The sequence below is a fragment of the Sinohyriopsis cumingii genome, chromosome 12 (genome assembly GCF_028554795.1).
Source record: "Sinohyriopsis cumingii isolate HCF-2022 chromosome 12, ASM2855479v2, whole genome shotgun sequence".
Lineage (NCBI taxonomy): Eukaryota > Metazoa > Mollusca > Bivalvia > Unionida > Unionidae > Sinohyriopsis > Sinohyriopsis cumingii.
The window spans coordinates 2396948-2973663 of record NC_142972.1 but is presented as its reverse complement, the minus strand read 5'-3'; the positions used below and the strand labels follow the sequence as shown (position 1 = coordinate 2973663).

Here is a 576716-nt window from a genome sequence, read left to right as displayed (position 1 = left end):
GAGAAGCAGAACTCATGTTACAGCAAGCTGGCCTATCCAAAAACATTCCCTGTTGCATTCCAGAAATGCAAAAATTGCAAGACAGCTTGGCTCCACGCTACACCTTCAAAGTTCACCCTCAAGAAGCACAAGGACCTCTGTTGTTTCAAGAAGAAAAAAATTCATATACAGAAAATACATTAGCGTCTTTCATGACGATGAACATTTCGATGTCATTACCAGTATCACTGTATTCCTGGGATATAGTTGCTTGTGTGAGAAATGTGACTATGGGTATAACAATCGAGAGCAACACAAGCATTGTGAATCAATATGTGCGGGATGTTTGGCCTCTAAACCCTGTCTTGACGAAAGCCAAACCGAGTACATTGCCCAACTTGTCAGCGAACGTTTGTCAGCCCAGCCTGTTAACAACAACATCTGAAGATACAAGAGTCACAGCAGAAATGTGCTTGTCAACTCCTGAGATTATGTCCAACATGTGGACAAGCTATACGTAGCAATAATGCCAAGGCACACAAGTAGTGTAGTGTGCCACCCTAGAGACAATGGGACTTACCATGCCAAAACGGTCCATGCACACTGGCGACAATGGGAATTTAACATGGGGAATTTTAACATGGATGGGACTGTATAGCGTCTTGGGGAATTGAACATGGATGGGCTTGTCTAGCGACAATCGGAATTGAACATGGATGGGCTTGTCGGTAGTGAAGTGGGCCACCCTAGCCTCAAGGGAAATTAGCATTACAGAACCCCTTGGGCCACTCTAGCCTCAATGGAAATTTAACATGGGAAAAAATCATGGGCCACTCTAGCCTCAAGGGGAATTTAACATGGGAAAAAGTCTTGGGCCACTCTAGCCTCAAGGGGAATTTACCATGGGGGAAAAGTCTTGGGCCACTCTAGCCTCAAGGGGAATTTAACATGGAAAAAAAAATTCTTGGGACTGTTGAGCGACAAGGGAAAATGGAACAGGGTCGGGACCCTATTTTAATACGGTCCCGACCTGATGGGTCTATGGAAAGGGAACATACGAAAATTGAAACAGGGAGGGGTCTCTACATCTTTTTTTTAAAAAAAAAAAAACAAATAAAAATAAAAAATGGGGTAGACAATTGAAAGTCTATCTCTTTTCGAGAGATTGGAGTGGCCCTGAAAAGGGCCTTTGGTTTTCTTCTTCTTCCTCTAACACCTTAACTTCTTTATCCATCCCCTTATTTTTTCCAAAATTCCCTTCTTCTTTCTCTTTTCATTTTCCGGTATCCAGTCCGGGTGACCCATGGCTCGGAATTTCTGTTGGATCTTCATCCAGTTGTTATTCAATCTTTCAAACTCTAATTTCTTCTTCTTATTCTCTTCTTCCTTTCTCTCTTTGCTCCATTTTTCTTTTATCTTCATCACTTCTACTTTCATTACCTCTCTAATTAGTTCTTCTGCTTTTATCAACTGGTTACAACCCCACTTTACGTACCACCAGTCAGTCCAATGAAAGCTATTTTCTAGGAAGCTCCTAACTTCTATGACATGATCCAAGGCTTTCTTTAAAGTACCTACTCTCACGTAAGGTGGGTCAATGAATCCTCTGATTCTTTCTACTTCTTCCTCAATCATTCCCCCATTTGATCTTTTGCTACTCCAAGACTCTTCACATTGTTCAGGCTACCTTCAAATCTTCCTTCCTTATTCAATCTTTCTACTGCATAAGTCCCATCCATGATTCAAAAATAGCTGTCTCTCAAATTGTTGAATAATTTTGTCACCTCCATCTTCTTTGTTTATTCTTTAGAATGGTGCGAACGACGAACTTTGTGGGTACTTATAGTTAAAGTGCGGACGTGAAGGAAAACATTCCCCTAAAACAAAATTTATATTACCTAGAAGATCACTTAAAAAGCGCGGACGTGAAGGAAAACATCCCCTACTTTTCTCATTTCATATTATCTACTATCCACATACGTGAAGCAGCAATATACAAACTCCAAATCTACTATCCACACACGCAAAGCATTATAATTAAGCCCAAATCTACTATCCACACTAACCAACTTAAGCTGTTACAAAACCCAATAATCTACTATCCACACAAACCTAAGTAGTATAAGGGGTGAGATTAGCGACAATGGGAATTAGCATTAAAAACACCCCCTGGGTAAGATTAGCGACAATGGAAATTTAACATTTACCACCCTGGGTAAGATTAGCGACAATGGAAATTTAACATGGGCAAAAAACCCTGGGTAAGATTAGCGACAATGGAATTTAACATTGGAGAAAGGAAAAAATAGGAAATATTGAGATTAGCGATAAAAGCATTCGAATAATGGAAAAAAAATATCGATTCTAGGGACAAAGGCAATTGAACATGGGGAATAGAGTTTGGGTCTGTCTAGGGACAAGGGGAATTGAACATGGGAATAGAGTTTGGGTTTGTCTAGGGACAAAGGGGAATTGAACATGTTAGAAAAAAAAAACTACTTTAGGGACAAGGGGAATTGAACATGGGATTGTTTTTTTTTTTTTTAAATTTTTTTTATAAAGGGGTAGGCAATTGAAAAGTCATTCTCTTTTCGAGAAATGTGGGTGGCCCTGAAAAGGGCCTTTGGTTTTATGTTAATATTAATATTAACATAGACGGCATCTGTCACATCTTCTTCTTCTTAAACTCCTTCTAACTGCAGGTCCATACACAAGTACCCTCTTGAGGCATCCTTGTCTTTCTATGTAAACTCTTCTCATCCATAGACTAGTATCTGTCCTATCAACAACAGTCCACTTGGACCGGACATACATGAGCATGTCCGTCCTAAACATCATGGAAGACACAAGGGTGGATGATTCAACTGTGGTCCACATCGTGAGGCGACGAGAACAGGTGAATCAATGCAGTGAACTGCGCTTATTTATAGGTAGAGGAAGGATTGAAACGGATTGAGTTCATTCACCAATCCGAACACGCGTTACAAAATTCAGTCAGTCCGCATCCAATCCGAAGAGAGCAGTCTGTGACGTCATGTGGTCTATATAGATTCGCTAGCGCCTGTGTGCTGTCAATCTATGCGACAGTGATTCAACATGACGGAAACTCAGAAAACGATCCATTAGGGTGCACCAGCAGCGGAGACCGCCCAAGGGAACCCGGACTTACTTTCAGAAGAGGTACATTGGGATTTTGTGGATTTTCTTACCTCGCAAGAATTTGTTCCCGAACCTTCGTCTCATTCTTCATTACCGCAAGTGGAGAATTTTAGACAGAGACAGAAAGAAGAATTGGAGAAATTTATGCAACGACAAAAGGAAGCGGAACAAGTTTTTCTCCTACAGCAACAGCAACAGCAACAGCAACAAGAACAAGAAGAAGTAGCAGCAGCAAAGAAACAAGAGGGTGAAAATCAAACGGCTACGGTACTGTTGGACATTTTAGCGGAGTTAAGAAGTCTGAAACAAATGTATCAGACTTCTTTATCACGACCGAAGAGAATACGACCTTCCCGAGCTAAACACGCCAACCCTGTGACTAAGCCTATCGTACCACCCTTAGTGATTTCAACCCAATCATCATCATCAGAAGTAGGCCTCGGCCGTGGCAAAGGCTTAAGACAGATAAAGTTGATTGCTTAAACTCACCCTTACACCAAAAAGGCTCTTTTCAGGGCCACCCACTTCTCTCGAAAAGAGAATGCCTTTCAATTTGCCAATGACTCAAAAATCAACAAAAAAAAAAAACATTTTACCCTTATAGTACACGTCTGTGTATGAGTGCATGAGTGTAGCTTCTTATTTTAAAATCAAAACTCAAAGACACTTACCTTATATAATTAATGTATTCTTTTCTCCATAGTTACAATCCAATTCACAATTCACAACAGAACACTTTATAAATTACATTTACTTCTTCTGTTTCTTTTTTTGCTCTCTCTTTATTTTCAATTTCTTCACCGTCACAGTCTTTTCTTCTTCTTCCTCCTCACTTTCTTCCCTTCTTCTTTTCTTCACCTGGCTGCTTTCTTCCTCTGAAGAATCTCTCTCTTCTTCTGAAGAATCCCTCTTTTCTTCCGACTCCTCTTGTTTCTTTTTTGGGCAATCTGGAGACCAATGTCCTTTTTCTTTACAATAATAACAGGTATCTTGACTTTTGTCTTTTCTAGCCCCTGTTTTTGTTCTTTTTTGACGGTCTGGACACTCTGAAGACCAATGACCTTTCTTCTGACAGATATAGCAAGTATCTTGACTTTTATCTCGAAAGTAAGGAGAGTAGTCCGTCGGCTGGTCTGAAGAGAATTTTCTAATGACCCCTCGCAAAGCCCTGATGAAACGTTCCATCTGGGTAGTCTCTTCCATCGTTGTGCTCGGTTTGAGAGTGAAATGAATAGTGAAAGGACAAGACACACACCCTTTTTATATACGCTGGTTTGCCATGACTATAAATTAGTCTCTGGTGTTTAAACTTGAGTCATTTGACCTTTTTCACTCAAGATGAAACGATCCTATTCATTCGAGAAGAAAGAAGAAGAAGAAGAAAGTAAGAGGCAGAAACGTGATCTATCGCCTCGTACCAGAGCTGAAGTCTTGGCACAAATTCATGCCAGTGATTTTGAACAGGACATGAGTGAACCAGAATAACAACCCTCTAAACCAAGTTCACCACTCTTAGTCAACCCTGAAAAGTACTATTCCATTCGAGAGACGGAAAAGCGCTCCTCTAGAAAATTTAGAACCACGGCTTATACCTACACAGTGAAGTTTAAAGATTTCAAGTCCGACGTACCATTGGAGAAAGCAGAAGGGTTAATCACCGAGATGTGGGATTCTTTGCTCACCGCACTCAAGCGACAATGTCAACCCAAAGAAGACGATCGCTTGACACTATCCATAGATCACGACAGCTTGAAATCCCCTGTTTGGATCGAGTTTAGCAGACCCGCAGAACTAACCCCTTCCAAAGTCATGGACAAGATTCAACACGTACAACAATCTAATGACCAGTTTGACATCACCGATGGTAAAGCCACACTGAAAATGGCCCACGTCTCTCCTCCTCAAGGGACCCGACAACGCAATAAGGTGCTATTGGTGAACGCCCTTCGCAACACCAAAAAGAGTCTCGTCCAAATTCACAATTCTCAAGACCAGATGTGTTTAGCCCGAGCCATCGTGGTGGGACGAACCTATGCCAACAAGAACGACACGGTAGAATGGAAAAGAGCCTGGAAAACTATTCAACGATCCGACCGAGCCAAACAACGAAACGAAGCAGAACTCCTGTTACAACAAGCCGGACTGTCCAAAGACACACCATGTGGCATTCCTGAGATGCAGAAATTGCAAGATGTCCTAGCTCCACTCTACACCTTGAAAGTGCACCCTCAAGAAATGCGCGGACCTCTGTTGTTTCGAGGGAAAGACTTTAAGGACGGAAAATACGTTCATGTCTATTATCACGATGACCATTTCGATACCATTACCACTATCACCGGATTCCTGGGATACAGTTATTACTGTGAGAAATGTGACTATGGCTATAACAATCGAGAGCAACACAAACATTGCGGATGGAAATGCCCAGGATGTTTGGCCTCTCCACCCTGTCTGAGCGAAGGACAAGAAAGAGTACAATGTCCTGCTTGTCTGCGCACGTTTGTCAGCCCTGCATGTTACCAACAACATCTGAAGACGCAAGGTTCACAGCAGAAATGTGCTTGTCAACTCCTGAGATTGTGCCCTACGTGTCTAAAAGGCCTACGTACCAATAATACCAAGGCACACGTATGTTCAGGAAAGAAAAAATGTCACATTTGTCACCACATCGTGGACCTTCAACACCAATGCTACGTGCAAAAATGCCAACCCCCACCAGAGAAAGAGGACGGTCACAAGAAGAAAGGTTATTTCATCTTTTTCGGTTTCGAATGCATGCAAGAGACCGGCATTCACATTCCTAATTTCTGCGTGGCTCATCGAGCGTGCGAGAAGTGCATTCAAGAACCTATCTTCAGTCATTGCCCTCACTGCAGCAAGATTCCCGGAGGGCGTGAAAAAATCTTTCGAGGACCGAACACGTTAGCCGATTTTGCACAATGGGTCTTAGATCCCATCGACAAGACGTGGAGCTAAGAGGACATCGAACGTTACGGAGATTGTCATCGTCATGCCACGGTGATGGCTCACAATTTCTCCGGATACGATGGACAGTTTCTTTTGAGGTACTATACGGAACATGGCACCGAACGTCCTAAAGTCACTTTGAACGGAGCCAAAATCATTTTCATGCAAGTGGGACAAGTGCAGTTTAAACATTCGATGAGTTACTTGGCCATGCCTTTGAGTCGCATGCCTAAAACGTTTGGAATGACAGAAATGGCTAAAGGTTTTTTTCCTCACTTTTTCAATAAGGAAGCCAATTGTATGACGCTCACTATTACGACCCCGACAACATGCGTACCGAACAATGAGAAGCTTTCAACGCTTGGTACCAGGCTCACGCCTCCGACCCTTTCGACTTTCAGGAAGAAATGCTAAAGTATTGTCGTTCCGACGTGGACATTTTACGGCGTTGCTGTGGAAAATTTCGAGAACTGTTCATGGAACACGGAGGGGTCGATCCTTTGAAAGAAGCTTGCACCATTGCCATAGCGTGTTCCTTGTTGTATCAACAACGATTCATGCCTGAAAACACCGTGGCTGTCATCAGTCCTCAAACGACCAACTATGTCAAACGTCAAAACTCGGTCAAAGCCCTACGTTGGTTACATTACTTGTGCGACAAGGAAGACAAATGGATTCAGCATGCCCGCAACGGAGGAGGCGAAAAGACCATCGGAACGTATTCGGTCGATGGCTGGGACTTAGAAAACCCCAAGATCGTGTACGAGTTTAACGGTTGCTTATTTCACGGATGTCCCGTCTGTTACCCTGATCGTAGCACTAAAAATCAGTTTTTACAACGAACCATGGAAGACTTGTACCAGGACACTTGTCAGCGACGCCTAAAGTTAGAACAGGAAGGATACCAAGTGGTGGAAATGTGGGAACACGAGTACGATCACCGTATGAAAACCGATCCCGAGTTTAAACGTGCCGTGGAAGGTTACAAGCTGATGGACCCCCTAAACCCGAGGGATAGTTTGTACGGAGGAAGGACCAATGCCACCTGTTTGCTGTACCAAGCCGACGAAGAGAAAGGAGAAGAAATGAAATACTTGGACGTGTGTTCGCTGTATCCTTACGTGTGCAAATATTGTCCCTTTCCTGCAGGGCACCCACAATTGTTCACGGAACACATCGACCTGAAAAACATTCGACAATACGAAGGCTTGATCAAGTGTAAAGTTTTGCCTCCCACGAAAATATACCATCCCGTCTTACCTCACCATTGTCAAGGCAAACTGATGTTTCCATTGCGCCGTACTTGTGCCGAAACGTGCAACCAAGACCAACCTTGTCAGCACACCCAGGAAGAACGTGCCTTGACGGGAACCTGGATCAGCGTAGAATTGTTCAAAGCTCTGGACATGGGATACCAACTGTTAGAAGTGTACGAAATTTGCCACTTTCCCAAGACACAACAATACCACAAGGGTGACCCCAGTCAGAAAGGCATTTTCGCAGACTACGTGGATGCCTTTTTGAAACTGAAGCAAGAAGCCAGCGGCTATCCTTCCTGGTGTCACTCTTCCGAAGACGAAAAGACATTCAAAGAGAAATACTATGAACAAGAAGGCATCTCTTTAGACCATATCGAGAAAAACGAAGGCAGGCGGTCGTTTGCCAAAGTGATGTTAAATTGCTTGTGGGGCAAAATGGCACAACGACCGTGTTTACCCAAGACGGAATATTTGACAGAACCTTCCCGCTACTTTCACATGATTCACGACAAAACCAAATACATGAAGCACGTGGACGTCGTTCGCGAGGATTTGATCTTGGTCAATTACGAAGAAGATCTGGACTTTGTACAAGACGACCCCTTTGGAAATGTCATCATTGCGGCTTACGTGACAGCTCATGCTCGCTTAAAATTGTACGAAGCTTTAGAACTGTTAGGGGAACGTGTCCTGTCCTTTGACACGGACAGTTGCATTTACATCCATCACCCGAGTCAACAGCACCCTGACATCGAAGGAGACCGTTTAGGAGCCTGGACAGACGAACATCCCGACGACAAGATTCTAAGTTTCGTCAGTGGCGGTCCCAAAAATTACGGCTACGAATACCGGGACCGACAAGGAGAATTGCACACGACGTGTAAAGTGAAAGGATTGACTCTGAATTATCGTACCAGTCGTGTGGTGAACTTTGGGGTATTGAAAGAAGCCTTGCAATCGGGAGAGGATGCAAACTTTAAAGTGACCACCTATCAACCGAACAAAATTGTACGTTTACCCACTCACCACATCGTCAGTCGACCCTTGGAAAAAGTCTATCAAATCGTGTACCAGAAGCGAGTGCGACTTCCCAATCATTTCACCTTACCGTATGGACACGTCGGTATTGGTCTGTATATAAAAAGGAACCCTAGGCAAGATCGATAGTTCATTGTGACTACCAAGACCAAGCGAACAAGATGAATACTTTCAGAGAAACACAAAACAAGTTTAGACAGGCACAATTCAAGTGTGGGGCTTCTGAAGTGGAATGCGATTGTGAGCCTTGTGACTTTTCAACCTGTGTTAGCGACGGTGCCAGAAGAACCCGTCACCCAGGACGGGACTGTCGTGGACAGGCCTGAAAGACCCCTTCGGGAGGACACTTGTGTGACCTTACCCCCTACTATAGAACTGGTTAGAACATTACCCAAAACATGTTGTACAGACACTTGTGTTTATTCCACATTAATGGTTATCATGTGCATTTCATCCTTATACTTAAGCCTTTGGCTTTTATGTATTTTTGTATTTCGTATTCATGTTTGAAACATTCAATAAACGTGTTCTGAAAAAAAGTATATAAACTCTTGTCTTGTTTGTTTTCGTGTCACAAGTGACATTTCTCACACTATGGCTACCTCTGCTGTCTCTGCTCCCTCTTCCTCTACTGTCAAAGTCATCGACGAACACTTAGATCGTGCCAGTTGGGAGGTTTTGTATCTTCGCCATCCCTTTAACATGCTCATTGCTGGACCTAGCGGTTCAGGCAAAACCGAATTCGTCAAACGTTTGATCGAACATAAACATCATTTGATCGATCGGCCACCTCAACGGATCGTGTGGTGTTACAAAGAGTGGCAATCGGCGTACAGCCTCTTGCGAGAAAGTCAAGGCGATTCCATCGTGTTTGTGGAAGGCACTCCTAAAGAAGACGACGGCATCGTCTCTGACTCCCGTCAAACCCATTTGGTCATTTTTGACGACATGTTAGGAGAAGACGAAGAAGAAATTAAACTGTGGTTCACGCGCAAAGGGCATCACCGTAATGCCAGTGTCGTTTACATCACCCAAAATTTGTTTCAACAAAGTAAAGCCCATCGCACCATCAGTCTCAATGCGCATTACGTGGTCTTGTTTAAAAGCCCTCGAGATAAATCGCAAGTGCAAGTCTTAGCCAAACAGTTAGGAACGCCTTGGCTGACTCAGGCGTACGACGATGCCACTCAAACTCCACACGCCTATTTACTCGTCGATTTGAAACCTACGACCCCCGATGATTTGCGATTTCGTACCCAATTGTTTCACCACTGGTGCCAAGACGGAGGGCCTGTCCTGTACACGTCTCCGTCCTCGACTTAATTTCACTCCACAAAAAAAATCTATAAAAACCTCAGACCCTTTTCGTCTGTCTCACACAGCATCAACATGACGTCCCTTCAGTCGCATCTTCCCGTCAAATTGATTCGTGCCTTGTATGGCATCAGTCGAGAAAAAAATCCACAAATACGAGCTCGTGTCTTAGAAGCTAGTCTCAAAGAAGTCTTACGGTGGTTCACGGTGACGGCACGTCAATTACTCCAAGGAATCATTCAGATTCCTCATCAAACCAAACTCTTTTTCGATCGAAACAAAGTCGCTTTGGTCCAACTGGCCGATCCCCGCATTGACACTCAAACCAAAAAACAAATCATTTTGAAACCTGGAGGGAGCGGTACTCTAGGAGGGGTCATCATTCGCTCTCTCTTAAGATGGGATCCTAATGCCCCCAAACTTCTCCCCAAGAAAAAAGTCCAACGAAGCCCCAAGAAGAAGAAAAAGACCAGGTCCCCAAGAAGAACTTCTCCAGTGGCGGGACCCTCCTCTGACCAGACACCACCCCAGAAAAAGAAAAGAAGCCCCCAGAAAAAGAAACAAAGAAAAAGTCCCCAGAAAAAGAAAAGTCCACAGAAGAAAACTAGTCGCAAGAGAGGCACTTCGGCCAGGACGCAACTTTACACTCGCAAACCACGACCTGCCACGGCGGTGACCGCATCTCCGGCAGCCTCACGTTCATCCACTTCTCCGTTGATGACACCAAGAACTGAAGAGTACTTGGAGACGTTGATCACACCAAGAACTTCTCCGTTGATGACCCCAAAAATTACTTCCCCAGTGGCAGGACCCTCCAATTTAGTGGCAGTGGCTGCTGCTCACAAGGTACCTTCTCCCAAAATCAAAGTTCAAGAAAGATCGGGCATGTTACAAAGTTTACTGGATTTGTCCAAGCATGCCTGTCCTCAAATTGATACGACGTAAAGACAATCAGTGGCGACGCGTTCCAGTATAAAAAAGGTGTGTGACTAAGTAGGGTATCAGTGTTTTTTGGTGCTCCTGAAGACTCAAAGATGTCACCCTCCAGAAAACCCCAAGGAAAGAAAAGAAAAGGACTACCACCACGTTTAGTCAAACATGGGGACATGTTATCTGTCCTGTCCAAAGCTTCTCCACCTCTACGAAAAAAACTCATTCAATCGGCCTCCAAAGAGGTCATCGATACCGTGTGCGAATGTTGTTTGAACGTCTTGAAAGGCACGATCCCTTTGTCCAAACACCAGAAACAATGCTTAAGCAAACATCGTCACGTTCTTCGCCAAATAGTTCAAAAGAAAATTCCGATTCGTCAAAAAAAGAAGATGTTGGTCCAACGTGGAGGCATTTTACCTCTCTTGTTAGGCCCCTTACTGAAAGGAGTCTTGGGAACCATGTTGGGAGGACTGGTGGGAGCAAGATAAAAAGATAAAAAGGCCCTCGGAAGTCCCAAGATCTCAGAATCCACCTCTGACAACCCCATGGAAGGACGAAAACTAGCTTTAGTGCCTTACCAACGATGGATGGAATACCATCGGTGGCAAGAACAACGCACCCCGCATTTACCTCCCAATCCCAATTTGAGCGAGATGGATCGCCAAGATTTGTCCGAAACAGAAAAATCGCAAAAGTACGGTCAACTCTTGGAACGACTGCAACTCTTTCACCAGAAAGCTTTAGACGAAACAGCTCTACCCACTCTGAAAGATTTTAAGACCTTGATGAAAAGTCCAGCACCATCACCAGTACCGGTACCAGTACCAGTACCACCACTACCAGTAACCAAGACAGAAAAAGGAGAAGAAGAAGAAGAAGGGTTTCAAACTCCACCAGAAAAAGTACGCAAGTTAACAACACCACCTACCTCCAGAATTGGATGGATTAAAAAGATGATGGCCACCCCTTCTTCATCACAAGAGAAAAATAAAGTGAAGACAGAAGTGAAGACAGAAGTGAAACAAGAACCGATATCCCCCTCTCAGACATCCTCCTCTTCAACACCTATTGCTGTTCGCACACGCAAAGCATTGCAATCCAAGAAAATACCCCAAGAGAAAAAGAGTAGCATCCTCCAAGAGTGGGTGTCTTATTAACACACCAACCAACACAAAAAATGGAAAAAGTCTTAGCCAGCATTTACTACGATCCCTCGCATCCTGCAGGTTACGCAGGAGTTCAAAAATTGTATCGTGCTGCCAAAACGCGACTGAAAAGTTTCCGTTTACCTCAAGTGCAACGATGGTTACAAGAACAAGCTACCTATACTTTACACAAACCCATTCGACGCAAGTTTGCCAGAAGTCGCACCCGAGTGGAAGGCATCGATCATCAATGGCAAGCCGATTTAGCCGATGTCTCTCATTTGGCCAGCTACAATCGTGGCTACAAATATTTGTTTTGTGTCATCGACGTCTTTTCCAAATTTGCCTGGGTCGTGCCCTTGACTTCCAAATCGAGCAGCGAGTTAGTGCGAGCCCTGCAACGAGTGTTGAAACAAAGTGGCCGTCACCCTCTTCGATGGCAAACGGACAAAGGCACCGAATTTCTGAACCAAGCTTTCCAAAAAGAATTAAAGAAACGTGACATTCATTTTTTTACCATCGAGAATCCCGAAACCAAAGCCAGCATCGTGGAACGTTTTCAACGCACTTTGAAAGAACGCATGTGGAAATATTTTACGCATCACCACACTCTGAAGTACATCGACATCTTACCGCACCTGGTGCAAGCGTACAACCAATCTTACCATGGAAGCATCGGACGTGCCCCGCAAGAAGTGACTCCCGAGAACGAAGTGTTGGTGTTTGAGCGCCTGTTTGGTACTTCCCCGACGAGGGCTGTCCCCAAGAAAAGTGGAGAGTTGGCCGTAGGAGATTGGGTGCGCATTGGCAAAACCAAACGCACTTTCGACAAAGGTTACTTACCTAACTGGACGACCGAATTGTTTCGTGTCACTGGACGAGTGCATGGCCGTCATCCTGCCGTCTATAAATTGGAAGACATGAACGGAGAAATGCTCAAAGGAACGTTTTATTTGACCGAGTTACAACGTGTCACCAAAAAAGAAGACGACGTGTACGACATCGAAAGCATTCTCGAACGCAGAACGCGTAAAGTGGGCAAACGACGTGTCAAAGAAGTCAAAGTACGTTGGAAAGGATATCCACCCAGTTTTGATTCTTGGATCGACGCTTCGCAAGTCATCGACTATAAAAAGAAGTGACCATCATGCCTTTTCACACAGACGCAGCTACGTCGAGCACTCCTTCACCTAGTTCTTCTGTGCAAGATTTACAAAATCAACCCTTGTGGGTGTGGTGTGGAGAACGTGTGCCTAAAACGCAAATCGTCTTTTTCTGCCAAATCTTCGTGGTGTATTGTGTCATCGGGGCAGCCATTGCCAATTTGAGTTTGCAACAAGGAGACAAACAATTGTGGACCATTTTATTGAGCAGTTGCATCGGTTACCTGCTTCCCAATCCCTCCCTGAAATTCTCTTCCAACGGGAACCACGGGAACCTTGTGTCCAGTACCAGTGCCAGTCACCACTCCAACCACAACCAGAACCCCATTTTGAGCGGAGACACGCCTCTGACGTCCAGTAACCCCTTGGACAGCCACAGAACTCTGGAATTATGAGTCACCAAAACCAATTTTACTTAACCTTACCCAGTGACAGTTCCATGGAGGTGTTTCCCCACAACACGTTGTGCTGTTACACGGCCAAATTACCTCAGGCCATCCCCTTAGATCACGAAGCCCATTGGGAAGTGGCTTTGATAGAAATGATTCACCCAACACAAATCAAAAACATCACTGAAACTCAAAACACTTTTGACGTCGAAATTCTGGACCCAACAGTGCAGCAAACCATGTCGACCACTTCTCAACATAAATCACTTCCCAAGACCCCAATACTCAATAGTGACACTTCTGCTCCTTTTTACGTGTATCACTTTAAAATTAACTCAGGCCATTATTTTAGTGGTCAACATCTGGTGGAGGCCATCGCTGACAAATTCTATGCAGCCTTTGACAAAGTTCTGACCAAACTAAATAAACGTGTCACCATGGAGTACCACAAACAGTCTCACCGTCTACTCATCAGATTTGAAAGTGAGGATAGAAGTATACGTATTAAATTTTGCCCTGGATTGTATGACATTTTGGGTGGAGACCTCAATATGGTCACGGATAAGCAGACCAAAAAGATTCACATCGCAGACATTGACAACAACGGGCATTTTGCAAGGTATTTTCGTTACCCGGTAGAACTGAACCAAGGACTGAATTTGATGTTCGTGTACTCCGATGTGGTGGAGTACAACGTGGTGGGACACACCTCCGTGCCGTTACTGCGTGTCATTCCTTTCAAAGTAAATTCTGCCACGGCCACTGACGAGGAAGGTGGAAACACTTATCACGTCCACCGCGAATTTGTCCATCCTCATTATTTGCCTGTCAGCAAGTCGTATTTGGACACGGTCAACATTGCTATAAAAGGAGATCTGGGACAAAATATTCCATTCACCAAAGGAAAAGTCACGGTGAAACTCCATTTTCGAAAACGGTTCTCTCACGATTCGTAAGTCATGTATCCAGTGTACCGAGGGGTTGCTCGACAGCGAGGACACGGTTTAGGAGATATGTTAAAATCCGCCTTTCGTTCGGTGGCCCCCGTGTTGAAACCGATGGTGACACGCGGATTGCACGCCTTGAAAGATGCGGCACTGACGCAAGGCAAAGAATTTCTCCAAAATGTCATCATCGACAAACAAAACCCTAAAGAAGCTTTCATGAGGGCAGGCAAAAATGTCTTGCTGCAAACGGGTAAAGACCTTTTGGGCCAACGAGACACACCTATAAATGCCCTGCACGCTACCGAGTCAGGCATTCAGCAAGGACAAGGCAGAAAGAGACGACGAAGAAAACACCCTTTCACCAGACTTCACACGTCTAGAGAAGAAAGGCCAAGAAAAGAAGAACAGTTCGAGACTTAGACGTTTTCGATTATTGAGACACAGAGAAAAAATGATGCACCGAGAATCTTGCGCCTGTTCCAAAACGGAACTGGACCTGTTTGCCATGCCCCCCACGATGATGACCATGCAAGAATCCCAATGGGTGGAATTTCATCCCGTCTCCTCATTGGCAGATTCCGCTCCCATCGAGTTTGAAATCATGGGACAACCCGAAGATTGCATCGATCTGAATAGCAGTTACTTGTACTTGAAAGTCAAAGTTCTAGATAAGGATAATGGTGCAGTAGGAGACACTGAGAATATAGCTCCCGTCAACAATTTCATGCATTCCTTGTTCAGCTCAGTGGACTTGTACTTGAACAACAAACTGGTCAGCATCAGCATCGATACTTACCCTTACCGTGCCTACCTGGAAAATCTCTTGACGTACGGAATAGATGCCAAGAATACTCATCTCAATGCTTGTGTGCTATGGGAACCTGACGAAGCGAAGGAGTTTGACACATTATAAAAAGACGATGACGGCTTTGTGGAAAGAGGAAGCAAAATCCTAGATGGAAAGAGTTTAGAACTGATGGATCGTTTGCATTTGGACATGTGGTTGCAAGAGAAATATTTGCTGAACGGGGTCAATGTTCGCTTGAGACTGAATCGTAGCAGTGCCGCTTTCCATTTGTTGGCTGATACTGATGCTGGCAATCCTAAAAGCAAAATCGAGGAGGCCAAACTCTACGTACGACGCGTGGAAGTGTTACCCAAAGTGGGAAACGACATCAGTCAAACGTTGAGCAGAACGACCGCCAAGTATCCCATACGAAGGGTGGAAGTGAAAACGTTCACCATTCCCGCTAGCCATCATTCCATGATCGAAGATCATCTGTTCCAAGGACAGTTACCCAAGCGTTTAATCCTTGGTATTGTCGAGAATGAAGCCTTCAACGGAGCCTTCAAAACAAATCCTTTCAACTTTCAACACTTGAAGGTGAAGAAAATCGAAGTCAGTCGCGATGGCAAGACCTTGTGTACCCGACCTTTCGAACCTGACTTTAGTGACACGAAGATGAATTACTTGAGATCGTACTTGTCCTTGTACGAAGCCACCGGCCAGTTAGGAACCAACACCAGTCACGGCATTACGTACGAAGATTACGCAGGAGGCTATGCTTTGTGGGCTTTCGATTTCACTCCAGACCAAGGCAGCGACGAGGGACATTTTCACCCTATAAAATCCGGCCAGATTCGTGTGGAACTTCAGTTTGCAGAACCACTGGACAAGACAGTGAACGTCATCCTGTATGCAGAATTTGATAATACGATAGAAATCAACAGTTTGAGAGAAGTCATTCTAGATTATTAGAAGCCATGAAAGACTGTTCTCCCTCTTTACCTAGTGGAGAAACTTTGAAGATGGAATGTGAGGAGACCGTGGAAGGAGAATCCCAACACAGAGACGAAAAGGACATCGTGATCAAGTCGAGATGTCCAGAACAAGAACAGCAATTGGTCTCCTACTGTGCTACATACCTGGCAGACACACTTACGATATGGATGAAGCATGATTACTATGAATGTCAAAACATCAGTCAAGAAGAAGAATTCAACGAAAATCTGGACGAAGCTTGGAGTCTGTTTAAAAAAGACGTGTTACGTTGGTGGTATAAAGACTTGCGTGAACATTTCTGTCCTCCATTAAGGACTCGAGACATCCATTACATCAAAGCCCTCTTTGACAAATTCGAAGAGAAAGTCGAGATCGAAATTGATCACTTATTATCAGCAAAAGAACATTTAGTGACTTATTTTGATCGTAATTTTTCTAGAAACGATGAGAAAGTAAATCGTTGATTTTGTGACTAGTATGCTTATTTTGTTGTCTTCAGCTAGGAAACGTAGTGTCCATCCATGACTCAATGACTTGCAACAGTGGAAATCACAATTTCATTCACAACTTTGCCAACCCTGTTTAAAGTAGAGTGTAAATTGAAAAAAATGTTTGATGTTATATTCTTGGATTATTGTTAAAAAATGTTAGAGTTGTTGGTTCATGTTAAGTGATTTTGAATAAAAAATGTTGTGTTTTGAAAAAAATGCCTTTGTGGATTGTTTGGCTATAAGAATGTTGATTTATGCTCTTTGGCTTCTTACTATCCCTCTCATGACACTCATTAAACGTTGCGGCTCGAAAACCGTAGAGGGATGTTTTCCTTCACGTCCGCGCTTTGACTTTAAGAACCGGGTTGTTTCCAGTCTAACCATCCATTGTCGACTCATCCTCCTACGAAGATGTGCTCCAAACTAGCTAAGTTAAACGAAGCCTACGTGAATTTGCATAGGGTCAGACACAGTCTGATACCGAAGCCAGAAGAGATAGACAATGTGAGAATGTTAAAAGTTACTGAAGACCTGATAGAAGAGCTCTTCAGAGAAGAAGTGAACAGGGAGAAAGAAGAATGGACAGAGAAGTACAGACTTCAGAGACAGCAGCAGCAACAGCAACAACAACAGCAACAGCATCAGCAGCAACCTGAAGCTGACAGAGGCTTTGTCGATTGTCGTATCGACACCAAAGAGTTCTTCTTCTCTTTCCGAAGAAGCAGACCTATCGCCAGAAAGTCTATCCTAAGAGGACATCGCATTCTTAGAAACTAAAAGATTGCCATAGCAAACAAAAAAACCCCAAAAAACCAGCCCCTTTCAGGGCTACCCAATACTCTAGAAAAGAAATAACCATCCATTTGCCAATGTGTGTAGGTAGAGTAGTGTGAATATAAACACTAACTCTTTTTTTAATAGTGCGAGTGTATGTGTTTGTGTGTTTGTGTTTGTAACATCTCACGTACGTTGGTGTGGATAGTAGATTAAGATCATGGTTTTTTTTGGCTGTTTGAGGTGGGGGAGAGTAGATTTTGGGGGTTGGATTGGATTGCTTTGCGTATGTGGATAGTCTATTGAAGTGATTAATGACATTTTTTTAGAATAGTAATGGGTAGTATAAAAAAGTGAGTGAGTGTTTTTTTTAGGTCCGCGCGTTGTTTGGTCATGATCTAGGTAAGATCAATTTTATGTTTCTAGGGGGATGTTTTCCTTCACGTCCGCAGTTTTAGTATAAATTGAAACTCGTTCGGCAGTCCAGCTACCCTTGTTGATTGATCAACACCAGAATGAACACGAGACTGGCGAAACTGTTGGAACTTCATGTGCACCTGGAATATGCAAGGCGCCTGTTGAACGAACTGGCCGCGGAGGCCATTGTGGAAGAAGGAAGGATGAGAGAGGAGGAGGAAAGAAGAAACAAAGAAGAGGAGGAGAGAAGATACAAAGAAGAGGAGGAAAGAAGATACAAAGAAGAGGAGAGAAGATACAAAGAAGAGGAGGAAAAGGAGAGAAGAAGAAATTTCAGAATCCCAGAAACCGAAAATTGGGATTCTGAAGCCACATATCCTGCCTCTGCTCTCTCCCCAAAAAAGTAAAAAGCAACTGGGGAACAAAATGTGTATGTGGCGCCAGGCCTGGAAGGTGCCACCATTAACCAGGTGTCCATGAAGTTCAAAAAAAAACAGCCCTTTTCAGGGCTACCCAGTACTCAAGAAAAGAAATAACCATCAATTTGCCAATGTGTGTGTGTGTAGGTAGAGTAGTGTGAATATAAACACTAACTCTTTTTCATAGTGCGAGTGTATGTGTTTGTGTGTTAGTGATTGTGTTTGTAACCGTTCACGTAAGTTTGTGTGAATAGTAGATTATGGGTTTCTTGATTGTTTCTTAGCGTATGTGGAGAGTATAGATTGGGTTTTGTAACGGCTGACGTACGATTGTATGGATAGTAGATTATAGATTTAGTTTTAATGATTTGGGTGTGTAAATAGTAGATTTGGGTTTGTTTAGATCATATGAAATGAGAAAAGTGGGGGGGGGATGTTTTCCTTCACGTTTGCGTTTTCTTTGGTCATGATCTAGGTAAGATCAATTTTATGTTTTTAGGGGGATGTTTTCCATCACGTCCGCGCTTTCACTATAAGAACCCACAAAGTTTGATGTTGGAACCATTCTAAGGAATAACTGTGACAAAATGACTCAAGTATCAGTTCTATTTAATCTATTGAGAGACATCTATTTTTGCATAATGGATGTAGAATATATTGTAGGAAGAATAGAAGAGGAATGGAGGCATAGAGATATGAAAGACTTTGTAACCAGTCAAGTTCAAGGCCTAAAGACAGCAAGAGATATTATAGCAGGGATGATTGAAGAAGAAGTCAGTAAGTCAAGAGGCTTTATTAACCCACCTTACTTCAGACTGGGAAGTTTGAAGGAAGCACTGGATCATGTCATCCAAGTCCGGTGCTTCCTAGAAAAAATATTGTACTGGACAGAGTGGAGAACTGTAAAATGGGGGTTGGACAAGGTGAAGAAAGGGGAAGCTCTGATGAGAAAAGTAATGGAGGAAGAAGTAGAGAAGATTAAAGAGAAATGGAGGGAAGAAAGAAAAGATGTGGAAAACAAAAAGAAACAGGCAGAGTTTGAGAGGCTAAATAACAATTGGATAAAGATACAGACGAAGTTTAGAGAGTTGGGCCATCCTGACTGGTCACCAGAGGAGGAGGAAGAGGAAGAAGAATGGAATAATGGGAAAAGTGAGAACTTGGTGGAAGAAGTGGAGGAAATAGAAGAAGAAGAAGAAACCCAAAGGCCCTTTTCAGGGCCACCCACATTTCTCGAAAAGAGATAGCCTTTCGATTACCTACCCCTTTATAAAAAAAATTTTTTTAAAAAAAAAAAATCCCATGTTCAATTCCCCTTGTCCCTAAAGTAGTTTTTTTTTTCTAACATGTTCAATTCCCCTTTGTCCCTAGACAAACCCAAACTCTATTCCCATGTTCAATTCCCCTTGTCCCTAGACAGACCCAAACTCTATTCCCCATGTTCAATTGCCTTTGTCCCTAGAATCGATATTTTTTTTCCATTGTTCGAATGCCTTTGTCGCTAATCTCAATATTTCCTATTTTTTCCTTTCTCCAATGTTAAATTCCATTGTCGCTAATCTTACCCAGGGTTTTTTGCCCATGTTAAATTTCCATTGTCGCTAATCTTACCCAGGGTGGTTAATGTTAAATTTCCATTGTCGCTAATCTTACCCAGGGGGTGTTTTTAATGCTAATTCCCATTGTTGCTAATCTCACCCCGTATACTACTAACCTACGTGAGCGCTTACAAACACACACATACACACACACACACACACACACACACACACACACGGAAAAAAAGAGTCAGTGTTTATATTCACACTACTCTACTTACACACACTGGCAAATCGATTACTATTTCTTTTCTAAATGTTTGGGTAGCCCTGAAAAGGGCTGTTTGTTTTTAACTCCAGGGCACCTGGTTAATGATGGCACCTTCCAGGCCTGGCACCACACACATCTTCTTCCCCAGTCTCCTTATACTTTTTTTCTTGGAAGTGCAGAGGCGGGATAAGTGGCTTCGGAATCCCAATCCTCTGTCTCTGGTATCTTGTAAGCCATCCTCTCTCCTATTTTGTTTTCCTCCTCTTCTTTTTTTCTTCTTTCCTCCTCTTTCATCCTTCCCTCTTCGACGATGGCCTCCGCGGCCAGTTCATTTAGTATGCGCCTGGCATATTCCAGGTGCATCTGGAGTTCTAGAAGTTTAGCTAGTCTGGTGTTCATTCTGGTGGTGTTGATCAATCAATAAGGGTAGCTAGACTGCCGAGCGATTTTCAATTTATACTAAAAGTGCGGACGTGAAGGAAAACATCCCCCTAAAACAAAATTTATATTACCTAGATCATGACCAAACAACGCGCGGACTTAAAAGAAACACTCACTGACGTTTTTATACTACCCATCACTATTCTAAAAAATTTCATTAAACAAATAATTTACTATCTACAAACGCAAAGCAGTCAAATCAAACCCAAAATCTACTATCCACCCACGTCAAACACCAAAAAAACATGATCATAATCTACTATCCACACGAACCTACTTTGGCGCTTACAAACACAAACACGTACACTCACACTGGAAAAAAAAAAGAGTCAATGTTTATATTCACACTACTCTACATACACACATTGGCAAATCGATTGTTATTTCTTTTCTAGAGATTTGGGGTAGCCCTGAAAAGAGCTGGGTTTTTTTTGCTTGCGTGAAGTTGAAGCTAGGGCAATCTTTTAGTTTCTAAGAATGCGACGTCCTCTGACGATAGACTTTCTGACGATAGGTCTGCTTCTTCGGAAAGAGAAGAAGAACTCTTTGGTATCGATACGACAATCGACAAAGCCTCTGTCAGGTTCAGGTTGCTGCTGCTGTTGTTGCTGCTGCTGTTGTTGTTGTTGTTGTTGCTGCTGTCTCTGAAGTCTGTGCTTCTCTGTCCATTCTTCTATCTCCCTGGTAATTTCTTCTCTGAAGAGCTCTTCTATTAGGTCTTCACTGACTTTTAACATTCTCACATTCTCTATCTCTTCAGGCTTCGGTATCAGACTGTGTCTGCCCCTATGCAAATTCACGTTGGCTTCGTTTAACTTAGCTAGTCTGGAGCACATGTTCGTAGGAGGATGAGTCGACAATGAATGTTTAGACTGGAAACTACCCCGGTTCTTAAAGTCAAAGCGCGGACGTGAAGGAAAACATCCCTACACTGTTTTCGAGCCGGAACGTTCAATGAGTGTCATGAGAGAGATAGTAAGAAGTCAAAGAGCATGAATCAAAATTCCTATAGCCAAACAAAAGACAAAGGCATTTTTTTTCAAAACACAACATTTTTTATTCAAAATTACTTAACACTAACAAACAACTCTAACATTTTTAACAATAATCCAACAATATAACATCAAACATTTTTTTCAAATACCAAACATGTTTTTTCAACTCACACATTATTTTGCACAGGACTGACAACATTGTGAATGAAATTGCGATTTCCACCGCTGGAAGTCATTAGGCCATTGATGGACACTACGTTTCCTAGCTTAAGACAAAAGACCAGTATAATGGTCACAAAACCATCGATCTACTTTCACATCGTTTCTAGAAGAAGAACGAGGATCAAACTGATTCACTAAATGTTCAAAGGAATAGCCCTGACTGCGATGATGCAGAAAATACAAGCAATATTGTCCACACACCAAGGAATCTGTGCCTTGTAATTTCACATTATTGAATCGGGTGGTCTGAGCATTTCTTCTCATAAAGTTAATGATATCGTCTTCCAAAGGAGGCAATCCATACGAATCGAAATATTCCACACATCCGTCTTGAGGAAAGTAGACGGCTACCCAGTGGGTTCCTGGGAGGTGACTGTCGTCCGTGTTGATCACATAAGCTTGATGGTCTTGAGGTTTGCGATGAGGGAGTTCATCTTTAGCACAGACGACAGGATTCCAAGAAGCAGTGTACGAACTGTAGTTCAGAAGGTAATAAAGTTCCCAGGTATCCATGTTTTGTGTGATTTTTTCTTCTTCTTCTTCACAGGTAATAATAAGTGATCAATTCGATCCTGACTTTTTGCTTGAAAATGTCTGACAAATAACCGTTTCTTCGCTTTGTCTCCTCACTCTGATTCAGGAGAGCTTCGATGCGATGGATCTCTTGAGTGGTTAATGGTGGACAAGAATGTTCACGCAAGTCTTTATACCACTGCTGCAACACGACTTCGTCCGAGATGAGACTCCAAGCTTCGTCCAGATACTCATCCAATTTTTCTTCTTGACTCAGCATCAGGCATTTGTCGTGTTGAATTTGACTGGGATGATCGTTTTGACATCCATAGCAATCTTTCTTGATCAATTCCGTCATTTTTTCGACCAAGTGTTTGGCAAAACAGGAGACTAAATGGGCTTCTTGTTCTGGTCATCTCGACTTCATCATGACAACTTCTTCGTCTTTGTCTTGGGATTCCTCTTCCACGGTCTCCTCACATTTCATGTCCAAAGTTTCTCCACTAGGTAAAGAGGGATAACAGTCTTCCATGGCTTCTAATAAGCTAGAATGACTTCTCTTAAACTGTTGATTTCTATGGTATTATCGAATTCGGCATACGGGATGACGTTCACTGTGTTATCTGGGGGTAGTGGACCCGCAAACTGAAGTTCCACACGAATCTGGCCGGATTTTATAGGGTGGAAATGTCCCTGGTCGCTGCCTTGGTCTGGAGTAAAATCAAACGCCCACAAAGTATAGCCTTCTGCGTAATCGTCGTACGAAATGCCGTGACTGGTGTTGGTTTCTAACTGTCCCGTGGCTTCGTACAGGGACAAGTATGATCTCAAATAATTCTTCTGGGTAAAGTTAGGCTCAAAGGGTCGGGTACATAAGGTCTTGCCGTCGCGACTGACTTCGATTTTGGACACTTTGTAGTTTTGAAACTGGAAAGGATTTTCGTTGTAGGCTCCGTTAAAGGCTGAATTCTTGACGATACCAACGATCAAACATTTGGGTAACTGTCCTTGAAAGAGATGATCTTCGATCATGGATCGCTGTCCAGCAGGAATGGTGAAGGTTTGCACTTCCACTCGTCGGATCGGATACTTGGTGGTCGTTCTGCTCAACGTCTGACTGATGTCGTTTCCCACTTTAGGCAACACTTCCACACGACGCACGTAGAGTCTGGCTTCTTGAATGATAGTTTTGTAAGTGGCATCAGCAGCAGCCATCAGATGGAAAGCGGCACTGCTACGGTTCAGTTTCAGGCTGATATCCACTCCGTTCAGCAAATACTTTTCTTGCAACTTAGTCGGTCTGTCAGGTTTCCATACCACGCAAGCATCCAGATGATTGTTCTTAGCTTCTTTTCCGTATGTCAAGAGATTTTCCAAGTACGCTCGGTAAGGGTAAGTATCCATGCTGCTGCTGACCAGTTTGTTATTCAAGTACAAATCCACTTCACTAAACAAGGAATGCATGAAATTATTGACGGGAGCTACTGCCTCATCAACGACTAGGTTAGCGTTGGGTGGTTCGATCACTTTCACTTTCAAGTACAGGTAACTGCTATTCAGATCGATGTAATCTTCGGGTTGTCCTTTGATTTCAAACTCGATGGGAGCGGAATCCGTCAAAGAGGAGACGGGATGAAATTCCACCCACTGGGATTCTTGCATCGTCATCATGGTGGGTGGCATGGCAAACAGATCTAGTTCCGACTTGGAACAAGCGCAAGACTCTCGGTGCATCATTTTCGTCTCTTTCTCAATAATCGAAAACGTCTAAGTCTCGAACGGTTCTTCTTTTCTTTGCCTTTCTAGCTTTAGAAGTGTGAAGTCTGGTAAAAGGGTGTTTTCTTCGTCGTCTCTTTCTGCCTTGTCCTTGCTGAATGCCTGACTCAGTAGCGTGCAGGGCATTTATAGGCGTTTCTCGTCGACCCAAAAGGTCTTTACCCGTTTGTAGCAAGACATTTTTGCCTGCCCTCAAGAACGCTTCTTTGGGGTTTTGTTTGTCGATGATGACATTTCGGAGAAATTCTTTACCGTGTGTCAATGCCGCATCTTTCAAGGCGTACAATCCACGTGTCACCATCGGCTTCAACACGGGGGCCACCGAACGAAAGGCCGATTTTAACATATCTCCTAAACCGTGTCCTCGCTGTCGAGCAACCCCTCGGTACACTGGATACATGACTTACGAGTCGTGAGAGAACCGTTTTCGAAAATGGAGTTTCACCGTGACTTTCCCTTTGGTGAATGGAATATTTTGTCCCAGATCTCCTTTCATAGCAATGTTGACCGTGTCCAAATACGACTTCCTGACGGGCAAATAGTGAGGGTGTACAAATTCGCGGTGGACGTGATAGGTGTTTCCACCTTCCTCGTCAGCGGCCGTGACAGAATCCACTTTTAAAGGAATGACACGCAGTAACGGTACGGAGGTGTGTCCCACCACGTTATACTCCACGACATCGGAGTACACAAACATCAAATTCAGTCCTTGGTTCAGTTCTACCGGGGTACGAAAATACTTGGCAAAAGTTTCGTTGTCGTAAATGACTGCTGATTGTTTTAGTTCTTGTTCTACGTGCTTCCTCAGTTCCATGTCCCCACCCAACATGACAAACAATTCGGGACAAAATAAGAAACCCATGATTTTACCCCCGTCAGATTTCATCAGGAGGCGACGAGCTACTTTGTGGTACTCCACGGTGACAGTTTTTTTGGTAATCTTCATAGCTTTCCCAAACACGACATTAAACCTGGAAGCGATGGTGCTGACCAAATGTTGACCACTAAAATAATATGGACAAGACATAGGTGGTATACTTTACATCTTTTAGGCGATGGGCTTTTTTATGTTATATTTAAGTTGGGTATCCAAGTACTGTTGAATTTGTTCGTCATGAACTTCCACCTCAAAAACATTTTGATTGGGAAGGACATTGAGAACTTGGGTCGGGTGAATGATTTCTACTAAAGCCACTTCACAATGGGCTTCGTGATCTAATAGGATGGCTTGAGGTAATTTGGCCGTGTAACAGCACAACGTGTTGTTGGGAAACACCTCCATAGAACTGTCACTAGGTAAGGTTAAGTAAAATTGGTTGTTATTGTTCATAATTCCAGAGTTCTGTGGCTGTCCGAGGGGTTGCTAGACGTCAGAGGCGTGTCTCCGCCCAAAATAGGGTTGTTGTTGTTGTTGTTGTTGTTGTTGGAGTGGTGACTGGAGCAGCAGAGGGGGCGAATCCGACATTTTGTCCAATCGTTATTTTGCTTAATTATTACTTTCTGCACTCAACGATCTAGTGTCGTCAGCGCCTGGTAAAAAAAAAACGACGACGTCGTTGGGGGATCGTCCAATCGTCATTTGGTTTAATTAACACCTTCTGCGCGCCGATCCCAGCGTCGTCAGCGTCCGGTAAGCACATCGACGACCGCGTCGATGTCATCGCCCCCTCTGCTGCTAAGTGGTTATTTACAATGAAAATTATTTACAACTAACCGAATATTTGGTCAAGTCCGATACGATATCGTGTCCGAGGATCATGTAAATTTATCGTTATGAATCCATGTGGGGTCGACTGAGCATGACTAAAAAAGTTTCGAAAAACATTAAAGTCCATGTCACCGCCGCACCATGTCTGCCAAATATTTCGTAGCGTGTGTGTATCAACGCCGTTGAATAGAGCAAGAATATTGCAGTTATCTCTGATTACTTTTGGAATCTGAGTGTATCGTTGAGTGACATATATCACGTCAGTGTTTTTATGCCTGCCTCTGGAAAATATCCTAGCTGGGTTCTTTTGATTGTCTAACATAACATCATCGTACACGACTAGATTGTTAACGTCGCCATCAATATCATCAATACCCGGTGCATCATTGATATCCGTAATAAACTCAATAACATTCTTTTTAGCGATCGCTGATGCATTCTCGTTGAAATCTTTCAACACCTCGTAGCATCGTTGATCATCTACGCTAGGAGCAACCAAATACAACTTATCCCACTTCATCCATCTCATTATTAAATTGAGTAACAATTGCGTCTTGCCGGATCCAGATGGTCCGATGATAATCATCCGGATCGAGTTTGGTAACGCTGCAACATGCTTAACTGGTTCTCTTGTTTTAGTCGCCGAAAAATCAATTATATTCATATCTCTATACATAAATTATGGATCTATATTGTGTGAAGTGTAGAGTACGTACTGGCACAAATGATATGACAACCGTTACGACAAGAAATAACAGATCGGCGCTTACTGGCAAGTGTGTACAATGCGGTACAAAGAAATTTAGATTTATTTCTATTAGACCCGGAGATGTTTTAAAAAAAAGCGAGGAGGTGACATCGCAGCCAAATTGGCAAAACTCCCCGGAACACCGTGGGCAAAGTATCCAGGAGAAAAACACCTCCCAGGATATAACTACTGTGGCCCCGGAACACGATTAGATATTAGACTCGATGATCAAAATCAGCCCAAACCCGGTGAGTATCCAATAAACGCTATCGATAAGGCGTGTCATGCTCATGATGTTGCTTACAAAAGTAGCGATCTTCAACAGCGTCATATCGCGGATGTAAAATTAATTCACGCGCTAAATGCTATTCCTAATAAATCCGTCAAAGAAAAATTGGCCTCATGGTTGGTAAAATCGGCTATGAAAGGTAAATTAATGATTGGAAGCGGAGCTTCTGGCGCTGGTAATTGAAAACGATAGCGTTTATAATAACAACATGGAATCCATCTATTATTCTCCGAGAGGATACTGGAAGGGGAAGGCCGCAATTGGTAAGCTTGCAAGCGCTGCAAAGGTAACAAAGACCACTGCGGCTAATTGGTTATCCAAACAGGCTATATGGCAAATCTATCTACCACCGCCTAAACAAATCAACTTCTCGCGCTTTGATGTCAGCGTACCTAATGAAGTTCATCAGGCTGATATACTATTTTTGCCGCATGACAACGGTTACAAATACGCGCTAACCGTAGTTGATGTTGCGAGTCGATACAAACAAGCGGAGCCGTTAAAAACAAAGTCGGCAACTGAAGTAGCCGCTGCGTTTGAAAGAATTTATCGAAGAGGCCCTCTGCGCTGGCCAAATCTATTACAAGTTGATCCTGGTAGTGAATTTCGCGGCGCTGTTTTATCAACGCTAAAACATCATAGCGTCGCGATACGACGAGGTCATACTGCGCTACATCGTGATCAGGCAATTGTTGAACGATTCAATCGGACTCTCGCTGAACGGTTATTTGGATATCAATACGCGAAGGAATTCATTCAAGAAAAACGATCTCGTGAATGGGTCAAAAGGTTGCCAGGTGTAATTGCAGCGTTAAATAACGAGATTACCCGAGTAATCAACATGAAGCCCAGCGACGCGATTAAATACGAGTATATACCCGGAAAATTAAAAATAAATAGCGTTTCTAAGCCGATTCTTGGCGATGTCACTGTTAGATATCTATATGAACCAGGAGAGCTTGAAGGCGGTAAAAAAAGGGCTACCGATCCTATTTGGAGTGTTACCACACATAACATATCAACGATAACACGATCAACTGGTAGACCACCGATCTATAGACTGGATTCAACTGCTCCTCAGCGCGGATTTACACGCGAGCAACTACAAGTGATACCTAACGATACTCAATTACCCCCACGTGGTCTTAACTAGCGCCGTTGCGTCTATTGCACTCAAGACAGGTCAACCTCACATTGTTTTTGACATGACCGAGACTGTTATCGATCCTATCCACGGTAAATTGGCGAGTGTCTTTATCCGAATAACGCCAACTCATTATACAATTGCAACTCGCGCAGTGATTATTCTGTTGTTGTCGTAGCGAGATTATTAATTCGGCATCAATATCAAAACGCCGCTGTTTTTTTTTATCCTGTTGGCGGTAACCCGAGAGTTTTCTATCAATGACGCTTGCATCGATGGTGACTTTGTCGCCGGCTTCGTCGGTGGCTTCGTCAATAACAATTCTTCGAAGCTGATTTATCCTTCGTACTCTGGACACTGCAAGATAGACTAGATTTGACCATTCGATGCGATTATCAACTATCCAAACAATTGTGTCCGTGATGGTTAGTCCCTGCGAGGAATGTATTGTTGTTGCGTATCCTAGCGTCCACGGGGATTTATCAGCACGTAGCGCGTCCTCGACGACGCTGATATCAACGAGCACGATATCATTCAGCACGAGAATTTGTTTTTCTGTCCGGCCTGGAATTTCAACTTCAATGTTCTGCCGCCGTGTGTCCGCGGGTCTATAACATAACGGCACTGGACGCGTTGGAAACTTTTCCTTATGCAACGTAAACAACTTCCGCTGAAGTGTGTCTCTGACTATCTTTCTACTCGCTACAATCAAATCGTTTGGTCTCCATGTTTCCCAGAATTCATTCAACGGCGTTTCCGGAATTACCTCGCGGATTATTTCACACTGAACTCTATCCGGCTGTAATCTGATTAGTTTTTTAACCTCGCGCAGTTGTTCATCAAGTGCTCGGTAATCAGTATCGGTTTCTTCATAATAGTCCACAAAACCCCTTAACCAATCATGTGGACCCTCGCCGACAAATGGTGGTGGTTGGCCATGATCCCCACACATGATTACCGCTGTATTCGCGCGCAGCAACCACTCAAGAAACATTTGTAAAGTATCTAACGAAACAGTACATATCTCATCCCAGATGATAATGTCGGGAATAAATTTTTCACCCATTCGATCAGGAGTCCACTCACCGCCGCTGTATCGAAAAAAGCTGTGATAAGTAACGGCGTCAACATTTCGTTGTTTTATCTCTCGCGCTAGTCTATGGGTCGGTGTAAGCACGATTATACTTGCCCGCGTTCGAAATAATTCAATTGCCCGAGTCGTCTTTCCTGACCCGCCACAGCCGCTTAAATAAACTGTTTTATGTCTACAAATTGGATCAGAACACGGTGGTGCATTAGACCATTCTGATAATTTATCACCGCGTAAGTAGTCGTTCTCAACGGTGACATCTGCTGACGGGGAATAATCGCGTCGTATTTCATTTTTAATTCTCCATGTACCCCAACTCTCGTCCGGACTAGTAAACTCGGCTACGTTTCCCTTATACGCTACGTCAATATAAAATGAATCAACGGCTACTCTAACCGCGGTGTCAGGAAATCTATTTATCATCGAGAATAAATTAATAGCGGCATAACCCAGCATAGACGCCCTCAAATGCGGGTATGCCGGGCTGTCTCCATCGCTGTAGGTAACAACTGTACCCAACCTTGTTCCATTGGACAAGAAAGCTGTTTTGCAGTTCACGTATCTATTTTTCGCCACTGCGTCCTTGATTACGAAATCATATTCTGCGTCATCTATAATCAGCCGTGAGCAATATCGTTTGTAATCGCAGTTTTTTCCACCTTGTGTAAACTTACCAATTATTCTTCTACCGAGATCTTTTGCCTCGTGGTTTCGTTGGTTGAATATCCTCCTGGACCATTCGATGATATATTCCTCGTCGGCATCAATGTTTTTTCTGGACTCGTCAATTATACTGTCTAGACGCTCCGGTTCTGGTAACCAGACTTCAGTCTGCGCCCGGTATGATATAATCGCGTCACTGACAATCAACGAAACTAGCATGCTACAATCAATCATATACCGTAGCAGCACTATTGGCAACCACTTCTTTTCAGCCATGTGTCTACCGATCCAAATATAGCAACAGCGATGAAGTCCTGCCGCGAACTCAAATGATACTATGTGAGCGAATCCGGTTAAATCAAAATCAGGCAGTGGTCCATTAATAGCAACACGAGTCATTTCATGTCTGGGGTGTCCAAATCGTTTGAAATACTCAGCGGCGGATCCATACCCGAGAAAACTCGCTGGATAACAGGCAACCATATCAACCGAAATCATAGCGTCGCGGTTGTATTCAGTGTTCCATAGTCCACCGTGATAGTATTCCAAACAACTGGATTGTACATCCGGTAGAAATTCCTTGCGCGTTGGTCTCCACGCATTTTTCCTTGCTGCAACATGAGCTACAACCGATGGAATCGTAAAACAATTTGTTAGCAGTTGTTCATCATGCTCTTCAAATTCCATGGCGGTTTTTTTCATCCTGTTGTGAAATGCTTCAGTGCGATATAATTCGCCGTTTGGTCTTACAAACTGATCAAAGGTATCCATGTCGTTTTCAGCGCTGCGAAGTAACCACACTGATACAGGGTCATTTTTACACAAGCAAGCAATAGCATCAAATAGTTTCCTCTCCGCGAGAAAACCGTCCTCTCCTAAAAATTCCCCCGGGATATACTTTACTGTTCTATCCCGTGGAAATATTGTGATCGCGGGCGTCCATGCGTGTTCGTTATGATCAATAATTTTGATTGGGGCCCCATTTGATTTGTACTTTGATTCGTATAATACTTCACCGGTTATCGTTGTAACGGTTATTGGAAATCTCAACGACGTTTCTAATCTCGCTATGTCGCTGATGGTTGCTCCACGCTCTTTTACGGTTAGTTCCCACTGGTTGATTTTGCTACGTCGTAAATCAGTCAATTTGTTTCCTCGACATGCATTTGTAAAATGCTCTATTATTCGTTCTGCTACACAATTTATCCCAGTTGACTGTTTCATCGGTTTCAGTTTTCCGATATCAGGTTTCTTATTTAACGGGTATATTCCATAAACAACTGCTGTTTCAGGATACGCTCGTTCATAGTATGGTTTGTCAATTCCGGTTAACAACCCCGGCTTGGAGTCGCGGCTGACAGTGACTGTTTTCTTGTCGCTGAGAACTGGTTCAAATTTATCACGCATGATCCAATCGCCTGATTCCACCCGGACAATGAATTTTACTCTGAAGAAATACCTTTTACCGTCAAGTTGTGATATTATCATTGCTGCGCGGTTGTCGTTCATGGTAGCATCAACAATGCCATCAATTCGAAATGTTGACCAACTGTGAGATGCGCCATCACGCTTGAATTCATTGATACAATCGCGTATTTTACTCAACAGGGTTTTATCGTTTATTAACGCTTTTGGTGTGTCCTTGAGGACTCTATCGAGATTAAACCTAATATTTTTCCGGGGCTTAATTGCTGCCAATCTCTCGAACTCATCCATATAATTAAAACAAGTATTTAAATGAAAGAATATAGTATAATGAATCACTGCAAATGGTTGATGATTGGGTCGACAACCCCGTGCAATAAATCATGTAGAGGTGAATTCTGCGGGTATCATTTACAAAGCGTTCGTAATGGTTCTCTTGGCCCCCTCCCGTGCTTGGTTTGCCACGTCGGTGTAAGAGGAAAATCACAGTTGTGTATCAATTGTGGCGAAAAGCGATACAGGGAACTAAAACGCTATTATGACAAGCGAATTAAAAACGCCGTCATTGACCCCACCGCCGACTTCGTCATCAAAACCCCCCAAGACTACGTTGAAAGATTCATAATTAAACCAAATAATAAATTAGACAAGTAGTATTATTATACAAATGGACCAAGAATTTCAGCCGCACCCCCTGCTCGTCAATTACGAGGCATCTCGCGACGGTATTGTTAGAAATCGTAGACTGAAGAAGCCGGTTGGATGGAAAAACAATCACGGATATTTGATGTTTACTGCTGGAGGGAAAAAATATCTCTGTCACAGAATCATCTATGAATGTTTCCACGGATTGATCAAAGATAGTCTCGTTATTGATCACATTGATTCTAATTATCAAAATAATAGACTGTGTAATCTGCAAGCCATCTCTCAGAGTGAAAATAGTAAAAAAGGCCAAACTGGTAAATACTCAAAGAAAGCAAAACCCGTAAAGTCATTTGATACAACAACTCACGAGGAAAAAATATTTCAGTCGATGAATGAGGCAGGAAAATATTTTGACATTTGTATCGCCTCAATACAATTTGTTGCAGAACGAATATATCAAACAGCGATCTCAAAAAAGACGGGTCATAGAATTCGATTTTCATATATAACATCAAAGGGAGATAACTCGTTTTGTGATAGCGTCGCATGACAAGAGTTACGTCCCTTGAAGTCTAATTAATGTTGCGTCCCTTGAAGTCCAATTAATGTTGCGATTAATTAATCATTTTACGATGAAAACTAATGAAATACACGCTATTATCTAACAGCTGTATTCTTTTTTTTAATGTTTTATTCAAGTATTTGGTTTCATTTAAATGCCGTGAAACACCATTAATAAGTATTTAAGGATTCAAACGATTCAAGGGAATTCAAATTAACACACACCTTGTGACTGACGCCGCTGTATTAGTCACTTTATATATAAGATGACTCGTTATAAGCCTGGGGCTTTCGAAAGCCAATTCAACTAATCAAAACTACCCCACGCTCTTGACCCGGGCGTGTGGTTGTCTTTTGTTCACAATCATGCAACCGGGTTAATTTAATTGGGTTGCTTTTGATTGGTTGAATTGGCCGTAGAGTTCCGCCCCGCCGTTTTATGTTTGTGCTGTCTTGTGCCGTCCCATCATCCATCAATCATTTCATTGTAAATATATTCATCCATGTAGTGATGTCCCCCAAGCATATCTTCTGGGCGGTCTACGATGACGTTTGTCACCCTAGGCCTCCCTCCCGGAGATGTATGCTTTGGGGTTCCAAGATGTGAATGTCCTTAATTAAGTATATGTATATGCCTGTAATCTGCCACAACACTCGAGTGGAGATCTACGGCATTGTACTGTCCATGTATGCCTGCAATCTGCCACAACACTCGAGTGGAGATCTACGGCATTGTACTGTCCATGTATGCCTGCAATCTGCCACAACACTCGAGTGGAGATCTACGGCATTGTACTGTCCATACAAAAAACGGGGTCAAAAATGGCCCCAATAATTTTATTAAAATTTTTGATATTAGAAATAAGATGTTTTATAAGAATAATGAATATCGAAGACATCAATAATATATTAACTGAGATTTCAAAATTAAAAAATCAAGGAATTGAATTATCTGATGGTCTCGACAGTGAAAAAATATTATCCGATTATGAGATTATTAACGAACAGTCGAAACGGGGGCGTTTTACCCTGGCCCGCGAGTATTTTTTTATAAAACGATTACAACATACGATTAATGAGAACCTGTACCACAATGACGCAAATGCATTCATTGGACTATTCACTGCCGTTGAAATAATACGAAAAAAACTCGGACGTGTTTATGAACGACGCCGGGAGATTTCTAGTAAGATCAAAAACATTAGAAGGATTATAGACGAAAACTCCGTGGAGCCCCCGATGGTACACTCGGCGGAAAATTAGAAATTTGCGGAGTAATTTGCAATAATGGTAGGTGAATCACTTACTACTCGGCTAGCCAGAGAGCGGCTAGCAGCGCTTAGAAAGTTTATACCGTTACGAGACAGAGTGAGAGAGAAACTTCAAACGCGACAACAAATGCAAACTGATTTTGCTGTTGGAAGTGAACAGTTATTTGCCCCGGTAACTAAAGCGACTAAGGATGTTACGGCGGCAACTGTACCCGTTCTTGGTGCGCTTGAAAAGATAGCGGCAGAGACAAAACAAACAAAAAGGTCTTTAGAAACACTCCCTGCAAAAATAGCGGCTGCTACAACACGGAGGCCACCACCACTCGCTATAACCGAACCACAAGAACCTTATGTTACAATGGCCGACGAGGAAGAACTAGGCGCTACTGCGAAAGAACCAGAAGAAGAAATACCAGAAGAAGAAATACCAGAAGAAGAAATACCGGAAGAAAAAGAGGGGAATATACCCCGTATTGTACTCAAGAAGAGCACAATAGATGAAATTAGAGGCTTCAGCAACAGGGAAGAATTAATTAATTTTACTGCCAACAATTTTGCTAAGAACATACGAGATAAGAAGCATATCAATAGCGGTTACGAGAAAAATATAAAGTCGTTAAAGGACTGGGCAAGAATAGTGTATTTAGCGAGTAAACATAAAGATGCATTACCACATCGTAGTAAATCCGATTACGACGCATTCCACAAGGAAGTTAAGAGTATAACACCAAAAAAAGGAAAAGGATACTCTGTTGGTAAAGAATCCTACGGCGTTACCTGTCCTAATAGTGTTCTCAGTGATATATCACGGCTGGAAGTACTAATCGGAGGAAAACGAGCCGGAAATAACTCTACGGAAATAATCAATGAGGCCGCTGATATTTGCAAGCGGTTATTTGCAGGCGGTATTATGGACATTAATGTATATCGAACGCTCATAGACGAACTCGTGGATGATTAATTGGAAAACTGGTGTTTTTAATAAGGATGATCATACACTACAACCATGATAAACCAGTACTCGTCTACGTGGTAAACTCGCGATTGCCTGTTTACCGCGCGTACTATGGAGATGGTCTCGGTAGCACCATTGCGGGGTTATTTACAAGAATGGCTCCAAAAGTAGCGCCGTTAGCCAAACAATTAGGAATGAAGGCTATTGATGTTATTCGTGATAAGGGTATTAGTGCCATTGGAGATGTTGCCGGAAGGGCGTTTTCAGCCGCGCGGGACAAACTAATGTCATTGGTGAAATTCAGGAGAAAAAAACAGAAACCACCGGTAATGCCATCAACGACAGTGATGCCTGCAAATGTCAGTAAAGTAATAAATAACGCCGTGGAAGAAAAATTAGAGTCGTTGGCGACGACTTCGCCATCCGCCGATGCGGCAACCAACGCGCTCATGAACGCGATAGCGGGGAGTGGTTTAAATTCAAAGAATTTACGACGAAAAAATCGCAATTGAAAACATCAACATGATAAATAATAGAATGTTTGCGCGTACCGCTGACCCCGCGTTTGATATGGACGCCCCAGTGCGCAGGGATGATTCTGTCCGTGATTATCAATATTATTCTTATTATGCAGCGCAACCTGACCTACGATCGCGAATTGAACTTCAGGTCCAAGATACCAGTAAATACTTTCTGCCGTGTGAAGCGTTTATCGAAATTGAGGGAGAACTCGTGACAAATGCCGCCGATAATGCACCATACGCAGATGACCATCGTGTTCGAGTTGGCTTCGTCAACAACGGTATCATGGCGTTATTTGAGAGCGCCAGATATCTTATTGACGGGCGAGAAATTGAATCAATAGAACGCGAGGTTGATGTTGCAACGACGATAATTGGGTTGGCGAGATACTCGGATGATTATACAAGATCGGCGGGCCCATCTATAATGTTCGCAAAAGACTCCACCGATAACGCTGATCATATTCAGTACATTAACGTGCTGGTGGAAAGAGATACTTCAGTTCCTAATCAAGCTGAAGCAGCCAACCCAGACCGCAGAACAAGACCGGGTGCTGAGTTCAATATCATAAAAAGTACTAACGATAATTTTAATCTAGGGTTTGCAACACGAATAGGAATGTTGCAAGGACCACGCCGAAAGTTTTCATGCGCGATTCCACTCCATCACATATTTGGATTCTGCAGAAATGTTAGAAAAGTTGTCTATGGGGCTAAGCATACAATCGCGCTGACGCGAAGGGGCGATGATAACAATGCAATATGGCATGCTGCTGGCGTCGCTGCCGGTAAAGTCATTTTAACTAAAATGGCATTGTGGATGCCGGTGCTGACTCCGTCAGTTACCACGGAAGCACGATTGTTAGCATTTATGGAACAGGGAGGGAAATCGTTGTTGAGTTGGCTAGCGGTAACAACTGATGCTAAAGAGGATAACGTCGCCGATACGTTTACATGGCACCTAGCATCAAAACAGGGTGTTTCAGCCCCGCGTCATATATTCATAGCGCTACAGAATAGGGAACGATTGGGTAATCAAGAACGCAGCCATATGATATTTGATCGATTAGGAGTCATGGAGGTTTCGCTGAGAATAAACGGACAACAGGAACCATCCGAGGATATACAGCTTAATTACGGTGACAACCATGTCGCACGTGTGTATCATCGATTGCTGTCATATATGGGTCGTGATCAGAACGTCGACACTGGTTTGCAAATATCACAACTTGATTTTAAAAACCTGTATCCGATTTATTACTTTTCGTTGGAACATCTTGATTTAACGAGACAATCCGTCGTTGATATACACTTCCGAGCTCGTATAGCCCCAGCTGGTGTTAATTACAGAGCGGTCGCTGTCATTCTCAGCGATAAATCAATGCTGCTAGAAGGTGTTGGTGGACGAATGAGAATCGTTGATGCGCCAGTGGAAAACATGTAATTGAAAGCACAAAACGCGTTTACAATAAAATGTCGTATAGTGTCGTCAATGTAGAGTTGACTGATGGTCAAGTCAAGAAATTACGATCAAAGTCGGCTAAACAATGCGGGATCACAATAACGCTGAAGCCGTCACAGATGGCGGGTGGTAATCATAAGATATCGTTGACGGCGCGTCAAATAAAACATTTCAATGATGCGATGAAGAATAAAAAGGGTGTTCAAATAGATTTTTCAGCCGCAGCAATTAAAAACATGGAAAAGACCGGTGGGATATTTCCGCTGTTAGCTGCGATTCCGGCATTGATTGCCGCGGCCGCACCAGCAGTGGCTAAGGCGGCGGCGTTAGGAGCCGTTGGTACCGCGGCGGGGATGGCATTGAAGAAGGCAACCGGGAAAGGCTACAAAAAAAAACGACCCGTGGCCGGAAAGGGTCTAAGACTACCGGGAACCCCGTATTCATGGTACTCGGGAAAGGGTCTAAGACTACCGGGAACCGTTTAATGACTCCCATGTCTAATTTTGATTTAATAGACGCCGCAAACGCGCTAGCGATAAAAAACTTCAGAGGTGTTTTTATGAGGGATCAATTACCGGCGGCACCAAGGAATATTGAAACCGGCATAATTAACCTCGATGGGTCCTCCGGAGCGGGAACTCATTGGGTTGCATACGCGATTGATCCGCGTGCGATCGTCTATTTTGATTCATACGGGTTAGCTCCGCCGAAAGAGTTTATGCGGTATATCCGGGCGTGTTCAGCCCGGGTTTTTTATTCCACGCTGCCAACACAGCAATTAAGTGACCCACCGATATGTGGCCGCGAGGTATTAAACGTACTTGCGGCGATTTCATCATCGCGAAAACCACCTCATGTGGTTGTAAACGAATACACTAGTGGAGTCGTAGAAGCTCAACGGATTTTAGAGAATAACATTTACAATAATAATGATTGATATTTGGGGACGACCGGTTTCGGCGCTGAAAAAGCCCACGGAAACGCCCGCCACCGATGACATAAAAAAACTAATTGAGGATGAAATCGCTGATACGTTGAATTTAACCAGTGTTGACCCAGATGAAATAGTTGTATTTCAAGACCGCCAGGGTAAATTGAAATCCAGTAATGTGTCACTGGATGATGTTTTAATACGACAGCGCGATGCCGCCGAGGACACTATCGCGCTGTATACCAGCGACGGACGAATCAAACCGGGTGAATCCATCTTGACGATAAATGGAAAAATAAGTACACTTGGCGACAATTATATAACCATGTCAAATTCGTTAAAGGGTTTACGTAGTGAAATTAAATTATATGAAGAACGGATCGTGTTGACGCTAACGCATTTCGACGATGTGCAACACATTGTCGAAAGATTTTTTCGGGGATCCACGACGGCAGACGAACCAAATCTTGTAAAAATAAAAAATGCTATTTCGGATCTTATGGAGATGTCGGCCAATTTACCCCCGTTGCGAAAAAATGTTAACAGGATCGATGACAACTTTGATAAATTCTTTGGTAAAAAAAATACCAAGCCGGATGAGATTACAATAACTATAAATGATATCACTGCGTATGGACAGGAAATAAAAACAATCAAAACTGATGTTGCAACAAACAAAAGGAGTGTAGACGCGCATGAACGGGAAATAGAAATAATCGGCGCTAATGTTGCAACGATCATAAATAATGTAGACTCGCATGGACGGAAAATAGAAACAATCAAAACTGATGTTACAACGATCATAAATAATATGGACGCACATACACAGGAAATAGGAACAATCAAAACTGATATTGAAGCGAACAAAAAGAGTGTGGACGCGCATACACAGGAAATAGGAACAATCAAACTTGATGTTGCAGCGAACAAAAAAAGTATGACCGAGAATACACGGGAAATAGAAACAATCAAAACTAATGTTGTAACGATCATAAATAATGTAGACGCGCATGGACAGAGAATAGAAACAATTAACACTAATGCTATAGCGAGCAAAAAAAGTATAGACGTGCATGAAGGGGAAATAGAAGTACTCAAAATTAATGTTATAGCGAACAAAAAAAGTATAGACACGCATATACAGGAAATAAATACACTCATTACTAGGGTTGCAGCGAACAAAAAAGATGTGGACACGCATATACAGGAAATAGGAACGATTAAAACTGATGTTGAAGCGATTAAAGACGGACTACCGAGAGTAGCAGAGCAATTCGAAAAAATAAAAATCCCTCATGAGAACATCATCAACACAGTATACACAATTCGGCATGGATCATTCGATTGGACTCCTACACAGAATACAGTAAATATTACCGCAACTGTTAAGGGTATTTATCGATTGACACTGGTTTCAATGATGCAGTTTAATATATTATCGTCGAGTTCATCCGGGTTTAACAATACAATATCAACAATTATAGACAGGAACGCAACTGAACAGTTTACAATTTATGCCGTTGATAGAAATCTAGCCCGGGCAAACATTACATGGTATGTGGAATTTGCAGCGAATCTAAGTAATTAAAAACACTAGCTCTTTTAAAATAAAAATGACCACCAAGGAAATTGAATCAGAGGTATCACCGACGTCACATCAATATCGATTCGATACCGCAAAAGAATTTTCCGCGAACTTGAAAACGCTTTCCGAACAATACCGTGCAAAAATAAAAAAATACCGCAGAAAAATAACCACCATCGACGCGGTCGTGTACTCGGTATCGGGTATAGTAGCTGGCGCCGGTGTTATTTTATCCACGGTGACCACGATAGCCCCGATCGCTGTTCCAATCGCTGTCTGCGCAATGACAACAGTTGCTGGAGTTGCCAACGCAATCACTAGGAAGATATCATCGTGTTTTCAGAAAAAACTCAACGAGTATACAGTAAAACATCAAATAGTATCCGACGCATACTCGAAATTATCCGGGTTGATCTCGTTATCGATTGATAATTTGTTCGTATCCGATGTTGAATTCTCCACGATGGTCCAGTTATATAGCTCCGCGATGTCAAAAATCGAGGATTTTCAACTGGAAGCCGAAACCACCTGGTTGTTAAAATTAGACACTAAAAACAACGAATAATAATAATGTCGCTGAACCCCGAAGGGTCTCAATTACTTCAGCGGATCGCGGAGAATACCACTCCGGTACAAACAAATATGATATCGATAACATCAACGAAACCCGAATTCAGTGTAAACTTTCCATCACCGGTTCCAGTAAAGGAAATAGCGCTGGCAAAATTGCGAGTATATCACAGTTGGCCTAATATCCGAGCGGACGCATTTAACGGACAACAACCTAATAACTCGCTGGTTTTTGCACGGAAAAATAAACCCGATGGGACCCCAGACTGGGAGGAGGTTACAATACCAACTGGGTCATACCAAATAGAGCAAATCAATAAAGAATTTCAACGCAGAATAAAATCGATCACAGGAAAGGAATCAAAAATCGCTATTACGGTTCATGAACCGACGTTATCGTCGACGATTGAAATAAGCACACCGGGGTATATGGTTGATATTTATAACAGTTCAATAAGAACCATACTAGGATGGCCTAAGAATCCACCCGCGGATTTGCACACAAATGTGCAATCGTATCATGAGATTAATCCCAGTTATCTGAATGATTTGTCTATTATAAGAAACACGTTATTACCCAGCGAGTTTATATTTCAAGACAGGAATACCATGCAATGGTTTTTTCCGTATAAGAAAACTCCTGAATTGTCAGCCAAGGTCACAGTTCGTTTAGATGATATCACTGGTGCGTTTGCCGAGATTAATCGTAATTACCAATCACAACTAGAACAGCTACGGAAAACAAAAGCACGAAAACACGTTGAGGTGTTAAATCAACTTATATCAGACATGGAATATATTAATGAGCGAATCGTTAAGACAATATCCGATAGCAGCGATGATAATAAACAAAAATTCCTAACCGGGTATAATATCACAGAAGCCGATTTACCCGATTTCAAGTTTCCAGGATACAACGCGCCAGAACTAAGAAAGTCTCTTAATGATTTTCTCAGTCCATCAACTTATATCCTCAGACACGATAACGGGGATGATGGTATGCATATTGCTCCATACAACGTAAATATCGCATCGGTGATAGCAATCAATCTAGTGTGTGATGTTATCGAAGGGAGTTACCAGGTAGATACCAATCAATCAAATCAAGCTCAACAGGGATATATCCTTTATTCATTTTCACCAACAGCCCCTCCGGGATTTTTAATCGTTGAGAATCCGATTAATCCGGTCTATATGCGATGCCATGATCGGTTTTTAACGAGAATTAATTTTAAACTCACCGATCAGTCAAATAACCTAATTGATCTACAGGAGGAGGAGTTAGTGATCACTCTGTTTGTAAGATCATTGTAAATAACTTCTTAGCAGCAGAGGGGGCGATGACATCGACGCGGTCGTCGATGTGCTTACCGGACGCTGACGACGCTGGGGATCGACGCGCAGAAGGTGTTAATTAAACCAAATGACGATTGGACGATCCCCCAACGACGTCGTCGTTTTTTTTTTACCAGGCGCTGACGACACTAGATCGTTGAGTGCAGAAAGTAATAATTAAGCAAAATAACGATTGGACAAAATGTCGGATTCGCCCCCTCTGCTGCTACTGGCACTGGCACTGGACACAAGGTTCCCGTTGTTCCCGTTCGAGGAGAATTTCAGGGAGGGATTGGGAAGCAGGTAACCGATGCAACTGCTCAATAAAATGGTCCACAATTGTTTGTCTCCTTGTTGCAAACTTAAATTGGCAATGGCTGCCCCGATGACACAATACACCACGAAGATTTGGCAGAAAAGGACGATGTGCGTTTTAGGCACACGTTCTTCACACCACACCCACAAGGGTTGTTTCTGTAAATCTTGCAGAGAAGAACTGGGTGAAGGAGTGGTCGACGTAGCTGCGTCTGTGTGAAAGGGCATGATGGTCACTTCTTTTCACAGCCGATGACTTGCGAAGCGTCGATCCAAGAATCAAAATCCTTTCCAACATACTTTGACTTCTGTGACACGTCGTTTGCCCACTTTACGCGTTCTGCGTTCGAGAATGCTTTCGATGTCGCACACGTCGTCTTCTTTTTTGTTGACACGTTGTAACTCGGGCAAATTAAACGTTCCTTTGAGTACTTCTCCGTTCATGTCTTCCAATTTATGGACGTTAGGATCACGACCATGCACTCTTCCAGTGACACGAAACAATTCGGTGGTCCAGTTAGGTAAGTAACCTTTGTCGAAAGTGCGTTTGGTTTTGCCAATGCGCACCCAATCTCCTACGGTCAACACTCCACTTTTCTTGGGGACAGCTCTCGTCGGGGACGTACCAAACAGGCGTTCAAACACTAGCACTTCGTTCTCGGGAGTCACCTCTTGCGGGGCACGTCCAATGCTTCGATGGTAAGATTGGTTGTACGCTTGCACCAGGTGCGGTAAGATGTCGATGTACTTTAGAGTGTGGTGATGCGTAAAATATTTCCACATGCGTTCTTTCAAAGCACGTTAAAAACGTTCCATGATGCTGGCTTTGGTTTCGGATTCTCGATGGCAAAAAAATGAATGTCACGTTTCTTTAATTCTTTTTGGAAAGCTTGGTTCAGTAATTCTGTACCTTTGTCCGTTTGCCATCGAAGAGGGTGACGACCGCTTTGTTTCCACACCCGTTGCAGGGCTCGCACTAACTCGCTGCTCGATTTGGAAGTCAAGGGCACGACCCAGGCAAATTTGGAAAAGACGTCGATGACACAAAACAAATATTTGTAGCCACGATTGTAGCTGGCCAAATGAGAGACATCGGCTAAGTCGGCTTGCCATTGATGATCGATGCCTTCCGCTTGGGTGCGACTTCTGGAAAACTTGCGTCGAATGGGTTTGTGTAACGTGTACAGGTAACTTGTTCTTGTAACCATCGTTGCACTTGAGGTAAACGGAGACTTTTCAGTCGCGTTTTGGCAGCACGATACAATTTTTGAACTCCTGCGTAACCTGCAGGATGGGACGGATCGTAATAAATGCTGGCCTACATCGTCTCCATTTGTGTGTGTGTGTGTGTGTGTGTGTGTGTGTGTGTGTTAATAAGTCACCTACTCTTCGGTGATGCTACTTTGGGTGGGACGAAAGGTTTGGAAACGGATTTACGTGTCCGATGGGCTACGGGAGTAGAAGTCGAAGGTAGTGGTGGAGGTGGCAATGGAATGGCTTTGGTCTTCTTTTCTTTTTTCACTTCTGGTTTCCCTTCTTTCTTTTTCACTTCTGTCGAAGGAGGAGTGGACATCATCTTTTTAACCCAAGCTTTCATTTCTTCTCGTTGGGGTGTGGGGGACGGGGTCAGCAAGGATGCTGGAATCTTACTAGACATGGGAGCTGCTGACGGTGTTTGAAACAGTTCTCGCATCTCTTCTTCCTCAGGCCTTCGTGGGATAGCATCTCTGGTGACCCCTGAGGATGGTAGTAGTGGTGGTGGTAGTGGTGATGATGTGGGGGATGGACTTTTCATCAAGGTCTTAAAATCTTTCAGAGTGGGAAGAGGTGTTTCGTCTAAAGCTTTTTGGTGAAAGAGTTTCAGTCGTTGCAAGAGTTGGCCGTACTTTTGCGATTTTTCTGTTTCGGACAAATCTTGGAGATCCATCAAGGACTGCAATTCGTGTTGTAACTGGGATATCTCGCTCAAATTGGGATTGGGAGGTAAATGCGGGGTGCGTTGTTCTTGCCAACGATGGTATTGTATCCATCGTTTGTAAGGCACTAAAGCTAGTTTTCGTCCTTCCATGGGATGTCAGGGGTCGATTCTGAGATCTTGGGACTCCAGAGGTCCTTTTTATCTTGCTCCCATCAGTCCTCCCAACACGGTTCCCAAGACTCCTTTCAGTAATGGGCCTAGCAAGAGGGGTAAAATTCCTCCACGTTGGACCAACATCTTTTTCTTTTGTCCGATGGGGATATTTTTTTGAACCATTTGGCGCAGAACGTGACGATGTTTGCCTAAGCATTGTTTCTGGTGTTTGGACAAAGAGATCGTGCCTTTCAACACGTTCAAATAACATTCGCACACGGTATCGATGACCTCTTTGGAGGCCGTTTGAATGAGTTTTTTTCGTAGGGGTGGAGAAGCTTTGGGCAGGACAGATAACATGTCCCCATGTTTGACTAAACGTGGAGGCAGTCCTTTCCTTTTCTTTCCTTGGGGTTTAGAAGAGCAATGTTTTCTGGAGGGGGACATCTTTGCTTGTGCGTTCCGGGACATTCAGCAAACAGACACTAACATCGATGACTTAAGACACGCCCTTTTATCTTTTTTGGGGGACTATCGCTTAGTCATAAAGGTGACAACGTTTTTTCCAAAATCGCCAAGGAATCCTCCCCTTTGTTGGCGCCTCATTTTCTTGGAACGGACTGTGTCTTTTCTTAGGGTAACGTCGATGCTTGGCTAAGCGCTTTCTCGGATGACGAGTCTGCCTTTGTCTCTTTCTTTTTTGACTTCTTGACTTCTTGGAGGTGATATCTTTTGGAAGTTCACTGATACCCCTACTTTGTCGGAGGCCATTTTTTATACTGGAACGCGTCGCCACTGATTGTCTTTACGTCGTATCAACTTGAGGACAGGCATGACACGTCGTGTAGGGGTACGCAACGGACTAAATCGAGTCAGTTCTTGCTTGGACAAATCCAGTAAACTTTGTAACATGCCCGATCTCTCTTGGACTTTGATTTTGGGAGCAGGTACTTTGTGAGCCGCGGCCACTGCTGCCAAACTGGAGGGTCCTGCCACTGGGGAAGTTCTTGGGGTCATCAACGGAGAAGTTCTTGGTGTGATCAACGTCTCCAAATACTTCTCAGTTCTTGGTGTCATCAACGGAGAAGTGACTGAACCTGAGGATACCGGCTACCGCCGTGGCAGGTCGTGGTTTGCGAGTGTAAGGTTGCGTCCTGGCTGAAGTGCCTCTCTTGCGACTAGTTTTCTTCTGTGGGCTTTTCTTTTTCTGGGGACTTTTTCTCTGTTTCTTTTTCTGGGGGCTTTTCTTTTTCCGGGGTGGTGTCTGGTAAGAGGAGGGCCCCGCCACTGGAGAAGTTCTTGGAGACACGGGTCTCTTTGGGGGCCTGGTCTTTTTCTTCTTCTTGGAGCTTCGGTTGACTTCTTTTTTCTTGGGGAGAACTTTGGGAGCATTAGGATCCCATCTTAAGAGAGAGCGAATGATGACCCCTCCTAGAGTACCGCTCCCTCCAGGTTTCAAATCGACGAGTAAATAGGCGTGTGGAGTGTGAGTGGCATCGTCAGCCAAGGCGTCCCTAACTGTTTGGCTAAGACTTGCACTTGCGATTTATCTCGAGGGCTTTCAAACAAGACCACGTAATGCGCATTGAGACTGATGGTGCGATGGGCTTTACTTTGTTGAAACAAATTTTGAGTGATGTAAACGACACTGGCATTACGGTGATGCCATTTGCGCGTGAACCACAGTTTAATTTCTTCTTCGTCTTCTCCTAACATGTCGTCGAAAATGACCAAATGGGTTTGACGGGAGTCAGAGACGATGCCGTCGTCTTCTTTAGGAATGCCTTCCACAAACACGATGGAATCGCCTTGACTTTCTCGCAAGAGGCTGTAGGCCGATTGCCACTCTTTGTAACACCACACGATGCGTTGAGGTGGACGATCGATCAAATGATGTTTATGTTCGATCAAACGTTTGACGAATTCGGTTTTGTCTAACCGCTAGGTCCAGCAATGAGCATGTTAAAAGGATGGCGAAGATACAAAGCCTCCCAACTGGCACGATCTAAGTGTTCGTCGATGACTTTGACAGTAGAGGAAGAGGGAGCGGGGACAGCAGAAGTAGACATAGTGTTAGGAATGTCACTTGTGACACGTAAATAGACAAGACAAGAGTTTATATACTTTTTCAGGACACGTTTATTGAATGTTTTAAACATGAACACGAAAGACAAAAATACATAAAAGCCAAAGGGGGCTTAAGTACAACGATAAAAGGCACATCGAAATTATCAACGTGGAATAGAAACAAGTGTCTGTACAACATGTTTTGGGTAATGTTCTGACCAGTTCTATAGGGGGTAAGGTCACACAAGTGTACTTCCGAAAGGGTCTTTCAGGAATGTTCACGACAGTCCTCTCCTGGTTGACGATTTCTTCTTCTGGCACTGTCACTAACACAGGTTGAAAAGTGACTTTTTTCCTTGAACAACTCTCGTGCATACTGGGCCACCTCTTGGGTCCAAGCCTCAAAATCCCATTCTTTCCAGGCACGGACATCTGTCCAATGGGGGTGTAAGTCACAAGCTACACACACATCGTCATACACGTCTTGGGTAGCTAAAAGTTGACGAATCTTTTTTTCCCGTAGAGGTCGAGAAGTATCCAGATGAAAACGCAAGGCTTTGAGCAAAAGGAGTCTTTCGTGACCATTTAAGGCCATTGGGGTGGTAAGTATTGATCGTAAAGAGTCCACAAGGAATCGGCTGGTAAACGAAATCCTAGAAAACAAGTCACTAAGACACACACCACTTGTCGACCCAAATTGAATGGATACAGTTCTTGTAATAATTGATGGTAATGATCCACGGTTTGAATATGGTCATTGAGTTCCTTCTACGGAATCTGTTCAATCACATGTGACATAAGCCGTGGCATGGATTTATGATTTTATAGTCTCTTTATTTCGGAAGCAATAAAGGTACTTTCTAACTACACATCTTCGTTCTTCAAATCTTGCATACTGTAACCTACACTTCAGAGTTTGTTTAGATGTTTCCTCTTCCGCTAAGCAGATTCCACGTAAAATATGTTGGTAATCCTTTAACGTGTCTTCCTCAATACGTTGCTCTAGGTGAATCTCGAAGTAACCAAAATGATGAACATTTCGTTCATTCACTAACTCAAAGTGTTGGACAAGGTCTGACCACTGAAACAATTTGTGACGAATCAGTTCTTTTATACCATTCAGGTACCAGTGGTTAAAGACCTGGTGACGTAACGGATGCAACTGTTCTTTACGTTTCACTTGTATTTTAACCAGCTCTCGGTAAATGCGTTCTCTCAACTCCACAGGCAAAGCACGAATGTTCTCTTGTAAAGTATCCATAAACAGGTTAGTCAGTACAATTCACAATCTTCTCCTAGAGCGAAAGTAATTCACATAGTGAGTAATTTCTGGCCACTGCCATTCATTGAACTCTTTTGATGTAAACGGTTTAGAGTGATATAATAAGATGAATGCACACTTGACCCAGAGAAATCTAACACATTGATTAATTTTTTTCACTTTCCTCTTGTGAATTTCTCGGCACAAAGTTCTACAGTTACCAATTGAAATTTCACTCTGGCAAGTCCCTGCCAAACTTCCTTGTAAATCTTCTCTTGCAGTTCTTTAGGTAATGATTCAATATCGTTTTTGAAATGACGTTTAAATACTGGTCTCGGTGACGTCCAACATTTGATTCCTAACCAGTCTGGTTTCTTCTTCAACGACATGGTAAGTTACTTCAATGTCTCGGTCCCACTAAGGGTAAGTAATGACAATTCGGTGACCATCGAGCATGTTCTACGTAGGCCGAATCTTGTGGTTCCCAGTGATGAAGTGACACACCTCAACTGAAGCACTTGACTATATCCCCTTCGCCCAAGTAGTAAAATTGGGCTCTGGCTCCCAGATACTTAGGCCATTTTCCTTTGAACGATTGAAGACGATTTTCAAAGTCGCAGTATTCCAACAAACGCACAAGAAACAAATATTCGTCTTTCACAGGTTCGTTTCGACGAGGGTTGGGTGCCATGGATAGGAGTTTCCTCAGGGCTGGATGACGTCAGTAGGGGGGTAAACGTGAAGGTGAACATCCACCTTTAAAATGAAACCCAGTAAAGTGTCCAAGAGAACGAGCGGCATAACTTTCGCATCCCTCAGGTTTGACACGCACAGCATCACTTTCCATGATAGGGGTAGTGAGAGCAAAGTTCCCATGATGCTTTACGGCATCGCTAAGGTCACAGCGTACAGCATCGTTCCCATCGCAAGGCTCACAATCGCATTCTACTTTAGAGTCCCCAAACTTGAATTGTACCTGTCTGAACTTGTTTTGTGTTTCTCTCAAAGTATTAATCTTGTTCGCTTGGTCTTGGTAGTCACAATGAACTATCGATCTTGACCATAACCCCTTTTTATACTAGTCGCAATGCAGTCTCAAGCTTGTACATCGTTCCTTTTTTATGTCTTGTTTTGGAAGGTACCGTCTCTAAGGTACCGTCATCATTGTACCGTAGTGTCATGGGCGGAAAGGCCATAGAAAGGTAAGGGCAGTGCGGAGACCATCGAGTATGTTCCAGAATAGCTGAATCTTTATAGATACATAGATCCATTCGTAATATCAGGCCACAACTGAAACACTGTACTTCGTATCACAATCCAGTCTTAGGTCCCAAGTAGACAAATCCTGTTCTAGCTAAAACATTCGAAGTAGTAATCCTTTCCTATCCGTAGGCCATTTTTGAAACGTTTCCAATCGACGGACACAATCACAATAGTCAGGCAAGAAGACAGCAAAATGGTGCGGTTTGAAATTGGAGTTCTTCTCGGGTTTCTCACTCGATTCTTGCTGTGGCGAAGTCATTCTTCTGGTGAGTGGCTATCCTCTTACAACCAATGTTTTATACCAACGTGTCCATACGGCAAGGTAAAGTGATTGGGAAGTCGCACTCGCTTCTGGTACACGATTTGATAGACTTTTTCCAAGGGTCGACTGACGATGTCGTGAGTGGGTAAACGTACAATCTTGTTGGGTTGATAGGTGGTCACTTTAAAGTGTTCATCTTCTCTAGACTGCAAAGCTTCTTTCAATACCCCAAAGTTGACCACACGACTGGTACGATAATTCAGAGTCAGTCCTTTCACTTTACACGTTGTGTGCACTTCTCCTTGTTTGTCCCGGTATTCGTAGCCGTAATTTTTGGGGCCGCCACTGACGAAACTTAGAATCTTGTCGTCGGGGTGCTCGTCTGTCCAGGCTCCTAAACGGTCTCCTTCGATGTCAGGGTGCTGTTGACTCGGGTGATGGCTGTAAATGCAACTGTCCGTGTCAAAGTACAGGACACGTTCCCCTAACAGTTCTAAAGCTTCGTACAATTTTAAGCGAGCATGAGCTGTCACGTAAGCCGCAATGATGACATTTCCAAAGGGGTCGTCTTGTACAAAGGCCAGATCTTCTTCGAATTTGACCAAGATCAAATTCTCGTGAACGACGTCCACGTGTTTCGTGAATTTGGTTTTGTCGTGAATCATCTGAAATAGCAGGAAGGTTGGGTCAAATATTCCGTCTTGGGTAAACACGGTCGTTGTGCCATTTTGCCCCACAAACAATTTAACATCACTTTGGCAAACGATCGCCTGCCTTCGTTTTTCTCGATGTGATCTGAAGTGATGCCTTCTTGTGCCCAGTATTTCTCTTTGAATGTCTTTTGGTCTTCGAGAGTGTGACACCAGGAAGGATAGCCGCTGGCTTCTTGTTTCAGTTTCAAAAAGGCATCCACGTAGTCTGCAAAAATGCCTTCCTGCGTGGGGTCACCCTTGTGGTATTGTTGTGTCTTGGGAAAAAGACAAATTTCGTACACTTCTAACAGTTGGTATCCCATGTCCAGAGCTTTGAACAATTCTACGCTGACCCAGCTTCCCGTCAAGGCCCGTTCTTCCTGGGTGTGCTGACAAGTCTGGTCTTGGTTGCACGTTTCTGCACAAGTACGGCACAAAGGAAACATCAGTTTGCCTTGGCAATGGTGAGGTAAGACGGGATGGTACAAGTCCGTGGGAGGCAAAACTTTACACTTGATCAGACCTTCGTATTGTCGAATGTTTTTCAGGTCGATGTGTTCGTCAACAATTGTGGGAGCCCTGCAGGAAAGCGACAATATTTGCACACGTAGGGATACAGCGAACACACGTCCAAGTATTTCATTTCTTCTCCTTTCTCTTCGTCGGCTTGGTACAGCAAACAGGTGGCATTGGTCCTTCCTCCGTACAAACTATCCCTCGGGTTCAGCGGGTCCATGAACTGGTAACTTTCCACGAGACGTTTAAACTAGGGATCGGTTTTCAAACGGTGATCGTGCTCGTGTTCCCACAGTTCCACCACTTGGTATCCTTCCTGTTCTAACTTTAGACGTCGCTGACAAGTGGCCTGGTACAAGTCTTCCATGGTTCGTTGTAACAACTGATTTTTAGTGCTGCGGTCAGGGTAACAGACGTGGCATCCGTGAAATAAGCAACCGTTAAACTCGTACACGATCTTGGGGTTTTCTAAGTCCCAGCCATCGACCGAATGCGTTCCGATTCTTTTCGCCCCCTCCGTTGCGGGCATGCTGAATCCATTTGTCTTCCTTGTCGCACAAGTAATGTAACCAGCGTAATGCTTTGACCGAGTATTGACGTTTGACATAGTTGGTCGTTTGAGGACTGATGACAGCCACGGTGCTTTCAGGCATGAATCTTTGCCGGTAGACTAAGGAACACGCTTTGGCAATGGTGCAAGCTTCTTTCAAAGGATCGACCCCTCCGTGTTCCATGAACAGTTCTCGAAATTTTCCACAGCAACGCCGTAAAATGTCCACGTCGGAACGACAATACTTTAGCATTTCTTCCTGAAAGTTGAAAGGGTCCGAGGCGTGAGCCTGGTACCAAGCGTAGAAAGCTTCTCGTTGTTCGGTACGCATGTTGTCGGGGTCGTAGTCTTTATCCTCAGGCAAATGGGGTAGAACGGCATGTTGATTGGCTTCCGTATCGAAAAAGTGAGGAAAATAACCTTTAGCCATTTTTGTCATTCCAAACGTTTTAGACATTCGACTCAAAGGCATGGCCAAGTAACTCATCGAATCTTTAAACTGTACTTGTCCCACTTGCATGAAAATTATTTTGGCTCCGTTCAAAGTGACTTTAGGACGTTCGGTTCCTTGTTCCGTATAGTATCTGAGAAGAAACTGTCCATTGTATCCGGAGAAATTGTGAGCCATCACTGTGGCATGACGATGACAATCTCCGTAACGTTCGATGTCCTCTTAGCTCCACGTCTTGTCGATGGGGTCTAAGACCCATCGGGCGAAATCGGCTAGCGTGTTCGGTCCCCGAAAGATTTTTTCACGTCCTCCAGGAATCTTGCTGCAGTGAGGGCAATGACTGAAAATAGGTTCTTGAATGCACTTCTCGCACGCTCGATGAGTCACGCAGAAATTAGGAATGTGAATGCCAGTCTCTTGCATGCATTCGAAATCGAAAAAGATGAAATTGCCTTTTTTATTCTTGTGACCGTCCTCTTGCTCTGGTTGGAATTGGTATTTTTGCACGTACATTGGTGTTCCAAGTCCACAAAGTGGTGACAAATGTGACATTTTTTCTTTCCTGAACATACGTGTGCCTTGGCATTATTGGTACGTATGCCTTATCCACACGTAGGGCACAATCTCATCAGTTGACAAGTACATTTCTGCTGTGAACCTTGCGTTTTCAGATGTTGTTGGTAACAGGCAGGGCTGACAAACGTGCGCAGACAAGTTGAACAATGCACTGGTTCTTGCCCTTCGCTCAGACAGGGTGGAGAGGCCAAACATCCTGAGCATTTCGATCAGCAATGCTTGTATTGCTCTCGATTGTTATAGCCATAGTCACATTTCTCACAGTAATATCTGTATCCTAGGAATCCGGTGATGGCAGTAATGGTATCGAAATGTTCATCGTGATGATAGAGGTGAATGTATTTTCCATCCTTCAAGTCTTTCCCTCGAAACAACAGTGGTCCGCGCAGTTCTTGAGGGTGTACTTTCAAGGTGTAGCGTGGAGCTAGGACATCTTGCAATTTTTGCATTTCGGGTATGCCACAGGGTGTCTCTTTGGACATGCCGGCTTGTTGTAACAGGAGTTCTGCTTCGTAGTTTGGCTCGGTCCGATTGTCGAATAGTTTTCCAGGCTCTTTTCCATTCTCCCGTGTCGTTCTTGTTGACATAGGTTCGTCCCACCACGATAGCCCTGGCTAAACACATCTGGTCTTGAGGGTTGTCAATTCGGACGAGACTTGTTTTGGTGCTGCGAAGCTCCTCCACCAATAACATCTTTTTGCGTCCAGTCCCTTGAGGAGGAGAGACGTGGGTCATGTCCAGTGTGGCTTTTCCATCGGTGATGTCAAACTGGTCATTTGATTGTTGCACGTGTTGAATCTTGTCCATGACTTTGGAAGCGGTCAATTCTGCAGGGCTGCTAAATTCGATCCAAACAGGGGATTTCAAGCCGTCGTGTTCTTTGGAAAGTCTCAAGCGATCGTCTTCTTTGGGTTGACATTGTCGCTTGAGTGTGGTGAGTAAAGAATCCCACACCCCGGTGATGAACCCTTCTGCTTTCTCCAACGGTACTTCGGACTTGAAATCTTTAATCTTCACCGTGTATTTGTAAGCCGTGCTTCTAAATTTTCTAGAGGAGCGCTTTTCTGTCTCTCGAATGGAATAGTATTTTTCAGGGTTAACTAAGGGTGGTGAACTTTGTTTAGAGGGCTTGGATTCTGGTTCACTCATGTCCTCTTCAAAATCACTGGCATGAATTTGTGCCAAGACTTTAGCCCTGGTACGAGGCGACAGATCACGTTTCTGCTTCTTACTTTCTTCTTCTTTCTTCTTATATGAATTGGATCGTTTCATCTTGATAGCAGAAAGTCAAATGACTGAAGTTTAAACACCATGGGCTACTTTATAGTCATGGCAGACCAGCGTATATAAAGGGTATGTGTCTTGTCCTTTCACTATTCATTTCAGTCTCAAAGCTAGCACAACGATGGAAGAGACTACCCAGATCGAACGTTTCATCAAAGCTTTGCGATGGGTTATTAGAATTTTTTTTCAGACCAGCCGACGGACTACTCTCCTTCTTTTCGAGATAAAAGTGAAGGTACTTGCTATATCTGTCAAAAGAAAGGGCATTGGTCTTCAGAGTGTCCAGACCGTCAAAAAAGAAAAAAAAAAGGGGTTAGAAAAGACAAAAGTCAAGATACCTGTTATCATTGTCAAGAAAAAGGACACTGGTTTCCAGATTGCCCAAAAAAGAAACAAGAGGAGTCAGAAGAAGAGAGGGATTCTTCAGAGAAAGAAGACGAAATGGAAGAAGAGGAGGAAGAAAGCAGACAGGTAAAGAAAAAAAAAACAGGAGAAGAAAAGAAGAAGGGAAGAAAGTGAGGAGGAAGAAGAGGAAAAGACTGTGACTGTGAAGAAATTCAAAAAACAGAGAGAGTAAATAATGAGACAGAAGAAGTCTATGAACTTTTTTTAGATTGTTTTGTTGTGAATTGTGAATTGTATTGTAAATATTTATAAAAGAATAAATTAATTATAAAAGGTAAGTGTCTTTGGGTTTTTGATTTTAAAATAAGAACCTACACTCACGCACTCATACACAGACACGTACTATAGGGGTAAAATGATTTATTTTTGGGGTTTTTTTTTGAGTTATTGGCAATTGAAAGTCTATCTCTTTTCGAGAGACGTGGGTGGCTCTGAAAAGGGCCTTTTTTTTTTGGTGCAGGGGTGAGTTTAAGCAATCAACTTTAACTGCCTTAAACCTTTGCCAAGACCGAGGCCTACTTCTGATGATGATGATGATTTGGTTGAAATCACTAAGGGTGGTACGGTAGGCTTAGTCACAGGGCTGGAGTGTTTAGCTCGGGAAGGTCGTATTCTCTTCGGTCGTGATAAAGAAGTCTGATACATTTGTTTCAGACTTCTTAACTCCGCTAAAATGTCTAACAGTACCGTGACCGTTTGACTTTCACATCCTTGTTTCTTTGCTGCTTCTTCTTCTTCTTGTTTTTTTTCTTACCTCTTCTTCTTGTTGCTGTTGCTGTAGAAGAAAAGCTTGTTCTGCTTCCTTTTGCTGCTGTATAAATTTCTCCAGTTCTTCTTTCTGTCTCTGTCTAAAATACTCCACGTGTGGTAATGAGGGCGACGAAGGTTCTGGAACAAATTCTTGCGAGGTAAGAAAATCCACAAAATCCCATTTCGCCTCTTCTGAAAGTATGTCCGGGTTCCCTTGTGTAGTCTCCACCGTCGGTGCACCCCAATTGATCATTTTCTGAGTTTCCGTCATGTTGAAAAACTGTCGCATGGATTGACTGTGCACAGGCGCTAGCGAATCTATATAGACTACGTGACGTCACAGACTGCTCTCTTCGGATTGGATGTGGGCTGACTGAATTTTGTAACGCGTGTTTGGATTGGTCAATGAACTCAATCCGTTTCAATCCTTTCTCTCCCTATAAATAAGTGCAGTTCACCGCATTCATTTACCTGTTACTATGCGCCTCAAGATGTGGACCGATGTGCAATCTTCTACGCTTGTGTCAACGATGAAGTTCAGGACGGACATACCCATGTATGTCCGATCCAAGTGGACAGTTGTCCATAGGACCGCCACAAGTCTATGGATACGTAGGATTTACGTGGAGAGGCAAGGATGCCTGAAAAGAGTTTTAGTCTATGGATCTACCATTAGACGAAGCCTAAGACGAAGAAGATGTTGCAGATGCCCTTTATGTTAAGGGCATATTAACATAAACCCAAAGGCCCTTTTCAGGGCCACTTCAATCTCTCGAAAAGAGATAGACGTTCAATTGCCTACCCCATTTTTTATTTTATTATGAGGAATAGAGTTTGGGCTTGTCTAGGGACAAGGGGAATGGAACAGGGGACTATAGTGTGGGTCTGTCTAGGGACAATGGGAATTTAACATGGGGAATAGATCGTGGGACTGTCTAGGGACAATGGGAAAGTTAACATGGGGAATAGATCGTGGGATTGTCTAGGGACAATGGGAAATTTAACATTACGGAAACCCCTGGAGGATATAGCCTCAAGGGAATTTAACATATGGAAATTGAACATGGTGGATCTGTATAGCGTCAAGGGGAATTGAACATGGTGGGACTATCTAGGGACAATGATGGTAGAGGGTCAAACACAACAGAGACAGAAACATACATACACTAGTACAAGCGTGGGATTTATATATAAAGCATTACCAAGACCTGAAATCTTGCTGGGGTGTTCAAAACTTTGCATAATTGTAATGATGCTATAAACAGCTATAATCAAGGAAATGCTCAACGACAAAATGGATGTGACTAAAAGTAACGCTAAAATGACGAAATTGTCCCAGAATTTAAAGGAAAATAAACATATCCCCGAAAATTAAGTTACAATGGTTTAGACTAAAATGGATAAAATTAGTAACTACTTACAATATCAACTTCTGTGACGATCGTGAATAAATACCTATGTATCTATAATCAGCTGAAATTCCTATGAAATCCCACTATCTATTTATAGCTCCAACTTGTGGGTTTTTCCTTTGGAAAATCCCACTATCTTTTTATAGCCTCAGCTTGAGTGACGTTCCTGTTTATGAATTCTAGTATATATGTATAGCTACAAAATGTGGAAATCCCCAAGTCGATATTTATAGTCTCAAAATTTCCAGCGTCAGTGACGTCACTGTACTGAACACTAGGGGATAAATGTCAACAGTGTTGCAAGTGGCTGACCTGAATACACGCTACTGCAGGTAGGTAGGTAGAGTGTATCTGATAGGGATAAAGTGAGTTTTTATAGGGACAAACAGAGACCAATACACACACACACACACACACACAACGTACGCGCGCAGACATACGCACGCACACACACACACACACACACACACACACACACACACAGAGGGAAGAGGAAAAAACAAACCCCAAATATACTATCAATACAGAAGGGAGATAACACAAACCCCAAATAAACTATCAACACAAACGTACGCCAACGCATACAAACCCCAAATATACTATTCACACAACGTCGCTAACGCATACAAACCCCAAATATGCTATCCACACTCGGGAGGAAGAAGAAAAAACAACCAAATATACGATCTACACAACGTACGCGAACACACACACACACATACACACACACACACACACACACACACACACACACACACACTCTCACACACAGAGGGAAGAGGAAAAAACAAGCCCCAAATATACTATCAACACAGAAGGGAGATAATACAAACCCCAAATAAACTATCCACACAAACGTACGCGAACGCATACAAACCACAAATATACTATCAACACAGAAGGGAGATAATACAAACCCCAAATAAACTATCCACACAAACGTACGCGAACGCATACAAACCCCAAATATGCTATCAACACAGAAGGTAGATAATACAAACCCCAAATAAACTATCCACACAAACGTACGCGAACGCATACAAACCCCAAATATGCTATCCACACTCGGGAGGAAGAAGAAAAAAACAACCAAATATACGATCTACACAACGTACGCGAACAAACACACACACACATACACACACACACACACAGAGGGAAGAGTCAAAAACAAACCCCAAATATACTATCAACACAGAAGGGAGATAATACAAACCCCAAATAAACTATCAACACAAACGTACGCGAACGCATACAAACCCCAAATATACTATTCACACAACGTCGCTAACGCATACAAACCCCAAATATGCTATCCACACTCGGGAGGAAGAAGAAAAAAAACAACCAAATATACGATCTACACAACGTACGCGAACAAACACACACACACACATACACACACACAGAGGGAAGAGGCAAAAACAAACCCCAAATATACTATCAACACAGAAGGGAGATAATACAAACCCCAAATAAACTATCCACACAAACGTACGCGAACGCATACAAACCCCAAATATACTATCAACATAGAGTGAAGAAGAAAAAGTTTTTTGAAAGCACCTAAGCCCTCACCTGCAATGACCAACTCTGTCAAACACCTACACCCCACCCCCACTCCCAACACTACAAAACCCATTTAACCCGTTATTTTATGGCATCAGTGTGTGATTTAGGAAACATCAAGACACAAAATGATGGATGAATAGACTGACTATTGTTTACCGACTTGCATGCCTAAAGAGCGTGCGTGAAGGAAAACATCCTTCCATTTCAATTCTAACTAAAACATGATCCAGAGGGATAGAGAGAGGTGAAAGAGCACAATTTCATAAAGTGTGAGTAAAAACAAAACACGCCATCCTTATTATACAATGTCAAGACCAAGAGACACTTACGTTTTCTTTCTGGTCTATTCTCTTTTAGAAGGTAGTATGAAATTTCACATCAGGGCCAACGCATCGGCTCACATTGTCAATTTTTCTTTACTGGCACAAGTTCTTCATCATCTTCAATTTCTTCTTCTTCTGAATCCCTCTTCTCTGTTTCGTCTTGTTTTTGTTTCTTCTCTTTTCTCGTAGGGCACTCTGAATTCCAGTGTCCTTTCTCCTGACAACGATATTAGGTATCTTGACTTTTGTCTCTCTTTCTTAGACGAAGCAGGTATTCTGGAGACAAATACCCATTTACCTTTGCAGATATAGCAAACTTCATTAGCACTTACACACTTTCGTATGACTCTCATCAAATCAACGATCAAAAGAGTAAGTTTTGTTGCCACTTTCGCATGTGAATTATGCTTTCGTATGACTTTTAGCAAATATTTGACCAGCAGGTCGATCTGTGCTGACTCTTCCATCTTCTTGATCGTTTGAGAGCGGAATGAATACTCTGACGCTAAGATACTCTCCTTATATACAGAGACATGCTGCGTATGAAACCTAGTCAAATGTAATTTTGCAATAAGATGAAACGATTTCATTGAGGAAGTAAAAAGCAACGATGTACCGTATCGCCTCACACAAAACCTGAAGTGTTAGTTCAAATCCGTGTCAGCGATTTCGAAGACGACATAACTGAGCTTTAATCAATGCTCTCCAAATATGCCACAAAACCACGAGTCCTGATTCACGCCAAAAGAAATTTCGTTCGGTCCATAAAAAATAGTATCATATCTGAGAAACGCAAAAAGGAACTTCCAGAAAACTGAGAAAGATGGCTTACACCTACAACGTAAATGTATGAGTTCAAGTAGTGCGTAAAACTTAGTCAAATTAAATTTTTATAGTCAAGACGAAACGATCTCTTTTCGAACAAGAAAGCAGACACCAAGCGACAATGGCGATCCGTGTCACACAACACTTTTCAAAATGTATATTATCAGAGGTTTGTTCTAGCGATCTGCATGGTTAAATTAAATGTTGATGTATTTTGCAATAAGACGGACACAATTTCCATGGGATCGCCCATGGTACGAATGTTCGTGCATTAGTTTAATTTTTAAAAATATTTTTTTTTATATAAATCGCCTATAGGATAGACCCAGTAAAGCATGGCCATTCTCGTCACTGTCTGAATAGCTACTCAAGTCAATTCGAAGCGAACGCGGTAAGAAAATAAGTATAGCCAATGAAATGGCTTACAACGGGTGATGCATTGTTTTGTTCTAGGACTGTGTGGCATAATAATCCCTATGTTCTTGCGTTGTTACCATTACAGTGCAGACAGACTGAAATGTGAACTTACAAGCCCTCTTTGTGTGTGTTGTACCATTTCCTCTTACCACATCAAAATACTGAGCGTCACAGTATTGGTTCGCGTTTTCAAACTGACCATTTTTTTTATATCTCACTTAAACATTTCGACATAAACACTCACACTCACATCGGTAGAGTCAGAACAGACGTGTTACAGTATTGAGGGGCATGTTATCTTTTCGTTTTCAAACTAATACATTTGGGGCTTGTATGAAGTAAAGAACCGAAAGTACAGTGAAACTCAAGGATGATGACCCAATCTGTCTGTCTATTGATGCGTGTATTTACTTAAGAAGAAATATGACCTCTAAAACACAAAGAGATACGGCAAGCATGATTAGATCAAACACAACGATGTTTTCCTTCACGCCCGTGTAATTTAGAGTTTCAATCGTCTTTGAAGACAAACTTGGTCTCCTTTTATAGGGCTTGAAATAATAAAAGAAACTGAAAAATCTTAAGCACTTTGCTATAGATAATTTCATCAACAGACTAAACAACATAAATACCGTTACAACAATAGAAAGCCTTAAATCTTCTATCAAAAAGAAATGCATGAAAAAAATTAAAGATTAACGATAACTAACCAATGAAACCGAATTTAACAAAGGCAATGACATGTGAAGAAATGCCTCTCACTTTGGAAAGGTAGGCGAATGTACTCTGTCATGCACCATCAACTTGAAAAAAATTATAAACAGAGAGAAACCTGAATTCAAAATTCAGTTGTTTCTTTTTCTTCAAAATTGTTTCGTTTCTTTTTTCTTTTTTTTTGGAACAAATCTAAGCACTAATATAGAGTGGAAAAGGGAAAATGCACATACAAGCTTTGATATTTCTGAAAAAATGAGGGGATATTCCTAACGTTCATAACCACCTATATATGCTTGGACTTGTCTGTGACTTATCCACAAAACAAGATGTACATATTTCTGGTCAAGCTGCAAGTGTGTGCGTGTTTTTGAAAATGGTAAAAATGGGATATACAATTTTCTCGTGACACTTATAAAGTGAAGAGTCTGTGCAAGTGTCAAAAGCCAAAGTCATATAAGTTTTGTATTTTGTACGGCTTGTAAAGATTTCCACTTTAGAAAATGTGAAGTATCACAAGTTATTATCACAAACAGAAGTGGAACATAGGGGCTTGCAAGAAAGAAAATAACCCAGACAGTTGGTGTCATCGAGTGCTAGACACGGTACCCGAACTTGCTTGCTTGCTTACTTGAATTAAAGTGATTTTCGCTCTAATGGAGCATGTATCACTGGTTTAATAACGCACCGCGTGATTTTTAATTACTCCTGGGAAGGAAAGAGAGCCTCATCCCCCCAGGCTTTTATGTACTCACAGACTACTTTTAAATTTAGCCAATCAGGTGTAGGACTAACTAGTCCTTAACAACCTGACTGAAAGGCTTTAAACATGAGTGGGAATTGTCTCACCACACACTCATTTTTCTGTCCGAGCGTGGTAAAGGAGGAAAAAGGTGCTCAGCAAGACAGCCATGGATGTTAAGTACTCACCAAAACGCTAGCCCGTACTTATTTCAAATCAAGTCGTGTCACCAAAAAAGACGACGCGTACGACATCAAAGGCATTGTCAAACGCAGAATGCTTCAGTGCTAACTGGCTAGGTCTGCATTTCTTGCTCCCGCTGCTGTTGCGTATATTTCTTCCCTCCACACCGAGTTCTGGGCCTAATTCTTTAAATTTCGTTGTACCCGAACTTACATTATCCATATTATCACCAACAAAAAAAAAAACCAAAAAAAAAAAAACCGCACAGACCTAAAAGAAACACTCACTCACTTTTTACAGAACATTACTATTTTTAAAATTTTGATAAGCGACGGAAACGAACAACTTAGAGTCCCACTTTCTAACCAAGATAAAGAAATCATGTGCTGATAGACTCACTTCTGTATTTTTTCTTCTAACTGACTAACATATCATAGGCAATGGAATGTTATTTCTTTTCGAGAGTATGGGGTAGCCCTGAAATTTTTGGGGGGAACTTGAAGCGATCGCCATAGCTTCAAGTTCCCCAAATTGTTTTTAAAATTCCCCCAAAAAATGTGACTCTAAGTTGTTCGTTTGGAGGCTCTCTGTCCTTCCCAGGAGTAATTAAAAATCACTCAGTGCGTTATTAAACCAGTGATACATGCTCCATTAGAGCGAAAATCACTTTAATTCAAGTAAGCAAGCAAGCAAGTTCGGGTACCGTGTCTAGCACTCGATGACACCAACTGTCTGGGTTATTTTCTTTCTTGCAAGCCCCTATGTTCCATTTCTGTTTGTGATAATAACTTGTGATACTTCACATTTTCTAAAGTGGAAATCTTTACAAGCCGTACAAAATACAAAACTTATATGACTTTGGCTTTTGACACTTGCACAGACTCTTCACTTTATAAGTGTCACGAGAAAATTGTATATCCCATTTTTACCATTTTCAAAAACACGCACACACTTGCAGCTTGACCAGAAATATGTACATCTTGTTTTGTGGATAAGTCACAGACAAGTCCAAGCATATATAGGTGGTTATGAACGTTAGGAATATCCCCTCATTTTTTCAGAAATATCAAAGCTTGTATGTGCATTTTCCCTTTTCCACTCTATATTAGTGCTTAGATTTGTTCCAAAAAAAAGAAAAAAGAAACGAAACAATTTTGAAGAAAAAGAAACAACTGAATTTTGAATTCAGGTTTCTCTCTGTTTATAATTTTTTTCAAGTTGATGGTGCATGACAGAGTACATTCGCCTACCTTTCCAAAGTGAGAGGCATTTCTTCACATGTCATTGCCTTTGTTAAATTCGGTTTCATTGGTTAGTTATCGTTAATCTTTAATTTTTTTCATGCATTTCTTTTTGATAGAAGATTTAAGGCTTTCTATTGTTGTAACGGTATTTATGTTGTTTAGTCTGTTGATGAAATTATCTATAGCAAAGTGCTTAAGATTTTTCAGTTTCTTTTATTATTTCAAGCCCTATAAAAGGAGACCAAGTTTGTCTTCAAAGACGATTGAAACTCTAAATTACACGGGCGTGAAGGAAAACATCGTTGTGTTTGATCTAATCATGCTTGCCGTATCTCTTTGTGTTTTAGAGGTCATATTTCTTCTTAAGTAAATACACGCATCAATAGACAGACAGATTGGGTCATCATCCTTGAGTTTCACTGTACTTTCGGTTCTTTACTTCATACAAGCCCCAAATGTATTAGTTTGAAAACGAAAAGATAACATGCCCCTCAATACTGTAACACGTCTGTTCTGACTCTACCGATGTGAGTGTGAGTGTTTATGTCGAAATGTTTAAGTGAGATATAAAAAAAATGGTCAGTTTGAAAACGCGAACCAATACTGTGACGCTCAGTATTTTGATGTGGTAAGAGGAAATGGTACAACACACACAAAGAGGGCTTGTAAGTTCACATTTCAGTCTGTCTGCACTGTAATGGTAACAACGCAAGAACATAGGGATTATTATGCCACACAGTCCTAGAACAAAACAATGCATCACCCGTTGTAAGCCATTTCATTGGCTATACTTATTTTCTTACCGCGTTCGCTTCGAATTGACTTGAGTAGCTATTCAGACAGTGACGAGAATGGCCATGCTTTACTGGGTCTATCCTATAGGCGATTTATATAAAAAAAATATTTTTAAAAATTAAACTAATGCACGAACATTCGTACCATGGGCGATCCCATGGAAATTGTGTCCGTCTTATTGCAAAATACATCAACATTTAATTTAACCGTGCAGATCGCTAGAACAAACCTCTGATAATATACATTTTGAAAAGTGTTGTGTGACACGGCTCGCCATTGTCGCTTGGTGTCTGCTTTCTTGTTCGAAAAGAGATCGTTTCGTCTTGACTATAAAAATTTAATTTGACTAAGTTTTACGCACTACTTGAACTCATACATTTACGTTGTAGGTGTAAGCCGTCTTTCTCAGTTTTCTGGAAGTTCCTTTTTGCGTTTCTCAGATATGATACTATATTTTATGGACCGAACGAAATTTCTTTTGGCGTGAATCAGGACTCGTGGTTTTGTGGCATATTTGGAGAGCATTGATTAAAGCTCAGTTATGTCGTCTTCGAAATCGCTGACACGGATTTGAACTAACACTTCAGGTTTTGTGTGAGGCGATACGGTACATCGTTGCCTTTTACTTCCTCAATGAAATCGTTTCATCTTATTGCAAAATTACATTTGACTAGGTTTCATACGCAGCATGTCTCTGTATATAAGGAGAGTGTCTTAGCGTCAGAGTATTCATTCCGCTCTCAAACGATCAAGAAGATGGAAGAGTCAGCACAGATCGACCTGCTGGTCAAATATTTGCTAAAAGTCATACGAAAGCATAATTCACATGCGAAAGTGGCAACAAAACTTACTCTTTTGATCGTTGATTTGATGAGAGTCATACGAAAGTGTGTAAGTGCTAATGAAGTTTGCTATATCTGCAAAGGTAAATGGGTATTTGTCTCCAGAATACCTGCTTCGTCTAAGAAAGAGAGACAAAAGTCAAGATACCTAATATCGTTGTCAGGAGAAAGGACACTGGAATTCAGAGTGCCCTACGAGAAAAGAGAAGAAACAAAAACAAGACGAAACAGAGAAGAGGGATTCAGAAGAAGAAGAAATTGAAGATGATGAAGAACTTGTGCCAGTAAAGAAAAATTGACAATGTGAGCCGATGCGTTGGCCCTGATGTGAAATTTCATACTACCTTCTAAAAGAGAATAGACCAGAAAGAAAACGTAAGTGTCTCTTGGTCTTGACATTGTATAATAAGGATGGCGTGTTTTGTTTTTACTCACACTTTATGAAATTGTGCTCTTTCACCTCTCTCTATCCCTCTGGATCATGTTTTAGTTAGAATTGAAATGGAAGGATGTTTTCCTTCACGCACGCTCTTTAGGCATGCAAGTCGGTAAACAATAGTCAGTCTATTCATCCATCATTTTGTGTCTTGATGTTTCCTAAATCACACACTGATGCCATAAAATAACGGGTTAAATGGGTTTTGTAGTGTTGGGAGTGGGGGTGGGGTGTAGGTGTTTGACAGAGTTGGTCATTGCAGGTGAGGGCTTAGGTGCTTTCAAAAAACTTTTTCTTCTTCACTCTATGTTGATAGTATATTTGGGGTTTGTATGCGTTCGCGTACGTTTGTGTGGATAGTTTATTTGGGGTTTGTATTATCTCCCTTCTGTGTTGATAGTATATTTGGGGTTTGTTTTTGCCTCTTCCCTCTGTGTGTGTGTGTGTGTGTGTGTGTGTGTGTGTGTGTTTGTTCGCGTACGTTGTGTAGATCGTATATTTGGTTGTTTTTTTTTCTTCTTCCTCCCGAGTGTGGATAGCATATTTGGGGTTTGTATGCGTTAGCGACGTTGTGTGAATAGTATATTTGGGGTTTGTATGCGTTCGCGTACGTTTGTGTTGATAGTTTATTTGGGGTTTGTATTATCTCCCTTCTGTGTTGATAGTATATTTGGGGTTTGTTTTTGACTCTTCCCTCTGTGTGTGTGTGTGAGTATGTGTGTGTGTGTTTGTTCGCGTACGTTGTGTAGATCGTATATTTGGTTGTTTTTTTCTTCTTCCTCCCGAGTGTGGATAGCATATTTGGGGTTTGTATGCGTTCGCGTACGTTTGTGTGGATAGTTTATTTGGGGTTTGTATTATCTCCCTTCTGTGTTGATAGTATATTTGGGGTTTGTATGCGTTCGCGTACGTTTGTGTGGATAGTTTATTTGGGGTTTGTATTATCTCCCTTCTGTGTTGATAGTATATTTGGGGTTTGTTTTTGCCTCTTCCCTCTGTGTGTGTGTATGTGTGTGTGTGTGTTTGTTCGCGTACGTTGTGTAGATCGTATATTTGGTTGTTTTTTTTCTTCTTCCTCCCGAGTGTGGATAGCATATTTGGGGTTTGTATGCGTTAGCGACGTTGTGTGAATAGTATATTTGGGGTTTGTATGCGTTCGCGTACGTTTGTGTTGATAGTTTATTTGGGGTTTGTATTATCTCCCTTCTGTGTTGATAGTATATTTGGGGTTTGTTTTTGACTCTTCCCTCTGTGTGTGTGTGTGTGTGTATGTGTGTGTGTGTTTGTTCGCGTACGTTGTGTAGATCGTATATTTGGTTGTTTTTTTCTTCTTCCTCCCGAGTGTGGATAGCATATTTGGGGTTTGTATGCGTTCGCGTACGTTTGTGTGGATAGTTTATTTGGGGTTTGTATTATCTCCCTTCTGTGTTGATAGTATATTTGGGGTTTGTATGCGTTCGCGTACGTTTGTGTGGATAGTTTATTTGGGGTTTGTATTATCTCCCTTCTGTGTTGATAGTATATTTGTGGTTTGTATGCGTTCGCGTACGTTTGTGTGGATAGTTTATTTGGGGTTTGTATTATCTCCCTTCTGTGTTGATAGTATATTTGGGGTTTGTTTTTTCCTCTTCCCTCTGTGTGTGAGTGTGTGTGTGTGTGTGTGTGTGTGTGTGTGTGTGTGTGTGTGTGTGTATGTGTGTGTGTGTTCGCGTACGTTGTGTATATCGTATATTTGGTTGTTTTTTCTTCTTCCTCCCGAGTGTGGATAGCATATTTGGGGTTTGTATGCGTTAGCGACGTTGTGTGAATAGTATATTTGGGGTTTGTATGCGTTGGCGTACGTTTGTGTTGATAGTTTATTTGGGGTTTGTGTTATCTCCCTTCTGTATTGATAGTATATTTGGGGTTTGTTTTTTCCTCTTCCCTCTGTGTGTGTGTGTGTGTGTGTGTGTGTGTGTGTGTGTGTGTGTGTGTGTGTGCGCGTATGTCTGCGCGCGTACGTTGTGTGTGTGTGTGTGTATGTGTGTATTGGTCTCTGTTTGTCCCTATAAAAACTCACTTTATCCCTATCAGATACACTCTACCTACCTACCTGCAGTAGCGTGTATTCAGGTCAGCCACTTGCAACACTGTTGACATTTATCCCCTAGTGTTCAGTACAGTGACGTCACTGACGCTGGAAATTTTGAGACTATAAATATCGACTTGGGGATTTCCACATTTTGTAGCTATACATATATACTAGAATTCATAAACAGGAACGTCACTCAAGCTGAGGCTATAAAAAGATAGTGGGATTTTCCAAAGGAAAAACCCACAAGTTGGAGCTATAAATAGATAGTGGGATTTCATAGGAATTTCAGCTGATTATAGATACATAGGTATTTATTCACGATCGTCACAGAAGTTGATATTGTAAGTAGTTACTAATTTTATCCATTTTAGTCTAAACCATTGTAACTTAATTTTCGGGGATATGTTTATTTTCCTTTAAATTCTGGGACAATTTCGTCATTTTAGCGTTACTTTTAGTCACATCCATTTTGTCGTTGAGCATTTCCTTGATTATAGCTATTTATAGCATCATTACAATTATGCAAATTTTTGAACACCCCAGCAAGATTTCAGGTCTTGGTAATGCTTTATATATAAATCCCACGCTTGTACTAGTGTATGTATGTTTCTGTCTCTGTTGTGTTTGACCCTCTACCATCATTGTCCCTAGATAGTCCCACCATGTTCAATTCCCCTTGACGCTATACAGATCCACCATGTTCAATTTCCATATGTTAAATTCCCTTGAGGCTATATCCCCCAGGGGTTTCCGTAATGTTAAATTTCCCATTGTCCCTAGACAGTCCCACGATCTATTCCCCATGTTAAATTTCCCATTGTCCCTAGACAGTCCCACGATCTATTCCCCATGTTAAATTCCCATTGTCCCTAGACAGACCCACACTATAGTCCCCTGTTCCATTCCCCTTGTCCCTAGACAAGCCCAAACTCTATTCCTCATGTTAATTTCCCTTGTCCCTAGACAAGCCCAAACTCTATGTTAAATTCCCATTGTCCCTAGAGTGGCCCAGCGTTTTTCTCCATGTTAAATTTCCATTGTCCCTAGAGTTGCCCAGGGGTGTTTTTAATGCTAAGTCCCATTGTCCCTATGGTGGCCCACTTAACTACTCTTATAATGACTGTTTTAGATATTTGGTTGTCTTTGATCCATTGTAGTTATCCAAGTATAGCCCAGAATTCAGTGGTGTAAATGGAGCAATAGTCAGGTAATCTGGATCCCGTTTGTATATTGAATTCAGGGATGACTGTTGCTGCTGCTGTTCTTGGTGAGTTGTTTGTTTTTGATCTATCGGTATATATTTTAAAATAGTCGGGGTATTTTTGGTTGATTTCGTTTACCAGTACAGGTTTTAGTAAGTTTTCTTGTCATTCTTTATTGCCTAATTTGGTAGCTTCAATGTTAATCCTTGGTGGATTTTGTAACCATGGTGATTTGTTCTGGTCTGTATTGTTTGTTACCTGTTTCTTTTTAGTAGAGGTATCTTTTCTCTTAGTTCAAGGATTACTTTGCCACTTGGTGTGGTGGGTATGATTTTGTGTTGAAAGACAACTTTACACTTATTTATAGCTATTTTGGAGGGACGGTTGTGTGGGTGGGTATCTAATCGAATGGAGTATCGGATGAGCAGTTCTTGTCTACGTAATTTTAAGGGTAGTTCTCCTGTTAGTGTTTGTAGTTCTTCTAATGATGTTGAGTGGAATGTTCCTGTGCATAATAGTAAGGCTTTTCTCTGGATAGTGTCAAGTTTTTGTAGTACAGGTTGCTTAGCCGAGTTATATGCTTGGCAACCGTAATCCAGTTTTGATCTAATTAGTGTTTTATATATCGTGTGGAGGGTTTCCTGGTTGGATCCCCAGTCAGTCCTGTGATGTTCCTGAGTAAATTGAGACCTTTGTTACAATTCTGGGTGAGTTGTTCAATGTGCTGTTTCCATGTGAGGTGGTTGTCAAAGAACATTCCTAGGAATTTTACTACTTTTACGTATTTGATTAATTGATTTTGTATATAGAAGTTTGGATAGACTAGGTTGTTATTTCGTTTGGGGGTGATCATGATTGCCACAGTTTTTTCATTATATATTTTGGAACTCTATTTGTCCTCCCATCTCCAGATGTTGTCTAGGCTCTGCTGGATTTCTTTAACTACTGTGTTATTGGCAGGGTTTCCATTCCTCCATATGCCACTATCATCTGCAAACTGTGACAAGTTTATTTTTGCGGAGGCTGCATTGAGGTCAAGGTCGTTTACCATTAGGTTAAATAGTAAGGGACTTATTACACTGCCTTGCCGTGTTCCATTTTCAAGTGAAAATTCTTCCAAATGGGTGTTGCCTATTCTTGTGGTAATTTTCCTGCCTGTGAGAAAATCGCCAATCCAGTTAAACAAGCGTCCAGTTATTCCAAATTGGTTTAACTTGGCCATTAGTCCATTGGTCCATACTAGGTCGAACGCTTTTTCTAGGTCTACAAAAACGGCTATGAGGTTGCGATTCGTTTTCCTATGTGCGTTAAAAGCGAGTTTGATGTCTGTTTCCATTCTGAGAAGCTGGTCAGTAGTGGACCGTTTGTTCCGAAAGCCACATCGATTTATGGAGAGTATGTTATTGGTTTCTAGGTGGTGTTTTAACCTATTTGCGATTATTATCTCCATTATTTTGCAAATATTGTTTGTAAGGGAGATGGGTCGGTACGAATTTATGTTGTTGGAATCTTTACCTAGCTTCGGGATTGGTATTACTACGGCCTGTTTCCATTTGGTGAGTAGTTGGCCTTTATCCCATATCCTATTAAAGAGTTTGATTATGGCAATGACAAGTTGTCATTGACAGAACGTCACCTTAAACATCTTAATAAAGCCAAACAATCCAAAACTGGAATACGACTTGAACTTTCCGCCGTTGCCATCAAATATACTGCTAAGACAGGCGTTATATTTCCACTTCTGGCAGAAATATCAGCGTTGATAGCCGCTGCAGCCCCAACCGTCTCTTGTCTCTTGTCTGTGATATATTCATCTCCCATGTTCATTTTCCCTTGACGCTATACAGGCCCATCCACGTTCAATTCCCATTGTCACTAGACAAGCCCATCCATGTTAAATTCCCATTGTCGCTAGACAAGTCCATCCATGTTGAATTCCCACTGTCGCTAGACAAGCCCATCCATATTCAATTCCCATTGTCGCTAGACAAGAGTAGTGAAGTGGGCCACCCTAGCCTCAAGGGAAATTAGCATTACAGAACCCCTTGGGCCACTCTAGCCTCAATGGAAATTTAACATGGGGAAAAATCATGGGCCACTCTAACCTCAAGGGGAATTTAACATGGGAAAAAGTCTTGGGCCACTCTAGCCTCAAGGGGAATTTAACATGGGGAAAAAGTCTTGGGCCACTCTAGCCTCAAGGGGAATTTAGCATGAAAAAAACAATCTTGGGACTGTTGAGCGACAAGGGAAAGTGGAACAGGGTCGGGACCCTATTTTAATACGGTCCCGACCTGATGGGTCTATGGAAATGGAACATACAAAAAGTGAAACAGCGAGGGGTCTCTATTTTTTTAAAAAAAATAAAAAATAAAAAATAAAAAATGGGGTAGGCAATTGAACGTCTATCTCTTTTCGAGAGATTGGAGTGGCCCTGAAAAGGGCCTTTGGGTTTATGTTAATATGCCCTTAACATAAAGGGCATCTGCAACATCTTCTTCGTCTTAGGCTTCGTCTAATGGTAGATCCATAGACTAAAACTCTTTTCAGGCATCCTTGCCTCTCCACGTAAATCCTACGTATCCATAGACTTGTGGCGGTCCTATGGACAACTGTCCACTTGGATCGGACATACATGGGTATGTCCGTCCTGAACTTCATCGTTGACACAAGCGTAGAAGATTGCACATCGGTCCACATCTTGAGGCGCATAGTAACAGGTAAATGAATGCGGTGAACTGCACTTATTTATAGGGAGAGAAAGGATTGAAACGGATTGAGTTCATTGACCAATCCAAACACGCGTTACAAAATTCAGTCAGCCCACATCCAATCCGAAGAGAGCAGTCTGTGACGTCACGTAGTCTATATAGATTCGCTAGCGCCTGTGCACAGTCAATCCATGCGACAGTTTTTCAACATGACGGAAACTCAGAAAATGATCAATTGGGGTGCACCGACGGTGGAGACTACACAAGGGAACCCGGACATACTTTCAGAAGAGGCGAAATGGGATTTTGTGGATTTTCTTACCTCGCAAGAATTTGTTCCAGAACCTTCGTCGCCCTCATTACCACACGTGGAGTATTTTAGACAGAGACAGAAAGAAGAACTGGAGAAATTTATACAGCAGCAAAAGGAAGCAGAACAAGCTTTTCTTCTACAGCAACAGCAACAAGAAGAAGAGGTAAGAAAAAAAACAAGAAGAAGAAGAAGCAGCAAAGAAACAAGGATGTGAAAGTCAAACGGTCACGGTACTGTTAGACATTTTAGCGGAGTTAAGAAGTCTGAAACAAATGTATCAGACTTCTTTATCACGACCGAAGAGAATACGACCTTCCCGAGCTAAACACTCCAGCCCTGTGACTAAGCCTACCGTACCACCCTTAGTGATTTCAACCAAATCATCATCATCATCAGAAGTAGGCCTCGGTCTTGGCAAAGGTTTAAGGCAGTTAAAGTTGATTGCTTAAACTCACCCCTGCACCAAAAAAAAAAAGGCCCTTTTCAGAGCCACCCACGTCTCTCGAAAAGAGATAGACTTTCAATTGCCAATAACTCAAAAAAAACCCCCAAAAATAAATCATTTTACCCCTATAGTACGTGTCTGTGTATGAGTGCGTGAGTGTAGGTTCTTATTTTAAAATCAAAAACCCAAAGACACTTACCTTTTATAATTAATTTATTCTTTTATAAATATTTACAATACAATTCACAATTCACAACAAAACAATCTAAAAAAAGTTCATAGACTTCTTCTGTCTCATTATTTACTCTCTCTGTTTTTTGAATTTCTTCACAGTCACAGTCTTTTCCTCTTCTTCCTCCTCACTTTCTTCCCTTCTTCTTTTCTTCTCCTGTTTTTTTTTTCTTTACCTGTCTGCTTTCTTCCTCCTCTTCTTCCATTTCGTCTTCTTTCTCTGAAGAATCCCTCTCTTCTTCTGACTCCTCTTGTTTCTTTTTTGGGCAATCTGGAAACCAGTGTCCTTTTTCTTGACAATGATAACAGGTATCTTGACTTTTGTCTTTTCTAACCCCTTTTTTTTTTCTTTTTTGACGGTCTGGACACTCTGAAGACCAATGCCCTTTCTTTTGACAGATATAGCAAGTACCTTCACTTTTATCTCGAAAAGAAGGAGAGTAGTCCGTCGGCTGGTCTGAAAAAAAATTCTAATAACCCATCGCAAAGCTTTGATGAAACGTTCGATCTGGGTAGTCTCTTCCATCGTTGTGCTAGCTTTGAGACTGAAATGAATAGTGAAAGGACAAGACACATACCCTTTATATACGCTGGTCTGCCATGACTATAAAGTAGCCCATGGTGTTTAAACTTCAGTCATTTGACTTTTTGCTATCAAGATGAAACGATCCAATTCATATAAGAAGAAAGAAGAAGAAAGTAAGAAGCAGAAACGTGATCTGTCGCCTCGTACCAGGGCTAAAGTCTTGGCACAAATTCATGCCAGTGATTTTGAAGAGGACATGAGTGAACCAGAATCCAAGCCCTCTAAACAAAGTTCACCACCCTTAGTTAACCCTGAAAAATACTATTCCATTCGAGAGACAGAAAAGCGCTCCTCTAGAAAATTTAGAAGCACGGCTTACAAATACACGGTGAAGATTAAAGATTTCAAGTCCGAAGTACCGTTGGAGAAAGCAGAAGGGTTCATCACCGGGGTGTGGGATTCTTTACTCACCACACTCAAGCGACAATGTCAACCCAAAGAAGACGATCGCTTGAGACTTTCCAAAGAACACGACGGCTTGAAATCCCCTGTTTGGATCGAATTTAGCAGCCCTGCAGAATTGACCGCTTCCAAAGTCATGGACAAGATTCAACACGTGCAACAATCAAATGACCAGTTTGACATCACCGATGGAAAAGCCACACTGGACATGACCCACGTCTCTCCTCCTCAAGGGACTGGACGCAAAAAGATGTTATTGGTGGAGGAGCTTCGCAGCACCAAAACAAGTCTCGTCCGAATTGACAACCCTCAAGACCAGATGTGTTTAGCCAGGGCTATCGTGGTGGGACGAACCTATGTCAACAAGAACGACACGGGAGAATGGAAAAGAGCCTGGAAAACTATTCGACAATCGGACCGAGCCAAACTACGAAGCAGAACTCCTGTTACAACAAGCCGGCATGTCCAAAGAGACACCCTGTGGCATACCCGAAATGCAAAAATTGCAAGATGTCCTAGCTCCACGCTACACCTTGAAAGTACACCCTCAAGAACTGCGCGGACCACTGTTGTTTCGAGGGAAAGACTTGAAGGATGGAAAATACATTCACCTCTATCATCACGATGAACATTTCGATACCATTACTGCCATCACCGGATTCCTGGGATACAGATATTACTGTGAGAAATGTGACTATGGCTATAACAATCGAGAGCAATACAAGCATTGCTGATCGAAATGCTCAGGATGTTTGGCCTCTCCACCCTGTCTGAGCGAAGGGCAAGAACCAGTGCATTGTTCAACTTGTCTGCGCACGTTTGTCAGCCCTGCCTGTTACCAACAACATCTGAAAACGCAAGGTTCACAGCAGAAATGTACTTGTCAACTGATGAGATTGTGCCCTACGTGTGGATAAGGCATACGTACCAATAATGCCAAGGCACACGTATGTTCAGGAAAGAAAAAATGTCACATTTGTCACCACTTTGTGGACTTGGAACACCAATGCTACGTGCAAAAATACCAATTCCAACCAGAGCAAGAGGACGGTCACAAGAATAAAAAAGGCAATTTCATCTTTTTCGATTTCGAATGCATGCAAGAGACTGGCATTCACATTCCTAATTTCTGCGTGACTCATCGAGCGTGCGAGAAGTGCATTCAAGAACCTATTTTCAGTCATTGCCCTCACTGCAGCAAGATTCCTGGAGGACGTGAAAAAATCTTTCGGGGACCGAACACGCTAGCCGATTTCGCCCGATGGGTCTTAGACCCCATCGACAAGACGTGGAGCTAAGAGGACATCGAACGTTACGGAGATTGTCATCGTCATGCCACAGTGATGGCTCACAATTTCTCCGGATACAATGGACAGTTTCTTCTCAGATACTATACGGAACAAGGAACCGAACGTCCTAAAGTCACTTTGAACGGAGCCAAAATAATTTTCATGCAAGTGGGACAAGTACAGTTTAAAAATTCGATGAGTTACTTGGCCATGCCTTTGAGTCGAATGTCTAAAACGTTTGGAATGACAAAAATGGCTAAAGGTTATTTTCCTCACTTTTTCGATACGGAAGCCAATCAACATGCCGTTCTACCCCATTTGCCTGAGGATAAAGACTACGACCCCGACAACATGCGTACCGAACAACGAGAAGCTTTCTACGCTTGGTACCAGGCTCACGCCTCGGACCCTTTCAACTTTCAGGAAGAAATGTTAAAGTATTGTCGTTCCGACGTGGACATTTTACGGCGTTGCTGTGGAAAATTTCGAGAACTGTTCATGGAACACGGAGGGGTCGATCCTTTGAAAGAAGCTTGCACCATTGCCAAAGCGTGTTCCTTAGTCTACCGGCAAAGATTCATGCCTGAAAGCACCGTGGCTGTCATCAGTCCTCAAACGACCAACTATGTCAAACGTCAATACTCGGTCAAAGCATTACGCTGGTTACATTACTTGTGCGACAAGGAAGACAAATGGATTCAGCATGCCCGCAACGGAGGGGGCGAAAAGAATCGGAACGCATTCGGTCGATGGCTGGGACTTAGAAAACCCCAAGATCGTGTACGAGTTTAACGGTTGCTTATTTCACGGATGCCACGTCTGTTACCCTGACCGCAGCACTAAAAATCAGTTGTTACAACGAACCATGGAAGACTTGTACCAGGCCACTTGTCAGCGACGTCTAAAGTTAGAACAGGAAGGATACCAAGTGGTGGAACTGTGGGAACACGAGCACGATCACCGTTTGAAAACCGATCCCTAGTTTAAACGTCTCGTGGAAAGTTACCAGTTCATGGACCCGCTGAACCCGAGGGATAGTTTGTACGGAGGAAGGACCAATGCCACCTGTTTGCTGTACCAAGCCGACGAAGAGAAAGGAGAAGAAATGAAATACTTGGACGTGTGTTCGCTGTATCCCTACGTGTGCAAATATTGTCGCTTTCCTGCAGGGCTCCCACAATTGTTGACGAACACATCGACCTGAAAAACATTCGACAATACGAAGGTCTGATCAAGTGTAAAGTTTTGCCTCCCACGGACTTGTACCATCCCGTCTTACCTCACCATTGCCAAGGCAAACTGATGTTTCCTTTGTGCCGTACTTGTGCAGAAACGTGCAACCAAGACCAGACTTGTCAGCACACCCAGGAAGAACGGGCCTTGACGGGAAGCTGGGTCAGCGTAGAATTGTTCAAAGCTCTGGACATGGGATACCAACTGTTAGAAGTGTACGAAATTTGTCTTTTTCCCAAGACACAACAATACCACAAGGGTGACCCCACGCAGGAAGGCATTTTCGCAGACTACGTGGATGCCTTTTTGAAACTGAAACAAGAAGCCAGCGGCTATCCTTCCTGGTGTCACACTCTCGAAGACCAAAAGACATTCAAAGAGAAATACTGGGCACAAGAAGGCATCACTTCAGATCACATCGAGAAAAACGAAGGCAGGCGATCGTTTGCCAAAGTGATGTTAAATTGTTTGTGGGGCAAAATGGCACAACGACCGTGTTTACCCAAGACGGAATATTTGACCCAACCTTCCTGCTATTTCAGATGATTCACGACAAAACCAAATTCACGAAACACGTGGACGTCGTTCACGAGAATTTGATCTTGGTCAAATTCGAAGAAGATCTGGCCTTTGTACAAGACGACCCCTTTGGAAATGTCATCATTGCGGCTTACGTGACAGCTCATGCTCGCTTAAAATTGTACGAAGCTTTAGAACTGTTAGGGGAACGTGTCCTGTACTTTGACACGGACAGTTGCATTTACAGCCATCACCCGAGTCAACAGCACCCTGACATCGAAGGAGACCGTTTAGGAGCCTGGACAGACGAGCACCCCGACGACAAGATTCTAAGTTTCGTCAGTGGCGGCCCCAAAAATTACGGCTACGAATACCGGGACAAACAAGGAGAAGTGCACACAACGTGTAAAGTGAAAGGACTGACTCTGAATTATCGTACCAGTCGTGTGGTCAACTTTGGGGTATTGAAAGAAGCTTTGCAGTCTAGAGAAGATGAACACTTTAAAGTGACCACCTATCAACCCAACAAGATTGTACGTTTACCCACTCACGACATCGTCAGTCGACCCTTGGAAAAAGTCTATCAAATCGTGTACCAGAAGCGAGTGCGACTTCCCAATCACTTTACCTTGCCGTATGGACACGTTGGTATAAAACATTGGTTGTAAGAGGATAGCCACTCACCAGAAGAATGACTTCGCCACAGCAAGAATCGAGTGAGAAACCCGAGAAGAACTCCAATTTCAAACCGCACCATTTTGCTGTCTTCTTGCCTGACTATTGTGATTGTGTCCGTCGATTGGAAACGTTTCAAAAATGGCCTACGGATAGGAAAGGATTACTACTTCGAATGTTTTAGCTAGAACAGGATTTGTCTACTTGGGACCTAAGACTGGATTGTGATACGAAGTACAGTGTTTCAGTTGTGGCCTGATATTACGAATGGATCTATGTATCTATAAAGATTCAGCTATTCTGGAACATACTCGATGGTCTCCGCACTGCCCTTACCTTTCTATGGCCTTTCCGCCCATGACACTACGGTACAATGATGACGGTACCTTAGAGACGGTACCTTCCAAAACAAGACATAAAAAAGGAACGATGTACAAGCTTGAGACTGCATTGCGATTAGTATAAAAAGGGGTTATGGTCAAGATCGATAGTTCATTGTGACTACCAAGACCAAGCGAACAAGATTAATACTTTGAGAGAAACACAAAACAAGTTCAGACAGGTACAATTCAAGTTTGGGGACTCTAAAGTAGAATACGATTGTGAGCCTTGCGATGGGAACGATGCTGTACGCTGTGACCTTAGCGATGCCGTAAAGCATCATGGGAACTTTGCTCTCACTACCCCTATCATGGAAAGTGATGCTGTGCGTGTCAAACCTGAGGGATGCGAAAGTTATGCCGCTCGTTCTCTTGGACACTTTACTGGGTTTCATTTTAAAGGTGGATGTTCACCTTCACGTTTACCCCCCTACTGACGTCATCCAGCCCTGAGGAAACTCCTATCCATGGCACCCAACCCTCGTCGAAACGAACCTGTGAAAGACGAATATTTGTTTCTTGTGCGTTTGTTGGAATACTGCGACTTTGAAAATCGTCTTCAATCGTTCAAAGGAAAATGGCCTAAGTATCTGGGAGCCAGAGCCCAATTTTACTACTTGGGCGAAGGGGATATAGTCAAGTGCTTCAGTTGAGGTGTGTCACTTCATCACTGGGAACCACAAGATTCGGCCTACGTAGAACATGCTCGATGGTCACCGAATTGTCATTACTTACCCTTAGTGGGACCGAGACATTGAAGTAACTTACCATGTCGTTGAAGAAGAAACCAGACTGGTTAGGAATCAAATGTTGGACGTCACCGAGACCAGTATTTAAACGTCATTTCAAAAACGATATTGAATCATTACCTAAAGAACTGCAAGAGAAGATTTACAAGGAAGTTTGGCAGGGACTTGCCAGAGTGAAATTTCAATTGGTAACTGTAGAACTTTGTGCCGAGAAATTCACAAGAGGAAAGTGAAAAAAATTAATCAATGTGTTAGATTTCTCTGGGTCAAGTGTGCATTCATCTTATTATATCACTCTAAACCGTTTACATCAAAAGAGTTCAATGAATGGCAGTGGCCAGAAATTACTCACTATGTGAATTACTTTCGCTCTAGGAGAAGATTGTGAATTGTACTGACTAACCTGTTTATGGATACTTTACAAGAGAACATTCGTGCTTTGCCTGTGGAGTTGAGAGAACGCATTTACCGAGAGCTGGTTAAAATACAAGTGAAACGTAAAGAACAGTTGCATCCGTTACGTCACCAGGTCTTTAACCACTGGTACCTGAATGGTATAAAAGAACTGATTCGTCACAAATTGTTTCAGTGGTCAGACCTTGTCCAACACTTTGAGTTAGTGAATGAACGAAATGTTCATCATTTTGGTTACTTCGAGATTCACCTAGAGCAACGTATTGAGGAAGACACGTTAAAGGATTACCAACATATTTTACGTGGAATCTGCTTAGCGGAAGAGGAAACATCTAAACAAACTCTGAAGTGTAGGTTACAGTATGCAAGATTTGAAGAACGAAGATGTGTAGTTAGAAAGTACCTTTATTGCTTCCGAAATAAAGAGACTATAAAATCATAAATCCATGCCACGGCTTATGTCACATGTGATTGAACAGATTCCGTAGAAGGAACTCAATGACCATATTCAAACCGTGGATCATTACCATCAATTATTGCAGGAACTGTATCCATTCAATTTGGGTCGACAAGTGGTGTGTGTCTTAGTGACTTGTTTTCTAGGATTTCGTTTACCAGCCGATTCCTTGTGGACTCTTTACGATCAATACTTACCACCCCAATGGCCTTAAATGGTCACGAAAGACTCCTTTTGCTCAAAGCCTTGCGTTTTCATCTGGATACTTCTCGACCTCTACGGGAAAAAAAGATTCGTCAACTTTTAACTACCCAAGACGTGTATGACGATGTGTGTGTAGCTTGTGACTTACACCCCCATTGGACAGATGTCCGTGCCTGGAAAGAATGGGATTTTGAGGCTTGGACCCAAGAGGTGGCCCAGTATGCACGAGAGTTGTTCAAGGAAAAAAGTCACTTTTCAACCTGTGTTAGTGACAGTGCCAGAAGAAGAAATCGTCAACCAGGAGAGGACTGTCGTGAACATTCCTGAAAGACCCTTTCGGAAGTACACTTGTGTGACCTTACCCCCTATAGAACTGGTCAGAACATTACCCAAAACATGTTGTACAGACACTTGTTTCTATTCCACGTTGATAATTTCGATGTGCCTTTTATCGTTGTACTTAAGCCCCCTTTGGCTTTTATGTATTTTTGTCTTTCGTGTTCATGTTTAAAACATTCAATAAACGTGTCCTGAAAAAGTATATAAACTCTTGTCTTGTCTATTTACGTGTCACAAGTGACATTCCTAACACTATGTCTACTTCTGCTGTCCCCGCTCCCTCTTCCTCTGCTGTCAAAGTCATCGACGAACACTTAGATCGTGCCAGTTGGGAGGCTTTGTATCTTCGCCATCCTTTTAACATGCTCATTGCTGGACCTAGCGGTTAGACAAAACCGAATTCGTCAAACGTTTGATCGAACATAAACATCATTTGATCGATCGTCCACCTCAACGCATCGTGTGGTGTTACAAAGAGTGGCAATCGGCCTACAACCTCTTGCGAGAAAGTCAAGGCGATTCCATCGTGTTTGTGGAAGGCATTCCTAAAGAAGACGACGGCATCGTCTCTGACTCCCGTCAAACCCATTTGGTCATTTTCGACGACATGTTAGGAGAAGACGAAGAAGAAATTAAACTGTGGTTCACGCGCAAATGGCATCACCGTAATGCCAGTGTCGTTTACATCACTCAAAATTTGTTTCAACAAAGTAAAGCCCATCGCACCATCAGTCTCAATGCGCATTACGTGGTCTTGTTTGAAAGCCCTCGAGATAAATCGCAAGTGCAAGTCTTAGCCAAACAGTTAGGGACGCCTTGGCTGACGATGCCACTCACACTCCACACGCCTATTTACTCGTCGATTTGAAACCTGGAGGGAGCGGTACTCTAGGAGGGGTCATCATTCGCTCTCTCTTAAGATGGGATCCTAATGCTCCCAAAGTTCTCCCCAAGAAAAAAGAAGTCAACCGAAGCTCCAAGAAGAAGAAAAAGACCAGGCCCCCAAAGAGACCCGTGTCTCCAAGAACTTCTCCAGTGGCGGGGCCCTCCTCTTACCAGACACCACCCCGGAAAAAGAAAAGCCCCCAGAAAAAGAAACAGAGAAAAAGTCCCCAGAAAAAGAAAAGCCCACAGAAGAAAACTAGTCGCAAGAGAGGCACTTCAGCCAGGACGCAACCTTACACTCGCAAACCACGACCTGCCACGGCGGTAGCCGGTATCCTCAGGTTCAGTCACTTCTCCGTTGATGACACCAAGAACTGAGAAGTATTTGGAGACGTTGATCACACCAAGAACTTCTCCGTTGATGACCCCAAGAACTTCCCCAGTGGCAGGACCCTCCAGTTTAGCAGCAGTGGCCGCGGCTCACAAAGTACCTGCTCCCAAAATCAAAGTCCAAGAGAGATCGGGCATGTTACAAAGTTTACTGGATTTGTCCAAGCAAGAACTGACTCGATTTAGTCCGTTGCGTACCCCTACACGACGTGTCATGCCTGTCCTCAAGTTGATACGACGTAAAGACAATCAGTGGCGACGCGTTCCAGTATAAAAAATGGCCTCCGACAAAGTAGGGGTATCAGTGAACTTCCAAAAGATATCACCTCCAAGAAGTCAAGAAGTCAAAAAAGAAAGAGACAAAGGCAGACTCGTCATCCGAGAAAGCACTTAGCCAAGCATCGACGTTACCCTAAGAAAAGACACAGTCGTTCCAAGAAAATGAGGCGCCAACAAAGGGGAGGATTCCTTGGCGATTTTGGAAAAAACGTTGTCACCTTTATGACTAAGCGATAGTCCCCCAAAAAAGATAAAAGGGCGTGTCTTAAGTCATCGATGTTAGTGTCTGTTTGCTGAATGTCCCGGAACGCACAAGCAAAGATGTCCCCCTCCAGAAAACATTGCTCTTCTAAACCCCAAGGAAAGAAAAGGAAAGGACTGCCTCCACGTTTAGTCAAACATGGGGACATGTTATCTGTCCTGCCCAAAGCTTCTCCACCCCTACGAAAAAAACTCATTCAAACGGCCTCCAAAGAGGTCATCGATACCGTGTGCGAATGTTATTTGAACGTGTTGAAAGGCACGATCTCTTTGTCCAAACACCAGAAACAATGCTTAGGCAAACATCGTCACGTTCTGCGCCAAATGGTTCAAAAAAATATCCCCATCGGACAAAAGAAGAAGATGTTGGTCCAACGTGGAGGAATTTTACCCCTCTTGCTAGGCACATTACTGAAAGGAGTCTTGGGAACCGTGTTGGGAGGACTGATGGGAGCAAGATAAAAAGGACCTCTGGAGTCCCAAGATCTCAGAATCGACCCCTGACATCCCATGGAAGGACGAAAACTAGCTTTAGTGCCTTACAAACGATGGATACAATACCATCGTTGGCAAGAACAACGCACCCCGCATTTACCTCCCAATCCCAATTTGAGCGAGATATCCCAGTTACAACACGAATTGCAGTCCTTGATGGATCTCCAAGATTTGTCCGAAACAGAAAAATCGCAAAAGTACGGCCAACTCTTGCAACGACTGAAACTCTTTCACCAAAAAGCTTTAGACGAAACACCTCTTCCCACTCTGAAAGATTTTAAGACCTTGATGAAAAGTCCATCCCCCACATCATCACCACTACCACCACCACTACTACCATCCCCAGGGGTCACCAGAGATGCTATCCCACGAAGGCCTGAGGAAGAAGAGATGCGAGAACTGTTTCAAACACCGTCAGCAGCTCCCATGTCTAGTAAGATTCCAGCATCCTTGCTGACCCCGTCCCCCACACCCCAACGAGAAGAAATGAAAGCTTGGGTTAAAAAGATGATGTCCACTCCTCCTTCGACAGAAGTGAAAAAGAAAGAAGGGAAACCAGAAGTGAAAAAAGAAAAGAAGACCAAAGCCATTCCATTGCCACCTCCACCACTACCTTCGACTTCTACTCCCGTAGCCCATCGGACACGTAAATCCGTTTCCAAACCTTTCGTCCCACCCAAAGTAGCATCACCGAAGAGTAGGTGACTTATTAACACACACACACACACACACACACACACACACACACACACACACACACACACACACAAATGGAGACGGTGTAGGCCAGCATTTATTACGATCCGTCCCATCCTGCAGGTTACGCAGGAGTTCAAAAATTGTATCGTGCTGCCAAAACGCGACTGAAAAGTCTCCGTTTACCTCAAGTGCAACGATGGTTACAAGAACAAGTTACCTGTACACTTTACACAAACCCATTCGACGCAAGTTTTCCAGAAGTCGCACCCAAGCGGAAGGCATCGATCATCAATGGCAAGCCGACTTAGCCGATGTCTCTCATTTGGCCAGCTACAATTGTGGCTACAAATATTTGTTTTGTGTCATCGACGTCTTTTCCAAATTTGCCTGGGTCGTGCCCTTGACTTCCAAATCGAGCAGCGAGTTAGTGCGAGCCCTGCAACGGGTGTGGAAACAAAGCGGTCGTCACCCTCTTCGATGGCAAACGGACAAAGGTACAGAATTACTGAACCAAGCTTTCCAAAAAGAATTAAAGAAACGTGACATTCATTTTTTTGCCATCGAGAATCCGAAACCAAAGCCAGCATCATGGAACGTTTTTAACGTGCTTTGAAAGAACGCATGTGGAAATATTTTACGCATCACCACACTCTAAAGTACATCGACATCTTACCGCACCTGGTGCAAGCGTACAACCAATCTTACCATCGAAGCATTGGACGTGCCCCGCAAGAGGTGACTCCCGAGAACGAAGTGCTAGTGTTTGAACGCCTGTTTGGTACGTCCCCGACGAGAGCTGTCCCCAAGAAAAGTGGAGTGTTGACCGTAGGAGATTGGGTGCGCATTGGCAAAACCAAACGCACTTTCGACAAAGGTTACTTACCTAACTGGACCACCGAATTGTTTCGTGTCACTGGAAGAGTGCATGGTCGTGATCCTAACGTCCATAAATTGGAAGACATGAACGGAGAAGTACTCAAAGGAACGTTTAATTTGCCCGAGTTACAACGTGTCAACAAAAAAGAAGACGACGTGTGCGACATCGAAAGCATTCTCGAACGCAGAACGCGTAAAGTGGGCAAACGACGTGTCACAGAAGTCAAAGTATGTTGGAAAGGATTTTGATTCTTGGATCGACGCTTCGCAAGTCATCGGCTGTGAAAAGAAGTGACCATCATGCCCTTTCACACAGACGCAGCTACGTCGACCACTCCTTCACCCAGTTCTTCTCTGCAAGATTTACAGAAACAACCCTTGTGGGTGTGGTGTGAAGAACGTGTGCCTAAAACGCACATCGTCCTTTTCTGCCAAATCTTCGTGGTGTATTGTGTCATCGGGGCAGCCATTGCCAATTTAAGTTTGCAACAAGGAGACAAACAATTGTGGACCATTTTATTGAGCAGTTGCATCGGTTACCTGCTTCCCAATCCCTCCCTGAAATTCTCCTCGAACGGGAACAACGGGAACCTTGTGTCCAGTGCCAGTGCCAGTCACCACTCCAACAACAACAACAACAACAACAACAACCCTATTTTGGGCGGAGACACGCCTCTGACGTCTAGCAACCCCTCGGACAGCCACAGAACTCTGGAATTATGAACAATAACAACCAATTTTACTTAACCTTACCTAGTGACAGTTCTATGGAGGTGTTTCCCAACAACACGTTGTGCTGTTACACGGCCAAATTACCTCAAGCCATCCTATTAGATCACGAAGCCCATTGTGAAGTGGCTTTAGTAGAAATCATTCACCCGACCCAAGTTCTCAATGTCCTTCCCAATCAAAATGTTTTTGAGGTGGAAGTTCATGACGAACAAATTCAACAGTACTTGGATACCCAACTTAAATATAACATAAAAAAGCCCATCGCCTAAAAGATGTAAAGTATACCACCTATGTCTTGTCCATATTATTTTAGTGGTCAACATTTGGTCAGCACCATCGCTTCCAGGTTTAATGTCGTGTTTGGGAAAGCTATGAAGATTACCAAAAAAACTGTCACCGTGGAGTACCACAAAGTAGCTCGTCGCCTCCTGATGAAATCTGACGGGGGTAAAATCATGGGTTTCTTATTTTGTCCCGAATTGTTTGTCATGTTGGGTGGGGACATAGAACTGAGGAAGCACGTAGAACAAGAACTAAAACAATCAGCAGTCATTTACGACAACGAAACTTTTGCCAAGTATTTTCGTACCCCGGTAGAACTGAACCAAGGACTGAATTTGATGTTTGTGTACTCCGATGTCGTGGAGTATAACGTGGTGGGACACACCTCCGTACCGTTACTGCGTGTCATTCCTTTAAAAGTGGATTCTGTCACGGCCGCTGACGAGGAAGGTGGAAACACCTATCACGTCCACCGCGAATTTGTACACCCTCACTATTTGCCCGTCAGGAAGTCGTATTTGGACACGGTCAACATTGCTATGAAAGGAGATCTGGGACAAAATATTCCATTCACCAAAGGGAAAGTCACGGTGAAACTCCATTTTCGAAAACGGTTCTCTCACGACTCGTAAGTCATGTATCCAGTGTACCGAGGGGTTGCTCGACAGCGAGGACACGGTTTAGGAGATATGTTAAAATCGGCCTTTCGTTCGGTGGCCCCCGTGTTGAAGCCGATGGTGACACGTGGATTGTACGCCTTGAAAGATGCGGCATTGACACACGGTAAAGAATTTCTCCGAAATGTCATCATCGACAAACAAAACCCCAAAGAAGCGTTCTTGAGGGCAGGCAAAAATGTCTTGCTACAAACGGGTAAAGACCTTTTGGGTCGACGAGAAACGCCTATAAATGCCCTGCACGCTACTGAGTCAGGCATTCAGCAAGGACAAGGCAGAAAGAGACGACGAAGAAAACACCCTTTTACCAGACTTCACACGTCTAAAGCTAGAAAGGCAAAGAAAAGAAGAACCGTTCGAGACTTAGACGTTTTCGATTATTGAGAAAGAGACGAAAATGATGCACCGAGAGTCTTGCGCTTGTTCCAAGTCGGAACTAGATCTGTTTGCCATGCCACCCACCATGATGACGATGCAAGAATCCCAGTGGGTGGAATTTCATCCCGTCTCCTCTTTGACGGATTCCGCTCCCATCGAGTTTGAAATCAAAGGACAACCCGAAGATTACATCGATCTGAATAGCAGTTACCTGTACTTGAAAGTGAAAGTGATCGAACCACCCAACGCTAACCTAGTCGTTGATGAGGCAGTAGCTCCCGTCAATAATTTCATGCATTCCTTGTTTAGTGAAGTGGATTTGTACTTGAATAACAAACTGGTCAGCAGCAGCATGGATACTTACCCTTACCGAGCGTACTTGGAAAATCTCTTGACATACGGAAAAGAAGCTAAGAACAATCATCTGGATGCTTGCGTGGTATGGAAACCTGACAGACCGACTAAGTTGCAAGAAAAGTATTTGCTGAACGGAGTGGATATCAGCCTGAAACTGAACCGTAGCAGTGCCGCTTTCCATCTGATGGCTGCTGCTGATGCCACTTACAAAACTATCATTCAAGAAGCCAGACTCTACGTGCGTCGTGTGGAAGTGTTGCCTAAAGTGGGAAACGACATCAGTCAGACGTTGAGCAGAACGACCACCAAGTATCCGATCCGACGAGTGGAAGTGAAAACCTTCACCATTCCTGCTGGACAGCGATCCATGATCGAAGATCATCTCTTTCAAGGACAGTTACCCAAATGTTTGATCGTTGGTATCGTCAAGAATTCAGCCTTTAACGGAGCCTACAACGAAAATCCTTTCCAGTTTCAAAACTACAAAGTGTCCAAAATCGAAGTCAGTCGCGACGGCAAGACCTTATGTACCCGACCCTTTGAGCCTAACTTTACCCAGAAGAATTATTTGAGATCATACTTGTCCGTGTACGAAGCCACGGGACAGTTAGAAACCAACACCAGTCACGGCATTTCGTACGACGATTACGCAGAAGGCTATACTTTGTGGGCGTTTGATTTTACTCCAGACCAAGGCAGCGACCAGGGACATTTCCACCCTATAAAATCCGGCCAGATTCGTGTGGAACTTCAGTTTGCGGGTCCACTACCCCCAGATAACACAGTGAACGTCATCCCGTATGCCGAATTCGATAATACCATAGAAATCAACAGTTTAAGAGAAGTCATTCTAGCTTATTAGAAGCCATGGAAGACTGTTATCCCTCTTTACCTAGTGGAGAAACTTTGGACATGAAATGTGAGGAGACCGTGGAAGAGGAATCCCAAGACAAAGACGAAGAAGTTGTCATGATGAAGTCGAGATGACCAGAACAAGAAGCCCATTTAGTCTCCTGTTTTGCCAAACACTTGGTCGAAAAAATGACGGAATTGATCAAGAAAGATTGCTATGGATGTCAAAACGATCATCCCAGTCAAATTCAACACGACAAATGCCTGATGCTGAGTCAAGAAGAAAAATTGGATGAGTATCTGGACGAAGCTTGGAGTCTCATCTCGGACGAAGTCGTGTTGCAGCAGTGGTATAAAGACTTGCGTGAACGTTCTTGTCCACCATTAACCACTCAAGAGATCCATCGCATCGAAGCTCTCCTGAATCAGAGTGAGGAGACAAAGCGAAGAAACGGTTATTTGTCAGACATTTTCAAGCAAAAAGTCAGGATCGAATTGATCACTTATTACACTGGTCAACAGTGAAATCATTACTGACTTGAAAAGGCCCTAATCTGTAGTATTTTGGTGTGCCGAACACGAATATAACCGTGAAAAATTTGTATTGGCTCTCGTTTTGAAGATATTCATATACCTCATTTTCTATGTTTCACTGTGTAAATTTCTCCAGTAGGACTGCAGCAACATCCGGAATAATGATGTAACATTGCATAATACCATCATGCTCACATCATCCACAGTTGATTGCATCATTTTCTGATGTAATGCAATACTAATGCCATGCGGCTGCTGAAGTAAGTTGACGTCAGCAGTGTACTATACATGTGTAGGCCTATTATACTAATGCCAGGCGGCTGCTGAAGCTGACGTAAGCAGTGTACTATATAAAGCCCAATCAGATAGGTTCAGCATTTAAAATATTTTAGACGTTGTGCGAGACAGTTCAAGCTACTGTTACATAAAACTTATTATTTTATCCATTTACGTACAATAAAGAACAGTAATGCCTCGAAAGTGTATTAATACCGCGGACAATTTTTGCTATATTTGTGGGGAAGTGACATTTGCCAACCAGAAGAAAAGTATCAATTCTCAAGTGAAGAAGGCATATCATCTTTACTTCGGATGCAAGGTTGGTGACCAAGACAAGCCTTGGGCTCCGCATATATGCTGTGCTACATGTACAACACAGCTTTCACAGTGGTTGAATTGCAAAAGGTCATCAATGCCGTTTGCAGTCCCAATGGTGTGGAGAGAGCCAAGCAACCACCTAAATGACTGTTACTTCTGCTTGGTTCCTCCTCTTTCCGGCGGAATAACGAAGCGAAAGAAGTCGAGAATAGTCTACCCAAACATTCCGTCTGCATTGAGACCAGTTCCACATGGTGAGGGACTTCCTATTCCAGAACCTCCAGCAGAATATTCTCTTGATTCATCTGACGAAGACAAAGGTGAGTCGACCTGTTCTTCTCCTGGTCCATCAGCATGCAGTGATCCAGATTTTCACTGTGGTGCATCATCAACCCCACACAGAATAACACAGGAAGAACTAAATGACCTGATTCGTGATTTGGACTTATCAAAGAACAAGGCAGAATTGCTAGGATCAAGACTCCAACAATGGAATCTTCTAGAAGAAGATGTCACAATTACTGCATATCGAAAGCGCCACCAGCAATTGGAGCCTTTCTTCAGAAAGGAAAGTAATCTGATATTCTGTTCCGATATTGAGGGCCTCATGAATGCTTTAAAAATCACTCATGACCCACAAGAATGGAGACTATTTGTGGACTCTTCGAAACTGAGTCTCAAGGCTGTGCTTTTGCACAATGGAAACATTCTTCCATCTATTCCAGTAGCGTATGCTGTCCACATGAAAGAGACATACGATAACTTAAGGCAGCTACTGAATTCCATTGAGTATAACAAGTACAGCTGGCACCTCTGTGGTGATTTGAAGGTAGTTGCCCTTTTAATGGGACTGCAGCAAGGATATACACAATACATGTGTTTCTTATGCGAGTGGGATAGCCGAGCAAGGGAAATGCACTACATGAGGAAGGAATGGACTCACAGGCAGAATGTAGCCATTGGAGAGAAGAATATCCAACACCCAGCTCTGGTTGAGGCTCAGAAAATCTTGCTACCACCCCTTCACATCAAACTAGGTTTGATGAAGAACTTCGTGAAAGCCATTGACCGGACTTTGCCAGCATTCCGATACCTGCATGAAAAATTCCCTCGACTCAGCGAAGCAAAGATTAAAGAGGGAGTTTTTGTGGGTCCTCAGATTCGAGAGCTTTTCAAAGATGACCGGTTCAACAACTTGCTGGAAGGTGACGCGAAACAAGCATGGAATGCTTTTCGCCTAGTTTCTACAAACTTCCTCGGAAATGTTAGGGCAGAAAACTATAAGGAACTAGTAGAAGACATGTTGATGAAGTATAAGAAACTTGGCTGCAATATGTCTCTAAAGATTCACTTCCTTCATTCCCATTTGGATTTCTTTCCTAGCAACTGTGGTATTGTTAGTGATGAACACGGCGAACGTTTTCATCAAGATATCGCAACAATGGAACAAAGATACCAGGGAAAATGGTCCACTACAATGCTGGCTGACTACTGCTGGACACTCCTCAGAGATGCTCCCGAACAGCTGTACAAGAGACAGGCGAAGAAATCTAAGATGTAGTCAATGACTTGATTTTTTATAGGTAGGCTATTACAGTTGACCTTTTACTATTGGAATGCATTTCGTTATGTAAACATTAATTTCTTGCAGATTACAAAAAAACTAGAGCCAATTTTGCAATTTGACTGTCATATTCGTGTTCAGCACATAAAAATTGATAAGAATTGACTAATTTTATTTCAGTAACATGACTTTTGTAAAAATTTGTTGTCCAGTGTTATTACCTGTGAAGAAGAAGAAGAAAAAATCACACAAAACATGGATACCTGGGAACTTTATTACCTTCTGAACTACAGTTCGTACACTGCTTCTTGGAATCCTGTCGTCTGTGCTAAAGATGAACTCCCTCATCGCAAACCTCAAGACCATCAAGCTTATGTGATCAACACGGACGACAGTCACCTCCCAGGAACCCACTGGGTAGCCGTCTACTTTCCTCAAGACGGATGTGTGGAATATTTCGATTCGTATGGATTGCCTCCTTTGGAAGACGATATCATTAACTTTATGAGAAGAAATGCTCAGACCACCCGATTCAATAATGTGAAATTACAAGGCACAGATTCCTTGGTGTGTGGACAATATTGCTTGTATTTTCTGCATCATCGCAGTCAGGGCTATTCCTTTGAACATTTAGTGAATCAGTTTGATCCTCGTTCTTCTTCTAGAAACGATGTGAAAGTAGATCGATGGTTTTGTGACCATTATACTGGTCTTTTGTCTTAAGCTAGGAAACGTAGTGTCCATCAATGGCCTAATGACTTCCAGCGGTGGAAATCGCAATTTCATTCACAATGTTGTCAGTCCTGTGCAAAATAATGTGTGAGTTGAAAAAACATGTTTGGTATTTGAAAAAAATGTTTGATGTTATATTGTTGGATTATTGTTAAAAATGTTAGAGTTGTTTGTTAGTGTTAAGTAATTTTGAATAAAAAATGTTGTGTTTTGAAAAAAAATGCCTTTGTCTTTTGTTTGGCTATAGGAATTTTGATTCATGCTCTTTGACTTCTTACTATCTCTCTCATGACACTCATTGAACGTTCCGGCTCGAAAACAGTGTAGGGATGTTTTCCTTCACGTCCGCGCTTTGACTTTAAGAACCGGGGTAGTTTCCAGTCTAAACATTCATTGTCGACTCATCCTCCTACGAACATGTGCTCCAGACTAGCTAAGTTAAACGAAGCCAACGTGAATTTGCATAGGGGCAGACACAGTCTGATACCGAAGCCTGAAGAGATAGAGAATGTGAGAATGTTAAAAGTCAGTGAAGACCTAATAGAAGAGCTCTTCAGAGAAGAAATTACCAGGGAGATAGAAGAATGGACAGAGAAGCACAGACTTCAGAGACAGCAGCAACAACAACAACAACAACAGCAGCAGCAACAACAGCAGCAGCAACCTGAACCTGACAGAGGCTTTGTCGATTGTCGTATCGATACCAAAGAGTTCTTCTTCTCTTTCCGAAGAAGCAGACCTATCGTCAGAAAGTCTATCGTCAGAGGACGTCGCATTCTTAGAAACTAAAAGATTGCCCTAGCTTCAACTTCACGCAAGCAAAAAAAAACCAGCTCTTTTCAGGGCTACCCCAAATCTCTAGAAAAGAAATAACAATCGATTTGCCAATGTGTGTATGTAGAGTAGTGTGAATATAAACATTGACTCTTTTTTTTTTCCAGTGTGAGTGTACGTGTTTGTGTTTGTAAGCGCCAAAGTAGGTTCGTGTGGATAGTAGATTATGATCATGTTTTTTTGGTGTTTGACGTGGGTGGATAGTAGATTTTGGGTTTGATTTGACTGCTTTGCGTTTGTAGATAGTAAATTATTTGTTTAATGAAATTTTTTAGAATAGTGATGGGTAGTATAAAAACGTCAGTGAGTGTTTCTTTTAAGTCCGCGCGTTGTTTGGTCATGATCTAGGTAATATAAATTTTGTTTTAGGGGGATGTTTTCCTTCACGTCCGCACTTTTAGTATAAATTGAAAATCGCTCGGCAGTCTAGCTACCCTTATTGATTGATCAACACCACCAGAATGAACACCAGACTAGCTAAACTTCTAGAACTCCAGATGCACCTGGAATATGCCAGGCGCATACTAAATGAACTGGCCGCGGAGGCCATCGTCGAAGAGGGAAGGATGAAAGAGGAGGAAAGAAGAAAAAAAGAAGAGGAGGAAAACAAAATAGGAGAGAGGATGGCTTACAAGATACCAGAGACAGAGGATTGGGATTCCGAAGCCACTTATCCCGCCTCTGCACTTCCAAGAAAAAAAGTATAAGGAGACTGGGGAAGAAGATGTGTGTGGTGCCAGGCCTGGAAGGTGCCATCATTAACCAGGTGCCCTGGAGTTAAAAACAAACAGCCCTTTTCAGGGCTACCCAAACATTTAGAAAAGAAATAGTAATCGATTTGCCAATGTGTGTAAGTAGAGTAGTGTGAATATAAACACTGACTCTTTTTTTCCGTGTGTGTGTGTGTGTGTGTGTGTGTATGTGTGTGTTTGTAAGCGCTCACGTAGGTTAGTAGTATAAGGGGTGAGATTAGCAACAATGGGAATTAGCATTAAAAACACCCCCTGGGTAAGATTAGCGACAATGGAAATTTAACATTAACCACCCTGGGTAAGATTAGCGACAATGGAAATTTAACATGGGCAAAAAACCCTGGGTAAGATTAGCGACAATGGAATTTAACATTGGAGAAAGGAAAAAAAAGGAAATATCCATTTTAGCGACAAAGGCATTCGAACAATGGAAAAAAAATATCGATTCTAGGGACAAAGGCAATTGAACATGGGGAATAGAGTTTGGGTTTGTCTAGGGACAAAGGGGAATTGAACATGTTAGAAAAAAAAACTACTTTAGGGACAAGGGGAATTGAACATGGGATTTTTTTTTTTAAATTTTTTTTATAAAGGTGTAGGCAATCGAAAGGCTATCTCTTTTCGAGAAATGTGGGTGGCCCTGAAAAGGGCCTTTGGGGTTCTTCTTCTTCTAATTTCTTCTATTTCTCCACCAACTTCTTATTTTCTCTCCTACACTCTTTCTCTTCTTTTCTTTCTTTTCTTCCTTCTTTTTCTCTTCTTTCTGCTTCTCCTCCTCTTCTTTCTTCCTCTTCTCATTTTCTTCTTCCTTTTCAATTTTCTTGTTCCATACTCTCATCCTTATCCTTTCCTCTTCATCCTCCTTCTCCTCCTTTATTTCTTTCATCACAGCACGTATCATTTCCTTTACTTTTCTTAAGTTGTTAATCTCCATCTTCACTCTATGTGGGCTATAAGAATAGTGATCCTCGTTTAACCTCACTAACATTAGCTCCATCATACCTAAATTGTCCAGGACGTCTTGCAATGTTTTCATTTTATCGAGCTGGTTCGAAGCCATCTTCTTTTTTTATTCTTTGTAGAATGGTTTGAACCACGAATACTGTGGGTTCTTATAGTGAAAGCGCGGACGTGAAGGAAAACATCGCCCTACTTTCTCATTTCATATAATATATTATTCACATAAGTGAATCAGCAATAAACTAACCCCAAATTTACTATCCACACAGTCGTACGTGATCGGTTACAAAACCCTAACTATACTCTCCACATACGCTAAGAAACAATAAACAAACCCCAAATCTACTATTTACACACGCAAATCATTAAAACAAAATCCATAATCTACTATCAACACAATCGTACGTGAGCGGTTACAAAACCCAAACTATACTCTCCACATACGCTAAGAAACAATAAACAAACCCAAATCTACTATCCACACAAACATACGTGAGTGCTTACAAACAAACACACACACACACACACATACACACACACACACACACAAGAAAAAAAGAGTCAGTGTTTATATTCACACTACTCTACCTACACACATTGGCAAATCGATTGTTATATCTTTTCTAGAGATTGGGGTAGCCCTGAAAAGGGCTGTTTTTTAACTCCAGATGCACCTATCTAATGCTGGCACCTTCCTGGTCTGGCACCGCACACACATCTTCGACTCCAGTCTCCTTGCCAATTCAACCTTGTTGCTGTAAGCGCAGAGGCGGGTTGAGTGGCTTCACTATTCCAATCTTCTGTCTCTAGAATAGTGAATACTTCCCTTTCTCTTCTTCTATTTCTTATTCGAGGATGAATTGGCATCCTTACCTCCTGTTGTAAATGTGGTGTAGCTACAGGTGGGGAGATGTTCTTGCCTTAGGTGTCACCTTGCACACAGGGTTCATCATAGGGTGACACCTGATCTCTCTCTTTCCTTCCTCCTCTTCTTTCATTTTTCTCTCTTCCTCCTCTTGTTCTATCCTGGTTTCTTCCACAAGGGCCTCCGCAGCCAGCTCGTTCAGGAGGCATCTGGCATATTCCAGGTGCATCTGGAGTTCAAAAAGTTTTTCAAGTCTGCTACTCATTTTTATTGTTGATCAATCAACAAGGGTAGCTAGACTGTCCAGCGAGTTTCAATTTATAGTGAAAGCGTGGACGTGAAGGAAAACATCCCCCTAAAAACATAAAATTGATCTTAACTAGATCATGACCAAACAACGCGCGGACCTAAAAGAAACACTCACTCACTTTTTTATACTACCCATTCCTATTCTAAATTTTTTTTCATTAATCACTTCAATATACTATTCACATACGCAAAGCAATCCAATCAAACCCCCCAAATCTACTCTCCCCACACCTCAAACAGCCAAAAAAATGATCTTAATCTACCTTCCACACCAACGTACGTGAGATGTTACAAACACAAACACACAAACACATTCACTCGCACTATTAAAAAAGAGTTAGTGTTTATATTCACACTACTCTACCTACACACGTTGGCAAATTGATGGTCATTTCTTTTCTAGAGTATTGGGTAGCCCTGAAAAGGGCTGGGTTTTTTTTGTCTTTTTTTTGTTTGCAATGGCAATCTTTTAGTTTCTAAGAATGCGATGTCCTCTGAGGATAGACTTTCTGGCAATAGGTCTGCTTCTTCGGAAAGAGAAGAAGAACTCTTTGGTGTCGATACGACAATCGACAAAGCCTCTGTCAGCTTCAGGTTGCTGCTGCTGCTGCTGTTGCTGTTGTTGTTGCTGTTGCTGCTGCTGTCTCTGAAGTCTGTACTTCTCTGTCCATTCTTCTTTCTCCCTGTTCACTTCTTCTCTGAAGAGCTCTTCTATCAGGTCTTCAGTAACTTTTAACATTCTCACATTCTCTATCTCTTCTGGCTTCGGTATCAGACTGTGTCTGACCCTATGCAAATTCACGTAGGCTTCGTTTAACTTAGCTAGTTTGGAGCACATCTTCGTAGGAGGATGAGTCGACAATGGATGGTTAGACTGGAAACAACCCGGTTCTTAAAGTCAAAGCGCGGACGTGAAGGAAAACATCCCTCCACGGTTTTCGAGCCGCAACGTTCAATGAGTGTCATGAGAGGGATAGTAAGAAGTCAAAGAGCATAAATCAACATTCTTATAGCCAAACAAACCACAAAGGCATTTTTTTCAAAACACAACATTTTTTATTCAAAATCACTTAACATTAACCAACAACTCTAACATTTTTTAACAATAATCCAACAATATAACATCAAACATTTTTTTCAAATGACAAACATTTTTTTTCAATTTACACTCTACTTTAAACAGGGTTGGCAACGTTGTGAATGAAATTGTGATTTCCACTGTTGCAAGTCATTGAGTCATGGATGGACACTACGTTTCCTAGCTGAAGACAACAAAATAAGCATACTAGTCACAAAATCAACGATTTACTTTCTCATCGTTTCTAGAAAAATCACGATCAAAATAAGTCACTAAATGTTCTTTTGCTGATAATAAGTGATCAATTTCGATCACGACTTTCTCTTTGAATTTGTCAAAGAGGGCATTGATGTAATGGATGTCTCGAGTCGTTAATGGAGGACAGAAATGTTCACGCAAGTCTTTATACCACCAACGTAACACGTCTTTTTTAAACAGACTCCAAGCTTCGTCCAGATATTCGTTGAATTTTTCTTCTTGACTGATGTTTTGACATCCATAGTAATCATGCTTCATCCATATCCTAATTGTGTCTGCCAGGTATGTAGCACAGTAGGAGACCAATTGCTGTTCTTGTTCTGGACATCTCGACTTGATCACGATGTCCTTTTCGTCTTTGTGTTGGGATTCTCCTTCCACGGTCTCCTCACATTCCATCTTCAAAGCTTCTCCACTAGGTAAAGAGGGAGAACAGTCTTCCATAGCTTCTAATAGTCTAGAATCACTTCTCTCAAACTGTTGATTTCTATGGTATTATCGAATTCTGCATACAGGATGACGTTCACTGTCTCTTTCAGTGGTTCCGTAAACTGAAGTTCCACACGAATCTGGCCGGATTTTATAGGGTGGAAATGTCCCTCGTCGCTGCCCTGGTCTGGAGTGAAATCGAAAGCCCACAAAGCATAGCCTTCTGCGTGATCTTCGTACGTAATGCCGTGACTGGTGTTGGTTACTAACTGTCCGGTGGCTTCGTACAAGGACAAGTACGATCTCAAGTAATTCTTCTTCTCAAAGTTGGGTTCGAAAGGTCGGGTACACAAGGTCTTGCCATCGCGACTGACTTCGATCTTGGACACGTTGAAGTATTTAAAGTTGAAAGGATTTTTATTGAAGTCTCCGTTGAAGGCTTCATTCTCGACCATACCAAGGATTAAACGTTTGGGTAGCTGTCCTTGGAACAGATGATCTTCGATCATGGATCGTTGCCCATTGGGAATAGTGAAAGTTTTCACTTCCACGCGTCGTATGGGATACTTGGCGGTCGTTCTGCTCAACGTCTGACTGATGTCGTTTCCCACTTTGGGTAACACTTCCACGCGTCGTACGTAGAGTTTGGCCTCCTCTATTTTGCTTTTAGGAGTGCCAGTCTTAGTAGCATCATCATCAGCCAACAAATGGAAAGTGGCACTGCTGCGATTCACTCTCAAGCGGACATTTACCCCGTTCAGCAAATATTTCTCTTGCAACAACATGTCCAAATGCAAACGATCCATCAGTTCTAAACTCTGCCCACCTGTGATTTTGCTTCGTCTTTCCTCAAAGCCGTCATTGTCAAATGTTTCAAACTTCTTCGCTTCGTCAGGTTCCCACAGCACACAAGCATTGAGATGAGTATTCTTGGCATCTATTTCGTACGTCAAGAGATTTTCCAGGTAGGCACGGTAAGGGTAAGTATCCACGCTGCTGCTGACCAGTTTGTTATTCAAGTACAAGTCCACTGAGCTGAACAAGGAATGCATGAAATTGTTGACGGGAGCTATATTCTCAGTATTTTTCCCTGCACCATTATCCTTATCTAGAACTTTGACTTTTAAGTACAAGTAACTGCTATTCAGATCGATGTAATCTTCGGGCTGTCCCTTGATTTCAAACTCGATGGGAGCGGAATCGGTCAATGAGGAGACGGGGTGAAATTCCACCCATTGGGATTCGTGCATCTTCATCATCGTGGGGGGCATGGCAAACAGGTCCAGTTCCGTCTTGGAACAAGCGCAAGATTCTCGGTGCATCATTTTTTCTCTGTGTCTCAATAATCGAAAACGTCTAAGTCTCGAACGGTTCTTCTTTTCTTGATATTTCTCGCTTTAGACGTGTGAAGTCTGGTGAAAGGGTGTGTTCTTCGTCGTCTCTTTCTGCCTTGTCCTTGCTGAATGCCTGACTCGGTAGCGTGCAGGGCATTTATAGGTGTGTCTCGTTGGCCCAAAATGTCTTTGCCTGTTTGCAGCAAGACATTTTTGCCAGCCCTCATGAAGGCTTCTTTAGGGTTTTGTTTGTCGATGATGACATTTTGGAGAAATTCTTTGCCTTGCGTCAGTGCCGCATCTTTCAAGGCGTGCAATCCGCGTGTCACCATCGGTTTCAACACCGGGGCCACCGAACGAAAGGCCGATTTTAACATATCTCCTAAACCGTGTCCTCGCTGTCGAGCAACCCCTCGGTACACTGGATACATGACTTACGAGTCGTGAGAGAACCGTTTTCGAAAATGGAGTTTCACCGTGACTTTTCCTTTGGTGAATGGAATATTTTGTCCCAGATCTCCTTTTATAGCAATGTTGACCGTGTCCAAATAAGACTTGCTGACAGGCAAATAATGAGGATGGACAAATTCCCGGTGGACGTGGTAAGTGTTTCCACCTTCCTCGTCACTGGTCGCGGTACTATCCACTTTGAAAGGAATGACACGCAGTAACGGCACGGAGGTGTGTCCCACCACGTTGTACTCCACCACATCGGAGTACACGAACATCAAATTCAGTCCTTGGTTCAGTTCTACAGGGAATCGAAAAAACTTGTAAAATTCCATATTGCTGTTGATCTTCGGTTTAAAATTTGGAGCCATTTTTGTGTCTCCACCTAAAATATCAAACAAGTCACGATTAAAACTGATGGACAACGTTTGGGTGTCCTGAAATTTCATCAGTAAGCGACGAGCCACTTTATGGTACTCCAGGGTGACACTTTTTTTGATTTTTTTCAGGGCTTTGCCAAAGGCTAACTCGAACCTGGAAGCAATGGTATCCACCAAATGTTGGCCACTAAAATAAAACCCTACCGGAATTTTCAAGGTGTAGATACTGAAGGCTGGATTGTTGGCTGGTCTTGTGTCCCCTGAAAACCCGATGTCATTCATGGCTTCTTGTAATTGTTGCTTCAGGATTTCGACCTCAAAAGTGTTTTGCTTTTCGGTGATGTTTTGGATTTGTGTAGGGTGAATCATTTCTACCAAAGCCACTTCCCAATGGGCTTCGTGATCTAACTGGATGGCTTGAGGTAATTTGGCCGTGTAACAGCACAACGTGTTGTGGGGAAACACCTCCATGGAACTGTCACTGGGTAAGGTTAAGTAAAATTGGTCTTGGTGACTCATAATTCCAGAGTTCTGTGGCTGTCCGAGGGGTTACTGGACGTCAGAGGCGTGTCTCCGCCCAAAATGGGGTTCTGGTTGTGGTTGTTATTGGAGTGGTGACTGGCACTGGCACTGGACACAAGGTTCCCATGGTTCCCGTTGGAAGAGAATTTCAGGGAGGGATTGGGAAGCAGGTAACCGATGCAACTGCTCAATAAAATGGTCCACAATTGTTTGTCTCCTTGTTGCAAACTCAAATTGGCAATGGCTGCCCCGATGACACAATACACCACGAAGATTTGGCAGAAAAAGACGATTTGCGTTTTAGGCACACGGTCTCCACACCACACCCACAAAGGTTGTTTTTGCAAATCTTGCACAGAAGAACTAGGTGAAGGAGGAGTGGTCGACGTAGCTGCGTCTGTGTGAAAGGGCATGATGGTCACTTCTTTTTATAGTCGATGACTTGCGAAGCGTCGATCCAAGAATCAAAACTGGGTGGATATCCTTTCCAACGTACTTTGACTTCTGTGACACGTCGTTTGCCCACTTTACGGGTTCTGCGTTCGAGAATGCTTTCGATGTCGTACACGTCGTCTTCTTTTTTGGTGACACGTTGTAACTCGGGCAAATAAAACGTTCCTTTGAGCACTTCTCCGTTCATGTCTTCCAGTTTATAGACGGTAGGATGACGGCCATGCACTCGTCCAGTGACGCGAAACAGTTCGGTCGTCCAGTTATTTAAGTAACCTTTGTCGAAAGTGCGTTTGGTTTTGCCAATGCGCACCCAATCTCCTACGGCCAACTCTCCACTTTTCTTGGGGACAGCCCTCGTCGGGGACGTACCAAACAGGCGCTCAAACACCAGCACTTCGTTGTCGGGAGTCACGTCTTGCGGGGCACGTCCGATGCTTCGATGGTAAGATTGGTTGTACGCTTGTACCAGGTGCGGTAAGATGTCGATGTACTTCAGAGTGTGGTGATGCGTAAAATATTTCCACATGCGTTCTTTCAAAGCACGTTGAAAACGTTCCACGATGCTGGCTTTGGTTTCGGGATTCTCGGTGGTAAAAAAAATGAATGTCACGTTTCTTTAATTCTTTTTGGAAAGTTTGGTTCAGAAATTCGGTGCCTTTGTCCGTTTGCCATCGAAGAGGGTGACGACCGCTTTGTTTCAACACCCGTTGCAGGGCTCGCACTAACTCGCTGCTGAATTTGGAAGTCAAGGGCACGACCCAGGCAAATTTGGAAAAGACGTTGATGACACAAAACAAATATTTGTAGCCACGATTGTAGCTGGCCAAATGAGAGACATCGGCTAAATCGGCTTGCCATTGATGATCGATGCCTTCCACTCGGGTGCGACTTCTGGCAAACTTGCGTCGAATGGGTCTGTGTAAAATGTAGGTAGCTTGTTCTTGTAACCATCGTTGCACTTGAGGTAAACGGAGACTTTTCAGTCGAGTTTTGGCAGCACGATACAATTTTTGAACTCCTGCGTAACCTGCAGGATGCGAGGGATCGTAGTAAATGCTGGCTAAGACTTTTTCCATTTTTTGTGTTGGTTGGTGTGTTAATAAGACACCCACTCTTGGAGGATGCTACTCTTTTTCTCTTGGGGTATTTTCTTGGATTGCAATGCTTTGCGTGTGCGACCGGCAATAGGTGTTGAAGAGGAGGATGTCTGAGCAGGGGATATCGGTTCTTGTTTCACTTCTGTCTTCACTTCTGTCTTCACTTTCTTTTTCTCTTGTGATGAAGAAGGGGTGGCCATCATCTTTTTAATCCATCCAATTCTGGAGGTAGGTGGTGTTGTTAACTTGCGTACTTTTTCTGGTGGAGTTTGAAACCCTTCTTCTTCTTCTTCTTCTCCTTTTTCTGTCTTGGTCACTGGTAGTGGTGGTACTGGTACTGGTACTGGTACTGGTGATGGTGCTGGACTTTTCATCAAGGTCTTAAAATCTTTCAGAGTGTTTAGAGCTGTTTCGTCTAAAGCTTTCTGGTGAAAGAGTTGCAGTCGTTGCAAGAGTTGACCGTACTTTTGCGATTTTTCTGTTTCGGACAAATCTTGGCGATCCATCAAGGACTGCAATTCGTGTTGTAACTGGGACATCTCGCTCAAATGGGGATTGGGAGGTAAATGTGGGGTGCGTTGTTCTTGCCACCGATGGTATTCCATCCATCGTTTGTAAGGTACTAAAGCTAGTTTTCGTCCTTCCATGGGGTTGTCAGGGGTCGATTCTGAAATCTTGGGACTTCCGAGGGCCTTTTTATCTTGCTCCCACCAGTCCTCCCAACATGGTTCCCAAGACTCCTTTCAGTATGGGGCCTAACAAGAGAGGTAAAATGCCTCCACGTTGGACCAACATCTTCTTTTTTTGACGAATCGGAATTTTCTTTTGAACCACTTGGCGAAGAACGTGACAATGTTTGCTTAAGCATTGTTTCTGGTGTTTGGACAAAGGGATCGTGCCTTTCAAGACGTTCAAACAACATTCGCACACGGTATCGATGACCTCTTTGGAGGCCGATTGAATGAGTTTTTTTCGTAGAGGTGGAGAAGCTTTGGACAGGAGAGATAACATGTCCCCATGTTTGACTAAACGTGGTGGTAGTCCTTTCCTTTTCTTTCCTTGGGGTTTTCTGGAGGATGACATCTTTGAGTCTTCAGGAGCACCAAAAAAACACTGATACCCTACTTGGTCACAGGCCTTTTTTATACTGGAACGCGTCGCCACTGATTGTCTTTACGTCGTATCAATTTGAGGACAGGCATGACACGTCGTGCAGGGGTACGTAGCGGACTAAATCGAGCCAGTTCTTGCTTGGACAAATCCAGTAAACTTTGTAATATGCCCGATCTTTCTTGAACTTTGATTTTGGGAGAAGGTACTTTGTGAGCAGCAGCCACTGCCACTAAATTGGAGGGTCCTGCCACTGGGGAAGTAATTTTTGGGGTCATCAACGGAGAAGTTCTTGGTGTGATCAACGTCTCCAAGTACTCTTCAGTTCTTGGTGTCATCAACGGAGAAGTGGATGAACGTGAGGCTGCCGGAGATGCGGTCATCGCCGTGGCAGGTCGTGGTTTGCGAGTGTAAAGTTGCGTCCTGGCCGAAGTGCCTCTCCTGCGACTAGTTTTCTTCTGTGGACTTTTCTTTTTCTGGGGACTTTTTCTCTGTTTCTTTTCCTGGGGGCTTCTTTTCTTTTTCTGGGGTGGTGTCTGGTAAGAGGAGGGTCCCGCCACTGGAGAAGTTCTTCTTTGGGACCTGGTCTTTTTCTTCTTCTTGGGGCTTCGTTGGACTTTTTTCTTGGGGAGAAGTTTGGGGGCATTAGGATCCCATCTTAAGAGAGAGCGAATGATGACCCCTCCTAGAGTACCGCTCCCTCCAGGTTTCAAAATGATTTGTTGTTTTTTTTGAGTGTCGATGCGGGGATCGGCCAGTTGGACCAAAGCGACTTTGTTTCGATCGAAAAAGCGTTTGGTTTGATGAGGAATCTGAATGATTCCTTGGAGTAATTGACGTGCCGTCACCGTGAACCATCGTAAGACTTCTCTGAGACTAGCTTCTAAGACACGAGCTCGTATTTGTGGATTTTTTTCTCGACTGATGCCGTACAAGGCACGAATCAATTTGACGGGAAGATGCGACTGAAGGGACGTCATGTTGACGCTGTGTGAAACAGACGAAAAGTGTCTGAGGTTTTTATAGATTTTTTTGTGGAGTGAAATTAAGTCGAGGACGGAGACGTGTACAGGACAGGCCCTCCGTCTTGGCACCAGTGGTGAAACAATTGCAAATCCTCGGGGGTCGTAGGTTTCAAATCGACAGTAAATAGGCGTGTGGAGTTTGAGTGGCATCGTCGTACCCCTGAGTCAGCCAAGGCGTTCCTAACTGTTTGGCTAAGACTTGCACTTGCGATTTATCTCGAGGGCTTTTAAACAAGACCACGTAATGCGCATTGAGACTGATGGTGCGATGGGCTTTACTTTGTTGAAACAAATTTTGGGTGATGTAAACGACACTGGCATTACGGTGATGCCCTTTGCGCGTGAACCACAGTTTAATTTCTTCTTCGTCTTCTCCTAACATGTCGTCGAAAATGACCAAATGGGTTTGACGGGAGTCAGAGACGATGCCGTCGTCTTCTTTAGGAATGCCTTCCACAAACACGATGGAATCGCCTTGACTTTCTTGCAAGAGGCTGTACGCCGATTGCCACTCTTTGTAACACCACACGATCCGTTGAGGTGGCCGATCGATCAAATGATGTTTATGTTCGATCAAACGTTTGACGAATTCGGTTTTGCCTGAACCGCTAGGTCCAGCAATGAGCATGTTAAAGGGATGGCGAAGATACAAAGCCTCCCAACTGGCACGATCTAAGTGTTCGTCGATGACTTTGACAGTAGAGGAAGAGGGAGCAGAGACAGCAGAGGTGGCCATAGTGTGAGAAATGTCACTTGTGACACGAAAACAAACAAGACAAGAATTTATATACTTTTTTTCAGAACACGTTTATTGAATGTTTCAAACATGAATACGAAAGACAAAAATACATAAAAGCCAAAGGCTTAAGTATAAGGATAAAAGGCACATGATAACCATTAACGTGGAATAAACACAAGTGTCTGTACAACATGTTTTGGGTAATGTTCTAACCAGTTCTATAGTAGGGGGTAAGGTCACACAAGTGTCCTCCCGAAAGGGTCTTTCAGGCCTGTCCACGACAGTCCCGTCCTGGGTGACGGGTTCTTCTGGCACCGTCACTAACACAGGTTGAAAAGTCACAAGTCTCACAATCGCATTCCACTTTAGAAGCCCCACACTTGAATTGTGCCTGTCTAAACTTGTTTTGTGTTTCTCTGAAAGTATTCATCTTGTTCGCTTGGTCTTGGTAGTCACAATGAACTATCGATCTTGCCTAGGGTTCCTTTTTATATACAGACCAATACCGACGTGTCCATACGGTAAGGTGAAATGATTGGGAAGTCGCACTCGCTTCTGGTACACGATTTGATAGACTTTTTCCAAGGGTCGACTGACGATGTCGTGAGTGGGTAAACGTACAATTTTGTTCGGTTGATAGGTGGTCACTTTAAAGTTTGCATCCTCTCCCGATTGCAAGGCTTCTTTCAATACCCCAAAGTTCACCACACGACTGGTACGATAATTCAGAGTCAATCCTTTCACTTTACACGTCGTGTGCAATTCTCCTTGTGGGTCCCGGTATTCGTAGCCGTAATTTTTGGGACCGCCACTGACGAAACTTAGAATCTTGTCGTCGGGATGTTCGTCTGTCCAGGCTCCTAAACGGTCTCCTTCGATGTCAGGGTGCTGTTGACTCGGGTGATGGATGTAAATGCAACTGTACGTGTCAAAGTACAGGACACCTTCCCCTAACAGTTCTAAAGCTTCGTACAATTTTAAGCGAGCATGAGCTGTCACGTAAGCCGCAATGATGACATTTCCAAAGGGGTCGTCTTGTACAAAGGCCAGATCTTCTTCGTAATTGACCAAGATCAAATCCTCGCGAACGACGTCCACGTGTTTCATGTATTTGGTTTTGTCGTGAATCATCTGAAAGTAGCGGGAAGGTTCTGTCAAATATTCCGTCTTGGGTAAACACGGTCGTTGTGCCATTTTACCCCACAAGCAATTTAACATCACTTTGGCAAACGATCGCCTGCCTTCGTTTTTCTCGATGTTGTCTAAAGAGATGCCTTCTTGTTCATAGTATTTCTCTTTGAATGTCTTTTCGTCTTCGGAAGTGTGACACCAGGAAGGATAGCCGCTGGCTTCTTGCTTCAGTTTCAAAAAGGCATCCACGTAGTCGGCGAAAATGCCTTTCTGACTGGGGTCACCCTTGTGGTATTGTTGTGTCTTGGGAAAGTGGCAAATTTCGTACACTTCTAACAGTTGGTATCCCATGTCCAGAGCTTTGAACAATTCTACGCTGACCCAGGTTCCCGTCAAGGCCCGTTCTTCCTGGGTGTGCTGACAAGGTTGGTCTTGGTTGCACGTTTCTGCACAAGTACGGCACAAAGGAAACATCAGTTTGCCTTGACAATGGTGAGGTAAGACGGGATGGTATAGGTTCGTGGGAGGCAAAACTTTACACTTGATCAAGCCTTCGTATTGTCGAATGTTTTTCAGGTCGATGTGTTCCGTGAACAATTGTGGGTGCCCTGCAGGAAAGGGACAATATTTGCACACGTAAGGATACAGAGAACACACGTCCAAGTATTTGATTTCTTCTCCTTTCTCTTCGTCGGCTTGGTACAGCAAACAGGTGGCATTGGTCCTTCCTCCGTACAAACTATCCCTCGGGTTTAGTGGGTCCATCAGCTTGTAACTTTCCACGGCACGTTTAAACTCGGGATCGGTTTTCATACGGTGATCATACTCGTTTTCCCACATTTCCACCACTTGGTATCCTTGCTGTTCTAACTTTAGGCGTCGCTGACAAGTGTCCTGGTACAAGTCTTCCATGGTTCGTTGTAAAAACTGATTTTTAGTGCTACGATCAGGGTAACAGACGGGACATCCGTGAAATAAGCAGCCGTTAAACTCGTACACGATCTTGGGGTTTTCTAAGTCCCAGCCATCGACCGAATACGTTCCGATGGTCTTTTCGCCTCCTCCGTTGCGGGCATGCTGAATCCATTTGTCTTCCTTGTCGCACAAGTAATGTAACCAGCGTGGGGCTTTGACCGAGTATTGACGTTTGACATAGTTGGTCGTTTGAGGACTGATGACAGCCACGGTGTTTTCAGGCATGAATCGTTGTCTGTACACTAAAGAACACGCTTTGGCAATGGTGCAAGCTTCTTTCAAAGGATCGACCCCTCCGTGTTCCATGAACAGTTCTCGAAATTTTCCACAGCAACGCCGTAAAATGTCCACGTCAGAACGACAATACTTTAGCATTTCTTCCTGAAAGTCGAAAGGGTCGGAGGCGTGAGTCTGGTACCAAGCGTAGAAAGCTTCTCGTTGTTCGGTACGCATGTTGTCGGGGTCGTAATAGTGAGCCTCAGGCAAATGGGGTAGAATGGCGTGTTGATTGGCTTCCGTATTGAAAAAGTGTGGAAAGTACCCTTTAGCCATTTCTGTCATTCCAAACGTTTTAGGCATTCGACTTAAAGGCATGGCCAAATAGCTCATCGAATCTTTAAACTGCACTTGTCCCACTTGCATGAAAATGATTTTGGCTCCGTTCAAAGTCACTTTAGGACGTTCGGTGCCTTGTTCCGTATAGTATCTGAGAAGAAACTGTCCATCGTATCCGGAGAAATTGTGAGCCATCACTGTGGCATGACGATGACAATCTCCGTAACGTTCGATGTCCTCTTGGCTCCACGTCTTGTCGATGGGATCTAAGACCCATTGGGCAAAATCGGCTGACGTGTTCGGTCCTCGAAAGATTTTTTCACGCCCTCCGGGAATCTTGCTGCAGTGAGGGCAATGACTGAAGATAGGTTCTTGAATGCACTTCTCGCACGCTCGATGAGCCACGCAGAAATTAGGAATGTGAATGCCAGTCTCTTGCATGCATTCTAAATCGAAAAAGATGAAATTGCCTTTCTTCTTGTGACCGTCCTCTTTCTCTGGTGGGGGTTGGTATTTTTGCACGTAGCATTCGTGTTCCAAGTCCACGATGTGGTGACAAATGTGACATTTTTTCTTTCCTGAACATACGTGTGCCTTGGTGTTATTGGTACGTAGGCCTTGTCGACACGTAGGGCACAATCTCATCAGTTGACAAGCACATTTCTGCTGTGAACCTTGCGTCTTCAGATGTTGTTGGTAACAGGCAGGGCTGACATACGTGCGCAGACAAGCAGGACAATGTACTCTTTCTTGTCCTTCGCTCAGACAGGGTGGAGAGGCCAAACATCCTGAGCATTTCCATCCGCAATGTTTGTGTTGCTCTCGATTGTTATAGCCATAGTCACATTTCTCACAGTAATAACTGTATCCCAGGAATCCAGTGATACTGGTAATGGTATCGAAATGGTCATCGTGATAATAGACATGAACGTATTTTCCGTCCTTAAAGTCTTTCCCTCGAAACAACAGAGGTCCGCGCATTTCTTGAGGGTGCACTTTCAAGGTGTAGAGTGGAGCTAGGACATCTTGCAATTTCTGCATCTCAAGAATGCCACAGGGTGTGTCTTTGGACAGTCCGGCTTGTTGTAACAGGAGTTCTGCTTCGTTTTGTTGTTTGGCTCGGTCGGATCGTTGAATAGTTTTCCAGGCTCTTTTCCATTCTACCATGTCGTTCTTGTTGGCATAGGTTCGTCCCACAACGATGGCTCGGGCTAAACACATCTGGTCTTGAGAATTGTGAATTTGGACGAGACTCTTTTTGGTGTTGCGAAGGTCGTTCACCAATAACACCTTATTGCGTTGTCCGGTCCCTTGAGGAGGAGAGACGTGGGCCATTTTCAATGTGGCTTTACCATCGGTGATATGAAACTGGTCATTAGATTGTTGTACGTGTTGAATCTTGTCCATGAGTTTGGAAGGGGTTAGTTCTGCAGTCTGCTAAACTCGATCCAAACAGGGGATTTCAAGCTGTCGTGATCTATGGATAGTGTCAAGCGATCGTCTTCTTTGGGTTGACATTGTCGCTTGAGTGCGGTGAGCAAAGAATCCCACATCTCGGTGATAAACCCTTCTGCTTTCTCCAATGGTACGTCGGACTTGAAATCTTTAAACTTCACTGTGTAGGTGTAAGCCGTGGTTCTAAATTTTCTAGAGGAGCGCTTTTCCGTCTCTCGAATGGAATAGTACTTCTCAGGGTTGACTAAGGGTGGTGAACTTTGTTTAGAGGCTTCGGATTCTGGTTCACTCATGTCCTCTTCAAAATCACTGGCATGAATTTGTGCCAAGACTTCGGCTCTGGTACGAGGCGATAGATCACGTTTCTGCCTCTTACTTTCTTCTTCTTCTTTCTTCTCGAATGAATAGGATCGTTTCATCTTGAGTGCAAAACGTCAAATGACTCAAGTTTAAACACCATAGACTAATTTATAGTCATGGCAAACCAGCGTATATAAAAAGGGTGTGTGTCTTGTCCTTTCACTATTCATTTCACTCTGAAACCGAGCACAACGATGGAAGAGACTACCCAGATGGAACGTTTCATCAAAGCTTTGCGAGGGGTCATTAGAAAATTCTCTTCAGACCAGCCGACGGACTACTCTCCTTCCTTTCGAGATAAAAGTCAAGATACTTGCTATATCTGTCAGAAGAAAGGGCATTGGTCTTCAGAGTGTCCAGACCGTCAAAAAAGAACAAAAACAGGGGCTAGAAAAGACAAAAGTCAAGATACCTGTTATTATTGTCAAGAAAAAGGACATTGGTCTCCAGATTGCCCAAAAAAGAAACAAGAGGAGCCGGAAGAAAAGAGGGATTCTTCAGAAGAAGAGAGAGATTCTTCAGAGGATGAAAGCAGCCAGGTGAAGAAAAAGAAACAGGAGAAGAAAAGAAGAAGGGAAGAAAGTGAGGAGGAAGAGGAGGAAAAGACCGTGACGGTGAAGAAATTGAAAAAAAGAGAGAGTAAAAAAAGAAACAGAAGAAGTGAATGTAATTTATAAAGTGTTCTGTTGTGAATTGGATTGTAACTATGGAGAAAAGAATACATTAATTATATAAGGTAAGTGTCTTTGAGTTTTGATTTTAAAATAAGAAGCTACACTCACGCACTCATACACAGACATGTACTATAAGGGTAAAATGAGTTTTTTTGTTGTTGATTTTTGAGTTATTGGCAAATTGAAAGGCTATCTCTTTTCGAGAGAAGTGGGTGGCCCTGAAAAGGGCCTTTTTTGGTGTAGGGGTGAGTTTAAGCAACCAACTTTAACTGCCTGAAGCCTTTGCCACGGCCGAGGCCTACTTCTGATGATGATGATTGGGTTGAAATCACTAAGGGTGGTACGATAGGCTTAGTCACAGGGTTGGCGTGTTTAGCTCGGGAAGGTCGTATTCTCTTCGGTCGTGATAAAGAAGTCTGATACATTTGTTTCAGACTTCTTAACTCCGCTAAAATGTCCAACAGTACCGTAGCCGTTTGATTTTCACCCTCTTGTTTCTTTGCTGCTACTTCTTTTTCTTGTTGTTTTTTTCTTACCTCTTCTTGTTGCTGTTGCTGTTGCTGTAGGAGAAAAGCTTGTTCCGCTTCCTTTTGTCGTTGCATAAATTTCTCCAATTCTTCTTTCTGTCTCTGTCTAAAATTCTCCACTTGCGGTAATGAAGAATGAGACGAAGGTTCGGGAACAAATTCTTGCGAGGTAAGACAATCCACAAAATCCCAATGTACCTCTTCTGAAAGTAAGTCCGGGTTCCCTTGGGCGGTCTCCACTGCTGGTGCACCCCAATGGATCGTTTTCTGAGTTTCCGTCATGTTGAATCACTGTCGCATAGATTGACAGCACACAGGCGCTAGCGAATCTATATAGACCACATGATGTCACAGACTGCTCTCTTCGGATTGGATGCGGACTGACTGAATTTTGTAACGCGTGTTCGGATTGGTGAATGAACTCAATCCGTTTCAATCCTTCCTCTACCTACAAATAAGCGCAGTTCACTGCATTGATTCACCTGTTCTCGTCGCCTCACGATGTGGACCACAGTTGAATCATCCACCCTTGTGTCTTCAATGATGTTTAGGACGGACGTGCTCATGTATGTCCGGTCCAAGTAGACTGTTGTTGATAGGACAGATACTAGTCTATGGATGAGAAGAGTTTACATAGAAAGACAAGGATGCCTCAAGAGGGTACTTGTGTATGGACCTGCAGTTAGAAGGAGTTTAAGAAGAAGAAGATGTGACAGATGCCGTCTATGTTAATATTAATATTAACATAAACCCAAAGGCCCTTTTCAGGGCCACCCACATTTCTCGAAAAGAGATAGCCTTTCGATTGCCTACCCCTTTATAAAAAAAATTTAAAAAAAAAAAAAAAATCCCATGTTCAATTCCCCTTGTCCCTAAAGTAGTTTTTTTTTTCTAACATGTTCAATTCCCCTTTGTCCCTAGACAAACCCAAACTCTATTCCCCATGTTCAATTGCCTTTGTCCCTAGAATCGATATTTTTTTTCCATTGTTCGAATGCCTTTGTCGCTAAAATGGATATTTCCTTTTTTTTTCCTTTCTCCAATGTTAAATTCCATTGTCGCAGAATAGCAAGCATACATTTACTCCAAGCACTCCTGGAACATAGCCTTGACAGAGTTGTCTTTCCTGCAACTCTAAAATATGTTTGTATCTGTTACAACCCGTCTTAACAATATTTATCAATTTATTTTAGTACCCTTTATAGTTATATTTTTCTTTTCTTTTCTTTTCTTTTTTTTTGAGGTTGTTTTTTTGGGGTGGGTGGGTGGAGGGGTTAATTAATACTTTACTATGTTCTTGGTGCCCAATCTCTCGCTCTTAGTGTCGCAGTGTTGAATTGGCATGTAGAAGTTAAGTCCCTTGAAATCAATGGGTTGTATACTTTCAGTTTCTACATTCCTGGAACTCAGACGTCGAAGGAAAACAACCATGAGAAGTGGCAACACAAATTATACCAAACATTCTCATATTTATCGTTTTAATATGTGTTTAATTGATATTTTATAGTACTTTTCGCATGTCAAAAGAAGGTAAGATTGAACAAAACAGGATGGCAAACGAGATACTAGTGTTCGGATATAATTGTACCCCACAAACGACAGGAGTCTGACATTTTATCAATAAAGTACGATGAAATCTCTGACAACACGAAATCACCTTATCGATAATATAAATGATTTAAAACACCAATAAGGTGATTTCGTGCTGTCAGAGATTTCTTCCACAGGAGTCTAACGTTTATCAGTAAAGTACAGCGAAATCTCTGACAACATGAAATCACCTTAGTACAACAATGCAAGACATAGCACATGTTGGTTTTGTTTTAGTGCTGCCCAAAACATAAATATCGGCGTCAGGGTCTTACATGTAGGACTAGAAATCACCTTATCGGTAATATAAATGAACACAAGGAGTGTTCTTTTATATTACCGATAAGGTGATTTCATGTTGTCAGAAATTTCGCCGTATTTTATTGATAAAACGTCAGTCTCCTGTGATTTCATCGTACTTTATTGCTAAAACGTCAGACTCCTGTGCACAAACCGATATTAAAACCGAAGTGAATCAATGATGTAATTTTTTAAAAAATGGACAAAACAGTAATTTCTTTCATTGATTTATAATTTCTAATCTGATTGTCGCCAATGGGACCCTAACACTGTTGAATTATTGCATTTCAAACATTAACTGACAATAAATATTAACAAGATCTGCATAAATCTATCAAAGGCAGTGAGATACCTAGACTGCCTAGACTGGTATATGTAGAAGAAAACAAACAAATGATGTAACAAAAACCATAACATACACCAATATCACCCTGTCGATCAATTCTGTGCGTCTGGTAATTCTGCGCAATGATACGTTATTTCTGTAAGCATTGGATCATGTGCTATTTTGGGAAAAAAATCAGTTTTGTAAAAGAATGGTCACACTTTAATATTACATCCTATTCATTGTTGTTTCTCTTCCACATAATAGCTTTTTTTTATTGGCATTGTTACGTTGAATTTAGTAAAACTAGCTATAAACCTGACCTAATTACTTGACTGAAATGCTGACAGAAACAGTCCAAAGTAATGTATTTCATTTCTGCAGCCCGATGGATAAACATTACATCTTTTAAAAGCCATGCGCAAAATAGGCTGACATATATTTGTAAGTCATGAAATCACGGGGTTGTGTGTATCCTGTGTGTCTAAAAGTAATATTATTTTGAACAGAATATTCAGGTGACAGTAGCCTCTTTTCAAATGGTAAGCATTGCAGTATTTTATTTTCATTAATCGGTCAAATTCGGTATGTGTTTTGCTTCGATATTGTAGACAGAAACCTTAGGTGCACATAAATGCCAGACAGCATCGTATATATATATATATATATATATATATATATATATATATATATATATACACAGCATTATTGAGCCTGTGTGTGTGAAAATGAAATCCACCGACACTTATGATTAGTACTTTTAGTGGCAAGGATATAAAACAGGGAGAAACTGAACATGAGCTGGTTTATTTTTTGTCATATACTACCGTATTTGCAAATAAAATGGATTCTAATCTGACCTGAACAATGTTGACGGTAGTTCCTAAAAATGTCTGTCTTGGCCATAAGCAGCATTTTATGATGACAATAACACAGTTCTCTATGTATTTCGGTAATACAAATAATGACACAGTTCTCTATGTATTTCGGTAATACAAATAATGACACAGTTCTCTATGCATTTTGGTAATACAAATAATGACAGTTTTTAGTCCTAAAAATTATGATGATCCCCGAATTGAACCAATTCTGGATTATTTTCATCTTCTCTGCTCACACGTCTTTTGTACTGCCTAATACATTTGTCTATAAATTCTACCACAATTGGTAATCAAGCTTTTTATACTTTGTTATTGTATGAATCAGGAGTTTAATTCTCTCAACACTTTCTTGGTATCCTAGTAATGGGTTCAAGGCAGAATGTACAAAATGTTAGACATTGGTCTAATATTTCCTCTTTATGTGGACCACCAGCCACATGAGCTTCTGCTTTGTATCATGCTTTCTACAGCACCACATGGTTATACTGTACAATATTTAAAAACTAATTTTCCCAGTGTTCAGATGCCATACACAACACCATATAATTTATATTTTTCACAAATACAGAAAAATATCACTAAATTACCGATTTCTAGCTTTTTTAATTTTTCATAATTTTTGGCAGTATAGTAATATAGTGCTTCTTTTTTACACATCTTCAAATATATTTCATATGATGCACATATTTAGGTCATTCAGCAGGTACATCAAAGTGGAAATTTTACCAAAGCTGTAAAGAAACTGATATAAAATAAGATTATTTTCAGATCTTTCTGATACAATGTATGAAAAGATTGAGACCAATTCTTATTTTTAAATCAATTTATGAAATTACTTGTACCTTATATTTCTTGAAATCATGTAAGTATTTGCATAAATCATGTTTGTGATTATCAGGATGTTATGTTACCATGGAAACCATTATGACCAATCTGATTAAAGTCAGATCTCCACTATCCTATGGGAAGATCTGACAGCAACCACATAGGGATCTTGTTCTGATGACCTATGTTATTACCATTATCATTAATTTTATCAGCCAATCAGATGAAGTCTTATATCTTTGTGTTTGGAAGACTGAGCAGTATGGCTGAAAAGCATTAATGTGTGCCAAACGATTTTGATTCACTTTCATATTTCTGAAAGCTGCATTTCCGTTGGCTAATTCAAAGTTCACCATTTGTTGTTGTTGTAGGGTTTAACGCCATTTTTAAAGCATATGATAGGTTATACATGGTGGCCAGTATTAATGGTGGAGGAAGAACCCGGGATATCCCCGGAAAGAACCTGCAACCCTCGAGAAGCTACTGGCAGGCTTTCTCACATACCCACATTGGCTGAATCCGAGGCTCGAACCTACACAGACAGAGGTGAGATGGCGGTGATCCATAACGGAGAGCGCTTTAGACCACTTGGCCACTTGGGGCCCCAAAATTCACTAGAACATGACCTCTAAGCAGTTGTGCTCAGATCTCCATATAGGACAGTGGAGATCTGATTTTAATAAGATTGTCATTCTGATATGAAAATCAACACAAGTTAATGTGACAAATTTTTTAGTGGTGATTTGATTTAAAGGTATCACGTTGAAACAATTCTCAAAGTTGTGTACACAAAGACATCCTTCCAAACATAAATACCTGTATTAAGTAGAAAAACTTAAATTGCCAGCATTGGTGTCATAAATTGAACAAAAGCAGACTATGACAGGGAAGTAAAAAATGTGAAATAAGTGTAGAATATGATGGGAAAGTGAAGAAATTCAAAAGCATGAAATGAGGACAGCTACCATGGTGTGTCCTTGGGCAAGGCACTTTATACTCCAATTGCCTATGCACTAAGTAACCTATTTGTTTTGTTGTGCTGTAAAACACCAAACCAAGCCAGTGTGGATGATCGACAAGTACATTAGCCAGAAACAATGTCATGTTATATCATAGCTATATTACACATTAGAGATTTATTGATAAAAGATCATATTACTTAGGACATCATGAATATTTTAAATAAAAGAAAAATGTATAGCATAATTGATTTCACAGGATGTATGTACAAGTTGTGTGGAATAGGTTACTGCATATGATCAAAAACAGACGTGATTAAAAAAATTGAAGCTAGGACGATTGAGCAATGATAAAACTTTTGTATATTAATTAAATAAGCTAAAAATCAACCCTCAGAATTTTGTTTAATTGTTTCATAAAGTCCATTTCTTCCTAGGATCTGTAGCAAGGCAACAGATGTGAAGAATCTGAAAAGAAGATGAAGTAAAGTGAATAGTTGCTGTTTATAGGTATGTAAAATCAAATTTTATAAAAAGACACACATTACTGAAACAATCGGTGTTTACATGACCTGTATGAAGTTACTATAATGTATGGCTATGTGAGATGGGTAGTAATTGACTGCATTCTGTATGTATCTGTACATATATCTTTGAGGGCCCCAGAGTCAAGTTTAGTTCTGTTATGTAACTAATTGAATTATTAAATATAGTCTTTATTATTATTATTATTAGTAGTAGTAATAGTAGTAGTATTGCTGAAATTAGCATTGATTCTTTAAGTGTGCAGTTGAAAACCTGTTTTAGATGCATGTATGTCAAATAAATGCCATGGGACATATGGCTTTTTTCACACACAAACTTGCATCAACGATGGGTCTATACTGATAAATATGGGTTTGATCACCAGTATTCAGAAATGAAAAGTTATTGATTTTTATATTTTACATCAGCAATTACATGGCTGTTGACATTGTAATAGCTATTGTTTCAGATGGAAAATACCCTGAATGAATGAAGAGAATGTGTACTTCCATTAGGGTGAACCTCTAGCTTCCATAATATTAGGTCGCCTCTCGTCCACCCTCTAGATACCTTGCCTAAGTGCATTGTCCTTCATTCAGTTTTGGTCGCATGGCTGTAATTTCACCTATGTTTTCAGGACTGAAAAATTTTCTTCACTTCATGGGTTAACATAACAATTTTACTGTATTGGTTATGTGCATTGTCTTTGTTGTTTGGAATTTCTCCTAAGAATTTTCTAAGTTTAAATTAAGCTATTTTTAGAGTTATTAGCTGAGTTCTGCTACATGTTGTTTACTACTTTGCATTGTATTTTTCACACTTCACAAACTTTGTTGTGAATTATTAATAGCTGTAGTAGGTATTTTGTTGAAATGTTCCTCAGTTTGCCTAATTTGGTCTGCAGACTCATTTTCATTAATTTTATTTTTCATTATGACATTATGATATGTCATAACTCATATTTGTTGTGAATTGTGTGCTATTTTTATATGTGGAAAAGCAGGTCACTAACACTTTTTCCCTTGATATTGTGTGTTTATTGAAAATCAGATTGTCTTCCTTGATATTATCCTTTTTTATTAGAATTATCTTATCAACTAGTTTTTGGCTAATTTAGTCATCCCTAGGTTTTGATTAAGTTTGGATAACTTCATGTTGCCAGTGTTATGTTGGACATAAATGTTATATCTGTTGTATGTGTTATCTTGCCATTATATGTTTACAGTGTACAGCCTGTGGGACTGTGCATTACTATGTGTAGTATAATACGTTTAGTAGATGTCATCCCATATAGCACATATATGTATATTTAAGTAGGTAGATCAGAGGAGTGAGTGAAAGAATGAAAATGTTCACCCTAATATTACTTGCAGTGCAAGCTGATATATATATATATATATATATATATATATATATATATATATATATATATATATATATATATTTCTTTGACAAGAAATATAAGGCATATATGCCCAGAGCATCATTCCTGCAGGGTGGGGGGTGGGTGGAGAAGCTCTGCTGACAAGGCCATGGATAATACAGGTATGTATATGGCCAGTCAGGTCACATACTTCATCCAGCCAAAGGACAACCATCTATTAACCATCTATTTTCTCTCTCAGTATGTGTTCCATAAGGTTTTGATGTGACCACACCTACCCACACACTGATCAGATATTGCTGTAAAAGAATACTGACAAGGAGATTTATTCAAGCACTTTGCAAGTATATATTTAAAAAAAATGAAATAACTAAGTCTGCGTTAAGTATGATAACGGCAAGATGTTACCTATCTAGGCCTGTATGTTTTAAGGGGTTAACACCATTTTTTAGCATATGATAGGTTGTGTATCATGGCCATTATATTTGGTGGTGCAAGAACCCAGGAAGAACCACCCACAGAAAGTTACTATCATGCATTCTCACAATACCCATGTTGACTGAGCTGAGACTTGAACACACGTGGATAGAGGTGATATGTGTGTGATAGGTAAAATTGAGTGCCTTAGTTGTACCTCTTCTGTGGATGATAGAGGTGATATGTGTGTGATAGGTAAAATTGAGTGCCTTAGTTGTACCTCTTCTGTGGATGATAGAGGTGATATGTGTGTGATAGGTAAAATTGAGTGCCTTAGTTTTATCTGTACTGTGGATGATAGAGGTGAGATGTGTGTGATAGGTAAAATTGAGTGCCTTAGTTGTATCTGTTCTATGAATGATAGAGGTGATATGTGTGTGATAGGTAAAATTGAGTGCCTTAGTTGTATCTGTTCTGTGGATGATAGAGGTGAGATGTGTGTGATAGGTACAATTGAGTGCCTTAGTTGTATCTGTTCTGTGGATGATAGAGGTGAGATGTGTGTGATAGGTAAAATTGAGTGCCTTAGTTGTATCTGTTCTGTGGATGATAGAGGTGATATGTGTGTGATAGGTAAAATTGAGTGCCTTAGTTGTACCTCTTCTGTGGATGATAGAGGTGATATGTGTGTGATAGGTAAAATTGAGTGCCTTAGTTTTATCTGTACTGTGGATGATAGAGGTGAGATGTGTGTGATAGGTAAAATTGAGTGCCTTAGTTGTATCTGTTCTGTGGATGATAGAGGTGATATGTGTGTGATAGGTAAAATTGAGTGCCTTAGTTGTACCTCTTCTGTGGATGATAGAGGTGATATGTGTGTGATAGGTAAAATTGAGTGCCTTAGTTTTATCTGTACTGTGGATGATAGAGGTGAGATGTGTGTGATAGGTAAAATTGAGTGCCTTAGTTTTATCTGTTCTATGAATGATAGAGGTGATATGTGTGTGATAGGTAAAATTGAGTGCCTTAGTTGTATCTGTTCTGTGGATGATAGAGGTGAGATGTGTGTGATAGGTACAATTGAGTGCCTTAGTTGTATCTGTTCTGTGGATGATAGAGGTGAGATGTGTGTGATAGGTAAAATTGAGTGCCTTAGTTGTATCTGTTCTGTGGATGATAGAGGTGATATGTGTGTGATAGGTAAAATTGAGTGCCTTAGTTGTATCTGTTCTGTGGATGATAGAGGTGAGATGTGTGTGATAGGTAAAATTGAGTGCCTTAGTTGTATCTGTTCTGTGGATGATAGAGGTGATATGTGTGTGATATGTAAAATTGAGTGCCTTAGTTGTATCTGTTCTGTGGATGATAGAAGGTGATATGTGTGTGATAGGTAACATTGAGTGCCTTAGTTGTATCTGTTCTGTGGATGATAGAGGTGAGATGTGTGTGATAGGTAAAATTGAGTGCCTTAGTTGTATCTGTTCTGTGGATGATAGAGGTGAGATGTGTGTGATAGGTAAAATTGAGTGCCTTAGTTGTATCTGTTCTGTGGATGATAGAGGTGAGATGTGTGTGATAGGTAAAATTGAGTGCCTTAGTTGTATCTGTTCTGTGGATGATCAGGATAGACCTTTTTGTCCAGCTTGGGCTTTATATTTTTATCAAGCAGCCTCTAAAGAGAGAAGAAATGGTAGAAAGTATCTTTTACTTTCCATTAAAGGTTCAACTAATGATTCAGCTTCCACTATTTCAAGGTGGATTGCAATAACTATCAAGAGAGCTTACCAGTCCCTTCCTGATAGGTACCTTTCATTCATGAACAGTAATGCCCATGAGGTTTGAGTGATTAATGCTTCCTCTTGATCCTGTCTAATTCATTTGTCAAAACCGCTCCGGTGGCCTAGTGGTTAGAGCGTCCTCCTCGGATGCAGGAGGTCGTGGGTTCAATCCCCGGCCAAGTCATACCAAAGACTTACAAAAACGGTACTAACAGCTGCCTCACTTGGCGCTCAGCATTAAGAGGTTAGTATTAGGACTGGTCGGCCCGGTGTCAGGATAATGTGACTGGGTGGGACATCATGCTACATGTCTGCGGCATGATGCCCCAGTGCTAGACATCACTATAAACTGCCACATTGCAGACATCATAGCGATATGACTGAAAAATTGTTAAAGTTACGTTAAAAATCAAATCACATCACATCATTTGTCTATGTAGGATGTGATGAAAGCCACAGTTGGCATTCTCACATTACCTTCTCCTCCATTTACATTTATTTGTTAACTCACCAGAGTGAAGGCATTTTCTCCTTGGGACTGATTATCATTGCTGACAAAATGACCTTTTCAGATACCATCCAGAAGTAGACTTCCACTCTTCACTTAATAGAGCTGTGAAAGGGTACCCAATTATTTAGGTACCCACCCATTGATAATAACCTGGATAATAACATGAGTTATTAGGTAGCCATTTACCATATGCAATTTTCTACCGGTGCCCAATAAGCCCTTGGCTTCAGTAAAAGTGGCACTAATTTTGGTTTTAAGTTGGCAATCCTTTTGATCAAGCCTCGCTTATAATATGTACTTGTTTAGTGCCTTGAGTTCTACCTCTTCCTAAAATGTTTGACCTTAATATCTTTGCTTCTTATGATAACCCTTTGTTTGAGCCATGAGTGATACTTGTTCTGTGGTAAGTAACAGAAGGTGTGTATTTGATCTTGCCACACAGTTGGCATGTGTTCAGTGGTAACCTTGAATAGGTTTCATAAACTGTGCAATCAAAGTTTTACTTATGAAAACCAAACTCAGTCTCTACATAAGTAAATATATATGAGGCCAAGGAAAGGGAGTCAGTGGTATTTATGATGACTAGACTACAAAAGTTTACTAGATGACGATGGAGGATTTCAAAACTTTATCAGACTATGAGGAGGAATTCTTGGACTTTGTACAGGAGACATTATTTAGGGACAGTTATATAGAATAATCGGAATTTAAAAAAATGTGGACTTAGCTTTCATTGCTTTTTTTTGGTAAGATGTGTGGAATTAATTGTGAATCAGATCATACTGATCTATTTTTATACCACTCTGTGACCTATGATTGAATTCATGGAGTTATCATATAAATGGTTTCCAAATGTCAGGTATTCTGGATTTAATTAGAACAAATTGTAAGTTGTCAATTTATTTGCACCATATTCCTCTCAGTAATACAAGTATATTTTTTCAGTTATACTGTTAATTTTCCTATCTTCCTATCTATCAATCTATCTGTCAATCTATTAATCTAGTTGGGCTTATTTATTTTTCCAAAATGCAATTCTGACTCACCGATGACAAGTCACCTCTTCATCTGGACATTAGCCAATCAGCCACTGTGGCCCCTGTCTATATTAGTCACCTCTTATGACATGTGGGATGGTGTATCTTGGCTTATTCTGTAACCCAAAGGGGCAGGGGACATCTGATATAGTTATTTTATACTTTACATATTCTTTCTTGTTTTTTTTCAGTGAATGCAGACTATACTTCAGAGTACTGTTGTATAACAGTACTTAGTAGAGGATACTGAAATTTATGAGTGGACATTACCTAACACCTTTTAAATATGACATTTTTATAAGTGAAAGATGCGCTGTGATCAGTGTGGTGCAGAATATGTGACAGGGGAAGACATTTCCTTCTGCTCCCAATGTAGACATAAATTTAAGGTCAAGGAAAACATCATTCTTTGTCAAGGAAAATTGAAAGATGGAAGTCCCTGCAGGGCAGAAAATCAAAATGATTTCAAGTTATGTAAGAAATGTGACATCAAAGTGGATCTGCAGTGGGTTACTTGCTGTAGCAAGAGAACAGATGGATCTCTATGTGGCAGCACACTTGACAAGGAGTACACTGTATGTGGAACTCCAAAGCCTACTGGAGAAACAGGTTATCTATCTCTCTAAAACAATTTTTCTATCCACCTGTATAATATGTATGCACCTTTCTCGCAAAGTGGCTCCCTACTCCTCCAGGTCTGCTTGCCTCTGTCTCAAAACTCTTCCCTCTCCAGCCCATCAAGTGACAAACTCTGTTCTTTTGTCTTTCTGTGTTTCCATGAATAGAAAATCAGGGTTTGATTTTAAGATTCTCCACTTGACATTTGTGATTTTGTTTATTGACAAGCATAATAGTTAATCCAAGGTGCATGTATCTTGGCAAGTGGCTTTTAAAACTTGAATACTGGCCATGTCAAAGTGTATCGTATACAAAACATGATCAGACTCCCAAAGCATGGAATAGGATTGATGCCATTCAGGATTCAAGCATGTTTGAAACTTTCAACTGTGGTTGAATTGTTATGGTTCAGAAAGTCATATTCAAAGATGCTTGACCAAATTAATTATCAGGCAGTACAACTATCTTTGGGAGTGTTTAGGACATCCCCATGTGAAATCTTTTTGGCTGAAGCAAACGAGCCACTCTATCACATCTGAAAGAAAAATTATCTTGTCAGTATGCCTTAAATTATAGATCCAACCCTTTAAACCCTGCTTCTGTGTCTTTTTTTTGAACCCATATACAAAACATTTTACCAAAATAAACGAAATGTTTGTCCTATGTTTCGCATTAGAACATCTTCCTGCCTGGACAAAAAAAATCATTAAAAAGTCCAAAACTTCTTTGTTTCAGTAAAACCTTCTTGGCTTTTAAAGCAACCCAAATCTGTCCATTTTTTGTACCTCTTATAAGGAATGTCTCTCCAAATTTAAGAACTACATAAGAATTTTACCAAATGGTTTAAAGGATGGTGAAAAGGTTGCTGCAGCCTTCATTAGTGGAAATCACACTACAAAACTTTGTTTGACAAATGTTGCATCTGTATTTTTACAAAATTAATGTCAATACTGACCTTGCCTTGAAATACCAAAAATGTTTTAAACTCTATCATCCTCTCTGATTCACTATCAATACATCAGTCACTCCACAAAAGTTAGTTAGTTTGAAAACCCAGTATTGACCTGCCTTACTATTAAACATACCAGGCAGTATACCTATCACATTATAGTATACTCCTGGTTACACATCCATATTGGTATTAAAGGTAATGAAAAAGCAGACCAAGCTGCCAAAACAGCATTATGTCTGCAACATCTAATTTTAAAATGCTTATACTTGTTAGTTAAGTGGCAGGCATCATGGAATGTGAAGACAGAGATGATAAATTTGCATCTGGAGTTAAGAGAAAGTAGTCAAAGAAACAGTAATGATGTTGAAATGGAAGATGTAATTGAAAGGATGCATAATTTGCATATATTCTCGTCTTTTGCAGACAAGAAAGTGCAAGATGCTAAGAATGATGATGATGATCTCAGTAGAAAGTCCCATGAATCAAATTTGAAAGAAAGACCTGTTCTAAAATATAAACTATCAGTTCAAGACCTAGGAGAGAAAATAGATGATCAAAATGGAGAAGCGTTTATTTCAGAAATTACAGCAGAAGCATGGAATGAACTAGATACATCAATCAAAGGAGGGCCTGTGAAGACTGAGGAATCAAGTGGAAGAACAGGATCAATTAAAAGAGGGCCTATAAAGATTGAGAAATTAGGTGGAAGAACAGAATCAATTAAAGGAGGGCCTTTGAAGACTGAGGAATTAGGTGGAAATACAGAATCAATTAAAGGAGGACCTATAAAGACTGAGGAATCAGGTGGAAGTACAGAATCAATTAAAAGAGGGCCTGCGAAGACTGAGGAATCAGGTGTAAGTACTGAATCAATTAAAGAAGGGCCTATGAAGACTGAGAAATTAGGTGAAAGAACAGAATCAATTAAAGGAGGGCCTATAAAGACTGATGAATCAGGTGGAAGTACAGAATCAATTAAAGGAGAGCCTGTGAAGACTGAGAAATTAGGTGGAAGAACAGAATCAATTAAAGGAGGGCCTATGAAGACTGATAAATTAGGTGGAAGTACAGAATCAATTAAAGGAGGGCTTATTAAGACTGAGATATTAGGTGGAAGTACAGAATCAATTAAAGAAGGGTCTATGAAGACTGAGAAATTAGGTGGAAGTACAGAATCAATTAAAGGAGGGCCTATGAAGACTGAGGAATCAGGTGGAAGTACAGAATCAATTAAAGGAGGGCCTATGAAGACTGAGAAATTAGGTGGAAGTACAGAATCAGTTAAAGAAGGGCTTATTAAGACTGAGAAATTAGGTGGAAGTACAGAATCAATTAAAGAAGGGCCTATGAAGACTGAGAAATTAGGTGGAAGTACAGAATCAATTAAAGGAGGGCCTATGAAGACTGAGAAATTAGGTGGAAGGACAGAATCAGTTAAAGAAGGGCCTATTAAGACTGAGACATTAGGTGGAAGTACAGAATCAATTAAAGGAGGGCCTATGAAGACTGAGAAATTAGGTGGAAGAACAGAATCAATTAAAGGAGGGCCTTTGAAGACTGATAAATTAGGTGGAAGAACAGAATCAATTAAAGGAGGGCCAAGGAAAATTGAAGGATCAGGTGGAAGAACAAAGTCAATTAAAGGAATGCCTATAAAGACTGAGGAATCAGGTGGAAGTACAGAATTGATTAAAAGAGGGCCTATGAAGACTGATGAATCAGGTGTAAGTACTAAATCAATTAAAGGAGGGCCTGTGAAGACTGAGAAATTAGGTGGAAGTACAGAATCAGTTAAAGGAGGGCCTATAAAGACTGATGAATCAGGTGGAAGTACAGAATCAATTAAAAGAGGGCATGTGAAGACTGAGGAATCAGGTGGAAGTACAGAATCAATTAAAAGAGGGCCTGTGAAGACTGTGGAATCAGATCAAAGAATAGAATCGATTAGACAAGGGCCTATGAAGACTGAGAAATCAGGTGGAAGTACAGAATCAGTTAAAGGAGGGCCTATGAAGACAGAGGAATCAGGTGGAAGTACAGAATCAGTTAAAGGAGGGCCTATGAAGACTGAGAAATCAGGTGGAAGTACAGAATCAGTTAAAGGAGGGCCTATGAAGACTGAGGAATCAGGTGGAAGTACAGAATCAGTTAAAGGAGGGCCTATGAAGACTGAGAAATCAGTTGGAAGTACTGAATCAGTTAAAGGAGGGCCTATGAAGACTGAGGAATTAGGTGGAAGTACAAAATCACCAGTGAGTGATGACCCATTTTTTCATACTTTTGTTTTTGTCCACCAATTGTATGAGAAACCATTAGTTTCAAGTTTATCTCCTGACTTTCTGCATGTTGATAAACAGATTGTAAATTTTAATTTTTTCAAGTTATGGTCCATTATTGTTGGATACCCAACCCTTCCTCAAATTTTCTCTGTTTAAGACTCACTGCTAATGGCTCTAGTTTGGCATTATGTTACATTTCAAAATAAATTATGATTTTACCAAGTTTAGTTAGGGAAACATATGTTTTTAATAATTAGTTAGCTTAAGAGGGGATAAACTTCACTGTATCTCATCATTTTAATTTACCTCAGGTACTTTAAAATTCTATATGTTCATTCAGAATTATAGATATTTTGTTTTGCTTAGCTTATGGTTTGCTTTTGATAATCAGAAAGATGTAGATACTTTAAGTATTGTTGATTTATAATATTCAATTTTAAATTTTTTATTTGAACTTTTTGAATTCTAGGAATCAAATCTATTTTCCTGTTGTGATAACTTAAATGTTATTTTTCTAGGAGAAAGACAAAAACTGTGAAATAGCAGGCACTACCAGAATAGAAACTCCTGACATTGGGTTTGTAAAACATTTAATAAGCTTATGATATGTTTAGTATGAAAAGGACAATTCATTTTCTTGCAAGAAGTCAATATAGTGTGACCCAGCTGTAGCATGGTAGTTGGGGTCCATAGAATCCCCCAGTGTTATAGACCAAACCATGTTATAACCAACCGAGTCAGTCAGCTGATGAAAATGATGCATTTACCTAAAATATGGCGGGCAGGGGAATGGGGGTAATAAAAGTGGGTGCAAAATATGTGTATTTGATTAAATGAAGACAAAAAACTAGTCTGAAAAACACTTGTATATAGACAACGTACATTTGTGTAGTACAATCCATAATCCATTAAGTACTGTACATGCATATAATAAATCCATGAATTTGAGTATAGATTACATGTTGTAAACTTTATATATGACTCAAATCCATAAAAATAACATGTATGTATAAAAAAAATGGTTGTCCTCATTTTGATCTATGTCATATAACAATTCACTAAATTTGTCACAAGAAGCACATGGCTGTAGCTGTTGACATGTACATGTTCTTAATTGGCCTAGATTGTGGCCAGCTGGAGACTGCAACCTCTTGCCAAGGCTACCCAGGGGATGAGGTGATTGATGGGGAAATGAAAACCTGAACAAATTAAAAAAGTTTAACAAATATCTTTGTGAGATAGCGCATCTTCAGCTAAATTGACAGCCATATGTATATGATTTCAAAAGATGAGAAATTTAATTGCATTTTATACCACCATTGATAGCTACCATAATCATTTTTTTTCCTGCAAAAGTGAAACTTTCATGGTACAACAAATGTCTTCCAGTCACTTTGGAAAATGCAACATTCTATCAAATTCCATTGTTTTTATTTAACTTTGGTGCTGACTTCCTTTGATGAAAGGTTAATTATTTTATTGAAGATTGTAGTCAGCTTTCTTTGATTAATTGTGCACGTGTTATTGAAGTTACCAGTAAAGGATAGCTTTGGAGGACTAGATATATCTGTTCCTTGTTGCGGCAGCAACATGAAGTAACAGGGGGCCCCGAGTGGCCGAGTGGTCTAAAGCACTCACTGTTACGGATCACTGCCATCTCAGCTCTGTCTGTTTGGGTTCGAGTCTCAGGTTCGGCCTATGTGGGTATGTGAGAAAGCTTGCCAGTAGCTTCTCGTGGGTCGGTGGTTCTTTCCGGGGTTGTCCCAGGTTCTTCCTCCACCATTAATACTAGCCGCCATGTATAGCCTATCTTGTGCTGAAAAATGGCGTTAAACCCCACAACAACAACAACAACAACAACATGAAATAATTCTAGAACATTGACTGAGGCTGATATTTTTTCATTTGCTTACTATTTATACAGAAGGACCTGTATTTTAAAGTTGATTGGTTTTCTTTGAAGTTTCATCAAAACTATTTATTCTGGGTTCATTTAAAAAACAAAAGGAATGAACTGTCATTTGGTTGATTGTAGCAGGTTTTCTTTCCTGTTTTCAAAAGTTGGTTGATTGTGGCTAGTCCTGGTAGTATAGACAGATGAACAAGTAGATCTTGGGCTTGTTTTTTTTGCTTTGTGTTGTGTTTGTTTGTTTTTTGGTGACATTTCTGGTGTTTGAATGATGTTGCCTTCAACGCATTCATCAGAAATTTTTTAAAAGAGGCCAACAGACGATGAATACACGTGTTCTTTTCTGACAGGGATTACTACAGAAAAAATATGTGTTAGGATTTAATTCCATCAGTAAAAAGAAGAGGAATTTACTTACTATCCATATAAAGAGGTCAGTCAAAATAAATATATTAATTACTAGCGAGCGCCAATAGTTCGATAATATTTCATCTGAAAGATGCAAAACAAGATAATGCCTCATCCAGTTGATCTCCGCTATTAGAAAAGAAAAAAAATGCCGAGATCTTACAGCATACAGTTCTCAGCCCAGATTATGATATAACAATGCACTGCTGAAGTGGTTAGTCAATATGAACAATAAATTTGTTTATCTAACAGTATATATATTCCAGTGCATTTTATATCAAGTTTGCAGCTTCCTTTCCTGGTGCCTCTGGGGGTGGGGGTGGGAATCAACAGATGGTATATTTTGTTGCCAGTAAGGAAAATAAAAAATCACAATTTGCAACATGGCAAAGCCCAGTATGATCCCAGAATAAACTTTTTACATGTTATTTTTTTGTACTTTAAGAAATTTTGTTTTTCATCTACAAGATAAAAACATGTATATTAAATTCCAGGAGCCATGCCATGATCATCTTACATTAGAATCCTCTCTTAGCCAAAAATGATAATACACTTTTTACATGCTACTTTTATACTTATGAAAAATAAAATTCATGTATGAGAAAAGTATGTGCATATAAAATTTCAGGAGCTATGCCAAAACCATCTTATATCCGAATTTGTGTTATAATGAAACGTGCTAAAGCGGTATCACACTGTATATACATTTTCATTTCCTTCGAGAATTATTCACCAGAGGCTGTAAAGATTAAATGTAGAAAATAATTTTTTTAAAATAATATAAATATTTCTATTTTGACTCCTTTATTTTATCTGTTGTCACATTGAAACTCATAACTTGCCAAGGAGGAGTTTTGTATTATAGAACTTTCATAATTTGAAAGTGTATCTGTCATTTCATCATTTGTGTTGAAAATGTGGGGTCACAAGTGTTGGTAGTGATACTGCCTATCTACTGACACGTGTTTAACGAATGCCACGTGCATTTGTTTGTACAATAAATCACTCCCTAAACCTGTATTTTGCTGGCATATTGGGGGGCTGATTTATTTGACTTGTGTATGATGTAATTCAGTAGCTTGTTTGAAAATGTACATTGGTTGTAGAATATTTTTTAAAATTCTTTTTTCCTTAGTCCTTTGATCTAGGACCAGGTTTGGATATGTGCAAATGGGGATAAGATGTGGATTGGGGATATACACAATCATGTAGAGAAGAATAAAGTATTGATATTATTTAAAAATAACTCCAGTAGGTGATCTATCCTAATTATTAATTACAAGACATCAGAAAAGTTGTGCTGGGGAGATGGGACAGCCCAGAGAGTATTTTTCTCATAGAACTTTGACCTTAGTGATGGCGTAACAAGAACCAACTGCTACTGTTTATCAGTTCTAATCCAGTGTGGACTGTCTGATTACTTTTGTTGCCAAGAACAATTTAGTGATATTTAAAGCTAATTAGATTAAGGCTAACACTGCATATTTCTGGTTTAAATTCCTCAAAATTGAATTCAGGTATCATATACATTCCCAAAATATGTTTTAATAAGTTTCTGGTTGTCCATAATTAATCTTTATTTTGAAGAAGCCAGAGAAAAGTTAAATCAGCTTGAAATATTTGTGATACATTTTATTAATTTCAGACTGTATACAGCAATGCTACACTCAAAAAATGTGAAGATAGTTTGATTGATACTAAAAATAATTTTAATTTGTGCCTTTGTTTGATTTTCTTTGTTACCAGTAGAAGGAATTTAATGTGCCCAAAAGTTTTGGTTAATAAAGAAGTGCTCCCACCTTGATGTAACATGTATTTGATTTTAATTTAGTTGGTGAAACCTTTTTTCTCTTTGATGCCAATTCTTTATTTTATTGCTCTTTTTTATTGTGTACCATGTATACAAGTCTATATGTAGATTTACAGGATACAGTGTACATTGGCTTTTAGGGAAGGAAAATATAATTTGTTTCTTTTTTTTTCTTGCAGGGATAAAAATGACATTACTGTTTATTTTCATGTTCTGGTTTCACCTGCTTTTAATTTGGATCCCAAAAAGGACAAAGTACGTATCAAGATAAAACTTCAAGAGTTTGGAGACTTTGACGAAAATGACAATCATATGGTGCATGTTAGGTAATTCAGCTAATATCCTATTGTATTTTATCATGTTTTATGTCAATCATCAGTGTGTGTGTGTATATGTGTGTGTCTGTCTGTCTGTCTCTCTCTCATACATATATCATATACCCTGTGATACTTATTATGTGTAACAGTTTAAGATCGAACGCATAACGAAATCATTCACAACAGAACTACAAAAGTGAAACTGCAGTTTAAGTCACACCACACTTTCTATTGTCTTTGCCCCTATCTGCACAAAAGCACTCAGGGTAGACAAATGAAATTTGGTTAGCATATCCGAAAGCAGGTGGTCTCTGAAGGACTCCAGTTCTTGGGTTAGATGTTAATAAAAGTGTGTTTTCTTAACCCTGAAAAATGTATAGATTGTGGATATAGGTCACCAAATGCCATTGTGTTCCAGAGTTAGACAAAAATCATGTGACTAAAAGTGCAAAGAAAGTATACATGAATGATGATACAGTAATCTTGTGTAGAACTTATTTTATTATTGTTATTTTTTTTTGGTGCTAAATAGCTATGCTAAATACATGTATCTTGATTGCATAATACTGCTGCTGCTAATAATAATAATAATAATGATACTACTACTAATAATAATAGTGTTAATGCCATTCAATGCATTTGCCATGAACCAAATTTGAACCTGCCTTCAGAGGTCACCTGTCTACAAACTTCACTTCTGCCTTTTCCCATGGATGCTACTGTAGACAGGCTTGACTGTATATTTACACTTGTGCATTGGTCCCTTACAATAACAAATGAGTTGAGATGATACAAATTGTTATAACAAGGAGTTCATTCATTCATTATAATGAAGTATTTACCTTGTGTATAAGCATGCTCTGTGGTCCAGTGTGGGTGTTTGTTCTATAAAGTAAGTTGTAATTGTTAGGTTCATTATAGTGAGGGGTTTGTTGTATTAATATTCACAATATTCTCAGAAAACTTGTGAAGATTTATTATATTCTGATTTAGATAACAAGTCACAAAGGTTTTGCTCTACTGGTCATAGACCAGAAGAAGTTATGGGATAGTCTGTGATCTGTTGTCTGTCATCCAGCACATATTTTCTTTCTGTTTTTTAGCATAGGTTTGTTATCACTGCTTCTCCTAAACTACTTAGAGGATTGCCATGAAACTGTACATAAACATTCATCCCATGGTCTAGTTGGTCCTAACTGAAAATGGTGCAGCTTAGACATACATTCTGGCCACCACAGAGGCCATCTTGAAACTCTTGTTAACGCTACTACTCTTGAATGGAAAGATATATTGACATGGAGTTTTCACTAGAAGACATCTTATGACGTTTTCTTACCTCTAAATGAAAATGTTGCCAATCTAATTCCAATACAGTCATCATATCTTGAAAATCTTATTACTATTACTTACTGAAAGGCTATTTATGATGCTGATCTTCTGACCAGTATAGCCACCTTGGCAGCCATTTTGAAAATCTTGTTATTGCTAATCATTCTGAATGGAAACTCATAGTGACAAAGGGTCTTCACTCAAAGACTTCTTATGATGTCCTAAATGAAAATGGTTCTGTTTGTATATCCAGTATGGCTAACCCACTGACCATCTTTACAATCTTGTTATTACTACTTATTCTGAAGATAATGTTATATCAGCATGGGTTTTCACTGAAAGACTTCATTTGATTTGTTGATCCTCAAAAAAAATGGTGCTGATCTGACATCCAATATGGTCACCATGGCAGCCATCTTGAAAATCTTTATTTTGTTGCTACTTCTTCTTAATGGAAAGTCATATCGACACAGGGTTTCCACCAGAACACTTCTTATGATATCTGTTTAGTTCTGAAAGATTATGGTGCCAGTCTCATATCCACTGGGGCTGCCATGGTGGCCATTTTGAAAATCTTGTTTACATTACTATTATATGGATGATCATACCAATATGGGCATTTCACCAAGGGATTTATTATTATATTTAGTGTTCCTAAATAAAAATGGTGCTGATGTGATATCCTATGTGGTTGCTATGGTAGCCATTGTGAAAATTTTGTTATTGCTTCTCCTTCTGAATGGATGGTGAAATTCACATGGGGTTTCACCAGAAGACTTCTGTTGATTTCTATTTTATCTTAACCATTTACCTCATGCAAGCACCTTTGGATGCCTCTACTCCATTCACATAGAAGTGCCTTTGGATGTCTCCACTCGATTCGCATACAAGCGCCCTTTGACACCTCTACACCATTCTCATGGAAGCACATTTTGATGCCTGCTGTAAACATCAGCCATTTTGAGCAGGTTTTCATAATGCCACCTCGGGGGAAAACCCCCTTTTAGATACTACAGTCATTTCTGTGAATGACCTTACGTCAGATCATGTGGTTACTGTTTATGATCTGGTTGAAATCTGCTATTTAAAGTAACTGGGTTGTATTCTCCACTCTCCAGAATGGAAGTCGCAGATTTCGTTCAGTACTTACTTGCTTTTCAAAATTAGAATCACGACTATGAAAGTTTCAATAACTTAGGTAAAGGTTCTGATATTGATGTAGGCAGCAATTAGTTTTTATAAATTATCAAATTCAGATGATTTAGTGATGTAGATGGCTTCACTGACTTGATGGTGAATGAATTCTCTCAAGATTTAAAAGCACATAAAAATTCTTCCGTGAAAAATAACAATAATGGCTATAACAATCAGACTTTACTGTTAGTTTTTCCATACATAATAGATATGTACCAAAAATGTAAAGTGGTTAAAATTGCAGTTAAATGTAACATACACTACACTGCATAACAGTTAACAGGCAGGCCTATGTGTATGGAGTCAAATAGGTAACAGGTGTTCTATTTATCGTGCACTGCACTGGGTAACTTTGCTACATGTGTATTGAGAGGCTAAAAGCCATACACTCTATGAGGTAAAGAGTTAAATGAAAATAGTGCAGATCTTGAATTCAACATGATTGCCAGAGTGGTTAATTTGAAACTCTTATTTTTGATAGAGTAAAATCAGATAATTTCAACAGTCATCATTTCAAAGAAGAAATAGTCTTATCTTGAATTTCTAGAAATTCTTTTCAGCCAGTAGAGCACCAGGGAAATGTTCTTATTGTCTCATCCTAACTTAAACTACAAAGAGATTTTTAACAAAAGTCATTATACTGATTATGGTATTTACTACTACAATGGATACTGAAGAATGATGAGTTAATGTTTATTCTCAGACATGTGAAGGAGTTTGATGAAATGCAGATCTGTCTAAAATTGAGCAGGGAAATAACTATAGCAAAAGGAGTTTACTACAGATATGCTGTCCTTAAGGAAGAGAAAGATAAAAGTAAGATGACAATTGAAGAATACTACTACAAATCAGGCTGGATGTCATCGACTCATTACAGACATTTTCATCTCCAAGAAAAATGGATGAACAAAAGTAAGTTGAACATAGTTTTAACAAAGATCGTACTTTTATTTAGCAAACTTGTTCAGATGATCATTCCCATGATTTTCACTTCTTGTTCAAATCCTAGTTGTTACACAGTTGTTTCTAAAAAAAAAAATAGATGCCCTGGCACACAAATCTGACACCATGCATGAAATCTGTTCAGGGCAGATTGTTTCCTAACCTGATTCAATTTCAAAATGAAATGGCTCATGTCAGCACCTCAGGTATATTACAGATATTTTGTCCCGTGACTTGCATGGTTAGGTTTGACAGTTAAAGTACATGTAAAATAATTACTTTATGTATTTATTAGACATAATGACCTAGGAATTTTCTGTTGTTATTTCAAAAGCTAACATTATCAAAATTATTTGTGCAAGTACTTAATAAACCTGGATGAAAAATTGAAAGAAACAATTCACAATGGCTCACCCCTTTTAATTTGGGGTCAGGGGCACAGTTATAGAAAAGTTTTATGAAGGATCTGGTTGCTTTTTCTTTGTTTGCTTCCATTTCCTAAAAATGTTGATGGGTTTATTAATACTTGAAATTAATCATTATGAAGCTACAACAATTCATTCTGTGACATGATTGATCCTAATGATTGGTTACCTGGTTACCCAGTTAAATGGAAATTATATTAAATGTGAACCTGAACTGCTTTGTTGTAGAGCTCGTACATGCCAACCCCCAAGAGAGGTATAAGTGTAATTATTACTAATGTAAGTGGCAAAAGGGCATAATCTGAGCATAAAAGAGCATTCTGGTTATTACATGCCATGATTACAGAAAAATGTATGAAAAACGTACATTTATGTTTGCTACTTACCAGAATCTGCAGTTAAAATTCTTGTCACAAATCGGTTAAATCCATGTGGATTAGTAATTAGTACAAGAGTCTAGACACAAAAAAAATTGATAAATTATTTATGCATAAAACTCAGTATAAGTAGGCAAACTTTCATGAATGGTCATTAAGTCCACAAATGCCTGCTATATTACATCACTATCAAATTCTTATTTCAGAATTGGTAAAGCGCTATTGATTTGTCCTTTTCCAGATGCAACTGTTTTTAAGTTTAACAAAATCCCACTCCTCTAACATTTTTCAGTCATATAACATCCAAAAGTCCCATCGATAAAGTCTGTTTGTCTTAACACATTAACCCCTGGAGCTTTTTGTCATTTTCACCTTAAAATCGAGTAGGAAACACATTTTGAAAGCTATTTCTCAGTATACTCGAAAACACCAAATCCCCAGTGATCTTTCAATAACAAACTGCCTAGTTGTGTTAGAAACATCATTTTTCATTGGCTATTTGACTCGCACATGAGCAGAAAGGTAAAAGTTGGATTTTTGTTATTTTTTATTTTTTTTATAGTTAAACTGAGCCATTATTTTTGTATGGAGACCACTCTTTATTCCAAATGCCCATCTTATCCTAGTTTTTGCAAAGGCTCATCTGTCTGTTTGCAGTTCATACCAGTTTGCCTTAGATCTGAGACCAAAAAGTCTAAAATCCAATTACAAAATCGGATTTCGACCATGGGTGAATTTTGGGTAGAAAAAAGTCAGGTCCAAAAAACGAGATTTTTTAAATCTGTATTTTGTAGTGCCACTAGATATTCCAGATTTTGTGGTATTCTTGTAGAGCTACATCTGTCTACCTGTCTATAATACCACCCACTTTAGTGTACTTGCATGACCATGATGCTACAGAACTCGGCAGTAGGCTATTACCTACTGCCCTCTTAAGTCGTCGCTAGGCGTTAATGTGTTAGTATCTGGTGCCATTTATTTTCAGTTGAGACTGGTCCTCTGTGTTTGTAGGTATCAAAATAGAATAAGTCTGTGACAGGTTTGTTTCATATTGAAGTAACTCATCTGTTTTCTTGGAACTGTTTCATGTACAGTTACTATAAATAGAAAATAAGGAAATTAGATGGAGTTCTAACAATGAACACAGGGGCTTATATCGTTGGTTACAATTTAATGATCAGTCACATATGTACTGTATAATAATACAAGGGAGAACACTTCTCTCCTTTCTTGCTTGACCCATTATGGAATCAACATAAATATTTCAAGCTAGATTATGCATAGTGTAATAAATTTGGAACCAATGTTCAGCTCAGGCATTTGACTTTGTATGCTTGTCCCAAGTTTGACTTACTATCATAACTTTAAGGAATGCCAGACCATTTTCCCATGCTATTGCTTCACTTGGCCATGATCATGCATGCTTAATATGAAAGTGCAGTGCTATAAGAAAGATGATTTACCATGAGTACTTATCCCAACAACAAATTTTCTAGGCAGTATTGTGGCTTTTTTCAGATTCTGAAAATAACAATGGAGAACTTAGGCACTAACAGATAAAACTCGAGTATGGTGAATATAAGCAAGATATGGCATGTGTATGCATCAGTTTATCTGGGAAAACAAAAGCCTCATTTACACAACTGGTATGCTCAAGTTACTGCTTAGAGCAGTAAGAAATCACTGGTTAAAAACACCTTGCTGTTGACTACAAAGTAGGTGATCAATTAATACATGACTTTTGTAGAGGACATTTTTTCATGGGGGGAAATGGAAATGGACTTTGAGAACAAGTGACAGCTATATAAAAGTGGCCACTATATATAGGTGACTGGTAGTGTAGGTTTGACAGAAGCTGAAGAATACCTTGAATGATGTGTGTTCAAAATTTTTTTTATTTTTTAATATTAATTATGGATTAAATCAAACTTAGCATGTGGGTATTTTTCTTGACAGTATATGGGCAAGTTATATCAGGCTCAGGTTCAAAGGTCATGACAAAGATTTTGCACTGCACTTATCTGTGAACATGTTAATTTTAACATAAAGAAAAGTTTCTTTTGAAATTTAGTATATTTCAGGTTTTGAGTTTCTGAATAATGAGATGGTTTTCAGGAGTTAAAAGATCAAAAGAACCATATTTCAAGTGAATTTCTGAAATTCTTTTTGGTCAGTTGTTCCATTGAAGGACTCTTTCTTTTTGGGGTGCTGATGATCGTACACATGAATTACCTTAGTACATTTCTGCTGTTATTTACAATTCTGGACATTTGGAAATCCTTTATTCCCGCTTTACTATATTTCACACAGCCTTTGAGAAGCTTTTACCAAAAGTACCAGTTGACCATGATTCAAGTGATTTTGACATGTAAATTAGAAAAAGCTCAAGCATATTAAGTCCTTATGAAATTAGCCTGGGGTCTGTGCTTTTTTGCATTTTAATTTTCACTGAGACTTCCCAGAATATTTGACAATTTATATTTGTAAAAAAGTTCAAATTATCCTTGTTTTGAATATAAGCAGTAAAAGTCAGATCAGATTCTTGTTTATACTTGTCTGACTTGTTTCTTGCAGAAGAATTCCACAGATTTGATGGTATCATGAATCCAGATATAAGCATGATTGATCGGTTCATGAACAGATTCCAAGGAAGTGATAAAAAGAGGCTGGCAAAAGATGCTGAAATGTCAGTGGAAATATTTGTTCCAGAAGAAGTACAGTTCACTGGAAACATGACAGCAGAAAAACTGGAGATGTTGGACATATTGTTGTCTGGTCTAAAGAAAACATACATGACTGATGCACATTGTTGGTCATCAGATGAAGAATTTAGAAAAAAGGTACATTTTCAGAATATTATACAAATAATTAAAATTTTGTTCTGTTTGCTCATTACCATGATTGGTGCATATTTAAAATAACAGAGTAAGCAGTATGCCTGCACATATGTCTGACATTACAAATACCTCAAAATCAGAGGTACAGAAGTAAAAGGTTGTTTTAAAATTTTATTTTATGATGTTTGCACAATGAAGTCTAACAACTGTAGGTCTGTGACTACAGTTTTTCTTGTGTCCTGGATGGTCAAGTCACTGGTCTAGAAGCAGACCTTAGTGGAACACCACCTTGCTCTCAAACATGAACCAACAGACCCAAGGCTGTCTTGACAATCACTAGAGTTCTTCTAAAGTCCAGTTGGTACAGTGCTTTTAATGACTAGATAAGCAATGAAAGAGTCTCATTGCTAATTTGCAAAAAGTTACTTAGTAAGTACTTGATTATGGCAGTTGATCAAGAAGTAAGGTGTATGCTTATTGTGCTGATGCAGTTTGGTGTGTAGCATTTTTTTTGGTGTGGAGTAATTATCATCTCACAATTTCTGTCAGATAGATTTCATCTGGAAAGAAAACACCATTCCATTGTATAGTCCTGTGCACCTTTAGACACATTGCTTTTGTTAATTAATAAAATGTTTGTTTAGATCATGTGACAGTATCTGTCTTATGAAATGTGGAGGCCATGATCTGTGGAATTTTGTTGATATCTCAACTGTATATGTCATCAAATTATCCTGTGCTCTTTGATTACTTTAGATCTGACTTTACTAATGGACAAAATATTATCTTATTGCCAGATAGCTCTGATTTTGGCATGACATGTTAACTTGAATGCCCCATCCAACATTTCTCTTGACCTTTCTTATTGCAGATGGTATGTTTAATCTTCTGTTACTTCTATATATTTTTAGATGTTTGATGTCCTGCTGTCTCCAGTATTGAAGTTACTAGAGTCAGAGATACCAATGACTGGTTACAGTGGGACCCAAGGAGGAGCAGAGAGACGGATGCAGACTGCTCTTATGATCTTGAATTTGATTGGACACTTCAGATTTCAGCTGTCTCCACACAACTTCTCTGTTCTGGCCAGATCATTATGGCTTCAACCTCACCATGAGACAGGGACTCTGCATGACCTGGCAGTTGTGGATGGCTACTGTTCCAATGACAAAGAGTAATTTTATTCATTTTGTTGTAATGTTGCCATTTTCTCCCCATCCCCATCCCCCTACCCCACCCATCTGTGGGGAAAAAAAAACTAGAAGAAAGGTTGAAATATGCATTTTTGTGTAGATGAATGTACAACAACATCATGCATTGATAAAGTTTTTCCAGATAGAAACAGAATCTTTAGCTGTGATAGGAATATGTTACTGCTATAAGTTATCTAGTCCATGGAGTTAATATCAGATTCAGATGATAGTGGTTTTGGTGGATCATGATGATGATGATGGTATTGATGATGTTGAAGGAAAGAATTTTTAAAAAAAGATAAAAAGATGTAAAACATGCCAGGTTATGTTTGATATTTGGTTTGTAACAAAACAAAGACTTGATACTGATACTGTATCTTAGAAACACAAAAATCTATTGTTACTGATCCTATACATCTGGATTGTATTTTAAGACACAATTAGCTACCTTTGAGTCCTATGTAACTGGAGTGAAAGCACACCCAGCTTGAGATTAACTTTGATGTTAACTTTTTGCTGTGCTTACCACTGTGAAATGATCATGAACAATTCATGTTGACTTTTTGCTGTGCTTACCACTGAAATGATCATGAACAATTCCTTTTTGCTGTGCTTACCCCTATGAAATGATCATGAACAATTCCTTTTTGCTGTGCTTACCTCTGTGAAATGATCATGAAAAATTCCTTTTGCTGTGCTTACCACTGTGAAATGATCATGAACAATTCCTTTTTGCTGTGCTTACCACTGTGAAATGATCATGAACAGTTTATGAACTGGGTTCCTGAACCATTCTTGAAAGTTCATTAAAAGGTTCATGAACTGTTCATGAATATGCATGAACTGAAAATGGTAAGTTCATGAAATATTGAATTCATGAACTGTTCATGGATGAACACTTTACAAACTGTTCATGAACAGTTCATGAACGTTCACAAATTGGGTCATCATCATTCATGAACAAGTGCATGAACATATTTATGAACTATGATGAACAAAGTTTCTCATGAACGATTCATGACTTCATGAACAGTTCCTATGAAAAGATTTGATTATAGGACAAACTCACAAATACCTATAGTAACATTTCATCCTGAATCATAAAATAACATTAGAATGTTCAGTTCATGACCTTATACTGGTGGCCTATAATGTTGGAATTCAGCATCCATAACTGACAAAAGGCAAATTATTTTTTATCTTATCTATTATAGATAGAATTTGAAGGTTATTTTTCATCTTATCTATTATAAATAGAATTTGAAGGTTAACTATTTTGTACTTATGCTTACACATTATTTTACAGGAAGTTGAAAATGGCTCTGATAGAATTCTGCAACAATGTTCAAGTGTTGGACAAAGATCCATCATGGCTGTTCTGCATTCCCCTTCTTCATATTATCTCGGGGGATGTGAGACCATACCAGGTTCCATCTGATAAGGACAACCATGATGCTGATGATGCAAGTTGGTGGGGAATACAACCAATCAAAAAACCAGTGGAGAAATTCAAAAACCATACAGATGATTGGCTTATGTAAGGCTTAATGCTAGTAGAGTGCCAGGCTACATATGTAAATCACATTGTTTTGTGTTTGTCTTGTAAAATTGTTCAAAATCAGTATTCCATTTAAATAATGAAATGTGACCTATGATGTGAAACATGTTTTGAAATGAAGCCCTGCTGGTTTTGAGTTGCCACCTTTTGTTGCACTGTTGTACCTCTGAATCAAACATTGTAGATGACTTTTGTTTTGGATAACTGGGTCAAAGTTCAAGGTCACTGTCATATTTCCTTAAAGGGGAATTTTTTTTCTTTTAAGGAACTTTAATTTCACCCCACATAATGGCACCAAACTTTTATGATAGCAAATGCTGTTATTGGAAGGAAATGGGATACAAATAAATATTAAGGTCACAGTGATCCAAATACAGACAACTGGTTTCTTAATGATGTCCAGGTGTCAGCCATACCTTGCTAGTGTCTACATACAGAACTATAAAACACAGGTGGATGTATGATGTTTGTTTCATCGTAATCCTTTTGACGATGCATTTTGTTATACTCCTGACTCTTTAGAGGTGTGGTTATATAGAAATCCATGTGTCTATCAATCCATCCTTTTATTCTGCACACACTCTTGTTAGTGCACATTAGTCCCCTACTTTTTGATTGTCATGAAGCTTGGTAAGTTTTATGGTCATCACTTGAAGATGTTCACATCGGATCAGTTTACTCTGCAATTTTATATAGAGTTACTGCCCTTTTGTCTTGTGACTGACTGCATTGATTGACACAAGATTGTTAGCACGGTCTTGCAGTTTTTGATGGACTGCCATGAAAGTTAGTCAGAATTATGGGCATGAATTGAATATGTTCATATCAGTAAATCACTTCATTCTCCTATTTCTTTTACAAGTTGTTGCCCTTATTTATCTTGAAGCAGTGTAGGACACAAGATTGTTAATGCCACTGGTTCTACAGATTTTAATGAATTGCAAGAAAACCTGATGTGTATTGCCTTCCAGACAAACCAGTTTAAAATGAAATACATGAAGCATTTATTACAAACAAAAAATAGTTGGTTACTTGACATTGTCAAGCATCACAGATGCACACAGACACAGATGCACACACACACACAAAAACAAAAACACAAACACACACACTCTAAATTTCTTTCTTTAAAACTAATTGGATTACATGCAGGCTTTCCTATTGGTTGTCAATAATTCAGTGTATGATTTATTAGTATTCAGATTTGCATGCCTTATAGACTGGATCAAACTTTCCCAAGATCATGTTAAAGACCTATAATTATTTATTGGGTTGCTTTATTGAACAAGAGGCTTAGTATATATATATATATATATATATATATATATATATATATATATATATATATATATATATATCCAGTACATTATTAAAAAATTGTAACTTTTGTTAGAATTAATCATCTGAAGCATAAATTGTCAATATTATAAATATGCTATTTACATTTATCTATATGGATGTCAATATTTTCTCGTTATGTCTGGGATTGAGTTCTGCACTCATGCATTAGCTGGATGCAGTCATGTTACTGTGTTGATGGATGGTTATACACCAGAATGGTTAAAGTCAGTATGGCACATACAGGATGTGTGAAGAATAAAATGTTCCTCTTGCAGCTGTGCACAGATGACTCTGACTTTAGCATCACTTGTCTGTTTACACTTAGTAGCATATATATATTTTGTATTATGACTTGTCCTTCAAACGTCAAAACCTTATAATTCATAACCATGGCTACTAGAAATGGATGAAGAGTAAAAAATTCCTAACAATGAAAATTGACTAGCATAAAAAGGAAGAATACAGTATTAAAAGTTCAATACATAGTCATACTTATGTAAAGGAAGGCCAGCATTTACAACAAACAAGTGAAATTTAATTTAACAATTAGAAATTTGACAAATTTAGTGTGGTGAACTGTTATTGTGATCTTGCATCAGCTATCATGGTGACATGTTTTTGTTTGTCAGCTGATGAAGTTATCAAGTTTATTGCTATTATGAAGCTTATTTGGATGCAAATTTAGGTGTCAGAAATATTTTCCTGAAATAAAGTTCTAGTATATATTCTGTGAGTATTTATCAATGTGCAAGATCAAACTTGATGACAGTGCAGTTGCTACCACATGACTGGCAATCACATTTGACCCATTGCAGATTTCAGGCTAAGTAACAATCATTACATTCATTTCTAATTTGGGCCCTGGTGGTCTAAAGTACTTGCCTTTACCAATCATTGTCATCTCACCTCTATCCATCTGGGTTCGAGTCTCAAACTCAGCCAATGTGGGTATGTGAGAATGCTGCCAGTAGCTTCTCATGTGTCATTGGTTCTTCCTCCACCAGTCATACTAGCTGCCATGTATAGCCTGTCTTGTGCTGAGTAATGTTGTTAAACCCAAGGACAACAACAACAACATTTCCAATCACATTATAATCTTCAAATTCACTCTTTCAGCATACATGGACAACATATTTAGTTTACAACATGAGAAAAATCACCATCCCTACCCATCATATCATAGCTTTAGGTCTATTGCATTATAAACAAATCACTGTAATCATGTGAGTGTTATTAGAGTTATTGCCATTTTTCTCATAGAGTCTTATGTACTGTGTGCCAGCATCTTGTGAACACAGCTAATCACACTGGTTTTTGTGTATCACTGTGAAACTTGGTCCTTGTTATGGTCATCATTGTAGGATGTGCATTTTCACTTTAGCTTTCTTTTGTTTTGTTAGAGTTATTGGCCTTTAGGTCCTGCATGTGAATGTGGTGTAAGACAGAATCTTGTAAACGTTTGGCAGTTTGTTATGCAGTGTGGGAAGCTTGGTAATAAGCTCCCTTGATTATCATAAGACTTATTTGCCCCTTTACAGCTGGATGTAGATTGTGACAGATAGTCCTGAATGAAACTCTTTTAGCTTTTTAGTTTTTAGTGGATTGTTGAAGACAGTCATTTAACTATTTTCAGAAGAGTTATGTGCTTACTTTACCTTAGAATTATCTCCATCAATGAGCATGTTGGAGAAGCAGGGGTATTTTTTGTGAAAAATTGCTCACCATTCCTCAGATGTGCTAACAAGTGAACACATTTAACACATTAACCCCTTGAGGTTTTTGTCGTTTTCGCCTGAAATTCAAGTAGAAAACACATTTTGAAAGCTATTTCTGAATACATCCTAATACATCAGCTTCCAAGTGATTTTTCAATAACCTAGTGCCTAGTTGTGTTAGAAACATCGTTTTTCATTGGCTATTTGGCTCGCGCATGAGCAGAAGGGTAAAAGTTAGTTTTTTTTGTGCTTAACGGACCCATTATTTTTGTATTGAGACCACTCTTTATTCCAGATGCCCATCTTATCCTGCTTTTTGCAAAGGTTCATCCATCTGTTTGCAGTTTGTACTGGTCTGCCTTGGATCTGAGACCAATAGGTCTAAAATTCGGACACAAAATCGGATTCCGACCACGGATGAATTCGGGGTGGAAAAAATTGGGATCCAAAATATGGGTTTTTTCTATCTGTATTTTGTAGTGCAACTAGATATTCCAGATTTTGTGGTATTCTTGTAGCGCTACATCTGTCTACCTTTCTATGATACCACCCACTTTAGTGACTATCATGCATAACCATGACGCTACAGAACTCGGCAGTAGGCTACCACCTCCTGCCCCGTACACTCGTTGCCAGGGGTTAATGAGTTAACAGAAATCATCATAAGAACCTAACAGAAGATTATGTGTTGTTTATGTTCATTCAGTCTGTTGGCTTTTGCATAGGATGATAGAACAAACACGTGATTTTGCTGGTTCTGAAAAGGACATTTTAGGTAAAAATCCTAGTCATTTCATATATAAATGCAACTACCAGAAAATGCAACATAACCTATACAGAATTTTAGCTCTGCTGGTTAAAGACCAGAAGAGGCTATGGAATGACCTGTTGACTGGCCTGTTGTCTACATATCTGTTAATGCAGGTTTGCTATCTCTACTTCTAAACTGGATGGAAAATTACTATGAAACTTTATACATGTCACATCTATCCCAAAGTTTAGTTGATTCTAAATGAAATTGGTGCTGAGTGAACATCCAGTGTGGTCATCACAGTGATAATCTTGTTATTTTCCCTCTAAATATCAGCATGATGGTTTCACTGAAAAATTTCTTATTATGCCTAGTTTGTCCTGAATGAAAATGGTGCTTACTCAACATCCAATATGGCCACCATAGGAGTCAAACTGAAAATCTTGTTATTGCTACTCCATAGTTAAAAGTCATATTGACACTGAGTCTCCACCGGAAAATTTTGTAAGGTGTCTAATTAGTTCTCAGTGAAAATAAAGCTAATCTGACTTCTAATTTGGCCACCATGGTGGTCATCTTGAAAATGTTTCCGCTATATCTTATGAACGGATGTCCATATTTGACATAGAGTTTTCACCAAAGGTTGCATTTTTTAAGCCTGTTTTTACTAAATATTGACTGATCTTTCTGTTCCAATCTGTATGAAATTCTCAAGAGACACACCATTCTTCTCAGTGATGTGCCTTATTTTCCCCCAGGACATGCCCTATTTTCATATTCTGGTAACTGTGACAAAACTGCACAATAGCTTAAGATTAGTCTTAAGTATACAAGCAAGAAAGCCAGTATGACTAATTAACAGTTAATTCTTATCATTGCAGTTGTCATGTGAAAAGGACTGGCCCTCTGGCATACTTCAAAGAAAACATGTTTTACTGTGTGTTATGTAAACACCAGCAAATGATTGGCAAATAAATGATGCCCAATTTTGTTGTTGTAACTAACAGTGCCTAAATATGCCATCTCAAGCATACTCATGTGGCCACTATTTTATCCACATTTTATATCCCACCTTATTTCTTCATTGTCAACTCGTAGGGCATTTAACATTGTTTACTAAATAACATATTTACTGGTATTTTGAAGTAGTTTAAGGTGCATATTCTTCATGGTTTGTTTTTCTTATTCTTTCTTTTAATTTAATGATGGTAATTAACATTTTTATATATTATACAGTAATGCCATGTAAATTAATCATGTAAGTTTCCTTTGTGGGAATGGAGATGCTACAACATTCACAGTGATCATTCTTGGGATTGAAACTAATTGCTCACAATTTTATTGATGTGGTCTTTTTTGTTGCAGTTTATTTGAATAATTTTCAAACTTGACATTCTATTTATTGAAGAAAAAATTCTTTCTAGTATAATAGTTATTTTGTCACAACAATATTTACAGGTGATAAAATAGAACATGGCCTTTGTGGATTGCATATGATATATCTATTTACTTAGAATTATTTTTAGGAGAAATGAAAATCAACAGACATAATGTAATAATTGGAAGTTCTCAGCAAACATCAGGAGATATTATGAAAATCGGAGGCAGGCAAGGAAGGATCCCATAAATTGGGAGTTTTTTCTTCCAGGCATGAGAGTTGATAGGTATGGGTTATAGAGTATACACCTTGGCCTTACTTCAGATGTGCACCTTTAAAGGACTACTAGCTTTGCTAGGTCATTTTCACTTCCTGAACTTCAGAGGTAACTTGTAATATAAGAGCTCATAACTTATTTTTTAGATTTTATATATTTTGTAACTCATTGCACTTTCAGAAGCTGGTATTGTCTAGTCTGGTAAACATTCATTTTCCCTATTTTAATAACTGTTAAAGATAGTGTACTTTAGACTAATTCAGACTGATTTTTTTAGCACAAGGAAGCAGACATTTTAGTTAGCTGTGTGCTTAAATCATGTACAGTGTCCACAAGTACAATATCTAAAGAAATTTCAGCCACAGTACATGAAAGTAACATAGAGGTATACCAACAGTCTCTCCATTCTGCATGCTGCAGAAATAAACAACTTCACCTTACACCTACCACTCTCTCAGAAGTTCACAATATATGTAGAGTGTGCCTGAAAGACTTCCTATGATGTCTATTTGTTCTTAAATGAAAATGGTGCCAGTCTAACTTCCAACATGGCCACAGTTACTAATAGCCATCATAAAATTATGTTATCACTAATTTTATTTCTACTTCTTTAAAGTCTTCTGATGGTATCTAGTTGTTTCTACATGAAAATGGTGCTGGTCTGATATAAAATGTATCCACCACAGTGTCCAATTTGAAAATTCTTTTGTCATTGAAGTATATCGGAGATGGTTTCAGTGCTTGTGGTCAAGAAGAAGAAATATTTTGGATTTGAGGCAATTGTTTTTGGACGTTAGAGCATTAGTCCCTTTGAGGGACTCTTGTTTTAGTTATTACTTTAGTAAAATAGTTTTAAAACATATGAACTTATAACTAATGCACAGTATTTATTAAAAATGTTGACAAATGAAGGATACGTAAAAGGATTGGTTAAATATTTCAGTGACACCTTGTTGTTACCACTCTGAAAAATTTATTTCTGATCCAGTTTTGATGAAACTTGGAAGATGGGTTTATATCATCTCAAGCAAGTTTGATAATTAGCAGGATGAACACATGTTATTAAGGTGATCTTTCATCTAATGACTGATCTTATTGCCACTGTGGAAACCATATTTCTGATCTGATTTTGAACAAACTTGGAATGTTGGCTTAAATGATCAAGATCTTACATAATGTTGAGATTGAGTGAGGTCCACACATATTAATGAGGTGATCTTCCATTTGCATGGCTCAGCTTTTTACCACTCCAGAGACTATGTCTTGTTCAGTTCTGAATAATTGCAATAACATTAGTTGGTAAAGGTAACTAAAATTTCCACTGGTCTGAATGTTACCACATGATCAGGAGGAGCTGCACTTATTTCTGTATAAATTGAGAGAACTACTTTTCTAAACATACCCACTTCTATAAATAGTCAACCACTTATATAAATAGAGTCACCTGTAAAACAAGATGTAAACACTGCCCACGAAGGAGGCATGAAATATGCTTCAAAGCAAAAGAAACGTCTTACAATTTAAAAAAAAAATGAAATAAATTGAATTTGAAGACAAAAGCAGCAAATATTTCTGATCGTTTCTGAAAAAAATAATTCTTTGTCAAAATTCATGAAAAAAGAAACTTGTAACTGCACTTTGTCTCTAATATTTAGTGTACATGTAAAACAGTCTTTGGCATAACATGGGTTACATGACATCCCAGAACACTACAGAACACTACACTGGCCAATTTCTGAATGTTTAAATAATGAATACATCATGAAGAGAGACTTTGGAATATATGGGGTTGTCAGGAATGTCCGATACCAGTATGTGGAGCACAAGGGACTGTTATGAAGTATATATGAACACTGACAACCAAAACTCAGAAGTCTGATTACAATGAATAACTAGGGAGATAGTTGAGGGAGTTTGTGGGGTTGTCAGGAGTGTCTGATGCTGGTATGCGGCTCAGATACGAGATATATATTTACACTGATAGCTGAAAGTAGAAAAGTCTGATCCTGAGGATTGCTTTTATTGAAATAAAAGCTGATACTCAAAATATTCACAGTAAGTTATAGGTATGAAGTATGTGGGAATAATACATTTAAGTAGTGTTCATGACCAAACAGTGGCATAAAACTCAGTGAAGGGAGCACTGTGACTGCCATAATAATAATAATGACCTTATTTAAAGAGGGTAACACAATTAGCTAAAAACTAATCTACCTTGAGGCCCTCATACAAAGGAATTCATTTATTTAAGCTGCATCTCTGAAGCCACTGGATATATTGGGTTTGGAAGAAGGAAATAGAGTGGGCATTTCTAATCTCAACTGGAATGCTATTCCAGAGCAGAGTTCCAGAGTATTGGAAACTTTTTTAAATAACTGCCATGGAAAATTGGAACTATAATGTCCAAGTTTCCCCAGATTTAAAAAGGGTAACTATGTATGATAATAAAGATGGAGACTGCATGTTTGATGAAGTAGATTTGTTCATAACGTATCAGTTTTCTTTGATGCAGAGGATGCTACAGACCAAGAATTTAAACACCTGACATACACTGTCTTTGCTATAAATACTATTTTTGTAATCGGCATATACCAGAAAACTGCAAAACCATTAGAAATGATTGGCATAACAACAAAAAAATAAATGTATTCACTTTACAGTAATTTAAGGCACTTTAGTACAAGACTGCTATAGTTGTGGTATGTAATTAATATGCATGCATATGGTTTAATGGCACATCAGCACAATCCAGTCTATTTGTGTGTGCATGTGTGTGTATGTGCATGAAAATATTATTTGCTGGTATCTTATATGTACCTAATAGAGGGCCTTAAGGTAGATTAGTTTCTCAATTGTAACTAACTGAGTCACCCTCTGAAAATAAAGTCTGTATTATTGTTATTATTATCATACAGTGTTGAGTAAGTTTATGTGTTCCAAAACAATACAAAAGAAAGATAAAGTCAACAATCCTTCTGTGAAACCATACTCCTTTAAGAGGATCAAAACCTCTGCTGGAACATCCTTGCAGGACATGTCTCAAGGCAAAAAGGTTACTATGATTAGTTGTCTTTATGACATGCTAGAAGGCTGATTGGACCTTGTCTACATTCCTGAGCATCTAGGGGGAAGGGCATGGCCATGGATTTCATTTCATTATTTAATAGTAATACACAATATAAAATACCTCAGTATAAGGTGACCGCACTGATAAGGTGGTCCTTCTTTATAACTCACATGAACAGCATTAAAGTCCGGAAGTACACTATATAACATTAGCTTTCCATATTATTATGTAAATTGATACAATCCTTGCAGATTTTCTGCCAGCTGAAATCTGGTTCAAGGGTTGAAATTTTTAAATGATATAAATTTGGAAATGACTGTACCAATCATGATGGCCAACTATTTGGTTCATTTTTAGGTTTACATTTTAAATATGTGATATCAACTATTTGATTGTAATTATCAAAATATTCACTTTATCAGTTGAGCTTTTCCATGTGTTAGGCATCTTCTTGCTTAATTTGTGATATTAGCTGTTATGCTGTTGAAAGCCATATTTTGTTTTGACATTGCATATTTCTGTGTTATTGTGAATCTTGAAGTTACCTCAATGTGCTTACTTCTTTTGTGATATGAGTTAATCTATCAATCAGTCAGGTTAAGATTTTGTTATTTGTTCTGTTGCAGGTCCCTTCAAGACATGGTCAGATTTCTCTTTCCGTTATTTGAGTTGGACTACTTTCTGCCACGCACTCTGATGGCTGCTCTGAGGCTTCCTGAGGTTGAGGCTGTGATAAAGCTCCATATCATGCCACCAGAAATTTGTGTAGCTGCATGCATATACTATATCAAGAACACAAAACCAACATCCAGATATGGAGCATCCTCTATAAGTGATGAAAATAAGGTAACAATTTATTGGCATCACTTATAGATAATGCTGAAAATTATTGCAGAATTATGACAAGTCATAAATGAGCAATAGTCTAGTTAGGATTAAAGGAATTAAATGCAGTTTGCTGTGTTCAAATATATGATGGAACACAGAGAAAGAATTTGAATGGTGGGAGCTAAGTTTGAGGGGTCTTTATAATTAGATGATCCAATAATGTTTACTCTTGGCTAACTGTTTACAGTATTCTTATCTGATAATCATTACATCCTTAAATTATATAAAACCTATCTACAAACGAGGAGGTTTGTTTTACATCGAAGGAAAAATCCTTGCATACTCAAGCAGGAGGAAGAATCCCTGCATACTCAAGCAGGAGGAAAATCGTTGTATACTCAAGCAGGAGGAAAAATCCTTGCATACTCAAGCAGGAGGTTGAGTCCTTGCATACCCAAGCAGCACATGCATTTCTGATGTTTAAGTGTGACTGATTGCAGTAAAACCATGCAATTCAAGAATAGGCTACAACAAGTCTTATCATGTTGGAGTGATAGATTTAATATTGTGGTGCTCCATTTATCATACTGACATCTGTAGAATTTGCTGCTGCACTAAAGAAATTGAATATTTTGTTGAAAAATTCGAAATTAGAATACTCAAGTGGAAATCAGATAAACTTTGCTAATCAGCCTCATATCAATACATCAAGGTTTACATTACTAGATGGCCTGAAGATGACTATAAAGATTACTCATTGGATTACTTACCTTTGCATTAGGCTGGTCTATATGCCTGAATGGGTAATACTGTAATGGACAGATTATACAAGTGATACATCAGCTGCTGAAATTTGCCTGTTTTTAAGATAATCTTTATAAATTTATCATAACTACTTAACTAGGTTCTAATTAATCACCATTTTGCATATCTAGATGAAAATTATCTAAAACATTTAAATTGAGAGATGCCAATTACATAAGTCTGTTTTTCATCAAAGACATTATTAGATCATATCTATGTTAGGAACTTAATCTCCACTACTTACCAAGTCTCATCCTCCCAGAAAATTATAGTTATATAGATTAGGAAAGTAGTCTTTATAGGAAAAAAACTCTTCAGAGATACCATTAATATTATTTCCATTATCTCCACCATGTGGCTACCAATTTACTAGGGGATATTCATTAGTTTAAACTTTGGTTCTGTACAGGTCACATAATCTCTGTAAGCTCTCAAATTCTGTTGGGATTTCTCAGAAAATTTAAGTCATCTGCATACAAAATCAGTATTTTGTCATTTTTTATTTATCTATCCCTGCTCTAAGTATTTTTGGCTTAATTTTTATATTTTCATTCTAAATTGTATTATATTTTGTATGGCTGTATGGTTTCAACTGTGCCACGTTTTTGCTGTCTTTACCAAAGGCTTAATTAACTTATAGTTTTAGTTGCCTGTCATAAATCTTACATCATTTTTTGTCTGTAATCCATCCAGCAACATTTGCTGATGCTAGAGGCTTTATTTTTTAAAATCAAATTTTAGTCAAATTTGTTTTATAAGCTTATATCTTTAGGACCTCAGGTGAGTTTGATTATGAGCAACATTCGTCTAAAATACTTAACGCTTGTGAACACTCCAGTGGCCATATTTCTGATCAGATTTTGATCAGATTTTTTATATAAGCTTATTTCACCATCATCTAACATGTCAGCAGTTCATGTGAGTGACAAGAGACCAACCAGGGCCTTTTGTTCATTTTGATGTATGCATAATCTTTAAATGTTTTAATGTTGCTATTACTACTTAAACTTTGTTTTACACAAACACTCATTCCAAGGTTCATTTGATTCTGAATAAAAATGGCACCACCCAGACATCCATTATGGTCACCACAGTAACACTCTTGAAAATAGTGTTATCGCTACACCACCTGACTGGATGGTCACAAGAACATAGGGTTCACACTAAATTTTCTTATGATGTCTAGTTGGTCTTAAATGAAAATGGTTTTTACCTGATAATTATTATGGCCACCAGGGCAGCCATCTTGAAAACCTTAATATAGCTGCTCCTCCTGAATGAAAAGTCATATTGACATGGAGTGTTACTAGAAAACTTGTTATGATGCCTAATTGACCCTGAATGACATTGGTGCTGATATGACCTTCTGTATTGCCACCATAATGGCCATTTTGATACCAACACAACCTGGTCACAGGCATTGGTGTAAAGCTTTATATAACTTTGGCTGGAAATTTTTCTATGTTAAGAATATTTTACGTTTCTGTATGTTTCTTGGTAAAGCATCAGACAATTATCAGTTGCTTGTTATTTTTTAGTTATACCTCAATTATCCTGCCTCTTTTGTTAGTGAGACAGGTTTACTCATCATATGATTATTAACACATTTGGTGAGCACAATTTTGAAGCAAGTCAGAGTATGCAGTTATCCTCAAAAATAGTGAAGAGCATACCTAACCATGAGGCCAAGTGAGCTTATGGATTAACCGTGCATCTGGCATGCCTCATCTGCTGTCTGTCCATCAGCATTGCTATCTTTAGCTTTTCAAAAACTGTTGGACCAATTTCAGTCATTTTTGGTAGGAATGTTCCTGAGGACATGCTCTTCCAAAAGTATTTCTTTATTAGTGTGTGGTTTGGCTTCCATAGTAAATACAGCAGAAAACCCAGATTTGACTTCTTCAGAATGACTGAGCCAGTTTTTATTCAACTTTGTATGAATGTTACATAGAAATGCTCTGGGAAAAATGTATCGAGGTTCAATACCTGGCAACAGTTGACCTTTTTGGGAGTAGATTGATAGACCCATTTTTGACATTTCAAGAATGGCTGATCCAGTTTTAGTCAGATTTGAAAGAAGCGTTTCTTAGAATATGTTCTATCAGAATTGTTATGGTTTTGCTTCACTAGCAGCAGTATGGCTTCTTTAGCCACAAATGCTAGAGAATAACAGTTGCCCATCTGCCCAAGGTTAGTAAAACTAATGAGTTTATCCAACTGGGTACAAGATTTTCAGCTGTTAATAAAAAGAATGGAGGAAATGGTTTGTAGAAATGTCAGCTCATGCTGGAAAGTAACTTATATTCTATACCACTTTGCCCTAGCATAATAATTACAAGATCCTATGCTGAATATATCAGATTAGTGTGAAAACAGTTTTATTATTATCTGTCTGCAACTATAAATAACCTTATATTTTATGACCTTATGTATTTTGATGTATGACTTTTAATTTGTAATCTGAAACTTTTCAAGAAAATGTCAGATTAAAAAAAGGCCATTTATATAATTAAAACATAGTCTTTTTCAAGGATATACTGAGGCAGTCAACCTGAGCTGGCCTAGTCAGGTATCAAACCAGTGACCCTAGAATTACAACTCTAATGCTGTACTGGTTAAGCTTCTGGTGAACCACACACACTATGGAAATCTATGTATTGACATACACATTGTCGAAAGAGCTTGTTTTGCAAGTAGCTCAAGATTGGCTCACAACAATGTAATTATTTAATCATATTCTGTTACATTTTAATGTTTATTTTTATCAGTCAAAAGTATTGTGTCATACAAAAATCATTACTTATTATTTATTTTTTATTCATTTGGTATCCATGGTAGATTGTTGGACTTGCAGCCAAAGATCACAGGTTCTATACATACCCAGGTCAGCTGCCTGACTGTTTCCTTGGGAAGGCACTTTAAGCTCCCAATTCCTTGATTTGATAAAGCCAGTGTGTTTAAAGTTTTATTACAAACCAACCAAAACAACCTTTATTTTACCAAAATAGTTACAAATGAACAAATTTTGTTACTTTTAGAAAAATTTGTAATCATATACAGTTTTATTTCTGCTTTGAAGTCTATGTTGATTTAAATCCACTTTTCTCCTGCTAAGTATATCATCTTAATGCATACTAGTTCACATTATATTTCAAGAAATGTGACTTGTTTATTCAGTCAAGTATCAAAAGTTTTGCTTTTTCCTGTGCACTTTGACCCAGATTAAATTTTTGGCAAGTAATAAATTAGTCTTGGTAAGTTACAAGGTTCTGTAAAATATCAATGATGCTCTGAGAAAGTAGGTCTAAAATCTGTTTTCAAACTTCTTCTCCAGAATGATTGAGCCAGTTGTGATTAAACAATTATTAGGACATGCTTTAAGAAAATTTGTTTGGTGATAGCTCCCCACCCAACCCCTCCATTAAATGGTGTGGTTTCCATAGAAAACAGATGTTAGAAACCTGCTTTCAACATCTTTGAGTCAACTGTGAGACTCAAGTATGGCTCAGTCAACTTTAATCAAGCCTGGAATATGTCTTAGAATATACTATGTCAGAATTTTATTTGGGGTGACTTCCCAAGCAGTGGTGTAACTTCCATAGCAACCAAGTTGAAAACCTATAAATGATACTCATCTCCTATTAAGTATGGCTGTTATTATTAATTTTTTGTTGTTGCTACAATCATAGAACAACTTTCAGACCAAAACTTCCTCCATATCACGCCAGATTTTTTAGACTCCTAAGCAACATCCTTCACATTCATACAAACGGTGCCAAATGGCCCATCAATTGTCATTAAGGTAAATATCCAGACATGAAAACACAATTATTTTTCTTGCTGTACAGATACTTTTTATGTGACTTCAGCTTTATTGTTTGTTATTGTAGCGATATAAATTTTATTATGACAGTTCTACACAATCTGCTTGCCTTAGCATTACATTTCCTGTTTTGACCATTACTTTAGGCAGATTCCTTCAGAAGCAAGATTAAATCAAGGAAAAACTTCCATTGATGTTATAGAAGATTTCATTTTGTGGTAGCAGAGGTATTATCCAAGCTTAAGGTGATGTGAAGGATACGATACTGCAAGGAATATGGTTGTGAAGGAGAAATCTGTCGTTAAGTAAATGAAACAATTAGAATTTGTGAAATGCATGTGTTGCCTGTGTTGGCTGATTTGTTTTTATGGAACTGTGTGAAGCATGTCGACTGTTTTCATTGTTGCCCATTGACGCATCTTAAGTTAATCTATAAGATAATTAGAGTACTCAGAGCGGTTGTCTTTTCAGTCACTGCTTTGTAATACCTTTTGGGTAAAATATTCCTTAGTTTATGTTCCAGTTGTAATACCTTATGGGTAAAGTATTCCTTAGTTTATGTTCCAGTTGTAATACCTGATGGGTAAAATATTCCTTAGTTTATGTTCCAGTTGTAATACCTTTTGGGTAAAATATTCCTTAGTTTATGTTCCAGTTGTAATACCTTTTGGGTAAAATATTCCTTAGTTTATGTTCCAGTTGTAATACCTGATGGGTAAAGTATTCCTTAGTTTATGTTCCAGTTGTAATACCTGATGGGTAAATTATTCCTTAGTTTATGTTCCAGTTGTAATACCTTTTGGGTAAAATATTCCTTAGTTTATGTTCCAGTTGTAATACCTTTTGGGTAAAATAGTCCTTAGTTTATGTTCCAGTTGTAATACCTTTTAGTTAAAATATTCCTTAGTTTATGTTCCAGTTGTAATACCTTTTAGGTAAAATATTGCTTAGTTTATGTTCCAGTTGTAATACATTTTGGGTAAAGTATTTCTTAGTTTATGTTCCAGTTGTAATACATTTTGGGTAAAATATTGCTTAGTTTATGTTCCAGTTGTAATACCTTTTGGGTAAAATATTGCTTAGTTTATGTTCCAGTTGTAATACCTTTTGGGTAAAATATTCCTTAGTTTATGTTCCAGTTGTAATACCTTTTAGGTAAAATATTGCTTAGTTTATGTTCCAGTTGTAATACATTTTGGGTAAAGTATTCCTTAGTTTATGTTCCAGTTGTAATACATTTTGGGTAAAATATTGCTTAGTTTATGTTCCAGTTGTAATACCTTTTGGGTAAAATATTGCTTAGTTTATGTTCCAGTTGTAATACCTTTTGGGTAAAATATTGCTTAGTTTATGTTCCAGTTGTAATACCTTTTGGGTAAAGTATTTCTTAGTTTATGTTCCAGTTGTAATACCTTTTAGGTAAAATATTCCTTAGTTTATGTTCCTGTTGAATTTTTTCTTTTCTTTGCCTTAAAAAAGCAGACTTGACATCTGGAAATTTTATTTATTATTGAAAATTATTACAAATTGTGAAATATTTTAAGAACAGAACTCTCATTATTCATCAGGCTTGCTCAGAACTAGGGGCTGTTTAATCTTCATGGGTTAATGTGTTTAAGATTATTTTTGTTATTGACAATATGCTGTCTCACTTGGGTAAATTAGCAATAAAATGTGTTTATGCAAAAATGTGCCAGATGCTATTGCTTTGACACCATTGTGCCTTTGCTAATGCTGATGTTGGCTGATTTAATTGTGTGTTGAGGCTTGGAATTTATGGAATGAAACCTTTCAGATCTTTTACTGAAGATATGCAGATGTACAGAATGAGAGAGATGACATGTGAGTTATACATTTACTTAAAATAGTGTTTAGTCACTGAAAAGTGTCATGATGGGGTGAGGCTGGGTATCATGGAGCAATTCATCTATCCTCTTGACAAGAGTTTTTATTTACTCCTCTATGCCCAGGAGATGATGTTTTCCCAGAGCAAGACTACAAGCATGCATATCGCTGAGTAGGTTTGGTGACTGCTGATGTGGTGGTAGCTATAAATGGTGAGGTAACACGACTCACAGGAAAGAGGGCTATTGATACCATTTATGCTACATCATCATTGTCAGCAACCAATGCACAGCTGATGGCTGCAGCATCTGTGATATGATTGGTTGGTTTGGTAGAGCAATAAGATATATTTGTGTGGTATTTAACTGCACTAGGAAGGCTGGAAATCAAGCAGAGCCACACCACTGATCCTGCATGGTCACTGAAAGTGCTCACTCTGGCCAGTAGGTTTGACATCCTAGGCTTGCAATCTATATCAGTTCTCCACAATAGAGGTTTTTTTGGTAAGAAACTACAGACTGTGCCAGCTAATGGCATCTTTATCGGATCTTGAGCTGATTGAGGTACTTCTCTGCCCAGGCATGCTGCTTTATTTTGTGCACTAATGGCCATATGCCTGTGTTGTGATACTGTCTGGAGGAATCCACCTTATGGTGGACAGAGGTTTATCTTATTTATTTCAACTTGCCAATGACCATTTGGTTTTCTGTGCAAGAGCAGTAGAGTGGATGCTGTTTATGGTAGTTGCTCTTATTGTAGAGCATCTTCAGCCATGTCTTGACAGACATAAACTGTCTTGATGCTAAGCAGCAGACTGTAAGTGCCCTTGTATAAAAGGTGGGCCTTGTCACCTCAGTGAGCATCAACCTGATTGTAACAAATAGAAGTGCTTGCTAAAGTAGAGGACTGCCTGTCCGATTTTGATGGGATATTTGTGCATCAGGCTGACCACAAAAGATCTTTGGCAGCTGGAACATGGGATCAGAAGTCAGGTGCCACAGCTTGTTCTTCTTGCCTTCAGGGTGCTCAAGATCACGTGAATCTGCTTAGATTTTTCATGGTCTTCATGAAGACAGAGTTTTTCATTAGATTGAAGAAGCTTTTCAGAACTCTAACTTCACACAATGTATGGTGCCAACAACGTGCTTTGATTGAACTTCATCATACAGTGAATTTCAGTGCAGTCTTTGTCTAATGTAGAACTGGAGGTTTTGGTACTGGACCACGTAGTGCTCTTTTGGTAGGCTTTGGGCTAGCTTCATGTTCTTAGTGAATGTGCCCCCACAATTCGCTCATTAAAACAGATAGTCACAGAGCTCATCATTGAGAGTCAGTGGATAGTTGCTGTGATGAAGCTGCTCTGATGCTCTGTGTCAGCTTTTACAATGTAACTCATGTGTGTGCCTCCTGCCATTATTTTGTTATGACTGCAATTGGGTCAATCAGCTTAAAGCTGCCAATGTCACTCTGCAAAGGTTTTTGGACTCAGGTATTGATGTACAGCTAGAGGTCTTTTATATCTTGCTAACTGAATTGCTAATGCATACCAGGTAGCTGCCACAATTTTCTTTTCAGCAGAGGTTTAATTTATTTTCTCTCAACATAGTTAATTCTTTGGACACAAAATTAATGGATATAATATGGTGATATTTTAATGTAAATCAGAGCAAGATTTTTCTAGCTATATGAGAGTTGGAAATTTGAAGAAAAAATCCCCAGGGCTATAAATCAGAAAATGAAAATTTTGGTACCTAATATGATTGTTGTATACTGTGGTACATATAACTGTATGTTAAAAAGTACTGTGATACAAAAATGTGCATGATACCCAACATTAATCCATAGTGTGTAGGTGTTTAATTAATACAGCATTTGTATCCTATGTATGATAGCATCAAGAAATACAGAAGCATTAGCTTTTGGCTTCCTTTTTGGCATAGTGGCATGAGTCTTTTAGTTCTGTCTTGCCACTGAGTTGGTCTTTCTAGCTTTAAAAAGGCTAGCTATATTCTTTGAAACTTGGCTGCACTTTTCTTTTCCCATTATTCCTTTGCTGCTGGCTGAACCTTTGTAAGATGCATATCAAAGTATTCATTGGGCATGACATCGTCCTACCATGCATTCTGCAAAGTTGGTACTGGAGGAACTGGAACTGGTATTGGGGTTGGAACTGGTTGCTGCTGGACACTATTTGCTGTATTCACTCAGAGTTTTTTGCTTTCAGCAACTCACTGAAGCATGTGATAGCAAGCATGTTGCAATAAGCATACCTACACTGGGTTATCCCTCTTTCTAATAGAGTTTTGGTTTGCTTGTAGTTCACAAATAACTGCATTAAGATTTCTCCTTGCCATGTGTTCATTTCACTTCTTATGCCATTTGGTTAACACCACAGCTAACAGACATCCTGCAACTGGACCATGTTCTGGTATTCTGGTATTGTACTTACAGTGATGGATGACTGTACATCTAAACTGGTATTGTACTTACAGTGATGGATGACTGTACATCTAAACTGTGCTGCATGTGACTTACAATACTCATCCATGCAGTTTTTCCTGCATAGCTTTTTGGTGCCTTGTTTAAGCCAAGCACACTTGTAACATAGCAAATTACACACATTTATTTAAATGGGATATTTTTCCATACTGTTTGATCCAGCATCTTGGGGGATGGGGTTTTGGTTGGTCCAGCAAACCAGCTCAAGAGCAAGTCAGGATGACAGCATGCAGGATGGGCAAGCCAGTTGGTAAGCTGGTTGAGGTAAACAGGTGAGGCAGAATGTAGTAGCGTGGGAATGTAGGGAGTGCTCATGCAGAACCACAATTTCATACTACTGTCAATGATAAGAAATATTTGTATATCATTTTATTGAATTCCATGTTTTGGTCTTTAAATTAACAGTAGCATGAATTTTTTTATGAACTTGTTACATTTAAACTATATTTTCATAAATTTGTTACATTTAAATTATTTCTTAAGATTCTTATAATATATTTTTTGAGCAATTGAGTAAGCAACTATATGTGAATGAGATTTAATAAGACCTTTATTTTGACAGTAACAGTAAGATTTTAATTTTTCAAAAATTAATAATCATAGACATAACTTGATTACATGCACTTTTTTATTTAAAAAAGGAAAGAAAGGTTCTCTTAATTGTGTAAATTTGAGTCTTTTGATTGTATAACTCAAATTGAGGTATTCCATTTCTAAGCATTTTTTTTAAATAGCACAGAATTGTACTTTTAAATTATCTATTAAAATAAGTTTAAACAGGAACAATCAACATGAACATGTAGACTCATTTATTTATAAAGCAGACTCGTCTTATAATGGATTCATTTTTACCTCAGACGGGAAAAAGAACGTGTGAGGCTATGGTATGTCCCTGCATCCATCATGTGTCATGAATCAGCATCCATCATGTGTCATGCATCAGCATCCATCATGTGTCATGCATCAATCAACATATGCTATTTCAGCTTCTAAAAGAAAAAACCTACTAGATCAGTTTCAACAGTCTTGGCAGAGAGCATTCTGGCATAAAGGGCTGTCATTTTCTTACACATGATACTGATCCATCAAAAAATATGGTCACCATTACTAAAACAGAAAAACCTTATTAGACTCTCTCCTGAATAAGACCAAATTTGACAGAAAGCATCCACACAAAGAAGGTTTTCAGATTTTTACAATTTATGATAATCTGCCATCAAAATGGCTTCTGTTACTTTAAATAGAAAAATCTTTCAATAATTTCTTACAAACCACTCTCCAGAATATAACCAAATTTTGCAGAAAGCATTTAAACTTAAAAGAAGTCTTTCAGTTTTGTGTAAATGATGCCAATCTACCACCAGAAATGGAGTGCTACCAAAAATAATAATATAAATTTGACATCAGATATTTAAAACTTTTAGATGATGTTTCTTCAAATACCACTGTTTAGAATTTGAAAAATATATGGAACAACATACTAACTTGAATGACTTTCAAAATTGTACAAATGGTGCCAATTCATGATCAGATATGGTCCAAATAGCTGAAAATAAAAAATCCTTTAGGTACATATTCTTTAAACTAATAAAACTGAGTTTGATCAAATATCGCAGAAAGCTTCCAGGCATAAAGGGCTTTCAAGTTCCTTCAAATGATGGAATTCTGTCATCAAATATGGCTCCTGTTACTAAAAATAGACAAAACCTGTTAACAGAATTTGACCAAAATTGGCAGAAAGTGTCCTTGCTTGGAGGCCTTTCAGATTAATGCCAATGATGCAGATCTACTATGGCCAATATGGTCACCATTAATAGAAGTAGAAAAATATTGAAACAACTTTATCTTTAAAATATCCAGTAACAGAATTTGACCATCCTTGACAAAAAATTGCCAGGTATAAAGGCCTTTCAGTATTGGTCTTATAATAAGACTATCATGGACAAAGATACAAAAAAATAGAGGTAACTTGAAAAACCCATTTTCATAACCTATACAGTCATCAATGAACAAAAATGTGCACAGAATGCATCTGGTAAATTTGCATAGACTGTAATGGTAATGTTTGTCTGTGTTACTATGCTTTTGTAGTTATACTGGCAAACCACTCTTGCAGCCTGTGAATGATGTATGCAAAAAGAAACTTTTAAAGTGATGAAAATGATATGCTGTATAGCTTGTTTTTGATAAAATATTCCTATATAAGTGCCCATTATACCTAGTAGTACCAGTGCAGTGACAGTGGTAAAATAAAAATGTTTTCAGTTTAAGCCTACAAATGTGTACTCTTTACCCATATCTTCTGAATAATTATTTAAACATTTTCCAATAATTATTTTCAGTCAGTTAGCAGCCTTCATTCATTAAAAAATGGTATTTAGCATACCATCATATGTAGGGTGGTTCTGTGGCTTATAAAATAATAACTTGCCTGAAACCATATATTCAAAAAATTTATTTTGAAAAGTGAAATAACATTTGTATTCTTGACAAGAACTTCTGGATATAAGGGTTGATAATACTTAGGTTATTGTGGCATGTACATAAAATCATAAAGTAAGTAAATATTATTAATTTGACTTGATATATTATGTCACATTTGAATGCGTGATTTTGGTAATATATTTGAAAAGGAATGTGAAAAGATCAGTGTTTTTGAAACAGATTAAAATAACCTCCAATATTCAGTTGATATAATTTGTATGTGAATGTCATTTTGATGAATTGGCTGTCAAACAGTTGTCACATTATTGATTTGATGACTGTTTTACAGTCATCAGTAATATTGTAGCTGTTTTTACTGATGTCTTGTTGGATATAGTATGAAACTTCTAAAATGTTATTCAGGAACATTTATTATTGGTTATTCCATACTATAAAATAACATTTTAATGACATTTGATTGTATTGTATATTGAATAATTTGGAATTAAAGTTTTTTGGACAAATTATAGATAAGATACAGCTTGATGGTACACATTTACCAATTAGTCATGTGTTTCTTTCATTTCATAGCAATTACTCACACATTTACCAATTAGTCATGTATTTCTTTTATTTCATAGCAATTACTCACACATTTACCCATTAGTCATGTGTTTCTTTCATTTCATAGCAATTACTCACACATTTACCAATTAGTCATGTATTTCTTTTATTTCATAGCAATTACTTACACATTTACCCATTAGTCAGGTATTTCTTTTATTTTATAGCAATTACTCACACATTTACCCATTAGTCAGGTATTTATTTTATTTCATAGCAGTTGCTCACACATTTACCCATTGGTCATGTATTTCTTTTATTTCATAGCAGTTAATAAGATGCCTTGTGGAATTACGAAAATATCTGGAAAATTTTAAAAAGCCAGAAAGATGGTAAGTTTTTATTAGTAGTAATTAGACATCAGCATAAATTTTACTTGTTTGACAGAAATTCTTGTTGAGTTGAATATTACCAGAACATATGCATTATTAATTTCCCCTTTAAAATTAGTGGCTGTGTTTGCGTTTTATATGATGAACATTAGAAAATTTAATATGACCTTACAGGTCTCCATGCTTGCAGCTGAATGTGCGTGTAAAATTGCCTTACAGTAACAAATACAAAGAATATAGACATTACCTCATATGCAGGAACTCCAGGTGTATAGGATTGTCTGACCTGAGGAACAAAAATAAGTTTTTGTTTGTCAAGTAAAAAATTTGAACTGCCTTTTGGCTAATCAAATTATATTCTGCCTTAAAAGCAGACAATAATATTGCAGCAGTTAGACAAATTCCATCATGTAAGCATGATTTTGATAGGCTATTCAGTACCAGGGTTCATTTTAGGCTGCGATTGACCTTTTTTTTCATCTGTGGAACATGGAAGTCTCCTGTGTGGCACCCAAAGGGTACATAAAAAGACCCCAGAAAATCAAGATAGAAGATTATTACAGGAGATTTTAAAGTAACTAAGTTGAATACATTCCCATCTTTGCTAGTCAAGGTTCTGATATGATATACCTATCTACACCTTGGTGGGTTGAACAGATATATTGGTACTTTGTCCTAGTGATAGCTATTGGATTTAAATGGTTGCCTCCCTTAGTATGTAAATTTGCCAACTAACCAATAGATTTGTGCATTGTACATTGGCCAAAAATGGTGTGGGCAATGACCTATAAAGGAAACTTTGTAAGTTTAGCATCAAAAGAATGACTATGTACCAGAGAGTAGACATTAGTGTATTGAGTGAAAGGTATTTGCACAAACATGTTCCTGCACTGGAACATTGCTTATTTATCAGTCCTTTCAGCTTGTGTGATCCTCTTGTCTTGATCATGTAGGAACATGTTCAAATTTGAACAACTTAATTTTGATTGGATGTTTATAGCTTGCTGCTGCATCCAGTGAAATTTACAGACCCAAAGCGCATAAATTTCTGCTCGATATGCCAAGGTGTAGATAGGGTTATCACATCGGAACCTTGGCTAGTGAAGCTGGTAATTTCCATGCTCATTGAATAGAGTATGCTCATTCCAAGCTTCTGTCAGAAATGTTTTATTGGTCTTGATTAGCTTGGGCACCAGTCTACAACATGTGGTGGATGATTGATGAAAAAGAAAGAGAAGACAAGATGAAATCTTGAGCAAATCATTGCTGCATTTATTTCCATTTTAGCATAAAGTAATTACAATATATTGACTCAAATGTCCAGAATAAATTCTAGAGCGGGTAGGTTACCTAAACATGGGGAATTCAAATCCAAGTCTGGAAGATTTGTAAGAGGGGAGGCTGATACTGATTATAGGCACTAATGGGTCTTGAATTTATTGTTTTTGACCGCTCCAGTGCCTAGTGGTTAGAGCATTCGCCTTGGATGCGGGAGGTCGTGGGTTCGATCCCCGGCCGAGTCATACCAAAGACTTACAAAAACGGTACTAACAGTTGCCTCGCTTGGCGCTCAGCATTAAGAGGTTAGTGTTAGGACTGGTCGGCCCGGTGTCAGGATAATGTGACTGGGTGGGACATCATGCTACATGTCTACGGCATGATGCCCCAGTGTTAGACATCACTATAAACTGCCACATTGCAGACATTGTAGCGATATGACTGAAAAATTGTTAAAGCGACGTTAAAAATCCAAATCACATCACAACACAATTTATTGTTTCAAAAATATTCACTTTCCCAGTATGATATAAATTGCATCAGTTGTTGATGATTAAGACAATGCATAGCTTACTACAATTTCCATGTCCACTAAAAAAAGCCTGAACAGTGGAATTTTTTTTTGAAAACAGTGTTATCTTCTGACTGTTTGTTTACATCTTATTCAAAGTATATAATGCTTGAAAAGTGATGTGATGTTTTGTTGCAGAAATAAATAAATGCATGACAGTTCATGTGATGGTGATATTCTATGAATTTCCTAAATAAGCAGGAAACATGTAAGGATATTAATGACCCCAGCTTTTGTTTCTAAATGACACCACCTTTAGGCCTGTTAGGAGCCATTGAAACATGTAAGGATATTTATGACCCCAGCTTTTGTTTCTAAATGACACCATTTTTAGACCTGTTAGGAGCCATTGAAATATGTAAGGATATTTATGACCCCAGCTTTTGTTTCTAAATGACACCACTTTTAGACCTGTTAGGAACCATTGAAACATGTAAGGATATTTATGACAACAGCTTTTGTTTCTAAATGACACCATTTTTAGACCTGTTTGGAGCCATTGAAACATGTAAGGATATTTATGACCCCAGCTTTTGTTTCTAAATGACACCATTTTTAGACCTGTTAGGAGCCATTGAAATATGTAAGGATATTTATGACCCCAGCTTTTGTTTCTAAATGACACCACTTTTAGACCTGTTAGGAGCCATTGAAACATGTAAGGATATTTATGACAACAGCTTTTGTTTCTAAATGACACCATTTTTAGACCTGTTAGGAGCCATTGAAATATGTAAGGATATTTATGACAACAGCTTTTGTTTCTAAATGACACCATTTTTAGACCTGTTAGGAGCCATTGAAACATGTAAGGATATTTATGACCCCAGCTTTTGTTTCTAAATGACACCACTTTTAGACCTGTTTGGAGCCACTGAGCTCCACATTTCTCTATTGAGCACTGCAGTATGCAGGTGTAAATGTTTCACTGGATTGGAGAAGAAAGAATTTGCATATCATTAATGTATTAACTAAGCAGAAATTGAAAATTAAAAATACAAAAGTAAAGGAAGTAATGGAAGGTAATGACTTGGATGGTGTTATAATCATACAAAATATACAGGTTCTGCCAGTTGAATGTTTCAGAATTCATTGTTATGTTAGAATGCATCTGTCACTCTTGGTCATGGTTGCATATTTCTAAGCATATTGAGTGTAGATTAACTTTAGTGCTGTTCCATTAGAACATACATGGGACCCAGGGAAGGCACTTTTAAAGTGGAGTACACACCCATAGATGCAATTTAGACTTTTATTATCATTTTAATATAAACTCTCTGAAATCAAAGTACCCTGGCATATATTTTTTTAAAAACTGCCTTCCCTGGGTACCATGTGTGTTTAAATGGAACAGCCCTTATTGGATAGGGTAATAACTTCAGTTGATTTTCTGGTTACTTTAAACGGCAGATTTTAAGCCCAGATGAACAGTGATTCAGCTAAAGTCTATGAAGAGGACTGAGCCCACCCGCTTCCACCTTCTCATCATATGCATGTCCACAAATATAAGTACTAAATATAAGTACTAACAAGAATTTCATTCAATATTTGAAGGAAGAAAAACCCCTGAAAATCCATTAAATCAAAATATTTTCCAAATAATTATAATTCTTGTGAATTATAGGTCAGATGAATGTTTTTGTCAACATGCTCAGTTGACTTACAAGATTGCTGCTCACATGATGAGTGTGACACTCAGAGATCTGCTGATGGTTGAACTACGTGGCATTGTAGAAGCAGTGGTTCAGGTGTTCTTCCATGCCTTATCACTTTATGACAGCATCCAAGAAAATCGGGGAACCTCAAAGTCATCAGCTCACCTTGATGTGCTTATGCAGATGAACAAGAGAGTGAGAAGTGAATGGCTTAATCAAAAGTTCAGCCCTTCTGTTTCCATTAACCTTAAAAGAACCATTTTTGTAAGTACTACTTTGTGTTGGTGTTGGTATTATCTTTTGTAAGATTCATTGCAATACTTTGATTTGTTTTTGAAAAGTTGGTCATCTAAATGATGCAAGTAAATATAATAACCATCTATAGTCTGTCTTCAGTCTATTGTGAATCATGCCATACCTCCTGTCTTCAACTGATGTATGAAGACAAAAGAAGCAACTATAATAAGTTTCCAGTCTGTTAAAAATCATACCACACCTGCTGTTTTTGATTGATGCATAAAGACAAAAGAAGCAAATATAATAAGTTTCCAGTCTGTTAAAAATCATACCACACCTGCTGTTTTTGATTGATGCATAAAAACAAAAGAAGCAACTTTAATAAGTTTCCAGTCCATTAAAAATCATACCACACCTGCTGTTTTTGATTGATGCATAAAGACAAAAGAAGCAACTTTAGTGTCTCCAGTCTATTATGAATCATACCGCACATCTTGTCTTTGAATTATTTACCTGACACAGTTACAGTCTAGTATAGGATTATTTAATCCAAATTTCAAACCAGACCTTTTTCCATAAGTGCAGACTTTTGTTAATTTGGAAAAATAAAGTTATCAGCGACAAGTGCAGTGTTAAAAAAATGCTTTTTCTAAATAGATGAATCAGCCTAATATACATCATAAAGTGCATGATTGTGAGGTAAAAAGGGATTAAATAATTCTCATCTCACTTGTAACTGTGTCTGGTAAATACATTCAAAGGCAGGAGTATGGGTTTGGTTCATATTGAACTTGAGGCAGACTATACAACATACAGTAAACTTACTAGATACTTTGAATTTGCCAATTTTCATGTGGTATCAGTATTCATCTTGAGGCAGACTATACAACATACAGTAAACTTACTAGATAATTTGAATTTGCCAATTTTCATGTGGTATCAGTATGTATCTTGGGGCAGACTATACAACATAAGTAAACTTACTAGATACTTTGAATTTGCCAATTTTCATGTGGTATCAGTATTCATGACATGTGAATTCTATGAACCACAAATTTGAAAACCCAAGGAACTCAGTGAACAATAGGAACCCTTTCTCAATCCATAAAATTTAAATACAAATGAAAATTTTATTTTTGCACAAAACCATGAGAATGTATGCCTGCAATAATAGATGAATTCATATTAACATCTGAACATCACTTACTTGAATGAGTCTCTCAGTCTCATTGTAAAGTATTCTCATCTCTCAAGCCTTGAAAAAACTCTGAACCAAAACTTAACCTACAATTGGGACCTGCAGGGATATTAAGTTTTATACATTCACCATCAGAAAGAGTGTATTATGAATTCTGTCCATTTGTAATAATTTTGTTTTTCCACACAATAACACGTTGTCCACCATCTTCAGTTACCAAACTTTGAGAGTAGGTTGCACTTGCATGTACTAAAGAAGGAAAGCAAAGGAAAGGTCATGGATTTGGGAGTCAAAAGGTCAATGGTCGTGATCACTATAGCTCTAAGAAGAAAATAGTTGACTCACATTTCAGGTAAGGAAGAGCCTATTGATTTTGGGATCAAAAGGTCAAATGTCAAGGTGACTAATATTTATAATCAGGAATTTATAAATGATAGAAGAGAATCAGGCACAATTTATGATGTTAGTCTGGTTCTGAATACAGTTATTAAAGATGTTTGTGAAGAAATTATTGAACATTTCTGTAATGTCTTGAACAGATATTGTTATATCATCATTTTGCTTAAGTCAAAGGGGAAAGCAACTGTTCTTGGGTGGGTTAGCTCTTTTGAATGCCTCCACAATATGGGGAAATTGTACTATCCAGGTAGTTCCCAGCTAGACTTTATTCACAAGCTTCAAAAATGAGAAGCTCAGTTGATTCTTGATGTCCCCACTGATGCATCATCATCAGTCTTGTTCACAGAATTAAAATACATAAGAATTGATGAGAGAATAGATTTTCTGAAAGCAGTTCTGGTTTATTAAGTGTATCAAAGGAAACATTTGACTTAATCATTCTTCACAAGATCATCTCTATATAATAAGATGAATTCAAACAACAATTTAGAATTACAAAAATCTCGCATTGAAGAATTCAGAAGTCACAGTATTCAGGTATTCAGAGGTTAAAATATGGAACTCACTTCCATCTCACATTAGATCTGCTGATTTAGTTAAATCCTTTAAAAAAATGTGCATGCAATATTTCAAACTTGTATATGACAAAATACATCAAGAAAAATATAATTTCAAGATTGAGTACTGGGATTACTCATTAGATTTATCAGTTGCTTTTTTTATCTTTATATTAGCATATTGTAAAAAGTATGCATAAAATATATAACTCAGTGTATGAACATTGCTCAACTTTTATACCTAACGTTTTATGACAAAGTGTAACACTGATATCAACTCTTCTACATGCCACATTATTTGCACAATAGCCTCAAGTTATGTCTATGTAAAAGTGATAATTAAAGACTTTGAAAATGAATTTTAATATTAAAATATGTAAAACCTGACTTTATAAACTGTTTTATAAAGTAAACTCTATTATCATTTTCAAAACAAATTTTTTTTTTAGGAATTGGTATTGATTAATACGTTTTTGTCCTTATTTTGTGTCAGTAAATCATAAGGAATAATAATTGTGAAAAGAATCAAATAAGATAATGAGAACATAACAATAACAATAATGACTTAATTTACAGAGGGTGACACAATTACAGTGTGATCCCACTACAGCACACTGTTATAACACCCTTTCAGATATAACACAATTGTGGCATGGCTCTCATACACTAAATCTTTTTCTTTCTTAAACGTATGAAAAGTAACATGTAAAAAGTTTATTACCAATGTTGGGAAGAGATCATATATGAATTACATGTATAATATTAATTAAACTTTTTACTTTGTTCACTCTTTTCAATTCTCTAAATAAAGCCTTATCCCTTGGGTAGCCTTGGCAATATGATAGCTGTCTCCAGCTGACCAAAATCTAAGCTAGTTTAAGTACATGTACATGTAGCATGTAAACAGTTATAACCACGTGCTACTGGTGACAATTGTAGTGAATTGTTTAGTGATAATTGGATATAGATCAAACTAGGACTATCAATTTTGTTTATGTGTTCTTTGTGTTTTCTAATGGATGTGAGTACAGTAATACATGAAGTTTATTACATGAAATCTATAGTCGAATTCTTGGATTTATTATATGCATGTACAGTACTTAAAAGATTATGGATTGTGTGACACAAATGTAGGTTGTCAGTATACAAGTGTTTTTCAGACTGGTTTGTCTTCATTTAACCAAAAGCATGTATTTATGCTGTCACTTTTGGGAGCACTCACCAGTGGTTATGTACTTTTCAGAGAGTGAGGTATGTAAGATGAAATTGTTTGCACTTAAAACATGCACTTTGAAGAGAATGTCGGCATACCTCTATGCTGCTTTGATGTAATGTGGCTGACATTTGTTTGGATATTAGACTTTTAGAAATTGTACATGGTCTAAGCACAATGCTAACTAAAATGACTGCTTTCTTGTGCTCAAAAAATCAGCCTGAATTTGTCTAAAGTACACTATCATTTGCAGCTATCAAAATAGGGAAAATGAATTTTTTCAGACTAGACAATACCAGCTTTTGAAAGTGCAATGAATGAATTACCAAATACATAAAATGTTAAAAATGTTATTGGCTCTTTTTTTGACAATTTGCCTCAGGAGTTCAGAAACTGAAAATGACTAAGTGGAGCTAGCACTTTTTGAAAGGTGTACATCTGGAGTAAGGCTAAGCTGTATACTCTATAACCCATATTACACCCATTAATCATACATCAAAATAAGGGAAATTAAAGGTTCTTTGAATTATACCTAAGATATACAAGGTCCTTTTTAAATTGCCAGTATAACCAGTGAGGAAATCCTGGGAAATTCTTTTTATTTAAAATTCTAACCCTATGCAAAATATGAAACAGTAGAGTACCACCTTTCCACCCACCCACCACAGCCATATTTTAGGTAAATGCATCAATTTCTTCACCTGACTGACTTGGTTAATTACGCTATGGTTTGGTCTATAACATGGCCAGGATCAAAGGACCCCAGCCATCAAGTTAAAGCTGGGTCACAATGTAGTTGCATGGAACTAATCCTCCATGTGGCCATCCATTATATGCATATTTACATTCAAAGCACACACACACACACACACACACACACACATGCTCACACACACACACACACACACACACACACACACACACACACACACACACACACATGCTCACTCACACACACATGCTCACACACACACACACACACACACACATAGCATTGATAATAAACTATATTTATATATAGACATAACAAACAGAAAATTTAAATCACCTTCTCCAACTAAGTGCATGTACATTGTGTATAATATACAGTACAAAAGTAGCGAGACAAGGTTAGTGAATTTATACTTTAAGTTGAAATTTATTTGTCAAATATTAAACAGGTTCCACTTTTCATCCATTGAATTAGATTATAATTAAATGCAGTTATTTTTTTATTTTCTCTAATTTACTTTGGGATTCTGTTCCATATTAGTGATCCTGAATATTGAAACTTTCTCTTAGAGATTTTTATTTGGTTTTGGGATGGAAATGTGATTAGCTGAAATTGATCTTAAATTGGGAGTGTTGCCTTGTTTTCTAGCATGAAACAGTTCACTGAAATATAATAGGGCCATATTGTTTTAAACTTTGTGCATAAGCCTAGCCTTTCTCAAAAATATTCATTCACTTACTGTTGATATAGCATGACAAATATGAGGACATACATGGCATAATATAAAAAGATCATTTATGATATATCTGATCACTGTCAATAAATTTAAATAAGAAAGCTTGAATCCTGAGAGAAACAAATACATAAACAAATGCATAAACAAACATGTTGCTATAATGTAAAATATTATGATATCATATGAGGGTTGGAGATGATAATATGGAAAAATATACTTGAACATGAACACTGTGTCTAATCACACCAGAACATTGGTATTGTTTTAATTAATTGATTATAAATAAATAAATAAACAATTTAACTTCTTTTTTAAGATTGTAACTAGTTCAGTCTTTCAGACACAATATAACCTAATCTTGTTATGGTAGAAAACATTCCACATTGATTGCCAATAAATAGCATATTTAGAATAAATCTGTCTCATTAAGTAACAAAAATGTTTTGCCAGAAATATTTTCACATTGGAATGGCACACCTTTCATTTCCAAGGATGACTTTTAAAGAGCTCAAACCAATTAGGGCATAAACCTCTTGGAGCCAAACTTGAAAAGTGGCAAAACCGATGATAACCACTAGGAATATCCAGGGGGCAACATTCACTGGAACGATAAATATTTGAAAAATTGAAATGACTTGTTTCTTAGTCTGTATTTTCATCTTACAGCCTTGGAACAGCATGTTATTCCCATATAGCCAGAGATCACCCAAAGTAGCCCATATGTGGAATGATGGAATAGTACAGGATTTCAAGCTTGTTATGGAACAAAAGGTGGGTTTAATTATCATATTGTCAGCATTATTATGAAGATATGATTGTATTTTTTGTTTCATTTCCTTCTTTCATTGAAAAGTGCTAGACATAGCAATATTTTCTTCTTTGTCAAGGTTATGAATCAGTATTATTGAGCACTGCGACCATGTTGGCAACATGTAGTGATCATTTTGGTGCCTTTGTTTGTGTGTGTGAATGTGTTCATTTATCCATTCACACACGAGATTACCCTCAGTGTTAGAGTTTTAATTATTTATATTTCAATACAATGCTAGAATGTACAATTGCAGGATTCAGTGTAATTTATCATTATGCTAACACATCAGCTGAGCTAGGTGCACCTTTATTTGTTGGTTAAAGTCCCCCTATTTTAGAAAATTCCTCCCCTTTTATTATAGCTCTACTGGTCATAGACCAGACATTTTTGGGACAGCCAGTTTATTGTCAGCTGTTTGTCATCCTTCTGTTAGTACAAGATTTCTATTGTGACTCTTGCTAGTACTTGGAGGATTGCCACAAAACATTACACATAGATTCATCCCAAGGTCTTTATAAGTTGATCTAAACAATAATGGTACCACTTGGGCATCCAATAGTAGCAATCGTGAATAGATGATGATATTTTGACATAGGATTTTCACTTAAAACCTTCTTATATTTTTAGTTGGGCCTAAATAAATGGTGCCAGGATGGTATCTAACAGCTTGAAAATCTTGTTATCTATACTCTTAAATGGATTATCATATATCAACATGGGATTTTCACTTGAAGACTTCTTGTGATGTCTAGCTAGTTCTAAATGAGAAGGCATCTTAGTCCTAACTAAAAATGGTGCTACTCATTAGCGGTCATCCTGAAAATCTTATCACCACTTCTCTTGCAGAGATGTTTGTGTCAACAAAGAGTTCTCAATACTTCTCACTCTGTCTCACTCTGTCAACAAAGAGTTCTCAGTACTTCTCACTCTGTCTCACTCTGTCAACAAAGAGTTCTCAATACTTCTCACTCTGTCTCACTCTGTCAACAAAGAGTTCTCAGTACTTCTCACTCTGTCTCACTCTGTCAACAAAGAGTTCTCAATACTTCTCACTCTGTCTCACTCTGTCAACAAAGAGTTCTCAGTGAAAACACTTTTCACTCTATCTCATGGGTGATATATAAAAATCATGCCAAGGTCAATGTGACTTGTCAAAATTTTAAACATGTTTTACTGTGCAACAGACAATACGTACCTTTAAAAGAAAGAAAAAATACAGCATGTAGTTATACAATGCTGATCTAGCCTCCAAGATTTCTGTCTGCAGCTGGTTATTCTAAAAATTTTATATGCAACTTCTTCTGAACTTATTTTATTGATATCAGGTTTCCAATAAAACACTATTATAGCAGTTTGCGAAGTTGATTCTAAATGAAAATGGTGTTCTTGTGACTTCTAACGTAACACTATGGTGACCATCTTGAAAATCTTGCATATTTGTACTCTTATAGCCTGAATGATTGCATTTACATTGGTTTTCATGAAAAATGCTTCTTGCAGTACGGTTCTGGCTTAAAAAATGGTGCAGAGTTGAGCACCAAATTGTCCGTACATTTGTGAAGGAGATTTGAAAACCAGGCTAATTGACCTTGGAGTCAAATCAAAGGATGTTGCTCACATTTTGATACTTTATTGATCTAGTATGAAAATGGTGAATTGTACAGATACTAATGAATTTTGACTTGGACTTTGTATTTAGTTGCATTCCATGGAATAATTTGATTGTCAGCACTCTGACATTGATTTTCAGGTCAAATGTCTAGACTCAAGTTTTTTTTGCTGTAATGGCTTGTAATCATGAAATCACAAAGAACTGTAATTGTATTTTTTAGCATGTGGAGCCTGTGGATATAATAATAATAATAATAATAATAATAATAACATTATTTAAATTTAAAGAACAAACTGATTTGGTCAAATGACAAATCTTCCTTGAGCCCCTCTTCAATTATATATGTATATATATATATATATATATACCTGTAGACTCATGGGATAACACTTTCTGTTCTGTTCTGGTGTATGTATGTTGATAAAGCGTTATATAATATAATGTCATCTGTTTTTGTGTATTGATTGATTCTCTTTAATGGACCATCTCATTTAAATACTTTAGAACAGTTTTTTATAAAAGTGTTAATGGCCGTTCCATTTAAACATACATGGAACCCAGGGAAGGCAGATTTTTAATACTATATGCCAGGGTGGTTGGATTACTCAGAAGAGTTCATTTGAGAATACTGCAAAATATTCTAAATTTCAGATATGGGTGACTACATTAAAATTGCCTTACCTTCATTTCAAGTACATGTATACTAGCATTGTCTTTTGCTTTTTTTAAACAAAATACTTTACCCTAACAGTAAGTGTCCTCAAATTACTAATTGAATATTTAGTAGTTGTCAATGACTTTGAATTAAAAAAACTGAGAAATGTGAGAAATTATGTTTTTCTAAAAAAACAGTAAGAAGAATAAAAAGCTTTTTGTTTATTTGTTGCAACATAAAATTCTGTATAGAAATTGATTGGTAACAAGAAATACCATCCTGCTGATTAAGATTTCATGGTCAGCTGCTCTTGCATTTGGTTATTCAGCAGACATTATCCAAGTAAGCTATCTCAGGGCCACAGGGCCTGTCACGTTTCTTTTTTTACCTAGTGGATAAAAGTACTATGATGATACTTAGATTTTTATCGAATGTGAAAGAATTTTTTTTTTAACAAATTGAAATTACAAAATGTTTGCCAAAATTCATTCTGTCTATGTTGGATATACAATGAAATGTGTTTATGAAGCTCTGTAGGGAAACTTCTTGACTCACTGGGTCTTGAGAGGGGCCAAATTAGATTTTTATGCCATGCCGTATGTCTGTCTACCCTGTCCCATCAACTATATCCCATCAGTTGTGAATTTGGTTTCTGCACAGTATAACTTTAGAAGGACTTCATGGATTGGAACTTAATTGGCTGTGAGACTTAAATTTTAAAATAAAGACTAAGAGTAAGGTTGATTTTCACCACTCTTCAGTGGCCCCTGTTTGAATTAGGGCCTTATCTATCAATAGCATTTTAATTTCTTTCTCTGTCCAGGAACATTTGAAAGACTGTGGATTCAAACCAAATTTGGTATGTGGCTCAACATCAAGGAAACTAAGGTTAAGATTAATTTTGACCATTTTTTCATCAAAATTTAACTTGTTTATGGCCCAGTTTCATAACCTTTCCCCTTCATTTGCATCAGATTTTTGTTTTCTCTCAATAAATTTTGAAAGAATTACTGGATTTAAATGAAAAAGACCTGGATCAGGATTAATTTTTTCCACCAAAATGTATTGGAGTTAAGGCTCCTGTTGCTTATTTGTCTTACAGTTGCATCATAGGGGGTATCTTTCATTGACTCATTTTAGATTTTGCAGCAGTAATAATAATAATAATAATGACTTTATGTAAAGATGGTAATACAAATAGCTGAAGAACGAATCTACCTTGAGGCCCTCATAGCCATCTATAAGGATTTATTGTTAAAATAATTAAATGTTTAAAATCTCTTCAAGAAAGTTTCCTTGTTGAGCTGGTCTTTAAATAATAAGGAAAATAAACTTTAAGCACATTTTTAAATGTATTTTTCAGATTCGTTCGTCTCCTTCTTACACTGTCAGTCTTGTAGAGTTTTATTGCACAGAGGTTGATGTCTTGAACCAGACATTGCAGACATGTTTAAGTGACCTGGCCTTCGTGGTAGGTATATGCTGGTCTATAATCAGCTTGTTTTTTTAAGGTTGATCTGTTTTTTGGGATACTGTAAAATCATCTATTTATTTCAATAATAGTTTAGCTTTTTGGAGCAAATGGATGATTTTGTGGGGATAAAAGAAACTAGTAATTGCGGAGGACTCTATTTTTGTGATTAAAATCATTATGTATTAAAACAACAAAATTAAATCCAGCATAACTATTTCTGATTATTTAGTATATTATTGTCATGATGTGAAGCATAGGTAAATTATAGGTACATATAGTGCTTTTCTAATTGTGTGGAAATTGTTGGCACATGCATCAGTTTAATTTGTGCACATAGCTAATTTTCTCTGACAATGTTGTATACACTGTCATGATACTTGAATGCTTTATACATTGTGCAATGTATTCCTTATCTCAAGACCTGCTTTTGGTTCATCATTGATTAGGTTAGGTTTTACATTTCACTTAGTACTTAGTACTTGGTACTAGCAGCTGCCTCGCTTGGCACTCAGCATTAAGAGGTTAGTGTTAGGACTGGTCGGCCCGGTGTCAGGATAATGTGACTGGGTGGGACATCATGCTACATGTCTGCGGCATGATGCCCCAGTGCTAGACATCACTGTAAACTGCCACATTGCAGACATCGTAGCGATATGACTGAAAAATTGTTAAAGCTACTTTAAAAATCCAAATCACAACATACATCACATCACTTAGTTTCTATGAAAATCATGTGTTCTCTCTTGAAACTTGATGGGTGATCATTTTGGAAAGTACTGTGCATCACAGGCAAAGAAGGCCCCAGTTATCTACTTTTAAAAACCATCAACTTTTGGTAGATATTTGGAATATGTCTTTGCAAAATAGGTGATTTGTAGAATTCTGCAGAATAGTTGAATGCATATGTATCTTGTGTTCTTTTTCAGCTTGCTTGAATTATCATCATCAGTTCTGTAACCTTTTCATCTGCTCATTATGAATTTATCCTTTTGAACTGTGACAACTCTATGGTCTTAAATATATAACAGAAAGAAGCAAAGCCAACACATTTAGTACAATCAATGAATAATTTATTTCCCTAGAATACAAAGTGAAAATTAAAAAAAAAAGGGAACTTACAGTATTGCACATTAAATCCCAAATAATCCTAGAATTACAGATGCAAGTCCTAATAACTAAAGTTCTGAATAAACTTTAGTTAAAATACAAATTAAATCTAATGCTGAAGGTTGTGGTGTGCCTCTGGTGCCCATATAATGCTGATGTGCCAACAGTATTTTGTTGGATCACAATAATACAATCCAAGAATTAAATCCTTAGTTGAAATTTGACTAGAAATCTCTATTTCCAAGAATGTTACTTTTGCAGAGCATTTTGTATTTCCAGAGGAGAATGACTTGAATTAAATAATTTGTAGAAATAGATTTCAGCTCAAATGAATTTCTGGAAACAACAATAATACAACTGATTCTGCTAAGATCTTAAAGTGCAAATGACTAATTTTCAAATAAACGAGATTTATATTTTAAACTAAGATGTAAAAAGAGACCCCTGATGAGGGTCAAAAGTACATTGTTGTTGAAGGATCTTAGAAAGTCCCTCACCAAAATCACAATAAAACATATAACCATCGTCACTTAGTCTAGCTATAACAAAATACAATGTCCTTGACTCAAGATAATGATCCTCACTCAGATAAAAAAAAAGTTACTGGATGACTTAGACTTGTGATAATAAAAGAAATGTTTTGAGATTTGGGGGTCCAAGGTCAGAGGTCATGGTCATAGAAAGTTGGATAAGAAATAATAGATTCTTCACAATTCCTTACAGTACACATGCAGTCAGAATTGAACTATTTCATAGTTGTATACAGATATATTCAGCCTTGTGACCAGGCTATTAGGCCTTGTTACCTTGTGATATTCAGCCTTGTGACCAGGCTATTAAGCCTTGTGACCTTGTGATATTCAGCCTTATGACCAGGCTATTAGGCCTTGTTACCTTGTGATATTCAGCCTTGTGACCAGGCTATTAGGCCTTGTTACCTTGTGACCTTGTGATATTCAGCCTTGTGACCAGGCTATTAAGCCTTGTTACCTTGTGACCTTGTGATATTCAGCCTTGTGACCAGGCTATTAAGCCTTGTTACCTTGTGACCTTGTGATATTCAGCCTTGTGACCAGGCTATTAAGCCTTGTTACCTTGTGACCTTGTGATATTCAGCCTTGTGACCAGGCTATTAAGCCTTGTTACCTTGTGACCTTGTGATATTCAGCCTTGTGACCAGGCTATTAAGCCTTGTTACCTTGTGACCTTGTGATATTCAGCCTTGTGACCAGGCTATTAGAGCTTAAGAACTAAGCACATTGTTCACCTTTCAGTGTAAATTCATTTTTGTTTGTTTTTTAATTGCCCATAAATGATTACTCTAAAATGTTCAAATGTTCTGGATAAGCTCAACAAGGTGGGACTGCCTTTAAATTGTTGCATGAGTTTAATCAGATTGTTTTAAATAAAGCATAAACTTATTGCAACAAATCAGATCAACCTTTTCTAAAGATACTGAATATGCAAGACTTTAGTATTATTTTTAATGTCCAAATACATGATTGAAATAAAGATCAATGATTCTTGAAATGATATCTGATTGTTAATCACTCTTGATGTCTCAGTCTTTCCATGGGTGGTCTTCATTCATTTGCTGTTCAAATGTCAATCAGTAATGTTGACCAGCATCTTCAAGCTATCCTTCTGAGGCATGTTGATGATTTATAGATATATCAATAACTCCATTGGGGATTGAAAGTGGAGGGGGTTGAGTCTCCCATCATGAAGCAAGTAGTTTAAAAAATAATCATGTGAGCTGTACTGTAGATGACATAATTTTATTTCTTCATGCCATTGTAATGATTTCATTTTGTTCTATGATTGAAAATTATAATTATAATTCAAATTTAATGATTGGTCCCTGGACTTCTCTGATTAGTCTTTGATTATTTGATTTGTCACACTGTTATTTGTTATGAATATTTATGTAGCTGACCTGAAAATGTTTGTGTGCTGTTTAAATGATTTTTCCCATAATTGGCAGATTTTATGACTTTATGAACTTTGACTTTTTTGACTGAGGTTTTATGGATGCACATCTAGTTAAGTCTCATGTTTTCTTTTCTTCAGGCAATTGATAGTGGTTACAAGGTCACTTACAAAGACTTTGATAGGAAGCAGAGGAATCGTTTCGGAGACCTCCTGTCACGTCTGTTTGAAGGCTACTGGAAAAAGAATGTGGCAGGGCATGTCCATGAAGACCAAAAGATGCTTGAATTCTTGCTGACCTGGCCACCATTTTCCCACTTTTTGGCACTGACCAGTTAGTATTAGTCTAAATACTGTGACTTAAATTCTTAATGTTAGAAAGTAAACAGCTAAATGATTGTAGCAACTTAATAGTAAATTTCAGTTCATAACCAACAACAGAACCATTGTCAGATGAAGAAAAGCATTTGTCTTATTTAACTCTTTTATAAAATGATAGATTTGCCAAGGATACTGAATTACAATCTGTTTTATATATAAATGTGTATATATGTGTGTGTGTGTGTATATATATATATATATATATACACACACACACACACAAACACACATACAAAACATTGTACTGCTGAGGCCTTTCTAACTTTGTACGAATAATGAATCCACTATCATATATGGCAACCATGACTAGACCTTAAAACCATCAAATTATTTCTCTAAAACTAATGTTTAACTGGTATCAGGATACTAAAATTAGTATTAGAGATGTTTTTCTGTCATTAAATGTGCCTCCAGTTGCTGAATGTGAGAAAACCTTTGTATTGACTTCCTTTCTTAATCTACTCAACATGATTCTTCCAAGTTAGGCAAAAAGCATCTTGGCATCAAGGGCTTGAAAATCTTTACAAATAATTATGTTCTTAAATTTAATATGCCTGCTATTCTGGAAGTATGAAAACCCTTTACATTTTCCTCAGAAACTGCTAAACAGAATTTGGACTTAGTTGACAGCAACCTGCATCAAGGCTTTTAAAATGTGTTCAGCTGATGTCAAAATATTTGCTGAATTAACAAAAATAGAACAGAAATTTAAGTGACTTCTATTATGGCTCTTTAGTCATAAAAAGAGTAACAGAAAAGAGCAAAAACCAACAGGTTTTGTAAAATTCAACAAATAATTTTTTTCTCAAGAATACAAAGTGTAAATTTGAAAAGACTTATGGTATTGTGAAGTCAATCCTATACAAATTTTAGAATTTCTGACAAATTCTAATGAGTAAACTTCTAAATAAATTTTAATGGTAGTTCAAGTAAGTTCCAATGATGAAGGTGTTGATGTGCCTGTAGTGGCCTGAAGTGTGATGATGTGCTAAAATTCTTTTAATGAATCACAGTAATATAATCCGAGATTTCCTTGTTTGCATTCACTGTAATTCCAAGTTATTTTCTCTTTCCAAGAATATTATAGAGCACTTTGTAGTTATAGAAAAGAAGAATTTGAATTATGATTTCACCCAAATCAAATCTGAACACAACAATTAAGAATCATTCTGCTGTAACATGTTATGGCCAGAACAGGTAATTCATCAAGAAAACAAGATTGTATGCTCCTCTACTTGACCTATGTTCCAATTTGCATTTTCTACAGAAAACTAATACCTAATGGAAACTTCTATTCTAGAAGATTCTGAAGTTAGAATCAAAGACTGTAAACAAGACAAGATATGTACTAATGTTATAATAAAGAAAGTGACAAACAGCAGGTAGATCCTTAATTTAATGGGGAATTTCCTGTTCTGTACTCAGATTTTTATATCCATGTTGTTCATAAAAAATATCAATGATTCTGGTCACATAGGCAGTAAACAAATAAACAATGATTTTAGACAAGGTCAACCACATAATGTATTTAAACATAGTATATAATGAATAAAAACAAAACCTACCACCCTATGTAAATTAAATATGCATGACACTTCTCATTTATTACCAAATACAATTTGACAGCAAGCATTTGGGCAGCTTTGTCCTGGAAGTTTCAACCAGTGATATAAATGAGCTATCAAATACAGCAACTGTTATTTATAATATAAAACATTTAAACCACTTTGTAAAAACCTTTCAGCTTACTTAGAATGAATTCAGCATAGAGCCTAAAGTTATAAAATGCAAATTATGTCAAATCACCATAAAATGTTTCTGCCAGCACCCATGAACAATGTCTTAAAATGGTTTGACAGTATGTTTCTGTTCATTTTCATGGAGGGGAGATGTATTGTTTTTATTCTGTCCATCTGTCCATTGGTTTGTCTGTTGCATTTGTATTTTAAAAACATTGTCCCAGAAATTAAACCAGAGACCAAACCAGACCAAATTTAATATTGAGATACTGTGAATGGGTTCCAAGACCTGATTTGATTCTAGTGAATGTGACCTTATAGTAATCACCATCTATCCTTCTGCCAGTCCATTCACACATCTTATAATCAGCATAGCTCTGAAACACTTTCACATAATTAGAATGCCTTTTGGTGGTTGGATTGCATATTACATGGAAATGTACCTTTTAAAGGTTTCATCTTTACAGGTCCTATTTTGATGGAGTTATTGCCCTTATTCCATTAAAATTTAAATCATTACTTCAGATTCTTGTAACCAGCATAGCTCATAGACATATTGATCATGTTCTGATGGAATTTGCTGTGAACATTGTCTTATAAACCTAGTTGTACCTGTTGTGGGTTTTGTCTCATCAGTGCTATTTTTGATAGAGTTATAGCCCTTGACTATTAGAGTAAATCTTGACATTTGATGTTGCTGTCACCAGCATAGCTCTGTTACCCTTGTACATAATTAACTGGATGCCATTTGATAGGTGGATTGCAAGTTACATATAGATGTGACTTTAAAAGGTTTTGTCTTTCCTGTTCCAGTTTTAATGGAGTGATTGCCTTTTTTCCACCTCTGCAGATCTATGCAACCAGGATCTATCTTAGGAAACATTTAGCATATTCTGATGCAGTTTTGTGTTTACATTGTCTCATAGCCCTAGATGTGTCATTTGTGGGTTTTGTCATGTAAACTCCATTTTGGAGAGAGTTATGGCTCTTGACAATTACCATCATATATTCACTTCAGATGTTATTTTTAGCCAACAAAGCTGTGCAATATTTGGACATAACTGGATGCCATGTGGTAGGTTAAGTCATATTACATGTAATGGATTGCCTATCATATCTCATACTTTTAAAAATTCCCACTTTCAGGTCCAATTATGATACAGATGTTGTCCTTTTCCTGTCTGTATTAAATTTTCACTACAGTAGATCCTAGTAAACAGCATACAGTATTTCATGTTATTTTTCGTACCCTTTAATTTTTCGTACACCATTAAGCCATAAAATAATTAAATCTATCATATTTTTTTGTACACAAAACGTCATACTTTTTTTGTCATCCTTTAATTTTTTGTACATTAAACAGTGTATTATGAAGATTTACTTTTGCCAAAGTGATAAAAATGTACTGCCCTTTAAATTTGACAGCTAAGAATGAAAGATAAAAATCATTGTTTTGTTGCATTTTTATTTGTCTATTATTTTTATTTCATTTTGTTAAAATTGAAGACAGGTTCCCATTTCAAATGCTTCAAAAATATACATCAGTTTGATTTACATCAAATGACCAGGGTATTGTTTTGCTAAGCAAGTTATCAATAGTGATTAACTTTGGGCACATTCTTAACTGAGGCATTGAATAGTTTATAATCATGCATGTAGGTCATTGATTTCTTTTATTATTGTATTTCACTACATATTTTTATGTTTTTTATTTGCATCATGTTTCAGACGGCATAAGAAAAATACTGATGTATCACTTAATATGCAAAATGACTAGTTTATTCTTTGCCGAGTATATTTGTATATGAGAAATATCAATACTTGTTTCCTCAATGAAACACAAACCGGAATTATCTGTTATCTTCACATAAATATGTAACTGAGGTGTCTAATAATGAAAAAAAAGAAGAAGAAAAAAAACTGAAGAAATATTCACCAATTATAAGTGTAGAAAGCCCTTTGCTCAGCTTACTTGGAAAGGGCAACTGTTTTGTTAACCGAGAATATATTCACATTCATCACATTGCCTTTCTTTTGTCTTTTGTGTCGGCGAGAAAATATAATGATTGATGTTTTTGTTCTGTTGTTGTCATTACAATATATACCACTATACATTAACAGCTGGACAACATTGTTGATGAGTACTCTTTATTACATCAGTCAGTGTAACAAAGAAACGCATGCATTTGAAAATGAGTTCGGAAGCGATTTGAGTTTATTTATCCAGACCACTGGGCAGTTAATCTTATTGTCTCGATATAGTAATGCAGTAAAAACTATAAAAACCCAGTTAGTTTTGATCATAAATGCAAAAGCCATTGACTAGAGGTAGCATAATTCAGCTTTCAAAATTTATTTTTTGAAGTGAATGTTACTAGTATAGGTAACACATCATTGGCTATGTGACTGATAGAAATAATGTTTGATTTATTTATTTGGTAAAGATAACATTTTTGTCAGAAACAAGCATTATAGAGAATTTGTGTTTATTTGCTCATGTTAGTGTTTGCATTTTCCATATCATATAGTTCTCGTTAATCATTTTTACAACAGAAAACTGCACAGATCATGAAATGAGGACAGCAACAACAATATTTATTATTTCTAAAGACTGAGAACAATGCTTCTTTCAACCCATTTTGAACTGACCTCTTGGATTTTAGGAGAATACTCTACTGGCTACTTAGCAAACCTATTTCTTTAAAATCAGTATTGAGGATAGGGTGGCTTTATGCTAAAAAAACCCACCATAAATATGAAATGCTTAATTCCCATATAAATAATGGGCTAAATCAAACATTTCTGCTTGCAATGATAAACATATTATATGGACAGCATTGAAATTGTGTGATGACACTATTGAAAACTACTATGAATCAGTGAATATTTTTTTCCCAAATGGCAAAATAATTTATGAATATCTGAAAAACATTATTGTTAACTTTCAGTTGCCAAAGTCCAGTAGTAATTGACTTTTAATTATAAGTGTTGTAATTGAAATTAGTGTACCAGAAGTGTGAGAGAACTGGGGGCTTCAGGCCCAGCAGCTTGATTGAGAGTTTGATTGCCTTATAATTGGATTCCAGCTGAGTGACTCTGAAGTAGCTAATGGCCATTTGGCAATAGCTCTGAGATCATGAAATTAGCTCAATGTTGGATTAACAATTAACATAGATCAGCTACCAACTGATTACATCTATTTCTCACTTTAAGCCGGAATTCAGATCCAATTTTGATCAGACTCGGAATGCATATTTTTAAGGTGATTTTGCATCACATTGGCTGAGCTTGTTGCCATTCTGGATGCTGGGCTGATATGATCAGTATCTGCCACAAACTTAATAGCTCATGTTATCAGTGCCTATTAACTCATTAACCCTTGAGCCAAACAGCTAGGCATTCCCCAGCAGCATACGTGCTGAGATCGCCCAGAGCAGTGTTGGCCTTACCAGTGCCTGTATCCCTGAGACTTGCTGAGAGTACTTGGCTTGCATCTTTTTACAGAAGGAAACTACTTGCAATAAATGTTATTTTCTTATTTATGTTCGTTTTAATTAAGCTAAACTTTGGCACAGCAGTTCTCAATAAAATTACTTACATAATGTTATAAATTTCATGCTACATGCAGAAATAAAACTCATCCATAAAGATGAAATAAATGGTTTTCTTACCAATTTGTTTCTCTTGCCATGAATAATCCATAAAATCCATTATGAATTCACACTGAATAATTAACACTATCAACACATGAAATTCATTCCATTTTATGTACACAGAAATTCTACTTGTCTTCTCTCTTGCAAAGTTAACCTTGTGTGAATACTCTGCCAGTCTGTCAAGTAAAAGTCTACGCCCAGTGGCTGATTCTCGTGATTTTAATAATTTTCTAATCTAAAATATTTCCACTATTTTTGCCGCTATCCAAGTAAAAGAATAAATTGTCCCTTTGTTCAACAATGTTTATCTATGTAAGCTAAAATTTTATTGGTTACAATGACTGCATAATTAGAAAATGGCTTGAAATCAACCAGTGGTTTGTGCCGATTTAACTCGTTGTGCGGGATACAGGCCTAGACTAATACTGCTACTCAGACTCAGCACTTGGGAAACAAAGCTAGGTAAACTGTGCCATGTTATTGTGGCACATGGGAGATGAGGTACTCTAGTGTGACGAGTTATAGAGGTGGCAGGGGTTATGAGTTAATGAGGTGATCATGCATGCATCTGGCTGAGCATGTTATCATTCTAAAGAATGTATTTCTTGTCACAAACTTGGTAAATAGGCTTGACATGCATGCATCTGGCTGCGCATGTTATCATTCTAAAGAATGTATTTCTTGTCACAAACTTGGTAAATAGGCTTGACATGCATGCATTTGGCTGAGCATGTTATCATTCTAAAGAATGTATTTCTTGTCACAAGCTTGGTAAATAGGCTTGACATGCATGCATTTGGCTGAGCATGTTATCATTCTAAAGAATGTATTTCTTGTCACAAACTTGGTAAATAGGCTTGACATGCATGTATTTGGCTGAGCATGTTATCATTCTAAAGATTGTATTACTTGTCACAAACTTGGTAAATAGGCTTGACATGCATGCATCTGGCTGAGCATGTTATCATTCTAAAGAATGTATTTCTTGTCACAAACTTGGTAAACAGGCTTGACATGCATGCATTTGGCTGAGCATGTTATCATTCTAAAGAATGTATTTCTTGTCACAAACTTGGTAAATAGGCTTGACATGCATGTATTTGGCTGAGCATGTTATCATTCTAAAGATTGTATTACTTGTCACAAACTTGGTAAATAGGCTTGACATGCATGCATCTGGCTGAGCATGTTATCATTCTAAAGAATGTATTACTTGTCACAAACTTGGTAAATAGGCTTGAATCATCAAGATCTTTGACTTGAACAATTACGAGCAAGATTCAAACATAATAATGAGGTGATTTTGCATCTGGTTGGTGAAGTTGCCAAGACAATAATGACTATATTCATCATACTTGTTAAATAGGTTTATGTCATTAAAATATACAATTTTTTTATCATGAGCAAGATCTGTGCAACCTAAGGTGAGTGTATTATGTTGTGATGCAGGTTTATATGTTTCCTAATTTGTTTCTGCACAACAATTCACTTTTTCCACCATCTGTGCTTATCAAACTTCGTAAATTGCCAGCACTTGCTCTGCTGAAGAAGCCTTTTGATTTCTGGACCAAAAGGTAAAGTTCAATGTGACATTAAGAAGAGAGATGGTTTCTGGCCATTGACATAAATTCTTCATCACAATCATGGGAGTTAAAAGGTTATGGGTCAAATTTTCACTGTGACAGAAGAAACACTGTATCTGCATGATAATATTAGTTGTATATCATGGCCATAAATCATGTACATGAATCAAACTTGTAGATGGCCTGGATTTGATGTGAGGAAAAACCCTTTGGATTTGGGGGTCAGAGAATAAGCTCACAGACAAAAAGAAGAAAATTGAGTATTGTACAACAACTTTAGTTCTAGATCACTGACCTGGTCTAAACTTTGTAAATGGTTTCTGTAAAAAAAATTGTTATTCTCAGTCATGTACATTTACCAAAGTTTGTGGATAACTTAACTTGGTGTAAAAGAGAAACCTAATAATTTTGGGATCAAAAGTCAAGGTCACTAACTTTAAGAAGAATTTTTTTTTGTTGGCATAATAACTTTAGCTTTAGATGATATACCTTGACCAAAGTTTGTGAGAGCATGCATTTTAGGAAAGGAATAGGCCTGTAGATATTTTAATCTTAAGATTAAAGGTCAAGGTCATAGTAAGTTTAATAAGAATACCAGTTTCTGCACCACAATAAGTTCAGTTAAAAAGAGCATACTTTGACCAAGGCCATGCTCAACTATTGCCTACCTAAATGTCTAATGTTGATTGGATGGGTGTATTTTATAATGTTCATGGTACTCTTGTAGAGACATTTTTAGATTGTTTTTTTTATTACTTTTGGAATGTGTAAGAAAAGTTTTATTACACTTGCATCATGTGCAAAATATGTAAAAAAAATTATTGAGTTGAAATAGACCAAATTTTATATACCTTGAGTGAAGTCTAAAAGATAACATGTTTGAGTCCATTCTTTTTTTTGAAACTTCAGTATGAACTGAAATGCCCATAAAGGACAAATTTGTAAGTGGTATCTTGTATGTCCTTTGTAGACAGGTTTCACTGTAACTATCATCATGTCCCTTTGCAGTGTTATATATCATCATGTCCCTTTGCAGTGTTGTCTGTCATCATGTCCCTTTGCAGTGTTATTTGTCATCATGTCCCTTTGCAGTGTTATATATCATTTCCCTTTGCAGTGTTATCTATCATCATGTCCCTTTGCAGTGTTATCTATCATCATGTCCCTTTGCAGTGTTATCTATCATCATGTCCCTTTGCAGTGTTATATATCATGTCCATTTGCAGTGTTATATATCATGTCCCTTTGCAGTGTTATCTATCATGTCCTTTTTGTAGTGTTATCTATCATGTCCCTTTGCAGTGTTGTCTATCATCATGTCCCTTTGCAGTTTATATATCATTTCCTTTTGCAGTGTTATCTATCATCATGTCCCTTTGCAGTGTTATCTATCATCATGTTCCTTTGTAGTGTTATCTATCATCATGTCCCTTTGCAGTGTTATCTATCATCATGTCCCTTTGCAGTGTTATCTGTCACCATGTCCCTTTGCAGTGTTGTCTATCATCATGTCCCTTTGTAGTGTTATGTATCATCATGTCCCTTTGCAGTGTTATATATCATGTCCCTTTGCAGTGTTGTCTATCATCATGTCCCTTTGCAGTGTTATCTATCATCATGTCCCTTTGCAGTGTTATCTATCATCATGTCCCTTTGCAGTGTTGTCTATCATCATATCCCTTTGCAGTGTTATCAGCATAAAAAGAATTGTTTTGAGTATTATCACAAATCATTTCCATTATATTATGTATTGGTGAATACATAGTCTTTTGTACAAAATTTTGAATAGTGACTATGTAAATTGTTTAAAGAACCCAGATTATTATTTCATTGCATTTCTGGAGTTTTCATTTCCTTTTCTCAAGCACCAATGTCAGAGAATGACATTAAATATCATACTACGGAGATGGGGTAATTGTTTGGTTTAATGCAAGAATCCTTTTTAGTTAAAAAAGTTTATATGTGGCTTATGTTTGCTGGAGATCGTTCAACTCAGATAACCATTTGCTCAGGCACACATGGACCTCTTACGTTATACAAATGTTACATTTTTCAGCGGGTGACAAAATAATCTGTAGATTCTTGACGGATGACTGTGCCACTCATCTCATGCAATGCACCACTTTGTTGTGTACCCTGATGCATGCCTTACAGGATGGCACTATTACTCTACAAGACTTGGAACTCATTTCATCTGCAAAAGAGATGTTTGTTGAATTTACCAAACACTTGAAAAGTGTTGAAGAGGAGTCACACTTGAAATTTGATGTTGCAAAAGCAATTGCAATTCGGCAGAAAGAAGTTGATTGTTACAAACATCAGACTGAGCAGATAAAGATCCTTTTGAATCTTTGCCAGCACATTCCTTCAGGTAAAATTTTATAAATTATATTTCATTATAGCAAAATCAGATGAGTTATAAATGTTTTAAGACAAACGTTTGAGTAGTGATTATAAAAAATTTCAGAGAATTACTTGTTCATTTTCTAAATGATGAAATAGGTTTTATGTGTATGTGTGTGTGATTTGTATTTTTTAACATAGCTTTAACAATTTTTCAGTTATATTGCTATGATGTTTGCAGTGTTGTAGCTTATAGTGATGTCTAGCACTGGGGCATCATGCTGCAGACATGTAGTATGATGTCCCACCCAGTCACATTATGCTGACACCAGGATGATCAGTCCTAACACTGACCTCTTAATGCTGACCGCCAAGGAAGGCAGATGCTAGTACCATTTTTATAAGTCTTTGGTATGACTCGGCTGGGGTTAGAATCTGTGGCCTCACACATTCAAGGCAGATTCACTAACACCAGAGTGGTGAAATATGTTTTGTAAAACATGATTGGGAAATATGTTTTGTAAAACAGGATTGGGAAATGTGTTTTGTAAAACAGGATTGGGAAATGTGTTTTGTAAAACAGGACTGGGATTGCTTGATGCATAATAGTCTTATTGAAATGAATTCTGGAACAGACCAATGTCATTTTGGATTAAAGGAATTAAGACTTTCAATGTCATTTTGGATTAAAGGAATTAAGACTTTCAATGTCATTTTGGATTAAAGGAATTAAGACTTTCAAATATGAGCATTTCTATCGGACTGTGTACGTCCTTGGAGGGTAAATCTGAATGTTGTTGGGCTTAATGGTACTTTTAACATATTACTGGCCATATCATATTGTGGAAATGTAAACTAAATGCCTTTCCCCAAGGATACACTGAAGTAGCTGGCACAGATTTTCCTGGGTGAGTGTTAAATCCATGACCTTTGGAGTCCAATGCTGTATGAACTGAGCTACCATGGCTTCCTGCTAAAAAAGATATTTTTATTTTAGTTTTAGGTGTCACACACAAATTGGGATTTTACTGCATGGAAAATCAAACAAACCATTGGGCACATTAGTTATTTTTAAAGGCATATTCCACCATTACATCCTTGGTGTTAAGTTTTTTCCATTGTTTTAAGCATTTGTGTTTTTTTGTACCCTGTTTATGTACACCAAGTTAAGTTATTTCATATGCTTGCAGAGAGCAAAATGAAAAAATGTTTTGCCATCTGAAAACATTCAGAAAATACAGTAATATTAAAATGTTGTACTTGACATCATCATTTAATTCATTTTGTCATGACCCTCTGATGACATTTATTTCTAAATAGCACAGTTGATGGTATGAGAGTAGTAGAGTGGTAGAATCAATGGATAAATATAAAACCGTTATAGCCTCACCTGGTAAGACTTTGGTAACACTTAGTGTTGTTACTTTTTCAAATAAGATTCTGTATTAAGTTAATGTTTTCACATGTGAGATACAAGTGGGATGTATAGGATGCAGGTGAGACTACATTCCAATGAACACTTGTTGGAAAAACAAAAGTATTCACTGAGAGATGGAAACTTGGATGTTGTGGTGTAGAATCAGATCTTATCCTCAATAAAATTATGCTATAAAGTATAATAATATTCTCTTTAATTACAGTGGACACTTCAGGTGTGCAGCAAATGTTACAACATCTGTCAGCCTCCCGGTTACGTGTTGTTGACATTTGTGAATTTGCTCATGTGGATTCATTAGAAGACACACAGGCATACAAGCCGCAAATAAAGTCTTTTTTGGTGCCAACAGAAGTATTGATGATACTTGATGCATTAGAATTACGAAATGAAAGCAGAGTTTTCCTCCAGCTGTGGGAAGAAACTTGTAAGAAGACTAAAGTGATTAACCTTGAAGGGTTGATTGCCCACGTTTGGCAACCAGTGAACGAAGAATGGTTTATCATATGTGATGAAATAGATTCTGGGCATATCACATTCAAAAAGTTTGAAAAAAGGCTTGGGAAATTGTCTGAAAATGGTAACTGTGGACCAATTGATGAGGAAATGTTGTTGCTAAACGTTGGTATAAAAACAAGAGCAAGAAGAATAGAGCAGTTGAAACAATACAGACAACTGAGACATTATATTCAGGGTGCTAAAATTATACTGAAGTTTGCAACAGCTTTAGAACTAAAGGGAGATTTTGAAGATGTCAGTTGGATTGCATCTAAGGTGAGACAGATGTACATATACCTTGAATTTTATCTATTCAGCTACATCTTGTAATACACAATATTCGGAACCCATCAAGAGCTTTTCCTGTCTTTTTCAGCATTTGTACACATTATGTTGATGTATGAGTCCTGTGATTGACTTTAAAAATCTAATTTGAAAGCTGAGTTTAAATAGTCATATATTCATTTGACTGTATTTTGTTGTATTTTGATGCATCGTCCATAAGTAAGCAATTTATCCCAGTAATTTCAGTTTACGGAAATGAATAGATGTACATTTTGCTACCCAAATTTTGCATTCAGAACCATCCATCCTTATTGCCTTTTCTGTGTTTTAGTTTAATGAAATGGACCCAATCTCATTAGTTCAACTGGTCCCACATTTTATTATTGATTGCCATGAAACTTTGTAAATATTATGGCTATCAGCTGAAGATTCAGTGATAAATCCAGAATTTTGTGTGTGCTTTATAACTTACAGGTGAATGCAGTGATTGACAGAATCTTGTGAACCCAACTATTCTCACAAATTAAAACTGATTGCCATGAAACTTGGGAAATGTTATGATCATTATGTGCATGTTTATAAATAACTGTATTTTTTAGCTATGGTTATTTCCCTTTTTCAGTAGGAACCTAATATAGCGTATGACAGAATATCACAATTTTTAAAAGAGTGTCATTCAAGCTTTCTATGTTTCGATTGTCATTTGAAGATGTGCAGATCAACAAATTACAGTTCTTCTGTAATTTTTATTATAGTTATTACACTTTTACTCTTGTAGCTGTATGCAGTGTATTACAGAATCTTGCAAATGTAATTAATCCCATCGTTTTGATATCAGTAATACCATGCCTGTAATTAATCCCATCGTTTTGATATCATTAATACCATACCTGTAATTAATCCTATTGTTTTGATATCATTAATACCTGTGGCTATTGTTTAACTGGTACTTTTCAAAATGGAAAAATACTCTGTCTGATTGACAAGATTTCATCTTCCCATTAGGGTGACCCATTGCCCCGGGGACACCTGAATTTTTGTTGTACATGCATAATCCTTCATTCTTTTCTGACTTGCTTGGCTATAGTGTATGCGTTGTAGATGTCCAAGAAGATTTTCTGCGGATTAGTGTCGGAAATTTTCCATGTTTGTTGTGTATGTTCTTCATAGACATTTGGATTTCATCCCTGATTGAGTTTTTGTTCAGTTTAATTAAGATATCTTTGAGAGTTACTTGCATTTGTAACATCTGTAGACATCATGTATGGCTTTGCATTTTATCCGGTTTTTTTCCCTTTACAGGGCATTAGTGATTAGTGATTAGAGAAAAACTAGTTTATTTGTGCATTTTTCTAGCTGGGATAAGTATTTGTGTGAAATTATCCCTATATGTGCATAATTGAAGTCCACAAGTTCTCATTATTTCGTATTATTGTTCATTTTGAGTCATTGTTACTCCTTACTCTCGACTCAAGTCAAAACTGAACACATTACTCAAATTAATTGCCAGTAAATAACTTTTTTATATAAAAATGATAGAAAATCATCATTTTATATGATAGCCTACTTGTTATTTTCTGACCTTGCAAATTACATTTTTCCACTTACAAATTGCAAGCTTGTGAGTGAGGTTTTTGAGGGTTGCCCACTTGTGTATGATCAGGAATTCCAGTTTAGGACAATGATCTGGAATATATTGTTTGACTGTTATCTTACATCACATAACTTTCTACCATAAACACAATGTACACAAAATGACAAAACCTGTGGATTCCTTTAATCATTTGGTCATGATTTCATATCAATTAAGTAAACAATAAGTGCAATACATTTACATAATAATAATAAAAGTTAAACCCAGTTAGTTTAAAAATGAATCTCCCTTGAGGCCATTATTTATATACAAATATTTTGAAGTAAATAATGCTGGAACAAATGTGCAAAGTGAACAGCAGAGTGAAGAAAGTAAAGAGTGAAGTGGAATTTCTGATAGAATGGAGGATGATAATTCTAAAATGGTGCCAGATGCAAGATTAGGTGAACCATGAAAGAAAAGAAAGAAAAAAAACAGAATATGAAATCTTGGTTGTTACAACACAACACCAAGGTGCTTATACAACTCAAGGAGGCATCATTTGAGGATTTCATTTTCAGTAGATCCTATACAGAGCAGAGCAGTAAGAAAGAAAGACAGATGTTTAAGTGTTGGGTAAATCATAAATAATGGCAATTCCATCCTCCATCTCCATTTTATTGAACTACCCTCATGTTTTAGCGAAGAGGTGTTGGAGTGGAGATCCCCTCCATCAGACAAAACCCTAGCAGCATCTCTGGAAGGACTCCTGTGTTGGGAATTTTGTCATGTCATTGTTTCTTGTTGAAGACTGTATAAAGGTTGGATTTCATTTTGGTTTTGTCAAAGGAAATACTGAGGTCACCTCTCCTGCTTTGAAATTATGAACATGCATTTTCTGATCAATTTCACTGAGTAATTCTAGTTCATCTGTGCATGCATGGACTCTTATTGTCCATTTGTGGGATCTGAATGATATAGATAGGCAATATAGTTTGACAACACTTTCTCATTACCATGTTACATTAATCAAGGTACTGTACATGGCATTTACTTTAAGAAAAACAGGGGTGAAGTGTTTAATCTTGGTTAGCAACTGTAAACCCTTTCATTATGTGTCTAATATGGTCATTATGTATTAGATTGTTTTCAGCATCCACAGTTTATCGTGAATGTGACAAAATGCCATGATGTATTTTTGTAAGAAAGATCTATCATTGCTGCAGATAATCTTTATCTTCTGGTGGACTGTTGTAATCAGAATAGTTTTAGTGTTTAATTCATTCGATTATGCCTTTACCAGGTTCCCAAATCAGGGTACCTTGCAAGTTAGTTTGTAGTTGAGCTAAGGAGAACCGTGCAGATGAGGGACATCATCAACATAGAGAGCTGTTGTTGTAACACTGTTTTATAAGGAAAGATGAAAATCACTGATAAACGTTCGAAGCATCAGGAGACCTAGTACTGAACCCTCAGCAACAACATAATTGTACAAGTTGATCTCTTTTGAGCATTTTATTTATTGTAAATGTTTGGTACCTCCATGGGGGATAAGATGTAAAGCATATTTTTACTTTCTTCCCACATTTGTAAATTTGGAGTTTCTCAAGGAGAATTTGATGGTCAACAGAGTCAAATGTTTTTGTGAAATCTAAAATGCACATTGAATTTATTTGTGTGCTTGACCTTTGTCCATGATTGAATCTCAGTGCGTACCTTCTTTTGTCATGTTTTTAAGTTATAAATAGGTTGTTTACTGATATTTGAGTTCAGGACATTGGTTTTTCCATTGGAAATTCTATGCTCTACCAGATTTATGTCAGTTTGTTTGCTAAAATTTAAGTAAACAGACCTGACATTATTTTAGAAAATTGATGGAAATTTCAATTCAAAATGACCTAAGTCCAGAGCATTTTGTTGTGTCATAGGTCAGGTGACAGTCTGTATATGAAAGAAGACCAAGTGAGTAATTGTTCATTCCTACTTTAAGTTCAGTCTCTGGAACCATTGTTAGTTGTGTTCAGAGGAATCATTTACAAAGTGCTGATTCACTTTGACTAAACACTATATTGGGATTATTGTGAATTCGTTCAAAGACTTTTAAGTTTTTTGAGAAAAGTAATAGAAATGTTAGTAGAAGGAATTCTTTGATCCCCTGCTTGAGACCCCTGGGGCCAAAAAATAATATCCACTTATACATGTTCACCATTCGAACAAGTACCGAATTTCAAATCTGGGTTTTATAAGTAAATTGCATAAAAGAGGTAAGAACAAATTAAAAGTATAAAAATATTCGAAGTGCATATTTTTTAAAAAGGCATAGGGATATTTAATTGATTGTAGAATTATTTGAAAAATGCAGCATACATTTTTTATGTTTTCAATGGAATTCACCCTTATATATGTTCTGTCAACCTTTTGGTTCCACGTTCTAAACTTTTGCTCAAAAGCAAAGTCTTCAGAAACAGAAAATCAATCTGGGAGTATTGTAGAACACCAATATCACATAGCAACAGACAAGTGTAAGGGGTGAGTTTATTAGCTGTAAACAATTGAATCAGCAAAATGCCAATTGGGGGCAAAATAAGCTTATTACATACAGCATCAAATCATTTTAGTGGCAGTCAGAATGTTATGAATCATGATATTAATCTATACTGGATATTTAAAATAAAATGTAAAATTATATTCATTACATCATACAGTCTATATACAACTGTAGTTATGTTTTAGTTAATGGATGGCTGATTTATCTTTATTCAATTATCTTTTTATCTCTTAGGATAAACATGGAGAAACAAAAATGAAAGATTTTGACAAAAGTCTAATGCAGACATGTGAGCTCCTGAAGGAAATGACCGTAGAAAGATCCACTTGTCTTAGTGCTCTTATCAACAGCAAGAAACTTCTAGAGTGGTTAAGATTACACATGAAAGGTAAAGAAGAAGAATAGATTTTATTTTGAGAACTTAACCCAGTTTTAATGCTCAGTTGTGGATACCATTATTACAGAATGGATAGATTTGTATAAACATTTACGGAAGATGTTAAAAGCACATACATGTCAACTCTCCCGCCGGGAGTAAAAACTCCTGATTTTTGGGGTTGCTCCACATCTACCTCCCAATTTCCTAACATTTTCCGATTTTTGCAGAGAATTCCTGACTATTACGTTATGTCTGTTGATTTTCTTTCTTCTACAAAATCCTACATCAGTATCATATACAATCCACTGAAGCCAAATTGTTCTATTTTATCACACATGAATATTGTTGTCATGAAATAATTATCACACTACAAATTATTTTTTCTTCAGTAAACAGAATGTTTAAACATTATTCATGTTGATTTATGAATTGTTTTAATCTACTAAAATCAGAAAATAAACCACACAAAAAAATTGTCAGATATTAGTTTTAATCTCTTGATTGCTATCTATGATGCTATAGCATCTCCAGTTCCACCAAAGAAACTTACATGAGTGAACACCTGGCATTACTATACCGTATATACAGACTTTAATTTCCATCATTAAATTAGAAGAAGTAATGAAGAAACATGGCATGCAGCTTACTTTCCCTTTTCACAAGATAAGTGCAGTGGTATGGATTAACTGTTAGTCACTCTGGTTTTCTTGCTTGTTTACTTAAGACTAACCTTTAGCTATTGTGCAGTTTGGCCACAGCTGACCAGAATATGCAAAAAAGGCAAGTCCAGAGACCTGACACTTACTTCTTAATGCTGAGTGCCTTAGTGAGGCACCTGTTAGTACCATTTTTATAAGTCATTGGTATGACATGGCCAAGGTTCAAACCCATGACCTCCTGCATCTGAGGCGAATGCACGAACCACAAGTGGGGTAAAATAAGACACATCACGGGGAGAAATGGTGTGTCCTTTGAGAATCTGACACATATTGGACCTCGAATATTAGTAAATAACTAGTAAAAATGAGGCTTAAAAATTACCGTGAAAAACCTCCCAATGTTAGGTCCCAATCTCCTGATTTTTTATATTCAGTCTCCCTACTTGGCTTTTGAAAAGTTGACAAGTATGGAAGCATTGTTTAATAATAATAATAATAATAACAGTAATAACAATAGTAATAATAATAATAATAATAATAATTATTGTTGGGGGTGGGAGTTAACGCAATTCCTCACCTCTAGGATGGACCTGGGAAATCCAGGTAAGAACCACCAAGCCATGGGAAGCTACTGGCAAGCTTTCTCACATAGCTACATTAGCTGGGCTTGAGACCAATGAAGCTATGTGAACATGAGATGGCAGAAATCAGTAATGGTGAGACATGAGATGGCAGAAATCAGTAATGGTGAGTGCTTTAGACCATTTGGGGTTTCAATAATAAAAATAAAAATAATAATAATAATAATAGTAATAATAATATCAGTATTTAAAGAGGGTGACATGAAAATAACTATTTACAAACAAACACATCTTCCCATACATACTAAAATACATTATGACTAGAAGGATTTAACTGCATATATACATTTTTGTTTCACCTCTCCAATAGCTATGTTTTGAAATGATATTCAGTTATAGATATTAGTTAGTGATCACTTACGCTTAGATATACCCTTAGGTTATTCTTCAAAAATGTGGAATTTAGCAAAGTTAACATCAATATTATACTTTGTCATGAAATATTGTTAGGTACAAAAGTATGGAGATGTTTATACACTGAGTGCTTTGTATATATGTAAGACATTTTATAATACATACTTTCATAAATGTGCTAATATAAAAGATGCCAAAACAAGTATTATATTTGAAGAATGACATGTGATAGATCCTAGAACACAATCTTGTACTTATATTTTTCTTGTTGTTTGTTAATACATAGGTATGAAATACTACATGTATATTTTTTCAAAAAATTGAACTGAATCAGCAGATTGTATGTGAGCAGGAAGTGATTTCCATATTTTACCCCCAGAATACTTAAGACTTCCTTTGAATTGTTCAATGCAGGTTTTGGTAATTCTAATTTTTAAAAAAATCTTATGTTATATTATAGGGAGAAGACATTTTTGTGGAATAACTTAATCATGTACTCAGGAACAACATCTTTGATACAAATAAAAACCAGAACAGGTTTCAAAAAATCTCTTGTCTATTCTTAACCATTTCAATTTTGTGAACAACTTGGATGATGATGATGGTGATGATGCATCAGTGTGGACATCAAGAATCAACTGAGCTGCTCCTTTTTAAAGCATGTGAATTCCATCAAGTTGGGAACTAGTACAATTTCCTGATATTGGAAGTATATAAGAATCATATTTAAGAATTCTGGAATCATTTGACAGTTACTTTTTTATTCTTCTAATCAATGAAATTTTAGATGTGAGTGACCTACTCATAGTTACTTGTTTTTCCCACTTCAGACTTCTGTCAAAAATTACTCCTAATAGCTTCTGATATTTTACATTTTCAACTGCCTTATTATCAATGTACAGTGATATATCTTTCTCCTTTAACTATGCAGGTTTTTTAGATGTTGCCATAAGAATGTGTTTTTGTTTTTGATTTGCTTTTTACCATCTTATTTTATTTTGACGACTCCTCAGTTGATTTTAGGTCTGAACATAGTTTGCATTCCAGGGTATAGACACTGCTGTTTGATGAAGAAATTGTTGCATCATCTGGAAACATGTCAATATTTGTATTTGTATGTTTAGTACAGAATGAAAAACCATTGATAAATAAAATAAAGAGAAGGGTTCCCAGTACAGAGCCTTGTGGAACACAGTGCCTTATAACAGGGGATAGAGTGAACATTTCCCATACAGATTTGTTGCTTCCTGTCACATAAATATAAATTAAACTAATTTGTTTGTGTAGTCATGAAATCTGCATGAATGTAGTTCACATATCATGGAAACTAGATCAAAGGCTTTTTTAAAATCTAGAAGTATGATTTCAGTTAGGTTGCCATTGTTCATTTCTTCAATCCATTGATTAGTTATGATTAGTTAATTTGTGTGAGCTGTTTGACATGAATGTTGTTTATGGGAAAGGGAAAAGATATAAGAGTAGTTATAAACTTGCTTTGCTAAATGTTTTTGAATTTTTTTTATATATAACCAGTAGTATAGAAATAGGTCTGTAATTTCCAGGGTCAGTGATTTCCTTATGCATACATTTCTCTAAATTATGTAATTGCACTGGTTCAGTGATCTATTGTAGTTCATTTAAGATGGAACTTCTTTTCTAAAAGATCTTGTTAAACTCATTCAGATTGGTGGCTTTTTATTCAGGGTATGAAACTATTGAGGATGTTTGTGAATGGCATGATATGGATGAGGATGACATTAAAATTGTATAGATTCTCTTGTCTTTTTAATCTTTATTAAACTGTCTTTCCATCTGTCTGCTTGTTTGTCATTGTGAATGGAAAAATTTGTTAAAACACCTATGCTCATTTTTACAGGAGGTCTGAAGGAACTGAAGGTATTTGTACAGTTGGCCAGCATCTCAGCAGGGGAGGGGGACATGGAAATTGCAAAGGTCAACTGTCTCCAAGCAGCTACTGGATATGCTCCCCTCATTTTTGACCTTGATGAGGGTTCTGGGTACAAGACCTTACTTGAAAAATGCAGAATGGTGTGGGATGCATTAAAGGATGATCCAGAATTGCCCAAAAAACTTGTAAGTTTATTGCATTGTATTTTGCCTCCACTGCCATGGCAGGGTCAACCATGTCACCCATTTCTAAAGAATTTTCAATTTGCCTGCAGAAAAAACCAACACAGGCTCAGAACTAATAAGCTTGAAAAGAAATAATATATTGTACATGGCATTCAGTATCCAGGAACTGAAAGATGGTAAAGATATTCAAGATAGGCCATTCATTTACCTCTTTTCTCTCCTTTCCTCCCCCCTCCCATCTCTCTCCCACATGCATACACTTACACATACACACACACACAAACACACACATCTATGAACATAAATTAAATATGCATATAAAACAGCTTCAGGAAACAGTGAAATGATGTAAAAGAGGAATGATATGATGAAATAATCTAAGTAATGTCTTATGGGCAAATTTAATCTGTTATGTACACTTACCATAATCTACATTGTGTGCTTAACTTTTGTCCATGATTGTAAATGGTACAGAAAGTTTACATAGCATTTGAATTCAAAGCAGGTTTTATTTACAAGCAAACTGGATTTTACCTGTTGGATTTCCTTGATAAACAAATTCCTGTTTTAGATCAGTCTGTTTGAATTCATTTGTGATGAGAGCTTACAGTTGTTTATCAAATCAGTTGCAATTTGAGAGGAATTATTTATTTAAAATATTCATTGGAATTACTCAAGTGCTCATTACTTTTGGATTAATACATTACTGTTTTGTGAACTCGTTCAAAGACAATTTGCATTGTATCATTGGGTTTTATCAAGACATTCAAGACTATTGGAATTCATTCAGAATATTCTATAATTTTGGACTTGTGGTGCAACATTTAAGATCATTTGGAATTTAATTCATAATATTGTAAGTGTCTCTTAAATTATTGTGTTATATGGTAGATTTGCTTGTTGGTTTCACTTTTTTTCTGTTAGATATTTTATGACCTAGAGTTGTAACAAATCATGTAAGCATCCTGTTGAAAATGCGGTATTTTAACACAAAGTGCAAATTTAGATCACTTCTATGAAACACGTTAGCTGTTGCACTGTTCCTGTTGTTGGTGTTGGAATTGGTGTCTGCACAGATTGAAGCTTATATATCATCATAGAATTCCAGCTGTTCTTTCTTCCTAGGTCTCTGGCAGCAGTTTGGAGTAGGCTTCATAGCAGAGTGGAGGTGGCTACTTTGGTGCAAACTTGTCCATTATTTTGTTATTCTTGTTGTGGGTTTAATGCTATTTTTCACACATGATAGTCAGTACATGGCAGCCAGTATTGCTAGTGGAGGAAGAATCCAGGAGAAAACTGGCAAGAACCACCACCCCATGGGAAGCAACTGCTTTCTAACATACCCACATGTCCTAAACTAGAAATTTGAACTCATGCAGACAGGTGAGATGGCAGTGATTGGTTAAGGTGAACACTTTAGACCACGCAGCCACCTGGAATCCCTTCATTAGTTATACAGTCAGGGTTATTATGTTTAGTTTAGTTTTTTTGCTTCCTTTATAAATACTGTTATACCTGGAATCTTGGCCCTTGGTAAGGTGTAGTATCTTGATGTGGAATACTACATATATAGATCACTGTCACCTATATTTCATGCTTTGCTGACTTTGATTAAATTTTGTAGATTACATTGTTTTCTCAAGCTCTGTTATGATAGATAAAGCTATTTGATTTTATTTATTTCTGTTAGTACTACATCCATACCACAATAGAAGATCATTGTGACCTACATTGCACATTTTACTGGCTTGGGTAATTTTCTACCATTAGCTTAAGACAGCTGTGTATATTTTTGCATGCTGTTTATATATTTGTGATATTAGTTTCATGAAAGTAGAGGGGATGCATCTTGATGAGTTGTAAATCCTCAGCACAAAAGTAGGTCACTGAATCCCATACTTCATATTTCACTGCCCTGTGTTCAGTCTCAAGTTCTGTTCATTCCAGAATCATCAAACCAGTGATTACATGCATTACTATTAGTACCACAACCTTACATGAATTGTTGGTATGCTGTATGCACACTATTCTACATAGAATGATGAAATGTGGTGACTGGATCTGATCTTGATAAGTTCTACATTTTTTATGTTTTAAAAGTTCATTTCATGAGTGCTGCTTATTTTATGGTCATAAAGGTCATTAATTGGATGCATCTCTGTTAACACTATATCCTTAAAACCAATGCAGTTCACTGTAACCTACTTTTTATGCTTTACTAACATGGGTTAAAAAAACTGTTTAGGATAGCACTGATTCATTCATGCTAGACCTATATAGATCCTAGCCTAGACAGAAAGTCCTTTCTGACCATTGCAGTTACATGATGGAATAAATATGTTTATTCACTGGCAAATTATGTTTGTAAGTATACCTTATACTAGGTAGATTACCCTCAACAGGTGAAGTTTGTATTGTATATGTGAATGAGTATAGGGATTAGGTATGTGGATTGCATGTTTTTCTATGAGGCTTCACCTATAGTAGTTAATTAAGGTAATTTTAATGCAGGAACTTTGCACTAGTGGTTGTTACTCCAAGGTTGCTTGAAGCATGTGACTTTCACCAAGTAAAATATGGCTTCTACCATTGGGCAATGATAATAGTTTCTAAAGCAGATGTAAAAAAAAAAATGATTTTTAAATATTTTTAATACAAAACAACATTAATTTGCTTTTTTATTACTTAATGCCTGTACATTTATATTGTAGAGAAAATGTTCCTATTATTATATTATGTCTTTTATGTCCTGTCATAGTAAGTAGGTAGGTGGGTGGGTAGTTAAGCTGTCTCACACACAATATGTAGCAACAATACTGGCTATATGGTGCCAATTAAAAGTTTAAATTTTTAATTTTCATATGATGAAAACGTTTATTGTAATGATACAAGACTTCTGAACAAATCATTAGTTAGAAAAGTGGTCAGTATTACTTGAGTCTGAATTTATTCTCTGCATGATAATGTTTACAAGGTATACAGGAGACTAGTATAAGTAAAGGTGAGTTATGTAATTGTTGATTACACTGTGGCTTAAATGACTTTTAAGGACAGAATTCAAAGATTTAGATAGATAGCACTTTCAATTATTCATAAAATATCTTTAACATAAGTAAGAAAGACAGAAATAGTGCAGCAGGAATAATGCATGAATCACTGAAAGGGAAAAAGGAAAAGAAACTTATTTATTTTACATTAGAAAAAGGTCGAAGCCCAAAGCTATCCTTGAACCACTGTACTAATATTTACTGGCAATTCATGGATGACCATTTTACCTTGACATCATTGTAACTGCATTGTTAAGCAGTTGTTGTTGTGGAGTTTAATGCCATTTTCAGCACAAGATAGGCTATGCATGGCAGCCAGTATTAATGGTGGAGGAAGAACCCGGGATAAACCACCAACCCACGAGAAGCTACCGGCAAGCTTTCTCACATACCCACATTGGCCGAGTCCTAGACTTGAACCCATGCTGAGAGAAGTTAGATGGCAGTGATCCCTAATGGAGAGCGCTTTAGACCACTCGGCCATTCGGGGCCCCTGCTAAGCAGTAGGCAGATTACTATATATAGATGACTGGTCACCTAGTGAGATTGTAACAGTAAATATGTAAACAAAAATGTTTATCCTTTTTTTAAAACATTTTTACATACATGTTTTACTAAATTTATAAGTGTACAATGTAAACCCTTTCTTAAATAAATATGTCTTTATAAAGTGTTCTAATCTACTGTAGGCCTCAATCTAGACTTTTCTCTATTGCAGATGGTACTCAGAAATTGTGTATTTAAATAATTTGCCAATGGAAACAAATGAACAATGAATCAAAGGAATGAATATTGCATTCTAATTTGGTTCAGTAACTTTCATAACTCGTATGAGTGTGATTCCCTTATTTCTGATAAAGCTTTTCAGAGTTCAACATTGTGAATTCTTGCAAGGGTAGAAGATGTTCTAAAAAATCAGTTAACATAACAAATACAACTTAAAATGAGGTAGTAACAAGCATGGGAATATGTAATCTTTATCATTATTCCAAAAGACTTCGGGGGCCCCGAGTGGCCGAGTGGTCCAAAGCGCTCTTCGTTACGGATCACTGCCATCTCACCTCTGTCTGCAGCAGTTCAGGTCTAAGATTCAGCCAATGTGGGCATGTGAGAAAGCTTGCCAGTAGCTTCTCGTGGGTCGGTGGTTCTTTCCGGGGTTTTCCGGGTTCTTCCTCCACCATTAATACTGGCCGCCATGTATAGCCTATTGTGCTGAAAAATGGCGTTAAACCCCACAACAACAACAACAACCAAAAGACTTCTTATCATGACTAATTCACTCCAAATGAAAATATTTTTGTTACCAGATTTGGTATATTGGACTTGCGCAAGAGATCAGAGATGTTTTCAGTACTCAGCAGTTATAAAGAAAAATGGTTTTATTTTGGATTCCCATATTCTTTTCAGCCTGAGTGTCAGTCCCTTCTAGGGACATTTGTTAACTTATCTGATTAAATACTTAGCAGTTATAAAGAAGAAATGGATTTATTTTGGATTCCTGGATTCTTTTCAGCCCGAGTGTCAGTCCCTTCTAGGGACATTTGTTAGCTTATCTGATTAAAAAGGCAAGCAAGCTTACAGTGTGGTCATGTATCCATTGTACGTTGTACATAGTTTGTCATTCATCTGTCAACCTTATCTCTTTGTTAGCTTTTGCTAAAATGCCATTGGAGCAATTTTGGTGGAGAGGTTTTTGGCATGTAAGGCATTCAGATTTAGAGATGATACTGTTCTGCCATTAAATATTGTTACCACTGCTAGAAATACAAAACCTTCTCATTACTTTTGACCAAATTGGACAGAAAGCATACAGGTAGAAGATCTTTCAAATCTGTGCAAATTACCATGAAACTCCACCATTACTAAAATATAAAAATCTTGAAACAACTCAAAAACCGATCTCCATTATTTGATCAAACAAGATGATCAAGTTGTTTCACTGGATTTTTATATTGTAGGTAACTAATATACATTTTGATTGATTAATAATTAACTGTTATATTCTTGTGCAAGCCTACAGACATTCTCACCTTCATAATTGACCTTTCCTTCATAGTTAGTGTTGCTGTTGACTGTGTATTATAATGAATATTTTACAGAAAGCATCCTCACTGATAGGTCTTTAAATGATGCTTATTTGCCATCAAATATAACAACTGCTACTAAAAACAGAAAAATGTTTAAATAGCTTTATCTCAAACATTTTTCAACCGAAGTAGACCAATTTATACATAAAGCTTCCTGATATAAAGGCCTTTTCAGTATTGGGTAAATGATGTTGATATGTCATCAAATACAGATGAAGCAACAAAGAATAGAAAGACGTTGAAAAAGTTGTTTTCATAACATATGCAATCAAGAAATTTCAAAAGAAAGTAACATACTGACCCAGATTTCTTGGCTAGCTATTGTTGTATTTAGTTAATATGCCGGTGTTTGGCAGATGAGATATCTCAGGTTCATTTGGCCCTCATGTCACAAAATTTCTTTGCCATTAGAATTGTTCAGTAAATTGAAACGAATTTGACGTATCTTATGTTAATGAAACCTTGAATGAGTTGGGTTTCAGAATTCCATGTCTTCTAAAGTTATGCCCCCAAACCATTCATCTAACATTGTTTCCTAAAACAAATTCCTCTGTTTAAGGCTCTGGAAATTATATTGAGCACAACTCTTTGTAATGGACCTTTTCTGTGTAATGAATGAAATCTGCATCAATTAGTAAGTTGGCGTGAGAAATATGTGTATTGTATACATAGAATACATATCAGTCTAAAAAATAGGTGCCAGGCTATCCTTTGTTGAGAAGGCATCTGGCATTAACCATACCCATCAATCCCCTTCTTTCATGTCATGTTGTGAATTTTATTTCTGCTCAGGAACATTTGAAGGTATTCAGCAATGAAATAAAATTTAGTGTTAAGGTTTGTGTTGAGAAAGTCTTAGACAAGACCAATTGTTAAAATTTTATGGTAATTTTTTTTTTTTTACAGATTTGTGGCTTATTATTATGTCTTGGATCTTGAATATCCATTTGATAACTTTTGAAGGATTTCATGGATCAAACACTTGAACTTTGTGTGAAGCTTTACATTAGTTAAGATGACTTACACCAGTCTCTGGCAGAATTGTATAGTTGTAGCCTTTCTGAGTTTGTCATTCATTAGCATCATATTGGCAAGGGTACCCATGTTAGGTACACTCATTTCCAATTCTTCCATGTCTTCCAATGTATGTATACTTTACAAGAATACAAATATACTTTTTTAATATCCAAAACACCAGCATTCACCTATTTGCACACTACTGAGAAGTTTTGACAAAGAACATTAACATTTTTACTGTTTCTTGTACATGTAACCAATTAGAGAATGAAGTATCACTCAAATCTATTTCATCTGTTTCTGTTCTTCCTTTCTCATCCTCCACATTGTAAGATAGCAAATGTATAACTTTTCCTGCATGTGATTGGTTTATGTGTGTGAAAGATCATCTCCGAAATCAAAATCTCTCTTGTTTTGTCTCTAATTAGGAGTCTATTAGCAATCATTTGGAGTGGTTACAATCAGTCAAGCAGGCTCATGGGTCAGTGGAAGTGGCCTCGTTGGAACAGGCTTCAGCCATTAATACTAGTGGAGTCTATTTTGTTGGAAAACTTAATGGCATGAAAGAGACTGAACCCTGTCTGGTAAGTATGTTGATACGGATTGATCCATTCATATATAATGTACATTAGTGGATCCATTCATATTGTATAGTGCCTTGTTCATGTTTCTTTTTTTAAATCATTCTTTATCTCAAACAAAGCTTCTGCATGAGAGACAAATCTGATGAAAACAACTAAACTTGACTTTACCTTAAAATTGTTAATTCAAATTTGGACCTTGCATCTTGCTAGCATGGGCTTATCTGTCTATTTGTGCTTAAATATACAATTCATTATATGTTTGGTAGTATAAATTTGAGTGATATTTGATGAACAAAAAGCTGTTTTCACTATTTAAAACTGGATTTTTTGCTTCCATCATTTACATGTGGCTGTGATCTATTTATTCAGTAAATTTATTCAAAACACAAATTAAATTTGTTAGCTTTTTTTTAAGTTACATGCAAAATTAATAAATACTGCAGTGAGCATTAAGTCATGTTTACAGTGAAAATATTTTATACAAACATTAAAATTTTTCTTTCAGGATTTTCATAAAACAATACAGCTTGCATTCACGTGGGAAGGTAAAAAGAAGGAATACACATTTGAGCAGATACTGGATCTTCAAAGCAGGCTAATGCTGGTGGCTGGGAAGGTAGAGCAGAGGAAGGAAAATGTTGACAGGTTTACCATGGTAACTGTCTAAAAATAGAACAGGGCATATATTTTTCTAGTGTTCCTTAGGGGACTAAAAACAGGTTTCATTATCAGGTTACATTCCATATTTTTTCCAAAATCAATTAACTTCTTTCAGATACATGTTGCCTGCATGAGGTCCCATCTTTGTATTCATTTGTGAAAAAATAAAACTGCATCAAAATGCCATAATTTTAGTAGTTTAATAATATTTAATATGCACACAACAGTGAACATTTTAGACCCAATTTAGGCATCCCATAATACTTAAGCAGATAAGCGTCTGTGTCTGTGCAATTTATTGATTACAGGAAAGCAGCATGTACCCGTATAAGGGCCCTGTTTCATGATGCAACATAAGTTTATGCATATAATCTGTATCAGTTTTAAATGTAAGAAAAGAAGTACATATCATGAAGATATCCATAGGAACATTTTGTACCTCTAAGAAAAACGTTTGCGTAAGCTACTCTTTTGTATGGGAGGCAGGTAATATATCAGTAAAATATAATAGGGCATGATATTTACAAAAGATGGCGACGAAGATGACGAAAACGAAAAAAACAGTTCAATGAGCCCAAAAATATTGGGAAAAACATGCCCTTACCATATGGTCAAATTAAATGAAATAAGGTATTATTTTTTATTTAAGAAGATGGTTAGTATGTGTGTGTGTGTGTGTGTGTGTGTGTGTGTTTGAGAGAGAGAGAGAGATTTATGATTTTGCATGTTCAGGTACTGTCAGAGTTGCCACTATCAGTGATGCAGCACTCCCTCCCCGTCCAAAATAAACCGTAAAACTAGACCCTTTAAAGACCTATATGTCTTTAAACAATATACAACTTTTAACTATTGTTTTTCTTACAATACTTTAATACAAATTCAGATTTTCATACTTTAAGATATGCCACTGCCTTAATATTTTTCCACCCTAAAAGGAAAACAGCAACTATACATGTGTGTTTGTGTGTGGGTGTGTGGTGTTGGTGAGTGTGTGAGTGTGAGAGAGATTGTCGAGCTAGCAGATGATGAATAAACATAATTTAACTTACTTCTAATGGAAATGGCTAAACCATACTTCTTTAGTTATCAAAATGGTTATCTAATCACTTCACTGTATTTACCAACTTTTATTTCATTAAAAAATACATGAGTGTACTTGAAAGTCCTCAGACTGGTATTTCCATAGACAACCCAACAGTCTACCATTATAAAGCCAATCTGAAATTTGATGCCATTCTTTGTGTCAGCTACAACCTTCCAAACTATTTTATATTCATTGAAATATGAAGGATATAATTTGAATTGGGCTTTAATTTCAATTTTGCTTCAGTTCTTTGCATTGTAAGACCAAAATCTAAAGAAAAGAAAATTCATTTGTGCTTTAACACCCCCCTGCTTGTTTGTAGGCTTGCAAAACCTTGTATTAGAACAAATTACATGGTATACTGTGGGACATGATGTATATCCATTTCATTAAATCAGGGATTCATCTCAGTGTTCTCTCGCTCTCTCTCCCTCTGTCTGTCTGCCTGCCCCTCTCTCTCTCTCTCTCTCTCTCTGTGGCACACTCAGATACATACTTCATAAATTCATTCAATATATGATTAAGTTATTGACCATATCTAATTAATATGTTTTAAATTTCCTTCAACACAGCATTGCAAATTTGATCTTATCTGTAACTTTTCATTCAACACAGCATTGCAAATTTGATCCTATCTGTAACTTTTCATTCAACACAGCATTGCAAATTTGATCCTATCTGTAACTGAGTACATTTTCAGGTCAGTGTCATTAAATGTAGCTAAAAGCACCTAATTAGTTTTAAATACTCCTTCATGTGAAATGAATTAGTTACTTTTAACTACATTTAATGATGCTGAACTGAAAATTTACTGAGCTACAGATAGGATAAAACCAGCTATAACCGTATAAGAACAAGTAGTTTTAAAATCTTTTTATTTATTTAATGAGACATTAATGCAAAGAAATAAAATTTGATAAACTGTTAGGTGTCTCTATTTGTTAGATTGATATCCATATAAACAGGGAGAAATTTTTATCTTCTTATCAGATCCTTTTGGTTTTTTTTGCATTTTTTTAAATCTGAATTAAACCAAAGCAATATTGAAATAATAAATGAATGTAGTATTTATTCTCATCATCAATCTCAAGGCATATACATTCCATTGAAGATATAATCATTTCAGTTTGATGTTTTGAACAGCATTTAAACAGCCCAAAGTATGTACATTCTTTCATTTGATGGAATATTATTGATGTCATACAAGATGCATCCTCTTTTTCTTCTTGTGATATATACATATGCAGTTTATTATTAGCTCCAATACTAGTTTTCTCAGGCTTATGCAGATGCAGCCATGTTTTTTAATCACAAAATTTGAAACTCTGAGGAATCATTGCACAAATATGCAATTTCATTGGAAATAGAAACATAAAAAATGGGAATAGTTTATTAATCTCACATATAATAATCCAGTAGGAATAGTCTATTAGTCTGTCTATAGAATCGTTGTATAGAAATGAAATTTAGTGTAATATCCAAGTGGAACTATATACTGTACAAATGTTGTGGATAAAACCAAGCTTTTTCTTGAAATATCGTTATAAATATTCTTCACTAATAAAGTTGCCCCTGTTATGAATATTAGTTCTTGTTTTAGTTGACATGTATTTATTTTATCTAAGGACCACAGAATCTGCATTAAATAATTCTTATTAACCATTATTAAAACATTTTATAATTCTAGTTTCTTAAGGATATGACAGTCTGATTATGGTGATAATGAAGATGTTGATGATCAACATCATCATTTACGTTAAGGAATTTTTTATTTTTTTCCTCCTTGGATTTATTAAAGGCAATGGGGTCACAGGTGGCCAAGTGGTCTAAAGTGCTGGCTTTGACCAATCACTGCCATCTCACCTCTATCTGCTTGGGTTCAAGTCTGAAAGCCTGCCAGTTTGGGGATGTGAGAAAGCTTACCATTTAAGCTTCCTGTGGGGTTGGTAGTTCTTGCCGGAGTTTCCCCCAGCTCTTCTTCCACCAGTTATTCTGACCACTATGTATAGCTTATCATGCATAAAAATGGCATTAAACCTGAAATAACAACTTGAAAGGACTATTATCATGCAGAATGACATCATTACAGGTCAGCATGCAGACAAAAGAATGTTATGACTAATAAATAGGAGCTATGGAAAAGAACTTAGTGTACTGGTTTAGACTTTTCCACATCTTAATTTATCTCAGTACTAAAACAAATCCCTTTACTACATCACATTGTATGGAATACCTCTCTGAATATCAGCACTTCCTGACCCTAACATACCATATTATGCAAAGGTAATTGTTTTTACAGCTTTTTGTACAGAATTTCTTTAAAATTGATGATTTAATGTCTCGCTTGCTTTTATTTTTCAGGATAATTAACAAAGTAAAATTTATAATACACATATTAATGTTTCCATATCTTTATTTTTTTTAACAGAGAATGTTTATAACTGTGTTTTTAAATAGCTTTGTTAGAGAAAGACCCACTTAATGGTACATATTGGGATGTCAGGGAGCATCTCAAAATTACCCTCTCTCTGTGTCTCTCACTTTCCATAAACATACTTACAAAAAACTTGCTACTTATGGCTGCCTGGTACTAATTGCCATAACGTTACATAAATTGTAAGGGAAAGTAAGGACAAAACACATGCAATTCTTGTTAGTGAAACACCCATAATCATGTCCAAATGTCATACCTAAAACTTTAGAAAATCTTGGGCATACATTGTTTTGTGAGATGGTGCCCTGATGTCCTAATTGCTGCAGGAGATTAGTGTCTGTTCATAATGTTGTTCATTGATTTCCTGCACACAGCAAAGACCTGTATCAAATATCCCATAATACTTTGGCTAATCAGCATCAGTCTGTGTCTATGCTGTTGATTGGCATCCCATAATACTTCAGCAGATCAGGCATCTTGTAATATATTTCAGCTGTGCAGGGTTTAACTAATTTCCAACAGACAGCATTAACTGTAAACTGGGGGTAGATTTTTATTCAGCAGACCGAGTTGAGTAGTTTGCATTTGGAAATGTGCCATATATGAATAGTTGTGGTAGGTACAACTTAATTGTCAATTTGTCTGACACCTATTGTTTCCATTCTGTGGAGAAAATGTAATGACTGTTTTTGGAGTTACACCTTATCAAGCTTTATTTTTTAAATTTGATTATGATTTTGCTCATCATAATGTTGCAACTGGGCATTTATGCTGAGTGAATAGTTTAGCATTCAAACAGTTTGGTAGTAATACAGTGTGTGGTACCTGTATCATTGGGTAGAAACAATGTTTCAGTAATGTCAACTCATGCCAGGAGAAGCATTTGTATATTCCGTCTTCAATAACAGGTCATCCCATTACGTAAGTTACAACATGATTTATTTAAAATAGGTATGATTTAAAGCAACAGAAGCTCTGATTAAACAAAAACAATAAAGACATTAATTCAAACATGACTTTCAAGACGTGCAGTTGGCATATAACTTAAAACATATGCAACCAAAGCATCTTAGAAGGCACTAATTAAAAGTGAATTTAGTATTTAGGTAAATTAAAAACCACAAAGTAGGATAATTTAAAGTATGTGAAAAAAGAAAATATATTTCTTTTTTAACTAAAAATTATAGGTCAAAGTAAAAAATTAAATTAAATCAGAAGCACCAATTAAGGACTAAATGCATGCAGAGATGCAGACGATGCCTTTTCTAAGGAGCTCACAATAGGGCAACTGATGGTACATAAGACAAGGACAGATAAAAAAACCAGTAACATGTTTTTGCCATCATGGCAGAAGAGATGGGGTGTGGGTATCATTTACATATATTACCTTTACAGTCTTTACGGGGTAAAATTAATGATGTAAATGAATTAAAATTTTATTTTTCTCTAAATTGATTAGGTAGCTACATTACTTAAAGACTTTTTTGTCATATGTTGAGGTTTTAATTCTTGATTTAAAGAATAAGGTCTAGTCAGTTTTTATAAACAGCACTCGAGATAACACCCAGTTGAGTTAAGTTTAGATTTTGGGCATTTCAGTTTATATAGAAATTGCAGAATACTAAACTATGAAGTGAAAAGTCAAAATACACAGTCCTGAATCCAGCAATGAAATATATCAAAATTATAGTGACTTAGTTATTTTATAAAGAAAATTAACTCTGAAAAATTAATTCCCGAAAGATCTCTTTTCAAAATATTTTGAGACTAGACCTCATGCTTTTGCAGATAATGCCCAGTCGGGTTAAATCACAGTACACTTTGCAGATAATGCCCAGTCGGGTTAAATCACAGTACACTTTGCAGATAATGCCCAGTCGGGTTAAATCACAGTACACTTTGCAGATAATGCCCAGTCGGGTTAAATCACAGTACACTTTGCAGATAATGCCCAGTCGGGTTAAATCACAGTACACTTTGCAGATAATGCCCAGTCAGGTTAAATCACAGTACACTTTGCAGATAATGCCCAGCTGGGTTAAATCACAGTACACTTTGCAGATAATGCCCAGTCAGGTTAAATCACAGTACACTTTGCAGATAATGCCCAGTCAGGTTAAATCACAGTACACTTTGCAGATAATGCCCAGCTGGGTTAAATCACAGTACACTTTGCAGATAATGCCCAGTCGGGTTAAATCACAGTACACTTTGCAGATAATGCCCAGTCGGGTTAAATCACAGTACACTTTGCAGATAATGCCCAATCGGGTTAAATCACAGCACACTTTGCAGATAATGCCCAGTTGGGTTAAATCACAGTACACTTTGCAGAGTTTATTACCAGCTTTCAAATTTGATTTTAAAAACATTTGTTTTGACACTGTTAAGTATTATGAAATTTCTAGATGAAATGGATTCCCAGCAGTGGACCTTTAGGATAATTTATTATTAAAAGAGTGGCCATGATTGCTTTTACTGGCTTTATTTGTCATGATGGCAGCCCAAGAGTGCCAACATTTATAATTTTGATTTGACTGTTTACCAGCTAGTTTGCATGGTCTTTGTTGAATTTTGCAGGTTTTTGACAGTATTACTAGACTGGCCAGTGTATACATCAAGCTGATATCTGCTGGATGTGTGCTGTACAAAAATTGGCAAGCAAGATTTTTCTGTTGCTGTGACCCAGTGCAGCCTGTCTGTGCCTGTATCCAGTTCAGAGAACCTGCTGTATCTCTTGAAGGTCGTTTATCTTATATGAAAGATATTACAGACTTTATTCCCAAGATAACCAGATTTATGGAAAAGTGCCTTGACAAGTGGTTGGATTATATTAATGAAAAAAGAAACAAGTACTTTGAACTGAACTTTTTCACAACTGACCAGCTTGTAATTTTGCAACAAGAACTGGTGAAGATTGATATGGTTCGAGGTCCAGATGCTAAAATCTACCCTCTTCTGTCAGCTGTGAAGGTGGGTTGTACACATGAAGATATTGAGGATGCTATGAGGAGAGCTTTAATGGATATGCAGGAAGTCCAGTTGGAAGTGTACGAGGATAAAGAAGGTATAATTAAGTTGGTTGAAGAGATGGAGATAGGTGAGGAAGGGAGAAGACAACTTTTGATGACATGATAAATGGTGGCCACTCTGAACTTGCTGCCATTGCAAGGAAGCTCAGAAATGTCTACAGCCCGACCAGATTATTGAAGATATGAATTCATTTTATTATAGTAGTAGTGATAGCAATAGTAGTAGTGGTAGCAATAGTAGTAGTGATAGCAATAGTAGTAGTGATAGCAATAGTAGTAGTGGTACTGTAACTGTATAACCATTACTACAGTTTCAATACTGTTACTTATTCTGCTACTGCTACAAAACTGAAAATATGAAAGATACATTAAAGTACCATCTGTACTCTCTTATAAGTCAAATCAAACTGCAAATGACAAAGATTCTGGTCTGCCATAGCATAATACATCTGCAGATCATGGTCTTTGTTTTTTGTTCTACTGATTACTCCTAACAAACTGCACAGACCCAGATCTGCTGGTGCATAATGTGCCAGCAGATCTTGGTCTGTGCAGTTTGCAGTTGGAGTCCTGTTATAAGTAAGTTCATAAGGAAGCAAATTATCAAGTATTTTCAAAATGTTACACTGGGTTTCCATTTAATTTTTGGAGGTAGACCTGCAGCACAATTTGTTTTGAATTGCTGTCTGTGCCTTGTACTGCAAATACTCACAATTTGTTTGACTGGGTCATAAAGTCAGAATTGTAATTGGCATTGTCCCTATGGCTCTTTCAAGTAAAGCTGCTTCAGCTGGCTACCAGTCTCACAGGTTATTTTTACTGTGAAAAATGTCACTCAGTGACCATGAGAACATGCTAGGCATTGTTGCAAAGAATGTTAGATGCACTGATCAGTGGTATTACAGAAATAGATCACTGAAAATCCAAGTAAATTATACAAAGTCAGAATATACTTGAATAGGATTGTAAATGTGTGAGAGCAATCACACAGAGTTTATGAAAAATTCTATTTTTGTCCAGACATTTATAGGACAATACACATTTACATGAAACCAAGGAGAAAATTGGTAATTGGCACAAAACACGTGTGGAGCATGCATAATGTTTAATGGTATTTTTTTTCATAACTCATCTCTCACCTTTATTTTTATTTACAAAATAATTCTGAAAAATTATTAAGCATTAGATGCAAAAATTGAAAGATTGGACCATGTCTTTTGATAGTTGTTGTAAGAAACCAATACAACCATCTGCACTTTTGAATCATCTGTCCATATATCCATAACTGTCACTACAGTAATGTATAATGTGAAAATCTGCACATCTGTGTGTGTGTGTGTGTGAATATGTGTGTGTGCATGCATTCATAAAAGGTGCAAACTGGGGACATTAATGTGAATACACAACAATAGGCTGGGATACATTGAAACAGGGACATCCCCATTTTGTAATAGTGGCCAAAATGGAATGCCATGACATACTTAGTGATAACAGCTTTGAAATTAGCATATTTGAGCATATCCCCATTTGGTCGGTAGTTTTTCACATCATAACATACACTATGATGCACACACACCACTTAACCCAAAACCTCCATGTGTATCAGTTGTTAAACCACATCCCCATTTACACAGTAAAAATTCACATTGTCTGCTTTACTGTCAGCTGGTGCACTTTGCTTCCAAATTACTCACTGAAGATGGCATCAGTGTAATACCTCTATGGAAGATTTTTATCTTGACAAAATTTTCAATATATTCACAGTATAATTAAGTTGGAATTCAAGATTGACTTCAAAAAAATTTTCATTTTTGGTAGGGCTTGTATGGTGCTGTGACCGTGAAGGCAGTGTGACGGAGGAAAGCATTCGAGATGTTCAGTTAGTGGGTCGAGATGAAGTTACCAAAATATCCTGGAATGGCGGATCGACCAGGTCTGATACTTCTGTAACAACTGTCACTGCTTCCATCATTAACAAATTGGAAGTAGCTGGAACATTGGAAAATTTTATATACCGTATATACTCACCTATAAGTCAAGCCCAACTGCAAACTGTATAGACTCAGATCTGCCCTCACATAATGTGCTGGCAGATCTGGGTCTGTGCAGTTTATTAGGAGTAATTAGTAGAACAAACAAAATAGACCCTGATCTGCATGCTCATTATGCTATAGCAGATCAGGTTCTTTTTTATTTGCAGTTTGACTTGATTTATAAGGTGGCGCTATACAGTTTCGCATTTTGCATAGGGTTAGGATTTTAAAGAAAAAGAATTTCCCCAGCTTTCCTCACTGGCTATACTGGCTATTTAAAAAAGACCTTGTATATCTTAGGTATAATGCAAAGAACCTTTAATTCCCTTTATTTTGGTGTATGATTGATGGGTGTACTATGGGTTATAGAGTATACAGCTTGGCCTTACTTCAAATGTGCACCTTTCAAAAAAGTGCTAGCTCTACTTGGTCATTTTCACTTCCTGAACTTCAGAGGTAAATTGTATAAAAAAGAGCCAATAACTTTTTTGACATTTTACATATTTGGTAATTCATTCATTAAACTTTCAGAAACTGGTATTGTCTAGTCTGGCAAAATTCATTTTCCCTATTTTAATAGCTGCTATGTATAGTGTACTTTAGACTAATTCAGACTGATTTTTTAACACAAGGGAGCAGTCATTTTAGTTAGCAGTGTGCTTAAATCATGTAAAATTTCCAAAAGTACAATATCCAAAAGAAATATCATCCACATTACATTAACGTAGCATAGAGGTATGCAAACATTCTCTCCACTGTGCATGTTTTAAATGCGAACTACTTCACCTTACATACGTCACTCTCTCAAAAGTACATATTATCTGGTGAGCGCCACCTAAGCAAGTACAGACAGTTGTATGCAGAAGATTAATGTCATGAGAATTGTATTGATTTCATGTTTCATGACTTCATTAGACTAAGTAATAAACCATGTGAGCTTATTGTATGACCTTGTATCCATCAGATTACACATGCCAGCCATCTTACAGTGTCCATATTTTCAGTTTATTGCATTCCTTCTTGATAAATTGTCAAACTGTTTTGTTCAAAACATGACATGTAATTTCATTGGGCATGTTCCGCGCTGACGAATGATTTTTGAATCCCTCAGCTAATTAATATTAAGACATAGAAACTTGAAAAAGATTATCATATCTTTTATAATTATTTCAGTTGGACAATCTAACAGATGGGGTAAAGGTTGATTGAGAAGTTTATATATTGTGTGTTTTGTGGGTGGGTGAGCATGGGGTTAAGTGTGACTGAATTGTGTGTTTTTAAAATAACTTTGATGTTGGATAATTGCAAACATTTCTATCAAATTAAATGTATAATTCATTGTATAATGAAACATCACTACAAAAAATGTTTGGTTTTGGTAAGAATGATCAGTCGAGTTGAATCAGAATGGGTTGACTCTATCTTGTGTATTCTACCAAAATTATGTTTTTACCTTTTCTTTGACCATCCAGGCTCAGTTCCATATTAACCATTTGCCTAGTCTTGATTATCTTGATTATACTTTATTAGAAAATCAGGGCCGGGGGCTTGAATATTTATATTCTTTATTAGAAAATCAGGGACAGGAGGTTTGAATATTTATATACTTTATTAGAATAATCAGGGCCAGGGGGTTTGAATATTTATATACTTTATTAGAATAATCAGGGCCAGGGGGTTTGAATATTTATATACTTTATTAGAATAATCAGGGCCAGGGGGCTTGAATATTTATATTCTTTATTAGAAAATCAGGGCCAGGGGGCTTGAATATTTATATACTTTATTAGAATAATCAGGCCACATATTTTTTATCTCGTGTAACATAGATAAAATATAGAATCACTTTTCATAATTGTTATAATATTTTGATTGGTGCATTCATTCTCAGGATTATCACTCAGTATTAAATAAAATGATTTCGTTTTTCTGCTTCAATAATTATGTTTCTGATCTAGCTGCTTGTAATGTGATATTTTATAGGTATATTAATCTTATGGAATGATCTTGATTGCTAACAAAAGTAGGTCCTAGTGACCTGCATTTCAAGGATCAGACCACTAATTCATTTTCTATAGATCTTAATGTTAATATATTAAAAAACAAAAATAAAATTCATTTATTCAGTGGATTGGCTTACAAACCACACATGGTTCCCATTCATTAGAGTTAGATAATTATTTCAGTCTTGAATACAATTGTTTCACAGAATTATCTTGTGCCTTGTGCTGCTGTACAGAGCACTCCGTCACTGGTCTGCACCTAATAACATAACTTGACACCAAGAATCCATATGCTATTTTGTCAGTAGGAAATGCACTATAGTAGCAGCAGGGAAGTTGTACAGACCCCCTGGCACAGATAAATTTAAGCCTCCCAAACAAACTTTTTCCGTAGAAGCCTCAGATTTCAAAAATAAAGCCTCCTACGCAAAATAATCCGCAAAATTTCAACCCAAAGTGCATTTTCAGGCATAAAAAAAAACAGCATTTTTTTGGGGGGGTATTGTAAAATTTGTTTGTGCCATAATGAATTATGGTGGGTTGCGGATACTAATTTTATTTCACAATAAAACAATATAGTTGAAAATAAGATGAGTCGAAAAGTTAGCACAGTTGGAGAACCTCAATCTGCTAGATTAGCGCGAGAGCAATTAGCGGCATTAAAGAAGTTTATTCCGACAAAACAATTATTTAAGAAAAATGTTCGTGGTTACGAAGATATGCAACATGGAATTTCCGAAACTTCGGCAAAATGGTTGAAGCCAGTGACCGGAACAATTGAACAGGTTGTATATGGCGACGAAAAAGATCCAGATGCTAGAAAACGTGGAATCTTTCCTATGTTGAAAGGTATTGAGGATCAATCACGAACATTACCCGAGCGATTAGCAATAGCAGCAGCGGCGCAACAACTTGCAATTACTGATGGAGGACAACCTGGAGGACAACCTGGAGGAAAAAAACCTGGAAAAGGAAAACCTTTAATGATAAAAGGAAAGTTTAATATTGAGAATTTAAGAGAAAATTTTACCGAGGAGGGATGGGAGATGATATCGCGACCTCTCTCGGCATTGTATACTATAGAACAAATTGGTGATTTTGCGGAAAATTATTTTAGCGATCGAAATGAATATTTGACTCCAATAGGAAAAAAAAGATATGGGACTCGTGATAATTGGTACAGCATGGTATATAAAGTTTATACGGGAAAAACACATGTGAGTGTAGTAACGGATCCACGTTACAGAAGATTTTTAGAAGCGGCAAGAGATACACAAAGATTTAATAAGCAAGTGGCGGAAGAAAGAAAACAACAGGAGAAGGAAGAAAAAAATCTAGAGAAAGAAAGAAAACAACAGGAGAAGAAGGAAAAAACTAAAAAACGAGGAAGAAAAGCAGCACCACAGGAAGATATTCAACCACAGGAAGATATTCAACAAGAGGAACCAAAACCTAAAAAACGAGGGAGAAAAGAAACACCACAGGAAGATATTCAACCACAGGAGCCAATATTTCAACCAGAGGAATTAGGAGCTAGACCAAAAGAGAGAACTCCACCACAGAAAAAAGAGAGAAAATCGAAAAAGAAAAAAGATCAGAGTGATGAACCAATAATTGTACCTAAATACATATACGATGAATCTGGTTGGTTTATTCCTGATCCTAGTTTACCTGCTGATAATTATTTGGATGAAGATAACATACATGCAATTCGTGAAGATGATGTTGCGAGAGTTGTAATTGCTTCAAAAGCTGATTTGAAAACTAAAAAAATTTATTTGAAAAAAGATATTAATGTTGATAAAATCAACGATCTTGTTTGGTATGCGATAGTTTATTTTGGTAGTTTAGGAAAACCAGTAAATTATAAAGATGATGATTTTTCAAAATTTTTGTCGGATGTTATTAGATATCAGGTAAGGGGAGATGTAGAAATTTCAACACCCAAATTTGAGGGTTCGCTACCCAAATTTGAGGGTTCGCCACCCAAAAGTAAAAGTTCATCACCTAAAAGTAAAAGTTCGTCACCTAAAGATAAAGGTTCACCACCTAAAAGTGATAGTTCTGAATCATTTTCCTTTGATCCTCATCACCCTCTTCTCTCTCCTACATTATATCCAAGGGAACCTTCTGCATTCCCCTCTTGGCGACCCCCACCTGTGGAACCAACAGCGTCAAACTACAGGGGTCCCACTGAAAAACCAACAAGATGGGGAATCGACCCCGGGGAGGGTGCAACACTTAGGGGCGGTTCACCTTCACCTCCACCAGAAATATATTTACCACTGACGTCGTCGTCTAGTTCGTCAGGAGAAGTATTTAAGGATCCAGAAAAGAAAGGAAGTGGATATTCAGTTTGTCCCGATAGTGTTGTCAACGATGTATCTCGCCTCGAAGTATTAATCGGAGGAAAGCGAGCCGGAAATAACTCCCGTGAGATAGTCAACGAAGCATCAGATATTTGTCAGCGATTATTCCGTGGTGGTATCATCGATTCTCACATTTATAAAGAGTTTGTCGATGAACTCATCGATTAAATCAACACAATTGAAATAATATGATTGTTCATAAACATCAACGCAGACCTAATCAGGTCCGCATAGTAAACTCTCGATTGCCAGTATACAAATATATTCACGGTAATGGATTTGGCGATATCATTGGAAGTCTTGTCACGCGAGTAATACCTAAAATTGGACCAATGGTAAAACAACTAGGATTAAAAGCAATAGGAAAGATAGGTGAGACTGCTGTTTCTGGTATCGGTAATTTGGCCAGTAAAGGCTTCAACGCTATCAAAGATAAAATATTAAGTTTAGTACGTAAAAAGCAACCCGTCAAATTACCCATTACCAGCGAAATGCCACCCGAAGTCAGTAAGGCCATAAATGATGCGGCAAATAAAAAAATAAATGATCTAGCACAGGAAGCTGCTATAACAAATCTAGTGCAGGAAGTTGCTAAGACAAATCTAGCTCAGAATGTTGCTAACACAAATCTAGCAAATACAAGTTTTGTTTCAGGCGATGGTCTTCGTTTTAGACGATATTATTAATAATAAATGTTCTCACAAGTGTCAAATGAAGTATTTGACATGGATGAACCAGTAGGTAGGGATACATCAGTGCGAGATTTCCAGTATTTCTCGTACGACACAGTTACACCAAATACTGATAATCGCCTGGAAATTCAAGTTCACGATACAACAAGATATTTTCTTCCATCTGAGGCATATATCGAAGTTACCGGTGAAATTACTAGAGATGACGGCGTTACTCTCTATGGAGCAGATTTTAGAGTCGGATTTGTTAATAACGGTATTATGGCATTATTCAAGAGCGCCACTTACATGATTGATGGAAAAGAGATTGAGTCAATTACCAATGATGTTGATTTAGCAACAACGATAATAGGTCTAGCGAGATACTCGGATGATTTTACCAGATCAGCTGGTCCGGGTATGATGTTTGCCAAAGATAATTCTGATCGTCCCGATAATAGACCGCTTGATATCGGACAACCTAGAGATCGCGCAGCCCCCCCCAGTCCTTATTAATACTATCCAAGATCTTCCCCTCGGCACTAATCCTGATTATAATCTTGGATTTGCCACGAGAAAATCCATGTTGTGGGATCTACGTAGAAAATTCTCTTGTGCTATTCCGTTATCTCATATATTTGGATTTTGCAGGCATTTTAGAAAAGTTATTTACGGAGCAAAGCATACCGTAACATTTATTAGAAAAGCAGATAGTAATGATGCTATTTGGCGAGAAGGTGATATCAATTACCAAACGAACGTGGTAGGTGCAAATGATCACACGAATCATGGAGGTAGGGTAAAATTACTAAAATTTACCTTGTGGATGCCAGCGATAACTCCATCATTAATCGTGGAAGAAAAATTATTATCATTTATGAATCAAGGTGGTAAATCTATCATGTCATGGCTAACAACAACAACAGATTCCACAACTACTGATATTGATGGTGATTTTACTTGGCGCATTGCATCGCAGCAAGGTACCTCTGCGCCACGTCATATTTTTGTCGCTTTTTTGCATACACGAAGATATCATCAATTATATAGCCACATGATATTCGATAATATCAGCGCAACAAACGTGTCACTGAGAGTAAATGGCCAACAGGAGCCATCCGAGGAAATATCCATCAATTTTGAAAATTATTCGACAGCTCGCGCATATCATCGATTGTTAAGTTTCATGGGTCGCGATCAAAATATCGATACTGGATTGCAAATATCACAACTAGATTTTAATAAACTTTATCCTATTTATTACTTTTCCTTGGAACATCTCGATTTGATAAAGCAATCCGTCGTCGATATTCATTTCAAAGCTAGAATTCGAACAGGAAATAATTTATATAAGGTATTCGCAGTAATTCTCAGTGATAGAACAATGTTCCTGGAAGGCATCAGCGGTAGAATGAGAGTTATCGACGCTCCCGTAGAGAATATGTAATAAATTCCAAATTTAGATTAAGTGATTATTAATATGCCATACGATCACGTCAGCGTAACTCTGACTCCCGGTCAGGTGAAAAAACTTCATGCAGCAACAACAGCGCGACGAGGTTTAAGTTTAACCTTAAAAAGTAATCAACTTCACGGTGGACCTAACAAACTATCGTTAACTAAAAATCAACACGGACATTTCACCAGAGCCAGATCAGCAAATACTGGTATTCGCCTAAATCTCTCAATAGGAGCAATCAGAGATATGATCAAAGTGGGTGGTATTTTTCCTTTATTCGCCGCTATTCCAGGATTAATAGCTGCAGCGGCCCCCATGATTGCAAAAACAATAGGATTAGGTGCACTCGGTGGGATAAGTACCGCATTAGGAAAAAAGATCGTCGGAGGAAGATATCGCAAAAAAAAGGGAGGGATATTCCCTCTTCTCCCTCTTCTCGCAAAATTGATGCAGCCGCAACAAGGATCAGGCCTTTACCTAAGACGACCCCCGTACGGATCCGGTCTAAGTCGAGCCTACCAGCCTCAAATTTAGATTTAATAAGTGAAGCAAAAAAAAAGAAAATAAAATTTTTCAGGGGCGTATTTATGCGAGATCAACTACCAGATAAACCAAATCTCACCGAGACAGGAATAATAAATCTTGATAAAAATTCCGGCCCTGGCACTCACTGGGTTGCTTACGCGATTAATCCTCGCGAAATCATTTACTTCGACTCATACGGCACCGCCAAATGAATTTATCAAATATGTGTCAAAACTAAAACTTCCGGTTTGGTATTCAACACTTCCAACACAAACATTAGATGATCCACCAATATGCGGCCGGGAAACAATTAACGTCCTTGATGCAATTTCAAAGTCATCTCGTCCTTATCGCAAAATTTTATTTGAATATACCGTAGATAAATATCATGGTTGACATTTACGGTAGATCTCTTTTTAGGAAAGAAAAAAAGGAAGTAGTAGGCGACATCGATACATCAAAGTTTGCAACCAAGAGTGATATTAACAATCTTTTATCACTGTCAGAAGTTGATCCTGGCGAAGTTGCTGTTTTTCAAAATACCGAAGGGCGATTACAAACTAGTAATGTCAAAATAACTGATATAATCAAGCGAGACGAATACCGCGATCACATTAGTCAATTTACTCGCCAATCGGAGATGGTATTAAAATCTGTTGCTGATATCGCCGATATTATAGCGAAGTTACCCCTGAAGGTTGATAAAGCAATACACGACGATCTTCAAGATAGAATGACAAAAAGACTTAATAGGCTAAATAACGACCTTAAAAAACTTGACGATATTTTAGATAAATTTAGCAAAAAATTTGACGAGAATATAAAAACATCAACTGATACTTCCTCCGTATCAGATAAGAAAGCCGATCAAGCATCACATGACGATCTTAGCGAGAAAATAAAAAAAATCAACGAAGATATCGAGAAAATAAACGCATCTCAAGGAAATGATGCAAATTCCGAAGCGATTAGAATAATAAAAGATAATCTCGAAGTAATTCATATGTTATTGCAACATAAAGTCGATATAAAATCACATGAAGAAACAAAAAAAACCATTAAGGAAGTTAACGACAATATCAATAAAATGTTTGAACTAACACATAAGAAACTCGATCCATCAGTGTATCACGGAGAAATAAAAGCTATCAATGAGAAATTTCTTACTTTAACAACAAACATCAACGAAATCAGCACAAAATTATCATCAATGAAATTTGGAAGATTATCGCGAATTTCGATACCAGAGGAAGTAGAAACAAAAAATCTTACCTGCAGTGTGCCATTCGTGTTAAGGACAAAATCCTATATTTGGAATATTAAAAATGCCACAACCGATTTTAGTCTCACCGTGCCAATTACCGGTATATATCGAATACATATTATCTCTGATACGAAATTTAGAATCCGATCGTGGCATAAAATCCACGAATTTTATCCCTCATCTTTTATTATTTCACTAAAAAAAGATGAGGATACAGTATGCAATCTGGAACCACCAGATAGAACTACCACAGGACCGGTGGATTATTTTGTAATTTTCGAATTTTTGTCGGGATTGGAAGTATTTGGATAAATAATGATTATGCAATTGTTATCGTAGGATACTAATAAATGACAGCATCGGATTACCGTTACAATCAGGCGCGATCATGGCAGGATTCGTTACGAAAACTCCTTGACGATTATCAAACAAAAATAAATAAATACCAGCGCAAATTAGTTATCATTGATGTTGCAGTGTACGCAGTATCAGCTGTGGTCGCTGGTGCAGGAATAATTCTATCCGCGGTAACAATGATAGCGCCAATCGTAACAACAATAATAATCTCGTCAACAACAGCAATCGCGGGTGTTCTTAATATTATCGCAAAAAAGATATCCTCGTGCACAAGTGAGAAATTATCATCGTACAAAAATAAACTTGCTAAGATCAATGATGCGTACTCGAAGTTATCATTGTTACTTTCCGAAAGTCTCAACGACGGTATTATATCCGATCTAGAATTTTCTTCAATGATTAGTATTTACTCGGAGATTGAACAAATGAATATTAATAATGTCCGAGTTAGCCAAGATCGTGACAAACACAACACCACCAACAACAACGTTAATATCGTTAAGTTCAACGAAACCCGAGTTTAGTATTAATTTTTCAACACCAATTAGCGTTAATGAAATTGCATTAACACAATTGCGCGTCTACAACAGCTGGCCTAATGTTAGATCGAAATCATTCGGTAATTTGATGTCAAATAATTCACTTGTTTTTGCAAATAAAAATAAACCCGATGGAACTCCCGATTGGATCGTCGTTGGTATACCAACCGGTAGTTACGAAATTGATCAACTGAATAATGAATTTACCACTAGAATATCAAATTTAACCGGCGATGCTACTCCGGGAATAAAGATATCTTCACATGATCCAACACTATCGTCAATGATAGAAGTGAAATCACCGTACGTGGTAGATATTTACCAATCATCGATCAGGAATATATTAGGTTGGCCCGAGGTCGCACCTCTGGTAGAACCAAAGAAATCGGATGTTATTATTCCAGGTTGGTATGATGAAACCCTTCCAGAACTACCGGAACCAAAAAAGGAAGATTTTACAACCGACGAAGGATGGTATGGAGATATCAAACACAAGCCTCTGATCCACAGCGCCATCAATCTTATGAATAACCACAAAATTAACCTAGTAATATTCGCTTTCACTTTTATTAATGAAAGAATTCTCTCATGGCTGCCTCTTCCTAAAATCCCCCCAGATGTGAAAATCTTCGACGCTACCCACATTAACAGGATAATAGCCCCCATAGACGGTATCTTGGTAAGAAGAACCCTCGACGAGTTTATTCAAGAACACGAATTACAATTAAATTTATTGCGCGGATCATTTCATGAATGCATCCTAAATAAATCTGGTTCATGTAGCGAAATTATAAAGCACGTGAAAATTTTAAATCAACTTGCGAATGATATTGAATATTATCATGATATGTTTATTCGGGCGATAGTCGACGATATATCAATTGCCGAGTATGTTCTTCCTATTAGCAAATTCGAGTTGATCAAGAACTCAGGAGAAAAACAAAAATTCATGAGAGTATTCGACTTAAGCGAGGAAACGCTACCAAATTTCAAATTCCCCAATTCTGATTTTGATGCGATGAGAAAATCCGTCACTGATACCATTGATGATTTATTTCCGAAATTACATGCCACATGGACTAAAAAAATACAATCGGAATTGATTCTTAAACACAATAATGATCCTGCCGGGCAAGGGCGGCATATCTCGCCGGGTATCGTCAATATAACGGAAGTTATCGCGATTTATCTTCACGCGGATGTTGTCGAGGGTAGTTACAATGTTGATGCGTCAGAGTCAAATCAAGCCCATCAGGGTTTTATATTGTATTCATTTTCACCTAGCGCATCTCCTGGTTATTTGATAATCAAGGAACCAATGAATCCGTTTTACCTGCGATGTCATAATCGATTTTTGTCAAGAATAAATTTCAAACTAACGGATCAGAAAGGAAATTTACTTGATATACGCGGGGAAACTGTGAGTATCAATCTTTTGGTGAAATCGTGAGTGAGATTTTCAAATCTGTATCCGTGGGAAAAATAGGCGAAAAAAATAAATAAAAACCAGGGGAATGTTCAAAATTAATCTTTTTTTTTTGTTTTGCAGAAATTATTCAGGATATAGATGATTCCCTAATTTTACTTTCATCGACAAGTTTTTTCAGTTGCCTGACACGCGAACTTGTAATTTTTCGTGATTCATAAGCGTCTGATAAAATCAATCTAGCATTTTCTACTAGCATCGATAATTTAACAAAATCCTCGATGCGATCATCGCTGACTGTCGCAAGTGATTGATATATCGCGATTTGGATTTTCTTTATTAATTTATATTCCGACGGCAGCGTATATTTATATTCAAGTTTTCCTTGAACAATCATTTCAAATTCAGATCGAATTTTATTTGTGTCTAACTCCGATGGAAGATTTATCTTTTTCTTCAGATCATCAATCGCTGCAATGATGTCGTTTATTATTTCTTCGTCCATTATATTAATTTTGTAGTATTTAATTATTCTTCGTCGTCGTCATCATCATGATCTTCGTCATCATTGAATATTATTGGTACATAAGAGAATCTGATCCACTCGCCGAGATTGTAGGAAAATGTTCTGTGAATTATTCCCTCCGCTGCTCGCCACACCGATATTACATTAATTTCATAATACTTTGCAGCAGTATTTATCGACTCAAATATAATTTTTTCATTTGTTTCTAGATTTATCGACTCAACTGATTTGGCATATTTCGGATGCCTTCCAGAATTACCTGAGGAACAATTTTCACTTTGAGTCACAGCTCGAAGATTGGAAAGTTTGTTGTTGAGTTTATTTCCATCGATATGATCTATAACCAAATTATCATTGATGAGTCCATGAAAACATTCGAATGTAAATCGATGAACGAAGTAATGTGTGCTTCTTCGTATATTATTTTTATTGATTGTAAATCTGAGATATCCATTCATATCAACAAAACCAACAAGATTCTTTGTTCTGATGTGTCTGACATTTCCATCCTTGGATGCTTCGTAACCATCAATGATGGGATGTGATTTATATTCACTCATGGGAATCGTTGATTTCATTTCCATATATAATATTTTATAAGTCTAAATCATAATTTGCTTTGAAACGATTAATATAATCTTCTTCACAAGAAATTACTGATAAAGATTTCTTTTCATAATATCTTCGTAACTCACGATATTTCTTTCCACCACAAGAAAAACACAATCGAGTCTTTTCTCGAATGCCAACTTGGCAAACTAAGCATCGTTGTGGTCCTTTGTTACCTCGTCGAACTTCGTATATATGAGCGCCGCAATATTCACCTCTGCAGGATTTGTCACATGACTTTGTTGATCCGACTATTATCCATTTGCATTGCATATTATAATTTAAACATTTGTCTAAAATATAATAATGGATTTATTTGATCTTGATGAGGCAGAATATATCATTCCTGAAGTAGATCGTGCAAAGAAAGAATTTTTCGATGATGGAGCGATTCATGTTTGGTCGACGTGGAAAACTAATTTTGTTGATGCTACGATGAATCTGGAGCGAGCAAAAAAGATAATCGAGCACATAAAATCTGAACACAAAGAAGAACGATTTATTTTCGGAATAAAATTTATTGCACAAATGCCCGATGATACTTGGATTATTCGCGATAAAAGAGATCCAGTACGCGGCGGTAAGAAAAATGTTGTTCTTGATAAAAATTCGAATCCGGGATTGTTACTGGGGATTGATGGTCCTTATTATGCTAGGGCGTATCCTTCTAGTGCTGTAGTGTATGGAATTTATCGGCTGAATAATAATCCTGATGCGAAAAATTTACCTGCGATGAAAGAATCTCCGATGATAAATTGCGTGGCTGAACGCGTTATCGAGCATATGAAAAACGCTCGTCGTGGATCTGGTCTGACTCAATTAAGACTGGATAAAATTAATTTATGGGCAAGGACGGTTACTGATGGTGCATCGATTGATGATGTTGCTGCGCTGAGCAAGAAACTTAAATTTCCTATTACGGTTAAAACGTTATCGGGTGAAATATTATATTCGTCACCGTATAATTCTCGAGGAACACCAATCGAAATTGTTGATCATAATTCACATGCGTGGACTCAGTCAGTGATGATATTTCCACGAGATCGTGTTGTTAAATTTTATCCCGTGGAAGAATCCAAAGACAATTCTGATGCAATGTTCAGGTATATCAAATTATTAACCAAGTCCGATCCAATATCGGTTTGGTTATTTTCTAGCGAAGAAAGATATGATCAATTTATATTGCCACGCGGAGATATTTACCGAGATGAAATATTACACGAATCGATGAAAAATATCGCGGAGAAATATTCGTCAGATCCAGATCGATTATTAACAAACTGCTTTACTGTTCCGTCTGTTGCGGCTCACGCTGCTAGAGAGAGAAATTCGTGGAAACCTACAAGGAATGAGTTCCTTAATGATATTCAACTTAGTTGTATCGAATATGGCCATGGAGGATTGTGGAATACCAAATATTATTTCGAAGATATGATTTCTGTTGATATGAGCGCTTGCTATCCTGGAAGTTTTCTTGGGTATGGTGATTGTACAGATTACTTTGCTAAATTCGGCCATCCTACCAACGAGATGACGAGAGTTGCAATCAACGGACCATTACCCGATTTTGTTATGACCGGATTCGCTCATGTTACTTCATTCGAACTTGCTGAGAATTTACATAAGATTTGCTATATTTGGTTTGGTCGGCATTTATCTCAGCGAAGATGGGTCCCTACGGTATTGTTGAGATATATGCTGGATTCGTCGATGTTAATATCATTGACGGTAAGTGAAGCGATTATATCGTATAGAAAGCAGACCGAGGTGTGGTTGCCGACAGATTGTGAAAACGCGAAAGATATTGGAAGAAAAATAATTGGTAAATTTACTCAAGGAGGATCAGTTGATCATAAACATCGCCACGCTAGGTTATTTATCAATGATGCCGAGATGGATTTTATTATTGCCGATACAGTGTCTCGTGGAATATTTTGCAACAGAGAAAATATTATTATTGATGGAGAAAAGTTGGGTACCGTGATCACTTATCTTGATGGAGAATCAGCACAGTATACTCATTTAAGATCATCAATGCTCGCTTATGTGAGTATTAATTTGCTGTCAATGATAAATAAATTTTCTGATATCGCGGTAAGGGTTGCAACGGATTCATTTTATATCGATAAGAAATATCAGTGCAGATTAGAAAATTTAATCACCGATGGTTCTTGGGGAACCTGGAGAATAAAAAACGAGGATATTCTAGATTATTGTGAGGACGCGGATGTGGAAGATTGCGATAAATTTCATAAAGATAAATGCGATGAAGTATCAACAGCAGTATCAGTGTTCGATCCAATTTCACGAAACAAATTCGTTTACCTAAATGGTCCTGGTGGTAGTGGTAAAACAACACGAGCAATAAATTTATTTTCAAATTCTGATATGATCGTGTTGACTCCAACTCATAGATTAGCGCGAGAAATAAAACAGCGTGGCGTTAATTCTTGTACGTATCACAGTTATTTCAAATATAGTGGTGGATTGTGGGATCCGGCTCGAATGGGAAACAAGTACGTTAATAAGATTATAATATTTGATGAAATTTGCACAGTAAATTTAGTTATACTAAAATCATTCCTAAGTTGGTTGGAAGAGAAAAACACCGCAGTAATAATGTGCGGCGATCACGGCCAACCTGATCCTATTGATGGCGAATCTCCTCATAGATGGCTTAGAAATTTTGTGGATTATTATGAAGAGATTGATGCTGATTATAGATCTAATGATATTTTACTGACCGAGTTTAAAAAAATGATTCGGTTGCAACCTAATAAGTTTCAATGTGATGTGATGAGAAAAATAATTGATGAGACTCCGATGGATAATTTTCTAACTTTGTGGCGTCCAGATCATTTGATTGTTGCTAGCAGAAAAATTATTCGCGATACTATTCAGGAAATACTATTCAAACTTCATTGTGAGAAATTTCCAACATTGCAGGTTCCGTTGTGCTATAGGCCAGCTGATACTAGGAAACAAAATATTAATGTTACTTTGCCATGTGGAGAAGAAAAAATAATGGTTTTAAATGATATTATTTTCGTTGATATTAATCTTGTCAATGATGCGATAAATGCCGAAAAATCACCATGGAAACTCGGATACGCAGCAACGATACATTCATCACAAGGATTAACAGTAGATGGTCAAGTCTGGATTGTCGATGATAGAATTTCCTGGTCAAATTTAGTTTATCTGGCCGTGTCTCGAGTAAGAAAATTATCTCAGTTAGGTAGAATTAAATTTCACATTAACGACGATGGTGGTAATTGAGTATCCTTTGGTATTATTTGTAATTCTTCTTTGGTAAATCCGCGTTGTGGCGCTAGTGAATCTAGAAAATAAATCGCTGGCCTTCCTGATGATCTTGTTACAGCTGATATTTTATGTGTCGTAACACTCCAGTTTGGATCAGTTGCTCTTTTTCTGCCACCCTCGGCTTCTCCTTCCTTATACAAATACCTTACAATAACGCTACCTAGCACAGGTGGAATAGTAGAATCTCGCTTTAGTGGTATTTTTGTCTTTGTAATTGCAATTGCGGGTTTCATTGATATTGTTCGTGTTACTTCGTTATTTAGCGCATTAATCACGTGAGGTAATCTTGTTACCCAATCGTGAGATCGTTTATCTTGAATAAATTCTCTCGCGTACTGATATCCGAATAATCGTTCTGCAAGAGTTTTATTGAATCTCTCAACGATAGCTTGATTGTGATGAACACCTACAATACCGCGACGGATTTTAACATTATTCTTTTTCATCAGTGAAGTAACCGCGCCAAGAAATTCTCGACCTGGATCAACCTGGAGAAGCTTCGGCCATGTTAATGGAGATCGTGAATAAATTTCGCTAAACGCCTTAGCAATCTCTGTTGCTGTTTTATTCGATAACGGTTCCGCTTCCTTGTATCTGCTAGCGATATCAACAACCGTCAACACGTATTTATATGTGACTCCGTCGACGGTATCGTAAGGAAGAAACATAAGATCAGCCTGATGGACTTCATTAGGGACGCTGACAGAGAAACTCGCATATGATATTTTCTTAGGCGGAGGAAGATAAATTTGCCAGACTGCTTGCCTCGATAGCCACGATTCAGCGACAGATTGCTTTACTTTTGCTGCCTTAGCAAGTTTGGCTATTGCTGATTTTCCTCGCCAAAATCCTCGCGGAGAATAATATATTTGCTCCATTATAAATTACCAGCACCTAGTACTAATTTACCTTTCATTGCTCCTTTTATCAACCAAGTTGCCAATTTCTCTTTGAAATTTTTATCAGGAATAGCATCTATTGCGTGAATTAATTTAATATCAGCGAGATGTCTTTGTTGTAAATCTCCGCTGCGATATGCAAGATCGTGATAGTAGCATGCGTTATCGATAGCATTTACTGGATCCTCGCCAGGATTTGGTTGATTATTATCGTTAAGTCTTATATCTAACCTTGTACCAGGTCCGCAGTAATTATATCCTGGTAAATGTTTCTCTCCGGGATATTTCGCCCAAGGAGTTCCAGGCAGATTTGTTAAGGAGGCGGCAATATCTCCTCCGGTTCTTCTATCTTTTTTTTTACGAATCTAAATTTACTTGTTCCACAAACCGCACATTCACCTTTGATAGCATTCCTGTTGTTGCGTGTAACGACTTCGATTGGATTTATCGTAGCAGTTCGAGTGCGACACTTAACACAATATGAATCCATGTTATTCTAATAACATGAATGTAATTGATTTTTCAGCCACGAAAAAACGCGAGCAAGTAAAACACACTTCAGCATTACCGAATTCGATAAGAATGATAATTATTGGACCGTCGGGATCTGGAAAAACTCAACTGTTGCTAAATTTGATAATGAGATGGCTAAAATGGGATAAATTATATTTGGTTGCGCCATCCGTTGACGATCAGCGATGTTATCAAGTACTAAAGGAATTTAGCGATAATACTGAGGATGGCACAATAGAATTTATAACGGATATCAATGAAACTCCATCGGTGGAAAGTTTAGACGGTGATGCTAATAATCTTGTTGTTTTCGATGATGTGATGCTGGATAAGCAAACTAACCCAGCTAGGATATTCTCGCGTGGCCGACATAAGAACACCGATGTGATTTACGTGACGCAGCGATATACGCAAATTCCGAAGGTGATTAGAGATAATTGTAATATTTTATCAGTTTTCAATGGCGTTGATACTCACACGCTGAGGAATATTCATCAAACTTGGTGCAATGGCGACATGGATATAAATAAGTTTAAAAATTTCTTCAGTCACGCTCAGGCAACTCCGCACGGTTTTGTCACGATTAATCTTCATGATCCACGTAGTAGGTATCGAGTTGGTCTTGATCAAATTTACTCATAAAATTGCAGTCGGAATTTGCAATCACAAACAAATTTTACAATACCCCCCCCAAAAAAGCTGCCTTTTTTTTATGCCTGAAAATGCACTTTGGGTTGAAATTTTGCGGATTATTTTGCGTAGGAGGCTTTATTTTTGAAATCTGAGGCTTCTACGGAAAAAGTTTGTTTGGGAGGCTTAAATTTATCTGTGCCAGGGGGTCTGTACAACTTCCCTGCTGCTCTATAGTACATAATATTGAAGTTTATGAAATGTATAATGGAAAATTAAATCCATTTACATACCTGTCACCTTTTCAAAACACAAGTAGGGAGATGAAATAAAAAATAAGGAGATTTGGACCTAAAATGGGGAGGTTTTTACACTGCATTTTTTAAGCACTGGTTTCCATAAATGTTGACCAATCTTCCAAGTCCAGTATGCATCAATTTCAAAGGATGCAGCAGGGGTGCCTGGAGAAACTTTGAGATGGGGAGAACATTGCATGGTCAGCCATTAAATTGTTTGGATGTTAGAGCCTAAACATGTTTAAAGGTGAAAATCGGGGAGGGGACTAGTATCCCTACCCCCTTGCCCCAATGTGTGAGCGCTCATGGGACATGCCATTTCTCCCTGTGATATGCCTTATTATCCCCCAGGACATGCCCCATTTTCATATTCTGGTCAGCTATCACTAAAGTACACAACAGCTAAAGGTTATACTTAAGTACACAAGCAATAAAACCAGTGTGACTAATTAACAGTTAATCCTTATCATTGCATTTGTCTTGTGAAAAGGACTGCCCATTTGACATGCTACAAAGAAACCATGTTCTGTAGTATGTGCATACAGGCATCAGCAATTGATTGGCAAATAAATGATGCCCTATTTTGTTGTAACTTATGATGCTTATGACTTTATTTAACACTTCAAATCTGCAGTCACAAGTTACTGTATATGTGGCAACTGGTTTTTCCACGTTTTGTGTCTCACTTTATTTCCTTAGGTTCAACTTGTAAGGCATGTAACACTGTTTACTCTATAAAATATTTATTCTGAATTAATTTCGTTGTGGCAGATAAATATACTGTGTGGTATTTTTTTTTCATTCTTTCTTTTAACTTAATCATGTTAATTAAAGTTTATATATATACAGTACAGGCATGCCAGGTGTTTATTGGTGTAATTTATTTGGTGGGAATGGAGATGTTTTTTTGCTTGTAGAGAAAATTACATGGCATTCACAGTGATCTTTTATGAGATTGAAACTAAGTGTGACAGTTTTATTGTTATTTGTTTTGTTATTTTTCTTACTCTAGTATTGTAGGGGTTTTAAAAAAATTCTGAAATTTACATGAATAATAGTTAATCTAAACCTTCTATTTACTGAAGAAAAACAACAACCCTTGTTGGGTGATATTAATTGTTTCCTGTCAACAATATTCACATGTGATAAAATGCAACATGGCTTCTGTGGATTGCATAAGCTGTATCTATTTATATGTTGTTTTTTTTGAGAAGTGAAAATTGACAGACCTAATGTAATAATTGGGAGTTCTATGCAAAAAATTGGGAGATATTATGAGATCGGGAGGTAGGCATGGAACAGCCCCCCCAGATTGGGAGTTTTTCTCCTGGTGTGAGAGGTGACAGGTATGCATTTATGATCCAATGGGTGTAATATTTAGTACTCAGTTTTTTTATTCCCCTACCAGTAGACTGGTTCTCAGGCTGTATAGTAATTAGTGTTCTGGTACATTCATGATCCAGGAATTGTGTTGAATTTTAACATTACAATGGTCCCTTAAGATAAAGTTTTTCAATTTTGTGCTGTTCCTGATATGGCATTGGTACGGTCATTAATCAGGGGATGAAACAGTTACTATGGTGAACCTACCTTGGTATAATGTTGCCTTGCTTATATCACAGTAAAAGGTATTTATTTATTGTTATTCTTATTATTGCACCTTTGTCATTTCTTTGAACAATGTTATAGTGAGGGAGCTCTGTGGTTCCCCTTTTTCTTTTTTGTCTGATCCTTATTGTCTGAAAATGTTGCTAAAGTAACAGTCAGACATCTCATAAATGTATCTATTTTAATTGACTAAACTTCACATAAGTCACAATACAAAACTGCTATGTTAGATTTTTTTGTTTACCTAGACAAGATGTGGGAAATAGCTTTGAATAGAATTCTTGTTTCATTTTCTTTCAACAGGAATGAGAATGTAGAACCTCTACTCAATGCCCTTGAGCGCATTTGGAAGGATTTTCTCAGTTCTCTTTCCTTTGGTATGAAAGACTATCTCTGTGTGGAGCATTTGGGACTTATACTAAAATGGTTGGCAGAGAAAGGTACACTGCATTTTTTCAGTATTACTTTTGTATATTGAATTTTCAAAATCTCTGAGAAATATATAAACTTCCTATTTGTTTGCAGCGCTTGAAAACACCATGGGTAGGGCTTCATATTGTAATTTTCTTTGAGTCCCATTATTGCATGTGCTAAAGAAATGTATTATAACACCAATTAGCAATTCAGATTTATGTAAATGTTCAGTATAAATGTTTGTGTGAATCATGCAGTGACATCATTATATGAATATTTGTGTTCATGAAATTATGTTTGTGATAAATATTTTTTAATGCATTTGAAATGAATCAAAAAATTTCATTGCTTTTAAAATTTATTTGTAAATTAGATGTTTTTCTTGGTGTAAATGCTTCTTGATTTATTGCCATTCTATCGGCCGCTGTGGATATCAAATGTTGGATTAGGAACTTTAGAATTTCCCATTACAAGTTTCCACTTTATGTGTTAGAAATGAACTAGCTTAACCTTATGTTTTGACCTGTCTCCTGCATCTGCAGCAGAAAATCTTTGTATTTAATGCTAGAGATGGGTGTCTTAATTTTTGTCTTGCATAGCACATTGAGTAGAGATTATTAGCCACGTATGAAGCTATAATACTGGCATTGTTGTAATTTTTGTCTTGCATAGCACATTGAGTAGAGATTATTAGCCACGTATGAAGCTATAATACTGGCATTGTTGTAATTTTTGTCTTGCATAGCACATTGAGTAGAGATTATTAGCCACGTATGAAGCTATAATACTGGCATTGTTGTAATTTTTGTCTTGCATAGCACATTGAGTAGGGATTATTTAGGCACGTATGAAGCTATAATACTGGCATTGTTGTAATTTTTGTCTTGCATAGCACATTGAGTAGAGATTATTAGCCACGTATGAAGCTATAATACTGGCATTGTTATAATTTTTGTCTTGTATAGCACATTGAGTAGAGATTATTAGGCACGTATGAAGCTATAATACTGGCATTGTTGTAATTTTTGTCTTGCATAGCACATTGAGTAGGGATTATTTAGGCACGTATGAAGCTATAATACTGGCATTGTTGTAATTTTTGTCTTGTATAGCACATTGAGTAGAGATTATTAGGCACGTATGAAGCTATAATACTGGCATTGTTGTAATTTTTGTCTTGTATAGCACATTGAGTAGAGATTATTAGGCACGTATGAAGCTATAATACTGGCATTGTTGTAATTTTTGTCTTGTATAGCACATTGAGTAGAGATTATTAGGCACGTATGAAGCTATAATACTGCCATTACTTTAAAGTTCACATTATGTTCAACATTTTTCTCCTATTTTATTTTATTTTCCACTTTCAGAGTCATAAACTTATATGAATCTTATTTCATTTTTATTTTATTTTTATTCTTGAATTAGTCAATTTAGTTTAAATGAGCCTGTAAAGAATAGGAAAATGTCCTGCCTACATAAATGTAAAACTCTTCAATTTGTCATGCCCACTTTAACATAAAAGGTCTTCCTTTTGTCTTGCCTACTTAAACATAAGCCTCTTCCTTGTGTCTAACCTACATCATCATAGATCACTTTAGTTTTTGTTTGCATGTGTCTGTCTGTCTGTCCACATCCTAGTTCCGTTAATGTTTATATCCATGCCTCTTTAGGGTGTATATAGGAATCGTTATGTTCATCCATCCATCAACCTCTCTGTTCATCACATATCTTGTGACTGTAACTATAGTATTCAAACACTATCCCATTTGTTGTACCCTCCTGATGATTTTAAAAACAAAAAGCATCATGGGTATCAAAAATGCACAAAACCTAGTCATTTCATTTATCAGTTTATCATTTCTAACCTGGTTGTTGCCAGGGGTTCCTAAGCAGATGAATCTTGTCATAAATGTGGATATCATTAAATAAAATCTTGGAAGTATTTGATAATGAGCAAGATCTGTGCGTACTAATGAGGTGATCTTGTATCTGATTGGCTGAACTTGTTATATCTCTGAATCCATATTTCAGATCTAATATTGATATGACATTTAATACATGTACTGGCTTATATCATCAAGATAATAATAATAATAATAATAATAATGATAATAATAAAGACTTCATTTAGAGAAGGTAACTCAGTTACAGAACTAATCTACCTTGAGGCCTTCTATCTGTTATGTACAATATATACAGTATATACAACATGATGTGAAGAATTTGGCTTGACATTAAATAATTAAGTGATTTTAAAAATCAAAGTATCAATCCTGGAACATATGCACACGCATCTATGAACACATAAACATATATAAAATATAAAATATCATCCTGCATTGAAAAATTCTACTGTGAAAATGATGCAAAATTTCAGAAAAGCAGGTGGTATTTATTTCACCAGAACTGTTCATTTGTCTGAAGATTTTATCTATTGAGTTCAGTAATAAATAAGATGCAGATGTTAATAATTCTGATTGGTTGGGATGCCATAATTTGATCTGATTGGTAGAGATTATTACCACTGAGGATGCCATAATTTGATCTGATTGGTAGAGATTATTACCACTGAGGATGCCATAATTTGATCTGATTGGTAGAGATTATTACCACTGAGGATGCCATAATTTGATCTGATTGGTAGAGATTATTGCCACTGAGGATGCCATAATTTGATCTGATTGGTAGAGATTATTACCACTGAGGATGCCATAATTTGATCTGATTGGTAGAGATTACTACCAATGAGGATGCCATAATTTGATCTGATTTTTGATTAAATTGGAATAGTGGCTTTTATCTTCAAGATCTTGGAAAATTTAAAAATAAGTTCCTCAGGTTTCGTGACTGTTATTGAGGTGATCTTGATTCTGAGCAAGACTGTTTGGAATAAGTACATGAGGCAAAACACTGAAATGTTTCACCCTTGCAGCAGATGCAGTAATAATGCAGGCTTCTCCGTTTCAGGACGAGTCTTGGGAACTTTCCTGGGTGATACCAATATTGTTTTCTTTGGGATCTTAATTAAATATGACAACTGTGATGGATGTTTTGAATGTGGAAGTTGATTAAGTGTATGTGAATGTTGTATTACAGTGATTACACGCATGCTTCAGTAAAAAATTCTAGAGCATAAGTAGCCTCCTTGTGTGACCCTCTAGTAATGTTTATCTACAGGATACTTTAGATTCAGGAGCTAAAAGAGAGGTTTACACATTTAGCATATACATAAACAAGGTACAAATAATAACAGGATGTAGGTACTAATTCAACTCCCATAGTAATCATATGGGAACACCATCATATTCAAAGTTTAGTACCTTAAAATTTCAGGGTGCTCATGATAAGACCTATATTTATCTGTCACAAGTATCCTTTGTGCAAGCTTCCACTGGTTAATCAGTATCATTTGTGCAAGCTTCCATTGGTTAATACCATATGAGCTGTGGCATTGTTTTGATCTACTTGTTTATGAAACGTATTGTCTATTCTGCACCTAATAAATCAGGTGCTACTTTCATTACTGAATGCTCCTAAGTCAAGTCTAAAAATACTAAAATTGCATCAGTAGAATTTGTCTATATATTTGCTTAATTACAGATAGGATAAGCTCTTAAAAGATATTTTTACTACCATTTAACTTTTCATTATCAACCAGTTATGGACCACTAAACCTGTATATACTATTTATGTTAACCCATTTCTAGACTGGTTCACAGTTCTTCCAGATAATTAGTACTATGTCTTCTATACCAACTGAGTTTATCATTATCATTTGATGTACATGTTCTGTAATCATGCAAATGACTTATTCTTTATTGATGTAATAGCACACCAATCAGACATGATAGAGGTTGAACGGGTGGGGGTATTACTGTTGCACAGAATTCACCAAAACCAACTAGCCCTATTCAGAGAAAACCACACCTGCTCTCAATGATAGATGGATTACTAATTTTGATCAAAGATAATTAGTTTGGTCCATGATGGTTGATGTTAGAAAAGCTTTTGATCATCATGATATTCTTATCAATAAGTCAGCATTTATCAATGTGACAATTAACTGCTTTACATCCCATATAGCAACAATAAAACACTGTCCAAAAAAATGGCAACTTTTTGTGAAGGAGAACCAGCTAAATGTGGAGCACAACAGGGATCATCTTTGCCCACACCTCTTTCTAATTTTTATAGGCAATTTGCACAAAAAATATTTAACTGTATTTCATCAATTATACTATCAGATTTTAAACAACTAAAATCAGACCAAGATGTGCTTCTTAACTGTACTTGAAGTAGATTCCTGGTGTAAGGATATTATCAAGAAAGTGAATACAAACAATATTAAAGTGATAATGATTATTACACAACAAACGAGTGCAAAATCAGAAAATTTGGGGAAACACTCCTGACAAGAACATTTTCAGATCCTCTCACTTGCAAAGAAGAACTTGCAGACTCATCCTAAATAATGCTGAAAACATTCCAAATGTAGTGAAGGATATCAAAATGTAAACAAGTATGTGAACAAATATTTCTGAAAAAGGCTAAACTTAACACACCAGTTCAAAGAATATAGCTCCATCATATCTCAAGGAACTATTTCATGCTAGAAAACTAGGCAACACTCCCAATTTAAAGTATAATTTCAGCTAAGCCCCTTTCCATTCAAAAACAAAATAAAGTACTCTTTATGAAATGTTTTCAATATCCAAGGCCACCGCTTTGGAACAGAATTTCAGAAGAAATTAGAGAAAGTGCAGCACTCTTAAAACCATATTTTGGATCTGTTGGGTTTATTAACATCAACATCTGGATAACTGGGATGATGAACATGAGACTATATATTATATAATTATATTCCGGAAGAACTTTTGTCAGGATATAGTTAAATAGGTTAAAATAAAATTACAGGAAATTTGGGAGTTAGTTTATATAGGATACTACTTAATCCTGCTCATTGAAATTGTCAACTGTGAAGTTATGTTTAAGCCAAGTTAGTAATATCTGACCCACATGAGTCTCTTGTTAATGCATCATTGTAAAACTGAATGCATATTATTGTCATCTTCTGAAGATGTACAGCTCAACAAATCATCATACTCCAGTAAGTTTTATCCCTCCACTATTAATAGGGGAAGTGGGTGTATTTTGCTCCCATCCATCCATGTCTTTTGTGAAACACCTTTAGTGTAATAGCAAACAAATATTGGACTTGGAGCCATTCAGTTTTACACACTTTATCATGGTCATGAACTTATGACCTGATTAGATTTTCAGGATATTACACCAGTTTTTAATTTATTTACACATTGTCGAACTTTCTGGACTGACTAATTAAATGACTTACAGTTAGATGCAATATAATTTTGTGAATGCAATTACTTGTACTCTCAGTTTTCAGTTGGTTGCTTTGAAATTCAGCACAGTTTGTAGCCATTCTCAGTAGATATGCATGTTGATCAGTTATTCAACTATTGCTATTTTAGAGGAGTTATGCTGTTTTTTTAGTATAGAATTATCTTCATCATGGAAGTAGGAGTGGGATGCATGATAGATGGGGTTATATTTATATGAATTGTACTCGTTATTTAGGCTAAACTCAATGTTAACTTTTTTACTGTTTTGATAATGAAAAGGCATTGATGATAAGAACGTGAATATCTTGTTTTTCAAAAATTTTCAGACACTTTGAAGATACTGAGGCCATTCCCTCCAGGGCTTATTAAGGGATCCCCAAATCTCATAGTCTGTCCCAAAGGTAAGGTAGTTCCTTGTTTTACACACAGATCTTAATATTAGATAAGCACATGATAATTTAAATTGTTTGATTCAGCAAAATTGGTCGATATAGGATGTCATAGTGAACGATATGTACACTAGTTACACTTGTAAGCCATGAGAGCTTCAGATTTCTGATGTACATACATGAACAACTGACATCATTTAGGGTGACAGTATGATTCATTTGTTTTTTTCTTCTTTTTTGTTGGTGTTATTTTTATCACAGAATGTTTGAAAGTTTATCATAGAAACATGTGCCAAATAAAGATTGTTGACATTGTGTTTCAACAATGGTTACCTCTTTGTTATTGCTAGAAGATGTGTAGTACAGGTAGTGGCAAGATATTACTGGTTAAAGCTTGTGAAGCCACAGCTTGTGGAACCAGTTTTGTCATAAAAATCCTGATGTATGTGGTTTATGGAATCAGTTGTGTATTAAGCATGACATACCAAAAGACAAAAATAGAAAATAGTTTAATTTATATATTTTCTTGGAGATGAGAATGTATGTAAGGTCTGTTATGTGCAGAGTTAAAAATCAACTTGTCATATGTGCTCCACCTAGAACCACGTTGCTTTATGAGGTTACAAGGGTAATGAAATTTCTGATTCTAGCTGACATCCTCCGGACTTTGCTTTCTGTGTACATGATGGACTCGACTCAACCTCTTCCCCAGGCAGATGAAGTTCTGATGTGTGATTCCCATACTACACTTGACCAGGTGAGATCTGTCTTAATGTAAAATCTACATATGGTGATTCAATGCGGGTTATGTCATTTATAAGCATTTTTTTCTGCCTCTACAATATTGTTGTTGATTTGGTGTTTGCAGCACAGCAACACAAGTAGGGTATTAATGCCAAGTCATTAGCAGAGTGCCTTGCCCAGGGACACACAATAGTAGCTAACCTATGCTGATCTGATGGTAAGATCCAAGCCTGCATCCTTTGGGTTGTGATTCCTGAATGTGAACCACTGAGCCACTGTACCTCATATTATTTGAAGCTTTGGATCTTAAATTTGGCTTCTCATTTTGACGTATCAGCTTTACAATAAGACATGAGGTATTGTTAGCAAATATGGCACTGTGATTAAGTGTAGTAATACATTAGGCTAGGTCTTATTTTCCATCAATGCTTTACATATTTCCTTGGCCATTGTTAACTCGGACTTTTGTCATGAGAGAAAACATTTTTTTTAAACTGAAGAATTTATGGATATAGGTTAAATTGTATGAATGCAGTAATTACATAAAATATATTTAGGATAAGGTTGATATTCAACACCATTAATATTTGACAATATGCATAGATATATAAAGATTGTTAACATCACATAAGCAAAATCATCGTTACATAGTGCTCATTAAAAGTAAAGTTATTAAAATATAAAGATGGAAAATTTCAAACATATTTTTAGGAAGATAATGTAATCATGTAGTCTTACAAGATGAAAGCTTATAAGATAAAAGAGATAAGTTATACATTTTAACATTCTGCAAAAATTACATAAAAAAGATAAAGTTGAAAAAGATAAAGTCTTTCAAGTGTAGGATCAAAACTTGTTATGTAAACTAGTTTTTTAAAAAGTCTAATAATAGGGTGATTACTCTTTTTGCTTGCGCACTTTGAGACAGAACTGTTTACTGATCCCATTTGTTGTAATTTTGTTGCAAAGTGGCATTTTTTGTTTTTTTTATATTTAAGTGGAATACAGGTGCTCTTATTACTCTTAAAAATGTATCAATAATCTTAGATGCGGAAAAATAGTCTTTTGTACTACTTTGTCATGAGGAAAACTACATTTCCTTAAACTTTATTGATAATACAGTAAAACCATTATGGTCAAGAGTATTGTTTAAACAGTGTTGTTACCTGTCTTGAGGAACCAGGATTTCTGGCAAAAAGGGTTTTTAGGAGATAGGTTCTACCATCAACTTGGTCAATAATTTACAAAAAGTTTGTTTTAAATATACTATTCAGCTACAAACTCTTTTAATGGCAAAATATGATTTATGGCTGTTAGATGTGTAATAATGTAACTTTATGTAATTAAAGCTTTAAAAAGAAAATGAAGTTTATTTTATATTGTCCCTGCTTGGCAGTTGGATGTATTTTGGCGTAGGAGTCTTGGTGACAGGAGTTGCAGAATCCACTGCCTTGTGAATGCTGACCTGCTGGATTTTGAAGTCAGTGACAGAGGCGAGAGATGCTTGCAGAATTATATGCAGCAAATTAAGAACAAAGGTAACACCAGATTACATATTATTGTTGAATATATTTTAAGCAAGTTTTTTATATATTTTCTCACTGCTATTTTTGAAGCGAGATAACCTATGTTTGTTTTGTTCATCTGTCTCCCTGATTTTCTTGAAGATTCTTTCCATCCATCTGTCATTGCCATCATATGATGATTAATGGAGGCATTCCAAAGTTAAATCTAGTTGATGTGAATTTAACTTCAAATTAAAATTTATCTGCATATACATTCAGCTTACTTAATTTAGATTTGTTTAAAAATTACATGTTAAAATAGTAATATTGTGGTTAACTTCATATGATCCTTGTACAGTCTGAATTTGAGTATGAATAACAGTAAAGTAAGAAAGTAGAATGATGGAATCAGAAGTACGTTATGCATGATTTTAGCTTCAGTCTCCTAGACAGCTTGATTGTAATTCACACCATGTAAAACTTTTAATGGAATTATTAACCATTTCAGTTCTGTGCAGTTCATATTTCCTTTTTATCCTTGACTTTGCCACCAATGGGGCAGGCTAACTTGTAATGAGCATTTAATATTAGAAACAGAAGTCTGAGAGGGAAGATTTCTATCTTTACTTGCCGGTTGAAATTTATTTTTAGTTCCTTCAGACTAATTTTTTACCTCCTAATTTTGAACCTTCACAGCTTTGCACAGAATTATGAGTCATTCACTCATACTGGTATATTAATTAAAATAATTTTTATTTTATTTAGGCTACTGTCTGATTGTGATTTGTAGCTCAGAAAATGAGTATCGATCACGCATGGTCACAGCTCTGGACAAGTACAGGAGACGATTCTTACCCCAAATGAGTCAAAATATTGCCTCCTACGTGCAGAAAAAGCTGCAAGTGGATATCCCTGTGATGACTAAATTTAAGCCAGCGGCAGTAGTTGATCCTGACAGGTATTAGTAACAGAAGGTTCTATATAATAAAATACATTCATATCTGCTACAGTGACCATCTGCATAACAGGACATGTTTAGTTGTTTGAGTTTATATGCATTTCAATACATATAAACAAAGACCACTTGTCAATAAGACCATTTAAGTTGACCTACTATATGGTTATATATAGATTTCTGCACAAGCTAACTCAAGAATAATTTTTTCAACAGAAGTTTGTCATAAAAGCTTTTGGCAAAATAAAGGTTTTTCAGTTGTCACTTAATGCCTGTTTAACATAGGAGAATGGTTCTGAATGTCTGCCTTAATCTTGCAGGTGTGAAAAAATTAAGTTCATAAATTGGAGACCATAATGATAAGCCACATGGTTGCTTAAGACAGGTAGCTACCTATTACAGCTTCTCTCAGTGTATACAATGACAGGTATTTAGCTCTGCTGGTCATAGACAAGAAGAGCTTAACCATTTTGCTTCATCCATTTTATGTCATCCATTCTATGTCATATATTCTATGTTATCCATTCTGTGTCCATTAGTACAGGTTTATTAACGCTATTCCTTCTTAAACTATGTCATGAAATTTTATACACACATCCTAATGAAAGAGGTGCTGTTTAGACATTTAGCCATTTTAAAAGTCTTATTATTAATTCTCCTCCTAGTTGGATGGTTGTATCGACATGGGGTTGTCACTAAGACTTCTCATGATGTCTAGTTGGACCTAATTAAATCCAAATGTGGTTTCCAATATGGCCACTACAGCAGTCATCTTGAAAATCCTATCTCCGCTTCTGATGGGTGAAAAGTTTATTGACAGAGGGTTAACAACATAAGACTTCTTATCGTGTTTAGTTGGTCCTAAACGAGACCGGTGTTCCACAAATATTCAGTATGGCTGCCACAGTGACCATCCTGAGAATGTGGATGGTAAGATCAATATGGCATTTCACAACAACCCAAAAATTATTATGCTGTCTAGTTGTGAAAATAATGCTGATCTGATATCAGATATGGTCACCATGACAACTACTTTGAAAATATTGTTACTGTATAAAACTTTGGAATAAAAAGTCATATCATCAGAAGACTTCTTATGTCTGGTTGGTTTTAAATAAAATTGGAGCCAGTCAGATGTCCAATAGGGCCACCAAAGTTGCCATCATGAAAATCTTGTTATTGCTGCCAAATCAGTAATTTACTAAAAACTCCTTATGCTGTCTAGTTGCTTTTAAATGAAAATTGTTCCAATCTGACATCCAATATGACTGCCACTGCAGTTATTTTACAGATCTTCCTACCATTACTCCTTGTGAACACAAAGTCATATTGACATAGTCTTGTCACCACAAAACTTCTTATTCTGTTTAGTTAGCTCTAAATGAAAATGGTGCTGATCATACATTCAATATGGCCACAATAACAGCCATTTTGAAAATTTTGCATTTATTGTGCAGTACTTCTCCTGAATATAAAATCATATCAGCATGGGTTTTTCATCAGAAGACTTTTTTGGTTTTTTAATTGATTCTAAATGAAAGTGGTGCCACTCAGACATTATTAGGCCAACAAGTTGCCATCTTGAAGGCCTTGTTATTGCTCCTCCAAAATGAATGGTCATATCACCATGGGTTTTTACTAAATACTTCTTATGCAATTTATTTTTACAAGCTGGCTGCCAATGTTTGTAGGGCTAAATCTAATTTAGCTCCATTCAACATTCAAGAAATTTGGTGAAATTAACTGGAGTTAAATAACCTGATACCTACTGCCATTATTAATACTGTGATTTATGGCAATATTAACTTAGTTTAAGTGGAATTTAATGTGCACATTATCATTCAAGAGAATTTTGGAAATCTGTTGAAAGCAAAAGATTTTAGATTATCCAAGATGGCTACCCAAGTGGATTAAGTTGAACTACAACTGCCATATCTGACCTTTACATGATCTATGTGAGTAATGATACAAACTTGAATGCATATTACAAGTTTGTAAAAGTTTATGTATATGTGCTAGTCATGTATGACAATTTAGTATTGTTCTTCTAACACTGTTATAAGAAGAAGGATGAAAATATCAAAACCATGGAAACGTATTTAAATACCAGCCTTGTAGGTTCCTTACTCAGCAGTTTATTTTGAGGTACATAAAGACGTTGGTAACTGTGATGAAGATCAGGCCTGATGAGTTCTTTCCTTTTCTGTATCTTGGCACAAAATCTAGAAGAAAGCATCTGCAGCACATCACCAGCATCTGCAAGCAGTTTCTTTACCTTTGTAGGTGTGCCATCTAACTTATTGTGCAGTAAATAATCCATGAGCCTGAGAAGGGGAGCACAAGGTTTAGCAACAGTTCCTTGAAATATTTTTAGCTTTGCATCCATTTGGTTCATGTGTTTGTTCATTTTTGCCCAAATCTTGGGATTTACTTTAGGCACAACTAAATTTTGGCAGTTTTGGGATCTTAACTGTTTTTTAAGTCCTTAAATTATAGTGAGATATTTGGGCCCTGGATGGGCTGCCCACAATGTTTGTTTACTTCATAAAACTGGGAGAACTCTTTCAGAATGTAATTTCCTTCAGTTTCTGAAGGTAAATTTGGTTGTGATGTTACCAAGTTTTGAAGGCCGTTCTTGAAGTTATCAAAATCTTCTTCACTGTCCTCCTGTAGGACAAAGATCACTTTCCTCCATGCATGTTTTTGTGCCAGTCCATTGAATCCCAGCATAGCAGCCATTGGTTTTCTGCTAAGTTTGTCAACTTAAGCTTTTGACTTGTTACCATAACTGACTAATTTGTCAGTAATTCAAGATGATGGTCCCACATCACTTGATTTATGTGCCACTTGTCATTCAGTTAGCTTTCCATTTGAGTGATGCCATTGTTGTGTATATGTCACTTTTTCTATCACTGACCCTTGTGAGAATTCCGTCACTGACAAACCAATTGTAGGTAATGGTGTAGCCCATTTTTTCATCAATTTGGGTTTTATCCTTGATTGTGATGCCACTACAGGGCCATCACTTTGAATGGTTGTTTCCCATTGGGAATCATTGCATTCTGTTGCGACCATGAGAGAAGTCTTTGGTCTTATCAGCTAAACACTGCTTGGCTCAGTTTTTTCTTTTCAGCTAAACGCAGTTTGGCTCACTTTTGGTTTCATCAGCTAACACAGTTTGGTTCGTCAGCTTCATCAGCTAAATAGTGTTTGGGTCTGTTTTGCAATATTTCTTACAGCAGTCCATGTCCCCTTGGGAATCGTTGCATTCTGTTGCAACCATGACAGAGAAGTCTTTGGTCTTATCAGCTAAACATTGCTTGGCTCTGTTTTGTAATATTTCTTGCAACAGTCCTTGACACTTATTGACAGGATTTCTTTGTCCCAATTCTGCCATTGTGCATACAACACTCAGAACCGATGAAATAATAAAGTGCAGTATATTTATGAATGAAAAAAGTCTTTAAAACAGTAGAGGAAGTTTCTGCCCCATGCTAAGTGCAAAGTAGTGTTAAAGTTCTGCTGTAAAATACTGAATCATGGAAATTTAAAACTCGGAAATAGACAAAGTACTGACCCACTTATCCTGGGCCATTCACTGACTTGTCATGTAATCAATTCTATCTCATGGGATCCCGAGGCACTTACACGGAAAATAAAATAATCATTTAAAGAGACATGATGTGATATACTACTTGCATGGTTCTTTATTGTGCCTAGTGTTCCTAGAAGTCCTCTACATGTATGTATTAAATTTTATCCCTATGTTATTGACAGTTAATGAAAACATGTAAAACAGTGAAAGTTTTGATGCTGAGACTTGTGAGAATTATTTTAACAAGAGCCACACACTATGTATTTTTTATGTCAACAAAGATTTTACAATAAACATTTGGATCCAATGCGAGTGTGAATGTTATCAGGAGATTAAAGGGAGGTAATTTATAATACTTTCCTTTGGCTATATGATTAGTAGATGGAGGGACAAAGTTTTCATCATTTTTCTGAATTTGGGTGATAGCAAGTGTGAACGTGATTTGGGTTTTTAATGTTGCTGTAACAATTTTTCAGTCAAATTGCTACAGTGTCTGCAGCATGGCAGGTTATTGTTATGTTTAGCACTGGGGCACCATGCTGCAGACATGTAGCATGATGTCCGACCCAGATACATTATCCTGATCCCAGGCCGATAAGTCCTAACACTAACCTCTTATTGCTGAGTGCCAAGCGAGGCAGCTGTTAGTACCATCTTTTATAAGTCTTTGGTATGACTTGGCAGGGGATTAAACCCATGACCTCCTGCATCTGAGGCGCACACTCTAACCAAAGTTTATTTCCTAAATTTAATTTGATTGGGTAAGTATTCTTGAAGAAATAAACACAAATTAATTAAAAACTTTATTTTCATGTATGCATCCTTTTTTTTGTTACAGATCCTGTGTACGAATAGTAAAGTCTGCAAAGGCAGGCATGGGGAAGTCCTTATATGTGAAGAGAAGAGTTGAAGATTTATCTTCACAGAATCAAACTCATGGCAGAAAATGCCATGTGACCGTGCCACTCCAGGATAGAGAGATCAATGTCTCCAAGGTCACCCAAATTCTTCTGAAGCACATGCAGCCACGACGATACAGTTCACCACGGATATTCCATTTGGATATATCTCATGAGGTACAAGATAAATTCTAGGAAATGTTATATATGATCCATATCACTCAGTAGCTGTACACTGTACTAATAGAAATGGTTTGGTAGTATGTGATGGGGTTGTTCTTGTGAGTAAGAAGGCACCTAAGGTGCAAGCCCAATACAGGTGTCCATTTTGCATTTCACAGAACAACTTAAGTTCTTATGCAGAACAGCTTAAGTTCTTATGTGCATTGATTTTAATAATTTGGTTTTCTTTTTGTTTGTCAGAAAACGAAGTATTGGAGTGTCGATAGCTTGGAGTTTGAAGTCACTGGTACTAACAATAAAATTTCCATATGCTTTATAATCTCATGTGGATAGATTTGAATAAAATTGACAATTAGTATGTATGCTTCCTTTCTCATTAGCAAACAGAAGACTCCATTCTAAATGGGTACCTTGAAGGTCAAGGTTATTGTTATATATATATATATATATATATATATATATATATATATATATATATATATAATTTACTCTGTTACTTTGTGTAAAGTATGTGTACAACTCTTTTTGTTTTTCAACTAGAACACAGTTTTGACATTCACCCATATTGCACCGATTATCTTGTCACAAAACTTTTAAATTTAGTTGATTATCTTCATCAGTTAAGTAATTGCTGCCAAATGTTTGCCTCTCTAATTTCTACAGTTTCGTTTTAAAAAAACCATTAAAATTAGTCTGAACTGGGTATAGGCATTGTTGGTCATTTTCAGTTTTCGATATTGTAAAATGATTTGTTGCCTCTTTTATTTCTGTGTTGTTGCTTGTAATTGTAAAAATATATACAATCTGTCACAGAATTTCTGCTGGTGATTTGTGTCAATTAAATTTGGCATTTGTGTTGTCTTCTGAGTAATCTATTTCAGAATTTTTATATGGCAAATTTTGGCAAGTAGTTTGTTAGTGGAAACCTAATTGTTCAACCTATTACAAATTGTAACAGATTTTCATTATTATTCCCACATCATTGAAGTTTGATAGCATTTTTACCATTTGCTTTTGTGTTTCTTTGTATGTTCCTTCCATCCTTCCTTCCTTCCTTCCTTCCTTGCTTCCTTCCTTCCTTCCTTCCTTCCTTCCTTCCTTCAATTGGGCCCTACTTCACCTACAGTCTAAAAAATGGTATGTGTATGCATTTCCAGTAGATTAATTCAGCCATACCTAAAGTATGTCACTGTCACAGTTTTTTCATGCTTGAGTGTCATTTGTATTTTCTCGTTTCTTTGTTACACCTTGAATTATTTGGACCATACTTCACTTGTACTCATACAAATTTTTTTAATGTGAATACATCTCCACAAAAAGAAATGCAACCAAAACAAAATTAGTTCTGTGTGACCCAATTTTCCTACATGAGTAACTTTTGTATTTTCATCTGTACTTTTTACATGTTTGCTATTTTAGGCCCTGTTTGCCTGCATTCACAAAAATTGGTGTGTACATTTTGACAAAAGAAGCCCAATCTTATCAGATTAGGTCATTGTGATCCCATTTTCACACTTAAGTAATTTTTATATTTTCAGCTGCCCATTGATTACACCTACTATATTTCATATCCTGTATCACCTAAACCCTCAAAAATTTCACCTAAACCCTTAAAACTTGGTATGTGGATGCATCTCAAGGGTACTAACTAAACACACCCCATGGAACTTGATTTTCATCCTCGAGAGACATGTGTATTTAGCTATCTTTTCATTATGCCCTCAGTATATTAGACTATTAAACCTGTACTGATGAAAATTGCATTGATAATGCATATCAGTGTGAGGAACCATAACATATGAAAGCATTGTCACTGGTACTGAATGTGTAAACTTTATCAACTACAGTCTTATTAGCTATTTATTCATTACACACTGAATATTTTTGAATCCTGTATCACATGCACTAACAAAATGTAGCATGTAGATGAATCTCAAGGAAGGTTACTCGATTATACCATACCTTGGTCACTGTAACCTTGATTTTACACCTAAATGACTGCTTATTTTCAGCTATCTGTTTATTACACCTTCAGTATCTGAGCCCATATTATCTATATTCTTGAAAAACATTATTTGGATGCATAATATAGAGGTTAACTTAAATTTGGCAAAATTGATCATTGTGACCCAGTTATCATGCTTTAATGACTTTTGTGTTTTCAGCTACCCTTTCATTACACTCTGTAACTTTTTACCATGTTTTGCTTACACCATGAAAACTGGTTTGTTTATACATCTCAGGAAGAACAATTCAGCCAAACCAAAAGTTGGTATCTGTGACCTAAATATTTTGCCTGAGTGACTTTTGTATTTTCCTCAATAAAAGCCATACTCTGTTTAACATTTTTAACACCATCATCTAATATGATTATCAGCCTATTAAAACTCTTTGTTACTGGTAATGCTGGATTCTGCTCAAGAAGAACCTTCTTGAGCTCTAGCTATGGTTTTGACAATATTTTGATAGTGAGAACAAACATACCTTATCAAGGTCATTCTGTGAACTGTTATTACTAAGAAACCTATTTATATTTGCATTGATTTTGGGTTTTACAATCAGCAGTGTTATTTTCATTGGGAAATAATTATAACAATGGAGTTCTAATAAATGCTGCTAACTTGCCAAACCATCCTTTTCATTTTGCCTCAGTGTTACCTATTTATGTCATAGTTCATACTCACCTCAGTTTAAAAATCAACTGTCACACAATCTTGGAAATGCAACTACTTCTACAGTTTTTGATGGATTGACATGAAGCTTGGTAAGCATCATGGTCATCATGAATCAATTGCAATGTGATAAGAGTTATTTCCCATTGCAGCTCTGTGACAAAATCTTGTAAATGCAGTGAGTCTCAGTTTTCAAGGGATTGCCATAAAACTTAGAAAATGTTTTGATCATCATTTAAAGATGTGCATGTTCAGAAATCACTTCGCTGCTTGTTTTTATTAGAGTTAATGCCCCATGTTTTTATTAGAGTTAATGCCCCTTGTTTTTTATTGGAGTTAATGTCTGTTGTTTTTTATTAGAGTGAATGCCTTTTATGACTTGCAGCTGGATGTAGTCTTTAAATGGATTGCTATTAAACTTGGCACATATTACAGTCATCAACAAGACACTTAGCTCCAGCAATTTTTGCTGGAGTTATCACCATTATTGACTAGTAGGATGTAGTTTTTAATAGAATATTGTGAATACAACTAGTCTGACAGATTTCATTCAGTCACCATGAAACCTGAGAATTGTTATGACTGTGCTTCTTTGAATTTTGTATTGCTGCTTTTGGCTTCGAGTCTGATGTAGTACTTGCCAGAATCTGGTGAATGCAGCCAGTCTAAGGACACCTCTTCTTGTGAAAATTGTACATTATATCAATCTTTGATTGAATGCCATGACATTGTTTTTACATGCTATCACTTTGTTGCAATATTTTTTTAATTAATTGCAGTTTTTGTCCTACAGCTGAATGAAAATAAGACGGAATCTTGTGAATGCAATTTGTCTTGCGATTATTTTATGGATGAAACTTCATGCTTATTATGGTCAATCTAATGATTCACATATTGATAGATCGTCATGTTCACCCGATTTTTGAAAGAGTTATTGTCCTTTTAGAGTTAGAGCTGGATGCTTTGTATAACAGAATTCTGTGAAGGGCAGCCATTCTTGCAGTCTTCAGTTGATTGCTGTGAAACTTTTCACATATTATGGTCATCATCAGAAGATATGTTTTTGACATATCATTGTATTTATTGAAGAGTTCTGCACTTTTTACATTTCTGTGACAATAGACTAATCTCCATCATTGAGGTAGGGGTGGGATGAAAGAGGGAGTGAGGTATATTTACATGAGGAAATTGCTCATATTCCTGTAGTTTCAGTTATCATAGAATGCACTAAATTTATTTATGATTTGAATTAGATTTGTTAAGTATCATGTTAATGCCAGTGGATGAATCTTGAAAACTCTAAACATGTTCGTACTAATGCAAATTATTCATACATTACTGTTTCAGATACTACAGGGGGCCCTGGATGGCCAAGTGGTCTAAGGCACTTGCCATTATAGATCAATCACATCTCACCTTTGTCCATGTGGGTTTGAGTCTTGTCTGAGCTAATGTGGGTGAGCGTGAAAGCATGCCAGTAGCTTCATATGGTCAGTGGATTTTCTTCCTCCACCAGATGTACTGGCCACCATTTATAGCCTATCTTGTGCTGAAAAAATGGTGTTAAACCCACAAAATTAAAAATTTTGACACCAGACAGTCTGTTTAATAAAACATTCATACACAGTCAGGTCAGTAAATATTATGTTGCCATTTTATCTTAAGTCACTACAGTACACTTGTATATTTTATGTTGTAGGTCCAAGAAGGAGTTGACTTCTTCCTCTTCAATCTCTTGATTTTGGGATGTTTAACAGACAGCTTTGGCCATGTGTGGAGACGCTCAGCTAGTGATCTCTACCTAGTAGAGACTATGACAGTTATGGTGAGATGCTTTGATCCATATATTACCCATCTTATTTTCATTCTGATAATATTCTTTGTGGTTTTCTTTTTTTATGAAGAGAATTTTTAATTTCCTAATAAAAATCATCATTTTACTAGCTGGCAGGTAAAACCTGACATGAGAGAAAATGTTTTTATGAGATCACCTATTTTCAAGATGAAGTTATCTTGATAACTCCTACACATTGGGGTCTAAAACTTAGACCGCACTATAAGTCCAGGTACTAGTTACCAAGGGACCTCTGAGAAATGAAGGGGTTGCAGTGGCTACACATTGAGAAGCATGGAGTGGTGAGAGGGATGATAGCTGCATTGTTTACTGGCCAAATTCTCATTTTATAATTTCATTGGAAATAATTGTCAACAAACAGCTTTTCTTACTGAAATTGTTTGCATTTCAATATAAGTTACTTTTATTTTCAAGATTACCAGCCTCTCAAAGATTGTGAAAAACACAACTCCAAGAGGTTTCAGCACATCACATTCATATGTGCCTCATTGTGTACTTGAACTTTTGTGTACAACAAACAAGTTTCCATTTCTGTAAAAATCTGAGACACTTGTTTCATGAAGATAAAATAAACTGCCAACATTGAACCCAGATTTTTTAAAATTGTTTTATTAGTGAAATAATGGTGCCATGATGTTATTGAAAATAACTGCGAAACTTCTGCTCATCATTAAGCAAATCTGTTTATGCCAATTCAGGAAATATAAGTTTACTACAAACTTTGGAATTCACTTCTCCATATGAACTTTATCCATCAAAGAAAACCTTTGAATTCACCAGGTACTCCTGTCACCTGGTTGTCTTGCTGTCTTTGTTCACATTTCTGAATGACTAGAATAATTTAATGTAGTTGTTAATTGCTACTTAAAAAATGATATTTATTACTGTTTGAGTGGTCAGTTGACTTGAGTTGAACTGACACACAACTGTGACCATTAGCTCTTATACAGGTAGGATTTGCACACCTTTAAACTTTGTTTTTTTATTCCCTTTATTTGATTTGATACAAAAGCATAATTACCATTCTAATACAAAGTAGTTCTGCTTTTGATTGAATATAACAATGCAACAAATGCTTCTACAAACTGGAGATCAAAACACAGTTGACAGTTAGTCATGCTGTCATAAAAACACCTGCAAACATTGCAGTGATGGTAAATTGATGTTTTTTATGGTTGAAAACAAGAGGGCTTATCACATTTATGATGATTGCACTGAAACCAGATTAAATATATACACAGATTTCACATGTCAAAACTTATTTCATTGCTATTTATTTCTTGAAGTGTGTTCATTGTACTACACAATGGTAAGTTTTCAATATATAAATGTATTTCAGACTAGTTTGTCTTCATTTAATCAAAAGCATGCATTTTTGAGATTGCTACTAGTCATTATCTAGCTTATTTCATATTAATCATGTCACTTTCTCATTAATTTGAGCAGTGCATATTTTTTACTTGCGTGTGTGTGCATGTGTGCATGCATGAGTGTGTGGGCACGCATACATATGCATGTGTGTGTGTATGAAGCTATATGAATGGTCTTAGCTAGAAATATTTGCCTGTGTTCAATTGCTGCAATTTGAATGCCTTGTACAATGTTTTTTTGTGCTTATGTACGTGTGTCAGTATGTTCACATGTAAACATAAGGCTAATGTCAATACTGGACAACATTATTAACCATAGTTCAGTTAGCTCTAATTAAATTGCTGTATATACTCACTTATAAGATGATTCAATTATAAGTTGCCCCCTCCCCCTTTTAGGACCTGCAAAAAGCGAAATTATATAAGTTGAGGTGTATTTTGCAAGTCAAATCCACCTGCATGGGGTGATATATTTATGATATTTGCCCTGAACGGCATGTTTAGGCAAACATCCATTTTTACAGTACCGACATGGTTCTGTGAGGGATCACAGCTTGGTTTGTTCGATGTTGCTGCAACTCTTGTTTCACAAACTGCATCCAATGCACCCCGAAACACACTGCTCTAGAACCCACTCATTCAAACCAAACTCCTAATTTGCATTATAGCTTTCCAATATTCAAATTTTCTTTAGCCGTCTGGTACTTTCAACTAGAAATTATTTTTTCTTGTGCCAGTCAGACACCAGTTTCTCTGACACACTAAATTCACATTCTGCAGCAGTATTGTTTTCTTCTGCATAGTCTGTAACCTTTAAACTTAAATGCTCCATTCTATGCATTACATTTTCTTTTCCCAATATTGGTGAAAGTACCTAAGTTTAGCAATGCATGATATATAATATTGAATAGATCAAGTACAGTCTGTAACGACAGAACACTTACTATTCATGAAGCTGGACTATTATTTATCTAGAAGTTGAGCTTGGAGTCTGTAAGAGACACTTTCATCATATGGTCTTTGAAATCTCATTGAAGGAATGCCACAACTGAATAAGTTGTATGGTATGATCAAAGGGACTTGACATAGCATTGAACAAGTATCAAATTCATGGCACACTCAAAAGGATTGTCCACTGGGAAAAACAAAGCAGTGATACTTTTACATGATAAGGATTAAGACTGGATTTATATAATTAACTGCTCTATCAAAACATTGTGAATTGAGAAAACAATGCAAGTTTGCCTTTACAAGTTAAGAGAAAGGTCAGATTTTAATTTTTTTTATTTATCTCTTATAATATGACCCCTACTCAGTATCAGTAAAATTTTATTGTAAGAATAGGTCGATTTATAAATGAGTATATAGGGTACAGCTAGCCTCAAATCTGATACAAATAATTTTTATCTCTGAATAAGCTGCTCATTTTAAAAAATGTCCAGATGTTCAACAGATTAATTCCCAAATAATGTGCAAGAAAAGCATTTCTGTTCAGACTTGAAAGTTTTCTGATTTCTTTGTTGCATATTTTAATTGGACATTATGCAATTAGTGCATTTTTTAAAAAAATTATGGCTGGGTTCTATATTCACATGGTTAAGGAACTGACCATTTGATTTTCATGTGTGTATTGGGGGCTGTGAATTTTTGGGATCCATGCATAATATTCACTTTTACCTAAGACTATTGCTTTCACTAATGGATATGATATTTTTTTTCTTCTTTAAATCAAAGCAAGAATACTTCTTGAAAGTATTTGAGAGCTGAATTTTTTTAATATAAATATTGTGCCCCCCCCCCCGTTAAATGGTCAGTCCCTAGACAAAGACAAATCTTACTCTGTCATTTTTAAATTCAACCCCATTTAACCAAGCTTTTGTTTTTAAAAGTAAAAGTTTTTGACAATATAAAATACAGTCTATGAAGGGAAATTACTATATCTGTATATTTATAATGGATCAACATTTAGTTCTTAGTTATTTAATGTAAATCTAAATAAAATGAATATGAATCTAAGAAGATTGGGAAATAAATGTATAAATACAGTTAGAATTTCTTTCAAACCAAAATCATGAGCCACTTGATGATTATTGTAAATGGCCAATGTAGAAATATTGTTTGATGGGTAGGCAAGGAATCTGTGGGATGGATGCCCTGGTAGAGCCTAGGGGGGCAAAGTCACTGGAAGCGCCTGCATTTTAAGCATTTTCACGGCATGATTTTAATTGTCAAACTGTAAGGAAATCTACTCAGGAAATGTTCTGGTTGTTTTATGCTATTTTAATGGGGTTTTAAGGGGAAAATGCATTGCTCTGCTGCCCCTGCCCCCTTCTCAATCTGACTCATATTGAACATTGACTGTCCTGTATTATTTAAAAATGAAATAATAAAAACATCAAACTGGTTATGTCCTGGTAATGATATTGATAAAATAATTGAGTGATAAAGGGAGTGCACGCTGTGCTACCACTCTATGGGCTAAAAATAAGTAATTGAAAAGAGTGAAAACCAACAAGTTTTGTAAAATTCAGCAAATAATTTATTTCTCTAGAATACAAAAATTGAAAAATGTAAAAATAACTTACAGTATTATTGTTGTGTCCAGTGTTTCATTTCAAATAAATTAATTTAAGTTATTCTTCTCTTGAAATACAAAGTGCTCAGAAAAGACATTCTTGGAAATATATTTTTGGATTTATAGTGAAATTTAAAATAAGGATATATTCTTGGATTGTATTATTGTGATTCAACAAAAGACTGTTGGTACATCAACATGACTTGGCCACCATAGTCAGTCACATCAACACTTCCAGGATTGGGTTTATTTTGGAAGATAGCAAAAGTTTATTCAGAACTTGAAACCTTAGGATTTGTGTTCAAAATTCTAGAATATTTTGACCTACTTTTCAGCCTCCAATGATTAGCTGAGATATTTAGATTTAATAAACTGCAGAGGAACTGCTTTGGGGCCTAAGTGGTTAGAGCATCTGCCTCAGATTTAGAAGGTTGCAGGTTCAAACCCCAGCCAAGCCATTGCAAAGACTTACAGAAATGGTACTAACAGCTGCCTCGGTTGGTACTCAGCATTAAGAGGTTAGTTTTAGGACTGGTCGGCCTGGTGTCCGGATAATGTGACTGGGTGGGACATGATGCCACATACCTCAGACCTGCCAATTCTTATGATTTTGCCATAAGTCTTACGAAAATTACCATTCAGATATGAACTTATGGCATTCTACCAAAAACTATTAAAAAAATAATCGTTGCCAAAAGTTTTGGATATTTGGTTAATCCATGTTTTATTTGGATCCAGGTTTCATCTCAGAATTAGTAAAATTAATCAGGGAACCAGACTAACTTTACAGCAGCACCCCAGAGGCTTTAAACTGCACCTTTCTGTTCATGCTAAGCATCTACATGATCAAAACAGTTGATTATAGAATTTTTAAAAAGGGCTTACAGAAAGAGATTCATGTTTAAGATGAAAGAGAAAATAAGCTTCTAGAAAGTGTTAATAATCAACACAGAAAAATAAAAAGGAGAATTCAGATTCTTGTGAATAAAAGCTGTAAAGGACACAATTACGTTTATTGGACATCACATGCCAGTTTGAGTATGTCTCGTGGAACTAGATATGATTGCTGTCGTCATGTGAAATGGAAAAGAATTTTTAAGAATTATGTCAAGCTGAGAGTTAACAACAAGCCATTGAGCTGCGTAGGGTTTGGAACTAGAGTTTGTGCAACTGTACTAGTGGTAAATAAAGTCTGTGCGTACTTTGCAAACTTTTCAGTTGAACATAATGTTTATTGTCAATGCCTCAAACTTTTAATTATGTTTTCCAGCTTTACAATACCAGTTATCGATATTTTGTTACACCTTACTGAAAACTTGTCAATCTTACAGAAAAAAATCTACTGCCTTACTGAGACAGACTCGTCAGGGTTGGCATGTCTGATGTCTACAGTGCTAGACATCACTATCAACTGCCACACTATAGACTTCATAGCAAGATGACTGGAAAATTGTTAAAGTTATATTACAAATCCAAATCACACACACACACTACTGCAGAGCTGTTGAGACATAGCAATCCCTGGAATTCTTGAAAAATGTCATGACCTCTGTGGAAATAGGATCTTTCATGCAATATCTTATTTTGTTGGCAGATGAGGTAGATTTTCATAATAGGTTTTACTGTTTTGTAACTTTCTTGTGGAAAATAAGTATATTCATCGTCATTTATCTGAAATGAGTGACATTAGATTAACAATGTTGTGGGAAGATGAGATGAATATTTTGCTACAATAGAGGTTACTGAAATGTATTAACTTTCTGAAGACACATTTAGCTCACACAGTGTCTTTCGGAAACAAATGTCTTTGCTGTAAATTACAATACAAATTCATTTTTATTGAGAATCCTTTAATGTACAGGGAATAGTGCCTCTTGTAATTTATACTGTTTTGTGATGCCAAATGTAATCATGCTCAAATTTGTCATTCAGTAATGTAATAATACTGTTGTTACTTGTAGGGAGTAATTTCCAGTCATGTTCACAAGATTTTTGACTTCCTGCCATATGTGATGTGCAGATCCCCGATGGAGACACTGTCCATTCTTACAAACAGGGGAACACCTCAGGGTAACTATTTGTAGGGAGAATATTTGTATGCTTTTTAATGATAATTTTCTTTAGTCATAACCCCTCCCCCCATGGGCAGGAGGCCATAAGATAAGTCTCAATTGCTCCTCTGCATATCATTAGAGGCAGCTAATGGTTAGCATGCCATATTCATGACTCAGAGGATACTGATTTAAATCTTACTATCAGACCAGGCTGGGATGGCTACTGTTGTGCGTTCCTGGGCAAGGCAATTTATTCCAGTTGCCTGGGTACTAAACAATCTAATTGTGTTGCTGTGCCAGAAAAAAACCCCAATAAAATTAGAACCTATGAGTTGCAACAAAGTGTTTATTGCTTTATCAGTCAGTAAATCTTGAGGTGGTAACAAACTTTATATATATATCTAAAATTGATTCTCAAATTCTATATGCTGAGCTATGATTCTGGAAATTTTAGTTTTCTTGTATGAGCAATCATTTAGCTTTTGAAGAATTTTTATTTTTTTATTTCACTAAAGGTCAATTAAAGTCGCTAATATTTAAAAAACAGCAATGTGAAATAAAAACAGAAAAATTTAAACCACAGCTGGAATCTGCTACAAAGTAGTTAGACGTAATATTTTTTTATAAATTATCACTTGTGAAATGTTGGAGTATTAAACTTGTTAACTTGTATGAAATAATTATATTTTCATAGCAGAGAGTCCAAGCAATCCAAAATCACTAAAGAAGTTTTAGGCTGATTTGTATTTTTATGTGCTGTATTGGAGAAAGTACATTGGCATTAATTGTCTGTGAAATGAGCTGACTGAGTATTTAAAAAGTAATACAGTTTGCACAGGTTGATGATATGACATCAGTTTTCTGCAAAAGACTGCATGGCCAGTTTATGACAGGTCATATATAAATTGAGTTTTCTTTTATACTCCTAATTGACTTTATTAGTTTCAAGAGTGTTCTCAAAACTAACTTATTTCAACTACAAGAAAAGACATGTTAAAGACAAAAAAATGTTTACTTCCTTAATTATTTTCAGCATGTTTTTGTTTTGTAATTTCATGGTGTTTGTTTTTGTAATCTTGTAATTGTATATGTTTTTATGTGTTATCTACCAGTACTATTGTAAAGCACTTAGAGCTTCTTAAAGATTAGTCACTGTACTAAGTCCTTATTAGTGTGATGAAATTGGATACCTGGGGAGTGTGATGCTACAATAATAGGGGCAGTTATGTTTTCCCTATTGCACTGGTTGAAACATTTAGAGTTGTTAACCCTTGAAGTGCTATATTGTTTTGTAGTACATGGTCCCTCAGTTCTGAATTGTTTGAGAAAAAAAAAGAAAACTGCACAGTTTTTTAATTGCATGTATTTCAATAAATATACACAATAGATACAAACAATATATGAAAAATGATGGTGGATGTATGAACCTTAAGATTAGCATCAAGGCACATGTACAAGTTTAACATATTTGCACGTTCAGGTGCAAATACAGGTAAAATGACAAGTTACAATTATATTTCATCTGTATTTTTGTTTTTTAATGGAAAAGTTCAAATATATCCAAGAAATATTATATATTCTTCAACCATGTACATGTAATGTCAATCACAATGTTATATCTAAATTGTGAAAACCACCAGTAAAAAAGAGGTAACAGTTTTGTAAACATCCACTCCATGAATGTCAGAGGTAAGTTTAAACCCCCAGAGTCAGTAATAAATGTTCATGAAAAATTTTCACTTGTTATTTGTTCTAATATCATCAATATACCTCAGCAAAATGCTTTATTTTTTCAGTCATTGGGCAGATCTTGTGTAAAGGGTCATCTTGATTGTTGTCTGCTAGGTGTAAATTGATTAGATTAGCTAGAAATCTATCCCATACTCATTTTTTTGCTGAAGTATGGAGTTGATATCACATAATCAGTAACCCATTAGGAATAGAGATCAGATTTATGTACCAAACCCATTGCTATAATCAATGCGAAAAAGAGCTTTAGCTGCTCAGGTGTGACAGGCTGTCATTTCTTCATGTGACTGTTCTCCTTCAAGTCTGCCCCATGAACTCTCTGATCTGCATAATGATTTGTTTGATCTACTATCATGTGCAATAACTCGTCATAAAAAAAAGTCTTAAATAGTCCATAGGTTCAGTATTTGCCATCGCGACATTTAATTTTGAATTACCAGTGAATTGGGGTTGGGTTGACAGGCATGCCGTCTTTTCTCGTCCAGCCAGCATGTACATCAGACTCCAGTTCCACGTCAATTCCTGGCTCAAATTACTCATGGCTATTTCCATCAACACTTCACCAGCACAAATAATTTCATCCTCAAATCCTTCCAAATCATTATCACTATCAGAAGCCAGTATTTGTTGCAAGAAATCACCATCGTATTCAGCATCAGCCATTTTAATTTTTTCCAGGAACCACATGCTCAGAAGTGAGTATTTGTAAAACTTCTTCACTAAATGCATAGTAAAGTACAACAGAATGGCTAGTTCAAGTAATAGGATGCATATATTGTTGCTTACCTGGAAAATTACTTAAGTCGCAACAAGCACTACGAGACATCGACCGACAGCGTGACTAGCACTTTAAGGGTTAGTTATAACAAAACTGTCTGCCTGAGGGAAGTGATCCTAGGGAGTGAGAACCTTTAACTGCTTTTGTGTGTCAAGTATCGGGTTTTAATTAGACTGAATTATGGACTGGGAAAGTGTTTTAATAAGATTCACAGACTTGAAAGGGGAGAGGTTTTGTAGCTTTCAGTGTGAAAGGATTAATTAGAATGGTAAATATTCATAAGTATTTCTGCATAGGGAAAAGGAATGGTAAATGCTTTATACAGGAGAATAATAAGATTTGTAAAGGTGACAGCTACTTAAGTATGATAATATCATAATACATTACTATAAATTTTAATGTAAAATTCAGTGATTGTTGTTATATTTAGATTTCAGGCCTACAGATCAGCTTTTTGATGAGAAAGAATTCAGAAGTCCAACATTTCAATTGCCTTGCAAATATCTCAGCCATTTAGACCAGAGACTGCAAAGAACCATAGTAGACCCTTCAGAACCACAAGGATCTCCAAAGAAGTGTTTATTGGTTCTCTTGAAGTAATGCCATGTTTTTAATCATGATGAGTTGGTTTGACTGAAACATGTCAGTGTATTGATTAAGCCTGCAATAGGAGTGTAACCTCTTTTAATCAGTCACTGATGGGATGGATACCTTTTTGACCGGATAGGGGAGGTCATTGTTGAGGAACGGCAAAATTGCTTGATAATAGAGGTTGTTGATTGTAGGAGGCTGCACTCTATTTCTTGTCATAATATTTGTCAGCATTTAGTCCCTTGTATTGTCTCATTTTTGTGTTGGTGTGTTTATGTTTCTTGGATTTTTAATGTAGCTTTATAATTGGAGTCATATCGCATTTAGTCTCTCCTATTCTTCACTAGAATAGAGCATTTTCCAAATTGTATCCATCTGATTAGATATTCCACTCTTGTGATGGATGATATTTGTTTTATTGCAAAGGGATTTGTCTTCTTAAGGGAGGTGAGGGAGGCTGTATTTAAAGTGATTTAGTCAGTCACTTTGCCCACTAATCTCCATACGATGTTAAAATAAATAATACACTGGAGTGAATATATTTCTTCCTAGGACTGACACAGTTAATATTACATGTGTTGATTGATTTCATCTTCTTGGTCTGTATGCATCAGAGGAATATAGGCTTATAAATCCAGTGCATAAAGGAAAATGGTTCTGCATAAAATGATTACATTGATTACATGTTTTTGTCTGTTTAAAGACCACTCTTTACAAACATCTTTCAGTTTGTTTGAAGTTCAGTATACAGTGTGGTTTATGTCAGTGAACAAGGCATATTGTGAAATAGACAAAACTATACTAATATTTTTTAGGTTGAAAATAATTTCTTCACTTTTATATGCCTGCCATAAGGCAGAACATGCTATGTTATGATGTTGTCCATCTTTTACCAACGTTGTTTCTGCACAGTAACTTTAGTTCTCCATGATATACTGTTATTGAAGTTGGTGGATTGGTTGCGCTTAGGATAATGAAGAAGTCTATTAAGTTAGGGCACAAAGTTCAAGTTCACTGTGGTTAAAATAAGGAAAATAGTTTCCACACGATAGCTCAATTTTTCCATTATCTACAATGGCCATACTTTATGGATGGCTTTGTACTTGAGGTAAAAAGAACCCTATCAGTTTCAAGGTCAAAATTCGAAAGGTCAAGGTTATTGTGATGTTCCCGTTTTTGTTGTTTCTTCATGTATATTGTCTTCATTTAAACTGGTACCATACATATTATATAATAATAATAATAATGATAATAATAATAACAATGATGATGACTTTGTTTAAAGAATAAGATCATTTTATCAACTGACTTCCATGAAGCCTTCTACAATGACATTTGTACAAATGTATATATATATGTGTGTGTGTATATATATATATATATATATATATATATATATATATATTTATAAAATGCACAGTTGTTACAAGATAAGGTGTCTATAGACAACAAATGCATATATATATGTGTGTGTGTGTGTGTATATATATATATATATATATATATAAAATGCACAATTGTTACAAGATAAGGTGTCTATAGACAACAAATGCTATTAAAAACTCGACAAATGATCTACTGCTACAATAAAATATGTACAAGGCTTCAAGGATGAGTACATACAGGATTCATACAAATAGTAGTAGTGAACATGTGTAAAATATTATAGGTGATTACAATGCTGTAAAAAGTAGTAGTACTGAATTAAACAAAATCATACAAATGATTGTTTCTGTAGATGTTGACTAATTAGCTTTTTAAAAGCTTGCCATGTGTCAGCTGACTTTATATAAAGTGGTATGGAATTCCATAGTTTGACTCCAGATAAAGCAAAACTCCTCTTATAAAACTCTGAATTTCTTAAGTTCTTTATTACTAATACAGATGCTAAATTGCCTTTATTCTGTGTAGGATATAATTGATCTTTTGGACACCTCTTATGTGTACAAATTTCTTTCTTTTTCCAGTAACTGTGGTGTTCGTGACCCATCCTGGGCAGAGCTTCATCACTTTGTTTGGTTCTTGAACACTCAACTTAGAGACTTGGAGAAATCTGTATTTTGCAGTCATGCTGTGGCAGAAGATCTTCCTGGATTTCGAGATTTTGTACTGAGGTTTCTCATTCAAATGTCAAGGGTAAGACAAGCCCAATATTATCTTGTAATTCTCTTTTTTAATGCTCCTTCTTAGTTTACCTAGCTGAAGGCTTTTAGAACTTATGCTATGGCCATCTGTTGATTGTGTGGTGATTGTTATCCATCAGTTATCAGTCAACATTCATTCTCCTCTTCTACTAATCAAAAAAATGGTCAACAGAATTTAAGCCAATTTGATAGAATGCATTTTTACATGAAATCCTAGCATGAAGTCTTCCAGATTTGTACCAAAGATGCTCATCCACCAAAAAAAATAACTCATTACTAAAATTTGGAAAGACCTTTAACAACTTTTCAAAAATCACTCAACAGGGATATATTAAAAAAATCATACAAATTCGTACATAAAGGTCTTTCTAATTTGTGCAATATCTGCCAGTCTGCTTCCTTTGTGAACAAATAGAACAATTATAAAACATTTAATTTCTTTTCAAAACTAGCAGATTTGACAGAAGCATTTAATGTATGTATGAAGGCCTTTCAAATTTATCCAAGGTATACCAATCTGCATTTTTACAAGTATGGCATGCTTTTACTTTTAAATATCTTTAAACAACTTTTTCTCTTAATCCAGTCAACAGACTTTGACAAAGTGTGACAGAAATTATACTTAGTGACTAACCAAAATTACTTTGTTCACTGGTGTCTCATTTGGATATTAGGCCAATATTGAACAAAGGGCATTCTGAGACCAAAATGAGCATTGTTTATATGTACCATAAATTTAGATTAAAGAATATTTTGTTAGTTGTGCCTCTGTCTCGGAGTGTACATTTGTCTACAACACCAGGTGTGTGCAGCAACTCTTACAACGTTTGAACTTTATCAAATATATGATCATGACCTACAGATCTGCATGACTTTTTATTCACCCCAACTCATCCACCCACTCCCACAAGAGACCTGGGGTGGTTGGGAAATAGTGTCAGTAATGCTTATCTGTAGTTTATGTGATTTTTCACAATATAGATTTTAGTTTGTTGCTGCATGTTTTTTTAAACCTCACCTGCCTTACCCATGGGTAGATACCAAGACTACTGATACGATCATGGTCAGGGATCTGGAGTTGAAAATGTGAATTTTCTTTTTTGTTTCTGCTATTATGTCAAATTTTCTGGATCCATTTTTCATCAAAATTCTCTACACTTGAGCAAAGGCACCTTTCTATTGATTCTTGGCCCAGATGTTTGAGGTCAAGGTCATTGATGCTAACTTTGTGATTTTAGTTTTCACATGATAAGTCCAATTTTAGTAGGTGGGATCAACCAATCTTCTGATTACAGTCTTTTGAGTTTTCCCCATTTTTTATCAGGGCACTTTTGGCATTGTCTGCTGTTTCCTGTTTTGGATTATCATGGTGTTAAATATATTGGTCCACACATGCACACCATTAACCCGGATTTGGACCTATGTACCTCACCTGAATCAGCCAAAGAGTCAGTATTAAATAATGTCTATGTACCCAGATTTGGAAGGCTGGTACCAAATTGCAAATTGCTTTTCACCAGCATAGTGTAAGAACTATTTAATACATTCTGATTTAATTTGGTATGAATATTATACTACAGAATTTATAGGTACTGTATCTGAATTTAGTCCCGTTTAGAAGGGTTAAGACACACTGATTGCAGTTGTTCTTGGCTTTAGTTTCTGCAAGATAGTCATAAAAATTTATTGGGTTTCAGCCAAATAAGGCATGCATCTTTGTATTGAAAGACCTTGAATGAGCACAATTTCATGTATTTCATCTTATCATTTGGAAGAGTTATGGTTCTTGATTGCCAGTCAATCTGACTTTTCTTTCTATGGCATTTACTATGAAATGTAGGTTGCATTTCAATGGAAGTTATTATGCATCTGTATAATTATAAGACCTTGAATGTGTTGGATTTCCAGAATTCCATGTCATCAGTTAGAGGAGTTGTTATGCATCTGTATAATTATAAGACCTTGAATGTGTTTGGATTTCCAGAATTCCACATCACCAGTTAGAGGAGTTGTTATGCATTTGTATAATTATAAGACCTTGAATGTGTTGGATTTTCAGAATTCCATGTCATCAGTTAGAGGAGTTATGGTCTCTAAATGATCATCTTTTCCAAATTTAGGTTTTCCAACAAATGTTTTTCATTTTGTCATTTAAGGCTCTGCCAAGCAAATTTTAGAAATCAACCATGTGTTCAATTAGCAAATGTGGCAGTATATTTTTAAGCATTTCCTTTATTTCTACCTTAAATTTCTATATTAAATAACTTTCCCCCTTTTTTCAAATTGAGTTGGTAATTTCCTTGTAACATTTTTAGTCCTTGAATAGACCCTGCTTTTATAAGTTATGGTACTGGGAGATGAGTTTATTAGTTTTGTTAGTACATGTAATATGAACACTGACATTCTACTCTCCTATCTTTTAGGAAAAATGTATTGATTCGTCTTTTATTCTGTTTTTATTTTTTTAATATTTTATAACAATTGCTGAGGACAATCTCATAGTATTTGTGTAGATTTTTATAGGAGATTAAAATATGGCAGATATTTGCTTCATACGTGAAATTGTGCTTTTCTAATATGCAAGCGTTATGTCAATGATTGCGATAAATTAGATGAGACCTGACAGATGTCTTTGTTTTATTCATTACTGTATACATGATGCATGATTACTTTGCCTTTTTTTGTCAAGGGTAGCCCTTTATCGTCCTGGTGCTCATTTTGTAGCTATTTGGACATGGAGTTTTCTTTTTGCTTGTTTTCTGACACTGAATAAAATATTTTTTGCATGGCCATGTTAAATCAGGTGTATTATTTTGTGGCATTGTCCATGCGACTTTCTGTCCATCCATCCATTAACAGATACTGATAACTGTAAAAGTTGGAGAGATTTTCTTGAATCTTAGCCTAATTGTATGTAATGACCAGATGGTGTGTTGCTTACATTAAGCATACTCACTGCCTCAAGGTTAGGTCAACACAAGGGAAAATGTAATTCTGTTTTATATGTTTGCCTGGAGTATAGCATTTGAACCATTGAACATATATTAATGAAATTTTGCCATGCTTTATATCATGTGTAGACAGTGTGTTGAATATTATAGCCACACACCCTGCCTCACTGAAGTAAAAAGCAAGGTGAAATGTGACTTGCATTCTTGTCAAGAGCATAACTTCTGAACCACTGAAGATATTTTAATAAAACTTAACCACGTTTTGTGTTTTGACATGACATTGTCTCATTTTTCACAGTTGTTTGCCCTACCCTGAAGGTCAAGGTTACAACAAGAGATGATTTAACTCATTGACCTGTTGATTTATCCAGGCTGTCATTTTATAGCCCATACAGTTATTTCAATGAAATTTTACCCAGGTCCACACCTTATCATAACATAGCCAAGTCCTCAACATAGATGTCATCATTAGCAGGCAAATGGTCATGAGATGTGCATATCATATCCCATTTGCAGTACTTTTGTTCTGTTAAAGTATGGATTCACATAAAAATCTTGTAAGGTATGATTTCTGAAAATAAAACTGAAAGTTGAATGTCTTGTTTATAATGAGCAACTTGATAGATTAATTGGCTAAGAATAAAAAAAGTTGTACCTCGTCTGACTCTTGCCTGGAAAAGATTTCAATCATTATTTGCAGGATGTCAGAATTTTTTAAGGAACATCTGATAGTTTGTTCTCTGTTTTAAAGGACTTTTCCACACGATCCCTGGTCATGAGTGAGGAGTCCCCAACAAGCAATGCTGCCTCCTTAGATGATGAGGGTGAAGAAAGGGAGCAAGTGAATGAAGATCTGGCTCCATTTCAGATCCGAAGAACTTGGGAAAGAAGGTCAGACAGTTGAGATATTATTCCTCACAACTATTGTGGTAGGGGCATACAGTGTTATCATAATCTATGTGTCTATCTTTCTGGGTTTGTAGTTAGGTTTTAAGGCAGTATATGGATGCATTAATGTTATTTAATCAACATTTAACCTATCCTTGGATTTGAGTGTTATTGGTATCATTTTTATTCGAAGGCTAACAACATTTGATTTCTGTGGTAAGAAATGACAGTTTTCGTGTGTTTTGAAATGATCCTTCAGTCTTTGGCAACAAATCAACTACTTTGAATTATAGCATAATGAGACTATGGACATAATGGTGTTAAGGTTTTTCAATGTTAATGTATGGTTGCAAATTATATACTACTGTAAGATGGTTGAATAGCTTGCAGTTTCAATGGTATGATACACTTATCTTCTTCTTCAGATGCATTACCCAATAAAATACATTAGGATTACTACCACTACCTTAAAAATCCAGCCTTGGGAGTAACATGTTGTTTGGCCACATGTGGTGGTTATAGTGGTCACCCATGGTTTAGATCTTGGCACGAGATCCCATGCACACCTCTGTTACTACTTCCGCTCATGCACAGTAGCATGCACTCTTCTATTGAGAGACCTCATGGACCATATTTAGGAATTTTGAAAGATATTGATCACTGGAAGAGTTTCTCCAAACAAACATAATGGCCACCATATTGCTCAGTTTTCAGTTGCAAATGTACCCAGTGGGATCAAACACTGGTGGATCTATTTGTCACAATGTGAAATGCAAAACTTGCTACCATTGTCTCACTACCAGCAGTTCCAGAGCCAAAGGCCTGGGAAGAATATGCTCTTTTCATGGAATGACTTGCATGTATATACTTACCCTCCAACACCTCTGATTCTGAAGGTGATACATAAGTATTGGAGTCTTGCCTCAACCTGATCATTGCTTCCTTAAAATTCATGGATAAATGAGTTGATAAATCTAAGCAGTGAAAATCCCAAAGAAAATAGAGATATTTCCTCATTTGTTGCAGCAACCACAATGGCAAGTAATTCACTCAAATACAGATCTGGATCACATTGGACAAACCCTTAAAAACAAACATTTCTCACAACAAATGATAGAGAGATTCACTTGAGCAGAAAGGCCTTCCACTTCTAAAGCCTACAATGGGAAGTGGAGAATTTCCTCAAAATGTTGTGTGTGTGAACACATGTCTCCACTTAAGGCATCAGTACCTCAAGTACCTAACTTCCTACTTTGGCTCTTTGACAAGAAACAGATCTAATCATAATTAAACATTACCATTCCACCATCTCAGGCACATCACATTAGGATAAAGGACAAAACAGAGACCTCTGTCAGATTTTCATTTTGTTTGCCCTAGATACTAGCACTGTCCCAAAGTGGAATCTATCATGGGTGCTAACCTGGCTGAATAAAGCACTGTTTTATCTGCTTTTGAGAGTTTCTTTGGTTCATCTCTCATAGAAAGACTGATTCCTAACTGTTTGGGCTTCAGTAGGCAGAACCAGTCAATTATGTACCTTGTTCAAGTTCATTTGTGTATGATATATATCTTAGGATGTGTATCGTGAAACATTTCAATGCACAAAACTGGTGTATTGTTTCACCCCTAGTAGTTCATCTGCACTTAATATGCCTGCTAGACAAGTTGCATTGAGGTTTCTTTTTATGTTTTGAATTTGTTTTAATTGCAAAGACCAGAACAGCTTATGTGATGATCTTTTGTTCATCGATCCTCCCTCCATCCATCTGTTCATTAGCACAAGTTTGTTATCATTACTGCTAAGCTACAGAGAGGATTGCCATTAAGCTTAGGATACATATTGATTCCATGGTTGAGATGGTCCTAAATGAAAATTTTGCCCCTTGGACATTCAATATGACTGCGCCACATTGGCTATCTTGCAAATCTTGTTATGGCTACTCCTCCTAAACAAATGTTGATATTGAGATGGTTGTTTCGAACAAATGACTACTTATCATGTCTTATCATGCCTTAATGAAAATACTGCCATTTTGATTTTCATTTACATGGATGCTGTGGTGTTCATCTTGAAAATCTTGTTGCTACTTCATTTGAACAGATGGATATATTAACATGAAATTTTCACTAAACAACCTCATGCGATATTTTGTCGGAACTAAATGAAAATGGATACGTCTGTCAATATAATCACCATATTAGCTATCTTAAAAGTCTTGAAATTATGGTTATTTGAATTGACATGGAGTTTCCACTAAAGACTTTTTATATATCGGCCATAAGTTGAAGCTTATTATGATATGATGTTGTCAGTCCCTCTATCTGATGCCAATTTTGGTACCACACAATAACTTGAGTTGTCCACCATATGCAGTTACCAAACATTGATGTGGCTTGCACATGGGATGTGGAAGAACCCTATTGATTTCTGGGTCAAATCTCAAAGGTCAAGGTTACTGCCTAAAGTGTTTCATCACAGTTTTGGACCAAACTTTATGGAAGGCTTGCACTTAGAGTAAGGATACTGGGTCAAAAGGTCAATGGTTAAGGTTACTGTGACTCAAAGAAGGCATGGTTTCTGCAAACAAATTTTGGTTATCTACATAGAGGTCCAGAGTTCTGGATAGGATATTAATAAATTGGGTATTGCCTCCTAGTTCAGAACTAATTGCATTTTTGAAAATAAATTTAATGTAGTAGAAACAAAAAGATCTTATGCTATGAGGCTTATCTTAATAATAATAATAATAATAATAACAATACTTTATTTATAGAGGGTGGCTCATTAGTCAAGGATAATTCTCCTTTGAGGCCCTCTTAAGGGTAGTATAACAATGTGCGTTATGTAAAAGATAGCAGTAATTACTATTTATTTTAAATTGTTTAGAACTGAAATACTAAATGCCATTATAATTTATTAGAAACAGATACATGCTCATGATATCTCCTCTTAAATACTGTAATATTTTCAGCAGATTTTACATGTAGTGGAAGTTTGTTCCACGGAACTGTACCAAAGTATTTGAAGCTCTTTTTAAATTGCTCTGTTCTTGGTTTTGGTGCTAGAAAGTTTCCATGTCATATTGATCTCAACTGGTATTCTGTTGAAAAAGGCCTGAATAAGTCCTAAAGATACTCTGGTGCAGTTCCATGTAGACATTTATATACAAGAACTGTGTTGTGAAAATCTACCATTTCTTATATTGTGAACCATCTTAGTTCTGTAAACAATGCTTTTGAAGGATGATAGGTAAATGCATTTAAAATAATGTGTGCTGCCTGTTTCTGAAGATTATACGTCCTAAAGATTATACATACAAGCTGAGATTTGGCATCATCAAGATGTTAATCATGCCTCTGTGAAGATATTAATGGCTTAGTGACCAAGAAGAGCCTAGGGAGCATTATTTTGTTCTTTTTGAATGATTGTACTCTTGTTGTCATATGTATTTTGTCCTTAATGAAAATGATGTATATAAGACGACCCAGACTGTGAACAGTCTCATTGTATGCACATTACCTAAAGGATCACCATATTGATATTTTTTGTAATGAATATATTCTTTAGGGCAATGGTTTTTATGTTTGGTGGAAAGAGGTTCAGGAAATGCAGTTCATTGATTTGAGGCAACAGAATGCATGATTTCACAATTTTTCATTTGCTGACAATGTTCAGTTAGAATCAGAAAAGAGTAGGATGACCATTGTAAAAAATGGAAATGGAGCTCATGAAATTTTTAGAAAAGGGCACTTAATTTTCCATCACTGTAAGGGACACAATGCAAACCCAGCTATAAAATGTTTTAACTGAAAAATATATTTTATAGCTGTAATTAACTAATTTTACAAAATATAATTGTAAAATATTGGCTGTCACTGAATAGAAGAGGGTATAATCATTTCTGAACTAGTGTTATGAATTAGTGATAGCAAAAACTTTTACAAATATCTGATCAAGATTTAATTATGATGGAATAGTCAACTCTCCTGCTACATTATTTGTATGAAAACAGTTGGAATGCCTCTATCTTGCATACTACTAATGTTATGTATATTTAATTTGCATGGTTTGTTTGTTTTTTTATTTTTTAATTTCATTATATGCTTTTATAACGTAACATTGTCTGTTGGACTTAACCTTGTGCAAAAGTTTATTTTCTATTTGACGTGAATTATTGATTTATGATTTTTTTAAGAACTTTTATTCTGTAAACAACTAATACGTAGCTAAAGTATTATCTTTGTGTAAGTGTTTAATATCAGGTTCATTATTAATAGAATTATATTTGTTTATTTTTTTCTGGGTCTAGGTTATTGTAATTTCCCTACAATTTACCTGGTGTACCTGACACAGTCCAGGTTCTATTTTATAATTTTAGCAACAAATTTCTAATTATAACTAAGATTTTATTTTGTAAGCACTGAAATGTATTGGAAGGTTATTTTCCATTAGGTAATGTTTTTTGTTGTTTAACGATCAGTATTGCTGGTACTTATTGTTTTTGTTGTTTTTAGAAAATGCTAATTGTTACCTGAGTTCAGGCAGAAGACTATATAATCTTGTTACTGGAAGGATTTTCATTCATCTTTTTAAGATCTAGCACAATCAGTTCGTATTATTGTTGTGACCAGAATTTCTTTTTGACTGGAATTTGTTTCTTCAAATTATTTAATTCAGTGACTATTTTCTCTGGAAATACAGAAGTGCTCTGATAACATTTTTGGAAATAGAGACATAGAGTTATAGTAAAAAAAAACCAAAAGGATATATTCTCAGATTGTATTATTGTGATCCAACAAAAGACTGTTGGCACATCAGCATTATACAAGCTATCACAGACATGTCAACACTTTCAGTGTTGGACTTAAATTGAATTTCTACTATAGTTTGTCCAGCACTTTAAATTATTAGGACTTGTGTCTGTAATTCTCTGATTATTTTGGGATTTAATTTGCAATACTGCAAGTTCTTTGTTTTTCATGTTCACTTGTATTCTAGGGAAATAAACTACATCACTTGTAACACCACTGACTTTCAAATACTAAATCTTTACCCCAAACAACATGTTACATATTTTCAAATGATACATCAAACTTAATATAGCACATTTAGGTTATTTCAGCCTTGATAAATTTAGCCATTCTTTGGTAATTTTTTTAGGGAAGTTTCAATTTAGAGTGCCATATTGCCATATGCCTAAAGTCAGATACTGACGATGCACCATAAGTAACACAGTCATTATACAGATCCTGAAGGGATATCGTACCAAAATAGAAACCAGGGTTTTAATCGTACATAGCACAAATTGGGTTAGAAGTAGGAGCAAGGCATTTAGAGTGAAGGGTGGTGCTATACTGCTTAGCTGGGACTCTGACTTGAGTGCTTATTTTGCATCAGTTTTCAAACTTTGGGTGCACTTGCAGTCTTGGATTAGTTTTTGAGGTGCACAGGCCAGCATTACATGTGCACCCATGCTTTCTCAAATGTGTTAATATGATGAGTGCAAACTGTTGTAATCCATTCTTTTTTTCAGGAAATTTGGGTTTTATGTTATAATAGAAACTATGATGATGTAAATGAAGGTTTTAGTTGATGAAAAAGGAAATAGCTTGCATTAAATGAAATTGCAATCTTTTATGTTGGAACAGGATATAAATTTTTCTGCTGCTTAACTTTGCTTTTTATTAGTATGTGAAAGGAGATTAGTATCTCTAGTGACTAATTATGATATATGCTCCCTTTTCCAGCCCTCATCCTTACCTTTTCTTCAATCCTGATGGCCAGACCTTGACCTTTGTTGGCTTTAACATTGACAAATTCACTGGCAACCTTGTGGATCTTCAGACTGGGGGTGTTCTTGAGAAAGCCATCATGGCTAGGAATCTCTACAAGGGTCTGGTTAGAAATCGTGCTCCCATCCAGGAAAACTTTGATTCCTTGTCCAGGTTTTGTTATCTTTTGAATTAATTTATTTACCTGCCTGTGTATAACATGTGTCTGCCTTCAAACAGCATCAGCCCAGATCTGCTTGGGATATTGGGCTGACAGATTAAGGTCTGTGCATTTCTTTTTGCTTATAATGCCATAAATGTGACAGTAGATCTGGGTGCATGTTGTCTGCAGTTGGAGAAAGTCTATACACAGGGAAATAATAGTATTTTGTTTCATTTCAGTAGACTGTATGATGATGTACCTATAGAGAAATTATTGGTCCTTTTGAGGGAATGCATTTTATATTAAAAAAATGACTATGTTTTAAGGTTTTTATTTGTGTTATCTTTATAATTTATTTCATGTACATTTTACAGCATTTTAACACCTTTATAAAAAATAGTTTAATGTGCACTTCATGTTTACATTTATCTGGAAGGGTTTATTTTCACAAATTTTTATCATTTAAAACCTACTTATCTAATTATGAATGAGGGCTGTCAGCATGGCGTTGGTGTTATTAGCTTGAATCATGTTTCAAATTTAGGGATTGAAAATTAAATATTTTAACTAGAAATGATGAGAGAATATGTTTGTGGTGAAGTGAATTTTTCAGTGACTTGCCTGATTAGGTAAGTGCTGATTTAGGGGTGTCCAGTATTTCTCTTTAATGAAAATGATGTTCTGTTGAGAATGTACCCATATTTTCTACTGCAAGTTTGTTTCCCATTTTGTTAATTTACAAATTAAGCTCATACAAGCACTTTGCTCTCTATCTTCAATACTATCGAAGGTAAAGCAGACCGATGTCAATTTGATTTTGTTACAACTAGTATTAGAAGGTCAAAGATTAAGTTTCAGAAGATAATGACACACCATTGAATTATGGGAAACATTATCATCTTTTCTATTTCTGTTTAGTTGACAAAGTGTTTATTCAGGTGAGCAAAAATATTTAGTTCTTGCCTGGCTGGGAAAGTGGAGTTTTTGAGAATTTTTCAAAGCTTCATATTGTAGGTCAGTGTGTGCAAAAGATTCTCACAACCTTGACCTAAATATAGACAATATTCAGCAACTTCGACCCAAAATATCTTAGAAACTACAGCTTTGAATTTAATCAAAATTTTAACTTGACTTATTTTTAGTTTATGTGATAACTCCATAAAATTTCATATATTTTAATGCAGTATGAAAAATTTTCTTTCAGTAAATCAGCATGCATGGGGTTTAGTACAAATTTCTGAAATGTTCTTTGTATATCAAATTGTAACATTACTGTAAGAGAATACTTCATTGTCTTATGTATTGGAAATGGAGCAAACTGTAGTAACTAGACAACAACACCTGTCTCCAGTGGAAAACAACTGGTCCGTTTATATGCTGACACTGCAGATTAAACCTTGGATGGTCAGGGTTTCAAGCACTGTGCATTCCAAGTAAGAAGCTCACTAAGATAAGTACTTTGATGCTTAGAGGTCTTATAAAAAAATTAAAGGATACAAACTCAGAATTATGGTAAACTTTAGTTGGAAAATCTCTGACCATGTTGTCATGAAGCTGTTTGAGTACAAGAATATGCACATTCTCAAAACTTAAAAATAAAATAATAATCTTTTAGTCCTTCAGCATTGTTCCGATTTGGCCTGTATGTAGAGATGGACCAAATGATATAGTCCCAAAGATGACATTGTTTAAACATACGAGTTGGATTGCAGTTTTTATGCTTATACAGTTTTATGACCGCAATGTCTCATCAAAAGAGATAGCTCTAGATTTGTGACACTCAGCTTATTTTAGAATTTGCTATTTAGATTTGTAGTTATTTAATCCAGAATTTATTACCAGTCTGTTTTCTCTCCCCAAATTTAAATTTTGTTTTCTAAACAGGTGTAGCATTTATTGTTTCAGAATACATTTTTGTTTTGTTTCACCATCATTAACATGATAAGACATAGGTGTCATTTCTATTATGGCAATGGTGGTGTTGGTATTATCAGCAATGTTACAAGTTTTGCAACTCAACTGCATGGGAGATATATCACGTCATTGATGTAGCAAGTTACCTTGTGTAACACTTATTTTTATGTTCAAAGCTAATCAGAGGTTTGAGTTAAAACTCAGAGGGTCTGTGGTGAAAATATTGTCAGATTATGGACCAGTAAGTGATTTCTTGCATGGCAGAACTTTGGAAGCTACAGAAAAATACAGATATAGTTATGCTTGGAGATTATAAGCAGCTTAAATCTGTGAGGAAATGTTTAGCTAACTGGTTGTTTTCTGGAGCCATGTTAGTTTTCCACATCAGTTTCTCAAGTTTACCCAGCTGTAAATTGATAAAGTAGTGATATATTATATGAAAGCTGTTTCTGGTACATGCATATGGTTATGGTTACTTTTCAGTTGCCTACATTTAGCTCTTAGCATTGCTACTAAATTTAGTTTACTCAGTTTCATTTCTTGTCCAATGAGAACCAGTTATAATCTGGATTCAGAATGTTATATATGTTATTTTGTGCACAACATGTCCAATATAACACAGCCCTACTTTAACATGCCTCAATCTAAGGTAGTCATACTTGAAATACTGTGTACTTTTATGTAAATAGCTTTATAAAAAGGGAGCTATAAAATATAGCTTCAACTGATTAGTTGGAAAACGAAATTTTCATCTTGTCAAGGCAAGAAGTTTATCATCAGTTACTACTTCACACCTTGAAGATTGGAATGGTGCATAATCAGGCCTGGGGAACATAAATCCAATAACATATATTTTACCTTAAGATTTGATGTCAACCAGTCAGAAGTCATTTTACTTTGGAAATGTCACTTTTGGTTAGCTCAGTATTAGACTCAGTCTCAAGTGTTTTGTGATTTCCAGGCTTGGTCTTCTGAGCCAACAGTATGTTTGGGGATACTGGAATCTAAGTTACATAATGCAAGAGTGCAGGGTATAGGTTTGACACATTCATATAGTTTTAAATACAACAGGTTGATGATCTAGGTAGATATAAGTATTCATGGTTTTTTAAACTGAGTGAGTAATTGTTTTGTCATCAGGGAACCTTAGGCAGTTAACAGTACAGATGTGGATGTAACCAATAATTTGCTCAGAAAAGATCCAAGATCAAGGTTACTGGAGATGAAAATGTGATTTTTCTTTTAGTATGACAAAGTAATTTTCATCACTGGAACAGGCATTGTGAATATTTTGGTTTTTGCTGGATAAATCAAATTTTTGGGATCCAGTTTTGATCAAACTTTATATGCAGTCTACACTTTCAAGCCTAGAGGTCTGAAGTCAAGATCATAGGAGCTAAACATTTTCATTTAGGTTTTTACATTAGTCTACTTTTCACAACTTTCCTGCATGAAACTTTTATCAACTTTATGATTGCATTACATTTAGAGAAGGGCAGATTCTTACTGAGTATGTGTTTGATATTTCAAAGGTCAAGGTCACTGGATGTGAAATAGAAAAGTTATGTTAATTTTACATTTGTACAATCAATAAGCTAGATCTGCTGTTCTTTGGATGGCTATTTTATCCACATGCATCAATATGTTGTTGACATAAATACATTTTTTAAATGATCCCAAATTCATTGTCAGATCTATGTAGACCTAAGGTATATGTTACTTTAAATGTTGTAAATTGTTTTGTGCAACAACAAAAATACGTCATTTGACATATTGTGCTCTTTTAACAGGGATAATTTTATGTTTAGTTTTTAGGTCTACTAGTTATAAACCAGAGGAACTTATGGAATAGCCTGTTAGGTGTTTTCTATCATCCAGTATCTGTCCATCTGTTAGCACATACTAATGAAGACTATTGCTCTAAACTACTTAGATGATTGCTATGAAACTTTGTTGGTCCTAGATGAAACTGATGCTGCTTGTACATCCAATATTGGCAGCATATTAACCAGCTTGAAATTTTATTATTGCTACTCCTCCTGAAAGGATAATCATATCAGTATGGGGTTTTCACTAAAAGATTTCTTAATATGCTTCTAGTAGGTCCTAAATAGAAAGGATGCTGATCTGAAGTCCAATATGGCCACTATGGCAACCATCTTGAAAATCTTTGAATTGAAGTCATATTTACATGGGGTTTTCACAACAATGAAGTAAAGTTGCATCAGGATAAAAATGATGCCATTTGAATATCCTGTTGCCATTTTTTTAAATCTTGTTATTGATATTCCTCCTGGACAGAAAGTCCCAAATGAAAATAATCTAATCTGACATGTGATATGGTCACCACTGTGGCCATGCTGAAAATTTTGTTCTCACTACAATGCCTATATGAATAGTCAAATTACATTACTGATGGTGGTTTTGTAGATTTAACACCATTTATCAGCACATGAATGTATATATATGGCAGATCAATATATATATCTGGTGGATCAAGAACCCAGGAAAACCCCAAGAAGAACCACCAATTCATGGGAAACCATTTACAAGCATTCTCACATGCCAATATTTGACGAGTTCAAGACTGAACCCCATGCAAACAGGTCAGTCATCAGCAAACACAAGTGCCTTAGACCACTCATCCACCCACAGCCCTAATTGACACTGGAGTTTCAATAAAAGAATTTTTGTGATATATGGTTGAACCTAAATGAAAATGGCAATGATCTGAAACCAGACTGACCACCATGGCTGCTATATTGAAAATAGTATTATTGAAACTTCTCAGTGGAATATAATATCGACATTGGGTTTTCACTAGAAGACTTCTTATCTGATCTACCTCTAATATGGCCACCATGGTGGAAATTTAGCAGATTTTGTTATTGCTAGCTGGATGGTCATATTGACATAGAGCTTTTCACCAAAAGTCCTCCTATCATGTTTATTTGGTCCTAAATGGAAATGTTGCTGATATGATATACAGGATTGCAGCTGAACCATCTTGAAAGTTTTGTTATTACTAGTCCAGAAAGTATGGTCCTTTTTACATCAGGTTTTCATACATGTGAACCTCCTAGATGGGAGGGTATTCCTCTCAAAATAAGCACTGTCCCTCATTCCTCCCATTACTCACTGAAATCTTCCATGTATGCAAAATTATTATTGAAAATTTTATTTTCTCCAATTTTTCACACCTTGCTTCTGGTTTATTATATTTGTGGTTATACTGTCTATGTCCAGTCACATGCCTATGAACTGGTTTAAGCAGGGCCAGATGATTTAGGGGCTAATTTCAAGCAGAACAAAGCAATTATCATCTCTTTGATTTTGTCTGCAGGGTTAATGGCTTCAGTCTTTGAAGTTTGTCAACATTGATTATACTATTTGTACTGAGAAGTACCACCAACAGGATTAAAGAGATTATATTACTAAAGCACTAAATTAGCATCATGCAGAATATTAAAGCATATTAAATGCAGCAATGAATATGCCATCATTGAAATCACATTTGCAGAATCTGCATCAAATCTGAATACAGATACATGTGCAAAGACAGTTTGCTTCGTTATAGCTGAACATGATCTCCCATTTAAGGTAGTAGTCAAAATAATGTTTCCTGACTTGGAAATTTCACAAAAGTTCTCATACAAATGCATGAAAATGTATAAAAACTACCTATATAGTGACCCAAGCTTTGGATCCTAATTAGGATAAGAAAATCAGACATGTGCTGCAACAAAACTTTGCCATTCTTATTGAAAATCCTCCCGGCTTTGAAGTCAAAACTTCCATTCAAATTTTGCAAACCTCCCAATTTATCATAAGCTGACTTCTGTACAAGTTTTCATCAAAAGATTTCTAATGATGTCTAGTTCATCCTAAATGAAAATGGTGGTCAGTCTTCAATCCAATATGGCTGCCAGCTAGTGGCTTTTTAAAAATCTTGTTATTGCTACTATTTTCAGAGATGTGAGAGGATTCTGGCTTGATTGGGCCTCTTGTTTTCATTCTCAAAATCTGTCTCTAATTTGCCCTCTCACCACTCGATATTCTGTCTCATTTTTAATCTCCTTATTACTGTGAAACTTGCATGTTGATAAAATTTCACACATATGAAATATTTTCTTTGATAACTATGTTAGTCATAGTCTACAATTTTATAAACTTTATTACAGATTAGACAAGATCATAAGACTTTGTAAGGTGATGGGAAATGAATCCCCCTATGATCCAGATGAGACCTATGAACTAACAACAGATAATGTGAAGAAGATTCTGGCTATCTACATGAGGTTCAGGTAGAGTTTGAACTTCAGTTCCAAGTTTACAGGTTTTTTTAACATTCAGGTAGGGTTTGAAGTTCAAGCCCTATTTAAAGGCTTTCATAATCTCTGTTAATCAGGTAATATCAAACCGATTTTGACATGTTTTGATGTTATTTGTTGTTTCAGAATTATTGATATGGGGATGTCTCAGTAGGTATTTACCACATTGTATTTTAATTTAGGCATCACTCCAACATTGGTGCCTTCCATTTGAACATTTTAAAAATTTCCTTTAATACAGGTACTCCCAAACGTAATAATTTTCTTGCCAATTCCAAAAAAAAAAGTGAAATAACAAATCTACCAAGTGAGCTATTTTCATGTTTCTACTTAAGAAGATCATTTTGTAGGCTTTTTTCCTAGAGTACATTACATAGTGCATCATTTTGTAGGCTTTTTTCCTACAGTACATTACACAGTGCATCATTTTATAGGTTTTTTCCTAGAGTACATTATACAGTGCATCATTTTGTAGGCTTTTTTCGTAGAGTACATTACACAGTGCATCATTTTGTAGGCTTTTTCCTAGAGTACATTACACAGTGCATCATTTTGATCTATCAATAATGCTGTCAAAAAAACCCTCGTTAAATTGTACTAATAAACCTTTGAAAATGTATGGTTAGTAACAGAACATTTTATGAGTAGTATTATACTTTGAAGAAAAGTATTTCAGGTTTTTAAGGCACTTCTTCCTCATCATTGTATATCCTGCAAAATGAATGTACCTGGTTATGAACCAGTTGCAGACAAATAAAACTAGGTCTGTGAAAATGATAATATTTCATTTTGAAATTTACAGAACATAAAATACACAGTAGTTCATTTTGTTTTATCATATTTGACAGTACTGAAATTTGAATTTGAAACTGATTTGTCGATACCTTGTTTGGTACTTGATGTGTTAGCATGAAATTGACTTATTTGTTCTAACCACCATTTAGACACCCTGTAAATTTGGACATGTCATTTTCTATCTGGTGCTTTGCACACTTGAAGTTAAAACTTTGGAATGATTGATAGTAACCAAATGTAACACTTAAGTGATCTTCACTATCCTTCAAATAAAGTTTAATAATCCTTTGATTGAGCTGTTCAACAACTAGTGGAATAGGTATTGTTGTGATAGTGTGGTGACATATCACTTGGAAGACATTGTTTTGAATAGGGCAGGTTACGACTTCAGCTTGTTGCTATAAATATGATGTGATGCCATTTACTCACAAGCCCTGTTGTGCATTCTCATATTGCTTTCAGACAAAGAGAACAAAAATGTAGTGTACACATGGTGATGCTTACGCTGAACCATGTCTTGTGCTCTGTCAACTGTGTTGCTCTACTTAGATCAATGTGTATAAAATAACAATGTAAGACAAATTTAACCAGATACAGTAGATGAAACAAATGACGTGTTTTATAGTCTTTAGGTCCTCTAATTTGGGGAGATAAGTCATTTATTGGCTAAGAAGATATTTGTTTTATTGTTTGGTCTAATAAAAACAATAAGTAAAATACCAATTCTGTAGTAACCTCTGTTCATTCCCATAATTTGCATCTTGCATTTCCTTTCCTGGTTTCCTTTTGCAAAATGTTATGGTCCTTTTCATCCTCTTGTTTATTTTCATTAATGTGTTGTTAATTTCTTATATTTTTCAATTCTACTATTTTTTCCATCTTTTCTTACATTTATTGTTCATTTGTTTATTTTTTTAATTTATTTTGTTCTTAAGTCTGTTCTTTTACTTGCCAACTTATTTGTACCTACCTCAGTTTGTTTGTCCCTTTCATTGTGCATTCCTTTTTATTATAAGACTGACTGGTGAAATAGAAAACTAAATTTGTTTTCTTCTAAATAATTATTACTGAGCTTGCCATTAATAATCTGAATTAATGGCAAGCTCAGTAATAATTATTCAGAAGAATAAACTCATCAGAAAAATCTAAGTCACATAATTATAATTAAATTGATATAACCATGATGGAGAAATTCCTGAAAGTTATTTGAATTTTAATTGAGCCAAAAAAATATGTAGGATTTAAAACTTTCAGTGCATCAACTTTTTGAGACTAAAAAGATTGTATGTATCAAAATTTGCATGAAAAATTAACCCAACAAAATCTATGTATTATAATGAATACAAATCATTAAAGAATATTGAGAACTATCTATATAGAGGATTACCTTTTATATTCTTCCACACTTTTTGATAATTAAATGTTCTAGCCTTAAACATAATATTGAGGTTGGAATCATACAAAAGTGACATTGGTTCAAAGAGATTTTGTAACTTTTATTCTAGAAATAATTTTATATTAGTTCATGACAGTGCATTTTTATAAAATTACCAAGAAAATAGAGAGGAAAAAAAAAGATTAAAATAATCATTAGTCTGCATGTCAATCTTGAGAAGAATTCAATAACAGTTTATGTACAATTTATTAGCAAGACAGAAACCTGTCCTTTATGTCAGACAGTTATTCTATACCAGTATGGATTGCATTTTGCTCAGTACATAGTGGACTTTACAAGCATTATAGGATGGTAGCCTAAATTATTGAAATACAGAATATAAATTTACTTTGATTTCTACTTGTAGGGAAATGACATTGTAACCAACCTTTCAGTTGTATAACAGATGACTTTTGATTAGGCTGTAAGGTAATTTTGCTTCAGGAACATCATCTTTGGTTAACTCTATAGATTTAAACTTAGTCACCATCTGATCATGTTATAAAGTTTTTCTGTAAGGTTTACAACACATCCATCTAATTTGTAACCTACCCTATACAATGAACATGAGGAAAAAGCTGATGCAAAAGATGAAAACCACAAAGAATCACAGTCAGTACCGGATTTTATGTATTTTTTCATACCCTTTAATTTTTCTTACACTTTCCAGTTATCAAAATAATATTTATTTAACTGTATCATAATTTTTTGTACATATCACTTTTTGTTTCTCAAAACATTTATTAAATTATTTGACATTAAATTTCTACTAACAAGATTTACTTTCGCAAAAAATATAAAAAATACTGTATTGCTATTTTGTTTTTACAAAAATTATTAATTAATTATTGGTTAGTAAATACAATAATTGATGCATAAGCTCTCTTTATGTCAGTGCAATATCTACTGGCGTTTGTTAACAAATGGACAAAGGCCTTCACAGAACAGACCTTTAAATATTATCGTTAATTAGTTATCCTTATTAAGTCCGTCACCATAACAAAACACAACATGCATTTTAAAATGAGTTCAGAAGCCCTTTGATGTTTTCTTGTCCAACAAAAAATATATCTCAGTACATGCTAAAGTGAAGACCACAGACCATTGGTCAACTAGTCTTATTATTTTATTCTAGTTATACAAACAAAAAATATAAAAACCTTGTCATTTTCTATTGAACATTTGAGGGTCACTGACTCCGTTAAATCAATTTGTATATATACATATACTATCTTTTAAATGCTTTTACTGTTTTGACTTGGATATAATTAACATTTTATTGCAAATCTATTCTACCATATACTCCTCTATTGTTATATTTTTTGGCGAGTTTGAATAACAAGTAATGCATATGAGACAGAAAATATACATTTACTTTGTACATTTGTACCGTTAGGTTGTCGAGTAGCGTGTGTTCTTAGAGCTTGTTCAGGTATGATCTCTTTATTTTTCATACACAGTACCACAAAATGATAATTATTTATTTACATATAATTTTTTGTACACTGAAATTAATAAATATTTTTTCATGTACGAAAAATTACATAAAATGTGGTAACTTATTTTTCATGCTTTAAGAACAGTGAAATCTAAGAAAACTGAAACCACTAAAGTTTGTGCCCCTGAAAGTTGAACCATGTCAAATTTGAAGGACTTTATGGATTGATATAAAATTTAGCTTGAGTTTACGGCCTAATTCGAGTTCAATTTTGATCATTTTCTAGCAAAATTTAATAGAGTTAAGGCCCCTGTTTGCCTTTCAGTTTATGCTCAAGAACTGTTGATTGACTTTATGGACTGAAATAAAATTTAGTATGAGACTTTACATGAAGAATATCTGGATCTAGTTTGATTTTCACATTCTTCAGACAGAAGTTTACATAATCACAGTCCCTGGATTTGACTTCAGACTTTGCCTTTAGTTTTCCACTCAGTAACATTTGAAGGGCCAGTAGATTGAAACAAATTTGATACGATTCTTTATATAGATAGCACCTATGTCAAGTTTTATTTTAAATGTTTTTTTTTTTGCCTTATGTTATGCAGCTATGGCCCCTGTCTGACTTGGATCTTTTGCCATTTCAGTGTATGTTATTGGTTGGTGTATCAGTGGCAATTGGAAAAATTTATTGTATGGATCAAGTATCAATCAAGAGCTGCAGTTGCAGACCATCACATCACATAATAATTTGGAAAGTAGCTTTCTGTCCCCAGTAACATTTGAAAGCAAATTATCCATTCATATTTTCTGTCATAATTATAATTTTGCTTGTATTCAACATTTCAGGTGTGACATTCCAGTGATTATCATGGGAGAGACAGGGTGTGGTAAAACCAGGCTGGTCAAGTTTCTTTGTGCACTCCAGACTCCATCTGGAACTGATGTGAACAATATGATTCTCATGAAGGTGAGTAAAACATTTCAATGAAATGTGTCATTATAGACATTATGTTGTCTTGTATCTGTGTGTACTACAGACTCTTCCTGGAACTGATGTGAAAAATATGATACTAATGAAGGTAAGTAAGCTTTCTAATTAAGTGTGAAATGTGTCATGGGAGAGACAGACTGATCAAATATCTGTGTGTACTACAGATCCCATTTGGAATTGATGTGAAGAATATGATTATTATGAAAGTAAATGTGACATGATGGACATAGTTTGGTCAAGTTTCTTCATAGTGCACGACTCCACCTGGAACTGATGCTAAGAATATTACAGTCCTCCCAACCCTTTCTATTTTGCCATTAGTTTTATGGAAATGACCCTTAAAATACGAACTTCAGGAATTAAAGCACAGATTACAGAAATACAATTGTTTGCAGCAGATTCTGGATACTGCTTGTCCAAGTTTGATTTGGATCCAAGTATTAGATTAAGCAGAATTAATCAGGGAACCAGACTAACTTTACCAGAGTACCTCAGATGCTTTAGACTGCACATTTTGTGATGCAAAAGAACTGCAGGATGAAGCTGTTGCTTTTTTTTTAAATGTCATCCTTCAAGCAAAATGTCAAGACAAAAGGACAATAAAGCTGTGAATGAGTTTTAATAGTGCAGAAGAATGAAACAGAATAATCAGATTCTTTAAGAAGAAAGCCGTATGGGCAACAATTATGTTTGGTGGACATGATATAATAATTTGAGTATGACATGTTGAGAAAAATTATTGCCATCACCACAGCCCATGTTAAATTTAATTTGTCTTTTAAGAATGTCATCAGGTTGAGAGATATCAAGAAGCCAATGAGCTCCATAGAGTTTGGAACTGCAGTTTGTGAAACTGTACTGGAGTTAATTAAGATAGCAGAAAACTTTATAAACTTTTGAGTTGAACATTATGTGTACCATCATTGTTTTGAATCAAGCCTCTAAACTTTAAATGCATGTTTTCCAGTTTGACAATAGCAGTACTTGATACTTTGTACTTGATACTTTGTTACACTTTGCTGAAAACGTGTCCCACTTATGGGAGAAAAAAATTGACTGCCTTACTGAGAAGGCTTGTTAGGGTTGGAAAGTCTGATAAAACATTTATGAAAGAAAGTAAAGCATTTTAATGAAGTATGTTGTGGTGTACTATATATGCTCAGGTTTGTGTGCGTTACAGACCACATCTGGAACTAATCAGAAGAATATGATACTTATGAAGGTATGTAAAGTGTTCTGATTGTGTTGTGTTGGACATTATGAGGTCTAATTGAGTGCGACATAAAATACGAACTTCAGGAATTAAAGCACAGATTATAGAAATACAATTGTTTGCAGCAGATTCTGGATACTGCTTGTCCAAGTTTGATTTGGATCCAAGTATTAGATTAAGCAGAATTAATCAGGGAACCAGACTAACTTTACCAGAGTACCTCAGATGCTTTAGACTGCACATTTTGTGATGCAAAAGAACTGCAGGATGAAGCTGTTGCTTTTTTTTAAATGTCATCCTTCAAGCAAAATGTCAAGACAAAAGGACAATAAAGCTGTGAATGAGTTTTAATAGTGCAGAAGAATGAAACAGAATAATCAGATTCTTTAAGAAGAAAGCCGTATGGGCAACAATTATGTTTGGTGGACATGATATAATAATTTGAGTATGACATGTTGAGAAAAATTATTGCCATCACCACAGCCCATGTTAAATTTAATTTGTCTTTTAAGAATGTCATCAGGTTGAGAGATATCAAGAAGCCAATGAGCTCCATAGAGTTTGGAACTGCAGTTTGTGAAACTGTACTGGAGTTAATTAAGATAGCAGAAAACTTTATAAACTTTTGAGTTGAACATTATGTGTACCATCATTGTTTTGAATCAAGCCTCTAAACTTTAAATGCATGTTTTCCAGTTTGACAATAGCAGTACTTGATACTTTGTACTTGATACTTTGTTACACTTTGCTGAATACGTGTCCCACTTATGGGAGAAAAAAATTGACTGCCTTACTGAGAAGGCTTGTTAGGGTTGGAAAGTCTGATAAAACATTTATGAAAGAAAGTAAAGCATTTTAATGAAGTATGTTGTGATGTACTATATATGCTCAGGTTTGTGTGCATTACAGACCACATCTGGAACTAATCAGAAGAATATGATACTTATGAAGGTATGTAAAGTGTTCTAATTGTGTTGTGTTGGACATTATGAGGTCTAATTGAGTGCGACATGATGACTTTATGTGGTCAAGCTTCTTCTTCAAATACATTACCTGATCATAATACCTTAGGAGAAATATTACTACCTTGCAAATTCAACTCTACCAGGTTAAAACTTTTAGCTAAGAAAGCTAAAAGTTATCTGCCCACCTAGGTGGTTGTTAGAGTGATCTCCTCTGGATACTGGGACTGGCGGCAAATTCCATGAATATTCCAGTTGTCATCATTGTGTTGGATTTACACTTTGTGAAAACAAACAATGTAAATTTTGATTAAATGAAGACAAAAGACAAAACCAGTTTGAAATACACTTGTATATTGACAACTTACATTACGGTATCTTTGTCTTAAACAGTCCATAATATATGAAGTGCAGACTTACATTCACATGACAAATCCATGAATTTGAGTATAGGTCACATGTTTGAAAATTTCTGTATCAGTCACATCCCGTTAGAAAATATATACAGTGTATAAACACACCATAAAGAAAATGGTTGTTTCATTTTACATACTATATAATCCATTGTCAACCAACACGTCACTCAACATTTAACTGCAGTATGTATTGTCACCAGTAGTAGGTGGCTATTTAGTTGTCACAGTGTTTATATGCTACATGTACTTAAATTGGCCTAGAGTTTGGGCTGCCTCAGTCACTGAGACAATAAATAAAAGCTTCTTAATGAGGCTACCAAGGGAAAGAGGCTACTCACAGGGAAATGAAAACCTATCACAAACTCTTGTATTAATTAAACACAGGTAAAACTTGTATGTTTGTAAACACTCACAAATTGAATAAAGTAATGCATGTAATTAATAATAAAGATTGTCCTCCAGAAACGGAAACTTGCATGATAAAATATATTTATTCCAATCATTGATAACTTTGGAAAAGACAACAAATTAATCAGATTTCATTGCTTTAATAGAAGTTTATTGTTGACTTCTTTTGATGAAGGGTGCATTATTCTTATAAAAGATTGTAGCTGGCTTGTACTATTGAAGTCACCATGAACACTAACTTCCAAGGACCAACCATGTACCCATTTGTTAATGCTAGGGCAGCATTAAATCCTGGTGGTAACATCAAATGATTGTGGACCAAAGTATGAGTTGGAACATGCAGCTTGTCAACATAAATTATAAGAAAACAAAGAATAAGTTCAAGTTGGGACTGAGGGCTTTTGTCTACCTATACAGTTATTTTTTATTTTCAAATTCATATGTGATCTCTTCCCCAAAATGATAATAAATTTTCAATACACTATTTCACGTACTTGGACCAAAAAATATTTTTTCTTGTGTGAATGAATATACAAAATTTTGAGATCCACACCACAAATGCATTATATCCGAATTTGTGTTATGGTGGGGTCGCACTGTATGGTCTTTAACCATGAACCCCTATAAACCAACAAGTAAGACATCTCTTCAGGTCCTCACATTTAAGACTATTTATACTTGCTTTGGTGTCAAGAACATGTAGTAATATCCATGCCTTATCTGTTGACAATGGCTGTCTCTGATTTAATGGCAATTATGAATGAAGCCCATGAGGACTGAGCAGTTGCCAGCCTCATCTGCTTGTCAAAATCATTCTTTCCTGGAAGACATAATGAAGGCAGTACTTTGGTGATCCCATGCTTGTTCTCATCCTACCAATGCTTATTACCACAACAGAGCACATGCATTGTGTCTTGTGGACTTGCATCTGAGAAACAGCATTTGTCCTGGAGAAACACTCTCCCTCTAATGGTGATTATATTCCTTTTTTTCTGTTTTTTTTTATCAGTATAACACATCAGCTTACCCACATTTCTGACCATTTCAGCTATGCAATAGAAATGGATAAGTTATTACTGTTATTAAAGATAATTATGCAGTACTGATAAGTCACTATTGCCTTATGCCCTTCTCAAACCGTGCTCTCCATGACTCATTCATAACCAGGTACAGCACTGTTGTCTACATTCATGGTGCAGTAAAACCTGATTCAATCACCTCTACTATAAGCAACAATCTGTCATTTATGATAAAAATCATTATGCCCGAATCAATTTTATTATAAAAGTGCACTGTTGTGAGTGACCATCAGTCATGATATCTGGCAGACTGTGTCTCAAATTTTGCTACAAACAACTGTATCACAAGACCAGCTATAAATGCTGCTGGCATTTATTTATTCCATTGTAAGCATGATTGCAGAGGGAGGGTGTGCAGGTAGAATACATGTTGTTCTGAACCCACATTATTTTTAAGAAAGGAGCTGAATCTGGCTACTATTACTACTGACTTTATTTAAAGAAGCTCATTCTAGTCAACTGACAAAGTCTGATCAGAACCCATTCAGTCATTATTACAACTGACAGTCTAATTAGAACCCATTCAGTCATTATTACAACTGACAAAGTCTGATTAGAACCCATTCAGTCATTTTTACAACTGATCATGGATATATTAACATCTATACAAATATAAACATGAATGTTTTATAATAGTTATAAATATTTATTGCCATAAATAAAGAATAAAATATATGCACAGCCATTGTGGATATTTTTCCTTCGTAAATCCAGTTGAATTTCAACCCTGAAAACTGATATTCTTGTACAGGCTTGTAATGAGAGACCACCTTCTGTGTGACTGCTTTCTTACTGGTAGAAAGGGGTGGTCTCTCAAGACAGATTTGAATGTATTGAAAATGAAGATTATATACTTTACAGTAGCTTTTACATTTGAAATAATTTTGTCTGAGGAAACAAATATCACTAATCTGATGATAATAGAATGTTTGAAAAATAAATGATATAGCTAGAACACAAATATCCATCAACTTTTTCAGTCCCTTCAAACTTTTACATCATGGATTGAGTGTTACACTCAGTTCTGATTGACTTTTATCTTTCCTAGTATGTTTTTAACATTTAGTAGGTTCTAGCTTTCTACTTCATTTTAAATACCATTTTTTTTAAAAATTGTATTATTTTGTTGTATTCCATGCTTTGATTTGTTTGGAAGTGTTTATTTTTCTAATTATTTTGTGCAGTCCTTGATCTTTACTTTTTCAGAACATTTCTTTTACTCCATTACCTCACGTCATTGCTTTTACTTCTGCTGCATTTGAATAGAGGCGTGTTTTGATGATTCAATCGAATTTGAATACAAGCACATTTGGAAACCTGTACACCATCTTCATAGAAGCAAATTTTTATGCCTACAGTAAATATTTGCCATTTTGAACAGGTTGGAGAATACCTCCAGTTGGAAACTAGTACCTTTCAGGAAAATGTCTAAGAAATCAAACCACATGGTTGCTATTTAAGATAAAATTTTAATCTCTTATTTTAAAACAAAAATAACTGGGTTAGATTCTCCCTTACAAAAATGGAGGCCTTTGTCTTCATTCAGTACTTTATAGAGTTTGGATGATTAGAATTATCATTATCAGGGCTTCAAGAAGTCACATATAGGCTCTAATATTGATGTTGGTAGATTTTAATGATTTAGTGACACACATGTCTGGTATATTCAGGGATTATTTTGGATCACACAACTTCAGTGAATAAATTCTTTGGATTTTAAAGCATATACAAATTCTTTGGTGAAAAATAATCCAATCTATAGATAACAAATATTTACTGAAAGGACAAAATAGCTAAGATTTAGGTTAAACTTAACATATTCTAGATGGCGCTAAATATTCCAGACAGGGCTATTTGCATTTAGGTGTATAGCACACTTATTGATTTTTGCACATGTTTATCAACAGCATACACAGGAACACATGCTATGAAGGAAGTGTTTATGAGAACCATAGTCTTTAGAGTGCTGTGGTGCCATGAAACTAATGCATACATAAATTCAACTTTCGTGGATTAGCTCAATTTGATGCATGATGTCTGTCCCATACAATTTCATACTTTCAGTATGATGGATTGTTCGCAAATAAAATAAAAATCTTGTGCCTTGAACATTAGTTCCAGTTTTGAAAAAATTCCACTGAAAAAAATGATGTTCAGATTTATGCAGAACAAATAAAATAATTTTTCACAAGAATTTTTTGTTTCTGAATTTTTAGATGGTTTAACTGTATCTCTCTTTTTAGGTCCATGGAGGCATCACAAATGCAGACATCATTAAAAAGGTTCAGGATGCTGAGGAACTTGCTCAGGAAAATGCTAGGAATTATGGTCCTCATATGTACACTGTGCTGTTCTTTGATGAAGCCAACACAACGGAGTCAATTGGACTTATCAAAGAAATTCTCTGTGACAAGTCCATGGAAGGAAGGCCACTTTCAAACTGTCCAAATCTGAAGATGGTTGCTGCTTGTAATCCCTACAGAAAGTAAGATGTGGTGTTAAAAAAGATTGTGATCTTTATCAGGCCTGGAGATCATAAAACTTGCATGCAAGATTTTAATCTTGAGATTTTACATTAACAAATGAGAAAGTACTTTTCAAGGTTACCATATACTGCATATGTTGGAACACTGTGTTTCTTGAGACACCATCAATTAATTTTTAAAGTAATTTTTTGTGCACTGTATGTTCTGGGTCACATCTTTTTTTTTTAGTCATAAGTTTTGGGAAACCTTTTAAATCATTTGAAAATTACATGTTGGAAAATTCACTCCAACTGAAATTTTATTTTAAAAAAGATAAAACTGTGTACTTGAGATAAAACTCTGTAATCCACTGCAGAATCATTTCATCAACCCAACTCTTCTCCTGCACACCTACAATCCATTCTTTCATTGTATGAATATTTGTATGGCTTTTTCATGCTGTGAAAAATTATTGTTGGATGCAACACATCTTTTGAAGTGGGAACTGCAAGGACTAAAGTCATATTTTTTAAAATTCTGCACCAGTCATGCTAATTCTCACACTTTTAACCCCCATCTTATCTACAGTCCATCCAGGAATGAGATAAATGTACACTGGAATTTCATCCATGTTAATGATCATATTGTTGGTGAAATCATCTTTTCTTCTGGCCTTCACAAATTCATCAAATTATTTCTTGTTCTCCAAAGATTCTGGGAGATGCTGGGTCACCAATGTCCATGCACAAAGCACTATACTGTGTCACTTTAAAAATTGTTCCATTGTTTCAGTTTATTTTAAAAATTCCCTTGAATCAGTGAAAAGTAACTAAAGTTAACTTCCCTGTGTTGTCTGACTTTATATATTATTTTACAAAAAATATTGGTGGCCGAGTGGTCTAAAGCGCTGTCCATTACGGATCACTGCCATCTCACCTCTATCTGCGTAGGTTCGATCTCAGATTCAGCCAATGTGGGTATGTGAGAAAGCTTGCCAGTTGCTTCTCGAGGTTCGGTGGTTCTTTCTGGTGTTTTCCCGGGTTCTTCCTCCACCATTAATACTGGCCGCCATGTATAGCCTATCATGTGCTGAAAAATGGTGTTAAACCGTACAACAACAACAACAACAACAAAAAATATTGGCACAATTAAAAGAATCTAAAGTCAGTTTCCAAGGTCATCATGCTTTGTAATAAAATAACCTTTGTATTGATATTCTTTATTTTAAAAAATTGGCTTAAAAGTATCCAAAGTCAGCTTCTGAGGTTCGCATACTTTGTAATAAAAATAACCTTTATCTTTGACATCCTGTCGGTAAGTTCTAACAATGAGTTTATTGCTTGGTGCCAGTTGTGTTTATTCACCACCCAGGCTTATATTTGCTTGGCATATGTAGTCATAATTAATACAAATGGGCATTGATGTTTGCAGGTAAATAGTATACACAGCAATAACTTACTTTAATAATACTTTTTTGTAACCCATGCTATTGAAAATATTGTCATTTTCATTTAAGTGAATATATTTTCAAATAATGATTTTTATTTGTGAGATACTGACATACAGTTGACCTGGATATAATACAGTTGTGGTTATTTTACACCTGACACCATGTCATGTGTGAATGGCAGATGACTTCGTGCAATTGGTTGATTATTTCCCTCTCATTTGCAGTTTTGTTGGATCCAGTTTTCTCATGGATAACATATTCAAACCTTTGAGTACAACCAAACATAAGTTGTTTCTCTATGTTTACCTCAATGAACATTGTGTCGTGTGTTATTTGACATAAGTGATACATGCTACAGTGTGCCTAATCTAAATATATGGAGTTCTTGGATATCGTTATGAGTCTATGCTCTTAAATTAAGCAACAGATAAGAGTGAAAAGTAACAAGCTTTGTAAAATTCAACAAATAATTTATTTCCCTAGAATACAAACTAAAAATGAGAAAAAGTATTGTGAATTAAATCCCAAAATAATCCAAGAATTACAGACACAAGTCCTAATAATTGAAAGTCCAGAATAAAATAATTAGAAGTCCAAATTAACTCTGAAGCTGAAGGTGTTGATGTCTCTGTTATAGCTTGTTGAATGCTAATGTGTTAACAGGCTTTTGTTGAATCATAGTAATATAATTCCAGGTTTGAATTCACTATGTTTCCAATGAATATCTCAGTCCAAGAACTTTGTAAGAACACTTTTGTATTTCTAGAGAAAATAATCACTTGAATTCAATAATTTGAAGAATTAGATTCCATCCCAAAATGAAATACTGGGCACAACATATAATACAACTTGAGTCTGCTTGAACTTAAAGCACCAATGAATTTTCCCTTCAGTGACAAGATTATATAGTCCTCTGCCAGACCTCAGGTCACAATTAGCATTTTCTAAAAAATATATATTACCTAATGGAAAATAACTTTCTAGAATGATACTGATGTTTACAAAATAAAAATGTTAGTTGTTATTAGAAACCTATTAATAAAATTAAAATATAGAACTGCATTTTGTCAGGTAGACCAGGTAAATTCCAATAATCTTGTCCTAGACCCATTAAACTTACTTCTATTAATAATGATTCTGATATTAAGCCCATTGACATAGAGAATATTTTAGCTATATAATAGTTGTTTACAGAATAAAATTTTAAAGAAGTAAATTCAGGTCAAGCAGAAATGAACTCAATTTTGGACAAGGTCAAGTCCAAAATACAATGTTACGTTACAAAAACATGTAATGAAATAAAAATATACATAACAATATTTTTTTTCTGTAATGCTCATGATGAAAAAAAGAGGAATGAATGATAACAATGCAAGGTTAGTTTCTTTCATTTTATTATCAAATAAGCGTTTTGTTTTTCTATTTTATTGCAATGTACAGTGGTGGTGGGGCAGGCACAAATTCAACACAAATTTATTTTGTTTCTTAATTCTTGGGACATATGACCTAAATGATAAAAAGTTTTACCATAATTTCTGGAACAGAAAAAAATTATTTATTTTATCATGTCCCAGTAGATATGGTAAATATGGTAATTTGCAGTGAGTTTTATAATCTCCAAGCTAATTATGAGTTTCTTAACAGTGCAATGTTTCAGGAACAAAAAGTTTTTATTTTCTTGCATTATGATAAACTAATAGTGCAGCTAACAGATTGGCTACATTTAAATTGGACATACAGAATAAAAGCCTTGGTATTTTCTCATTCTCGCTGTTTCTGACATCCTATAGCTAATCTGTGGCTAAGTCAAGACATCATCTTATTTTATTACACTGCTATGAATATGGAAATTCCTATAGCATTAGTTTTTCCCTCCTGTCCCCATATACTGCTATCAATATGGTACGGACATACAGCGTTAGGTTTGTTCATCCATTCCCGATTTCCTGAATTCTTATTAGTGCAACTACTTCTCCTCTTCCTGTTGTCTGCGTTTTAACTTTGCAGATATTATTGACATGAAAGAATCATGCACATAATATTTTCTTGTCATGTTCCAATGTGTTCTTTTTGAGAGTAATGCTTATTTATGGTGTTCAGAATGTGTCATTTAAATTTATGCCTCAATTACCCACACATTTTTGTGTAATAGGAAAATGGAATGTGTTTGAGGAAAGCGGATGATCCTGGTTGATGTTAGATACATGTGAGATAAAGATTTGGATTTTTAGTGTAGCTTTAATAATTTGAGTCGTATCACTATGATGTCTGCAGTGTGACAGTTCATAGTGATGTCTAGCACTGGGGCATAATGCCTCAGACATGTGGCATCATGTCCCACCCAGTCATATTATCCTGACACCAGGTCGACCAGTCCTAACACTGACCTCTTAATGCTGAGCATCAAGTGAGGCAGCTGCAAGTACGAATTTTATAAGTCTCTGGTAAAATTGGCAGATGATTTTAATCATGAAACTTGCATTGATCCAGGGGTCCATGATTTTAATCATGAAACTTGCATTGATCCAGGGGTCCATGATTTTAATCATGAAACTTGCATTGATCCAGGGGTCCATTATTATCCCCTAGGTTATATGTAACACAAAAGCTCCTGAGATGCCCACCCTTTAGTTATATATATACATTTATTGGGTATAAAAAACAAATATCTAACTAATGTTGACCCCAGGGCCCATCCCTATACATCCTTTGTGGGCTCAAGGATGGAGAATAGACCTGGTGTGCCCTTCTGATCTTGTATAACTAACTAATGGAGGCAAGAGCTGCACTTGCTTGATGGTTAGCATGCGAGACTTGTAAATGAAAGGATGTAGGTTTAAATGCCTCTGTTAGATCAGCCTGGGTCAGCTACCATGGTATGTCCTTCTGCATGCCACTTTATTCCAATCACCTTACCTTGGCACTAAATAAGCAACTTCTGTTGCAGTGCAGTAAAACACTGTAAACAAAAGCAAACACCATCTCAACTCAATCAAAAGCATCACCCCTGGGTCATAATGTAGAAGCTTGAGATCCACACTCAACACTATAACCATGTTTACACTTACTGGGAATGAAATGACAAATTTTACATGCTACTGGCATTGAACCAGGTACCATCCTTACCAACCCGTACAAACCTTTCCACATGGATTGGATATGGAATCCATACGTACTTTTACAGAAATATCCATATGGACATCTTTATTCTATAGCTGAACCACTCTTATGGATTTCAGTGTATCCATATGGAAATGTTATGGATTCCATACGTACTCCATTTGGAAAATCCCATGAAATTTACAAATTAGTCCATGAGATCTGTAGGTTGTCCATATGGAATAAAATTAAAATTCCATATGGAATTTGGCAATAATCCATATGGAATTTGTGAATAATCCATATGGAATTTGGTAATAGTCCATATGGAATTTGGGAATAGTCCATATGGAATTTGTAAATAGTTCATATGGAATTTGGTAATAGTCCATCCCATACAGAATTTTCCAGGTGTACTTAAGGCAGATTTCAGACAGGTTTTTTAAGCGCTTTCTGCCTAAACCATAACAAATCTGCCTCAGATTTATGTTAAACTGCCTAATGATTCTTAGACATTATTGGGAATCAGTAATAAATATTCACCATAATTTTTAAATGGATTATTTTGACAAACATTATCAAAGATTTAAGTTTTTCTTGTCCTCATTTTCTTTCTTGCATACATAACCTAATCCATGATGGCATCACTTAAATCTTTTTCATTTCACTGAAAAGTTTGGTGAGATTTCACAAATATTTTGACCAAAACTTTCATTGAAATTGTGGTGAGATCTCACTAAAATTTCACTGAAATATTTGTGAGGTTTCAAATAAAATTTGGCTAAAACTTTTGTGAGATTTCATTAAAGTTTTGATCATTATAAAGTATTTTACTGAAAATTCAGTTGTTTTTCAGACATTTCAGAAGGTTTCAAATTAATAATGGATATGAATTAAACAGGACTTTATTAACCAAGGTGATATTAAGTGTGCATGAAAAAAAAATACAGATGTTGTAATCATATGACATCCAAGGCAAGAGATATGGGTGTTGATAATAATAATAATGATAATAATAATATCGACTTTATTTAGAGAACGTAACTCAATTAGTTACAGAACTAATCTACCTTGAGGACTTCTATCTGTTATCTACAATATATACGGTATGTACAACATGATGTGAAGAATCTGGCTTGACACTAAATAACTAAATGATTTTAAAAATCAAAGTATTAGGCCTGGAACATACGCACAGGCATCTGTGAACACATAAACATATATAAAATATAAAAATATTAATCTGCATTGAAAAATTAAGCTGTGAAAATATTACAAATTTACTGAAAAGCATCCATTTGAGACAGCAAGCTTTCTCACATACCCACATTGGCCAAGCCTCAGAGACTTGAACCCACACAGACAGAGGTGAGATGGCAGTGATCTGCAACTGTGAGTGCTTTAGACCACTCGGCCACTCTGGGCCCCTCCAGTACATGTAGGTCTGAGATCTGTGACATAATGATGATGGAATATATTTTTTAACTTTGAAGGAATGTTATAGACACATGTTATCATGCGAATTAGTAAACATAAGGAAGAACATAACTTAATTGCTTTAAAAAACATACGTAAAACAGGTATAAAAAGGGAGGACATTTTTTATTTGTGTTCACTCTTTTATTACAGACATTCTGACACGCTGATCAGACGATTGGAACAGGCTGGTCTTGGATACCATGTGGATGCTGATAAAACTACAGACAGATTGGGTAACTGTACAGACAAGCTCTGCATAAATAATCCATTATATCAGTCAGAGAACATTAATTAGGCTTTATCTTGAGTTAAAGTGAAGTCTGGTGATAAATGCAAATTTAAAAATATATATATGTTGGGCACTTTGTACCAGTATTCTGTATGTCACTTGAGTTGACCTAGCTGTAAGTGGGTCATGGCATCTGCTGGAACTATGATAAACTCAGGCCTATATTCTTGAACATTTAAAAAACAAAGTTTGCACTGGAATTAAAATATTAAAACTTTGGTGCAGTTCCTGCAGCACATCAACAATATTAGAATAAAGCATTCAGCAAAAGGAATCCTAAGATTTCTGCAATTCTGACTTTGTTCAAAGTTGAATTACAGCTGATTGAATTCTCCAGACATTGAGCCATAGATCAAGTTTTGTGCTGAGGAAAGTTCCAAGTTATGAATTATAAATATTAGGCTCCAGACCATTTTAATATTAACCTTAAATTACAAATATCTTTATTCCTGTTGTGCCATTCATAACAGCTAGTTGCTTTTAGACAGTGACAGGATGTTTTCTAACTCTGATTGTGTGTTTTATTATAGAAGGTCCTTGCTATAATTAGACATTTGGTCATGAATTCAAAGTTAATGTTTAATTAGTATAGTTATTTATTATTAACAGGATGTTTCTCTGCAGGAATTTAAATTAAAAATGTATAAATATTATAGTATTGAAAGTTAAATGCTTACTCCCCAAAACAAAAATGATAAAGAATGTCATTAAAGGCAAGCAATTAGACTTGCTCAGATTTCTATAGCTGTGGTTCTGTTGATCATACTTTACAATTATTATTAGCTTTTGATTACAAAATTTGGGGCCCGTGGTGGACGAGTAGTCTAAAGCACTCTCCGTTATGGATCACTGCCATCTCACCTCTGTCTGCATGGGTTAGAGTCTAGGATTTGGCTAATGTGGGTATGTGAGAAAGCTTGAGCAGCTTCTTGTGGTTCGGTGGTTCTTCCCAGGGTTTTCCCAGGTTCTTCCTCCACCATTAGTACTGGCTGCCATACATAGCCTATCTTGTGCTGAAAAATGGCATTAAACCCCCACAACAACAACAACATGATTGCAAAATTTGCAATGAAAAACTGTTTTATGTATGGAAATAACCTGCTGAAGAAAAAAATAATATCTAAAGTCCAGTTGAAAGCACATAATCTTTAGAGGAGTTTTGTATCAGTGCTGTACAACAAGTAAATAATAATAATAATAATAATAGTTCTGGTGGCCTAGTGGTTAGATAGTCCGACTTGGATGCTAGAGGTTGTGGCTTCGAAGCCAGGCCAAGTCATACCAAAGACTATCAAAATGATACTAACAGTTGCCTTGCTAGGCCCTCAGGAGTAAGAGGTTAGTGTAAGGACTGGTCAGCCTGGTGTCAGGATAATGTGACTGGATGGGAGACCATGTTACATGTCTGCAGCATGATGCCCTAGTGCTAGACATTGCTATAAACTTCCACAGTCATTGTAGCAATATGACTGCAGAATTGTTAAAGCTACATTAAAAATCTAAATCACACACATAATAATAATAATAAGTACATAATAATAATAATAATAATAAGGATACTAACTGACACTGTTCACAAGATCATGAAAAACAACAATAACATTAAGTAGTAACAGAAGAGACAGGTGTAACATGTCTGATGATAAGAAGGCAAAGAAAAGATTCAGAAGAATGAAATTTTTATAAAGAGTGATTTTTTCTTACATTTTTTGGTGAAAAGATACTCATTATTAAACCACAGATATTGTATGGAAATTTATAATATAGATTTATTCAAGCCATTGGCTTCATAAACTGCAGATTGCACAAGCTTGCATACACATGCTGGTAAGAACATTGTCAGAAATTATGCCATGTTTGAGCCTAATAAAGATTCATTCACAAGCATGTTTTGATTATGTAACCTGCTGGCAAGATTGCAGGAAGCTAACAACAAGCATTTTGGTTTGGGAACATACAATAGCTTGTTTTCTGCACTATGATGCAAGGTACACACCTTGGAAATTATATTAACCTTGAGTCACTGTAAAAGAAGTCAGTGTCTTTTACAGATTATTATGTAATACAAATTATGAACTTTATAAATCAGTTTGAATTTTTTATTATTTTGTAGCATGTGCACTGGAAAAACCTTTATGGGGTACTAAGGTAATCTTATTTGTAGAAATTATTTATTAAGCATGCTTTGTTTGTCAGTGGCTTGAGCATCATTGCCTATCAGAGCACATCACAACAATTGTATTTTTAGGAAATTTATGATCTTTTTGATCTGTAATGGTGAAGTTCAGAACTAATTTTGTCTGCATTCACTATGTGCCTTTTCAGGTCGAGTTCCAATGAGGCGCCTTGTGTACAGAGTTCAGCCTTTACCCCAGAGTCTTCTTCCACTAGTATGGGACTTTGGTCAGTTGAACACACAAATTGAAGACCTCTACATCAGACAGATGGTCCTTAGATATGTGAGTTAGTCAGATGTTTTATTACTTGTATCGGCAAGTAATGAATTGTTACTTTCCTTTCCAGTGTTACAGAGATATATTCTTGCAGCTTCCAAAAAAAATATTTGCTAATAATCCTACTTTAAAATCTCTGCTAATGATATTATTGTAGCTAGTGTGGTCAAGACATTATTTCCTGCTTTTGAAAATGCTAATTTTTTATATTTTCAGATTTCTCGGGGGCAGCTGCCCAATATTCCTGGTTCAGTTCCTGTGATAAGTAGAGTTTTAACAGCCTCTCAAGATTTTATGAGGAATCAAAAGGTGAGCATCTTCCCCACTTCTCCAGTTTTCTTTTTTTGAGAATTTGATTAAGCTAGTATGATAATCATGAAGATGAACCAGTGTATGCCTTTACAAAACCCGTATACTGCTCCGGTGGCCTAGTGGTTAGAGCATCTGCCTCGGATGTGGGAGGTCGTGGGTTCGATCCCCGGTCGAGTCATACCAAAGACTTACAAAAATGGTCTTAACGGCTGCCTCACTTGGTGCTCAGCATTAAGAGGTTAATGTTAGGACTGGTTGGCCTGGTGTCAGGATAATGTGACTGGGTGGGACATCATGCTACATGTCTGCGGCATGATGCCCCAGTGCTAGACATCACTATAAACTGTCACACTGCAGACATCTTAGCGATATGACTGAAAAATTGTTAAAGCTACATTAAGAATCCAAATCACACACACACACGTAACATCAGTAAAATGGAGGGAAAAAAACATCTTAAAGGTGATACAGAAAATAACTGTGTACACAAACAGTTTATTACATTGAGTACTTACTACTATTTCTTGAGATTGTAGGTTAAATAAATAATTGTGCAACATATAAAATGATCATATGTACATATATATATATATATATATATATATATATATATATATATATATATATATATATATATATATATATATAATAATTATAATAACAGTATAGAGGATAGCAAACTCTAAAATGTTAAAGTAGCCACATTAAACATATTAAATTAATATGTTTAACACATTTCAGAATATGTCTAAATATTTTGAGCTCTTATTGAATTGGTGTTAAATATTTTTAGTACTGCACATGTTGAACATATTTGTTAGTCATAACAATGTCATATTTCTTCTTTGAATACTCCCCACTCATATTGAATACTCCCCACTCATATTGAATACTCCCCACTCATTAATGTTAATAAGATGCTCTGCTATCTCTATAATGCAACAGTTATTAAAATACCAAAACATTTGTCATTCCCAGCTATATTCGATATAGATAAAGGAAGAGACTCTTACCAACCCTTGCCCTTACCTCCCCTTTGCTTTCACTGATATGAGATACATGTATCCAATATATATCTCTTGGACTATAGGTCAATTTTCTAGATTTGACACCATCCATCTATATTCTTGTATAGTATTGATTGTCGAGGTATATATTATATATTGTTGTCATTATTTCTTATGACGTTTTTAATTTATGTGAATTTATTATAGTAATGGACTTTGTTTATTTTCTGACCACTACATTTAATATGGTATTTTTAGTATATAGTGTTGTTTTTTATGCACACTACAGATATGTCCTCTCTTATTTAGTATTTACTGTTTATTTGTGCACAGAAATTACTTAATTTGTTCTTTCCTGACATTTCAATGAAATTTACAAAATGCAGGAAGTTTAAAGCAAATGAAGACTTACTAGCTGCATATGTTGCATGTTTGAAATGTTTGTAAAGAAATATCTGCAATATGTGCAAAATATGGCTGGAAAGCATCTAGTTCGTGGTACTATGGGAAGGACTAAAAAACCAAAAGTGTGATACATTAAGTCCAGAGAAGAGGACTGTAGTGTAGTAGATCTTCAACCAAACACATATTCACTAGCAGGCATAGTATGGGACACTGTGAAGGTCCCTCCCCCCACCAAAGTTATGTGTAGAATTCCCCCAGAGACTGTCGCATCAGAACATCTCCAAATGTAAGAAAAAACATTAAGGACCTTCCACCGATTTTTTCTCTACAGGCATTTTCAGTCATATTGTGGCAACGATTTTAAGAGGCAATATCACAGTTGCTGGCCTCATGTGAAATTGTTCCATCAGTTACTTCTTACTTCCGGAGTGATGGATGAGAGCTTATGAATAGATTGCTCTCCATTTTTTAGGCTGCCCAGTCGGTGTAAGTTCCCTTGCATTCTGGAGCTTGGCCCAAGGGTCTGTAAGTCTTGGCACATACGGTCTTTTCTGGACATCGATGACCCATAGTGCCACCAGTCTGGTCTGCACAATGCCATTTCATCTGCTGCCTAGCCAATCCAGCTGGCTGGCTGGCTGGCTGGCTGGCTGGCTGTATTCAACAATCAGTGATAGGGAATCCATCACTTCATCAAGCCAAGCCATAAACTGCCAGGTTGCACACTATTATGCAGAGCTATGCTGGGATATGGTTAACTGTTACATCCATTTTGCCTCATGGCCTTACCAGGCAATTACAGAACTGCATGTTCAGCCCAAAACAGGGCTGGTCATCAAACAAAGAGCCATGCTTAATACCCAGCCCATAGCTTGGCTGTCCATCTGTTTAATAGCCGAACCATCCACTAAACTGGCATTTCATACCAAACTGACACTTGCCTGGTAGCTGATGCAAACCCATCTCAAATCTGTATAGTTTATCCTTTGGAGAGATATCAAACAGTACACAGGGATGTTATATTCTGATATTGACATATTATTCATGATGAGGATGACCCACACAGTGAGTATGGGGTTAAAAATGACAATGTACAATATAATGATGATACAGTGAAGTGTGGGGTTAAAATTGACAATGTACAATATAATGATGATACAGTGAAGTGTACAGAACAACAGCTTTAAATTGGCTTAATTTGTAGAAAATCTAAAGAGTTCAGCAAATATCCAAGTGTCCAGCAAATATCCAAGTGTCCAGCCTTATCAACTGCAAGCAAGGAACATAAGGTCATGGTTTCAGTGGATTTGGAAAACAAAGAACAAGGATCTTTCTGTCTTCTTCCACTGTCATCAAAGTTCAAGAAAAGTCCTGACCATTTGACTGCTAAAATTCCAAGGTTTTCTTTGTGGAAAACCAACTATCTGCATTGTTCTATCTATGCCGGTATCATACACATTTGCTGACATTTAGCATTGAGCTGCTGTCATTGGATTAAAACATTTTAGTGGTCAATTTGACCAATTCTCAGTTTTATAAGGTTGACAAGATATTTTGAATGCCACCTTCAAGTTAGTGAAACAATGTTTGCTGTTTCCTCTGTGTGAGTGTGTATGTGTGTGTGAGATTTGGATTTTTAACATAGCTTTAACAATTTTTCAGTCATATCGCTATGATACCTGTCTGCAGTGTGGCAGTTTATAGTGATGTCTAGCACTGGGGCATCATGCCACAGACATGTAGCATCATGTCTCACCCAGTTACATTATCCTGACATGAGGTTGACCAGTCCTTACACCAACCCCTAAATGCAGAGTGCCTAGCAAGGTAGCTGTTAGTACCATTTTTATAAGTCTTTGATATGGGTCGGCTGGGGCTCAAACCCGTGACCTCTCACATCTGAGGCAAATGCTCTAACCACTAGGCCACCAGAGCGATGCTTCTGCTTCCTGTATGCAGAGATGCTGCCAGGCCAAGTGATTGCAGATTTCTCTCAACAACGATTGCTAGTCACACAATATTTCAAAACCAGTGGGGAAAAGGTCAGACAAATTGTTTGTGGTTCCCACCATTTGTTGTGCCCCATGCACATTGTTTCTTTTTTTAAACACAAAAGATCAAAATAAAGATTTGTCAAATTAAGTCATGGTCATTGATTTTGCTTGTGATCTCAGTGAAGCTATACTAAAGTAAATTTAATGTTTGAATACAAGCATCTGTAAGATTGAGATCTGCTGCGGGGTTCTGATTTAATTGTTTCCTAGAGAGTGAAACAAACTGATCCTTTGATCAGCCATAGCATAACTTTATAGAGTGAACAAGCATGCATGCCAACCATTACACCTTTGGCATAATCATTATCATAAGCACCTTATAGGGTAAGGGGACTTAAAGGCATGGGTTGGGAAGATTTACTTTTCCCTTCATCTTTATTGAATATTGATGGGAAGGATTAATTTTTGTATGATTGCTTGATTCGAGAGATAACAGACTTTTCCAAATGTTAATGTGATCAGGTAAGTGTTCTTGGAGGAACATAATTTACTTTAAAATTTGCTGTTTAACAGGACATATGTGCAGCATATGGTTTGATTCACATATGCAAGTCACAAAATTAGCCAGAGCTTTTAAGTGTAACACATTTTAAAAGTAGAATACATATTTTTTTTGGTGAAACATAGGTTTCACATATGTTGCACTTGATATATGTTTCACATTTGATGTCACATATTTAAGTGAGGGTTCTGGGTGGCCATGTCAAGTGACCTAAGGTACTCAAACATTTCACTCTGTCCACATGAGTTAAAGTCTCGGCTCATTCAGCATGGTGTTTGAGAAAGCTTGCCAGTAGCTTCTCATGATTCACTCATTCTTCCATGGGCCTTCTGGGTTTTTCTTCTTCCACCAAATATTTTTAGGTTGTCTTGTATTGTCTTGTATAGACCATCATATGCTGAAAAATAGAATTCAACACCACCTCAAAAAACACATGTTTTGGTACATTTTACAACAGTGAAATATATGGTGCAACTTTTCCTATGTACAGGATGAATGCAGCTTTGTCTCACTCCGAGATGTTGACAGAGTCTTGAGTGTGATGAGCTGGTTCTACACACAGAGTACGGGGAAGAGAACTCTTTTTGACATGATGGATAAATTTGCTGACCAAGATGTGAGCTCCGATACTGAAAAAGAGGAAGGAGAGGAAGAAGTATGTCGTTCATTGGCTCCCCCACAGGTTTATCAGGTATTAAACTTAAAATCTTGATCATGTGGGTTTAGCGTAAATGTTTATAAAAACTGTAGAGTATCCATCTTTTCAGCAAAAAATGTAAAAGTTTTGTACATATAATTGAAGACTGATGTAAATGCAACTACAATCAAATTATTGATTATTGATTATTAATTATTCCTGCTTATTAAGAGGGTAAAGAAATTTTCCTTTTCAGTTTTCTTCATTTACGTTAAATGCAGGAGCCTATCAAGTCACAAAATTGTACTGAAGGTTTTGAAGCTTGGTGTTGAAATACTGGACAGTTCTAGGTGCTGATGGCCACAATACAGGACTCTTATTTAATTTTTTGTTTACCATCATGTACAACCACCCCAAAAGTGATGAGGAAATCATAAATAATCGAAGGTATTGAACCCTGAAATACGAAGTTATTGCAATCACAATAAAAGCCATTCACTAAACAGTCTTCTATATGACTCATATAGTAGCAGTATATGGAAATGAAAAAGAGGGGATAGTAGTAGACAGTAGTAATAACAGAAAGAAGACACCTACATGTAAAATATAATAGATTTACAATATTGTTACAAAATGGATAAAATGTTTCATTAAGTCAGGTACAATCTTTGTAAATGCTCAACTTTTACAGGGTCCAAACTGGCAAAATTACCTCTACCCAGCTATAGTCTCAATGTACCCCCCGTTTGTTTGTATCCAGTACAAATTTAAAAAATGAAAAGCATAAATGAGATAAAAATGCACAGAACTTAGTTGGTTCATTCATTGATTTATAATTTCAAATCCGAATATGACCAGGATGGCACTAAAACCATTATTGTCTGTATGTTTCATACCAAACGTTAGTTTTCAGTGTAAAAGATGACCTTGCCTGCTGGTTATTTCCAATTCTTGTACAAGTCCATTTTCAGCAAAGGGTGCATGAACGAATGCACATGTATGTACATAGAAGGTAAATACTGCATCATCTGCTTCAGATATTACAATGATAACTACAATTTTTTATGATAGAAATACATGTTTTGTACCATTGTATTTAATTCCCTATCACAAAGCATCACTTCCATCAATAAATAAAGGCTTTAAAAGTCTTTATTTCAGATAACTTAAATCAGTCCAAAAGTCTGTCGCTTCATGTGTGCATTATTATTTGTAAATCGTACTATTTCCGAAATACATAGTCACTCTAAAATATCTTAAGATATTCAAAAGGTGTACACAATCTATCAAATACTCATGCTGGACCTACGCACTTGGAAATTGCATGAATATTATAATCTGATTGAGATTTGGTCTGTTGCATCAGTGAGTTCAAAGCTTTTATATTACTCACTATCATCAGTGTTGCTAACAATATCCATTCATTCTATTCTTCATATGTATTTACAAGAACAGAATTTCATGTTTTCAATTATTTCATCCCCCTGACAAATGATACTCATTATCTGACAAGTCTGCCATTTTGGGTCTACTTACTAGGTGACTTTGAAGATTTATAGATCAGAAAAGCACCCCCTCCCCTTGTTAACAACCAAGCTTAAAGTCTGAATGTATACAAATAGGATGCAAATGAATCATACTACAGAATAATTGTTGACCATTGGGTGCCCCCAGCATTGATCAATAAGACAGTATATCATAAATTGACCAGTCAGAGAATATATCATCAAAACGGGGAAAGTACATGAAACAGATTGCTGTTCTACAGTGCTGAGAAGGCATTATAGCTTCTGAACCTCTTTACCAGTCTGCAGTGTTGAGAAGGAGTTATTCTTCAGGATTGTTTCACAAATCTGCAGTGTTGAGGAGTTTTTTCTTATGTACCACTTTACCAGTCAGCAGTGCTGAAAGGGTTAAAATACAGATGAAATACTTTTAAAACTTTAAAAAAAGATAAATTAAAATATTTCTTATGGTGGTTTGCTACAGCTGCATAACATTAAACAGCAACTTCAGAAATAAGTTACACAGTAGTCCCCCTCTCATAAGACCACCCCTATTGCAGCAGGGAAGTGGCCTTATAATGAGGGTGGCCTTTCTAGAGGGGGATGACAAATGGGAATAGTAAATACATATGAAGAAAGTCTCAAGTTCATTTAATTCTAAAATATTTAATATGTTCAATAAAAAATCACATGCATGATGTGAAATAAATGTAAAACAAACTGTTTTATCATTTTCAAAAGAATGTTATGAATAACCATTGATATAGTTTTAAAACTGTCTTTATAATTATGTTACAGATCACATCATCTGTCACTTTGTTGGTAATAGTCTAAAAAACAAACCAGTCTCGTCACAATTAAAAATATCCTTGCTGTCATATCCCCTGCATATATAGTTTAGTCTTTTGTTCCAATCTTCAACAACTTCATTATTAATATCAGCTGATTCTCCACTAAGGATAGAACACCTAATATTGTGTCGATAGAAACACAAAAGGGCTCCCTGTGGAGTTATTGTGAAAACTTAATATCCATACATACATTTCATTTACAAAATTTATTCCTATCACGATACTATGAAGACTTCATACAGATTCTGCTATTTTGAATATTTAATGTCTGCACCTGACATGTGTAACAGCTCCAAGAATGGAATGTGAATTGCTGCAAACAGTTTTAAGCCTCATTATTATTAGGGACAAAGTCACAGCCTTGTTCTTACATTTTTCGGGTGCTGGCAACTGATCCAGGGCACTTAAGAAGTAGGTATCAGTTGATTTTGTATTCAGGTTACTGTATGATACATATCATCTTAGTGAGAGTTCCACATTGAAATGTTGGAACTTTATAGTGATCACCTTTTTCATCCCTCTGTCCTTCTGTCACTTTGTTTAGACTTCTTGTAATCAACAAAAATTATATGACATTGTTCTTTGCCAATGAAGATCTTATGCATATCATATGTCTTTCCAATGTTGATCTTTACAAGTTTAAACAGCTGACCTAACTGTAAGCATGAGCATGCTTATTGTATGGACATGAGATCATTGTCCATCTGTCATCCTTCTGTGAACGTTTACCAGTCAAGAGGCCATGTTTTTGAGCATATTTATATCAAATTTGGAATGCAATTAGCCTGAAATCGAACACTGTCCCCTGTTTGTAAATATGCCTTTATGGGTTTCGTCTCTTCTACTTCATTTTAGACGAGGTGATTGTCAAATAGTCACCTTTACATTTTGCTTTGCTTTTAGGATACTTTGTGACTCATCTGCTCTTTTTGGTTTGGTTAAGGCTTAATTGCCTAATATGTTGTTTCAGGACTGTGTAATGGATGATATCACCAGATCTTTCATATTAGCCCTAGGAGTGTGTTACCATGCTTGTCTGAAGAAAAGGAAAGAGTACAGGGAACATATCTGGCAATATTTTGGGCCTCCTCTTAAGGTGCCAGAAGGACCTGCTCAGATTGAAGCTGACATAATCAGGTATAAAGTTTTTTTTAGTGGTACCACCAGTAGAAATAAGAAAATGATGGAGATAAAATGCAGAAAAGATTCAGCCCTCATCCTGTACAGAAAAATAACAAAACTGCATTCCCTCGTTTCCAAGACATTTAAATGGAATAGCCTGTAGTAGTTGTTCAGGCATCCTGTATTTTAATTATTATGGTTTTAAGTTTAGTTGAAGATGATTTGTGTGCAGTAATAGACTTTGCTTTTGAATCATTTGCCTTTTTCTTTGTTGTAGGTTTGAAAAAAAATCTAATATATGGTCTGTTCTTACAGTTGAATCTGCCTTCAAGGTCAACTATATTAAGAAGTTACTTGTCATAAATAGCTAGTTTTTCTTAGTCCCAAGTCTGGAATATTGAATGATTGAATCACTGTTAATTTAGAAATCATCTTTTTGCAGAGGCCAATATTTTCACTTCTTAGTGCTTTTTGCAGAGGCCACTTTTTCACTTCTTATTGCTTTTTGCAGAGGCCACTGTTTTCACTTCTTGGTACTTTTTGCAGAGGCCACTTTTTTCACCTCTTGGTGCATTTTGCTTAAAAAAGCTTTGACTGCACCAATTTACTACATTACATCAAGTGAGAGTGATTTGTCAAATATATATTTTGGGCTGTGAGAGATTTATCCTTTTCAAGCCCATGGCATATTTTCTACTCTAAGCTACTAAGAATAATTTGTTTTTCTTACACTAAACACTTTTTTATGTTTAGCTCTATTGGTCTTCAGCACCTAATGTAAAGTGACACACACATTGATGATAATAATAACTAATAATTGTAAAGTGACATATCACAAATTCATTGTCCAAAGAGGAAATGATTGTATTAAGAGTTGTCTCTTCCCTTGACATTGCTTGACAGCTTTCATTCAATCAAAAATGTTGTAAAACGAAAAGGCAATTACTTTCACATTTCCAATCAAAATATCTTTTTGAATTTTTTAATAAATTTTGTTAAGAAATAGTGAAGAAAGGTTAAGAATTTAAACTTGGTTTACATTTTTGGGAGGGGTTTTAACTGTTGTTGGTAATAAAATGGAACAGGATTATCAATTTCTTGCACTTTTTCTTCATCCCTTTGATTGTGTTTAATGAACCATATTTCCCAATACATTAGTATTCTCAAAACCTCGACAAGTATTTGCTAAAATTTTAGCTTAAATTGCTCGAATACTTCTTCTGGCTTCTATGTGAGAAAAGATTGTATTTTAATGTGAACAGTAGTGAATCATGATATCAGAGTGCTAGATGTTTGTTTTCTTAGAAAGTGTTCAACTTGAGATCCAGCCTAGAACATTTATCTCAAAAAGAAATACTGTCACTGTCATTGACCTAAACATCTGGACATTAAGTAATAATTGCTAACTCTCAGACTGGATTATTTTAGTATTGATTAAAATTATAATTTTTCACAAATATTTTGAGCAGAAAATTATTATCTCCATTGTAGAAATGTGCCAGAATAGTTCAGTGGTTGGAAGAAGTGTATGTAAACTTGGCTACATATATCTTTTCTTGCCAGTAAAGAAAACTTTGAAGATAATATTTCAGTATTTTTTCTTTTACAATTAAAAATTCTGATATTCTGATAAAGTATGTAGCATTTGTTTTCCTTTTTGTGTTGTAAAACTTCGTCAGTCTGTTAAACAAATACATGTACTTCTTTTTGTGATAAGTATCCATTCATATGTGGTGTCTGGCTCCAAAATGATATAATTATTTTAATTTCTGGAAAGTCAGTTCATGAACCATGGCAGATATCACATTGCTTCAATCTGTTTGAATGTGTAACAAAAGCAGTTGATTAAAACACATCTCAGTCATTGCATCTGTCATACAGCTTATTATAGTGTCTTCAAACCAATGATAAGAGTAAGTTCTGATATCAAGATTGTTTTTGACAATGTGTCATTGTTTTTAACAATGTATGACTGTTATTTACAATGTATCATTGTTTTTGACAATGTATCATTGTTTTTGACAATGTATGACTGTTTTTGACTTTGTATGACTGTTTTTGACAATATATGACTGTTTTTGACAATGTATGACTGTTTTTGACAATGTTTCATTGTTTTTGACAATGTATGACTGTTTTTGACTTTGTATGACTGGTTCTAAACATGTATCACCAGATTGATATAGAGCTGTTCATAGTATGTTACCTGTAAAAATAATCCATATTTCCCATCAGTAATGCTTGGAATGATCTTAACAGGTGAGATAGGGATGAGAATGTAAGGAGTGGATACTTAACTTCACTTGATATGACGAGTGACCTATGGCGGAAGGTGACTCTTATGAGGTGTTGGACTTGACATTATTTTATCTTTCTCACAGATGCCAAGATGTTTTCTTAAATAATGTTCAGTTGGATAAGAACATTGCTAGGAACACTGCCTTGAAGGAGAACATGTTCATGATGGTGATTTGTACAGAGTTACGGATCCCTCTGTTCCTGGTGGGAAAACCAGGCAGCTCCAAATCTCTGGCCAAAACTATTGTAGCAGAAGCCATGCAGGGGAATGCAGCACGTGTAGACTTGTTTAGAGAGCTCAAGCAGGTCAGTAGACAGATTTTGTCACAAGGCATTGCAGATTTGACATAAAGCTTTTGTTCCTTGCTTCTGTTTGTTTAGAGTTTATCTATAAAGATAACATTTTAAAAATCATTAAGCAACAATTTGCCCGCAAAGATCATTTTTGCAGTTGTTGTCTGTAAAATATGCATGACATCCACCATTCGTTTTTACCAGAAAATAATTAAGATTATTATGTGCTCATTTTTTTCCTCGTTAACTTTACATTGTCAGAATTGTTCAGTATTCCCCAATACTGAACACGCGCAACAATACACATATAGCATTCACGTGCATAAAGGATCTAATTTCTGTTGTAAGCAAACAATGGATGCAGACGCCAGCACTTTTGATTTGTAAACAAATCATGTACACTCGCGTAAGGAGCTCTTTACATTGTGGTTGTTTAAATTTGTTTCTGAATGAACTAAAAGATGTTTCTTGAACTACAAAAAACCCCAGCTGTATTGGCACATTCTGCATCGATACAATGTTACGGATTTAGGCTAGCTACATTATATAAAAGACAGAAGATAATGTCCTTACAAATAACATACAAGTGACAAGGCATATACTGTCTTCTTCAGCTGGTGATAAGAATGGCAAAATAAAATATATTTACAGTTTTACATCCTGAATTTCTGCAAAATGTATTTTCTTAATTCTGCAAATCCGAATTACATGAGCCATATCATAGGTTTTCAGTCTAGATTACACATTTCGAAATTGTGCTGTAATTTCAATGATAAGTGCAGTTGCATCCTCCTTACTGCACTCAAAATGAAATAGGCATTAAATTCCATAGCATCTTTTTGATAATTGCAATTGAAAGACTTCATATTTTTCCCACATTATTATTTCAAACATTCAAAGACAGAAATAGAAACACATTTGCAGACGTAAACACGCTTCTCTTGTGCCACTTCAATCCAATGTATTTCGTGTATAATTTGCACAGATGAATCCAGTCTAAAATCACAAACTTTCGTCAAATTGAAAAAAAATACAAAAATATATTCATTCCAGATCAAATGAAAAATGCAATGCGCATTCATTCACAATATGACTGAAAATCTCAATTTTAACTAGACACGCAATTTTCTTTTGAAAGTTATGTCAAGCATGCAACTAAGTTCAAATTTATCTGGGCAGAGTTATGTGCGCATTAATAATGATGTCATTGTGTAAAAATGACAAATCTGCACTTGTGTATTTAGTTTGGAATGTGGCATTCATTCATTTATGTTGTTTCTTGTAGTGTATTTTGTTTATATAATTAAACCTTAGGTAGAATAAAAAAATGAGCACATAATAAAAAGGTTACTGTATTTGTATGGGAAAATATGAACTCGTTTTGTCGGAAGGAATACTGCACTCCCAAGATCGTGCAGTATTCCATCCCAAAACTCATTCATATTTTCCCATACAAATGCAGTAACCTATAAATATTTATAATATAACAAGAAATATTGATTTATTGCAATTTTATTTAAGATTACTACTAGAGTATACATATTTTTCTTACACTAATATGGGAAATACTTGTACATGTTCTTTTGAACTTGTTAATTTAGTTTGAATGCTGGTAGAATATGCTTAAGTTTTAATTGGTTGAATTTTGCTAAGTAAAACAATTTTCTTCACAGATTCACAAAATAGATGAGACCCATACAATTAGGAAACAAAAGTGAATATGCATTTAATTGTTCCAAGTGTCAGCAATGAGAATCTTTTCAAAATTTATAGTTTGAAATTTTATTTTTCATGGAAGCAAAATTCCTTTACATTCCAGGTTGTCCAAATGGTGTCCTTCCAATGCAGCCCTTTGTCCACCCCAGATGGAATCTTGGGAACTTTCCGCCAGTGTGCGCAGTTTCAGAAAGATAAGGACCTGGACAGATTTGTATCTGTGGTTGTTTTCGATGAGGTTGGGCTTGCAGAGGACAGTCCCAGAATGCCTCTGAAGACACTTCACCCTCTTCTGGAGGATGGTTGTCAAGGAGATGAGGAACCAGAGCCATATAAGAAGGTCAGTCATGATTCTCTCAGTGCAAGACAGTGCCTTATATGCTTCAGGAACAATCACATGTTCATTTCCTTGACATACACTATTTGATCCTAATTCCTAATTTTCTACTTTCAATCTTTGCTTTAAAAAACCAGAACTCACACACAAAAGACCTTAGAAGTACACAGCAATATCATGATGGTTCATGTATGAGAGACAACTTAGATTTGTCCTAAATGTGATATATAATAGAATTATAAAAAAGTACTTGTCTGGAAAATTCTTTTTTCTTTGGCCCAGAAATTTCAATCTAGAAACATTTGCTCTAAAAATTTGTCCCATAACATTTGAAAATTACTGCCTCTCCTGCCTAATGTTACATCCTAGGTATGGAAATAATTCTACAGTCATTGATGAAAATGTCAGAGTACATTTATTCTTTATTTGGCTATGGTTTATTAATAGTTGGAATGGTGATGGACAAGAAGAGCTTTAAGGATGGCCTCTTGTCCATGATCCATATATCAGTTGTCTGTGTGTTGGCACTAGGTTGTTATCACTACATCTCTGCCATGAACACATACATTCATCCCAGGGTTGGTAGTTAATGAAAATCATGCAGCTCAGACATTCAATATGACTGCCATGAACACATACATTCATCCCAGGGTTGGTAGTTAATGAAAATCATGCAGCTCAGACATTCAATATGACTGCCATGAACACATACATTCATCCCAGGGTTGGTAGTTAATGAAAATCATGCAGCTCAGACATTCAGTATGACTGCCATCCTTCAAATCTTGTTATTGCTATACTCTTCCTGAACAGATAGTCATATTGACATTGGGTTTTTGTTAAAAAGACTTCGTATGATGTGTAATTGGTCATAGTTGAAAATGGTACCAGTATGATGCATATGGCTGCCAAAAGTCTTATTATAGTGTCTAGTTGATCCAAAGTGACTATTAGGTATGTTGGTGTTGGTATGATATTAGGTATGTTGGTGTTTCTCAAGAGTACCAGAGATGGTTTCAGTACTTGGAAGTTAAGAAGAATAAATTCTTTTCGGCTAGTAGAGAATCGCTCCTTTCTAGGTATCTTGCTGTTGTATGAATAAAAAGAAAGACATGGACAATTAAGACAATGAAATAACTTCTTCAGTGCTTGAAAATTGGTGACTAAAATGTGATTATTTTCAATTATGTATTATTGTGTGATTAAAAATATTTGTTTAGTGCTAGATATTCATGTTTATGGAAGCATCTTTTCTACTAATCACATTAGTCCATGTATTTATGAAAAACCATTTTGATATTTACGTCCCTATCTGAACACAGAAGTGAATGAAATGATCATTTTCCTGACTTGTTTGTCTTCTCATGATGATGAAGTAAAATTTGACATGGACTAATCAGCTGGGTAATTATTCAGGAAATACGATTATGTCAGGAAATACGATTATGTCAGGAAATACGATTATGTCAGGAAATACAATTATGTCAGGAAATACAATTATGTCAGGAAATACAATTATGTCAGGAAATACGATTATGTCAGGAAATACGATTATGTCTGTTTAATACGCAGGTGAAGTGATGTTTAACTGATGTTTACTGAACCAGTAAGTAGACCTTTTAAGCAGGCACATTGCAGTATTCAATCAACCTAATGTAGGAGATCACGAGTCTTAATAGGGATAGAGCTGAACATGCTTTAAGGCTATGGAAAAACATCACATGTCCCTAAATTTTCATAATGGAAAACAAACTTTCTGAGCTGAAATTTCCCAAATCTTACAGTGCATTAACAAATTATTTGTAAAAAATAATTTCAAGCGTCCCAACTTTTATGGTATCCCCATATATATTTTAAAGATGATATTTTGTTTAGATTAATTTCTCTCACAACATTTGTCTACCAGAATTCCGAAATATTTGCTGGCCTATAAGTTGATGCAGGATATAAGTCAAATTCGATGATTTTGCAAATTTTCTATCCTTCATCCATATATAAGTTGATGTAAAGTATAAGATGAGGCCAAGTCACTACCTTAGCTGCATCTTTTCACTAGTAACTTCTGGTATTGTGAATATTAATGCTATCACTGTATGATATTCCAGATTACCAGCAATTAAGAAATTGCATCACTGATGCTCAATTGCTTTTCCATGGTTTTGTTTTAAAGAGAGAGAAAGAGTGATTTCAGCCCTTATTTATGCTATTCTGTACCTTACTACACCTGTTTAGCTGAAATGTTTGTCAAAGAGAGAGAATTGTAATACAGTACATGGAAACTATAAAAAATATATGCCATACTCTTTTACCTTCAGAGGTGTATAATTTAAGGTTAAATTTTCACAAAGTTTATACCAACATGGACTCTATTTAGGTTAAATCCCAAGAATGGTTATTTAGCATGCTATGTTATTTTTCTGAAAGTACTAGTCTTTATTCCCAGCAAGCAAGACAACCCATTATCATTAAGTTCATGCACACGTCCTGTAGTTAGGTAGTATTTGGTTTGATCTTTGCTCATGCTAGTTGTTACTTTGAATTGTTCTTACATTTCTGTCAGCAATAACAAAAGATATCACTGGTTCAGAAACTTATGTGAGTAAGTACCTGGTATTTCCTGTCATTACACAGTACCATATTCACAATACCCAATGGGTAGTCTCATTTCCATATTGGTAGTCCCACTAATTTGATCTTTTCTGCTGAATCTTGCATTCAGACGAGGTGTCAACTGGGACAGTCCAGCCAAAGCTGTAGCATATTAAACTAGCATGTATAACAATGCAAAGCCATATGGTTCTTGGGACAATGTAGCGTCATTATTAAAATTAGAAGGAATTGTTTATTCAGAAGTATACATTGATAATGGAATATATTATTATCCCTTTACATGAGGAATATCACAGTTGTCAGGTAACTGAACAATACAGATTACATTTGTCCTTAAACCTCCCTCCCTCCCTCTGTCTCTCTCTCACTGACATCGGGGGTATTTTTATTTTGTATTTTGATCACGAAGTGCAAGAAGCAAAATGTGATGGAATACCTATGTCTTTGTCATGGTTGTTTTTTAACTTGTATATTGTAATACATACAGATGTATATATGTAATCAAAGTTAGACAGCATACATTATCAGTGCAATTATATCTTATGCATGTAAATTTATTACTGAAACTCATATATTTTAAAATCCTTCTTAATGTCACATCCTGTAATTTTTCATACATGATCTCTTCCACAAAATGATAATTATTTTTTACACATCTTTTTTCATACTGTGGAAAAATATTTTTATTTCTACATACAAAAAAATTACATTAGATGAAGCAATTTGAATGACGAAATCCTTATATTAGTCAATTTGGAGTATAAGACGAAGCCCAGACTTGCTGGTCAAAAAATAGGAACTTATCAGCCATCAAATATGGTAATTATATGTATGAACAAAATAGTATGCAACTATCAAAAGTTTTGATTTTAAGCCATAAAATTAAGTCAGTGTCCTTTCTTTATATGTGTTTGTTGTGAACCAGTGTTTTGTACACAGTACAGATCTGTGTTGGAATTGCAGGTTGCCTTTATTGGAATCTCCAACTGGGCCCTTGATCCTGCCAAGATGAACCGTGGTATCTTGGTACAGCGAGAAGTTCCGGATCTTCAGGAATTGGAAAATAGTGCAAAGTAAGTAAGATGCAGTTGGAATGGACATGGCTGATAACAAAGTTATTGCCACATTCAGCATTATATATCCACATGCTTTAAAACGGGCACTTCCTCTCTTTAGTCAAAACTTATGTAATTTCTGATATCACTTCCTCTCTTTAGTCAAAACTTATGTAATTTCTGATATCACTTCCTCTCTTTAGTCAAAACTTACGTAATTTCTGATATCACTTCCTCTCTTTGGTCAAAACTTATGTAATTTCTGATATCACTTCCTCTCTTCAGTCAAAACTTATGTAATTTCTGATATCACAGCACATCTCTCAATCAGCTTACCATGTGGGATGGAACCTCCCTCTGTAACTTGCATAGAACATCATAATTTTCTTGAAACTCACTACCATGCATGCCTAATTGCTTTTTACACTTTATTTTTGAGGGTTAAGTCAATCTCAGACACAAATTTGATTTAGTGTGACACCCTTTGGACAGATAATACACCTCCAAAATGAAGAGTTTATGGCATTGCAGAATGTAGCTATTTCTTCTATTATGCCCGTGCTTGTGATAGGAACATAGTTTTGAAGATATATGTACTCTTATTACAATGAGCTTTGACTTTATGAACTTTACCCCAGTGATATTTTTTTAAGGACACAAGGCAGGTATTACTGTGTTGCATTTAGAGTGAAGCAATGCATAAATGTAATGCATATTTGTGGTAAAAAATATCCATAGTTGTTCCAAATGCATTATCTATTTTTTTAATTGATCAATAATATCATCTCAGGGTTTGACTTTCTGGAAATTTTCAAGCTAAAAATAGTAATTACCAGAGATAAAAGCTTACTGTACCTTGATTAGATAGGTTGATCTCTCCTTGTGTTCAGACTGGTTACATGCTATGAATCAGAGTCAAGCTGAGATTGCTCAGTGACTAAAATGCCAAACCTCAGGGCTCAACTCATTTAATCCTGATAACAACTATACTCTTGGTCTGTTTTTTGTTTTTTTCCCTTTAGTGGCTGATTGCACCAATACTCATTGTTTATGTCATTCAGTGGCCAGTCCCATTTTCATTTGTGGTTAATAGACATTTTTTAAACATATTTACAACTTTCACCTCACCTAAAATCAGCGACAGCGTCTTTACCTGAAGAAGAATGAAGAAAGCTTTTAGTATGCCACCTGGTGAAAAATTAGTCTATATCAAGCTTATTTATGGAATCCAGGGTTCTGTGATACTGATTCTTGCACTGATTAAGCAGGAGATGGCCAGACATGTATGCATGTAGTTAACTAAATGCTCAGGTGGTTATAAGATTCAGATCTTCGTAAGATTTGGATGCTGTTTTGCAAAACATTTAATACTTAAAACATTAAACAGGAATGTAGTCAATCTATTATTGATAAAGTTTGCCTTCCAACACAAAAATTTGTTCAAACATTTGTCACTAGTTTTAAATGAACAAAGCATAACATTATGAAAATTGGTATGATGGTATGCAGTTTGGGAGATGCCTTTGTCCCTTATCTAGGATTCATTATATTAATAATTCCTTTCCAGAGGTGTTTAAATAATCATTCCTTTCCAGAGGTATTTGAGCAGTCTCATTCTATTAATAATTCCTTTCCAGAGGTATTTGAGCAGTCTCATTTTATTAGTCATTCCTTTCCAGAGGTATTTGAGCAGTCTCATTCTATTGATCACTCCTTTCCAGAGGTATTTGAGCAGTCTCATTTTATCAGTCATTCCTTTCCAGAGGTATTTGAGCAGTCTCATTTGATTAATCATTCCTTTCCAGAGGTTTTTGAGCAGTCTCATTCTATTGATCATTCCTTTCCAGAGGTATTTGTTCATCGGATGCAACAACCTTGAACCTGATGAAGCCCTTGATCAAACCACTGGCAGAATCCTACCTACAACTCTTCAAAAAAGCATCAAAAGACTTGAGAGAATTCTATGGACTGAGAGATTTTTACAGGTACAGTTCTCCCATACTATGAAGTCCGTCATGCTAGCTCTAGCAATATGGTTTTGAGCTTGAATCCCATGCATTGAGCTTAATTTTGTCCTGTCCTTTCTACTTATTTTATTTCACTTGGTTTTTGTTCTTATTTGATGAGGAACTGTTATTACATGCTTTCACATCATATAGTAATAATACCCAGTAGGTAGTGGTTGTTTTATTTATTCAACATACACTGTACTGTGACATAACTTGGTACAAACTTAATGGTTTTGACAATAGCATGATTCACTTCAATGGTTTTATACACAGTTTTGTAATAATGAGCTCACATTATTGTGCCATTATTTTTGTAACAATAAGTGAATTACCAGTTCAGTTTAGTTGCTTGGATTTTGTTTTTTTATTATGTGCATAGGATCGATGTAACCATTATGGAACATTTATGCATAGATGCATTACACAATCCCTCTCTCTTGTTGACCATGTGACAAGAAAGAAATGTCTGTTATAGTTGTGTTAATCCCTTATATACAAGAGATGAAATAATTTCAACTATATTTTCTTGGCATTAATTTGTAATTTTATCAATTTCTTGAAATGCTGTATTCTGTATTTTTATGCAGTTATTCTGATGGTTTCATTCTTCACTGCTTTGTGTTCGATTTAGCATAGCAGAAATACAAACCTTTTCCCATCATTCAGGTATTCTTTCTTTGTGCCCTCTCTACTGGTAATGATTGATTGCTTAATTGTTCTCATTAAGAAAGCCCTCCTCTTTGGCCAAAGCTAGGAGCTTATCAGTTTCCCTGGCCTTCTACCTTTGCTTGAAGAAAAGTAACGTAGAATGTAATCATACACTGACATTTTTTCTTGTGTTGTTTCAGTTTGATTAAGATGATCTACTCATTCTGTGAGAAGTCCAAAAAAGCCCCAACATGGCACCAGCTTCTTCATGCCATTAAGAGGAACTTTGGAGGACTGAATGCTGTAAATCCAGTGGAGACATTCACTAAGGGATTGTCAACTCAAGTAAATAAACATGCCAAGGTAAGCTAATATAATCTATTGTATGACAATGAGTTGAAGACCAATGGTGACCTGACCAAGATTACCTTATTCAAGTGCTATTACAGACGTTGATAATTTTTCTTACTAAATGTTCCCAAGATAGAAAAGTATTTATTCTATATTTCATTCACTAATTTGCCTTAATTGTCCAGTTAAACAATCTAACTTCATTAATTTAAAGTGCTTCTAAACATGTTATGACATTATTGAGCTATACCACTTTACCTGTGACTTGACATACTGTCTACTCCCGAATTAATGCCGTTGGGAGTGTTACATTTTCCTGAAATGGAGGGCATTTATTTGAGCACGATAATTAAAGCTAAAGTTGTTCTGTTGATGTACTATTATAATGACCACATATTCAGTCATTGTAAATATCAGTGCAGTTAAATGATCAGTCGATCAACACATTTTCCCAATTTTCCCACTCAGTAGCTGGTTGAAGAAGGACTGGTAAGTCTTTGCACTTGCTGCCCAGCTAAAGTCATTGAACATGGCACACAGCTAAAGTCTTTGATCTTGCCACCCAGCTAGCACATCATGTTTAACACTACATGTGTGCCTGTGACTTTAGTAATTTATACATTGAGATATACTTTGCAACAGTTTGATCTACTGGGACTGCTACAACATTTTGTTGTAATGGAAAGTTAAGTATTCAAAAGCACAGGTCTTACACTGCATCTTTTAAATTTTCTGCTCTTAAAAAGGGGAGGGAACAGAAATTAGAGTGGATTCATTAATAAGGGAGTATATGGTAACCTACCTTTCTCTGAGACAGGAAATGAATATTATCTGTGTAATGGGTAAGAAAAGTTTGATTCTGCTAAATAAAGTGGTTTTTGTTCTATGTTGTTCCATGATTATTTTAATGGCTTCATTGCCATGAAAGAATAATTTTTAGAAAGTTGTTCAAAATTTACCCATTTTTACCAAAACTCTATTTAATCTGACATGAACTGCTTCTCCAAATGATAATGCCTACAGAGCTGATTTTCAGGCCAATTAACTCTCACCCATAAAGGAGAACTGATTGTCTGCAAAGAGTCAAGAGGCTGAATACTGTCCAACAATAGCAACAGTTTCATCCCCAATCTAATTTCAATAGAAAAAAGGCTCCTTGACATAGGAAGCAATTTGAAAAGGGGGATAAGAAACAAGGTTTCTCTTCCCCCCATGCCTTCAAAATTCAAAATATTGCCATTGAAGTGTCATCCTGACCCTTTCATCTTCTGTCTTCATAATGGAAGTTCTGTCAGATTCAGAGAAAGCTGAAATTATGCATCAGGAGATCAGGCCATTACTGAACAAGCAGGCAGTGGAGATCATTAACAAAAGGCTACCATCAGTGGGCAATCAAAGGTCATCATATTTGCCCTCTTATCAGTTGATAACATGTGGGAATTGACTAGGCAAGACCCTGTTCATGTGCTCAGGTATTACTTGAAGTACACTGGAACATACCTGGAACAAGAAAACATCTCTTTCTTCCAGTGAACACTGAAAAAGAGGACCCCATGAGCCCTTTCATAGTGTCTGAAGTGGGTTATTCGTTCAGAATACTCTTGAAGTTCAAAGGATCATAGGTGTCTAATGAAAATTTGGCTCATGAAATTTGAGTGATCCCAGTTAGCCTCGCTTTCCAGTGCAGTGTTTTGATTCGAGACTTACTAGAAGTCATATACTCATCCTATTACCTGTTCTCTTAACATTATTGTGATTGGGGAATGTATTTAAGTAGAAGGCAAATTGTTATGTAAAATGCATTTCTCAGTAAGATGCTTCTTCATTTATCTAAATTTTTGTCATTTTCCAAAAGGCTGGATTTGATAGGTAGCAAGCTTATTCTTTTAACACTAATGTGATCAGGTAAATATTCTTGGAGAAACATAATTTACTTAAAAATTGCTTTATCCAGGTGTTATTTCAGACAGTATTTTTCAATAATTGTGGATGAATTGTATCAAAAATGAAATAGATTATATTTAATTTTCAGCCACAGTCCAGTGACCCTGACTGCTCCCCTACAGGCCTCATTCATGCTTGTCTCTTTGATGTCAATAAATCTCAGTGGTAAGTGGGTATTTAGTATAGTGGGAAAGTTTGGCCTAAAATTTAAATGCATCGCAGTGCCTACCATAGAAATTATTTGTTAAATATGTGCAGTGCCATAAAATCTTAGTTTACATGCAGGATTGGTGGGGATGTACTATTTTTTTAAAATCCCATATATCACGTATATGCCTTTATGTGATGCATACATGTACAGTAGGTGATACACTCATTATTTGGCTTTTTGACCTTTTAATAACTTTGCCTACTTTCATTATCTTTAATTAAAATTAATAGACTCAGCAAAATGAATGCTTGCATTGCAGTGAGAGTCGTTACCTGTTGCTGCTGACAGAGAATTATGGCGCCCTGACAATCCTTCAACAACAGATTCTAAACATTCAGGATGCTATCATCATTTTTGGCAGCAGCTTTCCAAGTGATCAAGAGTATACCCAGGTAAAAATTGCTTACTAGACTTCACAGGAGTATACCCATATAACAGTTGCTTTCTTGATTTCTACATATTTAATATCAATAAATTGTCAGGAGTATACCCAGGTAAAAATTGCTTACTGGACTTCGCAGTGACCAGGAGTATACCCAGACAAAATTGCTCTCTTATTTCTACATTTGTAGCATCAGTAAAAATTGTCAGGAATTAACCCAAGTGATGATTGTTTACATGATTTCCCAGTGACTTGGAGTATACTCAAGAAAATGGTAAAGTAGATGATTTCCCAGGGGTCAGGAGTACACCCAGGTAAATAATGCCTAAATGATTTTCTGGACACCTGGAATATACCCATGTATTTCTCATTTGTAATATCCGAAGTTGTCAGGAATAGTTACACAGATATAACTTTACAATTCCCAGTGACAAGTGAATATCCAGGTAAAATAATCCTCACAATTTCTATATTTTTAGTTCTAATTGCAATTTGTGTTGCCAGGTAAAAATCTGTCAGATGATATCTGCAGTTTATCTTAATGAAAGTACAGCTTTTGTACACATGGTTTGTCTTGCAGCTGTAGCAAATCTCATGGAATTTGTGGTGTAAATATGAGCCATGCTGCCTGCAAATAGAGACTCATAATAACACCATGAAATACACAGTTTGTTCATTGTTTCATACAGAAAAGAAAAACGATGTGTGACTGGAAAACCAACTGATGTCATAATATTATTGGTATCTAGTACATTCAAGTTACTGTAATTGCATTCAGTTAATTATGAACATTAACTTTCATCAAGAGTTTTTAAAATACATTATATAAAGTTAAAACTTTGGTGCTGAAAATGAGTTTCAGTACATCCTGTTTAAGCACAATTCTTAATTCATTACAGGTGTGTAGGAACATCAACCGCATCAAGGTGTGTATGGAGACAGGTAACACGGTAGTGTTGCTGAACCTGGAAAATTTGTACGAGAGCCTTTATGATGCTCTCAACCAGGTGAGTGTACATAATGAATTGACTATCTGTTTTATTTTAAACAGTATCCAAATTTTCTCAAGGGAATTTATTGATGAATATAGATATGCATGCAGAATTCAATTAACCAAAAATCATAAGAAAGGCAGCACTATATCCACACCTGTGTGTCTTACTCATTCCCCCACCCTCTTCAGCACTGCCATCAATCACCAGTTGTAACATTTAAAATTTCATTCTCAAGCAACCAGGAGTAGTTTCCAAATGTTATGTAAGCACACACACTTTGATGAACATGATGATATTGATTCTAGATTTCATTTTTATAAATATGACATATAGAATTGTTGCATGGCAAGCACAGGCTTGCATGTTTCCTGCAATATTTAATCTTAATTCTGTAAGCCCCCTGACTGTAATAAGGAAAACAATGTGCCTACAACTTTTCATTAGTGGATGTCCATGACTCTCTTAGAGATAGCAGTAGCCAAAGTAATAAAAATGTGATAATAAAACTGTAAGATGGAAATGAAAATTCTAAAAAATTTAAAACAATGTATCTCACAGAAAAATATTCCAGGTTTAATTCTTGTACTCATCTGAGTTGCAATATAAAGTATTTGACAGCCATTAGTGTATCATATTTTCAAAAAGTTAAAGTCAGCCCTGTGGTGAGGAAGATTTATTTTGAGGTTGAAATAATGACAGAAAAGACTAAATTTATTCAAATACAGTCTGTCATTTAATTTTGGAAATAAAAATTATTTGGTAAATATTGGTATTTACTGTAATAAATTCTGGTAGATAATGAATATTTGCAGAATTAATAATGAAAGCAAGATCTGGAATGGAAAATTCCTTGGTGTGGCTCATTTCAGGTTATCCAGATATTCAGACATGATGTTTTCTTGAGTAATTTGACCACATGATAATACTTTATTGCAAAGTAGCCTTTGTAGACAAGTGACCTCTGAAGGCAGGTACAGCTCCTTGAGTAATTTGACCACATGATAATACTTTATTGCAAAGTAGCCTTTGTAGACAAGTGACCTCTGAAGGCAGGTACAGCTCCGAAACTTGGTTCAAGACAATATTATATACTATGAACCAATTAGCATTAGCATTATTATTATTATCATCAGTAGTATGCTACCAAGATACAGGTATTTAGTTGGGCTATTTAGCAACAATCAAGAAAACTAAAACTGTATACATTGCACTTATCTCTCTCTTTCTATCTCTATTTATTTCTCTCTCTTGCACACACACACACACACTTTTATCTCATTGTCAGTAGAAACAGTTCCTAAATAAAATTACCAATTGACAGCTTACATGCAAACATGAAACACACAACTGGCAATTTGTTAAGAATGAAAACATCTTTTCACACTTTTTAACACTTGATAGATTAAGCTGCTGCTCAAATAACTTGCCCAGATGCCACGATCAAAGGACTATCAGCTTTAGTTGCAACCTTTGATAGTGAATTAAAAGAAGCTTCCTATGGCTTCTGTTAATAGCACCTAAAATGTTAATATGAGTTTCCTCTGACCCTTCTCACCCCATTTGTGATATTCGGACAGGGTCGGAGGCAATTTCCTATAAAAATGTTGTAATTTGCCAACCAAAGCCAGATTCATCAGAAATAGAACATATGTATTATAATAGAAATCCCTAATTATAAAATATATCTTTGTGATATTAAGCTTGTAGTTATTAAGAGACTGAACTACGACATCTACAAATAATAAGCCATCAAGAAAATTTGTGGGTATATGTTTTACTAGAATAAACCTCCACAAGAACAAACAAAAGATTTATTTTGTCTCAAATGGTTCATTGATGTTTAAGATTATAACCTGTTTTTCTTTTTACAGCTAAATGTCAGTACATAGAATCTTGAAGAATCAGGAGAACTGATTTACATAATTATCCTACATCTTAGTAATAATGATATTGTTGTATGATTATTCGCAGAATGTAAATTAATGATCAGTTTTTTCCTGGTTTCAGTATTATGTGTATTTTGGTGGAAACAGATTTGTTGACCTTGGTCTTGGAACACACAGGGTCAAATGCAGGGTACACACAAACTTCAGGTAATGTACTTGTGGTTGAAGCTCTTTCATAAAAATTTGCAAGTGAATGGGACCTTCCTAACTACATATTGTTTTCCAAATTTTTATTTTAAATATATTGAATATTTGTAGCAAAATTTTGATTCTTCTTAAGTAGTATTCAGCTTTTTTTCCCAAAACATTTGCTTAAAATATCAAGCTTGAGTTTTAATTGTTTGCCCCCATTCTAGATTTAAGTCTTCTTTTAATAGCAGCAATTACTTATCCTGACGCTATTGATTAGCTAATCCATTTTCATGTTGAAAATATACTGTCCATATGATACGAATACATCCTCCCAGAGTGGAGAAAAAGTCAGTATGACCCTTTGACCGTTTTTCACACCACACTGTTGCATGGTCATGCACAGATGGTAGATGTACCTATATGTCATTCTTTTCACAGATGCCATGTTGTATAGATGTCTGAAGCCATTGTGTCTGAGAAATTATACCTTTGGACAACTAATATGCTGCAGTTAGTGGTCTCTCTCTACAGTGTTTTATAATTCTCAGTGTTACTACTGTCTGTTTGTTTCTAAAACCATATTGTTGCCTTTTTTTCGTTCTTTGTGGGAATTGGGAAGCTACCTTGTGTTCTACCCGTGGTGGTAGACACTTTCACAAAAATTATTAACTGAATGTTATGGGTAAGTCACTATAATCTAGGAACAATAACAAGCCTCGCTCCAATGTTGAGGACATAGTTACCTCCATTTATGTTTTCAACTCGATAAAATAGTTATAACTTCGTACAACACTCACATTGAGATTTATGTATTTGCATGTTACCTCAATAAACAAATCATCAGAACTAGAATATCTAGTTTCTCTCGGTAAATAAGGAAATACTTCAGTGATAATTTCCATCCTTTGTCTATTCATGCGTAAGTTGAGTTTCACAACAACAAGGGACCACACCACTAATAAATTTTTTTAGAAAATACATTTTATTTTTTCAGAGACAAAGCAGTCTGTTGGGCAGTGTGACCACAAAAAGGCCTCATGGGATACACATACAGACTGCATCGGGTGCTCCAGATACACTTGGAAAAACCATTGCACAATTTGTGATTTGTGGTCTTCCTGCATACCTACGAAAAAAAAAAAACCCAAAAGAACATTCCCTCTTCTTCTTCTGATTTTCTGGCTTTTTTTCCAGAATCTCACATGTTAGGACAAACATCCTCAGTGGCTGTTGAAGCCCATCTAGATGGAGGATCTTGACGTTTGAGAAAACATTCAACTTCCACCTGTAGGGAGATGATATGAAGTTCTTGCATCCCTAACAGCATTCATGCTTCAGGTAGCAGGTTTCTCTTTCATGTTAGGGAGGTAGAGCACTGCGATAATGGGGTGTGCCCTCCCTCTAAGGAGGTTGGGTACTGTGTTTTAGGGTTGCACCCTCTCTTGAAAGAGGTTAAGCACCGTAACCATTGGTTGCATTCTCCCTTTAAAGAGGTTGAGCACAACGATAGTGGGTTGCTCCTTCCCATGAGGGAGTTGGCAATGTGTTGGCCCTTTCCATTAGGGAGACAACACATCGCACCCATGATGCACAGAGTGAAGATGAGGCCTTCTCCACTCATTGACCTCGTGGTACAGAGACAGGGCCAGGACTTAGCTTCCCCCTCTCCCCTCTCGACCAACCCAACCTGTGCAGGATTTACAATCCATACACAGGATTGAGGCTAGGGATGGGTACTGTTTCAGTGTCCCCACTACCCAATTATACCTATGAACCCTTATGGGATGTGGGGCTTTCCACCTTGGTCCATTATGCCCCCATGGACTACTGGACCCTGCCATGTCAATCAAAGTAATGCTGTGGCTCATGTCCCACTATCACCTAAGTGTTTTTCTTTTGGAAGGCTACAGATGTTACAGTATTGAGGGTAGTTAGATGTTCTCGTCTCCCCTCTGTGCCTCCTGATCAACCAGGGTTTGTGAGACATAGTACTCCTATGCCCCTCCATCAAGGGATGTAGTGATACCCAGCCACTCTTCAACTCAGAGTATCCTTGACTTGAGGGATAATGATGCTCTATCCATCCTCATTGACTCCAATGAGTTTAAGAAAGAAACTGGCAATGACACCTTCTCTCAGGCCCACTTCCTCATCGCAAGTGGATGGGGATGAAGAGGTAATCAGGCAGTAAACAAGGTTTACCATTTGTTACCTCCACCCCGACTTGTGCCCAAAGCCATCTGGCACATAGTCAAAAAAGTACCACCTCAACCAGACCTCTTACTTCTCCCACATTTAAATACGATTGAGGAAATGATGTGGCCAAAGTAGGTATATCTTTGGGATCCTGGGCATGCCTTCCCATCAAAACAATTATTGCCATGGAACAGAAACTTACTTGTAACTGCATCCTCATGTGCCAACCTTTTTTCAGCTACTTCCTTTTGTATGCTGAGAGAGGTCTCCCTGAATCCAGCTGTATTACATGTACTCGAGGCTGTGGCCAAAATATCCGGCATGCACTATCTGTTGCCATGGCATTATCTGCAGAATTTCTGCACATTCACTGTGACGCTGCATTGGACTTGTTGAGGGTCTTGCTTAACCACATTAAAGACCTTCAAAGGGCTGCTCCTCTAGAAGACAAGATCCTATTTGGGGGCCTCATTCTTACAGTGGCTTCTCAAGACTTACTTGATCACCAACATCAATCTTTCACTTCTACTCCTGGTCCATCACAACTGACCAGGAAAATAGGTCAAGCAAATTGTCCTCGGGGACCATCTGCCAAATTTTTCAGGCAGGCAGAACCCCAGTCCAATCCACAAATTCTTGCTAGACCACCTCCTTCTTCATCAGGTCCATGGCACCCAGGTCACCACAGGTCCAAGAGGAAATTTTCTTACCCACCTTCCTTTCCTAAAACCAGGCGCAAAAGATGGGGAGCAGCCCTAGCAAATTACCCCATCTCTTGCTGTGCATCCCCATCCCAAGCATTCCAGTAGGTGCTTGCCTAGGCTTTTTCTCAGAGGCTTGGTCAAGCATAACGAATGATGGTTGGGTCCTCTCCATTGTAAACGAGGGTTATCGACTCCAGTTTGGGAATAACCCCCACTATATGGGACCCCCATTTTCTTACCCCAGTCCAATCTGGTGGAATTAAGGGAAGAAGTGCACACCCTTTTGCAAAAAGGGGCAGTCGAGAGGGTTTTAAATGATGTCTCCCGCCGTCTACTCCTCATTCTTCCTGGTCACCAAGAAAAGCAGGAAATTTCAAATCATTATCAATCTCTCCCCACTCAACCAGTTTCTGTCAATGGAAACCTTCAAGATGGAGACAACTGCCTCAATCCGAAACACTCTTTGTCTGTCTGATTGCCGGTCTCCGTCGACCTTCCGGATGCCTATTTACACATCCCCGTTTTCCTCCACACCACAATATCTTCATTTTTGCCTAGACCATGAAGTTTTTCAAATTCGGGTTCTGCCATTCAGAATCTCTTCTGCAACCAGAGTCTTCACCTGGGTTTTGGGAGTAGTAGTGGCCAACCTTTGAATGCAGGGAACATTAATTCTCCAGTATTTTAACAACTGGCTGATTCACCATTTTCATGTTCAGTCCCTTCATCAGGATCTGTTTTGCTTTTGGTCCACCATAACTCAATTGGGTCTTCAACAAAACCTCGAGAAGTCAAAACTCATTCCATTACAGGACATTGTTTATGTGGGGATGAACTTCTCATGAACCAAAACTTGGTCCAAGTTCCCTTGGATCAGGTAGATTGAAGCCTGGCTCTCCTAGAGATGCTTGAGCGAAAACTGTTGTATCGGCTTGCCTTTATTTGTTCCTACTCAGAACCTTTAATGCCTCTGCCAAATTGGTTTCCTTTAGACGTCTTTACATCCTTCCTCTACAGTTCCTTCTTCTGAGAAGGTGGAAACCTAACAGAGATTCTCTATCAACCCCAATTCATCTATGACCAATTTTATCACCACCATTAGCTTTGATGGATGAATCAAGAAAGATTCATTATGGGGGTCCACATGCATGTACCCAATCCCCATTCCTATCTGTTTGTAGATGCATCAAATTCAGGCTGGGTAGCCCATTTAGAGCTGAAGGGCATAATTCTACACAGTTCCTGGACTCGGACTGAATTGTCCCTCCACATCAACAACCTAATAAGTGACCAATGTGTCATTGTCTCCTCAGACAACACATCTGTCTTAGCCTACCTACACCATCAAGGAGGACTGGAACCTTTTCCTCTTGGTTGCCTCAGAGAATGTCACAATCCTAGTTTGCCACATTCCAGGCAAGATCAATGTATTAGTGGACAGCCTGTCCAGAACAGGCCAAGCGGTCCACACAGAATGGTCTCTTCACCACTCATTAACAGATACCCTGTTTTCCTTTTGGGCAATACCTCTAGGGGACCTGTTTGCGACCAAACTCAACAACAGATTTCCCTTTTATGTGTCTCCTGTCCAGGATCAGAAAGCATGGGCAGTTGATGCATTCAGCTTCCAGTGGGATTGCCTATTTGTTTATGACATCACACCTTTCCGACTGCTACTACAAGTTCTGCAAAGAGTCAGAACTTTCACTGCTCGGATCATTCTCATTCTGCATTGTGGCGCCATCAACCATCGTTCATCAATCTCCTTGACTTTTTGATTCACCGACCCAGGTCTCTACCACACAGGAAGAATCTCCTGTTACAACACCAGCGATCCATTCTCCACAACAGCCCACAAGTTCTCCACCTTCATGCCTGGCTCATCTCAAATGATCTCTCCACCATAACAAGTTTTCTGACAGAGTCACCAGCAGCATCATTCAAGCCAGGAGAACTTATACATCCAAAGTTTATTATGCCAGGTGGAAAATCTTCTGTAATTGGTGCAGTAGGAAACATGTCCTATTTGCCCTTCTGTAACTTGCATTGCTGATTTCATTTTGTTCCTCTGACACCAAAAAATATTCAGTATCCACTATCAAAGACTATAAAGGTGCCATCTCCAACACGCTTAAATTTTTGCATGGCACAGCCATCAGTTCAGTTCCACATCATGCTGATCTTATAAAGATTTTTTTAGCTTCAGAGACCTGTCTCTTGCTCCCTTGTGCCCAGATGGAATCTTCCTGTGTTCTTTGGTCATTAACCAAAGCACCTTATGAACCATTGAGTGAAGCTTCCTTTTTGGATCTCACACTTAAAACTGTGTTCCTTCTTACCCTTTCCTTGGCAAGACAAAGAAGTGAAATTCATACCTTGTCTTTTAGGTTGTATCTTAATGTCTCCAAAGCTAAAAGAAAAGGTAGGAAATGTCTTTTCTTCCTATTAAGGGCTCCGTGGACATTTCAGCTGCCACAATCTCCCAGTGGATTGTCATGACAATCAAATGAGCCTTTGAATCTCTCACCAATTGAGACCTCACCTTTATGAACTTAAAGCCCATGAGGTTTGAGTAGTTGCTACCTCATGGGCCTACTTTTATCATTCCTCTCTGGAGGATATTATGAAAGCAGCTTTTTGTTCATTACAAACCACAAATTTCGCCATATTTCTGCATCTTCAAAAGACCTCACAAACCACTAGTGCAATTGAGAGCATGTTTTATTTTTTGACAGAAGACATGTTTTTAAAAAGAATCTAAAACATGTGCTAATTTCAAATGTATTCTCATTTTCACTCCTTAGTGAAGAAACTTGGACAAACCATGTTATTTGCTCACCCCTTATGTCACCTGCCATAAGGGCAACACAATTATAGTATTGAAAATTTGACATTCAAATGTTGCCTGTTATCTGTTGTATTTTTGCCTTTTTTTGATGATGTTTTGGGACTCTCTGAATATTGGGATGAGGGTAAATTAAATATAAAAGAGGTGCATGAAGAAAGTCAACCCACAACGACAACAACAACAACAACAAGCACCTTATGTATTATGTTACTAACAGGGTCAGAAAGATAATGGAGTGGTGACACAAATAATAATACAATGTATCTCTCCCAGTTGATGAATTTCTTCAGCACACAACTTCACAGTATCCTCTGCTGAAGACTAAATTTTGGTCTCCTGACAATAAAATGGAACAAAAATAAAACAATGCAGTTTAGTTATCGAAGAAATATTAAATGATAGGGATTACATTGCAGTGTTATCAATTTTTGTTTGTACCTGCAATGTGAAGACAAGTATGAAATATTTGTTTTAAAAAGGGATAACAGAAGCTTTAGGAGTAATTGATCTTATCTAAAGTTACCCCATGGCAACAACTTACCCAAAATAACCCTGCGGCAACAGCTTACCCAAAGGAACCCCATGGCAACAAGCTAACTATATACAATAATTTGCCTCTCACAATTTAAAGAATCCAAGTGGCGTCGAGGTAAAGTGCATGGCTGCTTCCAGCTATGACTAAATTGTCAATCAGCAGTTATACCTTTAGAATTTTCGTTATTCTTTATCAAAGGCACCTTGCACGTGTGGCATAAGACGAATCGTACTCACGATTTCGAAATACATAGACCATATTATAATCACCCTCGGGTATCGTTGTACAGAGAAAAAGAAACGAAACCCGAGTACATGTATTTAATTAGCAACATTTACACCATTCCGTGACAATACCTCCCCCCTAAAAAAAAGTGGTATCACTTTTAGAACAATCACGGAATGTGTACAATGAAACATTAAAACTTCCAATTTTCAGACCGAACGAAATGATTTGCTAATTACACCCTACTTAAAAAATCAGCTCCCACATTTTCTGACCCTCGAATTTCCTTGATTCGAAAACTGTATGGTTGCAAAGACAATGCCCAACGCATCAATCTTGCATTGGTGACCTTTGCTTTATTCAAATATAAAAGCGGCTGATGGTCCATTTGCAAGGTAAACTCCCTCCCAAAAAGATATGTATGGAATTTTCCTATTCCCCATACTAAACCTAGGCACTCCTTTTCAATCACGGAGTACTTTTCCTCTCTAGGGAGCAATTTCCTACTTGCATAAGCAATGGGCAATTTCATCCCCCCTTGCTCCTGTAGCAAAACAGCCCCAAGACCCGTATCGGACGCATCAGTCCTCAGTACAAAAGGTTTATCTATTTCCGGCAACTTTAAAATTGGTGCACTTACCAGTTTGTGTTTTAGAGTGTTAAACGCTTTTTCCTGGCATACACCCCATGAAACTTTATTCGGTTGCCCCTTCCTAGTCAAATCCGTTAATGGGCTGGCAATAGCCGAAAAGTTGGGGACGAATTTCCTATAGAACCCGATTAGACCTAGGAAAGACCTTACTTGTTTTTTTGTCTCTGGTCTAGGGGCATCCCTGATTGCTCCTATTTTATCTGGATGAGGTTGCAACTGGCCTAGTCCACTTACCAGATGTCCCAAACATTCCAGACTGGAATACCCTATGCTACACTTAGTAGGCCTAACTGAAAGGTTTGCAATGTGAAGTCTATCGAACAGATCCCGTAATACCTTAACATGTTCATCCCATGTATGCGTGTAAACAAAGATGTCGTCTATGAAGCTGTCGACGTTTTCCGTTCCGTTTAATAATTTGCGCATGAGACGAACGCACGACGCACCGGCGTTGACTAAACTGAAAGGCATAACTTTAAATTGAAACAGTCCTTTGGGAGTCGCGAATGCCGTTAACTCGCGGACATTATCGGCGATGGGTATCTGCCAATATCCCTTGCTTAGATCTAATTTGGAAATGTATTTATGACCTGCCAATTTTGAAAATACACTTTTCATATCTGGCATTGGTTCTGCATCAAATACGGTGATCTTGTTTAATTGCCGAAAGTCGATGCAAAACCGGTTGGTCCCGTCTTTCTTTCTGACTAACACCACGGGGGACGAGTATGGGGAGTTTGAAGGTTCGATCACTCCCTGGTCTAACATTTTCATCACTTCTTCGCTGATTGTCTCCCGTGCAGTAAAGGGTATCGGATATCCCTTAATCCTGATAGGCTCAGTGGTATTCAATTTGATCTCGTGTCGAATTAGACCCGTACAGCCTGGTCTGTCCGTGAACACATCTGGATATTTGGACAAAACCTCCATAATCTGTGTACGTTGACCCTCCGATAACTCAGGGCATACATTTATCTGGTCAATACTTTCTTTACCAACGTCCATGGGGTATTCAAAGGGTATTTCTGTGCTGGAGACGAATTCCGCTTCGTCACCAGACCTATCCTCTATCACCGCAACGCATACTACATTCAAAATCCCTTTATCAATCGTTTGTCCAGGTCTCGCTACGTAGAGTTTAAGCATATTGGCATGAAATGTCTTGGACTTTCCCTCCATATCAATGATATAATCCATTTCGCCTTTCACCTGTCTGACTTCATATGGCCCTTTCCATTGGACTAGCAGCTTGTTGTTATTCGTTGGGAGAAGCACCAACACTTGATCGCCTCCATTTGTAACAAGATAACCGGGTGGGATATTTCGGATTAACAACAGAACACGTAATGACGACCCATATATATGATTTAATGTGGCGATTTATATGAATAGTGGATTATGAAGATGTGTGCGTATTTATAATCCAAATATTGGATCTATTTAACATAAAAAACGCACAGTTTCAAAGATGGAAAAAATATACAAATAAATTTTAGTTCAGTAACCCTAAAATACAGGATAAATGATTTCACAAATGATTCAATAATGGAAAGATGAATATAGTTCACTCAAATAGTAAACAATGTAAGACTTTACACATAGTAAAAAATGTATTCGCTCAGGTAGCGAAATTATGTCACTAAACAAGAACGGATATACAATCTATTCTTCCAGTCCTGAATAATACACTGGGTCTTACTAACCCAAAATTAGCATACAGCTAAAAATACATGTGTGGAGATGCACTCCGTCACCCGTGCACCATATCCGCTCCACAGCTCCTCCGAATCAATTTCACAACCAATATAGACTCCGGATCCTCGGAATACTATGATCACTTGAAATATTAGACCCTCCGGACACTTGAAATATTAGACCCTCCGGACCCCCTGGTCCTTTGACGGCTCTACAGCTGGGTCACCTTAGTCCCTCTTGACATTCCGGACGCTAGACTTTAGACGCTCCGGCACCTTAAACACTCCGGACACACGGACGTTTCTACCCTCTGACAACACCGGACACCCCGGATATTCCTACCATCAAAACTCTCACTCACTCAGCTGAAAATATACCCGATACAGTGTACTACACTTGATACAGACATAACGTAAGGACGTTATACATGGTAAGTTAAAAAGATTATATTATAATGGCAATTACAAAACAGAGTTTCAATAGTAAACCTAACCCTGCTTGATAAGACAATAGTAGACAATTCTTTTTAAAAAATGTAGCTTTACATTACCAATATAAGTCCTGCACTACGTCGCAACAAGAATAAAAAATGCACGCATTATGGTATGTAAAGAAAACTATAACAAACATGCAAAGGCAAATATGGTAATACACTAGTTACCACTTAAAACCCAAAACATTACCTACCCCTACAGCTGGAGTTGTGCGAATCCTTTTAGCAGGCCGCTGGCTGACAAAACCATTAGTATTGTAAAGGTCCTTTACAAGTAGTAACGTATTTATACCTTTAGAATTTTCGTTATTCTTTATCAAAGGCACCTTGCATGTGTGGCATAAGACGAATCGTACTCACGATTTCGAAATACATAGACCATATTATAATCACCCTCGGGTATCGTTGTACAGAGAAAAAGAAACGAAACCCGAGTACATGTATTTAATTAGCAACATTTACACCATTCCGTGACAGAAACTGTCCTTCCAAGTGTCCACACCTAGATATTCAGACTGAAGTAGTCTTAGCCTCATAGGAGAGATAATACATTGCAAAGAGACAAGAGGCCACATACTGCCCAACAACAGCAACAACAGCATCAGTTTCAACTGCAATCAAATTTCTAGATGCAACAGGCTCCTCATTATTATTGTTAAGCTGAAACTTAATCTTATTCTGCATCACGAGCCCAAGATATTGTATGCTATTTTATGCTTATAACAAGTTTTCCAAGATTGTAAATGGAGAGATTGAGGTGACAATAGATATAAGGCAATGGCATAAAATATGGGCAAGAATTGGTTATACTCTGCAATTTTAGGTCTGTAAATATTTGTAAATGGAAATCAGTTGAATTATTATCAGGAAATAATTTTGCCAGGATTGTTTTTGTGCCTGAAACACTAAGAAATAAAAAGTCTTATAAAGTAATGACAAGAAATAAATTAATAAGATAACTAGTTGCATATGTGAATATGCTGGTTACTCATGGCTTGCAGTGTCCTAGCATTTGTCATTGGAACATGTTTTTAATTAAATAGTAAAATATTATTCCAGTATATTTAAATAATTGGGGTTTTGATAAATATGACTTCAATTGTTTGTTTTTTCACAGGTTGATTGTTGTTGCAGAGAAGGATGTTGTTTACCAGAAATTTCCAATTCCATTAATCAACCGTCTGGAGAAACATTTTCTGACAGTCAACACAATGTTGACACAAGAGCAGGGTGAACTTGCCAAAAGGCTGGAGATCTGGGCGGATGCTTTTTCCACTGAAAGGACAGCTTCAAATCAACACTATTTGAGGTAAATAACAGTTTAAATTTCCATATTGATCACATTCCTTCAATGACCATCTCTTGCATCATGCCAGTCCATCAAGTTCTCTTCTGCAGATTTCTTAGGCACCCTATTATGTTCTATAGAGGGGAGGCAGGGAAGGATAATTTATGTCCATTTATATAACATAATATTATATAATTTAAGGGGGAATATAATGTTACATTTTCCAGCACACTTTCTCTTCTGTTCTATGACTAGCCATTTTATGATTAACTGCCCTCTTGGTCATTCAGACTGAAGCATATTTTCTGGATGCAGAATTTATTGTTGAATTTTTTAAAATAATAATTAGCATAACTATGATGGTGGCATCTCTTTCCTGTGTTAGAACATGCAATCTTTATTTATACAGACTCAAGCTGTTTGTTATGGATAGTCAAGGACAAAGCACTTTGCACATTATTGAGATATTATCATTACATATATATGCTGTTTATTTTGTGCAGTTTTATTCCATGGATGTGTCTTTGAAGCAATTTAAATTATATAAGCATTAAAAACAATAATCAGTAGGTTCTTTACATCAGTATTAAATCTAAAATGCATGCTCTTTGTGTCTTTGAACACAGTAATTATTAATATGTTAAAAGCGAACATGTCATGAAATCAAATGTGAAATTTATCAAACAATTCTGCAAGTATCACATTAATGAAGAATGCAGTGTCCAATCAATGAATTTAACTGATACATTGTATGTTTATTCTCACCTATGTGAGAGAGAAATCTAGCTGTTTTGCTAATTTTGTTTTTCTTATCTCAGTCTGGTTGTCTCAGACAGGTCATCTCAGTCATAGTGTCCATGTACTAGGAACTACTTTTAAGGAAAGAAACTATTGTTGTCTTCCACTGTGCCTGACATAGTTGTTCTAAAATCAAACAATGTAGTTGTTATAAAACACAAAAAACCAATATAGCAGTTAATGGTCTCACTATCTTTGATAATACACCATACAAAATATGTTGAGAGAGACAGACACATGCGCACAAAGTTGAGCTATTTGCTATTATGCTAGAAACTTGTTTGTTCCACACAGCATGGTTAATTGTATCATTAATCTGTAGGCCTAACTCAGTAAATTTTCAGGTCAGTGTCATTAAATGTAGCTTAAAGATTCTAACTAGTTTTAAATACTTCATGTGAAACTAAATATATCCTGTTAGCTACATTTAATGATACTGACCTGAAAATTTACTGAGGTACAGACAGGAACGAAATTTGTGATGCTGTGTGGAACAAACTAAAACAGAAAACACTGATTCATGCACACAGACTATACACATTACCTACTATAAAGTGAAAATACACTCTCTCAAGAGCTACCATAAAAATGGCAACAACTTTAAATGTGTTTTGTCAGACCTGCATCCTTCAGACATTGTCAGACACACCCAAAATGTCCAGTTGAATCAAACATTGTAAACAAATGAAAATTCCTGCACTTAACATTGAGAGTGGTCCATTCATCATTCCACATGATATTTCACGAGATTTCCATGTAGCATATCATTACACTAGTAATAGCAACACTTGCCATATTTCCATGAAAGAAAATAATAATTTCCAAGAATATCATGAATTAGAAACCTCCTCTATCACTACACACTTAGAAACTGTATGGCAGTCTTCACTAAGTAATGTATCGGACTATTGCCTACCAAAGAATATTTCCAAATTAGAACTGATGAAAGTTAAAAGTTATCCGATTAAAAGATATTAAGTACTTATTGTTATTTTCATATAACATCCCTCGATTAAATATGATTATACAGTAATAATATTAAATGGTTCTACATTTTTATTTACATAGGACTCGTTTACAGGTCGTCCCATTGACCTCATTAACATATTTGTATAAATGATCCATACTGTATTTTGAACAACAATAGCATGTGGTTCAAGATGCTCATTGCACAATACTTACAACACCTAACAATTATTTAAAAAAACTCTTGGTTTGTTTCCTTTTCTAAGAATGGCATATATAGCAAAATTCTAGTTAGATAATTATTCAGATCTTCATAAAAGAGTACAAAACATTACGACCTCTATATAAAGTGAGAAGCAATTATAGTAACTGATGAATACCGTGTTTTGAATCTATCAAATAAATTTTAAAAGTGCAGGGTTATTTTAATTGGAAAATATCTGGTTAGAAAAATGATCTCAGCCTTTGTACCAAGACAAGGTTATGCCTCCTGGGGAGACAAATAATGTAACCCTGCAACTGGGATTTCCTTATCTCAGTCCAAGCCCCAAAATAGATTAGTCTCAGCACAGCTTTTAAGCATTATCCTTCTGTTTTCAATCTTGGACAGGACACAACATTTTAACTATCACTGTAAATGAATAACAGAATGCTCATCTTTTAAGTTAGCGCTTGGTACAGTGTTGATAATAAGAACAATAACATAGGAAAAGTCTCTGGCCACCATTATGTTGGTGCTTCTTCTGATATCACTCTGTGTGATGTGTCACTAAGATAAAATTACAGCATTATTACATGTCTTGTATATAAAAAGTAAGTGGTGGGGGATCAGGAAAGTCATTTTGAACAGGTGACCATGGGAACAAAATCATGCTTACATATTATGAATGATCTGTCCAAGAGGAAATTTTAAAACAATTAAAATAATATGCTGCTTGATTCATTTTATGACATAAAACCCCTTGCAGGTGCTAGTTAGGTTGTTCCCATTTAACATCCAGCAGCACCTTTATGGTGACAGCATTTAAATGAAAATGGATTTTTGTTAAATCCTACTAGTACACACAGTTTACCCATAAACAGGGCTCTTCTGTCAGATTTTTTTCCAGTAATTATTTTTAGCCAGTCAGCAACCTTCACTTTTGTAAATAATGTATTTAATAAACCACCACACATAAACTGGTTCCATAGCTCATAAAGAATTATTTTTCTTAGTTTAGTGTAATGAGATCATCAATAATTTAGTGAGATATTGAAATGAAAGGAACATTTTGCAGACAGGGTAGAGGTCAAAGACAAAGGTCAGCTGGGGATGTGTTCATTGGCTACCATGCTGACACCTGCTCTGCCATAGTCCTATTTGTTTGGGAGGATCTACATAGGAAGGAAACAAAGCCGTTAGAAAACAAGGTAATTATATCTAGAACATATGTTACAAAAAAAACATGATACTAAAGGATTCTGTACATCTGTGAATGCATGCATGCAGTAGTAGCTGCATGCATATGTGTGTCTTGTTAGATATCTAATATTGCTGCACAATTAAGAATAGATTCCAAACTTCAAATATAAAAACTTGGGATATGGTTTATATCTGTAAACTGGTTGCTGACTTTCAGTCTTGCTTTGTGGCTAATATAAGGGATGGACATTTAGAACATATTCTTTGCCATTTATTACCTATTTTATATTGTCACATAATCTTTCAATAGCAGTCACATTGTCATGCAGAGTTTGTACATGTCCCCAATTTGAAGTGCAGTTAAAATCACATCAGATTTGTGTTATTTTTTTTTCTTCTTCTAAGTTGACCAAACATCTTGTTTTTCTTAACTTGAATGTGTAATGGGATTTGGGGGTAATATGTTTATTTTCCAAGTGACATGTGTACCCATTTTTTTTATGTATTTAATAAGTGGAGTTTGTGATCCTGAAAATATATGCAAATATGGTGAATTATTTTTGAAACAGCAGCAGGATACCATTCCCCATGCTTTGTTTGTAATGATCCTTTCTTTGGGATAGATATTCAAGAAAATGCATGCCAACATATCAATTTGCTAGTGATCTTTGGATTGCTTTGACACTTAGTTGAGTAAAATATAAAATATTCTCGCATTTTTAAATGGATGACTTATTTTGGTTCTACTGAGATAATTCTGGTACTAATCAAACCTCTGTCTACTGGTCACCTCTATGAAATGACCAAACATTTTTGTTTTCTGGTTTAGAAACCTTCAGAAAGTTTTACTGTATTATTAAATTTGCTTATAATAAAAAGAAATGTAAAACACAAAACAGTATGAGTTATAGGCTGTGAACTAATTTTGATGTTGCTTAATGAAGTCAGGAGAGCCCTATAGTAATCATGTCGATATGTCCCTCTATTTTTTTGCCATCTATTTGGTTTCTATATCATCATTTAAATGAATTATAGACCATGGTTTCTGGCCTCCTAGCTTTAGTTCCTTCAGCAGAACTTTTATTAGAGGTGTTGATTTCAAGCAAATTTGACATGCAGTTTTATATTGACAAAACAGTGAAAGATATTTACTTCCAGCATTCCATGGCTTCATTGATAGGACTTTTGCTACCTGTTTGTTTGCCTGACTTTTGTTTTTACTGTATAATTATACCAGAGTTATTTTAATTCAGTTAAATTTAACATGCACCTATATTATAAATATTTTGAATGAGTTTGAATCCATCATCCCACAACTTCATTTACAGGAGTAATGGCTCCATATTGTCAATCCTCCTGTGTTTGATATATACAGTGTTATTTTATAAAGCCTACTAAGTTTGATTTCTGCAGCATTACTTTTAAAGGATTATTGACTTCCATTCAAATTTTGATTCACAGCTTTATATTTATGAGACTGGGCAGGAGTGGGATTTCCAGCATTATCCCATAACATCATTTAGAGGAGTTATGGGACCTGATTTCTCATTTTTTTAATCTTTGGTTCCTCTCTTTAAGACCATGCCAAATTAATCATAGTGGGTGCACTGCCCTTTATGGTGCACCCATAGCTAATAGCTCTAGTTTCTGCTGTATTCAAGAACAAATTTATATCAACACAGCTGTTGAGATTCAAACTTGGGACAATGATTTCAAAATTGATGAGCTAATTGATGGGATTATTAATTAGTGTAGCAAGCCAATGTCACAATATCAGAGAAATGCCAAGCTCAATAAATTTTAATGTTTTATAACTTAGATGGAAATAATACCATGTGAGTTTATGGTATGGTGCTGTATCTGTTGTGCTTCAGTCACTGTGTTATCCATCAATAATTAATATTTTTAACTTCTCCTAATTGGATCATTTTCAACCAAACCACCAGGCTTGGAAGCCTATAAAGTGCATAGAAATCAGATATGGTCGTCATTACAAAACAAAATAGAAAAACCTTTTATGATCTCTTAAAATCTGGTGAATAAAATCTGTTTACTCATCATTACCAATTTTTGTTTGTAAAACACCTATAGATGATTTCTATAATGCTGCTAAATATTGATCTTGATACAGGGCCTGTCGATTCTGCAAATTGATTCTCTGCGAACCAGTGTGGTTTCCATTGCTAAAATAATTTTTAAAATCTTTAAATGTTAGAAAGAAAGCATCCTTGTAAACCAGATTTCTTGGCTTTCTGCCCCTTCATTAAGCTTTTAGGCAACTTTCACCCAGGTGAGCAACCTCAGACCCACTTGGGCCTCATAATGTCCTCCTGACACTTGACAGTAACTTGGAGTAGAAAAGATTATTTATTAATAATGTTTTGTACAGATTTTAGAGGAGTCCAAGAAACTGCTACTTTGGAGTGCCACCCCAGAAGCTGTGGTCACACTGGGAAAATGCAATCTGCCTCATCAAGAAGCAGAAGCCCTCAAGCGGACATATTGGGAGGAGCAGAAACATGACAGTCTGGCAGAATATTTAAAGCAGAGTGTTTGCTCTGCCAGAATCAAGAAACGAGATTGTTTTGCTCAGGTGTGTATGGTGCTGAAACCAGCATGCATTCAGAGTTGATATTTTGTCATTGTCTCTCAGTGTAAATAAACACAAAACCTGTGCATCAGTTCATAATAAGAAACTGCATGGTATTAAAATAGTGAGAACCAGTCATGGATTAATTACTGTGCTTCATGTGTTTTCTCTAATCAAGTAAATTAAAAATTAAATAAAATGTCTTTTTTGACGATGAGAAACCAAGCTGTTGTTTAATGGGATCATTGTGTAAGTCTGTACATTGGTCCATCCATTAGTATGTCAGTTCACAACTTAGATTAACCTTGAAGTTTAAATAGTTTTTCATGTTACAGTCTTATTTTCTAACTAAAAGTTAAGCTGATCAAAATAGGGAGTCTCTTCAAATTTTTATTTAATTCTGTATAAGCTTGACAAGGTAATCATATTGACAGTCCATCTGTCTGTCACCAATTTAATTTCTGCACAGTATCTGAGTTTTCCAGTACCTACAATTACTGACTTTTTGGATGGCTTGCACTTGGGGTAAGGATTAACTTTATTGAGTGTTGGGGTCAAAAGCTCCAAGGCAATGGCATATATCACGAACACTGTAAGTCAAAGAAAAGAAATGGTTTCCACATCATAATTTGTATTCTCCATCATCTGTTTTTACCATTCTTTGTGGACAGCATGGAATTGGGTTAAGGAAGAATGGTACAGATTTAGGAGTCAGTAGGTCATTGTGAAGGCCACTGTGTCAAAGAATACAAATACTTTCCACGCAGTAACATTAATTCTACATCACATACCTCGACCAAACTTTATGAATGGCTTACACATGGGGTAAGAATGAATCCTGTTGATTTGGGGTCAAAAGGTCAAAGGCCAAGATCACTGTCATTAACAAGAGAAAAATTACTTCTGCATCACAGACCTGGACAGAACTTTGGGAATGGCTTATACTTGGGGTAAGGGAATAGTCTATACATTTAGGTTCAAAAGGAAAGGTCACTTTGGCTGAAGGAACAAAAATGGTGTCTGCACAACTACATTCCATTGTCCGTATAGAGGAATACTAAACATGGGGGATGAGCTGTAATGTTATACCCACAATACTTTTGTTTTTACTGTAGATTCGTCTCGACATAGAGGTATGGGTGGGATGCACAAGGGTGGGGTAGGATAGATCTGTCTGAACAAAATGCTTACCATTCCTGAAATTGATCTGGAATAGCAAAAAGGAAGTCTAGTGTAACTTGTTTTTTGTCTATGCATTAAAGGTGACAACACATTCCAAACTCCTGTCTCCATCAGACAAGGAAGACATCTCCAAAGCATCTCAGATACCAGTGAAAAGAGTGTCACTTGAGGCCCTCCAGTCCTTTGACACAGAACAGCAATTCAGTAGGAAGATAAGGTAACAGTAATATTTCTTTTTGATTCAAATAGGGTTTTGTTTCACCATATTTTAGAAGAATTTATTCCCAGAATGCTTCGAATATTTTTAGATCATAAAGGTTTGGTATTCCCCAGTTTTTAAAACAAGAAGTACAGTAGTCCCCCTCTTATAAGGCCACCCCTAATGCAGCAGGGAAGTGGCCTTATAATGCGGGTGGCCTTTCTAGAGGGGGATGACAAATGCGAATAGTAAATACATATGAAAAAAGTCACAAGTACATTTAATTTTAAATATTTAATATTTTAATTAAAAAAATCACATGCATGATGTGAAATAAATGTAAAACAAACTTTGTCATCATTTGCAAAAGAATGCTATGAATAACCATTGATACAGTTTTAAAACTTTCTTTATAATTATGTTACAGTTCACATCACGTCACTTTGTTGGTAACAGTCTAAAAAACAAACCAGCCTCATCACATTAAAAATATTCTTGCCGTCATATCCCCTGCATATATTGTTTAGTCTTTTGTTCCAATCTTCGACAACTTCATTATTAACATCAGCTGATTCGCCGCTAATGACAGAACACTTGATATTGTGTCGCACTTGAAATCTGTGCAACCATCCGTTCCTTGTGGTAAAGTCGTCATATCCCAGCTCAACCGACAAAATTTTTGCTTTTTCTTATCTTTCAAATCAGGATACAAACATCTCCTGGCTCAAACAATCTTCCTTTCTTCATCCATTTCACCTTTCCACTTCTGCAGAATTGTTTCATTATCTTTCACGATATTGTTTATCTGAGTCTTCCTGACATTAGTTTTCTGCAAGGATCCTCAACGACGCCCTACCCCCCACCCCCCATCAGTTGAATTACTTTCACGTTCTCCTCTAAACTGAGAAGTTTTATTTTCCTCGATGACATGTTGATCTTTTTGCAGTAAGTTATTCATGTTGCCAACTACAATACTGATAAAACAATTTTGTATGCATCTAAACAAATTGCCGTGTGTTTTAAAAGTAAGTGATATTGTAACGTGATTCGTTAGTCACAGTCTGGTACCCTATTGTTTTTATACATTTCTTGAAACAATGTGAGAGAAGCCAAAAAGGCTTTGATATGTACCATTAACATCACGCAGATTTGACCTCGCGGCCGCTAGGATTCATAATTTTGACAATTATTGTCAGTAGTAATAGCCACTGATTACCAAAGTGAACAAGCTCAACATCTTACTAAGGGAAGCCATAAAGGCTATTAAACCATTTTCCTGCTGACTTTGGTATTGTACATCGATACTGCCACTTCTCAGCTGTTACTACTGTTCGATAATTGTAATCTTAACAATTATCAGAGTGACTAAACCGGACATCTTATGATAACACAGCAGTAAGGCTAATTGGATTACACGTACGTACCCTTTTGTATGGATTAAAATTTGAGTCTTTCTTGGTTTTTATGGAATAAATTTGGCTTCTCGTGAGGCGTAAATGATATAATATTAACCTTAATGGTAAATGTACTTTACTCAACACTTCTTTCAGTAACGAAAACCTGACATCGGGAAACAGAAATCGGATTACTTAACACACGTTATGAATACAATACTGGTTCTGGATACATATTCAAATAAAATGCGGCTGCCTGTGAGGGGTAAATTTTATGATTTTGCACTAATATGCTGGCCACTGGTCACGTCAGCCAGGTGGCCTTTCGCGAGGGGTACTTTTGAACACAAACTCGTCGGTGCCAACGGATTCTGGCCGTAAGGAGCGGATGGCCGCTGGTCAGGGGGGCCGTTCAAGAGGGGGACTACTGTACTCATATTTATTACAGCATTTTATTCATCATTTTTGTTAAAGGTTTAATATAGTTTGTGTATGATATAGCAAGAGAGAGAGAGAGAGCGAATTCTGCAGGTGTTGCTTTCTTTTTTGAGCTCTTAAAATAATTGATCAACAGAAATATAAGTACAGATGATGCCAGTCTAACACCAATATGGCTGTTGGTATTAACAATGGCAAGACTTCTAATACCTTCATATATAGGATTGTTTAACAAAGTTTGACCAGACTTAAAAGAAATCATTCTAGCTCAAGTCATTTCAGTCTTTCACTTTTATAGAAATTATTCCAGTCCACCGTCAGATATGGCAGTCATTGCTAAGAATAGAAAAAACATATTTTCATAATTCATGTAATTTCTTTTTTTTTCAAAGTAGGAAAATTATGGTAGAAAAATGATATGTCATTTTGGGGAAGAAATCATGTAAAGGACCTGATATTGGGGACACCAAAATATGTTCATGATTGGCAGTATTAAATACAATTGCATCAGACACAATTATGCTTTTCTTTTCATCCAGCTATCTTTTTATGTAATTGGAAGATAATTTCTTTATTCACATAATATGATATAATAATTTGGGTATTTTTTTCTACAAATCAAAGCCAGAGATATAAAAAATATGGATAAACCTTGAACAGTTGTTTTTAAAACATAAGCAACAAACAGCATTAAACAGAAATCATCCTTGCCCTGATAACTTGTGAACCCATGCCACTCCCTCGATAACTTGTGCCCTGATAACTTGCAAACCCACTTATAATGTAGAATCAGTCGTGGATCCCACTTTTTTAACTAGAAAGTACAAAAAAATTTGACCCCTATTTGTTGAACATGAAGAAAATTGCATTCAAAATTGGTAATTGAAACCTTGATATATCATTCGTTCTATCATCAAAATGGGTTGATATGACCTGGAAATCTGAATCAACATTATAAAATTATCAGCTTTTACTAAGAACACATGTATCTTTTAAAAATTTCTTTCCAAAGAACATTCTTGCTGCACATTAAATAACTATGCAACAAGATTTTGATCAGTGAGATTGTCACTATTGCCTGCTTGAGACAGCACTTTATTAAAATAAATAACAATTCATTATTTTTTTAATGAAGTGAAATGCATGTTTTAATTATATCTTTTAGTTCAGTTTAAGTGTAATGATCAAAAATACAATATGCTTTGTTATATTCAAACATGAAATATGTCAATCTACCATAACAGCTATGTCCATGAGTGTTTCAGTGAGAGGCTAATTAAGTGTAGATGGTGTTTTGATAACTTATTTGTGTAAGTATTTGTTATATTATACTGAATTAAAAGCAGACCTCCTTGTATAATCATGTTAATTACATCTTTTGTATAAAAAAGTGGGTGGACTAATTGAAAAGTTAAAAAGGTATGCAAATTCAACCTGTGTAAGAGCTAGCAGCTTCGGTCTAGTGTTAGGTCAACTGATTTCAAGCGATCAATTGATGTCTGTTAAAATTTTTCGGGAGAATGAAATATAATTAAACTACCTTAAATTAGCATGCTCATTCACAAATGTGATCAACGAAAGCAAGACAACCATGCAAAATGAATACTTGATGACATAAGATTCTGTTTCACAGATATGTTTTATTGATGAAAAGCTGGTTTCAGAGTTTGTAGTTAACTTGTAATTCCTGAATTGGCACTCAGAGATTTCCTCACGGATGAGAAGAAGTTTTACTATTATTTGCAATGAAATCATGGCATCAATATTTTATTATAGAACAAAACAAAAAATTACTTTCAGTAATGATGGCTGTTTCATGAACTAAATGTTCCATTTTTTTAAAAATAAAAGGAATCTTGTTTGATTGTGAATTTGAATCAACGACTAGCTGGTTCCCTGCTTAGTGTGATCCTTGAGTTGCATTCCACAAGAGTAGAGAGCAATGTAAGGAACATATGGATCAGGGAACCAGACTGCTCAACAACAACATAAAGCAGTGATGTAATACACAATGTTTTTGCATTAATATGAAGGTTGTTGAAACCAGTGGGAATAATGTTAGTGATTTCTCAGTGGTTGCACATCTTGAAAATAAAGATGGTTTATTCGATGTCCAGCAAGAATGGTATAATTTCATATTGTTATGGAGGTCCCTCGATAACTCACGCCTTCACTTATAGTGTGCTCAGTGTTTTCGAATCCCATTGTGCAAGAGTTATCAAAGGAGAGGTGTATTGTAAGTTCTTATCAAATTGTCACTTTGTATTCTTAGGAAGTATATATTTTTGTTTAAATTTACAAAACTTGCTGGTTTTTGCTTTTTTCTGTTATTTAGTTTAAGACTATGCAGATGTAACACAATTCACTTACTACACATGTACAGTTATATGGATTGACAGACAGTTGGACTATGTACTGAAACCCCAATTCACTCGATATCCAGGTACATTTAGATGGGCTGACAGTTGGACTATGTACTGAAACCCCCAATTCACTCAATACCAAGATACAGTTAAATGGACTGATAGACATTTTGACTATGAACTGAAACTGCCAATTCACTCAGTACCCAGGACTGATGGACAAGTGAACTGTACATACAATACATTACAGCCTAGGAAGAAATAATGGAATAGTTGTTTAAAAATTTTAATTAAGAAACTTAAATGATTATGAACAGTACATATTTATATATCTTTGGCATACCTCGGGTCTCACATGCCACTGCATGAAGTAGATGTGGCAAGATACACTAACATACACTATTTATGAGGTAGACTTGACAATGTTACCAAATGACAGAATTATCAATGCAGAATAGCCAACATACACTATTTATGAGGTAGACTTGACAGTGCTACCAAATGACAGAATTATCAAGGCAGAATAGCCAACATGCACTATGTATGAGGCAGAATTGCCAGTGATTGTCCAGGCAGAATTGCCAGTGTTTGAGGTGGACTTTCCAGTATGTCTGCCTGTAATACATAACTGTTGAGGCATAATTGCAACTGTCTTGTGTTGAGGCAGAGTCACAATACATGTCAAGGCATAATTAACTGTATTGAGGCATAGTCACTATACATGTTAACCCTTTACTTCATGCAAGTGCCTTTAGACGTCTCTACTCCATTTGCATGGAAGTTCCTTTTGATGCCTCTACTCCATTCGCATGGAAGCGCCTTTTGAAACCTGCTGTAAACATCAGCCATTTTAAGCCAGTTTTCATAGCGCCACCTTTGGGGAAACCGCCTATTAGATGCTACATTCATTTCTGCGAATGACAATTACATCAGATCACGTGGTAACTGTTTATGCTCTGGTCGATATCTGCTATTTAAAGTAACTGGGTCGCAGTCTCCACTCTCCAAAATGGAGGTCGCGAATTTCATTCAGTACTTACAAAGTTTTCACGACTAGAATCACAGCTATGAAAGATTAAATAACTTAGGTAATGGCTCTGATATTGATGTAGGCAGCAATTAGTTTTTATAAATTATCAAATTCAGATGACTTAGTGATGTAGACGCAGATACGTAAATTTTGAGTATGAGAAATGGCAGCTACGTTTGGTCACATGGCCTCACTGACATGACAGTGAACGAGTTCTCTCAAGATTGTAAAGCACATAAAAACGTCTTCCATGAAAAATAATTACATAGCTATAACAATCAGACTTTACTCTTAAATTTTTTGACAAGTAATAGACGTGTACCAAAAATGTAAAATGGTTAAAATTGCTGTTAAACGTAATATACACAACATTGTATAACAGTTAACAGGCAGGCCTATGCATATGGAGTCGAATAGGTAACAGGTATTCTATTTATTGCGCGCTGCACTTTGTAATTATGCTCTATGAGGTAAAGGGTTAAGGCATAATTACCACTGTATTGAAGCATTGTCACTATACATATCAAGGCATACCAGTAATTACCACTGTATTGAGGCATTGTCACTATACATGCCAAGGCATACCAGTCATTACCACTGTATTGAGGCATAGTCACTATATATGTCAAGGCATACCAGTAATTACCACTGTATTGCGGCAGTGTCATTATACATGTCAAGGCGTACCACTAATTACCACTGTATTGAGGCAGAGTCACTATACATGTGAAGGCATACCAGTAATTACCACTGTATTGAGGAAGAGTCACTATACACATCAAGGCATAATTAACACTGTATTGATTCCTATTCACCATACATGTTAAGGCATAATTACCACTGTATTCAGGCATTGTCACTATACATGTCAAGGCATATGAGTAATTACCACTGTATTGATTCATAGTCACTATACATGTCAGGCAAAATCACCACTGTAGCAATCACTATACATATTAACACATACCAGCAATTACCACTGTATTGAGGCAGTCACTATACATGTCAAAGCATGCCAGTAATTACCACTGTATTGAGGTATTGTCACTATACATGTCAAGGCATATCAGTAATTACCACTGTATTGAGGCAGTCACTATACATGTCAAGGCATACTAGTAATTACCACTGTATTGAGGCATTGTCACTATACATGTTAAGGCATAATTACTGTTGCATTGAGGCAAAGTCACCATAACATGTTATATCTGTAAGTTGAGTGGATTGGGGACAGAATGCCCAAACAATGCTGCTGAAAAAGGAATGCTTGGTAACACTTCTTGTCAGCTTTGATTACACTTGTTCCTCTTTAGAGGTTGGCAGGTAAACATCACCACTTTTGTAAATGGAGATTAATTTTCCAGGCAAATGACAGTCTGATCAAGAACAAATACAATCATTTGATTTTCTCTTGACCACAGAATTTTATACTGGACACAGTTCAGAAAAAGGTGTGTTAAGTAGATAGGTGCTTCTAATAGGGATGAGACTGGGTAAGATGTAATGCAGTTTTTAGAAGTGCATTGGGTACATTTAAAAAATTATGACTTTCATGTTTGAATTTTTTAAGGCTTTAGTGTGCCAATATGTTTTCTATCCAACACACTGATTTCCATATTAAAAGTATATAACTAATTTATAACTAACTGCAGTTATAAAAAAATAACTTGCACAATTTCATTTTGCCATTTTGTTACATTTTGTAGTTTCTACAAGAGGATATATAGTGAGTGTGAAGCATTTAGTCATGCTTTTGAATGAGGTTTTTATGGTACTACCAAAGTGTAGTAAGTTAAGAAATACTGAATCTGCTGTTTATTTTCAGGGTTAAAAATAATGAGAATACTGAACTCTCACTACTTGATACCATATATCTCTTCCAAATGGAAGAACAGTTGCATTGTCAACCAAACCCCCATGATTACCACAAGTGCAATATAATGTAGGGAGCCTATTCTTTCCACAAGGGTCCCATGTGTACATTGAAGGGAAGGGTTAGGGTTAGAAAATGTAAGAAGTGTGAGTTTATATGTGTTTTGAGGGTGGAGAGACGTTATATCATCAGCATATAGCCAGAAACAATTTTAAAGTTTATAATGAATTGAAAATAAATAAGAAATATAATTACTGTCTATAACACATTCTCAGTAATTCCAATATAGTCTAATGGATTAGGGGGAGGAGGGGAGGCTGTCAGGTGTGGTGGGAGACAACTGTTCCAATCTAATTTGGAATAAATCTAGGATTCTTGTTTATCTCATATTGTAGCATGTTATTTCTCTACATTTAGAATATGCTAACTTCACATTTTTCTTCACTGTAATCGAATTCAATTCTGATGCTTTTAATGAGAAAGATTTTAAAACAATAATTCTTTCCATTTAATACTATTGAAAAAGAAAGTTTTGACTTCGCTAAATGCATTCCAAATGAACAAAATTGAAAGGAAACAATCAATGGAAGCAATAAATGCAAAAACCAGGCTGCAATTATGGGCCCATAAATGAAAAATTATGAGATTATACTGAAATTTAAACATGAATGGAATGCAGACAGTGCAAATGAAATGCGGAATTATGCAAATGAAGCACAGGTACAATGCAAATGAAATGCAGAATTATGCAAATGAAGCACAAATACAGTGCAAATGAAATGTAGAATTATACAAATGAAGCACAAGTAAAATGCAAATGAGATACAGAATTGGCAGAATTATGTTTCAGAGTCTGCAAAGGGGAGGAGTCTTTCATTATAGTTCACTTCTGTTTTCTTTCTGTTCCAGGTCATTATTGAAGTCAAATCCCAAGGAGGAGTTGCTCCTTGTAATTCAGTGTGACTCGGGTGACACTAATGCCAGCTTGGTGGCTTGTGCAAAATACTGTGTCCTGGATGAACACCAACAGATGAGGGACAGAAGAACAGCTCCCTGCCATGTTATCTTCATCATACAGCTATGCAGAATTACAGGGGGATGCTTTTCTGGATTTGAAGTGAGTGTCAATAGCCATTTTTTTCTAACTTAATGTCAAGGATTTTAGGGGTGATTTTTGTCTTACCCTTTTCTGAAGAATGTAAGGGATAATGATGCTAATGTAAGTGATAGTGGCATCATCACAGTGTTTCTGACATCAGTTGAATAGAATCATTGCAGTCTTAATGGTGATGCTGATGTCAGTTGAATGGAATCATTGCAGTCTTAATGGTGATACTGATGTCAGTTGAATGGAATCATTGCAGTCTTAATGGTGATGCTGATGTCAGTTGAATGGAATCATTGCAGTCTTAACGGTGATGCTGATGTCAGTTGAATGGAATCATTGCAGTCTTAATGGTGATGCTGATGTCAGTTGAATAGAATCATTGCAGTCTTAATGGTGATGCTGATGTCAGTTGAATGGAATCATTGCAGTCTTAATGGTGATGCTGATGTCAGTTGAATGGAATCATTGCAGTCTTAATGGTGATGCTGATGTCAGTTGAATGGAATCATTGCAGTCTTAGTGGTGATGCTGATGTCAGTTGAATGGAATCATTGCAGTCTTAATGGTGATGCTGATGTCAGTTGAATGGAATCATTGCAGTCTTAATGGTGATGCTGATGTCAGTTGAATGGAATCATTGCAGTCTTAATGGTGATGCTGATGTCAGTTGAATGGAATCATTGCAGTCTTAATGGTGATGTTGATGTCAGTTGAATAGAATCATTGCAGTCTTAATGGTGATGCTGATGTCAGTTGAATGGAATCATTGCAGTCTTAATGGTGATGCTGATGTCAGTTGAATAGAATCATTGCAGTCTTAATGGTGATACTGATGTCAGTTGAATGGAATCATTGCAGTCTTAATGGTGATGCTGATGTCAGTTGAATGTAATCAGTGCAGTGTTAATGGTGATGCTGATGTCAGTTGAATGGAATCAGCACAGTGTTAATAGTGATGCTGATATCAGTTGAATGGAATCAGCACAGTGTTAATGGTGATGCTGATGTCAGTTGAATGTAATCAGTGCAGCGTTAATGGTGATGCTGATGTCAGTAACCTGAAATCAGCACAGTGTAAATGGTGATGATGATGTCATTAAAGTGAAATCAGCAGTGTTGATAGTGATGATGATGTCAGTTGAGTGAATTCAGCACATTGTTAATGACGATGCTGATGTCAGTTGAGTGAAATCAGCACATTGTTAATGGTGATGATGATGTCAGTTAAATGAAATCAGCACAGTGTTAATGGTGATGATGATGTCAGTTGAATGGAATCATTGCAGTCTTAATGGTGATGCTGATGTCAGTTGAATGGAATCATTGCAGTCTTAATGGTGATGCTGATGTCAGTTGAATGGAATCATTGCAGTCTTAATGGTGATACTGATGTCAGTTGAATGGAATCATTGCAGTCTTAATGGTGATGCTGATGTCAGTTGAGTGAAATCAGCACAGTGTTAATGGTGATGATGATGTCAGTTGAGTGAAATCAGCACAGTGTTAATGGTAATGATGATGTCAGTTGAGTGAAATCAGCACAGTGTTAATGGTGATGATGATGTCAATTGAGTGAAATCAGCACAGTGTTAATGGTGATGATGATGTCAGTTGAGTGAAATCAGCACATTCTTAATAGTGATAATGATGTCAGTTGAGTGAAATCAGCACAGTGTTAATGGTGATGATGATGTTCAGTTGAGTGAAATCAGCACAGTGTTAATGGTGATGATGATGTCAGTTGAGTGAAATCAGCACAGTGTTAATGGTGATAATGATGTCAGTTGAGTGAAATCAGCACAGTGTTAATGGTGATGATGATGTTCAGTTGAGTGAAATCAGCACAGTGTTAATGGTGATGATGATGTCAGTTGAGTGAAATCAGCACAGTGTTAATGGTGATAATGATGTCAGTTGAGTGAAATCAGCACAGTGTTAATGGTGATGATGATGTTCAGTTGAGTGAAATCAGCACAGTGTTAATGGTGATGATGATGTCAGTTGAGTGAAATCAGCACAGTGTTAATGGTGATAATGATGTCAGTTGAGTGAAATCAGCACAGTGTTAATGGTGATAATGATGTCAGTTGAGTGAAATCAGCACAGTGTTAATGGTGATGATGATGTTCAGTTGAGTGAAATCAGCACAGTGTTAATGGTAATGATGATGTCAGTTGAGTGAAATCAGCACAGTGTTAATGGTGATAATGATGTCAGTTGAGTGAAATCAGCACAGTGTTAATGGTGATGATGATGTTCAGTTGAGTGAAATCAGCACAGTGTTAATGGTGATGATGATGTCAGTTGAGTGAAATCAGCACAGTGTTAATGGTGATAATGATGTCGGTTGAGTGAAATCAGCACAGTGTTAATGGTGATGATGATGTCAATTGAGTGAAATCAGCACAGTGTTAATAGTGATAATGATGTCAGTTGAGTGAAATCAGCACAGTGTTAATGGTGATGATGATGTCAGTTGAGTGAAATCAGCACAGTGTTAATGGTGATGATGATGTCAATTGAGTGAAATCAGCACAGTGTTAATAGTGATAATGATGTCAGTTTAGTGAAATCAGCACAGTGTTAATGGTGATGATGATGTCAGTTGAGTGAAATCAGTGACCTACTTTTATGTTTCACTGAGATTGTTGTAAATTTTTAAATTTATCCCCTTTTCCCAGAAACTATTATCTGAGGGTAAATTCATTTCAAGGATTGTTATTGTTTGCACTTGTCAAAATTTAGTGACCTAAAGTGATTACCAAAAAGTCAGTGCAGATTTTCTATGCCAATTAAAAAGTCATTTTTTGTCATTTTTAAAATTTTCTTAGATGTCTGAATGAAATACACCAATGCATTTTCATGTATTTTGCCAGTAAATTTTCTTATGTTAATGATGAAATATAGGACCAGTCTGATTTACAAAATATGTACCATGAATGAACTTCTCTGACCCTCTGAATAAATCCAACCTCATTTGCATAACAGTAGGAAACATGTGATATTTGGAGGGCTAGGTAGGGATAAAGTTTCAAATTCCCCATGTACGGTTTTTCTCAGGGTTTATGAAATAATGCCACCTTTAATGCAACAACTTTTATCATTATTTCAGTGTGGCCTGTGGCATTCTGTGCATATTGATGACCTAAGAGCACAAAGCAGTGACTTGCCTACGATACAGAGTATGATAGGGGTATCCATAGCAACAGTAATGGAGAGGGCAACTTCTAACCCAGCATTAGGGAAAGTTGTCATGAAAACAGATAGAATGAGGTATCATGTCCTAGAGGAAATGTATGTATAGACAAGCATTTAGTTTCCATTTATATTCTTATATTTGTTATGTTTTGTATAAATCAACTTTGACTAGTTTTCTTTCCTCATCATAATTTGATGTTTTATAAGTCTGCTCTTTATGAGATGCAAAGGATACTAATATGACGTTGCTATTCAGCCATCTATTCAGAATTATATTTAGCTTCTGATCTTACTTTTTTTCGTAGCAGTCAATTTTCGCATGTCTTTAGCTTATGAAAAAAAGGGATTCTTGTTTTGTTATGACTTAGCAGTAACACTTGAATACATTCACATGAAAAGAGCAGTGACATAGAGCACAATATATTTCCTTTGAAAATAAAGGTCATTTATGCAGAAAAGCAAACAACTTCATTAGAAAAATCATCTTATTGAGAATTGTTTGCACGGTGATTATAAAATGAATATTAAACAATTTAACAGTCCCCTCCTCCATTGTTATTTTCTCATAGTTGATCTCCAGTCAGGATAGAGTCCCTTTCTTTATTTTTTAGAAGTCCCTTTGTAAATTGCACACGCACTTATACTGTGGTGTGTGTTTTTGCACCCTGCTGTGTGCAAATTATCTAGGATGGATGTACCATATATACTGTGGTGTGTGTTTTGCACCCTGCTGTGTGCAAGTTATCTAGGATGGATGTACCGTATATACTGTGGTGTGTGTTTTTGCACCCTGCTGTGTGCAAGTTATCAAGGATAGATGTACCGTATATACTCACATATAAATGGACCCCTGAAACTGAACAGGTATGAACACTCAAAAGTGCATGACCCTCCTTTAAACCTGACCCACAACTCTGAGACATCACAAGATGCATGCGGTAAGTTCTAAATGCATTTATTTATGCATTTATTTATGCAAACTTATATGTAGCTCCATTCCCACCAAAGAAACTTACATGAGTGAACACCTGGCATTTTTATGCCATATATACGATCTTTAATTACCATTGTTAAATTTAAAGAAGGAATGAAAATACATTCCATGTCCTAAAAACTAATTCAGAATACACATATTTTATAGTAAACAATACTAAATAACTTACTAGTTGACAATATGGAAATAAGGTTGAATATACAAAGAGGGGAAAATAGTTGCCACATGTACGGTACCATGATCCTGCCTATTTAGGCACCTTTAGTTCAACAAAATTGGGCATCCTTTATTTGCCAATCAATTGCTGGTGCTTGCATAATACACTGTAGTGTAGAACATGGTTTCTTTGAATTATGATGGAGGGCCAGCTGTTGTCACAAAATAGCTGCATTGATAAGAATTAGCTTTTAATTAGTCTTGCTGGCTTTCTTGCTTGTTTATTTAAGACTAACCTTTAGCTATAGTCTGAATATACATCCCATTAGTTTGTACCTCCCTACCAATTTCAATAATGAAAACGTTTAATGTGATAAAAAGTGCACAGAACTAAGTCAATTAAATCATTGATTTATAATTTCTAACATAACTGTGACCAGAATGGCACTAATGCTGGCATCCCTTGCACACTTTCATGCTTAACTGACTTTCCATACTAACATGGCGCCATATTGCGTACATTATAGGTAAATTTATTTCCATCAGACAACATAATGATGTCATTCATCCTGTTCGCCAACTGCCGGATAATTTCATAAATTACCATTACGTTGAGAGTTTGGGATTATATCGCTTTGCACACATGAACATAGAAATTAAACCGCTTGTTAAATCCATGTGAAAAGCAGATTTGTTGTTATCATTATTTTCGTTTGCTTGATTCGACATTGTAAATATTGGAAGTGGATGACTTATGTATGTACATCTGTAATCATGATATGCCCCTTTGTTGAAAATGGACTTGTCCAGGAACTGGAAATGGATCCGAGCATGTCCATCTGTTGCATTGAAAACATCCGCTAAGCATGAAACGTGCAGAAGATCACAGTGTTAGGGTCACTCTACTCACAGTCAGGTTAGAAATTATAAATCAATGAATAAATTGACTAAGTTCTTTGCACTTTTTATCACAGTTTGGCCACAGCTGACCAGAATATAAAAATAGTGCAAGTCCTGGGGGAAAATAAGGCACATCACAGGGAGAAAGGCACATGCTTTGTGAATTTCACGCATATTGGACCCAGAAGATCAGTCAGTATTTAATGAAAAGGCTTACAAATTGCCATAAAAATCCTCATGATGTTTTGTCCCAGTCTCCATATCTTTTTATTCAGTCTCCATACTTTGCTTTTGAAAAGTTGACAGGTATGCCTTACACCTTATTTTACAAAACTAATCATGTTAATATTATGGAATGAAAGGCATTTACACATCAATGTACTGGTATAGTTGCCAGTCAAAATTCCCTCTTAATACATGCCAGTTTCAGGGTTTTAATGATTAATGTGACTGGTCTGTATTGCTGTTAGAAAACAAAAGACAAATCCATCAGTTAATAAGGAGATGCTGAAACATGAAGCTTTCCATTGTGTGGAAAGTTCTGATGTTGTTCAGCCAAAACACAAAACTAAAATAGATTGATGATGATCTTTGTTGATCAGTAATCAGAATTTTAACCTATATTATAACCATTCATTCATGAACATGTAACAGTTAAGCTAGTTATGTGCCTTGTACAATTAAATGTGTATATTTTCATAAATATTACCTCAATTTGTAGGATCTTTTATATCATTGAAAAGATTAATTCGTGAACACATGATTCAATATAAATGAAACAGTATTAAGGACTAGCTGAAATTTTATATGGAAGAATGCAATTTGGTCAAAACAATGAATAAAGCAAACTCTGCATCTAATATGTTTGGGAAGAAGTAAGGATTTAATTGATGTTATGCATGATTTGCACTGTGTAAGCACTGTACATTATATTTCAGCCTGGACTACCTGGTAAACTCAACTGGCCTGCAAATTATGAAGTCTGTATTTACCTTTATTTAATTTTGTGTTGGAGAAATCAGAAAATGTGCACACGCAGAACAATAACAAAATCAATAATTGTACTTTATAACAGTTTAATAAGTGTTCGGACACCAAAAATGATTTTCGTACATGCATATAAGTCTTAGGACAAGGAACAAATTATTATTTCATGTCCCAAGATTTACAGCCATTACAAACAAAAAGACTTAAAAGTCAAGTTTAGACACTGGCCCATGGATAAGCATACCAACCCCTCTTCCAGGCCTTTATTATTTCTGCATTATTTGGCTTATACATTAGTATTTACAGTACATATACATTTGTTGTTGTTGTTGTAGCGTTTAACGCCATTTTTCAGTACAAGATAGGCTATACATGGTGGAAATTTTTACTGGTGGAGGAAGAACCCTGGAAAACCCCAGAAAGAACCACCAACCCATGAGAAGCTACTGGCAGGCTTTCTCACATACCAGTGATAGCTGAGACAGAGACTCAAACCCACACAGACAGAGGTGAGATGGCAGTGATCTGGAACAGTGAGCACTTTAGACCACTTGGCCACTCTGGGCCCCTGTACGTTAGTTGTTCATTCTTGTTTATGTTTTTGCATATAGCATGGTTGTGTTGCAGATTTTATATATACTTTTATAGCTGCAGTCATGAAACTTGGTGAGGACATATATCTTGATGAGGTCTATATCAAAATCACAAAAGTTGGTCAGTGTGACTCATATTTCATGCTTCATTGACTTGGATTAAATTTTATTTTAAGTTTACTTTGCAAGCTCAATCATCCATTATTCCTACTTTTGCTTCTAGGGCAAAATGCCAACACTTTATATATTTTTAGATATCTTTACTATATATATATATATATATATATATAGATATGGTTTTGTTTTTTAGACTTGTGACTCTTTACCGTTCTTCACTTCCAGTATTTTTAACATTTGTCTCCATTTGTTAATCCATCTATTACTCAACTTTTGTTTTTAGATCAAAACTCAAAAATTTTGAGTATATCCTCAATGAAAATTTATTCACATATTACACAAGTGGTCTGGATGTCAGGAGATCTTCATCCTGCTGATTGAGAGTTTTTTTTTCAGTAATCTGTATATCATAAATACTTGCATATGAGTGGAGTCCAACTGCAAACTGCACAGACCCAGCTCTGCTGTCACATTATGCACTGGTAGATCAGGGTCTGTGCAATTAGGAATAATTAGTAGAACAGACAACGTATACCTGATCTGCATGCACATTATGCTATGGTAGATCAGGATCTTTGTTGTTGGCAGTTTGACTAGACTTGTATGCAAGTATATATGGTACCTTTAGAGGCTTTTAGACCATGTAGCTTGACCAGACTTGGTTAATGATGACTTTGGAGCAAGGAAAATATAAAGCCACAAAGTTACAGAGGAAGACAAACATTTTTGTAATAAAAACACATTTTTGTAATAAAAACTTAAAATAAAGTTCATTCACCTCTCCCTCAATAACTCGTTCACAACGGGTCCACAAACATAGACTGCACTATAAGCGACGCGCGAGTTACCAAGGGACCTCCAAAAATTGAAACAAATTGCTTTGACATCGAGAAAACTGTGGGGCAGAGCAGTGTTAGGGAACTGGGCTGTTTATTGACTGAATCCTCATTTTACAATCACGTCGATAATAATTTTTAATGATGCACATTTTCTAATGAAGTTGTTCATTATTCTGTTTAAGTAACATTTATTTTCAAAATGTCCAGCATATGAAAGATTGTTCCAACTAATTTCAACAACCATCATGTCTACACGAAAAAAAATCTGTGTATTACATCACTGCTTTTTGTTTTCTGTATGAGTCTGGTTCCAGTAGTGGTGTTTAATATTATCCTGCCAAATCAGGAGTCCACAGGGCAGGGAACTAGAATGACTGTTGATACACCACTAAACAAGATTCCTTTTTAAAAAAAATACACAACATTTATTTCATGAGACAATTGTCTTTGTCTATGTTGAAACTCAATTTCTGTAGAGTTCAATTAGTACAATATTGATGTCGTGATTTTCATAGGAAGTAATAATGAAACTTCTTATCATCTTTGAGGATATCTGTAAGTGACAGTTCAAGAATTTTCAGAATTTTTTTTTGCCCACAATGATCCGTATATGTGAAATCAAGCTCTTTATTTTACAAAGTATTCATTTCACTTGGCTGCCTTGTTATCTTTCATCACAGTTATGAAAGAGTCGGTTAATTTAAGTTAGCTTATGTTGCATACACAATAACATTTATAAGTGTTTGATTGATCAAATGAAGTGAGTTCACCTGACATATGACCGAGGTTGCTAGATTTTAAGTTTGTAGGATTTTTGTGCCTTTTAACTTTTCTTTTATTCCATCTCCTTTATTTGATTCAAAAGACATAATTTACATGGTAATACAAAGGAGGTTGGCTTTTAATTTAGTGCAACAATACAACAAATACTTCCAGAAGTCAGTTATCAAAACGTGGTTGGTACTTAATTAGGTTCTCAGAAAAAAGCTCACGGACATAGCTATTGCGGTAGATTAACGCATTTTACGTTTAATTACAAGAGGACACATTGCATTTATGATGATTTCACTTAAAAGGAACTAAAAGATAGAACCAGAACACAAATTTCAATTGGTAAAAAATAATTTAATTTGTATTTTTTTAATTAAATTACTGCTTCCAAACGGCATAAGTGACATGTTCATTGATCAAGATTTCCTTACATATCATTAATTGCAGTGTACTAGGAATGTTGCTTGGAAAGAAAATGTAAAAAATTGTATGACCTATTTTTTAATTTGATATTTCAAAGTGTTGATTAAAATTTCCAGGTCCTACTGTTTTCAACCATAAAACAAGCGATATATCAAAGTGTCTGTTACCAATTTTGATCACGATCTTCTTCAAGTTCAACAAATAGGGATCAGTTTTTAGGGTATTTCTGGTTTTAAAAAATGGAAGCCATGCCTGACCCTGCAAAATAAGTGGGTTTGCGAGTTATCAGGGCGCGAGTTATTGAGGGAGTGGTGTATTGACAAAAAATTCATGTATGACTTGCTGTTATTGGAAGGATATAGGAATAAGATGATTGGCAAGAAAACTTAAAGATCCAGGTCACAGTCACCAACAATAATAAACTGTTAGTCCTTTAATCACATGTATGCCCACTTAGTGGCAAAATCGGATGTTGTGAAAGATATTCAAGCCAAATCAAACTTTTGGAAACATTTCAGATTTTTGTTTCTAAAATGTCATTTTGTAGTTATTTATTAGCATATGTTAATGTTTTAAGTACATGTATTCCTTTGTAAGACTGCAAATTATCCTAAAATTCTCAGGAATGCAGCAATATTTAAGTTGACATTATTTCTCAAGTCTTGTTTGTTGAGTAAGTATCTCTCACATAATACCTTGCCCAGGTGTTGGCATCCCACTCAGAGTTTCCTTTCTAATTATGTAAATATTGTAACTAGTAAATTGTAGGTATCATTGTGAACAATTCTATTTTTATCATCAATAATCTAAATTCAGCACAGCTTAGTCATCACACATTAGGTACAATGTTTAGATGATGATTCATACAATAATTAACATACACTTAGCAAATCCATCTGTTATAAGGTACTGACCATTTAAGGGAGGGTAGCTATGTTTTGTTTTCATTTGTCTCAAATTTTCTTCAAATTTCAAACAGTATAATGGGTATAATATGGTGTTATTTTGCTATAAATCAGAGGGAGATATTTTTCCAGCTATTGAAAGACCATTTTTGTTTAATAAAAAAAGGTCAGGCCCCTGCCCCAGAACATTAAAATTTTGGTCTGTGATATTATTAATTGCAGCATACTATGACGCATATTATGTTTGTTTAGAATTACTGTGATGCAGACAAATTTATTACCATCACTAGATTTTGTCCATTTGCCTATCCATCCATCAATAACTAGAGTTCTCTACCATCTACAGGTACCAAACTTTGTAGATGGCTTACATTTAGTAGAATAAATGATTTATGCCATTTAATGGTTTATCTTCCCAGCTCAAATTATATTTACCAACATAATGTGGTATGTATTATATTATGATGTTCAGCCATCTGCCCATCTATATGTATGTCTACATCATGTTATATGTTTGCGGCAAGATGCCCCAATGCTAGACATCACTATAAACTGCCACATTGCAGATATCTTAATGATATGACTGAAAAATTGTTAAAGCTACGTTAAAAATCCAAATCACATCACATCACAACACATATGTATATCCATCAGTCTGTTCCCTATCTTGTTTTTCCAAACTTTGTAAATAGCTTGCATTGTTCAAAGGAAGAAGCCTATCAGTTTTGGGATCAAAGGTCAATGATGACTAGCGTGACTGAAATAACAAAAGTGGTTTCTGCACAATAACATTAGTTCTACTTTACAGACCTGGAGCAGATTTTGTGGGAAAAGGAAGAAGCCATTGTTGGCCAGAAGGTCAAAGGTCAAGGTTGTTGTGAGTAAAAAGAGAAAATTTTGTTTCTCAGTCATGTATCTTCACCAAAGTTGTCTGTGACTTGCATGTTGGGTAAGAAAGAAGCAATTGATTTGGGAGTCAAAAAGGCCAAAAGACAAGGTGATCATGACTGAAAGAAGAAATTTTTGTACATATAACTTAATTTTAGACAACAAACCTTGACAAGAATATATGCACAGCTTTTTCTTTAAGATGTGCAAGAGGCTAAACAGCCAGGATCACTGTCGGTCAAAGAAAAATAGGTTTTGCAAAACAAGGTTTGGGTTTAGATTAAGTTACTTGACTAAACCCTCAGGGGGTTAGCACATATAGTAATAACTAGAAAGAAACTATAGATCCTGGTGTGTAAAGGTCAGATGTTACAGTTTAGTAAGTCAAAGTAGAAATAGTGGCTTCTGCATAGTAAGCTTAGTTCAAGACTGCATACATTGACAATTTCTATTAGAGTTTACAAAGGGGGCTATTAAACATTTGGCAGGCATATAATGTGTTATTCACAGTTCACTTGATGAATATTAATCTGAATTGATTTCATACTCAGAACCTTTAGGTGTAGGGTCTAGAAGGTGGTATTGGTACTAGGAAGCAAGTAATTGAGGGAGTGGAACACTGAGTAGGAAGTCTGCATTGATTTTTTGTTTAATTTGTTGTGTGATTGTTGTAGACAAATGGAAGATATGGCATGGAAGAGGGGAAATGGGAATCTCCAACACATGCTGGACCAAGATCATCAGCCATATAGTAAGCCTTCAAGTGACTTTGAATTTGGTCAGGGTCGCCAGCATCATGATATTGGTCTACATCGTGATCCACTCAAAAGACAGTCTAGTTCTCAATCTGTTGCCAGCTGCAGACCAAATGCTTACAGTCTGATTCTGTCCTGTGTCCATTCTGCCCTGGCCATGGTCAAAGATAGAAAGGAAGCCACTGAGAGATCAACAAAAAGAATTACTTTGGTGCTGAAGTTATTGAATGAAACATCTACCGAAGGTTAGTTGCACACAAAATCTAATATCTGATATTTATGAAGAATTACTGTTGAGCCATTGTCATCCCACTAATTTATGCATGAGTACATATATTGATTGGTTAATTTTCATCTTCATTATACCTCCATTTCAAGTAGCATGCAGTATGTAGGATTCACTTTGTCATTTAGTCTCAGCATCCATTCTCCTGTCTGTGCCGTTTGTCCACCTGTACATCCTTCTATGCTTTCTGCCGACAGGGTAAATGCTAATGTTAGTAAGATTGTTAATATCATACTTGCAGTGTTATTGCTCTGTTGGATGAAGGTGTGTCTTATGCTGTAACTGGGCCACTGTGACATACTTTTCAAGGTATATTCCATATTGCTTAAATATTTGTGTCCAGACTCTATTTCCAATATCCTTTCACCTATTGGAAATAATGTTGTGCTGAATGTGCACCTTGATATTGTTGTGTGCCCTGCACAAAACTGGGTCATTATAACCTGCTTTTTATGGTTTAACATAGAAAACAGGCTTCAGTTGCACACAAACTTTTTCTAATGCCACCAACAGTGCAGTGTGTGTGCATTTTGTAATAGGTTTGTGTGCACTAAGACTAGCTCACTGTGACCTGCTTCATTTTTTATGCAACCAGGCTTTCCAAAGTTCTTGTAAAATTCAATGAACTGTCAGTCTTCATGAAAATTAGGGAAATTTATATGTTTGGGAAATATGAAATTTTTGTCAAAGGTCAGGATATTGTGTAATGAAGTCAATTAAGGTTTGACATGGACATGCAAACAAGGAAATGTATAATATCAATTTGCTTTAGTGAAATATTTTGAATAATTCCAGTAGACCATTGTATACTTTACTTAATTCAAAGTAATTACCCTATCCACCAAGTTGAAGGTGTATAACACTGGTCTTCACCTCCCTACTTTATGGGTGTGAGACCTGAACTGTATACTGCAGACACATCAAGCAGCAAGAGAGATTACATATGCAGGCTCTCCATTCCATCCTTGGGATCAGATCTCAAGATGAGGTTACCAGCCTCAAAATCATGGATAAAGCTAAGACAACAGCTAGAGGCAATACTGATCAAGGCCCAAGCCTTGTCATCAGAATGGATGGCATCAGTTTTTTGAAACAGATCTTCCCTAGGGAGCTGGCACAAAGAGTGTGTGTGTGTGTGTGTGGGTGTGATTTGGATTTTTAACGTAGCTTTAAAAAATTTTCAGTCATATCGCTACGATGTCTGCAGTGTGGCAGTTTTTAGTGATGTCTAGCACTGGGGCATCATGCCACAGACATGTGGCATGATGTCCCACCCAGTCACATGATCCTGACACCGGGCCGACCAGTCCTAACACTAACCTCTTAATGCTGAGCGCCAAGCGAGGCAGCTGTTAGTACCATTTTTGTAAGTCTTTGGTATGACTCGGCCAGGGATCAAACCCATGACTCCCTGCATCCAAGGCGGACGCTCTAACCACTAGACCACCAGAGCGGTACTTGGCCAAAGAAACCAAGGCCAACCTTGCAAGTGCTACAAAGACACCCTGAAAGGTGAAGTTGGTGCAGAGCATGAATTAACTGTGCAAATGAATGCCAGATCCAGATGGAGGCAACCCAGGAGCATTGCCACAGGTCATTGTTTGTCCCTGTAACTACAACAGACTTCCATTCCATTGTCCCATCTGTCACCAATTATGTCAAGACTCAGACTGCAGCACCATCTCCATACCCACAGATGATTGCTCAGAACCTGACCTCTCTGGATTTGAAGGACTTCATTATTGTTATTAATTCAAAGTCAAATATTCTTAGAAACTTCGAAAACATATTACACTATGCTTGATGATAAAAACTCTCACAATGAACAATCTAATTAGTGGTTGGGTCAAATAATTACTGGCTGGTTGTCCTTGGCTGCCTTTTTACTACAGTTTGCTCTTGGTATTTTTGTATTTCAGCTGGGTGTGTGGTACTGGTATTTTTTGTAACTTTTAAAAGCCTACTAGATATACGGTGCTAGATTCCTGCATATTTCATATGTAAATAGGTTTACATGATGAAACTGTCTTTGAACTTAAACATTTTGGAAAGAATCTGCTTATTTTATATCCCTTTAATTTGAATATTTTGACTGATTAGTCATTTATTTTTAGGATTAAGATGCACTTTCTCAATAAAGTCCATATTCACGACAGTATCGTTGTATTATTTATTAGGAACATAGGTATGTACTTAATCAGCCAAAGAGGACTTCAAAATTATTCTATAATTACTTTATAACATTACACAGTTATTAACATTATAATCCATATAAATGCAGGCATGTTGGGTTTACACCTGTAAATTTGACAGCATTTTTACACCCCTCATCAGTTAATCTGAATAAAAAGGTTAAATAAAAGACGCCCATAATTTTGAGCAAATGTATTTTATGTACTTAGTATTTCTTTGTGAATGCACATTAAAATAGTTGAAAATATAATTTTTAATTCTTCGAAGAACCCATCTGACCTTTGCCAATGATAAATTAACACGATGTTTTCAACAGATTATTAGAAACCTGATATATGTTTATAGATCTTATTTAATGTACACTCTTAATATCTTAAAACAGCATATTATACTCGAATACAAACAATTAGCCATCTAATATCTTGACCACAGATGACCATTACAATGTATAGTCATGAATAAAAACTTGACATAATATAGATAAAGTGATGAACCAAGATTTACAAAATAATATAGATGTACATAACACTATAACAGCCTTAAAAAATGAATAGCACCTCCACACTATATTCCAGCTACTGAAATAGTCGTGTTTTACATTTAACATATATAGGATCTCAAATGGGTAGCAATTTAATATTGAATTTATGAAATGAGTTGAATAAAGTCCAGCTTTTGTGAGCCTTGGAGAGGAAAAGCTGAACATTATTTTAGCGAGAGTCATAAATTCAATATTAAATCGTTACCCATTTGAGATTCTTTTTATCACATAGTTTTATTTCAGTAGAAATTGTTTAGATAGAAAGAAGAACAAATAATTTTGTTCATTCTGACACAATGCTGTACCTTTCATTTGTTGTGCATAAAAAAATAGTCCCAAACAAAGTTGAAATAGTAAAAGTATATTTATACATTTTTGATAACTATAACGCAAAGAATAAGCATCCACAGAACATTTTACAAAAGACAAAACATTTATTTGTCAACACAAAATGTCCGATGCGTGTGGTGTCACATTGTTTGATACAGTACACAGTACTGGTCTGAGTTGGCCAGCACAACACAAAGACAGTGTTTATGTTGAAATTCCACATCACAAGAAAACATTATATAGTTGCAATATTTTTGTGAAAAGAAGATTACTGGATGCAGAAATAAACATATTTACTGTAAAATATTTGTGACTGGATATTTGCTGTATTTGATTTAATAATAATGATAATAATAATGAAGACTTTGTATAGCACCTAATCTTTAGAAGCTCTAAGTGATTTACAACATTAGACAACACCTACAACATAAAAAAACATATAATGATATGATTACAAAAAACAAACACTATGAAATTAGAAAACAAAAAAAACATGTTTAAAATATTTAAGGTAGTAAACATTATTAGGTCTTTAAGTTTGTTCTTGCAGTCAAAATAAGTGAGTTTTAAGAGCACTCTTGAATGGGATCACTGTGTCTTTGTGTCTAAGTTCAGTGGGCAATTCATTCCGCGTTGCTGGGCCCTGGTATGCAAAAGAACACTGTCCATATGACTTTGTTTTCATAGTGGGAATAATGAGTATACAATTGTCAGAAGAGGAGGTAAGTATCTTGGTGGTGTGTACACATGGGTGAGGTCAGATTGGTATGTTGGACTGGAGTCCATCAGTGAAACATAGCACAGAGAACAAATTTTGTGTTTGATTCTGGATTGAATGGATAGCCAGTATACGGTACAGAGCAGCGGGAAGGTGTGCTCTGATTGTTGTACTCTATGCTGTGTTTTAAACTTTTTGAAGTTTCTGGAGTAGATATTGAGATGAACCAGTCAGAATTGAGTTACAATAATCCAGTCTTGAAATTACTAATGAACACACAAGTGTTTTAGTGGCATCAACTGAAACATATTTGCAAATTGAGCTGATGCATCTCAGCTCAAGATATGCAGCCTTGCATATGTTCATAACATGTTGGTGCAATGTGAGAGTACTGTCCAGAGTAACACCTAGGTTTCATACTGATTGTGAATTTAATGTTGGTGTTGCTGATATTTATTTTTTGAGGTAAAGGATGTGACTGAGAAAGTCTTTGTGTTGTGATCAGAATGGCCTCAGTTTTTATCAAGATTCATCTGCAGCTTGTTACATGTCATTCGTGATTTCACATCAGAAATGCACCTCTCTACACCTTGGGTGGTAGCATCAACCTTTTTTGGCTGTCATAAGCATACAATTGGTCAGACACTAGATGATGATTTATGACACTTGAGAGTGGTTGAGTGTACAGAATGAAGAGAACAGGTCCAAGATCAGACCCCTGTGAAACACCACAACATAGATTAAATGGGCTGCAGTGTATTCCATTTGCAGACACTATTTGTGTACTGTTGTCACCAAGTAGCACTTGAACCAGAGTAAGGCTGTATCATGAATGTCAAATACATGCTGGAGACGGTGAAGGAATATATCATGGTCTATTGTATCAGATGCTGCAGACAAATCAAGGAGGGTGAGGACTGTAATCTTTCCACTATCCAAATCAGAGAGAATGTCATTAACTACTTTTAGAAGAGTAGTTTCAGTACTGTGGCAAGGGCGATATGCAGATTGACATTGCTAAAAAGACTGTTTGAATTCAGATGAGATACAAGCTGGAATAGAACAACCTTTTCTAAGATTTTTGATATGAATGGGAGATTAGATACTGGGCGGTAGTTCTTTAAATTGTTATGGTCGAGTGTTGGTTTCTTCAGCAGAGGCTTTACAATGGAAGTTTTGAAAAATGATGGGAATTCCCCAGATGAGAGAGAACATTAGATTGTACAGAAGACATAAACAAAATCTAATTTTGAGTCAGATTTGCATCACATCACTCATTTTGAGTCAGATTTGCATCACATATTCACTGCGTAAATATGCTGCAGTTGGATCAAATTCTGTCAGGTGGGGAGACCAGTTTATGTCTACTGTCTTCTTTGAACAAAGGTGAGTTTATTTACTTCAGTAAGTTCACATTTGATCCAAACTTGTATATAGGGTGGATTCCATGCTACAGATATACCGCCCATCCATCCCCACCCCCACCCTTCTTATCATCTGAGCAATACCAGTAGTTTAACTTGTTTTATTGTTCTTGTCTTGGGGGTTTTGCCATTTTTCATGTTATGATATGTTATACATGACATAACAAATCCCTGTGGGGGTAAATTGGCAATATTGAAACAGACATGACCATTTTGTCCCAATTCCCTTTTGCAAGTTGAATAAAAAAATGGCAACCAAAATGTTCAATGAAAACAAAACATTCTAGTAGATGGGATTAAAAAAAGTTAAGTCAATAATCATCAATAAAGATGGCTTTGACCTACTCATTAAAGGAAACAGTTCGTAATAAACTCTGTTTTTTCAACACGCATCTCTTTGGTTTACCTATCTTCGAAAGAAATGGGTTGTTCCACTTCATGTACTTTACCCATGCAAATGCATCACATGGACTTTCCCATAGCAGTGCTGAAAGGACCTACAAAACAAAATCACCGTGGCTAGTGTTACTCACTTAAACAATATGTTCAGTTGTTGTTACTTCTGTCTTCCTTTGTTATTTAATCACCCCTGTGACAATTAACTATATCAACTGTCCTAATTTTGTGATAGTTTTCCATGAGTGTTAAGTATAACTGGCTATTGTTTCAGGTTTAAGTCTACAGCATATTTTGCACTATCAACAAAGGTATCTCCTTTTCTTAATAATATTCTTGTGTTTTATTAACATGACCATGTTATGGGCTTTGGGATTAGAACGCTGTTTAACAGTGGACAGTGTTTGGGTCTGCATTTGACATACAATGTATGGTTAGAGAAAATTTGAATTTTGCTATGGAAAAATCAGCACATTGTGGAAACTCTGTCAACTTTTCGTTTTTTTAAAAAATCCTTTCCCAGTGGTGCATTCCAGTAGGGTATCTTGGAAATTTCAGCTAAATAAAAAATCTAGCTCACTCTATGCTTATTGCATTAGAAGTTTCAATAATTTGTACAACATACTCATTGGTGTCTGACTGTTGTCTTAAACTGGTCATTGAGTTGGAAGAAATAAGAGATTCTTAGGTAAATAAAAACCTGTTCATTAGTGACAATCAAGGGGCATTACAGTTTTCTTCTTTACAATTATTATCATGTGTGAAATGTTAAGAGTATTTGACTTTTTGGGGTAAGTTAATATTTTTATATGGCAAAGGGTCCAAGAAGTCTAAAGTTGCAAAAATCTTATGATGGTGAGCATTTTCTTGTGCTAGCTGAATATCTATCCCAACAAATTGTCATTGCATCGAAAAGTATGGGAAAAACAATCCTGTCACAAATTGTCATTACATAGAAAAGTATGGGAAAAAACAACCCTGTCACAAATTGTCATTACATAGAAAAGTGTGGGAAAAAACAACCCTGTCACAAATTGTCATTACATAGAAAAGTATGGGAAAAACAATCCTGTCACAAATTGTCATTACATAGAAAAGTATGGGAAAAAAACAACCCTGTCACAAATTGTCATTACATAGAAAAGTATGGGAAAAACATCCCTGTCACAAATTGTCATTACATAGAAAAGTATGGGAAAAACAACCCTGTCACAAATTGTCATTGCATAGAAAAGTATGAGAAAAACAACTCTGTCACAAATTGTCATTACATAGAAAAGTATGGGGAAAACAATTCTTTCACAAATTGTCATTACATAGAAAAGTATGAGAAAAACAATCCTGTCACAAATTGTCATTACATAGAAAAGTATGGGAAAAACAACCCTGTCACAAATTGTCATTACATGGAAAAGTATGGGAAAAACAATCCTGTCACAAATTGTCATTACATAGAAAAGTATGGGAAAAACAACCCTGTCACAAACTGTCATTACATAGAAAAGTATGGGAAAAACAATCCTGTCACAAATTGTCATTACATAGAAAAGTATGGGAAAAACAACCCTGTCACAAACTGTCATTACATAGAAAAGTATGGGGAAAACAACCCTGTCACAAATTGTCATTACATAGAAAATTATGGGAAAAACAACTTTGTCACAGATTATCATTACATGTGTACATTGAAAAATATGGGAAAAACAACCCTGTCAGAAATTGTCATTACATAGAAAAGGATGGGAAAACAACCCTGTCACAAGCTGTCATTGCATAGAAAAGTGTGGGAAAAACAACCTTGTCACAAATTATCATTACATGTGTACATAGAAAAGTATGGGAAAAACAACCCTATCACAAATTGTCATTGCATAGAAAAGTGTGGGAAAAACAACCTTGTCACAGATTATCATTACATGTGTACATAGAAAAATATGGGAAAAACAACCCTGTCACAAATTGTGATTACATAGAAAAGTATGGGAAAAACAACCTTGTCACAAATTATCATTACATGTGTACATAGAAAAATATGGGAAAAACAACCCTGTCACAAATAATTATTACATAGAAAAGTATGGGAAAAACAACCCTGTCACAAATTGTCATTAGATAGAAAAGTATGGGAAAAACAACCCTGTCACAAACTGTCATTACATAGAAAAGTATGGGAAAAACAACCCTGTCACAAATTGTCATTACATAGAAAATTATGGGAAAAACAACGTTGTCACAAATTATCATTACATGTGTACATTGAAAAATATGGGAAAAACAACCCTGTCAGAAATTGTCATTACATAGAAAAGGATGGGAAAAACAACCCTGTCACAAATTGTCATTACATAGAAAAGTATGGGAAAAATAACCCTGTCACAAATTGTCATTGCATAGAAAAGTGTGGGAAAAACAACCTTGTCACAAATTATCATTACATGTGTACATAGAAAAATATGGGAAAAACAACCCTGTCACAAATTGTCATTACATAGAAAAGTATGGGAAAAACAACCTTGTCACAAATTATCATTACATGTGTACATAGAAAAATATGGGAAAAACAACCCTGTCACAAATTGTCATTAGATAGAAAAGTATGGGAAAAACAACCCTGTCACAATTTATCATTACATAGAAAAGTACAAGAAAAACAATCCTGTCACAAATTGTCATTACCTAGAAAAGTATGGGGAGAACAACCCTGTCACAAATTGTCATTACATAGAAAAGTATGGGAGAATGGACCTTTTCACTAATTGTCATTATATAGAAAAGTATGGGACAAAGGACCTTGTCATTAATTGTCATTACATAGAAAAGTATGGGACAAAGGACCTTGTCACTAATTGTCATTACATAGAAAAGTATGGGACAAAGGACCTTGTCACTAATTGTCATTACATAGAAAAGTATGGGACAAAGGACCTTGTCACTAATTGTCATTACATAGAAAAGTATGGGACAAAGGACCTTGTCACTAATTGTCATTACATAGAAAAGTATGGGACAAAGGACCTTCCCACTAATTGTCATTACATAGAAAAGTATGGGACAAAGGACCTTCCCACTAATTGTCATTACATAGAAAAGTATGGGACAAAGGACCTTGTCACTAATTGTCATTACATAGAAAAGTATGGGACAAAGGACCTTCCCACTAATTGTCATTACATAGAAAAGTATGGGACAAAGGACCTCGCCACGAATTGTCCTTACATATAAAAGTATGGGAAAAACAAACCTGTCTTTAATTGTCATTAAAATACTAGTGAAATGACTATTTAAAACTTCATAAAATATTCACTGTTAGGTTAAAGATCTTAGACCCCATGTCAAATTAAAAAGACTATGGAATGCTGATGAGTGAAGTTTTTCACTGTTACACAATTATAGAGTTAATGCTGGTTTTCTGCAGTGGAAAGGCTGCACAGACAGTATATGGCAGGATGTAAATTGCAAGGGAATTTATTTATTGTGGTTCTTCTGATTACATTAGCAATTCCTTTCACAATATTAAAAAAAGACAGATGTCATAAACAAGTCTTATTTATTAAAATACAAAACAGATGTCATAAACAAGTCTTATTTATTAAAATACAAAACAGATGTCATAAACAAGTCTTATTTATTAAAATACAAAACAGATGTCATAAACAAGTCTTATTTATTAAAATACAAAACAGATGTCATAAACAAGTCTTATTTATTAAAATACAAAACAGATGTCATAAACAAGTCTTATTTATTAAAATACAAAACAGATGTCATAAACAAGTCTTATTTATTAAAATACAAAACAGATGTCATAAACAACTCTTTTTGCATCCAGTCTATCTAGAGTCCATAGCATCAGATGAACCTAGATGAAATAAATGGGGGTAGGAGGTAATGTCCTTTTCTTATTTGAATCCAAGTACATGTATATCTGATTTAGAAAGACATTCATATAGCCAGATTACTCAGATACATAAAAGATATTGTTTCCAATTGGCTGTTTTGAATGCACATGAGTGGATGAGTGAAAATCAGCCTTCCGGTTTTGTTTTTTTGTTGTTGTTTTTTTTTCATTTCTTTTTATTTTTGTTGCTTTTTGGCAATATGTCCCCCTCCACATACTTTCTTTCTCCTAATCTGAAACTCACCCTACATTTTTGGGAGAGGCTGATCTATTTGTTTGTCATTTGGATTGATAATCTTCGAGGTCCAATGTTGGGGTGTCGAAATATGGACAAAAGCACTGGTTCAGGAACTGGCAATTTTTGACTAAACAAGAATCTGGTTTTAATATTTGATATTTCCCAAGTTTTCTGCCAGTGTACATGTCCCAATACACCATGGCTTGTAGAGGCAGCACTCATTTGTTTTCAAATTGACAATCCGTTTGATCAAGCTACAAATTTGGTATATGTATTTGTTCAGTGCCAAGTAGAGTTCTACATATTTAAGTGAATGTTTGACCTGAATCCCTTTTAACTTGTAAAGGCAGCACCTTCTTTATTTTCCCATGTGATGATCCTTTGATTGAGCTGCAAGTTTGATATCTGATCAGCGCCAAGTAAGAGAGGGTGGTTTTTGAACTCCTTGTGATCTTGCTCACAATTGACACATATTCAGTTGCATCCTTTCATAGATTTCACATACTGTCTGATCAAAGTGTTACAGGGTCCATGCTCATTCTGTACAAAAGGAAATGGAGTCAAGTGATATTTACTAAAGATGATGAATGATTTCAGAACTTTACGAGATGGTGAGGATGAATTCTTGGACTTTGAACCAGATGCCATTAGACAATGACACTTATAGGGTACTGTGAATAAAAAAACGATGTGAACTTAAACTTTCATTGCTTATTTGTAAAATGTTGTGAATCGGATCATTCTGAATTATTTTGATATTGGCATGTGTCCTATGATTGAATTTATGGATTTATCATATAAATGGATTTCAAATGTAAAGCAAACTGGCTTTTAATGGATTTTCAGGACAAATTTTTAAGCTGTCAATCGATTTGTGACATGTTTAACTCAATAATATAATTGTGTTTTAGGTTCTGTCATTATTTATCTGCTTGTCTGTTTATCCATCCATCCATTCATCCATCTAGTTGGGCTTGTTTATTTTTGCAGTGTAACTCTCACTGATGACAGGTCACTCCCTTCAAATGGATCTCACATGCAAGATAGACCCCACCTTATAGTAGAGTCAAAGAGATATTGGATTTTTATAGCCCTAAAAAAGTGGGGATTGACTTAACAGTCAGATCAGCTTAAAAGCAGGTATATACAGTAAGTTTTGTGTTAAATTTTATGTATGTCCTTATATGCAAAATTCTGAAAAGGGTTAAACTATCATTTATGCAAAGACATTTGAAATTGAAAACAGACTTGGATCAAATCAGAAACAGTGGAGCAGATATATGATATATAGTTCCTTGAAATTTCTTGTTTAAAACATGGTACATGGATATGTCATTTGCAGTTTTACCCAGCTTTTTCCAAGGAGTCTGCAGTCATATAGTCACTCTGTTGAAAGAAAAGGAGGATAAAAGTGGTCTCAACCCATCAGACTGGCTCCAAAATGAAGCATCTAAGCCAGAAAATATCAACAAAGCAGGAACTTTCAGGTAAAATTTGATTATGATTATTTTGTCAATATTTTTTTAACATTAGCAATTTCTTCACAGTTTTAGTTATATGATATTGTAGATTTCATTTAAGAAAAATATTTTAAACAAAATTTTCACTTCTGATTCTTTTATTCCAGAAGTTAACAAAAATATTTCAGTTACTAGGATGTGACATCATTGGTAGTAGGCATTGAAATGTGGGAGATTTGATATCCCATGCAGGAGTTCATTTGAAAATGAGGGAAAGACAGTAAATGGCATAGTACTAATTTTCTTTCTGTTTAGGGCATTGGATAACTTGCTTAGCAAATTGACTTTTTTGGCTGAGTTTTAGTTCTACTGGTTGTAGACCAGAAGAGCTTATGGGAAGGTTTGTTGTCTGTTGTTATCTCTCTGTTCATTAGCCCAAAATTACTAAGTGTAGACGCAACTGAAAGAGCTGAACCCATCCAAGAACATTTGTTTCTTCCACCCCACCCAGACTCGGGCGAAATGATTACGACGGTAACATCTCTGCATTATGCTGTTGAAATATTAAATGATTTATTCTTCAGCTACATTACCCAATCTTAATACCATAGGAGAATTATTACTACTTGCATATCTAGCCTTCCTGAGTTAAAATATTTTAGGCAAAAGCTAAACGTTCACTACCCACCTTGTTGGCAGTTAGAGTGATCTCCCTTTGATACAGGGATTGGCAACAAATTGTGTGAAATTTTAGGTTACTACTTCAGTTCATGCTGAAGTACAGACAGAGAAGCCTTGCAATCCATATACAAGCATTTTGGAAGTTTTCTTACCATAAAGAAAGTTCAGGGAGTGTTCTCTTCAAAAATTTCTGTTCATTCTTTCATGAGCAACAAAGTAGCTGACTTTCCAGCGTGATTACTTTGCCGTCCCCATACACTTAAGCACCCTTGATACATACCTGCAAGGATTGAAATGGTGTCCTCTCACATTACTTTTGCTGCATTTATTTTGTAGTTATATACATGATGCCGTATTTATTTTACCTGTATTAGCCATCATTTGGCCTCTCCTACATGTGATATTGTCTTACAGTTGATATTGTTGCATCCAATTCATAAGCATCAATAATGAAGATTTAGTTCAGTTTTACAAAGTACATGGTGTGTACTGTAGAAAATGTCTTTATATTACTGTATAGTTTCCATCACAGTTGCATACATTCAGGTAAGTTTTCTATGCATTGTTTAGCCATAGCGCCCACTTCATACTTACTGTAAGTGATGTATCATTGATTTTACCTGTATAGGCAGTCAGTTGGTCTTTCATGCAGGTACATTTTATTGGAATGTATATTTAGCATCCACTTTATAAGTATACTCTAGGCCACTTGTGTCCTTTTACAGGTAATTATCACAGTGTGTAGCTCAGCATGAACACTCAGAAGTTTCTAAATCATGATGCATGGACCAATATCATGTACCCTGTCCCAACATCAAGATCTGGATGCCATGCAACCATGACGGCCATGCTCCATCATGACTGGTCTTTACCATATATCTCTGATTGCAATCAGCCATGACCACAATTTATCATACAGTATTAGCCACCAGATGAACTATCTCTTTGTCTGGATTCACAGTTTGCACAGTGCACTTCTGCATACAATGCCTAGCTTAGTGCCTCAGTATCCAAGCTAGCACAAGAAAATACTCATTATCATGGAAGAGAAGATATCAGACAAAGCATGGACCTATCGGATATATTGTCCATTTTTAATTATACACATACAGTGACACTGGATTCTTTCCCAAAGTCGAATCTATCTTGCATACTAACCTGGCTGATCAAGACAACATTTGAACTGCTCTCAAGAACCTTAATGGTTCACCTCTCATATAAGACCTGATTTCTCACTGCATTAGTGAATGGTCACTTCTTGTCCATTGACAGTGCCATTTGCCATATCCTTGCCTTGGGGAAAATAAGATGCCAATTGATTGGATAGCATCGCAACTGATCTCTGCATGCACCACTGGCTCATACGCTTCTTCCCACTTATTCTGCTGGGAAACATCGAGTTTTCCATCTACCAGCTCTCTGCCTTGAGTGACCGCTGCAACTCTCTGGACTGGTCCCTTCCGCTTGGGACAATTGGGGGAGATATTTCCCTACTCTTTTCAAGTGAAACATTGCTTGTCCTTATGCCTTCCCTGGTTATCCATACCAGGTTTTTCAGGTTCCCTGGGTTTTTGGTCCTTGACCTGATTTCCATCTTTGCTGTCTCATGAGATAACGTTCTGAGAACGACCCCGACCTTCAGTGAATAAATTCGCCTGTGTGGCCATGTCATATATATTCGTGAAGGACTTTTCCCTCAAGAACAAATATAACTCCTTGCCACAAGTTGATAAGACCCTCAGATGTCTTAAGGACTTTACCACATTCTACCCATCGCTGCAAGTAATTGCACGTCTTACTGATGAACTGGGTGAACGTCTCGCCTCTCTCGGGTTTGCTATACTTAAACTTCTTGCAAAACCCTTGCTTGGTTAGCTCATATTTCTTCAGAAGTGCATCTTTCAGCATGAGGTAATTCAGTGAATTGGCTGTTGACAAACACGAATACATGTTTAATGCTTTACCCTTCAACAACACGCTAAGATGAAGCGGCCAATCATCTTTTTTCCATTTTTGTACCGTGGCATACCTTTCAAACCTGTTTAGATAACTATCCATGTTATCTTTGTTGTCCTCAAATTGTGGCACTCTCAGTTTAAAAATCATGTTCCCCCTCCCTTTTAGTTTGCAATAGCTCAGAATTTCTTTGATACTCCCTCTCCCTATTTATATATTCTATCTCCAAAGCTTCTAACCTCACTTGTTTTTCCCTTTAATCCTCTACTTCTTTTAGCAGTTCTATCTTTTCCCTCTCTGCTTGTTTTTCTAACTCTGTCTTCCCCTTCTCTAATTCTGTCTTCTCCCTCTCTGCTTCCCTTTCCCATTCTATCCTTTCCCTTTAGGCCTGTTTTTCAAATTCTATCAACTCCTTCTTGGCTTCCATTTCTATCACTAATTTCTCCCTTTCTATTTCCCTCTCTTTTAACCTTTGATCCCTTTCCCTAGCCTGTTCTTCACGAACAATATCTCTAAGGGACTCCCCCTTGTAGCCAAACTGTTTCTCCAGTTCTACAAGTTCTTTCATTGATGACATTTAAAAAGTCTGATATGACCAACTGAAAGTGCAGTATTATGCAGAAAATGCATAGTTACTATAATTTCAACAAACCGTATTTTCGTTCTTGAAAGGCAGCAAAAAGATGACATGTGTAAAAAAAATAATGTTATATGTCTACTTAACCTGGCTGTCTTGTCAAGAGCATCTGAAACACACAAAATGTCATACAAGAATAATGAAACAATAATTTCAGTGCTCTGCTATATCTGAAATGATCCCACTTTGACACCATTTGTAGCAAGATAACCGGGTGGGATTTTGGATTTACAACAGAACACTTTTGACGGTGATACAAATACAATGTTTAATAATGAATGACTTGAATGAGCAGTTAATTATGATTAATATGTGCATGTATATGATCCAAATATTGGATCAATTAACATCAAACGCATGGACTTAATGAAAATACAAATAAATGACCTTACACAGTACAAGGACAAGGGGTGAATGATTCACAATGAAAAGATTGATGTGTTTTACTCAAATAGTAAAACAAAATGTTACAAATAAGTATTTTGCTAATATAGTAAAATGTATTCAATCAGATAGTAAAATTATGTAACAAAAGGGACAGATATACAAATTATCTTTACAGTCCTAGAAACACTGGGTTTTACAAACCCCCAAAATTAGCCCATGGCTAAACGATTACATATATGGAGTTACACACTCCATCACCAGCACACTCAGCTACCAGTCACACTGGCCAATCAAGCCATCAGTATTCCAGGTTGGTCAATCAAGCAATCAGTGCGCACCAGTATCGGTCAGCAATGCCTGAACACCTGCTACTCGACCAGTAACACTGTTTATTCAGCTCTATGGCTGCTATGGTTCAGCTTCACAGCTGCTATGGTCAGCTTCTATGGTTAGCTCTGCAGCTGGCACCACATCAACTCTGGTCAGCTGAAAATACTTCTAACACCATGACATGGGCATATACAATAAAATGTAATGATGTTATATATGGTAAGTTATACAGATTACATTATCAGCACAGTAATTATAAAACAGCAAATAGTTTTGGAAGTACACCTAACCGTGCCCGACAAGAATCCTACGGTACTAAACGTTTCTTAAAAATGCAGCTTTATATTGCTAATATAAATCTATTACTGAGTCTCAAACAAGAATAGAAATTATTTGCATTACACTAAGTAAACCAAAGCTACATACAAACATAAACGTGGTAGTACAATAGTTATAACTTGTACACAAGAAATTAATAATTAACATACCTCTACAGCTGAAGATGTGCAAGTCCTTAAAGTAGACTGTTCACTGACAAAATTTTCTGTAATGTGAAGATTTAATCTTACGGTGAGGCGTTTATACACAAAGTCCCTCATACATTTTCTGTGCTCTGGAAGCATTAAGTTTTTCCCATTCAAAGCACTTCGCATGTGCGGCATAGGGTAAACCGCACTCACTATTTCAAAATATTGTACAATATACATAAATCACCCTCAGGTATCATTGTACACAAAAAACGAAAACCCGAGTACATGTATTTATTAAATAAAAGGATTTATACAAATCCATGACAGGGTACAACAAAATAATATAGTAAATAATGAAGGTAAAACAAACTGTACAATTTTGGGGACATAACTAAAACTACATAGGTTAGAGAACCTTGAATTATCTCTTACAATAAATAATCACCTGTCAGACATTCTCAAAAGCTTGTTGGTGTTCTGTAGATAATAATTTGCAGCTGGAATACCATGCTGACCAGTAGTGTAAAACACTGTGATCCAAAATTGTCCATCTCAATTTAATAAAAAGGTGTTTACCCACAGAAACTCACGTTCTGTATTACAATTCATATATTCTTTTACAACGGGTTATTCTTCAGATATATGTTGAAACTGCCAAATCTCAGCTAGACTGGATTTATAAACTTAGGCTGCATGCATTAATTTTGATGTATCAATTGATTATTCGTCAAAAGTATTGATTACAGAGCTAAAATGGTTTGTCTGTATGGAGCTGCACCAGAATAATTTCAGGATTTATTCAGGCCTTTTTCAATCAGTTGATCTCAACATCACATGGAAACCTTCACACACCAAAACCAAGAACAGAGCAATTTAAGACAGGCTTCCAATACTCTGAAACAATTTGGTGGAACAAGCTTCCAGTGCATGTAAAATCTGCAGAAAATATTGCAATATATACGAAGAGATGTCCCGCATATTTATGTGTCACTAATAGGTAATAATATTAAAGACATATGAAAATAAATAGTAATTTCTACTCTCTTTTTGGATGATGCAGATTTTTGTACTTTTCCATAATAAGTCCTCAGGGAAAAATATATCTTGACTTGATGAGTCACTCTCTATAACATAGATATTTTTATCATTCCTAACCTACTTAAAAGATCGCCATGAAACTTTACACAAACATTCACCCCAATGTCTAGTTGATCCTGAATGAAATCGATGCCAGCCATCTTGAAAATATTGTTATTGCTGTTTATCCTAAACAGATGGGGATATCAGCAAGGGAGTTTCACCAGAATTCTTATTTTGTCCTGTTGTTCCTAAATAAAACATGCCACTCCAGCAACCATTATGGTCAACAGAGTGGCCAGTTTGAAATCCTTATTAATGCTACTCCTTCAGAATGGATGGTTTTATCAGCATGGGGCTTTCACTAAAAGACTTTGTATAATGTCTGGTTGGTCCTTTTAAATACTCAGCAGGTTGAAATATCGCTTACTTTAACATAATAAGGCAAGTCCTAAGACACTGCAGTTAACATATCTATGTCAGCCATTATTCTGGTTCCTTGCCAGTGTTGTGGCTTCATTATTTTAGTCTATCTTAAATGTTATTTCTGATTCACTACCCCATCTGTTCCCTTTTACAGAGTGATTAAATTAACATATGTGTTATGTTTACTGTATGATATTGAAAATGTTTTATCATCTGAAACTTTTTTTAACAATGATCATGTGAACTTATTTTTATTAGATTTGTCCATTGATAATCTGATAATGGATAAGGAGGTAAAAGCAGTTTGTATCTTTAAGATAGGTACATACTTTGAGTTCAGATAATTGAAAAGGCTTGATATTTGAATTCAGGCTTATTTTATTTTAATAGACTTGCATTGATATGAATTTCTTTATTAAGCTTTAAGCACATGAACAATATCTGGAAGTTAAATAATGCTTCATTTACTTTATCCAGACGTGCATGCATCCAGTATCTGGAGTCGAGGATCTCTCCAATACTTGCTGGAATTATAGCCCACATCGACACCAATCAAAACCTAGACATACTCTCCAGACATATTTCCCAAGGAGAATGGGTTGCTCGGCTCTGGCTGGACATTTTCAACACTCCATCTGCCATTCAACTAAAGTACTCTGACTTCCAGTCTCCTGCCACGCATAAGGAGCTGAGTGAGGTCGTTGTCAAGACAACAGGATGTGAAGGTCATTCATTCCAAGCTGAACTGCCATTTTCCTGGCTGATCTTTGAACAAATAGATGCCATCTGTAGAACTGCTCATGAAAACGTGATACAAGAAGGTATCAGTATTCAATTGTTTAATTTTCATTTTCTGTTTAAAATAGTGTAGATTACTTCATAATTTAGTAATGAGTAATACATGCTATACATATATGTTCATTTTCTTTGTGTTCCATTTGCATTTCTTCTATCATTGCAGTTTTTATTTATGATGTATTTTATATTGCTTTAATTTTATTGTGTCTGTTTATCATTTTCTTCAATTCCTTTTTAATATGGAATAAAATGGAAATGAAGTGACCAAAATCATGTTGTTTTCTAATTTAAAGGTAAGCAACTATTGCTTTTGTGTTTTGTTTTATTAAAGTGTGCTTGAATAAAATAGCAGCAGTTAAAGATACCCAAAAGACCATGAAATTTACAATAAATGTATGCATACAGGTGAAATTATAATACATGTAAAAATGTAGAAATAGAATATTTGTTTGAAAGTGCTTTATGGTTTAGAATTTCGAGTAAGTTTATGCAGACTTGTAAAAATAGATAACTTATACTCAATTGCATAATGTCACTTCCTTTGGACACAATGATTGACCCCATTTGGAACACTAAACAGAATAATGTTTATACAACTAGAGGGGGTGTCAGGATTTTCATTTCATAGAGACAAAACAGAATGGAGCAGGAAGAAAGATAAATAATTAAATGTTGGTAAATAATGAATTATATAGATCTGCCCCCTCTTTTATTCTACTTCCCCAATTTTTTTTGTGGGGTGAGACAAGGGAGGTGAAGATCTCTCCTTCAGATAAAATCCTGGTGGCATTCTCTTCATACATCCATTTGTTAGTTAAGGTCCATTTATCCTACACTGCTGGCCACAGGCTGGATACCAGGGCATTTGAGTTCTGTAAACATATTTATGATTCATTAATTAATCTTATTAAGCTTTTATTATATGAGATGTAAAATTTATCAGATTTATTAATACTGATACATTTCTACCACGACTGACTTTATGGGAAACATTACTAGTCCATGATTATGGGACTGACTTTATGGGAAACATTACTAGTCCATGATTATGGGACTGACTTTATGGGAAACATTACTAGTCCATGATTATGGGATTTTTTTCTTCTTCTTCAGATCAAAATACATTCAATCTAGAAAGAATAGTCAAGGTTTTCAAAGAGACGCCTTTGGGTAGAGTTTTGAGTGAGTTTCAAGGACCTGTAAGCAGCATAGTTCAGCTTTATACAAAGGACTTTATCAACATGACTGTAACAGTGCAGACTGATGCTGAAAGAGAGGTATGATGTTGAGTTCAAGGAAATTGCATGGGGTCAGTTGTATAATTATAGGTTACTGCATTTGTATGGGAAAATATGAACAAGTTTTTCGGATGGAAATACTGCACAACCTGTTATGTACAATATATACAGTATATACAGCATGATGTGAAGAATCTGGCTTGACACTAAATAATTAAGTGATTTTAAAAATCAAATTATCAAGCCTGGAACATATGCACAGGCATCTGTGAACACACACACACATATATATATATATATATATATATATATATATATATATATATATATATATATATAAAATATCATCCTACATTGAAAAATTAAACTGTGAAAATGATGCAAAATTGCAGAAAAGCAGGCAGTATTTATTGTACTAGAACTGTTCAGTTGCCTAAAGATTTAATCCATTTGAGACACTGATTTTGAAAAGAAGAAATGCTAGGAGCCTGCCTTATGTCACTGGGAATTTTGTTCCATACCAATGGACCAGTATGTTGAAAACTTTTTTTTATACAATTCCTTCTTTGGCCTTGGTATAATGTAATTTTTACTTCTTATGGACCTTACATTTGGAGTACCATCAGCATCTCTTTGGTGAAAGATATTGCTTAGATAGACAGGAATGGCTTTTCTGGATACTTTATAGATCAATTTGGCCTTTCTAAGAAATATTCTTTCATATATTGTTAGAACCTTTATATTATTCATTGCATCTTGGAAATTGTCTGTACACTGATCTAGAATTAAACTGCTAGCCCTCTTTTGGAGTCTTAAAAGTGTTCTTATGTTTGAAATAGAAGTATTACCCCAAATTACATTACAATAGTCCAGATATTGCTGAATATAACTTTTATAAAAGATGATCTTATACTGAAGAGGAATGTATGTTTTGATTTTCCTCAGTAGCCAAATAACTTCACATATTTCTTCATTGTGATTGCAGATTGTGCATAGAGTCATCTTAGAGTCAGACAAACCTGCCTTTGCTCACAATCCGACATGTGTATTGACTGGTTTTGTCAGCATCCATGAGGTCTATCAACGCATTGCCAGCCATCTGGCTTACTTCCAGAGAATTAATCAAGTGTGGCCTGAATGCAGTGAGACTCTAAGGATGTTACAGCAAGAGAATCCAGATCATCAACTCTTCAATGAGGTTATTATTCAGTGTCTTCCACTAATTGATGCTTGCTGCAAACTGCATTTAATGTTGTTGTTGTTGTGGGGTTTTAACGCCATTTTTCAGCACACGATAGGCTATGCATGGCTGCCAGTATTAATGGTGGAGGAAGAACTCTGGAAAACCCTGGGAAGAACCACTGACTCACGAGAAGCTACTGGCAAGTTTTCTCACATACCCACATTGGTACATGTAATGTGACATGTTAAATTCTGATAAATCCAGTTACAACTTATCTGCTTGTGAGCTCTCTTGTTTCAGGCAGTACAGAATTATGTTATACCTTGTTTATTGGCTCGTCAGTTTATACACAGGTCTTGAATTAAAATCAGTTTATTCCAGTGGTACCTCATTATGAAATCCCTTAGTATACTGCTACCCTATACAAAATATGGATATGGTCATGCATAAATCCTTTTTAATTTTTAGTCTTCATTCTTGCTTTTTGTCCTTTATATTCTTGATTTAAGTTTTGATTATTTTTCTAATTTCTATTTTCCTAATTTCTAAACTATAAAATTAACTTCACTACTTGAATTGCTTGAGACAAAGAGCAAACCCCGAACCCAATACTGTTTGAAAGTTACTCAAGACAGCAGTTTTAAAGGTCAGAATAAACCATATCAAAATATGAGAGGTCAGTGATCGAATACAGCCCCATGTTTTATGTACAAGTGAGCACAACATATGTAATCTCTTAATCTGGATTGCTGACTATATGTGAAGGTTATTATGGTTGGGGTGGGGTGCTCCCAATATTTTATTTAAACTATTATAGAAGTCCCACCCAGGCTCAATTCAAAGTTAAATTAGTGAAAAATAGATGTAAAGCTCTGAGCCGCCAGTCAGCAATGCTGATGGTTAGATGGTTAAATATACAAAAAGTTTGAAGTTCAATGAATAACAATTTAATAACAATTCAAAAATCAAATGATTCAAATTCCCAATTACACTCCTTCTGCTCAACCATTTAATAGCCTATTGCATCACTTGATTAGTAGTGTGAGATCGATTTGCACCTGTCCTTGTATTCTACTCATTTGTGGTATTCTTCTCTCTCCTATTTCTCCCAATTCCTTCTCTTCCTTCCTGACTTTCTCCCAGCTTTTTCTCCTCCTCCTTGACTTTTCTAAACTCCTTCTTCTCCTCTGCTTTCTTCTCCAGTCTCCTTTTCCTCCTCCTCCACCTTCTCTCCACCGACTAGACTTCTGTCGACTTCAACTGTTTCATTTCGTCTCACTTATGTCTCCAACTCTTGAAGACTCAGGACTCAGTTGAACCCAATGTTCTGAGTCCCCTAAAAAGCTTCCAGTGAAAATACAAGGACAGTACAATATTTTTCCTTAGCCCTCTCATCTCACACTACACCCATCCTATCATCAGATAACGGCTATTAAATTTCTTTGGTCACGCATTCGTTCACATCAAAATACTCATATGTTCCTGTGTGGTTAAATAACATCATAATAAAAGCACAGTATCAATTACTTTTCATACATACATCATTAAATTGCTTCACATCAGTACATATTCCTAATCCCATTATACTAAACAATATCACAACAATCAGATGCATTTTTTAAAATTACAACTCGTACAGACTACACAAAAATTCAAATATCCATGCTCTGATATATCCATAGTTCCATATTATCTTACACACTTCAACCATTTTCCAAATTCACAATTCAAGCATGTGTAAATTCTAACATAGCACATGAATAAATGCACTAGTTTACTTGAAGTAATCTAATAGTGAATCACAAAATTAATTCTGACCACAAGCTTACATTCTACATAATTCTTTACATAAAACTCAAGCCCAATTCTCAAATACACAAATACACATGTAAATGAAACACTACAAAGGTGATTCTACATACTAAACGATCCTAGTAATTAAGATACATACTCTGACCTTTTCGATACTTTGTCTTTCCTTACAATCCCCTCTCTTAACTTTTACCACCAAATTATGAGTGGCTTCATTCTTGGAGTAACCCTATTGATTATCAAGCTGTCATGGCAGATACTAAATTTTTTTGTCAGAGTTCTGAAATTATAATTTGGATCTAAAATGTCATCACTCCCTTTGTCTCAATTTCGATTGGATATCGCTGTGAACCGATCCAATTGAACTTAGTGGACAATGTCCCTCTTGCTGTCTGTCAACATGGGGACAGATGAGAACACACCTCGCTCACCCCATGGGCTCACTTTTGATGTTAGACTAACTATTAACATGTAGGTGTTAGTCGTGCCATCTATTGCCTTGCTGATCCAAATTCTGGGTCTCCAGCCAGTCATGTAACATTGCGTAAGAGATTAACACTAGCCCGCAGCAGTCTTTAGACATCAAACTCATGGCTGTGGTACTATTTTCAAAACAGGTAGATTATACATGTTTGTGCTGAAGTACTATAAGATGCTACTACATTTAAAGTGGGGAAATAACAAATTTGACACAAAAACACTGTTTAGTTATAACATGAATTATTTTCAGTTAAGTCAGAAGATTTAGCAGAGCAAACTACCAGAGTAGCTAAAGGCATAAACAGAATTTGTATGTGATTTAGCAAGCAGTGAAGCTAAACTTAAATCCCGATATTACATGTGATGCCCATATCTTTCATGTATAATGTAAACAGATGGAGACAATCAATCTGTCATATTATTTCATGTATAATGTAAAGAGATGGAGACAATCAATCTATCATATTATTTCATGTATAATGTAAACAGATGGAGACAATCAATCTGTCATTATTTCATGTATAATGTAAACAGATGGAGAAAATCAATCTGTCTTATTATTTCATGACATTAAAGGAGATGGAGACAAGCTGTCGTATTATTTCATGACATTAAAGGAGATGGAGACAATCCATCTGTCGTATTATTTCATGACATTAAAGGTGATGGAGACAATCAATCTGTCACATTATTTCATGTATAATGTAAACAGATGGAGACCATCAATCTGTTGTATTATTTCATGTATAATGTAAACAGACGGAGAAAATCATTCTGTCTTATTATTTCATGACATTATTAAAGGAGCATTCAGTTTTTCAACAAAAGTCAGAACAAAGTAGTTTAGTTGCCAAGAAATGTTATCATAATGGTTTTTTCATCCTTTTGATTTTACAGTTTCTCATCACTTTGGTCATTACACGATTATTTAGTCTTGATATTTTATTCCATTTCTCTTTTTATTTCAGAAGGTAAGTGGACATTTTAAAATGTAAATGTGAGAATATGAGACCTTCAGTATGACTTAGCCATTGCAAAATGGAATCTTATTAGTAATCATTAATTACTTTTTCTTGTTCTAAATTGTAAAGAAAACAATTATAGATTTATCACCTTATAAGTGGCTTTTGAGTGTTTTGGACACAGAATAGTGAAGGAGTAATGTATATGACTCAATTATTGTTGTCAATGCAGTTTAATGTATCATTAAAAAATAGGATGCTAGGCAGACTTGCATAATTAGAGCAAGGTATGTCATGATATTTCTGATGCGATAATAAGATTGTGAGAAATGTTATATACCATTGTATGCCATGCATCATATGTACCAGGGGTACACAGCCTTTTTTGGCCAAGGGCCAGATTGCATTTTCTAAGACAACTCAAGGGCCACAGACACGAATTTCTTTAATATAATTACTGTTCATGGGCCAGATTTCTGTGTTGTTTTAATTTGTCCTGAGGGCCGGACAAAACATGCACCCCTGATGTATAACATGCATCATATATACCATTGTATGGCATGCATCATATATACCATTGTATGGCATGCATCATATATACCATTGTATGCCATGCATCACAAGCTATAGTTGCTAAAATTAACAACTTTACATCATCTTATCATTATCCCTATATTGCATTACTCTAGAAAATGATATTGTGACTGATGTTAGCCTGCAATGTAAATTTTAGGCATTAGATGTACAAGGACTGTCCCTCCTGTTGGACCAGTTAATTATTCAAGATGCCAAGTCTTTCAGCAAACCCGAGGTTCAGGCCTACTGGATGATGCATGTTCTCCATTTTCGTTCTGTGGTGGAACAATGCCTGACCTTTTTCAGTAGTGACCCAAAGCTGACTGTTAGATCTCATTTGGTGAGAACAAGGTAATGCCAGATATAAGGCCTTTCCTATTTAAAGTAATCTCAAAGTAACATTTTTCTTACCTGCAACACCATCTTTAGTCTCATTCATCCAGACTTCTCATGTGGCTCCACCATATAAAGCTTATGGAAATAACCTTTATTATGGACTTACCGAATACTAACCAAAAATATATAAATGCAGTAATTTCAGTCGAATCTGAATACATGTATTGGCTTCTCAAGGTATGGTCTAGATCTGGATTTTCATATTTGACTTGGTGGAGTTAGTCAGAGAACCAGACTAACTTGACATGAAGTACCTGAGATGCTTTTATTTGCCTATATTGTTCAGTACAAAACACCAGTGTCAGACGTTTGCTTTTACATTGTACTATTGTGTCGAAATGTCCAAGAAGTAAAAACTTTAAAGGTGAAGGGGGAAGCTTGGCCATAGTTGAGATGAAATGAAAGTGGAAAGGAAAGTGATAATTACATTTATTGAACATAATTTCTTTCTATGTGAGTATTGCCAACAGCAGGAGGTACTGTTTCTAATGCCAAATAAATTTTTAGAACAACAAAATGATTACTTTGAGTTGAGAAATCTTGCAAGAAGTAATTTACCTGTATGGTGTTTGGAACTGCAGTTTCTGAAACTGAACTATTGGTCATTAAGGCCCAGGTATAATTTACAAACTTCGTAGTTAAAGATAATGTTGCCTTCAAATACATTTCTACACTTTCAGATGCATGTTTACCACTTCAGTACATGATATTTCATTACAACTTACTAAATATTCGTGATGAGTCAAAATATTAACTGCCTTATTGGGAAGGTCTTTTTAGAGTCGGCAATGTGGAGTCTGGTAAACTGTTTTATTAATTCCTGTTATGAACAGAAGGCACTTTAGTAAAACTTTGCAGAATAAAAGCTACAAAGTTGGTTATTGTTATTTCAAAATTTATCTAAATTTATTCTCTACAGTTGTTAAAGATAAAGAGTCAGTTCTCAATCCACCGAGGAATATTTCATTTTTTCAACACATTGATGCTTTATGTTGCCTCATTTCAATCAGCCAACCAAATTACTTTTCCAAATTTTGGGAAAATCGTATCCAGGTTTTACAAGGAACACAAAGTTATTACTACACCTTTGTTAGGCAGAGATCTTGCAGAAGCATTTGGTATGTCTGTTTGAAGGAGACTGAAACATGTTTTAACAGGCATCACTTTTCTGCCCCCAGTAGCAATGTTAACATTCTAGATTAAAGTTTAATGTTATTTTTTTTGCAAGACATATACAGATGGATACTGACTCTAAGGAAGGTAGTTTTATGAGTCAAATGAAAATGCTTTATCAGGCTGCATAGTGCTGATTAAGCATTTTAAAACTAATGGCAAAAAATTATGAAAACTTTATCGAGATGAGCTCTTCCAGATAAAAGTAAACATGAACTCATTCAGGTTAAATGATAAAAGTTGGTAAAATATTGTTGGTAAATGGTATACAAAATGCAAATAGTGGCAAGTAAACATGAACTCATTCAGGTTAAATGATAAAAGATGGTAAAATATGTTGGTAAATGGTATACAAAATGCAAATAGTGGCAAAGTAATGTCAAAGTCATTATAATAATATATGATATAAACTACTGGGGATAGGGTTATAAAAAAAGTGTATGATTTTTTTTCTTGTATATATCATCAGGTAACTTCTTAGCTGAGTTCATGTCAATAAACTTCTGTCCACAGGATGGCATTTAATGTACTTGACAAGAATGTGTTCTACTTTCAGTGGATACTGCCAGGGTATGCACTCTGTCTAAGGTCATGCCCAAACCAAAATTGCAAGCTTGTTTTAAAGCTTGCAGCAAGCTTGCCACAAGCTTATTTATAAAACTTGTGGCAAGCTTGTATTTGGAACATTGCAGCAAGCTTGCGCAAGCTTATTTAACAAAAGTGTCATAAGCATGCACAAGCTTGTTATTTATTTACCTAGTACAATAAGTATTCACAAGCTTGCGCATGCTTGTTACTAGTTTGCACAAGCTTGTTACTAGCTTGTTGCAAGCTTGCAGAGATTTCTTGCTACAAGCATCTGGGCTTTCAAAAATCAGACATGATTGTGTTTTCCCCCCTTCCAAAAAAAACCCTGAAAATGTGAAGGGGGTCTGGGAGTCCGAAGGCCCCTGTTCAAAAATGTATTTTAGACTCAACTGCTCCTGGTGGACCATATTATCATAATATATTGATAAGTTTTACTTCATTCCAATGAAGTAATCTGCATATTTAATGATTAAATAATGTAATCTTATAGTTGCAATGCAGTGGAAAACAAATCTGTTCCGCCAAAACATTAAGTTTAATTCCATTGTTGAAGTTTATTCATTCACTGCAAGCTTATCCAAGGCTGCAGAAGTTTTATGTGTTCTCCTAGCTGCAAGTGTCATGCCCCTATGAAATGATCATGAATAATTCATGAACTGTTCATGAACTTGGTTCAAGAACCATTCATGAAAGTTCATCAAAAGGTTCATGAATTATTCATGAATGTGCATGAACTGAAAACAGTCCACAAATTGGATCATCATCATTCATGAACAAGTGCATGAACATATTTCTCAATGATTCATGACTTCATGAACAGTGCCAATAAAACAAAATATGATTACCTGACAAGTCACAAATACCTATTTCATCCTGAATCATACAATAACCTTAGATGGGGGAGGGGGTTAATACAGTATAAAATGCAACATATTATCTTAAAAACTGTATTTGATTTCAGATAAATTTAAACTGACAAGTGATATTCTTTTCTTTTTTTACCCTTAGCAACATTTTTTGTATGTTCTGTAATTTTTCTTTGAAAAATGTTCAAGAGATATTGGGGCAGTTGCCTGCAATCAACTGTTGAAGCATATTTCATCGTCATGGGGCTGTCTTTCAGCTGGGGTTTCTCCTGACCAGTCTTCTTCCAGAGACTGACCTGTCTGATAACTCTTTTGTGAAGATGTTCAGGGCCTATAATTTAATCAAATCCTGTCCATTGTCACTACTGAATGTCTCCATCTGCAACTTAAGCTGTTCAATCCGATTACTGTTTGGATCTTTAACATTGTTGCAGCAGTCACAATTGAATGTCTCTTCCATCTTGGATCCTCCAGTTTTCAAATTTTCCTCCTTAACCTACAAACCTCATCCTCTAACAATGTTACTTTTCTGCCGTCTGGTCTGAAAAAAAAAGTAAAGCTAGTTAATTACAGATAATCTCTGATCAACATTGTTTTTAGCTTTTAGCACATTATCATTGTACCCCACTTTACTTACTGGAATAATATGATCCAACTCAAAAATGATTTAATCCCTTACACATAATACTGAGCATTTATATTATTGCAGAATTTTGTCACTAGTTTTATATTAATTGAATCTGTCTAGCCATAGGTATAGTCACAGGAGACGGATGTTTTATTCAGTAAAATATGAATTTTTTTTTGACAACATCGTTACACTAAATAACTGTATATATTACAGATAACGTTTATTTCATGCTTTCAGATATTTTCGCCATTTTTTATTGATAAAACGCCAGACTGTGTGGCATAGGCCCTTAGTATGTCACTAATGCATCCACTCCAACATCCGCATGTTGCGTATAGCTGCTTCCGGTTTCATCACGTTGTTATTTGCACCTGTATTGTGTACAGTTTCACGCATTAACTATTTTCTTGAGTTTTTTTTTTTTAAATTACCAAATTACATCAGATTATAGAAATAGTGATGTCATGTAAAAGAAAACGATCTCGAACATCTCAATTCCTATCGATATCGTACCACGTCTGGTATCTAGAACTGGGGGGTGGGGGTGATAATGTTTAGTAATTTTCAAAACTTCGATGAGCAAGTTTAAATTAGGTCTGAACAAAATCGTGTCATTAGCTTGGTTATAAATAATATGATGACATATATAAACCAATAAAATATCCATATAACTACTACTGAAATAATCACGAATGACCAAGAAAAAGATACTCACCGTAATTTTGGTCATCCAGGCTTGGTAAGCTTTTCCGCCTAATTTTGCTCTCACCAAATCATTTCCTTCATATTCTTCAAAATCGCTTCTCTACACTTCTACTTACTTTAAAAAAATGATATTGAAAATATTCTCATCTGTCCATTCCATGGAGTCCACAGTTTTTGTTCGAGGTTTTTGCCTAACCATCTGCATGATCTTTGGTTTCAGAGGAAGCTTAACTGTTGAAATCTTGTGCGTATATTAACCAATCATATCACGTCTTCTTTCATAGTCATCCAGTCAGAATAATCATTGTTAATATATTTCGGTTTTTACTGCAAATTGGCAACCAGTGACTAAGTCAATAGAATATGCAGTTTATAACAGTAATGGAGAGAAGAAAAAAAACGTTTGGACAAAGTCATTGAAAGCTTTTTAAAGCAAATACATTTTGTTGATGCTGGCCAGAAAATATTTTCCCATATTAATCCAGAAATACTCAGGTTAAGTACACAAGTATTGAATTAAAGATCTGTATGAACATTTATACAGTATATCATTTACAAAAAAGAAGAAAAAATTCACCTTTATTTAAATTTCACTAATATTGTGAGAAGTTTGTATGATGAATTTTCACGAACATTTTATGAATATAATGATATAGATATTTAATATACATGTTTTTTAAGAAATACCTTGGTATTGTATCAATTTTATACTTGAATTGTTCATGAACCATTAGTTCATGACATTTCAGGAACTTCAAAGATATTATAATAGTTCATAAAAGTTCATCAGTGTGTTCATGAACTTCAAGTACATGATTCATCAAAATTCTTGAAGTTCATGAACTTAGTTGAGGAAGCAAGATTTTAGTCATAGATCTTACTAAAACACTGTTGACTGGAGTAAGACCTTAACTTTCCTTTCAAAAAATGAATGAATGGAAATCCCAAATGTAGTAGCTAAAGGGTTACGGGAGAATGCACGGTAGCAATAGTGGTTTGAAAGGATCTCCTAGCAACCTTAATTAATCCTTAAGGATTATAGTTTCCATTATCGAAAACAAAAAATTATAGATTTTAATGTTAATGCATCTGAAGTATATAAAAAAAATTGATTATGTTCTTTTAATGCAACAAATCAAATTACAGTACTCATATATTCATGCATTAGTAAAGTTGGATTTGCCTCCCATTCGAGATCAGAGCATGTGTATCCATTGTAAGCAGACACCTTTGTAGCTAGAATTTCACTTATAAATTGGAATTGAGCCAATAAATATATTTGCCTTGGTTAATTACAGAATATAGCAATTTTGAATGTCAGCTTACTGTCTTGTTTCAGTATAAAGTTTTATATGCTGATATGATGTTTTATTTCTCTTATATTTTCCATTCATATTAACTCATTAACCCCTGGAGGTTTTTGTAATTTTTGCCTGAAATTCGAGTAGGAAAACATCTTGGGGGCTGTTTTTGAATACATCCTAATACATCAGCTTGCAAGAGATTTCCAGTTAACCTAATGCCTAGTTGTGTTAGAAAAATCATTTTTTATTGGCTATTTTGCTTGTGCATTAATGGACTCTTCAGTTTCATATCAAAACCATTCTAAATTCCAAATGCCTATTTTATCCTACTTTTTGCAAAGGTTCACCTGTCTGTATGCAGTTCAGGCTGGTTTGCCTTAGATCTGGGGCCAAAAAGTCTAAAATCCAAACACAAAATTGGATTCCGACCATGGGTGAATTTTGGGTGAAAAAATAGATGGGTCCAAAAAATTAGGTTTTTCCCCTCTGTATTTTGTAGTGCAACTAGAACATTATTTGGTATAATTATAGAGATACATCTGTCTACCTTTCTATAATATACCCACTTTAGTGTATCATGCATGACCTTGATGCTATTGATCTTGGCAGTAGGCTACTACCTCCTGCCACATTAACTCATCGCCAGGGGTTAATGTGTTTAAAGGTAATTTGACATTTAAAATTCGTGAATATTGGATATTCTGTATTTGTATGAACTTTTGCAAGCATTCTTATTTTGTCTGCAGTCATTTCATTATTTTTGTTGCCAGCTTTTTAAAATACTGAAGATATTTGAATCCATGGATCTCATCACATCACAGATGGGTTCATGGATTGAAAAAGGAGTGATGTGTATTGTAATCTACTTTTAATTATGTACTTTTTATTTCTTTTTAATTGTTTTGTTTTGTACCAGATTTACATGTTATGCCATTTTAAGGTTTATTGCTCATCATTATTCAGGTATTGGTTTCTTTGTACAAAAGGGAGATAATTTTTTTTGGTAATTACCATAAATTTAAAAATCAGTACATTTATAGAAATATAATGATAAACAAATGATTGGAAAACTTGGGACACTCTTCAGTGGTTTTTAAAAAGTACTATTGTATATACATAGCAGCTGAATATTTTTTAACTTGTTTCACAAGAATAATGGTTTTAGAAATTTGGAATTATTATTTTCCCATCTGACAAAAAGACATGCCCTTATTAATAAACCTGTGACCATTTGCATGTATATAACCTTTATATGTTATAAATTCAGACCTTTCATAAGCATCCATAAAAGTGTAATTTGGCCATTCCAAAGTCAGCAGATGTGCTAAAAACAGCAAAGTGAAGGTGTTTCAACTTCAATTCTACAAGTAATGATGGCTTCTGTGGTGATTGCCATGTTGACAAAGGTGTATCCAAATGATAAAAGCTATGAGGAGACAACAATTCACCCAGTAAAACACATTTTGTGCTACTTTTAGTACATGCATGAATTCAGTGTTTTTAATAACCTTGCCAGCAAACATATTGGTGAATAAACAAAATATACTTTTCTATCAAGTATACAGAAGCAGGATCTTTTACACGAAGGTGGTTTTGATGCATTTACTCTACCAATACTGAATCCAAAATGATACAGTGGAGTGATTTTATTATATACTAGTTATTCATTTTACTCTTTGTTTCTGCCATTTCTATCAGTATTTATTTAGCTTAATGATTGTATTATTAAAACATTACCATGTTATCACAGTCAATCTTTATGATATACATATGAGTCATTTATGATTGTATCAGGGTGAAGGAGTGGGGAGGGGTAGAGATAAACATAACAAGTCAGCAATATGTAGTTATCACCTTGCTGAATAACATGATTTTAAAGGTCCAGGACAACTTGCTAATTAGTTTAATTGCTCCCACCCAGTAATCACACTTTGAGCAAGATAAGAGTCTCAAGTGTATATTGAAGTAAAGAACAACAAAACTAGAATTTAATGAATAGCTTTTTATCTAGCTGAATAAAACTACATAATTTTATCTTCAGGCAAATTTGGACCAGAATAATGGTGATGAAGCTGTTCATTGAACATGTTGGCACCATGGATAGAGGAGAGGATCACTTCTCAGTCAAAAATTGCATGCTGTTGTGTCAGGTAAAATAGCAAGAATAAATTACTAATCTTATTAATAGCAATTATAATGTTTTAATCCCCCCTTTCCCTACGAGTCTTGAACAACTTTAGCATTGAGTGAAATGTTTCATGCCCCTCTCCCCTATGATTCTTGAACAACTTTAGCATTGAGTGAAATGTTTCATGCCCACCCCTCCCCTAATGAGTCTTGAACAACTTTAGCTTTGAGTGAAATGATTCATGCCCACCCCTCCCCTATGAGTCTTGAACAACTTTAGCATTATGTGAAAAGTTTCATGCCCCTTTCCCATATGAGTCTTGAACAACTTTAGCACTGAGTGAAATGTTTCATGCCCACCCCTCCCCTATGAGTCTTGAACAACTTTAGCATTGATTGAAATGTTTCATGCCCCCTTCCCCAGTGAGACTTAAACAACTATAGTATTGAGTGAAATGTTTCATGCCCCCTTCCTCTGTGAGTCTTGAACAACTTTAGCATTGAGTGAAATGTTTTATGCCCAATTCCCCTACGAGTCTTGAACAACTTTAGCAGTGAGTGAAATGTTTCATGCCCCCTTCCCCTATGAGTCTTGAACAACTTTAGCATTGAGTGAAATGTTTTATGCCCCCTTCCCCTATGAGTCTTGAACAACTTTAACATTGAGTGAAATGTTTCATGCCCCTCTCCCCTATGATTCTTGAACAACTTTAGCATTGAGTGAAATGTTTCATGCCCACCCCTCCCCTATGAGTCTTGAAAAAACTTTAGCATTGATTGAAATGTTTTAATGTCCCCTTCCCCTATGAGTCTTGAACAACTTTAGCATTGAGTGAAATGTTTTATGCCCAATTCCCCTACGAGTCTTGAACAACTTTAGCACTGAGTGAAATGTTTCATGCCCCCTTCCCCTATGAGTCTTGAACAACTTTAGCATTGAGTGAAATGTTTTATGCCCCCTTCCCCAATGAGTCTTGAACAACTTTAACATTGAGTGAAATGTTTCATGCCCCTCTCCCCTATGATTCTTGAACAACTTTAGCATTGAGTGAAATGTTTCATGCCCACCCCTCCCCTATGAGTCTTGAAAAAACTTTAGCATTGATTGAAATGTTTCATGCCCGCTTCCCCAGTGAGACTTACTATAGTATTGAGTGAAATGTTTCATGCCCCCTTCCTCTATGAGTCTTGAACAACTTTAGCATTGAGTGAAATGTTTTATGCCCAATTCCCCTACGAGTCTTGAGCAACTTTAGCACTGAGTGAAATGTTTCACGCCCCCTTCCCCTATGAGTCTTGAACAACTTTAGCATTGAGTAAAATGTTTCATGCCCCCTTCCTCTATGAGTCTTGAACAACTTTAGCATTGAGTGAGATGTCATGTTATAGTTAAAGCATGTGAGGAAGATTTATTATCACACTTTGTTCAAAGACTAAAATTCTATAAATTACTATAAGTATCCAATTTGTTTGAAGATTGAAGATGGGATAATCGTCCAGTTCATGGTCATTTTCCCCTCAGTAGTTGGTAAGAGTTAGTCAGGGAGCTCATCTGCTTCACTGCCAGTTTAATTCCAGATGGGGCCTTCAGGCATGCTTATAAAAAAAATACTAATTGCTTTAGCTCATGATCTTTCTTAATAATAAAACAGAAAACACAGTCTGAATGGCCATGCAGTGTTGAAGTGTTCATGTGCTTGAAAATAAGCACACTTGATTTTTGAGTTCTGTACAGGATCATTGAAGATGAAATCAGGCAAGTAGTAGGATGATCCTCTACACTTAATTTTCTTTTGAATAAGTTCTTTGTGCATCGAAATATAATTCTAAATACTATATATATCACTGAATACCTATACATATCACTGAATACCTATACATATTACTGAATGTTCCACTTCATATAATCCTGTACACTAAAAACTAACTTTTTCAAAGTAAAAAAATAATACGTTAAAAAGTTAATTTAAGGAGGAGACTATATATAAACAAATAAAGGACCAGGCTGCAGCATCATACACTAGTACATGTTGTTTGAATTTGTTGTATTGGAGTTTACAAATGCATAACTATGGTACATACAAATGTATTCCAATATTACATATTTATTCTTATACCTTGTGATTCAAATAAAATGTACCCTGATATGAGATACAGAGATGTTTCATCCTTTCTTCTTGTTGTTTTGCTCAGTGTACCATACTTAAAATGCCCCTACTTAGCTGAAGCTGTTTTTAAAAAAGGGAAAAGAGGAATAAGATAGTAAATGGAAATTATTAAAATATACATACCATGTTCTTTCATTTTCAAAGACAAATAATTTCAGTTTAGATCTGATAGTTATATATGTATATATTCCATTTAGTGTAAATCCTAATGATGATGATTTAGCATTCTTTATTGTTTTTTAAGAAAGTGTAACATCATCACCACAAAATACCAGGTTACCAGTATTAGTAAATGCATGTAGACTTCCAGTAGTTCAGCAGCAGTTGACCTTATCTTTGTATCTGCCAAGTTGTTACCTTTTGAATTCAAAGATATATATACACTTTTGTTAGTGAGTACAAAGATGTCACTGATTAAGAAACTTACTTGAATAATACCTGGTATTCCATTATACTGTAAACATTATCATAGATGAATATCATTGTACCTGGTATTCCATTATACTGTAAACATTATCATTGATGAACATCATCGTACCTGGTATTCCATTATACTGTAAACATCATCATAGATGAATATCATTGTACCTGGTGTTCCATTATACTGTAAACATTATCATAGATCAATATCATTGTACCTGGTATTCCATTATACTGTAAACATTATCATAGATGAATATCATTGTACCTGGTATTCCATTATACTGTAAACATTATCATAGATGAACATCATCGTACCTGGTATTCCATTATACTGTAAACAATATCATAGATGAATATCATTGTACCTGGTGTTCCATTATACTGTAAACATTATCATAGATGAACATCATCGTACCTGGTGTTCCATTATACTGTAAACATTATCATAGATGAACATCATCGTACCTGGTATTCCATTATACTGTAAACATTATCATAGATGAACATCATCGTACCTGGTATTCCATTATACTGTAAACATTATCATAGATGAACATCATTGTACCTGGTATTCCATTATACTGTAAACAATATCATAGATGAATATCATAGTACCTGGTATTCCATTATACTGTAAACAATATCATAGATGAATATCATTGTACCTGGTATTCCATTATACTGTAAACATTGTCATAGATGAACATTATTGTACCTGGTATTCCATTATATTGTAAACATTATCATAGATGAACATCATCGTACCTGGTATTCCATTATACTGTAAACATTATCATAGATGAACATCATCGTACCTGGTATTCCATTATACTGTAAACATTATCATAGATGAACATCATTGTACCTGGTATTCCATTATACTGTAAACAATATCATAGATGAATATCATTGTACCTGGTATTCCATTATACTGTAAACAATATCATAGATGAATATCATTGTACCTGGTATTCCATTATACTGTAAACATTGTCATAGATGAACATTATTGTACCTGGTATTCCATTATATTGTAAACATTATCATAGATGAACATCATCATACCTGGTGTTCCATTATACTGTAAACATTATCATAGATGAATATCATTGTACCTGGTATTCCCTTATACAGTAAACATTATCATAAATGAATATCATTGTACCTGGTATTCCATTATACTGTAAACATTATCATTGATGAATATCATTGTACCTGGTATTCCATTATACTGTAAACATTATCATTGATGAATATCATTGTACCTGGTATTCCATTATACTGTAAACTTTGTCATAAATGAATATCATTGTACCTGGTATTCCATTATACTGTAAACATTATCATAGATGAACATCATCATACCTGGTATTCCATTATACTGTAAACATTATCATAGATGAATATCATAGTACCTGGTATTCCATTATACTGTAAACATTGTCATAAATGAATATCATTGTACCTGGTATTCCATTATACTGTAAACATTATCATTGATGAACATCATCGTACCTGGTGTTCCATTATACTGTAAACATTATCATAGATGAACATCATCGTACCTGGTATTCCATTATACTGTAAACATTATCATAGATGAATATCATAGTACCTGGTGTTCCATAATACTGTAAACATTATCATAGATGAACATCATCGTACCTGGTATTCCATTATACTGTAAACATTATCATAAATGAATATCATTGTACCTGGTATTCCATTATACTGTAAACATTGTCATAGATAAACATCATTTTATGAAACAAAGAAATCTTGAAAATATAAACTAAGCAGCATATGTCCAAAAAATTTAATTCAAAGTAAAGTGTTAATTGCCTTCAGGATTAGATTTAGGAAAAAGGTGGGATAATATAATGGCTCTCTATAGATAAGATGATTTAATCTTAGGATACACAGTTTTTTAAACTTGAATTTTGAGATTGTAGATTTAAACAGTTCTTAAGAGGAAATCATATAAGCTTTATGTATTTATACTCAAATTCATTTCTCAAAGGGAGCATACATGCTGTTTCATTAAATCTTGACTGTTTGTCTCACTCTCCTCACTTGCAACAGACCTTCATTTTTATAACAAAAAGATTGTATACATGATCACCACATCATTGTGAAAAAATGCATTGACTTGTCTCATATTAATGCATTTGTACAAAGATATTGTGCAAACCAGAAGATATAAAAACTGCATATCTTCCAAATTTAGCTCCATCTGTTTACTATTTTAGTATTATTTGAAATAACTGACATTTACTATTTAAGTATGATTGGAAATATCTATACTTGATGCTTTTGATCTACAGAAAGGTCAGAAGTGTTGTCAGTTTGATGTATGTACTGCTGAAAGCAGTATATATTTAACACACTGGTACTGGTACATGGATACAAGTGTCAGGTAATAAATAAGTAATTATAGAAGAGATTTTCCATCAATATCTGCTTTGTTTCTGCCAATTGTTTGTATAATATTTGTATGTACTTTTTAATGCTCAAACGCACCAATCTTTTGATTTCTAAGTTCATTTATGCAAAAAAATATAGATGTTTGGTTATTAAAGGAAATTCTATGTAGACAAATTTTAGTAAAAACAAAAATTATGACTTTTATGTATCAGCTGGTAGTAAATCAGCCATGAACACAAAATCCAAGGGTATGACAAATTATATGAATTACAGTAAACAATTTAAATCCTCGTACAACCTCATTCACAGCAATGTTTTTATTGTAGTTTCATATAATGAATAAATTCCAATACTTTGCTTATTGGAAAACCTTTTTTTCTTCTGATTCTCTGTCATCTTCTTAGGTGACCTGTCCCATGCATACCATCTACCGGTACTTGGTGGGAACTTGAAAATCCATCTTCACAAAAATTAGGAAGACCTTAAAATAGCATTGCAGAGTCCATTATGTTCAGATCTTAATAGCAGTACCACCATCACCCAGTTAAAATAGCATTGCAGAGTCCATTATGTTCATATCTCTATAGCAGTACCATCATCACCCAGCTAAAACAGCATTGTAGAGTTCATTATGTTCTGATCTCTATAGCAGTACCACCATCACCCAGTTAAAATAGCATTGTAGAGTCCATTATGTTCAGATCTCTATAGCAGTACCACCATCACCCAGTTAAAATAGCATTGTAGAGTCCATTATGTTCAGATCTCTATAGCAGTACCACCATCACCCAGATAAAAAAGCATTGTAGAGTCCATTATGTTCAGATCTCTATAGCAGTACCACCATCACCCAGTTAAAATAGCATTGTAGAGTCCATTATGTTCAGATCTCTATAGCAGTACCACCATCACCCAGATAAAAAAGCATTGTAGAGTCCATTATGTTCAGATCTCTATAGCAGTACCACCATCACCCAGTTAAAATAGCATTGCAGAGTCCATTATGTTCAGATCTCTATAGCAGTACCACCATCACCCAGTTAAAATAGCATTGTAGAGTCCATTATGTTCAGATCTCTATAGCAGTACCACCATCACCCAGATAAAAAACCATTGTAGAGTCCATTATGTTCAGATCTCTATAGCAGTACCACCATCACCCAGATAAAAAAGCATTGTAGAGTCCATTATGTTCAGATCTCTATAGCAGTACCACCATCACCCAGTTAAAATAGCATTGCAGAGTCCATTATGTTCAGATCTCTATAGCAGTACCATCATCACCCAGCTAAAACAGCATTGTAGAGTTCATTATGTTCAGATCTCTATAGCAGTACCACCATCACCCAGTTAAAATAGCATTGTAGAGTCCATTATGTTCAGATCTCTATAGCAGTACCACCATCACCCAGTTAAAATAGCATTGTAGAGTCCATTATGTTCAGATCTCTATAGCAGTACCACCATCACCCAGATAAAAAAGCATTGTAGAGTCCATTATGTTCAGATCTCTATAGCAGTACCACCATCACCCAGATAAAAAAGCATTGTAGAGTCCATTATGTTCAGATCTCTATAGCAGTACCACCATCACCCAGTTAAAATAGCATTGCAGAGTCCATTATGTTCAGATCTCTATAGCAGTACCATCATCATCCAGATAAAATAGCATTGTAGAGTCCATTATGTTCAGATCTCTATAGCAGTACCACCATCACCCAGTTAAAATAGCATTGTAGAGTCCATTATGTTCAGATCTCTATAGCAGTACCACCATCACCCAGATAAAAAACCATTGTAGAGTCCATTATGTTCAGATCTCTATAGCAGTACCACCATCACCCAGATAAAAAAGCATTGTAGAGTCCATTATGTTCAGATCTCTATAGCAGTACCACCATCACCCAGTTAAAATAGCATTGCAGAGTCCATTATGTTCAGATCTCTATAGCAGTACCATCATCACCCAGCTAAAACAGCATTGTAGAGTTCATTATGTTCAGATCTCTATAGCAGTACCACCATCACCCAGTTAAAATAGCATTGTAGAGTCCATTATGTTCAGATCTCTATAGCAGTACCACCATCACCCAGTTAAAATAGCATTGTAGAGTCCATTATGTTCAGATCTCTATAGCAGTACCACCATCACCCAGATAAAAAAGCATTGTAGAGTCCATTATGTTCAGATCTCTATAGCAGTACCACCATCACCCAGATAAAAAAGCATTGTAGAGTCCATTATGTTCAGATCTCTATAGCAGTACCACCATCACCCAGTTAAAATAGCATTGCAGAGTCCATTATGTTCAGATCTCTATAGCAGTACCATCATCATCCAGATAAAATAGCATTGTAGAGTCCATTATGTTCAGATCTCTATAGCAGTACCACCATCACCCAGTTAAAATAGCATTGTAGAGTCCATTATGTTCAGATCTCTATAGCAGTACCACCATCACCCAGATAAAAAAGCATTGTAGAGTCCATTATGTTCAGATCTCTATAGCAGTACCACCATCACCCAGTTAAAATAGCATTGTAGAGTCCATTATGTTCAGATCTCTATAGCAGTACCACCATCACCCAGTTAAAATAGCATTGTAGAGTCCATTATGTTCAGATCTCTATAGCAGTACCACCATCACCCAGATAAAAAAGCATTGTAGAGTCCATTATGTTCAGATCTCTATAGCAGTACCACCATCACCCAGATAAAAAAGCATTGTAGAGTCCATTATGTTCAGATCTCTATAGCAGTACCACCATCACCCAGTTAAAATAGCATTGTAGAGTCCATTATGTTCAGATCTCTATAGCAGTACCACCATCACCCAGATAAAAAAGCATTGTAGAGTCCATTATGTTCAGATCTCTATAGCAGTACCACCATCACCCAGTTAAAATAGCATTGCAGAGTCCATTATGTTCAGATCTCTATAGCAGTACCACCATCACCCAGTTAAAATAGCATTGTAGAGTCCATTATGTTCAGATCTCTATAGCAGTACCACCATCACCCAGATAAAAAAGCATTGTAGAGTCCATTATGTTCAGATCTCTATAGCAGTACCACCATCACCCAGATAAAAAAGCATTGTAGAGTCCATTATGTTCAGATCTCTATAGCAGTACCACCATCACCCAGTTAAAATAGCATTGCAGAGTCCATTATGTTCAGATCTCTATAGCAGTACCATCATCACCCAGCTAAAACAGCATTGTAGAGTTCATTATGTTCAGATCTCTATAGCAGTACCACCATCACCCAGTTAAAATAGCATTGCAGAGTCCATTATGTTCAGATCTCTATAGCAGTACCACCATCACCCAGTTAAAATAGCATTGTAGAGTCCATTATGTTCAGATCTCTATAGCAGTACCACCATCACCCAGATAAAAAAGCATTGTAGAGTCCATTATGTTCAGATCTCTATAGCAGTACCACCATCACCCAGATAAAAAAGCATTGTAGAGTCCATTATGTTCAGATCTCTATAGCAGTACCATCATCATCCAGATAAAATAGCATTGTAGAGTCCATTATGTTCAGATCTCTATAGCAGTACCACCATCACCCAGTTAAAATAGCATTGTAGAGTCCATTATGTTCAGATCTCTATAGCAGTACCACCATCACCCAGATAAAAAAGCATTGTAGAGTCCATTATATTCAGATCTCTATAGCAGTACCACCATCACCCAGTTAAAATAGCATTGCAGAGTCCATTATGTTCAGATCTCTATAGCAGTACCATCATCACCCAGTTAAAATAGCATTGTAGAGTCCATTATGTTCAGATCTATATAGCAGTACCATCATCACCCAGCTAAAACAGCATTGTAGAGTTCATTATGTTCAGATCTCTATAGCAGTACCATCATCACCCAATTAAAATAGTATTGTAGAGTCCATTATGTTCAGATCTCTATAGCAGTACCACCATCACCCAGATAAAATAGCATTGTAGAGTCCATTATGTTCAGATCTTTATAGCAGTACCACCATCACCCCAGTAATTGAACTGTATGACTAGATTTAAATCAGCATTATTCATTCAAATTAATAGTCCTTTTTGTTGCAAATATTCAACAATCAAAGTCAAATTTTGCATGTTTTTTGCAAATATGTTTGAGAAAGAAAGAGATTTGGGTTGTTTGCATCTACTAGAAGCAGTGATGTGCAGAATGCATCATTTAAGGCATTTTAGATTTATAGATTTCGTGGTTTTGTTAAAATGCACCCAGTAAATTTTATATACTTAAATTGTTAGTTTCAAAATGATCCCAGTATATTTTGTATACTTTGTTAGTTTCAAAATGATCCCAGTAAGTTTTATATACTTTGTTAGTTTCAAAATGATCCCAGTAAATTTTATATATTCTCTGTCACTTAAACTGTTAAGCTTGTCTCTCCAACTATTTGCGTAGATAATCACTATGTGTACAATTTACCTGAAATAAATTCATTTTGGGTAAAATGTATGACCTTTTCATTTTAGATTTTGGAGGGAATTGTAGACCTTAAGCAGATTGCATCATTCAAAGAAGTGGAAAGATTTCTGAAGACGTGTAACAGAGCTGCCATAGAAACATTTTACAAAAAGTATGATATTTTAATATACTTGTATGTAATATCATTTTTGACAATAATTTGTCAGTGTGAATCTTTTAAAAGTGCAAACATGTTTTACCAGTACCAGTTATTTGCTAATAATGCTCTTCACTTACATATTGTATTGCATACAAATTATTATTTCATTCAACAATTTATCTGTATATTTGTTTTGTTTGTAATCTGATGTTGTTGTCCCTCATGCTGTAATTTGACAACCAATCACAGTAAAACACACTTAGTACATGGATGAAAGAAATTTACAGTTGTTGCACAATTAATTCTTGTATGCAATGAAGTGTATCGTATCTACATTATATAACACAGATAACTATAGTATATGTCATATGAAGCGAGTCAGTGGTCTCATATTAATCATCATGGCCCGAAGTCTTATATTAAAAATGTAACATGTTACTTGATTCGTTGATTAAAAAGTTATATGTAGATAAAAATATAACATATTAATTGATTAATTAGTTACAGACTTAATTGAGTTTTTTTTTCCATCATCACCCATGAAGTGGATCCAATGTGACACTGTATGGTCTAGTACAAGTGTAATATGAAAATAACAGATAATGGATAAAAATGAAGAAACTTTTGTGGTTGCCATATATGCCATATTTAAATTTCCCTGCTAGATTTTCTCTGAGCAAATCGTGGTTAAAACCAAGTTGTTCTTGACAACCATGATGTTAGCATAATGCATCTGATGCAGTCTGATTACAAGTTATGCTCTCTCTATAGAAAAATTAATGTACATCACATTTGGGACTGACAATTTCATTGTGGGAAGGGGGGAAACATAATATGTTCAAGTTTAATTGGAACTTTACAGGTAATAACAACAGTAATAAACATATGGTTGAATTAGATCTAAGTAGTTCATTGCAAGACTATTTTCCATTTTAAACAACTCTTATTTTGAGCTCTCTATCTCACCTCAATGCCAAATAATCTTCACTTAAGTGATATGATTGATGCAAGGAATGGAAGATAATGAACAAATAAATGCAAAAATTTGATACTAGCCATTTCATATTAGCTTTGACACAAGTTCTTGCTATAGCTGATTTTTCATTTATATGAATCAAACACTGGAAAACTTAACCCTGAGTATGTTGTTTATTGTCAACTTAATGACAAAGAAAAGAAACCCATGGAAGAGCAGCTGCTGTGCTTTGAGGTTATCTGTTCAGACATGAAGTTAACACATCAGTTGCATAGGAAACAAACTGTGTTGACAGTTTCTATTGTGTAAGGTTATTAGTTTGCACAAGGACATTTATCTTCAAAAGTGTATGTTAGCCTTCATGTATCCATGATATTTTGTAACCATTTGTGAAACAAAAAAATATTTAAAAAAATAGTACAGTTGAAGTTACAGATGCAAAATCATAATAATGCTCTCCTTGTCTCTGTCTCCGTCTTTCACTCTCACACACACACACACACAAACACACACATATCTGAGACTCATATATATTTATGTAGTGCCACAGGTTAAATGTTAAATGCATGAATGTATCTTCTTTTCTTCACAACATATTCAGTATGAGAATGAACTTTTAACTTCCGTCATCGTCTTTTTTATGTTGTGTTTGTATGTTCATGCAACAACTGTCAGAACTTTGCTTTCTCAAGTTTTATTTACCCTTCTATAATCCTATGGTTGGATGTCAGAAGAAATGTTACGTTATGTTTATAAAAACTCGCACATGTAGTAACTATTAGAAGTTGTGATTTTATTTCACTTCATTCAGGTATGAATGCAATTTTGTTATATAAAAAAATTATTTTTAACTTTTTTCATTGTTTGTTGCACTGCAGGAAGTGCAGTATCACAGACTTTCATATGGTAATTAACAAAGTTTATTGCATGAACTGCAATGGAAATAAGGAAATGTGTCTTTACATTGCAATAACATAGTATTTAGAAGAAATAAGATAATAATATTATTTACACAAAATGTAGTAAAAATACAGTTTGTGAGGCATTGTCATTATATTAATACTATCTTACATTTTATTTGGCATTATGTCTATCACATTATCTTCATTAGAACAAGGAAATGCAGATAAATTAATTGCAGGGGTTATAAACATTAAAACCACATCCATTTTATAGAGCTAACGTCCACCCTTATAATGGTGGTTATCCACACGAATCCATGAGAAAGTATGGTGTGTAGAGCTGTTCTCCATGAGCCACCACAGCAACTTCAGGACATACTGAGAGATGGTGGGGGTGTTTTTTCATAATCCTGTCCACTCTCTCTCCATCCCCACTCTGACATGTTGAGTTTCAAAAAATATATGAGCTGTACTGTATACTTATATCTAAGGCTGAATAGTGTTAACTTTGGAATGAATTACTCTATTAAAATGCATGCCACATCAGCCATCAAGTTCATTGCAGGCATTTAAGTTTTTATGACTGACATTTAGGTAAAGCATGGAGTGTGATTGGATTCCATGGAACACAGCAGTTTATTGAAATTGACAAGATTAACACTTTTCATGGAAAGAAATACAAGATTGACACACCTTACTTTTTTGATAAGAGGTTCATGCTAAAGTTAACACTATTTTGACCACTAGCATTTTTTTAAGAAATGAAGTTGTTGCAGTTTTCATGCCCCCCCAATGGGTAACATTATATTTTACATCAACCATAATATCTGTATTGTGTTTGTACTAAAGCAGATTAACTTCTATAAGTATGATTATGAATTAAATCTCTTTTAAGTTTATACTATTTCCAAATTATAGCCATTAGTCCTGTTATGAAGGATTTCCCAATGAACCATCCTCAAAACAGGAGTATGACGATGTCCTTGTCCTGACTAAAAAAAACCTCAAAGATCATGTTGCTTAGAAATGTAGTACAGAACTGCACATAATAAGATACTGTTATAAAATTACTGATGATGGATTCCAGTTTTATTTCTGTGTGAAAGTGGTGCTGAAATGGGGCCCTCTTGTTTTATTAGTTAATTAGTTCAAAATTACTATTTTTGTCTTTAAATATTATATAAATATTTACATGTCTTCTTTTAAACATTATTCACATTTGTGAAGATAATGTTTGTAAGAATTTAATTATAGGCAACCCAGATGTCCAGTATGTCAAGATCTAATAGAGGGATCACCTGTCACACTACCATGCAGAGATGTCATCTGTAATCAGTGTTTCCATGACAACAAGGCCCTGAAGATCAACCACTGTCTAAAATGTAAAAAACTTATTCCAGCAGATTTTATCCCAGATAAAACAGCAAAGGAAAGGTAATACAGAAAAATTTAGCTTGTTTCCAAATGGTGCTCTTTAGTAAAGAATGAAGTATGACTTCATGTTAGTTTTTGATAATGGCCTTCCCTATTTTTTTCCTGTGTAATTATCTATTTACAAGACATGTATGAAACAGTCCCCTGTACTTAATGGCAAGGTGTTTCCTAATCAGACATTGGTTTCTTACTGCTTAAAGCAGTCAGTTGAGCATATAAAGCATGCAGATGAAGCATTTTCTCAAGAAAAGCACTGTTTTGATAGTGACATGTCATGTAAATGATGTTTACACAAAAAAGATAAATTATATGGCTTATATTAACTGTAAACAATTCATTGCGTCATTGTAACTATAAATTGATTGATTTATCCATTGCTAAATTTCATTTTGAATTCTCATGTAAATATTGTATGCCTAATTTTTATCATGTTTGTAAGTTGTATATGTATTCTTTGAATGCATATGTCCATGGAGTTTTTACCTACTTGTCATAACGTTTACTAGAAGTTATTGGCCTAACCTTGTTTACAAGCTTAGTCGGTTCTGGAAGCAAACATGTTTACAGTTTGATGCAATTTTCCATTGGAAATCCAGAACATTCGATTCGTCATAGTTCAGGTGTGGAGTTTTGTATAAAGAGATTTCTTAAAAGATATATATTCATTCCTGTTTATTTTATCAGTCTCTGGAATCAATTATAGTTGTGTTCAGATATAATTTGAGAAGAATTATTTAAATTATTCATTGGAATAACAAAGTGCTCATTGACATTTGGATTTAAACACTACTTTGGGATTATTGTGAACTCATTCAAAGACATTCTGGATTACATCGTTATTTTATATCAGGACATTCAAGACTATTCAAATTCATTTGAACATTCTACCTTCTCGGACATTGTGATAGAACATTTAGGATTATTTGGGATTTAATTCATAATACTGTAAGTTTTTCTAATTTTTTCTTTGTAATTTAAGAAAGCTAAAATTTGTGTTGAATTTTACTTAATTGGTTGGCTTCACTTCATTCTGTTAAATTTTAAAGATGCAGAGTTGTAAAAGAATGCAGTCACAATATTGCTTAGAAAGTTGTTGTTGGGGTAAATATTTGAGGTAAATCATCAGTTTAATAGCAGCAATTGCTTATACTGTTGCTATTGCTTTCCTCCTCAATCGGGAACACTCTTCATCCATTTGATTGGGCCGTCTCTATCAACCTTCAGGATGCATATGTACACATCCCAATACTTCCACTACACCACAAATATCTCCAGTTTTAATTAGACCAGGAAATTTTTCAATTCTGGGTTCCTTGATTTGGAATCTCTTTCGCACCCAGAGTCTTCACATGGATTATGGGAGTGGTAGTGCCCAACTCCAAATACTGGGAACATAGATTATCCAGTACTTCATCATGGTCTGTTCCATTTTTTGGGTCCATGGTAACTCATTTGGGTCTCTTATCCAACCTCAAAAAGTCAAAGCTTGTTCCATCACAGGACTGTTCATGTGGTGATGAACTTCCTCATGAACCAAAACTTTGTCTGGGTTCCTCTGGAATGGGTAGATTGAATCCTGGCTCTCCTACAGACACAACGAGTGAAACCATCTTATCTGCTTACCTTTATGTTTCACTACTCAGAACCTTGAATGCCTCTGCCAGTTTGGCTCTTTTAGGACATCTCATATGTGTCCTCCTCAGTTCCTCCTTGCAAGTTGAAAACCATATAGAGATTCTTTATCAATCCCAATTCCACCAGGACCAGAATTTCACCACCATTTGCACAGATGTATGAATCGAGACAGATTCCTAGTGGGGTTTCCCATGCATGCACCCAATACCCACCCCTTTCTGTTAGCCAGTGTATCAGATTCTGGTTGGGGTGCTCATTTGAGCCAGAGAGCATGATTCTCCATAGATCTTGGACTTGGGCAGAATTCTCCCTTCAGATCAATAATCCAGAAATGAAATCAGTATTTCCAGCATTGCAAGGCTACATATACAGAATATGGGACTGATCTGTCATGGTCTCTTCAGACATCTGTTGTAGTATATCTACCACATCAAGGAGGAACAAATGCCCCTTCTCTTTGCATGGAGGTCTGGAACCTCTTAATCTGGACAGCCTCAGAGAATGTCGCAATCCGAGTGGTGTGCACAGGTAGTACTGACTTTTCTTCACTCTGTGGGAGGATGTATTTGCATCAAACAGATGGTGTATTTTTGGCATGAAAATAGATTGGCCAAGCAATAGTAATATTAATGCACAATTAAAATTAGTTTTACCCCAGCCCCCAAAACTACATTTTTATTGTCCCCTCCCCCATCCCTTGGAGAGGAATGGTTGGGGAGATGGAGTTGGAATATACAGTGATGACCATTCTAAATGTTTCCATCAGAAAAGGTTAATATAAAACTAATTTTTCTATGAATTTGCTTTAGTTTAAATTTTTTACCATTCAGCAATTTCAATAAAGTCTTTACTGCATAATAATAATTTGGGGATAAAGCTCATTTGTACATATTGTTTATCATTCAGAAAATTGAATTCAGCTTTCATACACAGCGTGTTTCCTGTTGGATTGTAATTATTGTAATTAAATAGCTGCTAAAATATTATAATAATACTGAAATGTTGGCATAAATCTGTATATGCAAAATGAGAAAAAATAGATGCAGTGTACATACCATATCTTCGTTAAATATCTATTCATGTTTGAGATGGAAATGTGAACAGGCATTTAATCATTCCTTTACTCTTTTTAGCCCAGTGCACAGTCAAAATTTTTGTACGAGATATTCTTTTGGTTCAAAATTTCTAGTTTTACTGGCCATGGTCCAGAAGAGTTTATTCAGTAGCCTTTTGTCTGGCATCTATCCAGCATCTGTTGCAACCACAAGTTTATTGCTGCTCCTCCTAAACTGCTAGGAAGATTACAACAAAACTTTACAAACAATTCATCCAATGATCTACTTGGTCCTAAGTATAAATGGGGATGCTTTGATTTTCAAAATGGCTGCAGTCTTGATAATCTCAAAGGATGGTAATATCAAAGTGGCATTTTCATTAGTTAACTTCATTTGAAGTCTTGTTGGTCCTAGACTTTTGCTGATGTGTCAGCCAATATTTATACTATTGCAACCATCTTACAAACCAACATAAAAGTCATATTACTGCTTTTCCTATGGAATGGTAATATTGACATGAGGTTTTCACTAAAAGACTTTGTATCATCTCTGGTTGACCTTGAATGAAAATGATATAAATCTAACTTACATTATAGAAGTTTGGATAAATCCATAAAATATTGTGATGGCTACTTTCCTAACTGATGGCTGAAAAGACATGACATTTTCATTGGCAGACTTTTTATGATACCAGGCAGGTTCTAAATGAAAATGTTGCCACAGTGACATCTATTATTTAACCAAACATGGTCACTGTGGTGGACATCTTGATAATCATGTTATACCTACTCTTCCTGAATGGAAATAAGTTGTGACATAGGGTTTTCGAATAAAAAACTTCATATACAGTCAGATCCAGTAATCTCAACCTTGGTTATGTCGAGAACCCATGTGTATTAATCATTTTGGTCCAGTCCCAAAAAAAATCCTTTGTTATGCTAATTTTTCTCCACTTATCTTTACCTTGTTAAGTCAGTAACAACATTATGGTGGGCATAAGTTTCAGTCTGAAATAACATGTGGACTTGCTTAATTCGATGAAGTGCAATTTTTAATGTCCATCTCAGAGAAAGTGTACAAGAAATGATCCGGCATTTCTGCTACTACCAGTACTATGTACCAGCAAGAATGCAAAAAGTTGGTACAAGACTAAATTTTACCAGTATAAATGTTAATCAACCAATCTCATCTTTGCATGGTTCATCACCTGCATAGCGCAGAGAAAATTATGTTGTAAACAATACTTTAGAGTAAGAAAATTGAATGAATGTATTTCTGACCTTGACAGGAACTGCGTTTATAATGAACAGTGTTACAAGTCAGCACCATTTAAAATAAATGAGATACTTATATCTACATCTAATTATGACTTGAAAATTTGCAAAGTTATAGATCGGATAAAATTCATGATGCTGTGTGGAACAAACTATAGTGTAATCCCATTCCAGTATTGTCAGTCTGTCACCAATTTAAGCCATACACAATTAACAACTTTGGTTCAGAGTAAAGTATATAGTTCAGGGTGATAATCCTTGCTTGGTGCAAGTGAAAGCCTTCAACGTAAGCATATCTAGATCACATGACTTTACAATCAGGTATAAATAGAAACTAGTAAAATTCTAAATCAAGCCAGTCCCTCAGCAAAGAAACACGTGGTTATTAATTTGTTTTGAACAAGAGTAAGTAAAAGCACCAATAGTATATATAAAAAGTCCATAATGCCCAGTAAAAAAAAATTTCTTTTTAAATGAAATTGTTCATCACTGTGTCATGATTACGGATTCTTCAATGCAAATGGAATGAAGCAGAAAGTGACTGCTAGGATTAACATCTATGAAACAGAAAGAGGATTGCTTTTATTTGTTTTCTTTTAATCTTGAATTGAATACCAAAGCCTTGCAATCCCTCAGAGTGATCTACTGACTCTCCAATTGGTGCTGTGTTGTTGCCAACAATCACTGTTCAGAGTCTGGAGAGATATGAGATTACATCTGTATGAATAGAATAAGTATGCTTCTTCAAGAATTTGATGTTGAGACAGTCAACTTTAAAGACTTAAAACACATTTTACAGTGTGTTGGTACATGAACACAGACAGCCTCTTCTTTTTCTGGTACAGAGGCAAGTTTTATCAATAAAAACCAGCATATAAAGGCACATGAATTGATCAGCAAAAAAATGATCGATTTTCACACACAATTTTGGTCAGTTACCTTTTTAGTGAACACAACAAAAGAAAATACTATTTATAAAAGTATGGTCCTGCATGTATATGTACTTAAATTGGCCTAAGTTTTGGTCAGGGTGAGAAAACTATTGTCTTGCTGAGGCCACCAAAGGGATGATGCTATTCATAGGGTCCAAATAAAAACAACCTTAAACCACTGACATTGTTACACCAACTTAAGTGTCATAAAAATGAGACTTGTTACATAATCTGATTTCAAGATCTCCAGTCGTCTTTTTTCTACAACCTGGTGGGGCCGAATTATCATTTTTATCATGCATTGGAAATGTCATTTGATTCAAAAACAAAACTAATGTTTGGTGCTTCAGATGCATAATTATTGTTCTGCAGAAAATTTGTCAACTAAACCCTGATACAGTGTGACCCCGCCATAACGCACCCTGCGATAATGCAAATTTGGATATAACACGGTTGTGGCATGGCTCCTGAAATTTTGTATATTCATTCGCCCATGAAATTTGTTTTCTTCCAAGTACATGAAATAGTGTATAAATTTTTTTTTATCATTTTGGGAAAGAGATCCCATTTGAATTTGAATATAATATGATCATGGCGTGGTTCCTGAAATTTTAAATACCTGTATGTGTATTTTTATCATACTGGGATTTTTTTAAAGTACGAGAAATAGTATGAAAAACGTTTATTATCATTTTGGGGAAGAGTTCACATATGAATTTTAAGATAATAAGATCGTGGCATAGCTTCTGAAATTTAACAATTTCACCAAGTTCTTGAAGTATTATGCCAAAATAAACGTTATCGGAAATGTTACATATTACTCATCCATGAGTAAAGCCAGTAAGTCGTCTTTGTCTTCAATTAATTCTGTATACAATCGTTTCTCAAACAATAGCCAACATGTGTTTCTTCCTTAACTGCATACACAACCAAACAGCAGACAATGCGTCGGTTGATAAAAGAGTCTCACAATTTAATAAATATCAAAAAACAAAAGCCGCCAACATGTTTGCTTTGTTTTGTGGTGTTACTAGACACAATCAGTTGACCAGTAAATAATGTCCACTTTATTAGCTGGAAATTTAAAGGGTATGAAATTGTACATGTGTTCAGCTTAAAAAATTTATAAAAGTGACTTGTGGCCATTGCAGGCCTACTGCACTTAGTTCTCTGGTTTTACATGTGCATAGTGTTTGTTTATGAACTTGTTATTAGTTTCCTATTTTTTATAAAAAAATATTTGACTGTTATGGAAAAGCAAGTTCACAAACAAGACATTCTCTGCACTTTGCGCAAAGATTAGTATAGTAGTTTTCACACATTTCTTTTGATATTCACAAATACTGAAGTAAAACTTATATGCATGCTGAAAGCATGTGTTGATTGTTAATTATTCTTGCTGTAGTCATTCAAACGAATAGGCGTAGAAGTGTTAATTATTGGAAATTTGCAATGGATAAATGTACACAGAAATGCATATGAGAAAATGTCAGCAGTATGAAATTTATACAGACACCGTTCATAGATCCTGGAATGCAATGAACCATACATATACTTCGTCTTTCTTAACCTAATTTTGCTGTTAATTTTTCCTATTGAATTTAGATACATAATGATCTGTGACATAATTATTGAATAGTTTAAATATATATGCAATTTTTGCAATGGAATTACATGTATTATGTATTAATTGCAAGCCCCAACAGTACGATATCAGACGGCAAGTAAACAGTGTTAATACTCTGTTCATGCTATATATTAGATGTTGAATTCAGACACAATGATCTAGGACAAAATTATTGAATATTGTAAATCTGTGTGCAATTTTTCAGGGGAATTACATGCACTATGGATGAACTGCATGCCATGATGGCACGATAGTAAACGGTGTTGATACCCTATTCATCATTATTTACATATGGACCCCAATTATCGCATTAGTGCAGGGTTCCACTGTATCTCAGGACCTGCTTATGTCAAGGATGATTTGACACCCCCAATGTAATCAAGATAACCAGGTTTGAGATTTGACACCCCCAATGTAATCGAGATAACCAGGTTTGAGATTTGACACCCCCAATGTAATCGAGATAACCAGGTTTGAGATTTGACACCCCCAATGTAATCGAGATAACCAGGTTTGAGATTTGACACCCCCAATGTAATCAAGATAACCAGGTTTGAGATTTGACACCCCCAATGTAATCAAGATAACCAGGTTTGAGATTTGACACCCTCAATGTAATCAAGATAACCATGTTTGAGATTTGACACTCCCAGTGTAATCGAGATAACCAGGTTTGAGATTTGACACCCCCAATGTAATCGAGATAACCAGATTTGACTGTAATATTTAATTGCCATAAATGAAATCATGGTAATCAGACATGTTTTTGTTGAACATATTCTTAGTCATAAGAAAATAGTTTTGTTAATAGATTTGGCATGTTGCTGTTTTCAACAGTATCAAAATTGGTTTCAGTATTTCAATACTCGGTAGTTAAAGGGAAAACGCAGATTGGCCAGCATCTGTGATTTCTGGAAATTCATTTCAGTGAGCAGAGCATCAGTACTATGGAACTCATGTCAAAGAGTACTATGCTAAATTCTGCAGGAATACAGAACTAAAGATGAAACTTGTACACGTTTGGTAATAAGTAAATTATATGACCAGTGTTTCAGCTAAAAAGGCATCACAGGTCATTGAATAAAGGTGACCTGTTAGTCATTTGGTTGACCCTAGGTTGGCCTAGATTAGTTACTTGGACAGCTGACTCCAGCTGCAGTGTACAAAAAGCTGAACTATCTAAGTCATTACCATATATAAGAAAAAAATGTACTATTCAAAAACAGAGAAATAACTTTGAAAAAAAACACTTCAGTTAAATCTTTTACCACAAGAATTTATGAATTACACATTAGAAGGTGAATTATCTTAATAGAAAATAATGGTATTTTGTGCATGGTAATTGTTTTTTTTATGAAAAAAAACAGGTTTGAAAGGTGAACCTAGTTTGAGAGGTCACCTGTGTACAAATGCCAATTTGGACATTTCCTTTGGGTGGTTGCTACTGGTAGGTTTTCCTGCACTACAGAGTCACTATTTTTCCTGTGGAAGTATTTTTTGTCGATCTCATTGTGGCTACAAACCATGAATTTAATAACCTAGTTTTGTAGTAGTAAGCAAAATGGTCATCCATTGCAATATGCTGATTCTTCAAACACCCAAAGCAATGCAAATTTCATCCAGTCTGAATTTTATGGGGTTCTTGCAGATATTTATTGACAACTGTGTGTTCAGAATTATACGAACAAATTTTGTTTGAAAAAGTTGTCAACAGAATCGTTGGATTGAACAAAAAGTACTTCAGCATCAGTATTATTGAATGGTACATTAAATAAAGCTTCTAAATTTAACAAAAAAACAATGCAGGTAACAATGCAGTCCCCATACCAAAATTTCTCATAGATTCCTTATGGAATACTTCAGGAATACTGTATACTGGTACATAATCAATAACAAATGCAAAATTTTGTTACGGGAACTGTGTACCAGTATGCAGTGGCTTGTAGGAAGATGCAATATGATGTAAAGAAGTTTGTCACTCTTAGTGAATGTGTTACCCAATTCCATCAAATTCTGAAAATTGATACTTTGGATTCACCTTACTTGTATAACGAATTGAGGAACATGTCTCATAATTCTGTTGTCATGATAAATAATGTTACCAGTTGACCAAATAGAGCCCATGATCTTCCTTGACTGTGATCATTCTAGAAATATAAAATGTTTGAACTGTTTCTTTTTCTACATTTACTGTTTAATGTAAAATCTGTCTTTATTGATACTCTCTCACAGAATCCATATTTTTATGGAGTGTAAAATCTGTCTTTATTGATACTCTCTCACAGAATCCATATTTTTATGGAGTGTAAAATCTGTCTTTATTGATACTCTCTCACAGAATCCTCATTTTTATGGAGTGTAAAATCTAGTTTCTCCTTTTACATCTGCAGCCAAGAAGTTCAAAAATTCAGAGATTACCAGAGCAGATGTAACAGCTTTTTCATGAATGTTGTGTCACAGCTGTGTTTTACTGACAACATGGCACCTTCAGATGAGGTGGTTGATATGTTATTAGGATATATCACCATGACAACAAAACCTGTGAAGAATAGAGCAACCACCATGAAGCTGACCAAAGAACTGACTATATTTAATGAATGTGTGGACCCAAATCCAGTGTTCAGGTCATTTCTTCTTCAGCTGCTTCTCAAAACAAGGTACAATTGTTGTTTTTTAAAAATATTCCATCAAACTAGAATACTTACATATTTTAAGCCATCTTCTGTTATTATCATCACCCTTTAACTTGTATGATTAGCTCACCTGTGTCCTTTCTGGATCTGTCAGTAATTCAGTTTTTCTCAGAAGCTTCCTCATTTCAACCAAGCTTGGCAGAAAGCATTCTGGCATAAAGGTTCTTTAGATTTGTACGAATGATACCATTTACAATTCAAATATAGACTCAGTTACTAAAACAAAAAAGTTTTAATTGTCTTCTCAAAAACAGCTTTTCCAGAAGTTGACTAAATTTAATGGAAGGCATCTTCAGATTAATGTATAAAATTTATGCAGATGATGACAATCTGCCATCAAATAAGGTCACTGTTACTCAGAGTTGACCTATAAATGATTTCTTTGAAATAAACATTTGAATTAGACTAAAAGCACCATCACATACAAGTCATTTAGGTCTGTGTAAATGGTGATAGTTTTCCATCAAATATGGCTGCCATTACTAAAAATAGAAAAACATTTAACTGTGGTTTCTTCAGAAAAGGCCATTGATATTTGACAACCTTTGACAACACCTTGGCATACGGGCTTTCAGTTTTTGACAAATGATGCAGATCCACCATCAAATGTAGCTGCCATTACTAAAAATAGAAGCTCATTTGATGACTTTTTCTCAAAAATGGCTCAACAAATCCAGCCCCAAAAGGCTTTCAGATTTATACAAGTGTTATGTATATTAATTTAATTGTTTGTCTGTTAGTTTCATTACATGTTATTGTAACGTAACATTGTTTGCTGGACTTTACCTTGTTCAAAACTGAGTTCATTTCTGCTTTACCTGATTTACTTTTTTTTTTAATTTTGTTAAAATTTTATTTATGTAAACAACTAATAATAGCTTCATTATTCTCAATGTGTCTGAGTTTATTAACCAAATTATTATTCAGGTAAATAAAGAAGGAGTAAATATGTTGATTAGGGTCAGGGTTTTGGAGATTCCTATGTGAATTGTATAGGTTATTGTGTTGTAAATAAACAAGGCTCATTATATCATTCTAAAAGGTTATTTTCTATTAGGTAATTGTTGTTTTTAGAAAATGGCACTTGTGACCTTGAGGTGAAGCAGAGATCTATTTTATCTTGTGACTGAGAACTCTACCAGTTGTGCTTTAACATCTAACACTTTAAGTTAGATTATGTTGTGACCAGTTTGGGCTCAATTTTATGTTCTTCAAATTATTGAATTCAAGTGATTATTTTCTCTGGAAATACAAAAGTGCTCTGATATAATTATTGGATAAAGACATTCACTGGAATTTATACTGAATTTAAACCTGGAATAATGATTCTGTGATTCAACAGGAGACTGTTGACACATCATTACTTTGCAGGCTATAACAGACACATCATCACCTTCAATTTTGGATCTCTTCAGGACATGGACTGAATTTTATTCAGGACATTTTATTACTGGGACTTGTGTCTTTAATTCTTGGATTATTTTTGGATTTAATTTGCAATACCATAAGTTCTTTCTTCTCATTTTTCACTCTGTATTCTATAGAAATAAATTATTTGTTAAATTCTACATGGTTTGTTGTCTTCACTCTTTTCTGTTACTTATTTTAGGAGCATAGATTTGTAACAACAAGGGATGCTGATTCACCATGAAATAAGGCTGTTTTAATTAAAACTAGAAAAAGAAGTTCTCAAAAAAACTGCACTTATGAATATTTAAATTTGTGACAGAAAGCATCATTAGAAAGAAGTCTTTTAAATTTATACAAATGATGCTGATACACCATCAGATATGGCCTGCATTACTTACAATAACAAACTTTTCAACAGTCTCAAAAAAAAACTGCTCTCCAGAATTTAACCAGAAAGTATTCTGACATGGAGGATTTTCAAATTTCTACCAATGATTCTTCTGATTGCCATTAGATATTACTGCTGTTACTAAAAATACAAAAACTTTTAAATCTTTTCTTAAAAATCTCTAAAGAAATTGGGACAGATTTGACAGAAAGCACCCTAACACAAATGGTGTTCAGATTTATACAAATGATGCCAATTTCATATGGAATATGGCAGTATTTAAAACAGTTTGTATAAATAATCTTGATCCATCATTAAATATGGCTGCTGCTTGCTATAAATAGAAAAACAATTTTAAATTCTTGGAAAAGAAGCCTCCATAGTATTGTCTTGACATTTCCATCATCTTGCTCAGATTCAGACAAAATCAAGATGGGGTAAATTAAGAGGAAAAATAACTCTAAACTGCACACAGTTTAGTAATCTGAGTTTGCTTGGCTGTATGATCTTACATGTATAAAATTGTCAGCTAAATCTAACTTGCTGTTGACACATTGGCCAAAATGTTTGTTGAAACAAATTTTCAAGACTTGTCAGCAGATTGATTTTAAAACTTTGAAGAAAAAAAACAAATTTCATTTCTTTGTTAGATATCAGTATGAAATAGTACAAAAGCAATGTCCATAAAACAAAATGCTCAGGCAAAGCGTAAATGGATAACATCACTGTTGTATCATTTTCAGCCAGTGGCTGTACACCATCATTTTTAAATGGTATTTTAATGATTGCAAAGTACTTGTAAGGTGCATTTTATATACATGGTGTAAAATGAAAATTTTCAACTTAAATTTGCCTTCACTTACATACACTAGTGAACCAGTTGTTGCGAGTGGCTAAATACACAAATCCTGCAAAGGGTGAAGCATCAGTTTATTTATTATACCTTATTTTTCGTCTCAAATTAACCAAGGAGTTGCGATTGATGTGTATGAATTTAACACACAGGAATGTGTATATTATAGGCAATATCAATATACATTGGGAGCCAAGAAGCTGATTCTTGAGTATGTGGGACATTAGAACCATGTTATTCAATGATTGAAACCATGTTATTCAATGATTGAAACCATGTTATTCAATGATTAAAGGGGTCACAGTGTTTGTTTTGTCCCACATCTACCCAAAACTTTAAACAGATATTTTCATTGATCGATCATGAAGTGAAAGTAAGCATGCTATGTTGGACCATGTTCACCATCACTGCAGAATCAGTCAGTTGAAGGCTTTCATAGCTGTTTATATATAGCAATGATTTTCATAGACACTGATGAACAAGTCAGTTGAAGGCATGAATAGATGTTATCAGTGATTGAAATCACAGGAGTCTGATATTTTATCAGTAGAATATGAAGAAATTTGTGCCAAAATGACCTAATCTGTACTATAAATATACAACATAGTGCAGATAAGGTTGTTTCATGTTCTCACAAATTTTCATTATATTTTTTTGATAAAATGTCAGACTTCTATTTTGGAGGACGCTTATTGTGCAGTAAATGTTTCCTGATTCATAGTATAAAAAAAGTAACTTCTTGTTTACAATGGCTACCAATGGTGGCACAAAACACAAGCAAAGTTTACAATCTCTAGAAATGAAATACCAGGCCATCAAGGAAGCTAAATGTGTAGCATCTCACAATGGTGTTTGTGAAATTTTCACTTGTTGACAGGTTTTCGTTTCCCTATGAATGGCCTCATCCTCTTGGTAGCCTCAGCTACATTTGTTTCAAGCAGACGAAACTTGAGGCCAATTTATGTACATATAGCATGTAAACAGCTATGTACTACTGGCAACAATGATAACATGCATCATAGGGAATTGTTTAGTGATACATGATTGTTGACAGTGTGATACAGACCAAAATGAGGACTACCATATATATATATATATATATATATATATATATATATATATATATATATATATACACACACACACACACACACACACACACAGTATATGTTTTTAATGATGTCTTTTGTTTAGAGATGTGACTGATGCATGAAAAGAATGTATGACATATACTTAAATATGTGGATATTTGTTATACACTTGTACAGTACTTTATGCATTATGGATGATATTACACAAAGGTAACACAACTGTAAGTTGGCAATATACAAAGTGTATTTATCAATTTTCTCTCAATGTAAATCCTACTCGGAGATAACATGTCATCTCTTACAAACTAATTATATTTTGTTATTTTTTTGTACACCCCCCAAACACTTATCTCAACATCCTCTTTTTGTACACCCCCCGAACATTTATCTCAACATCCTCTTTTTGTACACACACCCCCAACACTTATCTCAACATCCTCTTATGTTGACATTATTACCTCAGGCCCAGGGATGTCAAGATAAATAGGTAGTTCTGTACTGGATACTGTGTTTCAGGGACAGTCAAAAAAGAGACTCACAATATGAATGCTATATCTGATACATTGAAAATAAGATTTACAGTGAAACAGGCTTCCATGTTTGCATATCTTATTCAAATAAAAGCATTGGATTTTCTATTTTACCCTTTTTGTTTAACTGTGTATAATAGAAATTGATGGATTTAAAATAATTCTATCCATTACCATTATATTAAAGACAATAATATGAGAAATTGTCTCTTTTTCTTCATTTTTCTGAACTCTAGCAAGGAGCGTGTATACAGCAATTTAGAGAAATATCTAAATCAGGCTCAGAATATAATAAAATCCAGAGGAGGACAGCAGAATGAGTACTTTAACCAGCTCTGTCATCTGGTAGTCCAGTGTCTGGAGGTAAATATTAATTTTATGTATTGCTATGGACATTGAAATTTGTTATACATCATGATACTGTATCACAGTGATCACTAATTTTAGAACTAAGTTTGACTTTGACTTTATCAGTCCAATAAATTACTATTGTAACATTTTATGTCCAACCATTTTAATAAGGTAACAGTGTGTTACATTTCAAAACTTGCCCAATTTGATAAAACTTGAAGAAGAACAAATTGATACAATAGGAAGAAAAAATAAATGATTCCTGTGCTCCTGATAGAGGCTGGAGTGTATAGGAATCCCTGTTTCTATCCATTGTTTTACCCCTGACCCTGTAGTGGCTGGAGTGTATAGGAATCCCTGTGTTTATCCATTGTTTTACCCCTGACCCTATAGTGGCTGGAGTGTATAGGAATCCCTGTGTCTATCCATTGTTATACCCCTGACCCTATAGTGGCTGGAGTGTACAGGAATCCCTGTGTCTATCCATTGTTTTACCCCTGACCCTATAGTGGCTGGAGTGTATAGGAATCACTGTGTCTATCCATTGTTTTACCCCTGACCCAATAGTGGCTGGAGTGTATAGGAATCCCTGTGTCTATCCATTGTTATACCCCTGACCCTATAGTGGCTGGAGTGTGCAGGAATCCCTGTGTCTATCCATTGTTTTACCCCTGACCCAATAGTGGCTGGAGTGTATAGGAATCCCTGTGTCTATCCATTGTTTTACCCCTGACCCTATAGTGGCTGGAGTGTATAGGAATCCCTGTGTCTATCCATTGTTTTACCCCTGACCCTATAGTGGCTGGAGTGTATAGGAATCCTTGTGTCTATCCATTGTTTTACCCCTGACCCTATAGTGGCTGGAGTTTACAGAATTCCTTAATTCCATCCAAGGACACAATCTAGTCAATTCAACTAGTCCAGGAGTTTTTGATGGTTTGCAGTGAAACTTCATAAATATTATGGTTGCCAGCACTTGTTCACTTGCGACAGCATGTTATGACAGAATCTTCTGACAAAAATTTGTACCAGTTTTCAGCAGATCACTGCAAAACATAATGCCTGTTTACATTATCACTTAAAGATACACACATCAACAAATCACTATGCTTCTGCAAGTTTTAGCTTACCTGGCTGTAGCCCAAGTAAGCTTATATTATATCCCCATTTTCATTGTCCATCATGTATCTGTCAAACAATGGCCATGTTCTCTGGGTCATATTCAGTCAAACTTAGTTGAAAGAATGTCAGCCTGAAGACATTTCAAATTGATATTAATTATATTCATCCAGCAATAAATATGGTGACTGTTAGATAAGACTATCAAAACTTTTAAACGACTCCTTGGAAAACCTACTTGTAAAAACTTGACCATGTTTGATAATAAAAACACCCTTGAATAACTGGCTTTAAAGCTTTTACAATAATTCTAGCCACTATAAATTATATCAACCTAATTAATTAATGTACAGGAACCTTAATATAGCTTCTTCTCAAACGCTGCTCAACAGAATTTGATAAAATTTGACAGAAGCATCAAGGCTTATAAAATTTCTATAACTAATTGAGTTACCTTCTCTAAATAAAGTCTTTATTATTATTATTATTACCTTTAAATTCTTGAATTGGCATTAAGAGATTTGCTCAAGGATGAGACGTTTCACTATTACCTGCCATGATCCACCATACAACGTACTTATCTACCATACATAATGCTGATCCACCATACAAAGTACTTATCTACCATACATAATACTGATCCACCATACAAAGTACTTATCTACCATACATAATGCTGATTTACCATCAAAAGCAAAAATGGAAATTTTCCACAAATTCCATGCAACAGAACTTTTACTGAAATAGCCAAACAAACAACTTTTTCTCAAAAATATGCTTAACAAAATTTAAAGCATATTTGTATGAAGAGCTTTCATTTTGTACAAAATGAAACTACTCTGCCGTCCAATAAGGCCACTGTTACTGAAAATTGGAGAACCTCTAGTTGACTTTTCCAAAACTGTTAAACAGAGAATAATTTCAGCAAATTTAACACATTGCATCCTGGCATATAGGATTTCCTCTCCATGATTTCAGGAAAATAAGAGAAACTAATGAAATCATGGAGGGGGAGCCAGTGTTGAACCATAATTCTGGATTGGAACTTATTCTGTTGTACAGAAGGATTTTGTCATATGGGCAACATTTCATTGATCATGTGATGACAATCCAGATGTCATTACTGATGAAGGCCTTGTGATAACGTAGAAAGCATTGGAGTCACAAAGATATCTATTCTTTGTTTCATTGACTGCAGATGGCTGTAGCAGGTAATAATATGCATTCTAGAATCTTAATTTAAAGTGTTGTAATTATTACAAAATGCAATGAATCAGATGATACTTAGGCAATTGAATTTTGAAGACAAGTAAATCTCAAATAATAAACAATTATTTTAAAAGTCTTTTTTTATGCATAGGACCAGTTTCATATAGAAGCCACAAGTACAGATGAAATAGAATTTGCCAGACAGCGACTAAAAGAAGCTAGACAACTAATTCAGCAAGATCAATTAAACATGAAGCTCTTTGGAATTGCAATGACGAGGTTTGGTCTCTCAGTTGCAGCCAAATATGTCTACCAGGCTGTGGTTTCTAAGGAAACCAGACTGACATCAAGCATCCAGGCTCTTTGTGATTCAGCTGTGGCTATCTGTCAGGAGGCATGTCCATGGCCCAAGTAAGTGAAGAGGAAGTGAAAATTGATGAGCATCAAGTAGATAGAATTATACATCATATACCACATGCCGTACTTGGTGGTGATAAACTTCCAATTTGTAATCTTATTATACCACTCCCCTACTAATTCACACCCATAATGCATGAACCCACTTATAATGCAGAAGCAGACATGAATTCCATTTTGTCTACAAAATGCCAAAATATTTTAACTCTAGCTTTTAAATATGAAGAAAATCACAATAAAAATAGGTAAGCAAAACTCTGATATATTGCTTGTTTTATTATTGAAAATGGCAGTTAGTGTCTGGAAACTTTAATCAACATCATGAAATTTTGAACTTATAATAACAAAATGTCTTGTATTTTGTTAATTTTCTTTACAAAAAGAAAAATTTTCAGTACACTGTAAATAACTAAAATTTTAATCGGTGAAAATGACAATAAAGCTTGCACGTTGCAACAATTTAAGAAATAAATAGCAATACATTTTGTCAGGTGAAATTTGTATTTGTTTATTTTAATTTGGTTTCAGTGTAATCTTCATAAATGTGATATTACCTCCTGTATTCAAATATTAAAAATATCACACTACAGTCACAGCACATCTTCTGGCATTTATGCCTGAACCTACTTAACTGCCAACTGTGTTTTTGATAATCTGATTTGTAGACACATTTATAGTATTATTACACTCAATTAAAAGCAGACCTGCTTTTAATTATCACATTAATTATATACTTTGTAAAAATAAAGGGAATGGAACAAGAAAAAAGTTAAAGGTCATACAAATTATAGCTGCGTAAGAGCCAGTGGTCATGGTGATGTGTCAAGTTAACTCATTTCAGTTGACCACATGGACACTGTGCTAGATTTTGTTTAAGTAACATTTAAACTACCTAAAATTATCCCAGTCGTTTGAAATGTGATGAAAGGTAGCAAGACAACCAAGTGAAAGGAGTTCCTGGTTAATTTGGAGCTTTATCTGATATGGTTCATTATGGAGCTGCAATTTCCAAAAATTGTAGTAAACTTTAAATTCTTGAATTGACATTAAGAGATTTGCTCAAGGATGAGACTTTTCACTATTATCTGCAATGAAATCATGGCATTGATATTTCACTAATAAAACAACCTTTAAAAAATTGAGTTTCAACAATAGCATTTTTTCCATGAAGCAATGGTCTATACTTTTGGAACAAGGAATATTGTCTTGTTGTGCAAAAAGCAGTGATGACATAATACACAATATTGTTCAGGTACAGAAAGAGGTGGTCTAAGGTTGACAATGCCCGGGGTAGGAGTGGGAGACAAGCACCCCAATCCTCCAAAATGCCCCATACGGCTTGCGTCTCTTACTGCCTCTGTCAACTAAAATCCAGCTCCTGGCCTTCGCGAGTGGCTTAGATTTGAAGCCCGGCAGACCATGTTTTCTACCAACAGGAGAAGGGGTGAAGGCAGCCCACTGGTGCCTTAAAACCAGTTGCTTCGGGTAGATGGGACTTGTAAACCTTGGATGGTAGCTCATCTAGGAGAAGGAAAACTCCGATTCCAAACCTCTGCTGCCTTGTGGCTATACCCACTCATGGGAAAGGCTAAGGGAGTAAACCCTGACAGAAAATCCGGAGATGGAGTCCCTAAAGCAGTATGACATTGACTTCAACGTCATCCCGGCAACTCCTGCAATGCCGTTGGTGCCAAGCTGTATCGGCATTCATCGTTCCCTTGGGCACACCAGCTGCTTGGAGAGAGGAGATCTGCTGCATGGGCAACAGCTGATTCTCCATACCACCCTGCCCAGGCTTCATAGCTCCACTGGAGAGGACACTCCAGCATCGTCGTACGGCGTCGGCACAACATGAGAAGTAGCAGTTTACCGGTTCTAAGTCAAAGCTTGATTGGCGTAGAGCTTGGCGCCAGGGGTTACTTCTGACGGTGGGAGAGATCACCAGGTCTCACTGGACAGCTACCGCCCTCCTCAAGCTGGGCAGCCCCCAGTCAGTAAGGTGCTGCCCGCCATGGGTGCGTGGAGCTTAGAGAACCATCTCGACAAGTGGGCCACAAAACTCTGCACCAGGAATGACTAAAAGAAGAAATAAGAAGACTCCAACTCTTCGTTTTGCAGCCTGGAACATCAGGACCATGTGTCCTGGATTGACCGCTGACCTACAGCAGATCGACGATGCACGGAAGACTGCCGTCATTGACGGAGAACTCTCTCAACTGAACAATGACATTGCCTGCCTCCAGGAGACCCGACTGGCTGACAGCGGCACCATCAGGGAAGCCAATTACACATTCTTTTGGCAGGGGAAGCCCTTGGATGAACCTAGGCAGCATGGTGTAGGCTTTTCCGTCAAGAACATGCTAATCGCCTTCATTGAACCTCCATCAACAGGTACTGAGAGAATCCTTGTCCTCCGGCTGTCAACATCTTTAGGCCCGGTCAACATCTTCAGCATGTACGCCCCAACCCTCTGCTCCACCTACGAGGAGAAAGGCAAGTTTTATGAGGCTCTGGATCAGGCAATATCCAGTATCCCCAACAATGAAAGCCTTTACTTACTAGGAGACTTCAATGCTAGAGTGGGAGCTGACCATGAGGCCTGGTCCACCTGTCTCGGCTTTTACGGAAGGGGCAAGATCAACGAGAATGGTCAGCGACTGCTGGAGATGTGCTGCTCCCACAGCCTATGTGTGACCAACACTTTCTTCAAATGCAAGGAGATCCACCAGGTGTCGTGGAGACACCCACGTTCACACCACTGGCACCAGCTAGATCTCATCATCACCAGGCATGCAGAACTGGCCAGTGTCCTCCTTACCCGCAGCTACCACAGTGCCGATTGTGACACGGACTGCCAAGGCAGCAGCAGTGATGGCCAGACTTAACCAGAGGGTCTGGAACAACCCCAACCTCACAGAGAAGACCAAACTGCGTGTCTACTAAGCCTGCATGCTCAGCTTACTTCTCTACAGCAGCAAAACATAGACCACCTATGCAAGACACGAGAGGAAACTCAACAGCTTCCACCTGAGATGTCTGCGGCGCATTCTGCACATCCAGTGGCAGGACAAAGTACCCAACACAGAGGTTCTAGAACGCGCCAACATGAACAGCATGTTCTCCATACTCAGCGAGAGGTGCCTTCGCTGGCTTGGCCATGTCAAGAGAATGGACCCAGGTAACATTCCCAAGGACCTGTTATATGGGGAGTTAGCAGAAGGTGCACGACCAACTGGACGACCACATCTGCGCTACAAAGATGTTTGCAAGAAGGATATGAAGACAGCAAACATCAATGTCAGCGACTGAGAGAGCTGTGCAAAAAACCGTTCCAGCTGGCATCTAGCTGTCAGGCAGGGAGTTCAAAACACAGAGGAAGAGAGAAGAATAAAACAAGCTGAAAAGAGAGCTAAAAAGAAGGATAAGCAAAAGCGTACTTTGGAGCTACGCCATCATCTCCCATAGACGGACGGATGCCAAGAACAGAAAGAGGCACACATGTTTTTCACGATCTTTCTGAAATTGGTTATCTTGAAAATAAATGTAATTTTTACTGAGAAGCAAACAAGTTCATTAGAACAAGAACTTTTTCTACTATTATTTCTAGCTTGATAAAAAAATAAAAATTATGCCATTAAACGTCACCACTACTTCCCCCATTCCACAGTTATCTTAATGCCAAGCTGGGATGGGACCCCTTCATTTTTCAGAGGTCCCTTGGTAACTTGCACCCTCTCTTATAGCATGATCTATGTCTTTGGACCCCATTGTGTCCAAGTTATTGAGGGAGAGGTGTACATGTATTATGTTATCGATGTCAATTTTTATTTAGATGATTAGCATTTTTCCAGTTATTATATAATGATAAAGATATTCTTGTATGGAAAAAACATGGATTCAAAGAAACCAGTTCTATCAAAATAATTATCAAATTTTTCAGAAATTTTTAAGTTCATTAATTATTTTGGAACAGTTTCACAAAGATGATAGCATATTGTACACATTTTAATCATCTCAAAATTAAAGTGTAATAATGCAAGTTTTTTACTCTTTTGTGCTCCCACTATTTGTAGCAGTTTTTAGGTTTTGATTAATGTTTTTTTAATTTGCCAGTATTTCTAATGTCCTGAAAGATTCTCAACATACTTGGGATGAATCATTAGGATGCTAAGACAATTCATTCAGAAACATGCTCATTCACCCCATTAACCTCTGGGTCAAGGTCACAGTCACAGAAAATTTGTGTTAATGTTTAAATGTTTGTATAAGTCAGATGGTGTTGTTGGGTTGTCAGCCATTCATCAATCTGTCCACCTAACTGTTGTCACATTTTATTTCTGCATAAGATCAAGGTAACTAACTGAAAAAGAAGATTTGTTTCTGCACAATAACATAGTTATCTACAATATGCTTTACCAAACTTGGTAAATAGCCTACATTTAGGGTATGGAAGAATCCTATCAATTTTGAAATCCATAGACAAGGTCAATATGACTGAAAGAGGTCATTTGTTCAGCACAGCAACTGTTATTCTCCACTATCTACACTTATCAAAGTTTGTGAATGGCTTATGTTTGGTATGAGGAAGAAACTTATTAATTTCCAATTAATTTCCGAGTCAGACATTCAAATGTCAAGGTCACTGTGATTGAAAAATACAAATGATTAGAATAATAAATTGTATTTTAGACCATGAACCTCTACCATTGTTTGTGGATGACTTGCATTTAAGGTATGAAAAAGATTTTGAGATCAATAGGTCAAAAGTCAGTGGTATTGTGGCTAATATAATAATGGTGTTTATATAATAACTTTTGTTCAAGGATAAGTTCCTTGTCCAGACTTTGTGGATGGATTGCACTTTGGGTAATAAAGAAACTAGTCTAAAGGTCAGCGGTCACATCACAGTAAATCTACTAAGAAAGTAATAGTTCCTGCACATTAAGTTTAGTTAAAAGCTGTATACCTTGGCAAAAGGTCAAAGTCAATGAGAACTGTTGGTGAATAATCGATGTTGTCAGCTACATCTGACTAGTGTCTACACAGGGTCTATTAAGCATGCGACAGCCATATAATGTACCAGTAACAGTAGTTTTATTTAATTTGCTTCTATAACCCCATGATAGATTTTCTTCATACTTTGGATGAATCTTTATAAAGCTCTGACATTTAACTATGCAATACTCTCACTCAACCTTTGGACCTTGAGGTCAAGGTCACACATGTAATAGCACTCATTGGCTTGACAGGGAGGTCATGGTCTTTTTGTCATCTCATGAAAATTAAGATCATACCATTTCCCTTACTCTTCTATATAATGGTCCTGATAATTAGGCTTGTACTTTTATCTTTATTTATAATGTCCTATGATACAAAGCAGTTAGTATCAAATTTCCTTCAAAACATTCATTTTAAGGTAATACCATATTATTTATGACAGTGCTATTACACTAAAAATATTTGATATTTTTCTTTAATGGAGTATAAACTGGATGAGTTGAATGTCAAATATATTACTATAAATAATTTTATGTTCATTCATATCAAATTTAATAATTTTGCACAACTGAGACTTTTTAATTTGGTACTAAAATCTTACTTGGGAAGGGTCTTGTTCTTTTTAAGAAGGATCATTGTTCACTGGATGTTTAAATTTATTGTCTGTCTTAACTGACGAAAGTCCATAAAATTTGGTACCCCATAACAATAATGAATTCACAGTGATTTTTATTTTTCTTGTCTAGGACATTTTTCATAAAGTATTTCTGCCGCAGTTATGGAATTGACAGTTACCAAGCAATTTGCCAGAAAAGCGAGGTCAGCTTTTTGAGCGGACTTTGTATGGAGGATAGCTCAAAAGCAAAGGTAACTTATTGTTTGAAGTCATAATATATTCATGCCATATTTATTACTTAACAGCAATAGAAGATTTGAATTTAATCTTTTTTTTCTTCAACATTTTTCATCATATTGAATTAGTCAGAAATTATTTGTCAGCATTTGATTACAGGTCTCAGATACTCACCTTTACAAATCACTAACACATCTTACCTACTGTATTTACCATATAGTTTGGGACATTGTATTCATGGGATGCCATAAAATATTTTTTAAAGTAATTTTTTGTGCACTATATGTTCTGTGACATTGTTTAGTTGAGTTGTAAGTTGTGGGATGCCTTTTAAATCATTTGAAAATTACATGTTACAAAGTTCACTCAAAGTTAAATTTTATTAAACAAAAATATTAACCTGTGTACTTGAGATAAAACTGTTTAATCCACTGCAGCAGCATCTCATCAACCCAACCCTTCTCCTGCATATGTACATTCCATCCTTAAAGTGCAATCATTGGAGGCAACACAGATTTATTTCATTTCTTAAGTCTTGAGACATATGACCTCGGTGAAAAAATTTCAGCATAAGTTTTGGGACAGGGAAAAAATAATTTATTTATTGTGTCCAAAGATATACGATAAATAGGGTATGTTTGTGTGAGTTTAGGTCTCAGCACATCCAATGGAGGTATGTGAGAAAGCATGCCAGTAGCTTCCAGTGGGATGGGTTTTTCCCGATTCTTACTGCACCAAATATACTGACCATAATATTAGGTGCTGAAATTGTGTCAAACCACACAGACCAAAAACATTTGCTATCAGATGCATGCAAGTTCAGTAGGATGGGTGTCATTCTCATTGATGCATTACTCCATACTCAACCCACCATAACCTCTAGGAGGACAAGGTTGGATCAAAATTTAGAGCCCTACCATATTTAAGGTTTCATGTCAATCCCCAGCTTAGATGATTATGGAGTGTTAAATCAGATTATATCTGCACAGATGTGTGCACTTTTTTGGCCAGAATCACAATCTCCATATTTTCTTCAAAACAGCTGGGACAAATAAGTTACTTCATAATTTGCAAATTCTGTGGTATATTTCAGCTTGTGATAATGTGTACATATACAGGATACCACCATATATGTTTAAATTAGTATAGCCTAATTAACCAGTTAAGGTTGTGATTGTGTGTGTGTGTGTGTGTGTGTGTGTGTGCACAGATAGGAGTTATCATGATTATCACCATACATGTAAAATTAGTATAACCATTAACCAATTTAGCTTCAAGCATTCAGATTAAGTTTTATTCCAACTGCAACTCAAAAGTTTCACATCATTTTCCTTTGCACATTGGATATCTCATCTTGTACATGTAAATTTTTAAAAATATTCTTTACCTTGCACCTTCTGTCAAGCCTGATCATACATAAGTTACTATTCTTCCTTTAAAATTGTCATAACAAAATGTATTTACATAGAAAAGTAGAGTGTTTGCTTTACAACAGTACTGACAGTATAGAATTTGGAAATGGGGCAAAATTACAAATTTGTGTCTAACAGTAATAATTATGCCACTTAGAATGAATCAGAAAAAAGGAATACTATAATTAGATAAAAATTCCTGGGATTGACATGTACACTGTTAAGCACATCTATGGTTCTTCAACAGGTAAATGAAGTATCAGACCGTTACATAGTGTGTGGACCTGACTACACAAGAATCCGAGATGCTGTGACTAAAGTGGCACATGGAGAGAACATTGAAAAGCTGGATGAGGCAGTTAAGGTAATAAAAGTAGTAACAACATGAACAAATTACCTTTGAGTATAAGGAATCTATAACCAGTCGTTGTCTGCTTCACAGTTTTATGTGACTATACAGGAAAATCTAACCAGTCTCTGTGCATTTTCACAATTTTATTTGACTATGGTTCCACTCTACAGTTATTATGTACTTCTGAGGGAGAGACCAGTATAAGGTAAAGTTGTTTGCATTGGCTTCATATCCATTGGTGAGAATGTTGTCATACCTCTGTGCCAATTTCATGTGCTCTAACTGAAATTTCTTCACATGTGGTAATTATGGAAACTATGCAGACAGCGAATCAAAATGGCTGCTCCCATGTGTCTATGAAAAATGAGCCTGAACTAGTCAAAAGTACACTATCTTAAGCAGTGGTTATTTAAACAGAGAAAAACAATTTTTCCAGAGTAGACAATACCAGCTTCTGAAAGTGCAATGAATGGATGGCAAAATATATAAATTGTAACAATATTCAAGTCAAACAAGCAGTCTTTTGAGAGGTGCACATCTGAAGTAAGACCAAGGAGTAGACTGTATGACCCAAATTACACCCATCAATCATATACCACAATAAAGGGAATTTAAAGTTATTTTAAAAATGCCTAAGATATAAATAACCAGGATAACCAGTGAAGAAAACATGGGAAATTCTTTTTCATTAAAAATCAAACTGTATGCAACATACAGAACTTCAGAGTGGAACCTTAAAGCAGATATGAAGATGTGTGCAAAATCTGTTCTTTTTTTAAAATCATCATGTATGACCTCAGTAACATTGATGTTATGCATAAAAATAAGCTAATTAATCTTATTTTTGACTCTTTTAGAATGGCTGAGTCATTTCGAATCATTTATTAGGTTATGATCTATCAAAATTATGTCAAAGTTGCCTTGTAAGACAGTCTAGCTTCTTTAGCAACATATTTTGAACTTCTGCTCAGGAACATCTGGGCAAATATTTATCAACCTTGATTAGATTGCTTCTTAGGTCACACCCATGGTAGCTGATTTCATGATAGGATTTGAATACACACACTTTTGTTTGTGAATCCAGCATGTTAACCACTGTGGCTTCTGCCTCCATTGGTCACCCCTTGCTACATGCAACTGAGTGGAAATCTTATTTTTGACTTTTTTAGAATGGCTGAATCATTTCAAATCATTTATTTGGTTATGATCTATCAAAATTATGTCAAAGTTGCCTTGTAAGACAGTCTAGCTTCTTTAGCAACATATTTTGAACTTCTGCTCAGGAACATCTGGGCAAGTATTTATCAACCTTGATTAGATTGCTTCTTAGGACATACCGTATCAAAATCAAGTTTAGGATTAATTCCTATGCAGGGGCCCTGAGTGGCCGAGTGGTCTAAAGCACTTTCCGTTACGGATCACTGCCATCTCACCTCTGTCTTCATGGATTCGAGTCTAGGATTTGGCTAACGTGGGTATGTGAGAAAGCTCGCCAGTAGCTTCTCATGTGTCGGTGGTTCTTCCTGGGGTTTTCCAGGGTTCTTCCTCCACCATTAATACTGGTCGCCATGCATGGCCTATCGTGTGCTGAAAAATGGCGTTAAACCCCACAACAACAACAACAACTTCCTATGCACAGTGTGACTTTCATAGTAGCCACATGGTAAGCTTATTTTTGACTTCTTACCAAAATGGCTATGCCAGTTTTTATCATACTTCATAGGAATGTTTCATAGGGAAAGCCTCATAAAACTTTTGTCCTGGGTGGCTCCTAGAAATTGCAATGGCTTCCAAAGCCACTATAAGGAAAACCTATTTTGAAGTCCTCCAGAAGAGCTAAGTCAATTTTGATCGGACTTGGTAGGAATGTTTGTTAGGATATGCTTTATTAAAACTGTGTCTTAGGTGGCTCTCCTAGCAAGCGCAGAGCCAATTTGATCAAACTTGGTAGAAATCTTTGTTAGGGAATCCACCATATAATTATGTCAGGGGAGGCTGTGCTACCAACAGTTTGGCTTCCATAGCAAACATATAGAAAACCTATTTTTAACATCTTTTTCAGAATGATAGAAACAATTTTGATCAAACTTGGATAGAAATGTCTGTTAGGACTTTCTCTATCAGAAGTTGTTTCGTGTAGTGTTTTCTGGCACAGTAACACAGATTGGTCATTCAGTACCAAAGCAATTAGAGTACAGTGCCTTGTCCAAGGTCACACCCATGGTAGCTGATTTCATGATAGGATTTGAATAAACACCCTTTTGTTTGTGAATCCAGCATGTTAACCACTGTGGCTTCTGCCTCCGTTGGTCACCCCTTGCTACATGCAATAGAGCACACTGGGTCTATTTTACATCTGTAACCATGAAGGAGTTTCAGATTGGTTTTGTAGATGTTCTTCTGGCATGTTGTGGATTCCTTAGCAACCAGGTGGAAAATCTATTTTGACTTTTGTTTTCTAGAATGGTTGAACCATTTTTGATCAGTCTTTTCTTAGGACATGCTCTCTCAAAATTGTGTCCAACATGGCTCCACTAGCAGTAGTGTAGCTTTCATAGAAGACATATGCAAATCTTATTTTCAACTTCTTCAAACCAACCTGTATGGAGTCATAACCATTAAGACCCATCGCATTCATTCATATGATTCCAGTATACCAGAAGTGCTTCCTGACATACATATACCCTGACCTTGAGGGTTTATGGTGGAAAATAACTGATTGGATACTGCAAAAGCCATTTAGAAGTTTTGTATTCACAGTGTTCAATGAGGGAAATCAGGATAGAATTAAGAGCACAAAAAGAACTTAGTGGAACATTATTGGAGCACATTTGTAAAACAATGTAAAAAACAAATCCTTTCACATAGCAGCTAGTATGGAGAGATGACAGATGGCAGGGTGTTTTTGTGACACATAAGCACTTGACCCACATAAGCAAAATATACCCATATCATCCCACCAGAAGTAAATGCTTGCTCAAGGGTTGCATTAAAGGAAAATAAATGATTAGTTAAGCAAACTTTAATCAGTACAAACTAATTGTTAAAAAATTCATTAAATTTTTGAAACGTTATTAAATAGAGAAATTTTCATCCATTCCTGAGATATTTCCACTGGGGTCACAACTGGTATATGGCAAGAATTGTCCACTAGCTTGTATTACTTATTATTCAAAAGCAGTTGAGGAATTAGTCAAGTTTCAGAAACATTTTCTTTCAGGATGAACAGAACACTTCTCAGATTAATTTAAGATAAAAAAACACAGATGTAACTCATTGAGCATGTCAAATGTTTGATTTAGGCATCACTATTGAAAAAGAAGATAATGAATAATTTAAATTTTAATCATGCTGTGCAACCTCATTCCAGCTCGTGATGTCACAATTGCATTTTGTTCTAGGCCCAGTTGAACATTCTACAGAATACTTATATTTTTGTTCCTTAATAAGTTGTGTTTGTCCTCAAGAGTTAAGATGTTGTCCTCTAAATGTAATTCTTTAAGGGAAAATAAATGTAAATCCCTACAAATTTTAAAGTTTTATATATTTATACAATATATTCTAATGGCACATACAGTTTTAAATGCTATAGATGACTGGAAAAAACATTATAGTTTCTTGAAGTCTGAGGAATACTTTTTTCAGGAATTGATGGTCTTTGACAAAGGGACTGAACTACTTGTGTGCCTAGCTCTTCATAGAGAGATAACTCTAGCTTCTCTACTTGGAAAGAAATTTTCACCAAAGGTATGTTCTTCCCTATTTATAAATGCAATGCATCACCTGAATGGTTATTGTAAAAGTTCATAAGCTAGAAACTTGTAGCTTAAGTTAGGAATCCTCACATCTGTCCATCCATCCTCCCTATTGTCTCAATCAATCCATCCTCCCTATTGTCTCAATCAATCCATCCACCCTATTGTCCAGCACACATAATCTGTATCACAAATAATGTCACTGGGTTTTATGGACAGTTTATATTATACAATTCTCACCATTGTATGACCTGTTTTTCATAAGTAATTCAGTTAACTGTATATACTAATGTTCATTTGTAAACATGGGCCATAATATCATTATCAACCTTTAGAAATATCCTCAGGAATAGAGACCTGAGTAGTCCAATAAATCAGCCCAAAAAGTGTACTGATACCAACTGATGCTTTGGGAGATGATCTTGCCTGTTCTTTAAAATGTGCAATTCCATGTGGAAATTCTTGTCGGCACACATCAGTGTACATTTAGACACTTACCGGTATTTCTTGCTGCTATTAAAGTACAGTCCTTTTGGCAATATGTACAGAATATTTCCAGATCAAATCCTATGTTTGTCAAGCAGTAGATGCATGTGGAATAATAATCGTATCTACTGTGGCCATTTCAACTTCCATGTTTATGTTGGATGACAACTTGGAATAGGTCATATCTTGGAATGCTGAGCTGTCTGCACTCTCTTGCAAGAAATTGCAAGACCATGTGAAACGATATGAATCCTGGATCCCCTGGGTTAGTTTTTAACTACATTGTTGATGGGAGCTGTTAAGAAAGAGAATCGGTATATATTCAGTGACAAATACATCTGCTACTTGGAAATATTATGTGAACAGTGTATTTTATATACTTGATGAAATATGAAGCAGTTTTAATTTTATATGCTAATTGTGGGCAAAGTTACAGAAATTAAAGCACATGGTAATACGATTGTTTTCTCTCTTTTTATTAGTGTTACATGAATTAAAAAAACATAAATTGTAAAATTGGATTCCGTAAAATTATTAATAAGATGTATACTCCATATCTTATACATGACTATCATCATGAGATTGATCTAATTATTACTAAAAACTTATGCAATATATTAAATGAATAATTTAATGTAATGACAATTGGCACCAGTTAATTGGTATGATGAATTGTATAGATAATGTCTTCTGTTCCTAGCCAATAAAAACATTATAAGATTGCAGATAATTGCATCTCAAAACCTGTCAATACCATGTTAAATAAAACAATAATGATCAAAACTTTTGAAACTTTTCTTTTAGTTAAAGTTTGAAATTAATTTTTGTTTCAAATTCATTTTGATTTTGCCAAATATGCACAACAAATGTTTTGCATATCATTCAGTTTACTATTAGAACATGTAAGTAATTAGGGGGATGATAATTGGATATAGGGTACTGTATGGTGTTCTAGGGAATTAACATTAAATATGACTCTATGGGGATCATTGGGAATGTTTCTTTAAGTATGATCCTATGGTAACATATGGGAATTTAACACTGAAATAACCTTATGCCCTGTGAGTTCTTTGGGGGATGTAAGTTTTAAAGTGTTTTGTGCATAAAAATAATGTGAACTTTTTTAAATTTAATATGGTGGAACTCCATGAGTGAACATCTACCTTGACTGACCAAGACTTATAAAAACTCACCAGACTTTCACCTACAAGCAACAAAAGTACAAACAGATGCATAGGGGTGGGGTAAGGTAGGAGGTACAGTCTTGAAGAGTATTACATACTGACCATGAACACCCTACTTCACTATGCAACAACATTTACAAACCAACCAGAGGAGGAAATGTATGGATATGTAATACTCACTCACACATTTGTGCATTATCCAGTATATCATGTCACAACATTACCATCACACATATGTAGTATATGACCTGTAATTGCTGAACAACTATGACATACAAAGAAGCAGGCTTATTCATGTTTCCCAGCATTCTCCTCCGTCCACAGATGAAACAGGATAAATTTATAACAGTCATAAGTCCAAGGTTACTGCCAAATCTTTTTTCCAAACCCAACATCTGACCATGTACTAACTGAACTAACACATATCCATAAACTGCCATATTTTCCATTTCAAAAAATTAGTACCATCCAGAGCTTTACAAATCCACTTGCTCCCCACTTGGGATGATATAAAGTTTTGCATTGGGCTAATTCAAGTTTGCCAGTTGCTTGCCCACAGGCAAGCTAGGAGATTTTGGAAAGGCAGAAAAATGCATAAATGACAGTGGTCATGTTCAGTTCATAATGCTTTATGTTCTGCAAGTTTTATAGTTTGCAGTCTCATCACAGTACGTATATCAGCATCTTTAATTAGCATTTATATGCACTCAATTCCTCAGTTATACAATTACCCACAGTTCCTTTCAACTTTCAGTCCTTTATTTCATACCATGCACTGTCTGTATTTTACATTTTTAAGTCAATGTGAGGGCCAGTCTCACATTATTTCCTGCAAAAAGATAATATTAATTGTTTTAAACATATTTTATTGTCGTTTTTTTAAGTATTGGAATGGACATTAGTTCCCTGACTTTTCTAGGCCCTTTCCCAAAACATGGAAAGTTTACAATAATTCAGTTACATCCAAGAAAAAAGGTAAAAAATGTATATTAAAGAACATGAAACCTTTCAAAGGAAAAACAGAATACACATACAGGTAGGGATATATATATATATATATATATATATATATATATATATATATATATATATATATATATATATATATATATACACACACATATATATATAGTTAATTAAATCAACAATTTAAGAGAGTGAAGGCATTGGACTGGTTACAGTCACTTTTGCCCATTTTGTTTATTTACAAATTTGGTACTAAGGAAATAATTGTAATTATTAGGAATGTCCAGTTTCTGAACATTTAGGAGTACAACAGAATTTGTTTCTTTTTTTTTTTGTTTAACTTTACCTTTCAATACTAAATCCAGAGTACACAACATGTATGTTAAATGATGACGTGAAAAAATTTTGGGTATTAAATAAGGGGCAATCAAGAAAACAGAACTCAGCATCTCCATTGTCAGAACCACATGCACACATGGGAAAGTAACTATATTCACTGGATATTGACTGGATTGGAGGGAACTATGTGTCTATAATATGGTTTAATTAGAGAAATGTTTTTCAAAGACAGAAACATTAGGAGATTTTGGATATCTTCAAGGAGAGAGTCCCAAAGGCAAGTTATGCATGGGAGAAAGGACATAAACAAAACAACTGTAGTATAGATGGGTGTGATGCTTTGGGAGTTACATAGATGATAATGAGATGCATCATATCCCCTTTGTCACTTTAAGTAGAGACTTGAGTATCAAATACAATATACATCATCACTTCTTTATCCTTCCCTGTGCAACAGTTTACCAACCAGTTGCTGCATAAAGAGACCCTCAAGAGCAAGAAATGAGTGCAGCTTCCAGTTGAATTTTTTTCTAATCTGAAATAATCTGCAACAGAGTAATTTTATTCCTGACTTGAATAAGATCTTCTAAAATTGGGCATATCAAATGTATATAGTTTGACCAAAGCTGTCCTGCAAAATTTAGCATCAGAGTATAATGTTGGTTCACTCACTTTCCGGAGTGTCTATGATTTTTAACAAGAAGCAAAGTTGGTATGCCTGATTACAATTTAAAAAATGTCTTTTTTCAAAGTACTAAAAGTAACAAGCATAATCCTAGCGTTAAGTTTTTCATTATCATTGTTTATAATCCTTTGTATTTGTAAAGAGACTGTATAAGCAAGTTGATGTTTTCTGCTATATTTCCAACATAAAAAATTAATAGTAAAGGCTCTAGCATGGAACCTCTAGAACATGTGTGACATTTTGATCCTACTAAGTTTGAAAGAAATCTTGCTAATAATGGTTTGATAAAAAGCTTTCAAGCCATGATAGAAGTTTACCAGCAATAACATATTTTTGACACTTATAAAATAGTCATTTAATCCATACAATATCAAGGTCATTACTGACATCAGGGAACATCAAACATGCAATTTCATTTAAATCCAGACAAGAATTTATTTTGTGATAAAGTTCAGTTGAAGAGTTGCTGAACATCCTGGAAGAAATCCAGATTTATGTTACTAAACCAAATCATTTTCACACAAAATATTGTATGCATGTGTTATGACTATATTCTTGAAATATGCAACAGAAAGAAGTGAAATAAAGAAGTTTTGTAAAACTCAGCAATTTATTTCCTAGAATACAAAGTAAAAATTTAAAAGGAACTTTACAGTATTGGGAATTAAATCCCATTTTCTCCTAAACATTATATCACAAGTCAAAAAGTATAGAGTCTTCCAAATGAATTCCAAGAATCTTGAATATGATGTGTACCAATAGTCTTGGTGTACCACAGTGATATAATCCAGAATATCTTTGAGTCCTCAATAATCCCAAAAGCTGTGTTAAAGTCCAAAGGTTAATGAGCACTTTGTAATTCCAATGAATAATTTAAATAAATGATTATAACTGAAGACAAGTACAAGTCATACCACAGACTGATTAAGATAGGAATTAATAATTTTGTTTATCAGAACCTTCTATAAAAACCTACGACACAATGAAATGACCATTATGTGGTTCAAATATTTTGTTCTAAATATTGTAAATAAGTTGTTGAACTCAAATATCAACTTATTTATACCTGATAAACATCAACAAAAGATAGCTATCTAAAGAAATTAGCAAATGACCATTACTCTTAAGTACATCCAACAATCATGGATAAAATTTAAGCACTCAATATAGATATACATAAAACATGTCTGAATATAATTTTTTCAAAGACCTTGAGCACAAAGCTGATTAGAGAAATTGTTCTGCAATTAAGCAATATAATTTTGTCTCCTTTGACATGCGGTAGCTTTCACACTGCAGGGAAAATAATGGCTTCAACTAATTTATTAAATAATATTTGCAAGAGCACATATTTTTTCAGCTATATTTTTTATCAATTTATGACTGATATTTTATGATCAAATTTGATTTAAAAACACACAAATAAATTTCACCATGTAGTTTCTCAAGAAAGACTGCAATAATTTGGAATTCCAAGTTGTAGAGCACAATTTCTGAAGAAAAAATTCATTCAGAGTTCTTGTCCAAAATAAACACAAAATTTGAAATGGCCACAGTAGGTAGGGCCATGTTATTCCACAAAGATTTATAATTTGTCAGACATAGAATTTGATCTGGAAATATTTTGTACATAATGCCAAAAGGACCCTTCTACTAGCCATACCTCAAGAGCCACAAGAAATACCACTAAGTATCTAAAATGTACACTGATGTGTGCATGCAAGAGTGTTTACACTGAATAGCACATTTTCAAATTCAAAATATTTCAATTTGAATGGACAATAGGGTTGAGAAAGTAAATCAGTGACAAGGAGGAATTAGTATTAGCACTGATTGTTGATGTTTTGCAGATGTTGATGAGCTATGAAGGCTGATGTGTTTGCTTTCATTAATAGTATGTTTGCATGCCTTCTTGTTAACTTAAGGGCAGACTCAACATAAAAGAGGTTTCTTGTTCTTTTTTAAATTGTTTTCATTTTAGGGCAATGAGTCAGAATTTATATTTTCTGACTTCTGGACAAATTTCACATCAATTATGATAACTATTTAACTTCCAGGCTATTGACTCTCTGCAAGAGTACTGTGCAAATGCAGGGCACCTAAAGAACAAGGTAAGAGCTTTTATTTAGCCATCTTAACATTAACCTTTTCTGCAAAATAGTTTTCAATGTTGTTTTGCATTTGAGATTGCTTGCAGAATTTATTGGCTAAATTAGTCTTGAGCACAAATCACCAATAGAAATCTTAGGTCATAAGAATCTACTATGATAACTCGAAGTTTTTGCATCAAGTTCTGTATCTCTGACACTGTTGAATGTAGAGTTGTGAAATAAGATATATTTATTCATTTGAATATATTGACATGCCTTTAAGGTATGTCACAGCTACCAACTTCTTTGTTAAGTAATTATATTAATTTTTTTTACATGTAACCACTGTGCATTTCACTGAATTGTTGTGCCTCAGTTTACATGCAAACCAAGTTCTGTGCATTTCACTGAATTGTTGTGCCTCAGTTTACATGCAAACCAAGTTCTGTGCATTTCACTGAATTGTTGTGCCTCAGTTTACATGCAAACCAAGTTCTGTGCATTTCACTGAATTGTTGTGCCTCAGTTTACATGCTAACCAAGTTCTGTGCATTTCACTGAATTGTTGTGCCTCAGTTTACATGCAAACCAAGTTCTGTGCATTTCACTGAATTGTTGTGCCTCAGTTTACATGCCAACCAAGTTCTGTGCATTTCACTGAATTGTTGTGCCTCAGTTTACATGCCAACCAAGTTCTGTGCATTTCACTGAATTGTTGTGCCTCAGTTTACATGCCAACCAAGTTCTGTGCATTTCACTGAATTGTTGTGCCTCAGTTTACATGCCAACCAAGTTCTGTGCATTTCACTGAATTGTTGTGCCTCAGTTTACATGCAAACCAAGTTCTGTGCATTTCACTGAATTGTTGTGCCTCAGTTTACATGCAAACCAAGTTCTGTGCATTTCACTGAATTGTTGTGCCTCAGTTTACATGCCAACCAAGTTCTGTGCATTTCACTGAATTGTTGTGCCTCAGTTTACATGCCAACAAGGTTCTGTGCATTTCACTGAATTGTTGTGCCTCAGTTTACATGCCAACCAAGTTCTGTGCATTTCACTGAATTGTTGTGCCTCAGTTTACATGCAAACCAAGTTCTGTGCATTTCACTGAATTGTTGTGCCTCAGTTTACATGCCAACCAAGTTCTGTGCATTTCACTGAATTGTTGTGCCTCAGTTTACATGCAAACCAAGTTCTTTTGACTTCCAATAAGTCTTCTTGAAGGTGAATTTTAAGGTTTTCACTACCAGTTTTTTTTAGTTTCTCAGAAAAAAACTATACCAGTTTTCAGAGTTCCTGAGAAAAACTACTAAACATATGCTTCACTACCCATTCTTGCAGATGATGACAGAGGGAATTAAACTCAAGTTCTCATATGTATGTGTTTTTATGTATAACATATTTTAATATACTTCTGGAACGAGAAATGCTTTTGTAAGAAAAAGAGCAGTGAATTTTTTTTTATGTTCCATACCATATTCCATCCTTTTCAACGTCATATAATTTTTTTCTCTCACAGTATTTCATTCTGTATAAACTCAGTTACTTTTAATCCCAAGAATGACCATTTAGAATGCCTATGTTGTTTTCTCTTAAAGTTGACTCCCATCACACCACAGAAAAGTGCATGTACACTTTCTGTAGTTTCGTAGCATTTGCTCAGATCTTCGCTCTTGCTACATAGTCAGAGATGCTGCAAATCGTGCAAAATTTTACAAATTCTTGCATTTGGAGGGCATTAAAATGCTCAAGAATGCAGGTTAGTTTAAAGTCACATATATGAAAATATACAGTATACAATTTTTATTTAACCCTTAAAGTGCTTGTTGTGACATAATTCATGCCAATAGAGGTAGTGTAGTCCTAGTCGTGACATGTCTTTTCTTCAGGTAGGCAACTGTTTACACATCTGGGTTCTTCAGCTTGACATCCTTAATTGTTATTAATTGTGATTGGCACATTGGGCCCTGGAACAAGCATTCTGTCATAGTTTCAACCTTGCATCAAGAAAGTTTTACAAATGTGGGTTTTAGGTTGGTCCATCTTCAGATGATGATTTTGGTTGGCAGATACTGGCTGATAATATTGATGATGAGAATGGTTTTAAAATTATGAAGTATATCAGATTATTGGAGCTGGGAAATGTTAATGGAGATACCAGTGAGTGATTTCAAGCCCCAAAAAATGACAATAATTAAAGTCCGATACATATCAGTATGGGCAAAAATAGAAAGCATGCTGGTCAGCCCCACTTTCAGCAATATTTCAAAATTAAATGTAGGCAGTATACCAAAATCTAATTAAAAAATAAACATATTAGAGGTGGAGAGCAATGTTTATTTCTTTTCTCAAACAGTTAGCACTGGGGGATCTTGTGCTTCAAAATTATATTAGCCCCCTATACGGGTTCAGAGAAACTGTATAACTAAGAATCAAAAAATAAAATTATTGAAGTGAAGATATTTATTTGATCAAAGTACCTCAATCTGAACAAGCAAATTGTGTTGAATGGCAAAAAACCATAATACAACATTATGGAACAGAAACAAAATCTGGCATAGTAGTCAGTAAAGCACTAATTCAAGAAAGTGAGATTTTGGAAGAGTTTATATGTGTAAAAAGTCTTACTTTGGAGCAGAAGTATCCAAATGATAATACCTGTGAGCTGTGGAAAATTGTACATAACAACCATAAAGAACAATTTCCCAGGTCGTATATGCCCCTTCATACACCAGCCTGTGAAAGGGCATTGTCAGCATGAAACAATATTAATACACAGATTAGAAACAGAAGATTAATGCTTATGCAACTAGAAGTGACATCTTTGAAAGATTTTGATTTTAGTTGAGGTCTAACAGAGTGGAGGAGGCAGAAATAGAGATGGATATTGAAGCATTAGGTAAATATTGAACTATAGCTACTTCCTCCTCCACCTGCTTTTTTCTACTCCCCTTTTAGGTTGGTGACAATGGGTGAGCTCCCCAACTCCATAGATAAAATCCTACATAGTTGTTCTTTAAATTTTAAAAGATCTGACACTTCTCTCAGCAAGTGCAAAGGCACCACTGGTTAAGAAACTTATATGAGTAAACATCTAGCAGTGCAGTACCTTATATTTATATAAATTAATGATAATAATAATAATAATAAGGACTTTATTTAGAGAAGTTAACTCAGTTACAGAACTAATCTATCTTGAGGCCTTTTGTCAGTTTTAAACAATGTATACAGTATATACAACATGATGTGAAGAATCTGGCTTGACACTAAATAATTAAGTAATTTTCACAATCAAAGTATCAAGCCTGGAACATATGCACTGGCATCTTTGAACACATAAACATATATAAATATCATCCTACATTGGAAAAATTAAACTGTAAAAATGATGCAAACCTAAAGAGGAAAGCAGGCAGTATTTAATTCACTAGAACTTCAATTGTCTAAAGATTTCATCCATTTTAGACATTGATTATGAAAAGAAAAAATGCTAGGAGCCTGCCTTATGTCACTGGGAATGTTGTTCCATACCAATGGACCAGTATATTGAAAACTTTTTTTAAACAATTCCTTCTTTGGCCTTGGTATAATGTAATTTTTACTTCTTATGGAAATTAAACTTGGAGTACCATCAACATCTCTTTTGGTGAAAGATATTGCTTAGATAGATAGGAATGGCTTTTCTAGATACTTTATACATCAATTTGGCCTTTGTAAGAAATATTCTTTCATGTATTGTTAAAATCTTTATATTATTCATTGCATCCTGGAAATTGCCTATACATTGATCTAGAATGAAATGGCAAGCCCTCTTTTGGAGTCTTAAAAGTGTTGTTATGTTTGAATTAGAGGTATTACCTCAAATCACATTACAATAGTTCAGATACGGCTGAATATAACTTTCATAAAAGGTGATCCTATACTAAAGAGGAATGTATGTTTTGATTTTCCTCAGTAGCCATTGACCTTTTTTGAAACACATTTAATGTGAATAGACCCAGTAGGATTGTTATCTAATAATTTTATCATGAGAGGTCATGTTAAGGCTTACATTATCAAATAGAACCTGGAGTTTAAACATAAATGAATAAAACAAAAGAAAAATTGAAAATATATTTTTAAAAATCTATGTAAAAGAAAATTAAAAACTAATTCAGAATAATATATTCATTTATAAACAGGTATAATTGCCTAAGGAATAGAAGGTTTGATATAATGTGGATTCTTTTGAGAAGGTGAATTAATTTCAGTACATATACATTAGGTAAAGATCTTCAGACATCTTTTGCAGGAGGCCACAGGTTCAAACCCCAGTCATACCAAAGACTTATAATAATGGAACAAGCAGCTGCCTCACTTGGCACTCAGCATTAAGAAGTTAGTGTTGCGACTGATCGGCCTGGTGTCAGGATAATGTGACCAGATGGAGCATGATGCTACATGTCTGCAACCTGATGCCCTAGTGCTTAAGTCATCACTATAAACTGACACATTGCAGACATCATAGCGATATCACTGGAAAATTGTTAAAGCTATGTACAAAATCCAAATCACACACACACATATATCTGTTGACTATTGTTTACCCTGGTGTCAGGATAATGTGACCAGATGGGGCATGATGCTACATGTCTGCAACCTGATGCCCTAGTGCTTAAGTCATCACTATAAACTGACACATTGCAGACATCATAGCGATATCACTGGGAAATTGTTAAAGCTATATACAAAATCCAAATCACACACACACGTATATCTGTTGACTATTGTTTACCCTGGTGTCAGGATAATGTGACCAGATGGGGCATGATGCTACATGTCTGCAACCTGATGCCCTAGTGCTTAAGTCATCACTATAAACTGACACATTGCAGACATCATAGCGATATCACTGGAAAATTGTTAAAGCTATGTACAAAATCCAAATCACACACACACATATATCTGTTGACTATTGTTTACCCTGTATTAAGCATTAAGCATATACAGGATGTATTGAAGACAAACACAAGGAGACTTGTTGACTTTATTGTTGATGGTTCAATAATAATTAGAATAACAATTATCAGGTTTTCTTAAGGAGCGAATATCTTTCAAAAATAACCCATGTTTTTGTCTTGAAGAATACAACATATCTTGCCAGATTTATCAAATCAAGGTATTGTTGAAAATGACATGATGACAGGCAGCAGGGTGTTAAAAAAATTGAATAAATTAAATTATTCAATAACAATTTTGTGTACACTGGAGATTTCTGTGAGAGGTGACATACACCCCTCATCTCTGGAGAAAAACCCGATCGACCAGAAGCTTCATTTGCATGTGCAAACTGCGCAAATGCAGATCAATAATCACATAATGTACCATCTGATCTGGGTCTGTACTGTTTGTTTGGAATAATCAATGGAACAAACAACAGAAGCCCTGATCTGTCAGCACATTATGTGACAGCAAATCAGGGTCTTTGTTGCATGCAGTTGTACTTGACTCATAAATGAATATGTATGTTTACAAATGGACAATTCTACCTTTATATCCCTCTATTTGTCCATGTGATATGTTTCAACCAAGCAATTTGACGATGATGGAAAATGTGAATTTTGTTTTTATTCAGATTACCGTGATATCTTATGAATCTACCATTGTGTACACTCAGAAAACTATACTGACCTTTATAAGTACCTTTTCATCATATATCTCGCATCATATATCTTGCATCAGCTCATATCAGAATGTTATCGGATTAATTTACTGATTGATTGACAGAATGCTTGATCAGTTGATCTAAGCATGGATGTAATAGTATGGATGTAATAGTATGGATATAATAGCATGGATGTAATAGCATGGATGTAATAGTATGGATGTAATAGTCTTCATTGTTGTTTATTTTTGTTTCTCAGTTTCTACATATTCTTCATCCCTTGATAATAAAATTATCTTTCGACCCTGCGTTTTTCTAAAAATGTCACATTTTAAGTTTAAGTAAGGGGATAAGTGACAAAATTAAACCCTTTATATCAGCTGAGGATCGTAAAGAAATGATTCAGTTTTGTATTTAAAATGAATGATAAAACTTGTTCAGCTTGTTCTTCATTTAAACGTTTTGCACCAACTTAGAATTGAGTTTGAGTATAATCCTTACTTATATGTATTTAATCACATTTGTTTATTTTAAAAAATCATCTGGATTAAGTCACTTCATCTCTTAAGATAGCCCTTGATTCTGAACCAATTTTTATTTATATTCCTCCATCAGACTGTAAATTCAGACTTGTAAACATGAGCACTAGGTTGAATATGGTACATTTAAAACATGGTGACAAAGCCTTTGTTAGTACTGTGTAATGTGATTTGCTCAAAGGAAAAAGAATTGCTTATCTGGAGTAAGTCTGTTGTAATTGTGTAGAATCACTTACAATCATTGTTGTCATTCATATTGGAGTTTGAACTTTGGTTTCTGTTGATTTTGTAGCAAATGACCTTCATTCAGCTCTGTATAGCACATAATGTAATAAGAATACTGTTATAAACATTGTATTTCAGGAAATAATACAAGCCTTGATTCAGAATAAATATGGGATACAAGTTGCTTACCTGACAGTGACCCCTGGCCTTGACCTACGACTGCAGGGAGTGTTGTGTTTGCTGGTGCATTGTGACCTTGTTCTTAGAAATCTTCATGGAGACAGAACTCTGATGCAGCCATTGGTTAGAATGGCAACACAGCCAGAGACACTTACGGTAAAGTTAATGCATGCCAGTTGTAACATAGGTAGGATGTAGGTATCACTCATTGTGCCATCTGCATGGGTGTCATCGTCATTAATAATGATTAAGGATATGGTTAGCATTACAGTGTATGATCATCAGTACCAAACCCAGTGAAAAATTTGTCGTACTTGGACTGTAGTCAGTAGGAAGTTCCCGTTCATACTGAAAGTCATGGTTAAGTTTATGTTTTGGTCATGGGTCCCAAATGTGGAGAGGTTAGGCTGTCATACTTGGACTGTAGAATCTGGAGGTGCTGACCTTTCATATTGGTATGCCACAATTTTCCCTCTGTTTTACAGGGAAGTTCAGAGGTGTTGAAAATGAACAGTCTTGTATTTCTATCAGGCAGAGAGTAGATAAGATGTACATTTTATTGGAATCTTTGTTAGATAATTAATGCATGTTAATATGTTTAATTAATGCATCTGTCTGGTAATATCCAACCATCCAACCTAAAACTTTGGAATCCTAGCTAGGTACCTAGACGATATGCATCTAACTGAAAAATGATAGCTAGGTGCCTAGACTGTCTGAGTATGCACATAACTGATAAACAATAGCTAGGCACCTAGACAGTATGCACATAACTGATAAACAATAACTAGGTACCCAGACAGTATGCACATAACTGATAAACAATAGCTAGGTACCCAGACAGTATGCACATAACTGATAAACAATAGCTAGGTACTTAGATGTTATGCACATAACTGATAAACAATAGCTAGGTACCCAGACAGTATGCACATAACTGATAAATAATAGCTAGGTACCCAGACAGTATGCACATAATTGATAAACAATAGCTAGGTACACAGACAGTATGCACATAACTGATAAACAATAGCTAGGTACCCAGACAGTATGCACATAACTGATAAACAATAGCTAGGTACACAGACAGTATGCACATAACTGATAAACAATAGCTAGGTACCCAGACAGTATGCACATAACTGATAAACAATAGCTAGGTACCCAGACAGTATGCACATAACTGATAAACAATAGCTAGGTACCCAGACAGTATGCACATAACTGATAAACAATAGCTAGGTACCCAGACAGTATGCACATAACTGATAAACAATAACTAGGTACCCAGACAGTATGCACATAACTGATAAACAATAGCTAGGTACCTAGACAGTATGCACATAACTGATAAACAATAGCAAAGTACCTAGACAGTATGCACATAACTGATAAACAATAGCTAGGTACCTAGACAGTATGCACATAACTGATAAACAATAGCTAGGTACCTAGACAGTATGCACAAAACCGATAAACAATAGCTAGGTACCTACACAATATGCATGTAACTGATAAAGAGATGTTAAGGTACAAAAAAGTTGCTATAACAGAAAAAATAGAAGTACCATATTTATTATATATCTTGAAACAAGATTTCTTTTCCTGTACCATAACTTACGGTTAAACTTGTTGTTATCTGGATCACATGTCAAAAAACTTGCAGACAAAAAACAAACTGTGTTGAAATTGCTGCCCCCCACCCCTACATGTTACAGTAAAGTAGGTAAATAGAATGTTTATTTGAAAATACACTGAAAAAGACTAACCTTGTACTGTTCTTATTTATTTTTTTGTTTTGTTCTTCTTAAGCAATTTTTGTGCAAAACAAAATGTAGCCATTATTCAAAATCCTATGGTCATGTGATGTAGCATAAACATCCATAGTGTGTATCACTTTGTTGAATAAAGACACTGACATATTCTTTCATTGATGTAGATATGTACACCACTCCCTTGATAACTCGCACACATCGGGGTCCAGAAACATCGACCGCACTATAAGTGAAGCACGAGTTATCAAGGGACCTATAAAATAAGCCCAAAACCAATAAAGTGATTGACGACATAACAGAAAAATAAGGCGGGGGTAGGCAGATTATACTGTTGAATACTCACTTTATAATCGTTCTGAGATTAACTGTTAAAAAATATCTCTTCATAACGGTGTACTTTATTATTTTCTCATAGGACAACATTAATTTCAGGATAAATTACAGTATATTGAGGTGATCATCGCAAACATTATTCCACATGGTTTCCGTTCGCTTAACACGTGTACCACTTCACACATTGTGTACTACGTCACTAATTTTTATGTTGAATTGGATGCATTCTAGTTTTATTGTTTGATCCAAATTAGACCTTTTTTTTATATACAAAAGATCGACTCTTTTCGAGAAACAGTGTCGATCGAACGATAGATAGATAGATTTGATTGCGATAGCAGTAAAATGGAAAACAAAAAAAACAAGGTTAATCAGTACTAACATATTTAATTGGTCTACAAATTAAAAACAATGTAAATTAGAACAAGTTAATACTTGCCGTTTGTGCCACTCTTGACAAATATTGATTTTTGAAAAAATCAGTTAATTTTTTTTTTGTGTGTTACTCCTTGGTTTCTCTGCCGCCGAGCAAAATCCGTCAGATTTCTCAACTGCATGAGCTTTACGTAGTCAACATTTTGGCTCTCCAGCCACCTTATGGTAATATCAAAATATTTGATTGCTTCCTGTGCAGAGGGGTGGGGGTGCAACATCTGCGCCTGCATCACTTTCAACACTTGTGTTACTCCAGTTAGAATCGTCATCTGCTGCAAATTTGTTCGCTATAGAAATAATTATAGTTTCATCTGACATTTATTCGCCTGTGGGGCAATCATTGCCAGCACAAATCCACTATTCCATATCATCAAGAGAAACGCCCATCTCAGGACTATGAGTCTGTACAAATTTCTCCCAAACAGCCTCGGCATTAATAACATCAGTTTCACTGAAACATTCGAAGTCACTATCATCGTCGTTGTCTCTGTTACTGTTTTGCTTTACATCAAAGGCAGCTCCAAGACCCTTAATCCAGCACCCGAGGTCTCTTGTAATCAATTTTTTTTTTTTTTAATGCAACAAACGCTTCCCAAAGTTGTTGATCAAAACAAAGACGGCATATACATGCAATTAGGTTCTCACAGAAGTACTCACGGGTTTCGATGTGTATCAATTGATTGACTCTTTTCATGTTTTCAATGAACAGAATATGTTGTGATTATAATGTTTACACTGAAACGGAATTAAAGGATTAGAATGTGACTTTCACACAGGAAGACATTTAATTGGTGTTTATTTCATTCTGTTGCCACCAGTTAGCATTTACCAGAAGTTTTCATTGATCGCTATTTCACCAGACTGTTTATTTCCAGTATAATGACAACTATTTATCATAAAAACTTACATAATATATGATATCTTTAAACAGAGGTCTCGCTAGGATTTTAAAACTGGGTCTTTCTGCCTCTGAATTCAATCACTAAATATCAGTACATTTTCTCACTCGGCCACCAGTCAAAGCCTTTGAACTAGCCACCTAGCTATTGCATCATGTTCTTTTTTTTTTATGTACTCTTATAAAATGGCAACAGTACATCAAAGAGTCTTTCAGTCACTGAATTCTGTCATTGTAAATATCAGCACAGTTAACTGATCAACACATTTTCCAACAAAGCAGTGGCTGAAACAGGACCGGCAAATCTTTGAATTTTCCCACGCACCTATTACATGCATACGAAGGACTCCCGCCTCAGTGATTTTCTGCATCCCAGATCAAAAATTGGCATCAAAATACGCATAATTAAACATTTTCGAGATCTCTGAAATTAATTCTTCTTTAGAACCTGCAAATTTCAAAATATGGATTATATTTTTACGGGCATTAATCACCATTTTCGATGATAAAACGAGCAATGTATCAAGGTTTGATTTATCAACTCTTATTGTAATTTTTTCATGTTCAGCATATTTTAAAGATATTTTAAATACATTTTCTCTGGAAAAAATCGGGAGCCAAGACAGACACCGCGTTATAAGCGGGATCGCGAGTTATCCAGGCGCGAGTTATCAAGGAAGCAGTGTATAAACAAATCATGTTTGTTTGTCCCCAAGTGTTTCAACATGTTTTCAAACTGAAAATTGGAACCAACAAAATCACAAATATGAGAGAGAGAGAAATAATAACTGCTTTAATGCACCAGCAAATTCGTGCATGACCCAGTGTATGGTGCCAAATAATAAATAACCAAGGGTGTATGATATCAAGGTTCACTAAAATTTTCACAGCTCTACTGAAGAGAATTACTACTGGAATTTTCTTTTTTCTTTTATCAGGTACTGGCATAACTAATCATAAAGCGCGAAGGGTACCCAGTAGATTTTTACTAAACTTTTCACAGCTCTACTGAAGAGAATTATTACTGGAATTTTTTTGGGGGGGAGGGGCATTTTTTCAGTGTCTTGACAAGTACTTCTGTAAAAAATATGAAAAAAGCAAGATATTTTGATTTGTCTATATGACAGATGTCCTGTTACTTCTTATCAACTCGGACCAACTCGCAAAATTTTAAAAAACCAAGCTATCTCAGTTTATACAAAGTTCGTCCTGTTACTTCCACTTGACTCAGAATGATTTAAAAATATGAAAAAACAGAGATATTTTTATTTGTCTATACAATAAATTGCCTTGTTACTTCCTGCAGACATGGAATGAATTGCAAATAATACTCTTTAATACATTGTTTAAATTGAGAAAATTTAACTCACAATCAGGAGACTTCCAATTAAAGTGGGAGAGCTGGCATGTTTGCTGTTGATAAAGTGATGTCAGATATAAAGCATAAAAATGATGATTGTGTTCCTGACATTATCAGTCTTCAGTGTCATGGTGACAACACTTAACCCTTTACCTCATAGAGCATAGTGACAAAGTGCAGCATGCTATAAATAGAACACCTGTTACCTAGCCGACCGCGTACCCATAGGCATGCCTGTGATTTGTTAAGCAATGTAGTGGTGTTATGTTTAACAGCAGTTTTAACCATTTTACGTTTTAGATAGACAGCTATTATATGCAGAAAAATTTAAGAGTAAAGTCTGATTGTTATAGCTGTGTAATTATTTTTCACAGAAGAATATTTTATGTGCTTTAAAATCGAGAGAGAACTCGATCACCGGAATGTCAGTGAGGCCGCGTGACCGACCGTAGCTGCCATTTTCCATACTCGAAATTTACATGTTTTTCGTCTGCGTCTACATCACTAAGTGATCTGAATTTGATAATCAATAAAAACTAATTGCTGCTTACATAAATATCAGAGCCTTTACCTAAGTTATTGAATCTTTCGTGGTTGTGATTCTAATCGTGAAAACTTCGTAAGTACTGAATGAAATCCTGCCTGTGAACTGTTAAGCAATATAGTGTATGTTACGTTTAACATAATTTTAACCATTTTACATTTTTGGTACACATATATGTGGAAAAATTTAAGAGTAAAGTCCGATTGTTATAGCTGTGTAATTATTTTTCACAGAATAAGTATTTTGTGTGCTTCAAAATTGAGAGAGAACTCATTCACCATCATGTCAGTCAGGCCGCGTGACCAACCGTAGCTGCTATTTCCGATACTTGGAATTTACAAGGTTTTCGTGTGCGTCTACATCACTAAGTCATCTGAATTTGATAATTTATAGAAACTAATTGCTGCCTACATCAATATTAGAGACTTTACCTAATTTATTGAATCTTTCGTGGTTGTTATTCTAATCGTGAAAACATTGTACGTACTGAATGAAATTCGCGGCTGCCATTTTGGAGAGTGGAGATTACGACCCAGTTACTTTAAATAGCAGATGTCGACCAGTGCATGAATAGCAGCCACGTGATCTGACGTAATTGTCATTTGCAGAAATGAATGTAGCATCTAATAGGTGGGTTTTCCCCGAAGGTGGCGCTACAAAAACTAGTTCAAAATGGCTGATGTTTACAGCAGGCATCGAACGACGCTTCCCGGCGAATCTTGTAAAGGCGTCAAGAGGTGCTTCCATGCGAATAGAGTAGAGGCATCCAAAGACGCTTGTATGAGGTAAAGGGATAATAACCCATTGAGACCAAGGAATATGATACATCCAGGTTTCACTTGAAGTGATGAAGCTTGCACTTAATACACCCATTGAGACCATGGAATATGATACATCCAGGTTTCACTTGAAGTGATGAAGCTTGCACTTAATACACCCATTGAGACCATGGAATATGATACATCCAGGTTTCACTTGAAGTGATGAAGCTTGCACTTAATACACCCATTGAGACCATGGAATATGATACATCCAGGTTTCACTTGAAGTGATGAAGCTTGCACTTAATACACCCATTGAGACCATGGAATATGATACATCCAGGTTTCACTTGAAGTGATGAAGCTTGCACTTAATACACCCATTGAGACCATGGAATATGATACATCCAGGTTTCACTTGAAGTGATGAAGCTTGCACTTAATACACCCATTGAGACCATGGAATATGATACATCCAGGTTTCACTTGAAGTGATGAAGCTTGCACTTAATACACCCATTGAGACCATGGAATATGATACATCCAGGTTTCACTTGAAGTGATGAAGCTTGCACTTAATAACCCATTGAGACCATGGAATATGATACATCCAGGTTTCACTTGAAGTGATGAAGCTTGCACTTAATACACCCATTGAGACCATGGAATATGATACATCCAGGTTTCACTTGAAGTGATGAAGCTTGCACTTAATACACCCATTGAGACCATGGAATATGATACATCCAGGTTTCACTTGAAGTGATGAAGCTTGCACTTAATACACCCATTGAGACCATGGAATATGATACATCCAGGTTTCACTTGAAGTGATGAAGCTTGCACTTAATACACCCATTGAGACCATGGAATATGATACATCCAGGTTTCACTTGAAGTGATGAAGCTTGCACTTAATACACCCATTGAGACCATGGAATATGATACATCCAGGTTTCACTTGAAGTGATGAAGCTTGCACTTAATACACCCATTGAGACCATGGAATATGATACATCCAGGTTTCACTTGAAGTGATGAAGCTTGCACTTAATACACCCATTGAGACCATGGAATATGATACATCCAGGTTTCACTTGAAGTGATGAAGCTTGCACTTAATACACCCATTGAGACCATGGAATATGATACATCCAGGTTTCACTTGAAGTGATGAAGCTTGCACTTAATACACCCATTGAGACCATGGAATATGATACATCCAGGTTTCACTTGAAGTGATGAAGCTTGCACTTAATACACCCATTGAGACCATGGAATATGATGCGTATTTCGGTTGGATTAATATTGCATTCAGGGTTTTTTTTCTCAACATTCTTAAAAATCTTGTCTTACTTCATATTCCTATATGTTTTAACATTCGGCTGCCAAAATTGCAAATTATGAGCATGTTTTCATGCACCAGAGCTGGGGTCATTTTTTTTACAACATGTACTTGTTTACATTTTAGGATCCATATTTACCCACAATGCCTCAGGATGATGTTGCAGAAATCAGAGAAGCCTTACTTGCAGGCCGAGGACAACTCAACATGGATGCCAACCCATCTTTTTATCGTAAGACATTTAAATTTTATAATGGTATTGGACAATTATTACATTATGTGGTGTGAGTTATTGAGTGAGTGATGTCCTATGCAATTGATTTTACAAAGGGCACTCTAGCATTAATTTATTTAGTTGATGCTATTCTTCACACATATAGCCACCATTGCTAAAAATAAAAACAACTTAACAAATCTGCTTAACATAGTTGGACCAAATATGACAAAAGCAGCCTGGCATATAGGTCTTTAGGATTTGGTCAGCTGATGCTGATCTACCTTTAAATACAGCCAGTAACAAAAATAGATAAATCTTTAAACCACTTCTTCCCAAAACAGCTGAACAGAATTTGATCAAATTTGACAACAATGAATCAAGCATTAAGGCATTTTAATGTTGTAAAAATTATAACAAATGCACTCTCTATCAGGGAAACTGTTGTTGTTGTTGTTGAAAATAGGAAAATGTCTAAATTCTTCTGAATATCACTATACAGAAGGGCTCTCATTTGTTACAGTTTATGCCGATCTTCTTTTAGTTATGGTCACTGTTTAAAAAAATCTATAAGCAACTTCTCAAAATAGTTTAACAGAATTTTAGTGTTTTGGAGGGTTTTGGGATTTGCACAAATGGTATTGATCTGCCAACAACTACCATATATAGTTGCTTAGAAGTCGAGCTTTTTTCTGAAAATTCTATCTATGCAGAGATGGTGCCAACTTACAAGTGTGACATACAAAAAAAATTTGATAAATCTAGGTGTAATGTTGGAAACTCTAGATGTCTGCAGTACACAAAAATGGTGTCAATTCAAATATTTTTACATTTTTATGCCTCTTTTCCCATTCAGAAATGTATATGTGGTATGCACTGTGTTTCTCCATTTCATGACGGTATTCATTACACAATACTTGTATCTAAAGTTAATTGGATTTTAATACTTTGAAAATATTATGGGTAAATTAATACTATTGACTGCAAAATGAAGTGTCCATCAGTGTTGTTTACCATGGGTGTTTACTAGCAAGTTTATTGCTTCTATTTTTTTGCAAGACTTAACAATCTGTATTTGTATTAATATTTTTGTTTTGTTTTATAACTAAATGTATTTTGTAATAAAAGTTTTGATTTAAGCTGTAATTTTTCTTTTCCAAAAGTTAGATTTAATTTTGAAGTGATTATTTCCCATGTTGTCTGCCTATGTATGTGGCTTGATAAACACTTGGCTTGTAAAGGCAGTACTCACTTTGTTTTCAAGTTAACAGTCCTTTTGATCAAGCTGCAAATTTATTATATGTACTTGTTCAGTGCCAAGTAGATTTGTACATCTTCCAGTGAATGTTTGACCTTAATCCCTTAGCTTGCATTTCCACATGACAACCCTTTGATAAAACTTGATACTTGCTCAGTGCCAATTAAGATGGTGGTTATTCGAACTTGTTGTGATCTTGTCACACAATTGACACTTGTTCATTTTCAGGCTTTAATAGATTTAACATACTGTATGATCAAAGTGTTACTTACAGAGACCAAGCTCAGTCTTTACATAAGCCAGGGGAAATGAGTCAGACAATATTTACAATGACTAGATGACAGTGGAGGATTTCAGAACTTTGTCAGACAATGAGGATGAATTCTTGGACTTTGTACCAGATGACATTATATCTGGTACAGGATACTGTGAATCACAAAAATGTGGACTTGACTTTTCATTGTTTATTTGTAAGGCACACAGAATGAACATACATATTATGGGATATTGTCAGTCCGATCATTCTGAACACTTTTTATACTAATATGTGATCAATAATTTAATTCATGGATTTATTATATAAATGGATATAAAATGATCAAGCACTATGAATTTTAATTGATTTAATTAAACAAATTGTATGTCAATTTATTTGTGACATATTCCAATCAATAATACAAGTGAATTTTACACTGGTTTTATCGTGATCCATCCATCCATCCTTCCATCCAGTTTGGTTTGTTTATTTTTATCAAAGTGCAATGCTGACTCACTGGCAAGTCATCCCTTTAGATGGATATGACTTGCAGAATACACCCTGACATATAGGTGGTTAAAAGGGAAATTGGCTTTTTGTAACCCTCAAAAGGGGGGGGGGCAACTTATTGTTGAGTTGACTTATTTTTATCGCTATGAAAAATATAAAAAGTTTGCGCTAGTTTTCAAAAGCTGCCAAATAAAATTGCCTACATTTGACAAAATAAAATTCTGGCGTGAACAGATTTCAGATTGTACAAATGATGTTGACTTACCATCAGATATGGTTGCTGTAACTAAAAATAGACAAATCTTGAAAAAACTTTTCCTTAAAAAACACAAAACACAAATGACCAAATCAGACAGGAAATTCTCTGACATAACAGGCTTTAAAATGTGTGCAAGTGATGCAGATCCAGTGAAAATTATGACCACCATTCCTAACCTTGAATAACATTTAAAATAATTGTTTTCAAAAAGCTGCTACACAGAATGTAACCAAATAACTGAAAGTACCCTGACATAGAGGATTTCTTCTATTTTGATACAATGATCTTAAATCAGGCATATTATGCTTTGAATGATTTGTCTGTACCATTAACTTTGCAACAGTTGGAGAGATTTTAATGAAGCTTTGCCCTAGTATATATCACAAATGTGCAGTGTGTTGTGTACCATACCTAGACCCTATGCCTCAAGGTGTAGGTCATTGCAAATTGAAAATATAATATTGATTTTTATCCTTGTCTCGAGTATAATTTTGGATCACTTGAGATATTTTGATGAAATTTTAACCAGTTGTGTATCATTTACAGATAGTATGTTGCATACTATAGCCATGCCTTTTTATTTCTAGGTCAAGGTCATGGCAAGGAAAAATGTAATTCTAAGACATTTGTTCTTGTCCTGAATATAAGTTTTCAACCACTGAAGATATTTGAATGAAACCCAGATATACATCTCATGACTCAGCAATGTCTCATATATCAGAGCTATGCCCTCTGCCTCAGTATCAAGGTTACAGCAAGAAAAACTTTAAATCTCTGACCTCTTTCTGTACAGGTTTTTAAACTTTTGAAGATATTGTACAGTGATGATTTGGCCTGTTATATATCTTAACTTGACTGTCTCACATGTTCACATTCATTCCCACTACTAACAAGGTCAAGGTCACAACAAGAGCAGTATCCTGTTTCATTAACCCAGTTTATCTCCACAAATATTTTGATGAAACTTAACCCATGTTCATACCTATCATACAGTAGTCAAATATGTAGTTACAAGGTCAAGATCTTTAGTATGTTAAGAGTCTCAAGATGAGCATGTTCTGTGTCATTGGCAGCATTCTTGTTGTATATAAATGATATTGGAAAGTAATACAGTATTTACTAGTAAATAATGTACATGGAACTGTAAACATTGTACACCTAGATGAGTGTACCACATTATGTACCAGCATATCAAGATGTCTGGAGTTCACATGAACAGCATAAACCCTCATCAGCCAGAGCATTATGCTTTGTCCTGTTCCCATTCGAGCACTTGTATGTATCCAAAAGGTGATTTGCACTAATTGGATTCAACATCAGGAATTACTAATTATTTTATATAATATTATGTTTTTGTATCACTCTTCATTGCAGGTTGTCCAAATGGTCATCCATACATAATTGGAAATGTAAGTAATATTTTGTAATGTCTTTGTAACAGTTAATACATTCATCTGTTTTCACATTTTCATTGTTCCCATCACATTCTGCAGATGTTAAATTTTGGCATAGTGCTCAAAATTATGGCTGATTGAAAGTATAGAATATTAAAATGAATTTAATAGTAACTTGTTAGCAATAATTATATTTCTTCTTACAGTACTTGAAATGCTTTTAATTGCAAACATTACTTTAAAATATTGTTATAAAATGAATACCTTAAAGAATCTTTATTATAATACATATATACTTTTTGATGAACTTCAGAATAAAACATTTCTTATTTTCCATTTTTTTTACACTTTATAAAATACATGTTTAAATTCATTATAGATCCACTAAAGTGTACATTTGCCTTGAAAACTAAAATTTAATTTTGTTTTTTGTCCCATTTCTAAGAGAATAAAACAAATAATTATTTTTAGAGTCATGTATCTTTTCGAATGATGGCATATACTATTTAATTAATAATTTGTATGCATAAATATAGCTGCATTTGCCTATGTAAACCATATTTTTTCATTTTTGTCTTTTCCAAGACAATGAAGATGAGACAACAGTCAGAATATCCATTTGATTAGTGTTTTTTTTTTTTTAAATTGTAATATCTTCAGTTTTCATCATTGGATGATCAGATTTAATTGGCAATCAAGTGGAGAAGATCTTTTGAGACTGATAGGCATTGGAGCTCACAATTCAAGGTCACAGGGAACCATTGTTAAGTTTTAAGTGGGTGATCTATCTTTAGATTTTTGATCTGGCAGTCCTGTCTGCTATTTGTAAAGATTATTATCGTGGGATATAAAATATCATTACAGGTGTGGATGTCAAAAGGTCAAAGGTCAGTTGTTGATATCTTGCTGAAAAGTCCTATATCATGTGTCGGTGGGTAGGTAGGAGATTTCTAACCATATTCAGTAGAGTATGTGGTTCATCCTTGGGGATGATGGATGACATGTCAAAGGTCAAGGCCAAATACTGAATTGTTTGCTTGTTTGGGGTAGATCATTAAAAACTGTATGAAGAGGCATTATCTTTTGTTTCCATACATGCATTTTCAGATTTGTTTCACATTGACAAAGGTATGAAGTGGTTAAATGGTCAAAGGTCAGGGTCACTTGGATTGTTCAGTCATGTATTAGTATGGCTGCAGTGACATTGTTGCTGGTGAGATGGTACAGTTACAGATTTTTCTGTTTATCCATATTTATGTTAGAAAGAAAGCAGATGTACAATTTTAGGATTATGTGTCTTTTTCAGTGATAGCATGTACTGATATAATAATCCTGAAATTATTTGCATCCCTTATTAAATGGATATATATGTTTTGGTATAAACACACATTATTTATATTATTAAAAGCAATGTGAAACCTTTTTTCAGAGAAATTTCAGTTTCTGATATGAAGGCAGTAATCTTTGTTTTTGCTTTACTCATTGAGAATGGGGCATGCTACATATTAGAATCTAACACGGTTCATAGTTTCACCCAGTAATAGTGTATTAGATGTGAGATGCAGAGTTATTTGTTTAGGTATGACTTCAGAACCTGTATAACAAACAAGTGGTCTGTGGAGCTTGGTGATTCACAATCCATGAATTGATTATCTCCCCTGTATCCAAATTTCAGAAAGTTTAACATAAATTAAGACAGATTTGTTGATGTTTATGATGCTGTTCTGCTACAGAAGGTATACTTGTGCCATGCCATGCTGACAAAAGTGAGCTCTAAGCTTAATTGTGTATGGTACATGAAATTTAATCTTATCTATAAATGTCAAAATGTATGATTATCCTCTTTGCTAATGAAGTTGGGAGGAGATGTAGTATTTTACTCAAGTGTTTGTTTTGTTCATTAGTTCATTTTTGTTCTTCTCTCAATATTTTAATAATCCATCCATATGTCCAACTCCACATCACCTTCACTTAAGAGAATTTGTATGTGGATGCATCTCAGGACAAGTAATTCAGTAATACCAAACTAGAGCACTGTGATCTAATTTGCATGTATGAGCGGCTCGTATGTTCAGTTGTTTTGTCCTTATATCAGTACTTTAGCTTCTTTTCTACCTAGACTCTAGACAAAGTGTACACCTCTTCCTCAATAACTTGTAAGTGACAAGGTCTATCAACAGCATCTGCAACATAAGTTAGCATGCAAGATAGAGAGGTTAACAGTTTTGTGAAAGGAGTGTGGGGTGCTTAAAACTTTGATTGGTATTGATCTAATGGACTTTACCATTTATGGGTAACAGATCTGAAGATGTCAATTAAGTGAATAATTGATTACACACTTTAAATGGATCAAGTTGACAGGCAGTACATACAAATTCTTGTACCAGTAAAGTTGAATTGTCAAGATAAATGTATTTAAAAGTTTCATAGCTAGAATTAAAATAATGTAAAAACTGCCTGAGCCAAGCCCAGTGATATGTTTTTATTGGTTAATTGGTCAAGACAGCAATTCTAAATGTCACTTTGTCAATAGCACATGGCTGTGTACAACTCTATCATTCATACTAATGAAAACAGTCAGCAAATAGCAGTTGCATCGCCTGAAAGCATTACAGCCAGGTAACCAAAAAAAAAATCAACTGAAAAGAAAGAAATGACAAAAATTAGTGGATCTTATTAAAACTTGCAAGTTTATTTTTTCATGTATCACCACAAATTGTGAAGGACAATCCACAGGTAAAAGCAGAATTGGTAGTTGCATGTCATCAGTGTGTGATTTTAGCAAGAAGTTAAGCTGACCCTGCATGAATGTTTTTGTGATGATCACTTCATTCCAGTATTGTAATTGGCTGAAACAAATCAATATTTTTAGCTTCAGTTGTCATGCTCAATGATCACTAAGTTTTCAACACTTGTCAAAATAAATCTAGCTTGAATTTAACTGCATCAGCACTTAGGTTCTCATGGAGTTGGCTCACATGCATCAACTTGACAATTAATTAACTGGTCTTTTCTCATTTAAATAGAAGAGGGCTATCCACTTTTACGATGATTACAACAAAATTGAATCAAAATACAATTAAAACATCAATTTCACATGGCCAGACATCTTCAGTTGACATATAATTTTTAGTGTTGTCATCAGTGTGCATTTCCAAAAGTTGTATTTATTGATATTTCAGTGTATATATTATGTTAATTATTGGAAAACATATTTATGTTATAAGTCTGGATTCTTGGAAATATCCAAAATCTGGCAGTTCAACATTACATATTGCTAAAAGCATTGAGTACATGGCTCTCTAGATCACAAGACAAAACCAGTTTTACCACATGACCATGTGACCCATACTTACAAAAGCCATTGCAACAGGTGCCTAGTATCATTTTAAAGAGTGAGAGAATTTGCTGTCTAGACAACCCAAACCAAGTGGGAAGGTAACAGCATGGGAACTTCAATCCTCCAGCTAATATTTCAAGGAATTCTCCTCATCCATCACATCAAATGCTTGGATGAGAAAAGGGGGTTGGGATTCTTTTTCCATATTAAACCAATGGCCTGTCAAATTGAAGTTGCATATTTGAAAATGACAACAACTTTAAACTATATATATCCAAATACACACAGTAGGAGACCAAGGGAAAAGTTAAATCCATATCAAAGTCACATGTACTTAAATAACATTACACATTTTTTTGTCTTCAAAAGTGCGCTATCTTGTCTTATTGCTGAAGCATAGCATCCATAAATGCCATCTTTGGCTGGACAATATCCCAAACGTAGAAACAATAGAAAGTATCTGCATTACACCAGTCTGCAGTATCCAACATCTGCTTCAAGGATATGCAGGGTTGCTGATGTTGATTCCCCACATACTGAGTGAGCTTTAAACACTGAATTCCCTAAGGAAAATGTGACTGAAATTTATTACTGAGATTTCAATGAAAGTTTTAGTGTGATCTCATGAAATATCACTGAAATTGTTGTGAGATTTCACTAACATTTAGACCAAAACTTTTACTGAAGTTTTGGTGAGATCTCACTAAAATTCACTGAAATAGTGGTCAGATTTCCAACAGTTGTATTTAACCCACCACTGAACTTCCTCTTTTAATTTCAGGTGATAATGTTATGAGATTATCATAGCTGACATTTGCTGACTTAAGATTTTTTTTCCCTCCCACTCTAAATTTCTTTGAAAAGAAGATGGCAGAACTGATTGAAGTGAAGAGGTCAAGAGGCACTTGAGATGCAAAACCTCTCTTATTGTACATGCTGAGGAGGATAAAACCTCTTTACACTTCATTATCTTGTCAACTTTCTCTTATATCAAAGATATGGTAAACTCATTGGAATTTAGGATAAAACCCAAATGACCTTTGGTCTGAGTAGTGGTAAAGGTGTATTTCTCAGGATTTACTTGGAAACCTGCATTTTGCCTGACTTGCAAGAGAACTTGTGCATTGTTCACACAAAGAGATCTGGCATGATTTTTAACACATTAACCCCTGGCAATGAGTTAACATGGCAGGAGGTAGTAGCCTACTGCCGATCTCTGCAGCATCAAGGTCATGCAAGGTACTCTAAAGTGGGTGGTATTATAGAAAGGTAGACAGATGTAGCTCTACAATGATACCAAAAACTCTGGAAGTTCTAGTTGAACTACAAAATACAGAGGGACAAACCTAATTTTTTGGACCCATTTTTGTTCCACGCAAAATTCGCCCGTGGTCAGAATCCAATTTTGAGTCTGGATTTTAGACTTTTTGGTCTCAGATCTAAGGCAGACAAGTATGAACTGCAAACAGACAAATGAACCTTTGCAAAAAGTAGGATAAGATGGGCATTTGAAATAAAAAGTGGTCTCAATATGAAAATGCAAAAAAAAAAAATTAACTCCAACTTTTACCCCTCTGCTCGTGCACGAGCCAAATAGCCAATGAAAAACAATGTTTCTAACACAACGAGGCATTAGGTTATTGGAAAATCACCTGGAAGTTGATGCCTTAGGATGTATTCAGAAATAGCTTTCAAAATGTGTTTCCTACTCGAATTTCAGGCAAAAATGACAAAAACCTCCAGGGGTTAATGTGTTAACTAACGAATCATCTATACATTATAAGGACATAATTGCTCTACTCCTCAAAAAAAACAAAAATGGGTTTCAAAATCTTAGCGAACACCCTGGGACTGCCAGGTCAAAAGGTAAACAAATGAACTTGAACAATCTTCCATCCCAGATAATCTTCAAAAACTTTCGAGAATCTGCATGGATTTGTACTCTGAACTAGTTACATGTATCTTTAAGACCTACAGAGGTGAAGAAATTGCTTCATTTTGTAGAGTCAAGAATAATGTCAATGGTTTCTTGTTTAAAATAAGCATATTTCATGTGCTTGTTTAGATATTTCAAATTGATCACAGGCCTAAATTACCCTTTTTTTTTAACGAGAAAAATGTTAGAAATTGATTCAAAGTTTTTGTGGATTAATTCTATGATAGCACCTTTGTGCAAAATTCTACAACCTTCAGATCAGTCAGCTACTACAGTTGTTTTTAGAAAAAGCTGTCAGATTGGGTAGTGCTTTAATCACTGTCATAGAATGAATTTTTTTTCTTTTTTTACCACTTATGGCTTGCAAAATCTATGGGTCAGAGTTTTAACAGAACTTTTTGAGCGTGCAGGCAAATATCATTTTAGCATATGAAAATTTAACAAGAACCTACGTCACACTGAAAACTCATAAAAAGCATTTCCCAACAAGGTAATTGAGTCAGTCAAAATTTTTCTTGCCAAGTGCAAAGACATGTTTTCATTTTTGACAGCTTGAGCATTCTGTAAAAGGAGCACAGTGCCCCAACCTATTATTTTCTGAACATCTTGTAATGTTCTATCTGCAATTCTGGGCACTAAATGCAACATACCCTCATTAATTTGTAGCACACTCAGGCAATTAGCATCAGCAGGTACCAGATACTCTTTCAAGAGATTTAAAATATTAGCTTTCTTGGAACAGGCTCTAATGACAATCCCAACAGTCTTGGTATCTCTGTGATAATCAAGTCCTCCAACTTGAAAATCTCAAGGATATCAAAACCCATCTCATCACTCACCACTCCTGTACTAAGAGTAGGTTATACAATATCCAGAAAGCTACCAAAAATATCATCATGAGTGGATCTATCATCTGACAAATCAAAGGGAGTTCAGAAACACCATCCAAGGCCCATCTTTACCTTGCTTCCCAGTGGGAACCAAAATATTCAAATTCAAATTCTTTATCTCTGACTTGATTGGTTCTACTTTGGTTTCTATGCACCCACACCCAAGATGCCTTTGAACAGGTTTAAATCACCATATCTACCATTTTCATGCAAGGAACATTTCTCACAGCAGTCTACCATTTCTGTAATGGGCCTTTAACTTTCAGGCTTTCCCTGCCTGTTAGTGTACCACTGAAACTGGAACCAGAAGCCACAGGTTCAGGTGACAATTGGAAGGAAACATCCTTCCTTTATAGCTTCAGCACAGCATTCCCACCCTTTCAAGGAACTGGAACAACATCCTCAGTAGAGGCCTAAGAATTTTGTTTCATTTGGAAGGGGACTTCATTGCCAGAGAAGACAGAAAATGTTTCTTCATCCAACACAATTACAGAATATCATTCACCTGGTTAACAGCCACTCTTATTATTAGGCATCAGTATTAATGGTCATATTTAGAAATGCAAATTACAATAAAAAAATCTTTAGTACATGAAAGCCACCTTTCTGCCAGGTATCTTTGTACTGATGTCAATCTCTCAACAACAAGAAAACATTAAGCACCAGATGCAATGTCTTTTATAAGTATGGGTCACATGGTCATGCGGTAAAAATGGTATTATCTTGTGATCTATTAGAGTCAGGTAGTCAATGCTTTCATCTATATGCAACTTCAAAATGACAGGTTTTTGGCCTAATATAGACAAAGAATATGATTTCTTCTTAAAATATGCAAATTTCATTATCCAAGTTCCAAGTGTTAATGTGCATTTTAAATGATAAAATGGACGATATACTGAGTTTTCATTTGCCCATTTAATCAGGATTGTTTACATGTGAAGCAAATAGGAACCTTTTTTTTGCCATCTTAATAAGAAAAAAATTAGATCCATATCGCCTCTGTGCTATAAGTAGGTTTGAGGGTTATCAGGGTACACTAAAATTAGGGAGTGGTATATAAATAGTAGCCAGGCTAGACATGAATTTTAGAGAGCAAAATAGTAGCCATGCATTTTAGAGTAGTATACATGAATTTTTAGAGAGAAAAATAGTAGTCATGAATTTTAGAGTAGCAGACATGAATTTTAGAGTAGTAGACATGAATTTTAGAGTAGCAAACATGAATTTTAGAGTAGTAGACATGAATTTTAGAGTAGTAGACATGAATTTTAGAGAGAAAAATAGTAGACATGAATTTTAGAGTAGTAGACATGAATTTTAGAGTAGTAGACATGAATTTTTAGAGAGAAAAATAGTAGTCATGAATTTTAGAGTAGTAGACATGAATTTTAGAGTAGCAGACATGAATTTTAGAGTAGTAGACATGAATTTTAGAGTAGTAGACATGAATTTTTAGAAAGAAAAATAGTAGTCATGAATTTTAGAGTAGTAGACATGAATTTTAGAGTAGTGGACATGAATTTTAGAGTAGTGGACATGAATTTTAGAGTAGTAGACATGAATTTTAGAGTAGTGGACATGAATTTTAGAGTAGTAGACATGAATTTTAGAGTAGTAGACATGAATTTTAGAGTAGTAGACATGAATTTTTAGAGAGAAAAATAGTAGTCATGAATTTTAGAGCAGTAGACATGAATTTTAGAGTAGTAGACATGAATTTTAGAGTAGTAGACATGAATTTTAGAGTAGCAAACATGAATTTTAGAGTAGTAGACATGAATTTTAGAGTAGTAGACATGAATTTTAGAGAGAAAAAAAGTAGTCATGAATTTTAGAGTAGTAGACATGAATTTTAGAGTAGTAGACATGAATTTTAGAGTAGTAGACATGAATTTTTAGAGAGAAAAATAGTAGTCATGAATTTTAGAGTAGTAGACATGAATTTTAGAGTAGTAGACATGAATTTTAGAGAGAAAAATAGTAGTCATGAATTTTAGAGTAGTAGTCATGAATTTTAGAGTAGTAATCATGAATTTTAGAGTAGTAGACATGAATTTTTAGAGAGAAAAATAGTAGGCATGAATTTTAGAGTAGTAGACGAATTTTAGAGTAGTAGACATGAATTTTAGAGAGAAAAATAGTAGTCATGAATTTTAGAGTAGTAGTCATGAATTTTAGAGTAGTAGACATGAATTTTAGAGTAGTAGACATGAATTTTAGAGAGAATATATATATATCAAGAATAGGTTGCAGTAGTTACATTTTCATGCTCGCATGATCATTGCATTTTTAGAACTCTGTTCATTACACCCTCAGTATCTTGGACCAAATTTCACTTCAACTCATGAAAATTGGTATGTGGATATATGTCATGGAAGAGAACTAGCAATTCGACCATACCACAGGTGGGTCATTGTGGCCTAATTTTCAGGCTTAAGTGACTTTTATTTTCCTCCCTACCAATGTGTATATTGTCAGCTACTCCAAATGTGCTCCTGTTTGTGAGCAGATTCATGTTTATGAGTAAGCATGTTATTAATAAAATAGTAAAATTACATCTGAATATTTTGGGTGTCACACATATTCATTTTTTGATGTTGTTGTGGATTTAATGCCATTTTTTTCAGAACATTATAGGCCATATTATTGAGGCCAGTATAACTGGTGGAGGAAGAACCTGTGTAATACCCCAGTAAGAACCACCAACCCACAAGATGCTACTGGGAAGCTTCCTCACACACCCACATTGGCAGAGTCAGAGACTTCAACCCACGCAGACAAGGTTGAGATGGTAGTGATTGGGGATGGCAAGCACTTTAGACCACTGAGTCATCTGACATAATTTTTATGTTTTTGTGTATATTATATGAGTGATGGGTCATAAATATAAAAGTTGGTGTATTTTGAGAAGTATTATTTATGTGTCATATATGAGTACGTAGTCAAATCATGTACATGTATTTGATTGTTATCGGTTATTGTCATAGAGGATTTCATGTGGATACTCATCAAGTATGATATTTCTGGAAAAAGTTGTATCTTCCAGCATTTTGTAAATAATATTTTAGTGAGTTTCATGTTTGATAAAAACTGTTTTGAGATAGAGATTTGTGTTCAACCTATACTCTTGATATTTTATGTGAATATATTTTGTTCTGTGCAGCAGCAGCATAACTAATCAGTTAATTTTAAATATATTTATATTGATCCAGTGTGGTCGTCCAAACCAGACAGAAAGATGTAGGGAGTGTGGTGCTCAGATTGGAGGCGAGGATCACAAACTGCTTCCAGGAAATACTCTTGATAATCGGTGAGTAGTCTGCTTATACTTTGTCATTGAAAATGAATACTATTTCGCATGAAATACTCCTAATTTATTAGTGCCATGTTGTTTGATATGATGACACTTGATGATTGATCACACAGGATCTTGTGGAATTAAAGCTGTCTGTATGAATAAAGATAGTTTCAAAATTGGAGGTCTACCATTACAGAACCCCCACCCCCACTTTTGCAGTGTGCAACTGGTATAGTACTGAAATGACTGACATTTGAGTTTTATTTTAAGTTGGTACATATGGTATCTTGCTCACTCTGCTCCAGCTGCAGTGTCCACATGCTGCAAAGAACTCCACTAAAATTTTAAGACAAACTAGTGATGAGCACTCAACATGCACCCTTTTAATAGCTGCCTTTCAATGGAATTCATGAACCTTGCTTTGCTATACAACAGTAGTGTAGTTTGTGTACCCTGTAAAACAAGGGCAAATGTATGTTTTAGTGAGGAACAACTTTAACAATAAATATCCTTATTTCCCAGAAAAGACATGACAGAGACAGGCCACATTCTGAGTGCAGCTAGCCGGAGAGCTCTGAGTGCCGTACCAGAGAGAGAAATGTCTCCTGCCTACTGTGCTGTGGTCAGGCTGATGCTTCACCTATCCATGATGCTGGGAGCTAATCACAATCTGGGGGTAAACTTTTTATTTATGCCTTAACTTTCCTTCATCCCTGTACAAAAAGTGGACCTAGACCGTCTCTCAGAATACACGTGTCAGAATATGTTCATGCCGTAACTTTTGAGTCCATTTTCTAAAATGGATACAAGGTTTGTATTGTTATATTGAGTGTATATTTGGTATGACTGCATCCTGTAATTATGTAGGTCTCTGCTCCATACCATACACTTTATTTTTCTAAAAATCACTTGATTGATTATAACCGCTCTTTTTATTTGTCTTACATTTTCTACAAAAATTGAGTGAGACAGCATCTCAGCTTGAAAGCCTGTTCTGCACCTAAACATAGCATGTCAGTCTTTGTTCACGATATCCTGTCCATCCAATTGCACAACTGGAAAACTTACTCTTCCTGTTGCTGTGGAGCTCTTCAGACCATGTCACACATTGTGAACAACTATCCACTGACAAAGTTCCCCGGTGGACTGCAGGCTCTGCACCTTGCTGATGATGACATTGTTAAATTGCTGAGCACACACTGCACATGATAATAATAAAAATAACTGGAAAACAATGAAGAAATGTGGAGTCAGACAGGGTTCTAATACTTAGAAACCCCTACAAAAGAGTATGGATTTATCAATATACATGTACTAAGTAATATTTATTATTGAAAATGTGATTTTTTAGTTAACTTGTAAGTCCAAGGTTATTTGACATGCAAAAAGGGATTCATATTGGATCAATAGTTACCATGCTGGACAGGCAGCCAGCATGTTACATATCTGAATCCTGCTCAGAACAGGCCAAGTCATCTAATCGACTGTGTTATGTCTCAAAGCAAGGCATTCAACTCGCATTGTTTTGGTTAGATGTTCCCAATCATGTGTTTATATATCATTAAACACAAATCAGTCATTCAGTCATTAAACACCAATCAGTCATTCTGTCTTTACTCCCCTGCTTCGCTTTTCTATGCCTTTACCTTGGCCCTCCATCTACACATAATTACTCATTTACCTTTGCCCCTGTCTACACATTTCTGTGTTTTACACATTGTATAATATGAATAGGTAATATTTGCCACAAGTTAATCAAACACAAGTAAAACTAATAAATCATCTTTATTTGCATTCGGTTTTAATGACGTATTTCCTAATATTAGACCATATAAATCTAAATTTAACCAACATATTATACATAGAGTTGTTTTCCAAGGCTGCATCCAAAATGGCATTGTTAGCTAATGGTAGTACCTCAATTCAGTGGAACTATTATGGCCATTTCACACAGGTAAGTTACTTTTAAGTGTAATGTTTTCCAAATATGATGGTGAAGGTTACATTAATAGTATAAATTCATAATGCCATTATGTTCTTTTTGTTAAAAATCACATTTTTAGAGTGTGTTGCAAATGCAGCAAGTATTCTTCCTTACATTGTTATATATAAGGGAGCTTTTAGGTGTTTAAAACACAAAATCGGCACATAAAATAAAAGTACAAAATTAAGAATATGTGTTGTCAGTTTCTTCCATTCATTTCAGTATGCAAAGTTTCAATCAAATCATATCACATACAATACCAGAATTGAAATTTTGTATTTACAAAGGGAATTCTTTATGGGGAACCAGACTGTGACTTCCTGAACATCATATGGGAGGCATGGGTAACGGGGTTAGATTTTTAAATGGGAAGCAAAGGGTTAAACACCAACGAGTCAGTCATTAAACAACAATCAGTCAATCAGTATTAGCTTACAGAAATCATCACTTTAATGACTATAGCCCACTTTTATAGTTTTGTCTTTTTATAATAATACATTTAATTTGCCATTACGTGGATACATTGATATAACTTGTATTTGCTAGAATTTAATTTTCTTTTCAGGTTATTTTTGTTCTCAGCTTGTTTCAGAATTTTATGTCATAGTATGCTTCTTCATATCATGCTATGCTTCTGTTATTTGTTTTAGGCCATTTGTCAACTTATCAAGCCAAAGATAGCTGAAAACATGGTGACCCAGTTTCTAATGGAACATATTCAGCATGACCTGAATGACCTTCATCGAACACTAGGGAGAAGTGTTGATGATGTTCTTAGTACATTGCATTGCATTCTCAGTCATGTCAAGCAGACATGCAGTGAAAGTAAGAGAGCCATATACCTTAACTTCTTTTCCTTTTCTATACTCTGAATATTCCTTCTATGCATTCAGTAATCTTCCTTAATTGATTTGGTTGAATGTACATGTCACAAATAATTAAGTAGAGCCTGTCTTATGAGACCACCCTTCTGCCAACAAAACATTTCTCGCAAGAAAGATGGGCAGTCTTTCAAAAGGGTCTTCCTTTCATACAAAAAATTGATTTGTTCATCAGTAATCTGGTCATAAATGATATGTGATGTTTAGCTCTCATGGCCATAATGTGGTCATTTGTCATACGTCTATTAACAGCTGCATTTTTCAACTTATTCTCAAAAAGCAATTCAATTACTTTCAACAACACTTGGCAAACAGCTCTCAGAAACGAAGACCTTTCAATTCAGTTTGTATAATATATGCCAATCCACCATCAAATATAGCTGCCATTGCTGAATTAGAAAAACTTTTAAACAACTATTTATTTGCTGAATTAGAAAACCTTTTAAAAAACTATTCAAAAACTGCTTTAAAGAATTTGACCAAATTTGACAGACAGTATCCTGGCATATGAGGTTTTTAATTTTTGTATAGATAATGTTGCTCTGCCATGAAGTATGTTGCCATTGCTAAAACTGAAAAACTATTCAACAACTTCTAACAATTGACAGCATCCTGGCATAGAAGACTTTCAGTATTATACAAAAATTATGCCAATCCACAATCAGACATGGACACCAATACTAAAAATTTAAAAAATATTAAAAACCTCTTGTGAGTAACAATAAAACATAATTTGAAATTGACAGAAAGCATCCTGGCAAGAAATTAAGTCTTTGAAATTGGGACAAAATGATGCCAATATGCCATCAGATATGGCTGCCATAACTGAAACTAAAGCACATCTTTAGATAATGTCTTCACAGAAACTGCTTAGAGCATGTAGCAAAATTTGACAGAAAGTTTTCTGCAATGAAGGTCTTTTTAGTTCATTCAAATGATGATAATTTGCCATCAAAACATGGCCATCCTTACTTAAAATAGAAAATCCTTTGGACAACCTCTGACAGTTTGAAAGATGGAAGCTGGTTTGAATCTTTAATGGTGAAAGTACGTACATACTTGAATGTTTGAACTACATTGAAGCAAAACAAATTTCATCATCTTTAACCCTTTCCACACTGAAATTCTTTGAAGCTGAAATTGGACAGCCCATTAACATCCCAGATCTTCCAGTAACATGATTTGCTTATGCAGTCTGAAAAAGATATTATGTTCTGGTGCTGCATATTCACATTGGTACAAAGGGTAATGAAAGCAACCCAAGCTGCCCCGCCGTCACCAGTTTCTGAGTGGGAGTGTCTTCATATATTATATTATTCATTTTGTTCTTCATACTTGGTAAACTACTCATGTGGAATGAAAACTTCAGAAACAAGCTTCAATAGATTAGTCTGCCATACCTTATACACCACTCCCTCGATAACTCACACCCAGATAACTCATGAACCCACTTGTAACAAGAGGTTAGGCATGGATCCCATTCTTTTTCACTACAAATTACTCTAAAATTGACCCCTACATTGTTGAACTTGAAGCAAATCCTGGTCTCAATTGGTACCTGAATCTTTAATATATCACTTGTATCCTGGACATTTTAATTTAACATTTTGAAATTGTCACCTTTTAATAAGAAGTCATAATCTCTTCAAGATTTTCTTTCCAAACAACATTCTTAGAATACTGTAAATAATGATATTCAATGAATTTTTGATAAACGAAAATGTCACTTATGCCTGCTGGAGGCAGTACTTTAATAAATAAAAACCAATTGAAATATTTTATCAAGCAAGATTTGTATTTTAGTTCTATCTTTTAGTTAGGTTTAAGTGTAATGATCAAAAATGCAGTCTACCCTCTTGTATTCAAACGTAAAATGTGGCAATCTACCATAACAGCTCTCTGAGAACCTAATTAAGTGCAGACTGTGTTGTGATATCTTACTTGAGGAAGTATTTGTTGTATTGTTGCAATGAATTAAAAGCTGACCTCCTTTCTATTATCATGTTAACTGCATCAAAATAAAGGATGTGGAATAAAAGAAAAGTTAAAAGGCATGCAAATTCTACATGTATAAGATTTAGTCATTATGTTGGATGAACTCATTTCGATTGATTAGGCAAATACTGTTATAAATATTATTGTTTACTTAATATAATTAGACTGCCTTAAATTAGGCTATTCAATCATAACTGTTATCAAAGATAGCAAGGCAACCAAGTGAAATGAATACTTCATGAGATAAAGAGCTTAATTTTTCACATACATGGATCATTGTGAAGAAGTGAGTTTCAGAGAATTCCTCAATTGTTATTTAGAGATATCCCCAAGGATGAGAAGAAGTTTCACTAATACTTACAGTGAAATCACAGCATCAATATTCAACCTACTGAAAGTACAGAATTGAGTTTTGACATCAACAATTATTATGCAAAATAAATGTATCTAGCTTATGAGAAAAAGGAATCTTGTTTTGTGGTGTATCAACAGTTAGTCTGCTTCCCTCCTTTGTAGATGCCCTGCTTCAAACTCTGCTATAACACACAGAAAAGAATTACTAAATTAATATTTATTACCTTCTCCAGATACAATGCGACACAGTTTAGCCAATCGCTGCAGGCACAGCAAGCCATGTAACCAGTAAAAGAAAAATACAGCTTGCATGGTATACATTGTGTCAACATTGCAAATACATACAATACATAGCCATAAGTATTTGAGTACTGCAGCTTGCTTATCAAATGAATAAAAACATCTTATGAGCTCAGGTTTATGTGAACTTAAACTATACGATGATAATTTTAAGTCACCAACAGTTGAATCAAGTCATGTAGATGTGGGTTATGAACTTGATGCAGACGACCGCTATTGTAAGATCAAAACATGAATTGTATACATCTATTTAACCTTATTATCACTAAAACATGCAAATTACTTATCAGTACCCTACAAAAAAAGAAGACAATAACTGCAAAAGTATAGAATCTCCAAATACGAAACTCTCGTGCAAGTCCAAAATAGCCAACATCATAATACATAGAAGAATATAATGTGTATAGTAATAATCTAAACAGAACACTCTGAAAATGTTAAGACAGACTTTTCAAAGATGTTTTACCGAGTGAACCTGTGCCTCGAAAATAGGTTACATATGTAAAGTCACCAGGATTGGCTGTTAGTTTGCCAGTCCATAGAAATAAGAGATGATTGTAAGAGAGATAATTATAATTGCTATACTATATAAATGAAACATTCTAATTCATATTCATTTAAAATTGTACCATATTTATAAAAACAAACTTGATAAAGCAAAAGACTGAAAATAGTGTCAGAGTCATTGTGACTCTATAACCATGGTCATTACAGTCATATTACCTGCTGGTCTGAAGCTGGGGCTTCAATCTATTTTTACATGTGAGGTAGTGACTCATGATGTTACACAAATGCCATTGCTAAACAACACTGTTGTGGCCTTTCTGTATTGGACAAATGATACTGATTGACATTAAACGTGGATGAAGATACAAGAAACAGAATTAATGAAATAGTTGATATCGTAACATATGCAGTCAACAGCATTGAAAGAAATTTTATCAGTAAGAATCCGACACCAGATGTCAGCAAGTGGGTTTCCATAGGCCGCCTTTTTACATCCCTTAGTAACCGATTAACCTACCCTCTTACATACCTATTTACCTGCTTCATTACTGTTTCTAAATTAAATACGTATTTTAATAAGTTTTATACTTAAATACTAATAAGTGAAAATTTATTCCAAAATCAGTCAAAATTGTACGACAAATCCAATAGTTTTCAGTTTTGTCAGGGTGAAAATTGACTTGTCCGACAAATAAAGATCATACCTTAAATTATAACTTTTTTCCATATCAAGTTCTCAATAGCTTCAGTCAAGTGTGGATATATTCAATGCAAAGTTAGATCAGCATATGGATCCTTAATTATTAATCCCCACCCCTAGATTCACAGCTGTATTTATTGCTGTTATCTTGCACTGTCAAGCGTGCTAGTTATTATAAAAACACTACCATACTTCTATACAGTATCATTATTTACTAATTAGGCCTACCAGAGCCATGTGATTATATTGCATGACTGGACTCCGAACAACATCCTTGAAATTGCAGCGATTTCTGTGTTTGTAATCCCTGGCAATCTGTTTTCTGTTTCTGATGGTTTGCTAATATTAACTTGCTTGAAGTACTAATCCAAAGAAGCAACTATTGACTTTCAGATAGTTGAGTTTTTGAACCAAACCTTAAGAGGTCATTTCACTTTTGTTTATAAAAATTGCATTATTTAAGGAAATGTGAATTTAAAGGTGGCAGAAAATTCATGCCAGAGATGGGAGTGTGATTATATGTTTGTCATAGGTTCAGAAGTGTTGGAAGCTCATGCTGTCAGTGAGGTTTAACATCTCAGATTGTACACTGAAACCTTTCAGTGCCAAAAACTGTTAGGATAATTTGGTTTTGTGAAGTTTTGGTTTGCTGAGTTAATTACATTAAATAAAGAGAAATTTGGAAATAGAAAACTACTTCAGTTTCAAGGGATTTTGGTTTACTGACCAATGGTCTAGATAAGTTTCACTGTACATATGACATGTGCTGTATTAAAATTAATTTCAGATGAAAAACTTGGAGAGGAAATATGTGGCCTGAGAACAAAGAATGCTCGACGTGAATGGGAGAAGATGTTTACAGGAAGATTTTTAGCCCCAGTACTACAGGCAAGAAAACATTGCTTGTAGCCATTCTTATACAAAGTTAACATCATGTCAATCTTATTTATTAAATGTAAATTTTTTAACTTAATTGCCTGTACTTAAGATTTAAAACATTAGAAGTCATTTAATGAATAAGAATATTTTGTCAGATAATTAGAAATTTCATACCAGTAGAATTTGATCTTGATTTATTCCAGCAATTCACTGCATGCTAAAGATTTTTTAAATTTAGCCTGATATTCTGCAAACATAGGGGCACAAAACGTAAGCTCAAATTAGATACTGTATGTTTAGGGTATATTTAAATTAGATACTGTATTTTAGGGTATATTTATAAATTTATTGTCTATCACCTTTTTACAAAAAGTTGGAAATGCTGATATTTTTGCATTTCCATCCATCTAACTAAAGCACATTTGCTTCTGTACTATATCTCTTAGGTTAAGGGATTAAATTTGGTGTACATATATATCATCATTAGAATGTGTGTCACCTAGCACTTAATCTGCTATCTTCATAGTTAAGAGCACAGGTCAGTGTTTACATCCATTTGTCCATCTGCCTGTTAAACTTTTGTTTGAACTTTAAAGTTGTTTAAGATGAATGGATGAAATTTAATAGATTAATATATTTTTATATATTACCATTTCTTTGAACCTTGTATACCCTAAGCAACCCCATAAGTTAGTGAATAGGTCATGTGACTGGTCAGTATGTAAATCCAAAGTGATGGTCATTTCATGGTTTTAGCTTAGTTTTTGTAGTTTTTCCATTAGTTCAGGGTGTCCTTTCGCATGTCAGTACTCATGTAAAAGACAATCTGACTAGAATGAGCACTGTTTCCTTTATTTTGTGAATTTCAATTTACTGGTCAGTGCAGCTACCATAATGCCATTATTAATGGCCAGCTTGATTCGCTATGTCGACATGAAAAACTGACTCCTGTTGCACTGGATGTTTTGCAAGAAATCATAGCTGACTGTACAGGGTTACAGATGAACAAAGAAGCAGTCATTTTGATTAGCAGGGCTAGTTTTGCCATTTTCATTGCAACTGTATCTAGTGTCAATATAGTTCACGACCCCAAAGTTGGGCATGTTATTGGAGTTCATGTCATGGGGCTGCAGAGCAGTCATTTCAGTTAGCAGGGCTAGTTTTGCCTCTTTGCTGTAATTAGTTCTAGTATTGATATGGTTCGTGACCCCAAAGTTGGGCATGTTATTGGAGTTCATGTCATGGGGCTGATGAGCAATCATTTCATTTAGTCCGGCTAGTTTTGCCTTTTTTGTTTTGAGCAATGTCATGTGACACCAACATGGTTGCTTAGGGACCAGATAAGTAACCAGTGTACTGCAAATGAATATTTGTGACAGCAACAAGCTGATATCCTAGAAATTGCAACATGAGCTGGAATCAAGATTAGTATCTTCTTAAAATGGCAACCTCATTATACCTGGTACTTTTTCCAATTTCATATGTGATAAACCAACATTAGTACACCTGAATGTATTCATCATTGAAAGATTAACTGCCAATTTCATATGTAATAAGCCAACATTATTACACTTGAATGTATTCATCATTGAAAGATTAACTGCCAATTTCATATGTAATAAGCCAACATTATTACACCTGAATGTATTCATCATTGAAAAATTAACTGCCAATTTCATGTGTAATAAGCCAACATTATTACACTTGAATGTATTCATCATTGAAAGATTAACTGCCAATTTCATATGTAATAAGCCAACAGTATTACACTTGAATGTATTCATCATTGAAAGATTAACTGCCCATTTCATATGTAATAAGCCAACATTATTACACTTGAATGTATTCATCATTGAAAGATTAACTGCCCATTTCATATGTAATAAGCCAACATTATTAAACTTGAATGTATTCATCATTGAAAGATTAACTGCCAATTTCATATGTAATAAGCCAACATTATTACACTTGAATGTATTCATCATTGAAAGATTAACTGCCAATTTCATGTGTAATAAGCCAACATTATTACACTTGAATGTATTCATCATTGAAAGATTAACTGCCAATTTCGTATGTAATAAGCCAACATTATTACACTTGAATGTATTCATCATTGAAAGATTAACTGCCCATTTGGCATATATGCAAGTCTGATTGTTCACAACATTTTTGGTGGAAATAAATGCATAAAATGAATATATGCACTCAACAACACCAGTTTTCTTTTTTAAAGGTCACCCGTGACAGCAAGATCAGTAACTATTCCCAGCACATGGCTTTGTAAAAAATGTAAATCATGGAAACAGTACGACATATATTGGGTGCCCAAAACAAACATTTTAAGAAAATCAGACATTTATACCAAGGAATCAGATTATTTAAACATAATGTTAACTATTATACTAAATTTATCACTGACGTTTTGTACATTTTTTTATGTATATTTTTGAGGTTAGACTCTACGTACTTGACTTTGTGAATTACTGAGATATTATCAAAGTCAGGCTATCTGCTTTAGGTGGGATTCTCATCTAGAGGCACTTTGGGTGGGATTCCCATCTAGAGGCACTTTGGGTGGGATTCTCATCTAGAGGCACTGGTATACAAATTAAAAAATTGTGATATTTAGTATAAACAAATAAGAGATCAAATTTAAACCATTTTGCAGAATTTGGAAGAAAAGAAACACAAGTCATGTCATTTTCTGTATGAATATCTATGTTACTATTATCATAATAAAGAACAGAGGGTTGATCTATGATGTTTTCTCAATTTGAAAACATAATCATACTTATTTATTGCATCTGCTTCATGAACTGTATTATTTTGCTCAAAATAATGGTCAGAATTCTTTTTTTTTGATTTTTTATTTTCACATTGCAAACTTTGACCAAAAATATCTTGCCATAAATTAACTTTAAAATGGCAGTTTACTAATTTGTGATTTCAGATCAGTGTATACATGTACAAAAACACTAATAAATATGCACTATTGGTTTTAAGAGCAACATATAATTTCAAATTGTGTATGACTTTAGAAATATGGTGTTTTATGAGCAAATGTTGGTGGGTACTGGTTCTTGCTACAAAGCAATAAAAAGATTTCAGAAGTACCTGGAACATAGACAAAGGGGTTGAATGTTTGCAGTATGTTTTCTCTGTGACCGTATCTGGGAAATATGCCAATTTCAGCTTGAGATAACACAAGGTCAAGAATTAGCAGATAGTGACTGAATACCAGTATTGAAATGGTGGACATTATAAGTGTCTGAATGCTTCCAGTGAATTTATTTCATACATTATAATAAAGGTGCATTCATGTTTGAAAAACCATTCCAGTGTTACCACTAGAAATGCTCTCTATTTGATGTCACATCAAATCCAAATGTTGGGGGTATAATACCAAGTTAATGCTAGTGACAGGGGCCCCCCACCTCCAAACAACAACAATGATGAATCGATCACTTGGAGACCAATGGTGGACAAATTAAATGGACTCTTTTTTGGAAACCATTGCAAATGAATTTGCTGGAGTTTGTTTAATACATTGTGTGGCAGAGTTGTCAAAGTTCCATCAACTCCGAGATTTGACATCTGCCAGAATGAAGTTCATGTGGCCAAAGAATGTAAGATATTTAATTGTGTTGAATCTGGAAATTGGGTTAAAAATGTCAGACCGTAATTGATCAATTGGTTTCCAAATGCAAAAGGTTTAAGGGAGCATGATAAATACCATCATTTTATTCGCATCCCCCGTTATGGAATGTTTTTCTCACAAACAAAGAGAATGGCAGGCTTTAGGAGGAGTCCTAATGTGGTAGTTTTGCAAGTGACTTATTTTGCCTTTTCACCAGCAGTTTATTTACAAGCCTTATATTGATTTAACAAGTAAGACTACTTATGAACACTAGTATTGCCCTTTCATACATGTATTAAATTAGGTTTGTGTTGGGTTCAGGAACTCTACAGTCTGGTTTTTTTTAAATATTGGAATGGTGTAGGGCTACATATGCTTGACTCAGTGTTGGTTATCTGCCAAGCACATCACACATGGCCCCAGATATTCATTCACTCTAATTACACCAGGATTTGCAATCTAGGTTGAGGCCTGAAAATTTCCAGGAAAGTGAACATAATTTGGTACATGTGATATTGACCCATTTTACTTCAGGATGCCTAGATAAATCAGACCCCCATGCTTTGCTTGTTGATTCCTTTGCTGTTTCTTTGAGTATTTTCACTCTACCATATTTTCCTCACCATTTTTAGTGTTTAAATGGCTTAGTTTTCTTTGCTGTCTGTAAATGTTCACAAAATCAGTAAATATGGAAATGAACTTGCATATGGCTTTCATTAACACAGGAACAACCATTATATATTTTCACATTTTGTGGAAGATTCTTTTATTAAAGCATGTATCTATCATTTTCACATTAAATGTGGCATCACTAGGAAAAGAGAATTTAATGAGAATTAATTACATTGCACTTTACATGATGTTAAAAATCAGGCTGATTTACTGATAATGCTGATAAAAGTTTCTTCTTTAACTTTAAGCAACACTTTTGTTAATAGAACTTTTGATTTGTAACATTAAAAAAAGAAAAAGTTTCAAATTTGTGAGCCACTGCATAGTTTCTTGGTCTATTCTACCAAAGCATCCCATGTGCAGTACATCCTTTATAAAATTTTCATTGTGTACATATATGCAACAGTAGGAAATAAAATTACTATATTTCTAGAGATGATTTACTGAAATTGTCAGATATATTCAAAAATGACATAACTTATGAACTGAAACTGTGATAATATAAGATGAATAATGTACAGCAAATAAAATATTCATAAGTTGAGTGAGGCATGGCATGCACTTTATAATAATCGTAAAGAGTTCAGTAAGATTAGTGGGGTAGATTGGGAAAGGTTGAATTTCTTATTGTTTTAATTAAATGGCATCATTTTGGTTATTGTAAACCATTTTCACAATGTTACAGCCATACTAAAAAATGTCCTCTACAAATTTGATGGTCCTATATTTAAAGTCATGGGGTAATATTTTGTTGTAAACCAGTCATTTTCTCTTCCATTATTTGCCTTAAGAGCTTTTAATATATTGGATTGGACTTGGTGTACTTATATCTTATTATTACAAGCTTTTTTGTATTCCATATTCAGGTTTCAATCTTCAAAGTCATGGTCACTGGAACAAAATGTTAAGGTTTCTTTTGTGTCTGACTTTTATCATAAAATTGTATTTGAGGCACATAAATAAATCACATGTCATGTGATAAGATATTCACTGATTTATTTCCAAACTGCCATGATTTTTTCTCTTAATATTTAATATTAACGCTTGGAAATATATGGAACTTTGTTACAGAAACTCGATGCAGTCTTGCAAGAGCTGAACCAGAATCTGGCTAGAGATAAAAGACTAGGTATGTTATAATGACATATTACAGTATCATACAAATTGGATCGTTAGATTAAAACAAATTTCACAAACCATATCGTCCTTTTACATGAAATAGTAAATTCTGTTTTCATTGGTTTTGAAAAAATATAAACAGCTAACTTCAAAATAATGTAATTTATTTTACAGTGGGTATTTAAGTCTTTACTCCGCATCCAAAGTAATGAGAAGAAAATAGTATCTGGACCATTTTAGAATGAAAAAGAATTTAAGGTTATAAGTGGTTATTAAGATACTGCCAGGGTAATATGATTATTTTCTATCTATTAGTCTTTTCTATTTCTGGTTTTCATTAAAACACCTTTCTGGTTTTACATGTTTTGCTTCTAATCCCATCAAGACTATATTGTCGTTAATTTTAATCACAAATTTCCTTTTCTTTCCTTGAATCAGATCCATTACTAGGTCTTGTGTTTGAAACAAACACACCTCAAGAGACCATCTCACCAACAATGCCTCAGGAAAACCCATCCATGTGGAGCTACCGCACTCGTATCACCATTGACCATCTGTACCATGAGTTTGATACCCAGATGACTACGATAAAAAATAACCAAAATCAGCACAGCATCCTTCATCTCTTCCTTAAAGAGGTAGATATTATTCTTCTTTCCTTGAAATGCATTTTTAATTTATCAAAGTCAAAATATCTTTGCTTTAAAACACTAGAGCCCTATTTCTAATATAGGATCATAGATCCCATGTTTAACATGATTTTTGTTATGGCATGTGATAATGTGCTATAACATGGTTTGACATCTGAATGAGTTTTTTTTTAAACATGCAGCAGACAAGATGCTTTTCTACTTTTCAGTAGATGTTTTTAATGCCTCTGCCATTTATGGGGGTGGGGGGCAGATAGCGTCATCCATGTATGTCTGTCCCATTACATCATGTCTAGTCATGTAATATCCATTTTAAAAAAATTGATTTTTACAAAAATAAAATTTGTGGGACTTAATAGATTCAAACCAAATATTTTGGAGGCATATACTCTGGTCAGGTTTAGTGTTCACTTCCTTCCAACAAAATTTTGTTGTCCCCTCTTTGTACCTTCACTTTCTCCATGGATTATTACCAAAATTTAGTGTGAAGCATTAAATTAAGAATACCTGGGTCAGATTCAGTTTTAATGGTTTTCAGGATTAATATTTAGGAGTTGTGGCCCCTGTTTCACTTAAAACTTTTCCCTCGTCATCAGTAACTTGTGAATTAATTTAGGCACTTTGTAGATTGAAACCAATTTGGGTATGACGCTTTATGTCAAGTTTTGATTTTTTATTTCTTTGGTACAATGTTATAGAGTGTATGCATAGCTGCCAAGTGTCCCATTTTTCCTGTAGTTGTACCATATTTTTGACCTGAATACAGATGTATGTTTTTAATGTTAAAAATATGTTTTTGTTTTTATAAAATTAAATAACAAATTTCCTTGCAATTTTCTGTTTAGGACAGGCACCAGGTTCCATTCTTTGAATCAATGTATTGCATATAGGGATACAGAGTTCTGATTTATGATTGGTTCCCTCAGTCATGCCAATCTTTAGCCACCTTATTGGATTGCACAAAGCATTTGCCACTATCACTTTATCTCACCTTAGTAATACTGAACTTCAAATGTCAAAAAGAAAAGCAGAAGATCACTGACATTTTGGACTGCCAACATTATCAATTACAAGACCCAAGCATCAAGGAAGTATTTTGCTCACAAAGCACCTTCCTCTAATATTTTCGTCAGTGGTTTTACAAGTTCCACACCGCAGTATTTCAAATAGACACGCCAGCTGTCAACAGCTTTGGGGATGACAAAGCCATCTTGTGTAAATATGGATTGGATGTTTTTTAATGACACGCAGTAGTGCATAGAGCTTTATGTTCAATCTACAACAGTCTTACAACTTATCTTCTCCCACTCCAAATCCCATTGGACATGCATGAGAGTCCACATATTAAACAGAGGTGCCCAACATACTATACCCTAACAACAACTGTCAGTCAACATCTGGTGAAATGAGATGAAGTACTCTCTACCGCCACCTTTCTTATGGACCACCATAAGGCCATTGCTCACAAAGTTTATCTTCTGATCAAGGAGACCTATTTCCCTCCCTCAGTCTCAGAACTGGTGCAGAAACTCTCAAGGATCTCAACAAAATGGTTGCATGGGTGTCCCTCAGACAATTCTAAGAAGCAGTCATACCAAAGTTACAACAGTTGAAAACCATACTTCTCACAAATAAAAGTGGATAAGAGGCACAGAGAGAGAGAGAGAGAGAGAGAGAGAGAAAGTAATTACCTTTGTCAACATTTCTCCCTACAACATCCTCTCTCTCTCAAAACATGACATTTTCACACTGCCCTTTCCACAGATCCTGGTAGGGGAAAGGCTTTAATTCTTCACTGCCAAACAGGACAAGACTTGCCACAATCAGTGGACCTGAAAAATGGTTTTCAAGTTATTCTGCAGCATGTTCAGCACTCCTCCACCTTTGCCCAGGATTCCTTTAGCTGAAAATGTCCCAACAGACCCATTCAAAGCCACCACTTTGCAGTAAGAAATAAACAACTTTCCCAGGAAAAGGGCAGAAGAAGCTATTCATCTTATAAATTAAAGGCTGTTCCTGGTCCCAAATTCAAATGGCACTCTGCACCCTCTGTCAGTTCATTCATGCCCCTTGGTTCATGATGGAAACACCATGATGCATTTTAAAAGCCATCCAGTAGGGAGACTTTGTAATCAGTGTGGACCTCAAAAATTTATATTTTCACATCTTGATTCACCTGGCTTCCAGACATTCCTGTGATTTACCCACAAAGGCTTTGTTTGCCAGGTCACATCCATTTGGACTCAACATCTGTCCCTGGGTCCTCACTCGATTGATGGATTTGGTAATGGCCCATGTCTTCATTGTTTTCAGAGCACCAACATCAAACTACCTGGATGAAATTCTACAAAAACTTCATTTGAGTTATATTTTAGAGCAACACTAAATATCTCTTATTATTTTTTTCTATGTCTCAACCTGGACTTCCTTGTCAAAAAGGACAAATCCTACATAGTACCATCTTAATATTTTGTTATTATAGGAATGGAGTTCAACACACAGATAAATAAAGTATGTCTCCCTCAGGAATGAGCATTGAAAATTAGGTTAGTATAATGGTGGCTTCGACCACTCCGGTGGCCTAGTGATTAGAGCATCCACCTTGGATGCGAGAGGTCATGGGTTTGAACCCTGGCCACATCATATCAAAGACTTACAAAAATGGATAAAAAGCTGCCTTGCTAGGCACTCAGCATTAATAGGTTAATGTTAGGACTGGTCAGCTTGGTGTCATGATAATGTGACTGGGTGGGACATCATGCTATATTTCTGCAGCATGATGCTCCAGTGCTAGACATCACTATAAACTGTCCCACTGCAGACATTGTAGCAATATGACTAAATAATTGTTAAAGCTACATTACAAATCTCAATCACACACACACAATGGTGGCTTCATTACTTACAATGGACACTCTATCTGCTTGAGATTTCCTTTGCCTACTAGGTTTTCTCAATGTGGCAGTGGACCTGATTGTCCTAGATCACATTTTTGTATGCACCTATTAAAATAATTCTGTTATCCAAATGGAGGCCAAAACTTTGCTTTTTGGACCATCTTCTCACAATCAGTACAGATATAAGGTTCTATCTCCAGAAATGGGGCAATCTTGTTTGGCTCACATATTTTATAGAGGTGCATGTTAAAATTGGTATACCATGGTATTTTTTCTGGTGGTACATATTTTACTATAAATCAAATCATGATGTTTATACAGCTATTGATAGAAATTTAAAATAGAAAATGTCAGGCCCCTACCCCTGAATATAAATATGTTGGTCCATAGTATAACTGTGGTATACTTTGGTGTGTACCATGGTATATTCAGAAATACCATGGTACAAAATTGGTCTTGGTACCCAATTCTACCTCTGCAAGTGCAACTGCCACAGTTTGTATGGATGCAAGGACTCAGGGTGGCAAACCTGCTACCAGAAATTCCTAGGAAAACCAAGATTTTCCCTCATTTGCTCAAACAGTCACAATGGCAATCTCACAATGGAAAATCCCAGGACATATTCCCTCTTCTGCTCAAACAACCACAACACCAGGTGTTTTGTCCCAATCCCAATCCAGAGCTACTGAACCTGCAAGTATGGATCATATTAAAGAAGCCATCAGACATTTCTCACAACCAGTTATGGAGATAATTGCTCAAGCAAGATGGCCCTCCACTCTAAATGCATACAAAGGCAAATGGCAAATCTTCATACAGTGTTGTGCAAAGAAACACATTATACATCTGCAGGCATCAATACCTTAAATATATAACTTTCTCCTCTGGCTCTTTGACTATAAAAAGTTAAGTTAGTACTAGGTACAATCAAATGTTACCAATTCACGATCTCTGATACCCTGCATCATCATAGAAAAGAGAATATTAGACAGAGCAAAGATTATTCCAATCTTCTGTCCAACTTTGAGTATGCACAACCAAAGACATGCCCAAAGTGGAACCTATCCTGCGTAATAAACTGGATGAACAAGACACCAGTTGAACCATTCACAAGAGCCTCCTTTCATATAAAACCTGCTTCCTCACTGCCTAAGCAATGGCAGGCAGAATCAGTAAAATACATGCTCTGTCAATGGACCCATATTACATGCAGTTCCAACAAGATGGGTCAATTTCACTCATGACATTCCTGGCTTTCATTACCAAGAACAGGCTCCCATTCATGGGGACTTTGACTTTTATAATGAAATCATGGTTTACTCTGGACATGTCAGCTCAACGCCAGTTATAGGGAGATCATGCCTCTTATTACCTCTCTGGATACATCAACTCAAGGCCACTTATAGGGAGATCATGCCTCTTATTACCTCTCTGGACACGTCAGCTCAAGGCCACCTATAAGGAGATCATGCCTTTTATTACCTCTCTGGACACATCAGCTCAAGGCCACCTATAAGGAGATCATACCTCTTATTATTTCTCTGGACACGTCAGCTCAAGGCCACCTATAAAGAGATCATGCCTCTTATTACCTCTCTGGACACGTCAGCTCAAGGGCACCTATGAGAAGATCATGCCTCTTATTACCTCTCTGGACACATCAGCTCAAGGGCACCTATAAGAAGATCATGCCTCTTATTACCTCTCAAAAAGGAATAGGACAATATATCAGGACAAATATTTTCATCCAGGATACAGTGTGTTATTCATCCAGAATACAGTTGGCTATTCATTCTGGATACAGTAGGTTATTCATCTTGGATACAGTGGGTTATTCATCCAGGATACAGTGGGTTATTCATCCTGGATACAGTGGGTTATTCATCCAGGATACAGTAGGTTATTCATCCTGGATACAGTGGGTTATTCATCTCGGATACAGTAGGTTATTCATCCTGGATACAGTGGGTTATTCATCCTGGATACAGTGGATTATTCATCCTGGATACAGTGGGTTATTCATCCTGCATATTGAGAGTTAACCCCAGATCAGGTGAACTTACTATACATTTCAGCTCATGCATACCTGCCATAACATGCCATGTCACATGAAAAACACAATTATGGACTTCCAAAGGCCCTGACTTGGTCGTATTTAAAAAAAACATGATTTTCCAGAATATTAGCTGAATTTTTTTCTTCAACCAAATAAAATCTTGACCACCGTGATATAATTCAGTATGTATGAACAGTAAACCAGGGCTGGACAAAGTCAAGTGTTGATGGGGGAGTCCAAAATTTCAAAAGGGGCCCTGACTTTCCTCAAAAGGGGACAGAATCAAAGTGTATGTTAATATTTACTCAAAGTGTGCATAATACCCAATAAAACATGCTCAAGAATAAAATAATGAATAACTCAGTACCATATAAGATGCGCTCTGATACTCCAACAGGGAAGTTTTTACAGCAGTACCATCTAGTCACCTAAAGAATTGCATTACATTCAAACCACCGATTGAATTATTGAGAGTAGCAAAGGCTGCATCAAATTAAGCATATATTTGCCATGCAGTGGAATTTAAAGACAGAAACTTGATGTATGTTTTTATTTAATGTCAGTATGGTTGTGATTATGTAAGCGTTGGCACATATGTGTATCTTTATGGTGTTAATATTTGAGAATGCATATTTTCGGTCACCCTCCTTGGGACCTCAAACCACACTTTTTCAGTATCAGAAACCCCCACCATTGTCTGGGAATATGTCATGTATAAGATTAGAGCAGTTGCCACAAGCATAGCGTTTGATGAAAACTGTTCTCTAACTGACATTATCCAGGCCATGGAATGGAGTTCTGGGTCCACCTTTTCCAGTTTTTATCACAAAGATCTTTCAGCTGATATAGGGCTCAACTCAGTCTGGTGGGATCTACAGCCATGATGGAACATGTTTCCTTCCCAGGTTGTTTGACAGCTTCATAAGGATGTGGTTTGCATGAGGGAAAAGTTTTCTCTTTCAAACCCACTCCCTAAAAGCAGGACCGTGACATATATATTCTGTTCACGAGTTCGGTTATTTAGAAGCTGCCTCACATACCTTAGTGGACTGGATAGGATCTCTCCAGGGTAAAGGGATGTATCACCATCCACCTCTTACCTATTATTTGAAGGTATTATGATCAGGTTGCATTATTTGAAGAAGAAACCAATTTTGTTCTGGTAAAATATGTTTCTTAAGTAATTCTTACTTTATCATAATACATTTATACCCTCCCAGTGTCCCCACAGTTACATCGATATAGAGTGTGATTTAGAGAAGAAAAAATAATTATGAGTAGGTTTGTAAGGAGAGAGAGAGAGAATTGGGTTTGTGTAGATGTGGATGTTTAAGACTAAGAGAGTTATGAGTGAATCTGTGTAGGTGTAGAGTGTATAAGGGTAAGAGAGAAAGAGGAAGTTATGGCTTTCTAAAGGTGTATGTGTATGAGGGCTGTTTCATTTAAACATAAATGGTATCCAGGTATGCCAGGATACTTTGATTTCACAGTGTTTGTATAAAGATTATAAGAAATTATAAATTATTATTGAAGAAACATATTTTACTTTTTAAAAATTGGTGTCTGTGATATGTGTTTCTTGATTGTATCACATACAATTTAAAGACAGAAAAGTATTTAAGTGAGTGCATGTTTGCAAATATAAACGAGCAGCACCTGTACCACTGCATAAATCCATTCTGTGATACACTAAATTCCTGGAACAAATGAAAACTGTTTTCCTTTCACTTAAATGTTTACTAAACATGGATCAGAGACACTAAAATATTTTAAAAGACTTTTAATATCATATATTGTCAAAAAAGATAAACCTGGCATGTGACAATAAGTGAGAAGGGTGTTTTTCTTTAAGACCCCAACAGCTGACTTATCTTGTTCTGAGGTCATTTTTCATACATGTACTGCAGTGCTCAGTTTAGTTGATTTGGTATACTTATGACTGAAATGGAAGCACAACTTGGTCTGTGGGGACTAAACAACAAAATTATGAATCTGAACTTTGTTGTGAAGCTATTACACAGCAACATGTAGCTTGAAGCATTGGTTTATGACCTTAAATAGAACGAAGGAGAAATGGGAAATTTTCATCCTTTTTATTATATATCAAGAAACGATAACAGCCCATGTATCAATACAGGTTTTGGGACTGATTTATTGATACATGGGCTGGTTTATTGAACTACAAAAAGACAATTTGATTTTACAGAAAATTCAGCCCTTGTTTATACAACAATATGTAATTTTTAAGGTCTTTTGTCAAAATTTAAATCAATCCTTTTTGTAAATGTTATTAAGTGATGGAATTTTTTTAACAAATCATCTTAAGGAGTTTATGTTGGTTGAAAAATCTTGTTTGAGAGTTTATTGGCACACATAAATTCAGGGTTAAACATTTTTCACTACAAGATAAGATTCAAATACTTTGCATTTATTTTTTCATGCTGTGATAGGAAATGTTTACTTTGTATAACATGCACATATATTGCTCTAGAATTCATTAGAGTTAAAGGTTTGAAAGGAAACAAAATAATAGTTTGCAGTGGTTAGATTTGCAAGGTAGTGGATCTTCTAAAACATATTATGATTGAAGAAGCATATTTTACCTAAAGAATTAGATTCTAGTTTCCAACTATTTCAAGTCTTAACAAAATTTGTTGATATTTATATTGTTGGGACCAAATTGAACTTTTCCAATTACATACAATTCTCATTTGGCACTTCACAAGGTAAAAATGGTCACCAGTATTGAAATTTTTCACTTGATATAATGTTTCTTATGTCCCCCCTGTACTAAATGTGCTCCCAAACATTTACTTTTCACTCCAGGAGCATCACCTGAGGGCCCTTCGCTTTATTCCCAGCATTCTAAAGATACACAGGATTCTGTTCCAGAAATTTCAGCGGAGACTGGGTCGTACAGAAGCTGCATCCTGTACAGTGGAATCTGTCATCAGAGAAGAAAGGGGAAGTGAGTAAAAAAATTGTGTGTATGTGTGTCTCTGTGTATGTGTGTGTGTGTGTGTGTGTGTGTGTGTGTGTGTGTGTGTGTGTGTGTGATTTAAATTGAAAACCAAGTGCCATAAATTGATCAGATGAGCACCAATATTAGTTCAAGTTTTGGTGAATTTTTGATTACCAGTCAAATTACAGCTTATGCTTTCTTCCAGGCTAAAAGTTCACAATTTGCAGGATTTTCACAATTGCAAATTTACAATTGCAGGATTTTCATGCCAAATTTATATGGTCATAAAACCAGTGCTCTAAAAGCTTTCTCTGTACTCTGTATGTTTACCATACACTATTTTGGTTGAAAATGGCTAGATCATGTCAAAGTGACCCAGATGACCAACACTTATTCCTAGCACAGTCAAGAAATGACAGTTAAAGAGGTCAAGCAATATGCTCCATTAAGCATTGAAGGAATGCATGTAAATAATGAGCTTTTCAATACAGCTTTTGACTGAGTATGGTATAAAGGACACATTCAAAAACCTGAAAGGTACTGGTATCATGGGATGCTCTCTAAAATGGTCCTTTAGCATTCTCAAAAGCTGAAGATGAACAAGTGATACTTCTGGGTGTGTTTCAGAGTGGAGGTGTATTAAAGCTGGTGTACCCCAAGGATCTGTATTAGGTCCCTTTCTATTCATGATATACATAATGAAATTGTATATGATATACACTACAATACAAGTTCATAGGCTTCATCATCTAAAATGTTTTTTTTGTGTCCAAAAACACTTTTGTTTAAAAATGTGTAAAAACAAGTATACATTGCAGTGATGACTTTAAAACTGAATTAGTTTATAAATATGTGAATATAAATATGCATACCAAAATTCAAATTCCATCTTAAGGTTTTATATTTAATTGTGCAAACAAAGTTTTTGTCAACAATGTCATTGTTCAAAAATGTGTATAAAAAAAGTAGAAAAAAATACTATAATGGACTGAAAATCTAATTAACTCATCAAAAAGAGAAGATGAATGTGAATAATTATTAAAATTTCATTTGCTTACATTGTGTGATTTTTACAACCTCTTGCTAACCAACTCCTTTTAACAGACAGACATGACCAATTCCAGACACTCTCTCTGCATGCAGTGGTGGCATAAAAGACGTACAGCAGTTTTGTTTGTAAAGCATACATTACCCTTATGCTTTTTTGTTGTTCTGTAAACCAGTAAATTTCAAATAAAACATAAAAAAGATTTGAAATAATTTGGAAAACTTTTATAATGGTTTGAAAATCTAATCAGGTCACCTGCATATGCACACAGTGTAGTTTTTCAAACTTGAGTGGCTTTTGCTTAATTGTGCTATAAAAATTTTATTTAAAAAAGTCCCCCCAATTTTTTTTCTTCAAAAGAATTGAAAGATTGCTATAATGGCATAAAAATCTAATTGAGTTATGTACATGTGCATAAAATATGTCCATCAAGCCTAATTTGTCTACCTCAACTGGACTTTACTTTATTGTCCTAACAGGGCTTTTCTGAATAAAAGTCAGAGTCAAAGTAAAAAAAAATAGTTCAAAGATGTGTAACAAAATATGAACAAACATTGCTATAAAATAGATCAAAATTAACAAGGAAAAATTATATGAATAAATATGGAGAAAAAAAATTTATAGTGCAGAAGATTTATAGAAATAATATGATAGTATGATAGTGTTATTTGTATTAAGTATTAATTCTGCCAAGTATTATTAAACATTATCCTGTAAAATCCAGGGATAGCACTTTCCATTTTGTTTGTTTTATATTTGTAATTCTCTATAATTAATCCTATTTACCTTGATTTTTTTAAAAAGGAATCTGGAATGACTGTGTAGATAGATGAGAATTAATTACTGGGTCGTCATGCCAGTGTGTCTGCTACACACAAGTACATATAACACTGACTCATTGGCATCACTTTATGGTGATGTATGCTTAGCCATGATGGAATATGGACTGGTTTGTGCAGGCAAGGTGATAGGTGCTGTTTACCCGCAGACCTGGGTTCAAATCTCTGCAGAGTACCAAAAGAAGATACATATATATATATATATATATATATATATATATATATATATATATATATTGTATATTATGGCAGATATTAAGTTTTATTGAAGAAAAAATTTAATTAATAGTGAAAGTGAAGAGTCTCTTGGTTAAATAATAGCATTTAGTCAAAGTATATAAAGCAGGGTGATGAACAATGAGGAATAGGTGAAAGATGAGGGCAAACTTTGTACCAGAACATTTAAGTTTTTGAATTTATTTATTTTTGGCATCTAGTATTATATATATTACTGGAATCATGGAACCTGCTGTGAATATGCATATTGATAAATAGTAGAACATCACAAAATAATGAACCTTTGTGAAATGCATCTTAATGAGTATTTCAATCTTATCACTAAACACACTTTATTGACTTGAGTACCATTTTGTTTATTACTCAAGTACGTCATGCCAGAACCATCGAATGGATGATTGTTTAGCTCATGACCATATAGGTCTTTTGCATCCTGTATGCGTACTGTTTTACATGGGATCATGAAATTTGCTGAGGAAATACACCCTCACAACAAAAATAGGTGACTGTGACTATTTCCAGCTTCACTGGCTGTGATGATGTGTTTTTTCTGTCCATGCTAGAATCATTAAAGTAGATGATTGAGACATTTCTATTAATACAACATTGATATATAAAAGAGTTCACTGTAACCTGCATTTCATCTTTTACTGCGGTAGGTCAATGCTCTGCATTCAGCTCATATCTCCTAGATTTTTTGCCATGAGTAGATTGTCCTGTCAAGAATCATGAAACTTAGTGAGGGAATACATCTAGATGAACACTCCAATTGCCGCAACACTAAATAAGTTACTTGTTTTTCTCTGTCCTTTCTGACCATTTCACTTGGAAGTAGAATATGTTCATTCAATGGTAACCTTGAAATTATTAAATTGACTGTATACACTATACACAGTGGTCTCCCTCATGAACAGCCCCACCCCCAACCAGCGGGTACCCAATCTTTACGGCCACAATCCCTTGGCACCAGTGAGTTTGTGTTCAAAAGCAACCCTCAAGAAAGGCCACCTGCTAACACGACCAGCAGAAACCATATTAGTGCACAAATGCAAAATTTACCCCTCACAAGCGGCCACATTTTATTATTAATTTGTCCAGAACCAATATTTAATTATGGTGAGGTAAGTAATCCGATTATCCTTCCCGATGTATGTTTGCGTATGTCAGGTTTTCGTTACTGAAAGAAGTGCTGGCTAAAGTACATGTGCCACTACGGTTATTACTGTATCATGAACACCAACATTTGCAGGAAATGGGGTCAGCAGTGTTTTGATAGAGCTTTGGGCTTCACACAGTGGATATTTTTTTAATTGACAATTACAACCAGACATTTTTAATTGTAAAGATGAAGACATGGTCAGATAAAAATGGGTTCAGCAGTGTTTTAATAGAGCTTTGGGCTTCACAAAGTGGATTTTTTATTATTTTTTATTTACGATTACGACTGACATAACTATCAAGATCATAACATCGTCAAGTAGGCTAAAAGTAGATCTTGTGGATTAACACACACACACACACACACATACACACACACAGAAGCAATTAACATTAAACAAAACATGGTACCAGACAAAGACGGAAAGTTCATGTGAGAGGTCAAATATCACTTCCTTTATAATAAGGCATTTCGTTTACAAATGTTTCATCTGCAAAATTAAATTGCATTGTTGTACAATTAACTACATATGAAAAAATCATTACAAAACTTTAACATGTTATCACGTAAATGAAGAAATAATACTTTAGAAGAAAAATAAAAGTTATTTGACTTGATGAAAATGGGGAGAGTTCACATGCCGAAAAATGTGTGTTGGGAAGACTGAAATAAACAAGTGCATAAAAAGTAAGGAAAACATTTTAGAGCAGTAGGAAAATGGAGCAAATGGAAAAAGAATTATTTTAAATACAAAACAGCATATATACCAAGGCTCAAATAACATTTTTGAATGGTTTTGTAATGCGCATGCCAACAATACCCCACTCACATTTCACTCCTAAGAATATGAACTGTTAATTTATGTTACCTTGATATAAATCTGTTTTTAAGACAAGAACATTTTAATAATTAATGCTACTTTTAAATGAAGATATTAACTGCTTTAAGTTATATGTAGCTTTCCTACTATATACGCATCTCACAAATATAGACCCCCTCTGGTAAGGCCACTTTCCCAGTGAAGAAGAGGTGGCCATATATGAGGGGGACCACTGTACTGTGATAGATTACCCTCAACAGTTTCAATATGTATTATACAGATGAATGAGTATTGGATTTAAATCAATGGACTGAATGCATTTTATGTGTGGCTGTAGTTTCAGTGGCTAATTAAGATAATTACTGTTGCATGAACTATGCTTCTGATAGTGATTACGCTGGCTGTCACTTCAGTGTTACTCTACATCTGTCATTTTCACTCTGTAAAGTATGGCTTCTGGCTGTCACTCCAGTGTTACTGTAAATCTGTTATCTTCACTCTGTAAAGTATGGCTTCTGGCTGTCACTCCAGTGTTACTGTAAATCCGTTATTTTCACTCTGTAAAGTATGGCTTTTGGCTGTCAATCCAATGTTACTCTAAATCTATTATTTTCACTCTGTAAAGTATGGCTTCTGGCTGTCACTCCAGTGTTACTGTAAATCTGTTCTTTTCACTCTGTAAAGTATGGCATCTGGCTGTCAATCCAGTGTTACTGTAAATCTATTATTTTCACTCTGTAAAGTATGGCTTCTGGCTGTCACTCCAGTGTTACTGTAAATCTGTTATTTTCACTCTGTAAAGTATGGCTTCTGGCTGTCACTCCAATGTAACTCTAAATCTGTTATTTTCACTCTGTAAAGTATGGCTTCTGGCTGTCACTCCAGTGTTACTGTAAATCTGTTATTTTCACTCTGTAAAGTATGGCTTCTGGCTGTCACTTCAGTGTTACTCTAAATCTGTTATTTTCACTCTGTAAAGTGTGGCTTCTGGCTGTCACTTCAGTGTTACTCTAAATCTGTTATTTTCACTCTGTAAAGTATGGCTTCTGGCTGTCAATCCAGTGTTACTGTAAATCTATTATTTTCACTCTGTAAAGTATGGCTTCTGGCTGTCACTTCAGTGTTACTCTAAATCTGTTATTTTCACTCTGTAAAGTGTGGCTTCTGGCTGTCACTTCAGTGTTACTCTAAATCTGTTATTTTCACTCTGTAAAGTATGGCTTCTGGCTGTCACTCCAGTGTTACTGTAAATCTGCTATTTTCACTCTGTAAAGTATGGCTTCTGGCTGTCAATCCAATGTTACTCTAAATCTGTTATTTTCACTCTGTAAAGTATGGCTTCTGGCTGTCAATCCAGTGTTACTATACATCTATTATTTTCACTCTGTAAAGTGTGGCTTCTGGCTGTCACTTCATTGTTACTCTAAATCTGTTATTTTCACTCTGTAAAGTATGGCTTCTGGCTACCACTCCAGTGTTACTATACATCTATTATTTTCACTCTGTAAAGTATGGCTTCTGGCTGTCACTTCAGTGTTTCTCTAAATCTATTTTTTTCACTCTGTAAAGTATGGCTTCTGGCTGTCAATTCAATGTTACTCTAAATCTGTTATTTTCACTCTGTAAAGTATGGCTTCTGGCTGTCACTCCAGTGTTACTGTAAATCCATTATTTTCACTCTGTAAAGTATGGCTTTTGGCTGTCAATCCAATGTTACTCTAAATCTATTATTTTCACTCTGTAAAGTGTGGCTTCTGGCTGTCACTCCAGTGTTACTGTAAATCTGTTATTTTCACTCTGTAAAGTATGGGTTCTGGTTGTCACTCCAGTGTTACTGTAAATCTGTTATTTTCACTCTGTAAAGTATGGCATCTGGCTGTCAATCCAGTGTTACTGTAAATCTATTATTTTCACTCTGTAAAGTATGGCTTCTGGCTGTCAATCCAATGTTACTGTAAATCTATTATTTTCACTCTGTAATGTATGGCTTCTGACTGTCACTCCAGTGTTGCTGTAAATCTGTTATTTTCACTCTGTAAAGTATGGCTTCTGGCTGTCACTTCAATGTAACTCTAAATCTGTTATTTTCACTCTGTAAAGTATGGCGTCTGGCTGTCACTTCAGTGTTACTCTAAATCTGTTATTTTCACTCTGTAAAGTATGGCTTCTGGCTGTTGCTCCAGTGATACTCTAAATCTGTTATTTTCACTCTGTAAAGTATGGCTTCTGGCTGTAACTTCAGTGTTACTCTAAATCTATTATTTTCACTCTGTGAAGTATGGCTTCTGGCTGTCACTTCAATATTACTCTAAATCTATTATTTTCACTCTGTAAAGTATGGCTTCTGGCTGTCACTCCAATGTTACTCTTAATCTATTATTTTCTCTCTGTAAAGTATGGCTTCTGGCTGTCACTTCGGTGTTACTCTAAATCTATTATTTTCACTCTGTAAAGTATGGCTTCTGTTGGTGGACAATCATAATAGCTGTAGCAGATTTAAGAAAAGTGATTTTATAAACAGAAAAATATTGATCCTACATTTTTATCAGCTCATTATGTTACCTTTACTTGGCCATCATATAAGAGAATGCTCTTTTTCTCCATCAGTACATACAACTTGTTAAATAAGTTTTCCATACATTTTATTCACAAGAGTGTTACAAACTAAGAAATATGATGATATGTGAGTTTCCCTTGGTTGGAATGACAATAAAATCAACTATTGAGAGAGGGTTTTTACCTAAATGTTTTTGTGACATGAATTGCAAAAAATGTATCATTTATTCAGCAAATAATTTTTTTATCTTTGATGCTGAAAACAATATATTTTTACATTTCCAATCTGCAAAAGTTAAAACAATTAAAAATAAGAATCTCACCTAGTCCCCATGCAACTTTAAGCCAAAGAAAAGTGTTAATCAATAGACTCTTCATTAGATAAGCATGTGGGATATAAAAAAAATCTAACTGAGGGTCAGATTTGTGTCCAGATTGAGGCTGGCTACATATATACAGACATACTCTCTTTCTCAGTTACAAAGTGTATTAGCTTTTGTACACAACTTTATAGCAGGTGAAAAGTTGAAATACAGTTTGCATTGTCACAATAATTGCATTAATGTTTTTTCATGAATATTCCTTAGTTCATGTGGCAATTTTAATATATATATATATATATATATATATATATATATATATATATATATATATATATATATATATATATATATATATATATATGTATATTGTTATAACTCTATGGTCATAAACTAAGTAACAGAAATAAGCAAAACCAACAAGTTTTGTTAAACTTAACAGACAATTTAATTACCAGTGTTATAAAATGAAAATTTAAGAGAAACTTGCAGTATTAAGAAATCAAACAAAAGTGAACCTGAAAAGTTCCATTAAAGTCCAAAGAATGAAATGTTCAATATAAATTTCGGGTTCCTGAACATATTGGTCTTACAACAATGCTGACATGTCAAAATGGTCTTGTCTTAAAACTCCTTTGATTAACTCACAATAGGTTCCAGAATAATATTATAGTCCAATGGGCACTTTCTATTTCACTGAATAATCCAAACACGTTTCTCCTCTCTAAATACAACGTAAAGGAACTCGAGAAATAAGAATGAGAAAATTTTCCAGTCCTAGGAACTTATATACAGGCAAAAGGGTAAAACATGCATATAGTCACTACTTGATAGGTGACAAATTGCAAATCTCCAACATTGCAAACCAAAACAACTCACATGATCTAACCAATCCAATGGGAAAGAACTTAATTCTCCTAAGAACCCACCTGATCAATCTGTCCAGTGGGAAATCACCCAAATCTTCTCAATATTTTACTAATAATTTTATTATTAGTAACTGTAAACATGTACATAATGATCTATTTATAGATCCTATGGAATTTTACGTTCTTAATATCTTAAAATAAAACCTATGCAGATACAAAATTTCAACCAAAGACAATCACTACAATTTACAGTCATTAATACAGAAACTATAGATATACATTAGGTATGAATGGTATATCTAGTCCAGGGTAAATTTAAAGATAACTTCTGAAGGTTAAAAAAATTCAAACTTACGCAAATATTTCTTACCATGTTCCTGTTTATATTACTTTCAAAGAAGTTTTACCCAATCTTTATATTGCTTGAGAGAATTTTTGCTTGTTTTCTTTCAGAAGAAGATTTGGCAGCCCTAATACAGGATTATGCAAATGCTTGGGAACTTGTCCGTAACAGTCTAAGCAAGAATAGTATGTATTTGTTTTTTAATACAGGATTATATAAAGGCTTGGGAACTTATCTCCAACAATCTAAGCATGACTGGTATATGTTAATGATTGCCTGTAAAAGTAAGTTTATGCAAATGCTTTGGATCCAGTCTCCAACAATCTAAGCATGACTGGTATTTGATTGCCTGTAAAAGTAGGATTATACAGATGCTTGGAATCTTGTTTCCAATAATCTAAACATGACTGGTTTCTATCAATGATTGCCTGTAAACACAGTATTATACTAATGCTTGGGATCTTGTCTCCAACAATGTAAGCATGACTAGTATTTGATTGCCTGTAACAGTAGGATTATACAAACACTTGGGCTCTTGTCTCCAACAATCTAAGCATGACTGGTATCCATTAATGATTGCCTGTAAAAGTAGGATTATACAAATACTTGGGAACTTGTCCCCAACAATCTAAGCATGACTGTTATCTATTAATGATTACCTGTAAAAATAGGATTATACAAATACTTGGGATCTTGTCCCCAACAATCTAAGCATGACTAGTATCTATTAATGATTGCCTGTAAAAGTAGGATTATAGAAATGCTTAGGAACTTGTCGGGCCAATAATCTAAGCATGACTGGTATCCATTAATGATTGCCTGTAAAAATAGGATTATACAAATGCTTGGGAACTTGTCAGGCTGACAATCTAAGCATGACTGGTATCCATTAATGATTGCCTGTAAAAGTAGGATTATACAAATGCTTGGGAACTTGTCTCCAACAATCTAAGCATGACTGGTATCTATTAATAATTGCCTGTAAAAGTAGGATTATACAAATGCTTGGGAACTTGTCGGGCCAACAATCTAAGCATGACTGGTATCCATTAATGATTGCCTGTAAAAGTAGGATTATACAAATGCTTGGGAACTTGTCCCCAACAATCTAAGCATGACTGTTATCTATTAATGATTACCTGTAAAAATAGGATTATACAAATACTTGGGATCTTGTCCCCAACAATCTAAGCATGACTAGTATCTATTAATGATTGCCTGTAAAAGTAGGATTATAGAAATGCTTAGGAACTTGTCGGGCCAATAATCTAAGCATGACTGGTATCCATTAATGATTGCCTGTAAAAATAGGATTATACAAATGCTTGGGAACTTGTCAGGCTAACAATCTAAGCATGACTGGTATCCATTAATGATTGCCTGTAAAAGTAGGATTATACAAATGCTTGGGAACTTGTCAGGCCAACAGTTTAAGCATGACTGGTATTATTAATGATTGCCTGTAAAAGTAGGATTATGCAAATGCTTGGGATCTTGTCTCCAATAATCTAAGCATGACTGGTATCTATTAATGGTTGCTTGTAAAAGTAGGATTATATGAATGCTTGGGATCTTGTCCCCAACAATCTAAGCATGACTGGTATCTATTAATGATTGCCTGTAAAAGTAGGATTATACAAACACTTGGGATCTTGTCTCCAGTAATCTAAACATGACTGGTTTCTATTAATGATTGCCTGTAAAAGTAGGATTATATGAATGCTTGGGATCTTGTCCCCAATAATCTAAACATGACTGGTTTCTATTAATGATTGCCTGTAAACATAGTATTGTACAAATGCTTTGGATCCTGTCTCCATCAATCTAAGCATGACTGGTATTTTATTGCCTGTAAAAGTAGGATTATAGAAATGCTTGGGAACTTGTCAGGCCAACAGTCTAAGCATGACTGGTATCTATTAATGATTGCCTGTAAAAGTAGGATTATAGAAATGCTTGGGAACTTGTCGGGCCAACAGTCTAAGCATGACTGGTATCCATTAATGATTGCCTGTAAAAGTAGGATTATACAAAGTCTTGGGAACTTGTCTCCAACAGTCTAAACATGACTGTTTTCTATTAATGATTACCTGTAAACGTAGTATTGTACAAAGTCTTGGGATCTTGTCTCCAATAATCTAAGCATGACTGGTATATATTAAAGACTGCCTGTAAAAGTAGGATTATACAAACACTTGGGAACTTGTCCCCAACAATCTAGGTATGTCTAGTATGTGCTTGTTAATGATTGATACAAGACTATACAAAAGCTTGGGAAATTTCCGTAACAGTATAACTGTGACTAGTATGTATTAGCTAATAACTAATACATAAATTTAACAACAGCTTAGGAATGATCTGAACATAGTGATTCATGTTTGAGTTAAATATGACAGCTTGTTTTGATTGATAGTGTTTACTTAGTAACATAAACAAGAGTACTTCTAATGACTCCATGATACCTATCTACTATAATTGTAATTTTATGAATGTATTGGGTTTTTCTTTTAGTATATATTGAATGCACATGAAACAACATGTGCTTTCATCATTTTACTAGTATGCCAGCAACATTCTTTACCCATATAGGATTTGTTCCAGGTCTAAATTTTCTCATGAATCGAGATGTTATTTAGTATATAAGCATCATCTGTAGAAGGCATGAATATAAGTATAGATATGCAATCTATTTATTTGGAAAGAAAAAGATAAAAAGTATGCACATTTTAGAAGCAGCAGCCTTGACCTTCAAGGGACACACTTCCAAATCACTAAGGGTCTTTCTTCTTCGAAACTTAAGTTATTAATCAGAAAAAAATTAACACTTTGAACTACTGACCCCTAAATTAAAAAGTGCTGGGAGAACCCTTAAATGTATACTCAGTATGAGAAAAATTTCTACTAAATAGTATACGATAGAAGATACTTAAGTTTTGTAGCCTCAAAAGTATTAGAAAGTTCAGTATTTAGTACAATAGAGTCATCTGGAATTAATATATAAGGTTTTAAAATTGTATATTGGGTGGGGGTATAAACAACTATTTTTTCTGTAAATTATTTTGCTGTTTTATCTTTTGAAATATGCAGATAAACTCTTTTCGGTGTATTTATCTATCTGAACTTAAGCAGCATATGTTATTCACTATGTCACATCAATATAACATTTAAGTGTTAAATCAACATCAGAGTTCTAAAATGATTTTTGAAGTGGAAGTTTCACAAACAAAGAAAAACAACAATATCTTGATAGCTGCATATATATGCCAGAACTTTACACTATTTATTGTTCATTAATTTCTTAGTACAAAGGCTTAAGGTGATGGGGAAGATAATTACAAGTATATACCTGTATTGTGTATTACAGTGCAAGTTCTGCAGGAATACTGTAGAAAAGGCATTGATAGAACCACACCAGTGTCACAATTGCTGCCAACATCAAGAGGTGCTGGTCTGTGTGCATGGTTTCTGGTGAGGTTCCTTCTCAAGAAACAAAATGACTTCCTAGAGGAGTACTGTAGAGCGCAGAAGAAGAGGTCAGTATGAATGTTTGTACCTATATGCATGGTAGAATCACAGTGACCCACATTTTTGGCAGCGTTGTTGTTTCTATTGATATAAGCATCAGTGGTTCTTTCCCGAACCCTTTTGTGCATTCTATGATGTAAAATAAGCATTGTCTGCTGTTATGCATGTCATAAGAGATGACTGATGCAGAAAGGTAGTCATTGAGGCACAGTGGTTCGAGTTCTAGCCCAAAGGGATGCAGGTTTGAATCCTACCATTTGATTGGCTCAGGTTGGCTACCTTGGCATGTCTTCAGGCAAGACATATTACTCTAGTGGCCTTGGCACTAAATAACCTACTTATGTTGTGGGCATGAAACACCAAAACAAACCAAACATTCTTTTATTTAGCTCCATTTTCTTTTGAATGTTTGCATGCACAATCCAGAAACTATGTGGGTTTATTTTTCTATTGAAGACCACTGCTCACTGCTAGCAAGAGTTATACATGTAGTCACAGTGACCTATTTTTCAGGTAAGAGTTACAGTTAGGTATCATGCTGTAGCATAGCAGGTGAGACATGACATTCTTTGTGATGCTTAGCCATCACAGGTTTTTAACTCTACCAGTCATAGAAGAGAAGAGGTTATGGAATGGTTTTTCATTCATCATTATACCATCCATTAGTACAAGTTTGTTATCATGACTCCTAAACTACTTGGAAGATTATCATAACATTTTATGTACATATTCGTCCCATGGTCTAAAAATGAAAAGAATGCACTTGGACAAACAGTATGGCTACAACAGTAATTATCTTAAAAAATTTTTATCACTACTTTTGAATGGATGGTCCTATCAGCGGGGGTTTTCACTAAAAGATATTTTATGGTGTCTAATTGGTCCTGAAAGAAAATGGTGCTGATCTGACTTCCAGTATGGCTGCCATGGCAGCCATCATGAAAATCTTATTATCACTATTCTTACTGAAAGGAAGGTCATATTGTCTTGGGATTTTCTTTAGCCAGAAGTCTTTATATGATCTTTTATTTTGCCTAAATAAAAATGGCACTGATCTAATGTCTGTTATGGCATCTTGAAAAACTTTTTTATCACTGTACTGCTCCTATATGGATACTCACACCAGTATGGGGTTTTCACTAAAGGACTTCTATGATGTCTTGTTGGTTCTATAGGAATATTATTTTGATCTAACATCCAATATAGCCATCATGACAGCAATCTTGAAATTTTTGTTAATGCTACTCATTCTGATTGGAAAAACATGTTGACATGGGTTTTTGTGAATGAAAATGGTGTTAAACTGATATCTGATTTGGTTGCCACAGTGGACATTTTGAAAATCTTGTTACCACTACTCCTTCTAAATGGATGGTTATATCAATATATGGCTTCCACCAGAAAATGGTGCAGATCTGATGTCTAGTACAGCCACCAAGCCAATCATCTTGAAATTCTTGTTGTTACTACTTATCCTGAATGGATGGTTGTATCAGCATGGGTTTTTACTAAAAGACTTTTGATATTTAGTTGGTCCTGAATGAATAATCATACCAGCATGAGTTTTTCACTGAAAGACATCATATGATGTCTTCTTGGCTATAAATCAAAATGGTGTCAGTCAGACCTCCATGGTGAGGTGGAAGAGTGATCTAAGGTGCTTGCATTTCCAGATCACCAACATCTCATGTCAGTCTGTATGGGTTTAAGCCCCAGGCTCAGACAGCATAAGTCTATGAGAAAGTTTGCCAGTAGCTTCCCTCTTCCTGGGATTTTTCCATGTTCTTCCTCATCAGATATAATTGCTATGCCACCATGTATCATTTCTGAAATATGGTGTTAAACCCAAAACAACAACAGCTGACCTCCAATATGGTGTCACAGTGTCCATCTGGAAAACTGTATTATCACTATCTCTCCATCTGACTGGTCATATTGACATTGTGCTATCACCCGAAGACCTTTTATCATACATGTATCTAGTTGGTCCTAAATGGGAATGGTACATATCTGATATAGTACACATCTGATGTCCAATATGACTGTGATAACAGCCATCTCAGGGATGGTCCTGGCTTTTAGAAAGATGTCGCCAAAAAAATTGCCAACCTCAATATTTTGTCGCCAATTTTCAAAAAGTGTCGCCAAAAAAAAGTAGTGTACATTTTTCCAAGTGTTAATTTAGTCTATTAATGTAACAGGCAATGAAAATTACAAAAGATGGATTAGTTAATACTTTAATTACAACAAGCATTAACAAAATGTTACAAAGTGTTACATGAAGATCCGTCGCGATTTTAGGGCTGCCCACTTGTTGAATGCAGTTTCAAAGTCTAATTTTTCACATCTGTACATGCTGATTCTCATTAAATTCTCGAGAGATGAGATTCACAGCTTATTTCTGATGTCAGTTTTTATGAGGTTCATCTTACTGAATCCACATTCACAGTCCTCAGTGCTGACAGGTGACACCAGTAGTCTCTCAGCAGCACCCCCCTTTTATGGCTAGCTTCACAAAGCTTGTAGTGAATTGCTTCCTAAATCCCAAGAATGATCACTGAATGCTGTATAAATTTTCTCGACAAGAAAAATAGGATCTCCATTCCCACGAATGAAACTTACACGAGTCAACACCTGGCAATATTGGACCATATATATAAGCGTAAATTCACACCCAATTTAGAGATTCTTTCACTCCTGTATTTTGAGAAATAAATAATTATTATTAATTATGCAAAACTGTTTTGTTTCTTGCTATTTCTTGTTGCGGAGTTTAAGTCTCTGCAGCCGTAACATGGGACTGATGGCAAAAGGAAAAGATCAATGAGTAAAATGCTGCACTGGCGACAGATGTAATTGTGATTGAGATTTTTTCCATTTGCTTTGTATTTATACACAGTAGTCGGTACTTCAAAGGTTATCAGTTTTCTATGAAGGTTCAGCAAAACTATTGTATTGGTATATGTATAAAAAAAACAGAAGGATTAGCCATACAATTAATTGTATCTGTTCTATTCGCGTCTTCAGAAGTCGGTCAGTTGTAGGTATAGTGCGGTAGCGTGATTGACTGTATCGCAACATACAGTACTCAGCCCAGATGTCAGCATAAGCAGATTATGATGTAACAATGCACTGTAAAGATGGGGTTGTCAATAAGAACAAAGGATCGTTTGTGTAACAGATTGATTCCAATGCATTGCTTAGTCAAGTTTGTGGCTTCCTTTTGTTCTGGCTTTAAATTTATCCAGTCCAAATCCATGATTGTAAGTACAAATTAAATAACCAAAAAGTATGTCACCAAAAAAATCGCCAGATGGGATATTTTTTTCGCCAATAAGGAAAAAAAATCACAATTTGCGACATTGGCGAAGCCCAGGACAATCCCTGCATCTAGAAATTGTTTTTATTGTTACTAATAACAGAATAGTAACTCGTATCAAGATGGCATTTTCACCAGAAGATAATGTCTTGTTGGTCTTTATTTAAAATGGTACTGATCTGATGATTAATATGGCCACCATTATGACTGTCTTGAAATCTTATTGCTACTTCTCTTAAATAGAAAGTCATTTCGACATTGGAGTTTTCATTAGAAGAGTCCTTATGGTGTCTTATTGGTCCTAAATAAAAATTATGCAAATTTAGGAACATGGCATTGTCACCGGTAGACTTCATATGATATGTAGCTGTAGTTAGTTTTGCCTGTCACCCCTGCCAGGGTATAGGCCGCCCACAAAAGATCACCAGAGGCTTCTGTCCTGTGTCATCCCCTCAAGCTGACTCCAGGTGTGACCCATCTTAGTGATGTCCGACTGAATGTCACGTCGCCAGGTGTTTCTTGGTCGTCCCCTTCTCCGCTCGCCTTGAGGGTTCTATTTCAATGCCTGTCTGGCGGCTTACGTAGGGTGTGTCTTATCCAACCCCGTCTTCTCTTCCTGATCTCGTCTTCTACCAGAAGCTGGGAGGCTGTCTGCCACAGGTTGGTGTTGCTGATGGTGTATGGCCAGCGGATCTGTAGAATTCTTCTTAGGCAGCTGTTGATGAAGGTCTGAACTCTCTTTATGGTCGACTTGGTGGTTCTCTAGGTTTCTGCTCCATACAGTAGGACTGACTTCATGTTAAAGTTGAACATTCTGATCTTGGTAGTTAAGGAAATTTCTTTGGAGCTCCAGATGTTCTTGAGCTGTATGAAAGCTGCTCTCGCCTTTCCGATCCTTGACATCTGCGTCTGTGGCACCCTGCTGGTTGATAATTCTGCCCATTTACGTGAAGGACTCCACCTCTTCCAATGGACTTCCTTGCAGTATGACTGGGTTGTTTCTGGCATAATTGATCTTGAGGATCTTGGTCTTGTCTGTGTGGATGTTGAGGACAACTTGTGCTGATGTGGCTGCCAGTACGTCGGTCTTGTCCTGCATTTGCCGCTGACTATGAGACAAGAGTGCTAGGTCATCGGCAAAGTCCAGGTCCTCAAGTTAACTCCACAATATCCACTGGATCCACTGGATGTCTTCATAATCCAGTCGATGGCGAGAAGGAAAAGAAACAGCGACTGCATACAGCCTTGTCTCACGCCAGTCTGCACTAGGAAGCTGTCTGTGTGCTTTCCTGCATGAATGACTGCAGGACATTCCGTTGTAAGTGTTCTTGATCAGGTTCACCAGTTTGGTTGGGATGCCGTAGTGATGAAGAAGTTTCCAGAGTGTCTCTCGGTCCACGCTGTCGAATGCCTTCTCATAATCGACAAAGCTGATATAGAGTGAAGAATTCCACTCCAAAGATTGCTCGACTATGATGCGAAGAGTATCTGTTTGGTCCGTACATGATCTGTTCTGCCGGAAGCCCGGTTGCTCATCTCATAACTGTGGGTCAACCGCCTCCTTCACCCTCTCCAAGAGGACCCGGTTGAATACTTTCCCTGGTACTGATAAGAGTGTGATTCCTCTGTAGTTGGAGCAATTGCTGAGGTCACCTTTTTGGGGATCTTGACGAGGAATCCCTCCTTCCAGTCAGTCGGTATTTCTTCTTCCTCTCAGATCTTCTCAAAGAGGTGGTATAACTATTCCACTGAAGCATCTAAGTCTGCTCTGAGGGCTTCTGCTGGGATGCCATCAGGTCTAGCTGCCTTGCCGTTCTTCAGCTGGGTGATGGCTTTCCTGATCTCGTCTCTGGTATTGTCACAGCTTATGGGGAGATCTGCGTTGGCTGGGTGGATTTCGGGGGATTTAGTGGGGCTGGCCTGTTCAACAGTTCTTCAAAATGTTCTGCCCATCTATTAATCTGGTGTTCTGTACTTGCTATGGTCTTTCCCTGCTTGTCCTTTACAGGTCTCTCTGTTTTGCTGTACGTGCCGGACAGCTTCTTGGTGATGTCATACAGCTTCATGTTTCCACTTCTGGTCGCTTCTTCGCTGTGATTCCTTCAACATAGTTTCTCTTGTCTATCTTGATGCTTCTTTTCTACAATTACAATCTATCCCTACTGGGCTTTATTGAGACAAGATGGACTCAATATGGACAAAGAAGACTGATAACAGGAGAGATGCTACTATATTCTGGAAATGAGGAAGATAACGTGCCTTATACACAGGGTGTGGGGCTCTTGCTGTCAAAGCAAGCATATAATGCACTGATATGATGGGAACCACATGGCTCAGAACCCTCACGGCAACGTTTAGGACCAAGAAGGACTTAGATAGATATATATATATATATCGAGTATAACTACTGAGGAAGACTAGGGAAATTTTTCTCTTTAAAGAAATTAACCCTATGCAAAATACGAAACTGTTGAGCGCACCATTCATTACCTGTGGCCATCTTTGCTAGCCAATATTCCGACATGTTCACCTATCCAAAACTCTGCTGATAGATCTGACATTCAGTGCTTTGTACTAGCGACATATATTGGATTTAACTAGTTGCTTCCCTTCAAGGATAATACCAACTAACCAATAGCTTGTTACAGTGGTACATTGTACATCGACCAAAAATGGAGGAGACAGTTGACTTCAGATGGATACTTTGTAAGTTTAACATCGAAAGTCTGAAAACGTACTAGAGGGAAGCCATTACACGCGTGTTTGAGGGAAATGATGTACTTGTGCAAACTACGGACTGGCAGTAGAAAACTGCTTATTTATGAGTCGATTCCAGTTGTGTTGATCATAAACAAACGGTGTCTAAATTTTCAACAATTTGGTTTTGACTAAATGCAATACTGCATCTTATAAAATTCACTGACCATTAGCAATGAAATATCTTATTGATCCAGCAACTTGTAGATATGTTAACATTAACATTTCGAAACTTTGGCTAGCTATGATGTTGTGCCTGCCACTGCTGTGATTTTATCCCTTTTCAAGAGAACGCACACAAAAAACCACAGTGTAAAAATGTCTTGCACAGCGATAAAAATGCATGTTTTTATCGATCAGTAACTTTGATTGGAAGATAACATTTTGATTGACTCATTTAAACAGCGCGAAATGTCATGTTGAGGCTAAATTGCGAGAAAAATGTGTTTGTGCTCTCAATGATTAGTTCAGCGGATTTATGCATATTAATGAGAGGCAAGGAAATCTCGGCACAGGCGTCTACTGGTGATAAAAGAGAGAGTGGATTTATCTCCCATGAAATCCGCCATCATAATCATGACCAAATGTTCCCTCACACATCACACGCAGCTGAATTGTTCGCCACGCAGTAGATCAAAATTACCAAATATTCAATCCAACATTAATGGTAAAATCACCGTAATGCTTGCACAATGCAGCGCACATAGCACGCAAATATGCCATTCACCATGGTCTTACTCTTCGTTATTCTCATTATCATTTGTACTGTTGCTGTTGTTTTTAATAATAATGATATTATTGTAATACAAGAAGTGATACCTTCTTAGTGTGAAGTAGCTCATAACATAATGATACAACAAATTCTAAACCATTAAAGAATATAAAGTTTAACTTGAGATGAACATACCTTGGGTGAATTTGAAGACGTTTCTATGATATCTGGTTGACTTGGTTTGCTGACGGTCACCAGACAAGGGTCAAGAGGGAAACCTTAGCGGAATATAAAATGAGATAAATATATGTAATTGTTTGACCTGGCTCTCAGACGGTCACCAAACATGGGTCAAGAGGGGAATCCTAAATGTATTTAAAATGAGAGAAATATAAGTAACTGATCAATCTGGCTCGTGTCAGTCGTAGGAATTACCGTTTGTCTTGGTGAAAATTATTCCATTTAAAGCCATAACCTACAAGTACGAAATACCAAATTATTATCTTCCATACCTCTAGGATTTTACATTTCTCATTCATTTAATATTGTTCTGCACATTAACAGTTTATTGAGTGTCGAGGCAATTGGAGTTCATGCCCAATGGCACACCACCATAGCCGATCCTGGCTGAATGAAGGTAGGATTCGAACCAGTACACTTTAGGTCGCGAGTCCAGCACGCTAACCATTGAATCACAGCGCCCATTGCTAACGTTTGAAGCAGAGGAAACACGGAACAGCCCAAATGTGTTTTATTTTTATTTTTCTAACAGCAAAGCATCATTTTTTAAAATATACACTTCTTTGTTATAATGTAAAGAATATTTACGAAGATATCTTGAATCCCACACTAAGATGTTTTTTTTACCACAGCACATCTCTAATTTTTTGCTCCCTTTTAGCAATACCGCTCTCACGAGTAAAAACGGTTAGTATATATCTACCACTTTGATGTACAGCGGTTCAGTGCATTTCTAACTCGTATGGTTTGTACTGAATATTTACGCCGTTCCCTTGAGCATATATCTAGAACTGTCTAGCCAATTAAATACGAAAGACGCACATATGTGTATATATGTAGAGGAATATTCTTTATTTCACCTGCTTTCTGACTGGGACATAGTTTACCCGCACGATTGGGAAATATTTCTTTTCTTATTTGTTTTCTGCTTAAAAACAATGTTTAAATCCATATATAAATTCCACTTTCTGCGAGAAAAAAAATTCAAATAGTTTCTCAGATGTTCTTCTCGCTTTCATTTTGACCTTACTACTTGTTATGCAATTTTCTTTTTATAGCACATCATAAAATATGTAATTTATTATAGCGGAAGAATATATCGTCAGATGATTCTTTTTCCCAAGACATTATTTCATAGATGAATTATTATGAGCACGTGTGCATAAGTCTATCTTCATTTTCATGTTTTAGTCGGTATCAGTCTGCCTTTAGTTTATCAGAAGGTTCGCATCACCAGGTGTTTCTTGGTTGTCCCCTTCTCCGCTTGCCTTGAGGTTCCATTTCAATGCCTGTCTGGTAATGTTGGTTGGCGGCTTATGTAGGGTGTGTCCTATCCAACCCTCCTTCTCTTCTTGATCTCATCCTCTACCAGAAGCTGGGAGGTTCTCTGCCACAGGTTGGTGTTGCTGATGGTGTCTGGCACCGGATCTGGAGAATTCTTCTTAGGCAGCTGTTGATGAAGGTCTGAACTCTCTTTACTGTCGTCTTGGTGGTTCTCCAGGTCTCTGCTCCATACAATAGGACTGACTTCACATTGGAGTTGAACAGTCTGATCTTGGTAATTATGGAAATTTCTTTGGATCTCCAGATGTTCTTGAGCTGTATGAAAGCTGCTCTCACCTTTCTGATCCTTGCCTTGACATCTGTGTCTGTGCCACCCTGCTGGTTGATAATGCTGCCCAGGTATGTGAAGGACTCCACCTCTTCCAGGGGACTTCCCTGCAGTGTGACTTGGTTGTTACTGGCATAATTGATCTTGTGGGTCTTTTACTGGCATAATTGATCTTGTGGGTCTTTGTCTTGTCTTTGTGAATGTTGAGGCCTACCTGTGCTGATGTGGCTGCCAGTACGTCGGTCTTGTCCTGCATTTGCTGCTGACTATGGGACAAGAGTGCTAGGTCATCGGCAAAGTCCAGGTGCTCAAGTTGACTCCACAATGTCCACTGGATCCCATTTCTCCGCTCATTGGTGGACGTTCACAATCCAGTTGATGGCAAGAAGGAAGAGAAACAGCAACAGCAAGCAGCCTTGCCTCACACCAGTCTGCACTAGGAAGCTGTCTGTGTGCTTTCCTGCATGAATGACTGCAGGACATTCCGTTGTAAGTGTTCTTGATCAGGTTCACCAGTTTGGTTGGGATGCCGTAGTGACGAAGAAGTTTCCAGAGTGTCTCTCGGTCCACGCTGTTGAATACCTTCTCATAATCAACAAAGTTGATGTAGAGTGAAGAATTCCACTATGTAGTTGTACCTAAATATAAAATGGTGAGAGTCATGCATCCAATATAGCTGCCATGATGGCCATCTTGAAATTTGCACCATTGCAAGTCCCCCTGAATGGATGGTCATATTAACTTGAAGTTTTACCAAAGTGTGTCTAATGATTTTTACTTGGTCCTAAAATGGAAATGGTGTGATTCTGCCAGTATGTCCACTACAGCAGTTAATTTAAAAATGTCGTTATTTTACTGAAGAATATCAGAGACGGTTTCAGCATTCAAGAGTTACAGAGACGAAATGGTCTTATCTTAATTCCAGGAAATTCTTTTCAACCAGTAGAGCATCAGTTCCTTCAAAAGGCTTTTGTTCTTTTGGGTCAGAAGAAATTTTAAGGAATGTAGTGAATGAAGTAAACAAGTCCCAGTTTTAGAAATGCAGTAAATGAAATAAACAAGTACCAGTGACTCCAGTCTGGGAAAAAGGGTTGTCATAAATTTGATGATTTGTGGTGTGTTAGCATTGCAGTTGATTTATTGACGGTGTTAATGTTTCTCACAACATATGGTGAATTTTACTCTTTCAGATTTTGATGCCAATCAGAACACACTTTACAGTCACAATTATATTAGAAGTTAGATTCTGCAACAGCATTTTAAGTGACTAATTCTATTTTATTGTCTTCTAATTTGATTACAGATCTAAAGTAGATGAATTTACAGCTTGAGGTATTCTTTTTAAAATTTTGCATACTTTTAAGCAATTATAATAAGGCAAAATATATTAAAGTTTTGAAATTTAAAGGTCAAGTATTGCAGCATTACAGAATAGGAATTAAATATAGTGAAAAACTGATTGTGTCAAAAACAATATGATTCCTGTCCATAGAGAAGGATTAGTTCTTAAACATTGTTGCTCAGTAATTTATATTGTCATAAATGATGCTAAAACCCACTATAGCACAATGGGCATAGTCCACATAGTGCCATCCTGTTATGACATAAGCAATAGCAAACCAAGTTAGTTTGCTGAAGGAAATGCTGCATGCATATCCTTATGCTTGACATGATGGAGGTCTTGACATGATGGAGGTCTTGACATGATGGAGGTGGGGACATTTTAGCACACTATCCCTTCACTGCACTAATACCCCAGTGTCCTCTCAGCCATTTCACACACACTATCCCTTCACTGCACTAATACCCCAGTGTCCTCTCAGTCATTTCACAAACACTATCCCTTCACTGCACTAATACCCCAGTGTCCTCTCAGCCATTTCACACACACTATCCCTTCACTGCACTAATACCCCAGTGTCCTCTCAGCCGTTTCACACACACTATCCCTTCACTGCACTAATACCCCAGTGTCCTCTCAACCGTTTCACACACACTATCCCTTCACTGCACTAATACCCCAGTGTCCTCTCAGCCGTTTCACACACACTATCCCTTCACTGCACTAATACCCCAGTGTCCTCTCAGCCATTTCACACACACTATCCCTTCACTGCACTAATACCCCAGTGTCCTCTCAGCCGTTTCACACACACTATCCCTTCACTGCACTAATACCCAAGTGTCCTCTCAGCCGTTTCACACACACTATCCCTTCACTGCACTAATACCCTAGTGTCCTCTCAGCCATTTCACACACACTATCCCTTCACTGCACTAATGCCCCAGTGTCCTCTCAGCCATGGCCTCATCCTTCTGAAGAAAAAAAACCCATCAAATTCACAGTCATCATCATTGCTGTTGTTGCTACCGTTATCCTCACCAGTTGAGAATGCTGCACCAGTCCCTTTTTAAACTGGTCTCAATAAAACTAGGCATTACAGTATTCTATGATTTACCCCTAAAGTACTTTGTCTGGACATTAAAGTATTCTATGATTTACCCCCAAAGTACTTTGTCTGGACATTAAAGTATTCTATGATTTACCCCTAAAGTACATTGTCTGGACATTAAAGTATTCTATGATTTACCCTCAAAGTATATTGTTTAGGCATTAAACTATTCTGTGATTTACCCCCAAAGTACATTGTCTGGGTATTAAAGCATTCATGATTTACCCTCAAAGTAAATTGTTTAGGCATTAAATTTACCCCCAAAGTACATTGTCTGGACGTTAAAGTATTCTGTGATTTACCCCCAAAGTACATTGTCTGGGCATTACAGTATTCTGTGATTACCCCCAAAGTACATTGTCTGGGCATTACAGTATTCTGTGATTACCCCCAAAGTACATTGTCTGGGCATTGTAGCATTATGTGATTTACCCTCAAAGTATATTGTCTGTCATTGTAGCATTCTGTGGTTTACCCTCAAAGTATATTGTCTGGGCATTGTAGTATTCATTGCTTTACCCTCAAAGTATATTGTCTGGGCATTGTAGCATTCATTGCTTTACCCTCAAAGTATACTGTCTGGGCATTGTAGCATTCATTGCTTTACCCTCAAAGTATATTGTCTGGGCATTGTAGCATTCATTGCTTTACCCTCAAAGTATATTGTCTGGGCATTGTAGTATTCATTGATTTACCCTCAAAGTATATTGTCTGGGCATTGTAGCATTCATTGCTTTACCCTCAAAGTATATTGTCTGGGCATTGTAGCATTCATTGCTTTACCCCCAGATTCAGACTCTGCATGCTGTCCTGAACTGGAATTTTATCAGCAACAGTCTTTTTTATCATTGCTTGTCAGTATGTCATCTTCGTTATAACTAGGGATGCGATGATACACAAGAATATTGCAGTTTGCTTTTCTGGCAATACCTACTGCAGAACAGTTTTCTCAACTGCAATTTTTTCATGGTCTTGCTTTCATCCAACAAATCTGTATACTGCAAAAAAATTTCTGATTTAATTCAAGAACCATATTTCTTTGTTTTTCCTAGATGCACTCTTGGCAAGAGATTGCAAGAGAATGTAAAATGAGATGCACAGTACCATAATTCTGGCAAAATTTAATATGGGGATGGCAAGTCAAGACCAGGGAATATTTTTCCAGTTATAAATAATAATTTATAAACTTCACTTGGCCTCAGATATAAACTTCACTTGGCCTCAGATGTGTATGTCCTTTTCATAATGACACTAAATAAACAAAACTCAAGAGTCACATGTTCATGAATATATAAATTCCTCTAAAATAATTTCTTTTGGATCCATTGCCCAGAATGTACATAAAACAAAGCAGGCAACATAGCTGTTATGATTGATATTTTAGCTTCAAAGAATAAAGTGAGAGTAAACCATTTAAACAAACAGCAGCTGTGCCAGATATTTTCCATGTGAAATACATGGTCAGTCAGATCAAATAGCTCATGTCATGTTACAGTTGTAATTTCCTTTTCTTGTCTCCAAATGTTGATTGATGTCGACTAATTTTTCAACTTAGTTGACAGACTTGTATGAATTTTAATTTTCAGAAATTAATTTTTTCGAACAATGGATTTTGAAATTATTCCTAACAAAAAATCAAAAGGTGCGTTGTGGAATTTTAAAACACAAACAGACTTGAAATGGCAGAAATATGTTTTTGCTGATAATTTGACTGCTCTCATGTGTTTGTAGACTTGTTTAAATTTTATGTTAATTTTATATATGTTCATTTGGCTACCATTTGAAGTCTTGCAAGCTAACATCACTTAGAGATGTTGTATTTTTCAAGTAATAAATGTTGCATTGATTATTTTACTGTTTTCATTAAGTGCTGTGTATTGCAATACATATTGCAGTATGGGTTGTGTATATCACAATATGGCTTTGGGCATGTCATTGCATCCCTACATATAACAATGATTTATTGACCAAGCAGCTGAATACAGGCAGTTGGATGGTGTTGTTAGGGAGGAAGCTGACTTTTATCCCTACTGACAAGGCTCAGTGCATTTATCCATCAGTACTAAGTAATGCTGTCAGCAACGTATTGTTTTAGTACAGTCTTGATATATCCTTGAATCTGAGGATGTGCTTTGAAAGTCTACTGAATTTAAAACATGTTGTGGGTTTTTCTTGAAAAGTCCTGAAATCTGTTGAAAAACATTTGAATTTAGCAAAAATCTCCGTAATTTTTCTGTGGGAATACAAAACGTTTAAACAGAATAAAATATATGATAGTTTAATTATATACATCCTTCCAAAAGTAATGAATAAATTAATAAAAAGGGATAAAATTGGGTGGATCAAAAGACATCTGACATTGGTGGTTACTAGATAGAGCAGCATACCTTTGCTCTAGTAGTGAATTTATGTATTTGTTTGTTACTTTTATTCTTATTTATGGAGTGATAAACAAGGTACAATACAGAGAGAGTTCAATTTTCACAAGAGAAACTACTCCTTGAAATTTTATCAGAATCCTTGCAAACTACATGAAAATTTCTTCATGGCTTTATAAACTATATCGATCTTCATATATCTCAAGTGGAATGAAACCTTGCATGCAAAATTCATTGTGGAACCAGTTTTCAAATGAGGCTTCTGCCATCCATGCATTTTTGCTTGTTTATCCTACCATAAAGCTTGCAACTTCATATTTACATGACAACAGCACATTGGCAAATTGAATTTTCCAGTTCATAGTGGTTTTGGTTTGTGACTTTCCCATTTCTCAGACAGAACAGCAAGTCACCCTCTTTATTTTCGTAAATCAATCTGTTCATCAGTTTTCACAGCTAAGTTGATATCAGGCATCAATTTTTAACACAATTGGTTTCATTGCAAGTGGGGATATTCACCTTCCTCTGTTAATTCCCGCAATGCCAGAGTAGGTTTTAGTGGCTGCAGAATCTGCAAAGGACATTTTTTCCCAAACAGTCACTTTACTTCATAATCAGTTACTATGTTGCTTCATAAAACAGCCTTGCCACATACCGGTATGCTTGCATTAAAACCAGACTCTGGTCCATGCAAGTCATTGTGAAATTTCTCAGCTTTGCCATTACAGGAGCTCCCAGTATTGTTTCTCCATCAGCCCTAGTTTGAACCAATCAGTGATAAGTGATACGGGGCTGAATCAAGTTGTGTTTCAGACCAGTCTGATTTTCTTTCTTCAGTCTATCACTTTTCTATATCTCCATTACCATCTCTTCTAGCTTGGCTTCTTTTCTATCCTCAGGTGGTAGATGCTTGAACACCTAAATATAAGAAAAGGAAGAAAATGTCCTATTTTTTTTTTACTTTACACTGCATTATTGTCATTTCGCTTATATAAATATTGTCACTATTATATTTTTGAACAATATACAATTATATTTAAATTAAGCCTTTATCATGGATTAAAGATTTCAAGTAAAATATTTTTTTTCTTCAATCACTGGTTACGCAGTATTTCAAAGTATAAATGCAATTATTTAGATGAAATAATCGAGAGAAAAAAATGTACAATGATGGATTGTCTCAAAGTTCAACCAAACTCCTTATTAGCACTTACATAATAAACATGCAAACTTTTCTATTTTTGTGGCAGAAAATTAATAATTGCAACAATCTCTAACAGTAAAACTTTACATTTCCATGTTGTTTTATCTATTGTAATCGCTAATTAACACTTTGAAACACAGCTTTTTCAATAACTACATCATGAATAATTTTTATCATTGAGGTTACTTATGTGGGGTATGGGATGTACTTGACAGCAACGTTTATATTTGTATCAAACAGTGCCCAGCTATTTCATTGACCTGAAGCTGTGTGATTCATTTTGATGATTAGCAATGGCTAATTTAGATTGGCAAACTAATTGCTTTATAAGTACAGATGATAAACGTTATTAAACTGCAACATTCTTTGGTTTATATGTTGTTTATGCTAGTTGATTGTGCAAGGATATAATGGCAGTTATTTGCCATGGATTACATAATCGTTGTACTTGTGACACAGTGAAGGCAAAGACAAAGAAGAATTAATGGCTTTATAGTTGATTATTCAATAATAATTAGATTAACAATTCTTTTTCTTTCAAAAATAAGCTAATAACAAAATGCAATGACTGACCATTGACACAAATGATATGAGCAATAATAAATATCTACATTTAACATCTTTATTCAAATAAGAAAGAAACAGTCATATTTTCTCTTCAAGAACACAACAGATCTTGCCAAATTATCAAATCAAAACTCTTGCTTACTTTGACGCTGTATCTTTGTAATAATTGAAGAATTTTTTTTTAATTTTGACATGATACAATTTAAGGATCCACACTATATTCGTCTGAAGTTGTGTTACAAAAACGTATGTAATAGCGGGGTCTCGTGCGTATGACCATTACATGTGCTAATAGCAGGTTTCCATTACATTTACTTATGATACTTTATTAATAGAAGATAATCATTTCATTATTCTTCTTGCAAAATAATAGCTCAAATTACCATTTCATTATGCTTCTTTGCAAAATAATAGCTCTAATTACATTTTTTTATTATTCAGCACTGAAAACCTGCCAAAAGTGAAAGCAAGGGACATAACTCCAGCTCATCTGATCAGCTATCACCCAGAGCAGGATATTCTGCCCCTAGTTCTGGCCAATTGTAACTATTCCTTCGAGGTGGGCAAGGGAACCACCATTGAGTACAACTTTGCAAACCTTGAAAGGCAGATTGTGGACAGATTTCTCTTTGGAAAGTCATGGATAGATATTGAGGTACAGTTTTCATTTTTGAATTAAGCACCTCAGTTTAAATATCTCATGTTCAGATACATAGCAGGCAGTGGAGAAAACATTTTCTTTAGAAATTCCAAGTGCAGCACAATCTTGCTGCAGGTCCATATACTTTTTAAAAAAATCCTATCCCTTTATTTTTTAGTCAGTAATTTTGAAAATTAAATTTTGTCAATTTTAGAAATTTCATGACGTAATGAACAAGTTAGTAGTTCCATTTCAGTAGAAAACAATTATGGGAATCTTGGTTTTGCAAACTTCCTTGAAAAGTTAAAATGCTCCTACTGCCTAATTTGGCCTGTTGATTTTTTTAAAACAAACGTTTCAGTTTCAACCTTCCAGTTGTGGAATTTTGAGACTCAGAATCTGTTTTGTGGTCCCAAAATGGGCTCATTGCACTTGACTCTTATATGCCCTTTGAAAATGAAAGAAAATTAAATTTGAGAAAAAGAAAACAATTTCTGTTTCACAAAACATTTAACAGAATTTCAAACAAAAATAATCAGTAGACTTATCATTGCCATATATCTTCACCAAACACACAAATAAACTCCGATAATTGCAATCACACATACACTAATATAAAAAATACAAGGTGCTTCTGTCTTTAAATTCATTGAACAGGAAATGCAATCTAAAGTAGATGTAGAGTTTGATGCTCACAGTTAAGTATGTAATTACATAACGTTTTTCGAAATGAATGGCTGACAGTCAAAGCTATTATTCAAAATCAGTTCGGTAGACACTCCAGTAATGTTGCTATCAAACTATTATGTTGGTCACAGACAGGTATGTGTGCTGAGTTAGTCAGTTAGCAGTCATTCATTCACAATTGATCAGCATGGAGAGTGTACAGGTTTTGTTAGCTTATCTTCCAATGCCCCAACTACTGTTACATCTGGCTTGCCCTCCATTATTGCATCTTCACAATAACTTCCCACTTGCCCAATAGCATGCTGTTTCCACTATCTCTGAAGGTGGCAACCAGACCTAAGTACTTAAACAGGCTACACCTACTGTACTTTCTCCAAGTAGCATTCACTAGTGCTCATTATTGGGCATTCTGTCCCCAAGCCACTCAGCTTACATCCATAAAAGGTTATGGTCATTCTGTCCTCAAGCCATTCAACTTACATCCATAACAAGTTATGGTTATTCTGTCTCCAAACCATTAAACTACCATCCATAACAAGTTATGGTTATTCTGTCCCCAAGCCATTCAACTTACATCCATAACAAGTTGTGGTCATTCTGTCCCCAAGCCACTCAACTTACATCCATAACAAGTTGTGGTTATTCTGTCCCCAAGCCACTCAACTTACATCCATAACAAGTTGTGGTTATTCTGTCTTCAAGCCATTCAACTACCATCCATAACAGGTTATGGTTATTCTGTCTTCAAGCCATTCAACTTACATCCATAACAAGTTATGGTTATTCTGTCTTCAAGCCATTCAACTTGCATCCATAACAAGTTATGGTTATTCTGTCTCCAAACCATTCAACTACCGTTCATAACAAGTTATGGTGATTCTGTCCCCAAGCCACTCAGCTTACATCCATAACAAGTTATGGTGATTCTGTCCCCAAGCCACTCAGCTTACATCCATAACAAGTTGTGGTTATTCTGTCCTCAGGCCACTCAGCTTAATCCATAACAAGGTATGGTCATTCTGTCCCCAGGTCATTCAATTTACATCCATAACAAGTTATGGTTATTCTGTCCCCAGGCCACTCAACTTACATCCATAACAAGTTGTGGTTATTCTGTCCTCAGGCCACTCAGCTTAATCCATAACAAGGTATGGTCATTCTGTCCCCAAGCCATTCAACTTACATCCATAACAAGTTATGGTTATTCTGTCCCCAAGCCACCAGCTTACATCCATAACAAGTTATGGTTATTCTGTCCCCAGGCCACTCAACTTACATCCATAAAAGTTACGGTTTACGGTCATTCCATCCCCAAGCCACTCAACTTACATCCATAACAAGGTATGGTTATTCTGTCACCAAGCCATTCAACTTATATCCATAACAGGTTATGGTCATTCTGTCCCCAGGCCACTCAACTTACATCCATAACAAGTCATGGTTATTCTGTCCACAAGCCACTCAGTTTACATCAATAACAAGTTGTAGTCGTTCTGTCCCCAGGCCACTCAACTTACATCCTTAACATGTTATGGTTATTCTGTCCCTAAGCCACTCAGCTTACATCCATAACAAGTTACGGTCATTCCATCCCCAGGCCACTCAGCTTACACCCATAACAAGGTATGGTTATTCTGTCCCTAAGCCACTCAGCTTACATTCATAACAAGTTGTGGTTATTTTGTCCCCAAGCCACCAGCTTACATCCATAACAAGTTATGGTGATTCTGTCCCCAGGCCACTCAACTTACATCCATAACAAGTTGTGGTTATTCTGTCCCCAGGCCACTCAGCTTAATCCATAACAAGGTATGGTCATTCTGTCCCCAAGCCATTCAACTTACATCCATAACAAGGTATGGTTATTCTGTCCCCAACCCATCAGCTTACATCCATAATAAGTTATGGTTATTCTGTCCCCAAGCCACTCAACTTACATCCATAACAAGTTATGGTTATTCTGCCTCAATACAGCAGCAATTCTTCCTTAACAATTGTGTATGTCCATCAGTCTGTCTCAAGATTTATGCCAGTCAGTCCTACTCAGGAGTCTGCCTCAGACGTTGGCAAGTCTGCCTCAAGATTTTTGGATTTGGATTTTTGTTTAAAACTTAGCTTTAACAATTTTTCATTCATATTGCTACAATGTCTGCAGTGTGACAGTGTATAATGATGTCCAGCACTGGGGTATCATGCCGAAGACATGTAGCATGATGTCCTACCCAGTCACATTATCCTGACACCAGGCCGACCAGTCCTAACACTAACCTCTTGATGCTGAGTGCCAAGTGAGGCAGCTGTTAGTACCCTTTTTGTAAGTCTTTGATATGACTCAGTCAGGGATCGAACCCATGACCTCCCGCATCCCAGGCAGATGCGCTAACCACTAGGCCATCGGAGCAGTTCAAGATTTATGTCAGTCAGTCCTACTCAGGACTCTGCCTCAGACATTGGCAATTCTGCCTCAAGATTTATGTCTGCCCTACTGATTCACACTCATAGATGATACATGTCAACTATTTGGCCTTGACAGTTCTATCATTCTTTAGTACTGACGATTTCACTTCATAGTACAGTCTTGAAATATCCATTCTTATCTACCATCTTACTATAATATAACATCAAGTAACAAAGGATGTGGTCACTGTCACTTTGACTGACAAATGACAAAAGAAAATGTCTTTTGCAAAATACCTTTTTTAAGACCTTGTAACTTGACCAATGTTTGTAATGGGCTTACTCTTAAAGATCAAGGTCATTGTAACTTAAGAAATTTAGTGGGTTTCACACAGTAACTGCTTATGATCGAACTTTATGGATGACTTTTACAGTTAGGGTAAAAAAGATAACTATAGATTTTGAGGTCTAAGGACAAGTCTTATTCAGTCGGATAAGAAAATGATGATTTTGCAATGCAAGTTAAGTTCATGTCCCCATAGTTTGATAAAAAGTCATGGTCACTGAGACCCATTGGTCAGCAATCTGCAGATCTCAACCACACCCTACTAGTGCTTAAGTGGAGGACTTTTAATCATGTGGCAGACATATAATGTGCTGTTCATGGTACTCTTGTTGAACTTAAGGAAATTAGGGCATAGACTCCTTTACCATGAAGGGATTTTGGTCAGTCCTGAGGCTTATGGCATGGTGTCCATTCTCATTTATCAGGTAAAGTTTGTAGTACTAAATTAAAAATAACAGTAATCAAGTTTAGGATATAAATTAAAGTAGCAACAAAAAGTAGAGGATTAATTTTAAATGCATCCTTTCATGAATGACCCGTAATTTTTTCATCTATCCTGCAAGAAAATGACATATATATGCTGATAGGGCACCACAAAAGGAAAAAATGATAGTGATCATTACAGTTCATTTTAGATTAAGTCGAATGCATTCCACCCAAGTATACTTAATGGAATGCACTCATGGCCAAAGAAGTGTAAGATGATCAGCTCCATTGGCTAACACAAATGTCTTACTAATATTGATTAGCTTAAGCACAAGTTGAGAGCACATGGTCAATGATCAAAGTGTGAAGAAGAGAAGATGAAATCATTAGTAAAAGCATGGCAACAAAATTTATTTCCAAATAGTATTCAGAAAGCATTAATAAAAGCAGATCATTCTTCAGGTCTAGTCAAAATAATATTCCACAACTTGGCAATCGTGCAAAATTTCTCATACAAACAGATGAAAACTATTCACATAATGGCCCAGGTCTTTGTTGTTGTTGTTGTTGTTTTGGGGCTTAACGCCATTTTTCAGCACACAATAGGCTATACATGGCGGCCAGTATTAATGGTGGAGGAAGAACCCGGGAAAACCCCGGAAAGAATCACCGACCCACAAGAAGCTACTGGCAAGCTTTCTCACATACCCACGGCCCAGGTCTTGGGTGCTCACTCAGATAAGAAAGTTTAAGATGTGTTGCAATGATCAATGTACTGATCTAATTGAAAATCCTCTCTCTTTTCAAATCAAAACTCCTGGCTAAATTTTGCAAATCTCACAATTTGCCCTAATCTGACTGCCACATGTATGTATCTTTACCTCAGAAAATTGCCTGCCATTCCTCTAGTTTTAATGGAAGCTTTTAAACATTGACAGAATTGAATGAAGGGTATACTGGTAAATGGAGAACTATCCTGACACATGGGAGAATATGACATACATGACTTAGATCATTTGTTTTTAAATTGAATATATTGCAATATGAAAGATCTGGAAACCCATTGACAGCATCTACATTACAAGCAAATCCAAAATAATAGGTTGCTTGAACTGTGGTTGAGTGCACATGGAAGAGTTCTAACAAATAATGAAATGAAATTCTTAATATCTTGCAAAACATCTTGACAGACCTAACAGACTTGTGCCTGGAAACTATCACATAAATGCTGGTGATTAAGTATCACTAATCCTTTTAGCACTTTGGGGTCCTTTCTAACAGGAAATGATCAACAACTTAACTTTTCGTAAGTAAAATGTCAGTAACTTTAAAACATGTTTCTTTTCAGATCGAAGAAATGGTTTACAGAGCTGACTATACAAATGCTGCCACATTCAGAATGTTGGATGAGAAAATACCACAGGTTAGTTTTGACTCAATGGAACAAAAATATTGATCTCTTAGGTTGAGAGTTATCTGTCTGCCTGTGATATCAACTGAAGAATATTTTCTGCATTCCAGAAGCTAAGATGTTGAACGTTGTGGGCTATCATGGCTTTTTACCACACTCTCCAATTTAGCATTTTGCCATTATGATCATATTTGATAAGTTAAGTTTGCTTGATAATTCATTTATCATGTCTTCAATACCTATTTCATATAAACTGTGACAATATTGGTACATGGATGCATCTCAAGAAGAATAGCTCAGCCATTTAAAAACTAATGTAAATTTAACCTAATTTTCACATTTTAGTGATTTGTTTAAATTTCATTTATTCATTTGTTATACCCTCAATATCTTGGATGCCATTTGATCTATTCATATAATATGTGGATACATCTGGGCAATGAGGAACACAACCATATCAAAAGAGGTCACTGTGACCCAAACGTCTTGCTTGAATGACTTTGTATTTTTATATGTTTGTTTGTTTCACCTTCAGTAGGTTGGACCTGATTTTTTCTCACCCATGCGACTGAGAAATCTGCTGTTTTGCTAACCTTACTTTTCTTATCTCAGTCTAGTCATCTCAAACCATTCATCTCAGTCAAGGTGTCCATGTGCTCAGAACTATTAAAAAAGAAACCCATGTTGCCTTCTGCTATCCCTAATGTAGTTGTACTAAAATAAAACAACAGCAACAAATACATAACAAAAACATAAAAACTTAAGGTAAATCCATATTTGGGAACACACTATACAAAAGCATTTTGAAAGACACAAACGCATACAATGTCAAGCTTTTTGGTATAATGCTAGTTTGTTCCGCACAACATAGTCAGTTTTATCCTATATGCAGGCCTAGCTCAGTACATTTTCAGGTCAGCATCATTAAATGTAGCTAAAGCTATCTAACTAGTTTTAAATACTTCGTGTGAAACAAATTATATGCTGTGTGAAATGAACTGTAACAGATAAGACTGATCCATGCACATAGTCTATAGACCTATACACTTCATAGCCTCCCAACTCTCTTAACATCTACGGAACACTTAGTAACAGCCAGAAAATGTGTTATATAAAACATGCTAGATTCTAATTTTGTTAATCATTTCCATTTTGTCCTGGTTGAATCAAAAATATGACTACAATATTTAAAGACAAATAATGCATTTACCAGCTGGATGGAATCATTTATCCATCAACACCTTAATCCATAAGCAAATTTCACTGTGACACTTGCCATATTTCCAGGACAGAAAAATAAATGTTCAAAGAATCTGTGAACTTGATATTTTAGCACATGGTTATCCGCTAGAGTCCGTTTTTGGAGGGTCTATTATACATGGGGAAATTTTACAATCAATATTAAGGACAACACAAGTATGTCACAAACAGTTTCACCTCCTCCAAAGAAAAGAATAGTTATATATGATAGTGACCCAGATCTCTAATTACCCATGAATAATCTAAAGCATGTTACTCTTCGTTACAGCTTGTATTAAGACTAACTACAGTAAAGATGAGTAGCCAATAACAAAATTGGAACTGACAAAAATAATATCTTGTAACAAATATTAATTATTTATTGTCAATTTCATATAACATGCATATATTAAATGTGATAATACCTCATTACTATGCGACGTTTTATGTTGTTATTTTTCTTTGCATATAAACTGTGTACTTCAGATGCAACGGTAACACCACAGCCCTCATTAACATATTTATATTCATGCACCACATGTAAACATTGGACATGAATACTAGTGAAGAATTCTTTTTCTTTAAAGGAAAATACTGGGTGAGAAAAATAATCTATGTTGGGGTTTGGACCGAGACAAGGAAATCACAGTCGTGTTATATGTCTTTCCACTTGGGCAAACCTTGTGGGAAGACAAATAATATAACCCCTTGACTGGGATTTTCTTGTCTCGGTCCAACCCCCAACATCGATTCTATATGTCTTCACTCATTAAAGTTAGTATGTGCAGGTATCCCAGGGAAAAGTAACTCTGCTATACCAAAATTATGTTATTGTGATCCAGTTTTCACACTTCAGTGACTTTTATACTTAGCTGTTCATTTGGTATATGCTCAATATCTTAGACCCTACTTTACCTTCATTCATGAAAGATTTGATGTGGATGTGTATAAATGAAAGTAACTCGACCATGCAAAATTAGGTAAATGTGACCCAATTTTCATGCTTGGGATACTTTCAGCTGTCTATCCATTACACCTTTGATAGCTTCATTGCACCCTATTTCACTCACATTAAAAAAAATTAATATGTAGATGACTTTCAGCATAAGTATCTTGACCATATCCAAATTAGTTCAGTGTTAGACCAGTTTTCCCATTTTTGTATTTTCATTTATACAGACATTACACCATTATCTTAAATGCTTTTACCAACCCATTTAGCGTTTATATATGGTTCTGTAACATAAATGCATGTTATTTTACTCCTTTGTCCATTAATTCTGTTTGGTTATAAATTGTCTAAGTGAGTCACATCTGTGTTATAGTCAGCATCAAGACATGATAATATGAATGCTTACTATTTGAAGAAAGTTTTAATCAATAGGAAATACAAACTTTAGCAGGCAGTGGAAGAGTAGTCTCCTCCTTAATCATCTTACTGGCTAATAATTGTGCCTCGCTGATATTTATGTCCTGTGAAATGTATTGAGCTTGTAGATTTTCATGAGTCGGGTTGTCGAAAATTGTTTTGAGCATTTTGATAATTTCAGGGTGACTAGATGGTAATTGTTCATGACATTGCTTGAAAGAAATTGTTACTGACAATATGTCCCACACAAATTTTTTTGCTATCATTCTGGAGGCCATGTTTCTGGTCTCATTTTTATCAGACTTGAAATATAAGCTTATTTCATCAAGATTTTGAATGAATATGTTCAATATGCATGCTAGTAGGGTGATCATGGACTAAGCTTGTAACCACTCTAGAGAGCATATTTTGATCAAACTTTGTATGTGAGCTTATATTATCAAGATCTCAGGTGAGTTCATTAATGAGCAAGATCCATGCAGTTAATGAGATGATATTGCTTCTAATTGGCTAATCATATCAATTATGCCTTTATTATTAGAATTTCTTTTTTATTGGGTTTTAGGAAAATATGTAAAACTAGCATAATATAAAGTTTGTGTGATAGCTTACTCAGGGCTGTGTTCTTGCAATAGTATATAAGGCTGGTTAGAGAAATGGTAAACTTATTTTTGTGTGTGCCGATTTTATGTAAATCATGTGAGCAATATCAGGTCCACTCTGGCCTCTTGTTGTTTAAGGTGTACCATAATCAAGGACTTATTTTACTATAATTATCTGGGTTTGAGTAATTCTGCATGTGATTGCAGCCCTACAAACCCAGCCTGAAGAGTGAGAATGTTAAAGGCATGCAACCTGAAAATAAAATAGTTGAGATTTTTTTTTACAGAAACATAAAGACATGTACATAGCTTAACAGTTTAATAGTTATAGGGACAGATTCACATTCATATTTGCTAGTTAGATCATTATGTGCATAGGAAAAATGCAGTAATCAGATAAATCTTGTAATTTCACGGAAACCCATTGTCAGATATAAAATAATGTTATTTCCCATTGTCACAGGTACCTTTAAGTAGTGGAGCCAAACATAAAATAAGTGAGGAGTTCCACAGCTTGCCTGACCTCTGTCATGCACTGGATAACCTTGATGTAGCCATCAGCTTCCTGAAATCCATCGGTGGTGATCCTGAAAATGACCTCAATAAGTTCATGGTGGAGACGCTCAAGATGGAGCAGTCACTTCACAATACTTTGGTAATTTACCACTTTACATCACAATATTTATATCTCCACTCTACTGCCCCAAGCCCTTCAGAACAAAATTTTCATTTTCTCATTGCTAGATACTTTTGTCACTGAATGACAATAATTGTAATGGGAGTGATATAGAGGTAGGAAAGAGATGTTTTTTTTTATATATAAAAAAACATTTGGTTTGATATATCACATTTCCAATATTAATGGGGCATGCTAGAAAATGTACTTCAGTTTATACCACTTATATGTCACAGAGTTAGCTATATATATATATATATATATATATGTGTCATATACAAATTTCTGACAATTCTATGACCTATTATCTTCCTTTAGTAGTTTGAATTTTTTTTATTTAGTTACATGCACTTGGTTTTCATCAGACCATTATTATTTGATCCTGAAGTGTATGTGGTAAGGGAGTGGGAGTGTGATAAGTGTGGGATGAGGTAAACATTTTACCAGTTAGGGATGGGTTTATTATTGAGTAAATATTTACGATGTATGAAAATAAAATAAACTGTATGAATGTAGAAACTGGGGGTAAAAAAAGTCTTTACCATAGTGGTTGTTTGGTTGTGTTACATAGTGAAGTTGACAATGTTGCAGGCAAGATGATTTATGTATTTTTATTATGAATTTGAATTGTGCACCTTAATTTCAGTCTTTATCAACTTTTTTCTTATGCATTGAGGCAGCCGGAATGAACATACTAATTCATCAAAATTACTCTTATTTTTCTTGTAACAATTTCATTATATATTTCATAGGGAGAAAAATGATATGATAATCACCAAAGTGACAATACCACTTTTTTGCTACAGTGGCAATATCTCTTTTCAAACTACGTTTTCCCCCATTTAGAAAATATTTCTGCACTTAAGTATTTTAATCAAACCTGTTTTGCCACATTTAGATCTATCTCATTTTTCTTCTCCTCCTCCATCTCCTTCCCTTCATCTTGCTCCCTCCATATCAGGATGTACACCTCTTAAAATGTGTCAAATGTAGACCTTCAAGTGTACAGTTATAAAATCAGTGAGGTGCCATCAAGAAAAGCCCTCAACATAGACTCCAAACAGCAAAAGTAGACTTCTTGTATTACCTTTTTATAATAAGCTTTCTACATGAAATGTATACACCAGTCGAGTCATACCTAAGACTTACAAAAATGTACTAACAGCTGCCTTGCTTGGCGCTCAACATTAAGAGGTTAATGTTAGGACTGGTCGGCCTGGTGTCAGGATAATGTGACTGGGTGGGAAATCATGCTATGTGTCTGCAGCATGATGCCCAGTGCTAGACATCACTATAAACTGCCACACTGCAGACACTGTAGCGATATGACTGAATTTTTTTAAAAAGCTACATTAAATATCCTAATCACACACACACACTACATGAAATGTGGAAACTGTCATTGACTGAACTTACATGACCCTATTGCAATGTGTCATCCATACAGTACTGTATACCTGTTATACTCTATTGCAGATGGTACACATTTCATACCTGCCATGTTCCCAGACAGTGTTGAAGGGTTGTTGAGACTCAAAAAGTGTGTTTTAATTTCCCAAGGGGGGAGGGGTCACTGCATGTGACCAAATAAAATAATGTTGTCCAATTGAGAATAAGCTAATGTTTCATGGAAGCCTATAAAAAAAAAATGATTGGAAATTCATATCTGAATAAAAGAAAAATACTTGGGTGTCTTGTTCAAATAGTTGGTAGGCTTAGTATTGTCAGATATCTTCAGCATCGACATTCACATATGTGCAAACACTCAAATAACCACAACCACACTGATTTTAAATACAAAAATGTACTAAGTTAATGTCTTCAGAATATGTTGGATGGCAAAATATGAGCCTAATTACATGCAGTCTTTGCTATTCTCAATACACCTCAACCTCGATAACTCGCGCACATCGGGGTCCATAAACATCGACTGCACTATAAGTGAGGCACGAGTTGTCAAGGGACCTATAAAAAAAAGCCAAAACCAACAAAGGGATTGATGTAAAGGCAAAAGGGGTTGAGGGTTGGCAAGTTACAGTGTTGAATACTCAATTTATAATCGTGCTGAGATTAACTGTGAATAAATATCTCTTCATAACGGTGTACATTGTTTATATTTTCCTCATAGAGCAACATTAATTTCAGGATAAATTACAATATATTGAGGAGATCATCAAAAACATTCCACATGGTTTTCGTTTGCTTAACACGTGTACCACTTCACACATTGTGTACTGTGTCACTAATTTGTGTGTTGAATTGGATACATTCTAGTTTTATTGTTTGATCCAAATTAGATGGGGTTTTTTAATACAAAACACTCTTTTTGAGAAACATTGTCGATGAAATGAACAAATGATAGGTAGATAGATTTGATTGTGGTATAAGCACAATGAGAAAAGATCACAAAGGTTAATTATTACCAACATGAATTTAATGGGTCTACAAATTTAAAACAGCGTAAATTTGAACACGATAATACTTGCCGTTTGTGACACGCTTGACAAATAGACAATGCTGTCTGGCATTTCTGCACACTTAAAGTTTCGGTCTCCAATATTGAAGCAAAACACATACCAAATTTGACTGATTGATGAAAATAAAATACAGCAATGCTTACCATTTGAAAAGAGGCAGTTGTTACCTAAATATTTTGTTCAATATTAATTATGGACACAGGGGATACCACCCCCCGTGTTTTCCTGACTCGTGCTATGTCGCCTATTCTGCACACAGCATTGAAATGATGTTTATCCATCGTGCTATAGATATGAAATACATTACTTTGGACTGTTTCTGTCAGCTGTTCAGTCGAGTAATTAGGTCAGTTTTATAGCTAGTTTTACAAAATTCAAGATAAAAATGCCAATAAATGGCAAGAGATATTAAGCAAACTAAACTGATCTTGTTAAAAAGTTAGTAAAGTTCAATTTTTTATAGAAACTAAGCTATTATGTGGAAGAAAAACAACAGTGAATTGGATGTAATGTGTTTACACCATCTTATTGATGGTGAAAAAATTACTAAAGAATTTAGTTGACACATTGGGTAGCAGACGATTTTGTATGTGTGGGACAACTTTTTGCTAAATTGGAAACTTGGATTAAAAATACAGTATTGTTTTATGGTATACATTTACCCTTTTATATAATGTATTTATTTGTATGATTCTAAAAGATACGCATCAAATCGGATTTTCTGGGTTACCGGTTCAAGAAGGTCATGGAATGAGTCTTCATGTTGACATTTAGAAATCACAATTTCATATGCATTTCAACTAATTTTGAAGAAAATCAGTAATTTTTTTGTGTTACTCCTTGATTTCTCTGCTGCCGAGAAAACTCAGCAGATTTCTCAACTGTATGATCTTTACATAGTCAACATTTTGTGTCTCCAGCCACTGTATAAAAATGTGAAACCATTTTAGATTGGTCAAATAAAATGAATTTTGATAATGGTAGTGACCACAAGAACTTATGCTCAGATTTGCATGCCTTTGAATTTTTTCTTTGTATCACCCTGGCTTGATTTGATTCAAAGTGATAAAACAACACAGGTCTCTTTTAATTGATTTTTTAATGCAATAAACACTTCCTCAAGTTGTTGATCAAAACAAAGCCGGCATGTAATTAGGTTCTCACAGAAGTACTCACGGGTTTCAATGTGACAGTCGATTGACTCTTTTCGTGTTTTCATAGAACAGAATATGTTGCAATTATAGTGTTTACACTGAAATGAAATTAAAGGATTAGAACGCAACTTTCACATAGCAAAACATTTAATTAGTGTTTATTTCATTCTCTGTTGTCACCTGTTAGCATTTACCAGAAGTTTTCATTGATTGCTATTTCACCAGACTGTTTATTTACAGTGTATTGACAACTATTTATCATAAAAAAACAATCCTGAAAAGCATGGATAAATTAACACTTAGTATTTTAGCAAGATTAAGATAAGAAATAATAACAATGAAAACTGTTTTGAATGTTCAGTTCAGCATGTTAATTGTTTCGTACAGGTGGTTATATTTTTGCAGAATTCGTACACTTCAGAGTGACCTAGGTCAATATGTTGTTAGCAGTATGTGCAAAGAATTAAATTCGCTCCCTTGCTGCTGTACTTCACAAAGCAAAACTCCATCAGCCAGAAGTTCTGAAATTTATTTTGCTGGGCCTTGCTTGCTTAGCTGATTGTTTGATGCTTTCTAAATTGCCTTCAAAAATGAATTACTCTGAACCCTATTCTGACAACTGAAATAATTATGCTTTGTGTTTTCTATGTGGAGTAAATCTGACTTCAAAGAATTTGCAACTGTTTACAAACTTGCTAACCACTAAGGTGGACTAGTAGTTAGAGCATCCACCTCGGATGTGGAAGGTCGTGGGTTCAATCCTCATCTCTTTGATTGACATATAACTTAAGATGGATTGAATTATTCTAGTTCATAAACTTTACCTATGCAAATTAGCACAAGGGGTTTACCCACAGTAGTCTTCAGAGTACTTAACACATCACACTATCTATTGTCAGCCAGTTCAATAATATGTGAAATTGTGGTTGCCTATTAATTGCCACTAATTAAACTGCCCCAAGGATAATTTTGCATGAGTTCTAATCCAGATTGTTTACTGTTTATACATGCTATGGACATATATTGAAGTGGCGTGTTTTTCCCCTGAAGATTACTGCAAATTGTGATTTTCAAAACACAACTGTGTCAGGGGATTGGGAGTAAATTGTAAAAAGAATGTGTTGTTAAGTAATAATTTTAACTTGCATCACAATCATGTTTGAGAATTATGAATAAATCAGGCATTAATTAGTGCTGTTGATAAACTGACATTAAATGGCGGTCAGAAACTGAATACAGCATAGCTAACAAACTAGACTGCAAGCTTGCCAAGGCCACACAAAAATTTGCATTTGAATGTAAAAAAAAAACCATAAAGAATGACAATCTTTATATTTAATCTCACAATCTTAAAATCTGTTGTTTAAAGATGTTATTCCCTATCCGATAAAACCACTCTCTAACTACCCCACATTGCAGTATCAATCCACACATAAATGTTTTAACAAAATGTTTGAAAAAACTCTTTATCTCAGTATGAATACAGTCATTACTCTTTATCTCAGTATGATACAGTCAGTACATGACAAAATATATGTTCTGATGCATGATATGTAAGCGCTAAATTTTGAAGATGTCACACAAAATTATTTTCAAATTTAAGAACTTCTTTTTTATAAGTATAGTAATACAGCTGTTAATTATATTGGCACAGAATGTAAAGCATCAATACAAATCAGTCACTTTTGATTTAAAAAAATATACAATGAAAAGAAAATCTGTTATTGGAGTAGATATATGGAAATATTTCATTAATGACAATGCAGAATGTCTCCAATTTACAAATTAAATATTCCCATATATCTATTCAAAAAAATTTTTATACTGTATGCAGATGCTTTTTTCATCAAAAAGTCTTAAATTCTATTTGTCTTTTACAAAACATTTGACATACAAAAATGGCACCAAAATCTTCCTTGTGTAGTAGAATAATAATGATGTATCCATGCATTCGTGTTTTTATAAATAACACTTCCCCCACAAAATTAATGAATAAGATAATGAATTTGCATCGGACACCAAAAGTATGTCACTGTGACCTTTCCCAGAATTCATTTGAAATTGTCTTTAAAAAGTTTACTGATGACTCAGAAGTTGTTATATCTTGTTAATTTCTATTTGCTGACAATTATAGTTTTTTTAATCCATAATTTTTTTAGTTTTATCTTGCAAGTATTAACCATTGTTACAGTTAATGTTGCAGTCACATGCTCTTTATTTATTATTTTGATTGGATTCAACAAAATATGTTGTTAGTTCATTTTAGGAGCCTCTTTATCTTGATATTCCCATTTGAAATACAGTAGAGATTGTCATACTTTCATGAATTAATATTTAAAGAAATAACTAAAGCAGTTAGATAAAAGGTATGCCTATGGGGGCCTCAGAGAGTTAGGAATTGTTCCTGGACCATCATGAACTTGCAGAGTTATGGAAAAACATTTGATATACTGTATTAGCTTGACTATAGTTGGAATATATCTAGTGATTCCAACAAAATAGCCCAAAGAAAAATCATTGACGTTTCTTGCACTCCAGGTAAATAATCACCTGTGTTTTTGTTACCTTTTGTCAGTCTTGCACTCCAGGTAAATAATCACCTGTGTTTTTTGTTACCTTTTGTCAATCAGTATAGAACAGAAAAACGGAAACAAAAAATAGATATAATAACCATCATTTCAGATCTACTTACTGATGATAAGACAATTAAGTTTATTTAGTAGTGACCAATTACACATTCCCCAAGGAGACTTAAGAGTTATTTTCCCTTTCCAGTACATCAGAGATCACCATGGAAAGAGTAATCCATATTTCAAAGCAACTTTTTGATGAGTGCAAACTAAAATAAGCAGAATTTTCTTTGTTTATCAAAATTTCTATTTACTATAAAATGGAACCAAATTCTTAAAATGTGTATTTCAGTTTTTCAGATGCATTTGAATGAACACCCTATTGAGATTAATGCATTGTTTATCCTGGCAGCCTTTAACCTGATGCATACCAATTTAACTGTAATGTCACCTCATAAAATGTGTTGATTAGGATATTGTTTGTAACCAACCCATTAAAAAATACAGTCAGATGACAGAGATTGTTTTCCAGAGTACCAGATTCATATTCAAGAGTGTGTTGGGTAAATAGGTACATGTTAGGTAAACAAGTGTATGGTGAGTAAACATGCATGTGATGATATTTTACATAACATTACCGTCTGTATCTTTTCAGTCCAAACTATACTGTCAGTACAGACATATCAAGTCACTGTGGCTACAGCTTTCCCTAGAGAAGACAAAGATTCTTGCTAAACATGAAGAGGTAATACTAGAAGATAATTAAGACAAGATACCCCTTTTGGCCCATATGAGATAGTCTTTAGGCCTATGTAAGATACCAGTCTTTAGGCCCATATGAGAGTCTTTAGGCCTATATAAGATACCTGCCTTTATGCCTATATAAGATACCAGTCTTTATGTCTATATAAGATATCAGTCTTTAGGCCTATATAAGATACCAGTCTTTATGTCTATATAAGATACCAGTCTTTAGGCCTATATAAGATATCCGTTTAGGTCTATACTTATTTCTTGAAGGATATCAACATTGAATATCAAAAAATATGAATCTATGGATGGATGTACACATACATTCATACATACATGCAATTTCTAACAATTATTAAGCCACATATATAATTGCCAATTATTGTTTCTGTACACATGCTGACATACTGTTTTCAAAGATTAGAATAATCTAGTCAACCCTTCAGCAGTTTTTCAGTTCTTAATTTACTTGCAAGAAATTTGATGAGCATGATGATGATTAAGATAATAATAATGATGATAATAATTTCATCTTCTTCCTCTTCCTTTTAAGAAAAATAGAAAGAATTGATTGTAGAAAATGTAATATATAAAATTGTAGAAGATGTAAAATATTTGCTATGTACAAGTGCAATTCTGGACATGATACAGTACATTTGTACTTCAGGATACACAATATATGAAATTCTGGACAGGTAGACTGAAAACTGAAACCACAAATTTATTCAGTACCCATGTACAGCTAGATGGACTGAAAGAAAGATGAACTGTCCATAAGACACCCTATAGCCTAAAAAGAAATAATAGAGAATTAGTCTGTGTACAAAATGTTTAATTAACAACTATTATATGATTAATCAGCAGTACTTTTTTATATATCTTTGGCATTCCTAAAGTCTCCCCCTCCACTGTGTAAGGTTAGTTGCATTAAACAGGTAGAGAAGCATTCAGTATCTATGAGGTGTAATCCCCAGTACATGTACTACTGAATGACAGAATTGTCAAGGCCAAAAGGCCAACAATCACTGTGTATGAGGTGGAATCCCCAGTACGTGTACTACTGAATGACAGAATTGTCAAGGCCAAAAGGCTGACAATCACTGTGTATGAGGTGTAATCCCCAGTACGTGTACTACTGAATGACAGAATTGTCAAGGCCAAAAGGCCAACAATCACTGTGTATGAGGTGGAATCACCAGTATGACTGACTAACATAACTGTTAATGTAGAATTGCCAATATATTGAACCAGAGTCACCACAACTTATGTTTGTTCATTGATTGGGGACAGAATGCACTAAAAATGCTGCATGCTGAGAGGGAATAATTTGATTAATATGCAGCAGAGAGCCCCATGGAATAGACTTGCATGTGAGGAAACATACCCGCAGTTCTGTTAATATCAGCATGATAACGACAAATATTTTAAGCAAACTTAGAAAGATGAAATAGTACCACATTAAGGTATAAACACAAACAATTATGAATCACAAGAAATTATTAGTTATGTTAAGACACATGCCATGATGTTCACTGAGTGTTCACTGTTCAAGGGCCATGCCTAAATTATATCTTTGTGTAGGTGAAAACAAGACTGTAATCATTACAAAGTTATATAGCATTAACACTTTCGTGCTTTTGGTAACTGTGAGGTGATGACAGATCAATTATAGGTCTGTACTTACCAGAATATTTGCATTGTATAATGCCTGGGGTGCTAATCTAGTGTACCTAAAATGGCACATTGTCAAAGGGGCCAATGAGGTAGTTTTATTTCCCCTTTAATTGCCTTGAGATCCCATGATATGGATTTGGTCATGTGATGAGTCAGTGAATGGTCCAGTGTCAAAAAGTCAGTACTTTGTGTTTTTCTCGAGTTTTAAATTATCATGATTCCAGTAATTAACAGCCGAACTTTCATGCAAATTTTAAATTAGCATGGGGCAGAAACTTCCTCTACCATTTTAAAGGTCTTGTACAGTCATAACTGTACTGTACTTCATTGTTTCATCGTTTTTGAGTGTTGTCTCTTGCACAGCTTTGCACAATGGCAGAATCGGGACAAAGTCAAAGGTATCCTGTCAATACGGGGCATGGACTGTTGCAAGAAATATTGCAGAATAGAGCCAAGCAGCATTTAGCTCATAAGGCCAACGATTTCTCCATCACAGTTGCAACAAAATGCAATGATTCCCAAGGGGGAACAACTATGCAAAATGATAGCCCTGTAGTGGCATCAAAATAAAGGAGAAATCCTGCATCTACAGATAACGGGAATATGCCATTACTGACAAAGAGTTCATCACGTGACTGTGAAATCTCAGAAGAGTAGGTGACAGAAAATGTGACATCTGCACAACAATGGCAGCGCCCAGATGACAGTCTTATTGAACAACAAGTGACCCACAATCAAGTGATGTGGGACTGTCAGCTTGAATTATTGATAAATTTGTCAGCTATGGTAACAACTTTGAAGTCACAAGTTGACAGTCTTAACAGAAACCCATGGCTGATATGCTGGTATTCGATGGACTGGCATGGAAATGTGTACAGACAGAAACAGTTCAGCATAAGAAGGGAAGTGATCTTTCTAACACCATTGTGAAAAGTGAGGAAGATGTCGATAACTTCAAGCATGGCCTTCAAAAATCAGTAACATCACCACCAAATTTACTCCAGAAAATGAAGGAAATGACATCCTGAAAGAACTCTCAGACATTTATGAAGTGCACGAACATTGTGGGCCGCCCATTCAGGAGAGCTTGGCCAAAGTTGTGAATGCAGGATTCAGGGCTCAAAGAGCACAGGATAAATTTAAGGACTTGAGCGAAAAACATTTAAGGTCACAAAATTGCCAGAATTTAAGTGTGCCTAAAGTAAATCCCAAAATTTGGGCAAAAATGAACAAAGCTACAGATCAGATGGATACCAAGCCCCAAAAGTTTCAAGGAACTGTTACTAAAGTTAGTGTTGCCTTTCTCAGGCTCTTGGATAAATTACTACATAATAAGTTAGACACTACACATACAGTTGTAAATAAACTGCTTGCAGATGCTGGTGAGGTATTGTGGATGCTTTCTTCCACATTCTGTGACATGTCTCATAAGCGGAATGAACTGATCAAGCCAGATCTCCATTACAGTTATCAATCTCTCTGTGCACCCCAAAATAAGGTAACTGACCTCCTGTTTGGAGATGATCTTACTACAAAAGTTAAAAATATTACAGATGCTCAGCAGATGGGTAACAAAGTGTCTGGAAAGTTTTCAGCTTCAAACATTGGAAGATACTCAAATTATAAAAATGCTCAACCAGGAACCAAGTCTTTTTTATTTAAGATGGGGGCCAGGTTCCAGCCCTATCAATGGAAACCATACCAATGGGGACCACAGAACCTCAAAAAGAGACCTTACAACCCCTGTCAAGATTTGTGAACAGAGGTAGTGTTGCATGTTCCACAAAAACTGGAAGTAGCAGTTTTCCCTTTGATGAGAGCAGTTTCTTTCCCAGCCTTATATAATACACCAGAAAATATTGTTTCTGGTAAATTTAGTCGGTGTGCTAAAAATTAGCACAAGATAACTTCTGATGCATGGATTTTATCTAATCTGAAAAGTTATGGACTCGAACTCGATAGCAGCCCAGTCCAAACTTGTATTCCAAAACAGAGAAAATTCTCTGACAAAGAATCCACTGTAGCTACAACTGAAATTGATAAACTGCTGTAAAAGAGAATACTGGAGAGAATAAAGTTTGCCCATGTAAAGTACTTGTCTTACATTTTCACTAGAGAAAAGCATGATGGGAGCATCCGGGTTATTCTTAACCTGTATGCTTTCAGTGTACATGTGGTACATCACCATTTTAAAATGGAGACATTAAAAACAGCACTGACCATGGTTCGCAAAGATTCTTATTTTGCTTCCATTGACCTGAAAGATGCATATTACTATCTTCCAGCTGACATTGCTTTTCACAAATATTTATGCTTTCACTGGAAAGGACAATTGTATCAGTACACCTGTTTACCAAATGGACTGGCATCTACACCACGAGTATACACCAAAATAATGAAGCCTGTTTTTTCTTCCTTGTGTAAAATGTGTTATCTCAATGTTGTCTATTTGGATGATAGTCTTCTTCAAGGTTCAACATACTAATAGAGTGTCAAAACAATGTGTACCATACTGCTGCATTATTGGACAATTTAGGATTTACAATATGCCCAACTAAATGCATTTTGCAACCTACACGAACTATTAGCTTTGTGGGATTTCTCATTAATTCAGTAAATAGGATGGTTAGATTGACTGAGGGAAAGGCACAGACATTGATTGAGTTTTGTGAAACAGTACTGAAGCAGAAAAATGTGACTATTCGTGATTTAGCACAATTAATAGCCACAATGGTTGCTAGTGAGTCAGGCTTAGAATATGCCTCACTCTACTACTAACCTTTGAAAAGGGAGAAAGACAGATTACTGAAAATGCATAAAGGCAATTATGATGCATCAATTTCTCCTTCCAGTAGTGCTAAAGATACAATTGAATGGTGGATCCAAAATCTTAAAATCAATTTTAAGCCTATTTGCAGAGGTAACCCAGACATTATTATCAAAAGTAACAGTTCTCTTATAGGATGGGGAGGGGTAAATGAGACATATGATGTTAAAACTGGTGGTTGTTGGAGTAGTACTGAGAAAATGATCCACATCAATGTTTTAGAATTGCAGGCCTGCTTCCTGACATTAAAGTCTCTTTGTGGATACAAATATAACTTACACATTAGGATCTTCATGGATAATACTGTAGCTGTTGCCTACATTAACAAAATGGGAGGTAGAAAGAGATTACTAGATCAAATGGCCAGTGTCTTGCCACCATCTTGAATTCATTTCAGATTATCTTGTAAATCTGAGTAAGTAGAGTTTTCTTTCAAGAAGAAAGCAAAAAACGTGAATCTCATGAATTTTTTTAAGCAATTTTCCCACTGACCAATTTTTGGGTGACTGAGCATCGTATAGTTGTCTGGTCCTGGCTGATCTGCAAACACCACAAGAAGGGGAATACTGCTACAGTTTATCCATGACACAACAGAACATTTAGCATTAGAGTGACCAATACACCAGCAGAACTTAAGAGTTTGTACAGTAGACAAAGCAGCACAGCATGAAATCCACTTGATAGAGTCTGGCAGATTCCTTCTTTTGAAGTGTACAGTAGTATTCCAGATGAATTAAAGTTCCACTTTCATGACCTGGGAATTCAGCACTATATCAACATGGTAACAGTATAGCTTATGCACAAGTCCTGAAAAGACTGTCAGACTCCAATAAAGTAACAAGAAAAAAAAAATGAAATAAATGATGAGAAGACAATAAGCAACTAAAGTCTATTCACTCTCCACAATGGTCACTTGTAACTTATGAATCTCTGGCATTGCAGCACATATCCCCTCTCCCATCTCTGACTGGCTGACTGTTGGTACCAACATTGTCAGCAAAACTGATCTTGTATAAAAGACCTGATAGGAATCCATTATTGTGTAAACATCATTTAATTTCATGCATTGTGTCAGGAATTTTTTTTAGACTGTTCATTAATTTACAATTGCAGATGATATTTGATGGGATTCCTGAGGATTTCCATGAACTCTTGACACCAGAACTTGGGAAGGATCTTAAACAGTACCTCCAACATCTGCCACTTAAATGCCTCATTCCCCTCCTGGAGTTGATGTTTGAGTGTATTGTCCTGGTCATCTCTGTCCCTCAGAATCCAGATGATGAGGATTATGTGGATGCCAAAGAGAAGAAGTAAAATATTTCCCTTTCTTTATCTTTAGTTAAATTAATTGACCCTAAGCACCCACCATCCTTGATAAGTGCTCTATTATTAATATTTATAACATCAAGCATTTCCAAAATTTGGTACAGATTCATAGGACACAGTAGCTTCAGTAACTTTCATTGGTCAGCATTACAGACATGAAATAGAAACCGATTTCAATTGACTCAGCACTAAATAGCCTACTTGTGTTGCTGTGCTGTAAAATGCTAAACAAACCAGTCACAAGTAACTAAAAGAGAATGCAAATTCTGCAAAAGTTCTTAAACTAACTTTGAACTTCTTTTTTAATATTTTTGTTGTTTAGATTTGGAGACTACCTGCAAGTTCTTCTTTATGACAAAGAGATGGATGTTCCCCTTCAGTTAGAAAACTTCCCTCAGAAAGTCTTGTCTAAGTACTCTGTGTCAACATGGGAGCTGACCTACAGGACCATGCAGGACAAAGAAAGATTAGGATACAGAAATTGATAGCATCTGAATATGAGAGCTACATAATCGAACCATAAAATACATATTAGCAAGCTCTAGAAGAAAATTATATGTAATGAACAAATGATACCATCAACAAACTGGATGAACACATTGTAAATGTAGAGATTGAATTTAAGTGTCGGACTAGTAAATGAAACAATCGTTAAATATGAGATAAAAACTGCTGGAGCCAATAACATAAATGTAGATCTGGATTCAAAAATGAACTTTGAGAAAGTCAGACTGTAATGGATATTAGAGATGTTTTTATATAGACTCTTTGGATGAATGACAACTGTTATACCTCATGTATAAAACTGCCTCCATAATTTCTGAACTTCTTTTTACTACATTTGTTCTACAAACATCAGAAAATTTCAATTTAATATACATGCAGTATTTACTAGAATTATGAAAAATGGTCAAAAATGATGAAGATAAATTTCAGTCAAACTCAGCAGTGTCAGAAAGTGCTTTTATTTGTTGATTATTTAGTATGCATGATTTAGGATATTGGTTTACATATCATTCCAAAAAGAGAAAATAGTATTTTTGTTCCATATGTCTATACCAATGTTAAACTTTTTGGAAAGAATTTTAAATGTCTTTTGTTCCTCACCTTCGTTTTTGCATATGGGATTTTATTTTTAATACAATGGAGTTACCAGTAATTGATGTTTTATTCAGACATGTCATTGCTGTGAACAATTACATCTTTGTGGCCTTCCAAGATCCAATACATATATAAAAAAATCCAATTATGTTTTTTAATTTGACTCATCCAGATTGAAAGAGAAGAAATAATCTTGTTTAAAATTGTACCTTTTTTGATATTTTTCGTTACATCTAGTTTAAAATATGCCATTGATAATACTTTATATAACAGATCAATAAAAATGTTTATACTACTTATCTGTTTATACATAATAATGAATATTAAACCATAGAATGCACATAATGTGATATTGAATTACTCCACATATCTTCTGAGATGTATTTCAGGAAACTGTCATTAATTTTTGCAAGTTGAATTATGTACCTGTTATGTAGTAAGTTGTGCAAAAAGTTGTCTTCTTGTTTGTACATAAATAAGGAAAAACTGATATGTTGATGTTAATTTATCAAGTTTACCAGAATTATTGTCTTAAAGGATAAAACAATTTCAAGACTCAATATTTAGCGTATCTAATGAATTTGTATTTATTGTATAAATATAACAAGTGTATCCTGACTTATAACAAATATTATGTGACCCCACCCACCCACCCATGTATGGGTAGATGTAATGGATATTTAAATTTCCTCATTATTGCCTTTTGTTCCCCAAAATGATCTGAATCAAGTTTATAATTTCGTGTGATAAATTGTAGATGCATTCCATTAATATTATGTGTAACATCCATGCTCTTGGATATATGCTGCAGTAACCTACATTGATTTGTGATGAAAAGCAAATATGCATAACTTTTTGAATGTATTGAATTTCCCTGGATCTTGTGAATGACTTCACATCAGTTCTTTTCATAAAATCTTTGTATTTTGTAATGCTTTTGTTGAAACATGAGGTAATATAAACATCATGTTATTTGCTTTAAATTTTCAGATGTACTAACCTTTGTTTTTCACCAGATATCTGGACTAAAATACACTTTATAGTTTTACATATATGTCTTTATGCTTCTGTCATCAATGGTCATCTGTCATGTCATATTTTTCTGTCACAAATTTCATTTCCATGAAAGAACTTTTAAAGAACTTAATAAATTAAAGTAAAATCAGTTAAATGCTTATTATCAAGTTTGATCTGAGAAGTTTCTTCCAAATTATACATAGTTATTTCCCCTTTTTATTTAAAAACTTGGCTTTATAGTTGCATCTTTAAAATATATTGGATGACAAAATATAGGTTTAATTATATGTAGTCTTTGCTACTGTCAATTAGTTTAATGAGGGGTTTGTGGGTAATTCAAGTGTCAATTAGTTTAACGAGGGGTTTGAGGGTAATTCAAGTGTCAATTAGTTTATTGAGGGGTTTGTGGGTAATTCAAGTGTCAATTAGTTTAACGAGGGGTTTGTGGGTAATTCAAGTGTCAATTAGTTTATTGAGGGGTTTGTGGGTAATTCAAGTGTCAATTAGTTTAACGAGGGGTTTGAGGGTAATTCAAGTGTCAATTAGTTTATTGAGGGGTTTGTGGGTAATTCAAGTGTCAATTAGTTTAACGAGGAGTTTGTGGGTAATTCAAGTGTCAATTAGTTTAACGAGGGGTTTGTGGGTAATTCAAGTGTCAATTAGTTTATTGAGGGGTTTGTGGGTAATTCAAGTGTCAATTAGTTTATTGAGGGGTTTGTGGGTAATTCAAGTGTCAATTAGTTTAACGAGGGGTTTGAGGGTAATTCAAGTGTCAATTAGTTTATTGAGGGGTTTGTGGGTAATTCAAGTGTCAATTAGTTTAACGAGGGGTTTGAGGGTAATTCAAGTGTCAATTAGTTTATTGAGGGGTTTGTGGGTAATTCAAGTGTCAATTAGTTTAACGAGGGGTTTGAGGGTAATTCAAGTGTCAATTAGTTTATTGAGGGGTTTGTGGGTAATTCAAGTGTCAATTAGTTTAACGAGGGGTTTGTGGGTAATTCAAGTGTCAATTAGTTTAACGAGGGGTTTGTGGGTAATTCAAGTGTCAATTAGTTTATTGAGGGGTTTGTGGGTAATTCAAGTGTCAATTAGTTTATTGAGGGGTTTGTGGGTAATTCAAGTGTCAATTAGTTTAACGAGGGGTTTGAGGGTAATTCAAGTGTCAATTAGTTTATTGAGGGGTTTGTGGGTAATTCAAGTGTCAATTAGTTTAACGAGGGGTTTGTGGGTAATTCAAGTGTCAATTAGTTTAATGAGGGGTTTGAGGGTAATTCAAGTGTCAATTAGTTTATTGAGGGGTTTGAGGGTAATTCAAGTGTCAGTTAGTTTAACGAGGGGTTTGTGGGTAATTCAACTGTCAATTAGTTTAACGAGGGGTTTGTGGGTAATTCAAGTGTCAATTAGTTTATTGAGGGGTTTGTGGGTAATTCAAGTGTCAATTAGTTTATTGAGGGGTTTGTGGGTAATTCAAGTGTCAATTAGTTTAACGAGGGGTTTGAGGGTAATTCAAGTGTCAATTAGTTTATTGAGGGGTTTGTGGGTAATTCAAGTGTCAATTAGTTTAACGAGGGGTTTGTGGGTAATTCAAGTGTCAATTAGTTTAACGATTGGTTTGTGGGTAATTCAAGTGTCAATTAGTTTAACGAGGGGTTTGTGGGTAATTCAAGTGTCAATTAGTTTAACGAGGGGTTTGAGGGTAATTCAAGTGTCAATTAGTTTATTGAGGGGTTTGAGGGTAATTCAAGTGTCATTAGCACTCAAAACTACACTCACCAGAGATTGGATGGTCCTTGTGTTCAAACTTCTCAGCTGGATTCTTTGAGTGAAACCTGGTCAGAACCAAGTTGCCATATGTCGATATAATTGCATTATGTGCAAAGAATTAATTGCCCTCCCCCTTTCTTTTTACTGGTAAAACTCCATCAACTAGGAGTTCTGAACTCACTTTTGTTGGGCTTTGCTGATAGCTAATTGCTGCCTAAATCGGCTTTAAAAATGAATCATGCTTAAAAATTATTTGGACGGTTTAAATGATCATGCTGTGCGTTATATTTATGCAGTAAAATCCAGCTTCTAAGAAATGTTACCGCTGTTCACAAACTTGTCTGTAATACATATGGCTTAAACAATCTCATTGAGATTCCAAGGATATGAAATGACTTTTCTTCTCCTAGACAAATCTAGCATCTCTTTGGTTTACCTTTTTGGGTTGTTCCACATCCTGATCATACCTTTCCAAATTAGCAGAATGGGCTAACCCACTGCAGTCTTAAAATACATCTCACTAGCTATTGTCAGCCAGTTAAGTAATTATGTGAAATGGTGAATTATACATGACCTCTTTGCCTTTTAATTCCCACTTTTAAACTGCCCAAAGGATAGTTTTACATCAGCTCCAATCATGACTGTTTACTGTTTACATGTACTACATGTAACAGGCATATACTGAAAGTGGCACTGGTTTTTTTGTTTTCTATTTTTGAAGATTACAGAAAACTGTTTTCTCAAAACATAACTGTCAGGGGGTTTGGAAGTATTACAAAATCATATTTTAGGATGATGTACCATGATAGTTCGATTTAGGACCTAGGACAGTGTTGATCTGATTTTAATCAGATTGCACTGTGTTATGGCAAGTTATGTCATCATCTTGAAATTACATTTTCACATTTCATCAGTGTGATCAAAGCTTTCTTGGAAATTTTGATTTGTTTTTGTCAACAAGCCTAATGGGTACCTTTTTTAGAATATAGGGTAGGCCCAATCTGAAATTAAAGGGGAATCAGGCTATCAGACATCATGAGCACTGACATATTTCTTGCTTTTTGTTCAAATAAGGGATTTTTTTTAAATATTTCAAATAAGGGATTTTTTAAAAATATTTCAAATAAGGGATTTTTTTAAATATCTAAAAAAAAGTTTCAATAGTGATTATTCCAAGCAATAAGTGCTACAGTACAATGTTGATTATTCAGATTTACTGGAAGACATGGATTTTTTCTGGATAATTGGTTGACTGTATCACTGGTAATTGTATGCACAATAAATAATCTGCATTATGGGACAAAAGTCAGTCTGTGTGATTGGTAAGTATGGATAATGGACATTTTATTGTATTTTTTTTTTTAACCAGTAACTTTATCCATTTTTCATATGAAATCCTCTTTATAAAATCTTATTTTGAGATACTAAATTTTTTATTTAAATAAAATCTTTGTAAATAGTTTGTTACACCAAATGTTTCCTTATTCTTCATCATAAATGTACAAAATATTTATTTGTTATGCAGTCTAGTATCTTTGGGTCCCTTTAATTTTTCAAATATTCTACTTAAAAATAAGCTGTAAATAATAAAGACTGTTTTGACCCATAATTATTCTTAAACCACCATGACCAGTAATAATAAAATGTGAATGAAACTTTTGTAAATTCATTAACTTAGGTCTGTATCAAAAGATTTATTGATCTGTTTGCCTGTATCTCCTAAATTTGTATCTATTTTGAAAATTTTTACATAATACAAATATTTGAAAGATTTTTTATTCCTATTGCAGAAAGAGATTAAATTTGTATCTACCTTTGTTTTAGATCAATTACATCACAGTTTACACTGTTATAACTTTACTTTGTGCATTGTGCCTTTCTTGCTGAAGACTTGTACACTATCTTCGAATGTAAAATGTCATCGTAATTAATTGGCCATTTGCTTCAATATTTTGAACTATTGTATTATTTATATGATTATATTTATCAATGTTTTCAGTAAATATTACATTTAACTTACTGATGCTTGGAGGGTTGTTCAGTTATGTCTGTGTTATTGTTGTCTTTTTACTGATTATGATATCATTGGTCTTTGTATTGTTTGTGATACCATTGTATTTTTACTGTTTGTGATATCATTGTTTTTTATTGCTTATGATATTAATCTCTTTTACAATTTGTGTTATTATTGTCATTTTTCCTGTTTGCAACATTTTTGTCTTTTCATACTAGAAATTTGCCGGCAGATATAAATTAAAATTGTAATATATGATTTACATAACCATAATGCTGCCCATGTCATACATGAAAAATAGGTATAATGAGGCCTGCACACATCACAAACAGTAATGCTCTTCAAGACAGCAATCAAACATCATTGCTAATACAGTATGGGATTATTGAAAATTGCAATATTTTGTAAACTATAATTATTTTTAGGCACTCGTGTAATTCAGCATGAAGCATTGCAGTATGAAAAAAGACTGCACAATTCTGAGAATGTTGGGTAAATGAAGAAACAAAATGAGTCATGCCACATTTATTTTCTGTCCTAGTATTGCCACACTTTAGGTCTTATGTTTTCTTGCTCCATGTTTATAAGTTTTGCAAAGTATTTTGCCATTTTGTATTGATACAATTTCGTAATAACGTCCCGTCATATTACTGTCTGCCATATTATGGATCATCCTTCAGTGAGAAATCTACAACAGTAATTTATTTCTTATAATAATTTAATTTAAAGTTTATATGTCTTGAAAGAAATGATATAGTTATCATGTAAGACCTAAAAAGGAGAACTATATTTCTGTTACCATTTCTTTTGATAATTAAAAATTGCTGTTCCTGTGAAATGGATGGTTCCAACAAGAATGCAGACATTTTTCCAGGGGATGTTAATCTTGCTGAAGAGGAAGCTATCCACCAAGTACAGTAAAGCCATGCTATAACACGAAAATTGCTGTAAAAGAAAAATTGGATCGCATTAATATCGGGGTCGCATTAATGCAGGGTTTTACAGTGTTTTACTTTTTTCAGAGAACAGCTCATTGGCACATATACGAGTATTCATGTCTAATGTGTATGATGAACAGGGTATCAACACCGTTTACTATCGTGCTGTCGTGGCATGCAGTTCATCTATAATACATGTAATTCCATTGAACAATTGCACACATATTTACGATATTTAATAATTTTCCCCCAGATCATTGTGTCTGAATTCAGTCTAATATACAGCATGAACAGAGAGTATCAACACCGTTTACTTGCTGTCGGGGCTTGCAATTAATCCATAATATGTGTAAAGCCATTGCCAAAATTGCACACATATTTAAACTATTCAATAATTTTGTCACATATTATTATGTGTCTGAATTCAATGGGAAAAATTAACAGCAAAATTAGGTTAAGAAAGACGAAGCACGTGTACGGTTCATTACGTTCCAGGGTCTATGAACTGTGTCTGTACAAATTTCATACTGCTAAAATTTTCTCATATGCGTTTCCGTGTACATTTATCCATTGCAAATTTCCAATAATTAACGCTTGTACACCTATTCGTTTGAATGACTACAGCAAGAATAATTAACAATCAACACATGCTTTCAGCGTGCATATAATTTGTACTTCAGATTTTGTGAATATCGAAAAAAGTGTGAAAACCAATATACCAATCACTGCGCAAAGTGCAGAGAACGAATTGTGTTTGTGAGCTTGCTTTTCCATAACGGTAAAATATTTTTTATAAAAAATAAGAAATTGATAACAAGTTCATAAACAAACACCATACCATTGTAAAACCCGTGAACTAAGTGCAGTAGGCCTGCGATGATGACAATTTACGTTTATAATTTTTAAAATAAAATTTACGCATGTACAATTTCATACCCTTTCAGTTTCCAGCTAATAAAGACGACATTATTTACTGGTCAACTGATTGCGTCTAATAACACTGCAAAGCGCAGCAAACATCTTGGCGGCTTTTGTGGGGTTTGGTGATGTTTATTCAACCACCGCATTGTCTGCTGCTTGGTTGTGTATGCAGTTAAAGAAGAAACACATGTTAGCTATTGTTTGAGCAACGATTGTATACAGAATTAATTGAAGACAGTCACAAGGACGACTTACTGGCTTTACTCATGGACCAGTAATAAGTAACATTTCTGATAGTATTTATTTTGGGGTAACACTTCAAGAACCTGGTGATATTGTTAAATTTCAGAAGCTACGCCACGATCGCATTATATTAAAATTCAGATGCGAACTCTTTCCCCAAATGATAATAAACTTTTTACACACTATTTCTCGTTCTACAAAAAGATGTTCTTTCCCGGTACAAGAAAAATATACATGTATTTAAAATTTCAGGAACCACGCCAGGATCATATTTAATTTGAATTAATATTTTTTTATGTGCCAATGAATTTACGAAATTTCAGGAGCCACGCGATGACCACTTTATATCCGAATTCGCTTTATAGCGGTGCGCGTTATAGCAGGGTTGTACTGTATAATGATTCCTGCCACAGAGACGGCTAGAGAATCTTGACCTTTTTCTGATAGCTTTTCAATTTGGCTGTACTTTATTATTATAAAAGGTAAATCTTTATTCCCATGAGATTATTAGTGTATTAAGAGATGTGCTATTTTTGCACTAAAAGGAATTCAACAACTGATCAGTTAACTTAGAGATTTAAAAAGGCATCTTCCGTTCATGTTGACACCAACTCATTTTTATGTCAGTATAAGATACCACTTTAAATTTTCACTATGTAATTATAATACACAGAGTTGACATTGTTTTTGTTTTGATTTGATTTTGATTTTTATTTTTTTCATCCTTGTTGGATTGACCATTCAAAATCACAGTGATTATAACCAAACAGCTAATCTTAATACAGGATTAATAAGATACATTACTTGTAAACTTGTATTTTCAAACTGTTAATTAACTATATTCACTATAGGCTTTGATTATGCTTCTTTGAATTGTGACATATGTTGCTAATATAGATAATTCTGATTTTCTTTAATGTATTCACTGAATAAAGATTAAATTTTGTATAGTCATTTGTTCTTTTGACAATACTGATACAGAAATATAGAGACAATATTTATGTGTTTTAATTTCGAAGATAAGACTGGAGACTTGCATTCTCAAGTCCAAATTTTAAACACTTGATTTTTGAAGATAAGACTGGAGATCATGAAATTTGGTCTTAAGTACAAATTTTAGACACATGATGTTTGAATATAAGACTGGAAATCATGAAAGTTAGTCCGAAGTCCAAATTTTAGACACTTGATTTTTGAAGATAGGACTGGTGACTTACAGTCTCAAGTCTAAATCTTTTACACGATTTTTGAAACTAGGACTGGAGACGATAAAACTTGCCATCTCAAGTCCAAATTTTACACACTTGATTTTTGAAGACAGGACTGGTAACTACAGTCTCAAGTCCAAATTTTAGATACCTGAATTTTGAAGATAGGACTGGAGACAACGAAACTAATACAGTCTGAAGTCCAAATCTTAGACTTGACTTTTTTTAAATAGGACTGGAGACCACAAAACTTTGTCATAAGTCAAAATTTTGGACGATTGATTTTGTGTATTAGTCCAACTGAATTTTCATGTTTGGCAATGTTTAGAATTTAGGTTCTATAAATACACAGTGAAAGAGCTTGTAAGGTTTAGTCCACTATAAAGGCTACTACAAGCATATAAAACAGAAATACTCTATTTAGCTCTGAATTCTAATGAGGCAATTCAGTTACTTTAATGATCTGATCTGGTCAGTCAGACGTTAGACAATTTCAGTGCCATATTTATGGTTTTGCTATTTAGTTGCAGCATAAATATGTGCACCACAGTACTGTTCTTGGAATGTAACATAATAACACCAGAGGATCAAAATGCCTTCGAAATGTTTATTTCTATTTTAATCCCAGAATAATGCTAAAATCTTACCAAGGTAATTGCCAACCTCTCAGATAGTGTTTGGGAGATTTTTGAGACTGAAAAAGAGTCTTTTGAGGTGTGGGCATAGGTGAAGGGTGTGTTCAGTGTGTGCAACCCAAACAAGTAACATTTTACAGTTAGGAACAAGTTTATCTACACATATAAGCTTATAGAAAATGACTGGAAATTCAAAATTTGAAAGTAGTTGATAAAATTAGGGACTGGCCATTTCAGTGGATTTTCTTTCAAACAAGAGTATTGTTTCTTATACCTAATTTAAAAAAAAAAAAAAACTAAAATCAGAGCAAAGAATATTTTGTTCAATTATTAGCAGTCTAGACTTTTTTTCTTCTTAAAAAAGCCCAGCCCCTCACCACTAAAAATTAAATTGCCACTTAGCATTGTTAGCTCACATCACCATACAAAGATATGTACACTCATAACCACACAGGATGAAGCCGGGTTGGGACTGGATTAGTGAAGACACCCAAAGCAAGTGCGTTGATAAGATGTTTATTTATAAACGCAAATTAAATATTAACAAATCTGACACCATTATAAACAAAAAAAATAAGGAAAATTATAAAGTTTCTAACATGGAACTATCAAAAACAAGTGACTGAACGAGAAAACTCAAACATAAATTTAACGAATGGAATTTTAAACATACGTGAATTTTGTCCTATCACCGATCAACAAATAAAAGTATATGATCTACACCCCAATGTAAACGATGTCTTTTTATAGCACCAGTGGATATAGGGATATGTATGAATTTATGAATCTATCGCTCATATAACGATATTGAAATGGGAATGCACGAAATTATAAATATATCTCTCATATAACGATATTGAAATGGAAATGCGTGCAATTATGAATCTATCACTCATATAACGATATTGAAATGGGAATGCATGAAATTATGAATCTATTTAGTGACTAGGAAATTATGCGCATTGCCTAAAATAATAATAATAATAATAAGTTAATTATGGTGTTCAGAGTATTGTATTTATTCAAGAACCAATTTTAATAATGTTAAACTGCAATCGGACTTCAACTGTGTATAGAAGTCTTTTTCTCATGGTGGCTACTCAAGACGGGGTATTGCTTTAATTTTAAGCATAATCGAACTATATTAAAATTGAGAGTGGAAACACACGAAGAAATCTACAAACAGAATTATTTTTCACCGGCGATTTTAATGATGAATAAATCCTTTTAGATAGGAAATTATTGCTTGGACAAAAATTTCACAAAAAAATAGCGTTGTCACTTATAGGCCTAAAAATTATCAAGTGCTCACCTTTTGGGAAACGTGGATATAGTGTAACCGAATTTATATATTGAACGTGCTGGTTGCAGCAATACACAATAACAATAATTATTCAAACTAGCACCCAGGAAAAGTATGCTTTAATATCCCAAAAAATTGGTAGATGGGTACATTTTAAGTTTTAATTCAACTAAATTTGTCAGATACTATGTCTGGCTAGGTGTTTATCCTATAATGCTTGTTAACTACATGTTTTGGGGCAGGGTCATGAAAATTTACAGTTGTTTTGTTTGTTTTAAATACGTTATTTTTCATTCACTCATATTTAAACAAAATATTTCAGTTTTGTACAAGAATTGACTAGGGTCAGACAGGCGTTTCCTAAGGGAAAGGTTAATGAAGACGAGAATCCAAAAGATTGCGCCGTTAGAGAGGTACATTAAAGGAAGCTGTTACGGTTAATTGGTGTTGAAAGAATAGTTTGGAGGTGGGGGAGGGTGTTCTCAAAATATTAAACATCCTTAACAATGGGTGGTACTAATAAACCTGAAAGAACAAGACCAGAATTAAAGCTACGTTCAAAATCCAAATCACACAAACACACAAGACCAGAAATGCAACAAAAAAAATATAAAAAAATGTCTAAAGCATTTCACTCTTCTGATTGCTTATCTTATTTGCTTGGGAAAATTTTTATATAGTCGCATAGGTTATCAAAACGCACGAATAATATCAAAATGCAGTAAGTCATATATATTATCAAAATGAATGTGTGACCTATTTTGTCTGACAAACTCACCAGAATAATGAAAATGATCCATTTTAAAGTTTTCTACAAGCTAAGTTTCATGCTAAAAATCGTATTATTTTGTAAAATTGGGGTTTAAGGACTAAGTACAAAGAAATTTGGAGAGAACGCACTGGTAATTCACATGTACACTGACTCATTATATCATAGAGCAAAGAAATCTTAAAGCATGTCTTTTGCAATATTTACAACAGTATAATTGCAAAATAAATTAGCTATTACAAACTGGAAATCAGTCGTGGAAGGTTTTAAAGTATATCTTGTAGACTTTGGATGAATCAATGAAAGTTTGGGTCTTGATATAGTTATATAAGCCAAGGATTTGGATAACTGTGGACGGAATGAAAATAGTTTTAACATACCAGTTGTCTTTTTCCATTACTCTGTTTTGGAGGAGAGAGGATTTGACATAGTGAGCTATTGAAACCAGATGAGTACATAGAAAACAATAAAAACAGTCCGATGACTCGACTGTACATAAGAGCGTCTTAATGGTCACAAAAGGTCCAGACACAGACAATTAAAGGAGATCAAGCCAGGAAACTAGGTCAAGGTATATTCTAGTAAGATTAGAATAGTTCCATCCATTAGTCCATTAGTATTGTCTGTGTTTATATTTTATCATCTTAGAAACAGCGTGGATAGATCAAAGTACGCGAGTTTCCTTGCCCTTCAATTAAGATCTCCAGGCCTAAAGGGAAAAATGTTCACATTGACTGTATCTTCTTTATTTGTGGACCATGCACAGGTTTGACTGTTTACGATGACACTTTATTACTGTCAATCATCAGACTGATAATTTTGTTAACTTGGCAACAAAAAAAACCAACAACAGTCTTTAAATTTATTGCTTGCTACAATGGAGATAAAATCTATGATAGAAAGTTTGACATCTACCCTTATGGATAGAATTATTAGTATGCAGCAGAAAATAGATGGTAGTAACTTTAATAAGTGGGTTTATAGTAATGGTGTAATGCCAATAAGTAAAGAGATGGACTATGTATGCTACTTAAATGAAATTCATGTTTTGTTTATTATTTAAGTATCTCTGCATGTTTTATTGTGGTTTTTGATGTGTATGATTTGAATAAAATGATACTTCCGTTTGTGATTACAATAGTAAAGCTTGTACAATATATCACTTGACATATTCAAGGATAAACTGCCTTCAAAAACATTTTTTTAAAAATATTTTTCTCCATTGCCAATTCGAGAATAGGTCACAATTAAAGCTTCTCTAAAATTAAATTATTCTCTAAGTATTAAGGATTATGTTACAAAATAAATTTCTTGGACAATAGAAAATTGTATCCATAAGTCTGTTACAGAGCGGACAGGAAATAAATTGTATCTCTAAGTCTGTTACAGAGCCTGCAATGGTTTCCAATATATGCCCTGCCAGCCCACAAATGATTCAAGACGCAACTTGACATGAAACCAAACAATTCATTCATGGTAATTCCATTTGTCAAGTGTATTTATTATTCCAATGAATCGTATATTTTTGTTTTGTGTTGAACTATTCTTCTGTTTGTTTTTGGCACAAATGTGCAAATTAGTCCAAATCTGAGGGCAAAAATATAAGGCCAATTACCTTTCTAAAGTGAAGAAAGTCTTCCATGTAGTGTGTTTCAGCTTACTTAAATAGACGGAGTACAAGTACCTATAGAAATTCGATTTTGAAGTTTGCGGTACGAATATTCATCTTCCAGTAGGAGCTTAAATGTATGTATTTCAGTTATGTTACGTGCTAAGCTCGAATAAACCGTAACACAAGAAAGAGTGAAAACAACAACCTTTGAAAAATATAACAAATAATTTATTTCCCTAGAAAAATTCTGTAAAAATTAAAATATATGGACTTACAGTTTCCAGAATCAAATCCAAAAATAATTCACGAATAAAGTTTTCGAAGTCATAACATTGAAATGTTCTAATAATTCCAAGTTCGAGACCCGGCGAAGAATCCAAGATGGAAGGAGATGACGTAAGATGTATCCTGTACTGTTTTGATGTCTACAGTTCCTTGTAAAAGCACAATAATTAATCCTCCGGTCTTGGAAATCCAAATAAAATTTTCAAGAAATGCCCTTGTTCAAGAATTATATTTGAATACAATACTATTTACAGAGAAACGAATTAATCTTTTAGAGTCCAAATAATCTGAAGAAAAATTAACACGTAACTCAAAACCTCAAAAATTCAATACTGGTCACAACAGAAGAAAACAACTTGACATCAAGTGTTTAAAAGCCCGGACTCTCTCTCTCTCTCTCAACATCACTATTAATACTAAGTATTTTGCAATTTCGGAAATGCCAAATTGCGAAATAGAGGATCACGTGATCATGTTTACATGTAAAAGTCACATAGCTCCTGTATGTCCTTGATAAGAACCAATCAACCAAAGAAACAGTTGTTTACTTGACCCTGAATCAGGGCTAGGAAATAAGTCTAAAATAGAAATAATTGTTTCTTGTATTAGGGATTTATAGAAAGCTTCAGGTCAAATTGAACTTTCTGGAAAATATCACATTCCTAGTAAACAAAATTGCCTTTGACATGTAAAGAAAATAAAAAGATTCCAAAACCCAGTCAAATCAAATCAAATACAAATTAAATCAAATATATGTAACACAGTATGTTACTAATTCTTTCTATTGAATTGAGAAAGGCAGTCATTTATGTGTGTGTGTGTGTGTATCAGAAATGCAGGGAAACCATACTGATGTTAATATCATAAAATGCATGAAGCAAAGTTTTCATCTTTTTGTGCATTATGAAATGCACGAAATAGAATGATAAATGGAAATGTGATTGTGGATGCATTTTGGAATGGATTTGAATGCAGGCTATTTTCAAGCTATTGCCAAATTAATATCGCTGGAAGCGCTCACATGACGGCTTCCTCACTTATAAAACAAGTCATTTTCTTGTCTCACGTGTAACACCAGCTGTTTTTATGAATCCCCACTTATATAACTGGTCACTCTTATGGCTCCCTTTGTTGTAACACCAGTCATTTGTATGGCTTCTCACTTGTATCATTGGTCACTCTTGTGGCTCCATTTGTTGTAACACCAGGTACTTGGACATTTTTTGCCTTACTTTCATTATGTTCATCAGGTCTTTGAAGTTTACTAGTAATTTTCGTTTTTATCAGAGAAAATTTTCAAAATACATTTTTACGAGCTGTCTTAATGTGTTTCCCTGTTATTATCATATAAGGTGTTTGAACGTCAATGCTAAAAGTTGATATTCTTGTAATAAGTATAAATTTCGCTTGATACAGAATCATGTTATATCATTGTCATTCATAACATCTTTATTCCACATGTATGACGATTTCTTTTCAATGAAATGTATTCATATAAATACATGCGTTTGACATATTGTCAATTATGACCTGGCTCAAGTAAAAATGCATTCTTATCAGCAATTTGTTTTAATTAACAGGATATTTTCTTGGTGGTCAAGAGAATTGGATGGTCCAGTAACAATGATGAATTTTGTCCTGAGGCAAAGCAAAACTTGGATGTAGCATCCATATTCGTGCGTCTTCCTTGAGATAGGAATGCTATTATAATGAACAACTGGAGTGAATGTCCAATGGCTGTATGGCGATGATTAATCCGATTCATGAGCTAGTGATGAGCAAGGCCTTAAGAGAAAGAGTCGAAGGGGTATAGATTTTAGATGGTGATTTTAGATGGTGAAATGTAAAGGAGAAGGTTGTTTTGAGGTATTTCATTCCTTTGCGCTCGCATTGTGAATATGTCGTGAGGAGCTTGCATGTCAAATCCGATCACCGGCTTTACACTGACGGACCAGGATTCTGGCAACAATGCAGTCATTTTACTTCTGTGGTGTAAGGTTAGAAAATAGTGTCTTTGTCAAATAAACATTCTCTGGTGGCAGTTTTGTTTTCCCTTCTTCATTATTTAATTTATTTATTATTTTAAAAAAATGATATCTTGTATGAACGAAGAACAAGGTATGATTTGGTGGATAACTATCGTGTATTTGAGGGTTGGGGAATCCCAGTGTGTTTTTTTCTGTTGCAATCTGAGTTTGACCTGTGACCGTTTAAAGGAGTGACAGTAAAGCATCCACTAGTATCTTTAACTTATTAAATACAAGACGGTTGTGCCCATTTTAAGACGTACATGTTACTGAGACATTTCTGAATATGCAGTTGTCTGTTGTGCAATGTGAAAGAGTTTCATGGTATCAGAATGGCATTAGAGTTTGTCAGGTTGTCAGTGTATATTTCATTTTTCTGCCTCAAATACTGAATTTCGACCAATCAGAAGTGCTTTGCCGCCATAATTGCATTAAAATGCATTCTTTCCCCTGGCTCCTTTATAAATGAATAAAAATTGTACAATGTAATGTCTGTGAAACTCTACTGGCCAATTAATTCAGCATAAATGTTTATAAAAAATGATGAATAATTGCTACTTTGGCATTTGTTTTCAATTTCATTTTTAGGTTCCAATGATTTCCATTTTACCTATGGCACATAAGTATCATAGCAACAGTCCATCTCGTACATATTACATTTTGTGTTAGTCAAAGCATGAGAGACTTTCTGGCTATGAACAATAGTGATAAAATGACAGGATAATACAGTGGGTTATACATTTGAAGTAATAACTCTTTGTATGTGTCACGTTTACAAAATCTGTGAGTGCAATTCAACCCGTTCATTGAGACTCCGGTGTCCTACGTAGTTAGAGGGTCCGCCTCGGATGCTCGAGGTGTGTGGGTTCGAATCCCGGCCGCGTCATACCAGTGACTTACAAAAAATGGTATTAGCAGCTGCCTCGCTTGGCATTCAGCAGTAAGAGGTTAGTGTTTGGGCTTCGGCCTGGTGTCAGGATAATGTAACTGGGTGAGACATCATGCTACATGTCTGTGGCATGATGCCCCAGTGCGAGACATCATAACACACAGCCATACTGCAAACAACGTAGCGTTATGACTGGAAAAAGTTTGAAGCTACATTAAAAATCCAAATCACACACTCACACACTCATCCCGTTCGTCACATATCTTTATTATTGCACATGTGTGCTCTATCAGATATGACTATTTTATAAACAGTGTGAAAATTTCATGCATTTTTAAATAACAAAAGAAACATAATGAACTCGTTGAATTACATTCTTTGCTTTAATTCTTCACGTGTTATTTTTCAAAGGAAACATATATAACGACTATTCATAATTCTGTTTTGTGATAAAGCATGACACACCTACCACCTGCTTATTCCTCATATCATTGAGGTATGACGATGGTCATGATGCTGCTTTCTCACATTCCTTACCAGTATGGATAAAAAAATTCCTGGTAGAAGACCAGAAGGAAAATATATGATCTACCACACGTGACCGTAATCTTGCACCAGGACCATCCCGCCCCTCCCCCCCCCCCCCCGATTTTAATGACAGCCAAAAGAAATACTTTTGTATGTAAACCAATCATAATTTTGTTGTTAACAAGCATAATCAATTAATGAAATGTCAAATATGGTGGAAAAATTGAGGATATTATAAACTTAATTGTTCATGAAACCCTGATCCAAAGCATAACAGATCAAGTCTGACATACTTAACTTGTATTTTCAAGCCATACAAATATCCAGTCTCTGAATTTTTTAAAAGATAATCAGCAACTAACACAAGTGTGTCATTAGCTCAAATTTGTTCAAGCGTCTTCAAAAAACAGAATCTACCAGCACTGCCATGTGTGTTCCCATCATCACTGACTCGACATGTATTTGGCACAGTCTATATTCCTGGTTGTGACAAATTCTGCCTCCTATACTTTCATCCCAGAACACGTACGAATTCCAATACAAGTGGTTCAATTTTTCATGGTGATGTAAAGATAAAATTCAGCTATAATACTATCCAATTTAACAAAAGTGCAAAGTTGACTGGTCCCAACTCGTTGATGAGCTTAGAACACCAACCAAGCTACATCCACAAAATTCCACTGATAGATTTAAGTCAAATTTCAGAGCCATTGTTATTTGCGTAAGTTCCATCTTATGCACTCTATACCCTCATCAGCAATCTTAAAATGAACCTTAGGTCGTAACTAAATCGAAGTATCACATTTTCATTATTATCAGTTTAACGTTATATTTGGCCAGCATGGCCCAATGCTTAATTGTGGAACTGTACTGCTGTTTTTGTTTAAACTACGTTTTGTTTCAAGACAAGGAATATTTCTGTATGCAAACTACAAAACACGATATTCTCAGTGCATCATAACTATGAACAGGGTCAATCAGACATCGGCCGTCTCAAATATAAAAGTCTTGAAAATGTGATATATAATCCACTTTGTTTTCATTTCTATTATTTGTATGTATCAGTTCTTATCTTCTTTGAAGAATGTATACGGGTTTAAAAGCGTGTCATGATTTACGTCATTTTCTAATCCGAGTTCGTAAGCCTAAGACAAACCTTCTACTTTGGACGTCTCATTTATTACTGCTGATTATCAACATTGTTAAAGGGTGGAATCAACCTTTTGGTTTGACAAGTTACTACATCGGTAAATCCTGGTATTCCTTCGGTGTCGCAACAAATCAAATACATTTTCTTTTTTGGACACAAAAAATTAACTTGTCAAAGTATTAATTTTGCATCTGTCATAAACTCTTCGATCAACTTGTGTTCAATGATCTATCTGCAGTGAATTAAATAATTCGTTTAGGCACAGAAAAAATTATAATCCCTCTGCTATAAAGTAATATCTTACAAAGAAAAATTTGTATGCATCCTTTCCAGACGGTACAAATAATTTGTATGCATCCTTTCCAGATGGTACAAATAATTTGTCTGTATCCTTTCCGGACGGTACAAATAATGTGTATGCATCCTTTCCAGACGGTACAAATAATTTGTATGCATCCTTTCCAGACGGTACACATAATTTGACTGCATCCTTTCCAAACGGTACAAATAATTGGTATGCATCCTTTCCAGACGGTACAAATAATTTGCATACATTTGCTGTACACAAGACATCTATAGGTATAATAAACTGAGCTCAAAATAGTAAGGTTGGTTACAAGTTACTTTTTATATTACTGTAAAAAGAAAATATATTACATAACACTGGTCAACAGTGAAATCATTACTGACTTGAAAAGGCCCTAATCTGTAGTATTTTGGTGTGCCGAACACGAATATAACCGTGAAAAATTTGTATTGGCTCTCGTTTTGAAGATATTCATATACCTCATTTTCTATGTTTCACTGTGTAAATTTCTCCAGTAGGACTGCAGCAACATCCGGAATAATGATGTAACATTGCATAATACCATCATGCTCACATCATCCACAGTTGATTGCATCATTTTCTGATGCAATGCAATACTAATGCCATGCGGCTGCTGAAGTAAGTTGACGTCAGCAGTGTACTATACATGTGTAGGCCTATTATACTAATGCCAGGCGGCTGCTGAAGCTGACGTAAGCAGTGTACTATATAAAGCCCAATCAGATAGGTTCAGCATTTAAAATATTTTAGACGTTGTGCGAGACAGTTCAAGCTACTGTTACATAAAACTTATTATTTTATCCATTTACGTACAATAAAGAACAGTAATGCCTCGAAAGTGTGTTAATACCGCGGACAATTTTTGCTATATTTGTGGGGAAGTGACATTTGCCAACCAGAAGAAAAGTATCAATTCTCAAGTGAAGAAGGCATATCATCTTTACTTCGGATGCAAGGTTGGTGACCAAGACAAGCCTTGGGCTCCGCATATATGCTGTGCTACATGTACAACATAGCTTTCACAGTGGTTGAATTGCAAAAGGTCATCAATGCCGTTTGCAGTCCCAATGGTGTGGAGAGAGCCAAGCAACCACCTAAATGACTGTTACTTCTGCTTGGTTCCTCCTCTTTCCGGCGGAATAACGAAGCGAAAGAAGTCGAGAATAGTCTACCCAAACATTCCGTCTGCATTGAGACCAGTTCCACATGGTGAGGGACTTCCTATTCCAGAACCTCCAGCAGAATATTCTCTTGATTCATCTGACGAAGACAAAGGTGAGTCGACCTGTTCTTCTCCTGGTCCATCAGCATGCAGTGATCCAGATTTTCACTGTGGTGCATCATCAACCCCACACAGAATAACACAGGAAGAACTAAATGACCTGATTCGTGATTTGGACTTATCAAAGAACAAGGCAGAATTGCTAGGATCAAGACTCCAACAATGGAATCTTCTAGAAGAAGATGTCACAATTACTGCATATCGAAAGCGCCACCAGCAATTGGAGCCTTTCTTCAGAAAGGAAAGTAATCTGATATTCTGTTCCGATATTGAGGGCCTCATGAATGCTTTAAAAATCACTCATGACCCACAAGAATGGAGACTATTTGTGGACTCTTCGAAACTGAGTCTCAAGGCTGTGCTTTTGCACAATGGAAACATTCTTCCATCTATTCCAGTAGCGTATGCTGTCCACATGAAAGAGACATACGATAACTTAAGGCAGCTACTGAATTCCATTGAGTATAACAAGTACAGCTGGCACCTCTGTGGTGATTTGAAGGTAGTTGCCCTTTTAATGGGACTGCAGCAAGGATATACAAAATACATGTGTTTCTTATGCGAGTGGGATAGCCGAGCAAGGGAAATGCACTACATGAGGAAGGAATGGACTCACAGGCAGAATGTAGCCATTGGAGAGAAGAATATCCAACACCCAGCTCTGGTTGAGGCTCAGAAAATCTTGCTACCACCCCATCACATCAAACTAGGTTTGATGAAGAACTTCGTGAAAGCCATTGACCGGACTTTGCCAGCATTCCGATACCTGCATGAAAAATTCCCTCGACTCAGCGAAGCAAAGATTAAAGAGGGAGTTTTTGTGGGTCCTCAGATTCGAGAGCTTTTCAAAGATGACCGGTTCAACAACTTGCTGGAAGGTGACGCGAAACAAGCATGGAATGCTTTTCGCCTAGTTTCTACAAACTTCCTCGGAAATGTTAGGGCAGAAAACTATAAGGAACTAGTAGAAGACATGTTGATGAAGTATAAGAAACTTGGCTGCAATATGTCTCTAAAGATTCACTTCCTTCATTCCCATTTGGATTTCTTTCCTAGCAACTGTGGTATTGTTAGTGATGAACACGGCGAACGTTTTCATCAAGATATCGCAACAATGGAACAAAGATACCAGGGAAAATGGTCCACTACAATGCTGGCTGACTACTGCTGGACACTCCTCAGAGATGCTCCCGAACAGCTGTACAAGAGACAGGCGAAGAAATCTAAGATGTAGTCAATGACTTGATTTTTTATAGGTAGGCTATTACAGTTGACCTTTTACTATTGGAATGCATTTCGTTATGTAAACATTAATTTCTTGCAGATTACAAAAAAACTAGAGCCAATTTTGCAATTTGACTGTCATATTCGTGTTCAGCACATAAAAATTGATAAGAATTGACTAATTTTATTTCAGTAACATGACTTTTGTAAAAATTTGTTGTCCAGTGTAATTATACCAAAACAAAATGGGCAAGTTAATGTGAATGGATGGATGGATATGCATCTACCAGGTACGATATAAACACCAACAGATTTACACTTTTTTTGTATCTTAGTTACTGGGATAAAACGTTTCAAAAATTGAATAATTATTTCATATATTTGACTACCTGCCTCGTCATGATTTTAATCACCGATGGAATCTTTGACTGAAAAATTGCTTAACAGTGGGAAAGTTCAGGAAACTGGCTACAAAAATCAATGGATGTAGAAAACTATCAGTCAAACCATCCAGTCTCAAGAAATATATATTAAAAGATCTGTTAAATTTTGTAAGGCAATATTGAAAACTCTTATTAATGACCATCTAAATATAGGAAACGCGGTTAGTGAAACCGCATATCAATATGACCATCCCTTGAAGGGGAATTGATATATTTTCAAAACGGCTGCAATGGCCATCCAGCTGGAGGTCTATTCAGCATCAGTAAGTATTTTAGTGACAATGCCATAGAATATTTGCATAGAATTATAAGCTACAAATGATATGCCAGAACATAAGCCAGAAGCAGATATTTTCAACAAGGTTAGTTCCATAGCTAACATTTGAAGCCTGCCTTAAAAATGTTGTTTTTGCTCGTGTTCTTTTTATGCTTTATCTATTAAACATATTTAATTTGTATCTCCACTGGTCATAAACTGGTCCGTCTGATGTCTGTTGTCTCTTAGCACATAATTATCATCTTTACTCCTACACTTTTGGGAATATTGTCACCAAACTTGGGAAGTAAATGTACTCTAATGGTTAGTTGGTCCTAAGCGAAAATAGTGTCCCTCAGACATTCAATGTAGTGTCCACAGGAAACCTCCTGATATTGACATGGTGTTTTTTTTACTACTGTTGCAATGCGGGGGTATAGAAGCACCATTGACAACTGGCAAGACGAAGAGCAATGTCGTTTCCTCTACAACTGTATGGTAATAATTGAAATTTAACATAGTCAAAAGTAGTTCGCAAATCTGGATTGAAAGTTCTGATACATGTTAGGGAAGCTAAGTGCTGTTTAAAGCAGACAGAAGATGAAAAAGTCCGCTCATGTGTCTTTGGGAAGTATATTTGAAGTAGAACAAATCACAATGTGTCTAACATTATACAGTAAATGCAGAAATGTATTTTCAGATTAGGCTTTACTAGTTCTGAAACTACACTTGCATATTGTGAAACATAATTGAAAAAAATTATATCGCCTCTTTTTAAGTTACCTATGAAGTTCAGGAAGTGACAATAGCCATGCAGAACCAGCAATCTTCTATAAGATGCACATTATACATAAAGCCTAGCTGTGTAATTCTAAGGCCTTATCAACATCATCATTCGGATATCAGCATACATAAAAATGTAGCCTCTTTAAATATTACTTTGAATATATACGTTTTCTTCATAAGAAGGGTTAGAAATGAGAACAAATGGGGGGGGGGGGGACTTTAAATGGAATTTGTGGCAGTGTGCAATATTTGCGAAGCCTTCGAGATTTCGTATAATATCTAGTCGGTCCTAACCGAAAAGAAATGGTGCCAATCTGATATCGAATATGGTTGGCACGGCGGCCAGCTTCAAATTATTTTTACCGCTTCCATTCCTGAATGGATCGTCTTATCAACACCGGTCTTTCATTTAAAGTTCTAATGTGATGTTGGGTTGCAACTAAAAACAAAGAGGCCGATCTGAATTTAATATGGAAACTACTCCATCCATCTTCACATTTTATACCCTCTTTTCCTTCTTAAAACATTAACAGAGAGTATTCGCTTGAAAGCTTCTTGTGATGTCAAGATGGTCTTACAAAAAATAAACATTGTCCACATATGTTATATGAACACGGGGTTTTTCCTAAGTTGATTGTGGTGTCTACTTCGCACCAAAGTCAAAATGATGCCTATCGGACCTTCAATATGACTGTCAAATAATGTTATCGTCACTTCTCCTAAAGAGATGATCACAACTAGATCGAACTTTCAAAAGAAGCTCCAAGACTTCTCGTTATGTTTTCGTCGGGACCAAAATAGAGTCGATCTGATACGTGCGATATATAAGCATGGCACTCATCTTGAAAATCTTGCTGTCGCTACAGTATTAAATAAACCTATCAAATGTTGTAAACGCCTCGACGTAATGTATGGATGATGCTGATTGTTTGAACATGACATTGACAACTTAACTTTGTTTTAATAAGTACAATAATCAACTGACGTTAACAGTTAAACAAAAACGTTTCTACTGGGCAAAACATTATGCTCAGTTTGTCTCATGACTGACTCGTTGGTTAAAGAGGTAGGAACAAAAAAGTAAAATGTAACTGAAAACTTTTAAATTTCAAGCTGTGCGCGGTTGTATTCGATTATATTTTAGATTATCAACACAGAGGCTTTGTAACTTACATGAATCATTCTTACCTGCTATAGCTCCTCACACTTTGATATGTTGCAATTTTCTCTTCCTAACACTTTTAGATGTCTACCTGCAATGAACTACTCATGGTCATAGAAACTATGACAATAAGTTTCACTTTTTTGGATGAAAGTATGTACATGTCAAAGTTATTTGTATTTTCAAATTCTTAAAACTATTATAACTGGCAAATATAAATTTGTCATTGCATATATGAAACATGTTGCAGAATATCAGTCAATTATTCAGTTATCGTATATATTCTTTCAGACATTATACCTTGCTGCAATACTATATAATGGACAAATTATTTGACACTTTAAACCAGGATATTTTTTGACATTATCTGTGCAACTATTTATTAGTATAACTAGTTATTAGTATAACTTATGAAATCAAACATAGGAGTAAATACCGACACTTTTTAATCAGCACCCACAGCTGAATTGGTTTACAAATAAATATGTTAGTTTTGAAATCGACATCGACTATTTATTTAAGAGTTTCAAAATTGAGTGTCTTAGAGTAAGAAGTCATGCACTAACATAGATAGGTTTTGTTTCACAAATTTGTTGAACTGGTACGAATTATATTTCAAAATAGAAGTCCACCACTGGAATTTTTCAGATCGTTCGGTTGTCATTAATGATGTTAATACGCTCCTAATGAAATAGCTATATCAAAATCAAAAGCTCAACCCCCAACCCCCATAAAACTGTGGAATATAATGTTAAATTTGATCCAAATAGATGACTTGATTTCGTGAATTACGAAGTTGAATGATTTTATTTTAAAAAATTTAAGAAACTTTGATAAAATATTTCTATACGTCAGACAATAATCCAACATAAACAGAAATTATTACTCTTTAAGGCCACCAATCAAATCAAATTAACTTCAACAACGACTTAAATTATTGCTCTGTACAATGAGTTTTTACAGTTCATCAGGTTTGTCGAAAGATACAAGTGTGTCTAAATTTATCATATAAGAGTACAACAACTGTATAAAAATAACTATACAATATTTATATAAATGACAATATCGAAGAAACTAAATGAGTATTATGGATTAGAAAGAAAACAGAAACAAATGCAAAGCAGAATAAAAAAGTAGGACGTTTAACTAAAATCCGGTTTTAAAGTCTTCATCTGGTAATATTACAAATATTTCAAAACTCTGTCCAAACGCTTTGCAAGCTTTGACTTTTAATAACATCAGTAATTTCGAAGTCTACCTAATTTAAAAGTTTCTGAGTCCAATTCTTGCATAAACTTAACCGTACCAGATCTCGTCCAATTTTCCATCACGTGCTTTGAAAAAAATAATACAAGGTATACAGTGTAAATCGCTCAAGTTTGAAATTTGGCCATTTTCTGACTCTCATTGAGATAAAAAACGGGAGTGAATCAGAGGTTCAAAAATATTTCATGAGAAAGGTGCAAAGACATTTCAGTTAACATAAATTAGTATCAATGGTCATTTTAAATGTGGGTCTTGTGCGAATGTCTTGAATTCATTGTCAAATTAATGCAATTCTTTTTATACTTGTTATTGAAATAGAAAAATTTGTTGTCAGTTTGAATAATTTGTTGGAAGTTCGATTGAGAAGTTCTTTAAGAGCTTATTAATTTGTTAGGTCCATCGCGACAATGGTTGAGGCAAATAATGATACTCCTGTCCATTGTTTCATGTGTTCTCATTTCATTTCTGGTACTTTTAATTTTCATTACTGGCACCTCTGGCCGATTCTACAGTGGATCAAATATTTATAAGCGACTGAATGCACCTGCTGCAAATATCATACATGTAGGATTTGATTGAAATTATTGTAAAAAGTCATAATATGGTTTTATATTTCTGCTATTTTAAGATGACAGCTTTAATTAAAAGTGTTTTGGTATTCAGTGTGTGATAAAGATAACAAAATGAGAATTAAACCTCGGTTAAACCAGCCTACCGACAAGTTTTATCAATCCTGTGAGAATATATTGTGAGAAACTGAAAATAACTTTATACTGATAGATAAAGACTGGTAATATATTAAGCAAGGCGCACGAACGACGCATGTTGATATCCTTGAGCATAGGGCGCTTCAATAGAAACAAGTACAATTTTAATTGGATAGGCGTGATGGTACTGAATATAGAAAAGATAGAAATGTATTTTATCTTTTCACAACATCTTAATGATATTTACTTTCTTCAGGAGAAAGAGTATTTTATATCTTATCCAAAATTTTTTTTTTTTTACCGTCCCCTTGATAAGAGATCGGACTTTTCTTACAAAGGGCAAAGACAAGAATTCTCTGTTTTCTCACTATCATTTCTGGATCATTTTCTTGGTTAGCATTATGTTCACTTTCTATGACACCAATCTCTGTCTCATGGTCAACTTTGTAGGAAATACAGCACAAGTCAAATTAGTGCGAATAATGTAATGTATCAGTGGTGCGAATAATACGTTAGAACAATCATCTTTTGATCGCTTCAACATAGCTCATTGGAAGCACTTGTTAGTTCATTGTATCAGAAGCATAACTTATTTTGTTTCCTCTAAAGAACATATTTTAGGTCGTTATGGTATCTATTAAGAGCAAGACAGTGTGTGTCTGTGTGTATGTGTGTTCGTGGAATTAGTATCTTAAAACAGCGATTTTTCTGTTTGATGTGTATATGAATAAAACTTTAAATATGGCAAGCACTCCGTGATTCTTATGAAGTCAGTCAGATAAAAAATATCTGCTACTCTCAGTGATAACCCTTTGTGACGCCTTCGTCCTTCCTGCCGATATTGGGGGTAAATGGTGGGGTTGATTTTTCCCTACTTCTTTTGCTTCTATGTCTAATATAGCTTCCAATGAAATATGCGCGGTCAGTTCTTCACTACCTAATACAAATACAACACACATAAATATTATATGAATGTGCTCCTATGATAACACGCCTTTTCTTGATATCACCTCTTATATAGGTTGAGGGAAAACATTTGAAACAATAAAACAACAGCTTACGAGTAATTGAGATCTACCTGTAATTTTCTGGGGAAGTTTTAATGTTTAGAGCAATTAATATTTCCCTTGTGTTCAAATACCTACTCTTAGATGGTTTGTACTAACAGAATTCTAGTGAACAATAGTATAGGCTATCAAAGATTTAAATTTGGCGGGGGGTGGGGGTGGGGTGCGCCGCAGGAGCGGAGAAGTTAGCGTTACAATGCCTGAAGCGTATATTTTCTGTGCTACATCTGTGACACGTGACTCTTTCCTCTAAAATGTTAAGCTTCCGGGCCCTTTACTTTATTGGTTTCTAACGGGCGCTAGACGCGGTAAACGTACATAATCGAAATACATATAGAGTGTACCTGATATTTGTTCTGTTCGTGACTGAGGGTTGTGAATGGAGTTTTGCCTACCTGACTTTTGACATGGTTTAAGTAGTAAAACACGACATTAAAGGTGTTTTGCCAGGGTGATTTGACTAGTTGTCCTGAGTAATGATAGCGAAGTACCTTGCATAAGAACAAACAAAGAAAACGATACAGCCTGGAAATCGAAACCTGCATTTCCGCGCTTCTGAGTTCAATACGCTAATTACTAAGCTAGCGCGCGTTATACAACTTGTAGATACTTTATAAAAGCTAAAAGCTCTCTGAATTCTTATTACGTTTAACCCAATCAAACTGCCCTTGCGATGAACCAATTAGTTTCTAAATAATTTGAACCAGAGTAGGTTTCAGCTCAACTACTTAACAGATCTTAAGATTTAAGGACTTTGGAACATGAAAGTTATCTCCCTTGCATTACGCGCACTCAGATGAACTCGTAAGATGATTGATACTTTTTTAACCGGCTAATCATCCAGCTTTAGAAATATTTTCCTAACAGTGAACGTTCATGATGAAAGCCAAAAGCTTTCCAATTTACCAATGGGGATGAAAATATAAAAATATTTTCTCAAAACCACTAGGCCGTAACAGAATTATCTCTGATATTCAACTGAATGCGTTTTCTATTACATGCTAGACAGGTAGATTATATACGTGGAAAATGCGGCTAACTTAATATGACGGAATGTTATCCATCTGGAAGAACCATACGTGCGCAGATTTAATAAGAAACATTTGCTTGTAGCAAGACTATCAACTTAAAAGTTCGGGCACAGAGCAACCTGGCTATCGTAACCAACAGAGTTTTTCAACTTTGCACCGTTAAACTGATTTTGTTCGGAGAAATTCACCAGAATGTAAGTAGAATCCAAATGGAATTGATTATGTCATATTCTGTTGAAAACGTTCAGATTATGATGTCCGATTTTGATGACACTGGTCCGATTTTGATGACATTGGTCCGATTTTAATGACATTGGTCCACACGGATCTGATAATCCATTGACTTCAAACAAATCTTTGGGTGAAAACGGTATGTAAACAAAATTTCATTAAGATTACATTTTTGTTTTAAGAAAACGATTTTCGCAAAACTGATTTTACACAAAATGAATATAGCAAATAATACCTAGAGATAATAACGTACCGACATGTTCAGACGACTCTAAGATACGTACCAGTATTTACGTTTATGCAAATTTCTCACCAGAATGAAAACTCTACTCAATTTGCTTTCAGACGATTCTATATTTTGCTTTGATTTAATTTTATGTTTTGACAGAACCTGGATATAGCGTCACATTCATAGGTTTATAAATGGCCCACCTGACTTCATTAATATATAACTTGACCTTTAATATTTGGATTCTTAGCTGAGTCGAGTTCCTTTTCATATATCGGCTCGATGTGAAATATACACTAAGCACGACTAGACATGTTAAAATGTATTTAGATGTTCGAAAGATATAATGTGAACACATCTATTTCAATTTCGCTAAATATGTTTATGAAGCGAATTATACCAGAAATAAAAGTAAATTATTAATATTCTCCACACGTGTATTATGTATCATGTCAAAATATGTTTCAATGGCTCGTTAGCTATGGTCACCTGCAACACTGATAAACAAGAATGATAATACAAATTTGAAAACACAGTGAGTAAAACTTGTCAATATGAGAGTTGATCAAATGCTAGAAATGAAAATCGGCTCAGTTATATTGCTGAGACTTTAGCATGTTCTCATCAATTGGAATAATTAAAAAATACTTTTGCTTTTAGTGATTTTTTTGTCAAGGGCTGTACTTTATTTATTCTTTTGTTCAGTTTGGTGTATGCATGCATCAATGTAGACTTCGAGAAAATTAACGTAAGAAAATGATATAGCTTTAGTTGGCTTAAAATGTCACAATCTGATTACCTGGAACATGACAACTTAAGCTAAAAGTTAGGTAATCCATGCGCGAGATCGTCTAAAATCAGAAAAGGACGAGGATATTGAAGTAGCACAGTCTAAACGTGGTTGTAGCAGTTTGGATTAGAGGACGTTGCGACTTCCGGTTGCCATCGATGTTGGAGGTAGTCTGTGCTACCTATGTAAGAGTAAACTAGATGTGGGACAATTTTAATAGACATTTAATAAACATGGAAATTCTGTTAAAACGGACACGTTTGTTTCATGATTAAAGAATTCGAATTAACGAATACGTCAAAATAAAAACGAAGGAAATCGCACAATATTCACGAAATATTTCTAAATCTTGAACATGTACTTTTTTCGATATGATTACTAATTGCTTTAAATGAAAATGTTTTTTTTTTAATTGAAAATTTTTGTATTTTTATTTTTTAGGGCCAATCAAATGAAATATGAGCTGCGAACAAATGAGCCTCAAATCCAAGGTTTGTCTCTCTGTCAAGAGTTCGGTCAGTAGTGGCTCTTGATTGGTAACAGTATTCATTAAAACGTAATTTTCATCATACTTTTTATCCCGCTTCCGGTTTGCACGGGTGATGTTGTATCAAGAGTTAAAAACTTTCAGGAACAGAAAACAGAAGAGGTTTTTAGTGTTATTACACCATGCAAAAATTCACCCTTATAAAATATTGTACACATTTGCTACTTCAAACGTTTCCGAAGAGTTGTTGGTATCCATTGACAGACGCCATTTTGCTACATGACGCTAGCTATACTGACATTGTTTATCACTATTATCCTCTAATGGTTCTAGATTTTTGACCTTCCATGTGTATGGGAATCAAGTGTGTCTGTTTCAAATTTAAGTGTATCCTGCAACTTCGTTATTGGCTTCAGGAGGACAATTTGATTATAATATAACATTAATTCAAACCTACGTTTGACAGCTACATGAGAAAGAGTGGAGAACAATTTAATTCTTGTTTATAACAAGAAAATGTTACACGAAGGATTGTATGGAAAAGGTGTTTTTCGCAATGATGGAGAATGTAGATGTTCTGTTTAAACCTATCCGTATATTTTGCAAGTAATTTCTGATTTTTTAAAAAAAAACTATATTTAAACTGAACAATCAGAGAAAGAAAATATAATAAATACCCGAGTGCTAGGCATGCAAAACACAGGACCACAAATAAATATTAACATGATATTTATCGATAGTGTGCTGGTTGACTTGCTTTGTGAAGAACCTCGTTTTTACACCATACCTTTTACTTTCAGAGAGAGAGAGAGAGCAGCTATTATATCTCAACAGGAATGACCTCTCCCTTTCATCTTTCATTATTATAGCTTATATGGCCTCATGACCTGAAAATTGCGTATTCATTCAACATATAAACAAAAAACCTCTTTTAAATCACTTGTGCAAGCTTTATCCCCTGTAATAACCTTATTTTTCGAGTGGATCTGTCTCTTATGAATCTTAAATAATCTTAATTAGTAACGGACTAGGTCATTTGTGTCGGTCTATAGCTTATTAATTTTGTCCTTTCGTCTGTCCAATGTCTTGAATAAAATTGCTTGAACAGTTATGAAATGTATCTAAACTGTTCATTAAGATAATGAAAAATACTAAAAGCGGTCCACCGCAGAGCTATTTAAAAAAGTATACTTTTATATTCTACAGGTGACATTCATTTTCAAAGGTCCGCCGATGTTCACCAGGTAAGAATAAATACATCTGAGCGAATGATATGCAAAACAGATCCAATATAAGCAAGCTCAATTCAACTAGACATACCTTGAAGTTAATAGATTGTTAAACTTGACTCCGATTTCATCCAAGACTACATCAAATTATCTACCGTCATGGATGATCAGTGTTTTTGACATTCAACACGCGTTGAGAAAGCATCAAGAAATAAATGAAAATTTAAGAGAGAGGTAGGGATGAGACTTTGAGACATGTATGTATGTATGTGTGTGTGTGTGATTTGAATTTTAATATAGCCTTAACAATTTTTCAGTTATATCGCTACGATGTTTTCATTGTGGCAGTTTATCATCATGTCTAGAACATGCCGCAGACATGTAGCATCATGTTTTACACAGTCACATTATCCTGACACCAGGCCGACCAGTCCCAACACTAACATCTTAATGCTGAACGCCAAGCGAGGCAGCCGTTAGTAAAATTGTTATAAGTCTTAGGTATGACAATGAGTTTGTTTTACCTGCCATACTATGAGGTTGCTAATATTTAAAATACCATGGTACAAGGAAGATTATATCTTCATGAACTCCATCTTTGTCAAAGGAATTTGTGTTTAAAGCACACACCCACATACCTCACCCCACCCCTCGCCATGCAGTTGCAACGAAATGGTACCCGGAATATTATATTATAATGAAGTGACAAGATTAAATTTTAGATAATTTTATTATGGACAATGAAAGAAGTAATGTTTACCGTTTACGATATGTTCACGTTCAGATTAAATAAAGGCAGGCGACGATATAGATTTTGTGAAATTAACAGTGTCAGAAATGCATGAATATAGTGTTCGAGCTTTAATGATAATCTAAATCAAAATAATTCCTTTGGGTATTACTAAAACTGACAAATTTTCTCAAATGTCTGAAGGAACATTACAACTTTTAAAATTTGTAAATTTCTGACATTAGATTTTCGTTTCTGAATTGCTGTGCTAAAAGGGTTTTAGCTCCTTCATCTGTCGTATTAATAAAATTCTCTTAAAATCAATCAAGAAATATGTCACTCTTGTTTAGGATGACATTTATAAGGTGAATTATTCAAATACAGAAATGTTCAACTACGGCAGCAGGACATAGTAATACAACTCTTCTTCTTCAATATTAATGAAGTATCAAAAACCGCCGTACGATCATAAAAATGCAGCAGTTTAATTCACCTATCCATGTGAGCTAATGGTATGGCCGTGTGTCCAGCGTGTGGTCCGTCATTGAACCTGGTATCAATCAGGTCTCATGAATTGTTAGGCAATATTGTGATCTTAGGCTGGTGAAAAGACCACTAGGTCTATTTCAGTCAGAATTTGTAGGATTGTTCTTCAAGATATTACTCTGCATTAATTATGTTTTTAAGATGACTTCCTAAACAACGACGTGGATTCCAAAACAAACAAATGAATAAATCGATTTTCAACTTATTCTCTGGAACTATTTAGCCAATTTGGATCACATTTCTTGGAATGTTTCTGAAGACATGCTGCAACAAAATTGTATTTGGAGTGGCTCCCCAGTAACGTCGTGGCTTCTATAACAGCTATACTGAAGACCTATTTTCAACTTGACCAGAATATGTTATAACCTAGAAATTTCTCTCAAGTACTTCTTTTTGTTTTCACGTCGTGCCTTATGGGGGTTATGGGAAATGCATTGCTTGCATGGTTTCTTTCAGACTACCATCGTCATAAATCAGCCTGTAGGCCAGTTGAAGATAAACCCCTCCAAGGACTGGTCGAGCGGTATATGTGGCTGTACAGAAGACGTAGGATCATGTAAGTAACGATCGAAGAAAGCCATAGAGATATAATAATTGGAATCTTGTTTAGAAACACACAGGAGCAAAAACATCATTCTGAAACATCTTTGGATGTAATACTCATTCTGTCCGGTTGAAGGCAAAACTTTGCGCTGGTTAAATACACGAAATATTGTCGGGAACACTGAAGCCATGCAAGCGTGAAGACTCTTGTTCTAACTTAGTGCTACATGCAGTCATATTTTAAACTGTTTAGCAGTTAAGGCTTCAGTAAAGATCTTACATATCCTCAAGGGTGTCATTTTGGATTGGGTACAACCCCAACATAGATTGGACATGGCGTCAGCTTCGATTGGATATAACATCCTCACAGATAGGATGACCAGCACACACATTGCTAATCAATACACGGTGTTTCTAACCAGCACCCATATAAACTGGCCAGCATAGACACTTCCACTGACCAACACCCATAACTACTGACCAGTGCCCACCGCTATTAATCATCACCCACACCTACCGACCAGTATTCTTACTGAACAGCACTCACTTCTACGAGCCAGTATACATTTGCTAAGCAATGGACAGTGTTACCGACCAGCAACCACACCCACTGACCAGCATTCACAGCTACTGACTAGCACCAATACTTCTTGACTAAAACTTAGTGTTACTGATCAGCACGCGCATCTGCTAGCCAACACTCAAGTCTAGTAACCAATGCACTGTCAAACCAGCACACACATCAACAAACATATATGCAAAGATAGGGTTAAATTTGGAGGGTGAAGTAATGAGGATTGATACCTGGTTTTATGAAGACAATCACTTGTTATCATCATCTGATAATTTTTAATGTTTTTAAGTTTACATTATCCTTAAAGTTTCTTTAAACATTTTAAAAAGTTTTATTTTTATACAAATCTAAATATTTCACAATTTGATTAGACTTGTTATAAAATTTATACATATTATTTCTTAACGTTTAAAGAGTATTGCAATTATTTTGTTCGGATGGCTTCACTATTCGTTAAGTTCGTTTCTGTATTGAATTTTTTATTTTAAATTTAATTTTATTTTTAGATTTTGTATAACTGTTTTACAAATTTTAAATTTCGGGGGCATTTTACGTTAGTATACGCTCAAATTTCAAAGAATACATCAAACATTGCCACTTCGTTTTAGGCAGTCGATCTGTCGATTTGTCTGGGACACATTCGATACTGCGATGGCCCGATTGATTGTGTTCGCCGTCAAACTTCATTTTTGAAAAAGACTCTCAAATGAGTTTAAACTCATATATAACACATGCTGTCCTGACGAAAGGAAATGACTTTATCTAAAATATGTTCCGCGACAAACTGTGTCCCTAGCAATAGTTACTAAAAGCTGTTAAAATGTGTTGATTGAAACAAGAAAAGAGCTCATTGGGCCCTCTCTCAAACCACAGCACCTCTTTAGATAAAAGTGAAAATACCTATTATAGCTGTCGAAGATTTCTACGTCAAATAGAAACTACGTCAAATAGTTTAAACCTATAATCTTAAGAAAGTTGAATAGACAAACCAATGATTTGTGTGTCAAGAGCAAGGGCACTGGTCTTCAGACTCTCCTCCACACAAAAAAGAATGAAGAAATAGAAAAAGGTGATGAAAAAGAGATTTCAAAGGAAGATTTCATTCCTCTAAGTAATTTAAAGCTTGATACCAACAGGAAAAATGGATTTTTGTGACAAGTTGAAATTTGACTGTGATTCTTAATCCCAAGTATATACCAACCGCAAAAATCGAAGTATTCTTCATTTGTGCATTTTTACTAGTATTAAAATTAGCATTGGAATATATATATATATATATATATATATATATATATATATATATATATAGATACATATATATACATACACACACACACACACACACATATATATATATATATATATATATATATATATATATATATATATATATATATATACACTAACACAAGCTTCTTAGAGGTTTTTTTATTTATATTTTACAATAACTTACTAGTATGCCTTTTTGAGAGATGTGGATGGTTCTGAAAAGGGCTGAATGATTGAAAATGTCCAAAATAAATCATGCATCCTCTATCATGAGATGTAATTTTCTTCACATTTTTCCTCGTCCGAATCTATCATCTCTGCCGTCTCCGTCGCCCTAGTTGCAATTGTTGAACACGATCACGACGATGATAGTTTGTTTTTGGTGGAGCAATGCAGGTGTATTTATTTTGGACTTTGCCGAAGATGCCCTCTATACTGCTCTTATCTCTTTGATGTATACAAAACTGTGTACTGTTAATCATCACATGCACCCATTCAGTACCATTATATGTTATTTTTGTACGGATGAATGTTGGATGATAAAATATGTATTTGTTTGTAGGGATCAATGTTAGTATTCCTGTCCATAAGATTATTTTGTAATTTATAAAAGTAAATCGATAGTTTTAGTTTTCATTAAATTCGGTATAATCTATTTTATTCTTATTTTAAATTTTACTTTAAAGAATAAGTTAATACATTTTAATATTTTCATATTTTTGTTTGCAATTGCTAAACATTATTTGTACAACTTTTACATTGTTTTGAGAATTTCTTTCTAGTAATGCTAAATTTAATATTACTTTAACAATGTTAGCATTATATTTTATCTCGGCCATATTTAAAACTTCGGAAAAATGATCAGTCTCCCAAGTTCCATATTAGTTTCAAACTTTAGTAATAATTTTCGTCTAAGCCATAATTTTTACATATGCCCCAAATTTTTCAATCTCGGCTAAGTCCGTTAAACGTTCGGAAGTTTAGTGTTGCATTTCATCTAAACCATAATTTGTACATTTAATTCTGGATTTTTCACTGTCCGTTAAAGTCCGCGAAGTACTGGAATTTTAGTACGTCTAAACCGTCACTTTTACATTTTTCAGAATTTTTTAGTTTTGGAGAGTGTCCATGATAGTTTCAAAATTGGATTATGGCTTTTAGTCTTGGTTGTAATTTGTACACGAACAGCTGTATTTTGTATTACTTGATTTCATGGTGGCCATGTCAGGTTAAGTAGATGACACACCAGATACATGCATTTAGATGAAACTGTTTACAACGTTTCCACCGAAAAGTATGTCTATTCCACTATGGATTTTCATCGCAGTTGCATTATTAGATACTTTATGCAAATTGTGCCAACAATGTGATTAATACATCTCAGATATATGCATGTAACCACTAAGCAGCACACCGTCCAAGGGAATTACCTTCTGTTGGGTTTGTAATATGGTGAGTGTTGGAAGGCGATAACGAGTGATTGTCATTTCAGATATTAGATATTCACCGTGTAACTAGCAGTACAATAGATAGACACGAAATCTCAAGCGTCGTTTTCTGTTTTCTAAAGCCTTCCATAAGGTATTGCATAGAGAATTGCAACTGAAAGAAAGCCGTTATGTGATTGATGGGAATATGCGGACATAGATTGGGGAATTTTGTCGCTAATAGGACTCAGAGAGTTATCGTTTGTAACAAATTCTTTAACATTTGAATCAACGGCAGATATGCTATAAGCATCAGTCCTACTTCCGTTTGCTTTACAGTACAGAATATTGGATATCTGAAGAAAATTGAAGTATATCTTCTATAAAGAATCTAAGCAAAATTTAATTAACTTTTGTTTGCTCTAGAAGACGAATATAATATGCGTTAACTGTGTATTATGACTGTTTCTAAAATCTTCAAATAACAACAACTCAATCCAGCTAGATTAGTTCCTGGTCCATCGAAATATGCAAGGAAAGAAGGTCAACTTTAATTTGAAAGACGCCGGCCTTCCCTTATAGAGAGAAGACATATTTAAAATCTTTGTAATTGTTTATAAAATCATTTACCAACAATATCCAGATTTTATAATTCACTTGCTTCAACTCTATGTACAAGACATTGTAATTTCCATCTTGAGAATTTTGAGCAACCTTTTTAACTTTTCAATATCGTGATATCTCTTTTAAAACTCCTTCTTACCATATATAATGAACAAATGAAAGGAGTTAACTGTACCTAAATGAAACCTGTCTCCACCTGTACCTGCACGAAACTATCCTCACCTGTACCCGCAAGAAACTGTCCCTATGTCAGAACATTTATTTCAATCCCCGGATATTAACCTGCGGTGATCGGTAAGCTTCTGCTTTCTTTAAGACAGAATGTAGCATACTCAGCTACGAATTATTTATAGCAAATATTATCGCTGATCCTTCCTACTCTTGCGGATTTCCTACTGAGATTGATTATTATTTTCTTTAGGATTGCAAATTGTATAACAAGACAAGAGATCCACTTTTTCTAATACATTCATTCCCTAATGTTTGGAGACACAGTAAAACAACATAAATCAATACAAATTGAAAGACTGTTTTAATAAGACCGAGAAGAATAACAAACAGATCTATAGACTTGTGCACTAAATGAAATGTCAATTGTTGCGTATTGTCAATCGTTTCCCTTATATTTTAAGGCACAGTAGCACAGGTTGGTTACTGAGTACCGATACAATAAATTGCTTTGTCCAAGGACACACCACGGTTTCCGAATCTGACTGTTCTCTCTCTGTCTGTCTGTCTGTCTGTCTCTCTCTCTCTCACACACACACACACACACACACACACACACTTTGAATTGATTATATATACATCATGAATGCGTGATAGCTATTTAATTTTATAATGAAGAGGAAAGTGTAAGCTGTAACATTTGTTTCCTATCCCTTTGAGATGTATCTAACAATTTTGGCATTATAATTTGTTTACACAAAACTAATTGAATTACAATTTCTTTATCATTTTCAAATCAATATCTGATCTATTGTATTGAGTAATCTGTGTCAAATAAACCATATTTTCATGTTTAATCTCCCAACATGTTATGTACATTAACACTCGTCGTCGGTTATCATGCCCATTTAAGACGAGCATCAGTTTTGACAGTAAGGAGTATGGATTCCAGAGTTAAAAAGCCACATTGCCGATATAATTGTTTCCATGAATATGTCTTTTTTTGTGTGCAGAATATCCAACATTTGTAATTGATCGAAAAGGAGAATTTAAGGCTTGTAAAAACATAGATTGGGCGTAGAAATTCATTGTTAATGGCATCTTATAGCCATGCAATCCTCGTTTAGAAGCAACATGTCATAATGAAAATAAGCAATACATTTCCTGATATTGTTATTATTATTATTATTATTATTATTATTATCAGGTCTACTGGTTTTGTTCTGTAATAATTGTTATGGCTGCTATCTGTCTAACCAAATGGATGAAAACATATGTTTACCGCTGTGGCATCCTTTTTACCTGACCAGCCTTAGGAGTAAAATCAGGATGCAACGAGATATCCAGGTATGGTAAAGTCTCTGTCAATCAGTCTGTCTGTCCCTATCTGCTGACGTAAATATCTTCAATTAGATTCCCGTTGATATATATATATATATATATATATATATATATATATATATATATATATATATATATATATCAACAGTGTTGTCCATATTTGCATTTGCGTGTGATTCTCATTAAACATTTAATGCGTGACAGGAAATAAAGAAACTTCATTCTGAATCTGAAATAATTAGAGAGAACTCAATCATTATGAAAACAGTACATATGCGACAAAATTATCCACTCTAATAAAAATAGACTATTTAGAAATTTGCCACATATAAATGAAGAACAGATGAAAGAAGTAATTTTAATGTGTGACTTTTGCAAAATCTTGTAATTATGCACTCTAATATAGGTAAATCACTGATTACAGGGAAGCATCTGTGGAGACCATTGCGCTTCGACATGGCTTCATTGTTGCGTGATGTGTCAAGTGAAGCGGGAGCTTAACGCAATGAGAGCTGAGCAAAGTCTTCGCGGAGAGCACATGTAGACCTTGACCTATAATCATTTTTTTTTTTTTTGTTTTTGGAGAGTGCTCTCTCCTGTTTCATCTTCGCAGACCAGTTAGGGAGGACCTCCTGCCCTACTTTTAAGTGTGTGCTATAATATACGATGTATGAGTAGTTGTTAGTTATAAAAAATTTAAAGTTAATTTGATTTTACTTGGTGTATATATTTTTTTATCTATATTTTGCAAAATAATCTTCAAAGCATTCATCATCAGGTAAATATGTTTCTATCATTCTATGCTCTTCTTTCTCTTTTCTTCTTTCTTCCCTTCTACTTCTCTCTTGTTCTTTTAAGTACTCTGTTATGGTTAGTTGTTTTATTTCGCTAGATTTTGTCTCTGTTGATGGTACTCCTGGTTGGTCTTGTTGGCCCCGTCTTGTTTTGGTTGCTTTAGTTTTCCCTGTTCGGTATTTTCTGATGTGGTACTTCTTAATGCTTAGTTTTTCTGGTTTCTTTTTTTTGACCAAGCTCTTGCTGCTGTTTTTGTTGTGTTTTTTTGAAAATCTTTGACTTGTTGTTGTTGCTGTTGTTGTTGTTGTTGCCCCATCTCAATTTCATGTTTTTGTCTGTTGTAGGTTTTGAGTTTGCTTCTGTCTTGGTTGTTGTTGTTGTGTCTCTTTCCTGAGTTGTTTTACATCCAGTTTTTCTTCTCTTTGTCTTTGGTTTTTGCTTTGGTTGGATTGTTGTTGTTGTTGTCTTATATGTTCTTCCTTGGTTTTCGTTTATGGGAATGTACTTACGGTCACCTCATGGATTTCATTATTTTGTTCTTTGCTTATTTCTGCTTGTGTCTCTTTTTGATTACTTAGGTGTATGTGTTGTTGTTGTTGTTCCATCTGTTCTTCCTGTTGGTTTATTTTTAGGGCTATTTCGGCCCTCGCTACGTATGTTTGTTTCTTTTGTTCATTTGCACTCTCTTGGGTCTCCTGATTGTTCAGGTATTGGTATTATCGGTATGTTCCCTCTTGGGCGTAGAATGTAGCCTTTGTATCCATTCCCGTTTATTGAATATGTTTGATTCACCAAATCTGGGTTAAGTAGTTTCAGTGCTATCATCACTGTAGATGTTGAAGGTATTTTATCACTTGGTGTTGCTGACATGTCTAATTATTGTGTGCCTTCTTTGTATAAGCATTCAAGAAAATATCCCTCTTCTGTTTCCACTCTCTTTATCTTACAAAATTTATCTAGCCTTCGTATTTCCTTGCATGCTGCCGCTATGTTTTCTCGCTTTCCTTGCTGTGTCCTTGTCACGTGAATTCTGTTCACTCCTTGTGTTTTCTATTTCACTTTGTAAATTATTATTAATATTTTGTTGCAATGTTTTTTTTATATTCTATTCCTCATTTGAAAAGTTGCTGTTTCCTTGGAGCCTTTCCTCCTGTGGACTTAGGGTCAGTTTGTTTCGTTCATGCCATGGCAAGGGTTTGAGTAAAATTGGAACACTTTCATTCTAGAGCATGAGTGTCAGAACTGACCTATAATCTTACATGGCGGATGTATTTCGAATCCAAAGTGACATTCTATTTTCCACAGAACAAATTCATGCATGATAAATATATGCTTGGATTCATATACGTAAAAACTACGCGACACTTTAAGATAGACATGTATTATAACTATGAAACAAATGTTTGAATTATGCTCTGCAAAATTTAAATAAATGAAAGTAAATTTTCCGCACCTTCGAATATCATTGAATTTTTAAAAAATTCGTCTAGCGTTTTATACTTTGGTTGTGTTTATCCTTTAGCCCGTTAATAATGCAATAATTAGTTCTGCTTTACATACCTTCTCCAAACTTTGATGGTTGGTTGCCCTGTATAACAAAATTGGATGGGGGAGTGTTATCAGAAGTTGAGGTCACTCTACCTGAGCAAAGCTCGGCTAGCGTGGGTACGTGGGAAAGCCTGCCAGTAGCTTCTCGTGGGTCGGTGGTTCTTCCCTGGGTTTTCCAGGGTTCTTCCTCCACCAGTTACACTGGCCGCCATGTATAGCCTATCTTGTGCTGAAAAATGGCGTTAAACCCTAGATCAACATCAACAACCTGAGCAAAGAAAAATGGTTCCGTGCTAAAATATAAATCCGGCCTCATATACCTTCAGCGAATTCCTTTCAACGAGTAAACGTGTTTCACTTCCTGTTACTTCACCAAACTGTGCCTGTGACATCCTCTGTAGGAGACAACGAACTATATTGTTTGATGGAGAGGGGTCAAATGTCAAGGTCGTGTTATCTTATCATAGCAAGTTGGTTTACATCAACAGTTTTATTTCCTGTATTTCGCAAAACAGCATAGAATGACAGAAATTAATAAAAACGAGGGTCGTTATTCAATGGCAAGGTAATATCACACACTAGTTTTTAATTGTATTGCCTCTTAGAGTGTACAGTTTACCCCGACGATATGTATGTATGTTTGTATGTATGTATGTCTGCAGGTATGTATGCAGATATGTACGTATGTGTGTATGTACGACATCAATACCAAATCATAATTCTGGGCATTTTCTTGGTAATTGTTCAATATTTACAAATGATTTTATGTAGATCTCAGATCCACTACTTAGATTTAAAAGTTACTACTTCTTAAGCGACAATAATAAATTTATACGTTGGAACTATTTTAATTCGACAAACTTCATTAAGAGATGTTGCAATTGTTTTGAAATATATGTTTTGGGAACAGAAATGAGCAGATAATCCAGGAATGACAAATGATACAGTATATTTGTGGCAAATGATACAGCATATTTGTGGCAAATGATACAGTATATTTGTGGCAAATGATACAGTATATTTGTGGCGACATGTTTAATATAAATGTAATTATTTAATACTGAGATACAGAGTACAGAAGATATTGTTGTTGATATAATGCTCAGACCAGAAAATCCCTTTTATTTCATGTAGATGATGTGATTGGCATATCCTCCTGCATGGTAAGATTTAAGAAACTATCTTCCGCCGCACACAACACGAAGGAAAGGTATACGCTTTATAATAACTTTTTCTGAAGGCATAAAACCTATGTACAATAACAATAAGAGATATATCAAATATGGTATAGCAATTTTCTTGTTCAAAATACACGTAAGACGTATCATGTTAAAACATTGTTTTTCTCTTTGTTCCCAATAACGTCTCCGAGTAATAGCTTGACTTCTATACCAAATATGGTTACTAAACTTTTGTAAACAGCTTGCATTTATGCTAAGTAATAAGTATATTAATTTCAGCATGAAAATATCAAAGGTCAATGCGACTGTGACTAAAATAACAAAAACGATTTCCGGACAAAACTATTAGTCTTTATATCAGAGACCTGGACTAAATTGTGTAAGTCGCTATTTTTACAGAAAGCGAGGATACAAATTCACAAATAAATACAAAGCAAGTTCCATTAAATTTTGTTACGCTGGTCCCGTGCTATCGCACAAAAAAGCGTGATAAACTAAAATTGATATTACTAGAGATGTTGATGCATCAATTTATAACCCTGGTTTTTATACTACTGTTTATAGAATGTCAATTTCCCTATTTCTAGAAGTACAACCCAAATATCACCAGGTATGGAAGTATACACAGCAGTATTGAAAATAATGTGCTGAATATGGATGGGAAGACTAGCAGAGAATATATTTAATAGGCGAGTAAACTATTACCTAGAAATGTACTTTAAATATTGACGGAATAAGTGCCTGATATATTAAATCAGGCATGTGCAACCTACTGCCTGAGGGCCGTATCGAACGCGCGACATGGGCGAAGTTACACATGCATGCATTAGCTGAAAATGTAGTTAATTGTCTCAAAAGGTGGCTAAAGACTTATTGCATAAACTATTATCTCAGAGTTACTGAACCCAGTACATTTACCGATAGCAAAATACAAAAAGGGTACATATACACAGTGTGAGAAAGAAGTGCTGTCAACCAAAATTAGCAGACGCAAGAAAGCATACATTAATAGTGGAGATATTGGTACAGTGTTACAAATTTATAATACTGGTAGTCGTGTCGAAACTGGTAATAGTGGTCATAGCGATGACATTGGTAAATGTGGATAAAGTGGTAATAATGACGATAGCGATAAAAATAGTATTAATGGTAACAGTGACGGTAGTGATAACACTGGTAAGAGTGATAACAGTAGTGATATTGATATTTGTGTAATAGTGGTATTTGTGGTAAAAGTGTTGTCTTGTGTGTTGTCTTGTGTGTTGTCTTGTGTGTGATTTGGATTTTTAACGTAGCTTTAACAATTCTTCAGTCATATCGCTACGATGTCTGCACTGTGGCAGTTTATAGTAATGTCTAGCACTGG

General features: G+C 36.2%; 3 protein-coding genes across 4 annotated transcripts; all 3 read left to right on the top strand.

The window, feature by feature from the left end:
* The first annotated feature begins 108946 nt into the window (after positions 1-108946).
* Positions 108947-536379, top strand: LOC149785920 (E3 ubiquitin-protein ligase rnf213-alpha-like). The gene is made up of 89 exons (XM_089978087.1): positions 108947-111282; positions 116616-117033; positions 118418-120246; positions 120792-120850; positions 124580-124726; positions 127944-128152; positions 131559-131824; positions 132733-132995; positions 134321-134551; positions 143728-143947; positions 151161-151217; positions 153063-153164; positions 181938-182154; positions 183767-184335; positions 188700-188853; positions 192375-192592; positions 199172-199327; positions 199833-199982; positions 206086-206572; positions 208356-208470; positions 227892-228028; positions 233692-233766; positions 234405-234511; positions 235895-236036; positions 236769-236961; positions 241392-241629; positions 246007-246132; positions 252069-252177; positions 255119-255284; positions 257247-257415; positions 261126-261265; positions 267014-267211; positions 273296-273418; positions 277963-278083; positions 284429-284670; positions 290829-290911; positions 293293-293426; positions 293637-293729; positions 298191-298391; positions 301664-301830; positions 304197-304419; positions 306227-306463; positions 310034-310143; positions 311973-312110; positions 312983-313145; positions 315166-315242; positions 315548-315680; positions 316570-316677; positions 318673-318758; positions 329209-329400; positions 332421-332553; positions 334935-335138; positions 336398-336534; positions 344524-344731; positions 347835-347995; positions 356168-356493; positions 367615-367759; positions 374174-374517; positions 375608-375771; positions 376718-376930; positions 380903-381096; positions 388450-388558; positions 398053-398156; positions 401277-401456; positions 410370-410636; positions 415181-415307; positions 417775-418034; positions 423785-423905; positions 425551-425667; positions 429301-429402; positions 435128-435181; positions 441707-441904; positions 449326-449431; positions 453071-453105; positions 462469-462566; positions 463077-463230; positions 465189-465363; positions 470063-470163; positions 475538-475595; positions 476024-476223; positions 484015-484156; positions 492452-492526; positions 495706-495874; positions 511550-511763; positions 516953-517027; positions 520689-520880; positions 527758-527847; positions 533467-533666; positions 534005-536379. Exons 2-89 carry the CDS (start codon positions 116733-116735, stop codon positions 534165-534167), a joined length of 16296 nt encoding a protein of 5431 aa, XP_089834213.1. The 5' UTR covers positions 108947-111282; positions 116616-116732; the 3' UTR covers positions 534168-536379.
* LOC149785921 (uncharacterized) lies at positions 156104-172821 on the top strand. Its single transcript, XM_089976155.1, has 5 exons — positions 156104-156280; positions 159754-160048; positions 165503-165607; positions 169278-169385; positions 172566-172821. Exons 2-5 carry the CDS (start codon positions 159809-159811, stop codon positions 172761-172763), a joined length of 651 nt encoding a protein of 216 aa, XP_089832281.1. The 5' UTR covers positions 156104-156280; positions 159754-159808; the 3' UTR covers positions 172764-172821.
* Positions 536380-561694: 25315 nt separating the features above from the next.
* On the top strand, positions 561695-572542 carry LOC149785919 (placenta-specific gene 8 protein-like). 2 transcript variants are annotated; one of them, XM_089976153.1, is made up of 6 exons: positions 561695-561832; positions 563330-563379; positions 564582-564619; positions 566337-566436; positions 571693-571832; positions 572251-572542. In XM_089976153.1, coding segments are annotated over exons 1-6 (450 nt in total). In that variant the 5' UTR covers positions 561695-561830; the 3' UTR covers positions 572371-572542. The 2 variants fall into 2 exon arrangements, with proteins under 2 accessions (XP_089832279.1, XP_089832280.1); XM_089976154.1 differs by lacking the exon at positions 561695-561832 and adding an exon at positions 561851-562008.
* The last annotated feature ends 4174 nt before the right edge of the window (positions 572543-576716 follow it).

Bases quoted from the DNA above. Each gene is read 5' to 3' on its own strand.
- LOC149785921 (XM_089976155.1), top strand. From the start codon at position 159,809: ATGATGAGTGTGACACTCAGAGATCTGCTGATGGTTGAACTACGTGGC. The intron at 165,608-169,277 runs GTGGGTTTAATT...TGTATTTTTCAG, and splicing joins AGCTTGTTATGGAACAAAAG to ATTCGTTCGTCTCCTTCTTA. The intron at 169,386-172,565 runs GTAGGTATATGC...TCTTTTCTTCAG, and splicing joins TAAGTGACCTGGCCTTCGTG to GCAATTGATAGTGGTTACAA.
- LOC149785919 (XM_089976153.1), top strand. The intron at 564,620-566,336 runs GTAAGAATAAAT...GGTTTCTTTCAG, and splicing joins GGTCCGCCGATGTTCACCAG to ACTACCATCGTCATAAATCA. The intron at 571,833-572,250 runs GTATGGTAAAGT...CACTGATTACAG, and splicing joins GGATGCAACGAGATATCCAG to GGAAGCATCTGTGGAGACCA.
- LOC149785920 (XM_089978087.1), top strand. From the start codon at position 116,733: ATGCGCTGTGATCAGTGTGGTGCAGAATATGTGACAGGGGAAGACATT. The intron at 120,247-120,791 runs GTGAGTGATGAC...TTATTTTTCTAG, and splicing joins GTGGAAGTACAAAATCACCA to GAGAAAGACAAAAACTGTGA. The intron at 261,266-267,013 runs GTCAGACAGTTG...TCCCTTTTCCAG, and splicing joins CGAAGAACTTGGGAAAGAAG to CCCTCATCCTTACCTTTTCT.